The 436168-nt window shown below is 38.3% G+C and overlaps 8 protein-coding genes across 24 annotated transcripts in view; 4 read left to right on the top strand and 4 right to left on the bottom strand.

Moving 5' to 3' along the window:
* Nucleotides 1–18693: 18693 nt before the first annotated feature.
* Nucleotides 18694–259307, bottom strand: LOC109048680 (band 4.1-like protein 1). Of its 11 annotated transcripts, none has more exons than XM_042733365.1 (23): nt 258867–259303; nt 159883–159995; nt 159453–159614; nt 140506–140610; nt 132753–132795; nt 116254–116329; nt 101361–101579; nt 100825–100912; nt 100453–100605; nt 82706–82803; nt 81954–82129; nt 74602–74798; nt 68360–68386; nt 61146–61295; nt 58667–60301; nt 50963–51013; nt 49493–49831; nt 41810–41932; nt 37960–38007; nt 20326–20421; nt 19995–20075; nt 19504–19620; nt 18694–19180 (listed from the first exon to the last, which is right to left on the bottom strand). In XM_042733365.1, exons 2-23 carry the CDS (start codon nt 159982–159984, stop codon nt 19175–19177), a joined length of 4092 nt encoding a protein of 1363 aa, XP_042589299.1. In that variant the 5' UTR covers nt 159985–159995; nt 258867–259303; the 3' UTR covers nt 18694–19174. The 11 variants fall into 11 exon arrangements, with proteins under 11 accessions (XP_042589299.1, XP_042589298.1, XP_042589301.1 ...); XM_042733364.1 differs by having other exon boundaries at nt 49493–49834; nt 258867–259302; XM_042733367.1 differs by lacking the exon at nt 37960–38007 and having other exon boundaries at nt 49493–49834; nt 258867–259307.
* A 19672-nt stretch (nt 259308–278979) lies between these two features.
* LOC109059454 (bactericidal permeability-increasing protein-like) lies at nt 278980–295152 on the top strand. The gene is made up of 16 exons (XM_042733386.1): nt 278980–279164; nt 286345–286462; nt 286590–286704; nt 287063–287194; nt 287296–287451; nt 289226–289289; nt 289409–289469; nt 289594–289685; nt 289780–289956; nt 292619–292678; nt 292748–292915; nt 293016–293083; nt 293194–293236; nt 293318–293381; nt 293501–293577; nt 294927–295152. Exons 2-16 carry the CDS (start codon nt 286357–286359, stop codon nt 294966–294968), a joined length of 1425 nt encoding a protein of 474 aa, XP_042589320.1. The 5' UTR covers nt 278980–279164; nt 286345–286356; the 3' UTR covers nt 294969–295152.
* A 304-nt stretch (nt 295153–295456) lies between these two features.
* cdk5rap1 (CDK5 regulatory subunit associated protein 1) lies at nt 295457–311932 on the bottom strand. Its single transcript, XM_042733385.1, has 13 exons — nt 311439–311932; nt 310290–310393; nt 310071–310105; nt 309888–309988; nt 309416–309626; nt 307191–307311; nt 306848–307081; nt 305604–305701; nt 302060–302115; nt 298760–298890; nt 298224–298373; nt 297964–298104; nt 295457–295851 (listed from the first exon to the last, which is right to left on the bottom strand). The coding sequence occupies exons 1-13, from the start codon at nt 311704–311706 to the stop codon at nt 295747–295749; spliced, it is 1755 nt and encodes a 584-aa protein (XP_042589319.1). The 5' UTR covers nt 311707–311932; the 3' UTR covers nt 295457–295746.
* A 9163-nt stretch (nt 311933–321095) lies between these two features.
* LOC109059463 (dolichyl-diphosphooligosaccharide--protein glycosyltransferase subunit 2-like) lies at nt 321096–335111 on the bottom strand. Its single transcript, XM_042733411.1, has 18 exons — nt 334993–335111; nt 334246–334433; nt 334056–334151; nt 331927–332102; nt 331737–331812; nt 330710–330844; nt 330423–330593; nt 330223–330341; nt 329062–329167; nt 328499–328590; nt 328285–328399; nt 327243–327437; nt 327014–327100; nt 326141–326236; nt 325889–325964; nt 325201–325309; nt 323659–323755; nt 321096–321597 (listed from the first exon to the last, which is right to left on the bottom strand). The coding sequence occupies exons 1-17, from the start codon at nt 335003–335005 to the stop codon at nt 323704–323706; spliced, it is 1902 nt and encodes a 633-aa protein (XP_042589345.1). The 5' UTR covers nt 335006–335111; the 3' UTR covers nt 321096–321597; nt 323659–323703.
* Nucleotides 335112–343459: 8348 nt separating this feature from the next.
* Nucleotides 343460–366129, bottom strand: LOC109078070 (ras-related protein Rap-1A). Of its 3 annotated transcripts, none has more exons than XM_019093375.2 (8): nt 365897–366129; nt 355739–355827; nt 352804–352872; nt 352645–352701; nt 351502–351642; nt 348452–348595; nt 346076–346188; nt 343460–344573 (listed from the first exon to the last, which is right to left on the bottom strand). In XM_019093375.2, the coding sequence occupies exons 2-7, from the start codon at nt 355793–355795 to the stop codon at nt 346099–346101; spliced, it is 558 nt and encodes a 185-aa protein (XP_018948920.1). In that variant the 5' UTR covers nt 355796–355827; nt 365897–366129; the 3' UTR covers nt 343460–344573; nt 346076–346098. The 3 variants fall into 3 exon arrangements, with proteins under 3 accessions (XP_018948920.1, XP_018948921.1, XP_042589339.1); XM_019093376.2 differs by having other exon boundaries at nt 366080–366127; XM_042733405.1 differs by lacking the exon at nt 365897–366129 and adding an exon at nt 357068–357205.
* A 5772-nt stretch (nt 366130–371901) lies between these two features.
* Nucleotides 371902–399817, top strand: LOC109078061 (4'-phosphopantetheine phosphatase-like). Of its 4 annotated transcripts, none has more exons than XM_042733380.1 (20): nt 371902–372057; nt 372472–372554; nt 373688–373896; nt 373994–374177; nt 374292–374384; nt 374490–374643; nt 374935–375116; nt 375398–375479; nt 375566–375666; nt 375966–375971; nt 378445–378600; nt 394273–394385; nt 394576–394663; nt 394888–395039; nt 395136–395191; nt 395525–395574; nt 396626–396730; nt 396834–396934; nt 397779–397847; nt 397967–399817. In XM_042733380.1, the coding sequence occupies exons 1-20, from the start codon at nt 371940–371942 to the stop codon at nt 398187–398189; spliced, it is 2325 nt and encodes a 774-aa protein (XP_042589314.1). In that variant the 5' UTR covers nt 371902–371939; the 3' UTR covers nt 398190–399817. The 4 variants fall into 4 exon arrangements, with proteins under 4 accessions (XP_042589314.1, XP_042589312.1, XP_042589315.1 ...); XM_042733378.1 differs by having other exon boundaries at nt 372472–372566; XM_042733381.1 differs by lacking the exon at nt 375966–375971.
* Nucleotides 399818–401178: 1361 nt separating this feature from the next.
* On the top strand, nt 401179–429410 carry LOC109059499 (draxin-like). Of its 2 annotated transcripts, none has more exons than XM_042733394.1 (7): nt 401179–401309; nt 418597–419083; nt 420580–420779; nt 425878–425998; nt 426288–426380; nt 427114–427203; nt 427518–429410. In XM_042733394.1, the coding sequence occupies exons 2-7, from the start codon at nt 418615–418617 to the stop codon at nt 427628–427630; spliced, it is 1086 nt and encodes a 361-aa protein (XP_042589328.1). In that variant the 5' UTR covers nt 401179–401309; nt 418597–418614; the 3' UTR covers nt 427631–429410. The 2 variants fall into 2 exon arrangements, with proteins under 2 accessions (XP_042589328.1, XP_042589327.1); XM_042733393.1 differs by having other exon boundaries at nt 420580–420815.
* A 5705-nt stretch (nt 429411–435115) lies between these two features.
* The window catches only part of LOC109111956 (type-1 angiotensin II receptor-associated protein-like), a 6768-nt gene continuing 5715 nt past the window's right edge, over nt 435116–436168 (top strand). Inside the window, exons 1-2 of the mRNA XM_042733406.1 lie at nt 435116–435266; nt 435674–435708. Coding sequence (XP_042589340.1) covers nt 435240–435266; nt 435674–435708 — 62 coding nt within the window. The 5' untranslated portion in view covers nt 435116–435239. The remainder of the gene's footprint in view (nt 435267–435673; nt 435709–436168) is intronic.

The raw sequence follows: 436168 nt of genomic DNA, 5'->3' as shown, positions 1-436168 counted from the left end.
TTCTCTATCAGAGAAAGAGAAGGTATTCAGGACTTGTGGGCTTTCTTTCTGTTAATTTTGCTTAGTTGCACTAACAGAGTGATACAGTTCACAGAAGCGCTAAACTGAGCGATTTATGCTTAGAAGCTGAAACACATATGTTCAATATCATAAAACTAGTAACTCACTGAAATCTGTTTTCTGCATTGCTAAACCATTTCATTTTACATGTTAGAAACATCTTTAATGTGGGCAAGCTTTAGTCTTAACTTTCTACAAACTATCATTCTCTAACAGAGAAAGAAGGTATTCAGCACTTGTGGGCTTTCTTTCTGTTAATTTGCTTAGTTGCAATAACAGAGTGATACAGTTCACAGAAACGCTAAACTGAGCGATTTATGCTTAGAAGCTGAAACACATGTTCAAGATCATAAAACTAGTAACTCACTGAAATCTGTTTTCTGCATTGCTAAACCATTTCATTTTACATGTTAGAAACATCTTTAATGTGGGCAAGCTTTAGTCTTAACTTTGTACAAACTATCATTCTCTAGCAGAGAAAGAAGGTATTCAGCACTTGTGGGCTTTCTTTCTGTTAATTTGCTTAGTTGCACTAACAGAGTGATACAGTTCACAGAAGCGCTAAACTGAGCGATTTATGCTTAGAAGCTGAAACATATGTTCATGATCATAAAACTAGTTACTCACTGAAATCTGTTTTTTCTGCATTGCTAAAAAATTTCATTTCATTTAACATGTTAGAAACATCTTTAATGTGGGCAAGCTTTAGTCTTAACTTTGTACAAACTATCATTCTCTAACAGAGAAAGAAGGTATTCAGCAATTTGGGCGTTCTATCTGTTCATTTGCTTAGTTGCACTAAAAGAGTGTTACTGTTCACAGAAGCGCTAAACTGAGCGATTTATGCTTAGAAGCTGAAACACATGTTCAAGATCATAAAACTATTAACTCACTGAAATCTGTTTTCTGCATTGCTAAACCATTTCATTTTACATGTTAGAGACATCTTTAATGTGGGCAAGCTTTAGTATTAACATTGTACAAACTATCATTCTCTAACAGAGAAAGAAGGTATTCAGCACTTGTGGGCTTTCTTTCTGTTAATTTGCTTAGTTGCACTAACAGAGTGGTACAGTTCACAGAAGCGCTAAACTGAGCGATTTATGCTTAGAAGGTGAAACATATGTTCATGATCATAAAACTAGTAACTCACTGAAATCTGTTTTCTGCATTGCTAAACCATTTCATTTTACATGTTAGAAACATGTTTAATGTGGGCAAGCTTTAGTCTTAACTTTGTACAAACTATCATTCTCTAACAGAGAAAGAAGGTATTCAGCACTTGTGGGCTTTCTTTCTGTTAATTTGCTTAGTTGCACTAACAGAGTGATACAGTTCACAGAAGCGCTAAACTGAGAGATTTATGCTTAGAAGGTCAAACATATGTTCATGATCATAAAACTATTAACTCACTGAAACCTGTTTTCTGCATTGCTAAACCATTTCATTTTGCATGTTAGAGACATCTTTAATGTGGGCAAGCTTTAGTCTTAACTTTGTACAAAACTTCATTCTCTAACAGAGAAAGAAGGTATTCAGCACTAATGGGCTTTCTTTCTGTTCATTTGCTTAGTTGCACTAACAGAGTGTTACAGTTCACAGAAGCGCTAAACTGAGCGATTAATGCTTAGAAGCTCAAACATATGTTCATGATCATAAAACTATTAACTCACTGAAATCTGTTTTCTGCATTGCTAAAACATTTCATGTAAGATGTTAGAAACATCTTTAATGTTGGCAAGCTTTAGTCTTAACTTTGTACAAACTATCATTCTCTAACAGAGAAAGAAGGTTTTCTGCACTTGTGGGCTTTCTTTCTGTTAATTTGCTTAGTTGCACTAACAGAGTGATACAGTTCACAGAAGCGCTAAAACTGAGCGTCTTATGCTTAGAAGCTGTTGCAAACATATGTTCAAGATCAAACTGACACAAAACTAGTAACTCACTGAAATCTGTTTTCTGCATTGCTAAAACCATTTCATTTTACATGTTAGAGACATCTTTAATGTGGGCAAGCTTTAGTCTTAACTAACTTTGTACAAACTATCATTCTCTAACAGAGAAAGAAGGTATTCAGCACTTGTGGGCTTTCTTTCTGTTAATTTGCTTAGTTGCACTAACAGAGTGATACAGTTCACAGAAGCGCTAAACTGAGCGATTTATGCTTAGAAGCTGAAACATATGTTCATGATCATAAAACTAGTAACTCACTGAAATCTGTTTTCTGCATTGCTAAAACATTTCATTTTAACATGTTAGAAACATCTTTAATGTGGGCAAGCTTTAGTCTTAATTTTGTACAAACTATCATTCTCTAACAGAGAAAGAAGGAGTTTCAGCACTATTGGGCTTTCTTTCTGTTCATTTGCTTAGTTGCACTAACAGAGTGTTACTGTTCACAGAAGCGCTAAACTGAGCGATTTATGCTTAGAAGCTGAAAACATATGTTCATCATCATAAAACTAGTAAATCAACTGAAATCTGTTTTATGCATTGCTAAACCATTTCATTTTACATGTTAGAGACATCTTTAATGTGGGCAAGCTTTAGTCTTAACTTTGTACAAACTATCATTCTCTAGCAGAGAAAGAAGGTATTCAGCACTTGTGGGCTTTCTTTCTGTTAATTTGCTTAGTTGAACTAACAGAGTGTTACTGTTCACAGAAGCGCTAAACTGAGCGATTAATGCTTAGAAGCTCAAACATATGTTCATGATCATAAAACTATTAACTCACTGAAATCTGTTTTCTGCATTGCTAAACCATTTCATTTTACATGTTAGAAACATCTTTAATGTGGGCAAGCTTTAGTCTTAACATTGTACAAACTATCATTCTCTAACAGAGAAAGAAGGTATTCAGCACTTGTGTACTTTCTTTCTGTTAATTTGCTTAGTTGCACTAACAGAGTGATACAGTTCACAGAAACGCTAAACTGAGCGTCTTATGCTTAGAAGGTCTAACATATGTTCATGATCATAAAACTAGTAACTCATTGCTAAAACATTTCATTCAACATATTAGAAACATTTTTAATGTGGGCAAGCTTTAGTCTTAACTTTGTACAAACTATCATTCTCTAACAGAGAAAGAAGGTATTCAGCACTTGTGGGCTTTCTTTCTGTTAATTTGCTTAGTTGCACTAACAGAGTGATACAGTTCACAGAAACGCTAAACTGAGCGTTTTATGCTTAGAAGCTTTAAACATATGTTCATGATCATAAAACTAGTAACTCACTGATATCTGTTTTCTGCATTGCTAAAACATTTCATTTTACATGTGTAGAAACATATTTAATGTGGCCAAGCTTTAGTCTTAACTTTGTAGTAAACTATCATTCTCTAACAGAGAAAGAAGGTATTCAGCACTTGTGGGTTTTTTCTGTTCATTCTTGTTGCATAAAGAGTTTTAGTTGCACTAACAGAGTGATTACTGTTCACAGACTGCGCTAAAACTGAGCGATTTATGCTTAGAAATCTGAAAACATGTTCAAGCCATCATCTAAAAATCTTGTGGTGGTCTAACTAAAAGAATAACTCACTGAATCTGTTTTCTGCATTGCAAAAACATTTCATTTTACATGTTAGAAACATTTTAATGTGGGCAAGTTTTAGTCTTAACTTTGTACAAACTATCATTCTATAACAGAGAAAGAAGGTATTCAGCCCTTGTGGGCTTTTCTTTCTGTTCATTTGCTTAGTTGCACTAACAGAGTGATTCTGTTCTCAGAAGCGCTAAACTGATTTTTATGCTTAGAAGCTGAAACACATGTTCTGATCATAAAAACTTTAACTTTGAAAATGTGTTTTCTGCATTGCATTGCTAAACAGTTCATTTTACATGTTAGAAACATCTTTTAATGTGGGCAAGCTTTAGTCTTAACTTTTGTACAAACTATCATTCTCTAACAGAGAGAAAGAAGGTATTCAGCACTTGTGGGCTTTCTTTCTGTTATTTGCTTAGTTGCACTAACAGAGTGTTACTGTTCACAGAAGCGCTAAACTGATAAACTGAGCGACTTATGCTTAGAGAACATCAAAATATGTTCATGAATAAATGATCATATACATAACATATCTTTGTTGACTCACTGAAATCTGTTTTCTGCATTGCTAAACCATTTCATTTTACATGTACAGAGAACATCTTTAATGTGGGCAAGCTTTAGTCTTAACTTTGTACAAACTATCATTCTCTCTAACAGAGAAAGAAGGTATTCAGCACTTGTGGGCTTTCTTTCTGTTAATTTGCTTAGTTGCACTAACAGAGTGATACAGTTCACAGAAGCGCTAAACTGAGCGATTTATGCTTAGATTCTCTGAAACATATGTTCAAGATCATAAAACTAGTAACTCACTGAAAATCTGTTTTCTGCATTGCTAAAACATTTCATTTTACATGTTACAGACATCTTTAATGTGGGCAAAGCTTTAGTCTTAACTTTGTACAAACTATCATTCTCTAACAGAGAAAGAAGGTATTCAGCACTCTGTTTTCTGCTTTCTTTCTGTTAATTTGCTTAGTTGCACTTACAGAGTTACTGTTCACAGAATCGCTAATGCTTAGAAGGAAGATCAGCACTAGTTTTTAGGTTCTGCTTCACAGAAGCAAAACCTTCTTTTTTAAGGTAGTTGCACTAACAGAGTGAATACAGTTCACAGAAGCGCTACCTGACTGAGCGATTTATGCTTAGAAGCTGAAACATATGTTCAAGATCATAAAACTAGTAACTCACTGAAATCTGTTTTCTGCATTGCTAAACCATTTCATTTTACATGTTAGAAACATCTTTAATGTGGGCAAGCTTTAGTCTTAACTTTGTACAAACTATCATTCTCTAACAGAGAAAGAAGGTATTCAGCACTAATTGGCATTCTTTCTGTTCATTTGCTTAGTTGCACTAACAGAGTGATACAGTTCACAGAAGCGCTAAACTGAGCGATTTATGCTTAGAAGCTGAAGCATATGTTCAAGATCATAAAACTAGAAAGTCACTGAAATCTGTTTTCTGCATTGCTAAACCATTTCATTTTGTTTTCTGGAAACGTCTTTAATGTGGGCAAGCTTTAGTCTTAACTTTGTACAAACTATCATTCTCTAACAGAGAAAGAAGGTATTCAGCACTTATGGGCTTTCTTTCTGTTAATTTGCTTAGTTGCACTAACAGAGTGTTACAGTTCACAGAAGCGCTAAACTGAGCGATTTATGCTTATGAGAATATGTTCATGTTCATAAAACTAGTAACTCACTGAAATCAGAGTTTTCTGCATAAAACAAATGCAATGTTGCTTGTTTCTACATGTTTGCAGAAGATCCATAAGCTTTAGTTTAGAACTTTGTACAAACTGTCAAGACCCAGAAAATCTAGTCAGGCAACTGAAATCTTTTCTTTCTGCATTTGCTAAACCAGTTCACTAACAGAGTGTTACTGTTCACAAAGCGCTAAACTGGGCAAGCTTTAGTCTTAACTTTGAACAAACTATCATTCTCTAACAGGGGCCATAAATTCAGCACTTGTCACTGAATTCTTTTTTGTTGCATTTGCTTAAACCATTTCTAACAGAGTGATACAGTTCACAGAAACGGCAAGCTTTAGTCTTAACTTTTACAAACTAAACATCTGTTCACAGATCATAAAACTATTCACTCACTGAAATCTTTTTTCTGTTAATTTGCTAGTTGCATTTAACATGTTAGTGAAACAGTTCAATGTGGGCAAAACTAGTCTTTATGCTTAGAAGCTGAAACAGAGAAAGCATGATCATCAGCACCTAACTACTGAAATCTGTTTTTATTTGCTTGCATTCAGAAAAGAAGCAATGTTCAATCTCGATCTAGTAATTTCTTACATGTTAGAAACATCTTTAATGTCAGCAAGATAGTCTTAACTTAGTAACTCACTGAATTCTTTTTTGATTGCTTACAGAGTCTTTTTTACTTTTGCACATCTGGGCTAAGAAGCTTTAGTTCACAATTTGTAGAAACTCAAACATATGTTCAAGATCATAAAAGGTCAATTCACACTCATAAATCTCTTTCTTTCTGAACTTAATTTGCTGCTAAAACATTTCATTAACATGTTCAGAAGAACATTTAAACTGAGCAAGCTTTATGTTCTTAACTTTGGCAAACACTATCATTCTCTAACAGATCAAGAAGGTATATCAGCACACTGGCTTTCTTTTTCTGCATTTGCTTAGCATTGCACTAACAGAGTTGTTATGTTCACAGAAGCGCTAAACTGAGCGATGGGCATGCTTAGAGTCTTAACTTATGTACTGATCTATCAATCTCTAACTCACTGAAATCTGTTTCTGCAGCACTTGTGGGCTTTCTTTCTGTTCATTTGCTTATTGCTTTAGTCTTAAGTGTACAAGTTATTTCAACAGAAGCGCTAAACTGAACACATGTGAGGAAAGATATGATCTATGTGGGTAATGTTCACTCACTTCTCTAGACCATTTTTCAGCTTTGGCATTTGCTTAGTTAGTCTCTAAATGGGCACAAACTAGATTTATTCTTTTACAAACTATCATTCAAAGATGATAAAAAAAAGAACTCACTGTTTTCAGCACTTGGCCTAAAACATTTCTTCATGTTAGAAAACATTTTTAATAGTGGCACTAACAGTCTTAACTTTGTTACAGTTCACAAAAAGCGCTAAACTGAGCGCTTTCTTTCTGATTTATGCTTAGAAGCTGCAAAACATATGTCACAGATCATAAAACTAGTAACTCACTGAAATCTGTTTTCTGCATTCCTAAAACATTTCATTTAACATGTTAGAAACATCTTTAATATGGGCAAGCTTTAGTCTTAACTTTGTACAAACTATCATTCTCTAGCAGAGAAAGAAGGTATTCAGCACTTGTGGGCTTTCTTTTCTGTTAATTTGCTTAGCTGCACTAACAGAGTGATACTGTTCACAGAGAAGCGCTAAACTGAGCGAATCTGTATTCAGCTTAGCTCAAACAAAACTGATCATACTTAGTTGCATAAAACACTGCATAAAGAATCACAACACTAACTGAAAATCTTCATCTTTGAGAATTCAGGCATTGACTTTTTATTTCAGAGAATGCATCTGTTTTTGCTTATTGCTAACGTGAAATTTTACATGTTAGAAACATCTTCTGAAAGCATTTATGCAAGCTTTAGTCTTAAATTTGTCATATAAACTATAACTCTCTAACAGAGAAAGAAGGCTAAACCATTTCAGCACTTGTGCATTCTTTTAATGTTAATTTGCTTAGTTGCACTAACAGAAGTGATACAGTTCACAGAAGCGCTAAACTGAGCTATTTATGCATAGAAGCTCAAACACTATCTTCTGATCATAAAACTTAGTGCACTGTTACTGTTTTCACAGCAGCGCTAAAACTGAGCATTTTATGTTAGAAACTCTCTTTAATATGTTCAGATTAGTCTTAACTTTGTGTACTGAAATCATTCTCTGCATGAATGAATGTATTTCAGCAGCATTTTAGGCTTTCTTTCTTTAATTGTTGCACCAGCTTCAGTCTTAACTTTGTACAAACTATCATTCTCTAACAGAGAAAGAAGGTATTCAGCACTTGTTGTCTTTCTTTCTGCTTCTTATTGTGCTTAGCTTTAGCACTAACAGAGTGATACAGGTTCTAGAAGCGCTAAACTGTAGCTTAGTTCTTATGCTTAGAACCTGCTGTTTGCTTCAGCTGAAACACATGTTCATGATCATAAAACTAGTATCTCACTGAAATCTGTTTTCTGCATTGCTAAAACATTTCATTCAACATGTTAGAAACATTTTTAATGTGGGCAAGCTTTAGTCTTAACTTTGTACAAACTATCATTCTCTAACAGAGAAAGAATGTTTTCAGCACTAATGGGCATTCTTTCTGTTCATTTGCTTAGTTGCACTAACAGAGTGTTACTATTCACAGAAACGCTAAACTGAGCGATTTATGCTTAGAAGGTCAAACATATGTTCATGATCATAAAACTAGTAACTCACTGAAATCTGTTTTCTGCATTGCTAAACCATTTCATTTTACATGTTAGAGACATCTTTAATGTGGGCAAGCTTTAGTCTTAACTTTCTACAAACTATCATTCTCTAACAGAGAAAGAAGGTATTCAGCACTTGTGGGCTTTCTTTCTGTTAATTTGCTTAGTTGCACTAACAGAGTGATACAGTTCACAGAAGCGCTAAACTGAGCGATTTATGCTTAGAAGCTGAAACACATGTTCAAGATCATAAAACTAGTAACTCACTGAAATCTGTTTTCTGCATTGCTAAAACATTTCATTCAACATGTTAGAAACATTTTTAATGTGGGCAAGCTTTAGTATTAACTTTGTACAAACTATCATTCTCTAACAGAGAAAGAAGGTATTCAGCACTTGTGGGCTTTCTTTCTGTTAATTTGCTTAGTTGCACTAACAGAGTGATACAGTTCACAGAAGCGCTAAACTGAGCGTCTTATGCTTAGAAGCTGAAACATATGTTCATGATCATAAAACTAGTAACTCACTGAAATCTGTTTTCTGCATTCCTAAAACATTTCATTTAACATGTTAGAAACATCTTTAATATGGGCAAGTTTTAGTCTTAACTTTGTACAAACTATCATTCTCTAACAGAGAAAGAATGTTTTCAGCACTAATGGGCATTCTTTCTGTTCATTTGCTTAGCTGCACTAACAGAGTGTTACTGTTCACAGAAGCGCTAAACTGAGCGATTTATGCTTAGAAGCTCAAACATATGTTCATGATCATAAAACTAGTAACTCACTGAAATCTGTTTTCTGCATTGCTAAACCATTTCATTTTACATGTTAGAAACATCTTTAATGTGGGCAAGCTTTAGTCTTAACTTTGTACAAACTATCATTCTCTAACAGAGAAAGAAGGATTTCAGCACTATTGGGCTTTCTTTCTGTTCATTTGCTTAGTTGCACTAACAGAGTGTTACTGTTCACAGAAGCGCTAAACTTAGCGATTTATGCTTAGAAGCTGAAACACATGTTTAAGATCATAAAACTAGTAACTCACTGAAATCTGTTTTCTGCATTGCTAAAACATTTCATTCAACATGTTAGAAACATTTTTAATGTGGGCAAGCTTTAGTATTAACATTGTACAAACTATCATTCTCTAACAGAGAAAGAAGGTATTCAGCACTGACTGTTTTCTTTCTGTTCATTTGCTTAGTTGCACTTACAGAGTGTTACAGTTCACAGAAGCGCTAAACTGAGCGACTTAAGCTTAGAAGGTTAATCATATGTTCATGATCATAAAACTAGCATCTCACTGAAATCTGTTTTCTGCATTGCTAAAACCATTTCATTTTACATGTTAGAGACATATTTAATGTGGGCAAGCTTTAGTCTTAACTTTGTACAAACTATCATTCTCTAGCAGAGAAAGAAGGTATTCAGCACTTGTGGGCTTTTTTTCTGTTAATTTGCTTAGTTGCACTAACAGAGTGATACTGTTCACATAAGCGCTAAACTGAGCGTCTTATGCTTAGAAGCTGAAACACATGTTCAATATCATAAAACTAGTAACTCACTGAAATCTGTTTTCTGCATTACTAAACCATTTCATTTTACATGTTAGAAACATCTTTAATGTGGGCAAGATTTAGTCTTAACATTGTACAAACTATCAATCTCTAACAGAGAAAGAAGGTATTCAGCACTAATGGGCTTTCTTTCTGTTAATTTGCTTAGTTGCACTAACAGAGTGATACTGTTCACAGAAGCGCTAAACTGAGCGTCTTATGCTTAGAAGCTGAAAACATATGTTCATTATCATAAAACTAGTAACTCACTGAAATCTGTTTTCTGCATTGCTAAAACATTTCATTTTACATGTTAGAAACATTTTTAATGTGGGCAAGCTTTAGTCTTAACTTTGTACAAACTATCATTCTCTAACAGAGAAAGAAGGTATTCAGCACTGTGGGATTTTTTTCTGTTCATTTGCTTAGTTGCACTAACAGAGTGTTACTGTTCACAGAAGCGCTAAACTGAGCGATTTATGCTTAGAATCTCAAACATATGTTCATGATCATAAAACTATTAACTCACTGAAATCTGTTTTCTGCATTGCTAAAACATTTCATTCAACATGTTAGAAACATTTTTAATGTGGGCAAGCTTTAGTATTTACATTGTACAAACTATCATTCTCTAACAGAGAAAGAAGGTATTCAGCACTGTGGGTTTTGTATCTGTTCATTTGCTTAGTTGCACTAACAGAGTGTTTCAGTTCACAGAAGCGCTAAACTGAGCGATTTATGCTTAGAAGCTGAAAACATATGTTCATGATCATAAAACTAGTAACTCATTGAAATCTGTTTTCTGCATTGCTAAAACATTTCATTTAAGATGTTAGAAACATCTTTAATGTGGGCAAGCTTTAGTCTTAACTTTGTACAAACTATCATTCTCTAACAGAGAAAGAAGGTTTTCAGCACTTGTGTACTTTATTTCTGTTCATTTGCTTAGTTGCACTAACAGAGTGATATTGTTCACAGAAGCGCTAAACTGAGCGATTTATGCTTAGAGGCTGAAACAAATGTTCAAGATCATAAAACTAGAAACTCACTGAAATCTGTTTTCTGCATTCCTAAAGCATTTCATTTAAAATGTTAGAAACATCTTTAATGTTGGCAAGCTTTAGTCTTAAGTGTGTACAAACTATCATTCTCTAACAGAGAAAGAAGTTTTTCAGCACTATTGGGCTTTCTTTCTGTTCATTTGCTTAGTTGCACTAACAGAGTGATACTGTTCACAGAAGCGCTAAACTGAGTGATTTATGCTTAGAAGCTCAAACACATGTTCATGATCATAAAATTAGTAACTCAATGAAATCTGTTTTCTGCATTCCTAAAACATTTCATTTAACATGTTAGAAACATCTTTAATAGCACTAACACAAATTTCTGTTGATAGAATTCTAGCACATTAAGAATCATATTCATGTGGGCAAGCTATACTCTTAATATGGCATGAAGCAACCTTCTCATAATAAGGAATCTTTGGAGCAAATATGGGCTTGCTTTCTATTCATTTACTCAGAAGCACTAACACAGCATTACTGTTAACAGTAGCTCTAAACTAAAAGTGCTGTTCTTCGAAGCTCTAACTTAACTTTCTGTGAATAGAATTTCTAACACATTAAGAAGTCTTTCTGCATTGCAAATAAAATTTCATTTAATAAGTCAGAAACCTCTTTCCTGTGGACAAGCTTTATTCTTAAAATTGCATAAAGCAAATTTCTCTCACTGAGAAAGAATATTTGGCGTTTATGTGAGCTTGCTTTCTCTTCATTTGCACTGAAGCTCTAACACAGCATTACTGTTCACAGAAGCACTAAACTAATATTGCTGTGGATTGAAGATCTACCATAACTTCTAACAACTGAAAAAAATGTCTTTCTGCATTGCGAATAACATTTCTTTTCACAAGTTAGAAACATCTTTCATGTGGGAAAGCTTTACTCTTAACATTGCAAAAGGCAACTTTCTCTCACAGAGAAAGAAGCTTTGGAGTATAAGTGGGCTTGCTTTCTCTTAATTTGCTCAGAAGCACTAATGCAGCTTTAGTGTTCATAGAAGCTCTAAAATAGTGCTGTCCTTCGAAGCTCTTACATGACTCTGTGCATAGAACTTCTAACACTCTTAATATGGCATGAAGCAACCTTCTCATAATAAGGAATCTTTGGAGCAAATATGGGCTTGCTTTCTATTCATTTACTCAGAAGCACTAACACAGCATTACTGTTAACAGTAGCTCTAAACTATAAGTGCTGTTCTTCGAAGCTCTAACTTAACTTTCTGTGAATAGAATTTCTAACACATTAAGAAGTCTTTCTGCTTTGCAAATAATATTTCATTTAATAAGTCAGAAACCTCTTTCATGTGGAAAAGCTTACCTCTTAACATTGCATAAAGCAAGTTTCGCTCACTGAGAATGAAGTTTTGGAGTATATGTGGGCTTGCTTACTCCTCATTTGCTCAGAAGCACTAACACCGCATCAGTGTTCACAGAAGTTCTAAACTAATATTGCTGCACTGAAACTCCTTCCATAATTTCAGATCATAGAACTTTTAACACATGAAAAACTGTCTTTCTGCATTGTAAATAACATTTCATTTTATAAATCAGAACTAATATTGCTGTGCATTAAAGCTCTACCATAACTTCTAACACATGAAAAACTGTCTTTCTGCATTGAGAATAACATTTCGTTTCACAAGTCAGAAACATCTTTCATGTGGGAAAGCTTTACTGTTAAAATTGCAAAAGGCAACTTTCTCTCACTAAGAAAGAAGCTTTGTAGTACAGTATATGTGGGCTTGCTCTGAATTCATTTGCTAAAAAGCACTAACACAGCGTTAGTGTTCCTAAAAGTTCTGAGAGGTGGAAAGAGTACAAAAATATTCTACTCAAGTAAAAGTACCATTACATTAATGAAATTTTACTTAAATACAAGTAAAAGCATTGTCTAAATATCTACTCAAGTAAAAGTAAAATGTAGCTCGGTTAAAATTTACTCAGAGTAAAAATTATTATATTAAAATTATTACATTTTAACAGTGGGAGGGAGGCAAAAATGGGAAGGGCCAAGGGTGTCAAACTCATTTCCTGAAGGGTCACAGCCAGGGGTGGCCACCCCACTCAAAACTGAAGTTTTTCCCCTTTTTTTCTTGACAAGAAATAAATTTATTAAGATGTTTATTAAGATGCTAAACCACCGTATATCTTTATGAACACATCAAACTGGAGAATTTTCAGACACCCACTTCAGCTTCACCTCAGCATCAGGTGCGAGTCAGACGAGCGCAGAAAAGCAACAGCAGTCAAATGAGCTTCAGAGGAACAACTGTGAACTGCGGTCTGATAAGATGTTGTTTGACTATATGTCAGTAAAATGCACTTTCCTGTCCCATCAGCCGTTTTATTGTGCTCATGCCGCACACTCTTCAACGGTACGCAAATATGTGGTGCACGCTCTATATCACTTCAACATAAATAACCCGCACAAGAAACTATGAGCATACATACCTAGTTCTGTCGTCAGCTGTCATGAAATTACCATAAAGGCAATTAAAGCTGCAAACTGTGCAGCACACGAGAACGTCTCTCAAATGCATACTAAATTTTATTCTGCAATTCGAGATCACAATATAGCCTAAGGCACAAGCTGATATGTATTTTTTTTATTTGAAATTTAATGCACAAATAAATGCAAGCACAGTGCACTTATACTAAAAAATATTCGAAAATGAACCATCTGAATCCATAAAATAACTCATTTTATATTCTGGCATTTATGTCTATTGTTGACTTCCGCCATTTTCCACATTTTTTATCACTATTTGCATGCCTCATCCATGGGTATGCAATGTTGGAGAGCAAGCATTTGGCAGTTTTGAGAAGCTGAATGAGCAATAAAGCTATAGCAAGCCCCTTTATTAAAATACCTGGAGGTGACAAATAATAAAAAATTGTCATATTCACTCATTATTACTTGATCTAATTCACAAATATCTGAATTACAGTTAAGTAGAAATTTGTACTCAGTTGTGTTTTAGGCACTAAAACAGTCCAGTACTTTATAGTTTTTATATTGAGATGATCTAGATTTCTGTGCCACGCCAGACTGATTGCTGAACCCTCCCTGGCTCCCTGAAAACATCCTGGCTCTGCCACTGGCCACAGCCCGGCAAAGTTTAGATATAACCCTAATTAAACACATCTGATCCAGCTAATCTAATCATTTACACTTATTTAAAAGCTACATGGTACTGTATGTGTGTTGGAGCAGGGTTGGAACTAAACTCTGCAGGGCTGCGGCCCTTCAGGAACTGAGTTTGACACCCGTGGGATAGGCCTATAAATGTCAAACTAGTTGTTTTTAATTAAAGGAATCAGTTATTTAGAATAATAAGATATTTGGGCTGTTACCAGGCAAATTAAATCAGTATCAACAAAATTCATCTTTTCAATGCAGAGGAAACACAGAAGCTTCAGTGGGATTTAGATGTATTTACACAGTGTTTAATGCAGGACATAAAGGCAGTTCATCATTAAATTCAGTGATGTCATCATCCAGCTCAGTTCAGTTTAAATAGTATCTTTGCAATCATTTGCAGTCAAGTCAATGATATCGCTGTAAATGAAGTGTCCCCAACTAAGCAAGCCAGAGGCGACAGCGGCAAGGAACCAAAACTACACTGGTGACAGAATGGAGAAAAAACCTTGGGAGAAACCAGGCTCAGTTGGGGGGCCAGTTATCCTCTGGCCAGACGAAAACAGCAGTTCAATTCCAGGCTGCAGCAATGTCACATTGTGCAGAGGACTCAACAGGTTCCTGTGGTCTTGTCCCGGTGGTCGTCTGAGACAAGGTCTTTATAAGGGATCTGTATCTGGGGCTCATCTTGTTGTTGCATCTTTTCCTTTTCCTTTTCCAGCTGGCTCGGGCCAGTGTTGCTACCTTGTGGACAAACTAACTTAATTAGTGCAAACACAATTCAAGGCATACTGTATGTGCGATGTGCACATACTCTTCTGGCAGGCTGGATGAAGATGATTGGCAGGCCGCCAATTGAATAGCCCTGCTCTATAGCTTTTATGTGCTCTGCATAAAAGTTCTAACACAGTAAAAACTGTCTGTCTGCATTGCAAATAACATTTCATTTCATATGTAAAACATAAAAGAGGAAAATGTTTCACGTGTCATGTTAAAATTCTGGGCTCATCTACCTGTCTTTTAGAATCATTGTCTTAGTAGCCTACATCAAGTCAGCATTTCAAAATGCTACAAAACTGTTTTTATTTTGGTTGTCATTTGTTGAAATAAATATAAAAAATACAGTGTGTTCATGCCTGTCTGCTGAATGTGACCCACCATATCTGACTCTCCTCCATGGACATGGAAAAATTCATATTTAATTAAATTAAATTTAAATTTAATAAAATTTATGCATTTAGCAGACGCTTTTATCCAATATTTACAGTGACAACAAATTATACTCCATCAATGAAACACTTCCAACAAAAACAAAACAAACAAAAAAACGGATGGATTTCTGTCAGATTGTTGAACACATTTTTATCTGGATATTCTACCATTTGATGGCTGAAGCAGCAGCGAGCGTCCACCTTTGACACTTTCACCCTAATCAGATCAACACTGTAAACCAAATTCTACAAAACTTGAGTGAATTCTCAGGCGAAGTGTTAAAACATCTCTCCCCTGCAAATGATACAATTAAGAATGTGAATATTTAACTTCAAGGCCAAAACAAAACAAAAGATAAGCAGGTATCCTTATTAATTTCAGCACTTGCAGCAGAGGGCAATCCTCCTAGAATGCATGCAACACGGCATGACATATCTTTACATTCTCCATACATAAGAGGAATCTCTTTTTATTATTTTCCCTCTTTAGTTTCTAAAGTTTCTCAGGTATGAGGAAAATAAGAAACTGGCTTTGATCTTCTGATCTTTCTCTTCTGGACATGGACGACTTAAAATTTATCAGAAGTGAAAGAAACATAGAGGTCATCTACGCAACTTGGAAAAAGAGGTGGCTTTTTTGCAATAGGTAAGATATGTTTTTTGTTTGTTTGTTTGTTTTACCCTTTGTACAGCAGTGCATTAAAGTGAAACTCTACCTATGACATTTCAACTGACATGAAGGCTGCAATACTAGATCTCTCAATCCTAGGTCCTTGAAGATTTTCTTCATCTTGTTTTCAGACCTCTGCTAACTATCCTTGTGCTGACTGTGTTAGGTGGTTTGTTATTAGGCTGCTGTTTAGAATGAGGCCAAGGTCCATTAGCATTGTTCAACAAGAATGCGCATTCACAAGTAGCATCTGCTGCTCTGCTGTCTCAGCCAGTAATAGATTTACTTCACAGGTGTACAAGTGTCTCCTCCACATGTTCATCAGTATTCCTGTTGTACTTTTTAACAAATGTTCTCATCAGGGGCCTCATTTATAAAATGTTGCACAGAAACCAAATTTGATCTTGCAATCATCTCTCAGATATGCGTACGTTCTATTCATAGAATGAGTGTACGCACAGAAAACGTGTGTACGCCTCTCTTTCAGATGTGAAATCTATGAACCGCAAATGATCTTGAACCTGCGAGCAACTGAATGGTTTTAGCTCTCTGTCTTGTACACGACTCCTAATTAATGTCATTAACATACAAAAGATCACCAGTCATTGTCCAAATTTTTTAACATAGAATACCAAGCCGCAAGAACAGCTTACATTTCCAAAAACCTGCAGTCCTCCGACAAGAAAAACTGCGTAAGTCTGCTCAGACCCTGACGTGACGCTTAGCACTTTCAAAGCCAGTTTTTATGAAAATGAGCTCTGGCCTGGATTTAAGCATACACACACTCTAAGATCAAATCTGTGCATATGCACGCTTTATAAATGAGGCCCCAGATTTTGATATTATTTGGTTTTATGGATGCTTTTTAACTCTGGTGCAGGCTTTGGGATGGAAATTTCCATGAGCGCTGATTCTGGGATGGACATATCTAGATTTAAAATAAATATGTGCTTCTTTTGTGTGTGTTATTAAACAGGTCTTACTCATTTCACATGTAATAGGGGCATTTAGAAAGGAGCACTTAAAGCAGACAAGCAAAAATGGCCCATTTAAAATGTAAAAAAAGAATGAATGGGACAACATGCAACAGGTGAGGCATGTAACATGACAGCTTAAAATGTTATCTGATCTAATCAAAATTATACAAGATAATTTAAATATGTTGTCAATAAAAGACAATTATTAACTTTGTCATATAAAATAATGGCATTTTTAGTAATTAAAATATAAGCTAATTTTGTAGTTTGATAATGAATACACAGCAAAAACAAAGCTATACATCCCACAATTTGATTGATACAATGAAGTTCTGTCATATTAATCATAGTAACAGTCCTTTATTCCATTAACTTTTTGCTTAATAACAGACTCAGCTGCTTGAAACCTGATGATGCTCTTGCATCTACATATGAGAATTTTCCCTCCCTTCAACACAACCAATCACGTAGTAACGTTTTTCCAAAATGAACAGTAGGATTAACTTTTGAGCAGGTCCACAAAAATTCTGCTGATTTTTTTCTGCAGACATTTCACAAGCATCTTACATCCCTCAGGAGAAAGTGTTGAGAAGTAGTGTACATACAGAGACAAAAACCATGGTTAACAGTAACACACTGGTGCCGTAATGTGGAATAAACACAGTATGTATAATCACAGTTTTATCTATAAACTTTAATTATTGCAGAAGTCTTGAAAGGAAGAGCTCACAGTATCTAGTACCCCTCTGTTAGTGGTGGTTTTTTTTTTTGTTGCTGTAGATTGAATGGATAGTACAATATATGATGATTGTTTTTCATGACCATGCACAATTGTATAATTATATGTATTTTTTAAAATATGTGTTATGCTTTTGATTGGAATATACACATACTGTAGGTTAGATATAATGTTACATTCACACTGCTGTATGGTAAAAATTTATAGAGATGGAAAACCCAGAAGCTCACATTAAGAGAGCATATAAAAAAAGTCAAAAAAAAATTCTGTTATACAGCATAAATTAAATAGAACTAACTGAAAATCCAAAAAAGCCTTACATAATAAACATATATATATATATATATATATATATATATATATATATATATATATATGTCAAGCATCAGTGACTAGAACACAACCTTGCAACATCCTAAAACAACTGAATTTAAACATAATATAATATTAATATTTAATATAACAAAGATTTAAAACATTCTACGATACAATGTAAAATAACGTTCCACACAGAAGACTGAGTAATTTATTTAAATAAAGAATGTGAGTAATGATATGATACTCTAATAAAAATAAAAATACAATTTTTTTGTTATTTATAAAACATTATTATATAATTGATTCTATATAAGCAACATTTCTCTAACCTCAGCCACCATCTTGGATTGTATATTTTCACTGAGCCCATTAAAATGTATTATGGAATTTGCTTATTTATAAGTGTTGCTTAGAATTCAGACAACAAAGGTTTCTAAGACAGCAGTATAATTATCTTTTTGAACAGCCTTTGTGTCAGGTTAATGATGCCTTAAAAATGTCACCTAATAAGCAAGTCAGCAAGATTTAGAATGGAGTCAAGTTAATAATGATGATACTCAGTTGACCTAGTTGAAAATAAGGTTGAAGAAAGCAACCTTTTTTGTATAATCATTGCCACATCTTGCCACAACTTAAAATGCCACATGGATTCAATTTGGTATGTGGAAATATTTGTTTATTATTATTATTATTATGGCATGTATAATTCTGCTTTGTTCAGCTGTTTTGATGTGGGGTATACACTCTTTTCATTTATTAACTGGTCAGGTGTGGGTATTTCAAAATGCTACACTTCAAACATCCAAAATTTCTGTATATGCATAAGACAGTTGAAATTATAAATATTTATAATTAACAAGCAAACACTTGATCAAATATTATTTAAAAATATGAAGCTGGCCATCAAGTATACCTAGCTTCTGTGTTTGTCCAATCTTATACTTTTTCAGGTAATTCCTTTAAAGTCTTGCATTAATTTTAAATGGAAGGCTAAATCTTAAGGATTTTTTTATTTTTTTTTTTCAATTTGAGAAAGAGTTCAAAATAGCTGTTAGCTCAAAAAAGGTAATTCTAGGAACTAAGTCTGATGTCACAGAATGATCTGCACGCATTAGTTTTCCAACACGTTCAGCATTTTTTTAAAAATACACTCTAAATTAAATGACATACTACTGACCTTTATACAAGACTGAAGATAATTCAGACTACTGTTGATAGACTACTGTTGATATGGTGAAAGTATTCAGAATGGTACAGAACATTGTAAAGACACCAGATGATGGGAGATTGTCACTAAAATGGACAGATTAGAGTGTGATGGCAGAGGACTGGGTGCATGGGTGATTTGTTTTGAGCAAACTTGTTCAGTAGCATAAGTAGCACAACTCCTTTCAACTGAAATACATATAACCAGAGCTGATCTTCTCTCCACGTTCCAAAAAGCACCTTCTATTGATCAAGACTGGAACAATTGGACAAATGCACAGTACACACACACACACACACACACACACACACACACACACACACACACACACACACACACACACACACACACACACACACAGAAAAGGAGATATAGAGACAGAGAGAGAGAGAGAGATGTCCCACAGTTAAGTCAAGCTCAGAAACATGCAATCACTTAACTGCAGAGATAAATCCTATAATTCAAATTAATTTTACTTGATTTCACTTTACATTTAACATGTTCAAATTTCACAATGGACAATAAGAAATTCTAAATTTTAGAAATTCAATAACCAATGTTCTTTATGTTGGCTGTACCTCATATGTTTGATGTTTCTCTTCATATGAAGAGTCTGTTTCCCTGACCACTATGGCCTTAGTTACCAGCATATCAGGGTGCTGTTGTTTGGCCTCCTGTATTGCCATGGCGAGAGCCTGCAGAAAGTTAGTTTTAATGACAGTTAAGTGATTTTAATATACATGTACCATTACATTATTTGCTGACCTACATAGTATGCTAAATTAGGTTTAGTGCTTTCCAAATCATACTAAATTATAAAAAAAAGTTTAGGGTGAATTTATACTAGTAGAAAAATAAGAAAGAATAAAAAATAAAAATACAGGTGAATGTGTCTTAGCAACCTGAACATTGTCTTTTAGTAAGGGTAAGCAATCATGAAAGGGCTATGTGGTTTTTTCATTTATTTATTGCATGTATAAATTTACCAGCACTGGTCATCTGGCTTCCTTCATATTTAATAAGTACATACTTGACCATACATACATTACATATACATATCTTTGCTTACCTGATGTTGATCCACATCATCATCTCCTGTTATGATGATCCTTTTCTCAATCCTGGTCTCTGCATAACCTCCTTTAACTGTCTGAAACCAGTTTAAAAACATTAAAGAATTTAATCTCTGACAAAAGATTTCAGCTGCCATTTTTATAGTCTTTTGCCACCATTCTGTTTATTTAAAGCTTTTTTTTAAATTAAAATATTCATTAATGTTTGCAGAGAAACTGATCTGTCCATTTACTATCTACAGTTTTTGAAGTTATGTCAAGCTGAATAATTATGGTGTGTTGGCTCAGAGGGCATATTGTTCTCAAACTCAAGGTGACATCTCTTACCTTGGTCACTTGAGTCGTGGTTGCTGAGGTAATGTTTTCCGTAGTGACGGTGACAGGAGAAGCAACAAAGTGTCTTTCTAGACTGTTTGACCTTACCTGAAATACAACAATGTGTATGTGTTATATGTTTTACTGTTAAACAGTTTTATCCCTCTCCTCTTTGCAAAGTAATATATAAATAAATAAATAAATAAATAAATAAATATCACACAGACAACTGTACATACAGTACACAATTTGTAAACCATGCTATGACACTAGAAATTTAGCTAAGATGCATCCCATTTTCAAGGCACAGATCTGTATCAACTACTGTACATCTACAACTGCCTGCTGCTTGCCAGGTAGCTAAGGTTGCTATTAACATCCAATTTCCATACACCAGTTCTATGCCCTAGAGCAGAGGTATGGTCAACCAAAGCAGCTAATTCAGAGTGAGCTAAGAGCTATTCTGAATGCACCAGCCATTCAGCCAGGTGGTGCACAAAGTGCCAGTTCCAGGACTTACTCCTTGCCAGAGTTTGTTGAATAGCTGGAAAGAAAGGCTCAGTCCATTCAAATATCAAGGCGTTGTAGCATCTGCTTAGGATCATGTACAATCATTTGGGTTTCATGGCTTAAAGATTCCTTTTAGCCCTTTTAGCCTATTTGCATATAAATCACAAACATGGTCCCATAATTCTACATTTATATGGGTGCTAAATTGCAAATGGTTCCCCCCACTATCAAGGAGATGCTAAAGAGCTTCACCACTCTCGTTTCTCCATCGAACTTCAAACACATTCCCAGATAGGCGTAAATGACCCCGGGTGCCAGGGGCCAATGGCCTGGCTGACAAGCAGACTACCCCGATGCTCACAATACACATGACACACACACATAAAGACATTTTATTTATTTAGACTATAATTAATCAGTTACAACTGTATCTGGTATATGCATGTGTTGTTTGTATTTTCCCTAGTATATTAGCCTAGTCACAATTCTTTATTTGTATTAATTATACTCTCAATGCTTATATTCAGGTATATAAGTGTATCTCTGTTTTAAGAACTTCTAGATGTTTCGTTCTTGGTATCAAAATGATCTGCTTTTTATTCTTCAAACAATTATCTACACTATGTGATCGTGAAATGCATCATACTATTTGTACCATATTTTGGGTAAAACTGCACCAATCCTCCAGACCAGCAATAAACATGCAAATTGTCCATAAATGGAACAGAATTAGTGTACTGGCAGCGAAGAAATCCTGCCACACATCATTGTGCAGTTAAGTTGCACAAACTGTAAGAATCTGTTGTTAAGTCACATTGTTCTTGTGATAGCTGCAGTAAATTGTCCGTTAGAATGAGAGTAATCTCACACTAAACATGATCCGTTTTAAGCACAATTGGTGTTAAGGCACAGTACCTTAAACTAACGCTAGAGGGCAGGCTGTGTAAGTATCTAACACTTCTTGACCCCCTCCTCTTACCCTCCTGATTTCACCTTGTGTGGGCTCACCCACTCCACCTTGTGGGCATTCTCAGCTAGGTCGACTTCTCTCTCCCTAAAATCATGGATTTCAGTTTGTTTTATTTTTAATTTCTTTTTTTTTTTTCGCAATTGTTGTTACCTGCCATTTTATTTCTTTATTTTTGTATTATTTTTGTTTTTACTTTATTATCTTTTATAAATTTTATCCTTTTATTTTTGTTCTGTTCCTTTTTTTTTGATCAGGTTTCTCTCCCCCTCATCTCTCTCACTTTACCACTCACTTATTTAAATTTAGTTTAAACAGTGTTTGAATTTAAATTTAAAGTTAATTTCTGTATTCTAGCCATTTGTGTTTACCTATAGGTAGCACTCCCTCTAGTGCTTAGTTGGTGAAGCGACAGTTGCCTCTATGGCGGATCACAGTGAGCTGCCACGGGATCCCGACTGGATAACCTCAATTCATCAATAAGTCTAGCCCATAGAATATTGACCCATCTAGCTAGCGAAACCGCAAAATCAGGTTTCCCCTCAATCTGTAAAGTAATTAGCCAGTTCCTACTATCCAAGTAAGGCTAACACATTAGATGTTATGAGGAGAGCAGAGACACAGGGCCACCTGCAAATTTTCCAGGCTGAAATCAGTGCCCTGGCCCAGCAAAGAAACAATTTAAAAGATGAACTTGACACACTTCACCGGGAGCTTAAACATGCATATAGACTGCAAAGTGACTCTGAAAAGGAAATGCACACCACAGAATTTCCCCTAATCAGTAGGCTTATACCTCCTAGTCAAAAATTCCCATTTTGAAAGGGGGGTGAGAGCCCACTTCTCAAGACATCACCTGCCAGCATCCCAGAACCCCCAGCAGCAGCAAGGTGAGGTGCCGTGAGGTGCTGAACTTTCTAGACCGGCAGTCAGAAATGGTCAAAGTGGATTATCAGCAACTGCAGCAGGCTTTGATTAAGGAGTTCTCTGACCCAGAGTCAGAGCAAGGACTGATTATAGACCTTAAACAGGGCACACAGGAAACCACACAGGCCTACTACAACAGGCTTAGACAGGCCTACTTCAGAGCACAGAACCAGCCCGGAATGGAAGACGATTTTAACTTTAAAACTGTTCCTCTGGAACCAACACCCAACATGGTGGTGTCTGTCCTAAGCAACAGTCTCTGCGCTCCAAGAGATCCTGGGACAGGTCACAACCTGGTGAGACTGGAGGCTCTAGTGGACACTGGAGCTGACCTCACTTTAATGTCAAGCCAACTTTTTGAAGCCAAGAGACAGAATCAAACTCTTAAATATCAGAGGTGTGTGCTGAATGTGCAGTCCTACCGCCAAAATTAGATCTAACTTGAACAGGTAGCTCAAATTCACCTGACCATCAGCCCTATGAGCTTAGTGCAACCTGTGTACATTTCTCCATTGGACACATATCGTCTCCTCATTGGCAAAGACCTGCTAGAACGCTTTGAGCCATTGTTAGTTTTTAAACAACTGAAAATCTGGGCTCAATTGTAAGAACCTCTGCCTCCTCAGTCACCAAGATCACCCCAAACAGACTGCCAGGTCACAAAGGTTACGGAAAATTTCACCTCCAACCGCGGGAACGTCTCGGCCAAGGAGCAAGGTCCAGGGTCGCTGCTCTGTACTTTCCAGCTAGCCAAAGACTCTGACTCATATGGCCCCCAGGTTAAAGGGGGCTTACAGCTGAATGATGTCACAACAGACCCCATACTAACACCATGGGCAGACAATTCAGCCATCAGCCTCTCACTGGTCAATGCTCTCAAACATCACACAACGAACATTCCTTGTACTAACAAGCGCACACGATTCCCTTTGAGTCCCTGTCCGTCAACTATGGCAATTGCCAATGGCATCTGTGCCCTGAACTTGGTGGAATGACAGGTGTCTAACCCATTATTTCCTGGTCCTTCCTGATGCACCGCATGATGTCTACATCGGAGCGGACATTCTGATTCCCCTCAGGGCTCATGTGGACATGATCAATGAAGTGATATGGGCTCCAATGACCTCACAGTCAGTCACGGTTCCTGTCAACCATGAGAACCTCCTGTCAGACCAAACAATCCCTGGGGCCTGCACGCTAATCAATAAACAAGAGACTGTAGTACCATCTTACACCAAAGGGGTCACTGTTCGACTCAAGCTCTCAGCCACACATCAGGCTTCTTCCAACCTTCACCCGAATGTGGGGAACTGGGCCTCACTTTGGAAGCCACACCCCTCGTTGAAGTGACATCTCGGGCAGTTTACATTTTGTTCAATAATTGTATGGCAACTGATGTCAGAGTGCCTAAGGCCTACTGTCTGGGTTGGTTAGTTAGTCATGACTTCCATGACTTTGAACTGATTCTACCAATAATTGGAGCTATCTCAGATTCAATGATTCCAGAAGGAAGCTCAGGCCACACAGTGTCAACAGCACCCTTCAAGATCATCACCATAACTTCAGTCATGCCAGTGGTCAAGGAGCACGTGTGTAGAACAGAGCTAACAGAAGACCAACACTTTGCTGTGTATACTGCTTCTAACCACTCCATCAGCGAGAATGGCAGTGTGACTGCACCTCTGACTGCCTACAGCACAGTGGAAGTAATGACAGAAGAGCCATACCCAGGTTTTGAGACACAAGTCCAGCAAATTCTGAAAGATGCTGATGCCATACAGGAGGATTGCAGACCAACACAAACGCTGTTAAGTCCTGTACAAATACAAAGAATCATTTGCCAAGGACTCTTTAGATTGTGGCCTCACTAAGCTCCATGTTGTACATGTCCCAATGCACCCAAAAGCTCCACTCACTTTAAAGCAATACAAAATCCCCCTTAAATCATACAAACCTGTACAGGAGATCATTAACTCTATGCTTGAGAAGGGTGTCATCCGTCCATGTAACAGCACCTACTCTGCCCCCATCTGGCCTGTCCTCAAACCAAACGGCAAATGGTGGCCAACCATCGACTATAGGAAACTGAACCATCAGGTACCATTGTTGCAATGGCCTATGACCCAGCTGGAACAGGAGATACCAAGAATCAGAGGAGCCACAATCTTCTCCACTCTTGATGTGGTCTCAGGATTTTGGACTATACCAGTGCATCCAGATGACCAACACAAGCTGGCTTTCACCTTTTGCAATCGGCAGTACACCTTCACCAGGTGCCCATTCGTCTATGCCAACTCCCCAGCCGAATTTAACATCTTCCTCAACAAAGCATGCCCTGAATGAGCTGAAACGACATCTGTGCATTGCTCAATGTCCGGCTTACCCAAATCCACAGAAGGAGTTTTATTTGGATGCTGGATTCTCCAGCCACTGCCTCAGTGCTGGTCTATACCAATGGCATGACCAGGACAAAAGGGTGGTCGCATATGCCAGCAAGACTCTTCTCCCCCAAGATGGTTAATACTCAGACTGTGAGAAAGCCCTGCTCTGTACTGTATGGGCCATCCAGAGATTCTCCAACTACATCGGAGCACAGAAACTGATCATTGAGACCTGTCACCAGCCTGTCACATTTCTTAACAGCCAGCATATCCGCGACAGTGTGGTCACAAATGCACGCATAGCCACATGGCTAATGGCCCCCCAGGGGCGCAACGTGAAAGCAGGATATGCTCAAAATCACAAGTCGGCGTAATGGCCTAGCAGCCTGCCAAAGCTGCTCCAATGACACACCGACTGAGATCCTAGCAGCAGAAAGCCCCCAACTACTGCCACCTGCCTGCCACAGATATTTTGATGTGAATGTCTGCCAAGGCATGCCCACAGCCTACGTTGATGGATGTTCCTACAACCACAAGGACATCCTAAAGGCAGGTGCTGGTGTTCTCTGGCTATATGATCGACCTTTCCCACCACAACACAAGCTGGGTCCACGGTCATCACAATATGCTGAGATACCGGCTATTCTCATAACCCTGCAGATAGCATCAACACATAACATCAGAGAACTGCTCACCTGCACAGACTCCAACTATGCCAGACTTGGCTTCACATGCCATCTTCCAGGCTGGAAGCAAAATGGTTTCAAGACAGCAAACAACAAAACATTCAAACACCAACACCTGTTCCAGGCATGCGATGACATCACAAGTGAACATAATATGATCGTCTACTGGAAAAAAAGTGAAAGGACACTCGAAGCAACCTGGTCCAGACAAGAACCTCAATGACCAAACAGATGCCCTAGCCAAAACAGGTGCACTACACAGTGAGTTATGATCTCCACCAACCCATCCACCCACCCTTAAAGTGGCAGCCATAACCCACAGCAAACAAACTCAACAAAACAGGTTGACTACATAGTGGGTTATGCAAATCTCTACTAATGACATTGCTGACATGGAAGCCTCTGACTCCTCCATCAAAACTATTCTTCACCACCTCTCTAACCCCTCCAGCCACCCTATCACACCACATACACTTGCTGCTGCCCCAAGCCTTAAATGGCTATACCACGTAACACATATGCTGCATGTGATGGACAACATTCTGTTTTATGCTCCTGATAACCTCACTGCACCAAGGCTTGTGGTACCACAGTGCCAAAGGGGGGTGATGCTGATGTATGCTCACGATGCACCATGTGCGGGACACCATGGCACAAGAGCCACTTATGAGCCACTAAAACAAGTGGCATACTGGCCCGGCATTCAGCAAGATGTGGCAGAGTATGTGATAGGATGCAACGTTTGCTATCAAGCCCTTCCTCCGAGACAACACTGAAGGAATCTGCGGGTTACACCTATGCAAAGAGAGACACTCTGCCCTGCTGAGGCCAAGCCTCGCACACAAGTCACAGAAACGCAAGCAGAGATTGTGGGAAATCAGTGCCATCCTCCACCTCGGGGACCTGACGCTGTACCACCTTTCAAGTGAAGAGTACCAATCTGAGGTAAAAATTCCAGCCTTCTTCAAGGACCACAATCTCACCCTGGAACCTGAATTGGAACTGAGCATTGAGAAAGGAGGGTCCAAGATGATTGACATCACCCCAATAGACACAACCCTCCAAGTACTGTCTCAGCTGTCTGTCCAGACCACCTGTCCCATTGCCCGATCCTGGACCTCTGCTAACACGGCACTTTGCTTCGCCACAGCAATCAGGTACACCCTAACTCTCTGCCTTGCCTTTGTCCTGTTTAACAGAGTCAACGGGGTGCAAAGGTCCATGAACAGGTGCACAGCTGCCCTTCCTCAAACCTTCAAACGGAGCCACCGGAAAAGAGGGACCCAGGCTGAGACAATGCTGAACCTGACCAAGGTTAACACCCAAGCCGAGGATTCAAAGGCTGGGGAAAATTAGAAACCACCTGCCATCCAGCTTCCCTGATTCACCTGCCATCTGACCATCAGGATCCACCTGCTGTCTGACTATCATGACAACTGTTGTCTGACGATGTTTGCAGGTGAACTTTGTCAGCCAAAAGGGGGGAAATCTGTAGTATCTGCTTAGGATCATGTACGATAATTTGGGTTTTATGGCTTAGAGATTCCTTTTAGCCTTTTGACATTTGCATATAAATTACAGACACGGTCCCACATTCTACATTTATATGGGTGCTAAATTGCAAATGGTTCCCCCCACTATCAAGGAGATGCTAAACAGCTGTACCACTCTCATCTCTCCATCGAACTTCAAACACATTCCCAGAGAGGCGTAAATGATCCCGGGTGCCAGGCACTAATGGCCTGGCTGACCAGCAAACTACCCCAATGCGCGCAATACACATAACACACACACTGCTCTTTATTCCTCAAATAATTATGCACAGTACACTATGTGATCGTGAAATGCATCATACTATTTGTACCATATTTTGGGTAAAACTGCACCAATACTCCAGACCAACAATACACATGCAAATGGGTCTAACATCAAGGCTGAGACGGCATTAGAATCCATTTGCAGAAGTTTGCAAAGGGGGTTAATAATTGGACGCACTGGAAGGGAGTCAGACCTGAAGATGAGTGAGTCAATGAATTTTGTGCGTATTCAGCCCATGGAAGGAATTCAGATCATCGATGCTGTTCTGGGCTGCAGTATGATCGAAGATATCTACCTAGGTCTTGGTTTAATCGTTCAACCTGTCCATTTGCTTGGGGGTGGTATCCTGATGTGAGGCTGACATTGATGTCAAGATACTTGCAGAAAGCTTTCCAAACTTGGGATGTAAACTGGGTTCCTCTGTCACTGACGATATCATCTGGTATACCATAAATTCGAAAGACATGATGCACAGTGCCTGTGCAGTTTCCATGGCTGTGGGGAGTCCTTTTAAGGGGACCAAACAACATGATTTCGAGAAACGATCAATGATGACCAGAACAGCAGTGAAGCCGTTGGACAAAGGCAGGTCTGTGATGAAGTCAATAAAGAGATGGGACCAGGGATGTTGTGGGATGGGCAGTGGCTGGAGGAGCCCTGAAGGTAACTCCTTGGGGGTCTTAGATTGGGCACACACTTGACAGGCTTTGACATAGGTAGTGACATCATTAAGCATTGAGGACCACCAGAATGAATTTTGTAGTAAGCGAAGTGTGCGGGATATTCCTGGATGGCAGGGGCTAACAGAAGTGTGGACCCATTGCATTACTCTGTGTCATAGATTTTGTGGAACATATTGTTTATCTGGTGGGCAACTGACAGGTGCTGGTTCATTGTATTTCCTCGATTATGTCCCAGGTGATAGGTGCGATGACAACAGATGAGGGGAGTATGCATTCTTGTGTAAGGTTTTCTAAGGGAAGATCATACTGCCTGGAGAGAGCATCTGCCTTACTATTCTTACTGCCAGGGTGATATGTCACTGTAAACTGGAATTGGGTGAAGAAAAAGGGACCAGAGAGCTTGGCGTGGGTTGAGTCGTTTAGCACCTTTGATATATTCAAGATTTTTGTGGTTGGTGATTACCTGAAAAGGATCGACTGTCCCCTCTAGCCAGTGTCTCCATAGCTCAATGGCTGCTTTCATGGACAAAAGTTCTTTATTCCCAACATCATAGTTTCTTTCCCCTGTGGGATATTCAAACACTTCTTGCAGTTGTTGAATGAAATAATCAAAAGATCTTCTAAATCGCACATCCGTTTCCCAAACTGCCGCAGCCCAGTTGATCACCTTGCCAGATAACAAAGACATCATGAAAGCACATTTCTTGTCATCAGACTCAAATTTGTCTTCCTGGTTATCAAAGTAAATTTTCACTTGCCGAACAAAGCCTTTACATTGGTCCGCAGATGCATCAAATTTATCAGGTAATGCAAAACTCACCATTTTCAGCATGGTTGATGGAAGCGAGTGGATGTACAGTCGTGGCCAAAAGTTTTGAGAATTACATAAATATTGGAAATTGGAAAAGTTGCGGCTTAAGATTTTATAATAGCAATTTGCATATACTCCAGAATGTTATGAAGAGTGATCAGATGAATTGCATAGTCCTTGTTTGCCATGAAAATTAACTTAATCCCAAAAAAACCTTTCCACTGCATTTCATTGCTGTCATCAAAGGACCTGCTGAGATCATTTCAGTAATCATCTTGTTAACTCAGGTGAGAATGTTGATCGAGCACAAGGCTGGAGATCATTATGTCAGGATGATTGGGTTAGAATGGCAGACTTGACATGTTAAAAGGAGGGTGATGCTTGAAATCATTGTTCTTCTATTGTTAACCATGGTGACCTGCAAAGAAAGCATGCAGCCATCATTGCGTTGCATAAAAATGGCTTCACAGGCAAGGATATTGTGGCTACTAAGATTGCACCTAAATCAACAATTTATAGGTTCATCAAGAACTTCAAGGAAAGAGGTTCAATTCTTGTAAAGAAGGCTTCAGGGTGTCGAAGAAAGTCCAGCAAGTGCCAGGATCGTCTCCTAAAGAGGATTCAGCTGCGGGATCGGAGTGCCACCAGTGCAGAGCTTGCTCAGGAATGGCAGCAGGCAGGTGTGAGCGCATCTGCACGCACAGTGAGGCGAAGACTTTTGGAAGATGGCCTGGTGTCAAGAAGGGCAGCAAAGAAGCCACTTCTCTCCAAAAAAACATCAGGGACAGATAGTGAATGGACTGCTGAGGACTGGGGCAAAGTCATATTCTCCGATGAAGCCCCTTTCAGATTGTTTGGGGCATCTGGAAAAAGGCTTGTCCGGAGAAGAAAAAGGTGAGCGCTACCATCAGTCCTGTGTCATGCCAACAGTAAAGCATCCTGACACCATTCATGTGTGGGGTTGCTTCTCATCCAAGGGAGTGGGCTCACTCACAATTCTGCCCAAAAACACAGCCATGAATAAAGAATGGTACCAAAACACCCTCCAACAGCAACTTCTTCCAACAATCCAACAACAGTTTGGTGAAGAACAATGCATTTTCCAGCAAGATGGAGCACCGCGCCATAAGGCAAAAGTGATAACTAAGTGGCTCGGGGACCAGAACGTTGAAATTTTGGGTCCATGGCCTGGAAACTCCCCAGATCTTAATCCCATTGAGAACTTGTGGTCAATCCTCAAGAGGCGGGTGGACAAACAAAAACTCACTAATTCTGACAAACTCCAAGAAGTTATTATGAAAGAATGGGTTGCTATCAGTCAGGATTTGGCCCAGAAGCTGATTGAGAGCATGCCCAGTCAAATTGCAGAGGTCCTGAAAAAGAAGGGCCAACACTGCAAATACTGACTCTTTGCATAAATGTCATGTAATTGTCGATAAAAGCCTTTGAAAACGTATGAAGTGCTTGTAATTATATTTCAGTACATCACAGAAACAACTGAAACAAAGATCTAAAAGCAGTTTAGCAGCAAACTTTTTGAAAACTAATATTTATGTAATTCTCAAAACTTTTGGCCAAGACTGTAATTAGTCAGGTGCTCATTGACGGACTGGAGTTTAGTCAACTGATCTTGGTAACCCTTTAATACCTCAGTTTGATAGGTGAATGCCTCTTGCAGGTTTGAAACTTCCGCTGGATTCAGTTGAGGTGAAGTATTCTGTAACATCGAGGCTGAGGCGGCATTAGAATCCATTTGCAGAAGTTTATTAGGAGAAGATATCAAAGACAGAATCGTTAAACCAGGCAGAAAGTCAGTACCGTGGCAGAGACGAGTAGGCAGCAGTAAAGGTCCAAACACAATCATCAGTCCAAATCAGGCTATCAATCCAATGGGGCAATCTAACAATCGTAAACGAGAACTCAGGCAGAATCATACACAGAACAGACAGGCAGAATAACAGTGGAAACCACTTGGTAAGGCAGGTAAACTGGCAATACTTCGCAAGGAGCAAACACAGAGACTCTTGTTAAATACTGTCCAAAGAGGAAATGAATGTAGAAGCAGAGGGAGCGGTACACAGTCAGTACTCAGGCGAGGGCTCCCTCTGCTGGTGCGGCAATACAATGGGCCATAAACAGAGACAAAGAAAAAGACAAAGATTTCTCCCGCTCAAAATTCATGCCTCTGATTGGCCGTCCCACCCAAAAGGTGGGTGTGGATAGAAACTATCAACGTCATTATCTCTGGCTAATCTTGGCTCAGAAACATTTTCTTTTTCGAGACAAACACTATCCAAGACTCCTCAAAACTCTCCTCTTGAGTTTGATTTTCCGGCAGTTTTTATCTCAAACCGCTGTGGACTTTCCTATCTTCAGAAGAACCAGAGGAAAATTTTCAGCTTACTTCAAATAGAACTCATCAAGAACCTCCAGCTACAAATCTCATAGGCAGTGAACAATCTAAAGACAGCAATGTGCCCTCTAGCTCCCTCACAGACATTAAATTGGCAGCTAAAGCTAACAAACAGCTAACAACCTACTGCAACAACCATGAGTATTATTTCAGTGCTTGTGCCTTTTGCAAGCAGAACCACATTCAAAGAGGAAACTGGATTAAAGAGCACAATAAATGCGAACACACACAAAAAAAGAGATTGGTACATTCAAGAAAACATGTCCTACAGGTAGGGGGCTTCATTAAAAAATATCATTAAAAATATTCAGTAATGTAATCAAAGTACCACAATATAAAAGTAATGTAATCTGATTACTTTTGGATTACTTCAAATTACATATGTAAATAAAGTCTAAAAAGCAATATCTAAGTACTTTTATTTAACTATGACATTAAAATTAAAACTAATAAAAACTATACTGAAAACAAGTTGAAACTATTAAAAATTGTGTCTTGTTACATCATCTAGATATTACAGCCTTTGTGTGTGTGTATATATATATATATATATATATATATATATACAGGTCCTTCTCAAAAAATTAGCATATTGTGAAAAAGTTCATTATTTTCCATAATGTAATGATAAAAAATTAAACTTTCATATATTTTAGATTCATTGCACACCAACTGAAATATTTCAGGTCTTTTATTGTTTTAATACTGATGATTTTGGCATACAGCTCATGAAAACCCAGAAATTCCTATCTCAAAAAATTAGCATATTTCATCCGACCAATAAACGAAAAGTGTTTTTTAATACAAAAAAAGTCAACCTTCAAATAATTATGTTCAGTTATGCACTCAATACTTGGTCGGGAATCCTTTTGCAGAAATGACTGCTTCAATGCGGCGTGGCATGGAGGCAATCAGCCTGTGGCACTGCTGAGGTGTTATGGAGGCCCAGGATGCTTCGATAGCGGCCTTAAGCTCATCCAGAGTGTTGGGTCTTGCGTCTCTCAACTTTCTCTTCACAATATCCCACAGATTCTCTTTGGGGTTCAGGTCAGGAGAGTTGGCAGGCCAATTGAGCACAGTAATACCATGGTCAGTAAACCATTTACCAGTGGTTTGGGCACTGTGAGCATGTGCCATGTCGTGCTTAAAAACGAAATCTTCATCTCCATAAAGCTTTTCAGCAGATGGAAGCATGAAGTGCTCCAAAATCTCCTGATATCTAGCTCCATTGACCCTGCCCTTGATAAAACACAGTGGACCAACACCAGCAGCTGACATGGCACCCCAGACCATCACTGACTGTGGGTACTTGACACTGGACTTCAGGCATTTTGGCATTTCCTTCTCCCCAGTCTTCCTCCAGACTCTGGCACCTTGATTTCCGAATGACATGCAAAATTTGCTTTCATCCGAAAAAAGTACTTTGGACCACTGAGCAACAGTCCAGTGCTGCTTCTCTGTAGCCCAGGTCAAGTGCTTCTGCCGCTGTTTCTGGTTCAAAAGCACACGCCTGTGCACGGTGGCTCTGGATGTTTCTACTCCAGACTCAGTCCACTGCTTCCGCAAGTCCCCCAAGGTCTGGAATCGGTCCTTCTCCACAATCTTCCTCAGGGTCTGGTCACCTCTTCTCGTTGTGCAGTGTTTTTTGCCACACTTTTTCCTTCCTACAGACTTCCCACTGAGGTGCCTTGATACAGCACTCTGGGAACAGCCTATTCGTTCAGAAATTTCTTTCTGTGTCTTACCCTCTCGCTTGAGGGTGTCAATGATGGCCTTCTGGTCGGCAGTCTTACCCATGATTGCGTTTTTGAGTAATGAACCAGGCTGGGAGTTTTTTAAAAGCCTCAGGAATCTTTTGCAGGTGTTTAGAGTTAATTAGTTGATTCAGATGATTAGGTTAATAGCTCGTTTAGAGAACCTTTTCATGATATGCTATTTTTTTGAGATAGGAATTTTGGGTTTTTCATGCGCTGTATGCCAAAATCATCAGTACTAAAACAATAAAAGACCTGAAATATTTCAGTTGGTGTGCAATGAATCTAAAATATATGAAAGTTTAATTTTTATGATTACATTATGGAAAATAATGAACTTTTTCACAATATGCTAATTTCTTGAGAAGGACCTGTATAAATACAGTTTAGTATTACAGTTTTATTTGTATTATTATTATTATTTTTATTTCTTTTACATGTACAAGTAAAAATAAATATAGTTTATACACAACATCAAAAAATTTACACCATACACAGTCTATTTTATTTCTTGGGCACGTACTGAGTGGGAAGGATGGGCCCAGCATGAACAGTGCTTCCATTTCCTGGAGTTAGACGGGGGAACTGAAATGTGAGCATGGGTGTTTAGCCACCTGAGGGTGCTGTTGGAGCCCACGCTTTGATTTTAGCAAAGGCCAAGCTGGAGACGGGGCTTCGCAGACTGCTGGGAAGATGGAGGAGTCAAGGAGTTGAGGGGAGACAGTGGATTCAAGGAAGGCGACATTGTCTGCATCCTTGATCTCCTTTAAATCCAGCCAAGCTGGACATCGCCCTGCCAACTGTCTATGCAATAGCCTTAGTAGCGTGCAGAGCCAGATCAGTTGCTGTGTGCAGCTCATTAAAAGCATCAAAATTAGGGCTGGACTCATCCAATTCATGGAGGGGTTTAGCTTGAAACACTAGCATAGTGTGAAGCACTGAGCCAGCCTGGCCAACTGCTACATACAGTAAGCCCTGCCCACTAGAGCTGAAATGGTCCTTCTGGGCCTGGATGGGTACATAGCCTTGGCTAAGGGCAGATGGCGGGCAGAGATGTGCAGCAACTGCCTCTTCCAGAGGGGGGCAGCTTGCCATATCCCTTTTCTTCAGTGCCATCAACAGAGGGGAGGGTGGCAGAATTAGAAGAGTGAATGCATGCAGAGTTGTGGGCATGCCATGCCTTGGTAAGTTCATTGTGAACATCTGGGAAAAAATGACTCTGGTCTCTAACGGTGTCAGACTCTGTTCCATGTTTTGTGTGTGTTTTGCTCCCCATGTGTTTCCATGCCCATATTTGGTCACAATTAAAGTTTACCTTATTACTTCCAGGAAACTTCAGTTTATCTTTCCATAAGATAATGTCCATAGTAACATCCAACTCAGTCACTTGCCATATCAATCTTTGCACTTCACTGTATCCAGTTAGTAGTTGTTATTTATTCTTGTCTATCCCTTAATATTAATATTTAAGCCCAAAGCCATTACACTTAAATCTAAAATCACTATATGTAGTGGTGCCCCTTGTGAGGCTATCTAACATTTGATATCACTACACTAGTTAGTTGTTTTAATCAGGTGAGTTGCCCCTTCAAAAATTCAAAACAAGCAATAATGTCGATCTAAGGGCATGTTTTGTGTGTGTGTTTTGAGTGGCCCAATTCCGATTTTTTTCCGCTCATGTGGCACAGATCGGATATGACCGGTGACCGTGTAAGCAGAAAAAAACCGCATGGATTCCGATTTTCTCAGATCGGATTCAGGCCTCATTCATATGTGGTAATAAATCGGATATGAATCGGATACGTGCATTTGCATGTGCCATGTAAGCAGACAAATCGGATATTCCCCAGTAAATGCGAGTCGTACGTCATTAAAAAAGTGACGTTAACTCAGGTGGAGACCACCAACTGAGATCACATGACTTATTATAGGCGCGATGGAGGAAGAAGGATACACACAGTGGAGCAATTCGGAGGTTTCATGTCTTTTAAGTCTTTGGGGCGAAGAGACAGTGCAGGCAAAAATGCAGGGTTGTTACAGAAATAAATCCGTGTTTGAAGACAATTCACGAGATATGGGGAGGCATGGTTTAAGCGCTTTTTTCTCCGCCGTACGAGATGTTTTGTTGATTTTTTTTTTGTTGTTGACTTTTCAAAATATTGTGGAAAGCAAAACACTGTATAATCTGCATCCATTGAATTTCGTGCTGTTTTACTTCCTTTTCCAGGTCAGAACATCTACATTTGGTAGTTTCAGCAGTGTATAGTGTAAATGCAAAAATCGGATACGGGTCACTTTTAAAAGATGATGTAAGCAGGTCGTCAAAAAAATCGGATATAGTCAGAAAATCGGATTTGGGTATCAAGACCTGCAGTGTAAATGCAGCCTAAGTTACTGGATATAAAATTTTACCTGCTAAAGTAGCTAGTGGGAGTGACTGTGTTATATGCCCTTCTGAAATCAATTCACATACTGTATGGCAGGTGTTAATGTCAAGCCCTGGTCCTAATACTTCTGGACGTAATGGCAGCCTTTGATACAGTTAATCATTCCATTCTTATTTCTTTTTTAGAGCACTATGTAGGCCTGTGTCCTTCAATGGTTTATGTCTTATTTGACCAAAAGATGTTGTACAGTCAATATTGCAAATTGTGCATCGTTCTTGGCTAGTCTTACCTGTGGAGTCCCACAAATCTCAATTCTCTGTCCCATTTTTTCTTTCTTTCTATGCTTTCAATGGGTGATATTTTCAGAAAACACAGAGTATCATTCAATTGTTATGCAGATGACACCTTAAATGACTTGCCATTAAAAAATACTCAAGACAATGACAGCCTGTTTTTAAAGATCTAATGAATTGGATGTCGCCAAATTTCTTGCATCTAAATGACTTGAAGACTGGGATTATTGTATTTGATTAAGTACACATTTTAGTTTATAAATCTATTAATAACCTTGCTCGCTAATAGACGGTTTCAAACGTCAACATAAACAAACGTTACTGCACATGCAAATTTTGTGGCCTAAACTTAACTCCCGGTAGATTTCCGCAAAGAATCAATAACAACAATAACAACAGCAAAGTCCCTCCGGAGAAGATTAATTTTGATATCAAGCAAAATATGTTTGCTGCATAAATCAGATGGGCTTACTGAAAATTCAAATTAATTCTCTGCCAGGAGGAGGTGCTTTTGGAGTGACATAAATAGAGGTTTCCCCAGTAACGGCTGTACACTAAGCAGCGCTTCGCTCACAAATGCTGCTTTATCAGGCATTACATGCAAGATGAAATGAAAATGACATCGAAAATTTTCTGAAGACAGTTTGTTTCCTTCTGAGATAGTGATATAAAAACACCCGCGCCGCGTTTTGATTTTGAAACCTACGGCGCTCATGTTTATTCAACAAAGTCAAAGCCTTTTGGAAAATCAATTTTTGGCAGTCAGTTTTGATATTGTGGCAGCCACAAATAAATAAATGTATGGGAAACACATCCCACAGCAAAACAACCTGAGCCCAACTTCAGCCTGCTCATCACTTTAACTGCGTTTGTATTTGGCGCCACTAACCAGACTAATAAACAAACACAGACCAGAAGGTAACTTCGGGCCAAGTGCATGCACCTGATGAAATGGTCTATATCTCTTCTACCTCCTTCAATTCATTAGCCACCTAGATCACTTAGACCCGGTAATCTAATTCTACTAAAGGTACCAAGAACCAGATTTAAACATGGGGTAGAGTGTTTGAGGCAGCTGGTCCTAATCTCTGGAATAGTCTACCTCTATTTATATCAGCCCCCACTCTATTTTTTAGTGTAAAATTAAAACTTATTTATTTTCCTGCCTTTTGATTAATTTATTTTAATTTATTTATTTTGTGGTACGGTTCTTTTATGGTTTAAATGCTATGTATTTTGTGATGCTATGTGAATTTCAATTCCACAATTTTTATTATATTTGTTCTTTATTATCTTTTTTTAACTGTACTGTTGTAAAGCACCTTGGACAACACATATTTTATTTGTATGGAGCTACATAAATAATAATAATAATAATAAAAAAATACAAATAAAAAAAAATCCACCATTCTGGGCTTTATGGAACAATGGCCAGACAGAAGACTTTCCTAAGCGCAAAATGCGTAAAAGCCTGAATTAGCTAAAAAGCAGTGGCTGTCTACAGATGGTCTCCATCTAACCTGACAGAGCTTCTGTACAGAGGACAGAGGATCACAGACAGAGGATGTGTACAGAAGAATGGCAGAAAATCCTCAAATCCAGGTGTCACATCATAGCCAAAAAGACTTGTAAGTTTGTAGAGTTTGTAATCGCTGTCAAATATGATTTAGCTAAGTACTGAGTTAAGGGATCTGAATATTTAAGTCAATGTAATATTTTAATGTTTGTTTTTCATAATTAGTTACCACAGTTTTCTTTGTCATCATGGGGTACAGTGTGTCTAAACATGGGCAAGATTAATGATAACCATACCCATAATCAGAAAAAGAAACCCTTTTGTCAATTTTGTCAATTAACTGTTTCATATAATTTAAATATCAATTGAACTGTATGCAAACATAATATCTGCATTGTACCTGTACTGTATTGGCCACCTCTACACATCAGAATCAGCCATTACAAAAAACAAAAACAAACAAACAAACAAACAAACTGTGATTATAAGCACAGACTCACAGGGGACTCATTCTCTTTTGCCTCCTTAACTCTGTTCTCTTCCAGTTTCTGCAACAAACATGAGAAAAGAATCAAGAAGTGCCAAGGCAATACAGTTAAGAGCAATAAAACCTGAAAATACTCGTTGCCAGCAGATGGCACCATAGCAGCATGCAGTGAAATACTATTTTTATCCTATGTATGAATGATAAAAGTAAAAGTAAACATAAAAGAACCAGGTTTTAGATTGCTGAATGACTAAAGAAACAGTATCAGCAGCACGCCTGTAAAGGAAATGAGCAAGGCATAACAGCAAAATATTTGGGAGAGAATTGTTAGAGTTTGACTATACTGTATTGCAGTAGACACAAAGGTAGAGAGACAGAGAAAGAAAGAAAGAAAGAAAGAAAGTATAACTTTATAAAGGACAAGAGAGAAAGACACATGACATTGAGTACTTGAGTCCTGAGGCCTTTACCCTAGTTGTCCATGAAGGCATATGCCATTTATTTTCAGTTATATTCTAGAAAGATTCAACTTTATGAGACACAAGATAAGACAAAAACAGTAACATACCACGGATGTTTCTTTTTACATTTTGTCCCTTGAATAAACTGATAGTGTGTCAGAGACTTCAGAGTCTACTGCACAGGACCCTTCATACAAAGCTGTGATTTCCAGAGCAGATGAGCGTGCAAAACTGTCTTCCCAAGCTGCTTCAACATCAACCTCAGTGTTTTATAGAGGCCCTCAGTGTCGACAAACAGAGGGGTTGCCAATACTTCCCGATTTTAGAGTTGCAGTCTTCAAGGAAGGCCCCTAGTTCTACAGCACTCCCTAGGACACAGCTGGCCAACTTGGCAGGGGCAGCAGTTTATAAGCTTTCTACAGCTCCTCAGATCTGACCCACATTTGCTTTGTTGATGGGGACCATGGCCAGGACTGGAAGAGATGCTACACACCCTAAAAAGCATAGTAGGATAATCGACAGTAAGCTGAGGAAAGCCTTTCAGGCCTCTGTCTTGTCGGCAAGACAAACTCTCTCCTCTTGGTTTATTTAGAGGGTCTGCTGCAGGATTTGTTCTCCACTTTGTTCCTGAATCTCAGGAATTTCAATGATCATTCAAAGCGAATGCCATTTCTCTTCGTCGCCAGGGAATATGTATTGCACATATTGCCAATTACCAGCACGATTGGTTAATTTGCTCTCCCACAGAGCAGCAAGCCAGGAGCAACACAAAGGTGGTCTTAGCCCACTTGCAGAAATTGGGGCTGACTCTAAACAGCAAAAAGAGTTGTCTCACTTCCACAAGTGTAGTGACTTTTCTAGGCTTGAGTTTGAATTCGACTCTAATGAGAGAACCTCTGATCTCTCCACAGAGACAGTCAGTGTTTAAGGAGTGCCTGTCTGAGTTCCTCAAAAAGGAGCAAGTTACAGTGAGGTTGGGCCGGAGACTGCTTAGCCTAATGGCAGCAGTCAGTCAGGGGGTACCATTGGGGTTGCTTCACATGCGCCCATTACAACAATGGTTAGCAAAATACAAAGTGAGTCTATATTAGAATGGATAGCGACTGATTCCAAGGGACCTGGATTGTCTTTATGCAGTCAAGTGGTGGCTCTCAACTCCAGGCCTAAAGGAGGGAGTCAAGCTGGGCCCGTTATGTTCAAGGGAGACCATAAAAAGAAATGCCTCATAGGCAGAACCTCACAGGGTGCTGTCTGGCGAGGAAATCCAGTACAGGGAAAATGGGATGCCTCTTGGATAGGAGCATACCTAAACCTCTTGGAGCTGGAGGAGATTTTTCGGGCCTTGATCCATTTTCTTGCTGTCTGGCGAGGAAATCCAATACAGGGAAAATGGGATGCCTCTTCGATAGGAGCATACCTAAAGCTCTTGGAGCTGGAGGAGGTTTTTTGGGCCTTGATCCATTTTCTTCCTCAGCTTTAAAAGAAGCCTGTGATTGCTCGTTCAGACAGCCCAACTGTCATGTCATACATAAATCACCAGTGTGGAGTACATTCAATGTCCCTACACTTCACCCAGCAGTGGTACAGGCCATCTGGTTTCGGTTTGGGAAGGCCAAAGTAGATCTTCTTTTCCACACAGGAAACCACACACTGTCCCTGTTGTATTTAATGGTGGGCCCCAGAGGGCCCCTGGGGTAGATGCTCTAGCAAACAAATGGCCCCCAGTACTACTGTGTGCATTTCCCCCATTCCCACTTCTAGCTTCAGTTCTAGCCAAGGTGAGGATTTTGAGGGCCAAAGTCCTCCTGGGTGCACCTGGTTGTTAATCACTTTGTTGAGGGGGTCACCATGGTGTCATTTCTCCAATTCCTCCAGGAGATTAACTGAATCAACCTTGAGAGGGTATGTAGCTGCTATATCTTATCATCATGAAGGCTATGGAGGTCACACAGCTGGGATTCAACCTCTTGTCAGCCATTAACTGAAGGGGACTGACAGACTGTGTCCATCTTGAGCTTGGCAAATTCCCTCATGGGATCTTGGTATTGTCTTGAAGGCTCTGACAGATCACCCTTTTGAACTGTTAGAATAGATAGGGATGGAGTTTGTTACGTTGAAGGCTGCATTTCTTTTCTCTGTTTCTTCAGTTAAGAGGGTGAGTGAAATCTGTGCCTTCTCTGTGCACCCTTCATGTTGTATTTCACTTCTTCCAAAGCCCTCCTTTCTTCAAAAGTTCTGCCATGTTCCGTTGTTTCCAGGACCCTAGTGATAGAAACCTTTCATCCACCTCCTCACAATTCAACACAAGCATCCAGACGGCATCTAATCTGCCCAGTCAGGGCATTGAGAAGATACATTTCCTGCACACAACAGATAAAGCATAAGATCAGCTGTTTGTCTGTTATGGGTACAAGGCCAGGCAGTGTCCGAACAGAGGCTGGCAAACTGGGTGGTCAGGCTAATAGAGCTAGCCTATCACAGCTCAGGGATGCCTCCTTCTAAGAGAGTGGTGGCCCACTCTACAAGAGGAGTGTCTGCCTCCTGGGCATTGTTTAAAGGTGCCTCTCTAGAGGATGTGTGTGCAGCAGCTGGTTGGTCATCATCTGTGACATCTGCCAAATTCTATCATCTGGATGTTGCTACAACAAACAGCAGAGCAGATATGATCTGCCTTATGTAGACAATATCAAGGTGCTAAAAACCCACTGATTGAACTGTGTAAATAACAGGGAAAACTAATAAAATGTTCTGTTGGCATGAATTTGTTTCCTTGAGTTTTATTGCCCCATTTGGGTTTAATCTCCCCTCCTGACCTTATTTGGTACACAGTAGACCCATACTGTGGCGTGTTGACTGAGAAGAAATAGAATGAAGGGTTACGTGGGTAACCTAGTTCTGTAAATGAAGTCAACACGCCATTTGGGGAGCACTTGTCACTAGTCGGCAAAACAGAAACCTCTGCCTACTTCGCACCTGTATTTATAGACAGTGATTGCAAGTGAGGCATTGTTAATTTGATATATGGTTTCCTGACAACTCATCCTTAGCAAGGCTGACCCATACTGTACCTTCGTAACCCTTCATTTTAATCTTATATTGATTTTCATTTACATCATAAATGTTAAGTTTATAAATTGTATAAAATTATGCTTTGCCACAACACTGTTTGCATACTGACAACTAGTCTACTCAGACTCATTACAGCAAGACCAACTTGGTCAAACTTAAAATTTGTTGAAACAAAACTTTTTCTGCACCTCTTACAATCTTGAGTTTAATATCTCTTTTAGGTTAGTATTTAAAGTACCCTTTATGAACTTTTTTTAAATGGAATTCAGCAACTGGAGCATAGAAAATTTTCAGTGTGAATATGTAGGAATTATATAATAGTTATATTCTTACATGATCACAGATGTCTTTGACAGGAGCCTCAGAGCCATTAGAATGCAGTTCCATTTTAACTGTTCCTTTTCTTAACATCTGGGCTGCATTCACTGCACTGGGGTCTTTCTTGGCAACAGGGGGCTGATGAATAAAAAAGGAAAAAACAGTTACATTAGTATGTGGGATATACAATATGTCTGCTAAGTACTTGATATCACATAATCCAAAGAGTACTTTCTCAAACAGTAATATTACAAATAGTAATACTGGTGCTCTTTGGTCACTTTTTACCGAAAATGTTTCTGTTTTGAATTTTTAAAAATCACAGCTTCATTGGAATGGTATGAATCTTGTTGACTTTTATGGCATTTGGAATGTGAACATAAAAAAGTAATTGTCACACTTGTGGTCTTTGGTCAAAAATGACCGACCATAGGAAATGAATGGGAAATCGATGCATGAGGCCTTACAACGAATACAGGCAATTCACCCTCAATCCAGAAGGGGGCGCCCGAAGTAATTAGATTAGATTCAACTTTATTGTCACTGCACATGTAAGGTACAAGGCAACGAAATGCAGTTAGCATCTAACCAGAAGTGCAATAAGCAGTAAGTACAGAATATAAAAGGTCTACAATATGTACAATAACTATACAGATAAGTATTATGGACATAATTTACAGATTTAAATACTATCAGCATGATATACAGATAGGTGTTGGATCCATGCACAGGCTTGCAGTCGTGGGTGTAGAGGGAGTAGAGGAATGGACTCAGCACACAGCCCTGTGGTACACCGGTGTTAAGTGTGATGGTGGTGGAGTGGGTGTGGCCTGACCTAACATGCTGAGTTGGTCAGAAAGTCCATGATCCAGTTGCAGAGGGAGGTGTTAATGTCCAGGTCTCCAAGTTTTGTGGTCAGCTTGGAGGGAATGACGGCGTTAAATGCTGAACTGAAGACAACAAACAACATCCTAACATACGTGTTGTTATTGTCCAGGTGTGTGAGTGCAGAGTGCAGCACTGTGCAAACTGCATCCTCTGTGCTCCTATTTCTGTGGTAGGCAAATTGGTGTGGGTCCAGTGTGGGTGGGAGGCAGTCTTTGAGGTGTGCTAGGACCAGTCGCTCAAAGCACTTCGTAATGATGGGTGTGAGTGCTACGGGGCGATAGTCATTCAAGCACATTGGGGAGGAGTGTTTCGGTACTGGCACAATGGATGTGGACTTAAAACATGTTGGCAAAGTTGCTTGGGTGAGGGACAGGTTGAAAATGTCTGTGAAGACCCCTGCAAGCTGCTCTTCACATGCTCTAAGCACACGTCCAGGAATGCCGTCCGGGCCAGCAGCCTTGTGTGCGTTGATCCGGCTCAATGCAGTGTGGACATCTGTGGAGGTGAGTTTGAGAGGTTGGTGATCTGCTGAGATTGTGATTTTGGTGGCAGTCTCCTTGCTGTCGCTGTTGAAGCGAGCATAAAAGTAATTTAGTTTGTTAAGGAAGGAGCCGTCCGTGACCGTTGGAGTGGAGTTGCTTGACTTGTAGTCACTGATGAACTGGATCCCCTGCCACATGCGTCGGGGGTCAGAGTTAGAAAAGTGTTCCTCTACCTTCAGCTTGTAGCAGTACTTGGCCTTTTTGATGCCCCTTTTCAGTTTAGCCCTGGATTTACTGTAGGCCTGAGCGTCATCTGACCTGAAGGCAGTGTTGTGGGCTTTCAGCAGAAGTCGCACCTCCTTGTTCATCCATGGCTTCTGATTAGGGTACGTTGTTATATGTTTTTCTGTTGTAACACTGTCAATGGTGGTATTGATGTAATTCAGTACAGAGGAGGTATAGATGTAGATATATGTCAATGTCCGTGTGAGAGCCACAGGCAGCCTGAGAAGCAAACATACTCCGGTCAGTGTGTTGAAACCTGTCCTGAAGTAAAGAGTCTGCTCCAGTTGGCCACACTTTGATGGTCCTAACTGATGGCTTCACACGGTTGATGAGGGGTGAATACTTAGTGGTGAGAAACAAAGAAAGGTGGTCAGACTGTCCGAGGTGGGGGAGGGGGGTCGCGATGTAAGCTCCATCAATGTTTGTGTAAACATGATCCAACGTTTTGTCTCCTCTGGTGTGGCAGGAAACATGCTGATGGAATTTGGGGAGCACTGTCTTTAATTTGCAGTGATTAAAATCACCCGCGACAATAAAAGCAGCCTACGGGTGAGCAGTCTGTTGTTTACTAATGGCTGCATGAAGTTCGTTCAAAGCAAGCTTGGCATTAGCATCCGGTGGAATATAGACTGCAGTTTTTATGGTGGAAGTGAACTCCCGCGGCAGATAAAAAGATCTACATTTAACCATGAGAAACTCTTGGTTAGCTGAGCAGTGTTTCCCAACAATGACAGTGTTCGTACACCAAGCTTTGTTGACATAAATGCACAATCCACCACCTAATGCAACGTAATGCAATGCTGTTTGATAACCGCCAGCAGAAGAACAACGAATGCCATAAGTTAAGCACTTGAAAACAAAGCCCACTAGACAGTGACCATGTGCTGATTCTAAATGATCAAGAATCAATTTAATCCATCATTTCTGTCTTATTAATAATGCATCACTGTAAAACGTCTACTTTTATTTGTGTACACTCACAATAAAAAACAATGCATTGTGCTTTTGTAAAATAAAGAAAACAAATAAGATGTCGCTTTCTGCCATTCGAGTTTCCTTTCTGTGAACAAATTAAGCGCGTCACAAAAATGAACTGAAACTCAGCATATATAGGCTACATTACGTGTCACACTGTTTTTTCCCTTGTTTATTTGTTAACTAAAACAAATATAAATATTTATTACTTGAATGTATATATGTACTGCAGAATTTATATATAAAACATTGTAATGTAATATAATATTTAATATTTTCACATCTAGGTGGAAAGATTTGTATTTTTTTACTACTGTCTGTTCAAAATAAATGAAAAGAAACCTAGCATAGTAAAAAAAACAAAATCAAAGTATCGAACCATGACCCCCAAACCAAGGTACATGACGTGTGTACCGTTACACCCCTAGTTCACACACTTATACACACACACCTATGAACTGGTGTGACTGTAACACAGCATATATGTAAACTAAAAGGAATATTTTAACTACAATGCAGTAAAAAAGTGGACAGCAAGGAAGAGGTTACAATTTAAAACATCAATAGTGTATAACAGACACATCTACTCTCTCTCTCTCTTTCACCACACACACACACACACACACACACACACACACACACAATTACACACACTCAAATGAATTGGTATGTCTATAACCATATAGCCAAAATGAGTCAAAAAACTGAAATCAGATCTGACCCAGAAGAATTAAGCCCTGATAAAACATTCCTGTTCATTTTTGTAGAATTTTTATGTTTTGTGTAACAAAATGCTTTCTATCTTCAGATTTGACTGTTGTATTAATAATTCAAAAACTAACATTTAAAAAAAAAATCTAAACTTTTACAGGTTGTAATAGTTGTCTTTGAGAATGTCTAAATATATATCTAAATCCAGAACTTAATAAAAATAAGTATTTATGTCTAAAAACAATTACAGAATTTATATTCCTTTTATATAGAGCTATATAGGAATCCATGGGCTAAACCATGGAATTGCAGATGTTTTTCTTATTTTACTCCCACCAGATGGCACTAAAAAATTGGATTTTAAAGGCATTGACTCTATTTTAACATGTAATACTTTATATATATATATATATATATATATATATATATATATATATATATATATATATATATATATATATATATATTTTATTATTTCCAATGGGAAGAAATTGATCATAATTATTGCATAAATATTAATTAGTACCATGAAATCATCTCAAAATAAATAATATTATAGAACAAGAATATGTTACAACCATGAAGATCACAAGTGTGACTCCCAAATGATGGGCAGATTTAAAGGCCACGAAACACTAATGACATGTTTCTGATGATGCAAAAAAATGTCCTTGATATCCAAAATATTTCTATATCACAGTAAATCAGACGAGGTCCAATACAAAATGTTTAATTATTATAAGCCATTTAATAAAAGTATAAATTAAATCAAATTAAATATTTTCCATTTGAAAAATATTGCAATTTTTGTCAAGAGGAAACTATTTCTCTTTCATTTTAATTATCATTTTATACTTTTCCATAAATATGAGTCTGGTAATTTAGTTTTTTTTTTTTTTATTAATTAGTTGTTTTTATTTTTATTATTATAAGAATTATTATTTATTTATTTATTTTGCATGATGGGTAAATTTCACATTAAGGGTGCTTTCACATATAGTTTGTTTTAAAGGAACCATACCCAGTTCACTTAAAATGAACCAGGGAAGAGGGTGAGGAAGAGTTGGCAGTCTCTGATCATGACACCAGTCAAGACATTGGCAGAGCTTTAACAATGCATTTCAGTCAATTTTAAAAATAAAAGGGAACATTATGTATAAAGTTAATTCAACTTGCTTTTTCCCCTCATATAAGATAGTATTATTATTTTTTTTCTGCTACTAACTTTATATTGCTACTTTATTGTTTTACTGCTTTCATTGAGACCCGCGCTGCGCACATCACTCACAGAGATTGGAGATAGCACTGTGCACACATGGAATTATTCACAAGCATGGACACTTCTTGTCAATGCTGCCACACAAGTTTTATTAAAATAGTAGCTTCGATACTAATTCGCTACATTATATTTCTCAGTTTTGAAGTAACAAAAATTTAAAGCACTACTTAATCTCTGTGTCTGATTTGAAGCGAGCAGAATGCTAGATCTCCACTGCGTGTTGGGTGGCTCTGCTTCAAGGGAACTTCGAGCTGCGTCCCCCTCTAGGGGACATTTTGGGAAATGCTGCCAGCAAGACCGGCATCTGAAGCATGTGTAAAACAACGCCAATTCTATTGGTCCACGTGGCCTGTGACGTCATAGGCAGGTACAAAAGGGAACCTGTTGAAAGCGTCTTGAACTTTTGCTTTGTCTTCAGAGCTGTCTGTTTGTTCACGTGTGAAATGTCATCCTGGTGAGTCGAGCAGTGATTTAGGGAATATGTGCCTTAGTTTTTGGATTCTAGGGCATATTCTAACTTTTGTGTTTTTGTCTCTGCAACTACGCGCTCATTGTGATGAGTCGCAATGATAAGTTGACCTGTAGACTTGTTCCTATTCCCGAGGGATGTGTGGCAAAGCATTTGTATCTTGGGCCATTGCCACAGCACGGTTTATCTCAGCTTGTGGTAATTGCTTTGATCTGCGGTTTCCGCATACCCTTTACAATCGTGATGCCTGATGCTATGGATAATGTTTTTACTGTGTTGCTAAAACAATGAAGTGGTCGTTTTTAGTGCTGAGCTTGCGAGATCGTGAGATCAAGGGTGGAGCTATATTCAGCTCAGCTGTACCTCTCTAATATGCTTTTTATTGTGTGTGGAGAGCCTCGCTGGGTGTGGATATACGGAATGCTCTGTGGAGAAACGCTTGTGAACTTTCTCTCCCAGGGTGTTTAAGTCACCTAGAGTGGTTATGGGGAATGCTCCTTCCCGTGCTTCTTCTATGGGTTTAGGTGTGGGCTTCATCCCCAGGCTTCTGGGTTTTTTAAGTGGGTGGTCCCTCTGAATTCTGCTTAGTAAGTTTGGGCTGTCTGCGGATGGTTATGCTGCAGCTCAAGCTTGCTTTGCTCTGGAATACAGCAGTCTGAGGGCATCTATATTTTGGCCTGACGTCTATGACTAGGTTGGGTTCCCCTTGGCACAAGTTCTCTCAGGTAAGTGCTGAAGTCTTTGTCCAGGAATCTTCTATTCGAGGATAGTTGTGTTCCAATTGTAGACTGCTCCCCCTTATGGGTTTTTTAAGTAATGGTCTCCTTGAGCCCTTGCCTATAGACTATGCTCTCTCCCCTATTTGGGTTTTAAGTAGATGGCCCATTTCCATAGTCTGGGCAAACTTCAGCCTTATCTGAGGGAAATGCTTTTCGATGATAGCTGTGTCCAGTCAAGTAGCAGTCTCCTTGAGCCCTGCCTAGATAGTGCTGTCTCCCCTTATAAGGTTTATAATTAATTTTATAATCACTGCTGGTGGTCTTGGCAGTTGCAGTGGTCCCCTTTCCTAGAGCCTTGCTATTTGAGGATGGCCATATGCAAGCTCAGTGATTGCTCTCCTGCCTAGGGTTTTGAGCCCTTACCTAGACAGTGCTGTCTCACTTCTTTCGGTTGTAAGTAGACAGCTCACTCTCTGTGGTCTGGGGAGTTTCAGTTGGTCCCCCTTCTGGTAGCCCTTCCTACACATACAGCTATCAGAGGATATGCTATGCATATCCTAGCCGTGAGGGACTAGCTGTTTGATAGATTGGTGATTGCTTCCCTTCTTAGGGTCCCTTTCTGGTAGCCTCCTCAGACAACTAAGTTGGTGACGTATTAAGCATGTGCCCTTTTATACTTTCGGTTACCCCACTATGACGTCAAGGGCCACGTGGCCGAATAGGATTGGCGTTGTTTTACAAGTGCTTCAGACACAGGTCATGCTGGCAGCATTCCCCAAAGTAGCGTCTCGTTCCCTCTCAGGGAACCATGGTTAAATGCGTAACCTGAGACGTACTTTGCCTCCATCATGCAATGTCACAACATTTATTCCCGTCCAGAGTTGCATTAATTTTTCACCAGGATCTTGTATTGATGATGAAAGAGTTTGACCGCTGCGCAAAGTCTTCTCCAGCACATCTCAAAAATTCTCATTGGGGTAAAAGTCTGACTCTGGACTCTGTGGTGGCCAATCCATGTGTGAAAATGTGTTGCATGCTCACTGAACCATTCTTTCACAATTTGAGCCTGATGAATCCTGGCATTGTCATCTTGGAATATGCCCGTGCCATCAGGGAAGAAAAAATTTATTGATGGAATAACCTGGTCATTCAGTATATTCAGGTAGTAAGCTGACATCATTCTTTGGGCACAAAACATAATCATCCATGCAGTAATTATCCAATGGGAGGATCTTAAATATTTGCTTAGTTAAATCCAGGTGGTTACTTTTTTTTGGACAGGCAGTGTATATACTGTACATAAACTGCTTTATATTAGTTCAACCTCAAGCATATTACTGTTATGTTCATTCATACAGAGCGTACCAGGACCTCATTTCTTTAAAAAAATCACGAGGAAATCAAATCACAAATGGACCCACAAACGAACCGTCTGAGTACAGTTTGCTTGTGGGTCCCTTCAGGGGAGTCTGAGATCACATGTTTGTTCACATATTCGAGCTGAACTGCTCCGAGTGTTTGCAGGGCTCAAACGAACTAGGTGTGTAAACACCCTTACACTACAAGGGACCTTAAATTGAAATCCAAATGTTTGCAGTAGATTTTCTATTGCTGTTGCAGTCTTCGCTTCAGAAAATCTTCTCCAATACAATGTTATGATTAAATCATTGTGGATGACTTTTTGATTTAGGAATTTCCTATAAATTAAATAACAACACAATGAAGTAAAATGAAAATTACAAAATATGTTACCAAAACATAAATGATATTCAATGAGAGAAAAAAGGCACAAAACAATTTGCAATACGATAATGTAGTTTAAATTATGTAATGAAATGTCACAATTCTGTAGATCTCTTCTGCTCTTATGGAATATGAACTCGCCCTTACAGGTTCTATATCTTGGTGCCCACGACCTTCAAGGAGATGTTCTCTTCCAGGTGATACATCTTGCAAATTCATGTGACAAGTGGAGTAAGACCCGGGAGTGTTGTCAAAACTCTCCCTGCCCAGCTCTAATTTGTCCTTCTCAACCAGCTCAGTCATGCTTCCAGAAAATTCCTCCACATCACTGTGTAAGTCCATAATGACAGTGAAATCCACCTCAGCTTCCAGGCTTGAAGTAGAGCTGACAGTCATACTTGAACATTTCCTCTCGATGGCCAGGTAGGTGTCCTTCAAGCCAGCAAACTCACAATTATAGTCGTCTTCCAGGGAAGAGTGAGATTGCTGCTGTTGAGGAAAGAAAAGGGGTAGCATTTTTCTACATTACATAATGAAACAAACTGTAATGATGGAGATATGCAGAAAACATAGGTGTGATTTTGAGCAGTTGATCATGCTTGAGTGAAATGATCCAGTGTAATGATCCAGTCATGATATTATATATGTTGATGCATTCTGTTCTCACAACAGGTAAATATTATCATATGGTTTGCAGTAGGCATGTGACAGTTTCAAATTTTTATATTGCGATAATTGCTGATGAATTTGTCACAATAAACCAGTGCTGTATTACCACAGAACTTAAGTACACTGCTAAAAACAGGTTAGTAAATAAATAAATAAATAAAAAAATAATAAATATTGTGTCCTCTTAATGTTTCATTAATTTTTCAAATAAAAATAACTATAATCATTTAAATATAATGACACAATAAACTAAAAAAATGAGGCTATAATGTAAACAAATGATAAAAAACCATATCAAATAAAAATCTGAATAGCTTTTTGCAAACATTTACATACTGTTTAACTCCCTGTATTTTGCCGGACAAACTGTTGTCAGAAACAGAAAATGGTAATGCTGCTTTAGGTAACAGTGGTAACTGCTATATATTTGATGTTCTATAAGTGCCACCTACTGTCAGACAGCAATTTTGTTGAAATATTTTTAACCAGTTAATGGAAAAGAAGCCAATGAGCATTCTAAAAAAACTTTAACAATTAGTATAATAAGGAATTATTCATGGTATTTAAGTGCCCACAATAACAATCAATTGCATGCTCATTACAGCAAAATAGGCTACCATATTACCAAATACCGGCACATGTCTAGTTTGTAGGAAAAAGGAATTAATTGACCAAAGACAATTTGCATGCATGATTTTGAATTGTGACATCTTTTTTAAGGTTACACAAACAACAACAACTACTGTCAGAGGTCATTCTAATTTTCTAATCATCCTGACCACTAATTGAGCAGGTTCACTAAACTGTCACTTGGAACACCTAAAAAGTGTTCGCAAGCATGCTTTTAATGTAATTATTCTAGTGTTTAAAAGAGCCTGAATAGAAAATTAAGTATTTTTTAAAAAACAAAAACATGCAAGAACATGCAAACAGTGTGGAATGAGACACCTTAACATCATATTGTGGGTCTTCAACAGTAGAAGCAGTGGACAGTGGCTCCTGCAAAGGAAAAGCACAACAAGAAGGAAAGAGAAGCAGTCTAAAATTAGCTGTGTTACTGAAGCAAAACACCAGCAAAGAAAGACATATATTTGCAACCTAAACACACACACACACACACGCATTTAAATCACATTGTAAGTGACTATAAAATTCTCTAGTTCTTAAATATGATTCCCCTTCAAGGGAACACCAGACTGTGTCCCCTAGGGACACCTGAGGACTTGCACGACCTATGAGTTATCTGTTTGGGAGAGGAGCATGCGTGTTCAGTGCTCGAGGGCATTGAATGGATTCATTGCGAGAAATTCTCAATGAAAAAGCTCAGATTGTGCATGTCTTTATCCTCCAGACGATAGTCGGCCCTGAGCAGGGTCTGGTTATGGAACAAGAAGTGAAAGCCCTATTAGAGAAGGAGGCCATCGAGGTGGTCCCTCCTCAAGACAGGGAATCCGGATTTTACAGCCGGTATTTCATAGTTCCAAAGAAGGATGGGGGGTTGCGTCCGATCATAGACCTGCGGGTCTTAAATCGATCAGTTATGAGACTGAAGTTCAAGATGCTCACGATCAAGCATGTTGTAGCGCAGATCAGGTCCGAGGACTGGTTTGTCACAATAGATCTCAAAGATGCATACTTCCACATATCCATCCCTTCCACAACACAGGAAGTTTCTGAGGTTTGCTTTCGAGGGCGAAGCTTACCAATATCGAGTACTTCCCTTTGGCCTTGCACTCTCACCCCGCACGTTCACAAAATGTGTAGATGCGGCTCTGGTCCCCCTGCGTATGCAGGGCATCCGCATTCTCAACTACATCGACGATTGGTTGATTTTAGCTCAGTCAGAGCAGGTTGCGGCTCGGCATCGAGATGTCGTTCTCGCGCATATGGGGGAGCTGGGTTTGAGACTGAACGGCAAGAAGAGTGTACTTTCTTCAGTTCAGAGAACCACCTATCTAGGCGTAGTATGGGATTCGACCGCGATGCAGGCACGATTGTCCCCTGCTCGTATCGAGTCGATCCTCATCTCAGTCGAGAGAGTCAAAGAAGGCCAGTCACTCACTGTCAAACAATTTCAGAGATTGTTGGGTCTGATGGCAGCTGCGTCCAACGTGATACCTTTTGGCCTGCTGTACATGAGACCCCTACAGTGGTGGCTCAAGACCAAGGGATTTTCCCCGAGGGGCAATCCACTTCGAATTATCAAGGTCACGCGGCGCTGCCTTCGTGCCTTAGACATGTGGAAGAAACCTTGGTTCTTGAATCAGGGCCCAGTGCTGGGAGCTCCTGGTCGCCGTGTAACACTAGCGACGGATGCTTCCCTCACTGGTTGGGGTGCGGTCATGAGTGGCCACCCTGCCCGCGGTCTGTGGAGCGGTCGCCATCTGACATGGCATATCAATTGTCTAGAAATGCTAGCAGTTTATCGTGCACTGAAGCACTTCCTCCCAGACCTAAGGGATCACCATGTGTTGGTGCGCACCGACAACACATCGGTGGTCTCTTACATCAACCACCAGGGAGGTCTGCGTTCGCGCCCCTTGTACAAGCTGGCGCACCAGATCCTTGTGTGGACCCACGCCAAACTCCTCTCACTCAGAGCAGTATATATTCCTGGGAAACTGAATGTGGGAGCAGACATACTGTCGAGGCAGGGGCCGAGGCCCGGGGAATGGAAGCTTCACCCCGAGGTGGTGGAGCAGATATGGAGAATTTTTGGTAGAGCTCAAGTAGACCTCTTTGCAACTCAGGAGACAGCACAATGTCCCCTTTGGTTCTCTCTAGTTCATCCAGCTCCCCTGGGGACTGGACGCTATGGTACAGACCTGGCCGAGGCTTCGTCTGTATGCATTTCCCCCTATTGCTCTGCTCCCGGGAGTTCTGGCGAGAGTACGCCGGGGACGGGGTCCGTCTATTGTTAGTAGCCCCGTTCTGGCCGGGCCGAGTATGGTTCGCAGATCTGGTCTCGCTCCTCGACGGCTCTCCTTGGGAGATCCCGATCTGGGCGGACCTACTCTCACAGGCGCAGGGCACGATAATTCACCCTCGCCCGGAGCTGTGGAAGCTGTGGGTGTGACCCCTGAGGGGGCGCAGTTCATAGCATCCGGTCTCTCAACCGAGGTTGTTGAGACCCTCCTCCAATCCAGAGCTCCCTCAACGAGGAAACTGTACGCCCTGAGGTGGAAACTCTTCACCTCATGGTGCAGAGACCGCCAGCTAGACCCAGTAAACTGCCCAGTTGGTACAGTTCTGGAGTTCCTACAGGCCAGGTTCTCTGCAGGGTTGACCCACTCCACGTTGAAGGTCTACGTGGCGGCCATTGTGGCCTACCACGCCCTTCTCGATGGTCAGTCTTTGGGAAGACACCCATTAGTTACACGTTTCCTCCGCGGTGCGCTGAGGCTGAGACCTCCAGTACGGTCCCGTATTCCCCCGTGGGACTTGGTTGTGGTGCTAGAGGCCTTGTGCAGACCTCCTTTTGAGCCTATTCAAGATATTTCAGACAGACATCTGACACTCAAAACCGCCTTTCTGTTGGCCATTACCTCTCTGAGGAGAGTAGGAGATTTGCAGGCCCTCTCAGTGGCCCCTACATATCTGGACTTTGCACCTGGCATGACCAAAGCGTTCATATACCCTCGAGCGGGATATGTTCCTAAGGTCCCCTCTGTCACACCACAACCTGTAGTGCTGCAGGCTTTCTGTCCTCCTCCCTTTCGGGAGCCCGACCAAGAGAAGCTAAATTGTATGTGTCCAGTTCGAGCGCTGGACGCATATGTCCACAGAGCTGCCCTGTGGAGAAAAACAGACCAATTGCTTGTATGCTATGGTCCCCCCAAGAGGGGTTCTCCTGCTTCTAAGCAGTCTATTAGTCGTTGGATAGTCGAGGCTATCAATGCCATCTATGAGTCCTCTGGTCGTCCCCCGCTGTTGGGAGCCAAGGCTCACTCCACACGGGGTATGGCGGCCTCCAAGGCCTTTTTGGCAGGTGTATCCATGCTGGACATCTGCAACGCTGCGGGGTGGTCCACGCCCTCTACATTTGTAAAATTTTACGGCTTAGACATGCCGGTCACTCCAGGCGCATCCGTCCTCTCGTCCTAAGCTGTGCTCTTCGGATACACACTAGGCAGGGGTTTGGGAGTCTGGCAGCGTTGGTACTCGTTCCCCAAAGCGTTCGACGCAGCTCGAGTTCCTGAAGAGGAACGTCTCTAGGTTACGTATGTAACCCTAGTTCCTCGAGGGAACGAGACGCTGCGTCTCGGAGCCATACCCCCCGGCACCCCTGCCGGCGCTTGCTGGTACTCGAAGCTGATGCCAGCTGCGCGGCATGTGCTTTTATAGCTTCCTGGTCGCTTACGTCACCCCGCCCGTGACGTCACGCTCTTCCATTGGACTGATTTCACACGATATTCAGAGTCGCTCATGCTAGACGCGTTCCCCAAAGCGTTCGACGCAGCGTCTCGTTCCCTCGAGGAACTAGGGTTACATACTTAACCTAGAGACGTTATGTCGAAATAACGACTTAAGTCGAAGTAATGACTTATTATGTCGAAATAACGACTTAAGTCGAAATAACGAGTTATTATGTCGAAATAACGACTTAAGTCGAAATAACAACTTATTATGTCGAAATAACGACTTAATATGTCGAAATAACGAGATAAGTTTCCTTTTTTTTTTCCTCCACCATGCGGTTCAGGGCTTCCGTAGTGGGGGGAAACTCACATTATGAAATACATTTTTTTTTTCTCCAATGCATGTTGGCTACCATTATTGCCACCCCTAGAAATTCTTATGAGTAAAATATCTCTGAAGTATATTCCTATTTATAATTACATTTTTCTTTTTAGTACACCATGGTGATTATGAACATGAAATTGTCCAGCCATGACTTCCTGTTCCACAGGATTATAAATATGTGGAACACAAAGGCCAAATTAGAATATAAAGAATATAGTTCTGATGTGCAGAACAAGATTGTTGTGCTTCACAAAATAGAAAGTGGCTGTAAGAAAATAGCTAAAGCATTAAAAAAAAAATCCCCATTTCCACCATCAGGGCAATAATTAAAAATTTCCAACCAACTAAAGATGTTATGAATCTGCCTGAAAGAGGACGTGTCTATATCGTCTTAATGCATGGGGAGGAGAGTTTGAGTGGCCAAAGTTCAAAGTTCAAATTTATTTCTAATGCACTGAATAAAACAACAACATTGACCATAGTGCTGTACAAACAGTAACACAATAAGCAGAAGACAACTTTTAAAAAGGCATCACATCCATATAATTAAATAAGTAATATAAAAAGAAACCTTAAAAAAGACAATCAAAATACATCTTAAATAGGATCAGAAGAGATATACTAGCAACCTTCGCACTTATCTATGATCGAATTAAATCATAAAAAAGATGTTTTCAAATGGCTTTTAAACTGACAGTGCATCGGTACGTCCCTAATATATAGCAATAGGCTGTTGCATAATTTAGGGGCAGCGACTGCAAACGCGCGATCCCCTCTAGATTTCATCTTATACCGAGGAACAAGAAGTTTCAGTGATTGAGATCATAGGGATCTTGTTGGCTTTTGTTCCTGAATAGATCAGCAATATAAGATGGAGCTAAGCCATGCAAAGATTTAAATACAAATAATAACATTTTAAAATTAATCCTAAAATAAACAGGCAACTAATGCAATGATTTTAACACCTAATATGATCTTATTTACAAGTGCCTGTAAGCATTCTTGCAGCTGCATTTCAGACTATCTACAGTCTGTCTAAAACTTTAATATAGCGAATTACAATAGTCTAATCTCAAGACGATAAATGCATGAATAACTTTTTCCAAATCTGGGATAAAAAAAGGCTTAATCTTAGAGATCATCCTCTATTTGAAAAAAATCTTCCTGGCAATTTAATTTATCTGCTTGTCAAATTTTACTGTGTTATCGCAAATCATCCCCACAATTTTTACACGTTTCCTAAAGGGGCTCAGGGTCCCAGCTTAATTTGAACTGCGTTATCAAGTTCAGAGGGACCAAAAAGAATCAATTCCGTTTTCAATTAATTTAGGCTAAAAAAAAATGTATAGACATCCATGCCTTGACATCATTCAGACAGGCCAACAACCTTTCCATAGCAGTGGAGTCATTTTACTTAAATGGTAAATACAATTGTGCATACTGTACAATGACAGTACAAGGACATACTGTATTTATGCAGAATCAAACCTAATGGGAGCATATAGAGAGAAGAGAAGCGATGCTAACACAGACCCTTGAGGAATACCACTTGATAAAGGTGATGAAACTGATTTACACCCACCCATACAAATGTTGTGGGCTTATTTTTCTGCCGGAGGTCCTGGACATCTTGTTCAGATGCATGGCATCATGGATTCTATACCATTAGATAAAAAATCTAAACCTGACTGCCTCTGTAAGAAACTTATAATGGACCATGTTTAGATCTTCCATCAGGACAATGATCCAAAACGTGAACAAGAGAAAAACATTTATTTCATAATGTAAGTTTCCCCCACATTATTTTACTTCAATGAAAGCTTTACATTTTTTGAATGAAAGATCAACAGGATAAACAATGCAGATTTATTTTCACAGCCACCTTTGCTCATATTTACCAAGGGTGCCAATATTAGTGGCGGGTGGCATTGTACTAAGCTGCTGACGTCATCAAGACGAGGACGTGGATGTAGTTGGTTATGACAAGGAAAGTGTGAGCACTGGGTCATCCCAGGATGCCAGCCCCACATCCAGGGAGATATTGGAGGTTATGGCCCGTGCTACTAAGAGACTGGAGTTGGTTGGGGACTGGAGTTGGTTGCATTTTTATAGACCCACCAGGCGACCTGCTGAAAGATCTAGATAAAGGTAAAGGTAAGGGTTTGTCCCCTGAGGCAATGAAGGAGCTGCACCACAGATCTCGATCTCCATGCTACCAAGCAATCGGCGATGGCGCAATGGTAGCTATGGAGAGCCATCTGTGGTTAAATCTAGTGGAAATTGGGAGAAAGGAGAAGAACCTTTTCCTTGATGCTCCACTTTCACCCTCTGGGTTTTTTGGCACATCCATGGAGGTGTTAGTCGAAAAGTTTAGGGAGGCGAGGGTGCAGTCTACAGTCTTCAAGAGGTACATCCCTCATCATTCTAGACCATCTTCCAAAACCTTTGAGGGGGCTGATCCATCTCGGTCAGAGGATCACAGACATTACCAGAAATCTAGCGTGGCAACTCATGCTCCTCCCCCTTCCAGGAGTAGAGCACACAGGAGGCGTGACACTAAAGAGAGTAGAGGGTATCTCACAAAGGAGACAGAAAAGAGGCGTGCTGACAGCAGGCACTCTGTTTCCCCTTAGAACTTAGTGCTGGGTGTTGGCCCTTTCTCTCATAGGCCGCCCCCCATCTCCGGTGTATGTTTACCACAATTCTTGATGGTCAGGCATGCACCATGGCATGGCGTGGTTGGTATTTCGTTGCCCAAAGTGTCCTCTAGGGGACGCAGTGTGAAGTTCTCATGAAGGGGAACATTTTGGTGTTATGCATGTAACTATGGTTCCCTAAGAGGGAACGAGACACTGCGTCCCCTTGTCATGCCTTGTGCCTGCTTGTGTTATGTCTCCTTCAGACAAATAAGTGGATGAAGTGCATTACCGGCACCCTCTTATACTTCTGGGTGTCCTGCTAATGATGTCACAGGGTGCGTGGCCCAATGGGATTGGAGTGTTTTCACACCCCAAAGTGTCCCCTAGAGGACGCAGTGTCTCATTCCCTCTCGGGGAACCACGGTTAGATGTGTAACCCGAAAGGTTCTTGACTTGATATTTTAGAGGATAAAAACATCACAATCTCATTTAACACGCGGGGGTTCTTCATATCACCTAGTGGGTTTTAAAAAATAAACCAACTAGTATTAAAAGAGATTTTAAAGAATCAAATAATTCACAAAAAAGTAAACATTTAGTAACAGAAGTTTAACAGTGTAATACCTATAATGTACTACCAACATTGGGCAAAAAAAAAAAAACCCTCATAAGTGACAGATTTAGAATGCTCTACTTGGGGAGCAACTCCATGTGTCACAAACAGCACTACTCTCATAAAGCGTATGGAATACTTGACTTACAAACTGATGGACAGGTCCCCTGCATCCACCACATATTCTATGCCCATGCTCATCATGTACCATTTATTGTTTAATGTGACAATCACCACAAAAGCTTCTGTTAAGGGTTGACTGCTCAGGGTTGTTGTTGTTAGTGTTTCAAAAATTTTCAAAGGTACTGTGTAATTTCACTAAATGTACTATGTAGAAATGGGCTATCAAAGCAAATGGCCAAAACATTTTAACCTCCAGACAATTATAAAAATATTGATGAAATAATTTTAATATAAATAGATATTATTGGTGTAGTCGATTGCATATTAAACAGAAAACTACTCATTAATGGTTAAACTATAGGCTTCTCTAACCCCTCTCTTCATGGGCAAGCAAACAGTGATTTTACATGTACTGTAAACACAAGTATGTTTACATTATAAAAAGGAAAACAATGAATGTGTGAATCAATCTTAAGTTTGTGCAATACTTGTTTGTCCAGTGACTGAAAATTAAAAAAATGCCATGTTGATTACCGGAAGGTTCTTTTTGTTGACTTCAAGAGTTGGGTCTTTGCTGAAAATATGACTATTGCGCAGAAAGAGACCTGATTCTCTTGCTTTCTTTGTTTTGACTGGAGGTGTTGGAGGGGTATTTTTTTGGTTAACTGTCTGTCTGGAGAAGCGAAGTTCTGAAATTCTCTCATCAGAATGCAGAAGATCTCTGTGGACTAATCTGCTGGTATGTTTTGTAGAGTCTTCATTCCGTATACCCCTATCTTTTGGTGAACTCTCAAGACTCTTTATCGCTTGATGCTCTGAGCACACACAGATGTCCTTGATAGCTAAAGATAATTCCTGACTTGTATTACCTTTCACTAGACTTGTGCAGTTTGCATGGAAATAGCTAGTGTCCCTACTTTCGAACTTACAGGGGTCAAAGTGTCTCACAAAAGACTCATTCATACTGTATCTTTTAAAATTTCTTTTCATTAATTCAGAGCCTTGTCCAATATCTAGGTCATCTTTGTAGCCTTGGCTCCTCACTCTCTCAGGTTTTAATGGAACAATTCTTGTTATATCTGTTCTCACATGTTCAGTAACTCTCTGGCTAGTTTTTTTCAGTTCCATGCCCAGTTGGATTTCTGCAGATTCTTCCAGTTCAAAATTGCTTCTTTTCTTTTCAAGACCCAAATCTTCTGTTTCTTTCTTCTTTGCTTTAACAGATTTCGCTTCATTCTCGCTATTATCAATCATGTTGACTTTCATGACTTCAAATCTGATATCAGTCTTGACACTTTTCTGCTCATCTTTGCCAGGGCCACTGAATGAATCTTGGGTTTCTTGTTTGCCTTCAGTGTTCATAATCTTCACTTCGTTGGATAGCTGCTCTTGACATTCTCCAAATTTTCTTGCTTGAACAGACTTTCCTGAATCATGCAAACTTTCATGCATCTTTCTTGCTCCCTGATTGGGAATCTGCAAGTTTTTCCCCATTACTCTGTCAAACTCTGCATTTTCTTTAATCTGTGTTGCAGCATATGTATTTGTGGCTGGCCGATTTAGCTTTTCAGCCATGGATGATGTCAATGTGTGTCTTGTTGTGCTGAAATTTTCAGGATGACAGATCACAATCTCCTTTATAAGTTCAGTATTGTTGTCCTCATCAGACTCTACACTATCGTGTGTGATGTTTGAACCTTTGGCTTCTGTCTCATACACAAAGTCCCTTGACTTCCCCAAGTTTAAGCTTTGAGGTCTTTTTTCCCTTCTGACTTTATGTTGAGAACTCTCCTCCAGGATGTCTGTAATGGTAATCTTGTTGTTAGGCTGAGATTTAACAAGTGGTGTAGGCTCTTTTTTTGATATTTCATGAGACAGTTTAGATTTAATCTTGGTTGTGGCATCTTCGCCTGTGATGATATTTTCCTTAGATTCACTTGACTTGTCCATTAGTGATATTTTTGAGGATGCAAAAGTCTTCATGTGTAATTGTGTTTCATCACTGTCCTCTCTCATTAGGTCAACATGTGTCATCTTGGTAATTTCCTGTTGTTTTTCTGTCTCCTCCTTTTGAAGGGGATCAATGACCAGAGAGGGTGAAGGTGTACTAGATTTGTACTTTCCTTTCTCCTCCATTTCATAGTCGAGTAACACCCGTTCTTCTGAACCCTATTTAATCATATAAATTAAAATTGTTAGTTCTTTAACTTGTCATCAATCAGTAACCATTACTGAATTTTAAATGTCAAAGGAAACTCAGGTGAAGTTATTAGAGTCTTCTGGATGAAGCCTTCCACCGAGAGGCTGTTGTCAGGTTCCCCTACCCCTGCACCAACAGCCTCCTGATAGATGGCCAGCTCCAAGAGAAAAAAAAAAAAGAAAAAGAAAAAGAGGATAAACCAAACATCATCTTATATTATGGACATTTAAAGAGCAATTTAAGATGTTGAAAGAAAAAATAATGAAAAAGATAAAAGAAATAGCAAAACAAGTAAAATTATTATAAATAATGGGATTTAACACAGCATATAAACAAACATGAAAGCATGAATCAGTGTAATGAAAACACAGCAGCAATAATGACTTGGGCAACCATTAAATACAATAGCACAACACAATGCAACATAGTGGACAACTGAATATAAAACATTACAGATTAGAATGTTAAAGCAACATGACATCCATGTCAAATCCATTATATCCGGTAAAACAAAAATCCAGCAAACAACAATTAGTATGGAAATAAACACAAAACACACACCACATAATACTTTCTCTTTTTACCTTTACTAGACTAGTCAATGCAAAATTGCTCCAAAATGTGTAACTACTGAACTGACACTAAGGATTTTCCTTGTCAGTTGAGGGAAAACACATTGCACACAATCAATAAAGTGTTTACAGTATGATGCACATATACATGATGATTGCAACCAAACAAGAAAGTAGAGACTAAACCAAGTATCAGCACATGTATTAATATTCTGTCCTAATGCAGTATTTCCATACTCACTGCCTTCTTCTCTGGAGTCCCATCTGGGGATGTCCCTGACAGACGTTTTTCCCGGTTCATCAGTTTACTGTTGGGCTCCCTCAGGGCCCTCTTCAGCTCATTGATGCTGGCTTGGTGCTTCAAGAGAACATCCTCTGATTTGTCTAGAAACTACAGAGAGTACCAGAGAAAGAACATCAGTGATCAGGAAAACATCTAGTAGGATTTTAAACATTCATATTTTCATCCATGTGTTAAGAGTAGTGCTTTGCAACGATAAAAATGTTTAAATCACGATTAATCGCATGATTGTCTGTGATTAATCGCAATTAATCACATTTTTATGCACAAAAATAATAATGCATTCAAAAGTAGTGTATAGTGCACTTTTTTCATTTAAAAGTACTGCTATATGAACAAAAGTGCAATAACATTTGTTTTGCAAAAACTTTAAACAAATAAGGTGCTTTTTTACAGTAGTATTCCTTTTACATAGTAGCAGTTAAAAAAATTCTTGTAAATCTCAACTTATAACATTAATGTAATTCAATTAAATATAAAACAAACTATTTGTTACTGCCAGGACATTAACATTTTTATAGAAAATATTTTATAGTTTGTTATAGAAAAACAAGTTATGCTCAGAGTCCAGAGCCTCGATCATAACATTATAACATTCACCTTCCAAGTAGAGATCTGCATGATCGTGGGACCAAACACAGCAGAGTGCGGCACGGGACAACGGGTATGGGCAGGTAGAGACTCGTGTGTGTGGGATACGGGAGAATAATTAGGGTGTGCTCACACTAGGCAATATTAACCATGCCAGAGCATGTTTGATCCCCAAAGCCTGGTTCGTTTGACTAGTGTAATCGCTCTGTTTAGCAGTCCATGGCTCGGTTGGAAGAGGTGGGCCAGAGCGGTTCAGTTATATATAGAACTTAAACTTTCATGCATCTTTCTTGCTCCCTGATTGGAAATCTGCAAGTTTTTTCCCAATCTGCACGTTTTTTCCCAGATTTCTGTCAAACTCTGCATTTTCTTTAATTGGTATTGCAGCATATGTAATTGTGGCTGGCTTATAGTTATATATAGATCAGTGAGTGTGTGAGCGCTAACCGCGCTTGAGCACAGATCTTCTGATACGTGCTGCATGTTTGCCTGAATATTTCTGAGCTGCAAAAGCTGCTGATATATCTGTAAAAGCAATATATTGTGAGAGGGCCCTGTGTTACCATGTCCCATACGACTCAATGTAATAAACCACGAAGTTAACAAAACAATGCACTCCACTGTGCTGAGCAAGAGCATTTCTCTGCTATCGGAAATTTCCTATTTCCCACTTATGAAGTCGTGATTACGAGCTCATTGCATTCTTTTCTGATAAAAATAACAGTGGTTTGTGAATGTTGATGCTTAGCCTAAATAATTTGATCGGGAGCATTCCCTTCCTGTGACCCATGATTTGTCTGTATGTGTATTCAGAGCCAGTAAGCAACAGACTTTCATAATAATAAAATTTGCAGTAACCATGTTATGTGTCCAAAAACTGATTTGGTGTAATGTTCATTGAAGCTTGGTATATCATATAACTATTTTGTTGTTAATAATGTACTTTACCGCGGAATATATGGGTTCTTCTTTGGAAAATTAGACATTAACTGACACAAAGTATAAGAGTGGGTGATTGTGACGAGTGGGGCGGGGCCGAGAGCCGTGGGAACGGAGCGAGGCTGGTGGAGTGATTGGGAAATGAGCGACACCTGCTCCACTCACCGGTCTCGAGTCCCACGGAGGAGATTGGGAGAATACAAAAGAAGAGCGACGACAGTGAAGGACGAGAGAGGACCAGGCCTGGGTTTTATTTTGTGTTTTATCTTTATTTGGTTATTAAAGTTTTATTTGAATGTCCGCCGGTTCCCACCTCCTTCTTCCCGTGATTGTGAAGTTTTTATATTGTTACAGTGATATAACTTATATTCTATATCATAGAATGTTACAAAGCCAACTGTCACGCTGTGCCTACTCCAGCAGTGTGCAGCAGGGAGAAAAAGGAGAGTCCAAAATAATAACAGACTTTATTTGCACAAAGGAAACCACACGTAGGATTGACTATCAATACCGGACAAAGAACTCTGAACAAAACACTCCTTAAGTACACAACTTAATCAGTGGAAGACGAGACACACCTGGAATCAAATTGGAAACAACCAGAGAGCAGGAACAGGAAGTCCAAAGATGGGAATAGGAAAACAGAAGGGAAACTAGATCTAAAGGCACACGGGACACGTAGGAAACTAAACAAAACACACAGAAAATTCCATGGCATGATATAATGGCTGGCAGACTTGGGAATGCCACGGCCTGCGGGCTAGACATCAGCGCGGTCCACGGGCTTGACAATCGGTGCTGCCTGCGAGCTGGTTCTGGCTCGGGGCTGGATGTTCTCCAGACACCGGAGGATCCCTTCCCTCCAGCTTAGTCCTGTGGTGTCTGAAAGATCCATGAGGTGATGGTAATTGGCCCGGTGCCAGAACAGAGAGTTGATGGTGCCGTCATCTAAAGCCATCGCTACAGTGAGCCCGCAGAACTCCCTGACATACTCGATGAAGGGGAGATCTCTATGGACTAGGGCAATGAAGCGTGCCGCAATCTCCATAATCGTGGGGGAGGGCGGGGGAACTAAAACACTTTCAAAAATGGAAAAAAACTCGGGAAGAAGAGGTACCGCTCACTTTATGTTCTGGTCCGGTATTCTGTCACGCGGTGCCTACTGTGTCGGAGCGAGGAGACAAAGGAGAGTCCAAAATAATAACAGACTTTATTTGCACAAAGGAAATCACAGGACATAGGGATTGATACTACCATCAGTTCTAGATGAAGAACTCTGAACAAAACACTCCTTAAGTACACAACTTAATCAGGGGAAGACAAGACACACCAGTAATTAAATTGGAAACAATCAGGGAGCAGGAACAGGAAGACCAAATATGGGAATAGGAGAACACAAGGGAAACTAGAATTAAAGGCACACAGGACACGTAGGAAACTAAACAAAACACACAGAAAAGTCTATGGCGTGACACCAACATACTAGTCCTTTTTTTAAATGTATTATTATGTAATTGGCTTGATGTATTATTATGTAATTTGCTTGGTTATCTATTTATATTTATATAGCGCTTTTTGCAATGCAGATTTACAGCTTTACAGTATTAAACAGGGAAATAGTGTGCCAAATTATGATGTGAGTAACTTGCAACTCCTTGCCATTAAGTCAGCCCTAAAAGAGAGACAGCACCCTCATTGACTATGTCTTAAAGGGGTCATCGGATGCCAATTTTCCACAAGTTGATATAAATCTTTAGGGTCTTTATGAAAAGTCTATAACATACTTTGGTAAAAATTTCTCAATGGTGGTGTAAAACAACACCCTTTTTTTAGATTTATTTTTGGGGTTTTTGCCTTTTATTTGATAGGACAGTAGTTTGACAGGAAACGAAGTTGGAGAGCGAGAGGGAGGATGGGATCGGGAAAGGTCCGTGAGCCGGGACTCAGACATGGGACACCTGAAGCACAACGGCGCTACATGTCGACATGCTGCCCACGAGGTTATTGGTGCCGGAGACTGTTTACTTTAGCCACATTTAGCCGCGAAAATGGCTAACTAGCACATTATTAAGAAAGGCAATTTGCAAAGATTTATAAAATAACCTTATATTCATTTCTTCTGTAGGTGAGGCTGGATCAAAATGATTTGAGCGAACCTAAACGCATTTAAGTAGATTGTGGGGTGCATTCCCTTCAAAAACAAAATTAATCAACTTGAGTTTCTCAGATGTCAGGAGTGAATGACGACTGCTATGTTCATTATAACATCCAACAACAGAACACCTCAGTCACTTATGAGCCATTCTTGTCTACCTCTGCTTCGGTGTCGAAAAATGGTGGACTGTTCACAGATCACTCAGGGTGGGTCTAAGGTAAAACGCTAGTGTCAATCAACAATTGTGGGAGGGACCTGGATCTGTGTGACATCACACAGACAGTGTGAATGGCTTGATATGAGAAAGGGGAAATGATTTAAGATTTAAAAAAAAAAAAAAAAAAATTATAGGGTGGTTGTGTACACACACTGCCAACACACATTTCATGTCAAACTACTTGTAAAAGTGCATGTCACATCCAATGACCCCTGTAAGGAATTCAAAAACAGAGGCCCTGTCTAAAATGTAATCCCCTGACACCTCCAAAAAAAAAAAACTTCCTGCCTCCAGGAAACAGAGCAAGCATCAACAGCATAAGCCTCGACATCCCATACCTGACTACACTAGTCATTTGTGTGAGAAATGCACCAATCAACTGCTTTAGAACAAGTTCTGCTGGCCTTCCCTTCCGTAGAATTAGAGGTCGACCTTTGATCGGTTTTGCCTATTAATTGTCGCCATTAGCTAATTGCTGGAAAAATTGGTTATCAGCAAAAATCCATTCCTGATTGTTTTTCCAGGTTGCATCCATCACTGGAGCAACTGAGAATGGCCCCTGTCATTATACAGTATGAGAGCAACCTCTAGTGGTTAATCACTGACTTTGCTGCTTTAAAAAAAAAATATCATAAAATTATATGTGAGACGTGAGCTGCACAGAATGGCACACTTCAGATGAGGATTTAAAACAGACAACAAAATGATGTGTATACAGTACATTACAGTACATGTTTCCACATAATTTTAAATTAATTAATTTGTTACCTAGATGCTGCATTAGTGGAGAGCAGCAGTATGTTTGCCGTCAAGCCTCAGAGGATGCTTAAATTAGTAGTACTTGAAGCGGTTAAAACAAATGTGACATGCAAATTATTATTATTATTTTATTTATTTTTTTACGACCCAACTATTGTCATCTATTTGCATTAGCTTATTTCCAGCTGGACACTTTTACACATTCATTACTTTGAAGCTTATTGATGTGAGAAAGAAAGCTAATTGTTATGTTCATGTAGCCGGCACAAACAAATCAAACTCATATAGGCCACTTTTTGTTCATTCTTGAAGTTAACTTTAACCTGTTTGGTGATAAAATAAACTTGAATTGAATGTAACACCTCCTGTGTGTTGTCCCATTTCTCATCAGTTGTATGACTGCAATATTTTGTTATTTTGATTAGATAATCATCAAGTGTTCTAAAATAGAGGGAAATAAAATGTGAGAGTATAAATACAATATGCATACCCTAGAAAAAATGTGATATATTTAAAATACATTTCATACTAAGTATAGTTAAAATCTATTAACATATTTGCTGACAGATAACTCAAGACTTACTGATCTAAAAATTATAATTAAACTTTATTTGGCATACTACTTGTGCACAATGCACATTTCTTAATATTAAGTCTAAAATGTGTTTTTAATGTCACTTTTGATGAGAACTGTATGGTCTTTGAATAATATCGGTCAAAGGAATAGGTAAAAGTTAGCCACAGTTACACTGTAACACAGTTACAGTAAATGTGTATTTTGTCAGCTTATTTAGGTTAATAATATCCAAAAAAGCTAAGGAAACATAAAATCAGGATGTTCAAATAAACAAAAATCTCACCTTTCAAAGCAAACATTGATAAGCATGTTCCAGTCACATTCATCACTTTGTGGTTCCCTTAAACAGTTCCAATTTGGCCTGTGCATATTTGCAGCACATTTCTGTATTTGTCTGTGTTGTGAGCATTTGCAGCACATTTCTGTATTTGTTTGTTTTGTGAGTATTTGTGTACTGAAGTTCAATTAAAGATATGCTTAGTGTATTTGATTGTGCTAAAGTGAAACTATTAGCAAGTACCCTTCGGGAACACTTTACATATTTTGCATTTAAAGACCGATATTATTCAAAGATCATACAGTTCTCATCAAAAGTGACATTAAAAACACATTTTAGACTTAATATTAAGAAATGTGCATTGTGCACAAGTAGTATGCCAAATAAAGTTTAATTATCATTTTTAGATCAGTAAGTCTTGAGTTATCTGTCAGCAAATATGTTAATAGATTTTAACTATACTTAGTAAGAAATGTATTTTAAATATATCACATTTTTTCTAGGGTATGCGTATTGTATTTATACTCCCACATTTTATTTCCATCTATTTTACAGTGCATTTCTGTTTTTTGTTGTGTTGTGAGTATTTTCAGCACATGTTGTTAAATTGATGAAGATGTTTTCTTAATTTGTAGGTGTTTTTTTTCTGTTTGCATGTGTTATTTTCATTTGCAGTGTGTTGAGCTTTCTTGGCCACCGTAGACATAGGTACATCTTGCAACATGGTTGCTTGAGAAATAAAAAGCCATTCACTGCATCAGTTATGGTTAAAAGAATTGTTGCCAAACATACAACATGCCAGAAACATATTAATCACTGCAATAATGATGCAATCTTATACCCTTTTGAATTTGCTTATTTAAATCCAGACAGGGACTTTTTTTCCGCCACGCAGTGTATTATGGACTTTATAGTGGTAGTACTGGATGCCTTGAGAGAGAGAGTGGTTTGATTCTTGTTTTGACTCATTTGAGACACAGCCCTTTCTGTAGCCAAGCAAATCTATCTTCCACTGTATGTCTATAAATTATACAGCACAACCTTTTCTGGTTTATTCCTTTCTGCTGCAGATAACTGTCATACTACCCTAGTAAAAAAGTAATATAGCTAAAATACATTTAATGCTAAGTATAGTTCAAATCTATTAACATAAAAATTATAGCTAAACTTTGTTTGGAGTACATTTCTTAATATTAAGCCTAAAATGTGTTTTAATGTCACTATTGATGAGGATTGTATGATCTTTGAATAATATCAGTTGTTAAATGCAAGATATTTAAAGTGTACCTAAAGTATGCTTGCTATAGTTCAACTTTAGCATAATCAAAAATACTTAAGTATACATTTAGTTAGACTTCAGCATTATTTCCCCACAATTAAAGTGCATTAAGTACAAAATTAGTTGTTCCAATTTGGCAGTCTTTAAGTATACCAGTTTAGTATACCAAAAGTAGAATTGCAGGGTATTTTTACTAAGTACATAAATACTTAATGTAACTTGTGTATTTGTAGTATACTTAGTGTAATATAAATGTATTTCAAATATATATAAATAACATTTTAGTATATTTATTTTTCACTAGGGTAACTAGCTCTAGACAAAAACATGTTCAACAGAAGAACCTTAAGGAAGAGATACCTCCTGCTTGTGTAGAGGTGTTGAATCCTTTTTCAAGTGTAGATGACAGGTAGATGAAAGCAGTAGAGATGGGGAATAAACAGGATCAAGGTTGATGTTAGTTACAGACAAGGTCAGGAGAGCAAGAAACACAAGAGCAAAGCCTTCTACAAGAGCAAGAAAAGATCAGGATTAAACAGGATCAGATAGGAAAAAAGATTTTTGGAAGATTTCAGTTAGATGTATATATGGAACATCATCTTTACGCAGACAATGTACACAACAACTTTTAATCCAGTGAAGTAACAGCACATATCTGGAGACGTTGGAGTAATTAGAGAATAATAAAATGCCCCAAACTAGAGCAGGTGTCGGCACTTTGGCATGGAGGTAATCATTGGCATTTGAGATACAGAGATAAAAAGGTATATTTCATTTGGATGGATTTCCTTGCACATGCATAATGATCTGCATTTTAAGGTAATGCTTTCTCGTTGCTACATAACCTATACAGAAAAAGCGGTTAAACACTAAGTGTGAGAATTAAAAAAGTGAAAAAAAGAGAAAAAAAGTGATGAGTGTGAAATTTTTCTTTTAACTAAAGAAAAATTGTAGTGCTCCAAATAGGAAAAGATAAATCCTTTTACTGCAGGTGTGTAGATCCAAGGGAATACTAAAATACAAACAAGAAGGTAGCTAGCCACACAATGAATCCAATAATAAGCAGATCTCTGTAGCTGACAAACAAAAAGAAACATCACTTTATGTTGTTTGAACTCTTTTAAATGTTCAAAATAACTAAACATTAAAAACTCTAACAGGCATTTCCATTTTCATAAAAACGCATAAAACTCATGCAACTCTGGACTGGTTGGATCAACAAGAGTGAATTATGTTCAGGGAACATTCACAGAATATGTCAAATGAAATTGGTGTGATCTCATTAAATTAGCTTGAATTACATTAATTATCAGTACATTTATGCTTTGGGGGTTACCATTGTGGTGAAGTGTACCGCATGTGCTTGGGTTAAGGACCTGCTAACATAAATCAAAGTTGCTTTAATAAAAAAATACTTTGGGTATTCCATGAATGTAACAAAACCATCTTATGGATATATGCCTAACAAGTTGGCTCATGCCTAATGTTAAGTAAATCTTGTTTTTTTTTTTCTTTCTTTCTTTTTTGAGTGTAGAAGGATGTCTGCCTAATAATTTATTTTCCAGCTAATAATGATTAAGCATGAACAATCCCTTCATCAATGTATCAATTTCATTTAAACTACATTTTATTAAATTGAGTTGGCTCAATTTACAATTTACATTACAGTTACATTTCATCATATGAATTAGTTTTTTATAAGTTGGGGATACATATTTTTATTGGATGAAAATCATGCCCTCAATTAAATTAAAAAAAAAAAAAAAAGCTTTCATGGGCAGCCTAGAATATCATTGTCACGGATACGAACCCCGTGAGTCCCTCCAGTGGCCAGCAGAGGGCACCATCACCCGAATACTGACACTTACATGCATCCAAACACTCACGTACACTGATACTGACTACATTACCCATAAGCCCCGTACCTTGGACTGATCACCGGCCAGGTGTTCCCTATCAGAGACTGCCATATAAGCCAGACCTTTGCATCACCTCTTTGCGAGGTCTTGTTACTGCCACGGCTAGCATTTCTGAGCGTTTTACCCTGTCTTGTTTTCCCAGTTGCCTACCTTTGTTGTTTATCGATCTGTGAACCTTTGCTGCCTACCTTTGAACCCTGATTGTTATACGGACTGTGATACTTGCTTGTTACCCTGACCCACTGCTTGGTATTGACTACGATTCTGATATTCCTGTGACACTGTGTTTGCTGATCCTGACCCTTCGCCTGTACGACTACGAGTGTTCAAATAAAAGCTTGCAAATGGATCCCAAGTCGAGTTATTCATCGTTACAGAAGACCTCGCCCGGACAAGATCCAGCAGTATATGAACATCTCTGCAACAACCTGACAGCTCAGGCAAGTCAGATCGCTGCTAATCAGCAACAGTTAAATCGTCTTACCGCCGTCACGGAGGAATTGGTGACAGCTATTCAGAATCTCCACAGTCCTGTTGTCACAACACCCGCGCCACCAGCGGCCGCCATTACACATGCGGTTCCCACGCCCTCTCAGATTAACCCACGACTGGCGTTTCCTGAGAAATTCGACGGTGACCCTAATAAATGTAAAGGCTTCTTACTTCAATGTTCGCTGTTTGTGGAACAACAACCCATGCTCTATTCCACTGACAACGGTAAGATTGCCTTTGTTTGCTCTTTGTTAACCGGAAGGGCTCTTGACTGGATTACCGCTGTATGGCGCACGGATGGGTCATCTTTCCCCTCCTTCAACGATTTCCTCACACGCTTCCGTGAGGTTTTCGATCATCCCAAGGAGGGAAAGAGCGCTGGTGAACACTTGCTAGAGCTTTCTCAAGGGAACTCTTCAGCTGCTGAGTATGCTATGAACTTCCGCACACTGGCAGCACAAACGACCTGGGTGAGTGACACCTTAAAAGTTCTGTTTCGGAAAGGTTTAAGTCATGAATTACAAACTGAACTGGCATGTCGAGATGAAGGGAAAAGTTTGAATGATTTCATCGAACTGACAATAGCAATTGACAATCTCATCTGAAGAAAGGAATCGTCGCTTGGCAAATCGTCTATGTCTGTATTGTGGATCCCCAGGTCATCAACGTGCCAGCTGTCCTTCACGTCCCTCATCTGCCTCGTCCAAATTGGTGAGTGAATCCTTACACTCTCTCCATCCTGTAAACTGTGTGATTGTACCCCTGAAACTAACCATTAACAACGTTCAAGTGACCACATTTGCTTTACTGGATTCTGGAGCGGCTGGGAACTTCATGTCAGCTGAGTTTGCAAGAACAAACAAAGTATCATTAATACCCTGTGCTAACTCTCTGTCTGTAGCTACCATAGATGGTCGTCCCCTGGGAACTGGTATCATCACTCATCTTACTCAAAGTCTATCCATGACAACCGGTTTACTGCACCAGGAGGTCATTCAGTTCTACGTTCTGCCCACGTCTAATACACCCATAATTCTGGGACTACCATGGCTGAGACTGCACGATCCACTAGTATCATGGAGGGAAGGTCAGATATTAAAGTGGAGCGCTAAATGTCAAACAAAATGTCTATCTACCATTTCTCCTCTCCCAGTGCACTCGTTGGTGATTAACGAGGAGTCATCCGAGGTTTCCCAATCTACCAGCGGAATATCACGATCTCAAGGCAGCATTCAGCAAAACCCAAGCAAACACATTACCATCTCATCGACCCCATGACTGTGCTATCGATCTCCTACCAGGTCACAATCCACCCAAAGGTCGTGTGTTTCCACTGTCACTCCCAGAATCCGAAGCCATGACTAAATACATCAAGGAAGAGTTTGAAAAAGGCTTCATACTTCCTTCCACTTCCCCTGCATCCGCTGGTTTCTTCTTCGTCAAGAAGAAAGACGGCAGTCTGAGACCCTGCATTGATTACCGTGGTCTCAACGAGATCACGGTGAAGTACCGTTATCCCCTTCCCCTGGTTCCAGCTGCATTAGAACAACTTCGCACTGCCCAATACTACACCAAACTTGACTTACGCTGTGCTTACAACCTGATTCGCATCAGAGAGGGTGACGAATGGAAGACGGCCTTTTCTACAACCAACGGGCACTATGAATACCGGGTTATGCCGTTTGGACTGGTCAATAGTCCGTCCATCTTCCAGGCTTTCATTAATGATGTCTTCAGGGACATGCTGAACAAGTTTGTTGTGGTCTACATTGACGATATCCTCATCTACTCCAATACCCTACAGGATCATATTAAACACGTCAGAACTGTGCTACAGCGCCTCATCGAACATCAACTGTACGCCAAAGCCGAGAAGTGTGAGTTTCACACTACATCCACTACCTTCCTGGGTTATGTCATCAGTCCGGGGGGAGTTGCCATGGATGACAGTAAGGTCTCTGCTGTACTCAAGTGGCCAGAGCCTCAGACTCTCAAGGAGCTACAACGGTTCCTGGGGTTTGCCAATTTCTACAGACGCTTCATCAGAAATTTCAGTACAGTCGTCAGTCCTCTCACTTCTATGATCAAAAAAGGTACACATCGTCTCACCTGGTCCGAGGCCCCCCGTCAAGCCTTTAAGGAATTAAAGGAACGCTTTGTCACTGCTCCTATCCTGCATCACCCTGACCCTTCTCTCCCCTTCTTAGTCGAAGTTGACGCATCCAATACTGGCATTGGGGCCGTTCTCTCACAGCGACCAGGCCCTCAGGAGAAACTTCATCCCTGTGCTTTCTACTCCCGCAAGCTCAACCCGGTGGAGAGGAATTATGATGTGGGAGACAGAGAACTGTTAGCCATGAAAGCAGCGTTTGAAGAGTGGAGACATTGGCTCGAAGGGGCTATTCATCCCTTTCACCGTCTTTACGGATCATAAAAATCTGGAATACCTACGCTCTGCCAAAAGACTCAACCCACGCCAAGCCAGATGGTCCTTGTTCTTCTCCCGGTTTCAGTTCAATGTCACATATCGCCCAGGTTCCAAGAATACTAAAGCCGATGCTTTGTCACGTATCCATGATGATGACCCCTCCATCTCAACCCCCGAACGCATCTTGCCCTTCCATGTGGTGGGTTGCTCCCATCCAGTGGGATATAATGACCCTAATAGAACAGCACAATTCACAAGAAGCATCACCAGCCACCTGTCCACCGGATAAAACCTACGTACCTGCCCCCTACCGTGATCAAGTCCTGGATCATATCCACTGTCTTCCTGCCTCTGGTCACCCCGGCATCACAGCCACACTCCATCTCCTCAAGAACCGCTTCTGGTGGGAAACAATCAACCCCGACACTATTAAATTCATTCAGAACTGTCAGACGTGTAACATGCACAAAACCCCCCTCGTCAACTACCAGCTGGACTCCTTCAACCTCTTCCTATCCCTCAACGACCCTGGTCACACCTTGCCATAGACTTCATCACAGACTTACCCCTATCCCAAGGAAACCACGGTCATACTCACAATCATCGATCGATTCTCCAAAGCATGTCGCCTCATTCTCTCTACCCAAACTCCCCACTGCTCTTCAGACCGCCGAACTCCTGTGTAATTGGGTGTTTAGGTTTTTACGGCATACCTGACGACATCGTTTCGGATAGAGGTCCTCAATTCACCTCTCGTTTATGGAAGGATTTCTTTCAAGCTCTAGGGGTCAACGTAAGTCTCACGTCTGGTTATCACCCCGAGGCCAACGGTCAAGTGGAACGCCTCAACCAGGAGCTCACTCGGTTCCTCCGCTCCTACTGCAGCTCCCATCAAGAGGACTGGTCTCGTTTTCTCCTATGGGCCGAATATGCACAGAACTCCCTGATCAAGCCATCCACCGGGATCACCCCCTTCAAATGCATTCTAGGGTAACAACCACCCATGTTCCCCTGGTCAGGTGAACCCACCAATGTTCCCTCTGTAACTGATTGGCTTCAACGAAGCGAGGACACATGGAATCAAGCCCACGTACACCTACAACAAGCTGTACGGCGCCTGAAGGAACAGGCCGACCGTCGTCGACGCCCTGGACACACTTTCCAACCTGGTCAATGGGTCTGGCTGTCCACCAGAGACCTTCGGATGAAATTGCCATGCCGAGTTATTCATCGTTACAATCATGCAATTTCATAACAAAATAAAAAAAAAATTCTTTAGTAAATAATAATAATAATAAACCTCTTTGTTCTCTTTCTCTGTATCCGTCTCAAGCTATAGCTTAAACTTCTCAAAATACAGTCGGATTCAGATTAGTTTTAATCTATGCACAAAAAAATAAATAAAATAATAATAATTAATGGAATCTTTATCTAATTCTGATTGGGTGGGCTTAGCCCAACCCTACCCATGCCTGGAGCCGGCCCTGCTTTCAGTTTGATTGGAAATCTTATACTGTATTGCAGTTAGTCAATCTCAATCGTTGTTTGTAGACCACTTGTCAGCCAAATGAGTGGTCTTAACTATTTACACAGCACTTTTTTTTTTTGGTCACGCATGCACACCACTTGTATGCGCCCCGTGTATATATATAATACACACACAGGTTTATTTATTTATTGCAGGGAAGTAAAATAGGAGATGCAGTAGAATTTGTGAAATTTCTTCTGAATATTTGATTTCCCATGAAATAGTGTATTATTACCTTAATGTCCTTTTTTCTGGTAGGCGTCATAACAGTCTCTTCACTGTTGCTATGCTCTTGATCCTGTTCCCGGTCTTGATCCAGACTGAGGTCGGCCTCAGCTTCATCCCCAGAAAGAAACTGCGGCTGCTCACTCTCACTCTTCTGTGACATACCATCATGAATTTCACCCAGTGTGGATACCGGTTGACAAAATTCTGTTTGACACACAATAGCAGAATGTTCAGAAACTTACATAGAACAGATACAGTCTATCCATGCAATGGAAAAAAAATGCTTCATTTAAGACAAGCAATGGTGTATACATAATAAAAAAAAAAAAAAAAAAAGAAACCTTTCATTACAAAAGAAACCTTATTTCTTCTGGGTTTCCAGTAAAAAAACATATATAAAATATGATAATTAAATACATAATTAATGATAATTAAAATAATTAAGCAACTTGAAGTCAACATAAAATTTAAATTTATCTTATTTGATTTCTTAATATATTTAATGTAATGTTATATTAAGTTGTAGTATATATAATATAGAATATATAATACATTAATATTGTGTTATATTATATACAGTGCACAATTTATCTATCCTGACCTGTTACAGGGAAATCCAATTTTAAGAGTCATCCACAAAAGAACTAGGCACTGGTAAAATACCCACTACAATTTAATTAATTATATTTTATATGTTGCTTTCAAAAAATTTAATTTAATCATAATACAAATATTTTTCTATATAAATATATAACGCAAAGTTATGCAGCCACTAAACAATTACCCTTAACCATTACTTTGCATCTAATCTTTTATTTTTTATATACTGTATATTGTTATTACAAATTATTTGATCTCATCAGAAGTACAAATAGAATAATTCAGGAATTCATACACAAAACGTGCTTAACTACTTAAAATGTCTATTATTTTCAAATGTTTTAGAAAATCACAGGTAAAGAAGATAGCAACCTTCAAAACTCCTTTACACTCACTGAAGTGCAAAAGTTTCACTTTAATGTGAGAGGGTTTCCGTGGACAAATTAAACAGCCTTTTGACAGGACAAATCTTTACATGCATATTTGCATTACATAAAATGGAGCACATCCTCTTTTGCGTGTGACACACAGGGGTCTAGAGCTCAAAAGAGGGTGGCCAACCGGGGTGGGGGGGGGTGTGGGTTTGAGGCACTATGTATGTTATAATACATTGTGTATACACGCACTAAACAAAGAGTGACAGCTTTTTAGTGGTTATGAGCACTCTTTGCAAGCTTTCTAGTCCATAATCCATTTAAAATGTAGAACTTTGCGAGATTCACTCTCGAAGTAGCATAGATTTACATAGTGATAACCATAGCAATAGATGGGATAAAATATGTGAAAATGTGCATTAAGACTAGACCACCCTCACTAATTTCAGAAGCACCCTCAGTGATTTTTTCTGGAACCTGGTTGATACGCTTTTATTGCAAAACTATATACAAAAACAACAAAATACAAATGCACTAAATACAATTTAAGCACTTAACTAAAATAAGTAGGCTATTAATAAAATAAATAACTAGAGAAGGCTGACTATAATCAGATTGCTTCCATTTAGTGAGATAAGCCTACACCTCACCTGAATTAGTTAAAAAGCCAATGTTTGAGTGCAGGCCTACACGTAATATCTAAGCAAGAGCAGAGATCATTCATAAAAGAACAATGTATATTTAAAAGCACATATCCAGTTTTGTGTGAGTGAAGAAAATCTGCTTGCGAGTGGAGAGATTCATCCCAGCACATTACATGGATCACGTAACATTATGCGCGCTTGATATTTGTCATATATCAAGCTATAGAAACCACCTAAAATTAAGTATAAAGAGAAGAAAGCGCCCTAGGCAGCTGCACAAGCCAGGATCCGCCACTGCCAGATGCAGTTAGAAATTTACTAAAAACAAGCCATGTGGAGCAACATCTACACTTGGAGGGAAAGCGTTTCACACAGTGGGTTAGACTGGTGCTGCACTGCACACCATGGGGGTTCTACAGGCATATCAGGCTAATCTTCTTAAAGATCTGAGCACCGGGAGGAGGCTTTCAACAAGTTTCTCCCTAACTGTGCTCAAGTGACAGGGCTGTCGGCTACCCAGTCCCGACACGGTCCAGCTCCTCTGAGGCAAGAGGCTCAAAGAGAGAGTGTGGCGAGTCGTGCGCCCCATCATAAAGACTGGGGAGCAGCTCGTAGCACTTTACAGCCAGAAATGAAGCCAAACCTAAGACCAGTCATTATGACCAAAGAGAGGTCCTGAGGCTGTGCCTAGGACAAAGGGTGTGTCCCCTCAGGGAGGGCCATGGAAAATTCCAACAGAAGAGAAGGGGCTCCTTCTTGGCAGCCTTAGGGGAACACTGTACAACCTCCACCACCAACGGTGTTTCAGGGAGCAGCAGTCTCCAGTGAAATGTTAAATGTTCGGTTGTGCCTTCCATGTTTCAGGACACCAAACATTTTAACATTCCCCCCAGCAAAACGAAGTGTCACAATTAGTGTCCCTTTTAGAGAAGCTGGCAGTATGGAAGCTACTGCCAAATAATCTCTTCTTGGGTTGTAAGGACTGTAGAAAGGGCTACAGGATACGGTTTGTGTATCATCCTCCGTGTTTCAACGGCATGGTCTCCACTACTGTGAAACCGAAACAAGCATATTTGTTGACACAGGAATTGCAAATTCTGCTGGACAAGGAGACCATAGAACATCTTCCCTTCCCAGACAGAGAGTCAAGCTGCTACAGCCAATATTTTCTGGTTCCCAGAAATGACAGGGGGTTGCGTCCAATTTTAGATCTTTGCAGACTGATCTGCTTTCTAAATGCTGGCAGTGAATGATTGTTCTTTTAGATCCAATCAGGGGATTGGTTGTTGAGAACTGATGCATACTTTCATCTAGAAATTTTGCCAAAACGCAGGGAGTTCATGGGGTTTGCTTTCGGGGGCAAAGCTGACCAGTATTGGGTTCTTCCGTCTAGCCTAGCCTTGTCCCCCTGCACATAAACAAAATAAATGGATGCAGCATTTGCATCAGTGACTGGCTGATTTAGCCCAGTCATAAGAGCTTGCACTTCAACAATGGGATGCTGTCCTTGCTCATCTAAAGTCTCTGGGGTTGAGACTCAATGAAAGCATTTTCTTTTTTGCCCAGGGAACAATGCATTTAGGGGTTGTACGGGATTCAATCGCAATGCGGGCACAGTCTCTTGCATATGTCGAACCCACACTAAACACCCTGAAGGGTTTCAGGCTACACCAGAATGTTACTGTACATTACTTTTGGAAAGTTCTAGGTCTTATGGTAACTGCATCTAGGGGAAATCTTTGGGTGTCCTGCACATGGTTCAGAGCCAGTGGATTTCGTCTAAGGGCCAATCCCGAAAGCCATATAAGGGTTACGTACTAAGGGCTTAATACCCACTCTATGTGGTTCAGACCCCTTTTCTGACTTTGGGTCCCACTTTAGTCATGTGTTGTCATCTCAAAAAGCTAATGACAGACGCTTCTCTCATGGGCTGGGGGAGCGGTCTTAAATGACCGTCTAGTCCAAGTGATCTGGAGAGGACATCATCTTGACTGGCACATCAATGCCTTGGAATGATGGCTGTATTTGGGGCCCTGAAATACATTTTCTAGCAGGGGCTAAGTTGTCCTAGTGCAGGGGGCAAGGCTGTGGTAGTCACTTACATAAGCTGCCAGGGCAGACTGCATTTGCGCTGCCTGATCAGGCTAGCGCAGCAGGTTCTGCTTTGGACATGGGACAAGTTCCTGTCCATCATGGAAATTTTCATTCTGGGGCATATGAATGTGGGAGTAGATTCTCTGTCCAGACAAGCTGGGAAACACGGGAAATGGAAACTCCACCCCAAGGTAGTCAGACACATTTTCAAAGTGGATGTAGGCCTCTTTTCTTCACAGGAAACAGCACAATGTCCCCTCTACTGCTCTCTGACTTCTCCAGCTCCCATAGATCTGGACGCAATGGCCCATATGTGGCCCAGACTGCGTCTTTACACATTTCCTCCAATCGCTCTGCTCCCGGGAGTCCTGACCTAGGTCCGTCAACAAGGGTCTTGCCTCTTACTGATGCTGGGCTTCCAGCCGATGTAGTACATACTATTCTGAGTGCTAGATCTCCCTCCTTCTAGAAGAAATTATGCCCCCAGATGGTACTTTTTCGAAAGTTGGTGTATGACAAACCATGCAGACCCAATATGCTGGGTTGTTTCAGTGCTGGAGTTTCTGCAAGAAAAATTGTCTTTAGACACATGTCCTGTTACTTTCAGTGTCTGTGTGGCTGCCAATTTGGCCTGACGCATAGATTGCTCTGATTGATTGGGGAAAGTCGTGGCCTAGTCGTGAGTGAGTTTGACTCCTAACCCTAAGGTTGTGGGTTTGATTCTCTGGCCAGCAATACCAGGCCTGAGTTGCCCTTGAGCAAGGCACTGAACCACCAACTGCTCCCCAGGCGCCGCAGCATAAATGGCTGCTCATTGCTCCGGGTGTGTGTTCACGGTGTGTGCATGTTCACTGCTGTGTGTGTGCACTTTGGATGGGTTAAATGCAGAGCACAAATTCTGCGTATGGGTCACCATACTTGGCTGTATGTCACGTCACTTTCACTTTCGTCACTTTTCTTTGGGAAAGCACCTCCTAGTCGTCTGCTTCATTCGTGGAGCTCAGCGGTTGAGGCCGCCCACCAGAGCGACAGTCCCTTCATGGGACATAATCTTAGTGCTCAGAGGATCTGGTTGGGACTCCTTTTTGTACCACTAGAGTTGGTACATGTCAGGTTTTTGACTCTGAAGACGTTTTTTTTCTCTCTCTCTCTCTCTCATGGCTATTTCTCTGAAGAGAATTGGGGATTTGCAGGCTCTGTCAGTCTCATCAGCCTGCTTAGACTTTTCCCCTGGGCTGGCCAAAGCTATTTTGCATCCTCCCTCCATTATCTTTTTCATGTTCTTCCGTGCATCCGATCTTGAAGCCTTCTGCCCTCCGCTGTTTACGACACTGGAGCAAGAAGTACTTCACTTACTGTGTCCAGTACATCCACCGCACTAGCCAGTTGCATAAGTCAGAGCAGCTTTAGATATGCTATGACATTGGGTGAGGGATGCTATTGCCTAAGCCTACGAGGCACATGGTCAAGTTTCACCGCTAGGAGTTAGGCCTATTCAACCAGGTGAATTGCATCCTAAGGCTCTGGCAAGAGGTGTCCCCTTGCAGCAAGTGTGTGATGCGGCAGGCTGGTCCTCTCTGCACACATTTGTCAGCTTCTAAAGTTTGGATGTCCATGCTATTCCGGGCTTGCATGTCCTTAAGTCAACATCCCAGAATCATGTCTGAGACCTCTTTAATGTTTGCACACACACCACACAACCTTGGTGGGTCCAGACACTTCCAGTGCAGCAGCGTGGGTATTCTCATTTCTATTAGTGTTACTGAAATGCAGCATTGAGAGTAACTTTTGATAGGGAACGTCTCGGGTTACTTGACTGTAACCCTGTTCCTGAAAAAGCCGGAATGAGATGCTGTGCCTCAATGCCACACTCATCACTGTCTGGTCTATGACTAAGACCTTGAAGTACTGGGTGATCTACTTACCTGTATTACTCACCTGAGTATAGTTCTCCTTGTTACAGTTTCCTTTCGGATTCCTTCTATAATCTACTCCATCTACTTTTGACCCTCTAACACTAGCACTATCTACTTGTTTTCTTTTTATGAAGTTCCAAACGTAGGTTTGGGAGGAGCCTAATTACTCAGTCCTGTCAATCATCATTACCAGTCTATACAGTATATACAGTATATTGAACTCAGAGCTCAAGCGGAGCCCTGGGTTTGAGTTTCCGTTGAGGACAGCAAGCCAAATTGTTTTACCATTAGACATCAGGGGTCTCATTTATAAAACTCTCCGTAGATTTCATCCTAAAAGTGTACGTAAGCACAAAAGCTAGATTTTGCGTACTCACAAAAGTTTTCAGGTTCATAAAACCATACACCAGAACCTGCACAAAAATCCCTTTATAAATCCCAGTCAGTGGAAGATTGTGCGTACGTGCATCTCCACCTCGTCTCCTCCCTGAAATAACCATATATGGAGTTACAACGCCTTGTTTTACTATGCATAACCTTATTTGCATATCATTTCCATGCATATTCCCATGCATGTGACACCATGTTTAACACCGAGACATATGAGATGGGGACTATAATGCCATTTGTGCCATACACATAAATTTTTATTGCTAAAAAATATCCAGTATCCTTGTTATGTTTTATAAAAAATATGTGAAAATATCCATAAAACAAAATGGTTTAAAGTTGTTGTCAGATATATTTTAGAATAGAGTTGATCTCATTCTTTTACACTGGCCAAATAGTATTTCAGTTGTTTAAAAACATTTCAAATCAAATTAAATGTATACAGTTTTGCTGATGAACATCTTTTAGCTATTTTTAGTGGAAACAGATAGGCCCATATTTATTGCAGTGTAAATACTATTGTTTGATTTGGCTCGTCACTGACAAAGTATTTTAAAAAGAAAACATGCAAATATTATCGTTTTCTCCTAGTTATATCCTTCAAATATAGTGGTATTTTTCATTATGTTTTTGAGATGCCTTCACACAACATAAACACCTCCGTGCAGCTGCAGTTGTAAGCTATTATCATTGGTTCTATACTGGACAATGGACCGTTCGAGCACTGAATCTAGCAGTGTTCACCATAATATCAAAGTAAGTGCGCATCATTGATCATTGTTCTTGCTAAAATATTTCTCATAACATGTGATCTGTAGTTTAGTTTAAAGATGAATTATTGTGGACCTATAGCACTCCTCACTGTCATTAAAACATAGCATACCACTGGAAAATTATTTAGCCTATTGTTAATAAAATCATGTAATTATATTTTTTGTAAAATTATGTAATTTCAGTATTTATCGCCATTAATGCGATTGGAGTATTCAATGCAAATGTGTATATCGACATGAAAACAGAGTTTAAAATCGCTGTTTACATAATTACTTTTCTCACTCCAGGAAAAAGAGTTCATACGCATGATCTAAAAAGGTTTATTTTTTTATAAATCACAATATCTTGACATTTATTTATTGAAGAGGAATAAAGATTCCTCATAATGATTGTAGCGACATGGTCACCACTGAACAAGATATGTGTAACTATTATTTACTCCTAGATTAACTGTGTCCATTGTGAAAGACTGAAAGTAGTGGAAAGCTACAATATCGAGTCTGTCCAAAATGCAGACATTTTTGCTACAGCAAAAAGCAAAGTAGAGAAAAACGAAAGTGTTCTAACCTCCATCTAGACTGCGAGAAAGAAGGTATCTCTTGCTAGTGGACCGTTCAAAGTGGGGAGCGGGCCGATCAATCAGAGCGCTGGCCTGCCGTGTCTGGGCCTGGGTCCTTCCACTGTATCTGAACTTTGAACCCATCACCAGAAAGCCCTTTGGTGGTGGCTCAGGAGACACTAGCCTAAAACAGACCAATGCAGGAAAATGTTATTGGTTTACTGATATTAACGTCATTATTAATCTGCATCAGAGGGTTCTGAAAAGACAACCCCCCGTATTAATAAAAAGCTACACAGTGGTTGATACTGTAGGTAATTGTCTTTAGTCAAAATAGCCCACCACCAAGTCTCTATGGTATTCTGGTCTGTATAATAACATACCTGGAGCAATAGAGAATATGCCAACAGAGGCATTCAATCTAAGATTATTTATCAATCTTAATCATTCCCAAAATTTCTCATATATTTAAAAAAGGCAGTATGACTATCAAGACATAGCCACAGACTATGTTCTCAATTGATGCCATTTAAATTTCATGCAAATGTGGGAGACCAGAAACAGAACATATTCAATAGTGTGACAGCTTCAGACATTGGGAGGTCAAACACAAATGACTAAAAGTCATAAAAGCTAAATTCAGGACAATGGTGACCCAAGGTTTGTCACTAAGAAATGCGAAGTAAAATATTGGCTGCCACATTAACATGAACATGACTACACTGTTGATAACAAAATGATATAAATCAAATTAGTTTACCTGAAAAAGGTGTGGTGTTCAATGCAGACCTTCCATAGCCTCTTGGCAGCTCTGTGATTAGAAAGCTTGAAGCCAATGGTGCTCTCAAATTGCTCATACTGTGTAAAAGGGGAAGAACAAATCAGGCAGTTCCCTGTCACTGTCTGGTCACTTTTGTCTGGTATATGTGGTGACAGAGTCCTGACACCCATGTTTTTGTACTTTGTGCCTGGTTGAGCACACAGATTGGGGTAATTCTCCTTGGCTGTATGCTCTCCTGCCCCTTTTGTGTTGGAGTGTAGGGTATGGATCTTGACACTTCTGTCTGCATTCATGTCATTTTTGGTGTGAACACTTGGCTTCTGTCATTTTTGTTTCTATTTACCATATGCTCTTCTATCTCATGTCTTGTCCCTGCCCTTTTTGTTATCTCGTTAATAGTTCATTTGCCCCACCTGCCCCAAATATTATTTTCATTTGCTGACTTATTTAACCTCCCTCTCTTCTGTGTGAGTTCTTGTAACTGTGAGTGCCTTATGCTGGGCAGACACTGCACAATTTTAGTGTATTATGAAAGACACAATCTGAGAGAAGCATATTAAATATCTGGTCCTGTTGGCAACTTCGAGCCCTGCAGTGTAAAAATGTGATTTGACTGAAGATGACAATATTTTTTTCCTGCTGAGCAAAACTTCTCTCTATTAGGTGGACATTTCGGCCACCTAAGCAAAAACATTCTTTACACCAAACCTGTACAGTGCGTGCACAAACACAAAAAGAGTGTGTAACTTAACTTTATGTGCTATTTATATTTGATTTGACCCTTAATGCACATTTTAGTTTACCTGAGAAAACTTTTATTTACAGTGCTAACAAGAAATTATATAAAAAAATCACGCAGAACAGTTTGATTCTTTATAATGATATAATATAATATGAAAATTTTTTTTTATCATGTTTATATAATATTATATAACATAATATACTGTACTATAATATAAATTGAAACTGTAATATAATACAAACTGAAGCATTTAAACTGACAGAACAGAATAGAATAGAATACAAAGCATTTAAACTGATATTGTTTTCAAAAAATTTGAACGTGACTTCTAATAGTTACAGTATCTAAACATCCCTATGTAGTAGAGTGAGCGTTGGCTCACATGTTGAGCTATTTCATCCGCAACTGTTAAAGTAATTGATTTCTACAGTGACTGAATTGGCGGACATACTACTCTTTCTATGAAATCATAAACTGCCAGCTCCAGTTCTAAATCTATAGCTCGCCATCTCTATATTGATATAATATACCTTTGTTTTGCATTTGCTAATGGTTTTTCTTCTGTGCAGTAGCGACATGCGCACAGCTTAGACAGAACATTGGTGAAGACCTAGAGTGAATGAGATAGCACGATACAGGGAAGGGAAGTTCAGGGGCTAGAGTCACAGGTCTACAACAAAACATCAGCTTGCATGGCTTCTGCAAGCAACCTTCTCTTATTCATATTTTTATTTTCTTTTTCACTGCAAACCAGCATACAGACAACTTGGATTGCAATCTTCCAACAGGAAGAAATCCAGTCTCACAGGAAAACTCCTGCATCAGTTCTTGCATGTGTTTGGGGAATGTATTATTTTTTTTGTTGGTATGATGTTGTTTTTTTTAGGCAATACGACAATACGTCATCGACGCTATGGGGAACGCCTCAGGTGTGACAGGTGTCTGAAATCCAATATCAACTCATCAGCTTGAGTGATGAGCGCGCGACCTGGATATATAAAAAAGGCGCCTTGAAACCATGACAATATCCTTTTCGTCTTCAGGGACTGTTTTGTCTGATTTAAACGTCTGCTTACAGCGAAAATGAAACGCACATCTAAGGCAAGTCCTAAAAATTTTGTGAAATGTGTTGACCCGTGCCCAAGATATTTGTCGCCGGGTGACACTCGAGATGTGTGTGTACTGTTTGGGTGAAGAGCACACACAGGATGCTCTTGAGGGAGCGTCCTGTGCAAGTTGGAGCATTTTCCTATGAGTACGCTCCGCTCTCGTCGAGCTCTCTTCTCGAGGGAAGGGAGTTCAGCATCTGGTCCTCGCGGATCGGGTCCCGCTCGTGCCGAGGCAGAGTGGCGATGCGCTTCATGGGGCTCCCAGATGGAGCTCGCTGACAGTCTCGAGAGGGGCATTAACCTCTCGGACGCGTCATCGGCTGACGAGAGTGAGCTGCAGGTGGATGACGGAGACGATTCTCCTACTGATACTGCAGCGAGTGCTCTTCGGGCTGGGCAAGAGATGGCTGAGGAGGATGATTTAGATCCTCACCCTCGTCAGCCATCCTTCCCCGTGTATGCAGAGTTGGTGGAAGTTATGGAGCGCGCCACTGACAAACTTCAGTTGCCATGGCGGCGCGCTCAGGTAGAGATCGTTCGCGGTCGTTTGGACGATCAGTTTCTCCCTGAACATAGACCGCCAGCTCAGCAGAGCCTTCCATTCCTTCCTGATCTCCATTCAGAGATCGAGAGGGCTCCTTCCGGAAGAAACCGTACTCTGCCCGTATTCATCGACATCAGCGGGGTAATTTCGCTGATGTTGAGGGGATCGGGGAGTATGGTTATGTGTCGATGCCGCCCATTGACGAGACGTTTGCGAACTATCTCTTATCTGGGCGGGTGTCGACACTAAAAGCTCCGACTCTGCCATCCAAGCCCCTTAAAACCACGGCTTGCTTGAATGGCAGAGCGTACACGGCAGCAGGTCAGGCTGGTGCTGCCCTTCATACCATGGCAGTGCTCCAAGCCTACCAAGCTGACCTGCTGCAGGGTCTCGACCAGGGGGCAGGGCTTCCCCTGAGGCAGTCGCTGAGTTGCACCGGACCACAGATTTATCTCTCTGGGCCACTAAACAGACTGCTGCCGCGATCGGCCGATCGATGGCGGCGATGGTGGCCATGGAGAGGCATCTGTGGCTCAACCTGGCTGATATCGGGGAGAAAGAAAAATCCCTTCTCCTTGATTTCACCAGTTTCGCCTGCCTGCTAAACTTTTTGGCACCTCCGTTGAGGCGGTGGTTGGAAAGTTTAGGGAGGCAAAGGCGCGCTCAGCCGCATTTAAGACCTGTATACCGCTGAGATCCGGGCCCCAACCCAGGCAGGCGGGAGGACCTGGTCCGTCTTATGATGAGAACTATGTTCTGATGGCCCGCCGTAGCAACTGGTTGATGTGAGCGCCTCTTTTAGGCATGTAAAAGTGGTGGACCCCAGATTCATTGAGAACTCTCTGGCGAGTCTTCACTCCGCACGCCGCAGGTGAACTTTTGGTTTTAAAATTCTGTGTGTATAACTAACACTGATTTGTATTTCTCTACAGACCTTGTTCCCTGTATAGACATAGGGGGTCATTCTTAGAGGAGCGATTAAAGTATTGGACTTTAGGGGCCTGAAGCCTCCCCCAGTTGGTGGCTAGAACGAATTAGGGAAAAGCTCAAAGAAGATTTGGCTTCCGTGCTGAGTATGTGACGGCCTTCCTGTCATAACATTTTATATGCGAGGTGGGCCACCGCTCATTTCTGTTTTAGCCTCAGGGCTATTAGCCACCCAGGGGTAGAGTAGTTGGTCTTCCTAAAATAAAATTTTGCTTTAGGTTTAGACTGACGCTGGCGCTTCAGATAGATGTCCTGCCTATCGGTTTGTGACATTGGTATCCTGAATGTTCGCTCCCTGAGCTCTGTAAGGTTTCAGTAGGTTGAGTGTTTCACAGCCTCTCAATCAAGTAGGCTGTGGCTCCTCCGAGCCCTCAGGTAGATCTATGCTTGTAGGTCGGCCCTCACCCGGGCCGCCTCTGTAGCTGGCCTAGGCTATACTAGGGATGTTGGAGGCATGTGGCTAAATATGGCTGCCGCATTCATTATGTGTTAGGCTTCCTCCCCTAGATTTCAGCCTCCTCCCTTAAATGGGAGTTGTTGGCCAAGGCCCGCCCCTTTCTCTGCATTCAGGGGTGATAGAGTAATGCAGGGTGGCAGATGAGGTAGGATCAATCTGGCAGGGTAGGCCATCTTTCCCTCTGCGAAGTGACAGTTCGTCAGACCCTGCCGAACGGAGATGTTTGGGCCTCTAGAGCTGGCTCCACTCAGCCCGTTGAGCTAATCGCTCGACGGATGGGTTGAAGTGGGTTGTCTTGCAATTTAGCCCCCCCGCTCCCCTAGGCTGGGCGCAGGACAAATCCCTGTCACCCTTTGGAGCCACTTGCAGGCCCGCTCCCTGTCTAACATTGCAGAGGCATATGGTTGTTACTCCCCCGCTAACCCAGGGTAGTTTTGAGTAGTCCATTCTCAGCTCTGTATTTATCTACCTCACACCACGATGGCTCCGGTTGAGCACGGAGTTCTAAACTACATTTCATTCCGGTTTTTGAACTCGGCTCCCTTGAAGCCAGAGCATTGCCATGGGCTGACGCCTATGCATTTAGTAGGTAGGCCCCTAATGGGGCCTCCACTAGGCAGAATGGCGTATGTTGTACTCCCCTGCTATAAGGGTATTGCTTTTTTGCTGAGTACACTGCCTTTGGCAATGTGATTAGGTACCAGGATGCTGTAGTAACAGTTTTATGCTGCGAAGGCTGCACGGTTAGGTAGTAGGCCCCAGCAGGCCTCCTTGACCGGATAGGCCCCAAATAGGGCTCCTAGGCCCAGCTCACCTTCGGTGGTTGGCCCTGGTAGTTCGGTCAGAAGGCTCACTGCCGAGTAGTAGGCCTTAACAGGCCTCCTCGGAGGTGGGTCACAACATTGTGAAACATACACTAGGACAAAACTATAGGAAAAGTTTTTATAGTATGGTTCCAGCAGTGTTCGTTAAAGTAGCAGAATAGACTCGCTATCAGCTAGTAGGCTCGACCAGGCCTCCCTGTTAGGCGAGTCCCCCAGCAGCAGTCACATCCAGCTGATTAGACTGTTTCAGGTAGTAGGCCTCTTCAGGCCTCCCTGAAGGTAGGCTCCCACATTTTGTGGTGGTCAGGTAGTAGTCTTTACTAGGCCTCCCTGAGGGTTAAATCCCACATACTGTGGTTACTAGGTGGCAGGCCCCACAGACCTCCCGGAAGTTGAATTCCCGTTTTTTTTTAACTATCAGGTAGTAGGCCTCATAAGGCCTCCCTGAAGGCAAAGCCCCAAAGACAGTCAACTGGACTGCCAGTCTGGCTCACTATCAGCTATGGAGGCCTCTCCAGGCCTCCCTGGAAGTTAGCTTTGAGCACACATACTGTGCGTTTCCACTAAACAGCATGGTTTTTCAGGTAGTAGTCCCCTCCAGGCCTCCCTGTAAGCAAGCTCCCATGTTTTGTGGTTGTCAGGTAGTAGGCCTCACCAGGCCTCCCTAGAGTTGAGTTCCAAATTACTTTCAGTTTCCACTTAAGGTGGTTATCTGGTAACAGGTAGTAGGCCTCTCTAGGCCTCTCTGTAGGTGAACTCCCACTTATTGTGGTTGTCAGGTAGTAGGCTTCACCAGGCCTCTCTGTAAGCGAGCTCCCATGTTTTGTGGTTGTCAGGTAGTAGGCCTCACCAGGCCTCCCTGGAGTTGAGTTCCAAATTACTTTCAGTTTCCACTTAAGGTGGTTATCTGGTAACAGGTAGTAGGCCTCTCTAGGCCTCTCTATAGGTGAACTCCCATATATTGTGGTTGTCAGGAAGTAGGCTTCACCAGGCCTCTCTGTAAGCGAGCTCTCATGTTTTGTGGTTGTCGGGTAGTAGGCCTCACCAGGCCTCCCTGGAGTTGAGCTCCCACATACTGTGGTTGTCAGGTGGTAGGCCTCTCCAGGTCTCCTGAGAGTAGTTTCACAGTGGTGCTGGGTTTTGTAAGCTAGTGGCCGCTTACTTTCAGTTTAGCAGTCCTTTACAGGCAGCTACCGAAGGTGAGCTTGTGCCCTGGCTCGGCTCAAGTTTTTATTCTCTGCTACGGGTTCCCTCCTGGACCCTCTTTATCCTGCTACAGCCTGGTTGCCTACCAGGTAGATCTTATGCTCCCCTCACTGAGGGTCAATATGAGTATGTGGTCTCCTGAGTCTGGTCAGTCGGTCGTAGGCCTCTCATGAGGCCTCCCAGTTAGATCAGTCCTTAGGCCCTCACAGGCCTCCTCAGTGGTTTGAAACACAAACACTGAGTAGATCCATGGATCGAGTAGAGAAAATCCCCTCGCTGGCAAGGGTTGTAAAGCACTATGCTGAGTCATACTCTCCAGGATATCCCGTCTCTGAGATCTGGGCCGAGTAGTTCAGTGCCTGCTCCGCAGTTCCTCGGGTTGGATGCCTTCCTAAAGGCAAGTGTCCAGAGGCTCTGTCTTCGGACAGACAGGAAGTGGCCAGTCTGTAGTGTCCTATGTAGTGACACCAGGTCAGGCCTGCCTGGTGGCATTTCAGGTGGCACGTTCCCCTGAATAGTGACTGGCTGGGGTTCCCTCGGGTTCCCTAGCCACATGCCCTAGAAGGGACCCCTTCTAAGAAGTTGAAGTTGTGGTTCTAGGCCCTTGAGCAGGCCCAGGTAGACCTTTCACTAAACTATGTTTATGGAGGTTTTCTGTGGTATCATATAGCTTGGGCTATGACCGTAGGGAGTGCTGTCACTGACAGCCCAGTGTGACCTGAGGGTGAGTGGTTCTAGCGTTCATTGAATTGCTGGTTCTGACAGTTGTCACTGCCATTGGGCATGTACTCCCTTTAGCATGGCGGCGTGGGTATTTCGTTCCCCATAGCGTCAATGACGTATTGTCGAAGTTCCCTTCGAAAGGGAACGTCTCAGGTTACAAATGTAACCTTTGTTCCCTGAGAACAGGGAACGAGACAATACGTCTCCCAGCCATGCCTCGGGGCCTGCCTGCCAAACAGTCCCTTCAGATGAAAGGATATTGTCATGGTTTCAAGGCGCCCTTTTTATATATCCAGGTCGCGCGCTCATCACTCAAGCTGATGATTCATGGCTGTCGCCGGTCAGCATGATTGCTGTGAGTTGATATTGGATTTCAGACACCTGTCACACCTGAGGCGTTCCCCATATCGTCGATGACGTATTGTCTCGTTCCCTGTTCTCAGGGAACAAAGGTTACATTTGTAACCTGAGACGTTTTCAGTGATTCTTCCTTTTGAAAAGTTGTGTAATGTGTGACCCCCTGTCGTGTAGTGTGCACACGACAGCAACTAGTTGTTACCCCAGACAGTTCCCAGACAGCAAGCAGTCTTGGCCCAGATCCGGCCCACATCTGGCCCGCATGGATTTCACGCAGGCCAGATGTGGGCCGGATCTGGGCCAACACTACGTTGCTGTCTAGGTTGTGTAGTGGTAAAAATCATGTAGTGTGTTCCCGGGACTAGTGGTGGTCCTGTCTGTTTGCCTGCCTTGGGCTCCTTTACTCTAGGCAGCCAGCCAGTTTCTGATTGTTCTGCTGGGACTGCCCTAGTGAAAAATAAATATACCAAAATGTATTTGAAATACATTTATTTTCATGTTCTACAAATGTACTACATGCATATTTATACTACAAATACATTTACATATTTATGTAGTACAGCTGTGCAAATAATCGTATGCAATGAGCAGCATTCAATACACATAACTGTAGTTCACTGACAAGTTACACAATATCGCGTTCATTACTGGAGATGTATCTCCTGCACATTGCATTCTGGGTAGTGGCCACCATGTTTTAAGACATGCTAAGTAGCGTGCAATGACAACAAATACAAATGACCAGAGGAAAAAAACTGTATTTACGTTTAATTTTTAAAGCACTGCTTGGACTTGCTTAGAATAAATGGACTAATATTTAAATCCCTTGTGTTTATTCGAGCGCTCAGTTGTGTGGCCAGGACAAGACACATACCCACTCAAAGAACTCAAACGGCCGCCTTCTATCATACATACCACACAGAGGACCAAAGTGATTTTTCTTTGCTTCTTTTAAAGATAATAAACACAATATAGCTTGATCTCAGCCGGTTGATCATGTATTTAATCAACATATATCATATCACCCTAATTTCTTAATGTTAAAGTATTAAGGGATGACATAACTCTATCCAGACTGGTAATCTGGCATACCGGCTCCCCCTGCTTCGCAGACGGAGAGTGATTTCGCAAAATTTACGACCTCTGGATATAACGATTTGGATATAACGGAGGTTTCTTCTGAACTAAGGTTTGCATTAATTAATGTGCAATCTCTCGCAAACAAAACATTTATTTTAAATTACTTTTTTAACACTCAGAGTCTGGATATTTTATGTCTGACTGAGACTTGGCTAAATACCGGTGACTTAAGCCCGTTTTCGGAGTTGCTTCCTTCAAACTGTTTTTTTCTGAATTCTCCTCGGGCATCTGGTCGTGGATGTGGCCTGGCAACTATTTACAAGAACACTTTTAATTGTTGATATCTTCACACTAGAGTGTTTACCAGTTTTGAACTGCAACTGTTTCAGCTAAACTCTATACAATCAACTGTTTGTGCCATAATATATCGACCTTCTAAATATAATAAGGATTTTATACATATTTATTTATTTTAGACTTTGTAAGTGAAATCTGTTTAAAATATGACTCCTTTTTAATTGTGGGAGATTTCAACGTGCATGTTTGTTGTCCCTCTACTGCACTGGCTAGAGATTTTTTGGACATGATTGACTATTTTAACTTTACACAACACATCTATGGATCTACTCATCTACTCACATACATTGGACTTATATTAACTTATATTAATATTAACTTATGACCTTACTGTTGGGGATGTTGAAATTAATGATTTAGCCCTTTCTGATCATATGCCCATTACATGTACTGCAACTATCCCTGGTGCTATTCGCAATACCTCATTTCCAATTTGTCAGGTTCAGAATTTAAATGCAACCACTACTGAGCAGTTTAAAAATGCATTCCTTGAATCTGATACAAATTTTACTTTGGAGAGCCCATCTTTGCATTTAGATGTGAATGCTTCACTTGACACTTTTAATTCTGTATGTTCCTCTATCTTAAATTCTGTTGCCCCTCTGAGGGTTAAGAGTGTTAAGGCCAAATCAGAACCTTGGTTAAATGAGGATACTCAAGGCTTGAGGCGTGCTTGTAGGAAAGCGGAGTGTAGATGGAAGAAGAACAAATTACTGGTGTCTTATAATATGCTATGCGAGTCTTTATCTACTTACCATAATGCAGTTAATTCAGCTAAGAGAAAATATTTTGCTGATTTAATTTCAAGGTACCATAGTAATTCTAATATTCTATTCAATACTATTAATTCTGTGCTCAATCCTATTACTACATGTCCTGTTTTGTACACCATTACATGTGAAGATTTGCTGAATTTCTTTGTGCAGAAAATTTATGATAATAGGTCATAAGTGATACTTGTTTAAAATGATCCCCCCATTACTCGCCTGTGTTTGATCAATTTTTACCAGTTTCTCTTAATTCCCTAGCTGAGGTAGCTGGGCAGTTAAAACCTACAAACTGTGCTTTAATTTGGATCCAAATGTTTTGTCTAATTACAGGCCTATTTCTAAATTGTCATTCTTATCTAAAATTCTAGAAAAAGACGCATTAAACCAATTGCAGACCTTTCTAGTTCAAAATGAGATATTTGAGAAATTTCAGTCAGGGTTTAAAGCAAGTCATAGTACAGAAACAGCCTTGTTGAAAGTTTTAAATGATATTTTTATTTCGATTGATTCAGGCAGCTCAGTGGTTTTAGTTTTATTAGATCTCAGTGCAGCATTTGATACCATAGATCACAATATTCGTCTCTCATCTAGAAAGGATAGTGGGAATCTGGGGTACGGCACTTGAGTGGTTCATTTCCTTTCTTTCTTATAGGACGTTTTCAGTCCATTTTGGTCAACATTACTCTAAAACGGCCCCATTGTCTAGTAGAGTTCCACAAGGATCCATTCTCGGCCCAGTCTTGTTTTCATTATATATGTTACCCTTAGGTTCTATATTTCATAAGCATGAAGTATCTTTTCATTGTTATGCAGATGACACTCAGGTATATCCACCTTTGCAGAAACAGGATAAAAGTTATTTTGAGTCACTTTTGAGTTGTTTACATGAAGTTAAATCTTGGATGTCACAAAATTATCTGAATTTGAATGAAAGCAAAACTGAAATAATCTGGTTCGGGGCTCCTGACGCCCAAAACTCTTTTGACTTGGGCAATTCAGCTCCTTTCTGTAAATCTGTGGTGAAGAGGTTGGTGTCCAATTGGATAGTTCTTTGAAATTTGAAAAACAGATCAACTGCGTGGTCAAATCTTGTTTTTCTAATTATGATCAATAGCAAAGGTTAAACCGTTTCTGTCCAGCAGTACTGTAACTCACTGTATGTGGGTATCAGCCAAGTATTGTTGAATCATCTCCAATTGGTTCAAAATACGGCTGCTAGGCCGTACAGGTACAGGTACTCGTAAAAACAGCATGTAACACCGATTTTACCGTCACTTCAATGGTTGCCAGTGCAGTACAGAATTGATTTTAAACTTTTGACTGTTGTATTTAAAGCACTGCATAATTTGGCCCCACCATATTTAGTGGATCTTCTTCATATATACAAACCACCCAGGTCTCTCAGATCAGCAAATCAAATGATCCTAGACATTCCAAGGACTAGACTGAAATTGAGTGGTGACCGGGCATTTGCAGTAGCAGCTCCGAAGTGCTGGAATAAGCTACCTCTACATCTCAGACTGGCTCCATCACTAGGTTATTTTAAATGAAAATTGAAAGTATATTTACTTGAATTAGCTTTTGGTGCTGCAGACTAATTAGCAAGAGGCTTTTTTATAACATTTGTTGGTCATTGTTTGTCCAAAAGTTAATACTGTTGTAATTTCTATTTAGAGATTGTACAGCACATTGGTCAACGTAATGTTGTTTTAACTGTGCTTTATAAATAAATAAAAGAAAGAAAGAAAGAAAGAACGAACATACCAGGCATTTTCCCGGTGGGCCAACGCACTTTTGGGCCAGTACATTTATTTATTTATTTTTTTCCCTCCAAGGACTGGCCCATCATGCAGGGACAGCGGCCCATGACAAAGCACTATATAGACAGAGTGATAAGGGATCTTGCTCCGCCTATGTAAAATCACTTCACCTCTCTTCCACCTTCCTCTTGGTCTCACAAAATGGACAGACAGTAGCGAAACGATGGCGCTGAAAAGCTCAGGGAAAAGTAGCTTAAAAATTTGAAGGCAGATGCCACAAAATGTGCCTCGTTGTCTGCAGTTCCGAAATGTACACAGCAGCATTATCAATAACAGGCTTGTTCTGCTGTGAGTGACTTTTTGTTCTTATCCAAAACAACGAGATGGGATAGGCTATTCACACACCATTTTTTATTTTTGCAATATATTCAAATCCTTAACTTTCAATTTTAAAGATACCAGTACTGTAATCACTGTGTTTTAAAATCATGTTCTCCGCTTTCCTCTTTTATTCTCATAAAGGTTGCATTCTTTGAGGAGGTTTTTGCTGTCCCTTAGTGTGAAGATTACTGGCAACATTTTCAATTATAGTAACCTATATGTTGTACACAGTTGCATACTTATTTTTATTAATTGGAAATTACACTTTGACCTTTTAGCTTCTTTTCTTTGGGGGATATATTTTAGGGCTGGCTCGATACCACTTTTTAAGAACCGATCCTGATTCGATACAAGAAATTCTGATTCCCTTTCAGTCAGTCACTCTCGATGTCACGTCAGTGACCGATGAATTGGGATCTCAGTTAGAGAGACCAATCTACTTTGACTGTAAACTAAACAGGCCAATGCACATTGGCATGCGACTATTTCATCCAGCTGCCACTGATCACAGTGTGAGCATAAAAACGACCATTTCCCCTGTGCATCTCAACACCTAAAAGAGCATTTCCCTGAAAGAGCCTATTTCTCTAAAAGAGCTAACACAGGTGCGTCTTTGTAAAGATGACGGATCGTCTTTTTAAAGATGCCGTTTCACCCGTGCGTTTCTGTATGCAGTCGTAGCCTGGCACCGGGTGATGGTCACGATTGCTGCCTGATGTGTCTGGGCATTAAACACACTGAGGTGGCGTTTGTGGATGAGTCATGTTCCCATTGTGGGAACATGACCATCTCGGAGCTAAGGACCAGGCTCCTTTTCCTCCAGAGAGGCGGAGCTCCGTTGCCTCTGCCGCGATCTAGTGCTCATCCTGGCGGCTGCCAGGCGAGGGCTACTTCCAGCAGTAGCACTGGTGGTTTGAGGGTTGCAGTGGTGGCAAACCCCTCAGGGAACCAACCCTCAGGGGACCATCACTCCTCTAGCGCTTCGCAACCAGCTGAGTCACCAAAGGAATGCGCTGGGCCCTCTTCAAAGAGCGTACCAGCGGTATCCTTCGGTGCTCTTCCCAACGAACGGATGTGGATCACTGCATCAGAGGGAAAGCTCTCTGGAGAGGAAGATTCGGCTGCGCTGCTGCCCTCTGGGGCAGTGGCCAAGCCTGAATCAGATCCGGAGATGTCAGCTTTACTTTCACGGGCCGAGTGGAAATCTCCACCACTTCCCGAGCCCTCGAACTTGGTTGATTGGTTTCTTGGGGTGGCTCACGCTGGTTCTCAGCACCACATCTCAGTGCCTTTCTTCCCGGAGCTACATGACGAGCTCACCAGGTCATGGACAGCACCTTTTTACTGCTGGAAACTGATCTGCTGGTTCCTCCTCCCTCATCACCCTCGACGGTGGTGCAGCTAGGGGGTATACGGGGGTCCCCCCGGTGGAGTGGTCGGTTGCGATGCAGTTGTGTCCTAATACTGCCTCCACCTGGCAGGGCGAACCATGCCTCCCCTCCCGGGTCTGTAGGTACTTATCTGGCCTGTCCAGCGATGCTTATACAGCCTGTGGAGAAGCTGTCTCCACCTTACACGCTACGGCCCAGAAGGACCTGCACGAGGGTGGTTTCGATCCGTAAGTTCTGAAAGAGCTCTGAACCGCTACTGACCTCGTGCTCACTGCGAGTTCTCTGGGTTGTGCGATGTCCACACTTGTGGTCCAGGAGCACCATCTCTGGCTGTGTCTGGTCGATATGAGAGATGCCGTCAAAGTTCGGTTCCTTAATGCCCCTGTGTCCCAGACTGGCCTCTTTGGCGAAGCGGTTGAGAGCCGGGCCCAGCAGCTCTCGGCTGCACAGAAGCAGACTGAGGCAGTTCGTCACACCCTGCCCTGGCTGCAGTGCCCCAGCCTGCTCATCGCCGAGTGCGGCCCCCTGCATCCACATCTGCTCCCACGCCACATCCGCAGCAGCCTCCAGCAAGCGGCGCTGGGTGTAGGCAGGCCGCCCCACTCGCGACCCAGAGAGGGAGGAACCTGATCTTTGGCGGATGGTGAAGTTACCTCTCCCTTCCCCGGAGGAGGGCCGGGTGGGGAATCTAGAAATTCTTGAAAGTGTCAACAAAGGACCTACTCATGCACCCTCTGTCAACCTGTGAAACCAGGTAAGCGTTGCACCGCACAATCAGACCCCTCTTTGGTCTGCTCAAAAGCTGCCCAAGTTGGGTCCCTGCGTTCCACCTCCCTGCCCCACTCCGGGTACGGAGGTGGTTCTGCTGGTCCCGCTTGCACGGTATCTGGGTGCCTGGCTAGGGCCACCCATCCCGTCTCACTAGCTTCTGCGGACCATTAGCCTTGGCTATGCGATTTAGTTCATCCGGCATCCGCTTCAAGACAGTGAAGGCGGCAGATGCTCCTGTCTTGCGTGCGGAGATCTCAGTCCTACTGGTGAAGGATGCGATAGAGTCGATCCATCCGCACCACAGACCTTTTCTTTGGTTCACGTTCGAGGGACATGCATATCAGTAGTTTGCATTGGATTTATGGCTTTTCTTGTGTTTTCATTTGTTGGATGGGGTTACAGAGGGGGCTCTCGTTCTCCTCAGAGAGCAGGGTGTTCCCTCAACTATCTAGATGATTGGCTTTTACTAGCACAGTCTCTGGATCAGTTGTGCGTGCACAGAGGCCTGGTGCTCCGGCACCTCAGCCAGTTCTTCGGGTCAACTGGGAAAAGAGCAAACTCTCCCAGATGCAAAGGATCACTTTTCTCGATATAGAGTTGGATTCGTCAAACAGACAGCATGCCTCACAGAGGAACGTGCATGGTCAGTGCTAAACTGCTTGAATTCATTCAGAGGCAGGATGGCGTCCCACTGAAACTATTTCAGAGGCTCCTGGGGCATATAGCAGCTGCAGCGGCAGTGGCAGTTACACCACTAGGACTGCTTCATATGAGACTGCTTCAGCACTGGCTTCATGGCCAAGTCCTGAGGTGAGCGTGGCAGCACGGCACTCACCAGGTCCAAGTTACACCGGCCTTTTGCCAAACCTTCATCCCGTGGTCAGACCTTACATTCCTCTGGGCCAGAGTGAAGAACAGGTCTCCAGGCATGCTGTGGTTTACACGGTTGCCTCCACCACTGGCTGGGGGGCCACGTACAATGGGCAAGCAGTGTCGGGGGTATGGATGGTCCTTCAACTGCACTGGCACATTAACTGCCTAGAGTTGTTAGTGGTGTGCCTTGCCTTGAACCGTCTCATAGGGCGCTTACGAGGCAAGCATGTGCTGGTCCGATTGGACAACACGGTGATTGTTGTGTACATAAACTGACAAGGTGGTCTACGCTCCCGTCGCATCTCGCCCGCCACCTCCTCCTTTGGAGTCGGAAGGTTCTGAGGTTACTTCATGCCATTCACATTCCTGGTCTCTAAACCGTATGGCTGATGAGCTGTTATGAGCTACGCTCCCGGGAGAATGGAGACTCCATCCCCAGATGGTCCAGCTGATTTGGAGACATTTCGGAGCCACTCAGGTAGACCTGTTTGCCTCTCCAGAAACCTCTCACTGACAGTTGTTCGCACTGGCATACAGCTGGCCACGGGGCCTGCACAAATATGCATTTCCTCCAGTGAGCCTTCTCGCACAGACTCTGTGCAAGTTCAGGGAGGACGGGGAGCAGGTCCTGCTTGTGGCGCCATATTGGCCCACTCGGACCTGGTTCCCAGAACTAATGCTCCTCTAGACAGCCCCTCCCTGGCAATTTCCTCAGAGAAAGGATCTACTGACTCAGAGATGGGGCACCTGTGTCCAGACCTCTGGAAACTCCATGTCTGGTCCCTGGATGGGACGCGGAGGTTCTAGGTGACCTACCCCAGGAGGTAGTTGACACCATCGCTTCGGCAAGAGCACTGTCTATGAGTGACGCTTATGCCTTGAAGTGGAACCTGTTCATCGAGTGGTGTTCTTCTCACTGAGAAGACCCCCAGAAATGCCCGATCAGGGTCATGCTTTCCTTTTTGCAGCAAGACTGTCTCCCTCCACCCTTGAAGTCTATGTAGCTGCGACTGCTGCTAACCAAGACCCCGTTGAAGTAAAATTGGTAGAGAAGCATGACCTGGTCATCAGGTTCCTTAGGGGGGCGAGAAGGTTAAATCCTCCCTGGCCCCCCTCTATACCCTCTTGGGACCTGTCTCTAGTGCTCAAAGCACTACAGCAGGGCCCATTTGAGCCTTTGCATTCAGTTGAGCTCAAGTTTCTATCAATGAAAACTCTGCTCCTGCTTGCACTGGCCTCCATCAAGAGGGTAGGTGACCTGAACGCATTTTTGGTTGACGATTCATGCCTAGCGTTTGGTCCGGCTGACTCCCAGGTAATCCTGAGGCCCTGGCTCGGCTATGTGCCCAAGGTTCCCACTACTCCCTTCAGGGATCAGGTGGTGAGCCTGCAAGCACTGCCCCCGGAGGAGGCAGACCCAGCCCTAGCTTTGCTTTGTCCCGTCCGAGCCTTGAGATGGTACGAAGACCAGACACAAAGCTTTAGGACCTCAGACCAGCTTTTTGTCTGTTAAGGAGACAGGGAGAGGTCTAAGCAGAGGATGGCCCACTGGATTAGTTAATGTGCTATTTTCACATAAACTTGTATGCATTTTAGTAGTTGGACTATATTGCTAAAGTGAAATGTGTGAAAACGAGTGAAACGTAATATACATTCAGATATATAGGCAACTTTATTACATATATGCTTTTTTTTGCTATCATATAATAAAAATAATTATATATATATATATATATATATATATATATATATATATATATATATATATATATATATATATATATAATATATATACACACCACACACACACACACACACACACACACATATATATATATATATATATATATATATATATATATATATATATAAAGTGATGTGAATGTTTACACTGCAGCATGATGAATGTTACTTAGATTACAGTGAGATTAGATTTTAGCCATTTAGATATTCATAAGAAACTGAAAAAAGCACAAATGTCAGGGCATGACAAAACTTCTCCAGGCCCCAAAAATACCCTTAGACTCCAGAGGGTCAATTAATTTTATAATGTGCTAAGCAATATAAGATTAGTTTATAAAATATCAAAATGTTTATGTACTGTGTGGTAATACGCATGAATAACAGTACGAAATCATGTTGCTTTTTTTTTTTTTTTTTTTTTTGCAAAGTAATTCTACATGTTAACCAAAAAAGGTTACTTTTTTTTAAATATATGGTACAAGTCCTTGTGGAGATTAAAAGAATGCCATATCTTCTCCTGTTCCGTTGTCGTCTCCTTTTTGTTGTTTTAAATAATGATTTAATGATTTCATATTTATTTGCCACAGTCACGGCTATAATGCTTCTCCGACGAGTCACTTCTTAGTTGGATTTTGTTTTTTTGGTTTTTGTTGTAGTAGTGAGGTTCCAGTGGACACTGCAGACTAGCGGTTTGCATGTGTGCTGCACGTCGACGTGGACAACGATGCAGAAGTATAAATGAAAACTGGCGCATAGCCTATGGCGTAGGTCAAATGCAGAAGTATAAATCAGCCTTAAGGCTCATTAAATAGCTCTACACTTGAGTCCTTGTTTTATATCTGATGAGAAAAAGGTGCTTGATAAATACAGTTGCAAAGGAACTAAAAATGTTATTTAAATGTTTTATTATTATTATTTATTAAATAATTTTTATTTGGCCATGATTAGTCATTACCAACAACTCCTAAATTCTAAATTCCTAAGTTCTGCTTCTGAGCTTGCCACAAATTACGTTTAAACATTAATACACTTTGTACACTTCAGCTGAAGAGATAAAGACTGAGCCAGTTACCTGCATGGGCTGGGTTCAATAGCAAAATGGTTAGGCTGGGAGTAAGAGCCAAACCAACCATTAGACTGCTAGACTCAATAGGGTCCAGGACTTCTGGCAATCAGTTAATTTACGCTTTTTCATTAAGATTCAAGAAATTGTTCTATTGACACAGTCAACTGAGTTGGTAAGTATCAGTGATGGTCAGTATCAGTAATAAAAATCCCAGGGTCACCTCCCAGGGTCACCAACAGTTAATTCTATGACCAAATTAAGAGTGTGCAAGCAACTATTGGCCAGGTTTACAAAACCTGGCAAATCAGCCTTAGTCCACAATCTCATAAAAGTGCAGATGGCAGTGGAAAGTTCTGTGGTTTATCTACTTACAAAGTGAAAATCATTGCTTTCAGGTTAAAATCTCTATTCATATTTTGTGTGTGTATGAAAATTGTGTGCATATTTTAAGCCAAGACTACATCTTACTTAGACTATTTAATGCTTTCAGCAATATGCCACAAACTGCTTGTTCTATGTTTTTTCAAGAGATGGATACTTTTGTGAAATTATCATGGTTTAAGATCTTCTGAAAGATCTGATTACCTCTCCAGGGCGGATTTTGATGTAGAAATTACTCCTTTTGTAGGAGATCTTGAGGATCTTTGGCCAGGCAAATCGATTGATTCTCAGCCTGTCACGGTAAATCAATAGACCATTGGCACACACGCCCAGCATTATGTCGATCCCTTCTGAATCCTGCCTCAGAAAGAATGGGTGATTATTAAAGGCAAAGTCAGCTAAATTACATAACTTCTACTGCAAGAAGTTTGCCTAATACTAATTATGTTAGTTAATGTTTTTTAGAAAACATTTAAATGTCTAGTGTATGATTTCTATATTCACTAATAAGCTATTTGCTGTTGTAGTGTCTATAGCAGTTGTAGTTACAGCTTGTACCACATGATTTTTATGTACCTTAGCATGATGCAGGTCAACACCGTACATGGAGAGTTTCTTTGCATTTTCCAAGAAATTCATTTCCGCCTCAGCAGGTATCATTCCCCTGAGAAAAAGGAAGAAAATAACCATTCTGGTTACCCAAAGGTGCCCCTGACAGTCACAGGTGTGCATTTCTCAGCATTTACAACAGCTTCAAACATAGCTGCAGCTCCATACAGTATTTACAATCTAACCCCAACCTTAACCATAACTGATTTATTCACTGAATAAAACTGATATAATTATTAAAAGTTTTATAATACATTTTTAAGAAATCAATTAGAACAATCCTGAAACAGTAGAGAATATTTGTTAACATTTGGTAATATTATACATCCTATCCATTGTTTTACAGGGATGCTGGAGCCCATCCCAGCACCCCAGGCCGTAGGCAGGGAACATTACATATACTGGTTAATATTAATATAATCTGTAATATAAACTCTTTTGCATTAGACAAGTACTGTAAAATCTCTCTGTAATAAATACAGTCTGAAATATCTCTCTCAGACCTGTAAGTTCTATGTAGTTCCATCACCCTCTCCTCCAGTTCACGAGTTTGGTTGGGGGCAAAGTGGAAGTCACTAACATAGTCGGAGCCATGGTCATCTTGGTCAAAGTCTCCTAGTTCTGCCTGCACAGTGTAGGAACCCAGCAAAGCATGTGTGACAAAGGAACAGGGCAGACGGCCAGAGAGGATGTCATTTCGCAGCTGCAAACACAGGTAGTACCTGGAACAGAGAATATCTCCTGAAGTATAAATTTTGTCATATTCTTATCTTCGTTGTTAATGCCTGACCCATAGAAAAGCTGAGGGGCCTTCAGAATGACATACTATCATAATACATTTCAGTATTTTTTTATTTTTTTGTTTTGTTTTTGTTTTCTTTGCAGAGCATGCTAATTTTCTAGAAACTTAAAATAAAATTAAAAATAACCTGGAAACAATATAGTCCATGATTTAGCATCTCTTTTGTGATGGGAATGACAGTTGGAATGCCAAATTTTAACATTTTTACACAATGTAATCCAATGTAATGTAAACATATAATGTAATTATGCCTTGCAATTGACAATGTTTATTGTGGCATACTGCAGTGTTTATTATTACATTGGCCAATAATCATGTTGGCTTGGCTGATTAAAGGGGACCTATTATGCCCCTTTTTACAAGATGTAATTAAATGTCTCAGGTGTCCTTTAAATGTGTTTGTAAAGTTTCAGCTCAAAAGTATGCAACAGATCATTTATAATTACATGCTGTAAATGCCCATTTTTAACAGAAGTAAAAACATGCTGTTTTCATGCATGTATCTTTAAATGCAAATAAGCTGTTGTTCCCCTCTCTGCCGAAATAAAACGGTTTGGTTTTGATTATCATGACATTGCAGTTTTTTTTTTTTTGACATTCTTTGACATTTTATTATTTGCATGCATTTTTAAATCATATCAGTTTAAAATTCTGATATATGGTTTTCTGAGAGCACACATCTGAAACGAATGCACAGAATTTCCATTGAACTGTCCACCAACTTGCTCCATGTCTGCACAGCTGACATGACACTAAACAGAAAAATTGCAGTATGATTAACGTTGAAAGTGAAAGAGAACAGAAGATCCAAAGATCATTTCTTTCGATATAAACACTTTGGAATTTTCCATTTTTATAAGGCAGCAGCTATTTACACTAAGTGCAAATAGCAATAGAGGCTGTTTACACTATATGATAATATAATATTTTCTTAGCGATAAATGCTATTTACACTAAGTGCAAATAGCTATAGGTTCTATTTACACTGTGAAATTAGCAGGATTTTCTGCTATTTATATTACTTATTGCCAATATTGGCAATTAACTGCACCTCAGAACTGTAGTACATTATAAAACAGTATGCAATAATAACATATTGAGTGTAAATTATTATTTTAGCCTAATTCAAATTATTAAATGCATGCCACCTTATTGGGACAATATAAGTTCTCCCTACACCAACCCTACCCGAATTTTGGCAAAAGGTGGGTTTGAATTCAGGTGGATCGCATGCAGTCATGCACACAGACCAATGACCATGGTCAAGCTATACATTAAATAATTAAACAAAATTTTGATTTGTTTCACCAAACCCTATCATTTACCCCCAAAACATTTGGATAAAAATAAACTTTTGTACTAATGTCATGTTCCAGGCAGCCCATAACTAGTGCTTTTCCAACCTTCTACCCGTGAAAGTGCACTGGAATGGCAGTCAAACCTGTGAGTTCCCAATCATGACATCACATAGCCCGCGAAACACCAATGGTAGCCCCTACGGATAATATTGCCTACGGATGGGGTGATTATGCAAGTGGTACACGGTGAGAAATAGACTTTAGGATAATATAACGTTGTGATAAAATTAATAATCTAGCTATTACTGCAATTAAAATTATTCAACCAATTTAACCTGCAAGACAGTTTGCTTCAGAGAACAAAAGTTTATGAAACCAATTCAAAGGTATCAGTAGACTATTAGAGAAAGTTTATTAATACACATTTGAATGATTCTGAGAACATAAAGTGGATGATGGGAAAAAATCTAATTGGCTCTATTATATTCGAATTTAAAATGCAGAATTTCAGTTAGGGTGAAGAAAAGCTTTTGGCTTCTCTTCTGAGGCCACAAGAGGGAGCATTGAGCAAAATATTACTATTGGACATTTATTCAAAGCATAAGATAACATGACAATCTGTGAAAAAAAGTGCATAATGTTTAAAATAATGTTTATAAACCAATTATAATTAATTAAGTTGCTTAAACAGCTATAAACAAAACAGCATCATGTATGTATGCATAGTTTAAAACAAAGGATGGAAAGTCAATCTCACAGAGTACATTTTTCATTCATAAACATGAGATGCAGTGCGATGGGGAAAAAAACCCAACCAAGTCTCGATATGTTTTTTTTTTCAAAGTTAAACTTGCATTAATTTTACATGGCTCTCTAAACCTGCGGCTCCTTTGTGCGAGATGCAAGTGCAACAGTGATAGATGTCCCTCTAGAACAGGGGTCTTTTGTGTGTTTGGTGGGTGCACACTGGTTCCTCTAGGGCAAAGGATTAAGGGCTACTTGTTTGATATACTCCAAATATATATATATATATATATATATATTATATATATATATATATATATATATATATATATATATATATATATATATATATATATATATATATATTTATTTATTTATTTTAATATCTTAATATCTTGCCACTAATAAACATTAATGATTTCTCACAAGCATTTTTTTAACAATCCAGGAAAATTTATAAAAATAGGCTATCACAATATTTTTTTTTACCCATTTCATACAATATTGATATTTATCAGTATATTCAGTTACCATTATTGGGGAAGGAAATGCTTTCCACATGTTTGTTAGACCTCGAGTATGAAGGTAAACATGACTTTGTTCACAATTAAATTACACAGAGGAGCTATGTTTTAATTTAGGGCCCTATAAAGCATTTGATTTTTCCCTAAATTCTGTGTTTTCCATTTGATTTATTATGGATTCTGTGTTTTATGATTTAGTACGTATGTATCAAAAAATTATGTCTAGTAAAATGAATTAATGAAACTAAAACAATTTAATCAATCTTTTAAAATATAATCAAATGAAAATCAATTTAAAACAAAACATTGCATTTTCATTTTATCAGATAAGATGCTGCACGACAGAACTGTATAAATTAATAATAATAAATAACTTGGTTGTATGATATTCCCTAAAAATAACAATATTATTATTATAACTTTGAGAATTGCATTTTAGTGTACAGTAGTAATATATTCGGTCATTATTTCAATTTAAACCAGACTTTTATTTTGACGGATTGTCGTGAATATCTTTCAGTTTTAGTTTTAGTTTCATTTTTCTCAAATGAAACTGCATAAAGCTGGTAAAGTGACTGTGCAAAAGGCCCTGTTTAATTTAAATTGTTTCATTATAATAGTTCTATCACATTCGATTTATTCTAGTTATTGCATCAGCTAAGTAGGCGTGGTTACAGAGAGTCTTGCAAGTTCAGAGAGATTAATAAGAGATTAGATGCAGCAATAATAGAAAGACGAAGATAACATGCAATGGCTGTTACAAACTATCGAAGTCAGTTTGATTGAAGCCTTTGAGTGAGGGATTGGTCATAAGCATACAGATTTTAAGCAAATTGAGGTTTTCCACACGGATGGTCAGCCGATGCTGTGAGATTGCTACAGAGTTCGTTGGGATTACCTGTTGATTTTTTTCATTAACTATTGTAAGTGTTGTTTATTTGTTATTCATCTTAATATTGTGATTTGATATGTTATCAGATGTATTATTGACATATTTCTTCAGTTATGAAAGAAATTCTGCAATATTCTGTGTATATTCTATATTTGTGGGTTCTCAAGTTTAGCCACTTGAAGCTATAATGACTCAGCACCTGTTACGCCGATCACCCTGGAAACTAATTTCATTTATTTTCTTTATTATAGAACCACACAAAAACACATCACAAATCTCACAAATTATACAAGTATTGTCAGTACTTCACACATCCAGTGTGTCACTACACAGAGAAGGACACCTATCCACCACATCTGCCTGATCAAGTCTCCGTGTGAGGATTACAACGAGTCCAATCATGCACCTATCCCTCCTTTCAAGTAGACGTTTCCCTGAAACTATTGGGACTTATCAGAACTGAGAACTACCTCACTGCACGATCTAAGTATCTCTGTATCTTTGAATCCTGTCTGTGCATACTGTTCTTTATTTTGATTGTTTATTGTTGCACAGGCCTGCAGTTTGTTTTATTTATACGAATGTGTATTTCTATATGGGATTTACAAGTGTGAATAATTAGTACATTCTATTGTGAAAACAATACATTGTGTGAATCCTAATATAAGACTCTGGCCTTTTACTCCTCTCTTGGTCACTGGACATTAATTAGGTATTCTAAAGTGATTGGTATCGCAATAGTAATCAGTGCATCATACAGTCGCTAATACATTTTATGGTCCTTTGAAGCCGGATCTATAACCTCTTTAGCCATGATGTCCAGACCTAAAGAGAACACGCTAAAGCCATAGACTGTCCGCCCGCGTAGAACAACTAGACAGCCATTGCATTTGCATGACTATGAAGTTAGTTATACACAAAAAGAGCTATTGTCTGAAGATGAGCAGTCTGATATGCTTGCTTGTATTCAAGAAATGAGGGAGGAAAATAGGAAAATGCACAGAACGGACAAGCTACAAAGCTCGTAAACAGGCTACAAAATCATCTTATGGAGGGTGGATTCGAGTTGCGGCAGTGGGCCAGTAACATCACCAAGGTTATTCGCCACTTTCCTGCTGAGTTAAAGTCTAACAGTGGTGAAATTTGGCTCACCCAAGTAACTGCCAACCCTCAGGAGAAGGCACTTGGAATAATATGGCAATGTGGATCCGACACCCTGATGTACAAACTCTACCAGAGAGAGGAGGGTCATGTCACAATGCGAAAGATATATCACACCTTAGCCAAGTTTTACGATCCCCTTGGGTATCTCATTCCATATACAACAAGAGCTAAGATCATTGTCCAGTTGTTATGGGACAAAAGACGAGAATGGAATGACCCCGATCTACCAGTCAATCTGCTGGACAGTTGGCATCAATGGGAGAGGGAGCTTCCACAATTGTCGCAGATCTGTCTGCCAAGATGTTACAGTTCCAGCTTGCAGTCTCCTGTCAAGACTCAAAGTGTTCATGTGTTTTGTGACTCTTCCAAAAGAGCATACGGTTCGGTAGCATATCTGTGTTCTGAAGACGATCAGGGTGATATTCAGGTAGCCTTCGTAGCTGCAAGGTCAAGAGTTGCTCCAAAGAAACAGATCTCCATTGCTTGTTTGGAGCTCTGTCCTGTATTAACAGGAGCCCAGCTAGGAGACGTCTTGAAGAAAGAACTGACTCTGGATATCTACCAATATGTGTATTGTTCTTGCTTGGCTGCATTCTGATTCTTGCAGATACAGGGAGTTTGTAGGAGTCAGAGTCACTGAAATTCAGGAATTGTCTGACCCTGGATCTTGGCGTTACATTGACTCTGCAGCCAATCCTGCCGACAATGTCACATGCGGATTGTCATTGACTCAGCTGGCTGGAGACACACGATGGAAATGAGGTCCCGCCTTCTTGATGCAATCTAGTAGCTGTTGGCCTAAGGCACCAGAAGGACAAGTTGCTGAAGAAGTTCCTGAAGAGCTTAAGAAATCCACATTTTGTGTATCGTTACGTGAGACTGAAGTTGTTGTGCCTGATCCCCTTCAATTCAGTAGCTACCGTGAGTTCCTAGAAGCTACAGTGCAGTCCCTTCACGGGGCGGCCAATAGCACAGACTCACCAAGTGCAGATGAATTTGAAGAAGTTGAGTTGTTTATGCTGAGACAATGCCAGAAGCAGGACTTTCCTGAGGAATTTGTTTTGCTCAAGGGAGGGAAAGACATTCCTGCTCATAGCCGACTCATTTAACTTGCGCCTGAGTATGACAGAGAATTGGATTTGATAAGAGTAGGACAACTTCATAGGTGCGATAACTTGAGTGATGATGTCCTACACTCTATAGTTCTGTCTCCGAACAATCCAGTAGTGAAGCTCTTAATTAAGCGTTACGGTGCCCAACTACACCACCTAGGAGCTAGAAGAGTGTATGCCGACCTGAGGCACAAGTTCTGGATTTTACAGGGAAGAGAAGCGGTAAAGAAGCATCAGTGTAACTGTCTCTACTGTACAAACTGGAGAGGCAAGCCGATGATACCAAGGATGTCAGACCTACCTCCATCGAACCTGCGGTTGTACCGATCACCCTTTTATTCTACGGGAGTCGATTGTTTTGGACCACTGTTAATAAAAGTGTGCTGCCGCACGGAGAAGAGATGGGGTATTGTATATAAATGCCTCACAACTCGAGCTGTACATCTTGACTTGCTGGATCACATAGATAGAGATTCCTTCCTGCTGTCTATGAGACGGTTCATTGCTCGGAGAGGGAAACCCTAGAAGCTCCTTTCTGGGAGCTTTTTTATATATGGGTCTTTTTGAAAACCAATTTTTGCTGCATCAGAGAAATCCATTCTATTCTAAGATCTTATTCTACAAGCGATTTATTAATGATATTTTTCTGATTATTGATTGCACATTAGATGAATTAATGGGCTTCCATGAGTATCTGAACTCTTGTAATGAACATTTGAAATTTACTTTGGAATATGATAAACATTGCATCAGTTTCCTGGATATTCAGGTATATAAAGATGGCATGACCACGGATCGAAATACTATATTGCATGGGGATAGTTTTCATTCCAGGCCATTGGTCAAAAGTCTTATGATCAGTCAGTTTAATTGTGTACGTAGAATATGCAGCGATAATATATCTTACTCAAAGCAGGCTGCAGACTTGACAAAAAGATTCCTTAATAGAGGAATGGTTTTGATTCGGCTAAAAAATGTTTTGATCAGATAACACAAGATGAGTGTCTTTGATCAAATAAGCGCACTAAAAATCCAAACAAGTCCCCTTTATGTTGTGTAAGATATTCGCCACTTGTGTCAGAATTTAGAAAATCTGTTTACAAACATTGGCACATTATTGATTCGGACCCTAAACTAATCAGAGTCTTCCCAGAAAAACCTAAGCTTATTTTTAAGCTTGCCCCTAACTTAAAAGATTAAAAATGATATATGTCTGCAATTCGTCTTAGTATGCCAGATGGTAACTATAGATGTGGCAGTTGTGCCCAGTGCTCGTACACGCATAAGTGCAAATATTTTAATCATCCACACACTGGCAAGACATTATCTATTCATGGTGTGATTACATGTAGCACCACACATGTTATTTATTTAATTTGCTGCCCATGTGGCTTAGCATATGTGGGCGAAACAATAAGAGCGCTACGGACCAGAATCAGTCAGCATAGAAGGACCATTAGAACAGGGGATGAACGTCCTGTCACCGCTCATTTTAAACTAGCAGGGCATAATGTCAGCACCCTTAGATATATCGGGGAGGAGCGGGTCAATAAACCATCTATAGGAGCTCATGATAAAAGGTTTCTCCAATGGGAAACATTTTGGATTCACTATTTAAATACAATGTCTCCCTATGGTCCTATGGTCTATGGTCTAAGAATTTGATATAAAGCCATTCTTATAAAGAGTAGGGATATGTATGTGTTTATATAATATATTTATATTGTGACACATGTCCCGAGCACTCATCAGCGTCGCCCTGGAAACAGAGAGGAAACACCTGTGCACACTCAGAACGGGCTGGCCGGCCACAGCTGAAGCTCGTTACAGCACGACTACAAAAGCCACTGCCTGACACACACTGGTGAGACACATCTCCAGAAAACTCCACGCTAATGCCTTTTGTACCTTTCTTCCAGAAAGCAGTGTGTGACCGGCCAGCCCCAGCACGTGAGCTCGACATGGACACCCAGCACTTGGAAACATGGAGGAAAGACAGAGGCGGATCACGGAGCACCAGCGCACTTCACACATTGGCACCTAACCTCTCAAATTCACCCTCTGGGGCCTTTATTGAGGTCCTCTTGTCGTGTGGTTCCTCACCCCGTTACACTGGTGAAGAATGTGGGCAGATTCGTGAGGAATCACCAACAAGTAACCCCTCCCAAATTAATTTTGCCCTGTGTCTTTGACCGTTTGTCACTTTTTTTTTTTTTCTGTTGACTTTTTTCCCTTTCCCTCCAGAGTCATGGATGAGTTGCTGAAACATCTCACTGAGGTGAGCATTCGACAACAGCAAATTATGGAGCACATGGCCGCCCGCCAGGGGGAATCTGAGTGAGAGATCGCCGCGCTCCGCACTGCCGCTGCCAACCGAGTTCCGCCAGTAGATCCCCGCGCTCAGGCCACGCAGCTATTACCAAAGATGACCACACACTACAATGCAGAGAATTATCTGCAGATGTTCAAGGCCATCGTGACTCAGGAAGGCTGGCCTCGGGAGGAGTATGCTCGCGTGCTGGCACCGCTGCTGATGGGGGAGGTGCAACGTGCCTATTTCTCGATGACACCGGCTCTAAGTGGTTCCTACGACGAGCTGTGAAAGGAGATCCTAGCCCGTGTGGGGCTGTCACCCATTTCTGCCGCGCAGTTGTTCCACGACTGGGAATACAAGGCCCAATTACCAGCCCGGGCCCAAGCGGCTGAACTCATCCGCCTGGCACAACACTGGCTCCTCGCCGGGGAACCCACCGCAGCTCAGGTAGCTGAGTGCGTGGTGATTGACCATCTGCTTCGGGCCCTTCCCCGTCCTCTTTGGCAGGCAGCTGGCATGCGGAACCCTCACACCCTCAGTGAGCTCGTGGAGGCCGTTGAACTCGTGAAGGTGGCCCAACAGCGTTAGGATGGAGAGCGAGCGCCGCCTATTCCCCGGAGAGTGAACCAGGGGCGACGCATGCCGGAGAGCACCTCGCGACCAGTGAGGAGGCTGGCGGTTCCCGGCCCACAGGATGAGCCGATGCCCACGGAACCCCCCCGCTCACCAGATCGGGCCTGGCTGGCAGGCTGTGTCGTCCACCGTGAACCGCCGGCAGGGGCGCCGCGGGCGAAAGTAAAAATTAATGGATGGCACTACCAAACCATACTGGATTCAGGCAGCGCAGTCAGCCTCGTGCAGCCCAAAGTATTACCCCCGTGGTCAGGGTCCAAGACCCTCCTGCCCATCACCTGTGTACATGGCGACACACGACAGGTCCCCGTTCGTCGTGTCACCATCTCAGCTGCCCCAGGCACCTGGCCCATTGAAGTAGGGATCGTAAAGGATCTGCTCGGGAGAGACTGTGCTGCTCGGGAGAGACTGACTGCTTGCCGCCGTGTCTTAGCCTGCCAGCCCTGCCGGGAACCGGACGATGACCCGAGGTCCCCAGCAATGGCCCGTCTTGCTGACCTTGGACAGCGCCAGAGACGGTGAGACCCCCTCCCAAAACTCTAAAATCTTTTATGATGTCTTCCAACAGGTGTCGGGAGGGGGAGCATTTGCAAAGGAGCAAAACGGGGACGATCGGTTAAAACATTGCTGGTCACAAGTGAGGGTAATCGAGGGAAAGGAGATACAACCGGCGCCACATCCGGTCCCTCACTTTGTCGTCCGGAATGGCCTGCTCTACTGTGTCGCACAGTGTAGGGGGGAGGAGAAAAGGCTGCTTGTGCCCCAATCAAAGACTGAGACCGTAATGGAGTTAGCACATTCACATCCCATGGCGGGCCACCTGGGGCCGCAAAACACCATCCAACGGATCCGTGACCATTTCCACTAGCCTGGCCTTGATGCGGACGTAAAGCGCTTCTGTCAAGCCTGTTAGACCTGCCAACGGACGTCACCGCGGACACCTCCTCTCCCAGGTTCAGGAAGGAGAGGAACACCCGGTGATCTACATCAGCCGAAAGCTGTCCCCCGCGGAACAATGATACATCACCGTCTAGAGGGAAGCATTGGCCGTCAAGTGGGCAGTCCTGGAGCTCAGTTACTATCTTCTTGGCCGAAATTCACTCTTGTCACTGACCATGTTCCCTTGCAGTGGATGGCCCGAACCAAGGACACAAATGCAAAGGTGACTCACTGGTTCCTGGCACTCCAGGACTTCCACTTTGTCGTGCAACACCAGGTGGGGACGGCCAATGCCAATGCAGATGGGCACTCCCAGATTTGGGCAGCTTTCGCAGGTCTGTCAGGGTTCACTCCCCACCCAACCGCAGTCTCCCCGTTGTCCCGCAGGACCAAGATGACGCTTGGGGGGGGGGGGAATGGGGGGGTTGGGGGTGTGACGCTGTTCCCGAGCACTCATCAACATTGCCCTGGAAACTGAGAGAAAACACCTGTGCACACTCAGCACGGGCTGTCCCGTCCACAGCTGAAGCTTGTTAGAGCACAACTACAAAAGCCACCGAATGACACCCACTGGTGAGACACATCTTCAGAAGACTCCAAGCTAATGCCTCTTATACCTTTCTTCCAGAAAGCAGTGTGTGACTGGCCGACACGGACACCCAACACTTGGAAACACGGAGGAAAGACTGAGGCAGATCATGGAGCACCAGCGCACTTCACTACAACACATTGGCACCTAACCTCTCAATAAATTCACCTTCTGGGGCATTTATTGAAGTTCTCTTGTCGTGTGGTTCCTCACCCCGTTACTATATATATATATACACACACACACATACATATATGTGTGTGTATTTGTATATATTTTTTTTGTAGGAAATAGTCTGTTTCTAGGCTGACTACATTTCAGTAGGTTTTATGCATATGTGGGTTAATGTTCTCTAATTATTTGGGGTTGGCTTGTGCGTATATATAGAACTGTTTCTTCCATTGAGTTTTTTTTTTTTTTTTTTTTTTATGCAAGTGTTCTCTTAATTGAGTAATGGGTGGGGCTGTTGGGCTTGTTTAGACTCAATCAAGCTAATTGAAATCACAGGGTGGGTCAGTTGATTATAAGGCCTATATATCCCTTTATCAAATGTGTTCACCTTTTAAATGAAGATGACCCAGCAGGTCAAAGTGTGCCAAGAAAATATTCCCCATACCATTACACCACCAGCCTGAACCATTGAGACAAGGCAGGAGGGATCCATTCTTTCATGTTCTTTACACCAAATTCTTACCCTACCATCTGAATGTCGCAGCAGAAATCAAGACTCATCAGACCAGGCAACGTTTTCCAATCTTCTATTGTCCAATTTTGGTGAGCCTGTCTGAATTGTAGCCTCCATTTCCTGTTCTTTGCTGACAGGAGCGGCACCCGGTTTGGTCTTCTGCTGCTGTAGGGTTCAGAGTTCGATGTGTTGTGCATTCAGAGATGGTATTCTACATACCTTGGATGTAACGAGTGGCTATTTGAGTTACTGTTGCCTTTCTATCATCTCTAACCAGTCTGCCCATTCTCCTCTGACATCAACAAGGCATTTTCATCCACACAAATGCCACTCATTGGATATTTTCTCTTTTTCGGACCATTCTCTGTAAACTCCAGAGATGGTTGTGTTGAAAATCCCCGTAGATCAGCAGTTTTTGAAATAGTCAGACCAGCCCGTCTGGCACCAACAACCATTTCACGTTCAAAGTCACTTAAATCCCCTTTCTTTCCCATTCTGATGCTCGGTTTGAACTTCAAGTCGTCTTCACCACATCTAGATGCCTAAATGTATTAAGTTACTGCCATGTAATTGGCTGATTAGCAATTGAACAGGTGTACCTAATAAAGTGGGCCGTGAGTGTATATCATTGACAAAGCCAGGGCACAGTTTACAAGTTTTGGGTGCAGTTCACTCACATGGCACATAATTGCCTGGTGATGACAGCACAAGTTCTGATTTTGTCTTACTTCTTTTCAGACCTTCGAGACTGCCATGTGGTTGTGAGGACAGAGGACCTTGTAGCTGTAGCACCCCTGTCCAGAGATGTGGAAACTTTAGGTTTAGCCTCTGAATGGAGCACTTTGATTAGTTTGATTCTTTAGTCTGCTACTATGGAAACCATTTTGAGTGGTGCATGGGATCTCCTTGCATGAGATGTCTATATACGTAGTTTCAAGTATTGGCTGTTCAAAACTTGAGTTTAGAGTGCAGTAAAAATCCAGTTCACTGCCCTGTGTGTTCAGTGCTGGCATTCCTACAAACATGTAAACATAGCCACTAATGTAGTGACCTGGCTCACAAGACTCCTTCATAATATTGTGGTAGCCGAGGAGTCACTGGCAAACAAATACAATCATTGAAGACTGTTCAATAAATAAAAATTCTATAAATTGTCATCTGACAAGGGTTTAAGAGAAACTAGTAGTTACTGTATTATAAACCCAAGGAAGACACAAGTGATAAAAGGGAATTTATTAACAAAAAGATATGCAAGAGTTACTAACAACTACTTAATGAATACCATTAAGAAAGTAAAATGCATAAGATTGATAAATGCAAGTAAATGAGTTGGATGTTACTATATCAGTTACATGTTATATTATGGAAAAAATAAATTGTTTCTCTGGGCTAATAAAGTGGAGAACCTGAATTAAACAAATAAACAATGAATATTTATTATTGGCATCAGCTACTAAATCTCATGGAAATAAAAATGGCAAAAACGACAAATTTTGCAGAGAAAATTCAAAATAACCGACTTCCTGTTGGGATTCGAATGTCGTACCAAGAGACTTTTTTGTAGGTATTGGTGTGTTACATTTGTTTACCGATTTTTGTACATGTACGTGAAACGTAGCTCAAGGCGCACTCCGTTGAAAGTGTATAGGTGGCGCTATCGAGGCATTTTGCCACACCTGATGGAATATTGGCCTTCAGATGTGTTCAGGCCAGGACTCTTATCAAACATGTGAAGTCTGGGCAAGATCGGACATTTTATGCCTGAGTTACAATAACTTTTATTCCCATGGCGAGACATCGAACTTTGTGACGGCGCCATGGACACCTTTACCTTGGCCACCTTGGCCCTTTAATAAAAACTCAAGATCTTCACAATTTAACATCGTACAAGCCTTTAGAGTAGAGTGACTGAAAAAAAAAAAAAAAACTGATGTCATAAAATTTCTCGGAGTAGTTTGTTACAGCGTAAAATATGTCACTTCCTGTTGCCAGTAGGTGGCGTTATGACTAAAACTGAATATGGGCATATCAATCTGTTCAGGCCAGGAGTCTTATCAAACATGTGAAGTTTGTGGCAGATTGGACATTGTATGTCTGAGTTATAGCAACTTCATTTTTCATGGCGAAATATCGAAATTCGTCAGGCCGCCACGGAAACGCCCTTCAACGAAAACTCAAGATCTTCGCAATTTAACATCGCAAAGGCCATTAGATTAGGCATATCAAATTTGGTGTTGATCTGAATAAATCTCTAGGAGGAGTTCGTTAAAATACAAGGCATGCAAATGACAAAAACTATGCAAAATTTGCTCATAAAATTAAAAATAACCGACTTCCTGTTGGTTTCAGATATTACTCCAAGAGTCTTTTTTGTAGGTACTGATGCTTTACATATGTGTGCCAATTTTTGTGCATGTACGTGAAACACAGCTTGAGGGCTGCTGATTTTTTTTAGAATAGGTGGCGCTGTTGAGCCATTTTGCCACACCCTCTTCTGAAACCTATATCAGACGTAAATTTTCACCAGGTCTGACGTGTGTGCAAATTTTCAGGACTTTTTGAGCATGTTTAGGCCCTCAAAAATGTGATTCATTTTGGAGAAGGAGAAGGAGGAGAAGGAGAAGAAGAAGAAGAAGAAGAAGAAGAAGAAGAAGAAGAAGAAGAAGAAGAAGAAATTAAGCAGATTCAAGAGGGTCCTCACACCATTGGTGCTCGGGCCCTAATAAATGACGCAGATACAAGAGGGTCCTCACAGTGCTCGGGCCCTAATAAGATAATCATATACTGACAATGCACACTAATGCCAAGGTCTCTGGAAAGAGGTTTGTTGAGGAGACAATTACATTCTGCTAGGTGACATCATAAGTCAGAGCGGTAATTGTCTTCCACTGGTTTATGAAGAGGTTATTGCTGCACAGCAAATGTTTGTTAATTGCCTTTCTTTAAGTTTGTGCGTGTGGTGATATGGCTAAGCATGTGTCCCTGGCATTTAAAGATTTCCAGGCTTTGTCTATGAGCTCTTGCTGTATGGATTTTGCTTGTGAACGTTTGCAGCCAAGGCTTGGTTATCTTCTCAAAGTTGCTTCATCTCTGTTTTGCTGTCAAGCTGTTGTGCTGCAATCTTTCCTCCACCCTTTGTGTTGTGGAAGAGTGAGTGATTGCACAAGCTTTGCTCTGTTAGGGTGTTGAATGAAGAATTACAATGTTACAAGCACCAAAACAAGTGAACAATTGGTCAAAGGTTTTGCGTCTACCAAGCCAAGAATGTTGCGTTTTGTGAGAGATACAATTTTAAAGGCCTGTCTGAGGTACTTTTGTGTGCACTCTACAAGAGGTTTTTTGCTAGAAGAGTGTCTTTGGAAGGTATTTGGGTAGGCCTCTAAAGTATGAACTTTCAGCTGGTTTTGTAGTTTTGATATTGACTTGTTTACTCACAGGGTAATAAATTGCTGATGTATGGCGTTGTGTTATAGTGTTCGCATAGCATCAGACTGACAAGGTGTTGAGTAAACCAACTCAAGAAACCAAAGTTACACACATAAACAAAATGCTCTCAGTGATATTAGGAATTTTATGTATGTCACATTAAAAGTTATGCACATATCAACTATCCTGCTTTCTACATATTGGTACTTGCCCCCCCCTCCAAAAAAACCAACATATACATTGAGAAATAGCTGTAGCATTTAACTTTACTCACCTTGTAATGTCTTCCATTAACTGGGAGGGGTCCGGTGGATAAAACTTGACAGCAAAATTAAATTGCCAAGAAGATGCTGTAAAAACATACAAAGTGAGAGCAAACAACAACAACAAAAACACAATCCCCCGGTTTCACAGACAAGGCTTTAACTAGTCCCAGACTAAAATGTATGTTTGAGGTGTCTCAACTGAGAATATCTTGCTCTGACATATCTTAAAATATGTCAGTGTCATTGTTCTGTCAAGATGCACACCTGTTTTCTTCTAAGGCATTTTTGTAAAAGTTGCTTGATTATCTTAATTTAACAAAGGCCTGGTCCTGGCTTAAGCTAAGCCCCATTTGTGAAACTGGGCCAACATGTTTGAAGTGTAGTTGACTGATAAACTGAACATTTCCTCATGGTTGGACAGCATTTAAGTGTTTTTTGCCTGTAGCAAATAAAAGCAAAGGTCAAAGCAAGAGAACTGATCAGGTACTCAAGACAGGGCTGTAAACATGGGCTAATTGTTTGAGTGAATCTGATGTGTGCAATTTTTCTAAATCAAATTTAGAAAGGTCTAAAAAATGTTTGTTATCCTAATTGTTTTGCAGTATTGAAAGTAACTTTAGAGTTATGTAAAATCAGTTGGGTTAAATGTATTCTACATATCGGAATAATTAGGCATAATTATTTTAAATGAATGATGTAGATATTTATGTTTTATTGCTAAATGTCTAGGTTACTGTGTTCACAAAGTGGCGAACTTTGCATGCATCACTTTGGCCCTTGACATGAACTAATGTTGCAAAGCCAGAGTGGATACAAGTAACGTTCCGTGTTACTTAGCTGTAACCTTGTTCCTTGAGAAAGCGGAACGAGATGCTGCGCTGCTCAGCGCATTGGGAAACGTCTTGTTCGTGACCAGCTGTGAATAATGTGTGTAACACGTCGATAGAATTGACCCGGCGGTAATATAACCTCGGTTGATGACGTCATCTGAGCGCGCCCGCAACACGGGGCTATAAATAGATAAGCCACAGGTGCATCAACAGGACATGAAGAGCAGTCCTGGGACATATTTCAGCATGGCAACACAGCGCAGCATCTCGTTCCGCTTTCTCAGGGAACAAGATTACAGCTAAGTAACCGGGAACGTTCCCTTTCGAAAGCTTCAGTCGATGCTGCGCTGCTCAGCACATGGGGAACGAGAATATCCACGCCGCCGCGCTTGAAAATGTCTGGACCCCTAAGGTTGTGCAGGTGTGCTACCAAACCACAAGAAGGCCTCAGACATTAGCTTGTGATGTTGACTCAAGGACATGAGAGCCCGGAGTAGCATGGACATCCAAACTATAAAATCTTATGAATGTGTGCGGAGAGGACCAACCCGCTGCATCACAAACCTGTTGTAAGGGGGCACCCCTTGCTAAAGCACTAGAGGCGGCGACCCCCCTTGTGGAGTGAGCTCTAAGACCTATAGGCGAAGCTTGACCGTGCGCCTCATAAGCCAAAGCAATAGCATCCCTGACCCAGTGAGACATGGTCTGCCTGGTGGCAGCTGCTCCTCTGTTACCACCACCATAACAGACGAACAGTTGCTCCGACTTACGCCACTGGCTAGTGCGGTGGCATAAGTCTGAAGAGCACGGACTGGACACAGTCTATAAGATTTCTCCTGCTCCGGCATTGTGAACGGCGGAGGACAGAAGGCCTCTAGAATGACCGGATGTACAGCTCCCTGGGGCAAAGTCTAAGCATGATGGTGAGATAGACAGAGCCTGCATATCCCCAATTCTCTTCAAAGAAGTTATTGCCATGAGAAAAAACATTTTTAGAGTTAGAAGTCTATCAGACGCTGACTCTAAAGGTTCAAAGGGGGTTTCAACCAGACCCTCGAGAACTATAGCTAAGTCCCAAGAAGGCATCTTGGTTTTTACTGTAGTCGTCTGGCCCCACGAAGAAAGCGAGAGAGCAGAGGGTGTCTCCCGAGTGGCATCCCCTCAATCAAGGCGTGGCAAGCCGAAAGAGCGGCCACATAAACCTTAAGATTAGCAGGGCATGTGCCTGTTGACAATTTCTCTTGCATGAAGTCCAGAACTGAAGCAATATGGCAGTTGACTGGATCTACATTGTGTACCACACACCACCTGTCAAAGACACCCCATTTACTGGCATAACTCTGTCTGGTGGAGGAAGACCTAGCACTAAGGATGGTATCAATAACACCCAGCGACAGCCCTGTGTTCCTCTGATGGTACCCTTCAGGGGCCAAACATGAAGATTCCACAGGTCGGGCCTGGGATGGAATATCGTGCCCCCTGCCTGAGACAGAAGGTCCCTCCTCTCCGGAATCGCCCACGGCGAGCCGTCGAGGAGAGATATTATCTCCGAGAACCATACCCTGTTCGGCCAACGTGGCGCTATCAGCAAGAGGCAAGACCCTTGTTGGCGAACTCTGGCTAGGACTCCCGGGAGCAGAGAAACTGGAGGAAACGCATACAGGCGCATTCTGGGCCATGTGTGCGCCATCGCATCCAGACCCAGGGGGGCTGGGTGACTCAGAGTGAAGTAGAGGGGACATTGCGCTGTCTGATGGGAGGCGAAGAGGTCCACCTCTGCTTCGTAAAATTTTTCCCAAATCTGTTTCACTACCTCTGGGTGGAGTTTCCATTCCCCTGTCGGTAGTGTCTGTCTGGACAGTAAATCCGCTCCCACATTCAAACGCCCCGGAATGTAAACTGCCCTGACCGACAGGAGCTTGTCTTGGGCCAAAAGAAAAATCTGCCTCGCTATCTTGTTCAGATTGCGTGAGCGCAGACCCCCCTGGTGATTTATATACGAGACTGTTGGTGTGTTGTCCACCCGTACTAGGACATGACAGCCTCTCAAATGATGGAGGAAATATTTCAGAGCCAGAAATACGGCCATCAGCTCGAGGCAATTGATGTGCCAATCGAGCTGATGACCCCCCCATTCCCCTTGAGCTGGGTGGCCATCCAAGACTGCTCCCCAGCCCATCAGGGAGGCATCTGTTGTTAGCAGTCTGCGACGACACGGTGCCCCTAGAGTGGGACCCAAGGCAAGGAACCGGGGTCTGAGCCACAGAGATAGTGTATGAAGCCCGTGGCGCGTCACTTTTATTTGCCTTTTAGGATTGGCTCTCGGATGAAATCATCTGGCTTTTAGCCACAACTGAAACAGTCTCATGTGTAACAGCCCCAAAGGAATCACCGTGGATGCTGAAGACATGAAACCTAACATGTTTTGATACTGAAGAACAGTGCAATCCTGGCCTAGCCTGACCTTGCTCATGGTCTGCTGAATGGTCTCGATCCGAGCGGGAGACAGTTGTGCCCGCATCGTGATCGAATCCCAAACGATCCTGAGATAAGTCATTCTCTGGGCCGGACAGAGAACACTCTTCTCGTGTTGAGTCTCAGCCCCAGAGAAACTAGATGAGCTAACACGATGTCCCTGTGTTGTAGCGCCATCTCTCGCGATTGCGCTAGTATCAGCCAATCGTCGATATAATTCAAAATGCGAATGCCCTGGAGTCATAATGGAGCCAGCGCTGCATCCATGCATTTTGTGTACGTGCGGGGTGATAAGGCTAGGCCGAAAGGAAGAACCCGAAACTGGTATGCTTCGTCCCCGAAAGCGAACCTCAGGAATTTCCTGTGTTGTGGCAAAATTTCTATATGAAAATATGCATCCTTCAGATCGATCGTGATGAACCAATCGTGATGCCGAATTTGCGACACGACCGTCTTGACGGTTAACATCTTGAACTTGAGTGCTCTGATTGTACGGTTTAAGCCTCGAAGACCCAAGATTGGACGCTGTCCCCCACCCTTTTTGGGAACTAGGAAGTATCTGCTGTAATAGCCCGACTCTCTCTGTGGAAGAGGAACATGTTGTATGGCCTCTTTGCCCAGAAGAGTTTGTAGCTCTTGAGACAGTACCTGCATCAGCTCCGGTTTCACGGAAGTGGAGATCACGCCGTTGAAATGTGGAGGATGATGAATAAATTGGATCCTGTATCCTATCCGTACTGTGCTCAACACCCACGCAGAAATGCCTGGCAGAAGTTTTCCACGCTGCCAGACTCTCTGAGAGTGGTACCAATTTCAATACTTCCTTTTGAGGGGATGTTAGATGTTCCGTGTCCTGAATGACGGCAGGAAGCACTGGAACATCTAATATCTCGCTGGAAACCCCCGCCCCCCGAGGCACAAGAAGCGGCGGGGATGGAGGGGTTTTGTGAGGGCAACGGGGCGAGGCGAAAAGCTCTCGAGCGTGCACCACCCCGTGAGGGACTACCCCCACCAGTACGGGCGCCATAGCGTCAGGACTTCTTATTAATGAAAGTCCTGAGGTCTGGCTTGGGAGGTTGCTGAACACAGCCAACCTGTCCCCATACCTACGAGGGGGAGAACGGTCTGCCACGCTCTGCTTTTTAACCTCCCTGGTTTTTCAAGGACCGGGGCGAGGCTGGGTGGCTGATGGCCCCTCCCCTTGAGTGCGGCGAGGAAGAAACTGAACGAATGCTTCATGTTTCTTTACTTCCCTAAACCTGTCGACGACCCTATTAACCGAACCCCGAACAGGCCAGATGGAGAGATAGGAGAGTCTAAAAGAAACAAACGTTCCTTCTCTTTAATGCCCGTCAAATTAAGCCACAGATGCCTCTCCGTGCTGACTAAAGCTGACATCGACCGGCCAATGGCACGAGCCGTCTGCTTGGTCGCCCGGAGAGACAAATCTGTGGCCCGACAAAGCTCAGCGAATGCTTCCTCATCGATTGTACTGCCCACACTCAAGTCCTTCAACAGGTCAGCCTGTTATGCCTGTAACACTGCCATAGTGTGCAGCGCAGCACCAGCCTGACCTGCAGCTTGGTAAGCTTTACCCACTAGCGATGATGTAATTCTACAAGGTTTAGTGGGAGAGAGTAGGTTTTCTTCACCGAGGATGCAGATTCAGGCGAGAAATAGCTCGCAAGCGACTCTTCAACCCGAGGCATCTCCGAATACCCCCACGACTTTGCATCCACGATAGTTGAAAACGTCAACGTCGAGGGCACAAAGATGCGGGAAGTATATGGTTTGCTCCATGACTTCGACAGTTCATCATGGAGGTCCTCGAAAAAGGGGAGAGACCGATGTTGCGGTCTCTCTCTCCTACCACCCGACAGAAACCTATCCTCCAGCTTACTACGTTTGGGGGTCTCTTGTTCGCGTGGCCAGTCAAGCTGCAGCCTGACCGATTTCATCTCGCGAGAGGAGCGTTCAGAGGTGGCCTGCTCATCGCCCGAAGACTCAAGAGATATATCATCCTCCTCGCGAATCGAAGAAGCACCGGAGCGCGCTTCGAGATCACGAGAGAGGATGCGTGGATCTGGTGACACTGTAAGTGAAAGGGACGGGCCCGTCGCTCGCTGGTCACGCAGACCCGCACGAGAGCCATCCGACGAAAAGGTGGGTGTGGTCTGAAAATAGTTCAGATGAGCACTAAGCATCTTCACTGAGAGCAGTTTACAATGCTCGCACTCGCCCGTCTCTAAAGCCAGAACCCCGCGTGCTCTTCCCCCAAACAAACAAAACAGTAATCATGTGTATCCAGCTCATACATAGGACGAGAGCATGGAGGAACACAACACTTACTGTTTCGTTGGGTCATCGTACGAAGATCTGTAGTAGACAAAAAGAATCTTCCTGACGCACACATGCACAGAATGATCTGAAGACAAAAGACCTGTTGATGCACCTGTGGCTTATCTATTTATAGCCCCGTGTTGCGGGCGCGCTCAGATGACGTCATCAACCGAGGCTATATTACCGCCGGGTCAATTCTATTGACATGTTACACACATTATTCACAGCTGGTCACGAACGAGACATTTCCCAATGCGCTGAGCAGCGCAGCATCGACTGAAGCTTTCGAAAGGGAACTGAAAAATGCATAAAATACATTTATAGTAAAGGTCACAAGGTCAGGGATTTAAATAATAATAGCATTTTTTTGATGGTGCTAATATTTTAGCAGAGATATAAAGGGAAAAAGGAGCTGCATCATAGAGCCCTTCTAAGAGTTTGTTTAGTGCAATAATCTTACCTATGCAGCAACACAGAGTATAGGCAGCTACGCAGCTTCTCATTCCCACTCATGAAACTAGGCTTACATCCAGTTGGAACTCAATACTGCATAATTACATAATAGGAAAGATATAGCCTCACACATTCAAACCATTTGTAGAAGCTTATTTGTAATACTGGTTATAAAATCTGAAGTATGGGGAGAGGACCAATATCCACCATACAAATGCCCTGTAAATACAGTAGGTGGCCAACCAGAACGTGCTTTTTACCGCCATGAATGCTGCCGATGCGTCTGCAAAGTGCATTTGCAGCTTTTGGCCATTGACTGGCGCTTTAACCACAAGTTATCAAACAAACGCATCAAAGCACATTTTCACAAATAGCCGTCAGCTTTGCCTCGCTGATGTGTTACATTTGATGACTGCAGTCAGGGAAAATGAAAGAAAAACACTGTAGTTAAAATATTTAATATTCACAGATGAACGTTTAGTACTTATGAAGTTATATGCATTTATTAGAACAATTCAAGCAGGATAAAAGCACGAGCCTGTACTTATATTTTCTGTAAGCTACACAGTATTACACCATATTTTAGATATGTAACATTTAAGATGTGTCCAGTATTATTTATATAATATGAATTATGTGTTATATTATCCAAAAGAAATGGTGGTTTGCTTTGCATCAGAGCATTAAAAGTGGTAGCCTATTTTAGTGAGCTAGGCTACATGGATTTATATGCAAAATGTCAATATTCTCACATATTAGGCCTATATTTGTCACAAGTACATTTTTATTTATATTTTAAAATTCCTTTAATAAAACAGAATGCATTTTTGTCACGCACATACTTTGTTATTTGTTACCTGTCCTTTATTTTGACAGATAATTACTTGGGAGAAAGATATCTGTCTGTACACTGATTAAGAAACTGTTGTGTGTTTTATGAATTATTTCCTTTATTTTAGTAAAATGTGAGGCACTGTATAATTTCGCTCCCATTATTTAGGCTTAACTAAAACAAGAAACGAATAAATTTAACCTTCGTGATTTAGGTAAATCATTGAAACTCTTAAGAATGGACGGATTAATAAAACGTCCAAACGCATGTAAAAAATTATTAACTTTGTAATGCATATGCAAAATGTGAAACTGCAATCTTATTTGCAGTCTATAGCATTTTACAATTATTTGTACAATAATAATTAACTTAACCTGCTTTATATCTTTATTGTCGTATTATCTTTATTTAATGCAAAAAAGATTTATTAAAACAAGTTTATGAGAGTCATGCATCTGTTTAATCTTGATCAAGAACAACTAATGATCAACAAATTGGAGCGGCATTGGCCGTTAGATCATTTTAAAATGTCAAATAGTCTTCAATTTACAGGTTATAACTGCATCTGTCTTGGTTGTAGACTTGTGAAGATTTATTTTTAATGCGGATCCCATACTGTAACCTAAAAGAAATGTGCTCTATTACTATTCATATTCAAGTGTTTGTACGGAAAATTATTAATGCGCATGCATGACAGGGAGGCTCCCACGTGATCACTTGATTTTTTTTTTCTGATAATGAAATAACATAAAATTGGGGTTTCTTACATACATGAGAAATATATATACAGAAAGCTTGATTTTTTTTTATTTTTAACGAACCAATTCAAGATGAAAGCATTATGAAATCTGTGAAGGCTGCATTTCTCTTTAAAGGCACGTCCAGTACTGTGGAGATGAGAGTCAGCACTGTGAATTTCATCTTGCAGCCACAAGAAAACATTAGTGTATTAATAAATAATAAAAATGTCTCCTTTTTCACAATTATTAGGCTACTTCTGCCTGTGCTTTGTGGCAAACTTAATGCATGTGCTTGAGCCCGGAATATATTAAGGTTTATTATGGATTAGACTGTGTTAATTTAATATAAATGTTAGATTAGTTGAACAATGACTAGAAAAATCTTACGTGGGGGCAGCCCTATTAAATACCTTCTAGACATCTCTGTTAAATGTTTTACATTTTACGCATTTGCCTAAATTCTGCTTTCAGAATGGTCCATAACGGAGAGATGCCTTAAACATAGATTTTTCCTCTGAAACACAAACACTAAATTTTAATAAAATTGATATTTTATGTTTTAATAATGGTCAACCCTTCTCCATTCTGCAGATACAGTATTGTTGCTTCTGGTTTGTGCATTGTAAATCTCAGAAAGTCTACAAAATATGTTGTCTCCCAAAAACTCTGGTCTTTTTTGTCACATCCATAACACATGTGTATTTCCCAAATCTAAAATAGCCTATAAAACACGTTCATAGACGGATACTTTTCTGATGTCTGGACTCTGTTTGGTAATGAATACATTCTGTGAGAATTTATATTTCAGGTTTTGACTGCGAATGTCACGCCTGTAATGCTGGAATTGCCCAATAATGAAACTAAAAATAATTAGGTCACAAGATGTCTCGGGACAGTTTCTTATTACTGCAATATATTTTTACATTTGTATTGCCAAAATGACTGCAGCATTGCCGTGTACAATTTAAACGGTGCAAAACTGAAAATAGTATAAAATAGCATTAAGAAAAAAGTTTTGTCTTTTTGTCAGAGGCACGTCTCTTTTGGCCAGTTTCTTTGTCTGTCTCTCAAAGGTGCTGTGTCTCTCCTGAGAAAAAACAAAACCATTTTATATTGTATGTAATACTCTGCATGCCATTGCAAAAACTGCAAAAGCCAAACCAAATGAGGCATTTGTCCTAAAACAGACACTAAACCTGCTCAGCAAGTTTGAAACGCTTAACACACTCTCCATATGAAAGAGCAAGAGATCCACACCTTTATTTCAACCCCCACAAGCTATACAGAACTACCCCCCAACCCCCTCCAGCTGGACTGAATTCACGCTACTGGTAGCTTAGTGTAAAATGGACATGCTCTATCTAAAAGCAAAAAAATGGTGTAACATAAACCAGTGAACTACAGAATTCACACATTTGTATTAATCATTTTCTATATTATTTTATTATTTAAAAAAATATAAAATAAAATAACACCACAACCCGGGATTTGAACCTGTGTTGCTAAAATCACTGACTACCTTTTACCACTGGACTATGGATTAACTTGATAAACCAAACTTCCCTTTTCCAGACACGCTCTTCATTCATCTCACTTAGCAATAATAAAAATAACCGTGTCATCAAGCAGATGATTCTTGTGTGTTTATTATAGTGTTCAAATATATATATATACAAGTCCTTCTCAAAAAATTAGCATATTGTGAAAAAGTTCATTATTTTCCATAATGTAATGATAAAAATTAAACTTTCATATATTTTAGATTCATTGCACACCAACTGAAATATTTCAGGTCTTTTATTGTTTTAAAACTGATGATTTTGGCATGCAGCTCATGAAAACCCAAAATTCCTATCTCAAAAAATTAGCATATCATGAAAAGGTTCTCCAAACGAGCTATTAACCTAATCATCTGAATCAACTAATTAACTCTAAACACCACCAAAAGATTCCTGAGGCTTTTAAAAACTCCCAGCCTGGTTCATTACTCAAAACCGCAATCATGGGTAAGACTGCCGACCTGACACCCTCAAGCGAGAGGGTAAGACACAGAAAGAAATTTCTGAATGAATAGGCTGTTCCCAGAGTGCTGTATCAAGGCACCTCAGTGGGAAGTCTGTGGGAAGGAAAAAGTGTGGCAAAAAACGCTGCACAACGAGAAGAGGTGACCGGACCCTGAGGAAGATTGTGGAGAAGGACCGATTCCAGACCTTGGGGGACCTGCGGAAGCAGTGGACTGAGTCTGGAGTAGAAACATCCAGAGCCACCGTGCACAGGCGTGTGCTTTTGAACCAGAAACAGCGGCAGAAGCGCCTGACCTGGGCTACAGAGAAGCAACACTGGACTGTTGCTCAGTTGTCCAAAGTACTTTTTTCGGATGAAAGCAAATTTTGCATGTCATTCGGAAATCAAGGTGCCAGAGTCTGGAGGAAGACTTGGGAGAAGGAAATGCCTGAAGTCCAGTGTCAAGTACCCACAGTCAGTGATGGTCTGGGGTGCCATGTCAGCTGCTGGTGTTGGTCCACTGTGTTTTATCAAGGGCAGTGTCAATGCAGCTAGCTATCAGGAGATTTTGGAGCACTTCATGCTTCCATCTGCTGAAAAGCTTTATGGAGATGAAGATTTCTTTTTTTTCAGCACGACCTGGCACCTGCTCACAGTGCCAAAACCACTGGTAAATGGTTTACTGACCATGGTATTACTGTGCTCAATTGGCCTGCCAACTCTCCTGACCTGAACCCCATAGAGAATCTGTGGGATATTGTGAAGAGAAAGTTGAGAGACGCAAGATCCAACACTCTGGATGAGCTTAAGGCCGCTATCGAAGCATCCTGGGCCTCCATAACACCTCAGCAGTGCCACAGGCTGATTGCCTCCATGCCACGCCGCATTGAAGCAGTCATTTCTGCAAAAGGATTCCCGACCAAGTATTGAGTGCATAACTGAACATAATTATTTGAAGGTTGACTTTTTTTGTATTAAAAACACTTTTCTTTTATTGGTCGGATGAAATATGCTAATTTTTTGAGATAGGAATTTTGGGTTTTCATGAGCTGTATGCCAAAATCATCAGTATTAAAACAATTAAAGACCTGAAATATTTCAGTTGGTGTGCAATGAATCTAAAATATATGAAAGTTTAATTTTTATCATTACATTATGGAAAATAATGAACTTTTTTCACAATATGCTAATTTTTTGAGAAGGACCTATATATATGTATATATATATATGTATGTGTATATATATGTATATATATGTGTATATATATGTATGTATATGTGTATATATATATGTATGTATATGTGTATATATATATGTATGTATATGTGTATATATATATATGTATATGTGTATATATATATATATATATATATATATATATATATATGTATATATATATATATATATATATATATATATATATATATATATATATATATATATATATATGTATATGTGTATATATATATATACACACACATACACACGCATACATACATACAGTACAGGTCATAAGTTTGGAAATATTACTATTTTTAATGTTTTTGAAAGAAGTTTCTTCTGCTCATCAAGCCTGCATTTATTTGATCAAAAATACAGAAAAAAAGTAATATTGTGGTATATTATTACAATTTAAAATAATTGTTTTTAAATTTATTATACTTTAAATTATCATTTATTTCTGTGATGCAAAGCTGAATTTTTAGGATCATTATCACATGATCCTTTAGAAATCATTATAATATGATGATTCATTATCAAAGTTGGAAACAGTTCTGCTGCTTAATATTTTTTCAGAACATGTGATACTTTTTTTTTAGGATACTTTGATGAATAAAAAGAAAAAAAAGAGAAAAAAAAAGAAGCTATGTTTTTAAAATATAAATATTTTGTAATAACAATATACACTACTGGTCAGTAATCTGGGGTCAGTATTTTTTTTTTCTTTCTTTTTTGTTTTAAATAAAATCAATACTTTTATTCAGCAAGGATGTGTTAAATTGATAAAAAGTGATAGTAAAGAAAATATATTATTAGAATATATATTATTAGAATTTTTTTTATTATTTTGAATAAATGCAGTTCTTTTTAACCTTTATTCATCAAATATATTAGACAGCAGAACTGTTTCCAACACTCATAATAAATCAGAATATTAGAATGATTTCTAAATGATCATGTGATAGACTGGATGTTACATGTGACACTGAAGGCTGGAGTAATGATGTTGAAAATTCAGCTTTGCATCACAGGAATAGATTTTTTTTTTTTTAAAGTATATTCAAATAGAAAACTATTATTTTAAGTTGTAATAATATTTCACAATATTACTGTTTTTTCTGTATTTTTCATCAAATTCAAAAACATTAAAAATAGTAATGTTTCCAAATTTTTGACCTGTACTATATATATATATATATATATATATATATATATATATATATATATATATATATATATATATATATATATATATATATATATATATATATATATATATATATATATATATATATATAAGGCCCGGATTGGCTAATCGGGAGCACCAGGAGGATTCCCGGTCTTGTTTTTACAAAATCAGTTTGGGCAAATGCAACTTATTGATCATGAGCCCAACATTTTGCAAGGCAGGAAAACATTCAGTTTAACTGAAGGAAGACATATTTCATTGTAAGTTAATGCTGTTAAATAGAGAGAGAGAAAAAAAATACACAAAAAAAAAAATAAAATAAAATAAAAAAATACCGTGTAGGCTATTCTTAAACTTGGACCTCATATTGAAGTACAAATCCAAACACCAGAGGCAACCTACACTCTCTACGTGTTTTTTCATAGAAAAGTATGCATTTTTATTCATTCACTGGCTATATGGTTGAAATCATATAAAATGGGGCAGCAACCTTTATATCAAAATTTTTTAAATCGTCCACAGATGAGCAATGCAGGAGGCAGGTTCTGTGCCAGAATACACAAGTGAATGGGCATGCACAATTTTTAGGGGCATGGAGGTTTTTTTTGTTTCTTAAAGTAATTTTCAGATGCAATAAATTATTTTGGGGACATCCATGGTATCCACTCACATGTTTAACTTTTAGTCAGCTTCTTACAGTCAAAAAAACCAAAAAACAAACAAAAAAAAAACCTTAATACAGTCACATTACTGTGCAATAGCCTATATAAGACAGCCCATGATCACTAGATTTTATACAGGTGCAACCAAATATTGATAATATGGAAGTTACTGCCTTTTGCCTTGGAGTGACTTCTCACGTTTTGCAGACAATGCAAAGGCAGGGTACATTAACTTCAAAATAGGGGTAAAAATCAAGTCTGAGCTCACAATTTTTTTTAATGTAGATAATTAAATTACTAAAACATCTAATAGTTAAATTTCCAGTGGCCTACATTAATTAATTTGGCTGGACAAGTAAAAAACTTTAAAGTAATTTTTCTGAGTTTTAAACTCTACCGGGTTAAGGTATTTTGCCTTTGTAGGGCAGTATACTATAATTTAAATTTGTTAACCCACAGTAACAAATTTTAACCGATGAATTTGTTAATAGTAACAGTAACAAATTTTAACCGATTAATCGCCTATTTTCGTTTGCTGCCTGTTTTTTTAAAAACACTAAAATAAATTAATTTTTTGAGAGGAAAAAAAAGTCATGTATAAGTCGCATTTTATTATATTCAAAAATAATAATGGCAGGCCTAATAATGTTATAATGTACCAACATTATAAACACTATAGGATATATTTAGTTACCCTCGCTTTACAAAAAAATCCTTTAAAATTAACTATTAGAACAGAACAAGAATTAAAAATACATAATTCTAATGGATAAATATAATTGCAGTATATAATAATATAGGCTTAGCTATAACCAATAATAATAATAATAATAACAACAATAATAATAATAACAATAATAATAATTTAAAACGAAACATAAGGTAAGGTTGGGCTTAGGCCTACCTCTCTCATTCGGGACAAATCCAAACCTTTCCATATTCTTGATGTTGCCCATTTGAACCTAAACTATTATTCATTAAAAATAGGCTTTGTAGTTCACACGTGTTTCAGTATTGACAGAAAAAAAATCATAGTGAGCAAAAATATGCCACAGTGGACCACTGCTCAAGCCGAATGGCATGATATATATATATATATATATATATATATATATATATATATATATATATATATATATATATATTATATATATATATATATACACACACACCCATATATATATATATATATATATATATATATACACATATATATATATATATATATATATATATATATATATATATATATATTTATATATATATATACATATACATATACACACACACACACACCATACCACCATATATTTATATATATATATATATATATATATATATATATATATATATATATATATATATATATGTGTGTGTGTGTGTGTGTGTGTGTGTGTGTGTGTGTGAGTGTGAGTGTGTGTGTGTGTAATGACTGTTGTTTAATAACAATAGCATGCAGTAAGAGCCTTTGTGTAAAGGTCTTTCTTTTAATTTTTGATGCCTAGACTGTAGCCTAAAACTATCCCACGTTTTGAAATTAACTCACTGTAAATTTTCTAATGGTTTTAAAGGATGTTACAATGTTATATTATTATGTTATTGTTGTTTTACCTTGTTGTTTCATCTCCATTTACAAACCAAAATGTTACAATTACAGTCAGTTTGCAACCCGTCCCTTTGCGCCACCTGGCGGTAATATCGCAAATGACTTTAGCCACTGACTTGCAGTTAATGCCGTGGCCCTGCAGCGGTAATAGGCATTTTGGTTGTCCACCTATGGTAGGTACCTCTAGCAAGGGCCCATGCAGACGCCAAACTTCAAACAGAATGCACCCGAATATCCAGAGATGAAGGCAATTCAGGTGCCTCATAGGCCCCAGCAAAATCACATCCAACAAACATTGCGAAAGTCTCAGTTTCTTGGCAAAAATGTATCTGCCTGGTCAACACTAGCCTTCGATGCCCTAACCTGCCAGAGCTCAGGACAACCCATCTCATAATAAAGTGTCTCATTTTGGGGCCAAACTCCCAACCTTTTTTTAAGTCCTGGCTAGATGTGACAAATGTGCCCTGGGCTTCAGACAACATGTCCTTCTGATGCACATCTCCCATGGTACACTGTCCTGGAGAGATACCAAGTTAACATAACCAAGTTCAGACTGCCAATACAGAGCCACCACTGCAACCATCATTGCCATGCTGTGCTCACTGAATGCAATGTGCTCCGTGGCCTAAGCACCAAATTCAATGATGTACAGAACTCACAAACGGCCTCAGAACCCAATACAGCACCTTATCCATGAACCTCATCAACCTGCAAGACCTCCAGGTTGTGCAGAACCAATGCTGTGTGATCTTAAGCCACAGTGTGGCAGGCATAGGTAAAGTCTGCTTCCACCTTGTTTAGCAATTTTGGCAAAATATGAACAGGATCTTGAAACCTTATGGTGGAGATCTGGAGAAAAGGGAAACAGCCTTGCAAGGTGTGGTTGCGCTCTGGTCCAGCAAAAAAAAAAAAATGAATCAAAAAGATTTCTGCTCCTCCAAATGGGAATTTTCTGACCTTTTGAGATGCAGCTTCTCAACTGGCCATATAATCACATTTAGGAAATCTGAGAAAGTTGCAGAAGGAGTAGCGACCCTTCCGCTGGGAGGTCCTAGTCTCGGCTTTCATTGAGCTGCTCAGACTCAAACACTACGGTAGACAAGACATTTGTTTCTATATCCTCCACCCTGATCCTCCACCTGAGACAGAAAATGTCTCTTGAAAACTGCAGGCCAGGAGATGGAGAAAGCGGTAGCTTCAGGTCCCCCATGTGCTCACTAATGGACCGTGTAGTGCTAGTAGCTGGGTGGCTAGAGCACACTCGTGATGTAATCAACACATATTCAGCAACTCATACTATGGGCTTCCGGATTCCTCTAAAGTGGCATCTACATGATGGCCCCCAAATAGGAGACACATGTTGTATGTTTGCTCATGATAAAGTGCATGGATAAGACAGACATATACTGCATATTCATTTTGCACTCAAGTTGGGAAATCAAATATGCTTGAATGTGAGTTGGTAGACAAAACAATCCTAAACTATCATGCACTGATTTAAAAAAATCTGAAATGATTGTGCCAAACATTAACTTTAAAGTACACTGTGATGCAGCACCTTATGAGCAGTGCTTTAGCACCATCAGCCAATTAATTTAGCATGATTTTATTTTCAGAGCTTGTGACCACTGATGTGTTCTCATTGCTTCATTATGCAGCTTTGGGTAGCTTGGTGCTGCAGCAGTCAGACTGGTGTATATGAGAGACGATCTTTAGGCACTGATGCGGGGCTAAACATTTCATACTGCAGAAGATTTACCATGGCTGCAGAGCTGTAGCTACGCTAAAGTAAAAACAGAGACAAGAAGTGGAGATACAAGCCGTTTCTGCCATTGATACTCATATGTGACTGGTTTTATACAGTATATTGACTGTCTCACAAGGGAAAATAGGATATTAAATCTGTTACATGCAAATGTCAAGGAGGCTTATAGTGCTATAGCCCAACCACCACTTTGGAAATCAGACCATAATCTGGTCTTCCTCCAACCCACATACAAACCTTGTGTAAGGAAATTGCCTACGGACATGGGAGGCCAGTTAGACACTTCAGGACTATTTTGAATGCACTGAATGAAATGTACTGTTAGAGTCACAGGAAAATAGTAGGGACATGAACATACATGACATATCCATCCATGTGAGTGATACTTACTTCTCATCTGTTTCTTGATCTCTTTGGACAGGTCCAACCAGTTCTGCAAAACACAACAGAAACAACTATATCTTAGAGCAAAATGAAGTCCATACTGCCTTGTTGTTTAAGAATGTGTTTAAGAATGATTTGGTCCGTTCAAGAATGGTTGGTCTCGGTTTCTCTATATGTCTGATTGAAACAAAATTTGCAGAAGGAGATTGAAGCAAATCTCAACATCTGTTTTTCCCACTGTGGCTTTAAGTGTAAATGAGATGCTTTGTATTTAGGACATCATAGAAGACCAGAAGAGATCTATGCACATCTATACATCTGCATGATCTTCTGTATAAAGGTCAACTGGAACCATAGAAACAAAAGTACAAGAGGTTGAGGCTTTAATCTTCAAAATCACTGTTTAAACTTTAGATTCATTATTAAAGACTATGTTCTGAATTAGGGGTGTCTCAATATGCCGGTATTGACCGGTTCCTGCTCAAGCTGACAAGTATTGTTTGCGTTTATCACTGTTTAGCCGATAGTAACGTTACGGATCCAGTTCCCAGTCTAGTTCTTAGTTCGGCTATATGCTTAGTCTAGTCTCGTTGTGTTTCCTGATTTCCTGGTTTCTGATTCTTGCCTGTGTATCCTGGATTTTCCCATTTGCCTTGCTATTTCGGACTGTGTTTGCTCCTCGCTTGGATTATTGCTCATGTTCATGGATTAACCCTTTTGTCAAGACCTATGGATGTTGTTCGCCATTCGAAGACCCACGCTTGCCCTAGGACTACTCCTGTGTTTTGCCCGTGCCATACCTGTTTGCTACTGTTTCGACCCTGTCTGTGTTTAGACTATGTTTATTAATAAAAGCTTGCAGATGGATCCGCTCGCCTCAGGTCTCTGTAACTCCGTTACAGAATACTCTGCCCCACAAGGATCCAGCAGCTGTTCAAGTGGACACTGGACAGGTATGGACACTGCTAGAATATTATTAGCCCTTAAGAAAGGCCTTTGATCATTGGAGAACTATATCCGTGAATTTATAACCATTGCAAACTATTCTGATCTACCAGACTGTCTTGTTTTTTTTTTTTTTGTTTTGTTTTTTTTGTTTTTTTTTGATGGCCTTAATCAACATTTACGATCTCATCTTAGACGCGAGGGTCTCCGTTTGTCTGTCCAAACCACATTATGGCGGTGACAACAGTTTGTTTACAAAATGGCGGCTACAACAATGCTCTGTCATGTCACAGCTAATCTTCCTGAGTCAAGTAAAGTCACAGCTGCTCTTTTTTCTTTTTCATACCTGAATCACGCTAAAAACCTCCAGTTTTTTCTTAAGAGGGTTACAAATGAGAACAGTAGAAACAATCAGATCAACGAGAAAATAACACAACGGTATACAAGTGCTATGACAAGTCTCAGTTAGTCTAGTACAGAACACGTAGCCAGGGTTTTTTTTTTTTTTTTTTTTTTTTTTGGGAATATGATAGAAAAGAAAAAGAAAAAAAAGGTAAGTACTAGTATTAGTTGGTTAAGTGCAGGCGAAAAAGATGAGTCTTTTAGATGTTTTTTGAAAATGAGTAAAGACTCAGCTGTTCGAATTGAGATCGGGAGGTCATTCCACCAGCTGGGAGCAGTCCAGGAGAAAGTCCGTGAGAGTGATTTTGAACCTCTTTGGGATGGCAACACAAGGCGTCGTTCACTTGCAGAGCGCAAACTTCTGGAGGGTGCATAAGATTGAACTAGTGAGTTTAGGTAAGTTGGCGCCGTGCCAGTGGTCGTTTTGTAGGCAAGCATCAGTACCTTGAATTTGATGCGAGCGGCTACTGGTAGCCAGTGTAACCTGATGAGGAGAGGAGTAACATGGGCTGTTTTCGGCTCATTGAAGACAACCCTCGCTGCTGCATTCTGGATCAGTTGCAGAGGCTTGATAGTACATGCAGGAAGGCCCGCCAGGAGAGCATTGCAATAGTCCAGTCTGGAGAGAACAAGAGCTTGGACAAGAAGTTGGGTGGATTGCTCTGACAGGAAGGGTCTAATCTTCCTAATGTTGAATAAGGCTTTTTTGAGTCAACTCAGATCACAGCTACTCGTCATGAGTCAAGTAAAGCCACAGCTGACCTCCCAGAGCCTCGTCATGTCTCATCACGTCATAGCTGTTCATCCAGAGTCTCGTCAGGTCATAGCTGATCATCCAGAGTCACCTCACTTCCTGTTTTTTTGCACTCAGATCTTCGAGGTCAGTTCTTCAGTACCCCAGGCTGCCATCCAGTGTGGAGGATCCACCGCTGCTGGCAGTACAAGCGCTGGTATTTCTAAACCAGCACCTATCCATTTTAGTCCAGCTGTTCCCCTGAACTAATTCCCCAGTTTGAAGTGCTTTATTTTGTATAATTGCATGTAAAAAATAATTAACTTTGTAATGCATATTCAAAATGTGAAACTGCAATCTTATTCGCAGTCTATAGCATTTTATAATTATTTGTACAATAATATTTAACTTAACCTGCTTTGTATCTTTATTATTTAATGCAAAAAAAGATTTATTAAAACAAGTTTATGAGAGTCATGCATCCATCTTGATCAAGAACAACTACTGATTAAGAATTGAAGTGGCATCGGCCATTAGATCATTTTAAAATGTCAAATAGCCTTCAATTTACAGGTTATAACTGCATCTGTCTCTGTTGTATTTTTAATGCGGATCCCATACTGTAACCTATAATAAATGTGCTCTTTTACTATTCATTTTCAAGTGTTTGTGCAAAAAATTAATACACATGCATTACAGGGAGGCACCCTCATGATCACTTGAATTTTTTCTGATAATTAAATAACTTAAAACTGGGGTGCCTCACATACATGAGAAATCTATCAACAGAAAGCTTGAAATGTCTACTTTTAAACAAACCAATTCAAAATTAAAACAAATACTCCCTGATTATGTAATCTGTGAAGGTTGCATTTCTCTTGAAAGGCGTGTCCATGTGGAAAGAGTCAGCACCGTGATTGTCATCTTGCAGCCAACAAGAAAACATTAGTTTATTAATAAATAAGTAAAATGTCTCCTTTTTCACAATTATTAGGTTACTTCTGCCTGTGCTTTGAGGCAAACTCAATGCGTGTGCTTGAGCGTGGAATATATCATGGCTCATTATGGATTAGACTGTTAATTTAATAGAAATGCGCAAATAGTTGAATAATGACTTAAATTACTACTAGTATCTAAAAAAATATTATGTGGGGGCAGCCCTATTAAAATCCTTCTAAACATCTCTTAAAGTTTTTAAAGCATTATATACGCGTTTGCATAAATTCTGCTTTCAGAACAGTCCGTAATGTTAAGGATGTGTCATCTCTTCATTGTACTTGACTAACGGATAGCGACTCCTAAGTAGCACTTAAACCACGGTTACGAGCAATTGCGTTAAGTGCATTTTTGGGAAACGCATGTGAAACAATAATGAACGATCGTAAAATGACTCGTAGAAAATGCTCTTAAGCGCTAAGATCAATCATTATCGAGAAATGCAGCCTTGGTTTCAGCCTGTTCAAAGCGCGATAATATTAATGTTTTACTGTCATTATTAGCCCTTCATGGATTCAATCTTATATGTAGCTTACTGTGAATATAAACCATCAGTTTCGGACATGGCGAAGCTAAACTGCACCTGCTTTTAGTGATTTGCATTTCCCAAGCTCTACATGTTCACGCAGACAGAGATGGCAGAAAGCGCATCCGGTTTATTTTATTATGTTATGAAGAACAGAATGAAAGGATCACACTGGTGCCTCCGCACATTAACTTCCACACTCTCTGCACAAACACTTATATACAGTATATGCCTAACAGTGCACTTTTAAATGTTTAAACTAACATTGTAATATGCTTTAAGTGTTCTATATCTACAGATTTTATTTTAAGCAAGTCGTGATGATTTGAGAACGCTAAATTGATCAAACGGGATCAACTCTGAATTAAAAAAAAAAAAAAAAAAAGTTCCAGACATTTTTCTAAATGAATTAATAATGAAACAATAGAGAAATATAACTTTTCAGTTAAAAACAAAACTGAACTGAGAAAAGAGATGCGGGCTCCAGTCGGACTTGGGCCGAAGATACTGGTAAGCTGTCGGCCAAGGGCTGCTGTAGGGCTTATGCTTGAGGCCTGTACAGGTCTCTACCTGATTTCAGTGTTTGGAAACGAATGTTGTGAATCAGGGGTTGTTTTTAATAATTTAATTGAAAAATTTTTTAGGTTGTATTGTGTTGTGTTGTTTTGTTTTGTTTGTTTATTTATTTATTTTTTATTTTTTGTGTTTTCCCCCAATCTCCCACATGGCCAGAAATTCTTTATACGAAACCGTATTATTTATTTATTTAAAATGGATTAATTATTCTTTAAGCACGTTTTAATTAATACAAAGGAATGATAAAAAGTGATAAACTTCTTAATTCATGGACATAATTTTCGGCATGTCATGGGCTCTGTATATGGGAATAAAATTTGTTAAATTAAATAATGTGTGACCTGCTGAAATGAATAAGCAAATTATTAAATGTAAGTTTCAAGCCTTTCATAATTTGTGACATTAATGTGACTATAGTGCCAAAACATGTGTAAGAAGTCTTACAACACGCAACAAGCCACCTTTTCAATTGTTTTATTTTTTATGGCATAATGCACACATCCTTAAATGTAATCTCTATATTCCAAGTTAATATCCCATTTTTTGTACGATTTCTAGTTTTTCATGACGCAGGTTTAGCCTTTTTTTTTTCACAACTTATTCAGTTTTTTTTTATTATTATTTATTTTTATGGTGTGAGTCAGAGAAAATTGCGATGCGAATAAAGTCTCATGAACGTTCAGCCTTGTACACATAGAGATGTATGCTTGTACAGTGGACCAATGGCCAAGGTCGGGATTTTTCGTACAAAAACTTTCATTAGCCTGTAGATCGAAATGAAATCCCCTTAACAAAACATAAGAAAATTGTGCAGTTTTAATGGTTTCATAATAAATGTTTAATAACCATAACATGCAGTAAGAGCAAATGCACTTTTTTTGTTGTTGATGCATTAGGCTGCAGCCTATACGACTATCTCACGTTTTGAAATTAACTTTCTAAAAATACATTTTAAATTAATTTTCTTAGGGGCAGCAGTGGCCTAATGGTTAGAGAGTTGGACTTGTAACCCGAAGGTCACAGGGTCGAGTCTCGGTGCTGGCAGGAGTTGTAGGTGGGGGAGGGAAGTTAATGAATAGCGCTCTCTTCCACCCTCAATACCCATGGCTGAAGTGCCCTTGAGCAAGGCACTGAATCCCCAGTTGCTCCCCGGGTGCTGGATATAGCTGCCCACTGCTCCGGGTGTGTGTTCACGCTGTGTTCACTTCTGACTGCTGTGTGTGTGCACTTGGATGGGTTAAATGCAGAGCACCAATTCCAAGTATGGGTTACTATATTTGGCAAATGTCTCCACTTTCACTAATGATTTTTAAGGATGTTATAATGTTATATTATAAAAAGTTATTTTTGTTTTATTTTGTTATTTGATCTCCTTTTACAAAACAAAATATAATTGCAGTCACTTTGCAAACTGTCCCTTAGCGCCACCTGGCGGTAGTTTCGCAAACGACTTTAACACGCGACTGACTTTTAGTTAACACCGTGGCCCTGCGGCGGCGGTACACAAGGCGGTATTAGGCATTTTGGTTGGCCACCTACTGTACGTATGTAACCCTCGTTCCCTAATGGAGGGAACGGAGATGTTATGTTGTTTTGACATTAGGGGTTTACTCGGGAGACCCAATCATCTCTGATTTTAAGAGAAAACGACAATGAAATTTGGCTAGTGAATTTTGCATGCTGAGCCTCTATATAAAGAGGTGATAGGTGCATCCACTCATTCAGGTTTTATACTGAGGAGCCAAGAAAATGTCCCTGGCAACCAGCGATGGTTGCAGATTGTGGCATAGGGATATACCATCTCTGTTCCCTCCATCATGGAATGAGGTTTATGTAGGTAACGGAGACACCACAATCCAAACACTGTCACGGCTCTGTGGCGCCACAAATGTAGACAAGCAGCTGTCTGTGTATAGTTTGCATCAGGTGTATTCTGAGATCTGAGGTCTTTTTTATATGACTGTATTAGTTCACTGAGGCGCGTTTAAGACACATTAAGACCAATTTATACTTCTGCATCGAACCTACACCGTAGCTACGCTATATGCTGTGTGTAGCACGCGCAGCCTATGGAGTAGCCTGATGTGCACCTCTCCAAAAATGTAAAGGCGGGTTAATTCTATGTGGATAGCAAGTGCTATGATTGGTCTGCTAGAACCAATGTTAATTTCGTTGACAAATAATTTTTGTCATAATATTTTGTCAACTACATTTTTTTCACAAACGACGTATAAATGAAAACCGACACATAGCCTACGGTGTAGAGGCTACGATGTAGGTCAGACGCAAAAGTATAAATCAGGCTTTAGGCAATGTTGGGGAATCCTGGAGTGTGACATATGAGGGAAACCCCAGTATTACAGCCAGTGTCACACAAGCCATGAAACAAAGTTAAGAAAACTAAGCAACCGAATACATTATATGTCTCCTCAGAATTTAATGTTAGTTCTGTACATCAGCGTCGGGGAAAATAGCATTATAATCTCCTTTGTGGTAGAGAAAGCTGCTACTCGGGGAAACGAGTAACTGCGAAGATGTTGAATTAAAAGTACACACAATCAGTTTTTCCACATATACAGTACATACTGGTCTGTGATTATGAACGCAATATTGCATAGCTTGTCAGTAAATAACGGCTCTGTGTAGTAAATGCCGCTCCATCTGAACGCACATGATGGAGATTTTCTACTAATCACAAAACCAGCTTTACTGATGAGATGCGCATGACAATCGCATACGATTTATCGTGCAACCCTAATACTGGCCCTGATCATCATAACTTCTATGTACCCTTGCTCCATTGCTGCAAATCAGTTTTTTTGAATGAATGACTTGATCCACCTGTTGCTTTGGTCTTCATCAACAGTTGCTTGCACCTCCTGCAGGTGAGCGACTAACAGCAGAAGGAGATCATGCATCGATACTCAACTGCTATTTCTGCGGTCCCTTGGTGTGAAATGCTGAATTTTCTGCCGAATTTTAACCACTGGATTTGTGGAAGTGAAAATCTTCCATAAATCGCCTGAAAATAACCTGTTGAATATTAAACATCATATTTTTTAAACAGACTGAATATTTTGGAAGTGAATTCTGGAAGGTGAATATGAATTATTGGATTTTTAATTATGGAAATGTGTGTGAAATGTTCTGAATTAAAAAATTCACAACTTAAACAACTGTTAAATTTCAGCCCCTAAAAATGCAAGCCCTGGAAATATGTGAAACATTATTTTTTTCAGTTAGTGCAATTCAACATGCTTTTTTTTTGTTTTAAAGACATTTGTCATTATTTTTCTTCCATAGACTGATGCTGCTGGACAGTGAGACAACAAAGTGTTTGCTTGAGTCTAAGGATGTTAGCTTGAATCTTGAATTAAGTTCATTTTCCTTACCTATCTGCAAACTATTCTTCTTCTTCTTATTATTATTATTCTATGCTTACATCTCATTTAACTGTGATACAAGTGATCTTGCGGAGATATTATTTGTGAGTCTTCTGTTCTGTGGGATAAAACTGTAATATGTCTGAGATTTAATGATAGAATTTTTTTACCGGCCATGAATTGGAATAGATCTCTGACCTTTTGGCTGTCAGAATCACTGAAGGTCAATCCGAAATAGTCCTTTTCCAACAAGTTTAGATGTTCACACACCAGCTCCAGGAGAACCTGCCCCTTACACTGTTTCTGCAAAAATAACAAAACACAAATGTGGTAGGGGTAAAACATACATATAAATTATGCAATTAGCAGACAGTGCAAACAATAACCATGTTTATAAGATGTTTTGACACTGGTTTATTTGATGATTTGGTCCTAATCAGAGATTAATTCCACCCTCCCTTCATCAGTACACGTTGCTTTTCACATATATTATTTTACAAAAATGTATAAGCATTTCTACAACAGATGTACCTGTTGTGACTTAAATTAGATTAATATTAGTCAAAAATGATTAGTGTAATGTTTAATTCATTGTTTTCAATAATAAGAACAGAAACATTTTATATAGTAATTTATTGAGCTGTTCCCCTTTAAGAAAACATTTCCAATAATGCTGTTCAGATAGAGAGCGTGCTGAGAAGATGTGAACTGACTGAACAACGTTGTGTGTGTGCGCTGCAAAAGTGAATTTGTCACTGTAAAAAACCCTGAAACTCCAGTAAATCAGTTCTAAGTTGTCACGAGTCATTATTGCTTGTTAAGCGAAGAAGCAACAATACCTACCACATCAATAACAACAACAAAATATCAGATTCTATTTTCCAATAACTGTTTATTTTCCAATAAAATAGCATACACCCTCCACACTTCAGAGAGAAAAGTAAAATTGAAATTGCATCATATGACCCCTTAATCTTCACATAAACTATATTATATATATGCATAAACTATACAGATTAATCCTTATTCAAGCTATAAAAGTTAATAAGTGACTAGAACAGTCCAAGGATTTCTCTTTTTCTTTTGTTCTATGATTTACGTCAATGACAAACTTTAGCAGGTTTCACTTTAAAATCTGTGCTGTCTCTTTAAAACCTGTACTAGTAAGGTGTACATTTTCAAAACTATTAGCACAAAACTTTAAACTGATCACACTTTTAACACCACTAGTCATTCAAAATCTGATCTCATGATTTCAGTGTAGTTGCACATATTTTCATTCCACATGATCATTGTTACACAAGATCAGTGTGATATGTATAGACGACATTTGGTTTAATCACCAAAACACAACAGTAAGATCTTCTTTCAACTTAGTACTTTTAACAATCAGTTAATTCAAGAGTAAACAATGCAAGATACTGTACATGTTTCAAATCACCTTTCTTGCTGAAATAATTATAGTAATAGAGGCACTAACTGCCATGTTAGAAAATAAACTTACATTACCTAGCTTGCATAACTCACATAAAATCCATGATGTCTGTAAATGTATTTATACTGTGTGTTACTGTATCAAAAGGTGTGATGAATGTATGACATGGCCATAAGGTTTGGTGCTAGAACAGTTTATTGTCAATGCAGTATGACATATGACTGAATCTATACTGTAACTGAACTTATCAGATGAAAGGTGAGTTATAGTAATGAGCAGTCTCTACCATGGTAAAGACTACACAGTATCACATGGACTAATGTAGTGTAATGTAATGCTGTATTTGATGCCATCTGTCTCCCTTCTGATACATCTGATTAATTTCTTTCCCTTGTATCCTGATGTATGCTCACAAATTGCAAAACACGGTTTTATAAACGAGGACGTCCTCAAAGAGAGGTTTTTGGTGATTTTGTAAAGTTTTGCTCACTTCTGGGGATCAATTTGTCCACACACACATTCCTATCATAGTGACATTCCATAGGAGCAATGCGTTTTATATTGTACAAATATTACATCCCCCTACACTAACCCTACGCTTATGAAAATTATGTTTTTTCTCATTAAAAAAACTCCCACAAGGACAAGGATTTCAGATATTCCCATCTTTGTGGGGACATTTTGTCCCCATAACCAGGGCTCACATTGAGGGAGGATGGCATCCCCCTGGTTAAAAAAACAAAACAAAACACAAAAAGCATCCCCTTGGCATGCATTTTATAAAGGACTGTTTCCTGATCCTGGGAGAGTAGACTACAATGCCGGCTGTTCTGACTCACAGTCTGTAAGTATATTTACATATTTAAAGGATTTGGAACTGTAGGAAATTAGTGAACAAGCACACAAATAAACTGCACAATCTGAACACCATTAATGATTAGCTAAAAGGGGAACAATGCTCAGTTGTATGTCAGCATTAAGAGAAGTGATAACGTGATTCCACAACAGACGACGTCTGTCCTGTTCATCAGAAAACTAATCATGAGCTAATCATGTGACGTCAATATCCCGAGTTGGTTTCCTGTCAGCCGTGTTGTTTTCCAATTAAAAGAGTTGATGAAATTAACTCTTTTCACAAGATACAAGGACCCTGTGTATCAAGAAGCATCTCATGATCACAATATATGGAAACCCCTGCAACCCCATAAGAATCATTACTAATTAATGGACCTCAACACAAAGGATCCATACAGCGTGTCCCATGACTCTGCTTCCTGCTGCTTGTGACTCTTTCTACGAACTGAACTTTACAATAAACATACTCAAATCAATTTTTTTTGTAAATCTAAAGGGTTTATTTTATTCGTGTATATTGAATTGGTTTGCTTTTTGTTTGTGTTTGTTTTTTTTATTTTTTATTATGACATCTTAATTGATGCATTACGCATTAGATCTCTATGCCTTAGTGTAATCATTTTTTTAGTTGGTAAGGTTAGTAATGTATGTGTGAGAAAGATGTATTGTGTTCGGTGTTGAACGAAAGCTCACGTTATTTGCTTAAACTTGGAGTGAATGAAATGTCCAAATCCTGTATTGTGTGCATATTATGACACTTTGTAAGGTATTAACCAAAGTTCCACAATGGAGTTCATCTCACATGACGATGTCGCATGATGTTAAAGCAATGTACAAAGAGAAACAGTACGGGGCATGTCTAAGCTCTGCAACAGCATCCCATTGGAAGATCGTGTCGTGGGATGGACCAAATCTGCTTGGATAAAACCCCAATGCCTGGACTAATTCAGTGTGCTGCGCTTCCATCTTCAACATGGCTTGAACTACCTACTTCAACACGCTTCTAGCGTTCTTGTCATCCAGAACTCAAAACACTCCATTGAAACTTTGTGACTGCCAAGAATCTTTGAAGTCTTGCAAACAGCGAAATTCTTCCGAAGAATTTCCAAAGCTCTACGTAACCAGGCAACCAACCAATCACCAGGAGGGTTTTCCCAAAAGTCGTCATCAACCAAACCAGATCTGCAACCAATCCGAGGCGCAGGGATTCCCTGAGACAAGGCAACAAGCGAACTCCAACTCTTCTTTTCAGCACAAATGCAAGTAAAACAAACAAACTTCATTTCTTGCTGAAATAAGTACAAATTGATCTTAAGTAGTAAAGATAAGACACATCTCTGCTTTTGTGTTTTTCTTGGTGCGATCTAACGAATAACTTACTCCTGGGACTTCATTCAAATCCGTTATCTTCAGTAACTGTGTGTGTGTGTGTGTTGTAAGGAAGTCTTTAGCAGTGGCTAGGCAGGCAGCATGAAAAGGTAAAAACTCTGAAGTTTCTTAAAGGTGATTTAATTCTCTTGTCAGGGCATGCTCCAAACAGTGTAACCAGGTTCCATCCATCAAAATTCCAATACAAGAAGAACAAACAAAAGTAAAAGGAAAAAACAAAAACAAAACAAAATAGTATTTACATGAGAAACATCAAACAGGTTGGCTACTGGCCCAACAGTCACATTCAGTCCCCCCCCACAACCCCCCCCCCCCCCCCCCCCAACACCCCCCCCCCCAACACCCCCCCCCCCGTGTACAACCAATTAGACTCTTTATAGTCAAGGCTCCTCCCCTCAAATTCAAACCTACAAATGGCAGGGCTATTTCAATTGCAATCTGCATAGCTTATTTATGAGATCATATTTAACATCAACCTTCCAATATGAATATTAGCATCTTCTTTATCCAGCTCCATTTTCACCACGAAAACCAATGAGAATCCCAAAAGACATGTATTCAATGCAATATCATTCAACATTCTCAATGCCCGATCTCCTCCTCCTTTGGGATGGTATAAGTTAAGCTTCCTGTTCGTGGGCCCCTCCCTTTAGGAAGTTCCAGGAAGAAGGTAAGACAAAGAGAATCACCATTAACAAACAAACCATTATTTGTCTTATTTTCATTCACCTTTTCTTATTTACAGGCACAGAAGGCTGTCAAGACTGACAAACATGAGTCACAATGGAATGTGCACCCTCCATTTGACACATGTATGAGACAAAACCGTGAATAAAATTATCTTGAAAACAAAACCCATTGTTTAGTTCTTTGAATTGAGAGTTACATACCTCACTTTATCACAGTGTGTATGTATGTATGCCCAGATCCTGCGCTACCTAGCTCGTAGCTTATAAATTATCATTCTGTGTGTATTCTCATTGTCCATTGTAGCGTATCAAACCCGAACCAGACAAATTAAAGATTCGATCAGAACCATGGTTGAAACATGAGGAGCTGAATTCCTCAGAAAGGCAACAGGATGTTGTAAATCAACTCCTAGCACCACAGTCTGAAGCAAGATAACCAACCAACTCTTTCACAGAACAGCTTTCAACATTAACACCATTAGAACAATTATTAACAATTTCAATTCAGAGAAGAGATTGTCAAATTTGGGGCAAGTAATCCAGATTGCTGGTCAAAGAGATGTACAGCATGACCATCACATGTAAACTCATGAGAGTAAACAAGATCGTTGGATTGACTTCCCCCCCACCTAGCAGAACCGGACTGAAGTTCCTAAAGGGACCTTTTAACCTCTGGTCTTCACACAGAACATCCTTATGTCAGAGAATGGCACAGAATCTGCCTTTTATAGATGTAGTTGCACCAAGATGAACTAAAAAAAGACTTTCAGTCAGTCCATTGCTTAACTCCATATTCATTTACATGAAATCCACACATTTGACTATCATGTTTCTAATCACTTATTGTGTATGTCCTTTTTAATAACTATTGAATAGCTTAAGTATTCATATTCATGTTTAGTATGTGTGTGTTTGAATCTTCTTGCTTGAAACGTTTCTGACCATCAGTTATTTGTCAAATGTATCATATTCTTATCATAGGAATCATGTCCAAAATTATACCCTGCAAGAGTGGGAAAATTCGGACCACGTGATTGATAAGATAACATAACATATGATTTATGAATGGGTAGGACAAACATCGCAACACCCCGAGCAAAGACAATATCTAATTGGTCAAGACAACATTTGAGGTGTGGCCGAAAGGCCAGTTTAAATACTCAGGACACCATCAAATTTTGCTTTTAGCTTTTGCTTGTAGTTTAAGCTTTTAGTCATGCTTTTTGCTTTTGCTTTTAGCTTTGGCTTTTCAGCTGCTGCTTTTAGTCATCACTTTTAGCGTTCTTTGAGCACGGTTCCAGCGTGCTTCGGCATGCACACCTGCTGCTGCTTAGCCACAATGAGAAGAAATACCACCTAGTCTCGTCAAACTTTACTTCTGTTCTTTTAATTCAGTTTCTTTTCTTTTCCGTTCGAGAGTTTCGTGTTCTGAGTTAAGTTTTGTAACGCTGTGCCTCAGAGTCTGACCTCAAGTGCCACTGGCTTCCCAAGACATCACTTCAACCACTACTGAACTTCCAGCCAATCAGCAACCTCGGGAAACCCCCTTTTCAACGACAACAAAGGGAACCCCCGTTACACAGGCAACGCAAGTAACTTTACCTCCAGACTCTCATCTGTACTGGTGTATCTAATATAATTTTAACCTCATTGAGGAACTCAATGCGAGGGTTAATTAAGTGACTGATGGTTGTTCATGTCTATGCAATTTCACGTATTGCTGTAAACTTGGGATTTCACATTTTCATTCTCTTAAACTCATTTTTTCATAACTCTCTATCTTCCTGCAATTGTGTGAATGTGTGAGTGTGTGTGCTTATGTGTTAGATTAGTTTATATGTCTTAGATTTATCTAATAAAGCCTTATTCATATTGAAAAGAGAAGTATCTTGTGTTTTGTGCTTACAAGTTAATGTCTTATACTGCCGATCTTGTTATTGTGCTAATTAATAGTGTTTTCATTATACTTTGGATATTAATATCCAGTGCAGATTTGATGTTAAACGGCTCGTTCAACGAATCGCTGGCCGTTTCGGTGATCAGCCGTGAAACAGTGATTCTGTTCAAATTCCCTTTAAAATCTTAAATGATTCCCTTTGAGCTAAACTGACCTGTTTCCCTTACACCATGAATTAATATAAACAGAATTGAAGGATATACTGAATTTTACGTTCAACAAACAGTTGATGAAGTAATTACATTTGAAATCAGTTAAATTAAAGCAATTCAAATCTTTAGATTCGATTCTTCTTTAAAAGAAAAGGCTTAATCCCTACACCCAGGGCTGCGTTCTCTCCCCACTGCTCTTCTCCCTGTACACTAATGATTGCACGTCTAAGGACCCCTCTGTCAAGCTCCTGAAGTTTGCAGACGACAACACACTCATCGGCCTCATTCAGGACGGTGACGAGTCTGCTTACAGACAGGAGGTTAAAGAGCTGGCTGTCTGGTGCAGTCTCAACAACCTGGAGCTTAACACGCTCAAAACAGTGGAGATGATTGTGGATTTCAGGAGAAACCCCCCTGCTCTCCCCCGACTCACCATCATGAACAGCACTGTGACTGCAGTGGAGTCATTCAGGTTCCTTGGAACCACCATCTATCAGGACCTGAAGTGGGACATTCACATTGACTCCATTGTGAAATGCCCCAGCAGAGGTTGTACTTCCTTCGCCAGCTGAGGAAATTCAACCTACCACAAGAACTGCTGAAACCGTTCTACTCCACCATCATTGAGTCCATCCTCTGCACTTTAGTAACTGTCTGGTTCAGCTCAGCTTCTAAATCTGACCTCAGAAGACTACAGAGGGTAGTCCGGACTGCTGAGAGAATCAGCGGTATAACCCTCCCTTCTATTCAAGAACTGTACTTATCCAGAATGAGCAAAAAGGCTGGCAAAATCACTCTGGACCCCTCACATCCAGCACACTTCCTCTTTGAACTGTTGCCATCTGGTCGACGCTATAGAGCACTGAGCACCAGAACGACCAGACACAGGAACAGTTTCTTCCCTCAGGCAATCCATCTAATGAACACTTGATAATAACTGTGGAACACACTACACTATTTATATTTATATACACATACACTTATTTATCTAACACACATACTTAGTGTACCTTAATTTTTTTTTGCACATAATATACCTGTACATACATAACTGCTCATTGTAATATACCTGCCATACAATTGTCAATTTGTATATTGTCATTTCTTACCTACTTATTTGTATTTTTTTTTTTATTATTATTCTTTATTACGTTTTTTGTTCTGTCGCTGTCATTTTGTTGCACTGCGGAGCTTGTCACAAAAACAAATTCCTCGTATGTGTGAACATACCTGGCAATAAAGCTCATTCTGATTCTGATTCTAACTGACCATTCAAACGTGAGTTTTGAGCAGTGTAGAGTAGCGCTTGTTGTTTGTCATTTCTCAGATCACAAATGCAGACATAGTTTCATGTTTACGCGGCGTGATGCAACGCAACCCACAAAAAGACAGTATAAGTCAGCAGTTCTCAATTCCAGTCCTCACCCTCAGGTTTTTTCTCCATTCTGTCACCAATGGAGTTTTGTTTCCTTGCTGGCTTGCTTGGTTGGGAACACTACATTTCCAGCGATATCGCTGACTTGATTGCACAGATACTATTTAAACTGAACTGAGCTGGATGATGACATCACTGAGTTCCATGATGAACTGCCTTTAACTGAAAAATGAGTGTTTACTATTGTCATTTTGCATTATTGCCACACTATTTTCCTAATTAATGCTGTACAGTTGCTTTGACACAATCTGTATTGTTAAAAGCGCTATATAAATAAAGGTCACTTGACTTCTTGTGTGTGAAAAAGTTGTGCAGTGCAAATCCGTGAATGAATGTTCCGAAGTAAAGTTAACGTCAACAGATTTCCCCTGCTCAGGGAGTAGGGAGGAATGAACACTGTGTAGGGACGATGTCAGTCGGAACACAGTTCATGCACGGAGCTCACTTCTAACGAGCTGATTATCTGAATCAGGTGTGTTAAAGAGAGACATGCAAAATATGCAGAGCTGAGTGGTGCGAGAACTGGAATTGAGAACCGCTGGTATTGTCATTATCATCCAAAATTATGTCCCCACTGGATGCAACAAATGCCTTGTTTACAATGGGTTTTAATGTTTTTGTCTCTGTGCTCTGGGACACATGGCAGTATAGCAGTGGTTCGCAATTCCAGTCCTTGCCATTAAGATGAGTTAGATTAAATAATAAACAAATGTATTAAACTAAATGAGAAGACATGCAAATGAAAAGTTTGATAGTAAGAGCTTTATGAAAGGCAGTTACTGTGAATGAAACATTATAAAGATGAAACAAGTATTTTGTGTAGTGGAAAGGATACTTTGTGATTGTGTGTATTGTGCTAAGACAATTGAAAATGAGAGTACTGTTTCTGTTAAGATGCTATGGGGAAAACTCATCAGAATTCTGAAGCCTTTTCAATAACACAGTATAACTGCACAGCCGTTGGTTTGTGCAGTGAATTAAAAAAGGAACCAATGGCTCGGCAGTGGAACTGCACAAAGCCCGCTAGACCCCGCCAGAATGGGCGGGGGATCTGGCTATATAAGCGGTACTTCACCATATGTTCATGAGTTTTGTTAGTATGATGAGGTGACTTAGTTTTGAGTGTAAATAGTGAGTTGTGCAGCTCCATAGCATATATATGATCTCAGGGAACCAAGGTTACGTTAGTAACCAATTACATTCTCTATTGATACTTCATTCGTACTGGCACTGAGTAATCGTTCAAGTCAAGTCAAGTTGAGCTTTATTGTCATTCCGCTACATGTGTGGACATACAGTAGAATGAAATGTCATGCCTCACAGGACCACGGTGCTACATAAATACAGACATACAACAATGAAGTAAAACAGTATAAACCTATACACAACTAACCTACTGACAGATTTACCATACCATATATAAATGTTTACCTATACATAAGCTAAAAAATACAGACTATACGAATGCTTCACATAAACACTGTACCCATAAAAAACTAACCTACCGGCAGATTTTGAATATACTATATAATGTTTACCTATACATAGACTGAAAAAGAAAAATATAGAGTCTATACGAATGCTTCACACAATAGTGTACATGTGCAAAGAGAACCATCATAAGTCAAGCAGCTGGTTGAGGAACAGTGCAAGATGATTTGTAGTGCATGAGCATGTAAAAACACATACACTAAACAAAATCTGTGTTAGTGAGCACTTCTCCTTTGCCGAGATAATCCATCCACCTCAGGTGTGGCATATCAACAGTGTTGGGCAAGCTACTTGGAAAATGTAGTAAGCTAAGCTAACAGTTACTCTTCATTAAATGAAGCTTCACTACACTAAAGCTACAGCCCTGTGAAATGTAGCAAGCTAAGCTACAACACACACGGCAAAAGTAGTTTACTACATCTAAGCTAGCTTTTAAAAAAAAATCCTTTTTTATATTGAACCAACATCATACCAAGTCAATGCTCTCTCAGTGATCAATACAACTGTCAGTCAAGCAGATAGAGAGGCATAATAGTTCAGTTTAGTTGTTTATTCAACAGCTGTTCCAAATCAATTTGGCAACAAAAATCAGTCTTAACCATCTTCAAGAATCAAGAAATAAAAGACTTGCACTCTAAAAAACTATTTATTTACTAACTGCTTGTTTACTTAAAGAAAAAAAAAAAAAAAACTAACACTTGCTTCTCTAATCTTTTTGTATTCTATCTTTGTTTTCTTTTTATTTATTATACAATTAACAAAAGCAAAAAAGGCCTCTAAATTAAAAAAAAAAAACCTTGCTACTGCGTTAAGCTAACTGAGACTTTTTATAGCACTTATATATCATTGCTCTTTTGTTGATTTTGATTTCTTCCATTGTGCTCATTTGTAAGTTGCTTTGGAAAAAAGTGTCTCCTAAATGACTAAATGTAAATTGTAACCCTTCACAATAAGGTTCATTAGTTAACATTAGTTAACTAGTGTAGGTAACACGAACTAAGAATGAACAATACTTTCAACATTTACTAATGCATTATTAAAATCAAGCTGTGCTTGTTGTCATTAATTAATGCACTGTGAACTAACATGAACTACAAATGAATGACTGTATTTTCATTAACAAAGATGAATAAATACTGTAATAAATGTATTGTTCATTGTACGTTCATGTTAGTTACATTAGCTAACATTAATGAAATCTTACTGTACTGTATAGTGTTACCATACAGATGTATAGGCCTACAAATAACTTAGGCTACGTTTATTTGCATCGTTGCATGTGTCATTCATTATATTATTAATGTTTCAACCAAAATCAAGTTTAAATACTAAGTTTTTGAATGTTTCGAATGTTTTCCCCCGTCATTAACGCCACATTCGAAGGCAGTACGGGCATCTACGGGCATCATGAACTTGCAGGTTGTACAGTTTTCTGTCGCTATGTGGGCACTCAGTTTTTTTTCTGTTATTTGGCCAAAGTATCATATTATAAAAGATTCAGTGCTTCTCACAAGCTATCTGACTGTGACTTCACAACAAATGCTAAGACACTCTTCCCCGCTCCTCAAATACAAAAAACATTAGACTTTATAAATATAGTGTTTCTTGAGTAAAGAGAACGCTGTACTTATTGAACGCTGTACTTATTCAATCAACAGTTATTTTATTTACCTTCATTCTGCAAACAAAAGAAGATCCTCCAAACTGCGCGCCGCACTTCATTCACGAGAGAGGCGGGAAGAATAATGAGGTTTGACTGACAGTTTGAGGAGCCAATGACGTTACGAGGTTTAGTGGTGGTGGCGTCACTTTTACTGGTCCAGGATCAGTGATCCTTAGCAGTTATATTTCCGATTTGAGCTTGAGTTTCAGAAATGCTTTGGATAATGTAACGTCAGCTTTTGTTGACGCTACCACGCTACTTGATCAAAAAAAGAGCTTAGCTATTGAAAAGCTATTTGATTAAGAAAGCAGCGACGCTACCACCACGCTACTAAGAAATGTAGTTAAACTACTAGCGTCACTACTTGTAGCGACGCTACTGCCCATCACTGCATATCAAGATGCTGATTAGACAGCATGATTATTGCACAGGTGTGCCTTAGGCTGGCCACAATAAAAGGCCACTCTAAAATGTGCAGTTTTACTGTATTGGGGGGTCCGAAAACCAGTCAGTATCTGGTTTGACCACCATTTGCCTCACACAGTGCAACACATCTCCTTTACATAGAGTTGATCAGGTTGTTGATTGTGGCCTGTGGAATGTTGGTCCACTCCTCTTCAATGGCTGTGCGAAGTTGCTGGATATTGGCAGGAACTGGAACACGCTATTATATACGCCAATCCAGAGCATCCAAAACATGCTCAATGGGTGACATGTCCGGTGAGTATGCTTCCCATGCAAGAACTGTTTTCAGCTTCCAAGAATTGTGTACAGATCCTTGCAACATGGGGCCGTGCATTATCATGCTGCAACATGAGGTGATGGAGGTGGATGAATGGCACAACAATTGGCCTCAGGATATCATCATGGTATCTCTGTGCATTCAAAATGCCATCAATAAAATGCACCTGTGTTCATTGTCCATAAGATAGGCCTGCCCACACCATAACCCCACCTCCACCATGGGCCACTCGATCCACAATGTTGACATCAGCAAACTGCTCACCCACACAACACCATACACGCAGTCTGCCATCTGCCCTGTACAGTGAAAACTGGGATTCATCCTCTCTAAAATGCCAGACACCATCGAATGTGAGCATTTGCCCACTCAGGTCGGTTAAGACGATGAACTGCAGTCAGGTGGAGACCCCGATGAGGATGACGAGCATGCAGATGAGCTTTCCTGAGATGGTTTCTGACAGTTTGTGCAGAAATTCTTTGGTTTGCAAACCAATTGTTGCACCAGCTGTCCGGGTGGCAGGTCTCAGACGATTTTGGAGATGGAGATGAAGATGCTGGATGTGGAGGTCCTGCGCTGGTGTGGTTACACGTGGTCTGCAGTTGTGTGGCCAGTTGGATGTACTGCCAAATTCTCTGAAACAACTTTGGAGACGGCTTATGGTAGAGAAATGAACATTCAATTCATGGGCAACATCTCTGGTGGACATTACTGCAGTCAGCTTGCCAATTGCACACTCCCTTAAAACTTGCGACATCTGTGGCATTGTGCTGTGTGATAAAACTGCACATTTTAGAGTGGCCTTTTATTGTGGCCAGCCTAAGGCACACCTGTGCAATAATCATGCGGTCTAATCAGCATCTTGATATGCCACACTTGTGAGGTGGATGGATTATCTCGGCAAAGGAGAAGTGCTCACCAACACAGATTTAGACAGATTTGTGAACAATATTTGAGAGAAATTGGCCTTTTGTGTACATAGAAATTCTTAGATCTTTAAGTTCAGCTCATGAGAAATGGGGGCAAAAACAAGTGTTGCATCTATAATTTTGTTCAGTGTATTACGGAGTCTTCCTGAGTTCATATTACTGAGTTCCAAGAGAAATTGCACAGCCTTGGAACCCAGTGGGGGCCAAGAGCATACTGTGAAGAAGGCAAACGCCTTAAGCACTGGTTTTGCCATATGGCCAGAGTGAGTGTTTAAGCAGAAAGGACATCCAGATTATAAAACCTGGTAAATGTGGACAGCGAGGCCCAGCTGGCCACCACACAATTCTCTGCAATGGACACACCAAGCCCAGGAAGAGGCGACGCCTCTTGTTGAGTGCGCTCTTAATCCCATGGGGCATTGTAGGCCCACGAAGAGTATGCTAGTGTGAAAGCGTCAATTATCCATTTGGAAAGTAACTGCTTCGTGACCAGAGACCCTTTGGTGCAGTCACAGAAGCATACAAAAAGCTGTTACGACTGACTGAACGGGATGGAACGCTCAATGTACATTCTTATTGCCCTGAAGGGGCAGAGTAAATTCAGCTCTTGGTCCTGCTCGGACAGAGGAAGTCCCAATAGAGCTATTACCTGTGCTTTGACCAGAGTCGAGAGCATGTTTAGGTACATAATCATGCCTTGGCTTCAGGACAAACTTGGAGTTGTTGGGCCCGAATTCAAGGCAGGTGGGGCTCACTGAGAGCCATCTCACAGAGGGTGCTTTAGCCTGATATATTATATTTAGCACCCTCTCGGGGAGGTCAGAGATGCAGAGCCCACAGCTCGGGCTGGGGGTGCCATATCATTCTGTTCACCTGAGAGAGGAGGTCCCGTCTCAGGGGAATGGGCCAAGGGGCTGCTGAAAGCAGTAGTACTGAAGGGGCCCCATGTGAAGCAGGCCCAGCTAAAAGTACTAGAAATGCAGAGGCCATCAGAACCAGCATCTTCTGAAATACCTTGAGAGGGCGAGGGCTCCAGCTTTGAATGAGGCTGAATGCTGAATGACTAGTGCACATTCTGGCGTGACTACTGCCCTCATTCGGGCTGAGTTGAGAACTGTTCCCAGGAACAATATCCGCTGGCTGAGGGACAGCATGTACTTGTCAAAACTGACCCTGAGTCCCAGGCATTCTAAGTGGCTGAGGACGAAGGATGTGAAATAGTAGCTCATCCTCCAACTGTGCCAAGATAAGCCAGTCGTCAAGGTAATTAAGAATGTGGATTCCCATCTGTTTCAGCGGGGAAAGAGCTGCATCAATGCACTTCGTAAAAGTGAGAGGAACTAGGGACAGTCCAAATGGAAGGACTGGGTATTGATATGTCACTCCCTCAAAAGGCAAATCTCAAGAATCATCTGTGGTGGGGGGCTATCTGGATGTGAAAGTAGGCATCTTTCAGATTCAGCGAAAGAATAAGTCCCCTGTGTGCGCTGCCTCAGCATGAGCGTGGCCCAGACGCATCCAATCTTAAGCTGTCAGTGATAATCATTAGTGACAGCATTCTCCTTTATTCTGCCTAAAAAGATCAAACCGCTCATTAGAAGAGGAGTACTGATGAGCTTCGTGTAAACACTGGTAGATAAAAAGTGCTGTGCACATTCTTTTGGATCTGCTCGTAGCAGAAGAGGGGAGGGGCAGAGCCATGAGCAAAGCAGAGCAAGACAAACTCTCGGAGTGAGAGCGGTCTGTCTCAGCGAGCACTGCCTCAGCGTGGGTGTGGCCCAGGCGAGAGGCACATTCAAATACAAAGTGATTTGGAGAGTGATGCACGTGGGGGTATTGCCAGCGTTATACCACTCAAGCCTGATCGCTCATACCCGCAAGTTCGCCATTTCTGGCGTTAACTGGGAGGAGAGAAACACAAGAGCAGGGGAGGCAGGGCTCAGCGATGCACACACAAATGCGAAGCTGTCAGCATTTTGCTCCGATCTGCCTAGGAGGATTAAGCTGCTCAGTGTAACGAGGGACACTGGCAGATCAAGCATGCATGATATTTGCTGGCAAGAAAATGCTCAAGCCTGATTGCTCAACCCGCAAGCTCACCGTTGCTTCCTCTGAGGTAACTAGGAGGAGAGAAACATGAGAGCAGGGGCTGCCTTCCGAGCGAACAGGGGCAGATTGCTTTTGAGGTCAAAGCAGCCCGTCTCTGTGAGCACAGCCTTAGTGACACACACACAAATGCAAAGCTGCCAGTGACAGCGTTCTCCTCCGTTTCACCTAGGAGGATAGAGCTGCTCAATGTAATGTCTAAGACATGGATCGAAGGGCAGTGGGGAGAGCGAGCACACAGGCTGTGTCGGCATGAGATCACTGAGACCGGGTTGCTTAGATCCCAGACTTTGCTGTTTCTCTCTCCGAGGCTCTCAGAGAGGAGAAACAGGAGAGCGGGGCTGCCTCATTCCCTGCATGAGCCACACTTGTAGCGTGACATTTGCAACAACGTCGCTAGAAATTTTGCTCTTTAAGAAGAGACTGCTATTGCTGGAACACTGAAGGTGGCGGAGAAACAGCGAATCAGCTGAGCAGAAGGTCGCTGGTTCAGCTGGATCCGCTCTGAAGGCGTTTCTAAGGTGAGAGGCTTAGAGTCTCATAGATCACCGAAGAACGTTGACGTTACTGAAGGAGAAGAAATCTGCAGATCTTATGGCGAAGTCATATATGGCTTATAAAGCCAGATGCCCTGCCCATTCTGGCGGGCTCTGGCAGTCTTTGTCACCATAGTAGTTTGTGTTTTTAATTACACTGCATTATTGAAAAGGCTTCAGTATTCGGAGAAAAAGGAGTTTTCCCCATAGCGGTACAAGTGAAGTATTGATAGGGAACTGCACTTTTGATGTTCCAATTTTCTTTGAGTTTTTTAAAGACATCAGACACAAAAAGGTTTTAATATTTACAAAGCACAATTAAATTGTTCAGTGGAAATAATTTCTTTATACTTTTGTCAGTTAAACAAAGGTTCAAGAGAATTGACAAAGGTTGAAAATCTTGTTTCTTGTTTTTATTGCATTTTCCAAAATGTTTTTTGGAGTTTGTACATACTAAAACATCACTGTGAGGGAAAATGTATTTTATAATAACCTATGGTAGTTTCAGTTTAGAAATGATTCCAGTCAAAGTTGTCAGTGACAAAGTTTATTAAAGGGTTCTTATAGCTCTCGATGGCGCCGCACACAGCTGCTTCAGTGCTTGGCTCTTCAGGTTTTGTACTGTTTTTGTTCGTTTTTCCTGTTTTTTGTTTATCAAATACAATCAGTTTCACAGGGGATGAACTGGTGAACATTCGGCAGAACACACCACAAAAACTTTTACCGGATTTCAATTATATACATTTATTTTGTCCTTACATTCTTTCTTGTAACTCATCCCACACAGCTGACTGAATGGCTCATTATGCAGCTCATTATGCAGGCCTTTGTCTTCTCAGGTGTGAATCACAATGATATTCATGATAGTTGGCGCTTACTCGCATATGACTTTTACCAAAAAAAAGTGTCTTAGAAAATTTAAATCAATATATTGTTTTCTGTAAGTGAGTAAACAAGATGATTTTCACATAATTTAGAAAAAAAAAATTCTAGGCTACAAGCTCCAGTTCTCAAAAGTCCTGGGAACCAATGTTCTTTATGTGTTTTATGCCCTTATTCAAGTGATTTAACATTTTTAGTTTTACACTAACCATGCATAACATTTTTTTTCTCAAAAACACATTCATGTACATACATGCTGCTTACATATTATTATAGCCCAGTTTGTGCTGATTACAGTGAGATTAGACTTTAGCCATTAGATGTTTATAAGAAACTGAAAAAAGCACAAATGTCAGGGCATGTCAAAACGTCTCCAGGCCCCAAAAATACCCTTAGACTCCAGAGGGTTAATAAAGCCAATCTCTCCTGTGAACTGCCAAAATACAGACAGCATGTTACATGTCCCACCAGAGACAGTAACATACTAGATCACTGTTACACCACAATAGAGGATGCATATCACTCTGTTCCACGAGCAGCTTTGGGGCTGTCTGATCACTGTCTGGTTAATCTTATACCAAACTACAAGCAAAAACTTTACTCTGCTATACCTGTAGTAAAGACTGTAAAGAGATGGACCAGCGAGTGGGCTTTAAAAGCCTGTTTCGACCTCACTGATTGGAGTGTTTTTGAAGCTGCTACCACCGATCTGGACGAACTCACCCTATATTAGTTTCTGTGAGGATATATGCATTCCTACCAGAACTTATTTAACATTCAATAATGATAAGCCATGGTTTACAGCAAAACTCAGACATCTTCGTCAGGCCAAAGAGGATGCCTACAGACATGGGGACAAAGTCTTGTATTATCAGGCCAGGAACACACTGAACAAAGAGATTAGTGTGGCTAAAATGACCTACACTAAAAAGTTGGAAGATCAGTTCATTTCCAAAGACTCAACTTCAGTGTGGAAGGGGCCGAGAGGCATCACAAACTACAAGACACCACCCCTCGCACTGAGGCAAACCAACAACTTGCTAACGACCTGAATGAGTTTTATTGTAGATTTGAAACCCCCACACCCATTCTGACCATCTCCCTACACAACCGTTAACACCTACTGCAATCCCCACCCCCTGCACTTCAAATCAGTGAGGATGATGTGTGCCAGGTCTTCAGGAAGAACAAAAGAAGAAAATCACCAGGCCCAGATGGTGTTACACCAGCCTGTCTGAAAACATGTGCTGACCAGCTGGCCCCCATCTTTTCACAGATCTTCAACAGATCTCTGGAGTTGTGTGAAGTGCCTTCCTGCTTCAAACACTCCACCATCATCCCCGTTCCAAAGAAACCCAAGATAACAGGACTTAATGACTATAGACCTGTGGATCTAACGTCTGTTGTCATGAAGTCGTTTGAAAAACTGGTTCTGGCTTATCTGAAGAACATCACTGGACCCTTACTGGACCCCATGCAGTTCGCTTACCGAGCAAACAGGTCCGTAGATGACGCAGTCAACATGGGATTGCACTTCATCCTGCAACATCTGGACAAAACAGGGACTTATGTGAGGATCCTGTTTGTGGACTTTAGTTCTGCTTTCAACACCATCATCCCAACAGCCCTCCAGACCAAACTGACCCAGCTCTCTGTTCCTAGCTCTATCTGTCAGTGGATCACCAGCTTTCTGACAGATAGGCAACAGCTAGTGAGACTGGGGAAATTCATATCAAACAGTCGCTCCACCATCACTGGTGCCCCTCAGGGATATGTTCTTTCCCCACTGCTCTTCTCCTTCTACACCAACGACTACACCTCTAAAGACCCCTCTGTCAAGCTCATGAAGTTTGCAGATGACATTACGGTCATCTGTCTCATCCAGGACGTTGATGAGTCTGCTTACAGACAAGAGGTTGAGCAGCTGGCTGTCTGGTGCAGTCTTAACAACCTGGAGCTGAACACTCTCAAAACAGTGGAGATGATAGAGGACTTCAGGAGAAATCCCCCTGCACTCCGCCCACTCACCATCATAGACAGCACTGTGGCTACAGTGGAGTCATTCAGATTCCTGGGAACCACCATCTCTCAGGTCCTGAAGTGGGACAATAACATTGACTCCATTGTTAAAAAGGCCCAACAAAGGTTGTACTTCCTTCGCCAGCTGAGGAACTTTAACCTGCCACAGGAGCTGCTGAAACGGTTCTACTCAGTCGTCATTAAGTCTGTCCTGTGTACTTCAATAACTGTCTGTTTGGTTCAGCTACAAAATCAGACATCAAAAGACTACAGAGAATGGTTCGGACTGCTGAAAGGATTATTGGTGCTCCCCTGCCCACCCTTCAAGATCTGTATACATCCAGAGTGAGGAAAAGGGCTCAGAAAATCACTCTGGATCCCTCACATCCACGTTACTCCCTTTTTGAACTTCTGCCATCTGGCCGGTGCTTCAGAGCTCAAATGCCAGAACAGCCAGGCACAAGAACAGTTTCTTCCACCAGGCAATCTACCTCATGAACAGTTAAATGTTCCCCACTTATGCAATAAAAATATGCAATATCCTTATATTTATTTGTTACCCCTCCATCCTAGTACATCCCTGCATCTCATGCTATTCTATTCCATTATCATCTATAGCACAACTGTTAATACAATTTATTTATTTTCAGATTTATTTTGCAATCTTTGTCTTTTTTTCTCTCTTCTTTTTTGTCTGTGTTGTTGTTGTCTCTGTGTACTGGAAGCTTATGTCACTAAAACAAATTCCTTGTATGCGCAAGTATACTTGGCAATAAAGCTCTTTCTGATTCTGATTCTTAGTGTTTCACATGAGGCATAAAGACAACTGTCATGCGGACACCACTGAAACAACTCTTTCACTTACCTCAATGTTCTCTTCATAAATAGAACTGTCCAAAAGTGTGACTTTAAAGGGAACAGTCTTGGACCGTTTTGAGCCTTTCTGAGGGGATCTTGGGCTCTTGTTGGACGTTGTTCTGTCTGATGCATCATGTACAGCTCCAGAGTCATCATGAGGCTTAACATCCTATAATCAGTATATATGATCAGTTTATATTACATTATATTTTTTTTTCACAACTGTTAATCACTAAAATAATTTTTTGTTGTTGTTGTGTCAATTAAGCAGTCATGCAAATCTACAAGAGTGGGTTCTCTTTGTCATGTCATCTGTCTTGTGGTTTTCTTGTCAAATGGTTTCCTGCATGTTGGTTTACTTTTTTTGAAGTTTTCAAAGAAAAAATAAATGAACAAATATTTAAAATATTAGTTGGACATTTAAAACAATTCCCTACCTCTTTCGCCATTTTACCATCTGAGCCTGACTCTGGAATGGTAACTTCGGTACCCTCATGTTGGGGTGTCACCTCAGTCCCAGGTCCTGTCTCAGTCCTCATAGTCACCTTTCCTGAAAAGAAAAAAAAGTTATTACATTGTTCTCTACATATCTGTTATGGGCGAACAAGATGTAAGATGTGCGGATCCATCTGCAAAGCTTTTATTTAAAGGCATGGTCATAAAACAAGCAAGGTTCTGACAACAGCAAACAGGTGTACTGAGGGCAAGACTAAAGAGTAATCCAAAATGGGCTTGAGTCAGTCAACAGCGAGAGGGGAAATCTAATAACATGAGCAATAGTCCAGGTGAGGTGTAAACATGATCCGAAACAAAAAGGTAAAAGGTTAATCCAAGATAAACTGGCAAGAATCAGGTAACATGGGAAAGACAAGACTATGACTAGGAACTAAGGACTAGAAACTAGGACAGAAAACTGGCTCCGTAATGTTCTACCACTAGGAGAGCAATATATGCAAACAATACTCAGCCTTGAGAGAGTAAGTTCATGGCTTATGTAGGGTGTGTGATTAGTAGCAGCTGTGTGTCTAATCAGTGCAATGGATGCTGGGATATCCAGTCCGGGATGACATGCAACAGTTTGAGTAGTGTGAGAGTGAATGTTACAAAAGGGTGACCTCTGGTGGCAATTGGACGGAAGTTCATGGATAGGACAATATCAGTGTGCATCCTTAAAAAACAACTATGATTAATGCTACTCAGCTTTCAGTGCAAAGTAAAAAAACTACTCAAAAATATGCAGATACATGAAAAATGAGTTGTAGATACAGAGATAGATGGGAAAAAAAACTACATAATTAGGTTTGGCAGTCTTGTACATTTTGTCCTTATTTCGAGTATTTATGTTTGTTGTGTTAGAGCACCTATCTTTGTCTTTGTGTAGACCATGTATGGACTCCTCTTGTCCTGCCTCCTTGTTTACCTTTTACCATGCCTCCTCATTTAGTATGTGTCTAGTCTTTGCTTGGGCAGTTGCACTTACCTGTTCCTCATATGTTTTCCTCTCTCTATTGTGCTTCTTTTCCTCTTGTGTTTGCTGGATTGTGTATGTTGCAAGAGTACACATAGACAAATTCAATAAATATACATGACTGAAGACTGAGAGCTAGGCAGCACAAATTGTGCCTGAGTGTTTGTGGTATTGTCTTTGTGTATTTTTTGTGTGCCTGTCTTTCCAGTGGATTCTGTGTTGTCAGCATTCACCTGACTTCAGTCTGCCCTCTCCAGTATTGATCCCTGATTCCATGTCTGGTTGCTGTTCTAACTTACTCTTGGCTCTGACCACCTGTTTGGACTGCTAACTGGTTATTGACCCCTGCCTGTTGCTGACTTTTGTCTTGAGCTGTCTGTCTATGCACTGTTGTCTGTGTGCACGGATTCTGATTCCTCTACTCATCAGACTTTTGAATTCTTTCTGCCATTTTGTACTGGACTGCCTACCCGGCTGTTTGACACAGTGTTATGGACTTACAGTACTTTGTTCTAGTGACATGTTTTATATTTAACCATATACAGATGACAGTGGACAACAATGTTTTGTGTAAATTTGTACCACAAAGCACTGAAAGCAAAGCATTTGATATCAATCTGTAAAGACAAAACTTTACAAAAGAGGTTGGTCTACTACTACATGGGAATATTTTCCACAGGGAACCTTGCCATTTAAAACCGGTTCCACTGCAACACCACCATTCTCTTCACTTACTTTATAATGCATACTGCATCCAAAAATGGCAAACAATTTTTAGATCTAGTCCAAGACCTAATCCAGGGGTCCTCAAATAGCAGACTACGGTCTGGTTCTGGACCCTGCCTTGGTTCCAACCGGACTGAGAGACCATTTTTACTGTTTAAAGTGAGCAGTATGTCAAAATGACAGAGGAGTACACACCACGCTATATCCTCTAATATTTAGTCCTTTCCTGGTCCAAGTGCATTGCTTCTATCCCCTGCTAAAGACATAAAGCTTTATAAAAACTACAGATCTTATTTTAACAACAGAGGCACACTTCGCAGCAAAATTGTTTTTGATACTTTTGCTAAAATACTGCAGAAAAAATTATTTGTACATGGCAAGGAAAGGCAACTAAAACTTTGAAATTACTAGTTAACTTTTTGTTCATATTTTGCTTATTTACTGTACATTGTTTTTTAGTTTTTAGTAGATATTTATTTAAAAGGGGTCCTATTATGCTCTTTTACAAAGTCTTGATTTTTTATTGGGGGTGTACTAGAACAGGCTCTCATACTAGATTGTTCGAAAAACACATTATTTTTCAAATATTTTATATTATTACAACACCTGTCTCCTCAGTCTGGCATGAATGGCTTGAATAGTTCCTGTATCAAATAAAGGCTCGCCTTCTGAAATACGAAATATGCTGTGATTGGTTAGCTGGGCCAGTGTGTTTTGATTGGTACCACTCGGCGCCTGGTTGGGAAGTGTCATGCCACTCACCATAGCCACCTGTGAGCTTTAGTGTAAATACTGCAATATCAAATCAATTTTGCGATTTAAACCCAGATGATTATAACTACCCTAAGTTTGTCTGCCCTGGGAAAGCTATCGTGTCTCCTACATAGTGATAACACTTGTTGGCTTCTTTAGTGCAGCTCAACCAGGTCTCGTCCCATTCATTGGTATTTGTGATATCACAAATCCCGGAATATTTTAGTTGTGGTTTGTATTCCAAAAGAGTCGTTCATTGTAGATTTTGAAAAGTGATTTCTGTTAAATAAAATATCTCCGTTTGAAGTGGACTTTGAGCTTTGTAACTTTGCAGATCTGTTTTATGCTCAAACAGCAACATTACAGACTAACTAAAGTTGAAAAAGTGAAAAAGCATGATAGGATATTACATAAATTTAGGCAAAACTTCAAGATGAAAACCCTGAACTCCTACTTCTGACATACATAGGTATCTAAATGTAAAAATAATAATAGCCCGATAAAACATCTAATCTTACATTTTAATATTGTTATCCAGTTGGGCCTGATGGACAAACTAGTTTACTTTTTCTTTTTTTTTTTTCTTTTTTTTGTAGTTTCTCCTAAACTATTGCTTTGACTTGGAGTCAAATCGTCACCTTGGAAATTATAAGATTCTAACTGACATTTTTTCAAAATTGAGTTATTTACATATTCTTATTCTGTGACAACTTATTTACATTATGTGATTTTTTTTTTTTTTTTGGTTTGTTTGTTTGTGTGATTTTTTCTTCAGTCAGTTTAAGGACTTTTTTATTTAGAAAACAAAAAGGTTTCTATCTACAAAGTCGAACTCTAACATGGTTCTATAATGTTCTATCTAAAGGAAAGGAGAGGATGTGACCAAGTATGGTGTTCCATACTTAGAATTTGTGCTCTGCATTTAACCCATTCAAGTACTGGACATACACAGCAGTAAGTAGTGAACACACACACACACACCATGAACACACACCCAGAGCAGTGGGCAGCCAATGCTGCGGCACCCAGGTTTGGTGCCTTGCTCAAGGTTCTCACCTCAGTCGTGGTATTGAGGGGGGAGAGAGCACTGGATATTCACTCCCTCCACCTTACATGCAATTGTATCACCTATAACATCTTGGTCAAACCCTTGCATATTTTGGATCATTTCATTATTACTTTTAATCTACATCTACCTTCTTCCACACCACCAACCCCTCTGTCAGTTTCATTTAGATGAAATCTGAGGTCTCTTTCTCCTTCTCAAATTTTCACCATGGTATCATCCTCTCGTCCCACCCCCACACATTTCTCAAGATTAGATGTGAATTGTGCTACAGATACATTACTCTATGTACTACCTTACCTAGCTGCCTAGACAATATTTGTCCTATTTCCTCCAGACCAGAACGTGCTACTCCCTCCAACCCCTGGTTAACCAATGTCCTCAATGAGCATCGAACATAACTCAGGGAAGTGGAGAGAAAATAGCACAAATCAAAAGACTCTGCTGATCTCAGCAGTTATCACTCACTGCTATCTTCATTTTCCACTAAAGTTCACGCTGCCAAAATGGCCTTCTTCCACAAAAAGATCAGCAGTGCATCAGATACACGTAAACTCTTCAAAACATTCAATACCCTCTTTGTCCCACTCCACCACAATTTTGCTAATTACTTCACTAACAAAACCACATCCATCAGCAATCAGTTCTCGGCACCACTTACCCAGGAACTCACAGCAAACACTCACACAGCTGACCATCTTCTCCTCTCCTTCTCTCCTCTTACAGAAGATGAAGTGTCTGAAATTTTCCTTTCCAGCCACCCTACCACCTGCCCTCTAGACCCAATCCCCTCACATCTCCTGCAAGCTATTTTCCTTGCACATATGCACATATGCCACGCACACACATCATCAACACATCTCTTCTCACAGGCATTTTCCCCACTGCATTTAAGCAGGCTCAGGTAAACTGGTAAATAGGCACTGTGTAAAGGGTTACTCCACCCCAAAATGAAAATGTTGTCATTAATCAATTACCCCCATGTCGTTCCAAACCCGTAAATGCTTTGTTCGTCTTCGGAACACAGTTTAAGCTTTTTAAAGACATTCTACAATTTTAAAGACGAATTAAGCTTTTACAGGTTTGGAACGACGTGGGGGTAAGTGATTAATGACACAATTTTCATTTTGGGGTGGAGTATCCCTTTAAAAAAAACACACTAGATGCTTCACTTGTTGAGAGCTACAGACCCGTTTCTCTCCTCCCATTCATAGCAAAATCACTTGAACGCGTTCTGTTCAACCAAGTGTCTTCCTTCCACTCACAGAACAACCTGCTGGACAACAACCAATCTGGATCCAAAAGTGGCCATTCAACTGAAACCGGCTTGCTTTTAGTCACTGAAGCGCTATGGAGTGCAAGAGCTGAGTCCAAATCTTCAGTTTTCATTCTGCTAGATCTATCTGCTGCATTTGACACTGTTAGTCATTGAATCCTTCTGTCCACCCTCTCATCACTAGGCATCACCAGAACTGCACTCCACTTGTTTGAGTCCTGGGAGACTTTGGAAGGAGAGGTATCCAAATCACATCAGCTGGTCACTAGGGTTCCTCTTCTCTATATATGCTACATCACTGGGACCCATAATTCAGGCACATGGTTTTTCCTACCATTGCTATGCTGATGACATGCAGTTGTACCTCTCATTTCAACCAGATGATCCAACGGTACCTGCTCAGATCTCAAATTGCCTGACGGACATCTCAGCATGGATGAATCAACCATGGATAAAAGAAAAACATCACCTGCAACTCAACCTGGCAAAGACAGAGCTTCTCAACTTCCCAGCCACTCCATCAGTTCAGCACTAGTTTACCATCCAACTAAACTCATCAACAATAATCCCATCGGGTTCAGCCAGGAATCTTGGGGGGATCCTTGATGGTAATCTGACCTTTAAAGATCATATTGCAAAAACAGCACGATCATGCAGGTTTGCACTACACAACATCAGGAAGATCAGACCCTTCCAGAACATGTAACACAGCTTCTCGTCCAGGCCCTTGTCATTTCTAGGCTGGACTATTGCAATGCTCTTCTGGCTGGATTCCCAACATGTGCAATCAAACCTCTTTAAACGATTCAAAATGCAGCAGCATTTCTTGTTTTCAATGAGCCCAAGAGGGTCCATGTCACACAGCTTCTCATCTCACCGCACTGGCTACCAGTCCCAGCTTGCATCAAGTTCAAGTCATTGGTGCTTGACTACAGAACAGCCACAGGCTCCGCACCCTCCTTCCTCCACTCTTTTCTAAGCTACTACATCCCCTCCAGAAGCCTGCAGTCAGTAAACAAGTGGCGGCTCATGGTCCCATTGCAGAGAGCCACAAAATCTCTCTCCAGGATGTTCTCTGTCACCATACCCTGTTGGTGGAATGACCTACCTAACTCAGCCGGACAGCCAAATCCCTCACAATCTTCAAAAAAACAACAGAAAACTAATATTTAACATGAGCATCTAACTGCCTCCTCCTCAAAAAAAACAAAACTATACATATATATATATATATATATATATATATATATATATATATATATATATATATATATATATATATATATATATATATATATATATTCCTTCAATTTTTCTTTTCTTGTTCGGGTTGGTAAAGCACCGAATATGTATTGATTGGCAAAACATTCATGCATTTAACTTTGCTGAAGCATTGTCTGTTTACTTGCAGTTTAAAGTCTTAAAATGTCATAAATTTGACAATATTAAGGTCAAATGGTCAACAATTTAATTAGGGATGCAATGTATCGGCCGCCGATATTTATCAGCCGATTTTTCCACAAATTACAACCATCGGCATATCGGCTACATAAGGAAAAAGGCCGATAGAACAAACCGATGGTTTATTAATTAACTGTGTGACGGGACTGAGCTGTATAATGTCTGTTGCATAATCCTAGGGCTGCTGTCTGCATTTTAATGTTAATCAAGTAACAAAAGACAGAAGATCGCACACTATTCTTGACTAAATAACTTTCATAAGTGTAGCGGACCTCAACCAAAACTTTACTGATGTTTTATTAGGTTTATTGTGTCCTTTTTCACTCCAAAAAAAATCACCATAAGAGCTAAACAAAACACATCACAAGAAGTGCACATTAAACTCTCTCTCTCTCAGTTGCATTATCATACGATTTAAACAAAACACTTATTATTAGTGATGTTACATTCTGTGCCAAGGCTTCGGAGCGTGTGTCGAGAAATCCTGGCAGCTTTCAGTGAAGCGCGTATCAAGGCTTGTATTGCTTTAGAGCAATGATGTCATTGATGACGTCCGAAGCCTCACTTGGCATGACTGGTTCAGGAAGCGGTTCGAATCTTGTAAATTCACAGTCCTCTGCCCTGTTAAACTCAGCCACTTTCCAGTTTTAGACTAATAATATTGCCCCTCATGCCTATTATGAGCAAAGACTTGATTTACACAAATTCGATAGCCCAGTTCATTTCAATACGTTTATTACACAGTTATGTTATATTATGTTATACAATCATTATATACCACTAGAAAATACACATTATTTTCATATAACTAGATTAGACTATGTGGATTTCTTTTTTCTTCACCGTTATTTATAAGCCTTAACTGGCACAAAATACAGTGTATCACAGACCACATCAGGTTATCTGTAATGTATCTGCTTGTTTTACACTCTTTGGCTACCAGGTGGTATTGTGAGCAAATGAAGCCTCGAGAAAGAACCATTTTGTGAACCACTTGGCTGAAAAGCTTCAATGCTTCTTGAGGCTTCATCTCAACTACTTATTACATTACTAATTACATAACTTATTACATAACACTATTCATCACTACTTTTTACAACTAACAGTAAACAAATATATACAGATCTCATTGCCTTTTTGGGGGGTGCTTAATAAACTGACAAACTTTAAATCTGAAGAACTGCGTGCTTTCATTACCAATATAGCCCAGTAGACTAGAAAACCCGTCAAAATAAGAGTACTGCCTTAGTAAAGGAGATCTTGTATATATTTTAATTTACAAATATTTTTTATTTGTATAAAAATTATAATTTGAAGATTAATTATAATATTGTTTGTTATAATGTATGTTACAATAAAGAAAGATTAATATGTATTTAATTTATACATTTGTTTACTTTATTTCTGTACCTGAAAACGGTTAAACCTACCTAAAAAGCACTGTTTATTTAATATGTATCTTTGTTTTGTTGTATTTATGTAGGCCTGCTGAATGTTAAATGGATTCAATGTTCATTAGAAATTATTTGATTATGCAGCAATAAAACTGCTAGTATAATGTAATGCAGGTGTTCTATTTTGATGCCAAAATTTCAAATAAGAGAGGAAGTGACAAATATTGGTATCGGTATCGATATCGGTATCAGAATCGGCCAATAAGTGTTTGTTAAAATTAGTATTGGTATTGGCCCCAAAAATCCTATTGGTTCATCCCTAAATTTAATTGATGGGGTTTTAACTATAACAATAAATGTTAGCAGGTTATCTTGGCCAGTCACGATCACTGGCTGGAGTGCTCTTGTTGTCCACTAGAGGGCACTCCACTTCAGAATGATTCTTCCCCATGAACTACAGGTCCCAAAATCCTCTGCCTGGTTTCATCACTGATTGTCCACAGCTGTTTTTCATCACCTCAAAAACTCTGCCTTCATAAGCTATCCCTGCGTCTCAATGTGCCTACTTATACTACGCCCTTAAAGTATGTACTCTTTTGGTGAAGAAAAAGTACACACTTTTGAGTGTGTAGTAGAAAAGTAGGCAAGCTTTGGGACATACAATCACGTCACACAATTGCCTCTTTAAAGGACCGCGCTGTCGCACCTGTTACATGCACCCTTTTACTGTAAACTGGCCTGTCAATCATCTTGTAACAGTTAACATCCTTTATATTTCATTTCAATTAACTTCCTACAGTACTGGAGAGAAAAAAAAGTAGCTAGTTGATCTGCCAGTTGCGGGTCTTTCATGCTGAGAACTCTGCTCTTATTTTTTGCATAATGATGCATTTAAAAGTTAACGACCAAATTGATGTTTATAAAAGTTCACATTACTATTGCAGATGAAATATAACATGGGTAACAATAAATTAATATTTTTTACCAGGTTAAATGTAGATTATTAGTAACTTAAATCCTGGTAAACTTGTAAATCTCTCTACCTAAATGTCGATCTCGTGCATCCGCCACATTTGTAGTTTTTATTCGTGTTCGTAGTTCTGGACCGAATCCTTCGCCAAAAGTGCAATGGATTGTGGGCAATTTTAGCCATTAGAGTGTGCATGGTTCCACACTTCAAAAATCAACATAAAATAGTAGACCATAGTAGACCATAGTAGACTTTTGACATACTCTTTTCAACATACTATGCTTTGGGACACACTTATTCTAATCTCACATACTATTTAGGATGGATAGTATGAACATTGAGACGCAGGGAATGTGTTTTTACCAACTCTTTGCCAAGTCTTGCTGGTTGTCACACTGCAGTTCTGAGTGTCATCCTAGTTTCCCGTGTTCATGGTTTGTTTCTTCTCATCGGATTCCTTGGATTATATAAGGAGCTTGATCACCCATGGACTCCAGCATGTGGACCCCACTGTGGGGATATTTAGTTTTTGCATTTCCCTTGTTAGCCTTTGTGTATTTAGTCCCTGTGTTTCTCCTGTTCTTTGTCACTCATTTTGGGCTGTTGCTTGGATGGTCTGGATTTCCCTTGTGCTTCTTGGTTCTCTGGTTTCTTGGTCTTCAGTATTTCTAGTCTTATGTTTTTATTTTGTTTGTTAATTAAACAGATTTGCCTGTGGATCCTCACACATCCTGTTGACTTTTTCCATCATACGTAACAGCCATACTGATCTTGAGAAAGAAAACCATTTGACCTGTCACACTTTCTGTGGAATGAAGTCCTGGTCAGATGCATTACAGTAGCTGCTTAAACTTAAAGTGAGGCTAAAACAAGAACAGAAATGTGCGAAATAGATTAAGAACATTAAACTTAATTCAAGAAGTTAATTTAGAATAGGTCTACAATTTTGCACAATTTTGCATTATAAATAATTGTGAAGTACTTATAAAGAAAAAAATTGGAAATAATAAATGAAGAAATACAGCAATAATTGCTATATAGCAGAAAGCCATGTAAACCATTAAGTCAAAGATAAATTATCAAGTAAGTGGATATGCAACCTGGGTCTCATATGATCCCAGCACTTGCTGAGCATGAGCTCTGACATGAGATTCAGTTTTGTCATGACAACTCTCAGAGAGATTGGCATGGTATTATACATGGCAAAGATAATGTATTTGGTTTTGATGATTACTTGCTATAGCAACAAGTGGCTGTTGCATGGAAGAGTACCTCACTAACATAAAGGTACTGGTCATATAGTTAGAATATCATCAAAAAGCTGATTTATTTCACTAATTCCATTCAAAAAAGTGAAACTTGTATATTATATTCATTCATTACACAGACTGATATATTTCCAATGTTTATTTCTTTTAATTTTGATGATTATAACTAACAACTAAGGAAAATCCCAAATTCAGTATCGCAGAAAATTAGAATATAACTTAAGACCAATACAAAGAAAGTATTTTTAGAAATCTTGGCCAACTGAAAAGTATGAACATGAAAAGTATGAGCATGTACAGCACTCAATACTTATTTGGGGCTCCTTTTGCCTGAATTACTGCAGCAATGCGGCGTGGCATGGAGTCGATCAGTTTGTGGCACTGCCCAGGTGTTATGAGAGCCCAGGTTCCTCTGATAGTGGCCTTTAGCTCTTCTGCATTCTTGGGTCTGGCATATCGCATCTTCCTCTTCACAATACCCCATAGATTTTCTATGGGGTTAAGGTCAGGCGAGTTTGCTGGCCATTAAGAACAGGGATACCATGGTCCTTAAACCAGGTACTGGTAGCTTTGTCACTGTGTGCAGGTGCCAAGTCCTGTTGGAAAATGAAATCTGCATCTCCATAAAGTTGGTCAGCAGCAGGAAGCATGAAGTGCTCTAAAACTTCCTGGTATACGGCTGCGTTGACCTTGGACCTCAGAAAACACAGTGGACCAACACCAGCAGATGACATTGCACTTTACACTGGACCTCAAGCAACGTGGATTGTGTGCCTCTCCTCTCTTCCTCCAGACTCTGGGACACTGATTTCCAAAGGAAATGCAAAATTTACTTTCATCAGAGAACATAACTTTGGACCACTCAGCAGCAGTCCAGTCCTTTTTGTCTTTAGCCCAGGCATGCATGTACTTGCTGTGTCTCAACCGTATTTCACATGCACAAACCTTAACAGATTTCCCAATGCATGCATGCATGCATATGCATGTATGCAATCATATGCATACCTCCTAGATATTTGATCAGAAAGTGTGGAAAGCCAAACAAAAACCCAACACTGCCACTTTCAATCATCTATATTTTGCTGATTGTTACTGGTTGTCTGACAAATAGGCCTGCCGCGATAATTACTATATTGACTTGCCACACCATATGTGGAAACGACTTTGATCAGTTTGGGCAGGGCCGGATTAACCTCTTTCCGTGCCATAGGCAAAACACATTTTTTAAAAATCGAATGTAGTTCTTAATTTGTTTGAGAACTTAGAAAGACTGTTCCATATAGGCGTGTCGTCATGGCCACATAACCACTGCAGGAGTGCATTATTTCTCTAATAATTTTAAAGACCTGGAGTTACAACCACACATCAAGACATTGTTCAGATGATTTGTTTCAAGACATTTGACATGTTTCCGTCCTAAAATCTCGTATGGGTTGAACAAATTTTTTACGCACCTCATCCCAGTCCTTCCATTGCAAATTCCAAAACCTCATTTTAGAGCCACTAAAACAGAGGCTTGAGCCACTGATATGCAGGCTAATGCAGTTATTAATGAAGTCTAATGCGGTTATTAGAGAGAGAGAGAGAGAGAGAGAGAGGGAGAGAGAGAGAGAGAGGGAGAGAGAGATAGATTAAGTGCGTGTGAATACCTGCGTCTGTACGTCTGTCAGCAGTATTCAACGGCAGCGTCTACTAATAGCAAATCTTTAAGTTAACTGCTTCAAGGACCTCGCTACTGAAAAATGTCATAGCTTTTCAGCTATAAAACTATTTTATCGATAAATTTGCAGTGCAGCGCTGACAAGAAGTTTCTGCTCGCATCTCAATATTTTTTGCACTGTGTGTGTGTCTGTGAGAGAAAATGGGAGAAAGAAAATGATTTCTGTAGCCTATATAAAAAAGGCGGAAGACATGGAAAAGTTTGTAATTTTTTACTCTATTGTTTGTTGTATTAATTTGCTCAATGTCTTCTGGGGTTTTTGGTTATTTTACTGTTGTAGATAAACCCATAGTATAACAAATATCTTATATATCTGTTCATTGTGTTTGGGCCCCCCTGGTAGAGCAGGCATAGGCACGTGCCTACAGTAGAATGGCTATGCATAAATCCGGCCCTAAGTTTGGGTGACGTGTGTTTGTTTACAAACTAATGATGCTTTGGCTGATCGGGCTGCCTCTGTCATCTCATCTGTCACAGGAGGGGGATCAGGCAGCTCTGTTACACACACACAGCTAGTGAGTTAAGGCCTTACAAAACTGATTTCAGACAGACTTCTAAGGCAGCAAAATGATTTAATGATCTACAACAAAATACAGAGAGCTTTGGTGTTAAACAAATGAATATTTAATTACTACTATACTAATTTCTCACTAGAAAAGACATCAAAAGTGGAAAAAGTTGGCCTATTTTTACACACACATTAAGCACCTACCACAACTTTCAGACAACAATTTAAATTTTTTTGCTTAACTGTATCGGAACTGAATACACAGGACTGTGGGTCATCAAAGGCAGTGAGGGATATATCCGTGCTGTCTTCAAAAATTGATCAGATGAAGCCATTTCAAGAGATATGAAGTAAGGCTAACACTGTAAACAGAAGTAATTTTTTACAGTAAGTCAGATTTTAAAGAAGACCTATTATGCCCCTTTTTACAATATATAATATAATCTCAGGCTTCCTTAGAATGCGCCGGTGAAATTTCAGCTCAAAATACCCTACAGCTCATTTATTATATAATTTTGAAAATGCCTATTTTGAGTGGAAGCAGAAAAACACAGTTTTCATGCATGTCTCTTTAAATGCAAAGAGCTGCTTCCTCCCACCCCCTTTTCCAGAAAAGGGCTGTGCCTTTACAACTCCTGCCTCAGATACTCTCAAATAACATTTGTTTGGTTTCGACTATCATGCTGAAATCATGCATTTTTAAACCATATTACTATAAACTTCTGATATTGGGTTTTCTGAATGCACATCTGCGCTGTAGATGAAAACGTGCAGATTAAACAGCAGTAATATTTTAATAACATCTCCTTCCTACGTCACAGGGGAGCGAAATTTGAGCAGCTCATTTTTCCACATGCTGGCAGAGAAAAGCTTACCAAAACAAAGTTACTGGGTTGACCTTTTCAAGTTTTCTTGGTTGGCAGATGCACTAGGGACCCTGATTATACCACTTAAACATGGAAAAAGTTTGATTTTCATGATATGTCCCCTTTAAAATATTAAAAAAAATATTTGAAAAACACTTTTGACCTCAGTGATGAGTCACTTGCAGCCAATCAGCAGTAAGGGGCATGTCTAGTAATGATAGGGAAAAGAAAGCACTCAGTGAGTGCAGAGGATGGATAATACCTGTGTAGTGCTTATTATCATACTTTTATTATGACCTATGGATATGGATTCGCCACAACAGGAGAATGGCCACAAACTCGTATACATGAGGGACCAGCTGCTCAACCTCAGGACTACGGCCAGAGTTGGCATTGTTCCACACCTGCCACAAGAAGTGAGGCGGCCGTACCAAGGATGCCGCACCGGCACTAAGGTGAAGGCTAGGCACCACGATAAGTGGTGGAGATACAAGCCCTCTGTTCCAGGTTGAGTGGGACTTCATCCACTCGGTTGTCGCAGGACTACAGACACAGCACCCTGAAGCCTTTATGTTTATTTCTGGGGACTTAAATCACGTGACACTGGACTCCTCCTTGTCTGCTTTCTTCCAATATGTGAACTGTTCCACCAGATTAAACAGAACTATTGATCTGTTGTATGCAAATGTAAGAGATGCATACACTGGCATTCCTCTGCCACCACTGGGGAAATGAGACCACAGTCTGGTTCTTCTCCGGCCTCACTACAAGCCCAAGATACTCCGAGAATTCACCACCGCACATTTAAGAAGTGGTCTCTTGAGGCTGAAGGACTGTTTTCAGTCTACTGATTGGAGAATGCTACAGGAGTTGCATGGGGAGGACATTGAGGATATCACCAGCTGCATTACTGACTACATGAACTTCTTCATGGATGTTGTGGTCCCTACTAGAACTGTACACTGCTTGTCCAACAATAAATGCTGAGAGAGCCTTCTGGAATGGTGACCAGGAGGAGCTAAGGCAGCTCAAAGTCCAGCTGAAAGAAGCCAAGGATACTTACAGAAGGATTGCTGTTACACCACTGTAAATCACAAGTCCAACATGCACTTGATCCACAGCAGTTTGCCTATCAGGAGAAAGTGAGTGTGGATAATGCCATTCTCTACCTGCTTCACCCGTCACTCTCATACCTGGACAGGTACCATATTTCTAGAGAGAAGAGCGGCACCACCCCAGGAGGGATGAAGACCATCTCTTTTCAACAGGTCAGGTCTGCCCCAAAAGCTCGTCCAATTGTCTATGAAACCTATGTTATTCTGCGGGCACCACTTAGACATCCAGCCATTGAGTGATGACAGGGGCAGACCTGACCTGTTGAAAAGAGATGGTCTTCATCCCTCCTGGGGTGGTGCCGCTCGTCTCTCTAGAAATATGGCACATAGTCTTAGAGTTTCTACATGACTAACTATAAACATGAGCCACGTCCAAAAGGTAAAGGGGGAGGTGTTGCTTCAATTTATAACAATGTTTTCAGGATTTCTCAGAGGGCAGGATTCAAGTATAACTCGTTTGAAGTACTGGTGCTTAATATAACATTATCCAGAGAAACAAATGTTAATGATAAATCCCCTGTGATGTTTGTGCTGGCTACTGTATACAGGCCACCAGGGCACCATACAGACTTTATTAAAGAGTTTGCTGATTTTACATCCGAGTTAGTGCTGGCTCCAGATAAAGTTTTAATTGTTAGTGATTTTAATATCCATGTTCATAATGAAAAAGATGCATTGGGATTAGCATTTATAGACATTCTGAACTCTACTGGGGTTAGACAACACGTCTCAGGACCTAATCATTGTCGAAATCATACTCTAGATTTAATACTGTCACATGGAATTGATGTCATTGGTGTTGAAATTATGCAGCCAAGCGATGATTTCTCAGATCATTATTTAGTTTTGTGCAAACTTCATATAGCTAAAACTGTAAATTCTACTTCTTGTTACAAGCATGGTAGAACCATCACTTCTACCACAAAAGACTGCTTTGTAAGTAATCTTCCAGATGTATCCGAATTCCTTAGCATATCCAAAACCTCAGAACAACTTGATGATGTAACAGAAACTATGGACTCTCTCTTTTCTAGCATTTCAAAAACAGTTGCTCCTTTACGCTTAAGGAAGGTTAAGGAAAACAGTCTGACACTGTGGTATAATGAGCACACTTGCACCCTAAAGAGAGCAGCCCGGAAAATGGAGCGCAGCTGGAGGAAAACAAAACTAGAGGTATTTCGTATTGCTTGGAGGAAAAGTAACCTATCTTACAGAAAAGCATTTAAAACTGCTAAATCTGATTACTTTCCGTCTCTTTTAGAAGAAAACAAACATAACCCCAGGTATTTATTCAATACAGTGGCTAAATTAACGAAAAATAAAGCATCAACATGTGTTGACATTTCCCAACATCACAGCAGTAATGACTTTATGAACTACTTTACTTCTAAAGTCGATACTATTCGAGATAAAATTTTAACCATGCAGCCATCAGCTACAGTATCACATCAGACAGTGCACTATAGATCCCCTGAGGGACAGTTCCACTCATTCTCGACTATAGGAGAGGAAGAATTGTATAAACTTGTTAAATCATCTAAACCACACAACATGTATGTTAGACCCTATTCCATCTAAGCTCCTAAAAGAGGTGCTTCCAGAAGTCATAGATCCTCTTATGACTATTATTAATTCCTCATTGTTATTAGGATATGTCCCCAAAACCTTCAAACTGGCTGTTATTAAGCCTCTCATCAAAAAACCACAACTTGACCCCAAAGAACTAGTTAATTATAGACCGATCTCGAATCTCCCTTTTCTGTCCAAGATACTAGGAAAGGTAGTATCCTCACAATTATATTCCTTCTTAGAGAAAAATGGCATCTGTGAGGATTTCCAGTCAGGATTTAGACTGTATCATAGTACTGAGACTGCTCTCCTTAGAGTTACAAATGACCTGCTCTTATCATCTGATCGTGGTTGTATCTCTCTATTAGTGCTATTGGATCTATTCGTAGCAGTGAATGAAGAGGTAACATATTGTTCACAAGTGCAGTATGGAGTACCTCAAGGCTCAGTACTAGGGCCGTTACTCTTCACGCTTTACATGTTACCCTTGGGAAATATCATCAGGAAACACAGTATTAGCTTTCACTGTTATGCTGATGATACTCAGCTCTATATTTCTCCGTGGCCCAGCGAAACATACCAATTTGAAAAACTAACGGAATGCATAGTCGATATAAAAAACTGGATCACGAGTAATTTCTTACTGCTAAATTCTGAAAAAACAGAGATGTAAATTATAGGACTTAAAAGCTCTGCATGTAATAACCTAGAACGTTGTCTAAGACTTGATGGTTGCTCTGTCAATTCTTCGTCATCAGTTAGGAACCTAGGTGTGCTATTTGATAGCAACCTTTCCTTAGAAAGCCACGTTTCTAGCATTTGTAAAACTGCATTTTTCCATCTCAAAAATATATCTAAATTACGGCCTATGCTCTCAATGTCAAATGCAGAAATGTTAATCCATGCGTTTATGACCTCAAGGTAAGACTATTGTAATGCTCTATTGGGTGGTTGTTCTGCATCCTTAGTAAACAAACTCCAGTTAGTCCAAAATGCAGCAGCTAGAGTTCTTACTAGAACCAGGAAGTATGATCATATTAGCCCGGTCCTGTCAACACTGCACTGGCTCCCTATCAAACATCGTATAGATTTAAAATCTTGCTTATTACTTATAAAGCCCTGAATGGTTTAGCACCTCAGTATTTGAACGAGCTCTTGTTACATTATAGTCCTCCACGTCCGCTGCTTCTCAAAACTCTTTAATAATACCTAGAATATCAAAGTCAACTGTGGCAGATCCTTCTCCTATTTAGCGCCCAATCTCTGGAATAACCTACCTAACATTGTTCGGGAGGCAGACACACTCTTGCAGTTTAATTCTAGATTAAAGACCCATCTCTTTAACCTGGCTTACACATAACATACTAATACACTTCTAATATCCAAATCCGTTAAAGGATTTTTAGGCTGCATTAATTAGGTAAACCGGAACCGGGAACACTTCCCATAACACCCGATGTACTTGCTACATCATTAGAAGAATGGCATCTACTCTCATATTAGTCTGTTTCTCTCTTATTCTGAGGTCACTGTAGCCACCAGATCAAGTCTGTATCCAAGTCAGAGGGTCACTGCAGTCACCCGGATCCAGTATGTATCCAGCCCAGATGGTGGATCAGCACCTAGAGAGGACTTCTACAGCCCTGAAAGACAGCGGAGACGAGGACAACTAGAGCCCCAGAGACAGATCCCCTGTAAAGACCTTGTCTCAGATGACCACCGGGACAAGACCATAGGAAACAGATGATTCTTCTGCACAATCTGACTTTGCTGCAGCCTGGAATTTAACTGCTGGTTTCGTCTGGTCAGAGGAGAACTGGCCCCCCGACTGAGCCTGGTTTTCCCAAGGTTTTTTCTCCATTCTGTCACAGATGGAGTTTTGGTCCCTTGCCGCTGTCGCCTCTGGCTTGCTTAGTTGGGGACACTTCATTTACAGCAATATCGTTGACTTGATTTGTTACGTCCCTAGGCGTAATTTTATGGTTGTATTTTGTTATCTGTGTGGTATTTGATTATTGCTGCTATGTTGATTACAGTTTGTCTTTGCAGTGTTTTGTTTTTTTTTTTTTTTTTTTCTCTGTGTTATGTGTTTTTGGATTTATGATGGTCATATTTTTCTTGTTTTAATTGGTTGCTTTGTTTGTCTGATTGGCTGCTGGAGGGAGAGCTTGTGGATAAAGCTGGAGACTTCATCTGAAGTGGTGCCCTTCTTGGCCTCTGCTGTTGCTGGAGGCTGCTTTGCCTGCCCTAGACCATAGCGCGTGTGCTAATTGTCTGTTTGCATTGTTGTTGGTGTATACAATTTGAAACTTTGGAGAGTTGTTGTATACCAGTAAACTTCTTAGGTGACACTTAAGTTGAATGTTTATTTTTGGAGCAGTAGGGAGGAGGATGCCATTTCTTTTATTGTCCATGTTTTCACCTGTTTTTGGCTAGAAAGGGAGTAAGGTAAGACTTTTGTTGTTTATTTTGAATTTTGTTTTGAGAGATTAGAAAGTACCCCTTTTGTAAGTTAGATCTGTTATGTTTGTTGTTTTGGCCTGGTCCCCTCCTGAAGTTTTTGCTCTGTGCTTAGTTTTTTTGGAACTTGTTAAATAAAACTATCTTATAGACTGTGCTAAAAGTCTGTGTGATTTTTCTGTGGAGTGCTGGGACAGGAGAGGAGATCTCCAGGTGGCTGGTATAAAAGTTGTCTTTTCTACCTTGTTCATAAATTTCCTTTTTTCTGCCATCCCTGACCCTAGACAAGGGAGGCATGTAACAGATTGCAAATTATTGCACAGATACTATTTAAACTGAGCTGCATGATGACATCCCTGAATTCAATAATGAACTGCCTTTAACTGTCATTTTGCATTATTGACACTGTTTTCCTAATTAATGTTGTTCAGTTGCTTTGATGCAATCTTTTTTTTTGTTTAAAGTGCTATATAAATAAAGGTGACTTGACAGGGACAGTAATGCTGTGAGGATTAAGTTCTTTGATTTCTCCAGAGCTTTCAACACCATCCAGCCTCTGCTACTGAAGGACAAGCTGAAAATGATGGGTCTGGACTCATACCTGGTGAGGTGGATCATAGATTACCTCACTGGAAGGCCTCAGTACATCTGGCTGAGGGACTGCACCTCTCAGACTGTGGTTAGCAGCACAGGAGCCCCACTGGGTACAGTGCTCTCCCCGGTCCTGTTCACCCTGTACATCTCTGACTTTAAATACAACTCAGACTTGTATCACATGCAGAAGTTCTGTGATGAGCCATTGTTGAGTGTATAAGGAATAGACAGGAAGAGGAGCACAGAAGCCTGATTGGGGACTTTGTGGCATGGTGCAGGTCTAACAACTGCAGCTCAACACCACCAAGACCAAGGAGATGGTGGTCGACATCCGTAGGCCCAGACCCCACCTGCAGCCTGTGTCTGTGTAGAAATTGTCCGGACATACATATATTTGGATATCTGGAGTTAGACGACAGACTGGACTGGTCCCCAAACACGGACACCCTCTACAGGAAGGGAGAGAGCCGACTCTACTTCCTGAGGAGGATGGGGTCTTTTAATATTTTCCAAAAGCTGTTGCAGATGTTTTATCAGACTGTCATTGCAAGCATTCTCTTCTATGCTGTGGTGTGCTGGGGAGGCAGCATTAAGAGGAGGGACGCCACGCAGTTGGACAAACTGGTGAGGAAGGCTGGATCAGTAGTTGGTGCTGAACTGGACACCCTGACATCTGTAGCTGAGAAAAGGTTCCTCCGCAAGATACTGTCCATCCTGGACAATGTCCACCACCCTCTGCACCAAACCATTTCCAGGCAGAGGAGTTCCTTCCGTGACAGGCTGTTGTCCCTGCCCTGCTCTATAGACAGACTGAGGAAGTTGTTTGTCCCTCAGGCTATATGGCTTTTCAACTCTTCCCTGTGAGCAGGATTTGAACTGGACTGTTGCTAATGGACTTTCTAGATTGATGGACACAGAATTGGTGAGCATTGCCGTCTTTTATGTCCCATGCCATCTATATACTTTTATCTTTTCACTGGACTTATATCATCTTTACAGTATTTTTTTTTATTAAATTTTTACACATTTTAAATACCTGGATTTTGACTCTTACTATCTTTATAGTGTATTGTATTACATATTTGCACATCGTAAACACTTCTGTATATTTGTAAATTTAATGCTGATACCCAGCATCGAACGCAAATTTTCCATTCATGCACTTATGTTTATTCTGTACATGTACTTTTGTTTTTTATTTTGTATTCTATGTTTGTACTTTTTTATGCATAATTTGTTGTCTGTTTTAATGTTGCTACTGGATCTGGATACTGGATCACCTCATCAACATCATCATCATCATCATCATCATCATCACGTGTGTGTATTTATATATACATAATAAACATACACAGTACACACATTATGTAAACAAAATCTTTTATTTTGGATGCGATTAATCACAATTATTTGAATGTACTAATACATACATATAGATCAATTTAATTTATGCAGACAAAAAGTACATAGTGCTGCTACTTTTATTTGCTGTTTGTTGGTTTTTGACATAATCTGTGAAATGATTTCTGTTTGTTCAGGATCAGTTTGTGTAGTTTTTGAATTGTGATCATTTTGGTCACTGTAATGGTGATGTAAAATTTTCATACCGCTTCATCTCTAATAATAGGCCGTCTTACACCTCTTTGAATAATTTTACATTTTGTGTAATGATAATTACAATTAGCTAAATTAGCAAATGTTTTTCTTTATTTCCCTTAATAACACATTGGCTGATGCAAAATCGAGCACATGCTAAACTATAACTAAATATGGTATAGTTTGTTCTTAAGGGGGACATCTTCCCCATCTAACCCTATTCCTTGTTTATTACACTAACTACCCTATCTTCCTGTGGCTTGTGATTTATGTTGATCTCTAACTGTTCTATTATCTATCTTTTATCCATCTTTTTCCTAAGTAACCGATGAGATGATGGATTCTAACCTCTGTTTGGACGCGCAAATTAAAATGTTCGTTTAATTTGACTTAAAACACCAGAGACCAGAAATGTAAAGCATTTTTTCCTTTTTGAGGCAGACGTGACTACTGTGTTCAGGAAAAAGGAGGATTGTTCTTACTGAATCTTAGAGGCACTTTAAAAAAATACATAAATAAATACATACAATCTCTGTAATTAACAGCTTGGTGCCTGAAATAGAGATTCCATTGTTTCAGCATGCACAGTAAGGTCATGAGTGGGGGCTTAAAAGTTAATCCATGTTATGTAATGAGAGGCAGGATTTTGTTGTGTTCAAAAGCAGTAGAATGTAGAAAAAAGAGCATTATTAATGCAGAAGAAATTGTGCTACTGGACTAACCACTGTAATGCTAAATATTATCCATTAATACTGGATAACAAATATAATACTTGACAAACACCCTACAAAAGACTCAAACTCAGGATGCCCAAAGTGCAACAGCACTACAGTAGGTCAGCATGCTGCCCACCAGGATATGGGCGCCAACAGGTTTCCATAATCTTACATGCAAAATGCTCAACTGGTAGGTGATGACAGGACTTTCAATTATCACACTGAAAAATGTTTTGCTCTCAGCATGACCTACTGGAGAATGAATTGGAAATGCAAGGTGTTGTATATTTTGCAGAACACTACATTACATCAACAAACACTATGTATAAAGTACACTAGAGTTTCAAACAAATTAAAGTGCAAAATAATTATTATTTAACCTTAGTTCATTAACATGAACAATGACCAATATTTGTTACAGAAGTTATATTTTATTACAAAAAAAATAAAAATACAACTTGTAACAGAAGTGTTTGTTGTTAGGTGTTTTTTATGTATTTTTCCTCCTTACTGCTAGGGGTGCTATGGCACCTAAATTAGCTCCTTAAGTAAAGGTGCTGCAGTAGAGGAAGTTAGCAGAATAGCGGTAGCAGAAAGCATGGCTTGACTGCATTTGTGCTATGTCCTGGTTGGGAAATGTTCCATTTCAAGCTGCATTTAAAGTAAGGATGTGTTTTTCTTTCCTGTTATCTAAAAACTTGTCTGTTAATGATGTTTGTTGCCAAGACATTATTGATCAGGTGTGTTGATATATGCTGAGCAATTAAAGTTCTGTTGGGTTGGATGCTAAAAGGTTGATACAGTTTATTTGTATGTATTTTAGAATGGTTGTTTATTGTTGAATTTAAAGCTGAATTTTGCGAGCTAAATATGGATTTAAAGCCCAGATGGATGTAGGCTGGCGGCTTTTTGGCTTACCTGGGGCTATACCTGACTGGGAAGTGTCTGGAGCTTGTGAACTTTTTTGTTTGGAGTGAATTCATCGCCATAGTTGGATTATTAATTCGGCTTGGGGACAACTTCAACATTGGACATTGTTTGATGAACTTTATACCCTCGGATAAGACTCTCGCACACACCCACTTTTTCACATGACTGAACTGTGCAACCTAATGCCCATTGTCTGTCTTTTTCTTGTATTTTCTTTTTGTGTGGTGATATTTATTTTTGTTTTCATTGGTGTATAAAAGAATAATTGACACATTTGGTAAGCATATTTTCCCTATTAAACTGTTGTTAGGCAAACGGACTCCCCCTTGATTAAGTTATATAACTAGTTTTGTGTTAGGAAAACATGAGACGGTTATAAACTGTTCGTTCACGTTAGCTTGGGTCCATATAAATAATACAGTTACAACTTTTAATTTCAATAACGTGTTATTGAATGTTGAAATTAACTTTAGAAGAATTGTTCATTGGCAGTTCATCCTAACTAACGAATTAACTAATTTTAACTATTTGAGCCTTAATGTAAAGTATGACTGAACAATAAAGAATCAAAACATTTTCAAATAATATCTAGTGCACGTTGTAGTCTATATTAAAATGTAAAAAGGTTTGAAAATAAATAGCCTGTTAAGTCTAAGTGCTGCTATGAACTGCTGTTTATGTTATCTTTTGATATATGGTTTTATCCTAATTAAAGCCTTAGTACAGCACAATCGGGTGAAAATAACAGTTTCAACAGCATGGCAACAACAATACTTCAACAACTCTTCCTCTTCTCTTAACCAGCCCAACACGGCCTCACCCCCTTTGTTGCGTGTTCTTGGTGGCAGGGTTTATGTAAATTGTAGGGTTCATGTTGTCACAAACCCAGGAAGAAAATCGTTTTAGGCCTTAAAAAGCAAATTCTGAAAAAAAGAAAATACCTCCATTTGAACTTTGAGTGTCGTAACTTTGCAGATGTTTATACTCAAACAGCAACATTACACAATAACTAAGTTAAAAAAGTTAAATCAAATTCAAGGACCCCTTTAAACCCTGTTCAGAATCAGAAAGTACTGCATTTTGTAATAAGCAATTATTCATGGCAGGGGCGTTTCTAGGATTTTAATTTTATAAGGGTAGGATTAAAAAAAAGATTATTTGACTATTAGGGTAGGGTTGTATACTACTAACCTTATTGTAATCCACTATTACATGGTATTCCCTGTATTTCATATATGGGTCTAGGAGTACTGACTGAGCCATATACAACACTGTAAAAAAAAATTGAAAAATTTAGATGTGACCAGTCACTAGAAAATTTTGAGTTGGGAATGTAGATTTATTTTTTACAATGAAGACTTCCTGATTCATTATTAGGACATTCATGTCTATCCTTTGACGATCCCACTGCTTTTTCTCATGAAATGTACATGGAAATTGGCAGACAATTAAAACAACATAAGGGTTCAATGACTGCAATGAATCTTGGGAACACAGTGGTATTGTGTGTGAGAGGCTGTCTATGTTCTATTCTCACCTGACTTGCTCATTTGCAGACCTACTCCCGCACGACAAGAAAAAATGTTGTATATCCATCTACAATGAAATATAAAATATTATATATATATATATATTTCGCTTTTTAGCCTTTACAATCAACAATACGGTTGGTTATACATCAAGTCACCCCCTGAAAATTTATTTCATTTCAACATTTAACTAACCAGCTAATATTCATTAAGAATATAGACAAAACATGTATTAATGTAATTGTCTATTGGCAATATGTTTATTCTGTTCTTTATTTATTTCTATTTATTAAAAATAACAACATGAATTATCAATTTGCCACTTCTATAAATCAATTACCTAAAAAATTATTACTTAAATCATTATTACTTAATACAAGATTACATTTAATAATACAAAACAAAATAACTCCACATGATGTTATCCCCCATTTAGTGCTTTCAGACAATGATGTGTGTCTTTAATCATTTCTGTGCATGGCTACATAATGTAATGCCGAAATGCACAATAACATGTTTTAAATTTTAAAAAGTAAATTAAAATAAATCATGATCGTTTTCTAAAGTATGTTTTCATGGGTGTTAATCGCTTCATTTTTGTTGGAAGAAAAAACAACTATCACACTGTGATAAGGGCTGAAGGTGAACACAGCGAAGACGTATTGGTATTGGATGAGAAACCGAACCGTGTATTGGTCCAGTCGGCGCCCTTGCAGATTGAAAAACACGCTGAATCCATGCAGACTCAGATCAGGGGAGGAGCCAAAACTTGACGCAGCTGAAGCCCCCCTAAAAAGGGCCTAGTGATGCCCCTGATTCATGGTATTTTAAAGTGTCCACGATAACAATATTGTATATGTTCATTATTGTGTTAAGGAATACCGGCACACGTCTACTAAGTTATGTTAGGTCACCATAACTAACACCTGAGTTAAGGTGACCTGATAGGATCAGTATGGATTAACTGTGAAACTGAGTGAGGAATCAGGATTGAGCGCCAGTACAGAATCAATTCCAGCAAATTCTAGGCCACACATGAGAGAGCTGACACAGGACTGGACAGGACATTAGCACATACAGTATGCTGAATCTCTAAAAGAGGCTAATAACTCCACTGTAAGGCTATATAAGTTGTCATATTTTGATCAGATATTTGATTCCACCACCTTTCAAAATGAAAAATGATGTTCAATTCACTTTACTCATGTTTTCATCCTATTGCAGGGGTTACTCACTTTTTGAGAAATTAAATTCCATTACTTCCCCAGAAAATCATGAGCACTGCACAAATACTTGTACGAGTAAAACATTTTAGGATCTCCATTTGTAGACATGTATTTATTATTGCAATTCATTTTACTATTAGAATGCAAATATTTTTGGGATAATGAAATGCCAATGTCCTTGATTAAAAAAAAAAAAAAAAAAAAATTTAAAACACGTTTTTAAAGTGAAGAAAAATGTAGTTGTTTAAAACAAGATCTTTGAAATGCACACTTTGTACACACATACTTTGTATTTTTAAACATTTTGATTCATTTTGATTTTGATTCATTTTGAGTACACAAATGAGGTATTTTTACACTACATACAGAAATGCAAGAGAGGGAATAAAGTTTTTTATTCTTTTTTCAAAACATTGAATTTTGACCTCTATTTGGAACAATTAGCTATAAGTGTTCTCATATCAACAGTTTTCTGGAACCTTTATAGCAGTAACAAAGGAGTATGGCAGAGTACGTTAGTATCTTCTGTGGGAAAACTACCGTATCGCAGTGGTTTCCAATCCTGGGGGGTAATCCAGAATGCAAGGTTAACTTGCTGTCACATATACCCTGAAACTTTGTTGATTAACCCAAACCTTGATTACTCAAGGAATGCTGATTCCAAGAATGCATTCGGGAGTAAGTTCAGTCAACTCGGAGTATGTTCATGGTTAACACACAAGACATTCTCAACGGAGAAACAAATCGACAAGTCATGGAAACAGATGCTAAGAAAAAGCATGCCATACTACTTCTTTATTCTTATTTTATTCAGTGGCGGTATACATACCTTGTACTAGTGTTGCTTTCGTCAACGAAAATTATGACTAAATATCGTCATCAACGAACCTTTATCATGTGATGAAAACGAAACGAGACGCAATGTAAATGCTGGTCATGTGACGATGACAATAATTAAATGTATAATGCAATATCGTTGACAAATAAAAACGTGACTAAATGTGGTTTACAAAATAAAGACTTTGCTAAAATGTCTCTTCATTTTCGTTGACCAAAACGAGATGAAACGAAATGTTTTAACGTTATTTTGTCTCGTTTAGTCGTTATTATTATCCTTTTGCAGTATTTCTGTTTCCTGTGTCTCACTGCACAGACACGACCAACGTCATTTCCTCAAGTTCCACTCGCGGCATTATTTAGAAGATGACAACAAAGAAAGTTAAGCGGGATTTATACTTTCACCTGGCTCCGCTGACTGCGAACGCTCCTTCCCAAACGGACGAGGCTTTTATACTTGCCGCGTTCGCCATTGTACTATTCTTTGAAACGACAGGGGAGTGATGAGGAGTAATTGTCCTATAAAACCGTCGCGAATCACCGGTGAAAAGAATTCATTAGCCAGTACAAGTCTTGTGATGAATGAGTTGATCAATTAATAATTTCTTTATGTACAAACTTAAAACAATCTTAAACTATTGGCTGCATTTCGCATCAAACACAAGACAACTTCAAGCAAATAGTGTATAAGTAATATCTAAATGAACTCTAATTCTATTTTATACAATAAAAAGAAAGATTACTTCAAATAAGAAGCCTTGGACAAACTATGCAAACATTTTTTTTCCAAAAAAAAGTGTTTTCCATCAAAAAGCACCTGATGGAGTTTGAACCACATTAAACTGCTTCTGTTTCACACAAACGCCGACACAGACATGCATGTTCGGCTAGAATCTCCCTGACCTTGTGCATGTTCGGCTAGAATCGCCCTGAACTAGTGCATGTCCGGATGCGGAGCTTTGCGGAAGTAAAAAAATGCTGTGCACTCTGCCACGCGAATAGTTCACGTGCACTCAAATCGAACTTCCAGCAACACCGCGATGATATCATATTTTCCGCGCTAACCCAAGGGAAATTGCAGACGCATCAAGTATAAATCAGCCTTGACACAGAGAAAGGACTGATGGCCGGCCAGCCGGGTGTAGCATATGAGCAATTCATTCATTCATTGGTTCTGGATTAATTAATCATGGCTCGTTGAATCTAAAACAATGCACATTCCTTGGCTAAAAACTCAAAGCTTTTAGCCCCTGAACTCATGCAGGTAAATCAAACTCTCTGCAAGCTGAATGACCGGCCTGATGCCAGCATGGCTGGGTTTAAATTCCTGACCAGGTCGTAAAACTTTATTACCCAACTGGGAGAAACAGAAAAAGCCCAGCTCGCTAGGAATTCTTGTAAGGAAAAAGGAAAGTAAATATATTCTAAATGTATTGACTGTATTTCCTTTTCGTGAGTATCTGCAATTTTATCGTGTGTTAATCAAACTTTAAATGTGTGTAATTCTGCATATGAATGTAACTTTATGTTTCTCCTACCTTTACCTGTCATTCTTGGCATCTGTTTAACCGTCTTGCTTTGAACGAACCACTCATACATAGGAAATTACAGTAAAATGTATTATTCTGGAATTACCATCTTGCTGGAATATAACTGCTGATTTGTGATTGTGACCATATCTCACTCGAGTGGGTGTCTCCCCAGAGACAAAGGAACTTTTTCCCGCTTCAGATCATGGACGTTCATTGGTTGTTCGCGCGAACAGAGCCGTGAACCCAGTCGCTCCATAAGAGACTGACACAGAACTTTCTCATTGCACTTTTGTTTCGTCCGCACTTCGTCGCACTTCGTCCGAGAGAACGTCTGTCGAGATGGCTCCTTAGGGAGCTTTCATCTCCGTTTTTCTTTTTCTTAGTTTTATTCTCATATTCGCCTCTCCCTACACGAGGGAGACGAACTCTGAATCATTTCTTTGGTAACTCCACGTTCGTTGAACCTTTGAAACTTCGCACGAATCTGCTCGCCCCGGAAGACACGAGAGAACACGCCCAGCTCCAAAAGATGACACACGCACGCTCGTCTTTAGCAGGCACAAAGATATCCACATGCAAGTATTATTTCCTATAGAGATTTAAACGCTGCTTAAGGTTGTCTATTCCCTTTTTCAAGGTGATCTGATTCCTTGTTGTCTTTCAAAGGTTACTGTATGTGATTTTGCCATACTGGGCGATCATTATATGATCTAGCCTATTTCTCTCTCACCTTCTCTCGCTCACCCTTTCACTCTCTCTCTCTCTCTCATTTGTTATTCGTTTTGTATTGTATTTGTTTTTACTGTTTGTATTGTTATACGCATATTTACTCTGTGTGAATCGTAGTTTGATGTATTATTAGTTCAATTATTAAAAGCCAATATATATTCATGATTGCTTCTGTCTAAAATGCTCACATCACAAAGTCAATGAAATGTTTGATCTTAGCTACAAAGCTTATTTGTTACTTTTCAGTAACCTAAATTTTATAAGGACGGGAGAATGGTTCATGGCCAGAAACTATTTTTCCTGGAATTATAAGAAGTGATAACTTTATTGAAAGTTGATAAGTTAATCTTACGGCCGTTTGCTGGACAAACCACTGTTTGATTTGCATTAATTCCCAGTAAAAGATATCACCTTAATTGATATGAAGAATGGAATATTGACATATTAATGAGTAAATTACAGTGCCTTGTAATGAGTTATTGATATATACAATTGACCTATTTTTCATCTTCAATAATTTTAATGTATCTGTCATATGAGATATATATATTAATCATATTCCTGATTAATTATTAAAATTCCATATATATAATTTGAGCTAACGTTAACGTACTACCCGTGCGGTTACACGGGTTGTCTTTGGGACAAAAATTAGCAGATTATTATTATTATTATTGTTGTTGTTGTTTTTATTTATTTAATTTAAATTTATGTATGTGTACTTCTAACATGTTTAGTTGGTAAAATAAATGTAAATTCAAATCAGAGAGTCTTCCGTGTCTGGAATGGATGTATTCTTGAGTCTATAAGGTAACAATAATATAATAACGGACTTTTTCCAGCTGGTGGAATGACCTCCCGATCTCAATTCGAACACCTGAGTCTTTACTCATTTTCAAAAAACATCTAAAGACTCATCTTTTTCGCCTGCACTTAACCAACTAATACTAGTACTTACCTTTTTCTTTTTCTTGTCTATCATATTCAAAAAAAAAAAAAAAAAAAAAAAAAACACTGGCTACGTGTTCTGTACTAGACTAACTGAGACTTGTCATAGCACTTGTATACCCAGACATCCCAACCTGCAAAAAGTCATTTCAGGGAGTTATCCCGAAGGCCCCCAAACCCCCCCCCCCCCCCAAAAAAAAAGAGGAAGGAGGACAAGGATATGATATTTCACCACAGAACATGATTTTACTAAAAGATATAAAAGCATAAAATATTATTTCTATAAGCTATAGGTCTATGCAATTATTCGTTAATTATGTTTAAATATGTAGATTACTTTTACTATTTATATAAGCTACTTATACTATTTATGTAAACTGCTTTTATTTATTTTCCATTGCAACTTTAAACAGGTCTAAGGAGTTTGTTGTTTTCATGTAGCCTTGGCAACTAGCCTGAATAATATGCACATAAAATGAAACGTCAACTCACCTCAACATGCCTTTTGCAATCATTTAACCCGCCATGGGCAATGCTGAAGCCGTATGGAGCAAATTTTGTGCCAATATTCATCAAACAAATCCAGCATTTTGCAAATAAACACAATTTGCTTTGCAAAGAAAAACTCGACTTTCAAACAAACGCAAAGTGATTTGCAAATACAAAATTCTATTTGAGAGAAAATGCGGTATGGACAAATATATTTATAGTGTGTTACAACTGTGAGACTCATTTGCATTTTTATGAGGAATCTTGGTTTGATTTTCTCACAAATGCATGCAGGCAGATTTTCTCACATGCGTCAAGTTGGATTTTCTGACAGGCAAGTTTATTTTCCAAAAACAGCAGATGGCGCTGTTGGTCAATTTACGCTAGTCTCCTGAGATCCGAAACATCTGTTTACCTTTTCAGACCAATATGAGGAGATTTCCTCGCTGTCCAGAGTGTGTCTTCACCCGTGTAGCGCACCAACATCCAACGGGCAGAAAAAGAAAGTAGGCTAAATTCTATGATGAAGCTTGACGTTTTGATGGAATTTTTCAGGGGCATCTACATGCTTACCTGGCTGACCTCAGATCACAAAACGCACCGGCACGGTCTTCGACCCCAAAGATTAGTTTCTAATCATTACATTATCTTTCTGAAATACTGGTAAACCACTATTTATTAAAATGCTGAATTTAGTATTATATCAGCGTGAACTTGATCTTTCTCCCAAATTCACAGGACAAGAGTGACACCAGAAGATAAATATTCATCATGTTGCTTATCTAAAAAATACATAATTATTTTAGACACAAATGATTGCACAGTGTTAAAACATTTAAAAAGTTTTAGATATTGTACTAAATAATGTGATTTGCTTTAAAAATGTTATTAATAATTAATGTCCTCTTGGGTGATATTGCTATATCTGATACTAAATTAAATTGTCTAAGCTTTCATTTTTGGTACACAATATTTTTGTTATACATTGAACAATTTTATCAACGTATATATTCTATATCCCGTGATCCTACAGAGTATAAGATGTATGGAGAATGGATCAGTTTTTATAGGGAAAGACCGCCTAGTTAAATGTTTAGCCATGTCATGACTGATTTTTGAACTAATCAATCATGTTACCAACTTTACAGCCCTTATTGTGAATTTCACTGACACTAGTAGGGTCGCTTTGTGAAAACATCTAAATGGTTAATTATATAGTAAGACAGAAACTCACCTGTTCCCAACTCATGTTGGTCTGTTGTATTCCCTGAAAAGGTAAACAGGTGTTTCAGGTCTCAGGGGACTAGCATAAATTGACGGACAGTGCCATCTCCTGTTTTTTGGAAAAGATAGTTGCTCAATTGCATTTGTGAGAAAATCTGCTTAAACACATGTGGGAATATCTGCCTGCATGCATTTGTGAGAAAATCAAGCCAAGTTTCCTCACAAATGAGTCTCACAGTTGTAACGCACACTACATATATTTGTCCATACCTCTGCATTTTCTCTCAAATAGAGTTTTGTATTTGCAAATCACTTTGCGTTTGTTTGAAAGTCGAGTTTTTACTTGCAAAGCAAATTGTGTTTATTTGCAAAATGCTGGATTTGTTTGATGAATATTGGCACAAAATTCGCTCTATAAAGCCGCTGTTACAAATAGTGCAGCGAACAAGACTGTCATTATGTTTGACACTTATAAGACTTTCGTGTAGTCTGCCGTAAAATGTGTCTTATACTTGTTTGTTTTTTTTGTTTTTTTGGGGCACTCTCCCTCTGCCATGGTGCTCTTGTTTCTAGATAGACATAACTGATTAATTTGGTTCGGGAGAAGAGATAAAACCCCGCCCACACTGACAATTGATTGGTTGATTTGCCAAAACAGGCCAATCAGGATGCTCTCTGTCTTACATGCGCTTCGCACACACGCACACTAGCACACACACGCAAGGTCTCTCGCTCCCTCTCCCTCTCTGCCGTGCGCGCGCTACACGGTTTGAAACACAGTCTCTGTCTCGCATGCGCTTTTGCTCGCTCTAGATTCCGGGAGATTTTAACTAATTTGCGGGCATCAGGGAGCCGCTATCATTATGCGGGAGACTACCGGGACTTCCGGAAGTCGTTGATCTGATTGTTTCTACTGTTCTCATTTGTAAGTTGCTTTGGATAAAAGCGTCTGCTAAATGATTAAATGTAAATGTAAATAATAAGATAACCTTGTTTGAAACGGGTTTGGCTAAAATAAAATTTTGGTTTCGTCTATACTTCTAGGTACTTGTACTAGATTGACTGCGTTAAATAGAATTCCATCACTAAAAGGAGACTAAAATACCATTTTTATTGACTAAAACTAGACTAAAATGTCATCAGTTTTCGTCGACTAAAACTAGTCTAGACTAAAAAGAGTATGAACGTGACTAAAACTAATAAAAACTAAAATGACAGCTTCACACAAAGACTAGACTAAGACTAAAATTAATACAGGCCGCCAAAAACAACACTACCTTGTACATATTACCACCTAATTGGTGGTTGTGCCACCAATCTTTTTTCAAACTTTTTGTTTCATCTTTAACCTTTAATCACTGAGAATAAGATTTGTATTGTTTGTATACATACGATAATGCATTTTTATTATGATATAAATTATAGAAAACATCATGTTGTAAAAAGAAGAAAATAAAAAACATTTGAATGCAGATCCATGTGTGAGATGACAATAAAATAAATAGAATTATTATTATTATTAATAATAATAATAATAATAATAATAATACATTTTATTTATAGGCGCCTTTCTCAACACTCAAGGTCACCTTACAAAATCAACAATAAAACATTTAATCCATTAAACATTAAATCAGTGAAGACAAGCAATATAATAACATAATAATACTATTAAAAAACAATAAGAAAAAGGGTGATGTCCTTACAGTCAAAACAAATTAAAAATTAAAGAGAGTATGCTTGTCTGAAAAGATTTGAAAGAGTTTTTAAGTGACTTTTGAAAGTGGTTATGGACGTGGAGTGTTGAATGTAGTGGGCCAGAGAGTTCCAGAGATGGGGGGCTGAATGACTAAAAGCTTTAAACCCCATGGTAACCAGATGAGCATGTGGGAGGATAAGCTGATTATAAGAAGAGGACCTGAGAGAACGGGTGGGTATCTTGATAATAATAGTAATATAAGTAATATATATATATATATATATATATATATATATATATATATATATATATACATATATATATATATATACATTTTTTTTTTTTTTTTTTTTTTTTTTGCACAAATCTGGTCACTCATCACTAGAGGTTACCTGGTCACTACGTGGACTCTCACACTACACAGCCTGTTACACATCACCCTGGACTACATTTCCCATCATCCATTGCACTGATTGCAAACAGCTGTAATCAATCAAACACTCACCTGCAATCACACACACACACACACACACACACTATATTACACCCACTCAGATCTTTCTCAAACTGCTGAGTATTGTATAACATTTATCACTCTCATAGCGATAGCTACTCTACGGAGCCATTTCTAGTTCTTAGTTCCTAGTCATAGTTTTGCCTTGCCTGCTTTCCCGTGTTTAGAGTCTTGCTTGTGTATTTTGGATTATCCTTTCGTCTTGCCATTCAGACTATGTTTGCACCTTGCCTGGACTATTGCTCATGTTGTCGGATTACCCCTCTTGTCAAGCCCTCTGGAAATTGTTAGCCGCTGATCGACCATGCCCGTTTTGGATTACTCTTTTGTCCTGCCCTCAATATACCTGTTTGCTGTTGTCTGACCCATGCCTGTTTTATGACCACGTCTCTGTCTGAATAAATCTTTGCACGTCTCTTGTCTCGTCAGCTTCGTAACAGAATACTCGGCCACACAAGGATCCAGCGGCTTCTCGGATGGACATTGGACAATTGCTCATTATTCAGATCTGCCAGACTGTGTTTTGATAGATTTATTCTGTGAGGACATTAATCAACCACTAAAGTCTAAACTCAGTGGTCCACAAGTGTCCGCGTTCATCTCTAAGTCAGTTTATGAACTATGCTTTGTTGTGTGTTGGCTCTTCATTCACTGTGGGTGTCGCAGCGGAGAAATACGACACCACTTCTGTGACTGAAATGGTGGCCGCACCGGAACGCGCTCACATAATGGCTGCGACAGCGGGGCTTGTGTGCAAAATGGCAGTGTCAACAACACCGCGTCATGTCACAACTGCCATTCTTGAGTCAAATCAAGTTACAGCTGATCTTCATGAGTCAAGTCAAGTAACAGCTAATCTTCTTAAGTCAAGTCAAGTCTCAGCTGATCTACCAGTCACGTCATGTCTCAGTTGTTCATCCAGAGTCACATTAGGTCTCAGCTATTCATCCAGAGTCACGTCACACCACAGCTGATCGTCCAGAGTCACATCACATTACCGCTGTTCGCCCAGAGTCACGTCACATCACAACTGATCATCCAGAGTCAAATCACGTCACAGCTTATCATTCAGTGTCAAGTCACGTCACAGCTGATCTTCCAGAGTCAAGTCACGTCACCGCATACCAATCAAATAAGGTATGGGGAGGGGTATGACTGGAGAACATATGTGAAGTAGTTTTTATTTGTATTTTTTTATTTATGATATTGTGCATGTGGATAATGTTTGTGTTGTGGATTATGTGTCAATATGTCTGTACTGCATAACAAATTGCCTCTCTGAGGACATTAAAGTTTTCTACTCTACTCTACTCACAGCTGATTGTCCAGAGTCAAGTCACATCACAGCTGATCGTCCAGAGTCGAGTCAAGTCACGTCACAGCTAATCGTCCAGTGTCAAGTCACATCAGAGCTGATCGTCCTGTGTCAAGTCATGTCACAGCTGGTCCAGAGTAAAATCACGTCACCGCTAATCGTCCAGTGTCAAATCCCGTCACAGCTAATCGTCCAGTGCCAAGTCACATCACAGCTGATCTTCCAGAGTCAAGCCACATCACAGCTGATCGTCCAGTGTCAAATAATGTCACAGGTAATTGTCCAGTGTCAAGTCACGTCACAGCTGATCTTCCAGAGTCTAATCACATCACAGCCGATCGTCCAGAGTCAAGTCACGTCACAACAGATCTTCCAGAGTCAAGTCACGTCACAGCAGGTCCAGTGTCAAGTCACGTCACAGCTGATCTTCCAGAGTTAAATCATGTCACAGCTGATCATCCAGAGTCAAGTCACGTCACAACAGATCTTCCAGAGTCAAGTCACGTCACAGCTGGTCCAGTGTCAAGTCACGTCACAGCTGTTCGCTCAGAGTCCTGTCACTTCCTGTCTGTCACACCCAGATCCTCAAGGTCTGTTCTTCAGCATCCCAGACTGGCATCCAGCATGGAGGACCCACCACTGGTGTCAGCACATGCTGCTGGTATCCCTAAACCCACACTCTCAAACCCTTTTGCCCCAGAAGTAATCCCCTTGTCTGCTGCATTTCCCATATGTGGGATTGCTCTCTGGTGTGTATGGGCTGCGTTCACTACTACCAAAGTTTCACAGCCAGGGACGTCCAAGGAAGGATTGCCAGAGGTAGCGGCTGAGACTGCAGAGCCTCCAGAAATGGCAGTGCCCACTTCAGATTCTCCAAAGGTGGCCACTGAGGCTGCAGAACCTCCAGAGACAGCAGTGCCTGTTCCGGATTCTACAGAGGTGGCGCCCATTAATGAACTCTCTTCCTGTACTGTCACGGCTATGCGGCCCCGTCTGTGAACTCTCTGCCTATCCTGTCATGGCTATGGGGGCCATCTCTGAACTCTCTGCCTGTCCTGTCACGGCTATGGAGGCCGTCCGTGAACTCTCTGCCTGTCCCATCATGACTATGGAGACCGTCTGTGAACTCTCTGCCTGTTCTGTCATGGCTATGGAGGCCGTGTGTGAACTCACTGCCTGTCCTGTCAAAGCTATGGAGGCCGTCTATGAACTCTCGTCCTGTTCTGACCCAGCCATGAAAGCTGATTGTGAACTGTTTGTTTAAATGCTGCAATTGAGTCTGATTTTGAAAACTCTGTTTTGCCAGTTTCTGACAATGAGTCTGATCGTGAACTGTCAGTATATCCAGAATCTATCCATGAATCTGTGTCTGAAATATCTGCCAGTCCCGTTTCCCTCAATGAACCTGACGTTAATTCACCTTTCTGTTTCTGTTTCACCTTTCTGTTTCACCACAATTCTAATGTCTTACTATCTGCCTGCCCAGTATCAGTTAATGAGTTGTTTGTCAATTCAGTTCCAGTCACTACGATTGCACGACTGGTTTCTCGGGATGGCTCACGCTTGTTCTCAGGGTCCCACCCCAGTGCCTTTCTTCCCAGAAGTGCATGATGAGCTCACTGGGTCATGGACGGCACCTTTCACTGCCAGAAACCGCCCCAGTGGCTAACCTCCCTCACCTCCCTCACTGCATCTGTCCCCAAGATTGGTTCACAGCGATCTGCGAAGGACGTGTACTTCCATGTGTCGATCCTTCCGCGCCACAGGCCAAAGGGTCTCAAAGGGTGCTTACAAGGCAAGCATGTACTAGTCCGCAAGGACAACACTGCGACCGTGGCGTACATAACTGACAAGGTGGGCTGCGCTCCAGTCGCAACTCGCCCGCCACCTCCTCTTTTGGAGTCAGAAGCATCGAGGTCGCTTCATGCTGTTCACATTCCTGGGCTGCTCAACTGGGCAGCCAACGAGCTGTCTCAAGCTGCGCTCCAGAGAGTATAGAGACTCCATCCCCAGACAGTCCAGATGATTTGGAGACATTTCGGAGCTGCTCAGATAGACCTGTTTGCCTCTCCAGAAACCTGTCACTGCCAGTTGTTCTACTCGGCACGGACACACTGGCACACAGCTGGCCTTCGCAAATATGCATTTTCCCAGTGAGCCTTCTTGCACAGACACTGTGCAAGGTCAGAGAGGATGAGGAGCAGGTCCTGTTAGTGGCGCCTTATTGGCCCACCCAAACCTGATTTCCAGAACTAATGCTCCTCATTATAGCCCCTCTTTTGCCGATTCCTCTGAGGAAGGATCTACTGACTCTGAGACTGGGCACCCTTTGGCACCCACGTCAAGACCTCTGGAAACGTTATGTCTGTACCGTCTAGGAGCCACGCTTATGCTTTGAAGTGGAACCTGTTTGTTGAGTGGTGTTCTTTTCACCGTGAAGACCCCCGAAGATGGCTGTTTCCCTCCACCCTCAAAGTTTATGTCACTGCAATCACTGCTAGCCACAACCCTGTAGAAGGGAAGTCACTGGGGAAACATGACCTGATCATCAGGTTCCTTAAGGGGGCAAGAAGGCTAAATCCTCCATGGCCCCACTCTATACCCTCTTGGGACCTGACTTTATTTCTCAGAGCACTACAGCAGGGCCCATATGAGCCTTTGTAGGCAGTCGAGCTGAAGTTTCTGAAAACTCTGCTCCTGCTTGCACTGGCCTCCATCAAGAGGGTAGGAGACCTGCATGCATTTTCGGTCGACGATTCATGCCTAGAGTTCGGGCCGGCCGACTCCCAGGTAACTCTGAGGCCCTGGAACGGCTATGTGCCCAAGGTTCCCACTACTCCCTTCAGGGATCAGGTCGTGAGCCTGTAAGCGCTGACCCCAGAGGAGGCAGACCCATCCCTAGCTTTGCTCTGTCCCGTCCGAGCCTTAAGGTGCTACGTAGACCGGACACAAAGCTTCAGGACCTCAGACTAGCTCTTTCTCTGTCACAGAGGCCGGCAGAAGGGGAATGCCGTCTTTAAGCAGAGGATGGCCCACTAGATAGTGGATGCCATCACCCTGGCTTATCAGGCACAGGGTGTGCCCTGCCCATTCAGGTTGAAAGCTCACTCAACTAGAAGTGTTGCATCCTCCTGGGCGCTGGCTCTTGGCGCCTCATTGGCAGATACCTGTAGAGCTGCGGGCTGGGTGACCCACAACACATTAGCTTGATTCTATAGCCTTTGTGTGCCATTTCAAGAGGGTTACATTCACCTCCAATCTTCCATATGCACCTAAACAGATGTTCATATGTGTATTTGCTTCTGAAACCTCCTTCAGTAAGGATGGAGCTTCTGCAACGTCCCTGTCCCAAGTGGAATGGGTACGTTTACCCAGTGTTATTGCTTAGTTGGGGACACTTCATTTACAGCGATATCGTTGACTTGATTGCAAATTATTGCACAGATACTATTTAAACTGAACTGAGCTGCATGATGACATCACTGAATTCAATGATGAACTGCCTTTAACTGTCATTTTGCATTACTGACACACTGTTTTCCTAATTAATGTTGTTCAGTTGCTTTGAAGTAATCATTTTTGTTTAAAGCGCTATATAAATGAAGGTGACTTGATCTGACTTGTGCCAAATTTCATGAGACAAGTGTCAAAAAAAAAAAAAAAAAAAAAAAAAAAAAACATTTCTCAATGTAAAATCACAAAGAATTTAGGTCTTTCACCAACTACCATACATTATATTGGGAAAAGATTCAGGGAATCCAGAGAAATCTCAGTCTGTGTAGGGCAAGGCAGGAAACCTCAGTTGAATGTGGATGACCTTTGAGCCCTCAGATGTAATTACATAAGAAGCAGTCATGCTGCAGTGTTAAATATAGCCACATGGGCTCAGGAGTACTTTGGAAAACCGCTGTCACTAAACACAGTCTGTCGCTGCATCTATAAATGCAACTTCAATCTTTGTTACTCTAGGAGAAAGCTATAAATCAATTCTATGCAGAGCTTCTCAACTCAGATAGCAAAAAATACACAGATGAAAAATGTACTCAGATGAGTTCACATTTCAACTTTCTGGGTAAAAATAGTTCTCAGTCCCAAAGAACAAAGTAAATAGCACAAATAAATAAATAGAACAAAGATACAAATTAAAGTTTTTTTCAAGTTTGTAGGTGTCAAGGTACAAAAAACTGAATAATCAAATGTAAAATAGCATTGCATAGTCGTCACTGTTTAAATTGATATACTTTAACCCTTAAATGTGTGAATGTTCGCTGATCATTATTGCATATTTGGGTCTTTAGAGACCCGAACCTATATATCCAGCACGGATGGATCTCTAACTGCTGCAATAGCAAAAAAAAAAGTCTCTTGATATTTTAAGAGCAATTACAGAAGAATAAAATAAAGCATATCTCGTTACCTTTTGAAACTTAGAAGAAATTATTTTGAGCAGATGATTTTACCATTACCGTCATTGTCAGAGCACACTTCCCCAATACATTCAGCATCTGGCTCATATTCACAATCTCAGCCATATTCTCAAAACAATAATTTTCAATGACTTTAAAATCAATATTTTGCTCACTGGCAGCTTATTCACCACATCCACCATCAAATGACTAGGCATATGATGGTATGAAATTTTCATGTTGTGATTAATTGCAAATGCTTTTATCAACATATACAGTATTATCACGGTACTGAAATTTAGTTGCAAAAATAGTGTTAAACTATAAAAGTAAAAAATAGTGTTAAACTTTTTTCTTATAACAAAAAGAACTGAACATTTACATACAATAAAGTAATACACAAAAAATGCATACATTTAAAAAGTTCATATAAAGACCAATTAGTAACACTTTTTATCTCATTAGTTAACCTTAGTTAATGCATTAACAATAAATAAAGAGCAATAGCTACATTTGCTAGTTAAAAATCTTTGTTACTGTTAGTTCATTAAATAACACAGTTGCACCTTTTGATTTTGATGTGTTATTAAATACTGAAATTACAATGAAGAATTTTTCATTGGCAGTTTATGTTAATTAATTAATTAACTAATGTTAATTAATAGAGCCTTTATGTCAGGATCCTTCCCTGACAGTCTTGTTTGTACTGTCTTTGTTCAATGTGTCCTTGTTTATTTTGTGCCTGAGCACATGGTTGTGTCTCTTGTGTCTGCCACGTGCTCCTCTTGTCCCACCTACTTGTTTCCCCGGGTCACGCCCCCTTGTTTAGTCCTCATTAGTCAGAGTGTTGTCACCTGTCCCTCGTGTCACTGTACCCTTCTTATTGTGCTCTCTTTCCTCTGGTAGTTGCCGGTTTGTTTTGGCTGTATGTTTGCCTAACGTGTGTTTTGCAGTTTTGAGTTCTTCTAGTCAAGTCTAGTTTTTTTTTTTTTTTTTTTTTTTTTTTTTTTTTTTTTTTTTTTTGTTGAGTTTTTTTTCTTGTTTCTTTGAGAGTTTTTTTCCCCTAGGTTTTCTCTTATTAGTTCCTTTTTAGTTTAAGTTTTTTCTCCCCTATTATCTAGGAGTTATCCCTCTAGTCTTTTGCTAGATTCAAGTCTCTAGTCTAGTTTAGTTTTTACCTTAGCATTTACCCTTATGGGTTTAGCTCTTTATTTCCTTGATTATTTTTTTCCCTAGTTTTTTTTTTGGTCTCAATTTCTTTTTTCTGTTATTATTTTTTCTAGTTCCAGGAGTTTGTTTTTCTGTTCTCCAAACAGAACAAAGACTGGTTATCTACTCTTGTTTTTTTATCTTCTCTACTTTCTCTCATTTTGAATCTTTTATTTTTTTCTTGCTTTTCTGATTTTTGGGAAGGGTTTTCTTGTTCCCTGTCTTGTTTTGTGTTGTCTAGTGTGCTAGTTGTGTTGTCCTGTCTTGTGGTGTCTTTTGTTTCTCCCCCCTCCAGCTCTGCCCGGCCGTCTGTGGTTCCCTGCCTGCTGGTTCCCTCATCTTGGCAGCTGTATTTGTTCTGGGCAAGTGAACTTCAAGCTGCAGTTCTCTGCTCCTTTGTGCCTTGCCTGGTCATCTACATTCTGTTTGGTCTTGCCATCTCCTCAGCAGTGGTCCTAGCTGCTGCCCCCTATGCTGGTTCCAGTGGTCACCCTCAGCTATCCCGTCATTACCACAGTATCCCCTCCTGTTGGACTTTCACTGCACGTGCCCTTCTGTGCCCTGTTTTTGTCAATAAACCCTTGTACTTTGTCATTCTGCGATTGGGTCTTTCCTGTCAGTGCCTGACAGTCAGCTATCCCCATTCAGGACCCAGCAGAATGAGTCTCAGGATCCTGCCCCCCGCAACAGCTCAGGAGAGAGGGGCCCGCCTCAAAGCACTGAGAGACCTGCGTCAACAAGGACTGGAGGTGAGGGCCTTTGCCCAGTTCTTTTGGACTATGTCAAGAGGCCTCGAGTATCAGGAACCAGCTCTGAAGGAGGTCTTCAACCTCGCTCTGGATGATCCCTTACCGCAATGGGAGATTGAGCAACTGAAAATTCTGGATTTCTGGGACTTTGCTAATTATGTGCATCACCGTAAAGACTGGCAGATCCTTAACCCTCCTGAGGATGTCAGCAGGGACCTCCCTGCCCTCTTTCCCTCTTCGAGTCTAGTCCACGATCATCTTCTGACTCCCACTGAGAAGAGAGAGAAGAATGAGGGCGGCCAGAGTTGCTGCATCTGCCATTGAGTCCTCGGTGCTGGTCCCAGCCTCTGAATCGACTGAACCCCCCACAGTCACGTCTGAGTCAACCAAGTGCTCTGAAGCAGTCAAGCTCAAGGAAGCTGTAAGAGAAGTTTCCTTAACTCCTGTTTCTGGGTCAGTCAAATCTGTGCTAGTTCACTCAAAGACAGTAAAGTCCCATCCTGAAAATTCTGTATTTACGCCTGTTCAAGTTAGTCAAGATGTGGGTGAGGTGACAGCCTACAGGCCCGGGAGGCGAATGGGTAGGAGGGCCCGTGCCAGGAGTGCTAGAGCCCTTAGTCCCGAGACCCCTCATGCAGTTATCCTGGAGGATCTCAAATTGTCTGCCTCAGTCATGCTCTTAGAGTCCAGTATTGAGCGGCTCCAGCCCCAGAGCTCGCTCCAGTGTCGGCTCCAGCCCCAGAGCTCGCTCCAGTGTCGGCTCCAGCCCAGGAGCTCGCTCCAGTGTCGGCTCCAGCCCCAGAGCTCGCTCCAGTGTCGGCTCCAGCCCCAGAGCCCGTTCCTGCGGCCCCAGTGGGCAGTTCGTCCGCCCCCGAGGGCACTCAAGAATCAGTCTCTGAGCCCGTTCCTGTGGCCCCGGAGGGCAGTTCGTCAGCCCCCGAGGGCACTCAAGAATCAGTCTCTGAGCCCATTCCTGCAGCCCTGGAGGGCACTCAAGAATCAGTCTCTGAGCCCGTTCTTGCGGCCCTGGAGGATAGTTCATCAGCCCCTGAGGCGGTTCAAGAGTCAGTTCCTGAGTCTCTTCCGGTGGTCCAGGAGGGCACTTCAACAGTTCCCACAAGCCTTCCTCAATCGATATTGGAACCTGGTCTAGAGAACCCTAATCTCTTTGAGGCCATTCCAGAATCCCTTGCTAGTCATGTCTTGCTGACCAAGAATACCCTCAAATCCACCAAGATTACCCAGTCCAGTTGGCAACCCTTGCCTGTGAAAGGTGTTCCTGTTGGGAGAGGTGCCACCAGCTATGCACCCACCTTTGTCTATCCCAGTCTGCAAGGTTTACCAAAGCCTGCAGCACCCTGGTCTTTCACCAACCATTCCCCTGGAACATTTTCTACCCCCTCCCATCCCACCCCCTGTGTTTCCTGACATGCCTGGAGTTCCAAGGTTTTTATCCCACCCACCCACCCCCCCAGTCAGTACCGTCTTGGCCTCCTACCATGCTTGTGCCCCCTTTCACTCCTCCACCCAGGGTGGATGCCTTTCCCTGACAGTCTTGTTTGTACTGTCTGTTCAATGTGTCCTTGTTTATTTTGTGCCTGAGCACATGGTTGTGTCTCTTGTGTCTGCCACGTGCTCCTCTTGTCCCACCTACTTGTTTCCCCGGGTCACGCCCCCTTGTTTAGTCCTCATTAGTCAGTGTTGTCACCTGTCCCTCGTGTCACTGTACCCTTATTGTGCTCTCTTTCCTCTGGTAGTTGCCGGTTCGTTTTGGCTGTATGTTTGTTTTGTAACGTGTTTTGCAGTTTCGAGTTCTTCTAGTCAAGTCTAGTGGTTGTTTTGTTTTTTTGCTTTTTCCTGTTGAGTCCAGCTACTGGCTTCTTTGAGAGTGTGTGTGTGTGTGTGTGTGTGTGAATATACATTTGAATGATTTTTTTTTTTTTTTTTTTTTTTTGTTTTTTTCCCTAGGTTTTCTCTTATTAGTTCCTTTTTTTTAGTTTAAGTTTCTCACCTATTATCTAGGAGTTAACCCTCTAGTCTTTTGCTAGATTCAAGTCTCTAGTCTAGTTTAGTTTTTCCCTTAGCATTTACCCGTATGGGTCTAGCTCTTTATTTCCTTGTTTTTTTTTGTTTTTTGGTCTCAATTTATCTTTTTTCTGTTTTTTTTTTTTTTTTTTTTTTTCTAGTTCCAGGAGTTTGTTTTTCTGTTCTCCAAACAGAACAAAGACTGGTTATCTACTCTTGTGTGTGTGTGTGTGGGTTTTTTTTTTTTTTTTTTTTTTTTTTTTTTTTTTAAATCTTCTCTACTTTACTTTCTCTCATTTTGAATCTTTTATTTTTTTTTCTTGCTTTTCTGATTTTTGGGAAGGGTTTTCTTGTTCCCTGTCTTGGTTGTGTTGTCTAGTGTGCTAGTTGTGTTGTCCTGTCTTTTTGTTTCTCCCCCTCCAGCTCTGCCCGGCCATCTGTGGTTCCCTGCCTGCTGGTTCCCTCATCTTGGCAGCTGTATTGGTTCTGGGCAAGTGAACTTCAAGCTGCAGTTCTCTGCTCCTTTGTGCCTTGCCTGGTCATCTACATTCTGTTTGGTCTTGCCATCTCCTCAGCAGTGGTCCTAGCTGCTGCCCCCTATGCTGGTTCCAGTGGTCACCCTCAGCTATCCCGTCATTACCCCCAGTATCCCCTCCTGTTGGACTTTAACTGCACATGCCCTTCTGTGCCCTGTTTTTGTCAATAAACCCTTGTACTTTGTCATTCTGCGATTGGGTCTTTCCTGCCAGTGCCTGTCACTTTATGTAGCCTAAAGTGTGACCAAACAATAAAGAATCAAAACATTTTAAAACAATATCTAGGGCATGTTGTAGTCCAGATTATTATTGAAAATAAATAGCCTTAAGTCTAAATATTTTATTATCTGGTGCTATGATGAACACCACTGCGAAAAAATAAATCTGAATGTCTGTTTAAACCATAGATATGTGTCTATGTTTTAAACCATTTAAATATGTTTTTAGAAAGTAGTGCAGCTGCTTTGTGTCCGGGGTCTTCAGGGTAACAGCTTTTCTGCTGTTCAGCGCCATCTGCTGTCAATATGTATATATATTTGCACAGAAAAAAAATATATTCACACATTTGCATACCTCAGGTCTCTAGCGATGCTATACACTTTTTATAAATATAAAACTAAAAGTAAAAAAAAAAAAAAAGGTATAAATATATATAAAACCAAAAGTAATTCAGTAAAGAGCTAAGAGTGATTTTCTTCCATTTAATTTCTTGGATTAACATTAACATTAACAGCTAGTAGGTTAAATCAATTTAAGAGACAATGCATCCATTATCACAATACACATTCGATTTTTTTATGTATATTTTTTATACATTTGTCAGTCAGTTCAAGAGCAAGAAGCACAACTCAATTTGGCATTTAAAGGCTGTGAGAGGTGCCATCTCCATGCATGGCGAATTAAGCATGCTGAATTAAGCATATTTTTGTGTTTATATGTTTAAACTGCCAGTCGGTTGAACCCCCCCCCCCGGGCCCCTATAATCGTTAACCTTTCACCCCACTAGCAATGGCCCTTTGTGACTGGCATATGTGTAAATGTACCACTGACATGGAAGCATATATTGAAATTGTACATTTCACAAATTGTATAGAGTCATATATGTATCTATAAAACTTTAACAATTAGTATCCTCAGTTCCCAAACAAAGAAACATTGTAATTAAAAGGAAAGTTGATGTGACAGTGTTAAACGTTCCTCTGTCCCAACTTGTTTTGGAGTGTGTTGCAGCCATCAAAAAAAATAAATATATATATAGAAGTAAGTTGTCCAGTAAAAACATTGGACATTTTTCTTTGTACTTTTGTCAATTAAATAAAGGCTAAATAGAATGAACAAATAACATATTCTTGATTTCATGGCATTTCACAAAACATTCCAACTTTTCTGGAATTGGGGTTGTAACATGCACTGATAAATTATGAACAATAAGACCAAGAATGTGTATTGAGAAATAAACGGGGTCAAAAAGTACTTTTTAACTCAATTTGAATTTAATACTTAGGTTAGCAATGTTCTCAAACTCCTGAGGGCCACAGCTCTGAACAGTTTTGCACCAACCCTATTCAAACATACCTGATCCAGCTAATCAAAGTCTTAAGGATCACTAGGAACTTCCAAGAAGGTGTGAGATGGAGCTGGTTGGAGCTAAACTCTGCTGAGCTGTGGCCCTCCAGGAATTGAGTTTGAGACCACAGGGTAAAGGTTTAAAAGAAACCCCAATTATAATATTTAATTCCAATTTAGTCCTGCCTGGCATGTACTGTAATTCATCACCTCACTCTAACAAGAAAATACTTGCTCATAGGTGTGGTACTTTTTGATGGATGTGAAAGGAAATATAGTTGGGCGTAACTGGGTGTAGAATGTACACGTTCTGTAAACCAAGCAGTTTCTTTAGGTGTGGAAGAACAGCGTCTTTTGTAAGAATAGAGCTCAACAATGACAACCGACTTTTTCTAGTAGTCTTGGAATTTTCACATTCATTCTCTCCATGAGCATTTTAAAATCTTCAATAGTGGATATGTTCAACATGGCATACTAATGTACTGCTTATTACATACTGCACATTAAACACTGTGTGTTGCATAATATATTTTCAATAGTATGAAATACAGTATACATTATTCTGCTTTATGTACGTCTACAAAAACAACATTTATCTCAACTTTTATAATAATTTTGTTACATGCCCTTACTTTGTTGCATATATAAGTCAGTGTGTGGTGTCCAGTTATCATCCTGGAAACAAAATGGTAATTTTCCATTTTTAAAAGCCTATTTTTTTTTTGTTTTTTTTTTTGGATAAACACTTTAATTCTTGACCATCTGATTCCAATTATTAGAAATTAACTGCTGGTGCAGTGGGTCCTAGGTTCCTCCTGGTGCATGACAATACCCAGCCTCATGTGGCGAGAGAATGCAGGCAGTTCCTGCAGGATGAAGGAACTGATACCATTGAATGGCCCCTAGGACTGGGCAAAAAATATATTTTTCAATTAAAATCATTTTTTTAAATGACGTTGATTCGATATCGATTACCAAAAGCCGCGAATCGATCTTTTCCAGTATTTCTTTTAGCAAACATTTAAAATAAGATCTGATTAATGTGAATCTTTTCATTAGTCTTCTTCACTAGATGTCACCCTGTTATTTACAGTACCTTGCGCAATGTTACAACAGAAAGCCTGTGACTCATTCAGTGCTTAACATGGCGGAGACACTGTTGACAAGAACCAAGAAAAAAGCAATATGCGTGATCTGCAATGCTCAGGTAAAATTCTATAGTAATACCAGAGCCTGTCTACGGAGAGCCTTCCCACTCCCTATTAAGTCCTATTGTACCGAATTTTGGTTGCAGTTCCACCAGAGTTCCACTGGGGGTGATCGCCATGAGTGCAAAATGAATGGGAGTCTATGGGGCTAGACGGCTAATTTTTTGTCCCTTTCACCCGATTGCCGTTGAGAAATCTCAGATCTGATTGTAGGTTTTGCAAGTTCAACATGGGTTATAGGTCGAAAGTTGAATGAACGAGTACTTATGTCCTTTCTATTTCTTACAGGTTGAGTTGTTGTTGCCCATAACACGCTAGCATTCTGCTAATGAACGTATAACGTATGATGTCATTGACATTTTAAAATAATTTTTAAAGCAAATAAGTGACTCTAAAAAATCTAACACCCAGCAATGTGTAATCTCCTTTCGAATACAACATTCAAATTACTGGACAAAAAATTATATCCTGAGAAAAGTGGATTTTGAGGGGTATAACGCCATTGATCTCCATTCATTCTGCACTCGTCCTGTGAGCGCCCTCATATGGAATCAGAGTGGAACTGCAACCAGTTCAGAAGCCGGAAGTGTAGTGAGAGTGAAACTTCTCGCCATATTAGACAATCTCTGGTAATACTAAAAATTTGCGGAAGCATTTGATATCACCAAGCAGCATCCTCCCGCTCTCTCTCGTGAAGCCAACAAGGAAGTGACTTAAACTGTAATTCGTTAACTGGCCGCTAGAGGCTGGCTGCAAAAGGCAGTCAATCCCATAGACTCCCCATGTTAAAATGCGGCAGAAAAAAACATGTTTAAAGCCTGGTTAAAAAAATGATTTTGGTCTATATAGTTAATTTTGCCCTTCAAGACAACTGTGATGATTTTTTTTATATATAACTCATCCATTTAAATTATATAAAGCCTTAAAGTTCTGCATAATTAAGGGCATGGCCACTTGAGTGACAGGTGGACTGCCGCTGACACTGCCGTCGAGCTAGGTGAGCGTGTATCGCATGCTGTTTTAGCATTTAAAACTTGGTTTGACTATCCATAAATATAATTTCGGATAGTCACAATTGTAATTCAGATAGTCATAATTATAATTCGAGTCACAATGACAATTAAGCCCCTTTCACACTGCGATTCCAGCAAATACACGGATCATGTGTCCCGGCATTTGTACCCGGGTCGTTAGATTTTGCACTTTCACACTGCCAGTGATTACCCGGAATATGTGCGTGCGTTCACACACAACCCGTAAAGGTCCCGTAAAGACACGACGTGATATCAGGGCGTGACGTGTAATGTACGAGTCGAAAACGCTAGGCACGTTAACTTTCACTTAAGCTGGTGAACGATCTCAGCTTCAGCCTGGAAAGTGAGGAACTAACTGATCTCTGCTTCATTACAGTTTGCAAATATTTTTTCGTCGCGAATGTTGATCTTCTTCCACAACACCTGGTAAAAGAGTGGCGCGATAATGTGCGTCAGCACTATGACACGGCACTAGTTCTGGCTTTTGTTCACACAGCGCTCGTTCCGGGACTGAACCCGGCAATGTTACTAGGTCCCCGACCCGGGATCAATCCCGGAATCAATTCCAGGATGTGTTTGCTTTCACACAGAAGTCGACCCGGCAATGTTCCGGCAATTTGCCGGGTCCGACGTGCAGTGTGAAAGGGGCTTTAGAGATATCTGAAATTATTATTGCACTAGTAAGAAATCGGATTAGAGATATCTCTAAATACTTTATGACTAGTCAAAACTCCATTTAAGATATCTTTAATTACTTTATAGATATCTTCAATGGACGCGTCATTAATACACAAATGTAATTATAGATATCTCTAATTCAATTTCGACTAGTCACAATTATAGTTTAAGATATCTGAATTGCAATTGCTCCTAGTTGAAATGCTGTTGTGTGACGTGCGAATAAATTTACTCAGCTCCTCCCCACCTACTCTGCTAACTGCTAACAACATAATAAAAGTCTGCTTTTGTTGTCACGGAGAGAAAAGCTACTGGATGAAGTGCTTCATGGATTATTAAATAAATCTGGATACAGCCTTGTGTGGTAAAAGGTCTCCAGCATGCATGTATGTATAGCACTGTATTTTAACTGAATCATGTTGCAAAATACAGTGTAATGTTCAATAAAGGCAGAAAATCACAAACTGCTCATCTGTATTTATTATATATTTAGACAATAAAAAAACAATGTTTTTATTTATTTATTTAAAGAACGGCAGTGTAATTTTCAGATTTTATCTTACCATTCATTCTGACTTTTTTCTCAGAATTGCGACATATAGACAATGCGAGATAAATTTTATAACTGTGAGATAAAAAGTTGCTATTTCTTTATTAATTAATTTCTTTATTTAGTGGCAGAAACGAGCTTCCATAAATAGCCCACAAGGTGGGAGTATTTTACTGTATTATAGCAAGAGATCCATGATGATGATATTCTGCTGTGTTCAGTGATGAGCGCCAATGTATATTCTTTTAGGCAGCGACTATTTGCACTAGGTGTAAATAGCATATTTTCTTAGCGATAGATGATATTTACACTTAGGGCAAATAGCAATGGATTCTCTTTACAAGTGAAAATAGCAGTATTTTTTTAACGATGTTAAACATTTAAAAAAACACTATAAACATTTAAAACACTATAGACATCATATCAAATGTTGCAACGGCTGACATGAGGCTTATGCATGTGTTCGTTTGTAAATAAAGACTAACAAAATTTAATCCACAGCACACACGTCTCAACATTACGATATAAAGCCTACCACTTCTACACATAATCCAGCTAAATTTTTATTTCCATACTTTTGAATGACTTCTGTATAAAACAGTTTAAAATCACCCCAAAGACGCATGACCTTTATTATACAACTCTTAGACAAAATTGCGGATGACAACAGTTTCCAAGCTAGGATTGGTTAAATAAAATATTTAAGGTGGGGCTCAACAAAGGTGTATTTGCATGCACATTGTAGATATCTATAAACGTATTTTGACTAGTCAAATTGTTAATTCCAGATATCTACATTGCAATTACACCTAGACACAAAGCTAAATGCAGATATCTCTAAATATAGTTCTTCCTAGACAAAAAATCTGATTGGGATATCCATAATTAAATTGCATATATCTTTAAATATGATTTGCCTAGTCAAAATTCCAATTAAAGATATCTACAAATGTAATTTGACTAGTCATAAATGAATTGCAGATATCTACAAATGTATTTTGGATATCTTTAAAAATTTTAAATTAAAGATATCTTTAATTGTATTTTGACTAGTCAAATCATATTTAAAGATATCTTGAATTGGGATTACGACTAGTCAAAACTCATTTGAAGATATCTCTAACTGAATTATCACTAGTCAAATTGTAATTTGAGATATCTCTAATTAGAATTTTGACTAGGCAAATCATATTTAAAGATATCTTGAATTGGAATTATGACTAGTCAAAACTCAGTTGAAGATATCCGAAAATATTTTTCAATGGAAGTCAATGGAAGATTATGACTAGTCGTAATAGCATTGTAGATATCTGGAATGTGTATTATGACTAGTCAAAATTACATTGTAGATATCTTCAATGCATATTATGACTAGTCATAATCACATTGTAGATATCTTAATTCCAGTTACGACGAGTCATAATTGCAATATAGATATCTGGAATTACAATTGTGACTATCCGAAATTATATTTGTGGATAGTCAAAACAAAGTTTTAAATGTTTAAACGGCTTGCCATAAACAGTCCTTTCCCCCTCATTGGAAAAGCATGGTGTAGACTCAGAATGGCTTACATAAAATCATTTCTGCCGCTCGACAGAGCAACATACGTATAAAAACTGAGCCGTATTGGGTCGGACTGTCTGTACGGTATCTGTGACTGGACTAACGACCCAGCGGAATGGACAAAGGTGTCATTTCCCAACATTTTCTGTTACCTAATGGAGCAAGAGACTGCTTACTACAAGCCTATACGAGAACAATATGGCTTGTGAAAAGTAAAGATTTGACGTTTTGTTTTGCTTAATTTTAATAAAGTGAGTAAAAACTTGAGTAAAAGCCTGTCGTACCTTATTATTGATAAATTAAAAACATTTGTAACATTGACAAAACAGGTCCACTGAAGTGCCTTGAAATGCGCAGCGGTATTCTATGTGGTGTGTGCTGCGGCTGCCTAATCATTTTTACAAATACATGCTGTAAAATAAATATATAACATGAAAATTTGTATATAAAATACGAAAAAAAAAAAAACATGGTTATTGGTTACTAGTTAAACCAGGGTTAAAACAACCATTTGCTAAACTAACCATAGTTTAACCATGGTATTTGTAGTAAAACAGTGGTTATAGGCTATGACTGGTAATAAAAACGCCAAAAACAAACAAACAAACAAACAAAACACCTGGCTAGCCTACTATACATTTACTATAGTAATGCCATGGCTAATTTTCGTAAGGGATTGTGTATAATAATACGAAATAAATGTTTTAATAGATTATGACATCACAAAATATCAGGGAGTGATAATTATTTGATTGTGATGCGAAGAAGCGGTACTGTAAGCCGTGCAGGGGGACAGGACTAATGACAGATCATTGCAGAATAAGTAGTGTAGCATATCTGTGCTACTTGCTTAGTGCTACCTCCGGTAGTCCGTCTGTTTATCAGTCATATACATCTTCAGATAAATTTTTTTTTTTACTTACTTTATTAGAGGTACAGAACACCACACAGCAACTTTTCGGCACTGCACCAAGCAAAAATCAATTGAAATCTTAACAAAAAGTATAGATCAAGTGCCTAATATGGTCTCTGTGCGTTAATTTGAATAGTTTGTTTTCCCCCACGACATAAACAGTTATGTCGTTTTTGTGGGCGTTCCCACCAATGCCAAACAAGTCAATGTTTTGTTTACACAAGCGCGGATGACGCTCGTAGTTTTTTCAGCCTCTGTCATCTCACTACGACGATATGAATACACAAATCTCATCCCCAGCTGCTCTGAGAGTCACTTCATTAGCATTTTACTGTTTAATTTGACAAAATTACCATCATATCACATACACAGCAGCTGCAAGTTCCTCAAGGGAACCCGTCAAAATAAAAGTTTAGTTTAACGTGAAGAAACTGTCAAAAATATATTACTATTTAGAAGTCTTAAGACTCAATGTTACAACAATGCTACTACTACTACTACTACTAATAATAATAATAATAATAAATCTTAATAAATCTTAATAAATCACATTTGTTTTCTTTTTAATTTTAAAAGAAAACCTCTGTTGTGCAGTACTTTTTTTGCCAAAAAATAAAAGGGCTTTTCATTTGATTAGGATCAATTAAATTAATGTTTTATGTTTAATGTTTAATTCTAAAACAGCACTTAAGAACTAGTAACGATGACTTAGACTGCTTTAGTGAAATTATTATGAATGTTATAAATCAGGATCGACTCGGAATGCATTTTCAAATCCACATTGACTTTAACTACATTATTGACTTTTACTACATTATTTGCATTTAATGAAAATGCAATTCAAAAGGCTTAAGTGTAAGTGTCAATGCATTTAAAAAAAAAAAAAAAAAACATTTAAATAACCCTTTTTGCAACCATTTTGCTGCACCTTTGCTTACCCGTAAATCTAAATGCATTTAGGAAAAATTGCATTTAAATGACAATCTTGCTACAGTTTTTGCTTGGACATGTTAAACATATCTAATCAATTTGGGTAATACAGTTTTATTTTAATTTTGCAACTTATAAAGCGTTAAAATATGTTTTTAATTCACATATTAAAACTAGTGTAGGAAATGGCAAGAGTAAATTATATAAATGAATTTTCATTTTGCACTAAATGTTGCACATATATATGGGAAAATGTAAATTTAAATAAAGAAATGCATTGTCATTTTACATATTGCATTACCTTTTTGCAAAATACGTTCAAAATGAATTTTGCTATCCATATGCGTCCATACTTGTCAAGTATCTTGTGTAGATTGTGCTTTTCAAAATTGTCCCACAATTTAGCAACAGTAAAGACTGCATTTTACAACAATTATAATTGCGCTGGGTTTTAGGGAGGAAAGAACATGCACCGCTGTGATGGGAAAGAAGTTGCGCGACACTATACGTGGCTAGTTTTTAATAGTTTTACCTCATATTTTCTTTTTTATGAATCTTGGAAGCCAACACTGAAATCAACAATAAAATTGGCTTAATATCACAGCCTCAGGTCTAAAGTGTAAGCAGACATTTAAATATTTAGTTCTTCCCTCTGTCATCACAATTAAACAGGGCTTTCATGTTGTCCGCTCTGTAGCTCCTCCACGTGAGTGTGATCTCTCTTCTGGGTCCAACTTTATAATGTGTCCCTAATACCTGTGTACTTACATAGTAACTAAATGTGTACGTAGTAGGGCTGGTCCGAATACCATTTTTGAGCTTCAAATCTTCGGTAGTAATCTACATCGAATATTCAAAGCTTCGGAGGGAGGGGGCTGAACATATTCTTCTCTCTAATAAAGGCAGGAATCTCTGTGTGTCTGTCTGTCTGTTTGCATTTTTATTATGTCGAGAACTGTTCATCCAATCGACTTCACGTGTGGCGGGTGTGCTGCTGTGGACCCAAGGGAGTGCAGTGTTGCATTTTGGTGCAATATGGACACACGACACGTTCAGAATTAATCAACTTTTATTAAACTACAAAACAGTGCGAACGTGAAGTGGCGCGCCTCATGCGGGCAGGGCTTATATGCTCCGAGAACTGACACTGCACTAGTGATACAAAACACACACACACAAAAAAACCTCTTGACGTGAAAAATAAAATAAACCAGAAGGCGACAACAGGTATGATATCAATAAGCGCAAAGGTTTCCTCACAGACCAAACTGTCTCAGACAATTTTGTTTCTTTTTTATATTGAACGTAGCGTAGCTGTTTACTTGGCTGTTTGATCAAATTGCGCGCTTCCACCAAAGAGTATAGAAGCCCAAGAGGCGAAACTCTGTTGTGTTATGGGTAACAGTCTGTAGATGGCGCTGCGGAGGCGCGGGCCGCCATTATGGACTGAAAGCTGCTGAAATCATCATATGATCAGTTCTTTCAATCAGTTCAAATGATCAGTTCTTCCAATCAGTTATTGTTCATTTTTAGAAATCTATACAAAACTTGAACTGATATTTATTGTTTGTTTGTTCAAATCTCTACCAGTGTAGAGGTTTTGCTGTTCGTTTTTTAGAAATCTATACAAAACTTGAACTGGCTAGTAGCTGGTTAGTAGTACACTAGTTTCCGAAAGATGGTCAGAGTTATTTTTTGTTCATGTGTGCATTTGCTAGATTATACACCTTTTTGACCAATGCTACCATTCTATGTCAATGCCACTTCTCTCACAAAAAGAAAAAAAATACAAACAAACTTCTCATACACAAATGCACACACAATAGATGGTGGTGTCTGATTAATTACTGAGATCTTTTGGCACCACTTCCATTTTAGTACTGTTTATAATTCATGTGTGCACTTGCTAGATTGCACTTTTTTTTTTTTGTACCTTTCCGTCTGTAATAGGACATTCACAGATTGTTTTTGTTCTTGCCATTGAAACGTTCACTGTGTGCACTTTCACTGAAGATGTTGAAAAACAAGTTGTTAATATTTTTTGTCTTTAGAAATGCTCATTTATAATTTTATTTTTCCAAATTCACTAATGTCAAAATCAACATTTGAATAAATCTTATTACTGTGTGTCTGCCTATATATATTATTTCATGAATTTCTGTTATTCATATAACAAGGAAAATGCATAATAGAACATAAATATTGATAGATTAAAGGTTTGCAGTAATTTTATAATTGTATCTTTGCAAACCGTAAGTGGTAGGCTAATGAAGCCGATTCGCTGGGGTAATTGTATCTTTGAAAAAAAGTACTATAGGAATCTTATAGTATTTTGGGACAAAATATTATAGTAATCTTATAGGAATACTAGGCCTATAGTAATTTTTGGGACATACTACAGAAGTACGATAAGACTACTATAGAAATACTATAGCAGCTTAAAATATTATAGAGGTATTACAGAACATCACAGAAGTATGTTGTTATGTTCTGTAATACCTGTATAATATCCTAGAGCCACTATAGTATTTCTATAGTAGTCTTATAGTACTATAGTAATATTTTGTCCCAAAATACTATTTTCCTAAGGGTAATTAGGCCATGCATAACCGACACATAGATGTATATTTTCTGTCATTTAACGTCATCCTCATTAATGTATTTTAAATTGTTTTCATATTTAGATATGACGGCCAGAAAAAATTAAGTTATGTTAAGTTTTTGTAATGTTAAGTTTTTCAGTGCCATTGACTCCCATTATTTCTCTGCGTTTTGCTTCAGTTTTCAGTCCATAATGGCGGCCGCGCCGTCACGTCATGGGGGCAACTGTTGCTATGGAGCGTTCTATTGAGTTTCACCTCTTGGCTTCTATACTCTTTGCTTCCACTTAGCCAGCTACGGAGAAACTGGTAGCCAGGCAACAGAGTGGAGACATCACACACACGCACTCTAACAGCACGGCTAACCATGCCGAGAATTCCGAGCCGAGAACAGTTTGTAATAGTGCCTTGCCGTACCACGCTCACGGTGAAATACAACTGTAACCGTACCTGACAGTCCTTAGAACCATTCGCCTCGATAGGAAAAAAAATTCAATATTCATGCGCGAATGAAGACCATTTTGCGGGGATGCCAGGTGTTAAAAAAAAAACAACCCACCTAACGAATATTCAAATAATCAAATACTCTGGTCCAGCCCTAGTAAGTAGTATGTAACCACAGTGTATGTACACATTGGTACACTCTTAGAAAAAAAAATTATTTGGGGTTCTTTATAGCAGTGGTTCTCAACCACACTCCTGGAGGACCTCCAACACTGCACATTTTGCATGTCTCCTTTGTCTGACACACCAATTTCAAGTCTGTGAGTCTCTACTAATGAGCAGGTGACCTGAATCAGGTGTGTTTAAATAAGGAGACATGCAAAATGTGCAGTGATGGGGGTCCTCTAGGAATGTGGCTGAGAACCATTGCTTTATAGAACCCTAGGGTTCTTTACTCAACTCCAAATAACCCTTTATGCCAAAAAGGTTCTATATAAGGAGAAAGGGTGGCACAAAAGGGTTCTTTGGGCTAAACCATGCTTTATTTATTTTTACACATTAGGCTATTTAAAAATGTTATACTACATTATATGTGTTTTTAAACCCGTCCTCCAACAAAAATGACCATATAGGTCGTTTGTGTAAGCACCTTATTACGACCTATATTTAAGTTTTAAAGTTAAGCGCCCTCTAGCGGGCGTAAAAATAATGACAGTACAGTGTTGCGTCCGTCATCATGAAATTACATATAATGTCATTACCAGTCAAAATGTGCGTTTATTTAAATGCAATGTGTGGACTTTTTACATCGATTTCACAGTAATTCGTACATATTTTACTAGGTGGCTTATTCGTTCGAATGACCACACCTTTATGAGCACGTGCATTCTCTGGAATCGAACCCATGATCGCATGATTACATATTGTCATATAACGCAATACTCTACCAACTGACTACATGATTTGGGTTTTGGACAAATGACCTATACGGGCATATTGGTTGGAGGACAGGTTGCAAGTTTAATAGAAAATAATTGCCATTTGATCTTGTACACTGAAAAAAGGCTTAACATCTAAATTAACTGGTTTACTTAAGTCTACTATCACTGAATCAACCTATTAATTTATACCAACAAACTGATCAGGTAGAAATATATGTGTACTAGCAGTACTACATGTGTACTAGCCTTTTAAGGTTCTATATAGAAAACTTTTCTTCTAAGAGTGTACATAGTACTGTATCTACAGCTGTAATATTTCTGTAACTACACACATGTAACAACCCTCCGAATGGTTTGTGTAACTACAAATGTGTAACAGGACATTAAAAACAACACTTTTTTCCCTTTCACTAAGTACTCGTGTAATAGGAATCATATAACTATATTCTGTATAACTATATTTTGTAACAATATGTATTAGAGTAATTGGAACCATTTGATCCGGGGGGTGGAGATAAGTAGATTTAGGGGTGGAAATGTGATCCAGGGGGTGGAGATGGATAGATTTACTGATATGTAAAGTGGGAGGAGCTGGTTTTCAAGTTGGAGTTGGTGCACCACTGTAACACCAGTGTACTTACATGGTAACTCAGGAACTGTCCACAACATAAAGTGTAACATTCTGGACACCAACTACAATTTATATGTGAAGCCTAGCTTACTGGCCACTGCTGTGTAACAGAGTAATTACATGATAAATCTAATATTAAGTGTAAAATTTTATTTACCAAAAAGTGCTGCTAGTCCTGTTACACATTTGTACTTACACATACCATTCAGTGGGTTGTTACACATGTGCAGTTACACAAACATTAGAGCTGTAGATTCTATGTACCAATGTGTATTTACACTGCGGTTACATATTATGTTCACATCTAGTTACTATATAAGTACACAGGTATTAGGGACACAATATAAAGTGGGACCCTCTTCTGAATTGTGAATAGTTAAAATGCATCATAGACAAATGTTCTAATATTATTCCATATAGAAACAGCTGGTGACTCTGGCGTGATAGAATTTGCAAGATAATGTCAATGTGTATTTTCTTAATTTCTCCAGGACTGACAGCAGAACCATTAACGTCAGACCTTATCAATACAAATAATATAGCCCAGGGCCCATTTAATTCTGGGTTTCGGTACCCATCCCTACACACACACACACACACATATTTACTATACATTCTATTTGTCTCTCCAAACACACTAATGTGTCCAGGCTGGACAGATTCTACTGAAGATTCACATGGACTAAATATGACATTAAAAACTGGAATAGTCTGAACAGTATGACGAAAAAAAGTTATTAAAGAATAGAGTCATTTCAGAGAGTTGCAGATATGTGGTCATGATTGACATGTGCTTGGATGCCAAGCGGAGATCCTGTCATGGACAGCAAAAGACCGTTTTCTTAAAAACAGTAAGACAGTGTTGTCTCACACAGTGCCTGTCATACACTGCCAGACTCATATGAGGCCCTCCAGCAAACAAACTCCATCCACTGTCAGCTGGCACTGGTTTTGTCCTGAAGAAAGTTGGAGAAAGATAGCGAGAGAGGGAAATTGGGTGGAGGATAGAAACACAGAATAGAAATGCATAATAAAACTTTTTTTTTTTATTATTGTGTTAACACTACACAACACTGTTAGTTATTAGCAGTGATGTAATGTAATGAAGTAATAGTATTTTTGGGAGTATTGGTACTTTATTTGAGTTTTTTTTTTTTTTTTTCTGTTCAAACTTTCACTTTTACTCCACTACATTTCCTAATTAAAATGCATACTGTCACTCCGATACATTTTCTCCGTAGCATAATCGTTACTTGCTACAAAATAAAGTTGGAAGAACACAGACTGCAAGAAAGCAGGTTTGATGAATTAGTGGTCTGGCGTTTGCAAGTTAGACTCCTAAAAAACACCTTTTCCTCATGAACAAACAAGTGCGAGCACAACCGCGGATGATTTCATTTTCCACTCAAGTCGAGGCTGGTGTGTGCGATATACAGTATATCATCTGCAAAAATATGGTAAGTGTTGTTGTAATGACGTGTGATCAATTATATCACCTTCACCAAATCACACAGAGAGTGCATGCACATGGTTTATTAGTCTATTAAAATTCAAAATTTAAGGCATTCTGATTTGTAGATGCCAAAAATGCCTATGTATTGTTTATTTATGTATATATATAAAATTTAATATTGTTAATCTACACTTACCTAAAGGATTATTAGGAACACCATACTACTACTGTGTTTGACTCCCTTTCGCCTTCAGAACTGCCTTAATTCTACGTGGCATTGATTCAACAAGGTGCTGAAAGCATTCTTTAGAAATGTTGGCCCATATTGATAGGATAGCATCTTGCAGTTGATGGAGATTTGTGGGATGCACATCCAGGGCACGAAGCTCCCGTTCCACCACATCCCAAAGATGCTCTATTGGGTTGAGATCTGGTGACTGTGGGGGGCATTTTAGTACAGTGAACTCATTGTCATGTTCAAGAAACCAGTTTGAAATGATTTGAGCTTTGTGACGTGGTGCATTATCCTGCTGGAAGTAGGCCATCAGAGGATGGGTACATGGTGGTCCATAAAGGGATGGACATGGTCAGAAACAATGCTCAGGTAGGCCGTGGCATTTAAACGATGCCCAATTGGCACTAAGGGGCCTAAAGTGTGCCAAGAAAACATCCCCCACCCCATTACACCACCACCACCACCAGCCTGCACAATGGTAACAAGTCAAAGTAATATCATATATATACGCAAAAAAATAAAGTTTTGCAAAAGAAAATAAAGTTTTGCAAACGAAAATTAAAGTATTGAGGAAAATAATTTTGCTTTTTGCAATACATATTTTCCATGGTCATATCTATTATTTTATTTGCAACACTGATTTTATTTTGCGTGTCGGTCTAGTTTGAGCTTGCACTGCAGTTTTTTCCTGGTGCGCTTTCATTTTTTCTGCGCGTCTCGCTTTGTGGCGCTGTTTTGACGTGGGGGTGGAGTCAAGGGGCAGGGGCGTGTACAACATGCCTCCCTGGAAGTGACGTCATCGGCCCGAGACGCAGCTCACTGATCCAGGCAGGGGGCAAGGAAGTCGACCGGAAGTTGAAGTCGGCCGCGTGCCGCCATCTTGTAGCAGAACTTCACTTGCGTTAGCATCCCATTGACTCCCCATTCATTTTGGCGTCACTTTGACAGCGAATAACTTTACATCTGAGGAGTTTAAAGACTCCATTTGTCCATTATTTATTTCTAAAGATACACGACAATGTATAAAGGGCTCCATTACCTTCTATGTTACATTATGGGCCCCGTAGAAACAGTTTTTGTAAAAATAGGCTAACGATTGCGTCATAACCACTCGACTCTCTGTCGCACAGTAGAGAAATTACCGTACAGACAGAAGGAGAAGCTCGCAGGCAATCGGGGAGACGTCAAGAGATATGGCGTACTGGCGTTACATTTTAAAATACTATACAAAAATAATTAATCAGAATACTTACTCCTGCTCACTCAGGCCAAAGAACTCCCCGCGCAAGCTCGCCGTCTCTGCAAGATTAACGATGGCAGTTTGCACGCACAGCTACTAGAAGATTTACATCTGTCAGACAGGTTGCTGACATCATCAAGCTTAGTTTGAGTCTGCGCGTCAGAAACGGAAGTGCTAAAAATCGCTAAAAATGGGCTTCACTTGTCTCAATTGAGTTCCAATGGGGTCGCTGTGTCCATTTCTTTTACTGTCTATGGATCTAGGTACTGTCATGATGAGCAGATGCATGCGAGTGGATCGCTTCCTTTTATTCACTAGCATTAAAACATGCATGGTTTTGTTTTTATTAACTGTATTAACAAATGTATGTGTATTAGCAGCGTTTGCTCAAGTTAAAGAAGTTGTTACCATGCACATCTGCTGTTTATTTCTCTCGATGTTCACACTTTTATAGCATTAAAAATGTGTATTGTTTCATTTGGGTTAACTGCATGTGTATTAACCAGTGTTTGTTTAAAATCTCTTAACCTGTGGGAGGACACCAGCGCACAGAAGCGTTCTTTGTTCACATTAGTTCAGAGTTACTGATAGTTTTAACGATGCTTTTGGAAAACGCAGCCCTGATGAGTTTTGTAAATAATAGCCTATACTGTAAAAGCCCGACATGTCAATAAAAGATTTTTTACTGGAAGTGCACTTTAGAGGATGAATTTAACAATAACCCTATAATAATAAATACTAGAATTATAAATGCATAATTCGCTAGTTTCATTGTAAATGTAAAACACTAATTTAAGTTAAAGATTAGGTAAGCAATACACGAATTAAAAGGGGAAATAAGCATAACAATAAATATAAAAATACAGCCCTATTTAATATAATATTATTATCAATTATTATATACGGTTAGCCTATATGAATAAATGAATGATGCATTTATATAGTGCTTTATAATGTATTGTTTGTACACACAATTCGCTGTACGATCATGTGGGGGGGTCTCTCCTCAACCACCAGCAGTGTGCAGAATCCACTTGATATATTATTATATATAGGTATATATTATATGAAAAAATAATAAAAGCCTTATATGCACATATATTTACATAAAAAGACACGATCAACGGACTGTGGGATGGATAAAAATATTTGATCAATCTCTGATAATCGCTATGGTCACGCGGGTTTGTTTATGCATTAAACTCGTGGCAAAATTAAACCAAAAAGATTCGAGCTTAATTTTTTTTTTTTATCTTACAATGACAGTAAGATAAACTGTAAATCATATGTAAAATATTGCTACTTTTCATTACCGAATGCACTTAATACAAATTTAAAAGCTCATAGCATTTGAACAGAATTGACTCACATTCATAAAAGATACTGTAAAGTGTTCATCTAGGTGTCAGCTATAATGCACCCATTCATATTTGTCATAATTATTCAAATAAACTGTAAATCAAATGTATAATATTGTTTCATTGTCATTACCGAATGGGCTCAAATTTAAAATATGCCATAATTTGAAGCTCAATAGAATTTGACCAGAATGACTCACTTTCATAAAACATACTGTAAAGTGTTCATCTAGGTGTCAACTATAATGCACACCGTTCATATTTTCATAATTATTCAAATAAACTGTAAATCATATGTAAAATATTGCTACTTTTCATTACCGAATGCACTTAAATACAAATTTAAAGCTCAATAGCATTTGAACAGAATGACTCACATTCATAAAACATACTGTAAAGTGTTCATCTAGGTGTCAGCTATAATGCACACCGTTCATATTTTTCATAATTATTCAAAGAAACTGTAAATCAAATGTAAAATATTGTTCATTGTAATTACCGAATGGGCTCAAATTTAAAATATGCCATAATTTGAAGCTCAATAGCATTTGAACAGAATGACTCACTTTCATAAAACATACTGTAAAGTGGTTCATCTTCGTGTAAACTATAATGCACACCGTTCATATTTTTAATAATTATTCAAATAAACTGTAAATCATATGTAAAATATTGCTATTTTTCATTTGAGCTTTTTGAGCTTTAAATTAGTGTTTACGTCCATTTGGTAATGAAAAGTAACAATATTTTACATATGATTTACAGTTTATTTTAATAATTATCAAAAAATATAAAAGGTGTGCATTATAGTTGACACCTGGATAAACAGTTAACAGGTTGTTTTCATGACTGTTAGTTATTCTCCTTGCATGCTATTGACGTTAGAGAAGTGTATAGTAGTTTCGCATGTAACTTTAGAGACGGGCCCCTAGATTTGCGAATATCGAACGTCCAACGTCAAGCCAACTTTTTGCCAGTAAAAGAGTGCACATCGAGAGAAATAAACAGCAGATGTGCATGGTAACAACTTCTTTAACTTGAGCAAACGCTACTAATACACATATACATTTGTTAATAAAGTTAATAAAATGAAACCATGCATGTTTTAATGCTAGTGAATAAAAGGAAGCGATCCACTCACATGCATCTGCTCATCATGACTGTACCTGGATCAGTGAGCTGCGTCTCGGGCCGATGACGTCACTTCCAGGGAGACATGTTGTACACGCCCCTGCCCCTTGACTCCACCCCCACATCAAAACAGTGCCACAAAGCGAGACGCGCAGAAAAGTGATGCGTATGGGAATAATTGCTGCTTTAGTTCAATTTAGACCGACACGCAAAATAAACATCAGTGTTGCAAATAAATAATAGATATGACCATGGAAAATATGTATTGCAAAATCATTGCTTTTCGTGCGGTATCATTTATGTTTGCAATTCTTTATTTTTGTTTGCAAAAAGCAAAATTATTTTCCTCAATACTTTAATTTTCGTTTGCAAAACTTTATTTTCTTTTGCAAAACTTTATTTTTTTGCGTATATATATGATATTACTTTGACTCCATAGATCCATGTTCTCATTCTGTTTACGCCAAATTCTGACTGTCTCAACAAAAATCGAGACTCATCAGACCAGGCAACATTTTTCCAGTCTTCAACTGTCCAATTTTGGTGAGCTCGTGCAATTTGTAGCCTCTTTTTCCTATTTGTAGTGGAGGTGAGTGGTACCCGGTGGGGTCTTCTGCTGTTGTAGCCCATCCGCCTCAAGGTTGTGCGCGTGTTGTGGCTTTCACAAATGCTTTGCTGCATACCTCGGTTGTAACGAGTGGTTATTTCAGTCAAAGTTGCTCTTCTATCAGCTTGAATCAGTTGGCCCATTCTCCTCTGAACTCTAGCATCAACAAGGCATTTGCGCCCACAGGACTGCCGCATACTGTATGTTTTTCCCTTTTCACACCATTCGTTGTGCGTGAAAATCCCAGTAACTGAGCAGACTGTGAAATACTCAGACCGGCCCATCTGGCACCAACAACCATGCCACGCTCAAAATTGCTTAAACCACCTTTCTTTCCCATTCTGACATTCAGTTTGGAGTTCAGGGGGATTGTCTTGACCAGGACCACACCCCTAAATGCATTGAAGCAACTGCCATGTGATTGGTTGATTAGATAATTGCATTAATGAGAAATTGAACAGGTGTTCCTAATAATCCTTTAGGTGAGTGTATATCACACAAAGAGTACCATTTTTTTCTCCAAATATCAGCATGATAATAAATGTAATAATAATTTTATACAAGTTTAAGTTAGCATTAAGTGACTAACATTTTAGACACAATATTGACTGTTTTTGCTCAATTTTGCCAAGGAAATAATTCCAAACAAAGATCACAGCACTGTATTGCATCTCTGAGCAATGGACGGTGTTTACTTATTGAATTAATCAGCTTTTTGAACGAATTGGTTGAATAAATGATTAAGTGAATCAGTCATTAACACAGTCATGCTTTGTTCCTGAATGAATCAGCCATTTGAATCGATTCACTCATTAACCGTTTGCCTACTTGTTGCCACCTACTGGAGGTTTTAATTTCACATTTTGACTATTATTTTCACGTTTTAAATAATTTCAAATATCAGTATTCAACATTTTAAGTTTAAAACAAAGCATTATTAATATAATTTTAAGGTTAAGGTTAAGGTTAAATTCATCCGTGTCCCCTCCGAGCTACATTAATATGTGTAAATACATCTAAATGCCATTTCAGATGCAGATTTCTGAAATGTTTTCTTATTGGAATGAAAGACACTAAGTACCTGATGAAGTGCATCTTATTCTTACCCAAAGCTACAAAATGGAAGAAAGAGTTAAAGCTGAACACAATCTTGCTACTCAAGCTGTGTATATATATATATATATATATATATATATTAGTGGTGGGTATAGATTAATTTTTTTAATCTAGATTAATCTCACTGTAATTTTGGAATTAATCTAGATTAAAATGCCTCATTTGAATTCTGCCGAAGGCATTCAAATTATGTTCAATAAGATGTACTTGTTAGTACTGATAGAGCTGTGCTGCACTCAAACATAGTAGTTGGCCCGGCATCCGCATTAGCCAAGGGATGCTTTGGGTTTAAGTGGTACTTGAGACTGGAAGAACTCCTACAGTTAACTAACAAGTTGCAAACAACCTTACGCCTGTATCACACATACTCCGTCTGCAGTGCGTATGCGTTGCAAATTTTTTATTTTATTTTTTTACGCACCCATGTTAACGTATTCCAGCGTTCACGCGGTTGTGGTCCGTCAGTGCGTTCCAGGAGCGGTGCGTCTGCAGCAGTGCAGCGATCGTTTACGTACCGAGTCTATTTTTGCTGTGCTGCATGCGCTGAATTAAAATGACAGCGCATTGTTTGCGGTAAAAATTAACATGGATTGACACGGAAATGCAGTAATTTTACAATAAATGTATACTAATTAAAGCCTACTGTGTTTCACATGCAACACATGGGTTTTTGGCTAAGTTTAAAACAAGAAAAAGAGCACCTTTAGATAAACGAAGCAACATGATATAGGCCTATGCACTTTTATGGAAGCAGAAAAACAAAGTTCATTAAGAACCGTGCGATTGCTTGTAATAAAGATTTAAATGCAAAAGGCACGAGAGTTGACTGTTTCTGTCAGTGGTGCTTTAATTTTAAATATTTGCGATATCCCAACAAGAAAAGTAGGCTAATTGTTGTGTTTAAATGTTTTGCCGCTTGCTTGAGCAGCTTATTATACAAACCTAGAAGTCAAATGCATAAATAATATGTTGTTTATATTTATTACGTTTAAACTAATTCTATGATTATGAAAGATTGTTACAGTTCTGTGATAAGAGTCACAATTTTTTATTTATTTTTTTAACATGGTTTGAAATATAGAATAATGAACAAATGCTGTGTTTGTGGACTAAACAGCCGCGGATCAGTAGCGGACTGCAAACCATGCTGCTTCTGTACCACATACGTAACGCACACGGACTCCATATAAGCACTGCAGACGGAGTATGTGTGAAACAGGCATGAGTCTTGTCGAGGTTTTTTTTTGGGAAGCTTGGTAATTTCACAGTAGGCATACACACAGGTTCGATGACTCGTTCTCGCCCCCTACAGTGCAATTCGTCTAGGTATACATCCGCACTAAACTATCACGGTGAAAGTCATCATAGCTTGCGTAGTATAGACCCAGCTCCCAACCCAACTTTGAGAATAGATTGACGGCGATATTTTTTTTATCGCCCGATAAGAGTCTCACGTTAACGCAGCACGTTAACGCAGCACGTTAACGCCGATAAGGGCCCACCATTTATATATATATATATATATATATATATATATATATATATATACAGGTCCTTTTCAAAAAATTAGCATATTGTGAAAAAGTTCATTATTTTCCATAATGTAATGATAAAAATTAAACTTTCATATATTTTAGATTCATTGCACACCAACTGAAATATTTCAGGTCTTTTTATTGTTTTAATACTGATGATTTTGGCATACAGCTAATGAAAAACCCAAAATTCCTATCTCAAAAAATTAGCATATTTCATCCGACCAATAAAAGAAAAGTGTTTTTAATACAAAAAAAAGTCAACCTTCAAATAATTATGTTCAGTTATGCACTCAATACTTGGTCGGGAATCCTTTTGCAGAAATGACTGCTTCAATGCGGCGTGGCATGGAGGCAATCAGCCTGTGGCACTGCTGAGGTGTTTATGGAGGCCCAGGATGCTTCGATAGCGGTCTTAAGCTCATCCAGAGTGTTGGGTCTTGCGTCTCTCAACTTTCTCTTCACAATATCCCACAGATTCTCTATGGGGTTCAGGTCAGGAGAGTTGGCAGGCCAATTGAGCACAGTAATACCATGGTCAGTAAACCATTTACCAGTGGTTTTGGCACTGTGAGCAGGTGCCAGGTCGTGCTGAAAAACGAAATCTTTATCTCCATAAAGCTTTTCAGCAGATGGAAGCATGAAGTGCTCCAAAATCTTCTGATAGCTAGCTGCATTGACCCTGCCCTTGATAAAACACAGTGGACCAACACCAGCAGCTGACATGGCTCCCCAGACCATCACTGACTGTGGGTACTTGACACTGGACTTCAGGCATTTTTGGCATTTCCTTCTCCCCAGTCTTCCTCCAGACTCTGGCACCTTGATTTCCGAATGACATGCAAAATTTGCTTTCATCCGAAAAAAGTACTTTGGGCTTCTCTGTAGCCCAGGTCAGGCGCTTCTGCCGCTGTTTCTGGTTCAAAAGCACACGCCTGTGCACGGTGGCTCTGGATGTTTCTACTCCAGACTCAGTCCACTGCTTCCGCAGGTTCCCCAAGGTCTGGAATCGGTCCTTCTCCACAATCTTCCTCAGGGTCCGGTCACCTCTTCTCGTTGTGCAGCATTTTTTGCCACACTTTTTCCTTCCCACAGACTTCCCACTGAGGTGCCTTGATACAGCACTCTGGGAACAGCCTATTCGTTCAGAAATTTTCTTTCTGTGTCTTACCCTCTCGCTTGAGGGTGTCAATGATGGCCTTCTGGACAGCAGTCAGGTCGGCAGTCTTACCCATGATTGCGGTTTTGAGTAATGAACCAGGCTGGGAGTTTTTAAAAGCATCAGGAATCTTTTGCAGGTTTTGAGAGTTAATTAGTTGATTCAGATGATTAGGTTAATAGCTCGTTTAGAGAACCTTTTCATGATATGCTAATTTTTGAGATAGGAATTTTTGTGTTTCATGAGCTGTATGCCAAAATCATCAGTATTAAAACAATAAAAGACCTGAAATATTTCAGTTGGTGTGCAATGAATCTAAAATATATGAAAAGTTAAATTTTTATCATTACATTATGGAAAATAATGAACTTTTTCACAATATGCTAATTTTTTTGAGAAGGACCTGTATATATATATATATATACACATACACAATATATATATATATATATATATATATATATATATATATATATATATATATATCCTTTATCCATTATTTTGCGTTTACTTGTATTTCACTTTCGATACTTAAGTATGTTTAATGTTTAAAAATACTTTTCATACTTAAGTACAATAAATATCAAATACTTTAAGACTTTTACACAAGTAATATTCTATACGGTGACTTCAACTTCTACCAAAGTCATTTTCTGGTAAGATAACTGTACTTTTACTTAAGTATGGCTTTCAGGTACTTTATCTACCACTGGTTATTTGTCCCAGTTTTATATGTAATCCCTCTCTAAACACACACTGCAACACACTGTTTTCTGAACGAGTTTACAGACAGTAACTGAGTGACACTGTCAGCTTTAACAAACTAAACCTTGCTGGCAAGTGTTAGTAAATAAGCAATACTGTAGTGAACAGCATATTCTAGGCATTCTAGAGCCCAGTTTTATGGCTGGTACCTCTCTGACTGCCACAGTGGACAAAGGTGCTACATTGTGATTGGATCTTTGTAGACTAACACAAACACAATGTTCGGTGCCATTATACAATGCTCAAAAAAATTCAAGGAACACTTTGAAAACAGAGGGCTGAATTTAAAGACACCCTGAAAATCTAAGAAAAAAAAAAATGTAGCAAGCTAGTCCATTTTGCTAAAAATTTCATTGCAGCGACTCAAAATGGCACTCAGTAGTTTGTATGGACCTTACGTGCTTGTATACATAGGGCATACTCTTAATGAGACGACTGATGGTGTCCTGTGGTATTTCCTCCCAGATCTGGACCAGGGCATCACTGAGCTCCTGGACAGTCTGAGGTGTAACCTGGCGGCGTCAGATGGACCAAAACATAATGTCCCAGAGTTATATTGGACAATTCAATGGTATCAATTTCTTCATCCTCCAGGAACTGCCTGCATACTCTAGCCACATGAGGCCCGGGCATTGTCATGCACAGGAAGAACCGAGGACCCACTGCACCAGCGTAGGGTCTGGGTCCAAGGATTTCATCCTGGTACCTAATGGCAGTCAGGGTGCCATTGTTTAGCCTTTAGATGTCTGTGCGTCCCTCCATGGATATGCCTCCCCAGACCATCACTGACCCACCACCAAACCGGTCATGTAGAACAATGTTACAGGCAGCATAACGTTCTCCACGGCTTCACGTCTGTCACATGTGCTCAGGGTGAACCTGCTCACATCTGTGAAAAGCACCATGCATCAGTGGCAGACCTGCCAATTCTGGTGTTCAATGGCAAATGTCAATCAAGTTCCACGGTGCTGGGTAGTGAGCACAGGGCCCACTAGAGGACATCTGGCCCTAAGTCCACCCTCATGAAGTCTGTTTCTGATTGTTTGGTCAGAGACATTCACACCAGTGGCTTGCTGGAGGTCATTTTGTAGGGCTCTGGCAGTGCTCATTCTGTTCCTCCTTGCACAAAGGAGAAGAGACCAGTCCTGCTGATGGGTTAACCCTTGTATTATGTTCTGGGTCAATTTTTCCCATTTTGATTTTGAAGTTATTGGAAATACCACTTAATCTGTGGTTTTATTCTTGATATTTTGTGACTTTTTCTTATTTAGGGCCATGAACATGCATGCAAAGTGAGGATACACTGATGTGTTTTGAAGTGCACACAAATTAATTTTCTGACGATTTTGATGTTTTGAATTTAATTTGACCCAAGGTTTTTTGGGGGTTTTTTTTGCTTCAGGGCAACTATACAAACCCAAATTAAATATATTTCTTGGGTATATGTTGTTGTGTTGGTGTTTTGCTACCCTGGAAAGGGGAAAATAATATATTTTTCTCATTATTTTCAATGCTAAAAAATACTTTCTCAGACTCAGATGGTAAAAGTGAGCTATAATTTATATTTTCAATGTATATGAAATACTATTTAACTTATCTTTTTCTTTCAGAAATGTTGTACATTTTTTCTTTTTCAGGGCCATGAACATGTCTAAATAAGCTGTGTTCCAAATTTGAAGTTGATATAAAAAAAAAAAATTGAGGAAACACCAATATGGAATCTTGAGACTTTGTTTATGGAATGTTGAAAACTTTCAAATGATATGTATTGTGTCAATATTATTTTTTAATCAACTAAAACCTTTACCCCTTTCTCAAATCGAGCCGATCTCAGATGCCTGTCTTTGTGACCACACACAGACAGGCCCCTCCCACGATAGTTTGAATGAATTAATTAATTTGTAACAAAAACAATGATAAAATATCTATTTAGGAGTCTTAGATCTTTCCAATAATATTTTTTGTCATGATTAGATAACATTTAAGTGTAATTTAGTAATATAGTAATATAGAAGTAAATTCTACAAGCGGGACGGTTACACTTATGGTGGTAAAAAATTTGGTAAAACATTTTTAAAAATTATACTTTTTGATATATATTTTTTGCACAGTGTGTACAAATAATGATATTAATTTTTTTTCTGTTCATACCGGATTCCTACTTGTTTTTAATAATGTGATATTTAGGGAACTGCACTGAAGGCAATTAGGGTCCATTTGACCCGCTACATCAAACCTTCTGGCAATGGTACATATTGATGTGCTATCCTGGAGGAGTTGGACTGCCTGTGTAACCTCTGTAGGGTTCAGGTATCGCCTCATGCTACCAGTAGTGACACTGACCCTAGCCAAATGCAAAACAGTCAGAAATGATGAGTAGGGGAACAAATTTCAATGGCTTCCACCTGTAAAACCATTCCTCTTTTGGGGGTAGTCTCATTGTTGCCCAGCTAGTGTACCTGTTGTTAATTTCATTTACACCAAAGTAGCTGAAACTGATTAACAACCCCCTCTGTTATTTTACTGACCAGATCAATATCCCAGGAGTTTAATTGACTTGATGCTATACATTCATGGCCAAAAGTTTTGGCAGTGACATAAATTTTGTGTTTTGCAAAGTTTGCTGCTTAAGCTGTTGTGGTGTTCATTCACATTGTTTCTAGATTATTGTGTAGAGTGATCAGAAGCATTTTAAATAATTGCTAAAACTTCACTGGCCAAAAAATTAACTTTTCACAAAAAAAACATATTTCACTGTTTTTTGACCTTGACACAAAATGACTGTCTAACATTAACTGACTAATCATATCAGCAACACATGTGAAAGTGTGAATGAGTACTAGTCTAGTTAATCACTATAATACTAATTAGATTGTAAGAGCAGACTGATTGCTATGAAAGGAGGGAAGAAGTGCTTCCAATCACTGGGCTCTTGTTAGCAATGGTTACCTCCAAAGACATGCAGCCATCATTGGTTTGCATCAAAATGGCCTCACATGCAATGAAAATTGCTACAAAGAATATTGCACCTGAAAGAACCATTTACCGGATCATCAAGAACTTCAAGGAGAGAGATTAGACTGCAGTAAAGAAGTCTTCAGGGCTTCCTAGAGTGTCCAGCAAGTGCCAGGACCATCTCCTCCTGAGAAGTCAGCTACGGAATCATGTCACTTCTAGTGCAGAGCTTGCTCAGGAATGGCAGCAGGTTGGTGTGAGAGCATCTGCACGCACAGTGAGGCCAAGACTTTTGGACCTCATGTATCATGTCACAAAACAAGAGTGATAAAGAAATGGCTCAAAGATCATTACACTGAAATTTTGGATCCTTGACCAGGCAACTCAGATCTCAATCCCATAGCGAACCTGTGATCAGTCCTCAAAAGGCGAGTGGACAAGCACAGGACCACAAATTGTGATCAATTCCGAGAACTAATAAGGCAAGAATGGATGGCTATCAGTCAGGATTTGGACCAGAAGCTAATATCCAGCATGCCAGAGTGAATTGCAGAGGTTATGAAGAACAAGGGTCTGTATTGTTAAAAGCACTATATAAATAAAGGTGACTTGACTTGCCTAGACTTGACTTGATGAACAAACATGGCATTTTAGCTTAAACAACAACTGTATAAGAATGATCTTTATCTTTTATAACAAGCAGTTTTGAAAATTTGGAGAAAAAAAAACGTGGACAAACCATTCACTCTTGTTCAATGCGAATGCGTATGATGGAAAATGAGCAGTCATTTATTCCGTCATCATTGTAAGAAGACCGATTTATGAGGTCACCTGCAGGACAACTGGCAGATTACACCTTTAACTTTATTCAAGTGCAATGTGATTATAATGTAAGGATTTGATTGTGCTTTATTGTGCACTTTGTTACTCGTTTTTGTTGTTGTTTTAAATGAATTTATAAATTAAAAATAATTAAAAAGGGCAGAAAAAATTGAAATACACATCTAAATTAAATGACTGAACAAAAAATAAAAAAATAAAATGAATAAAATAATGTAGGACATATACTTCAAAATTATACATTGATAATTTGTCAATGACTTGCTGACTTGCACGGAAACCAGCAACCTATTGGACTACGAAATAATGTCTCTTTCTCTCTCTCTCTCTCTCTCTCTCTCTCTCTCTCTCTCGCTCTCTCTCTCTCTCTCTCTCTCTATATATATATATACTATTATTATTATTATTATTATTATTATTATTATGTAAAGTATAATATTATAATAAAGCAATTATATTATATTATATTATATTATATTATATTATATTATATTATATTATATTTTATTTTATTTTATTATATTATATTATATTATATTATATTATATTATATTATATTATCCGAGTTGTCTGGAACACAGCATTAAGTTAATATTTTAATAACCAAACGTGTACTACAGTGACAAACCATTCTAAGGTGACATTTCAGCACTTGACAAACGGATAGCGACTACAAAGAAGCACTTAAAGCATGGCTTCGTGCGATTATGTTAAGTGCATTTTTGGGAAACGCGAGTGAAACAATAACGAACGATCACAAAATGACTCGTAGAAAAAGCTCTTAAGCTCTTAGATCAATCGTTATCGGGAAACCAGGCCCAGAGCATCAGGGAGAAGTTGGACCATGGGGAGTTATTAAAAGTTCCCAATGCTTCAGGAAAAGCTGCATTTGAAAAAAATGTTGATTTGATTACCATGATAAACAACGAGCCAATTGGTCATGTTCAGTGCTCACCATCTCCATTAAGAAATGCATCTATACAGATTATGATTATAATAAAAGAGTTTTTTTTTTTCGATATGTTTTATTTCGTTAAGTACTAATTTAAAGCTTTCTAAAGATATATTTATCATGTCTGTGAGGTTCATTTTTGTGAAGCGCTCCCATTCAAGACCAGACGGCAAAAAGCGCATCATGTTTGTTTTCTTTATTTTATAAAAGCACAATGTTTTGTTGTTATTGTGAGTGAACAAAAATAAAAGTAGACCCTTTACAGTTACGAATGATGAATTACTCTTACCTTATGAGCAAAAATGTAGGCGTATCTACGGAAAACATGCAAGTGACTTTTGATAGTACCTAGGATAACAAAGTCCACTAAAGGAGGTAGAGCTTTTTCGCATTTGGCTCCCAAACTCTGGAATAGCCTTCCTGATAATGTTCGGGGTTCAGACACACTTCCTCTGTTTAAATCTAGATTAAAAACACACCTCTTTGGTCAAGCATTCAAATAATGAATCTCATAATTTTGGACTGCAGTTATATCTGATCAAATGCGCATTATTATTCTTTAGCTTGGGTTAAACTAATTAATTTTACTTGGCTGGAACAGCAGCTACGCTAATTATGTCTCTATTTGTTTCTCTGTTTTGCCACGGGATGTAACTAGGATTTACGCAAGCTCCAGTCTGGATCCAGAACACCTGAGAAGAGATGATGCCAACCCCTCAGAGGACCTCAGATGATGCTAACCCAGAGACAACATACAGAACTACCACATTTTGCTATAAGTTTGATTGCATAATTTGCTGTTAATAGTGTTAATCGTCTGTTTGTTTACGTCTTTTATTAATTTTTCCGAACATTTCTGCCGTATGCACGTAAACTGACAGTCATCACTGATAAGCTACTTCTAAATATTGTAGAAACTTAATTTTCTGTAAAGTTGCTTTGCAATGATTTATATCGTAAAAAGCGCTATACAAATAAACTTGAATTGAATTGAATTGAAGTGATCACGCTGGCGACTCAATGTCCTGCAAAGCGCTCATAGCTTCCACTCTCTGCACAAACTATTGGATATAGCATACATTTATCTAGGTTTAACGCTTAAACATTGTTATATGCTTGAACTGTTTTAGTATATCTACAGATTTTATTTTAGGCAAGTCGTGATGATTTCAGAAGGCTAAATTGATCAAACATATATGATCAGCTTACTGTCTGCCGCTGGCCGCTTGCTCATTACTTTAAAAAACAAAAACTTATATTTAACGAACAAAAATGCTCCAAACGTTTTTCGAAATTAAATAAAAAATGAAACGAAATATAATCACTTTGCCATAACATACAAAACTTAACTATTTTTAATAGCTGAAACAGTAGTATAAGCTGTTTTGGCAGAAGGGGCGGGCTCGGGGCGGGCTTGGGTCAGGCTCGGGCCAGTAATTCTGATAGGCTGTCGACACGGGCCGAACTCGGGCCTGGGCATCTCGGGCCAGGGCTGGGCTCGGGCCTAAATTTGAGGCCTGTGCAGGGCTCTACTCAGAACAGCGCAAATATTAGGCTCTCTCTGAAGTGTTATGTTTAAATTGACAAATTCACACAAAAATTATGTCAAAATGCCAATGTTGGTAAGTATCCTATAGCAGACATAGCCAGCTGAATGTACTGGATCAGTGCATTCTTTTAAAGTGACAGCACTTTCTTAATATTAATCAAACAGCAACGACAAAGAAATCACTCACTGCTGTTGATTGAATAGCTTTTGTAACTTTAATAAAGATTCATCTTTAATTTATACAGTCAAATATGCAATGCTGTTTTACATTTCATTACAATTTCTGTACCTAAAAACTAATGTTAGACCTACCTAAAAAAAACTGAAAATCACTGTTTATTTTATTTGTATCTTTACTCTATTGTAATTATTTGTGCTGTTGCTTGTAATTAGATAGTTTATTCTTAATAAACTAGGGAAGTCGTGGCCTAATGGTTAGAGAGTTGGACTTGCAATCCAAGGGTTGTGAGTTCGAGTCTCGGGCCGGCAGGAATTGTAGGTGGGGGGAGTGAATGTACAGCGCTCTCTCCACCCTCAATACCACGACTGAGGTGCCCTTGAGCAAGACACCGAACCCCCACCTGCTCCCCGGGTGCCGCAGCATAAAATGGCTGCCCAATGCTCTGGGTGTGTGTTAACGGTGTGTGTGTGTTCACTGCTGTGTGTGTGCACTTTGGATGGGTTAAAAGCAGAGTATGAATTCCGAGTATGGGTTACCATACTTGGCTGTATGTCATGTCACTTTCACTTTATTTTCTTTATTTTTATTTAACAGTATAGTTTTTCCCTAAAAAAAAAAAAACGAAACCGTGACTCTAAAACCATGATACAAACTGAACCGTAAGTTGAACCGTTCCACCCCTTATACAGTGGGTACAGAAAGTATTCAGACCCCCTTAAATTTTTCACTCTTTGTTATATTGCTTCATTTGCTAAAATCATTTAAGTTCATTTTTTTTCTTCATTAATGTAAACACAGCACCCCATATTGACAGAAAAACACAGAATTGTTGAAATTTTTGCAGATTTATTAAAAAAGAAAAACTGAAATATCACGTGGTCCTAAGTATTCAGACCCTTTGCTGTGACACTCATATATTTAACTCAGGTGCTGTCCATTTCTTCTGATCATCCTTGAGATGGTTCTACACCTTCATTTCAGTCCAGCTGTGTTTGATTATACTGATTGGACTTGATTAGGAAAGCCACACACCTGTCTATATAAGACCTTACAGCTCACAGTGCATGTCAGAGCAAATGAAAATCATGAGGTCAAAGGAACTACCTGAAGAGCTCAGAGACAGAATTGTGGCAAGGCACAGATCTGGCCAAGGTTACAAAAACATTTCTGCTGCACTTAAGGTTCCTAAGAGCACAGTGGCCTCCATGATCCTTAAATGGAAGACGTTTGGGATGACCATAACCCTTCCTAGAGCTGGCCGTCCGGCCAAACTGAGCTATCAGGGGAGAAGAGCCTTGGTGAGAGAGGTAAAGAAGAACCCAAAGATCACTGTGGCTGAGCTCCAGAGATGCAGTCGGGAGATGGGAGAAAGTTGTAGAAAGTCAACCATCACTGGAGCCCTCCACCAGTCGGGGCTTTATGGCAGAGTGGCCCGACGGAAGCCTCTCCTCACATGAAAGCCCGCATGGAGGACTCCAAGATGGTGAGAAATAAGATTCTCTGGTCTGATGAGACCAAGATAGAACTTTTTGGCCTTAATTCTAATCGGTATGTGTGGGTGTGGACAACCAGGCACTGCTCATCACCTGTCCAATACAGTCCCAACAGTGAAGCATGGTGGTGGCAGCATCATGCTGTGGGGGTGTTTTTCAGCTGCAGGGACAGGACCACTGGTTGCAATCGAGGGAAAGATGAATGCGGCCAAGTACAGGGATATCCTGGACGAAAACCTTCTCCAGAGTGCTCAGGACCTCAGACTGGGCCGAAGGTTCACCTTCCAACAAGACAATGACCCTAAGCACACAGCTAAAATAACAAAGGAGTGGCTTCACAACAACTCTGTGACTGTTCTTGAATGGCCCAGCCAGAGCCCTGACTTAAACCCAATTGAGCATCTCTGGGGAAACCTGAAAATGGCTGTCCACCAACGTTTACCATCCAACCTGACAGAACTGGAGAGGATCTGCAAGGAGGAATGGCAGAGGATCCCCTAATCCAGGTGTGAAAAACTTGTTGCATCTTTCCCAAAAAGACTCATGGCTGTAATAGATCAAAAGGGTGCTTCTACTAAATAATGAGCAAAGGGTCTGAATACCTAGGACCATGTGATAGTTCAGTTTTTCTTTTTTAATAAATGTGAAAAAATGTCAACAATTCTGTCTTTTTCTGTCAATATGGGGTGCTGTGTGTATATTAATGAGGAAAAAAAATGAACTTAAATGATTTTAGCAAATGGCTGTAATATAACAAAGAGTGAAACATTTAAGGGGGTCTGAATACTTTCCGTACCCACTGTATATATATGTACACACACACACACAATGCCGTGAAAAGGTTTTTGCCCCCTTCCTGTTTGTTTGCATATTTGTCCCACTTAAAATATTCAGATCATCAAACTAATTTTAATATTACACAAAGACAATGCAAGTAAATACAAAAAGCATTTTTAAAATGATTATTTCATTTATTAAGGGAAAAAAAGTTGTCCAAACGTACCTGGCCCTACATGAAAAATGAATTGCTCCCTCCTGTTAAATCATTAAAGAATTGTGATTAACCACATTATTTTAGAAAGCTGAGTTAAATTTGTTAACAAATTTCTGTCTGACAAAGTGAAGCATGGTTAAAGAGCAACACATCATGCCGAGGAAAAAAAAACAGAAAGGGCCAAAAACATTTTCAGAGCACTGTATATATATACATATATATATATATATATATATATATATATATATATATATATATATATATATATATATATACACACACAGTATGGCAAATACACACAAGTCTAAAAATAAACTAAAAAAGCAAAATATTTTTAAAAATACTATATATATATATATATATATATATATATATATATATATATATATATATATATACAGTGGTGTGAAAACGTGTTGGCCCCCTTCCTGCTTTCTTATTTTTTTGCATGTTTGTCACACTTTAATGTTTCAGATCATCAAACTAATTTGAATATTAGTGAAAGATAACACAAGTGAACAAAACATGCAGTTTTTAAATGACGGTTTTTATTATTAAGGGAAAACAAAATCCAAAAATACATGGCCCTGTGTGAAGAAGTGTTTGCCCCCTAAACCTAATAACTGGTTGGGCCACCCTTAGCAGCAACAACTGCAATCAGGCGTTTGCAATAACTTGCAATGGGTCTGTTACAGTGCTGTGGAGGAATTTTGGTCCACTCATCTATGCAGAATTGTTGTAATTCAGCCACATTGGAGGGTTTTCGAACATGAACCGCCTTTTTAAGGTCATGCCACAGCATCTTAATTGGATTCAGGTCAGGACTTTGACTAGGCCACTCCAAAGTCTTCTTTTTATTTTTCTTCAGCCATTCAGAGGTGGACTTGCTGGTGTGTTTTGGATCATTGTCCTGCTGCAGAACCCAAGTTCTCTACAGCTTGAGGTCATGAACAGATGGCAGGACATTCTCCTTCAGGATTTCTTGGTAAACAGCAGAATTCATGGTTCCATTTATCACAGCAAGTCTTCCAGGTCCTGAAGCAGCAAAACAGCCCCAGACCATCACACTACTACCACCATAGTTTACTGTTGGTATGATGTTCTGTTTCTGAAATGCGGTGTCCATTTTATGCCAGATGTAATGGGACACACACCTTTCAAAAAGTTCAACTTTTGTCTCGTCAGTTCTCAGAGTATTTTCCCAAATGTCTTGGGGATCATCAAGATGTTTTCTGGCAAAACTGAGACGAGCCTTTATGTTCTTTTTGCTCAGCAGCGGTTTTCGTCTTGGAACTCTGCCATGCAGACCATTTTTGCCCAGTCTCTTTCTTATGGTGGAGTCACGAACACTGACCTTAGCTGAGGCAAGTGAGGCCTGCAGTTCTTTGGATGTCGTTGTGGGGTCTTTTGTGACCTCTTGGATGAGTCGTCGCTGTGCGTAATTTTGAGGATCTTTTGGGCTACTTCACTTTGTCCACATAAACCACAGTTTTAACAGGGGGGCAAACACTTTTTCACACAGGGCCATGTAGTTTTGGATTTTGTTTTCCCTTAATAATAAAAACCTTCATTTAAAAACTGCATGTTGTGTTTACTTGTGTTATCTTTGACTACTATTTAAATTTGTTTGATGATCTGAAACATTAAAGTGTGACAAACATGCAAAAAAATAAGAAATCAGGAAGTGGGCCAACACTTTTTTACACCACTGTGTATATATATATATATATATATATATATATATAAATATATATATATATATATATATATATATATATGGATAGAGAGATAGAGAGATAGATAGATAGATAGATAAATAGATAGATAGATAGATAGATAGATAGATAGATACACACACACACACGTTTGTTTTTGTGAATTGTGGGGACATTCCATAGGCATAATGGTTTTTATACTTTACAAACTGTATGTGCTATTGCTTATATCGTACCCTACACCTAACCCTACCCCTTACAGGAAACTTTGTACATTTTTACTTTCTCAAAAAAACTCATTCTGTATGGTTTATAAGTGTTTTGAAAAATGGGGACTTGGGTTATGTACTCATAAGTCACCCTCTCCTTGTAATACCCGTGTCATACCCATGTCATTATACAAAGTTGTGTCCTGATATGTCACAAAAACATGCACACACATACATACAGTCTGGCAAATAAACCAAAAAAATAAAAAATTTAGGCTACTAGTGTCAGATTTGTGTTCCTGTTTTGTTGTGTTTTCAAGAACAGATGAGAAACAAAATAGTTGACATGTATCAGGCAGGAAAGGGTTATAAAGCCAAAGCCTTAGAAATGGCTTTATAACGCAGCGAATCATGGTCAGAGCCATTATCCACAAATGGAGAAAACTTGGAACAGTTGCTAACCTTCCCAGGAGTAGCCGGCCTACCAAAATTACTCAAAGAGCGCAATGACAACTCATCCAGGAGGTCATTAAAAGAACCCAGAACAACATCTAAAGAACTGCAGGCCTCACTTGCCTCAGTTAAGGTCAGTGTTCATGACTCAACAATAAGAAAGAGACTGGGCAAAAACGGCATCCATGGGAGAGTTTCAAGGCAAAAGCCACTGCTGACCAAAAAGAACACAAAGACTCATCTCACATTTGCCAAAAACATCTTGATTATCCCCAAGACTTTTGGGCAAATATTCTTTGGACTGATGTGCCAAAAGTTGAACTTTTTGGAAGGTGTGTGTCCCATTACATCTGGCGTAAAACCAACACAGCATTTCGTAAAAAGAACATCATACCAACAGTCAAACATGGTGGTGGTAGTGTGATGGTCTGGGGCTGCTTTGGATGACTTGCCATTATTGATGGAAACATGAATTCTGCACTCTATTAGAAAATCCTGAAGGCCATCAGTTTGTGACCTCAAGCTCAAGCGCACTTGGGTTATGCAGCAGGACAATGATCCCAAACACACCAGCAAGTCCACCTCTGAATGGGTCAAGAAAAACAAAATTAAGGTTTTGGAGTGGCCGATTCGAAGTCCGGACTAAATTCGATTCAGATGCTGTGGCATGACCTTAAACAGTCCATTCATGCTCGAAAAACCTCCAATGTTGCTCAATTAAAACAATTCTGCAAAGAAGAGTGTGTCAAAATTCCTCCACAGCGATGTGAAAGGCTCATTTGCAGTTATCGTAAATGTTTGATTGCAGTTGTTGCCGCCAAGAGTGGCAGTTATTAGGTTTAGGGGGTATCCACCTTTTTCTTCAATGCGGAAGTAAGCCTATGGGTGAGACTTCCAGTTCATTCGTCGCTATAGGTAAATAATGAGGAGAATAACAACGTGCAGTAAATGGTAAAACCGTTTGCACTACAAACCACTGTGCTCATAATTAAATTGGTATTTTATGATTTAAGATAGTAAATTAAAATTTTATTGTAAGGCAGCTGGGATTACTGTTTTGTTCAGCTAATAATCGCTGGATGGAGTGGACACAGATGAGACTGGAAGCCAGACCCATAAAATTCACAAATGGCCGCGCCAATTTTTACATCAAGAAAAAGGTGGATAGAGTGGTGGAACTATGATGTCACTTTATAGGCAAAAACCCGGAAGCGAGTTAGCATTTTAGCACTTCCGGTTCTATCGTCCCAGAGTCAATGGGTTTTTTGAATGGGATTTTGGTTAAATGCCTAAAATAAGGTCTGTGGTTTACACAGGCAAGATACTTTCACGTTTTATTCTATGACATAAAACACACCAGTTACACCCACTCGTGATTTTTTTTAAACTGTTACGCTTCTTTAAAAAGACGGTTGCTAACAAGTTGCTAAATGGGACTGCAGGCGCTATCGGAGACATAATGTCATCACGCTGAACAGTTTATCAATTTACAGTATTTTCCAGTCATAGTATAATTTGTAATACAATTAATTGTAGAATAACCAATTAATTGTTTCCCGCATTTTATATTGTTGTTCAGCGATTTTTTTATTTTTTTTTGCCCTGAAATGCAACACAAGTCTTCGGATGGAAAGTGCTCATTTTATCGCTTTCCTACTGATGCGGAGACTCTGGGTTTGTAAGATAAACTATTACGATTATTCCATGTAAACACCACATTTACCGGCTAAGTCACGGTGAAAGTTAAACTTTAACGATGTCTAGTGCTTAAAGCCACGTTAAATTTAAATGTTTACGGCCACATGAATCTGTTAGAAAGCATATGAGGATTTCCTAGAAGCGAAAATAACATTTTGTGTACCTACCCTAACAAAGCTGAAATGTGGTACTTTATTCACTAAAATAAATTTAATATCTTACCATATCCAAAAACTCACTCACTCTGCTGTTATTTAATAGATTAAATGCACTAGAATTTTATTGAATAGTACGTGGAGACACGTTTTTAATTAAAATATTCATATTAATAAAGGATTTATTGACTTTTAATGCACCTTATTTCAAAATGTACAGAAAACATGCTTTCATATGTCTTTGAGTTATGATTAGTTCATCTATTCACTAGACTATTTATTATTAATGTCTCATTTCAGTTTTAGTTTGGCTCTAGTTTTGTATTTATTCCAGTTTATATGAAAAGGTTCATGTAGCATGAATTAAAATTCATATACAGAGTAAACCCTTTTCATTGAACACATTAAAAATAAGTTTGAAAAAGTTGTGGGAATCAGTGTGTTAATTTCGTCAACGAAGATGAGGATAAAAAATATTCGTTAACAAACATTTTTCTGTGACTAAGATGAGACATTGACAAGCCAAACCTAATATATGATGATAAAAACTATCAAAAATCAAATACACACACAGTACATGGAAAGCCATTGTAACATTTAATCTATAAGCTTTACTAGCATCTTTTTTCATGGTACTAGTACTTATATTTTAGGTAGTATTAGTATCTTTTCCATTAAGTACTAGTACTTATAATGTACTAGTGCTTATTCATTAACTACTAGTGCTTATTCTTTAGGTACTAGTGTTTATTATTTAGGTACTAGTGTCTTTTGTAAAGTTACTAGTACTTATTCATTAGATACTAGTACTTAATCATCAGAATCAGAATCAGAATGAGCTTTATTGCCAGGTATACTTCCGCAGTGCAACAGAATGACAGCGACAGAACAAAAAAACACATAATAAAAGAATAAAAAATAAAAAATATAGCTACAAGCAGCGATGGTGGGCTCAAGCCATCAGTGCAAACGCCGCCCCGGTGGCATCAGGAAAACTGTGCCCAGCGGGCACATGCATTTACAGTAACTCTATGGCAGTCTGGTTTTAAGGATTCGGCAATTAAAGGGTTAATCCAAACCATCAAGACTATGAAAGACACACACACAGAACAATATATAAAACTTTAGTAACACTTTTAATAAGGTTTCAGTTATTAACATTAACTATATTAATTAACATGAACAATAATTATATAGCATGTCAATGTCAGTTAATAGTCAAAACTTTAAAAAAAAAATTTATCTGTTAACATTAGTTAATGCACTGTGAACTAAAATCAACAAACATAAATAAATTCTGTAAAAATATATTGTTCATGTTCATTTACTAATGTTTACAAATTAGACCTTATTATAAAGTGTTAGTAAAACCTTTATTGATTTACACTGTGTGCACAATTATTAGGCATGTTGATATTCTGATTTTTTTTCCAAGCACATTTGACCAATTCCCAATGACATCAATCTTAATAACTACCATTAATTTTGTATTTAATCATTTATGAGTGATATATAATTGTCCATGAAGGCTGGAAGAGAAAAACTCCTTATTTTCAGGTGTGCAGAATTATTAGGCAATTCTTGTTTTTACAGATGAAATGAGCCAAAAAAAGAGTTGTAACTCAGACTGAAAAGTCAAAAATTATTAAATCCCCATGAGAATTATTCAAAACTATTGCAATACAGAAATTGCAAAATTAAGACATGACCATTGGACAAAAAATGCTGACTGGGACAGTGGGGTTAGAAAAAAACAGGTGGAGAAAAGACACAAGTTAACTGCAAAAGAATTAAGAATTAATGTGAAGATATTTTTTAGTCAATTCTGCAAGACTTTTCAGAATAGAAGATGGAATAAAAATGAGCTCCCCAAACTTACTGCCAGATTCTGGAACAGGGGCCAGGAACCTTTTTTGAATATATATATATATATATATATATATATATATATATATATATATATATATATATTCAATAACGTTTTAAGAGTAACTTTATGCAAACTAAAATACACAAATATGCAACTAACCATCATAAAAAATATTACATGATGCTGTTTACACATTACTTTCACTGAAAAAAAAAAATCTACAATATATATCCATCTTACCATAAGGAAAATTCAAAAACCTCTCTACAAAAAAATAATTACTTTCATGAGATATTTTATAACGTCTGCAGAACAGTATTTTTATCAGTAAAAGAAAACATGCCTAATAATTCAGCACTCCTGAATATAAGCAATTTTTCACTTCCAGCCGTAATGGACAATTATATATGACTCATAAATGATTAAATACCAAATGTATAGTAGTTATTAAGACTGATGGGATGTGGAATTGGAAAAAATGTGCTTGGAAAATATCATCAGAATATCAAGTGCCTAATAATGATGCACGCCGTGCAAAGCATTTTTAATGATTTTATTGATCTATAAGCATTTGTGAAATATTTTTGCCGGCATTACAGCTTAGTCTTCATCTGTGAGCTGAACTGTTTTACTGTTACATCATTAAGGAATTGCATTTGGTTCAATAAAAATGAATGTAACTTTATAAAACTCAACGTAACTTTTTCAGAAACTATCAAAAATATGCCATTACAAAAGAAGAAAAACACAATGAAAATGAAAAAAATGAACTCAGTCGCACAAATTTAACAGGCTCTTCAAATATGCTTCATTCTTTGTTAATGTTTTTCAAAGATTCGTTTTCACTAATCGTGGATTCTGAATGCATTGCCACAGATTTCGCTTACGCTTCGCAGCTTTTCGTTTGGTGTTTTGACACAAACCTCTCGTGGGGGCGGGCTTAACACTCATCTACTCTGATTGGATAGTGAGCTTTTTATGGACAGGTGCGCTCTGACCGGGAAGTACAGACGTCACTCAGTGGTGCGCATATTGGAAAGCTCTCGCGGTGATTAAATCTGGTCTCTACCGCAAAAATTCTTTTTCACAGACAAAGTGAAAGAAATTTATTTTAAGCTCATACACAGGTTCTACCCTGTAAAGAAGTTTTATACAAAGATTTAAATCTGACATTGATTTTACAAGCTATTTTTTTGTTCGAGTTCTGAAGAAACTGTACACTTATTTTTGGTCATGTCACTACACTCAGAAGCTTTGGGATGATATTGGTGTGTTTTGTCAAGTAAGATTTTGCCAGGCTTCTCAGTACATATTAAAAACATTATATTTGGGTATTATGACTCTGACCCCACAAACGAAAATATCAGTTTTGTTATTAATTTAATTTTTTTCCTAAACAAATTTCACATTCACAAATGCAAATTCTCCAACTGTAAACCTGTCTTCTCTGTTTTCCTAAAAGAAATGGAAAACTATTTGAATGTAATCTCAGTATCTACTAATAAGAAAGCTATAAGGCCTGTTAGAATTTGCTCTGCCTTTGATCTCCTTGTGTAATTTTGTTTAGATTTTGGCCCTCTTCTTCTTTAGTTCTATTTTTTCTCTGCATTAATAAAAAAAGAAAAAGAAAAAAAAAGCTCTCGCGGTGATTTGTATGCAATGAGGTCTATAAGTGTACAGAGTTTCATATAAATACATGCAAGTATGTGTGAGCTATGGTTCAAGATTTCTGACTGTGTTCCAGGGGGCGCTGTAGAGCCCCTGTGCCACGCCCGGGTCCCAGTCTCTGGGTTCCAACGTGTGTGCCAATTTTCAAGAGTTTTTGAGTATGTTAAGGCCCCCAAAACCCCCCTGAAGGTTTAAAAAAAATTTTTTTTTTAAATAATAAGAATAATCCTTAGGAAAACAACAGGGCTCTTCGACCCTCCGGGCTTGAGCCCTAATAAGTAGGTAAGGAATAACAATATACAAATTGAAAATTTTATGTGCAGGTATACTACAATAGGCAGTTTTGTATGTACAGGTATATTATGTGCAAATTTGAAGTGTAGACTAAGTATGTATGTTAGATAAATAAGTGTATGTGTGTACAAATAGTGTTGTGTGTTCCAACATTATCATTCATTAGATACTAGTTATCAATCATTAGATACTAGTACTTATTCCAATAGTGACTAGTATTTAATTATACTATTCTTGTTAAGAAAAAATAGAACTAGTACTTATTTTTTAGTTACTAGTAAATTTTTAGACCAGAGATATCCGGAACTTAGTAATATTTAATAGCTATTGGATTTAAGATAAAAGTTAAATTGTGAATAAAAACAGAATGCAATGATGTGGAAGTTTCAAATTTCAATAATTTATTCAGAATACAACATACTGTAGATGACATATCAAATGTTTAAACTGAGATGAATGAAATGTATCATTTTAAGGGAAAAATAAGTTGATTTTAAATTTTATGGTATCAACACAAAAAGTTTGGACAAGGCCATGTTTACCACTGTGTGGCATCCCCTTTTCTTTTTATAACAGTCTGCAAACGTCTGGGGACTGAGGAGACAAGTTGCTCAAGTTTAGGAATAGAAATGTTGTCCCATTCTTTTCTAATATAGGCTTCTAGTTGCTCAACTGTCTTAGGTCTTCTTTGTCGCATCTTCCTCTTTATGATGCGCCAAATGTTTTCTATGGGTGAAAGATCTGGACTGCAGGCTGACCATTTCAGTACCCGGATCTTTCTTCTACGCAGCCATGATGTTGTAATTGATGCAGTATGTGGTCTGGCATTGTCATGTTGTAAACTGTTGTTCTAGAACTTGGATATACCTTTCAGCATTGATGGTGCCTTTCCAGATGTGTAAGCTGCCCATGCCACACGTACTCACGCAACCCCATACCATCAGAGATGCAGGTTTCAGAACTGAGCGCTGATAACAACTTGGATTGTCCTTGTCCTCTTTAGTCCGGATGACATGGCGTCCCAGTTTTCCAAAAAGAGCTTCAAATTTTGATTTGTCTGACCACAGAACAGTTTTCCACTTTGCCACAGTCCATTTTAAATGAGCCTTGGTCCAGAGAAAATGCCAGCGCTTCTGGATCATGTTTAGATATGGCTTCTTTTTTGACCTATAGAGTTTTAGCCGGCAACGGTGAAAGGCACGGTGGATTGTATTCACCAACAATGTTTTCTGGAAGTATTCCTGAGCCCATGTTGTGATTTCCATTACGGTAGCATTCCTGTATATGATGCAGCGCCGTCTAAGGGCCCGAAGATCACGAACATCCAGTATGGTTTTCCGGCCTTGACCCTTATGCACAGAGATTGTTCCAGATTCTCTGAATCTTTGGATGATATTATACACTGTAGATTAGGGCTGTGTGATTAATCGAAATCGTAATAAAATCACGATTTGAGCGCGCGCGAATTCTAAATCGCTGTATAGCACGATTTTCCACAGTCCCGACCTCCCGCAGTATGCGATCCGATCCAGTCAGAATGCAGCGCACCTAAGTGGAGCACGAGAACAGAACAGACTGGGCATATGCCTAACTCCAGGTTCACACACTCTGTCTGACTGTGATGCCTATTTTTTCCGAGCCAATGTTAATGGATCAGAGCGTTCACACTGCACACGGTAAAAGATGTGAAAAGAAAAGGTTAGAAATCGAAAGGTGCGTAAAGAATAAATATCTAGCGCATGAGCATAGAGAGAGTTGTGAGTGAGTGAATGAGAGGAGACATTTTAATTGCCCACACTCTCTCCGGACGAGAGCAGCGTGTATCTGAGCATGCGCGTCTGGTTTTGTGACAAAGCAAAGGAAATCTGCGTGTGAGAGGAGAGATTTTAATGTGCTTTCACGTTACAATAATGCGCTCTCACTGCTGCTTCTGCACCGCATACACATACTGTATACGCACTGCAAACGGAGTACGTGTGAACCTTGGGCAAAAATATTTCATAAATATATTTCAGCACCTGAGGCACCGCTACAATGAGCTCTATGACCAATGCATGGCAAGAAAAAAAAAAAAGCCCTGGACACGGGTTTTATTTGATTTTATTTTTTGCCATATGTCTAGACATTTTGTTTGACATCTTTACTTAGTGATTATTTTGACTTATGTCTGTTTTAGAGGCATGTTACAACTTTTTGATAAAGCTTTTATTGGTTTTCTTTTGGAAATATGTTTTAAATTTATACTGAATGCATTTATGACTGTAAAGCATATCTGTGTCAAAATCGTGATTAAAATCGAAATCTCAAGATTGATCAAAAAATCGTGATAGGTTTTTTTTTGTCCATATCGCACAGCCCTACTGTAGATGATGATAACTCTTTGCAATTTTTCTCTGAGAAACTCCTTTCTGATATTGCTCCACTATTTTATAATAATAAGTTATAAGTTTTGTTGTGTTTTTCTCTCCATGTGCTTCCCGTGACCCAGTTTCTCCTTCCCATTTTGATTAGTCGTTTGGTTCAGGTGTGTCCCGTTAATTGCCCTCTTTTGTCTATCTATTTATTCCCCAGTCTGTTCAGTCTTTCGTTGTCCGGTCACCGTTATGTTATGCTGTGTTTTCCCTCACCATTCTGCCTGTGTTCTAAGTTTGTTCATTAAACGAAGTGAGTTTGAACTGCTCTTCCATCTTCGCCTTCTTTCCTGCATCACCGTGACAACTAGCCAATGTATGGTTTAGCAACTATAATGTGGTCTATTTATACTAAATATGCAGTCATTTTGCATTTTAAAATGGCTTCAAACACAGCTCATCCAACCCAAAATTAAAGTTTGACCTATGCGTTTTATAAGGTACCTTTAATGTAAGTACTAAACATAGGCATGCAAGTACATTACTCTGCAGTGGTATGATAAAGGATTTTAAACATACTCTTGAAATAGTGCCCTGTGAATTATATGCATACTAAAAGAGAGATGTCACATATGCTGTCCCTAGATTACAGTATGCTGTGAATTTTCAATTAAAAATAGTGAAAAAACACCAGCAGGGGTTGCTTACTGCAGCGATATGTGTGTTCCAACAGAAGAGAGAATGCGTGCAGCCCCACAAGGCATCTTTGCATGCTGAGGAGCATGTGTGAGAACACATGTCTGCTTTCACATGCTTGTGTGACCGGTAGTGATGTTACAGCACTGAGTGAAGAGATGTTTTTTTTTTTTTCTCTCTCTCTGAGCAAACATGCAGATTTCTCTGATGACAAAAGGTCTGGTTTAACAGTGTGGAACAATAACAACCATCATTCTGTCATTTAAGTGAATTGTCAGAACATACTGCTGGCATGTACTAAAAACTACTGTACGTGTTATTTATTTTTTCACCCAAAAAGCATTTTACAGTGCAGAAATCCACAGTGCCCAACTGGCTGATACAAAAGATTCATATTTATAAACCTGAGTTCCCCACTTGATTGTGCAGGAATCCACAAGAGGGCCATGGCTAATACAGTTATGTTCATAGTTATAAACTATAAAGAACAGTTCCTCACTGCTCAACACATGCCACTATATCCTTATTTATAGCAGTAAAGCCTGGCCTGGGGAAATCATGCTGTGTGAATCCTTGTTAAATGAACAGAAGAATATACTTAAATATATTCTTAAATATATAAATATATATAAGAATATACTTTTTTAGTATACTTAAAATCTTGGAAAAACAAATTTCGTACTTAATGCACTTTAATTGTGCAGATGTTGTGCTGAAGTCCAACTAAAGACATACTTAAGTACACTTTAAATATCTTGCATTTAAAGAACAATAATCAAAGATCATACAGTCCTCATCAATAGTGTCATTAAAACACATTTTAGAATGATACTAAGAAATGTGCATTATACACAAGTGATACTCCAAATAAAGTTGAATTGCAATTCTTATATATGTATATTAAGTATGTTCTTATATAAGTATATGTGCAACGCAAGTCACGCCTGTATTTTATCAGCTGTTTCCATAGTGACAGTGACTAAAGTAAAATAAAAGATCCCTGGTTGAGTCACACAGACAAACGAGAAGGCATAACCTTACGATAAAATAAAACAAAAATATCGTGGTTGCTGCAGTTTTTGCATTCCTCTGTGGTTGGTTCGTCAATAATGTGGCATTGCGATATTGTGGTTATAGCAACAGCCCTAATTTCTATCATGACAACTCTCTGAAGATTTTAGCATGGTAATGGATATGACAATGTTAATGTATTTGGTCTTGGCAGAATAAATCTGCTATGCTTCTGCTGCTGAATTGCTGCTGCTGTTGGTTATTGCCATAGTCGTAGATGATTGCTGCTGCTGCTGCTGCAAGCATGCAAGTACAGGAACTTGCTACTGCCAATATATACGCCAACATACATACATGTTCTGTGTATTAAAGACATACTGCTGCTGCACAAATAGCATATATAATAACCCTAAGGAGATCTATACAGGTGGAGCTGGGGAAGGTGACTGGTTTCAGCAACTCTGAAATTATGCTGCAAAATGCTCAAATGAATGCTAACCAGCCATTTAAATGTAAAGTAACAAGCACATTGGCTGCATATGCAACATTAACCAATCAGCTTGTGCCAAGTCATTTAATGCTGTGAATGTCATCAGCAATGTTGGGCAAGTTACTCCTTTTAAAAATAACCATGTTACTGTTCTGATTAATTTATTTCAAAAGTAATTAGTAGTTAGTTACACTACTAGTTACGTTACTTTTTTTCTCCATGAAATTTATGAAATCCCAGCATACATGCTCCCAATAAATATATGTTATTAAAGCATCAACATTCACAGAACACTGTTATTTTTAACTAAAGCAAGCGGCTGCTGCTTGCATGGTTTGGAAAGGCAAAATGCCAGCAAAGAGCGCTGAATTTCTAATCTCTAAAAGACATCTCAGTTCATCGCAATCCCACAAATCTCTGTTATAACACAATAAATATATGCATTATGAATATTTCATAATGTCTACAATTTGTGTGTTATAATGAGAGGATTCGTGAGCACACAAATTTCAGCACTGCATTGCTTAACGCTGCAAACACGTGTTATAGCCTAAATAGAAACTCTGCATACACTTGTGCCTGTTAATCCTTTATATTTTATATTAGTTCATGTTGATTTTGTGCAATAGATGAATAACAATTTATTTGTTTTAGATATTTTATGTTTAGATATTTCTATTTTATGAGAGTCCCGTGAATCATTTTATTCTTCCGCATCCTGCACACACATGAGTCTCTGCATTCGCCTATAAAGTCTTGTCCCGAGCTGTAATCTGTTGCGTCGGGTCTCGCGGGAGCAGGTCTCTAATCCACTGGCACTTGACTCGACAGTGCGTGTGCTACATCCTTTTTACAATCTCTAGATTATAAAACACTGCATTCTTTCAGCAATGTAACACGGCAGTAACGTATACAGACCTCAGCTTGTGACTATACTCTAATTACTATTTTGAAAATTATAACATGTTAGATTACTCTGTTACTAAAAAAATAATCAAATTACAGTAACGCATTATTTAGTACTAATACTGGTCATCAGCTACATTAAGACCCTTTAGTCTGCGCCATCTAAATTTTCATGAAAGAACTAGGCATTTCTTTATTTAAATCTGTTTTGTTAACATTTTTTATTGTTGTTTGAGTCGACAAAGCTCCTGTTTATCAGCTGAAGAGAATCAGCTGTGAGAATGGTCAGCATGTTTAAAAAAACAGAGACAGTTATGTATTTGTCAGACATTTTCATCCAAAGCAACTAACATTTTATCAGTTTTTGGGCATTACCTGGGAATCAAACCCATCTTGGTACCGCTAATGCCATGCTCTAGTGTTTTGAGCTACAAGCAGTTTATGTTTTGATAGTGCCACTGTGCTTACAATTTTTGGAGAAATGAACCTACAACACTTATAGTTGTCTCTCCTAGGCTAGGAGAAAGAAATTTAAAACAACAACAAAAAATCATCACCTTCAATTTCTTTACAATTCCCATCCTTAGAAAAGGCATACTGAACTTCAGCATGTATTACAATCAATACTCTGATATACTGTATGTGGACAGAAACATAATTACAATTTAATTAGCAGCATACTACACCCAAGGAGAAACCAGTCTGACTCGTTTGGATCCCAGAGACCTAGGGAGCAGACTTGTTTTTCTCAAAATAGTGCTCATATTTGAATATATCCAGTCAAATTGGCCTCTTCTCAATTGTGGAGCACTATCAATGGGAATTGAAATGAAAGAAAAATCATTTTGTTGTTTGTGTATGTTGTATTCAATTCGACAAAATCTGCAAAGACTCTGATATATGAATCAATGTAAATACAAAAAGATGATCGGACACCATTTCGAGGGGAGAGGGGGGAATAACCTTTAAAGCTTTGCTAACACACCTCTGTGGCAGCAAAGTGGGATCTTCTAAGATGGTAATTATAGTCAAATCATTCAAAAAAAGTTTCTGCCTGCTTAGAAGACCCTTATACAGACACTGTGATTTCACAGAAAAGCAGACTGAAGATGACATAATGCTTGTTTACTGAAGCTAGTTTTTCAATGAATGACATTCTGTTTGGCCAAAAGATATATTAAAACAACAAGATGTTGTGCATTACACTGTTTTTAGTATTTTAGGTACAGCATTCTTCTTTCAAAAAAACCTTTAAGCCACAATTCAACATTTTTTTTTTTACAAAAAAATGTACAAATGTAAAAAAAATAATAATAATAAATAAATAAATAAAATAAATTCCCATTAAATGGCAGTTGCTTGGCTGTTAACTGTATACAATCTGATGTTTTTGGTTTAAGGAAATGGGAGAAATCTTAAAATAAGAGAAAGGGCAGGGTTGACCTCGTTGCTATGGATGAAGTCATTAAGCTTACTAACTATGCCCACAGTGATTGTCTAAGAGGGGATTGGTGAGTGATTTAGTCTTAGAAATATTGTAGAACAAGGTAAATGTTCGCCTTTCATTTATCAACCTCAAATATGGCTTATTTGAAAATGAAAACATGTAAGTTGTAACAACTTTACACATCCGCTTGCTCTAACATTAACATCTGGGAGCAATAAAGCTTCTAAAAATCCTCTCAAGGAACACCTAATTTAGCTTTAAAAATTCTAACTAGGAATCTTAGCTTAAGAGTGACTCAGGACCAATCTGAGAGGAACTATGAATGAGGAAAAGACAAAAGGTGTGCTCGACTTGAAGCAGCGCTGTGCAGACCGTTTGGTGTATGTATAAGAGCTGGTACTTTGATGTCATAGCTTTGCTTCAAGTCAAACACACATATAAACTTGGTATGACATACATACATTTTATATATATGTATATATATGTGTGTGTGTGTGTGTGTGTGTGTGTGTGTGTGTGTATGTTGTATGTATATACGTATATACACACACGCACACACACACAGTGCTTAAAAACCGGTCAACCCAGTACTTGATGCGCTATCCGAAAGGTGCACAGATGCGCTCTCTTCATAAAAGCACTGAGACATGGCGACATCAAAAGGAGGAAACACAAAGGAGGAAACACCAAATTAACAAAACACTTTAAAGACAGACACCAAGATTTAATGAAGGTGTTTTTCATTTTAATTTTTAATATTCTGTTATGAATATTATTAAATATTTTAATTTGAATGTTATTAGAGTAGTTAATCGTTAGCATAAGCGCAACTAACGCTAATATAATGAGCATTAGAATGAAGTTTCTTTATTAATTATTTAATGCTCCTATAACTTTTATTTGGGTTAAAAAAAAACAGGAGGACATGATGATATTTACTATTTTTACACTCCAGAGGCTTTTAAATGAATTGTGAATCTAAAATATGCGTGTTAGAGAATGTACAATTGGTTAAGATTGTTTGTGTCATATCAGTCAGAAAAGCAGTTCTGGGCTTTTTTTTTTAGCTAACTTATTATTCTTGTTATTCTTGACTGATTAACTCTAGAAGGTTTTCAAAAGCCCTTTAAAATTAAATATGTACACAGTTTGGATTAAATGAAAGTAAAGTCAAATTTTTTAATTGCCATGTTTTTGTGTTTTGCTTTGGTTCAGAAATAGTAACCAAGAACCATGGATTTTCACTGGTATTGGTACCGAATAAAGAAATTTTGTTATCAAAGATGTCATCAAAGATTCAAAGATAGATCACTAGTGTGATCTATCTTTAAATCCATTAAATACTAACACAATTTTTATTTAAGCATTAGGAACACTTTGACTGAACTTACACATACTGATGGATTAACATTAAAGAAATATAAAAATGTATTTTGGTAATCATCAGTACTGTTAGTTTAGAGCAACTGTGGCACAAATGGGTGGTGGTCTAATAAATTTGTTAAGCACTGGACGGACACACAGACGGACAGATAGATAGATTTATTCAGCGAATGATAAGGAAGATGGAGAAAGAAGAAATTAAAGGGTTGAGGCAAATACAAAAATGGCCCAGCTCTGTGGTTCACCTACTGAAGGACAAAGCTCAATTTATCATGCACTTGCATATGTCAGCATCATCTACAAATGAGAACACCTAAACTACCTCAGCAGTTACATATACCATTTATCGGATAGTGCCTTTAATCATGGCACTTTCAGAAGTTTATAAAATTATGCAGAGAGATAAATGTCCTAACATAATTCGAACAACCAAAAAGACCTAGCTAAAATTGCTGGTCAGCCAAGACAACAGGTTGAGTCTTGCTATTAATAGTCATGTAAGACAGACGGCAAAATGAGACACCAGTGCGTAGAAGACAGGAGACAATTAATAAGCTTTCCATGTTCATCAGAACTTTCAAATAATTCAGAATGCATCTCTATAATCATGCAACCAATGTCTGGATAGTTTATTGCATTTGACCTCTTGCCTGTTTTTGACTTTTATGTTGATTAGTGATGTGATGACCGATTTATTTCCGTGAACCGGTTCTTTTCGTACAGTTCATTGAACTGGTTCAAAAACAGATTCATCAAGCAATGATGTCACTATGCATTTCTTTTCTAACAACTCAGTGCCATGAGGTATCGATGAAACATTCAAATAAAGTAATTTGTGTCAACACATATTAAAACATTCAAATAAAGTTAATGGTGTTTGTGGTCATAGTTTCATTCACGGATCCTTTATTTCAGATGCCACCGGTTCTTTTTGGGTTGGATATGCTACTTCGGCTGTGCATCTTGCGTCATCAACCTGGAACTAAAGTTTGATTTAGTTCGATTTTATGAACCAGCTCGAACGGTTACTTCCTTAGAACTGGCTCAAAAGAACGATTCATTCAAGAATCGAACATCACTATTGTGGATTACCCTTCAATAAATACTGAGTTTGGATCCACAAGCTTTGTGCTCTCATTGCACTATACACCAAGCTCCAGTAACCACAGAACTTGGTCGCTAATCCTGTGGTTCTCTGCCTGTACACAACATGGCAGCCACACTAGAGCTTCCAGCTAACAGGAATGCCACACCAGAGTCTTCAGAACATCATGGACACCACACTAGATTCTTCAGCTGTCATAGATACCACAGCAGTGTCATGGTGTCATGAACATTGCATGATGCTACAACGGCAATTTCTCGGCATTTAAAACTGACTTCTAGTTTAGAGGACACACCACTTACGTTGGTATGAGCAGCTGGCATCTCTGCGTTGGTATGAAGTCTGGAGGTCTCAGAGGTGGTCCCACTGTAAGTTTCACTCCCTGCGATGGCCATTTGGTGTGTTTGGGCTGCACACTTCTATTCAACCCATTATTGGTTTGAACCAATTTTTTTCTTTTTGGAGCTAGGCAGCTGTGATTATTGAAAAGAACTGTTTGAAGATAGGCCTAATTGTTGTACATTTTTGTGTGAGAGGAATAGTAAAAGCATATAAGATTAAAATGGCATTAGGTTGAGTAAATTATGGCAGAATTTTCCTTTTTCCAACTGTCTCTTTTAAGACCCAATCCCCTAAAACAATATTGATATTATTAAAAAATGCAATGCATTCTTCTAGTAAACCATTGTGCACTGAAATTGTGTTTGAAGAACTCTGATCTAAGGAAAAAATTATTGGGAGGTTGTAACACTATTACCTCTCTTGTGAAATGACTGGTCTATCATCAGCCATCTGCCTTTGGTTTTGCCTGGCAAACAGTCTTGATCCTGGACAGTCTTTTCCTTAAGGTAGATAAACTGACACTATGTTCTCTTTCATCACATCCCACAACAGCTCTGTTGTGCTAATATTTTTATTTTTTTTTCACTGGCACATCCCTCTCACACAAGGACTAATTAAATGAATGAAATTTTACGCACCTGACTGAATAATTTAAATACAACAGTGTAGTATGTTATGACATTACTCAGTATAAACAAATACATAGCCTATTTGAGAAATACATATGCATATTTCTCTTGTTTTGTTTTTGACCTTATAATAATATTATTATTATTATTATTATTATTATTATTATATTTTAATAATAATAATACATTTGCTATTTTTTAAAATATGCTAAATTAAAAGTTAGCAATGATTGTTCACAATTTTGTTGTTGTCTGACAACTTATACTGTTTTGATCCATATTGTTTTAATTCACAGTGCAACAATCTTATCACTTAAAAAGGACATCAGATGCCCATTTTCCACAAGTTGGTTTAGAGTTTTCATGAAAAATCTATAATATATTTTAATGCCTTTTTACCTTTTCAATAACAGTGACCCATTTTGGTGCAAGTCCCATTAAATGTCAATAAGCTAAAGCTCAGCCCACCTCTCTCTTCCAGCAGTTTGCAAAGATTAATTTAAAAAAAAAACTATACTAACTTCTTCTGGAGGTGAAGCTGGCTCATAAACAGTCCTTCAGGAACAACTTTTTAGCAAAGCCTGCTTTATACTGACCCACGTTTACACTGCAGTCTGGTGAAAAGGATTCACGCAAACATAAATGCATTTAGGTGCACTTTGCCCAGAATCTGTGAAAGGCTCGCTCTGAGAAAGTGCTCATGATTTGTGGGGATTTAAAAAAAGCACTGGGTGGATTTCTATCATTATTGGAAGGTTGTGTACACACATTGCCAAGACACATTTAAGATCAAACGCCATGTAAAAGTGAATTTTGCATCACAGCACCAGTACATTTAGAAACATCTCTGAAAAATGTTAAAAAAGTGACCCAATAAGCATACTCAGTCAGCAACATTCAGGTGCTCACAGTCAAAGACCTTGGTATAAAACACATTTGAGTTGCAAATGTTTGCTCCATGTGTCAGTCAAACATACAGATTCTCACTATTTCTCTTTATATACACACACGGGTGATTTTTCACTTAGGGGCACTTTTAACTAGTTGAAAGTTTGAAATCTTCTTTATATTTCATTTATCACATGGCCAAGAATAAAAATCTGCTCATGGACTTCTGTGAGGAATAACGTGTGATAAAAATAAATGACTAAAAAATAAAAATGTTCACATTTTAGAGAAAAGAATGGAAGCCTGGAACTTCCCAACGAAATTAACCAATATTTTAAAATAAAATAAAAATAAGTGAAGATGTAAAAATCTTACAATTAATTTAAAGAAACAAAATAATTTAGTGTAGTAGCTGTGAAGACAGTCATTTAATAGCTTTGTGTAATCACTGTATGGCAAAACAATAGCTGACTAATTTACTCTTTTTACGAGGCAAAGTGTAAAATTAAACCTAACTGGGGATTCCATTAATTCTTCTGATCTATGAAAAAGCAACCTCTGAGTAAAACACTTCCTATAAAGTCTTGTCATCTTTTCCTTTTTCAAAGCAGCAGTATATATATTTAAAATCCACCTTAAATCCACTGAGTTGCCAAGTACTCAATTCTTTAAAAATAAACACGCTTCTGATTTCTGCCTTTCAGATTGTCTAAATAACATCTAAAACATTATATGTTGTTAACAGAAAGCACATAAAACACTTAACAATACTCTTAAAAATAAGCACTCATATTCATATAAAGTACCAATTTTAGATACACAATGAAGCTGCAGTATAGCAATACATCTGCCATTACCAAACTAAATCAGCATCCATCAACTAGGGTTGGGCCAATAGACTATAGTCATCATCATCCATCGCCGATGGCTATTAGACATCACGATGTTGAGCCAATGTTCAAGATTGAGTTTTGTCAGGTTTGTTCAAGTAAGCTAGATATGCGCAGATGCTGCAAAATTAGGCTGTATGTAATATATCATGATGAGTCAAGAGTTATTTAGGTGCACTAAATCTGCACAGATTTGGTTTAAATGAACTTGCCCAAGAAATTAATGAGTGAACATAATTTACAAAAAGTAACCCGCCATATTGGCTAGAGATTTGACAGCGTTGCCTGCCACAGCTGATTTTTACCTGCATTTGGCAGGTGTTAACCTAACCATTAGATATATGGCAATAAACAGAATCCAAATATGCTATCCGTTATGAGAAGAAAAAGAAAAAAAAACAGGCATTGTCATGTTGCAACAACTGCAGTGTAATTAGTGCTGGCATCCTTGGTATGATAGAATTTTTTGCTGTTGCATTAAACTAGAGACCAGAAGAGCAGAGGTTATGCCTTCTTAACACAGAATGTGTTTACAGTCTTTAATGACAGAACTCACTGTCTACCTTTCCTTGTTACAGTCCACATTTGTGTGTTTTGTAAGAACTAAATAAACCAACATTTATTAACTCTCTAAATAAGAACAATACACTTCAGAAGCTCAAATACTTTCAAGTTGAACTTGTTTTTCAGTCTTGTGGCAGAGGTTTGTAGGAACGCCTGACTGAACTTGCAACTCCCCAGGGTGTTTTCTTAACTGTTTGGGAGGGAGATGTCACATGCAGTGTTGGCATAAACACTCAAATATGTGTGCATGTATCTTTGTAACATTGTGAGCTTGTAAATCTACTAGATACACTGCATAGACAGGTGTTAGAAGTCACAGCCACATAAGGCCAGAAAACATAATCGTCAACTATGCAAATTTTACAAGTGGAATAATAAAAACCTATTTTGGGTTGACAGTCACACTGAGATGGCAGATGACATCTTTATCAATCCAAAGATGGCACAAAAAAACCTATACTAACTTCTTCTGGAGGTGAAGCTGGATCACAAACAGTTGGTACTGATCCATCCTTCAGGAACAACTTTTTAGCAAAACCTGCTTTATACTGACCCTCGTTTACAATGCAGTCTGGGGAAAATGATTCACGCAAACATAAATGCATTTAGGTGCACTTTGCGCCGATTCTGTGAACAGCTTACTCTGAGATTTGATTTGTGCGGATTTAAAAAAAAAAGCACAGGGTGGATTTCTATCTACTAGATAGACTGCATAGACAGGTGTTAGTAGTCACAGCCACATTTGGCCAGAAAACACAAACCAAACACAATCCTAAAATGGCATAAGAGCCTGCATGACTTTCCAAAGTTGTGATCCTCATAAAAAAATTGCCAGACATAATTTCTTTTCAATGAGCCACAGATACTGTTGGTCTGAGTGGAGCTCAAATTTATGCAAATGAGCAGTGACAAGCAATAGGACAACAGTGATACACCATCTGATATTGTTAAACACTTCAACTTGATTTTTAGGGAGTAAACATTTCAATGCAGTTGAGCAATTTTGACAATGGGACTGCCCTGACTTTGTTGCAGCCTAGAATTAAACTGCTGGTTTCGTCTGGCCAGAGTATGCACTAATAGTGCCACTATTGTGAAACACTATTTCCCTGTTTAATACTGTAAAGCTTCTTTGACACAATCTGCATTGTAAAAAGCACTATTTAAACAATGGGGACTTGGCTTGACTAGAAATGGCCAACTCCCTGGCCAGTGCACTAACTACTTAAATAGGGAGGAACATCCTAGAACTCTGCTTCTAGACTTGTGCATGTAACTAATCATCTTAATTCAGTCTCAACAATCTTCATTCAAAGTTGCTGCTAGCTGGATCAACCCGAATGCCTAATAGCATTAAATACCAGTGTAGTCTGATTCTGCATGACTTTTTTATTTTATTTTATTTTTTTTATGAATCATCCACATCTTGCACATAGTGTGCTTGACATAAATGTAATCACCAGAGGGGGCTACAAGAATTGTTTACCCCTTGTGCAGCCCAAAATGTCTAGCTTCAAACACATACTTTTCCGAGAGTGCCGTCTACACATTTGTTGAACTGACTGCAGTAATTGGTGGTTGCACAATTAGTCTGAGCTGTTACTAAATTAACCTGACTCTGTTACTAAACTGTAAACTGCATGCAGCATAAGCCATGCCAAATAAATATGCAGATGATCTGCGGCAGCAACCCCTAACAGGACCCGCCAAAAGTGAGAGAGCTACATGACTGCAAGTGATTACTTAATCCATATCCACTTTACAATGAACCAATACCTGTTACTGTTCTTAAAGCTGTCATGCTGTGGCAAGTCATTGAAGTAATGTTTTAAATCGTTTGAAGTGTTTTCTGTTCGTGTGAATGTCGCACCACCTTTAGAGACTGCTGACGGCACAAATGAACCAGAATTGCTAAATTATGCACACAAATACAAACACACACAAAATGGGGGGGAAAATAGCAAAGAATGCGTATTGTGCCTCAAATTAAACGTTCTTAAAGGCTAAAATACCAGACAAATGTTTTACTGTACATAAGGCCAAATACAATGCTACTTATATATGACATCCATTCAAACAAATAACATTAGAAGCCGATCCTATTCTGCTGGATTTTGATCTGTAATAGTCGATTTAATATTACAATCGATCTACAGCATGTGAAAACATGACATTATTGCGATCTCTTTCATGCATCAGTCAGTGGATGCCCTGACAGTGTCTGCGTACTTTCATGACGTGATTGTCATTGAACATACACAGCTATTGCTTCAGTATCAATTGTCCTTTTCTCAGTTTCCTCACCCACATACATTAAATTTACGATGCATTCAGCTATAATGTCCGTTGATCAAAAGGCTGTAGCCTTTTGGTTTTACTCATGCATGATTTTTTTTGTTTCTTTTGTGTAATGCGTTCGCTCACTAACGCTGAAACAAGGAATAGTACTGTAGTAAGCCTATACAGCAGTGTTGCGCATGACATAACCTTTCTAGATCTAATGTTTCTTCTCCACTGCAAAACAGCACTAATCATAATTTACAAATGCACCGGCGTTACGATTAAATGTACATTAAACTACAACATGTTGACACGCAGCCTGTCACTCACCTGAGCTATCAAGCGGTCGTCCAGGTGGATCTTGGAGATTTCGGAGTAATGAAGTGCAAGCAGTAGAGGCGATTCGGTCCCGCCCAGATCCCGTCGACTGTTTCTCGGTAAGGCACCAACCAAATGCTACAGTGACTCAGAGCAACAGAGCACGGTTAAACGGAGGGACGTCACTAGGAGGGTTATAGAGAGAGTATGAGAGGTGTTCAATGTGAACAACCCTGGGGAAATAAGTTTAATTACAGAATGACTTTCGCGGGCGTCGAACTGCAACAGGAAAATAGAGAATACAAATTCATTTTTTCTCAAGCAAACATAATAAGAACAGTAGACATGTTTCTGAAATAGGAAAATACAGAATACAATACATGAACAACAAGCTTTAACTAAATGCTCTGCTATGCTGTAGCTAAATGCTCTGCTGGTTTTCAACCAGAACTTTTACACAACAGAAATAAACGGCCATGGTGCTGCACAAGCCTATGGCTACAAACGGGGCGGCGTTTCCGTATGGCAGTTGCCATACCCTAGCCCAGTCAGGTGTTCCATAAAAAAATATCCAAACTTCATATCTCTATTAAAAATTCGTTTTTATTATTTTAATTCGGAGAGTTTTACAAATATTTAACCAATGATAAGTATTAAAAAGTGCTCGTCAGTAAAACTTTGTAACACCATTGGATCCTTAAGCTCTCAGCGAAACCTCGTAATTTCATCCTGCCTCCACTCAGATTGACGCGCCATGCACAGCCTGGAGGAGACAGATCTCCGCTTTTTCGCAATGCAAGGGTAAATAAATAGCCTAACTGATATTGTTTGTATAGTACAGCATTTTCTTTACTCAAACACTATGTCTGTAAACATGTTTTTGTGTGTTTGAAGACCGGAGAAGTAGGTTATTTGCCATCTATCCTATATACTTGTTTTGTACGTTTTAAATATCCTATGCACAAGCGCTTAATCGTTTATATCTTGAAATTTTGGCCAAGTGTATTAAACAAGAAAAACTAAGCACCCATACAGCAACAATAAACGTTATATAACCTGTAAAAGTTGATGAAAGCGTATAATGTGATGCACTTGCCCTCAGAAAACCTGCCTGATTTATCTCAACTGCTCTGTGTACCCATAAATACACATGAACTAGACGAAATGACTGGCAACATGGGCACTATCTTCTCTAATACATTAGAAGCTGTTGCCCCCATCAAATTGAGGAAAGGTTATAGAAAAACATACTGTGCCGTGGTATAACAGTAATACCCACTCTCTCAAGAAAGAAACTTGTAGTCTTAAGCGCAAATGGAGAAAAACTAACTTGGAAGTTTTTAGAATTGCGTGGAAAAACAGTATGTCTAGCTATAGAAAGGATCTAAAAACTGCCAGGGCCGAGCATATCCACAAACTCATAGAAAACAACCAAAACAATCCAAGGTTTTTATTTAGCACAGTGGCTAGATAACTAGATAACAAATAACCAGACGCCAGCCGATCTAAATATTCCCTCACAGTTAAATAGTAATGACTTTATGAATTCTACAGCGTCTAATAATTTAGTTTTATCCATCGCACCCAAAGATAAACTGCAGTGCTTTACAACTATAGGACAGGAAGAGCTAAATAAACTTATCACTACATCTAAGCCAACAACATGTTTATTAGATCCTGTACCCACTAAATTACTGAAAGAGTTGTTACCTGTAGCCGAAGAACCGCTTCTCAATATTATTAACTCATCGTTATCTTTAGGTCATGTCCCAAAACCATTCAAGCTGGCCGTTATTAAGCCTTTTATTAAAAAACCACAACTAGATCCTAGTGAACTTGCAAATTACAGACCCATTTCAAATCTTCAATTTATGTCTAAAATTTTAGAAAAAGTTGTGTCTGTTCTATTGTGCTCCTTCCTGCAAAAAAATAATCTCTATGAAGAATTTCAGTCGGGTTTCAGGCCCCATCATAGCACAGAAACTGCACTTGTTAAAATTACAAAGGACTTGCTTCTTGCGTCAGACCAAGGCTGCATCTCATTGCTAGTTTTACTTGATCTTAGTGCTGCGTTCGACACCACAGATCACGACATACTCATAGATAGATTACAAAACTATACAGGTATCCAAGGGCAGGCTTTAAGATGGTTTAGATCCTACCTGTCCGATCACTACCACTATGTTTATTTAAATGGGGAGTCATCTCATTTATGACCAGTAAAATATGGAGTGCCACAAGGATCTGTCCTAGGTCCTCTGCTATTTTCAATATACATGTTGCCCCTTGGTAATATTATTAGAAAATACGGGATTAGGGACACCACTGTTATGCTGATGATACTCAACGATATATCTCAACGAGACCAGATGAAACTTCTAAATTATCTAAGATAACAGAGTGTGTTAAAAATTTAAAAGTTTGGATGACCAATAATTTTCTCCTATTAAATTCAGATAAGACAGAGATATTACTTATTGGACCAAAAAACATTACACAGAATCACGTAGATTACAATTTGCAATTAGACGGATGTACTGTTACTTCCTCTACTGTCAAAAATCTGGGTGTTATATTAGACAGTAACTTGTCTTTTGAAAATCATATTTCCCATGTTACAAAAACAGCATTCTTCCATCTTAGAAACATTGCCAAGCTACGAAACATGTTACCTGTTTCTGATGCAGAAAAGCTAGTTCATGCATTCATGACCTCTAGACTGGACTATTGTAATGCACTGCTGGGTGGTTGTCCTGCATCCTCAAAAAACAAGCTACAGATAGTCCAAAATGCAGCGGCTAGAGTCCTTGCCAGGTCAAGAAAATATGATCATATTACCCCAGTTTTACAGTCTCTGCACTGGCTAACTATTAAGTTCTGTATCAGTTACAAAATATTATTACTTACTTATAAGGCCCTCAATGGTTTAGCTCCTGTGTACCTAACTAGTCTTCTACCACACTACAATCAATCACGCTCCCTAAGGTCACAAAACGCTGGACTTTTGATAGTACCTAGGATAGCAAAGTCCTCTAAAGGAGGTAGAGCTATTTTGCATTTGGTTCCCAAACTCTGGAATAGTCTTCCTGATAATGTTCGGGGTTCAGACACACTTTCTCTGTTTAAATCTAGATTAAAAACACAACTCTTTGACCAAGCATTCAAATAATGCATCTCATAATTTTGGACTGCAGTTATATCTGATCAAATGCGCATTATTAATCTTTAGCTTGGGTTAAACTAATTAATTTTACTTGTCTGGAACAGCAGCTACGCTAATTATGTCTCTATTTTTTTCTCTGTTTTGCCACAGGATTTACATCCGGTGGTAACTAGGATTTACACAAGCTCCAGTCTGGATCCAGAACACCTGAGAAGAGGTGATTATAAGGCCCTTGATGGTTTAGGTTGTTGGTAACTAAGTGGTATTATACAGACCTACCACATTTTGCTATAAGTTTGATTGCATAATTGCTGTTAATAGTGTTAATCGTCTTTTATTGATTTTTCTGAACATTTCTGCCCTATGCACATTAATTGACAGTCACCACTGATAAGCTACTACTAAATATTATAGAAACTTAATTTTCTGTAAAGTTGCTTTTCATTGATTTGTATCGTAAAAAGCACTATACAAATAAACTTGAATTGAAAAAACTGAATTGAAGTTTCCCTCTGTATTTCAGGAGAATGTGCCATGGAATTGTTTTATTTATCAAGGACTCTCTGTTAGAACTGATTGCATAATGCAGCGAGTGTCTCCTTAAGCAGAAAGGACCCTGGCTTTCAAGGCCGGGACCTCTAGGTTATAAAACATAGCAAATGTGGATAGTGAGGCCCAGCCGGCCGTCTCACAAATTTCCATAATGGACACACCACTATACCACACCTAAGACGAGGCAATGCCTCTAGTCTAATGGGCCCGTACTCCTATGGGGCACTGTAGGTCCGAAGAGTACGCTGTGGGATCAGGGCGATCGGGGAAAATGCGTAAAGGAGGAGGTTGGGCCAATCGTGAGGCTGAGTTGAGCCCATTCCAGAAGGCGCTCTACCAGAATAAAGAGCCGCTTCGAGGAGAGGCCTCCCCGATGATTTATGTAAGATACCACAGATATGTTGTCTGAGTGGATTAGCACATGGTGTCTTTTCAGGACTGGCAGGAAGAACTGACAGGCTCGATACACTGCTAGCATTTCCAAGCAGTTGATGTGAAGCCTTTTTTCCACTTTTGACCAATAGCCGAAAGTCGGTTTGCCCTTGCACAGCGCCCCCACCCCCCCAAACCTCTGTTGGAGGCATCTGTCGTGACAACTTTCCTACTGTAAGCCATTCCCATGGCCACGTCCTGTTCCATCCAGCAGGAGTCTTTCCAAGGGGCCAGGGCTGTTACACATGCCAGGCTCACCCTGAGAAGTAGGCGTCCGTGACACCACACATGTGATGGAACCAGCAGTTTCAACCAGCGCTGAAGGGATCGCATACAAAGCAGGCGCAGCTGTAGTGCGGCCATAAGGCCCAGCATCCTCAGAAATGTCTTGAGAGGGCGAGCGGCACCACTTTTGAAGGAGGCCGCGAGTTTCCGCATAGCCAGAGCACGTTTTGGCACGAGTACAGCTCTCATTTGAGTCAAAAACTGCCCCCAGGAATGATATTCACTGGCTGGGGAGCAGCATGCTCTTGGTGAAGTTGACCCTGAGTCCCAGGTAAGTGGCTGAGGAGGAGGGTCCTGTGTGGTATCAATTCTGCCTCTGACTAGGCCTGCATGAGCCAGTCATCAAGATAATTGAGAATGCAGATTCCCATCTGCCTCAGAGGGAAAAGAGCCACTTCATAAAATTGCGGGGAGCCAGGTACAGCCCGAAGGGAAGGACCGTGTATTGATAAGCCACTCCCTCGAAGGTGAATCTTTCAGGTCCAGAGAAAAGAACCAGTCCCCTGAGCGGATTTGCAAGAGGATCTGTTTCAGCGTAGTCATCCTGAACAACCTTTTCATGAGGGTGCAATTCAGGTGTCTGAGATCGAGGATGGGCCGGAGGTCACCATCTTTTTTGGGAACGAGGAAGTAATGGCTGTAGAAGCCTGACTCACTCTGAGCTGGAGGAACTGATTCTATAGCTCCTTTTGCTAGCGTCCTTGCTTTCTACTGAGGTGGAGACCACGCAGCTGAAGCGCGGGGGTCTTCGAGTGAATTAGAGTGAATATCCTTGTTTTATTATCCCCATAACCCACTTTGGAAGGGATGGGCTGCCAGGCCTCGGCCCACGTGGCAGGGGTTAGCTCGCTGCCCGAAGGCAGGGCACTTGTGGGAAACGGAAGAGGAATTTTGCTCTCTTTTTGAAAGTGTATGTGTTTTATTTTTCCCGCTATAACAGCGGTTGGTTGCTTGAGTGCTTGAACGGGCCCAGAGTTTGCAAAAAACACATTTCCCTCTGCACCCAGGGTTGAACTAAGTGATAGGAGGCTTAAGAGAGGTGGCTTGAGGGGATTGAAAAAAGGCTTCAGGCTTTTTCCAATAGCATCTTTTAGCAAGATTTTTTACACAAAAGAAATGTTTCTGCAACAGGAAAGTTCAGAATAGAAATTCTTTTTTTTTCAAGCAAATATAATATGCAAAATATAAACTATTAAGAAAATGCCTTAAAATGCTAACTATGATAATAATGTATTCTCTGCAAATATGAAGCCATAAATCAGAAAAGTCACCTCATGCAGGTGCAGTTTGGTAACTCCAAGTTTTACACAGATGTCAGTCAGCTCATCATCTCTGAGATCAATCAGTTTGGAAATGGCTTCATACTCTGAATTCCATCTAATAACACATGGAACTGAAAGCATGTTCACAACATCTTGCACAGCTTCTGCACGTGCTGTTGACTGGTGTGCCTTGTTCCATATAGAAGCACATTTTCCCATTGCACTTCGGTAAACTTTCCAAAATAGGGCCTTTTGATGCTGCTTTATCCACCTCATTAGTGGCATCTCCCTGCTTATCAAGAACTGCATCCATATCTAGAAATCGTATTTCATATTCTGCACCTACATCCTCAGATGTTTCAAATTCCCAGAAAGCTTTAACAACGTTACTGCCATTATCTGTCACAGTAGCCCTCAGTTTTTGTTGTAGTTTGTACTCTGCATGTATTTTACCAATTTTTGTGGCAAGGACATCATTTAAAGGTGGGGAAAGTGATTTCTGGTAGCCAATGTTGATATTTCAAATCACCAAAACAAATCACCAAAAGGGTCTCGCCCCTATTTTGATAGCTCCATCTCATGTACGCAACCCAGGCAACGATTATGACACATGAGCATATTCAAGTAAAAGACTCTTAGTTCTGTGAAACAAAGCAAAACCAATGTTACTCAACTATCGAGAAGAAACTAAGCAACTTCGGCATCCGATCGCAGGCCTTCCCACTTCTTAAGTTCTCTCCAGCGCTGGAAAGCTGATCCGATATTTACACGAGTCCTACTTCTTGCCTTATCGTAAGCCTTCTTTTGTTCCGCAGACATGTTCCTCTTTTGTTTTTTAAATGTCATCTCTATCTTTCTGTCATCACTCGGCTCAGCAATGTCCGTCCTGTGCACTGAGCGCTCTCTCATCCCCTTCATGAGTAGACGCCCCTTACTACTGATTGGCTACAATTTGTTTTGGTACTCAACCAGACTCAGTTTTCTAAAGTGTTTTTGAAAAAATACATACCCCACCTTTAACTCACACACAGGCCAATGCTGCAGACTTTCTCTCCAGAGTGTTCTCTTCAATCCAGTGGCATGTCATGCCTAAGAAACTCCTGTTATGTGCAGTCCACAAGTCTGCTATTGTGCAGACATTTAATACATTCTCAAGTACTTCTGTCTGGCTATTTTTCATTAAACTCCTTCTCAATGTTCTGGACTAGTGTCTTTCTGCACATCATTATTTTTCCTCCACTGATTCCCTCCACATTTTTTTTTTTTTTAAAGAGGGCTGCTCAACCAATGAGAATAGCTGAACATCATCAATTACAAATTCAAGTATTAGTTTGTTAATTGTACTCTGAAATGTGCTGTCCAAATTCAAGCTTTGCTTGTTTGAATAGAGGTATGCAAGGCCCCTTGTCCAGGGTCTGCTGCTAGTCATCTTAGGCCTTGTAGCTTCTTTGGTCAAATGATGTGGATGCTTCCTCTGAAAAACAAAATGTAAATTAAAAGAGTTGTAGGCTTTCTAATTTCATGCTTGTTTTTAAGAAGGATTTTAAAGAAAAAAAAGAAAAATGGGGGGAAATCTACTTTATTGTAAATAACATTTTTAAAAATGTATTTTTAAATATTTATTCACCATTTCTTTTTAAATGTTACATGTTCCATACATTTGAATGGGTCTCAACAATAAAAACATTTGAAAAATCAGATTTGCATTTTGCAGAATTGTGCATTTGCATACCTATTGCATTATTAGTAGTATTATTAGTACTATTATTATATTGTTGTTGTTATAATGCTTAGATCTTAAAAATATAAAAGTCACATCAGAACCAAGTGGAACAAGCTCAGATCAAACATTTCTGTTCATGTTTTTTGCTTTAATGTAAATGTATGGATACAGATAATTTTATGTTTTGTTTTTAACTAACATGTAGGGGGGGGGGGGATTATTATAGTTTATACGCAACATTTAAAAAGTATACACAATCTATATATTACTTTATTTTAAAGTGCATGTTGACTAAAGTCATGATTTTTCTTCATTTGACTGACTGAACTTTGGGCGTTGACAATGGGAGTTCCCCTACCTAACTTAAGACAGCTAACATCTCCTTAAACGACAAGATTGAGAAGGGAGGGACACTTGGTCTCATTCACTAACCATGCATGCACAAATTTGTGCGTGAAACCTGTGTGCGAACGTTTTCACGAAAAAAATCATGTTTTATTGTGTGCACTTTGTCTTGCCCAAAGATCTGGCTCGATCGCGTCTGTAGACTGCGCGTCATATGGGAAAGGTTGTGCACAAAGCCCTTATATTGAGATCGTCTGGGTGTGTTTTATGCAAATGACTAAACTCGCGCACGCGGCGTCATATTTAAAATACTCAAAATTCACTAACACATTAATGTGCATACGCACGTGTTGTGAATTAAGCGGAAACTTTTCGTGAGAGTTTGGAATGTGCATATTAGCCTAATACAAATAATCTACACAATTATCAGTGAATGAGACCCATTGTGGGTAGACTAATCTCGTGTTAATTTCTACAGTTTCCAGAGCCTTAGAAAACTTACAACTGCGATCATACAAACTATATAGTTTTAATCACAAATTATATCTGGTGTCTGAATAATTTTTGGTTTGACTGTGGATTAATTATTGTTAAAACTACAAAGAAATTCAGTCAAGAGCAGTGAGTGATTTTCTTTCTTTCATTTTCTTGGATTAACATACAGCAGCTAGTAAATTAGGCGCGGTCACTCTAAGAGACAGTGCAACCATTATTATGATACACATCCGATTTCTTTCTCCACTGTTTACTTTCACTTAAGACATAACCAACAGTTTTTTTCGAGGATACTCTCCAAGACAGGTATTTTGAAATAATTTTGTATGTATTTGTTGGTACAAGAGCAAGAAGAGGCAAATTCGGTGTTCAATCTTTGAGACGCGTCTCTTCTGCTTGCTCAACTAAATGCGATTCAGTCTGCATCTGAGAAGATTGTAGATGTGGGTTATTTGCTCAGTGCTTAGTTTTTAATGAAACCATTGTAATCCTGATAGTATCCCCCATTTTTACAAAATGTAACTGTAATCTGATTGCTATGTTTTTTTTAACGTAACTGTAACGGATTACAGTTACTATTTTTTGTTTCCTTATTATGTAACGCCGTAACATGTACTCCGTTACTCCCCAAACTTGTTTCTATACAAAAAAAAAAAAAAAAAAAAAAAACACATTCCTGCTTTACCCACCTAAATATAAATATAAATCATTGTTTATGAGACAGAAAAACTGCTTTAAAAAGAGGGTAAATGGAGAGCATTCTCTCACTAGCCCAAAGAGAAAGAAAGGCACAGACCAGCGAATGCTGTGCAGTCCATAAAAGGAAGTGCTGAAGCTGGACAAATTCTTATTAAATGCACTTATCAGTTCAGTTCATGATAGCTGTCAATGCAAAATACCCAAACAAGACTTGGACAGGCAATCAATTTATCTTCCACCAGAGGACTTTAAAAACATATCAGCTGTGTCAATTTGGAGGATGTACGGTTCATTATTATAATATTTTTAATAATCAATTTTTTTGGTGAGTACTTGTTAGAATGTTAACAGTATAAGAATCGTCTTTCTGTAAAACATCTAGTTAATATTTGGAAGAGGTAGAGTGACTAATAATGTTTACTTCTTTTGGAACAACCCTTGTGTTCAGACAGAGCTTATGATGTCTTAAAATCAACTACGTTTTGAAACAGAGCATGTACTATATGTGTCTCTCTTTCTTTATCAGAGAGGATCTTAATTTCATAAGCTGTGCATTTGCACTCATGATAAACCGCCTTAAGGTCATATGAGGGCTGTGGCTGTGTGTTCTCAGAGGATTGTTTGCATGAGGAGGCACACCCTGTCACGAGTCACCTCTCATGCATGACCCAGCAGTAGTTTGCTTGGTCACAGCTGCACAGGAAGATGACCTGTGCATCCTGAACTCTTGCCTTACCCCTTCCCAACTGGCTAGCATTTTCCAAACACACACACACACACACACACACACACACACACACACACAAACACACACAAAGCTCTTACCTTGTTTTACATGTTTAGTTATGAGTGTGTGGTATGTGGTGTATTAATTTAAGTCAAACTGAAAAATGTCTGAATGTCACTGCATTAGATCAAGTATCAAAGTAAATGGAATTTATTTTAACGAAATATCTCACAAGCACATTTTCCTCCTTTAAAAACATGTCAGAAGTTTGTCAGGTTTTAAACAAAACAGTAACAATTGTTAAAATGATTAATTCAAGCCTTTAACCACCATTGATTATTTTTATTTGGATTTTGATTTAATAATATATAAATCTTTAGAAAAAGACCGACAATGAATTCTTAGGTGATAGTGTACTTGTTTGTAGAAGCCATTAGTCAGTATGATTGGAACATCAATTACTGATTGAGAACAAACCATCATCCTGAGAGATACTGTCACAGTGTCTAGTTGGTGTCCCCATGTATATCCACCAGAGGGCACGCTTCTTATTTTTTTTTGTTTCTCTGGACTTCAGTTCCCATTACCCTTTGCTTTGACTATCAAGTCTCATTAGATTCAGCTGTGTCTCATTTACCTTGTTAACTCATCCACATAAGCCCCCTTGCTTCTCAGAGTGTTTCTCAATATCCCTCCTTGTTTCCTGACTCCTCCATCCTCCATCCTATGACCCGGAAACCGATCGAGCTCAGCCATCCCAATTCTTTAATTGCACCGCGAGGATTGAGGAGGCTTGCAGAGGACCTATGAGCGAGGATACACTTTTCCTTGCGTCCTTGCCTCGCATCCTGAAGGGATGGAGCTAAGATGAGAGGAAAGGAAGCGAGTAAAGGAAACAAGGATGCACAAATAAAAATTGAGACGCACCCTCAATGTTCATACCATCCATCCTAAATAGTATGTGAGATTAGAGTAAGTGTGTCCCAAAGCATAGTATGTTGAAAAGAGTATGCCAAAAGTCCCTGGATGGTCTACTATTTCAGGTCGATTTTTGAAGTGTGGATCAATGCACACTCTGGCTAAAATTGCCCACAATCCATTGCGCTTTGGCGAAGGATTCGTTCCAGAACTACAAACACAAATAAAAGCTCGAATAAAAGCTCCAGGCTCGGGCTCTGGATGTTGGCGGATCTTCACCAACAGGGGATGGAAGTAGGAGGTTTTGCTCAGACCTTCTGGATTTTGGCGGTAGGACTGGAACTTTGTGTATCCAATCTCAGTAATATTTTAAAAAAATTTTTAATGGTCAGGAGGAGAGACAGAAAGAATCGCAGATGGAACATATCGCAGTCGAAATGTCCTAACTCCTAGTTTGTTCCAGTAAATCCACCACAAGATGGCGCCATGATTAAAAAAAAATGTTGTAATGTCAAGTCACCTTTATTTAAATAGTGCTTTTAACAATACAGATTGTGTCAAAGCAACTGTACAGCATTAATTAGGAAAACAGTGTGTCAATAATGCAAAATGACAATAGTAAACACTCATTTTTTAGTTAAAGGCAGTTTATCATTGAATTCAGTGATGTCATCCAGCTCAGTTCAGTTTAAATAGTATCTGTGCAATCAAGGTGATGATATCGCTGGAAATGAAGTGTCCCCAACTAAGCAAGCCAGAGGCAACAGCGGCAAGGAACCAAAACTCCATCGGTGAGCCAGTGCAGTGTTGACAGAGCCGGGCTAATATGGTCATACTTCCTGGTTCTATAGTAAGAACTCTAGCTGCTGCGTTTTGGACCAGCTGGAGTTTGTTTATTAAGCATGCAGAACAACAGCCCAATAAAGCATTACAATAATCTGACCTTGAGGTCATAAACGCATGGATTAACATTTCTGCATTTGACATTGAGAGCGTAATTTAGATATATTTTTGAGATGGAAAAATGCAGTTTTACAAATGCTAGAAACATGTTTTTTTTTCTTTTCTCTAAGGAAAGATTGCTATGAAATACCACACCTATTTTCGCCAGGCAGTGAAGAAATATAGAGCTGTATCATCAGCATAACAGTGAAAGCTAACACCATGTTTCCCGATGGTATCTCTCAAGGGTAACATGTGAAGCGTGAAGAGTAACGGCCCTAGTACTGTGCCTTGAGGTACTCCATACTGCACTTGTGATCGATATGATACATCTTCATTCACTGCTACAAAATGATGGCGGTCATATAAGTACGATTTGAACCATGCTAATGCACTTCCATTAATGCCAACAAAGTTTTCTAGTCTATTCAAAAGAATGTTGTGGTCAATAGTGTCAAATACAGCGCTAAGATCCAATAGCACTAATAGAGAGATACAAGCACGATCAGATGATAAGAGCAGGTCATTTGTAACTCTAATGAGAGCAGTCTCAGTACTATGATACGGTCTAAATCCTGACTGGAAATCCTCACAGATACCATTTTTCTCTAAGAAGGAAGATAATTGTGAAGATACTACCTTTTCTAGTATCTTGGACAGAAAAGGGAGATTCAAGATTGGTCTGTAATTAACGAGTTCTTTTGGGTCAAGTTTTGTTTTTTTGATGAGAGGCTTAATAACAGCCAGTTTGAAGGTTTTGGGGACATATCCTAGTGACAATGACAAATTAATAATAGTCAGAAGAGGATCTATGACTTCTGAAAGCACCTCTTTTAGGAGTTTAGACGAAATAGGACTTAAATCATGAGATGGATTTAACAAGTTTATACAATTCTTCCTTTCCTATATTAGAGAATGAGTGGAATTGTTCCTCAGGTGATCTATAGCACTCTATCTGATGCGATACTGTAGCTGACAGCTGCATGGTTACAATTTTATGTCTTATAGTATCGATCTTGGAAGTAAAGTGGTTCATAAAGTCATTACTGCTGTGTGGTTGGGAAATGTCAACACCTGTTGATGCTTTATTTTTCATTAATTTAGCCACTGTATTAAATAAATACCTGGGGTTACGTTTGTTTTCTTCTAAAAGAGATGAAAAGTAATCAGATCTAGCAGTTTTTAATGCTTTTCTGTACGATAGGATACTTTCCTGCCAAGCAATACGAAATACCTCTAGTTTTATTTTCCTCCAGCTGCGCTCCATTTTCCATGCTGTTCCCTTTAGGGTGTGAGTGTGCTCATTATACCATGGTGTCAGACAGTTTTTCTTAATCTTATTTAAGTGTAAAGGAGCAACTGTATCTAAAATGCTACAAAAGAGAGAGTCCATAGTTTCTGTTACATCATCAAGTTGGTCTGAGGTTTTGGATATGCTAAGGAATTGGGATACATAAGGACGATTACTTACAAAACAGTGTTTTGTGGTAGAAGTGATGGTTCTACCATACTTGTAACAAGGAGTAGAATTTACAGTTTTAGCTATATGAAATTTGAACACAAGACTAAATAATGATCTGAGATATCATTGCTTGGCTGCATAATTTCAACACCATCAACATTAATTCCATGAGACAGTATTAAATCTAGAGTATGATTTTGACAATGAGTAGGTCCTAAAATGTGTTGTCTAACCCCAATAGAGTTCAGAATGTCTATGAATGCTGATCCCAATGCATCTTTTTCATTATCAACATGGATATTAAAATCACCAACAATTAAAACTTTATCTGCAGCCAGCACTTACTCGGATATTAAATCAGCACATTCTTTAATAAAGTCTGTATGGTGCCCTGGTAGCCTGTATACAGTAGCCAGTACAAACATAACAGGTGATTTATCATTAACGGGTGTTTCTCTGGATAATGTTATATTAAGCACCAATACTTCAAACGAGTTATACTTGAAGCCTGCCCTCTGAGAAATACTGAAAAAATTGTTGTAAACTGAAGCAACACCTCCCCCTTTACCTTTTGGATGTGGCTCATGTTTATAACAGTAATCTTGGGGGGTAGACTTATTTAAAATAATGTAATCATCAGGTTTTAGCCAGGTTTCCGTCAAACAGAGCAAATCTAGGTCATGATCACTGATCATATCATTTAGAAAAATTGCTTTCATAGAAAGGGACCTGATATTTAATAAGCCAAGCTTTATCATTTGTTTATCCGTATTACATCTGTTTTTTATTTGTTGAACATCAATTAAATTGTTACTCTTAAATTGTTTGGACGTTTTTTGTATTTTCTAGTTTGGGGAACAGACACAGTCTCTATAGTGTGATATCTAGGTGAAAGAGTCTCTGTGTGCTGAGAATTAACTGATTACATAATGTTGATTATGTAAAGCAACGTTCAGTCTCTCCCAAAATCTGTCATTCGTTATTCAAAACTTGCAAACTATCTAATATCAGATATAATGGTATACAGTTCCAAACATTAGCACTAGACAAAAATAACAGCACATGACTTTCTACTCTGAGCTGTCCACGTCCTCGGAATTATGCATTTCTAAGGCATCATCAACACCTAAGTTAAAAGCCTAAATGAATCTGCGGCAGTTATGGGGTACAGCGTCATGTTGGCCAAGCGATAGCTCTCAGAAGATTCCCAGCTAGCAAGTTATACTTATGAGTTCTAGACGTTGATAGTGTTGCCATAAAAACTCTATACAAATGTATTAACGTGACAATACCGCTTTGGGGGCCTGAAAATGCAAACTTTTGAAAAATAAAAAGGTTTATAAGTCTTTGAAAATTATACCAGTGTCTTTGTATAAAGTATAAAAACATGCATTTGTGAGAACAATCAGCTCTAGCCTTAAAGCCTGCACTTGTGCCTGCATGGGTCCTTAGCCAGAGGCTTTGTTCAACTGCTGCAGCTTCCTCAAAAAAGGAAGGAGAAGAGAGACTCCTTCATCTTAATTCCTTTGCTGTCCTAGTGGTTCCAAGTCTTGGGGTCTCAGTAGTCCCTAATGTCTCAGGTCTATTGGTCCCACAATTTGGTGGTTCTCAGAGGGACTACAGGACTACTGCAATGGCCTACTGGTTGGCTTTACAGTCAGTGCAACCAAGCCTCTGTAGAAGATCCGGAACAGAAGGCTGAACATTTGGTCTTAAATCAGCCAAAAAAGACCCACATCACACCCCTTCTGATCACTCCACTGGTTCCCAATTGTGGTCACAATCAAATTTAAGGTTTTAACACTGGTTTTCAGCACAAGTTCTGTTACGAAGACTATGTCATTAAGTCATACTACGTCAAGTCAATCACTTCTTGGCACCTGGGGTATATACTGTAATTACTTTAATTATTTAATTTCCTCAGTTTCATTTTCATTAGTATGCTGATGTTCCCCTCCATCCTCCCCACCACTACCAGGTTGGCCCTCTCCGTCCATAGGGGGTATCTGCGCCTGCCCCTGCCTTCATCTTCAGGCAGGATCAGCCAAATCTGCGTACCCAGGATTTGGACAAAGGACAGGGCCAACGCCAAAGATCAAAGTACTATACATGAATCATTGTAACTCACCACCATCTCTTAACACTTTACAGTATAAATATCATGTAAACATTTACCTTCTCTCTGAGTCTTTCTGATAGAACAGCACCTCCCTATCTCAATTCACCTCTACAAATGTATTTGTATACACCCTCCTGCCAGTTACAGTCACTGAACAGATGGTGCCTTGTTGTTCCTTCACAACAGGACACAAAAGTCACTGTCACCTCTCCGCTCTTCTCTTTAGAAATGAGCCAAGAAGCAGCTGAAGACTCACCTCTTCTATATGTTTTTAATGATTCCAAAACATTCCACAACCACAATGATTTTAACAATGCACTTAAATACCCTCATACTGGTTTTTTATACTGTACAAACTCTATTTCCTATCCCCTTACCCTAAACCTACCCCTCACACAAAACCTTCTGCATTTTTAGATTTTCAAATAACCTTCTGTATGATTTATAAGCTTGTTTCCTCATGGGGACCAAAAAATGTCCCCACAACATCAAAAATTACTGATATTACTATCCTTGTGGGGATGTTTGGTCCCCATAATGTGGGAATACCAGGACACACACAACTTCTCTTCTTTTTTCTTCTCTGCATTTCTCCTCTGCTCTAGCTTAGTCAGCCAGTGGTTCCAGGTCTGGTGGTCTCAGAGCTCCAAAGTTCAGTGGCACCAGTGCACTCCCACTCACGCTCCCCTCCCTGCATGTTCCTCCATCCCCCGGGCTCCACCGTTGTCCCTGCTCCCTCAAGTTCCACATTCATATTCACAGTCCATAGCTCCGCCTTGGTCCTCGGATCCCTTGACTCTTCCTCGGTCTTCTGTCCCCGCCAGCTCTGCCCTGGGCCACACCTCCAATGGCTCTGCCAAGGCCCTTCATCTCTCCAGCTCCAGTCTTATATGTATATATAGTGCTGTCAAATGATTAATCACATCCAAAATAAAAGGTTTTGTTTATATAGTATATGTGTATGTACTGTGTATATTTATTATGTAAACTGTATATAAATACACACACATGCATGTATATACTGTATAATATAAATGTTACCAATTTAAATATATACATGTAAATACCTGTGAATATTTTCAAAATATATAGCCTACTGTATGTGTGTGTATTTATATATACATAAATATACACAGTACACACACATATATTATGTAAACAAAAACTTTTATTTTGGATGTGATTAATCATTTGACAGCACTAAAATATACACAGTATATATATATACACACACACACACACACACACACACACACACACACACAAAGTGTATGTGTGTGTGTGTGTGTGTGTGTGTATCAAGGTTATTATAGTTTTGCATTTTTCATTAGTTTTTATTTTTATTTCGTTTTGACGTTTTGTTTTCAAATTCAGTTTAGTTTTAATTAGTTTTTAAAGTGGGTGTGCTAGTTTAGTTTTTTTTTTTTTTTTTTTTTTTTGAAAATGCTTAGTTTTAGTTTAGTTTTTATTAGTTTTAGTGTTCGTTTTAGTCTTTTTTTGTAATTTGGGTTATTTGTCAGGGGCAAGATTCAAAAAGGTCAGAGAAAGTATTGCGTAATAACGCTTTCAACGTCGAACACTCGTTCTCATGGAGAGGCGGTGTGCACGGAGGGGAGGGGCTGTGTGTGTGTGTGTGTGTGTGTGTGTGTGTGTGTGTGTGTGTGTGTGAGAGAGAGAGAGAGAGAGAGAGAGAGAGAGAGAGAGAGAGAGAGAGAGAGACGCAGGGAAAGGAAATGAAGCTGAACGTTATTTGCGCTATGAAAGACATTGACAAAGACGAAAACTAAGGACATTTAATCTATAATTTTATTTTATTTTAGTTAGTTTTGCCAAACACACATTACAGTTTTGGTTAGTTATCGGGGTTTTTTTTGTTTTGTTTTTTTGTAATGCCTCGTTTTTATTTTTATTTCAGCTAACGACATTGCTCCCCCCCCCCCCAGTTATCGTTTTTTCGTTCTTTTTCGTTAACGCTTATAACCTTGGCTCGCGCGCGCGCACACACACACACACACACACAGCCCCCCCCCCCCCCCCCCCCCCCCCCTCCGTGCACACCGTATGAGAACGAGTGTTCGACGTTGAAAGCAAGTTCGCGAAAGGTTGGTATCTCGTGAACATCTTTACACAATCACACATTAAAAAGTAGTATAAAAATATTTTTAATTCTGAATATAATTTTGTCAGTGTGTTAATGTCGACCCTAGAAGCGATTGCTACTTTAGTAAGTTAACTAGTCGCAAGTTTGAGGTAAAATGCACTCGTCGATGTCAAAACACTATATAAGCCGTGATTCAAATATTAAATAATGTTATGTCATTTGTTTACTCTTACACTGAATGTTTGCTGCTTCAATCCAGATGAGTAGGCTATTGTATAGGGTAAATTTAGTATAGGGTGTGAAAATTGTACAGCTATTTGTATAGGGTGTGAATTCTGTATAGAAGATGTGTAGATTTTTGGTACGGCGTGTGGATTTTGTAAGAGGGAAAGGAATTTCAATGGGTTGTGAATTTTGTATAGGGTGTTAAGTATGTATATTTTGTGAAGGTGTGAATCATATTTTATATAACAAAGTTCTGTGTAACGAATTATTAATGAAGGAATTATTTTGATCACCCTTTGTGAACCAGACCAGAACAGAACTAAACCAACTACTTGAGAATTTTGGCATGGACACTCTTCTCACAAGCGATTGGGCTAAGCTAGAGAACCTTGTCAAGCTGCTTGAGCCCTTTGCTGTTCACACAGACCAGCTTCAGAGTGACAGTCAGTCACTCTCACAAGTAGTGCCATGCCTGCTCAACCTTGAGGCACACTTGCTGATGACTGCTATTGGAAAGCAATTAGCTCAAGTAATACTGAATCCTTGTGAGAACGTTTTGCTGGCATTCTTAGCCCTGATTCCATACAGTTTGATGCAACACCAGCAGGAGCCTGCCTAATGGATCCAAGTGTTTCACTGGTTCTTCAATCACCAGACACAAAGCCACTGAAGAGGGCAGCACAGTCCTTTTTGCAGAACCTGGCGGCTCAGTATCACCCAGCTGCTTCTCAGTATGATGGTGCTACTGCAAGGGCCACTCAAACTCCAACAGGAGCCCCTCTTGCTGTCCTTCAGAAATACCACTTCCTTACATCCTGTATAGAGGTCAACATGTCCTCCTCCACAAATCAGTCTAACCTGACCGATAGTCTGTTGATTGAAATGGAGAAGTATTTCTGCGAAGTCAAACAGGGAGTGTTTAATGAGACACCATTGCAGTTCTGGAGATCTAGAGAAGCTGTGTATCCAAAACTTGCCCCTGTGGCATTGGATCTCGTTAGTGCCCCTGCCTCACAAGCATTGTGGAGGGCACCTTCTCTTTGTGTGGACTGCTGTCATCTGGCCTGAGAAACAGAACAACTACATCTCTGGAGCAACGAGTTTTTCTCAAGATCAATAAGACATTATTGCTTGACGGAAGTAAAGCCATCTCTCTCTTTCTCACCCACGCACACTCACTCACACTCACTCACGCACACACCCACGGCACACACACACACACACTAAAAAAATGTAAAAGCTGTATTTAAAGCTGTATTTTTTATTTGTTATTTGTCAAGTGGTCACCTTTATTTATATAGCACTTTAAACAAAAAAGATTGCATCAAAGCAACTGAACAACATTAATTAGAAAAAACAGTGTGTCAATAATGCAAAATGACAGTTAAAGGCAGTTCATCATTGAATTCAGTGATGTCATCATGCAGCTCAGTTCAGTTTAAATAGTATCTGTGCAATAACTTGCAATCAAGTCAACGATATCACTGTAAATGAAGTGTCCCAAACTAAGCAAGCCAGAGGCGACAGCGGCAAGGAACCAAAACTCCATCAGAATGGAGAAAAAAGCTTGGGAGAAACCAGGCTCAGTCAGGGGGCCAGTTCTCCTCTGACCAGACGAAACCAGCAGTTCAATTCCAGGCTGCAGCAAAGTCATATTGTGCAGAAGAATCATCTGTTTCCCATGGTCTTGTCCCGGTGGTCGTCTGAGACAAGGTCTTTACAGGGGATCTGTCTCTGGGGCTCTAGTTGTCCTGGTCTCCGCTGTCTTTCAGGGCTGTGTCATGTTCTTTTCTCAGATTGAGCTCCCTGACAATCTGACAGAAATGTCTTGTTGTGGCTCAAAAATGGGTTGAATACATGCGGTTCATGTATGTCTTCTTTAGTCTGTTGGCTCTTTAGGTTTTTTACTGGCACACGTCACTTACACATTTTGCACTTACTGCGGAGTGTTGAGACTTTACATATTTGCGCCGATATGTACATTTTATGTACTGGTTTTATTTTTGAATAAATATTTTCTAAAATTGTATGATGTTTTTGTTGAGTTATTATTACACAATACTTTTTCTGACCTTTTTGAATCTTGCCCCTGACAAATAACCCAAATCACAAAAAAAGACTAAAACTAACACTAATAAAAACTAAACTAAAACTAAGCATTTTCAAAAAATAAAAACTAAACTAAACTAGCAAACCCACTTTAAAAACGAATTAAAACTAAACTGAATTTGAAAACAAAACGTCAAAATGAAATAAAAATAAAAACTAATGAAAAATGCAAAACTATAATAACCTTGGTGTGTACCAGTATGTACATTCCACAATTAACAACAGCACAATTTCAGAGAGCATGTGTGGTGAAAAACAAAAGAACTATTCAAAACCAAATTCCTTAAACCATATTTAAAGGCTAGTCTAATTACCAAAATGAAAACTCTTTAGCTTGAAAACACCCTAACTAAATGGGAAGAAGTGATCAGAAAAGTAATGTGACATACGATATAGAAACATTGGATTAGGAGGAGTAGGAACACCAACATTCTAACATTTTCTTTAATCGTATCATTGTGGTTCTAACTGAATATTCATTGGGAAAATTAAAAGAATGCAAAGTTCACAAACCACAATTTCTAAATAATAATGTTAACTGATGAATGATTTGTCTCCTCAGGTTGTGTATGGACACTACAGCATTTCACTGTTTAAGTGAATTTGAGAAGAGCCTCTTCCGGGTGCTTTTGAATTAGAGTTGAATGTTCCTCTTCCAGTTTCACTCAGTGCTGCTGCCAGCTAGCAAGCAGACAGTTCATGCATCCAGACAGGAAGAGACCAAGCATATAGCACTTCACAACAGTTTAAGGTACAGTGCACACGCACACACATACACACACTTATCTGAACAACACCAGCCTACATAATTTCAGTTTATGTGTGAAATATAGTATTCTTTATTTTTATTTATTTTTTCTGATCTGCCCAGATCTGATCTGTAATGATAGTGAAAGGGTTTTCTACATATTGTCATTTATATTCAAAATGTCTTTGCTTGTGTTTATGACTCTGCATAAGAGAAGTAACATGGTTCATTAGTAGATATTGTTAATATCCGTTGTCCTCAGCTTGTAAAAGAGTGGGTATCTATGTTAACCAATATTAATTTTGTGTATATATTGTGTATTGTGTTACATTTGGTTCATTTTGATATAAAAATATGCATGATGAGCTTTACTGTATACTTTATACTTTTTTTCTAGATCAGGAAATAAACCTAAGTCACACGACATATTCCTGCAAAGTGTCTTATCTGCATTCTTTTAATTCTAGCTCGCCTTAATTCAATGTAAGCATAACATCAACTTGTTCACAGTCATGTGGCTTCATCTGACTTCAAGACAAAGGTCTCTTTCAGGGCAACATGACAAATCAGGGCATTGCTTGTCTCAGCCATTTCCTTCTCTAGCAAAAGCAGAGATTCTGTAGTTGCTGTCAAATGATAGGCTATTATGTGGTCACTTAATATCTTATGCACTGTAAATATAGGGGAGCTTACTGTAATTGGCTTCAGAAAAGCTAACATAGGCTGTATAATACAGGTTTTATGTTTCAGATTCACAACTAGCATGTTAAGCACGTAGAAACTCTTACACCCTGTCTAGGGAACAAGCACAACATGAAAGGACTTGCATGGACAAAAGATTTGCAACAACAAATTTATTGGGAGTATTTTATTGGGAGTATTTAATTAATTTCATTTGGGAGCTGACAAGGCCAAAATAACAAACAAAATGTTCTTAGTTTCTAAACCTCTACCTAAAATAAAATAAAATACACCACTTTCGATAGGCCTACACCTCTTTTCAACAAAAACTCTTACATAAAAACTCAGCACTATACAAAATAAACTGCTCAGAACACAAAACAACTGCTGAGTAGTGATGTTCGATTCTTGAACGAATAGTTCTTTTGAGCCAGTTCTCAGGAAGTAACTGGTTGAGCCGGTTCACACAAAATCGAACTGATTCGAACTTTAGTTCCGGGTTGATGACGCACAGCCGAAGTATCACGTACGACTCAAAAAGAACTGATTGAGCCTGTTTAACCAACTCTTGAAGTTTGCCGAGGATTACCGAGGACTCAAAAAGAACCGAATGAGCTGGTTTAACCAACTGTCGAAGTTTGCCAAGGATTGCCAAGGATTCTGATGAGTGAGTTGCACTGCGTGTGTATCACCAAGACTTGAACGAGCCTGATATGTAAAGTTTCTTTACAAACAAACAAAACATGGGCTACTGGAGATATGCTTATGAATCGTTTTATTAGAAAGCCCTGGATTTTTATTAAAACATGTAAAAACCTTAATTTTAGCAAGGTTTATTCTGCATGCAGGTTATATTTTAAGTGAAATCAAGGAGTTTATAAGACAGATTTATTCTTTCTTTATACTTTAGACATGTAGAACATCTGCATTTGTGCTGTTGTGTGTGTGCTGTAGGTGCGAAACTTTTAGGAATCGTATCTAAATTGTAGGTTAGTCAATACTGGTCAGTCATTATATAAACATAAAGGCTACCTTTACCGTATACATAAAGGATCCGCAATGAAAAAAGGGGCACTGACACCGTTAACTTAAGTGAAGGAAGTCAAGTCAAGTCTGCTTTATTGTCAATTCTTCCACATGTACAGTACATGCATACAGAGAATTGAAATTGCATTACTCTCAGACCCTTGGTGCATACAGATAACACTAACAGTAGAACATTAAATACAGATAAAATATAAAATACAACTATACAAATATACAAATAAGGTCATGTAAAAAAAGATAAGTAAATCAGCACAAGGCACATGGCAGAGTGCAAACCAGTGAAGTAAAAAAAAAAAAGTGTGGATATAATTGTAGTGCAATTGTAGTGCAAAATAGCTTATTCAGTCTGATTAAAGTGACAAAACTCTCAAAGAGCAGTTCTTTATTTAAACTGACTGAAGAGGTAGTTGAATGAGGTCCGTTAAATGCTGAATAAGGTAGTGAGCAGACCAATGCTGCACAAAGTGTCTGGTGTCTGCCTCCCTGATGGCAGCAGACTGAAGAAGCTGTGTGATGCGTTGCAGGCGCCATACCACACAGTGATGCAGCTCTTCAGAATGCTCTCAATGGTGCTTCTGTAGAAGGTGCATATGATGGGGACCGGGGCTCTGGCTCTTCTCAGTTTGCGGAGGAAGTAAAGATGCTGCTGTGCTTTTTTGGCCAGTGCTGCGGTGTTGTCAGTCCAGGAGAGGTCCCCTGTGATGTGCACACCCAGGAACTTGGTGCTGCTCACTCTCTCCAAAGTTGCACTGTTGATGGTCAGAGGAGCATGCTGAGTGTGCACTCTCCTGACGTCAACAACAATCTCCTTTGTCTTCTCCACATTCAGAGAGAGATTGTTGTCACTGCACCACCCGGCCAGGCGGCTCACCTCACTCCTGTAGTTTGTCTCATCTCTGTTGCTAATGAGACCCACCACAGTCATGTCATCCACAAACTTAATAAAGAGGTTAGAGCTGTGTGACAGTGTGCAGTCGTGGGTCAGCAGAGTGAAGAGGAGGGGGCTCAGCACACATCCTTGGGGGACCCCAGTGTTCAGTGTGATGGTGCTGGATGTGTTGCTGCCAACCCGTACTGCCTGAGGTCTTCCAGTCAGAAAGTCCAACAGCCAGTTGCACAGCGAAGTGTTGAGCCCCAGCTGGACTAGTTTGTGAATGAGCTGTTGAGGGATGATTGTGTTGAATACTGAACTGAAGTCTATGAACAGCATTCTGATGTATGAGTCTTTTTTGTCCAGATGTGTGAGTGCTGGGTGGAGGGTAGTGGCGATGGCATCATCGGTCGAGCGGTTGGACCAATATGCAAACTGGAAGGGGTCCAGGGAGTGGGGGGGCAGACTTGATGTGGTGCATGACTAGCCGCTCAAAGCACTTCATGAGAATAGGGGTAAGTGCAACTGGATGGTAGTCATTGAAGCAGGATGGAGACGGCTTCTTCTGGACTGGAATGATGGTGGTAGCTTTGAAGCATGTGGAGACAACAGCCTGACTAAACGAGATGTTGAAAATGTCTGTGAAGACATCAGTGAAAGGCATGAAAGGCAGAATCTGCTATGTCCATTCACACAAATAACTGTTTATTTGAATGTTTCAATATTTGTTGAAACAACTGACTTTATTTGAATGTTTCATCACGGCACTGAGTTGTTAAAAAGAAATGCTGATGCCAGGAACCGATGAATCAGCTTTTTGAACCAGTTCAATGAGCCGAACTGTCCGAGAAGAACAGGTTCGCGGAAAAGAATCAGACTTTGCATCACTACTTGCACTTTCGTCACTCCTTCTTTTATCCTTCCGGAGCTCCTCCATGAGACTCGAGACCGGTGAGTGGTGCAGGTGTCGCTCATTACCATTCAACTCCACTGGCCTTGCACCGCTCCCATGGCCCCACTCGTCAGAGAGTGCAAGTCTTAAAGGATCATGTTTTTAATTAAAAAAATAGATAAATAGATAAAATAGAATTAGAATAGAGAGTGCTGGAGTTAGAGAGTCAAATAAAAATTGAAGAGATGTGTTTTTAGCCGTTTCTTGAAGATGGCTAAGGACTCAGCTGCTCAGATTGAGTCATTCCACCAGGAGAGAACATTTAATGTAAATGTCCATGAAAGTTTTTTTGTGCCTTAAAGGAATGGCACAATAATGTGCCGTTTACTTGCAGAATGCGAGTTCTAGAGGGCACATATGTCTGAAGTAGTAAATTTAGGTAAAGGGGAGCAGAGTCAGTTTTGGTTTTGTAAGCAAAACATTAGTGCCTTGAATTTTATGCGAGCAGCTATTGCTAGTCAGTGGCAACTGATAAATAGAGGTGTGACATGCATTCTTTTCGGCTCATTAAAAATAAATCTTGCAGCTGCATTCTGTATTAATTGTAATTAATTTACATGCCATATAGCACATATCTTTAAAGGTTATATACAGGTCCTTCTCAAAAAATTAGCATATTGTGAAAAAGTTCATTATTTTCCATAATGTAATGATAAAAATTAAACTTTCATATATTTTAGATTCATTGCACACCAACTGAAATATTTCAGGTCTTTTATTGTTTTAATACTGATTATTTTGGCATACAGCTCATGAAAACCCAAAATTCCTATCTCAAAAAATTAGCATATCATGAAAAGGTTCTCTAAACGAGCTATTAACCTAATCATCTAAATCAACTAATTAACTCTAAACACCTGCAAAAGATTCCTGAGGCTTTTTAAAAACTCCCAGCCTGGTTCATTACTCAAAACCACAATCATGGGTAAGAGGTTAACCCAGAAGGCCATAATTGACACCCTCAAGCGAGAGGGTAAGACACAGAAAGAAATTTCTGAATGAATAGGCTGTTCCCAGAGTGCTGTATCAAGGCACCTCAGTGGGAAGTCTGTGGGAAGGAAAAAGTGTGGCAAAAAACGCTGCACAACGAGAAGAGGTGACCGGACCCTGAGGAAGATTGTGGAGAAGGACCGATTCCAGACCTGCGGAAGCAGTGGACTGAGTCTGGAGTAGAAACATCCAGAGACACCGTGCACAGGCGTGTGCTTTTGAACCAGAAACAGCGGCAGAAGCGCCTGACCTGGGCTACAGAGAAGCAGCACTGGACTGTTGCTCAGTGGTCCAAAGTACTTTTTTTCGGATGAAAGCAAATTTTGCATGTCATTCGGAAATCAAGGTGCCAGAGTCTGGAGGAAGACTGGGGAGAAGGAAATGCCAAAATGCCTGAAGTCCAGTGTCAAGTACCCACAGTCAGTGATGGTCTGGGGTGCCATGTCAGCTGCTGGTGTTGGTCCACTGTGTTTTTATCAAGGTCAGGGTCAATGCAGCTAGCTATCAGGAGATTTTGGAGCACTTCATGCTTCCATCTGCTGAAAAGCCTTTATGGAGATGAAGATTTCGTTCTTCAGCACGACCTGGCACCTGCTCACAGTGCCAAAAACCACTGGTAAATGGTTTACTGACCATGGTATTACTGTGCTCAATTGGCCTGCTAACTCTCCTGACCTGAACCCCATAGAGAATCTGTGGGATATTGTGAAGAGAAAGTTGAGAGACGCAAGACCCAACACTCTGGATGAGCTTAAGGCCGCTATCGAAGCATCCTGGGCCTCCATAACACCTCAGCAGTGCCACAGGCTGATTGCCTCCATGCCACGCCGCATTGAAGCAGTCATTTCTGCAAAAGGATTCCCGACCAAGTATTGAGTGCATAACTGAACATAATTATTTGAAGGTTGACTTTTTTTGTATTAAAAACACTTTTCTTTTATTGGTCGGATGAAATATGCTATTTTTTTGAGAATTTTGGGTTTTCATGAGCTGTATGCCAAAATCATCAGTATTAAAACAATAAAAGACCTGAAATATTTCAGTTGGTGTGCAATGAATCTAAAATATATGAAAGTTTAATTTTTATCATTACATTATGGAAAATAATGAACTTTTTCACAATATGCTAATTTTTTGAGAAGGACCTGTACAGTACCTTTGTCAAATGGGTTAGATATTAGATGTTACTCCACTCTCACATGTTTGTATGAATGGGAATTTACTACAATGGCAAAAGCTGTTTTAAATCACTTTTATGCGTTTCTGAGGTCAAAATGCCTGGAATATTTCCTTATAACCTCCGTTACGGCCAACAGGTAGGTGCTGTGCAGGTAAACATGCCAGAGACCCGGGTTCGAGTACGGCTCAGAGCAGGTGCGAGTAGGACCCAGGGAGCTTTCACTATATAGCACCTTAAAGCGATAGTTCACCCAAAAATGAAAATCTGATGTTTATCTGCTTACCCCCAGGGCATCCAAGATGTAGGTGACTTTGTTTCTTCAGTACAAAACAAATTATGATTTTTAGCATCAAGCGTTGGAGTCTCTCAGCAGTACAGTGCTTAGCAATGGTCACAGAATCTATGAGATAAAAAAAAAAAAAAAAAAACATGCACAGAAAAATTCTAATTAAACCCTGCGGCTCGTGACGATACATTGGTGTGTAAAGACAAAAAACGATCGGTCTGTGCAAGAAACTGAACAGTATTTATATTGTTTTTTTTTTTTTACCTCTGATTCATGCAATGTCTGAACTGTTAGAACTCTTGTGAACACGCTACACGGCAGCCTGCATCATCTTCTTCTTGTGGCTTTATGGCGGATCGCAGACTTATAAGTGCATTACCGCCACCTATCTCTCAAGTGGACCACTGACACTCCTGATTGAGATTGTAGATAGAGTGTTAATGGTCCATTTGAGAGATAGGTGGCGGTAATGCACTTATAAGTCTGTGATCCGCCATAAAGCCACAAGAAGATGATGATGCAGGCTGCTGTGTAGCGCGTTCACAAGAGTTCTAACAGTTCGGACATGGCGTTAAACAGAGGTAAAAAAAAAAAAAAAAAAAAAAACTATATAAATACTGTTCAGTTTCTTGCACAGACTGATCATTTTGTGTCTTTACACATCAATGTATCGTCACGAGCCGCAGAGTTTAATTTAGACTTTTCTGTGCATGTTTTTTGTCTCATAGATTTTGCGACCATTGCCAAGCACTGTACTGCTGAGAGCCTGCAACGCCTGAAGCTAAAAATCATAATTTGTGTTCTACTGAAACAAAGTCACCTACTTCTTGGATTGCCCTGGGGGTAAGCAGATAAACATCAAATTTTCATTTTTGGGTGAACTATCCCTTTAACCACCCCAAAGAACCACTGAAGAACCATACTGGGCTTAACAGGTTCTTTATATGGTAGTTTCAAGTTTGCTTAGAAAGATGTCACAAGTGTAGGCACAAAAACAAAAGCTGACTGCTGAGGTGCTGAACTGACTAGACAGGATAGGAGCTGACAGTACAGTTGGATTAATGGTGTCACTGTGTTTAAAATAAATAAAAAAAATTAATTAGATTAGACATGGGTCTTCTATTCTGACAGTTGAAAAAAAAATATTCTTATGCCCATGATGTGTGTTTCTCATAGGCTAGATTGAAAATGATGTTCCTCTGGTTTGTTCTGGTTCTTGTGAACCTGGTATCTGTAGCTACAGGCACCAATGCAGGAGTTAAAGTCAGACTAACTCAGAAGGGGCTTGAATATGGTAAGCAAAACAATACTTCTTGTAACTCAAAATGGAACAAAACCTTAAACATAAACATGCTTTGCGAGACAGATCTCAGGTAACTCCTAAGGTACAGCTTCTAAAAAATGCTTTGTTTTGATTGCAGGTCGACAGATTGGAATTGCCTCAATCCAGCAGAAACTCAGAACTATTAAAGTGCCAGATATAAGTGGCACAGAAACGGTGGATCCTATTGGAAAAGTCCAATACAGTTTTACAGGGTGAGATCAATCTCTTTTAATTCATGGTCCTATAAGTTCCTACTATGTAAAAATTTAACTTAATTGACATTCAAAATAACATTTGAGTAATTCTATGACACATGATTTCCAGTTTAAGTGTTTTTTCAGTGTTGAGATTTTAGGATTGTCCCCTACTGACAAATACAACAAATAAGATCAAGTGTTAAAAGAAATTATTTACTTGGCCTTGCAAAATTAACTTCCCAAAAAATGCATGATGCCACATTTGTAATAAAACAAAAAGGCATTGAAGAAAAGGAGAGATGAGTTATTGGATTGTTGGGAATATTCTTATAATAGCATATAGTTAACTTCCCCGATGTACTGTACCTGTTAGGATGCAGATTGTAAACCTGGGACTTCCCAAATCAGCACTGGGATTAGTTCCTGACACTGGAGTCATGCTCTCAATTGGCAATGGCTACATCAATCTGCATGGAAACTGGAGAGTCAAATACCTCAGAATCATGTAAGTTGAGTGTCCTCATTACTAATTCACACAAAATTTATTAATTAGATTCAGGAATAAGGTAAATTATGCTATATAATATCTGATCTCTTTGTACACAGAAAAGACAGTGGATCATTTGATCTGGCTGTGAGTGAACTGACCATTAGCACCACTATTGCAGTCACGAATGATGACACTGGACACCCAACAGTCAGCATGACCAACTGTGCAGCAACTGTGGGAAGTGTCAACGTCAAATTTCATGGTGGGGCCAGGTAACACTGTCCAACTAATACACAGTAATAATGTCAAAGTACATTGCTAAAGTCAATGTTGAATGCTAAATCACCATATTATGTCAGCTTTTGTCAAAATTCAAATAAATCTTTCAATACAGTTGCTCTCTCAAATTAAATGTTTAATGCAGAAGAAGCCACTCCACAAAATAGCTATGTCGTACAAATATTGTTATCTACAAATATTATGTAACATTTAAAAAGAGGAAGATCTCTGAGGAAGTGAATCCTTGGCTTTTTTTAACTGATGCAAGTGAAAATATCAAGACAATGGCAGGACTTATGAGTCTAAATGAAGAGTTCAGATGCAAAAGCCTCTTATGCCGCGTTTCCACCGAAATTACCCGGAACAATTGTACCAGAAACTTTTTGTCCCCAGGAACTTTTCCACAGTGGTCTAAAGTACCGTGAAGATTAGGCAAATAGTCTGGTGACGTAGGTCTGCGTGCGTTTCTCAATACAAAGTACGCAAATTTTGGACTTGCATCCTCGGTAGTTCAGACTTTGCAAGTTCGACTCTGGAGTGTAATCTTTCGTGGACAGGGCGACGCAAGTCCGATAATTCTGCAAACAGCAGCTTACTTTATAATGTCAGTCAGCTCACCTTGGCTACTGCAATTTTTCTCACTGCATATTTACAAGACAAAATATATCAAACCCCACTTCCTCGTTTCATTTTCATTTAAACATATTAATAGCTGCAGAAATGTAGTTCAAGGAAATGTGTAGGCCTATATAGCCTACATTACAATATAGCAATTGCCTCTTTTTATTTTTATTTTAACATATAGATGAATTGAATAAAGACCAAAGATTTACCTGTTAGATTTACCCAAACGAATTACATTTTATGTTTAACTACTAAAGAGACATTAGAGCCAGCAGCAAATGTCAGAAGGACTAGCCGAGTCGAGACTGCTCTAGGCAGATACATAAGCACTGATCGTCTCCGAAATCGGCAAAACACATTTTTTAATAGGCGCTGTCTTTATAAATAAACCGCAGATTTGAGTTTTAAACAACTACATTCTCGCCTGAAAAACTTTTAAAACTACATTTCCTGACACAATAACAGTTATATTTTGAAATTTTTCGAATAAATGGTGGTTGAAATCACAATGCTGCGTGAACTTCAACCAATCAGCATGCTCAGCGCCCAAGTCCCGCCCCGAAGGTTTTGGACCTTTGAAAAAGTACTACCTTGCGAGCAGGGACTTTCTGAGGGGCATTTTTTTTTACCCAGAACTTTATTTAGATCCTGGTTCGTGCGGCTCAAAGTCCCTAGTTCCTAGGTAAAGTTCCAGCTGTGGAAACGCGGCTTTAGTGCCATTTGAAATTTTCTTCTAAAATGAGCATTTTTATCAGGCTCATATGTGTAGGTTTAGTAATTTCACTTTAATGGCAATGAATAGGTTCTTTTCTATGCCATTAAAGTGAAATAACTGAACATAAACATATGAGCCAGAAGAAAGTTCTAATTTTAGAAGAAAATTTCAGGTGGCACTTAGAGGCTTTGCATCTGAACTCTTTAAATATACTCTAAGTATCAGAAATGTTTGTCCACCTTAAGCAGTTAAGCTATAACTTAGTAAGGGTAAGCTTTGGATGACGTTAGTCTTTAATTAAAAAATGTCAGTGATCTATGTTATTATTTGACCAAAGATTTAGACAACTGAAACCCTGTTGACACCTAACGACTGTGTTAGAAGAAACATATAATCTTTTGCCCTTTTATTTCCTGTTTTCATGATAGCTGGTTGTATAACCTCTTCAGTTCCTTCATTAATAAGGCTTTATGCAATGCTCTGCAGAAACAGGTAAGGAATTTAGGCTGTGACTGCCCTCTTTATCACCCACTAGATGTGTGCTGTCAAACATAAACTATGTTTGAAATGTAAGACATACAGTTTCACATTCAATCTATCTGCTGTTTCAGATCTGCCCTTTGGTGGCTGATTCCATTGCTGACATAAACCCCCACCTGAAGACATTAAATGGTGATATGATAAATCATTATTTATTAATTAGTGGCATTTCAGGCTAGGTATGAAAATCAACATCATTTAATACAATTTTTTTGTACATACAGAAATATTGACATTTCTGTTGTTGACACTCCAGTTTTGGCCGAAGTAGATCAATATGCTGAAATTGAATACTCCATGGTGGGGTCTCCTGTCATTTCTAATACTTCCATTGACTTGGGTTTAAAGGTAACGTTAAGCACTAAAGTGGGATATAGGCTATATTTTTTAAAACACAACAAAAAAACTGAATTTAGATGGGTTTTTTCCCCACAATTTTTAGGGTGAATTCTACAACATTGGAGAACACAAGGAACCCCCCTTTTCCCCAATACCTTTCTCATTTCTGTCTCAGGACACAGATATGATATACATTGGAGTATCTGCCTTCACCATCAACTCAGCAGGCTTTGTGTACAACAGTGCTGGTGCCCTCCGCCTCTACATCACTGATGACATGGTGAGATGAATGAACTTTCTGCAGTTACTCTTGTAGCCACAAGAGATCAGATTGTGGCAGGATTTTGATTCTGCTAGCAACATTGTCCAGCAAGGCTACTACCCTGCTGAAAAATCCAGCATTGCTGGTATGGTATGTTTTGCAGGCTGGGACCAGCTTGAGATGCTGTTGTGCAGCATTTGTTGTCTTTTGAGTGCTTGGTATGATCCAAGCAAGACCACAACAAAACAAAAAAAGACAATTTTCCAAATTAATTTTAATAAACTATTTAATAAAGGAAAAACGTTGCTGGTTACATGTTTACGCAATAAAATCCCCAGTGTTAAACAAACTGCTCAGTTTTCATATGGTCCTGATCTATAGAGAGTAAAAGTAACACTGAAGCAGTATTGTAGTTAGCGAAATAAAGTAGATTCACTCTACAAGTGATGACTAAACATTAGTTACGACCAGTGTTGGGCTAGTTACTCAAAGAATGTAATATATTACTCATTACTAGTTACTCCTTTCCAAAGTAATATTGTTACTTTACTTATTACTTTCTGGCAACAGTAAGTAGTTACACTACTAGTTACATTACTTTTTCTTCACGCCTCACAGAAGTTGTAACTGTGTATCTTCCACATAAAATTCTTCTAGAATGTTACTAACAACATATTTCTGCCTCATCATTTGACCAAAATCCACATTGGACCCCAGTCAGAAGTTATTACAAACACTCAATAGTGGCTGATAGTGACATTTAAGTAGAAGTGCTGTATTAATCTCATTGATTGTCATGTGTAGCTTGAAGCTTTCATTATGTATTTTATCAAATCACTTAAGTTTGTAAGAAACTGCCAAAAAGATTCCGAATTATATAATGTATCACATGCTGATCAGAGGGGTGTGGATGGGATGTAATGCCAGAGTAAAGTAAAGCCACAACTTAAACAACAGTGTTCAGATCATCTTTTTCCTGACAAAATCAATATAATGCAATATTTCTATCTGCTTTTCCATATTCCAAGCTTGCCTGCTGCACTGGGGACATCACATGCATGTGCGAGTCGTGAAAATTATGAAAATAAAATCTAAGAATCATTTGATTGTTGGATTTTAAATCAGCGGTGTTGAAGCATCAAAAGTAATTAAGTAACTAAGCTGTTTTATGGTTGGTAACTGTAATATTATTACTGAAATCTTATTAGTAATTAGTTACACTACTAGTTACTGCAAAAAGCAATATTATTACAGTAAATAAGTTACTAGAAACTAGTTACTGCCCAGCACTGGTGATGACACCTGCGGTTCACAATCAATGAGAATAAGAGGAACACAAAGAGCAGACAAAAGTGAAGAGGTAAGCAGAAACACAACAACTACAACTGACTTACAGCCACACAACCTTAGATGAAATCAGTATCTCAACAGAGGATGATTAAACAACTACAAAAACAGAATAACTATATTTACTTATTACAAACAAGTTCAGCTTTCTTTCTCTCATATGGTACATGTACAAAGGTTGTTGAAGTTTGTTACCATTATGGTGATTAGTGTTTCCTTTGGTCGGGCACTTGGCCATTGACTTTGGTTGAATTGTCAAGCAATTCAGACAATTGTTGATAGTGCACACTATCACTATTTTCAACATGTCATGGTCCTGCACATAGTAAAATCGTTCTCTTTTATTATGTGCACTTTTTGAAATCAGTGACTGACAGCTGGATTAGGACATTAGTGACTCCCAAATAAGTATCACAGTCTTTAAAAACAGCATCTCTTCTCATAACCCATTATTGAACAAACTGCTTATGATTAAGCTTCTATTAGGCTGTTTATTTATTTTTATTTTTAAGGTTTTCATATCTAAATGTTTTTGTTATGCAATGTACACAAACTCTTTTAACTGACTTTAAAATAACTTGTGTACAGATCTTATGAAGCAAGAGACAATTTCTTTTACCAGTTTATCAGTGACATTAATAATGTAATCATAACTAAAGTGACTAAAATTTTCAGTTCAAGGAAATTAGAGTTATCTTATAATTCAATTAATCATGTTTTAACCTTATATTATTTTCCCTTTACATCATTAATTTGTTAAATAGAGAAATATGCAAGCAAAAACTGTTTGTCCCCAAAACACTGCTTGCATACAGACAGCTGGCCTACTGACACTCAACCCTGCAAGACCAAAACTTCAAGCATCACTAGCCACGTTGTGCTAGAGAACAGCCTGAATATGCTGGCGCACCAGCTAGACAAGCACAGTACTAGCATAAACCAGCCTGGGCCAGCTTGGTATCCATGCTGGTTTATGCTGGATTTTTTCAGCAGGGTAGATTCTTTCTGTCATCACCCACTCCCATTTACTTGATGATCAGAACACAACGTCTGGCAATGTCCGCAATGCCCCTTGATGCGACCACCCTGTAAAAGTTTTCTCTTGACCTTTGTGCAGGTGCTGGTTTTGTCAAAAAGAGGCTGTACAAACCTTTTAAGAATTTTCACTGCATGATCAGGGATCTCCTTGGAGACTTCCATTATATACCATATATAATACAGTGATGACAGAACTAGAATAGTCAGAACTTTGATCTGATCTGTTTGTTTATTCAAAGAAGGGTATGTGAGCACAGCTAAAATTTACGATATTTTTTTTTTTTTTTTTTTGCAGATTCCCTCTGGTTCTCCAATTCGTCTAAACACAAAGACATTTGGAACATTCATTCCTCAAGTATGACAATAAATAGACATGTTCAGTCATTAAATTAGAAAAGACTGACTCCAAGATGATTTATTTCAGATTGAGAAAATGTATCCTGGTCTGATGATGAAGCTTTTGGTTGAGACAGTGAAGGAGCCCCTCATTACATTTGAACCGAACAACGTGACTGTTCAGGCAAGCAGTACAGTGACAGCTTATGCAATTCAGCCCAATAGCACACTGTCTCCACTATTTGTTCTCAATCTGGTGAGTCGAACCAGGAGGAATAACCAAAAATTTTATAAAATAATTTAAAATTTAAATGAGGTAAGAAATGTTTTATAATGAATTTCCATTCAACCAACAGGAGGGCAGTGTCAGTACTCACATATATGTGACTGAGCTCAAACTGGCAGGAAACATGACCCTCAACAAGTGAGTTTTGGACCCATAAATGCTGTCTATACATACTGTATACAGCTAGATGTATGTTTATGTTAAAAAATTATTAAAGGATTGGTACAAACTATAATTCTCTTGAACAGAATTGATATAAGCTTAGCAAAAAGCTATGTGGGACCTTTCCAGGTAAGAAGAAACTAGGAAAAGTGTTTAAAACTGATCTGAAAGCAATAATTCAGAACCTCAACATAAAATTTAAATTGACAGGTGACATCTCTTGACAATATTTTCACAATAGTCTTGAAGGTTGCTGTCATTCCCAAGGTTAATGGTAAGAGTTTATTATTATTATTATTGTTGTTGTTGTTATATCTTCTTATTGGCATTTTAAGTAAAAAACTTCAAAAGTTCATTTTTATTGTTTTTTACACATGGGCTTTTTCTTTCCAGCTCATTTACAGGAAGGTTATCCACTTCCTGCCATTGGAAAGATGCAGCTTGTAAACAGTCGGCTCCAGGTTCTGAAGGTAAGATTTTGTGTGTGTGTATATATATATATATATATATATATATATATATATATATATATATATATATATATATATATATATATATATATATATATATATACACACATACATACACAGGTGCATCTCAATAAATGAGAATGTCGTGGAAAATTCATTTATTTCAGTAATTCAACTCAAATTGTGAAACTCGTGTATTAAATAAATTTAATGCAGACAGACTGAAGTAGTTCAAGTCTTTGGTTCTTTTAATTGTGATGATTTTGGCTCACATTTAACAAAAACCCACTAATTCACAATCTCAACAAATTAGAATACTGCATATTGCAGACATTCTCAATAAATGAGAGTGTCGTGGAAAAGTTCATTTATTTCAGTAATTCAACTCAAATTGTGAAACTTGTGTATTAAATAAATTTAATGCAGACAGACTGAAGTAGTTCAAGTCTTTGGTTCTTTTAATTGTGATGATTTTGGCTCACATTTAACAAAAACCCACCAATTCACAATCTCAACAAATTAGAATACTTCATAAGACCAATAATAATAATAAAAAAATAAAAAAAAATGTGAATTGTTGGCCTTCTGGAAAGTATGTTCATTTACTGTACATGTACTCAATACTTGGTAGGGGCTCCTTTTGCTTTAATTACTGCCTCAATTCGGCTTAGCATGGAGATGATCAATTTGTGGCACTGCTGAGGTGGTATGGAAGCCCAGGTTTCTTTGACAGTGGCCTTCAGCTCATCTGCATTTTTTGGTCTCGTTTCTCATTTTCCTGTTGACAATACCCCTTAGATTCTCTAGGGGGTTCAGGTCTGGTGAGTTTCCTGGCCAGTCAAGCACACCAACACCATGGTCATTTAATCAACTTTTGGTGCTTTATTACTGAAATAAATTAACTTTTCCACGACATTCTAATTTATTGAGATGCACCTGTATGTATGTGCATGTGTATGTATATCTATATATAAATATATATATATATATATAAATAAATATTTTTTATATATATATATATATAGAGAGAGAGAGAGAGAGAGAGACTGTTGTCTTAATAATAATAATTATTGTTATTATTATTACATTTACATTTAGTCATTTAGCAGACGCTTTTATCCAAAGCGACTTACAATTGAGGACAATGGAAGCAATCAAAATCAACAAAAGAGCAATGGCATGCAAGTGCTATAACAAGTCTCAGTTAGCTTAATGCAGTACACTTGGTAACGTAGATTTTTGAAACAATAGAAAAAGAATAGATCAAGCTATTGTTAGAGGCCTTTTATTAGTATAATTATTATTTTATATAATATAGTAATTTTTTTTTTTTTTTTTGTATCCCACAGGACTACTTGCTGATTGGAACGGATGTTCAATTTACAGGATAAATCTCACCTGAATTGGCAAAGGATAAATAAATAAATACATATAGTAAATGCTGATTTACTACTGGAGACAATGTTTTTAAAGGTGATTTTTAAAAGAAATAATTTACATCTTTAACATTTCTATTTGAAATGTAACTTTGCATTACATTCATACAATAAATAAAGATTTGACTTCTGGTTCTTAGATTTGATCTGTTTTTAACAGTAGTCAATGTGCTGAAATGGCAGGCAATGGGAGCATGGTGCGGCGGTATAGGCTTCCTATAGTGTCAGCTACTGAGTTGCGTAAACTGAATCTATTAAAAAGGGAACTTCTCATTATGTAACCCTGGTTCCTTTAGCAGGGAACTCCAATGCCTTTGGTTAGATTTCCATACTGACCTGGCAAAATGTATACCTTGCATGCACTGTAAATTGCTTTGGATAAAATAATCTAAAAATGTAACTATGGAGAATATGGATATGTTATTTACTCATGAACTTTTCCCCTCTCAGCGTGTTTAGAGGTTTGCAGCTTGTAAACACCCAACAACAGGTTTTGAAAGTACTGTAAACTCACAATATGACAAATACTGCATTTTTTTTTATGAGTCCCCTATACACCAAGGTAATTTAAAGAAACTCTTTATTTTTTTCTGCACAAGACATGACATTTTCTATATTTCTTTCCATTTACTTAGTAATGAAATTAACACAGTTATTGTATTTTAATATCAACTATTACAGCATACACACAATGAAATAAGAACGGCAGTATGAGGTTATCTTAGGGTCAGCATTACATTGTCTGTTTGCTCAGAAGATGTTCAGATGTCTTTCTGTCATTCAAGGAGGAGTGGATCAAAGCATGTCCTCTCAGACACTGGGAGTTAGCTGATGTGATCTGTTGGAACATTTAACTGTTTGAGACCTTGTAGTTATCAAAAACACAGCATGAACAAAGAGAACCTGTTAATTAGGGACCACTCTCAAATCTGTCGTCTAACCTGATGGCATTTCTCATCAGACATGGCTACATCTGTCTTCTAGTGTTATCAGATTTTACTACTATGTCATATCTATCAAATGGCTACTGCTGTCAGTAGTGGACAACTTAAGTATTTTTATTTTGTTACTGTACTTAAGTAAATTTTTTTAAGTACAGTATCTGTACTTTACTGGAGTATTTTTATTTTGGGAAACTTTTACTTCATTACTTTCCAAATCATAATATGGTAGTTTTTACTCCACTACATTTCAGAAAAACATGTTCTTCCTCGTTATTTTGAACTGGAGAAATCATCAAGCACTATGAGATGTGATCGAGCTGTCCGATTCCTGAAAGAGCTGATTCTTTTCAATAAGCCTGTTAAATAGTTCGCAAATCACACTGAATGATTTATTTGTGAATTGGATTAAGCAGATTGCAGCTGTTCTCGGGTCAACAAATCACTGATTCAAATAATCCGGTTTCAGCTAAAAATCCGGAGTCTCCAGTTAACAATTCACTGAAACTCAAACTAAGCCAAGAACGGGAGATCCTCGGAGCTTGAGTATGTGCACGATTGATGGCATGAAAAGTTACTAATTTTTGCATTTGCAATGTGTATTACCATCTGAACAGTGTAGGTTTTATTTAAAAACGAAGTAAAATATTAAAATAACGCAAAATAATGCCCATGCTATGCCATGCCCATGCCCTGCCGCCAGGGCACTTTAAATGATGTAAAAATAGTATGTTGGCATAACATTTTTCTTAAAAAATGCTAACACCGTTTGGCCAATGTGACCTCTGATTTTAAAATGTATATATTTGGAAAAGCATATTTAGTATGCTGTAAGATATATTTTGTTATTTTGACTTGTTTGCACACTTGAATTATCAGTAATTATCAGTAGTAATCAGCATATGACATGTATTTTTAACAGGAGGATAGAGTATAAAATTGCAAAATAAATAAACATTCATTAATCATTACTTCTTATACTTAAATATGTTAAAAATCAAGTACTTTTACCCAAGTAAAATTGAAAAAGAGTACTTAATACATTTACTGGAGTAATACTTTATCAGTGTATCTGTATTTTGCTCAAGTACTTGATTTGTATATTTCGTCCACATGACCACTTTGTGTAAATGAAGAGATATCTTATCAAACACATGTATGGAGTGCCACGGGGCTCAGTATTATGTCCTCTGCTTTTCTGGGGACATAATCAGGAACCAATGAGTTTACATGGAGGGTCATTTAATTAGCTACAGTTAGTTCAAAATCCAGCAGCTGGATTGACTACTAAGCTCAACAAACACAACCATATTAGCTCAATTTTATTGTCACTACTGTCACAAATTAAATAATATTAGCTTAGATGCCTTTCAGAAAAGATGTTATCCACGGAAAAGATGGCCTACCACTGTCTAAACCTTGGACTTATGATGAAAAAGTGAAAAACAAGTACCAGCTATACTGCAAGGCACACACTGACCAGTGCTTGCACCATCTTGATCTTAGGATGGAATTCAAAGAACATGAACTGTTATGTATGGACCCCATTGACCAGGGGTGTCCAAATCCTGGACCTGGATGACCAACATCCTGCAAAGTTAGCTCCAGCTTGTGAATTATTGTATTATTAATTCTAGTGTGTATTCACAAACCCTTTCATATATGGTTATACTATAGATTCTAGCATCACAAGCCCTCCATGATTGCATTGCATGAAATACAGACTGAAGAGCAGGTCAAAACATCCAACTGCTGCTAGGGCATGATAGTAAACTAAAGTATCTGCGAGGATTTCCGGTCAGGATTTAGACTGTATCAAAGGAACTGCTCTCATAAGAGTTACAAATGACCTGCTCTCTATTAGAGCTCCTGGATCTTAGCACTGCATTTGTCACTATCGACCACAACATTCTTTTGTATTGTAAAAAATGCAATACAAATAAAATTGACTTGACACTGACAATAAAATGATTATTTCAATATTAGATAAACTGTTGCCCATAGTTTACCTTGACTAACACGTAATCTCCAGATGTAATGGGAACCATCTGAGGTTTCTCTGGCTGGATAGGCAAATCTGTTTTAGGAAAAACCACTTTCACATTTCCATCATTTCGACCACAAAGTTCCTCAGAAGATCTTTTACTTTCCTGTAAAATATCAAGAAAGAATTCTGTAATATCTGTTCAGCATTTTTCTATGCCCAAGCAACCCTATAAGCGTTGGAGAAAATAAGGCAAAACATCCTGAGGTTTTCTGTTATACTCACTCCTTCTACCAAGACCAGCTGTGTGCTGCCAATGAGAGCCATGTTGACTTTAGCTGCCTCTTCTCTAAAAACAGAGATGAGTTCCTCCAGACGGCGCTGTTTCACTGGTGCAGGAACGTCATCTTGCAGCCGATGATATGCATGAGTTTTCTAGAGAGATAAGAACAGAAAAAAGCCATACTAATGTCAGAATACCTCTTCGTATCCTAGTTTTTAATTATTCTATAGTTTGCTTTGGCTAAAGGGCTTGGTACCATTCTTTTGTACTAGCAGATATAATTATGTTTATTAGTAAAAAAACCTCTAATAAAACCCTAATTGACTGACATTATCATGCTCATTTTACTCTACATATTCACTCACAGAAAAAAAAAAAATGAAATGATTTACAGCATAGTAAAACTTCAACTATATTCCCTTTAGACATTTCCACCACTTCTACTAATTTCCATTAATTACAATGATGTACCATAGGAACTCTGCTAAAAAAAAAATTGATGATGAATCTGGCAGGAAGAGCAACAATTAGATCAGACCTTCCTCATGCTGTAGGCGAAGAGAAAGCCCACATTATAGCCCACCTCCCTGACAAGGGAAAGGGTCTCCTGATGGTCTTCTTCAGTCTCTCCACAGAATCCTGTGATGAAATCACTGCTCAGATTGACTCCTGAAACAGGATTTATCAGGGACAGAGAGGAACATCATACACCACTGCACTTTGTTTAATTCACATCATATCATATAAAAACATGTCTCACAACTTTGCTAGCCATTAGTTTTGAAACTGTTCTTTGAAACATGTCTTATTAACTTTTTATTTTGTCAACATTATTACATTATTTCTCACTAACGCTAAACCCACCTGACCTCAAACCACAACTAAATAAAAACAGTATATATATTTATCTTGAATGTATTCCTGTGAATAGCATTTACTATCATGTCTTGACAGATAAATCACTTTAATAAATATACCTCTCTGGTCTCACTTTATATTAAATGTGTTTAACTGCTATGAAGTCGTGGCCTAACGATTAGAGTGTTAGACTTGCAATCCAAGGGTTGCATGTATGAGTCTTGGGTCGGCAGGAATTTTAGGTGGGGGGAGTGAATGTACAGCACTCTCTCCACCTTCAATACCACAACTGAGGTGCCCTTGAACAAGGCACCGAACCCCCAACTGCTCCCCGTGCGCCGCGGCATAAATGACTGCCCACTGCTCCAGGTGTGTGTTCACGGTGTGTGTGTGTGTGTGTTCACTGCTGTGTGTGTGCACTTTGGATGGGTTAAAAGCAGAGCACGAATTCCGAGTATGGGTCACCATACTTGGCTGTATGTAACGTCACTTTCACTTTTTTTTTTTACATTATACAATTTGATAATGTAGTTTATTGTGTACATACACAATATTCTGCAAAAATATTGCCAAGACTTGGATACAAGTATGGTTTGGGTATATTTTTCCCCATTTGTCCCCAACGAGTCTTGTGTTTTTCAATGTAAAAATGCATTCTGTGTGTATAGCTGCTAAGCACTAGTGACATACTTCATAAAATGTCCCTGCATGCTCACATGTGAGCAGTTAATTGTGTACTGTCATGCGGTCCGATAATTTTTTCTCTTAACTTCTATCACTGACGTATTGCCAACATGTCTAATTGTAACGATTGCTAATATTTTATTCAAAATTCCTCAAAAAAACAAAAAACAAAAAAAAACAAACATTGCTTTTAAATTGTTTACGTTTATACAAATATTTAAACATTAAAAAATCTGCTTGAAAAAAGCAAAAAAAAAAATAATCTGTACTATAATGTTTTCCCCCCATACGTATCTGCGTGTACAGTAGTGGCCAAAATTATTAGAAAACTAGGATTTTCACCAGCTAATTTTTTTTTTTAAGTTCAGATGTTCTAGTGTTAATGTCCAGATTTTCGAAACCATTTTCTTTGTTGTCTTAGTGCTTCGGCAATACAAAATGTATTTCTGTCATGTCAATAAAGCTAGAGAGAGAGAGAGAGAGAAATTGACAAACGCCAAACAAGGTAACATTCTACATACTTGTATACATGAAGGGAACAATTAATGTGTATGTTCTATCATATGCTTAATCTATTTTGTAACCAATTCAAGTGCAACCATAATTAAATACAGTTATTAGACCTTTTCGATTATAGACTAGTTTTAACACTGAAGTGAAAAAAAGTGGACAAAAAGTCTTCTAACACTAGTTTGCTCTATTCTTTTTCTATTCTATCTGTTTTCTTTTAATTTATTATGTAAGGGATAATGTACATCCAGACGGTTGTTATTGCAGATTGTATCACCCTGACAGGGGTTATTCTGTGATAACAACTGTCTGGATGTACATTATCCAGCTTATTACACAGCTACTTGCCTCATAAGTAAATAATTAGACAAAATATTGATTTGAGTTTGAATATTGGAACGCAAAGCTTCCATGAAGACAGCAGTTGCTAACAAGCGGCAGGTTCAAACTAGATGGACATTGAAGGGATTTGGTGCACTCATACCATTTAATACACAATAGTTCACCACATAAATAATTAAGGCCAGATTAATAAATCTTAATCTTAATAGATGGACATTGAAGTAGATTAATATTTCTTGTTTTTTTATATTTTAATTTTATTAGTTTGTTTAATATTATTAGTCAATTAAATTGTAGGATTTATAAATTAAATAATTAAGGCCAGATTAACACAAAGAGAACGAGTCTGCAACTGGCAACAGGATGACATAATGTAAATACCCCCGAGAGAAATATGTACACAATTTTTGAATTGAGTATTTAAAATATTTTATTAGCTAAACCGTCAACGCAAAGCTTCCACCAAGAAAAAACATTGGGTTGTGGCAAAATGACTGTTCCTAGAGTACAGCGGCGACTTCAGTTACCCAGATGATCCTGGTGTTGTTAGCTTTTTGATGTTGTGTTTTATATTGGGTTTTTTGGTTTTTTTTGGTTATTGTGGGTTATTTTTTGGATGTTGCTGACCAGTCAGAACCGTGTTGTTGATAATTCATGTTGCTGGTGTGTCAGAACCGTGTAATAAATAATACATTTAAAACTCCTGATATTTTATAATTAAAGGCCTTTGCGAGTTAAGAACTGTTATAGCATAGAATTTGTTGTTGGATATCATTGCTCTTTGTGAAGGTCATATTTTAATTGTTTGGCTTATTTGTACCCTGGCGGTGAGCCCGGGTGCGAGGGCCCGTTCATCGCTGCTTGCAGCTTTAATTTTAATTGTTTCCATCTGTTGCAATACAATGTAGTCACACCACAGAAATTCTCTCCCACATATTTTGCTATTCTAACTGCGCTTATTTCTGTGTATAAGGTATATGAAGCAGTGGGTGCAAAAAGACAAGAATATATAAATAAATATGATAAAAATATGATATATGGATAAATACGATAAAAAAATATATTTTATTAACTAGGCTACTGTATACAACATTACAATTGAGTAACTCCAGTGAACACCTTAAATCCCAAAAAATTGTAAACTGCTACATCTGGTTGAAATAATAATAATAATAATAGAGAGTGAAAAAAGGTCAGTTTGTAATCATCCTATACTGTCAATTTAATCAAACATTGCAAAATAGATTTGTCATTATTTATAGTCATTTGACAAATTATTTGAAATCAAACAAAGATAGAAAGTACCTCTAAACATGTTCGACAGATAATACAAAATAATTCCTTGGTACATTTTTTTTTTTTTTTTTCAGTTTTGTAAGTAGTTTTTGTCCCAGTATTAATAATCAGTGATTATCAATTAGCATATTTTATAATGAAAGCATACCTGGAATTATTTCACGAATGTTTTCCACAAGATCAAGATAAGCCTCTCGGGTGTATCTGAAAAAGAAAAAAAGACAGACTGAAGGAAACTAAATTACACAGTACATCCACAAAGTCTTGGATTTCAATAAAAATGAAGATAAATTAAGTACATATGCTATAAAAAGAGTTAATTGTAGCAAATAAGGAATGTCATAACCAGACAGGGCTGTTTTTTTCAAAACTGACATTAAATTCTTGTATTAATATATATTTATTATTATTGCATTCACATCATGCCCCGTGAGTTCAGTTATTAAAAAAAAAAAAAAAAAACGGTTGTATAAATAATCAGCATTTCTGACATTGGTATTTCTCAGGGTGCTTCTATGAGGCACAAGAGAGTGTTTTGGTTGCTTATGTAACCTTGGTTCCCTGAGTACGAAACAAGACGGTGCATCAGTCATAGATATATATACATAAATGCCTCGTTTATGCTTTATGCTTTCAATTTGAATAGAAATATTATACAGTACAGTTTGTCGATCTAAAATGGTAATTGTGCATTAACATCTGTCATCCATGTCAGTACGCAAATGTGCTATCAGAACTAATTTATACAGCACATTTTTTATTTTGTGCATACCACTTATGTGCACCCCTGTATAAAGACCAAGACCACTTTTTGTACCAGGCTGTAAACATATTTTGTTCTGCTGTAAAGTTAGGCATTTTAACATTGGGAGTCTATGGTACTGACTCCCTTTTGGAGCCAGCCTTTAGCGGCCAGTTGATGAATTGCAGTTTTAGTCACTTCCATGTTGGTTTCAAGAGAGAGATCGGAAGGTTGCCACTTGGCCACTATACGTAAGCCGTCCGCCATATTGCAATGGTCAACTTGACATCATTTTCCATAGTAATCACTGAATATTCGAAAGATGCCACAATCCTACACAGAACGGCTCACCGGGTCTGTGAGAACCTACAGTATGGTGAATGACGTCAAGTTGACCGTTCCAAGATGACAACCACATCTACGTGCCTGGAGCAGTCAATGGGGCATCTATACATATCTATGGCATCAGTAGCTGACGCTATGAAACCAATCCTCCAGACTGGTTTGATCTCACAGAAAGACAACAGTAACTCAAATAACCATTTGTTACAACTGAGGTACGCAGAAGAACATCTCTGAAAGAACAACACGTTGAACCTTGAAGCAGATGGGCTTCAGCAACAAAAGACCACACCAGGTAACCCTTCTGACTAGACAAATGCCAGTATTCAGTAATGCGATATGTAAGGGATAATGTACATCCAGCCGGTTGTTCTCGCAGAATAAACCCCGACAGGGTGATCAGGACCCCGATGCGAAGCATCAAGACGCATGCGCACTCAATTAGCATGTTTAAACTAGCCGTTTTAGGAAGGAGTGGACGAGCCTTAACTTTTATAAAGAATATCTCTTTGGGTTTAAGACTTTAGTCTTTGCAACTTTACAGATCTTCTTTATGCACCAAAAGCTTGTAACACTCCAAAGAGAAAGGAAAACTTGAAATCGCATCATGACCCCTTTAATGGTTTAAATAGCCATTCAGATTTTTGTATTCACTATGGAGTTCATCACAGTGCCAAATGCGTATATATCTAGACTTAATTGGCTATTTAATTTCAAACATGCCCTAGATATTGTTTGAAAGTGTTGACGTGCGCCGGCGCCAAGTTCAAGAGCTGCGAATGACGCGGTTAGAAACCAGATTATAGATTATTTTCACCAAAACACAACAGAAAACAACAATGCTATTTTTATAGTAAGTTATTTTTCTTACTATCTATCAGATGTGATTTAGCATTCTTAATATGTAAGCTAAGAACATTTCAAAAGAATCATCATGTAGCCTAATTATAATTGGGAAAATTGTTGTTAGATGGCTAGGATAGAACTTACATTTTTAAACTGCTAGTTATCTTTGTTTTTGCGTTTTGATTATTGTAGCTACATTGTTTTTAGTAGAAAATGCTTTTAATTAAAATATTAAAATCATAGATTTCAGGAGCAAAACACTGAAAAAAGTATTTTATTCTGTCACATGTCCTTGCATGAATCTAAATGTAAAAATACAATACATGTAAAATGTTTTTTTTTTTTTTTTTCAGACCTATGCTTGGAAAATATAGAGTCGTGCCTATTTGAACTTTAATTGAATACCCCTGACTTATATCATAAACTATTTCTTTATGAACTTTATTTAATTTGGTTTTAACCTTAATTTGGCTTTGTAATATCTGTCTCAAATATTTCCTTGTGTGTCATGGTATTGGACTCTTAGTTTAGAATTTGATTACAGAAAAACTGTTATGAACATGGTAATGGATTAAAACATAACAGGCTGGATGTACATTAACATTAACACGTCTTTAAAATATATATATATATATCATAGATCTTTTTTTTTTTTTTTTCTATATCCTATAAAACAGATTCGTTAATAGGAAGATTTCAGTACATGAGGATTATGCATGGGAATTTTTTAGCAAGCCATTAAATGACTTGAGACTCGACTCAGACTCGTGACCAAAGAATCAAGCCTTGACTCAGACTCTAGGGATAAAGACTTGAGACTTGACTCGGACTCCAGTTTAAAGACTTGTGAACATCTCAGCTACAATGAAAGTCTGGATCCATCCTTACTTGTAGCAACGGTTCAAGCTGGCAGTGATGGTGCTAATCCTCTAGCATTCCAAATAAATTCATACAAATAAAAAAAAAACTCTCCCTTCTACCATGCACTCTCTGTTCTCTGCCATGTCAAGTGCAAAATGGGTTAAGACATGCTTTTTTGAATGGTAAATAATGGCACAGTTACCAGTAAACTGATTACTGCAAACCATAGTCAATTAGCCTTTCGCCGGCCCCTCCCCCAGAACGGCCATTGTTGTGTAATTCATTTAAATACTCTCCCCCCATAAATTTTGCATCTGAAAGGGAAACTCCTACAAATGCAATAAGATCAGGTGCAAAAAGTAGTTCACACCTTTTCACCACTAATTTTTCACTGCTTTTCTTTAGTAAACCTGACAGTACTATTTTAACACCAAAAGAGGTTTTGTGCTGGAGCAAGCTGTTAGTAAATCTGGCCCATTATGTTGTGATGTGAAGTGATTCGCACATGTTTTGGCCTCTTGTTTTCAGTGCAGACATGATGTGATGTGATGTAAAGCGATTTCTGCACTGTATTAAGAAAGAGGAGGCAGTAGCTGTGATTCCCTTGAGTTGTCTGTGAAATTGCAGTCTGACAGAAAGAATTCAAATCATTGATTTGATCTATGTAGATTAATTTACACATCGACCCATATTGCTATAATGAATAAATGTTTGCGGGAACTTCCTGCTTTATAAGCACCTATGGTTCTAGACAGATTAATTAAACAAAGTACTCATATCTTACAGTAGGTCTGTTTTGAAATTTTTACCTATAGAGCCCAACTGTTGCACACTTTTGTCTGCATTGTGATGTGCATCTTGAGTTTAGCTGACAATACACAGCTCTATAAACAGTTCTTACCCACGTCTCATAGCATGAAGAACCCGGCTGCTGCCGCTCTGTGCTGGCAGATGGATCTGCTTGCAGATGTTCCTTCTCTCCTGAATTAACTGTAACACCTGATTTAACACAAAAAAAAAGTATATAGTTAAATACAATAATTACGGGCAAAATGTATGATCAACAAACTCAAAACCTGTTTAGAAACAAATATCACCATTACCAGGGGAAAAAAAATCAACGTAGTAAATTTATCCAAGAAGCCAAATCATAAAGGAATCTACTTAGAAGCCCGACAGAGGGCAAACAGGATAAGTGCTTGTCATGGCCTAGCACTACAACATTATTGCTGACTGAAGAAATTATCTAACTTTACTGATTATACTCAGAACACTAGATTCTGGTTATCAAATGTATGTACAAAACGTATTAGGGTGTACTTTAAATTTGTTTGTCTTGGTTAAAACTGCTTGCTAGGAACTGATACTCTTCACTGACGTTTTACGTTTATTAAGCAGGATAATGTACAGTCTACATTTTGGGTGGTACCTTGAGGTCCGACTGGTCTAAACAATAGCTTTGAAAGCGCAGTGATGACTTTGATAAGAAAAATACAGTAAAGTGCAAGATGTGGAAGATGTGTGGTGTGAGTTCTCTGTACTTTAGTCGCCTGTATTTTAGCACACTGTCACAGGAAGAGGGCAACATGCATTTGCATGTTACTGTGCATATTTAAGTTGAAATATTATGTTTAAACAACATATAGATATCAGATATATATATCTGAATAATCTCAAATAGGGTGTGTTTGGCTGCAAGAAAAGTGCTTTCATTCACCCTTCAGCTTCAGCTCATGCAGCTCAAACAGCAATGAGGAAAATAACATTGCTAGATTATGAAATATGCATCATCACTGTTTAAAAAAAAATTAAGGAAAATGATTTTTGAAATAAACAATTGATCATGAGTAATGTTTACTGATGATCAATTGTTTATTTCAAAAATCATTTTCCTTAATTTTTTTTTCAATTCAAACCATTTAATTATGGTCATGACGTGCATACTATAGTCATGTCAATGTAAATACCTTTGGTGTTGTATCTCAGTAAATTATTGTTTTTAGTCTAACATCTTTACAAGGACCCGGCTGTGTAATCAGAAGTTAAGAATCACACCTACGTAGGTAGAATGGTTAAAACTGCTTCCAGAAAAGAATGCATTTCTGACTAGAATATCCCATTATGTTGGGACTCCATAGTACTTACCTCATCAGGGAAGTCTTTAGGATGTGGTGAGGTAAAGCGTATCCTCATGTCTGGATCAATTTGGGACACTTTGTCCAAAAGGTCTGAGAAGAGGAGGCCTCCCTGTTTTGTGCGGTACACAGTCTTGAAGCCTCGGCTGAGCTGAGTACTGCCCTCAGAACAGATAAAGTGCTGTTCAGACAAGTCTCTATAGCTGTTCACATTCTGCCCCAGTAAGGTGACCTCCTTCACCCCCTACACATAAACAAACATACACACTTTACCTCACCATCATAAATCATGGGATATTATTTTAGGTTTATTACATCCATATTGCACAGTATTGTAAACTCAAACCCTTTACCTGATCTGAGAGCATGCGGACCTCCTCCAAGATGGAAGACAGGGGTCTGCTCCTTTCTCTGCCACGAGTGAAAGGCACTATACAGTAACTACACATGTTATCACAGCCACGCATGATAGACCTGAAATACCAACCCAATATGTCACATTTTCATTGCTGTATGAGTTTTATTACATTTATTCAAATGTATGAGTTGGGGATGCATAATAAACATATACAAGGAACTTTTCAAAACTCTTAGTACAAAACTTTAAACCGATCATACTTGTAACACCACTTTTAAAACCTGATTTCATGATTTCATTGTAGCTGCACATCTTTTCATTCCACATAATCATTGTTTCAGAACACAAGATCATTGTGTTATGTATTAGCAACATTTGGTTTAATCACCAAAACACAACAGTAATATCTTCTTTCAATTTATTAATTTTAACAATCGGTTCATTCAAGAGCAAACAATGCAAGATACATGTTCAAATCACCTTTGTTGCTGAAATAATTATAGTAATACAGGCAATAACTGTCATGATAGAAAATACACTTACATTACCTAACTTACATATCTCACATAAAATCCATAATGTTTGTAAAAGTATTTATCCAGTGTGTTATCAAAAGTTGTGATGAATGTATGACATGGCCATAAGGTTTTGTGCTAGAACAAAGTTTATTACTGTCAATGCAGTAAATGTTCTCACTGTGCCATATGACTGAATCTATACTCTAGCTGAACTTTTCAGATGAAGGGTGAGTTATAGTAATGTGCAATCTTCACCATGGTAATGCTTCTATATGCAGTATCACATGGCATAATGTAATTTAAAATGCTGTATTTGATGCCATCTGTCTCCCTTTTTCTGATACATCTCTGATCAATTTCTCTCCCTTGTGTTCCGTTGTACGTTTAAAAATAGCAAAACACATGGTTTTACAAATGAGGACTTCCACAAAGGGAGGTTTCAGGTGATTTTTTCAAGTTTTGCTTAATTCTGGGTACCAGTTTGTCCCCAAAATATGGTTACAGTAAGTAGGTACACACACACAGAGAGAGACACACACACACTCACTCAGACAGACAGACAGACACACACACACACACGTTTGATTTTGTGAAAAGTTGGGACATCCCATAGGCGTAATGGTTTCTATACTGTACAAAATGTATATTCTATTGCCCTACACCAACCCTACACCTAACCCTACCCTTTACAGGAAACTTAGTGCATTTTTACTTTCTCAAAAAAACTTATTCTGTATGGTTTATAAGCGTTTTGAAAAATGGGGACATGGGTTTTGTCCTCATAATTCACCCTCTCCTTGTAATACCTGTGTCATACCCATGTCATTATACAAAGTTGTGTCCTGATATGTCACGAAACACACACACAGAAGCACACACAGAAACACACACACACACACACACACACACACACACACACACACACACACACACACACACAGACAGACAGACACACACAGGTTTTCCTGGTGACATTCCATAGGAGTAGTGGGTTTTATACTGTATCCCCCTACACTAACCCTACTCCTAAACCTACCCTTATGAAAATTATTCTCCAAAAAACAAAAAAGGACATTTTGTCCCCATAAAATAGGGTTTACCTGAATCCCCTGAAAGTATATTTTGTGATTGTGTGTATTGTACTAAAACAACTGAAAATATGCTGAAATGATTGAAAGAAGAGCACTTTAGATTATTTGTTGTGAGATTAGTACTAAGAGTTTTGAAAATGTACCACTTGCTTGTGAAAATAGTACCAAACCAATAAATAAATAAATAAAAAATGTAAAAACACTACTCATTTGAAATGTGCGGAGAAGACCATTTATCAGCTCAGTGCAATGTGAGATAAAATGAGAAGAATTGATAAAGATCACTGTGAGATCCAAAAAATGCTTGAATTTGGTGCAGAATTTTGTAATTTTGGCATGGTTCATTCATGTTATTATATATTATATATATTTTGCTTTTATAATAAATGATGTTTTTCATAACAAATACCATAGTGTAATAGAAGTCAGTTACTTTTTACCTCCGTAGTGACAAACCATGCACATGGTTACCATGACCTATAAATGTCTGATTCTATGGAATAATAATGGTATTTTATTGAGATGTAGAGTCAGATGGACAGAGTCCAGTTCATTTAGTAGCAATATTGTGATGTTCTACAAAAGGTGGCATAAAACAGTGCATTACTCACACAAAAGCACTGTGTCCCTCTGGAGTCTGATGGACAGGCATGACATCAGCGTAAGTCTCCTCTAATGATAACAACACATTACTGGCCCTCTGACCTCTGTAACCAAGAGATAATAACCGGGGCAGATCTCTGTATGCGTCTGGCCCTGCCAGAACATCCACCAACTTCTCCTGCTCAAGTAATTTAGTCTTCAGTCTTTCTGCCATGCAACCTACAGAAGGACACATGTGCATCAGAGCTTGACAAGAAGGATTACCAGTTGATGGAACTGTAACTTGCCTAATCAGGCCAGGAACTGCATTTCTGCCAACAACTCTAATACCTCTAATATAAAATATGTTGTTAAAAAGTCTTTTACATTTTTTTCCAGACAACATTTTGGCAGAAATCAGCACTGTTCTTTTCTGTTTAGCTGTGTGCATGCACATTTACACTTTTGAAAAAAAAAAGGAGGAAGCATCATAATAGTTACCTAGGACACCTATTTTTAATAAAGGCTTGTGTTTTTGACACCTCTTCTTTAAGGCAGTGAGATGTTTGAGTCGGTTCCAGATTGTTTGCTCTGCCTTTTCTCTGTTGAAGGAGAAAAACTATTAAACCCTAAATATAATATATATATATATATATTTAATGGTTAAAATGGAGTCTTTCTTACCTTATAGAGCAAGTGACAAGCAGTACTACATCTGCCTATAGAAGAATATCAGAAAAACAATATTAAAACATTCATGTAATGACAGATTAGAATATGGAATACATTAACCATATTCTGCTATTCTGAACGTATCTCAACCCTTACAAAAAATTATCATGGTAATCATAATTTCTACAAATGTTTCCACGATGACTTTTTATTGGGTAAAGTTTGCAATACCTCTGGCAGCTCATGTGTCCGTGAATATCCTGCTTTCTGAAGGATGGACCAAGCAATTTCAGTGTCACTGATATTCATCTGACAGCCATATGTCTCAAAATACACTGAAAGACATTTAAATGGTCAACATCATGTGGCATAAATACTTCACTCCAAGAAAGAATTTAGACGTTAAACTCAGTGTAATATGGCAAAATTAAAAGAAAGCGCCCAAAAAAATGTGTTCACAGGTAAAGTACTTATGTGTTGTATTGTATGTACTGTACATAAAAAAATGTTAACGATTACAAAGGGTGTTACATCTGAATTATTTCACACACACACACACACACACACACACACACACACACACACACACACACACACACACACACACACACACACAGATTTAATTGATTTCTTTCATAAATTAAATTTCATAAAATATGATACACCAATGTTTCAGGAGTTTAGGACACAGAATAGAACACATGCTTTTTATATTATAGTTTTATTTACTATTTGGGTTAATGTATATGCTTTATTTTCTAAGATTAACTGTTTTTTCCAAGGCATTGTTAGATGCCACTGTTACCTGCCGTAGCTATTCAAAGATCTGATTTCAAAAACACTATCATAACTATTAAACTATATCTTGTTACGATTTTAAATCTTTACTTAAACTCAGAACAATCTCAGAGTTAAAAGAGGTTTTAAAGTCTTATTTTCTTAAGTGGCTGTGCTTTAAAATGAAATTATTATAATCTTAATTCAAGTGATGAAGGATTTTGAGTGTTGTTGAGTACTACTGTAACGTTAATGTTACCCTGTCTGGTTTAAATGTGTGAAAATTATTAACAGTTGAAATCATTACAATTTTACAAAAGTAATTACACCGTAATCAAATGTATTCAGTTACATTACTTTAATAAAGTATTGAAATAGTTACACTACTTATTACATTTTAAATAGGGTAACTTGTAATCTGTAACCTAACACCTATTTCCAGACTAACCTTCTGTTAAGAAGCTACACTTGAATAATAATATAATAATTTATGTAACAAATAGTCGAATAATAAAAAACTGAATATTTTGTTATTGCCGTTGTAACAAAGCAAAAATGAGAACGTGTAAAAAAAAAAAAAAAAAAAAAAAAAAAGGTCCTGACCTTTCAGTGATCGTGCTGTTGTGCATTCAGGAATATGGTACTCCTCATGTTCATCATTGCAAGCATCATAGGTTTTGTCAGAACTCTTGATGAAGTCTTGAAAACTGGGACCACATGCCAATTTATTCTTTAACTGCACCACTCTTGTCTGATCGGTAGAGGATGATTTAGAGCAATAATATCGGTCACATGTGTCCCATTGAAGGCGTCGAGATAAACATTTCCTAAAAGTAAATCTACAGAATCTGAAACTGCTGCTTATGTTCATGTCTCACTCACTTAACTGAACACACTGAACAGCTAAAAACAAACAAATAAACGCATCACTGAACCTTGACACTAATCAATAAACGATTTACCCCAATTAACTACTCCAACAAATCTAGTGAAATTAAGAAAAGACACCACTGCGTTAAAGTAGCTTATAAAAATCAAGCAGCTACACAGTACATGTGTAAACGATGTAAATATGGCGATGCCACTGTGATATATTTCAAAATAAAAGCCAGGCTTCTTCTTCTTCGTCTCTTTTCTTCTTCTTTGTTTTTTTTTTTTTTTTTTTTTTTTTTTTTTTAACCAACGTTAAAGGTGCATGTCCGTCACCTACTGTTCTGGAGTGTGAAACGTACACGGTTCCGCTATAAACTATTCAGCTATTATAGATAAGGGGGAAGAGGGGGATAAAAATAATAATAATAAATAAAAAATAAATTGATACAGAATTAAATGCAAAATTCAAAGCTTCAAACTCTTTCCATTAATCTTGTCTTTTTTAGATACTTAAACAATTCTCCATATATTCTTGACTTTCCCTTTCATACGCTATACACATTAGAAGAACATGCTCAACAGTTTCTGGTAGTCCACATTTATCACAATTGCCTGTTTCATGTTTCCCTATTATGTGCAGACTGTTATTTAATGCTACATGTCCTATTCTTAATCTAAATAAGATAACCTCCTTCCTTCTATTTCCATAACTTACTCTCTCTTTACAAACACAGTCCTGGACCTTAAATAAAGAAATGCCTCCCTTTTCTTTCATTTTCCCAACTTTCTGCCATTTCTTTCAACTTCATATATATCAATCTCTTTATTTCAGCTTTACTTTAATTGTAATTTGGAATTCAACTTGTGATTGTTCCAGGGTCTTTTTTGCAAGCTGATCAACTCTCTCATTCCCCTCTACTCCAACATGAGCCCACACCCAAAGAAAATAAACCAATAACCTTAACTGCCTTATCCTATAAATACTTTGTAGAATTTCAAATAATATGTCCTGTCATGCTTCTGATTTTCCAGTCTGTAAACTTGTCAGAGATGCCATTGAATCTGTACAAACAACTGTGTTAGGCTGAACCCACTGCAGTGCAAGACATGTGGCTAATAATTCAGAAGTACATACAGATACATGTTCAGAAACATGTTCTTTTTAGTGAACTGTTGGCCTTCTGGAAAGTATGTTCATTTACTGTACATGTACTCAATACTTGGCAGGGGCTCCTTTTGCTTTAATTACTGCCTCAATTCGGCGTGGCCTGGACATGAATACTGGACTTCAAGCAACTTGGGCTATTTGCTTCTCCACCCTTCCTCCAGACTCTAGGACCTTGGTTTCCAAATGAAATACAAAACTTGCTCTCATCTGAAAAGAGGACTTTGGACCACTGGGCAACAGTCCAGTTCTTCTTCTCCTTAGCCCAGGTAAGACGCCTCAGGAGTGGCTTAACAAGAGGAATACGACAACTGTAGCCAAATTCCTTGACACATCTGTGTGGTGGCTCTTGATGTCTTGACCCCAGCCTCAGTCCATTCCTTGTGAAGTTCACTCAAATTCTTGAATTGATTTTGCTTGACAACCCTCATAAGGCTGTGGTTCTCTCGGTTGGTTGTGCATATTTTTATTCCACACTTTTTCCTTCCACTCAACTTTCTGTTAACATGCTGATCACAGCACTCTGTGAACAGCCAGCTTATTTGGCAATTAATGTTTGTGGCTTACCCTCCTTGAGAAGGATGTCAATGATTGTCTTCTGGACAACTGTCAGATCAGCAGTCTTCCCCATGATTGTGTAGCCTAGTGAACCAAACTGAGAGACCATTTTGAAGGCTCAGTAAACCTTTGCAGGTGTTTTGAGTTGATTAGCTGATTGGCATGTCATCATATTCTTATTTGTTGAGATAGTGAATTTGTGAGTTTTTGTTAAATGTGAGCCAAAATCATCACAATTAAAAGAACCAAAGACTTCAGTCTGTGTGCACTGAATTTATTTAATACACGAGTTTCCCAATTTGAGTTGAATTACTAAAATAAAATAAATTTTCCATGACATTCTAATTTATTGAGAAGCACCTGTATATTGCAGCTGCTGTTCTTCCAGTCCCTGTGTACATCTGCAATAGGTTCGATTAGATTAGATTCAACTTTATTGTCATTGCACATGTAAGGTACAAGGCAACAAAATGTAGTTAGCATCTAACCAGAAGTGCAATAAGCAGTAAGTACAGGATATACAGTGTCTACAATATGTTACAAATGTACAATAAATATACAGGCAGTAATAGGCAGTACTTTGGACATAATTTACTGATTTTTATATGCTATTAGCATGATAAACAGATGGATGTACTATGAACATATACAGATGGATTATGAAATAAGTGTATGTACACTATAAGCAGAACTATGAGCATATGAACATTATTTACACTAGTGCAATGGACAGTAAAAAGTGCATAGAAAAATATTCCAGTGTGCAAATGGATCATTCAGTATTCTGGATGAACAGAGAGTAGTGCAAGTAATAAGTTAACTTTTTTGTTTTTTGTTTGTTTGTAAGACAGATGTAGTTTTGAGGAGGGGGTGAGGAGTGTGTGTGTTTGGTGTGTGTGGGGTGGTGGCGTTGGTGGTGGTGGTGGGAAGGGGGGTGTCAGAGGGCAGAATTCAGTAAGGACTTTCAGTGACTTTATAAACTTTATAAACTCACAATTATATTCCTTCTTAGAAAAAAATTGTATCTGTGAGGATTTCCAGTCAGGATTTAGACCGTATCAAAGTACTGAGACTGCTCTCCTTAGAGTTACAAATGACCTGCTCTTATCATCTGATCGTGGTTGTATCTCTCTATTAGTTCTATTGGATCTTAGCGCTGCGTTCGACACTATTGACCACAACATTCTTTTGCATAGACTAGAAAACTTTGTTGGTATTAACGGAAGTGCATTAGCATGGTTTAAATCGTACCTTTATGACCGCCATCAATTTGTAGCGGTGAATGAAGAGGTATCATATCGATCACAAGTGCAGTATGGAGTACCTCAAAGCTCAGTACTAGGTCCGTTACTCTTCACGCTTTACATGTTACCCTTGGGAGATATCATCAGGAGACATGTTGTTAGCTTTCACTGTTATGCTGATGATACTCAGCTCTATATTTCTTCGCGGCCCGGTGAAACATACCAATTTGAAAAACGGAATGCATAGTCGATATAAAAAACTGGATGACGAGTAATTTCTTACAACTAAATTCTGGAAAAACAGAGGTGTTAATTATAGGACCTAAAAGCTCTGCATGTAATAACCTAGAACGCTGTCTAAGACTTGATGGCTGCTCTGTCAATTCTTCGTCATCAGTTAGGAACCTAGGTGTGCTATTTGCTATGTAAGTTTGGTGTTTTAATTGGTGTAATTACATGTTTGACAACATATTCTGAATATTGAGTTCAATAGTGTGTATATATATATATATATATACTCAGCAAAAATAAGAAAAAAGAAATGTCCTCTCACTTATAACTTCTTTTACTTCTAACAAGTTCTTAACATGTAGATCAGGGTTCGGCAACCTTTTGGGCATGAAGTGCCAATTTTAATTTTTCTGGTTAACCACTGTGCCAATAATACTGCCCCACTGGGCATCTTTCTTCTGTGTTTTTCAGAGTCAGCTTTCACCCTTCAGCGCTGCAACCTGTTTTGGGAGCTGCAGAGCCACCAGAAGTTCCTCCACCTCTTGACCAATTTTAATTGGCGTTCCTGCAGACATGAGGAAACCTCTCTGCTGCCAGCCTGCTCGGAAGTCATGCACAGTGCCAAAGGCATAACGAGAGTCAGTATAAATGTTAGCCGTTTTATTATTAGCCAATTCACATGCTTTTGTGAGCGTGATCAATTCATCTTGCTGAGCTGACGTTTCCGATGATAGGGCACCAAAAGCTAAAACTTCTGAGTCTGTGCCTGTGGTTACTGCCCAACCTGCCTTGCATTCCCTTTTGTCCACAAAAGATAAACCATCAGTGTATAAAATCAAATCAGGATTTTGTCTAAGTGTTCATCTGCACTTTACGATTGTACTATTTTTACACAGTTGTGGCTATTGGTAACCGCTGGATTCCAGCAATGTAGCTGGATTTAATGGAGTGGATTTTACAATAGTTATGTTTGGAATTTTTATTGCAGTGGACCATTTGATCCATCTAGGAAGTGTTACACTAGCAGCTCTCCCTAGAGATAACAGTGCATGCTCAGAGTGTGGGCAGCGAATTGTTATCTTTAGGTCAAGTACTACGGGTGATGCGCATTGCAAGGCCAAATAAACTGCCTGAACAGTGTCGAGTTGCTGTGAACAATACCCTACAGGTTTATTTTGATCTCCCCATTCCTGGTTTAAAACAAATGTCATGTAGCCTTTTTGTTCGTTCACATGCAATTTAAAAGACTTTCTGTGATCGGACATGCCAAGTGTGGGCGCTTTGCATAAGGCATCTTTCAATTCCCCAAAAGATATTTAGGCTTCAGGAGTCCAGTCAGCTGGGTCTTGGGCTCTTGGATTTCCCTTTAACAAGTTGTTTAAGGGTTGTGATTTTTCTGCATACCCTTCAATCCAACTATGACTGTAATTACATAGGCCCAAAAAGAATCTCAGCTCTCGAATGGTTTGAGGAATTGGATGTGTTTTAACAGCCTCACAGTAGGTGTTATTCACCTCTCACCCTGAGATATGCTCTGACCGAAATAGATTACTTCTGCCAGACACAGTTGAGCTTTTTCCAGGTTTGCTCTGTGACCTTTGCTGTACAGGAAATCAAGCAGATGCTTGACATCCCTCTCATGTTCAGTTTTATCTTCTGTACAAATCAAAACATCATCAATATACTGAATGACAACTGATGTTGAATCAAAATCTTATTGGGACTGATTTTAATAACAATACATCCCTCCTCTAATTTTTCAACCACTGGCATTATACCCTCAACTGCAGCTGGATTGAGAGGATATTATTTTGTACAAGGAGGAGAAGTTCCTGTAAATTTGACAGGCTCCATGTCAAGGAACCCACAATCGGTTTTGTTATTTGCCCAAATTGGGTGTGCCTAGCACATCAGTGCTAACTATTGTTCTCAACTGCCATGTGACTATCCAATCTCTGAATTGCAAATCTGAATGTAAATTCATCAGAACATCCATTCCCAATAATGGCTGAGTAACCTTACCCACCCATACTGCAGTAGTGATTACATGTGGGCCAGACAGAAGAGTGAGAGGCTGTGTTTTTGTGAGAAATGTCCCATTTCCTGTTGCACCTGTAACATGAACAGTTTCTGATGTTAAAGAAACTTCCGTAAGAAAATCAGATGAAATTATGCTTATCTCTGGATCAGTATCAATGAGCAGATCTAGATCAAATTATGTGTTCAAAATATGGGCCCTTACACACAAGCTGTCTTGCTTACAGAAAACCGCTCCCTCCAAGGCCATGAGAGAGGAGACAAACAAACCCTTGTTTCCCTGGGATTGTTGTGTCTCTGCCTCTGCAGCCGCTGGCGCAGCTGATTCAGCGCTCAGCAGACTCTGGTGTGTTACAAGAAGAAGCTGGCCAAACTGAGAGACTCCCAAAGCATTTACTGAATTTTCATGAAATGTCAAAACAGAAAACACTCACTCTGCTTTGCAGTAGTTAAGCCAGGAGAAGATACCTGCTGGTGTCACCCAGGTTCTCATTTGTAGCCCGGAGTCAGAAGCCCAGTTATTCCATCCTGCAGACTACGCCAAAATGTTAGATCAGGTCTCCTCGCCAGATAATAATTAGGATCCAGCCCCGGACGCCAGATTCCATCAGAAAATATCAGTTTGTCCAGTAACAGAACAACTAGTCAGCAGCAATGTCAATACCCAAACCCTGTTAACAGCAAGTCTTGTGTCATATTCAGAAAAACCCAAAATGAGTGTTTAACAAACTTCTGTCAGTCAAGAAGTTGACAAAGGAAAGCTAGAGAAGAGCAGAAGCAGGAGATGAAGTGATAATGGCAAAAAGTAACAGTTTATTGAACAATCTTAGTTGTGTCTGTCTCAATGTTCGTCTGAACATGTAGTCTTATATCAAAACTGCTTCACAGCAACATCCCATAAACCTTGGGTTTCCATAAACATTCCATCTTATCTATCTCCAGACAAAACAGTTCATGAAACCCCACAAGCACAAGATTGAACAACAATGAAAATGCATAAGCTAGGAAAAATTAATAAGAAATATAAAATATAGAAACATAATAAATGAATAAACAATACAAATACATAATATAATGATAAATAATAAAAATAATCAAATGATAATAATAATCAAAAAAATAAAAATAATTAAATAATAAATCATATGAATTACCAATGATTATAAAATGATTATGTGAATAAATGATTATAAATGAATTAGAAATAACAAAAATAAAAACAACATACAATTTGCATGTCTAAGTTATGCAGTCTTCTTTGTAGCAAACATAACCATTTACAGTTACATCATTTATAATTACAAATCCTCTTAAATGAGAAACTACTTGAAATCATCAACAGTATTATAATAGCAAACCATTATCATAGCATTCTGATTTTCTCAGGACATGACATTTGCAGAAATTGTTGGGATACAACTAATTAACAGTGTTTGACTCATTTTTAGGTTATACACCTCTATACAAACACATGGGCAAAGAGTAGGGTATGAATGGTGCTAAAAAGAACTGCTGCCTATGAGAAGAGTGTAAGTCTGTGCTGCTTCTGAAAAGATGTTCAGATGAGTCTGTCATGTTACCCTAATTGACAGAACCTGAACTCTACTTTTGTTGTGTTAACTAGAGTCAGGGCTTCTCATTATGAACTACAGACACAGGATGTGAGTCCATGGCTTTTTGAGAGCATCTTCTTTAATTTATTTCCTTACAACATGCAATTTGTAAGGTAATAACAATGTTTTTGTTTAAAAAGGTGAGACTGGGGCTAGTTGACACAGTCATGAACCCATCCTGTGTATTAAGCGCACTGCATTTTTTATCAAATGTTCAGTCGTATTTTATTTATTTTTTGTACTAAAGACTTAACAGAAATGGGCTGCCAAAAAAAAAAAACCTTAAAAAACAGTAGTCTCCTCTACCGAAAACTGGACTAAAACCACTCCTGTCTGAAATTGACTGTTCTGTGTAGAAAAGAACTTGTTCTATTCTATGGCTATGTTCACATCTTACGAATGTGACAGTGATAAACACAGTGCTTGATGTGTTTGTTAGCTTCGGTCAGAGAGCAGCTGCGATACTGATTACCTGCTCTATCGAGGATCCAGTGCAGTTGCCAGCAGATACTTCATCCCAAACAACAGATGCTGATGAAGTTTAGGTCAGTCATTCATTCATTCACCTAGTGCTCAACAATATATATATATATATATATATATATATATATATATATATATATATATATATATATATATATATATATATATATATATATATATACACGTATTTTAACTGAAATTTTATTTATTTTGCTAAAAAAATAATTCATTTTTAACAAATTGTTTAGGTTTTTAATTTGCCAAGACAACTATAAATACACTTTGGCTGCAAAATGGTGGTATGCCGTTATATGGCATATTGCATACGCTGATTTCTGCCTATATTGTCAACCAATTTTTGCTGATGCTTCCAAACTATCAAAAATCATTCTTGCAATTTTAACAAAACTTAACTAACTGTAAGACTAAATGTGACATTTCTGTTAACTGGAACAAAATTCTTGCACTGTACTTTGGGCCTTGTAAGTGGTTGAACCCTGATATCCTAATATCCTTGGTCAGAAATGGTCTAATCTGACTTCAAATAAAGTCATCTAACTCTGTCATAACTCTGTAAAGTTTAATCTCCATTTTTATGTTTGGAAGACATGCTGACACCATCTTTACCAATAGCTACCGAAAAGTTCTTGGTCAAATTTGGTCAAAGACTGTTATGGGCAAAAGACTTTGGTATGTTTTTTTTTTTTGGACAGCTATAACTTAATCATTTATTGTTTTTAATTAAATAATATAGTTTTAGGTACCCCGTCTCTGATCCACTTTTTTAAACTCAGTTCAGCCTTCATACAGTTTTCTGTGCACTGTGTATTTTTACAGCTAGTGTTCAGAAGGTCTGCCACAGGAATCAGGAGTCCCTACCTAAAAAAAACACAAGCAAGTACATATGGTTGTATAGTGGGACAGTATAATCATTCCTTAAGCCACTCCTTAAAAACACTGAACTCTTCCAAATTATACCGAAAAAGAAAAAAAAATCACCTCTCACTAATAGCATTATTTCTAAGTTGACAATCTATGATGACATTTCTCTCATGAAAACACTTTAGACAGACTATAGAAAAGAGGAAGTAGAACCTCAAAGCAACCAGATGAAATGATGTGTGAAGTGAATAACAATTTAGTGAACGCACCTGTTATCACTGACACACAAGTTTGAAAACCTGTAATCACTGAAACAATGCATGAATGCATGAACACCATGAAAATAATGTTTAAATACCAACCTGCCAACCAGCGAATGAACTGTAATTGAACACCAGAACTTTCTGCTTTTTGGATTAAAGACTGACTGCGTCCAAAGACTAAAAAATGCTGCCTTCGGAGGATGCATTCCAAGGTAGAAAGGCATCAAGAAACATCTGAATCTAATGTCAGATTCACTCCCCGTCTCCTGAGATGCCTTCATCTGAGCGTTTTTTGAAGGCAGCATACACGTATCCTTCACTGCCTTTGATATTCCACAATTCTGTGTGTTCAGTTCTTTTGAGCTTAAAAATAAAGCTGGTGTCTGAAAGTTGCATTTTGTGGACAGTTTTTGTGTTTCTGACCAATTTTTCTCACTTTTACTTAAAGCAGGTGAGAAATGGGGGAGCTTTTGCGTTTTTATGTTTAATTAGATTGGGTTTTAAAACTTTAATTTGTTCTACATTTGCTAACAGTTATCTAGCTAATACATTATATACACTTGTCCAGTGCTAGACCAGCATTGTGACAAAGTATATGAAATTGAAATTAATTCTGTCATGAAACAAAGTAAAATATAATATTTTAATGGACAATCTGCACCCAAAAAGTTAAGAGCAGCCAACAAGTGTCCAACATACACATGAAGCCCTTCGAAATGGCTAGATTTATTTTCTTTAACATGTTTTGGTTACTACATAATCCCCATACTTGCATTTCATACTTTTGTTAAAATCTTCATATTTTCTTCTTTTTAGAATAGTAAAGAATGACTAAGTGTGTTCAGTATTATATTAGCCACCCTGCTCTCTGAAAACCAGTATCGGACACTAAAAAACACAAAACAAGAAAATGTGTTTTAATTGTTTTATTTATTTTTTAAAAATGTGTAAAGCCATCTGTGTGTGACTGGAAGAATGATTCCACATTTCTGTTCAGCTGATGACAAACAAAACCTCTTGCTCTGATGGTATGACGAAAAAGAAAAAAGCCCTCAAACAGGAACATACTTCACTATTCATTACAAAAATCAAATGAACATCCTTCCAAAATCAGGAAACCACAGTAGAAGATCATAAACTTTCACTTGCATTACCAAATACAATTCAATGTACAAGAAACAGTGAAGAAACAGATCTGACAGTGATTTGTTGTCAAAAAAAGAAAACTGCATGTTTCTTAATTGTCAAATTCAATTTGTATTCTTGAAAATTCCAGAACATTCCGGCCTGCATCTTTGTTTCTTTTAAACCACCACCAATACTTCTGTTCCCAAGTTTCTTAAATAAAGACAAAACATGAATATGAAACATCCATGGTCTTCTCGATTTTGCCAGCATCATTTTCCATCAAGTCTGAAAAAGAGAAAAAAGTACTGATTAAACCAAATTTGTACTTCCTGTAGGAAATAGCAGTGCTTGCAAGCTAGCGAAAGCTTAGGTTTTAAACTGCAGTTCTTCATAACCTGCAATGCAACATTTAACCTTTTTGTCATCAATCACACTGCAGTTGGTTAAACAGATGCAGGAAAAGACCAATCACAGTATGCAAATATCCATAACATCATCTGTTGGTTATCTTCTGAATGCTAAAATCGAACAAAGTTAATGGATCACTTTCAAACCCTAAACAGAATGTTAGCAGTGTTGCACTGCAAGGTAGGTCATTACTATAATTAAAAAAGCAAATTATTTAAAATGCAATACTGTATTAATCATGACCAATCCACTCAGTATTCAAAATAATTTTAGGAAGGGGAATTTACCAAGAATAAGTTGCATGCATTGAGCATAGGTTATTAGCATGCATCATGTCTGCAGTGCTTCAGCATGATTCAAAAACACATGCAAATTAGGTATTGGGGCAAACATCAGACACCGTTTGCACAGAGATATTCTTGATCTTGTCATTTCATGTTATTTTATATTATTACACGGCTCTGTGGAATACTTGAATCTGATTGGTCAGCCACGATATTCAGAGGTACAGTATGTTATCCCTCGATAACAACCGTAAAAGCTAATAACACAGGCTCTCATCCGAGCAGCAGCAGTCGTCGCTGTACTCTTGCTTGAACTATTTTTTCTTGGTGGAAGCTTTGCATTTGTTTAGCTAATAAAATATTAAACCTAGATTCAAAATGGTGTACAATTATTTAATTATGTCATCCTGGTATCGCGGACTCATTTCTCGTTTCATACAAATGCAGTTGCTGCCCTTTTGCTACGATTGTTTTGTACTATGTAATGGATTATAAGAGAAGTAACAAACTGGTAAGGTTTTAAAACATCTTCGTCTTAATTCTTTTAGTGGCTTAATTATTTTTGTGGTGAAATGTTGTGTAATAAGTAGTGTGACTGCACGGTTTCCCTTAAATGTCTGTCTAGTTTGAATTTCCCGCTTGCTCACAACTGCTGTCTTCATGGAAGCTTTGGGTTCAAATATTTCAACTCAAATCAATATTTCACATCTAATTGTTTACTTATGTGGCAAGTAGCCGTGTAATAAGTGGGATAATGTACATCCAGCCGGTTGTTATCTCAGAATAAACCCCGACAGGGTGATCAGGACCCCGTCACAAAGAGATAACAACCGGCTGGATGTACATTATCCCTTACGTAAAATACTGTTAAATGTGCAATTTAAATACAGATAAACCATACACTGACATGTGACACTTCACATTCGATTGAATTTCATTTAAATCATTGTTAATTTGTAGTCTTTGTTAGATATGTATATTGGTTATTTTTGTCTTTATGATACCATGAACCTATATTAGAATTTACCTCAGCTTGTGGAAAGCCTACTTGTGATGAACTTTTATTTTTCTTTTATTTTTACCTTGTTACAAAACAAGGCCTAGCTGGTGTATTTAGGATTTCTTCCTCTTTTCTTTTTCTTTTTTTTTTGAACAGGCTGTTCTGTAAATATGTTTGTATTTATATTAAAGCTGCAAATATTAATTGTGCCAGGCAAATGGCGCTGCTATTTGTGAACCAAGTGAAGTCCTATGATGCCCCTTATTTGTATAGAAATAATAGTTTAGTGAATGCTTGGAATTTACTCATAAATTCATATAGAACTTTAATCAGGCAACTTCACAACTGAGAAATTTTCACAGTGACAAAAAGACAAGCAATTTATCACATAGGGCCTAAAGTGTAGTTCAGCGGTCTGTCACTGCACACACTAATGAAGTGAAACAAAAGCCAACAAAAACAAGTGATCACAACACACTGATCAATAAAAAGAATGACATGAAAAATATGGCTTGACAGTCACAAATGCCATTGTTTCAAAGGAAGTTGTGAGCTTCACTCAAAAAACACACCAACATAGCCATGCAGTAGCTGTTGTCATGGAAATGTTGATGCCATATTATGGGATGCACAGATGGCAACAGCAAGCCTTACTTCAGCCTGAAGACTGGCCTTTCTTTTTGCAAAACATTCAGGCATTTATCGCAGACTCCTATATTTTGCCAATCTACTACTTTGCTCTGCAGCAATCCTAAAGGAAGGGTAAAGAAAGAGAGGGAGTGGAAAAATGCAGAAGGGTTAAAGAAAGAAACACGGAGACAAAGTTTGTTCACACCAAAAATGATAACTATAAAGTTACAGAGTTAAGGAGTCCACACCAATGGACAATAACATTATTTATGCCATCTGCCCCTTTAAATGCACACTTTAAAGTCAGCTGAATATTGTTTGGATTGTTTTTATTGTTCATCAGCTAAAAAAATGTTCTTAATGAGAGTTCAATAATATTGTTCTTCTTTTTTTGTTATACCTATGGTTCTTACAGAATAAGAGTGATTACTGAAAATGTTATAGTTATTATAATGGTGTGAATGTCCCTTAATGCTCCATTCACCTTGGCCTGGCAGTCAAAAGGCAACTGTACTGTTGGCTGCTAGTATGTGTTTCTACTACTAGATGCCCCAATATTATTGGTGGGCTTTGTAATTGGCTATATCTATTAGCTAAATCTGCCAACTAATGACATGTATTGATAGTTAAAAAATGTTTAAACATGACAACAGTATCTAATGGTAGATGGATGAGCTCCATCTAAACTTTTCTCATCTGTCACATCATCAATGTCAATCATGCCAGCAGACATCAACTCTCACAGATAATGATTTTAGATCACTTCGCTGTTGATTGCTTTATGTACAAATCTCCCTTTGGAAAAAGATGGAACTTTAGAAGTCACAACCTTGCATTAAATGCATTAAATGAATTTATCTGTATAGAATTGAGCCTAGGAGAAGAAAAAAAAAACATTTCAGGTTAAAACTAAATACTATATGGGCACTTCTGTTCTCTCTTAGGTCGTTTTAAAGGCACTATTGGTTGAGTAATCTTTCACAAAAGGCTGTTAATTAGCAGGGCATACTCAGGAAGGTACATTCTAAATCTGTGAAATTAATCTAGTCCCAAAAGACAGAAAATGAAGAGGAAACCACTTTTCTGTAAATCAAGCACACACTACAGAGCTCAGAGACGGTAACACACCCACAAGTTTGGCAGAAGGTTCAGAGTGAAGACATAAAGGGCACAAAGATAAAACCCAAGGCTCTATTTTGTCAAAGTGCAATTCAAAGCTGCCTTTTTACCACATCAGAAATAAGTCTGAAAGATATACAAAATATTCCCTATCTATATATAATTTTGATGCCGATATAAAATTAAGCAACATATCACAGTGGCTTGAATGACCATGAAGGTTGGCCTTAAAGACTGCATAAGATGAGCTTCATTATGCTAACACTGGTTCATTCGCATTTTTTTTTACTAAATGTGTCTATATGTTATTTTTATATATACTTTTAATTTTGCACTTTTTTCCTGAAGGTTGGTTTTAAATGTTTGAGATTAAATACTGTTGGACTTTAGATAATGTTGGAATTATCAGTTTAAAGAGGTTATATCAGTTTAAAACAGTTACTGTACCTTTTCACAGCTTTTTGTGCTAGCATGCGGTTCCCAGCCAGAGCCAAATACTTCAGAGTCTGGAACATGTTCAGGTGAGTCCAGTACACGTACATTAGACCCAACATAGCTGCAAAAAAATAGATTTTTTTTTTAACCCTATTTTTATTTATTTTTTTCTCTCAGAAGCAAGTCACATTATAGAAGTTAAATTGGATGCAGGTCTGTTTTAAGAGCAGTGAAAGGGGAAAAAACAAGGTAAACTTAATAATTGTGCAGTTACTTAGCTCAATTCCATAACATGGATTATTCTTTTTCCGCCTTTAAGTTAAATATTCCATCAAACAAGTATTATCTAAAACATTTTCTATTCGATTGTACGTTGATTTGGAAGTTCAGTGTGCAAATCTGGTTATGATAAACTATTAGATTAATTAGTTATTTAATTAATGAATAGGCCATTTCATTCTAAGGACATTCTTTTTGTACTGTGCTGGATCTTGACTTCATTTCCAATGTAAAATTTAAGTTCTAGAGGAAAAAACAAAACATTGACAACAAGTGATTTATATTTCATTGTAAAAAACTAAAATAAAACCAATTTCTGTGAAGAAAATGATATTCTCACTTTCTGAACCCTGTTGTTGCACTCTATTAACTGATCACACTGATATACTGCGGAATACTGTATAATAAAAGTCAGTCTTACCTGCATGGCCTATGTGGAAGAGAATAGTGCTGGGTGACAGTGTGAAGTTTGAGATATTGGCTCCAAGTTTAAACCACTGTACAGGCAAGAGAGAGAAACATAAGCATGACAGAGTGAATGACAGAATGATAGATCAAATATACATAATTTTTTACTCAAGCAACAGAAATCACAACATTAATTTACATAGTTTCGTTTATTCCCATGTCAGTTTTTACATGCATCCATAATAATGGGTCAGAAGGCCATTACCAGTATCAGGAGCAGCAAAAATGGAGAGAGGACCAAGGCAGTAAATGCATTGGATACAACTGTGGGTGGCTTCTTCTCTGGCTCTCTGAAAAGATGCTGTAGAAACAATTTTATTAATTAAAAAATAAACAAATAAATTAATTAAAAGAATACAGAAATGAGGTAACAAATAGGACTGGGCATATTTTGATATTTTTAGCCGATATACATCTTGATAAAAGGAACAATAATTTCAACCAAACAATCAATTAATGAAAGGAAAGAGTATAACAAGTTTAAAAAAGGGTTGAAAAGTTGAAAGAGTAAAAAAATAAAAATGAAATAAAAATAGCAATACATAAAATGCAATAACGGCATTGTTCAAGTTGAACAAAATGTGTAATTACTAATTATGTTATTAACACAAAAATGTTAAAAATAATTTCAAATATTTACATGGATCCTATAATTTCTCTTAATTTGGTATGTTTCCCTTTTCTTTAATGAAGCAGCATTTAAAAGTTACAAATAAAACCTGATGACCCACGCTATCCACCATGATCCAGTAATGTTCTGAATAGCATCTTATGCTTCAGTGGAAGGAGGAAAATCTGTCCTTTTATACAAAGTCCAAAGAGTCAATGTCACAAACTTGCTTGTTTGGAAATATATATTTTTTAATTATTTCATGCTTTGTTTTATTTATTTTTAATCCTAAAATGTTGATTTGTGCATTTAAACAAGATAGCAAATCCCAGATTTATATATAAATTAATATTAAGTTTTTATTGATAATAATAATTATATTATTAATAAAAGTCATGTTCTCTATACAGAAATTTGGCATTTTCCTCAGAATATACTGTCGTCCCTGAGAACCACTGGAGCGCTTACCTGGATTTCTGGTTTCGGTACATACAAAGTTTTAGCCTGAATTGTTCCAGGAGCCTCTTCATCTAAGAACTTCAGCACAACGTCAGCCTTTGAGAAAAATTAAGTCTAGATTAAGACTAAACAATGACAATTCAACATTTCCAAACACGCCAGAAAAAAACAACAACACAGCACTTGCAAAAGTCTATTACAAGATCCCAGAGTTCTCCAATGAAAATAACTGCCGTACCACATTCCACAAAATGGGGTTCTCCAGCGTAGCGTCTCCCACCATCAGGTAAAGCGCATAGGTGCCAGAGATGGAGTCAAACTCTGTCTTTCTCTCAGCTGTGTCCAGCTCAAACTTATACAAATTCTTACTGTCGGGTTCAGCCACAAACACGACCTCCTGACCTGTCTTCTGGTTGTGCAACCTCACAAAGGTCTGAAAGCAATGACTTCAATCAGTACATTCAAATGTTTTTGAACAGTGCATTTAAATAGGGTTGCCAGCTTTGCTTGCTTGGAGTGAGATTTTGATGACATAGGCTTAATCACACATCCCTATCCAAGGTTTTAAAGGAGACATCGGATGCCTATTTTCAACAAGTTGGTATGAATCTTTAGGGTCTTTATGAAATGTCTGAAACATATGTTGGTTAAAATTTCTCAATGGTTGTGTAAAACAACACCCTTTTTACCTTGTCATAAACAGCTCCGTTCACAGTGACCTGTTTCGGTGCATGTCTCTTAATTATAATTCTTTACATTTATGCTCTTTAAAATAATAATGAGCTACTGCTCATCCCACCCATCTCTTCCGTTTATTTGTGTATTTGGTGGCGCGTTACCATCAAAAACAAAACTGTCCTCAGTAGCTCTGATATCGAGAGAAAATGAAGAAACTTACCTCTTATTTACGCCTGTTTCACACCGCAAACTTGAGCTTTATGTCAGTGTAACTTCATCTTCACTGCAGCTACACACTCTCATGAATATTCACACTGAAAGTGTTTGAACAGCATCACAGCAGCAGCTGCTCACTTTTGCGGTGTGAAACCGGAAACTTTTACATTACAAACCACTTGCATTGCTTACTGTGTTTGTACTGTATATAAAAGACCATGTAAAAGTGAATTTTGCATCCAATGTCCCCTTTGAAGATCAAAACCTCACAAAAAGGTTTGTCTTACTAATTAAGGCAAAAACATAAGACTATTCAATGAGGCCAGAATTTATTCACCTGTCATGCTTTATGCATAAAAGAAAACCATTTTGGATGGGATAATCACCTGGTGAGGGGTGAGTTCCACTCCTGTGGTCTCATCAACTAACTGGAACGTCATGGCAAAGTTTTGATGGCTGTCTGCCATAAAAGATGCTTTGGCTTTAGTTGGATATTCCACTCTGAAAAATAGAGTTCAACGCATACGCTGGCTTAATTATACAATAAAAAGAAAATTAATCAAATAGAGCTTGATAGAAGCTAGAGGTTCTAGATCTTACCTGGTGGTTTTGGGGCCAATACTCTGGTCCTTGTCCACGACAGACAAATCCATGTTGTTGATGGCAACTCGGGTAGAGACCTTTACTTTGAGCTGAGAAAGTAAATCAAACAAGTTTGAATCTAAGGCTTTAAAATGACATCACAACAACAAATTATTTCAGTCCATTAAAATAGACACTCGTAAGTGTGAATATGCTGCAAGAAAGAAAAAAACTACAGCAATTACAGTAATTGTGCCTTTTTTTTGTAATTTGTTCAGTGAAAGAGGCTAATGGCTTCAGAAAACCACCACAACAGATGTGACATGCTTTCGACCTTATAATTGTACACTGAACAGTCAGAGCAATTATTCCTTACATAGCTACAAATGTGATTGAACGCACTCTAGACCAATTAAACGTGAATGTTGAGAGAATGAGGACATGAATTACAGTTCATTGCAGCAATTAAGAGTTAAACGCTGAGGTCAACTCATTGAGGTCACAACAAAATACAATAAGATAAACAGATACAAACTAAACTTTTGATTTTCCTAGCACATTTCAAAGATTCAGTAAAGTACCTCAACATGGTTGGCAACAAATCGGCTGTCACCAGTAATGGCAACAGAGAACTGATAGTAGCCACTTGCTGGTTGGCTGGCCATGAAATTCAGCTCAAAAACCCCACTGTGAAACAAAGAACAGTCTTTTAAAAAAAGGCAATATTTCCAAATGAAATATCACTGTATTTGAGGCATATTACGTTACTTATCTAGAGTTTGAAACTCTTTTACAAAATAAAATATTCAAGCACTATGCAGATTACATAAAGGGACAGTTTAAATTAGTGCTGTCAAATGATTAATCACATCCAAAATAAACGTTTTTGTTTACATACTATGTGTACTGTGTGTGTGTGTGTGTGTGTGTATATACACACATAAAAATATACACACATACAGCATATATTTTGAAAATATTTACATGTATATACATTTATATTATTATTATACTTTAAATTATATATAAATATATTTAATATATAAACACCATATTTTTCTTAAATACATACAAGCATGTGTTTGTATTTATATATACATAATAAATACACACATCACACACTCATATATTTTGTGAACAAAATTTTAAATTTTGGATGCGATTAATTGTTTGACAGCACTAGTTTAAATGTATTCTAGATAAACTCAAAGCCCAAACATACATAATTGACATGCAAGAATAAAACTCATTCGTTCTTGCTGGTCAAGCACGCACATTTGAACTGTCATTAAACATATTTAATGTGCTTTATGTATGTGTGATGATTAATGTTTATATATGAATAAAAGCCTAAATTAAATATGTTCATCTTAAAGTGATTGTGTGAATTAGATCTAACCACCTAGATTACTTTTACAATGTCTTGATTGTAAAGCATGAAAACCTGACTGAAGAGTAAACCTTGACTGAAGCTTGAAAACCGATTGCGTATTTAAAGGATGGTCAAAAATTAAAAGAGAAATTAAATAAAAAAAATGTTCATTTGTGTTCAGAGGATGAATAAAAATCTTAAGGAGTTTGGAAAGGCATGAGGATGAGTAGAAACCAGAATTTTCTTTTTTTGGTTTAACTAACTCTAACTAACTAACTTTTTAAAGGAAGCATGTTTAGTAGCATGTTTTTTTTTTCCTTTTAAAAGGCATTAATCATTATTTGAAAGTTGTCATCTAAAATGCACATACTCTCTGAGGGTGAAGGGTGCCTGGCTTAGGATGGCAGATTTTGAGGCCACAGCACTGGCCGACTCCACCAGCACACTTGCTGAACTGAGGGGCTGGCAAAGGACATCCGTCACCTGAAGCTGCAGTAACAAACACAGACATTACAGATTATTTCAGGTCTCTTAAAAAATATAGAGTACACACTTAAAATCGAGGCCTACCTGGAGGAAGGGATGGCTGTGGGATACGGCAGCAGGGCCCTGGGCACTGACAATGACAGGCACATGGAAGCGATTGTTGGAAAGCGATGCAGCCGCACTAGCCACACTGAATGCCTCTGAGAGAGAGTCCCAAGACTTCTTACTGAAGATGGAGTTCACTAGCTGGATTACCTGACTGTGAGGAACAAGAGGAGGAGCCATTTACCTTGAGACAGTACTTCAAATACTTGTAGAATGTATTTGTGTACATAGTTACACATTTATTCTGAGGGGGCTAAACTATGAACCTCTTTCAGGGGGGGCTCCATGTCCACATGATCGGACAGGGAATACGCAGCAGAAACAAACAATGCTGTGGCCTCCAGCCCCTCCTCAAACTGAAGATACACTCCACCCAGATCATCTAAACGAGCAGCGAGATCCTGCAATGAAGAAAAACATACAAATCACACAAGAATACCAAAAAATAATCAAATAAAAAGTGGGTTTCTGGTACACAGAGCAAACGAGACAAATCAGAAAAGTTTAAAAGTAGCTTTGTCTTCAGTTGACTGTTAATAACAACAACACTGCAAAAATAATTGTTATAATAAAGCACATTTCTTTGATTTTTTAAAAACTAGTATGAAACATGATCCTGGACATGTTGTGTGAGATTTAACCATGAGTAACAATCAAAACATGAACTGATAAATTAAATTACTACCCTAAGATTGCCTACACACATTTAAATTGTTCTGCACTGTAAATAAAGGCATTTAAGTACTTAAACAATGATCATTTTGTATGTTGTAAATTCTTTGTACATCTCTATTTTAGCGTCTGAGCTTTTGTGCAAATTCAAGTTGTAATTTTAGGTTTATGTTGTATGTCTGATCACTTCTATATAGGACACATTTAGCTGAGTTAAATAATCAGCTGCGCTACAAAAACTCTTAATTTACTGGCATTCATTCACTCTTCAGCCTGAGCACAGCTCAAACAGCAACATTATACTCCTTCAAGATGTTCTTTTTTAAATATATTGATGATATTATTAATAATAATCTGGTTATTCTTCTCATAATATTTTCTTCAACACTATGTTTAAATTAAAAATTATTTCTTGTTATGGCATCAAAAAACTGCAGGGACGAATCACTTGATAATGCAGAAAATGCAGGAAATGCAGAAAATGCAAGATGTGCAACACCAAGCTGTCACAGAATATGTACATTACATTTTAATTAGCACACTATTGTAGTAAGGTTTTTATTGTGCTTTTGCACTGTTGTTTCAGGCTAATAAATCTGAGGTGACACACTTATCTCTCACCTCAATCTCCTCCAGGATCTCTCCAAGTTCAGCTTGCTGCGAGAGACGAGACGCAGTCTGCAATGCCAAAATGATTCTGTCCGGAGAAGAGAAAATCAGAGTTAGGTCTCAAAATTAAACTAATAAAAAGAGACCACAAAGCAAGCCTCAAGTTAAAACAAAACATTTTAACATAAGGATATATACTTACGCCAAGACATTATCCTCTTTGGAGATACGAGCTTTCAGGGCACTGACCACCTCCTGTGAGGCCAGAGGTAACCCAAGAGCGCTGAGAGCACTCACAGACTGATGGATCTGAGAGGCAGTGGAGTCCTCACTGACAGTGGCCAAAAGCAAATCACGCGTGTCATTTGACACAGGAATCTGTCAGGATCGAAATAGAAAATACAATTTGTGGATTTGCTAGTGAAAATTACTGTGTGCAATGTGACATATTATTTGAAAGTGACTGTCCATTTTAGGCTGCCCAGCTAAACATTAGCTTTGCCAAGGAGACTAGCTTAAACTAACCAAGTCCACCAAACCATGTTTAAACAGGTTTTTTAGGAGGTTAAGCATAGACAGGTCTTTGAACTTAAAGTTCACCCAAAAATGAAAGATCTGTTACTATTTACTTACCTTCATGTTGTTCCAAACCCTTAAGGCTTTCATTCAATTTCAGAATACCAATGAAGATATTTTCAATATTTTCTTATTTTTGTTCCATTGAAAGTCCAAACAACCAAAACTTCCAATGTAGTAAAAAGTACAAAAAGACCACGTATAACTAATCCATATAAAAAGACTGGTTTATAAATCTTAAACTGCTCTATTCTTATGAGTTTCGTTTACAACATAAAATTTTTGAGGCATTAAAGTTTGGTTGCGTGGACTTTCAATGGAGAGACAAAAAGTCTCCAGTTTCATTAAATATATATTGCTATTTGTATCTTGAATATGAATGAAATGAATAAAAACGAATAGGTGAATGGAAATGAATGGGTTTGGAACAACTTGAAGGAGAGTGGCATAATTTTCATTTTTACATCTAATTAATTATTAAACATATGTTAAAAACACCCAGAATAAATATATATATGTTTAATAGAAAATAATAATACTATTTTAATGTCATTGTTCTTTAAAGCACTCACAATAGAGAATTTCATTTTTTGCCTGCCTATCTATCTATCTATCTATCTATCTATCTACCAATAAATAAATATATAAATACACAGTATATATAGTATTATCAAGTATTATCCGTCAATCCTGCATTGGCTCCCTATTAAGCATTGTATACATTTTACAATTTTGCTTATTACTTATAAATCACTGAATAGTTTAGCTTCTCTGTTTTTTTCACATTATAATCCTTCACGTTCTTGCAGTCACAAAATTCCTAAAACATCACAATTGACTGTCGGTGGTAGATCCGTTTCCTATTTAGCACCCTAACTTAGAAACAGTCTACCTAGCACTGTTCAGGAGGCAGACACACTCTGTAAGCTTGAAGACCCATCTCTTTAGCCTAGAATACACATAACACGCCAGGGGAAGTCGTGGCCTAGTGGTTAGAGAGTTTGACTCTTAACCCTAAGGTTATGGGTTCGAGTCTCGGGTCAGCAATACCACGACTGAGGTGCCCTTGAGCAAGGAACCGAACCCCCAACTGGTCCCCGGGCCACGCAGCATAAATGGCTGCCCACTTCTGTGTGTGTGCACTTTGGATGGGTTAAATGCAGAGCACGAATTCTGAGTATGGGCTGTATGTCACGTCACGTCACGTCACTTCACTTCACTTTCACATTTCTATAATTCAAATCCATAAAAGGACTGTTAACCTGCATTAATTAGGACAACTGGAATGGGGAACACTTCTCATATCACCCAGTGTACTTGTTACATTAAAAGAGGAATGGCATCTACCCTAATATTAGTCTCGGTCTCATTCTTATCATGAGTTTACCATCCAGCCTGTATCCAGACCAGATTAATTGAATTAAGCTGAAATAATTAACTATTGTCTTCTGTAGAGCTGCTTAATAGCTGAATCACATCACTAATAGCTGAACTTATTGCATGAAAAAACTTAATTGTGACACTAAAAACAAATTAGCGGTCTTAAAAAATAATAATAATAAATAAAAAAATTTGACTCTGCCCAAAAAAACTTTAACATGAGGTATGAATGCTTCTAAACAGTAAGGCATACAAAGAACCCTACACCAGAAGAGATCAATTCAACTTGTGATGAACAATCTGTGCATCTCAATCAGACCTGAGTGACATCCAACCGGTGATCAAGACAAAAAGGAAAGTGAAGAAGTATTTTACCTCACATCCAGACAAAGCCTGGCTGGCTTCTGCCGCATAAAAGAGTGACTCCACGCTAGAGGGATCCAGGTTTGAATTGATAAACCTGCATGTCTCCTGAGGTAGACAGATAAGACAAAATTAGACACAATGGTAAAGACTATTATTATTATTATTATTATTATTTTAAATACTGTTGTTTTTTCCTTACATCTGCATCCGCAACAAAGATTCCCAACTTGCTAAGTCCAACAACAGAGTAATAAGCAGACTTGAGGTCAGTGAAGGGTTGGCTCAATACAGCCTGAAGTCTGGCCACATCAGTGGTGGTCAGATGATGGGTTTGGGTCAGGGCCTGGGTCTCAAGGACCAGGGACAGGACCAACAGGCTAAACAAACCTTCAAATTGGTACATGCACAAAGATCAGAGCTCATGAAGACGTGTAAATATCTTAAGGTAACTGCACTTAAAGGAAGCATCTGACTCCTGGAAAAGCATTATATACATTTTGAGGGTGTGGAAAGAGCTGGTTTAAAATCAGTTGGAAATACCAAAGATTAGCTGTCCGAAAGAACTTCTTTTTTATAATTATTTTTATAAGAATTTACATGTTCTTTGCAAAAGCTATCAAATACAGAAGCTATAACTAATATTAGCTACAGCTAATATAATATGACTCAACGAAAGTATAAAATGCACTATAAATGTTCTCCTGACACTGGATAAGTACTACACACAATACTCCTAAAAACATAATAGCATAGTAACTAATATCAGAATAATGAAGGCACTGATTGACTGGCTGCAAGAACAACTGTTCGGACAAAATGTGACTAACTGCATTCACAAAATCAGCTTAAACATGCCAGCGACACGTCGCTGTTCACTCTTACACTGATTTAATGAACAACATAAATCTTCAACAAAAGCATAAAAATATGCAGAAATATTACTTACAGAGATGAGCCATTGTCGCCCTAATGCACCGTCACCAAAAGCTCAGAGAACTTCCGGGTCATGCGGATGAAACTTATTTCAGCAACGTAGGGGGACATGTGCGTTTCATTTGATCTAATAATAGACATCATACATTAAAAATGAATACCCAATGATATATATTATATGGAAAATAAAAATCATGTATTTGATAAGTGAAACATTCGTAAATATGTAAAATGTATGAAATGGACATTACATTGAGGGACAAATGACCCCTACGGACCTCATGTGGTATGAGCCAAGTCACGTAAAATTGAATGAAACATGGGAGAAACGGTAACACGTGGACTTCCAAACTAAATTTTTATAATAGTGTACATTAAGATTAAAACTTTTCATAAATGATCACGTACAGAGTACAATCTGTTTGTATGAGAAATAAAAATGCTCTTGCGCGATAAAAGACGGAAGGTGTGTGTTGTGCTTTGTGTCTGTTTGTGATTGGCTGCTTCCAGTCCTCATTTCTCATTTCAACCAATCAAATACAGGATACCGCCACATGAAAAGTGACAGACAGACAGACAGACAGATAGATAGATAGATAGATAGATAGATAGATAGATAGATAGATAGATAGATAGATAGATAGATAGATAGATAGATAGATTCAACTTTATTGTGCAGGGTACAAGTAGGCAGGCTACAAAGCCATTGGAATGCAGTCTTAGCAGCAGCTAACAAGAAGTGCAAACAACAAAGTATAGAAATAAATATAAAACGTGTATATAGGGGTGTAATTGTACACAAACATGACATATAGTTCAAGTTATGAGGTTAGGTGTGGGTTATGTAATTCAAGTTATTAGGAAAATACAACATAAGGTGCAAAGGAAGTAGCCTATAAACAGATGGTTAATTATACAGTGAGGGAAGTAAATAGCAGGTTTACATACAGCATTTAATGTGAATCACTAAAGAAGATATGAAATGAAAGCATCTCAGACTCCACTCTTTCAGGGTTTTCGTGAGCCTGCCAGGAATTGCTTGAATGTTTAAACTGACAAGGCTTAAACATGCAAATAACAAACTTTTTTTTGAGGATGCAGCAGTGGCCCTATCAGAGCAGGGGAAGATGTCATTACCTTGACCTGGTCACGTTCAAATATGTTAGCATTTCTTGGCAGCATAAAGGAAGAGTAACACTAAACAGTAGAAAATCAGTCAAGTCTCCCAAGCTGTAAATGTCATTGGCTGTGGCTATAATAAATTGACATGTTGATATCACATAAGCAGTCTTTCAGAATACTTTATGTAGATGCATACTGTATGCATTGGTGAGTGTGGAGGTGCTTATGGGGTGTCGCTCTAGGACTGGTGAGAATGAGGCTGGGAGGGAAAAATCACAGTATACCCACTACAAAAAAAACTAGACTACACCACTGACACTGTGATGCAGTTTGTGAGAATACTTTCAATAGTGCAACAGTAAATCTACAGTAAATTATATAATTTATTAAATTATAAAAGTAAATTATATAATTATACAGTAAACAGTAAATTATATTTGATATAGAATGGCAAAGCTATATCAAATATAATCTATATAAAAAATATTTGAATCTATATCAAATATATGAGTCATTCCTGGGATTCAGTAATATTTCAGTCACCCAGAGTTTTTAAAGTGGTGGTTCACCAAAATGAATTGTTAAAAGCTTTTCACAATACTTTGGCATGCCCATCCCATTATAATGAATATTGATTGATTGATTGATTGATTGATTGATTGATTGAGTGACTGCATAAAATATTTGTCATGTCCCTAAAGTCACAGAGTTTGTACTTAGAAAAATATTATACTTAGAAATATACTATGATTTTTGGCAATAATGTAAGCATTTATTTGTGTTCCTAGATTATATTCTATTAATATAATATATATATATATATATATATATATATATATATATATAAATATATATATATATTTTATAAACACAGACTTTAAAGTTATGTCCCTCATTCTGAACTCAACCCCGTCACACTAACCATTCTATGCCCATAATAATTTAATCTCCACACATGTGGCATCATTGACCAGAAATGACATCCTTCAGGTCTCTTTAATAGTGGTGCAGAAAATGGTTAGTAGTATCATACTTTTTTCATACAGCCACTGTGCAGGTTTCTCTTTGTGAGGTTTGATTAGCAGTGACTGAAACGCTGCTCTACACACAACTGTCAGTCTGCATGGAGAGGATCTTGAGACTCCAGTAGCTTCAAACACCTGTCTGCTGCTCAGCAGTGGCTTTTTTTTTTTTTTTTTTTTTTTTATACAGCTGGCATTACAATACAGTTCATTTGTTTGACAGAAACTTTCCTTAATAAATCTTTATCTGACCAAGATCTTCTGTGCTCTAAGTCACTAACAAATCTTTTTACAGTTCAATAATTTCTATTTACTTGTTGCAAAATATTGTTCGTTTTGATGCCTTTTGCAAGATATTGAATTGTTTTAATACTTTTCATCTTCAGAAAGATTTTTCTTCCTCAACATATTTCATGAGAACTGTGACTTGCTTAATAATTTTGAACAACCTCTTTAAGTAGGGTTTCCATTTACCTAAGAAGACCTGGCAAACTATTGACCAAACCTGTCTGAGATTGATGCTAGTTATCTAAAAAGATGTGAAAAACAACACCAACAAAAATCTGACTCTTTATTATACCGAAATCCTATTGATATGTCACTTGCATAATAATTTGGAATGCAGTGTATATATATATATATATATATATATATATATAATAGTGATGTGTTAAGTAAATATATACTAACCAAAATCATGGCAACTCATATTTTTGTTGTAAATAGAATTTTTGTAACATTTAAACTTTAACAAGCATCATACATCAGAAATTTTACTAACATTAGAACCCTCTAATTAATACAAAAAACAGCCAATGAATATTGGCGAATAGAATTTGCATGTTTAATCACTCCCCGTACAAATGGGTATATACAAACCCGATTTCAAAAAAGTTGGAACACTGTACAAACTGTGAGTGAAAAAGGAATGGAATAATTTACAAATCTCATAAATTTATATTTTATTCACAATAGAATATAGATAATTTGATGATATATTAAATTTTTATTGTGAGACATTTTGAAATGTCATGCCAAATATTGGCTCATTTTGGATTTCATGAGAGCTACACATTCCAAAAAAGTTGGGACAGGTAGCAATAAGAGGCCAGAAAAGTTAAATGTACATATAAGCAACAGCTGAAGGACCAATTGGGTATAAAAAGAGCCTCTCAGAGTGGCAGTGTCTCTCAGAAGTCAAGATGGGCAGAGGATCACCAATTCAAGAGGCCAGTGGAGTTATATGTGAAAGGAGTTTCTCAAAGAAAAATTGCAAAGAGTTTGAAGTTATCATCATCTACAGTGCATAGATTCAGAGAATCTGGAACAATCTCTGTGCGTAAGGGACAAACCCAGAAACCCATACTGGATGCCCGTGATCTTCGGGCCCTTAGACGGCGCTGCATCACATACAGGAATGCTACTGTAATGGAAATCACAACATGGGCTCAGGAATACTTCCAGAAAACACTGTCGGTGAACACAATCCACCGTGCCATTCACCGTTGCCGGCTAAAACTCTTTTGGTCAAAAAAGAAGCCATATCTAAACATGATCCAGAAGTACAGGCGTTTTCTCTGGGCCAAGGCTCATTTAAAATGGACTGTGACAAAGTGGAAAACTGTTCTGTGGTCAGACGAATCAAAATTTGAAGTTCTTTTTGGAAAACTGGGGCGCCATGTCATCCGGACTAAAGAGGACAAGGACAATGCTCAGTTCAGAAGCCTGCATCTCTGATGGTATGGGGTTGCATGAGTGCGTGTGGCATGGGCAGCTTACACATCTGGAAAGGCACCATCAATGCTGAAAGGTATATCCAAGTTCTAGAACAACATATGCTCCCATCCAGACGTCGTCTCTTTCAGGGAAGACCTTGCATTTTCCAACATGACAATGCCAGACCACATACTGCATCAATTACAACATCATGGCTGCATAGAAGAAGGATCAGGGTACTGAAAAAACATGACAATGCCAGCAGATCTTTCACCCATAGAAAACATTTGCCGTATCATAAAGAGGAAGATGCGACAAAGAAGACCTAAGACAGTTGAGCAACTAGAAGCCTGTATTAGACAAGAATGGGACAACATTCCTATTCCTAAACTTGAGCAACTTGTCTTCTCTGTCCTCAGACGTTTGTTATAAAAAGAAGAGGGGATGCCACACAGTGGTAAACATGGCCTTGTCCCAACTTTTTTGAGATGTGTTGATGCCATGAAATTTAAAATCAACTTATTTTTCCATTAAAATTATACATTTTCTCAGTTTAAACATTTGATATGTCATCTATGTTGTATTCTGAATAAAATATTGAAATTTGAAACTTCCACATCATTGCATTCCGTTTTTATTCACAATTTGTACAGTGTCCCAACTTTTTTGGAATTGGGTTTGTAAGATTGTGGGGCTGCATCCATTCATTCAGATTACTGTTTTGAAGCAGAGTGCTTGAAGTAGCTTAGTGATGTCAGCTCTTGCTTCCAAAGCTTACAGTGCTGCGGCCAGGCCAGTGCTGCAGGTCTAAAAAAACAAGGCAATAAAAAAGCTGTATGAGGGCAGTTCTGCCCCAGGGTTGATGCAGGAGCTGCACACAGCATCTGATTTCGGGCGACAAAAGTCACTGCTCGGTCCCTCGGGGAGGTGATGTCTACACTTCTGAAGTCCAGAAACACCACATCTGGCTAAAACTGGCTGAGATGCGAGATGCAGACGAAGATTGTTTTCTTTCATTGCTCAAAACAATAAAGGGAACACTAAGTCATCACAGTATAATTAAATAATATATTAACGCACACACACACACACACACACACACACACACACACACACAAACAAAGCTACACGTTATGTGTGTGTTAATATATTATTAATTTTTTTTATTATTTCTAGTAAACTAAAATTTTGACTAAAATTAATGAACATGATTTGAACTGTTTTGAAGTTATGACAGAATGGTAAATGAATGGAAAAACTAACGTTTAAGAAATGTAATGTATTACACTTGTTTTTAATCTCTGTTGCTTTGTGCTGTTGATCGCGACCTTCTTCATGAAGAAACACAAAACACAGGATACTTAAAAAAAAAAAAAAACTTTTGTACTCTGCATGTTGGCAGTGTTTTGCTGGCATACTGTAATTCATGTAATTACAATATTGTTAAAATGTTGAAACTAAGACATTTCTGAATGTAAACAAAATGCACATTAATTAGTTTTAATACTGAGGTTATATTTGCAGACCTGCCAACCTTGGATTTTTTTTTTTTTTTTTTTTTGAGTACCATCAGCAGGGGTGTAAACAGTTTTACAGTTTACCGTAACTGTTTATTTTAGTTAATCTTTGCTATTTACTTATATATATATATATATATATATATATATATATATATATATATATAGATATATATATATATATATATATATATATATATATATATGCCATTTAAAAAAAGAAAAATAAAACTCCAGTACACTTCTGTATAGGTCTGGATGATATGTGCAAAAATTTATATCTCTGTATTTTTTAGCTGATTTGCGGTATACAGTAGCCTATATACATCTCGGTATTTTGTATTTGGATTAAACAAATAAAGTGAATGTAAGCATGTAGGCATATACAGGTCCTTCTCAAAAAATTTGCATATTGTAAAAAAGTTCATTATTTTCCATAATGTAATTATAAAAATTAAACTTTCATATATTTTAGATTCATTGCCACACCAACTGAAATATTTCAGGTCTTTTATTGTTTAATACTGATGATTTTGGCATACAGCTCATGAAAACCCAAAATTCCTATCTCAAAAAATTAGCATATCATGAAAAGGTTCTCTAAACGAGCTATTACCCTAATCATCTGAATCAACTAATTAACTCTAAACACCTGCAAAAGATTCCTGAGGCTTTTAAAAAACTCCCAGCCTGGTTCATTACTCAAAAACGCAATCATGGGTAAGAGGTTAACCCAGAAGGCCATCATTGACACCCTCAAGCGAGAGGGTAAGACACAGAAAGAAATTTCTGAACGAATAGGCTGTTCCCAGAGTGCTGTATCAAGGCACCTCAGTGGGAAGTCTGGGGGAAGGAAAAAGTGTGGCAAAAAACGCTGCACAACGAGAAGAGGTGACCTGCGGGTGGGGAAGATTGTGTAGAAGGACAGATTCCAGACCTTGGGGGACCTGCGGAAGCAGTGGACTGAGTCTGGAGTAGAAACATCCAGAGCCACCGTGCACAGGCGTGTGCTTTTGAACCAGAAACAGCGGCAGAAGTGCCTGACTTGGGCTACAGAGAAGCAGCATGGACTGTTGCTCAGTGGTCCAAAGTACTTTTTTCGGATGAAAGCAAATTTTGCATGTCATTCGGAAATCAAGGTGCCAGAGTCTGGAGGAAGACTGGGGAGAAGGAAATGCCGAAATGCCTGAAGTCCAGTGTCAAGTACCCACAGTCAGTGATGGTCTGGGGTGCCATGTCAGCTGCTGGTGTTGGTCCACTGTGTTTTATCAAGGGCAGGGTCAATGCAGCTAGCTATCAGGAGATTTTGGAGCACTTCATGCTTCCATCTGCTGAAAAGCTTTATGGAGATGCAGATTTCGTTTTTCAGCATGACCTGGCACCTGCTCACAGTGCCAAAACCACTGGTAAATGGTTTACAGACCATGGTATTACTGTGCTCAATTGGCCTGCCAACTCTCCTGACCTGAACCCCATAGAGAATCTGTGGGATATTGTGAAGAGAAAGTTGAGAGACGCAAGACCCAACACTCTGGATGAGCTTAAGGCCGCTATCGAAGCATCCTGGGCCTCCATAAACACCTCAGCAGTGCCACAGGCTGATTGCCTCCATGCCACGCCGCATTGAAGCAGTCATTTCTGCAAAAGGATTCCCGACCAAGTATTGAGTGCATAACTGAACATAATTATTTGAAGGTTGACTTTTTTAGTATTAAAAACACTTTTCTTTTATTGGTCGGATGAAAATATGCTAATTTTTTGAGATAGGAATTTTGGGTTTTCATGAGCTGTATGCCAAAATCATCAGTATTAAAACAATAAAAGACCTGAAATATTTCAGTTGGTGTGCAATGAATCTAAAATATATGAAAGTTTAATTTTTATCATTACATTATGGAAAATAATGAACTTTTTCACAATATGCTAATTTTTTGAGAAGGACCTGTATTATGTGCAAAAAAGGGTTAAAATCACATTACATTGTAATATTGTAACATTGCAATCTTAAAACAAAAAAAATATATATTTTTTAAAGCAGAAGTTAAAGTTACTAAACTAAAAATAAACATAATAATAAAAACATACTAATTGAGTACAAATGCTATTTTGATTACCCCATTACACTTTACAGTTAGTGCTATCATACAAATACACTTACTTGTAGGTTTAAAATTCTACATGTCACATTTATTGTCCAACTACAAATATTTCAGCAAAATGCATCTTTTAGTTATTGCGCTCCCATTTCATTGAGCGCTGTCTGTTTGGCGCGCATGCGCGCGGCGGCGCTCGTTCTAAATTAAGTCTGTGGAGTTTAGCGGAAAATCGCTAAAGCAAAAGCTCATGCATTTCTGACAGCAAAATGGAAATATTTCCATGTTTTTTTTTTTTTTTTTTACATTTACAGATGGACAATATACCTGTGAAACGTAAGTATCTGACGGGGCGAGCGCGAGCCGCTTTGAACTGAAACTAGAAACTATAGGCTACTAGGAGAGAAATAAAACGCAGAAATTATTTAAATGTAAAACAAACAAACAAACAAACAACAACAAAACCGTTCTGATTGGTTGAACTCTTCATCTTTTTCTTTGGCTTGTTTTAAACACTGCGCGTGGACGGGGCGTCACTAGATTTTTGCGTAGTTTAGTGACGAATCGTACCAGCGTACAGGTCGGCAGGTCTGTATTTGCGTTGATCTGATCTGTCTGCTGATTTTTCACAATTTGTTCATTCTTGCCGTTGAAAACTGATAATGACATTAGTCAGTCCTGTTTGTTTATAAAAATATACATAAAAATCCCAGCTCTTAATTCTTTGATGTCAATGGTAGAATTGCTAGGTTCACATTTTTGCCTCATTTACCATTGTACTAAAGTAGCAGTTCAAGCCCTGAGGTTAGGTTGCTCTACTTTTGCCATGAATGTAACATGAATTCCCTGGAGGATCTTATTTTTCTCAGAAAAAAAGGCAAAAAATTTGCTTTGGTTTACAGAACATTATTCCATCAATCTGTTAAATTATCTTTTTAAGTACATACCAGGAGAGACATAAAACAATCTTGTTGATCTCGATAAACCAATAAAATACAAACTGGCAGAAATAATGAAAAGGTACTAAAATTTAATAATCTTTAAAAGCCAGATCTTTTGACAGAAAAACACTAGAGGAAATAGTTGGTTTAGTACAATATATTTCAGTCTCGATAGACAGAAATCGATCGTTCCTTCCCCCACTTTTTACACTATAAAAGCCCTGTTTACTTATGAAACAGTCTTTATGAAACAGAATGGCATTAGAATATGATATATGAGCTAGGAAATCCAAGTGACTGAATACAAAATAATGTCACATTGGGAATGGGGGCAGTCCTTTCAGATGAACGCGTCCATAGTTGTCAGCAAAACATTTACATACATGTTTGTCATTGATAGACATTTACACATTGTATCATAAGTGGAAGTACAACTTATGAGAGAAAACAACTGAACTTGACATCATTTACAACATCTACGCTTAAAGATGCTCATGCTGTCTGCTGATAACTGGATATTGAACTCTGTCATCCTTCATGTCCTTGAACATGTGGTATTGCGCAAATGAATACTGTTAACTCTGATTTCTCATCCTGCTTCTTCAACAGGTGATGAGGCCATTGAAAAGCACAGAGTTCAAGAGTTTATGGGGAAGAGTTTTACAAACACATTTGTGGTGAAATTTCAGTGATTTTCTCCTTCTTGACAGTGCAGGTCTTGAAGTTTCTGAACAGATGTATCCATGGGTTTTTGAGGAAGTTGAAGGATTTTAAATATTGCCATCAGATTTTCAGTGTAAAGGGAAATGAAAGATAAATAAAAAATCCAGAGGTATTATACCCTATGATTCATTTGGTAGAGTAACTGAAAAATGTCTTTTATGGAGGTTAATTTTCAATATTATGTTAATATGAGGTTTGTTTAATTTCTTCATCAGCCACGGTCAGTGATGTAAAAAGTCTGGAAGGTCCAGGAAATGGTGAGATGTTCTCAGTTCTACTGAAATTGCTTCTGGGTAATTGAGTTTTCCCTCAAATTTTACTGCCAACATAAAGGGGAAATAAAAGAGTTGTTCTCGTTTGCTGCTTTGAGTCAGTCAGTCAGCTGTTCCATTGAATCACTCACTGAGGATGGGAATGCTGGCATGATCCAAACAAGCTAACAGTTCTTCATTACAGCATTCTGCAGAGAAAAAAAAAATAAAACAATCCAATAAAAACAAACACTCATATTGAAGCACATTTACCACATAGTAGTAAAGGAAAGGGCACAGCAAAAAATTATTTATTATTGCTGTTGTATGATGAGATGATGCTGTCTTGTGGTGAGTTTTTTTAGTAAAACTAATTGAAGATTTTTATAGAAATTGCACACATACATGGATTTCCATGATCAGATCTAAAATGCTGAACACCTTTCTGGAATGCTGATTAATAAAAGCCTATACTTCAAACATTGCACTCATATAATGCCTTTTCAGCTGAGTTCATGCAGCAAAAAAGGGCACTGCACTGAAACTCTACTTGCACCCACTTTGCAGTGGTGAATGCTGTAACCTTCAGAGCACCACAATAAATATGCTGTTATTTTGTGTGTGGTATGAAACAGGCCTTACAGTAGCCTAAATAAAGCAAAGATCAAACTTAGTAAGCAAATGGTGTGTGTGTGTGCGCGCACACACTAGATAAAGAGTTCAAACTGCACACACTGTGAGAGAGACAGTGAATATGAAGTGTTAGTATACCCACATTTACATCTCATGGTTTTGAGGAATGAATAAAGTCTATGCTTCATAAACATAAATTGCATAGTTCACATTTTGAACTAGTTTCCCAATTTTGTTAAACAAAAAATCTTTAAACTTGTTAATGCCAATACTTATTCATTCCTAAAGCAAACTTTAGGATTACGTTTACTGTTTGGACTGCCACATTGGGCAGGCAAGTACAACGCGTACAACGCGTTTAGTGTGTGATACCAGGGAGTTGCCCTGGAAAGTCTCATCTGGTATCATATCGGCTTCAATCCCAATTGACAGCAAGTAAAATAATAATAACAAGTTTTAAAGGTATAGTATAATACAAACCTTTAAAAAAAACAAAAACAAAAAAACAAACAAACTGGGATATGCCCAGAATAAAATGAGCAACAACAGAAATGAAAGTCACTAAATGAGAAGAGAACGTAATTACTTTAAACCAAATAATTCAATATAATTCTAATATAAGAAATATTTATAAATAATGTTTAACCAATGAGTAAACTTTTGTCATTACATTAATGCAGTTACAGACAATGAGAACAGATTTTAGATATAACAAGTTATGACAGAGCTAATTACAAAAGTTTAAAAAAGAAACAAATAAATAAAACAAAACTCTTATCAGCCAATCAAGACAGGACAAGAAAAATCTGGTATCATCTGGTATTTTGGTTATATAATTTCCAGGTTTAAATGTTTTAATTTTAATAGATTTTTACTTGTAGCACATATTGAATATTACATATCACATTTTTCTTGAATATCATGCAGCCCCATCTTACAGTCTCAATTTCTGAATACTGGTAAATTATTTGGCCTGAGCAATATATCAGTCTATGAAAAGTAATGTAGTTGGAAGAAGCTTTGAATAAATAATGAATAAATCAATGTTGTATGATATAACTGTGAAATGATGACAGACCTGGCTCTGAGCTGCTGCTGGCTCTACAGGAGGATACAATTTGATTTCTTTTTCGCTTTCTTCTTTTCCACTGGTGTTTTCCTGTTAATTTGTCTGACCAAGTCATAGAAGATCTGGAATGTGCGAAAAAACAACAACAACAAAAAAAACAGATACTCTTAAAGTACTCAACATAAACATGAAACTATGCAATATGTTCTGAATAGTGGTTAAACGGATCGTAGTTGATACGTGATCCGTAAGGACCAAGCCCCAGAGTTCGGTACGCATGTGATCCGTGGTTTAATTGCAAAATTGTATAATTTTATAATTTGTTCATATTTACATAGGCAAGCGAATTTTAAGCAATTCCAGAGAGAAAAGGGCGAAAGGGAACTCGATTTGTTACTCACACGCTGGTCTCTATGCACAAAGCCGCACACCTTGAAGCGTGCACACGCGTTTCAGATGGTGCACGAACACCAAACTGAATCCTCTTCTAAATCCTCTTAACAGATACATACTAGGGATGCAACGATAGCATTTTTCTGAACCGATCCGATCCCGAAAATTCTGAGTATTTGCCGAATCCGATCCGATACACCAGCAGTTTTTTTTTTTTTAAATGTAGAATTTCTATACTTCTGTGTTGACCTGATCGTCACTCTTTTGTGTGTTAAACACAATCTGCTACATATAGACAACTTAATTTTAATGAAAAACAACAAATTAAAAAATATATAATCACAATCTATTACAAAAATACTATTATAATCTAGGTTATTGGATAATTCAGCAGCAGAAGATACTCTAGAAAAATCACAGGTGCACAACAATTTTATAAAATCTAGTGAAATATTTTATTTACGAATAAAAGTAAATAAATCTCAAATCTGGTAAAATGTTACACATTGCTCTTTTTTTGTTGTAAAATACATCCATGAAAAAACAAGTAAATACATTTATATAGAAATATAAAAGGTGTTTCTTTTAAATGTCTAGCACAGTAATAAAGGCAGCAACATATGATGGATAGGACATAACAAGAAAGACTATTAATAATCTTTGCGCAGAAAAGTAATATAATACTAAAGGCGCCAATACAGAGCGGCAAAGAGTGCTAATAAGCATCCCGTGCTCAGAATGATGTTATCTCCTCACAACAGTTCAGTCAGTGTACTGTTTTTACTCCGGGATATTGGTTTATTTAGACTCAGAGGGGGTGTCAGCCACGTTAAAAAAGTTAATAACTTTGCTTACTGGAGTGAATAAAATGCTTACTAGAGATGCGAACTGTTTCAAACAATTCAGTCCAATTTGGTGAACTGGTTCAACCGGTTCACTAAAAAGAACCGGTTAAATCGAACGATTCGTTCATGAACTGAACATCACTAGTACAAAGGGAAGAGATACTGATAGGCCTACGTAGTGTATTAAATCTGTGCGTTAGTTTATTGAGCCTTTTCTTTTTAGTTTTAAACCTCAGTTACTGTGTGTTCTTGAAGAGAGTTTCATCGTTTTGACTGTAGTACCTGAATGCGACACGCAGTTTGATTGCTGAATGGAGGATGACAGACAGCTGCAGCGGAAAGAATAGTTTATGTGAACTTGAATTTAATGACTTAAATAATAATCTGTACATCACATTGAACTATAGAACAGCTTCAGAACACTTGAAATATAGTGCAGGAAAACTTTTTGGTGCTTTATCATGTTTTTGTGGTTTTCGTGGGGCTCAACAATAACACTGAATAGTATACGCACAATATCAGATTTGGATTGGTCTCGTCTGACCAATACCCGATCCGCAGGAAATGCCAGTGTCGGAGCCGATATGTCTCAAGTAAATGAAAACAACTGAAAACAGAAAGAAATCGGATGTGATGTGTAGCATTATATCGGATCCGTGCATCAGGTCTTAAAGTGACAGCGGCCTATAAATACTGCTGCTGTCATTAATGATCATCAAACAAAACTGCTGTGATAAAAATCTATATTTAATTTATACAGTGAACACTATACAGTGCTATTTTCCCTAATTATTACATTTCTGTATTTGAATACTACCAACCTTATTTTATTTGTAACATATTCTGTTGTATTTATCTACGCTTGTAATTTGTGTATTTGTTCTTATTTTTCCTTGCTACTTTCTTGTCTCTTTAATCATGTTTAAACTCTCTTAGTTAATCTAATAGTATTTGCTGTGGTATCAAAGAAGTACTTCGCTTTAAGTAATAAATGGAAAGCAAATTAAATTGAAATATTGTTATTTTCTTGCTGAGCCAAAAAATGAGTCAAAAACCGTAATGTGATCCAAACCGTGAGATTTGTGATCCGTTGAACCACTAGTTCTGAATGGAGGAAATGTCAAGTGAGAAAATGTTACATGCTCACATCAAGGACGTTGATCTTAGATTTGGCGGAGGACTCTAGAAAGGCACAGTTATTCCACTGCCGGGCCAGATTTTGCCCCTGTTCTTTCCCCACCACCCTCTCGTCCTCCAGATCACATTTATTACCCACCAGGATCATTGGCACCTACAGTCGGAGAGAAGGAGAAAAAGAAAGTTACACAAAGGTAATAATGTGGATCTACCATTTCACCATGGAAACTAAATGGTTATGCAACATTTAAGAATGCATTGTAGGCTAGTTTTGTAACATTTACAATTGGCAATTGATGAAAGATGCCAAAGGTTATTCTCAATTTTATTCCTGAAGCTGTCACCAAACCACATGTCAGACATGATTTAAATGTGCACAATCATCCCAGCTACAAATAAATCCTCAGTAAGCACCTATTATGGTAATCTCTAAGAAGAACCGAAAAACTGAGCTTTCTGATTATATTTTCACCAAGTTGGTCAGCTGTTGTAGTCGGTCTATAAGCTGTAAACAAGTTACTTTCTTCTTTTACCAGACAATGTAATGTGTATGTGTCTACAGTGTGTAAAATGGTATGTGAGTGTTGTGATTTAAAGCCACCTAGAAAGATGCAGGACACTGTCAGTTTTCCCATTTCCTTCTGTGGCCTTAAACAGTGGAGAGCACACAGAGCACTTCTCTCACTAGACTACTCTTCAAGCACCAGAAGCCTGCCATGTTTGGACTGGCCAGATGGAAAAGGTTTAAAATCTAAACAAACCAGGAAGAGGTAGTGGTCAGGGCAGATATTTCAGCACAAGCCTTTGTAGAGAAACAGAACTAGAAATGCCATGTTTCAGCTTTAAACTAAATGGCACCAAAGCAGGCTGGGGACAAGGACAGAACTATCTGAGAGTGATAGCATAAAAGCAATACCAACCCAAGCTACAGTAACACTTAAAAAAAAATAGGTCAATCAAAAAATAAAATCTGTAATGATTTACTTAACCTCACGTTGTCTGAAACTGCATAACGTGGCTATGTTCACACAGCAGCAGAATGGGTTGTCAGTCGTGTATCAGTCGTGTAGTTCACACACAGTTCAGTTATTTACAGCCGCATTCTGTAACCAAACACTAGGGGTGTAACAGTACACGTATTCGAAGCAAGAATTTTTGGTATGGGTCTTTCGGTTCCGACGCATGTCGTTCCATTTTTTTCAGGAAATTCAGACAATAAATGCCGCTTTGGCACTCTTTGATGTGGCATGACATCTCGCTGTATGCTAACGCCTCAGTCAAACGATCATCCCTTCCTCTTTATTACTAGTTTTAACGCAAAATAAATATGAATCGACATCTCAGCCCTCAATAAGGGTTGTGATGGTGAGGACATTTTCTAATTAGATTATATTTTAGTAATGTCTTAATTATTTAATGCATATGTTTAAATAAATATTCTACGAAACACGGTATGATTCTGTAAATTATTATATTTCAGCAACAAATAGAAATTGTATAATTCAGAAGTTAATTTAAAAACAATTTACATGTTTGCATATTTTTTTTTTTCATTTAAGTGGTGATTATTATATTTAAAAAAATAGTAACTGAATTTAAGTTTGGGCTCCCTATACTTTAGAGTAGAAGCTGAGGTAGATTTATATCCCTAAAAAAATTTAAATTATAATTGAATTTATTTAAAGAAAGAGGAATTGGTTCAGTAAACCATTGTTTAAATAAAATAATAATAATAAAAAAAAAGCCATTTATACAGCCTCCTGCTGTACCTAAACCATACCAAACCATTATGTCAAAACCGAGGTACATACCGAACCCTCATGTTTGTGTACCGTTACACAACTACCAAACACACACCCACACCATATTTTCAGCAAAGCCCTGCTGTGTGAACAGAACCTTTCTTCTGTGGAAAACAAAAGACATTTTGAAAGATATTTCAACCATATTTGTCCATACAATTAAAGTCAATGGGGTCCAAAACAACAGACAAACATTATACAGACTTCCTTTGACTTCTGTGTCCAACATCACACATCAATCAGGTTGTGGAAAAAATTACTCCAAAGCAACTCAGAACTGGTTCCATTTTTAAAAAGAAATATTGTGGATTTGTTCTGCTTTGTTTTGTTTAACAAAAAAAATGAAAAACATAGATTCAAGAACAGCCAATGCAGAGAGAAAATCATAAAATACTACGACACGTATGACTGAATCTACAGCACCCGGCGAAGAAATTAAGTTTTGGCAGAACTATGAGCAGTCTGAACTGAATATGACAAAACTGGAGCCACAAAATAAACAATAAAAACAAAGATGATAACTTTTATTGTGTTGTTCTGGCCATTTGCATCTAACAACAAAAATTCAGTTATTTATGATTAATTATAGGTGCTCCCTCAAAAGTATAAAAAAAAACTATAATTATTACGTGAGATCAAAAAACAGAATCCAAAGAATTCACTCATACACTCTTAGTGAGAACAGCTGGCCTCAAACTTATACAACTGATGTCATGCCTTCCAGCCTCAATAGATCGGAACCTTTGCTGGGGATCTGGACTTATAGTGCGGTGCAACCCGCAGAAGAGACAGAAAGAGACGCACACGGTGTAAGGCCAATCAAAACACATTCCAGGGATGCTAACTGCTTATGTCTGTGATCCCCTGGGCCAGCGCTTCACACTACACACACACACTCACACACACAGTGTTCTTTCCACACATGTCCAAAAAAGGGCATCCCATTACTGACATAGAACAGAGGCAAGCCAGAAGACTTGGGTTGAGGGTGGGCTGCTGCAGAGATGGTGTATAGACCCATGGGATAACAGACTCATCTGTCTTTGATTTTCTAAATGTTACTGACATAGAAAGAAAGAGAGAAAGCGATAATGGTACTTTAAACTGCGTAAGTAACTACCAGGTGGCTTGTGAAAAAAAAAAAAAAAATCACATTTTATTAAGGCAGTGATTTGTTCCGCTAAGTCTCTAAAGTGCTTCTCTTTAAATGCATCTATACATCAACGTCCACTCAACATGAATGTTTTCTCATACTTACATCCTCTGTGTCCTTTACTCGTAGGATCTGCTCTCTTAAGTCCTGCAGGTCGTTGAATGTGGACTGCGCTGTGATTGAGTACACAAGTGCAAAGCCCTGACCGTTTTTCATGTACAGGTCCCTCATAGCTGTGAACTGCTCCTGAAAGAGAGATAGGGAAAAAGTACACAATGAGAAATAAAGCACAAGTGTTTAAAAGTGTTACTTTTTAAAAAATTAATAAAGACAAAGAATGATATGGTATGATATTAGTTGTTTTGCCGAATGGACCTGAGAAAATGTGATTTTCAATTTTTTTTTTTTAAACATGCCAAGTTTACATTTTTTGTTTGGACAAATACTTATCAATAATTTTAATACATCCTTCTCAATCAATCTATGCTTCCATGTGTAAATTACCAAACCATATGGAATTCTTGCATGAGCAGCAGCATTATGCGGTCCTTATAACCAGCACTCTGCAATGTACCCGAGCCATTCGTGAAAATAAAGAGTGGGGATTTACTTGTTAATATTAACAAATATAAGTTCCTTGTCATTTGAGGTGCAACATAAGCAGTTTATCTGCATGGAATTGCTTGCAGAAAACTGCTGCCAGATTAAAACAAACAAACATCTAAATGCAGTTGGTGATTCCAAACTTAATCAACTAAATCAAATTAACAAAAATTAAAGCATAACTGTGTATTTTTTGTTTTTCCTCAAACTTTCCACAGAAAACAGGCTATTCTCCTACAACATAAATGTTATGAAGAAGGATCAGAGAATAAATTTATTCGACAAATAAGGTAGGTTTGTGTCATACCAAGCTGTCCCCACTCACCATTGACATGCAGGGCTGCAAGCTGTGCAAACATGGCTAACTTTTACATTCGGGTCAAGTTGTTTTTTACAAAATTCCCATTGGGTCAGGTCAGACTTGGGTCAGGTCTAATTTGATTGGGCCTGTCTTGGGTCAGGTTTTTCTTTTTTCTTTTTTTATTAATTTTTGCACATCAGGTTTGGATAAGAAGTGATTTTTGTCTATCCAAAATTAGGTACAGAGCTGTGAAATCTTTTTTTTTTTCTCCACTAATGTGGTTACAGTATGTTGCCAGCTCCTGCTGGCTGAAGTGTGGAAACAGGGAGGCCAAACGGACTTACTGTTCCTGCTGTGTCCAGGATCTCCAACATGCACTGCTGGCCATCCACTTCCACTTGCTGCATGAGGAGAAGAGAAGAAATGAAACAGAAATAAGCTTCCATTGTTCACTGGGGTATTGAACAAAATACAGGAAAGGCTACTGAGCATAGAATTGCTACCTTCCTATAGGAGTCTTCTATTGTGGGGTCATATTTCTCCACAAAAATTCCCTGGACAAACTGGACTGTCTGCAAGAGACACAGATATTAAATTAGAGCCAGAGAATGTTTCATAGAAAGCTGTACATAAGTCAATGTCAAAGAGACCAACATTGGATTAAAATATCTTTATTAAATTGTCTGAGATTACTTTTTTGTTGTTGATGTTCACTGGAAAGGGGTTATTGGCTGGATTCAAGACAACAACTTAATGATATCACATAATTAAGATAAAAAACAGCCTTTTGAGCAAAATTACATCACTATATACTTAAATGTATTTGAAATATATTTGTGTTGTGTTAAGTATACTACAAATACATATAAATATTATTTAAATACTATGTACTTAAAAAAAGCAACTGTACACTGAACAGGTATACTTAAAGTCTGCTAAAATTGGAACAACTAATTTCATACTTAACCCTCTGAGGTCTAAGGGGGTTTTGGGGGCTGGGAAAAGTTTTGACACGCCCTGACTTTTTTTGCTTTTTTCCAGTTACTTATAAACATATACATGGCCAAAGTCTGAAAACACTGTATTCAGTACAAACTGGGCTACAATAATATGTAAATAGCATATATGTACGTGATTGTGTTTTTTAGAAACAACGTTTATGCGTGGTTACTGAAAAACTAAAATTTTGAAGTCACTGAAATAAGGTTATAAAACACATACAGAACATTTGTTCACAAGACTGTCAAACCTGGAGCTTGTAGCCTAGAATTTTTGCTTCAAAATGATGTGAAAATCTTGTTTACTCACTCACAGAAAACAATAGATTGATTAAAATTTTCTAAGGCACTTTTTGTTTCAAAAGGGCATATGCGAGTAGGCGTCAACTATCATGAATATTTGTGTGATTCACACCTGAGAAGACAAAGGCCTGCATAATGAGCTGCATAATGAGCCTTTAAGCCAGGTGTGTGACTGGGAGGGAAGAGTTACAAGAAAGAATGTGAGGACAAAATAAATGTATATTTTTTTTATGTTTGTAGTTTATTTAGAATATATTTAAATATCCCACAAAATAATTTGAGATTCACTTGCAAGTGCAGTTAAACAGTTTATTAATATATATATATATATATATATATATATATATATATATATATATATATATAATATATATATATATTGGTTTGGTTTGTATCATGGTTTTAGAGTCATGGTTTCGGTACAGTTCGGTATGTTCTTGTTCTTGTTTATTTATATAGCACCATTTAAAACACAACAAAGGTTGAACCAAAGTGCTTTACATAAAAAGTACAAGAATGGAAACAAACATCGACAACATAAAATCCCACATCGACATATAAAACACCACAAGTAATCATTGTATGCTACCAGCATTAGGTGTACTTTCAAAAGTAATCAAATGTAAAACAGCATTGCATATTTGACTGTATAAACTACAGATTAATCTTTATTAAAGTTACAAAAGCTATTCAATCAAGAGCAGTGAGTGATATATTTGTTGTTGCTGTTCGATTAATATTAAGACTGTCACTTTAAGAGAATGCACTGATCCAGTGCACTGATACAGTATGTTCAGCCGGCTATGTCTGCTATGCTTTGCGCGTACTCTGAGACGCAGGTTTGCGCATGCACAAATCTTCTCACTGCTCGCGCTAGCTCGCATCCACTGGCTCTTAATGAGTTTAGTTTAAACACAGATATCAGCATGTGCTGTTCAGGTCTCACCTGTCCGCGCGCTATCAGCACCCGGGTGATGAAGGAATAAATGACTGCTCGTATTCCAGCACACTGCATTCGCATTGAACAAGAGTGAATGGTTTGTCACGTTTTTTTTTTTTTTTTTTTTTCTCTCATCGCTGTTGTTGTAATGTACTAGGAACCCAGAATGCGCATCCATCAACAGAAACATACATTAGCCAAACCCTGTTTTTTTTTTTTTTTTACGTGTTATTTATAAGAAACCATATTACAGATGCTTTGTCAGATTTAAGTTGAACTGCGGTCCTAGCGCGTGCCAAACCATGTTTGGAGAACCGTACGGTTCAATTTTTTTCTGCGAGCCGTCCCACCCCTAATTATATATATATATATATATACATAAAAAAGTGCATAGTACTCCATAGTACTTTCATTATAATTTTTATATCAGTAAGTTATATTGAGTTAATTATCGTTATTAATAATACTTGCTGATCGTCTTGACCATATGACCAGTGCTGTGAAACCCACTGAGAAGCACTTAAATCCAGAAAACAACACAAATATCTTAAAGATTTAGATAGGGCTAGTAAAACTTTGAACCACTGTCCCAACTGGGCCAGTAGAAAAATCCTTAGTGTTGAGCCCTGTGTTTTCATGCCTGCACTTTAATACATTACTGCAGTCTCCAGTGTCTCAAGATTATTCAGAAATCATTTTAATATGCTGATTTGGTGCTCAAGAAACATTTCCTATCAACAATGTAGAGAACTCCGCCATTCAAAAGTTTGGGCTAAAGTCATAATAAAATTAATACTTTTATTCAGCAAGGACACATTAAATTGATTAAAAGTGTCAGTAAAGGCAATCATAATTTTACAAAAGATTTCTATTTCACATAAATGCTGTTTTTTAACTTCCTATTAAAAAGAATCCCTAAAAAGAAATACGACTGTTTCCAGCAGCGCAACTGTTTTTAAATGTAATAACTACCATTATTAATAATTAAGCACCAGTAATAACTAATAATAACAGCATGCTAGAATGATTTCTGAAGACCTTTACAGCTATAGAACCAAATGACAATCAGAGACAACCAAAGACATGGTCCACTGATCATCTACTGATCATTACTGTGGATCACATCATTGTTTGGCTGAGCAGTGGAGTCCAGCTGCTCTGAGGTTTGATGACGATGACATGGTATACTGTACTTACCAGGGCTGATTTGCCCACACCGCCAGAGCCCAACACCACAAGCTTGTATTCACGCATGGCAGGGTCTCTTCACCAGACTCCTCAGTGCTCTAAAAACAAGATAAGACCAGAGAATGAGTAGGTCTCCACATATTGATACGTGTTAGTTTGTGGGTGTGGTGTAGAGAGCATCCTGGATCTTAGCCCAGGTGGGGGATATTGCAAGCATGACCTCTTAAACACAAAGCAGCTGTGGGTTCTGGATGGAAATGTGGAGTCTAGAGCCAGGACTGAGGCCTGCTGAGCCTCTGGACCTACACAGATTTAACCCATATCAGTAGGCCCACACTGATCTGGACACCGCAAGTCTATGACAGGAAAGAGGATGCTGGAGGAATGAAATTTCCTTTATGCCATAAAAATCCAAGTCTGTTATATAACAGGACAGAAGGTCTATTTATAATACTGTGTGGGAAAAGTTAACCAAGATAATAGTTAACCACCATTGGCTTTTAAAGTAAACAAACCAGAGTTGCAGTCTGAACAGCTTTATGTACAAAGCATGCCACATACATTGATCAGCAAAAACCATTTACTCCACCGGACCTTGAACAACCACATTCTTTAAATCAACAACTTAATCTCTTCTCCAAATGCTGCTACAACCATGTGGGACCTGTTCAAAATGAATAATACATATAGGACAATCCCTTTTGTGTGAAAAGGTTTCACAGGGAAACCATTCTGCTGGCTTTCATATAGTAAACACACATGCAGCCAAACACAGGTCTTCTGAAGCTACGCCTCTGTGGTGAGGGGTCAAATCCAAACAGTGGCCAGGCTGTGTGCACTCAAGGAACACTAATCTCATCCAGTGTTACTTGGAGAGGTTCATAGGTGCTGTTGCTCGAAAGCTTTGGTCCATTTCTGCTTTTGCAGGATTGCTCGGCATGCAGAGAGGAGAATTTTCTTCCTTTAATGGTAACGGCAGTGTAGAAAAGGCGATGAGATGCCAAACTGAGGCCACCGAGAGGGAAAATGACCAGAGGTATGTAGAACTAAAACTTAGATGTGATTAGGAGCATTTCAGAAGCAAACGACTTTCAGTCACTCATGATGTCTGGAAAAAACATTTGCACGCAAACAAGATGGAGCGATATAGTATATGACCACACCTCTTGGCTCCCAACAAAACAGCTGCAACTCCAAACAATTCAAATTATGTTCGGAAACAAGCAAATTTTTGCATGTCAGTCCTCAATAGCCAGTGAAACACTTTCATTCTCCTTTTCTGCTGTTTGTTTCCCTAGGACACAAATAGGCACATTTAAACAACAACAAAACATTTACCTTGCCCACTCAAGTATGGTATCATTACCGAATTCACTCAGACTGTTCTTTCCAAATAAGGATGGCGTGGACAGGCCGATTCCTCCACACAGCTAAACCTCCGTGATCATCATCAAAGGCAGACTGAACAATCTATGGACCATAACAGCTGCTCTGATGAAAGTCTTTTGAAGGATAATACTTCAACTAAGACTGCAAATAAAGGTCCAGAGAGAGGCTGAGGACCATGGAGGGTGGGTGTGTTGGATGAAAGCCACAATACTTCAGCAAGCTCAAACATTTGACAAGACATTTTGTTTAACCTACATTAAACTAGACTTTCTGTGTGTAACATAAGTACTAGAAATCAACTGATTTTATATTTTAAGAGCTAACAAATACTATCGTGACCTCCAATGTCGAGCACAAGTTCAAAATATTAATTTACTAGTGAATGTTTGTTTATAATTTAACACCATGCCAGCCTACCTTGGTTATATTTATGGTGAGAAAAGGAAACATAAAGAAATAAAAATAAAACAAATGTTCCAGTGTTCCAGCCAAGAAAAAAAGGCAGAACTCACTTAAAACAAGCTCCACATTTGTTTTATTATAATTTATGAATGTCTCATTTGCTATCATTAAACTTTTTCTTCATAATATTACATCAATACTTGTATTGATTTACATTTTTCTCTGAGATCAAGAATAAAATGTTTTAGGATTTACTGAGAGATCATGCTTACCAGGCAAACAATTACCCCTTGATTAGAACAGATCCCTGGCAACACATGTTGAGTGCAAACTCTGTGTTATCAGGTGATAAATTAAAAGAAAAAGCATGAAGTTGGAACATAAAGAATGTCACAGCCACCTGACTGATGCCACTTAACCACAATTTCTCAACTGAATGTTGCCGTTCACAACCTTTTTAGTCACAGTTAAGGAAGACAAAACATTCATTTAACCTCATAGTGGGTTATGGTTTGTCAGTTTATTATATTTCTAACTGGATTGATTTGTTGCTCTTAACAATCACAGAATTTTACCAAATTCTTATGGTCCAAACAGCTTCAAGCCCTGAAACATCAACAGTCCAACTTACAAGAGTTTTCATCCCACTGATTATCTTAAACCACATTTTCAGAAATTTTGTTAACTGAATACCCTGATGGTGACTGAGGAACACATCTTCGGTGTGACACTGCAAAGAAACTAAATCTAGAGACTGGATTGAAAAAGTCAAGCTCATCGGTGAATGTGACAATGACTTTACTTAAACATCACAATAATCACCAAAAAACTAAAGTAATGATAGTAAGCACTGTGCAAGGTGATCTATGAAACAGAAAGTTTTCATACTAATACTGAAATCTGATCATACTCTGTAAAGCCGTTGCACTAAAAATTATATCAATTTCTACAACAGAATAACAGTGCGAAAAAGAGCATATGTTCACAGTTAACAAAGAAAACCTTGGAAAAGTTAAATGTTATTTTAGTCAAAAGCAACAACAGCAATTAGCTTTGGGATAGACAAGGAAAATCTTATGCAAGGCCTGAGACAAAGCACACAACCTTTTGAACCTAAGACCTGAGAAGATTGGTTTCAAGGGATGCAGTTTATTTTCATAAATAACTTTATCTGGTTAACAACTTAGAAGAATACCTTGCCAACTCAACATAATAAACTTGACTCATATGAGCTAACTTGCATCCATTTCAAAAGGTGTGACCAACATTAAGTTATTATCTAAAGTAGTGTTGGGCCATATGGTAATTTTTCAAATCGTCATATCGTCAACCCATGAGATCGATGATACACAATATTATTGTGCATGGGTGAAGCAAGAGAGAGACTCTTTGTTCTTGTCATAGCATAACTATTTGGTATTTTAAACCGCGCAGGTGCGCGAAAGAGAGCCTATGGAAACACAAATAATCGAAAAAAATATACTTTTAAACATACAGATAAACTAAAGTGAAATATAAAAATACTATAATTAAAAAAGCTAGTTCATATAGAGGTCAGAGGAGAATGGGCCGACTGATTCAAGCTGATAGAAGAGCAACTAATAAAAAAATAAAAATAATAATACTAATAATAATTATTATTATAATTTAATACATTAAAAGGAGAATGAGCCTAATATCGTCTTGACTATCGACAGAGACATCTGCTATCGTCGATATCTCTGACTATTGTCGATACATGATACATTCGTCACAACCCTAATCTAAAGTATAAAAAAAAACATAATAATGATTCACTCAATAGATAAGAATAAGGAAGCCTCACTCAGACATCATTTCACAGTAAAACCAGCAAAGAGAACTGAAAACTGCTTTGCAAAACATTGGAGTCAGAAAAAAAACCCCAAAGCCAATTTTCGTCTGCTCAGCAAAACCAGTTGATCCATCCTAGTCATCTAGGGATACTAAACTCAACTCTGAGATATAATCAAGTTATTAAACAATGTGGCAATAAAAATCAGATCACATTTGATTCCTCATCAGAAACTGGGAACATTAGATTGTAATACAACAGGGGCATGTTTCAGAAAGGAGGTTAAGTGAAAACTCTGAGTATGTAAACCCTGAAATGAGGGAAACTCTGGGTTTTCCTTTTTAAAAAATGGGAGGTTTGTCAAACCTGGAAAAGCAGGGTAAGTCAAGCCCATTTCTGAAAGGGAGGTAACTTATACTCAGAGTCAGTCACATTGGTAACTTATGCGGTGAACCTAACCTGGGGTGTGTTTCCCGTACAACGGCGTCACTCGCTGATTAACCACCATAGTATGATGCAGTGTTGTTGAAACGAACTAGCTAGTTACGATTGTTTCCCGAACACCGTCGCATCTCTGTCGTTTGAATCACATTAGTTCAACATATAGGGCCACTGTTAATGATGTCACATGCATGTGATGGAGGAATAACTTCTACTATAACTTCTAACCGATTAGACATCTCTAAGAAGCTGCTGTATTGAACATGACACCTGATGATTAATTTACTATTTTTTTTCCCACTGGCATTTTGCTTTATTTGATGTTTGATTCATTGCGGTTCCCTCTTACGTCATACTCTGGGGTTCCCTTATGTAAATAGCTCTTTTAGAGGACGCGCTAAAATATATAGATTAAAATGCATTTATATTTAGATAGAATGGAATATATAGATTGTACTGCATGTTAGATTGAACTATGGTTTCGAGGAAATCGTTGAACTATGTTGGTAATGATGGAACTTGCGACCATAGTTGGCTAACGATGCTTTTGGGAAACGCACCCCTGGTCGGGAACACGTTTTCTTCGGTAAACCCAGAGTTTCTTTCCGTCTCCTCCCCCTTTTTAAAGTGTAAGAGATGTTTTAATACCTCATTCATTTATTCATGCCGCAAAATTGCTTTTCTTACGGAGTATTTTTTGCCTTATTTCAAGTACAAATATTTTAAAATTCTTAAGCTAAGATGCATTTTCTATAGATGAAAAATTATCTAGATATTTAGTCTTGTATCCTGGGGGATTTTCCTTTTAAGTGCATTTTACGAAAAAGGTAAAATTTTCCTCCATAGGGTAAGAAAAATAATCTTGATGAAACCGAAACAAGAATAGGCTATTTTTAATTTCTTATCCCATTGGCAGATAATTTACAAAATAAGAAAAATTCACTTAAAATTTGTTTTTTCCCTTATGTTATTATTTATTTTATTTTTTACACCGTATTCACGTGCATATTTATTTGAGCAGTACCATTTTAAATGGAAGTTTTCTTCAAAACATCAGAGATGCAGAGCACATTATAAGTCCTGTATGCTGATTTTAAGGAAAGTGTGCATTGCTCTCACACTCTTTCTGAGAATTTTTTTCCTGGGCACAAATCTGTCAAAGAGGAGTTTCACAGGACTGTAGGTCAGTGGTGTAGGAATCGGTTTAAATGTGGCTTATCTGATAAATTACGTTTACTCGATAACATCTTTCTGTGACCTCTGGAAGTAACCCAATAATCAGAATTTCCTTCAGAATTTCCAGTTTGGTTGTATGCATTGATGACAAGCATATTCCCATCATCGCACCTTCTGAAAATGAATCAGATGACTGTATGGAATGGAAGGATAGCACGAGATATATGCCGTAACCAACACCACAGCTGTTAAATAAACACAAATAATTCACATTTTTGGTCATCTTTATTTCCTAATACAGAAGCAACGGTTATTATTTTTACTTTTGGATTTTAAAATTTTTCCTATACTTGACCATCTCCTCTTCATCTGTCAGTGGTGCTTGCTGTCGACTTGACTACAAGTCTGTAGTAAATTTTATTACTCTAATTAAGAAATTTAACATGTAACAGGTTGAATTAGAGAATATTATCTGGAAAAAGCTGCAGCGCATTAAATATAGAAACTGAATGTTTGTAAGGTATCCTATTTTATCCTACGCCCATGAACCTTTTATGCTTAAAGCTTTAGCTTGACTGAATTGTGTTTTTATATTTTTAGCTGCTGCCACGTTCTAGTTTCTTTTTTCTGTCTTTCTCCCTTTTTTGATATGGGATACTATTAAAGTGAACATTAGTTCAATAATTTCAGTTTTTACTTCTGATATTATATCAGTTATTAAGTTATTAACAGTTATTAAATTGGTCATATAATGTTGCTAAAAATAACATTATTTTGTGTATTTGGTGTAATGCAATGTGTTTATGTGGGTTTGAGGGTCAGAAAACACATAATTTTCCACATATTGAATCGCCATTGGCCAGTAAATTTCTTAGTTTACTCGCCAGGCTGATTATATGTATATGTGTGTATGTGTGTGTATATATATATATATATATATATATATATATATATATATATATATATATATATATATATATACACACACACACACACACACACACACACACACACACACACACATAGATAGGCATATATATATAGGCATATAAATATTTGTAAAATGGCATAGTTTTTTTAAATATCTGAGAGTACACTATTAACATTGGTCAGTCAAGCATTATAATATGATAATCAAGTATTATTTAATGATATAACTTTAGTATTTAGAATTAAAACTAGATAACCATGTGTGCATATTAGTCATTTGAACTGAACTTAGGACTGGTGGTGGTGCTTTCTTGGTCATTCTGTGTTTCTGTAAAAACAATTGGGAAAAAACTAACAGAAATACTGGTAAGATAATAATGATACAAATTATACTAAGAACAATATGAAATGCAGTAAGGATTAACAAGCTGCTTGATTTATGAATATTAATCAGGTTGTGTGCATTCGCTCACTGATTTACGCCAAATTCTGATTTGCTGAAATCAAAACAGGGACAATAATAGGTGAGTGCCAGCTAGTGCTGGGCGGGTTGACCAAAAATTTATATCACAGTTTTTTTCTAAATTATGCCGGTTTACCGGTTTATGACGTTTTTTTTTTCTTCTCATGCATAATCAGGTGTACAATGCATTTTCTGCTGGTTGATATTCCAAGACATGCTTTTAGCCCGACAGCACTTGCATAAAATGGTTGTTTGGTCGACGTCGGATTTTTGGAAACCAAAAACCCTCCAAACAAGAGACCAGGCTCCTCATATTGGCACAAGTTCTTCTGTGTCATGTTCTACTAGTTCTGCAGCATCCATCTTGCCTGTAACGCCTGTTTCACACATACTCCGTCTGCAGTGGGACGCGTTTGCAGTCCGCTACTGATCCGCGGCTGTTTAGTATATATATTTCAGCATTGTGAGTCTTTTATCACAGAACAGTAACAATCTTTCATAGTTATAGACATTAGTTTAAACTCAGTAAATATAAACAACGCATTATTCATGCATTTTACTTCTAGGTTTGTATAATAAGCTGCTCAAGCAAGCGGCAAAACATTTAAACACAACAATTAGCCTACTTTTCTTGTTAAAATAATTTCAAATTAAAACACCACAGACAGAAACAGTCTCGTACCTTTTGCATTTAAATCTTTATCACAAGCAATCCCACGGGTCTTAATGAACTTTGTTTTTCTCCGTAAAAGTGAATATATATATTGTTTTCCTTGTTTATCTAAAAGTGTGATTTTTCTTGTTTTAAACCTAGCCAAAAACCCATGTGTTGCATGTGAAACAGCTTTAATTAGTATACATTTATTGTGAAATGACTGCATTTCCGTGTAAATCCATGTTTATTTTTCCCGCGAACAATGTGCTGTCATTTTAATTCAGCGCATGCAGCACAGCAAAAATAGACTCGGTACATAAATGCTGCAGACGCACCGCTCCTGGAACACACTGATGGACCGCAACCTTGTGCAGTATGAACGCTGGAATCCGTTAACATGGGTGCGTAAAAAAAATATGCAACGCATACACGCTGCAGACGGAGTATGTGTGAAACAGTCGTTATAACGTTACACCAGAGTACTACAAGGGGGTGTTTTGTATGGGGGGAGTTTTAAATATAATTATGTTTCCGGCTTCTGAACTGGTTGCAGTTCCACTCTGATTCCATATGAGGGCGCTCACAGGACAAGTGCAGAATGAATGGAGGTCAACGGCGGTATACCCCTCAAAATCCACTTTTCTCAGGATATAATTTTTTTGTCTAGTAATTTGAATGTTGTATTCGAAAGGAGATGCAAAGAAATTACACATTGCTGAGTGTTAGATTTTTTTAGAGTCACTTATTTGCTTTAAAAAGTCTTTTAAAATGTCAATGACGTCATACGTTATACGTTCATTAGCAGAATGCTAGCGTGTTATGGGCAACAACAACTCAACCTGTAAGAAATCGAAAGGACATAAGTACTCGTTCATTCAACTTTCGACCTATAACCCATGTTGAACTTGTAAAACCTACAATCAGATCTGAGATTTCTCAACGGCAATCGGGTGAAAGGGACAAATTTTGCCGTCTAGCCCCATAGACTCCCATTCATTTTGCACTCATGGCGATCGCCTGCAACCAAAATATGGTACAATAGGACTTAATAGGGAGTGGGAAGGCTCTCCGTAGACGGGCTCTGGCACTACTGTGTTTACCCTCATTTTGCATTATTGACACAATGTTTTCCTAATTAATGTTGTTCAGTTGCTTTGACACAATCTTTTTTGTATAAAGCGCTATATAAATAAAGGTGACTTGACAAAGCTCATCGTTCTGAAAAGCAAGGTGTATGCTGATTGGCCAGCTATCCAGTGCGTTGTGATTGGCTGAATTCCAAAATAGTTTCGCTTTCACAACGTAACACACAGCGTTTCCACAACATGACGGCGGCGGCAACAGTGAGAATAAAAGTTAAGCCTTCTTTCTTTGCGTGGACATTTGGGCAGCTTTATGCAAATCTTCCCAAACTGTGCTGTAGAAATGTGGGGGCTTGTTAGAATGAGCTGTTTTAGGTAGGCGTGGTTGACTCTTAACTTTTATAAAGAATATCTCTTTGGATTTGAGACTTGAATCTTTGCAGCTTTACAGATCTTCTTTATGCGTCAAGAGCTTGTAACACTCCAAAAGAGAAAGTTTTCCACTTTTTTATGTCATTTCTAGCGAGAAATTAATATTGCAGTAATGAAATATCCACTTAGTTATCAGCAAAGCTCTCTATATTTTACTCTGCCTCAGAAGCCTTCTCGGAAAACTTTCATGAGTTGCCTTCATGCAAAAACGCTGCCTGCAAAGTCATTGCCCGATACGGCAGCAAGTCACCTGCCTAAATTTTCGGATGCAGCCATAGTCTCGCACAGCCAGACTTTCAGACTTAATGTTGGTGATTGATGGAGGTTTTGATTTTCTTGGCAGCTTTCATTGGGGCGTTTGACGGAATTGTGAAGTTTGAAATAAATGTTAGATTAGTTATCACAGTTCTTTTGTTTCGTGGAAATGTCGCCACAATAACAGGCCGGTATGTAAATCTCTCGGTCATATTTTAAAGATTCTATGCCGCGAACTTTAAATATTTCACATACTTTTAAAAATCCAGCGTTTAGTTGATCCCGATAATCGCTCGTCGTCACAGTTGTAAACACAACAGCTTTCTTTTTTTCATGAGGGGGTTTGGCGCCACGGTATCTTTGTTTCCAGGCGGAACGTTAAAGAACGCGACATTCAAGTCTCGCGGAAATCGTTTAGAATTCAACCAATCCGATGACGACTTCGACACTCCTGAAGTGTTTCCACTTTTGTGTCCCATATGCATCAGACGTTTAGCCAACGACGTCTGAGGCTGAGACTAACGTACTCAAGATATGAATGAACGAACGTTAACACAGTTCAACCATTCTGAAACCGAAAACTCAGTTTCCCATCTCACGGTAAGTCAACTCAGAGCTCAAGTTTAAACTCAGAGTTGGTTGAACCTCCCCAGGACTCACAACTACCGAACCTTGTAAGAGAGGTCGGTTTTGATTAATAATGTGCAGAAAAAATACATCATAAAACATTGACTTGACTGTTTACTTTAGATTAATGACGACAAGAATGTTAGTTTCAACCACACACTTTCGATTTAGACTAAGTTGGTGAGACAGAAGTTATTTATAATATGTTTATAAAATGTGTTATAACAACAGCAAGCGTTTATTTTGGTCGGTTTCTGATGTGGTGAAATTCAGTCCGAGAGATTTGTGCTAACATGCTAAGACTGCTGGAGCCGGGAAAAAACTACTTAATATCACTTTATATTTAAGGAGCAAAATAGTATTGGCACAGTTATGGGCTAGAAGTGAATAAAACGACCCACATCACACAACACATCTCGTTTAATATCTCTTCGGGAATTTTTGCAGTGAATTAACGGTCCTTATCAATAGAGTCTGCTAGCGCGCTCATTTAGCCGCCTACCTTCACACACCCGCCGGAAAAACCCGACAAACTTCAGCGTGTTCAGCTGCAGTCAACCTCAATCCCTTGTCTCCTCAGCAGACTGGGTCATTCCACGAAACGAGCTTTGGGATAGGAAAAACACGGCTCTGCTGCCCCCAATGCGACCTCACGAGCCGCTCACGTAACGCGCCTGTCACTCACCGACTCAGTGCTCCAGCGCGAGCTCAGCTAGCGCCTCGATTTAGCGCGGAGTCTCGTGACAGCTTCCGGTGTCGGGCTGAATCATGGGCCGCCACCCGACAAAACAAAGGTCGCAATGAGACGATTTACTTGTGTAATAAGGTTAAACTCTGATCAAACCCTATTCTAAACCCTAACCTCAATCTTAATCTAAACATACACCAGAAATATACAGCCTTGGCTTCTGAATTCAATGCACTAGACACCCCCCCAATTACATTTAAATACATATTTATTACATATTTAATTACATATATTATTATTACATATTTAAATACAATTTACCAAGTACACACACACACACATATATATATATATATATATATATATATATATATATATATATATATACACACACACACACACACTTATTCATATTATTGAAAACACCTTTAATCAAAATGTAAATGAAACTCACCGATTGAGTTTTGGTTCCTTGCCACTGTCGCCTTTGGCTTGCTTATACGCTTGACTGATTGCACAGACACTATTGGAAGACAGCTGAACTGAATGATGACATCACTGAATCATCAGTTGAGCTGGAAAAATAACACAACATAACTCTTTGTCAATGTCCTCTTGCATTATTGACAAACTATTTTACAGTTGACACTGTAAAGCTGCTTTGACACAGTTTTGTAAAAAGTGCTGTATACATAAAGGTGACTTGACTTGACAAGGCACAGCCACAGTCCATCATCCATCAAGACCATCGCATAGATCTGCCTGCATTCAGTACATAAAGCCCACTTTTCAAAAACTGGTCATTCCTATGTTCCCATGTTCCCCACATTTATTCGTCACACGATGAAGACATGCCAAAGGGACCTATGGTCCCAGGATCCTATGTTCCCTATATTTATATGGCAATCATAAACACATCCTTTGATGTTTGCAGGGTTAGGTTTATGCCATCATAGCGACAACCCATGGGGACATACTGAAAGTAGAACAGACATCTTGATTAAAACACTACAAATGTTTTACAGGATTCAGATGATGGGATAAAGTTTAGCATGTTATGGTTAACAGCTCATGTGGGGAAAAAGGAAATGAGATAGGAGATAGGAGTGCAAAGAAATATATATACAACACGGATATGAACATCAATGTTAAACATAGGAGGCTGAAATAAATAGTATAAATAAACAACACATAAAGAGCAAAAACAATTGAAGGAGGATAGAAAAGGTAGATGGATTTTTGACATTTAAGAAATGCAAGTTTAGACATAAAAGAGAAGAAACCATGAACTCAAAATGTAGATTCGAACACACATCTCTTACACTGTGCAGAACAGGGAAACATGATATAGGGATATAGACAATGGGACAGTAGAACTTGTGATGATAACATTAAATAAATAAATAAATATAGTCTCATATCCAAAGAGATATTCTTTATAAAAGTTGAGACTCATCCACGCCCCCCTGAAATGGTTCGTTGTAACACGCCCCCACATATCTACGTCAGTATGTGGGAAGATTTGCATAACACCGCCCAGATGTTCTCGCAATGAAAATAGGCGTACCTTTTATTCTCATTGTAGTATTGTTGTTGCCGCGTCACCATGTCGTATAGACGCTGTGTGTTTCACTGTGAAAGCAAAACTACTTTGTTTGGCCTTCCAAAAGAGGATGATATCCGCTTCGTCATGCCTAGATCTGACCCGTGCTGGTCGCTGAGGAAATACATCAACTTTGCACTGTGGATCGCTGAATTGGCTTTCACCGTGGACGAAGCAGCGTCCAGCCCGGGGTCGTCACATGTGGTTGCTGCAAGACCAAGGTACGCTCCTTTGTAGAATCCGCCTGCCACACCGTTCTCAAGTCACCTGCCTCTGCTCAAGCGGCTAACTCTAGACTGCGGCTCACTCTAGGCCTCCGGCCTCTGCTCACTCAAGGCTGCGGTGTGTGACGCTGTTTCGTTGACAAAGCGAAACTACTTTGTTTTTGCCTTCCAAAGGAAGACAGGACTAGAAATCATGTTTATATCACGTTTATAATGGGTTTTATGTTTTTGTCTCGTCGCTCCAGCTGGACAAGGCTTCACAATATGTTAAGAGGCGTAACATTTCCATCACATGCATGAGGCATTCAGCCAATCACTATGCGCTGTATAGCTGGCCAATCACAGCACACCTCACTTTTCAGAGAGATGAGCCTTGTGAAAATCGACATGTTTCAGAAGGCGGGGCATAGAGGAGAAATAATAATGTACAGTATGTGGAAAATAATGTGTTTTTTTTTAACCTTAAACGGCATAAACACATTTCATTACACCAAATACACCAAATAATGTTCTTTTTAGCAGCATCATATGACCCCTTTAAAGGGATACTCCACCCCAAAATGAAAACTTTGTCATTAATCACTTAGCCCCATGTCGTTCCAAACCCGTAAAAGCTTCGTTCCTCTTCGGAATACAATGTAAGATATTTTGGATGAAAAATGGGAGGTTAGTGACTGTCCCATAGACTGCCAAGTAAATTACACTGTCAAGGTCCAGAAAAGTATGAAAAGCATCGTCAGAATACTCCATCTGCCATCAGTGGTTCAACCGTAACGTTATGAAGCGAAAAGAAAAGAGTCTCAAGCCTCCCGGTTTTCCAAAATATCTTAAAATGTGTTCTGAAGACGAGCAAAGCTTTTACGGGTTTGGAACGACATGGGGGTAAGTGATTAATGACAAAATTTTCATTTTGGGGTGGAGTATCCCTTTAAGTCCACAGGGTGTGCCATTTATCATTTTAGTGTTCAGAAGGGTGCTCGCGAGCGCCCCCTTTGGGGTGTAATTTTAGCGTTCATGTGGGTTATTTTAACGAGACCGTAGGCTGTCCCATTCATCATTTTAACTTTCAAAAGGTCAAAGCGGCATTACGTCACAGAAGTGCAGACTCAGAGAAGACAGCAAGGGTTTTAGGGTGCCATTTGGGACAGTGACATACTATGCTTTGGGACATACTATTTCTAATCTCACATATTATAATAGGATGGATAATATGAACATTGGGACACAGAGATGTTCCTATAATCAACGGCAACCTGATGAAAAAGTCCATATGCCATAAAACAGCAAATGCAATCTAATTTGTCTTTTTAATATGTTTAGCATGTTTACACAGTGAAATTGTGTTTCACCTGGTTGTTTTACTAAGGGTTTTTAAATCACTGAATGACATTAAATTAATGTCAGTTTGTCTAAATATTACAGAGGTTTATTTTTATTTGTTTATTTATTTGTATTTATTATATATATATTTTTTTTTGCAGAAAACTGTCATCATCTAAAAGTTCAGTTAATTATTTGCAGATGCAGCTAGAGTCACAAACCAAGTCTATAATGTAAATAACAAGTGAAACTACAATGAAAGATTTATTAATAATAAGATTTTTGTAGTGTTACATTATATATATAATTTTATATTAAGACATACTATAAAAGTGTTAATAGAAATAAGTCTAAATAGGAATTTGATAATTTTAATGCTAGTGTTTTTTCAACGGACCTTTCTCACATTTCCGGGTTTCTCAGCAGCGGAAGTCGTCATAGTTGGGTAAACTTGAAGAGTAGTGAATGGGAGAATAGAGAAATAGCAATTAAACGAAGTAAAGCAATTAAAAAAAGAATATAGCAAAAGAAATAAGCATTATGTATAATTTAAATATTTTAATGATGAAGAATAATCTTTCAGAGGAAGAAGAAACTATAGTGAAAAAATGATATGTATATTGATATGGCTAAAGGAGCTTTTGTAAGGTCGTGAGCAAAATGGCTAGAGCAAGGGGAAAAAAATTTGAGTAATTTCTTTGCTTTAGAGAAACGAAATCGCAAAAGAAATAATTTAACTACTCTTAAAATTGATAATAACATTACCTCTAATTCTTTAGACATTTCAAGATATGTTTGATACATTTTATAGCAATATATATAAGTCTAATATTCAATTCATTGAGTGTGATAAATTCATCGAATCAGTTAAAGCATTTACACCAACTATATCTGAACAATTTAAGTTAAATTGCGATCGTCCAACCATTAAAGCGGAAATTTCAGAGGCTGTTAGTTCAATGAAAAAAGGTAAATCACCAGGTAATGATGGGCTTTCAGTCGAATTTTATTTGCATTTTTGGGAAATGATTGAAAATCCTTTATTTGATTTATTTAAAGAATGTATCTTGAAAAAGGAAATGTCTTCGAGCATGAAGCAAGGTTTAATATGTCTTCTCCCTAAGCCTAAAAAAGATCATTTATTGATAGAAAATTGGAGACCTATTACACTCTTAAATATTGACTACAAAATTTTATCATTAATTTTTGCTAAAAGATTAAAAAGAGGTCTTCATGAGATAATAAGTGAAACACAAACAGGTTTTATGTCTAAATGTCACATTAGCTCCAATATAAGACTTGTTCTAGACCTGCTGGATTATTCTGATAACATCAGTACTGATGCACTGATAGTATCACTGATAGTATAGGTTTAAATACTTCTCTTTATATAAACGGTATGGATATTATGAGTAGCAATTGTACTAATAAGCATATCAAAAAATGCTTTTTAAGTTTAAAGAAAATAACACCCCGTGGAAAAGTTTTCTGAAATTCTAATTTTTCTGAGATTAATTGGCATGAGGCGTGGCTTGTTCCTTTTAGATTTTGTATCACAAATAAAGTTAGGGAATTACATTTGAAAATATTACACAATATATATCCCACAAATTTGTTTATTTCAAAATTCAAACCTGTTGATGATTTTTGTAGTTTTTGTAAGACTGAACAAGAATCTTTATCTCATCTCTTTTATGGTTGTTCATTTTGTATACACTTTGGAAAATGTTGAAAGTTATGTGGCATTTAAAACAAAACACAAAATAACGCTTGAAGGGAAACAGATTATTACATATTTTGATTGTAGTAATAGAAGTTTATGTAATATTGTAAATCTCTTTATTTTACTAGGTAAATTCCATATTCATAAAGCTAAATTTTCCAAATCAAGACCATGTTTTAAATTTTTCCAAATTGAAACTGATATATATTTTTAGTCTCTTAAATTTGTAAAAAAAATAAGAAAGCTATGTCAGTAATTGATATATACTCAAAACTTTTCAACTGAAAATAGAAATTCCTTTTATTTTTTTTTATTAAAAATTAAGTTTGTAAGTCTGTTTGTTTTTTTATTTTTATTTTTTTATGTGCAATATTTGTTTATGAACTGTGATGCCTGTATGTTTGTAATTTGAATTATTGTGATGCTTGTATGATTGTTATTTGAACTCTAATAAAAAAAAAAAAAAAAAAAAAAAGTGAATGGGAAAATACCACAAATATATTTTTTGCATTCCCATTTGTTCAAATAGCAAAAGAAATACTTCACGATAGTGTTTTCATTACTTTCATTAAAAGGAAAAATGCTTTTTTTTTGTAATTTGATGCAAAGGTGATATAATACAAAGAATAGTGTTATAAATGTACATACATTTAAAAAAAAATATGAAAAACTTTAGAGGATTTACGACGCTGATGACCGTTAAACGCATCATCACAGTCTTGTGGAAAAGGTCCATATTAAATACTGTAGTTCCCATTTTATTCTCAGAAATCTATAAAGCTTATCATTCAGTGAAGGTCTTGATGTTGGTGATTTACTTGATTCCGACTGAAAAGCAAATATAGTTTTTTTTTTTTTTTTTATAAAATAGTTTTAATAAAATATTCTATTCTATGAATGGGACTTTTACTGTAAAAAATCGCCGTAACTCTGAGCTTTGATGCGTCATTCACGTTGCGTAGCAGTTTGCAAAACAATCGTAGTAAGATGGCGCTGTCTGGCGGGGTGGACAGAGGATCCCACAGCATGGATAAGAGCATCACACTCCCCCCAGATGAAATTTTCCGCAATTTAGAGAACGCCAAGAGGTTCGCTATAGATATAGGTATTATCACATGCAAACTCATACCCTTGTTTTTTCTTAAAAGTAGTAACGTTACAGTCACTTGTGGAGTTTGGACGTGTCAGAGTTTATTGGATAGGGCTGCGTTCAAACCTGTTAGCGCGTGCTGCTAATCTGACAGTTTGTTCAATACATGGGAGGAATAACAACACTAAAATTATTTATGAAGACTTTGAGGCTGTAAATATCATCTGAATTATCTTCATTAGAGAAATATAGCGGAGCGGAACGAGGACAGGTTTTCTGTACTACTGGGCTGCAAGTGCAAACGTCATGTTTTAATGAACCTAAACAACCTGATGTAATATTTTAATAACATAGTAGTAATCGTATAAAAGATTGTTAATGTATATGAACACTGAATAAAGAAACAATTTACATCATCTTATCTGACAGGTGGCTCTTTGACAAAACTGGCATATTACTCCACTGTCCAGCATAAAGTTGCCAAAGTCAGGTCGTTTGATCATTCAGCGAAGGTAAGCGTGCAGGTAAGACTTTTCCACTTAACCCCATGATTACACATAACATTAGGGGCCTTTTTTGGAGACAAGGGAGGCAGTGTCAGAAAATCTAATGACAAAGTCATGTACTATACAAAAAGTAAAACAACAAATATTACGTTTTGTTAGATTTAAAGGACTCCTATTGTTCATGTCTACATTTTCAACTAACTTTAATGCATAATGTTGCTGTTTTTTGCATGAAAAGATCTGCAAAGTTACAAAGTCCACTCCAAAAGAGTTTCTGGGCCTTTCCCAATACCTACACTTGGAGTCTTGGCCGCTTGAGAATGCATGCACATGAAAAAAAGAAAAAGAAAAAAAATGGCAACACTCAGTGCCATTAAAGAGATACTCCACCCCAAAATGAAAATTTTGTCATTAATTGCTTAGCCCCATGTCGTTCCAAACCCGTAAAAGCTTTGTTCATCTTCGGAACACAATTTACGATATTTTGGATGAAAACCGGGAAGCTTGTGACTGTCCCATAGACTGCCAAATAAAATACACTGTCAAGGTCCAAAAAAGTATGAAAAGGATCGTCAGAATAGTCCATCTGCCATCAGTGGTTTGTTGTAAGTGTGTCCCATTGATTAATTAAAAGTCCTACACACACTTGCTGTCTTCACACCCACTTGAACACTTGGGCTAAATACAGGAAATACGTCATGTATGTATGTACATTATTTACATTTTTATTATGTATTTCTCAACAGAATTTCTCGTAATAAAAAGAAAAGAGCATAGTGGTCATTAACTGTTATAGACAATGTTAATGGCATATGATCCCAGTCTATCAAGGTGTTGCAGGATGTATTGCAGTCCCTTTTTGACTGCACAGCATTCTCATGGTCTTGAATTAATGGTAATTTTAAAATTTAAAAGCAGTGCCATAGAGGAACTGTTCTGGGTAGGGCTGCACGATAAAGCCCTAGTTTTGGGTTTCCCAAAGAATTGTGAAGAGTTCATTAAAAAATCCTTTGTTTAAAGAACATTTTATATAATAAAAAGGTTTCATGGATGTTACTTTATATTGAGATTCTTTGCATTAACAATAGTTAAAAGTTTTATTAATATTTAATTGTATATTTTATGTTACTTTTTTCTAGGAAACAGATGGTGACCCTCTTTATGAGATATCTGTACAGGAAGAGATCACTGCCCGTCTTCACTTTATCAAGTTTGAGAATGCTTACATTGAAACCTGCCTAGATTTCATTAAAGACCACCTGGTCAACACAGAAACCAAAGTCATCAAAGCAACTGGTGGAGGGGCACACAAGTTCAAGGACCTGATAGAGAAGAAGTTAAAGCTAAAGTAAGTGAGATTTTATAGCTAACTGAGAATGATACAGACATGCTTGGAGTTCAAGGATTTGTTGTAATGGTAATTCAATTGTATTTTTTTCTCTTAGAGTGGACAAAGAGGATGAAATGACTTGTTTGATCAAGGGATGCAACTTTGTTCTGAAGAATATCCCCCATGAAGCTTTTGTGTATGCCAAACATGCTGATTCTGAATTTCGGTTCCAGCATACACATCCGGACATCTTCCCCTACCTGCTTATAAATATTGGCTCTGGAGTCTCAATAGTAAAGGTATATCTGTGCTGCACTGGATCTACATGGCATAGTGACATTATACACACAAAACAAAACAAATCCTGAGTTTGCAGACTTTCTAAAGGGAGCACCCATGTCCTGTTTTTGAAGGTTGAAGCAGAGGACAAATTTGAACGTATTGGTGGCAGTTCTATAGGTGGTGGCACTTTTTGGGGTCTTGGAGCTTTACTTACAAAAACCAAGGTGGGTCATTATGTGAAGTATTACTAGGAATTTTAACATTTTTTTTTTCTTATTTCACTTAATTTTTTTATTATTATTATTATCTTTTCTCGTTCTCTGTCTTAGAGGTTTGATGAGCTTTTACAGTTAGCATCCAAAGGACAACACACAAATGTGGATATGCTTGTTAAAGACATCTATGGAGGTGCCTACGGGTCCCTGGGATTAACTGGAGACCTCATTGCAAGTAGCTTTGGGAAATCAGCCACCACAGACAAAGGTAAAGCAGAAGAATAAATACAAAAGTGATTTGATTGTAACATGAGGCAGTTTATTGGATGGCCTGTTTTCCTCAGAGTCATTTGACCCTTCACCTAGTTTGCAGTGTTATTAATGTAAAAAGAAGCCAAAGGTCTTTGGTTTCACACAGCCATACATGAGGAAAGTGTAACAGAGTTGCAGATGTTACTTTTTAAGGTCTAAAGTAACATTTGCACCATTTTGCACCATGAATTCAAAGAATAGTTTACATGGCAGATCTCACTTGGACATTTTGTTGTATATTGCTCAGAGTTCTCCAAAGAAGATATGGCGAAGAGCCTACTGCACATGATAAGCAATGATATTGGACAGCTTGCCTGCCTCTATGCCAAACTGCACAACCTTACCAGGGTCTATTTTGGAGGATTTTTCATTCGAGGACATCCCGTTACCATGCACACCATCACCTATAGCATCAATTTCTTCACTAAGGTCTCCAACGTTTTTTCTTGATTATAATTTGTAGAACACTGTATCAATAATGATTACGTGTGTTTGATACAATGATTAATATTGTCAAATTCTGTCAAGCATTTTTAATTTATCATTGCCCCAGCACTCAATTTCCTATCACCTAATTCTCTTTCTTCCTGTGTAATACAGTAATACAATGATAATATGTTATCCCCTGCTTACATTCTTAGGATATAAATGTTATTACATATTGCTGTGTTATGTGAGCATTTTGGATAAAGAATTGTGTTTATTTGTAGGGGGAGGTCCAGGCTTTATTTCTAAGACATGAAGGATATCTTGGTGCTATTGGGGCCTTTTTGAAGGGGGCAGAAGAAGACAGTAAGCTATTGTTGTGTACGCAATCAAACTTTAGTATTTGCTGCAGTGAGTGTATTTTGTTTAACCTACTTGTTTCTTTGTGTTAGATCCTAACCAGTACAGCTGGGGAGAGAACTATGCTGGCAGCTCTGGCCTCATGAGTGTATCTCCAGAGCTGAATCCTGTGCAGCGGGCTCGTAGTGGAACGGTAATTTGCACAAAAGATGAGGCCTCGAGTAAAATTGCTTTTACAGTGTTTTTTTTTTTTTTTTTTTTTGCATATCTTTTTTGAAAGACAAAGTAGATTGTAGTTGGAGTTGAATTTTAAATGCATTATATTTATGGATTTGGCCAATCGAGATGCCATGCTACTTATCTTTCATGACCTATTTTATGTTCTTTGTAATGTTCTTATTTCATCTCTTTTCCTTTTTCTTTTCTTTTCCTCTTCATCCGTCCATTCATCCATCCATCTTCTCTATCTGTACCCTAATATTTTCCCTTCAGTTTCCAGTAAGTACATTTGCATCCAGGTTTACTTGTGGTTTTCTCTGCATGCTCTTTCCTTTAAAAAAAAAAAAGTCATCTCTGTTAGCAGTTTCAAAAATTTTTTTTTTTTTTTTTATCATTATGAATGTGATGTTGCCATGGATATTATTCAGTGTGATGCACTTATTTCTCGTGAGTGTAAACGGTGCAAATTATCTAGTTGTAGATGAGAACTTACTGTCTGGTATCTTTGACAGTTGCTGCTGTGGGAAATTTGTCATAAAGGTAGCATTTTGATTGCATTGTAAGGGCCCATTTACACAGAACGCGTTGTTGTGTTCCACTGTGCTGCTTTTTACTTGTTTTCCAATGCAAACATGCATCTTTAACTGTTGCACTGCTTGTCATTGTTTTTTCAGTGTCTCACACATGAGCGCCACATAAAGACTGTGTGTTAAGTTAAAAAAGAAGTTAAGCTCTTAAATATGTGTCTCAAGACACTGTCTTCTTGTCCATTTAGCAGCCCTGTAGTTCTGCAGTTGGATACTGTTGCATCAGTGTGAATGGCCCTTTTGGGCTATAGCCTCAAATAATGGTTTATTTGGGTGTTGAATAGAGTGCTGCAGAGATGACATGTTTTCGTAGGCCAAAACCCACAAACAAGCATTTTAGGACTTCTGGTTCCATGGTCTTCGTTTCCTAGTTTGTTTTATTCTATGGCATAATATACACCAGTAACACCTACTATGAATTATAAAGCTTTTATTTGTGTTAAAAACGTCCACACCGCCAAAACTTCTTATTTCCACAAGATTAACAGCGTTGCAGATGCACTCAAACTCCTAAACATTCAACTCTCTCATCTGCCCCCTCCCACCACCTCTTTAACAGCTTATGATTTTGATTAATTTCTTCACATATAAAACTATAACCATCAGTAGTTAGTTTTCAGCTCCACACACACAAGAACTCAGACCAGCTACATCCACAGCAAACAATCTCATCAAAATCTAGTCAAATCTAAAATTCTCCTCTGCAGTCTTTCTACCAACTGCACTCTTGCCCCTGTCCCCTCACACATCAACACATCTCTCCACACAGGCACTTTCCCAACCATGTTCAAGCAGATTCGGGTAACCCCACTGCTTAAAAAAACTACACTAAACACTATACTTATAGACAGTTGCAGACCTGTCTTGCTCCTCCCATTTATAGAGAAAACTCAACAATTTATTTTCAACCAAGTATCATCTTTGCCTTTCAAAGAAAAACCAGCCGAATGAGAACCAGTCAGTTTTTAAAAGTGTCCATTCAACTGAGACTGCCTTGCTGTCAGTCACTGAAACTCTGCAGATTGTGAAAGCCGATTTCAAATCATCAGTATTCTGCTTGATCTATCTAACACATTTCACACAATCAATCATCAGATCCTTCATTCCACAGTAATCTCATTTTTCATGGTATCTCCTTCAGATTTGAAATAGAAACTCATGAGACATTTGACTTTCAACCCATTTCTTTTCTAGATTGCTCCAGGACTGATTTCATGTATTTTTATATCAAAAAAAAAAAAAAATTCAGTGTGGTAAAAAAATTTTCAAGGCACTTCAGTGTCTATAACTTTTAATATTTTTGAGCATTATCAACTCTGGTTGAACAAAAGTACAGCCCAAAGGGTCTTCTTTCCAAAGAAACCAAAATTATGTGTGTAACACACTGAAGTAAGGAACTGTTACAATTTTAAGTTAGGTAGGGCACTTTCAGCTGTGAGTCCCATAATGGGGGGTGCTGGCTAACAGGTTAATGCCTGCATACAGGTCAGCCAAGGGCTCTACACCCTCCTACCTCAATTCACTCTATTGAGGCTACATCCCCTTCAGAAGCTTGAGATCTGTAAGTGAGCAACGCCTCATGGTACCATCACAGTGAGGAACAAAATCAATTTCCAAAACGTTTTTGTTCATTATTCCTTTCTGGTGGAATGATCTTCCCATTCCCACCTGGCACACAGAATCCCTGAGAGAGAGAAAACTGAAACACTCTTCTGTGAGCACCTCTGCTTACACTTTCCTTAATTCCTCCATGTTCTAGCTGATACTTTTCTGAAAAATGTCAGAAATGTATTTCTACCACTTATCGTATTTATTACTTATGATGAATTGCTTGTATTTCTCATTTCATTATTACTCTGGATAAAAGTGTCTTCTAAATTAATAAATGTAAATGTGTTGGATTTTTGTCAAGGGATCCAAGGTAATGATAACTTCTGGGTTGGCCTACAAAAATGTATCATTTCAGCATTCTATAGGAAAGAATGAATATTTATATCCTGAGTGAACCCTTAAGTTAGGTGTGTATGCCTGTTTTATTTTTTGAACCTTTTCTTGGTATCATCAAATGTCTGCTGGGGAATTATAGCCTTTCCTGTGTCGATGGATGCACAAATTGGCATTCAATGCATTGTAGATACATACTACTTTTTATTCATTGTCTCCAGTTTGACATGTTGGAGATGGACCGTCTGGAGAGGCAGCTAGTCAACCTCCCCCTGCTGCAGGATCCGACCTCTTATATTCCAGACACGGTGGACCTGACTGAGGATGTATTGGCTCGGGAGTACTGGCTCTACTGCTTTGAGGAGGCATTGGATGGGGTAAGTCCTCCAGGGTTGTCTTTCATTTTGTCACTTTGATTATAAACTTGCTATGCTAACTTTAAATATGTAATCTCACAACTCAGAATCAGAATCAGAATGAGCTTTATTGCCAGGTATGTTTACACATACGAGGAATTTGTTTTCGTGACAGAAGCAGAAGCTCCGCAGTGCAACAGAATGACAGAAACAAAAAACACACAATAAAAGAATAAAAAAATACAAAAAATACAAATACAAATCAGTAGGTAAGGAATGACAATATACAAATTGACAATTGTATGGCAGATATATTACGAGCAGTTATGTATGTACAGGTATATTATGTGCAAAAAAATAATAATTTAAGTGTACACTAAGTATGTGTGTTAGATAATAAGTATATGTGTCTGTAAAAATAAATAGTGTAATGTGTTCCACAGTTATTGTCAAGTGTTCATTAGATGGATTGCCTGGGGGAAGAAACTGTTCCTGTGTCTGGCCGTTCTGGTGCTCAGAGCTCTGTAGCGTCGACCAGATGGCAACAGTTCAAACAGGGAGTGTGCTGGATGTGAGGGGTCCAGAGTGATTTTGCCAGCCCTTTTGCTCACTCTGGATAAGTACAGTTCTTGAATAGACGGGAGGGTTGTACCGATGATTCTCTCTGCAGTCCGGACTACCCTCTGTAGTCTTCTGAGGTCAGATTTAGAAGCTGAGCTGAACCAGACAGTTACTGAAGTGCAGAGGACGGATTCAATGATGGCGGAGTAGAACTGTTTCAGCAGCTCCTGTGGCAGGTTAAACTTCCTCAGCTGGCTAAGGAAGTACAACCTCTGCTGGGCCTTTTTCACCAATGGAGTCAATGTGAATGTCCCACTTCAGGTCCTGAGAGATGGTGGTGCCCAGGAACCTGAATGACTCCACTGCAGTCACAGTGCTGTTCATGATGGTTAGTGGGGGGAGAGCAGGGGGGTTTCTCCTGAAGTCCACGATCACCTCCACTGTTTTGAGCGTGTTAAGCTCCAGGTTGTTGAGAGTACACCAGACAGCCAGCTCTTTAACCTCCTGTCTGTAAGCAGACTCGTCACCATCCTGATTGAGGCCGATGAGTGTGGTGTCATCTGCAAACTTCAGGAGCTTGACAGAGGGGTCCTTAGATGTGCAATCATTAGTGTACAGGGAGAAGAGCAGTGGGGAGAGAACAAAGCCCTGGGGAGCTCCAGTGCTGATTGTACGGGTGCTGGATGTGTATTTTCCCAGCCTCACTAGCTGCTGCCTGTCTGTCAGGAAGCTGTTGATCCACTGACAGACGGAGGTGGGCACAGAGAGCTGAGTTAGTTTGGGGAGGAGGAGGTTTGGGATGATCGTGTTGAAGGCCGAGCTGAAGTCCACAAACAGGATTCTCACATAAGTCCCTGGTCTGTCTAGGTGTTGCAGAACATAATGCAGTCCAATGTTTACTGCATCGTCCACAGACCTGTTTGCTCTGTAGGCAAACTGAAGAGGATCCAGTAAGGGTCCAGTAATGTCCTTCAGGTGGGCCAGCACCAGTTTTTCAAATGACTTCATGACCACAGACGTTAAAGCCACAGGCCTGTAGTCATTTAGTCCTGTAATTTTGGATTTCTTTGGGATAGAGACGATGGTGGAGCGTTTGAAGCATGAAGGGACTTCACACAGCTCCAGTGATCTGTTGAAGATCTGTGTGAAGATGGGGGCTAGCTGGTCAGCACAGGATTTCAGACAAGCTGGTGTAACACAGTCTGGGCCTGGTGCTTTTTTCCTTTTCTGCTTCCGGAAGACCTGGCGCACCGCATCCTCGCTTATCTGTATTGCAGGTGTGGGGGAGAGGGGGGATGCAGGAGGTGTGAATGGTGAGGGCGGTTGTTTGGAGAGGTGTTCAGGACGGGTTGCAAGTGTTGTGAATGGTGAGAACGGTTGTGTGGAGAGGTGTTCAGGGCGGGTTGCAAGAGGTGTAAATGGTGTGAACGGTTGTGTGGAGAGGTGTTCAGGGCAGGTGATGGTGTTCTTTCAAACCTGCAGTAAAACTTGTTCAGATCGTCTGCCAGTCGTTGATTCTCCACAGTGCTGGGGGGTGGTGTCTTGTAATTGGTGATCTCTTTCAGACTTTTCCACACTGATGCTGAGTCGTTGGAAGTGAACTGAGTCCTTATTTTATCAGAATAATTCCTCTTTGCCACTTTGATCTCCTTTTCCAGTGTGTATTTAGCCTGTTTATACAAGACATTGTCACCCCTTCCTGTAAGCATCTTCTTTGGCCTGACGGAGCTGACTGAGTTTTGCTGTGAACCACGGTTTGTCATTGTTGTAAATTAGTTGAGTCCTGGTAGGAATACACATATCCTTACAGAAACTGATATAAGATGTTACAGTCTCTGTGAGTTCGTCCAGATCAGTGGCAGCAGCTTCAAAAACACTCAAATCAGTGAGGTCAAAACAAGATTGTAAATCCTGCTCTGCTTCATTAGTCCATCTTTTTACAGTCCTTACTACAGGTTTAGCTGATTTTAGTTTCTGCCTGTAGGTCGGTATAAGATGAATCAGACAGTGATCAGAACGTCCCAAAGCTGCTCGTGGAACAGAGTGATATGCATCCTTTATTGTGGTGTAACAGTGATCCAATATATTACTGTCTCTTGTGGGACATGTAACATGCTGTCTGTATTTTGGCAGCTCACGGGAGAGGTTGGCTTTATTAAAGTCCCCAAGAATGATTAAAATAGAGTCGGGGGGTTGTTGTTCTGTCTCTGTGATCTGATCAGCGGGTTTCTGTAAAGCCAGACTTACGTGCGCTTGCGGAGGGATGTAAGCGCTCACCAGAATGAACGAGTGAAACTCCCGCGGCGAATAGAACTGCTTGCAGTTAATGAAGAGTGTTTCTAGATCTGAGCAGCACATCTTTTTTAACACAGTTACATCTGTACACCACCGTTCATTGATGTAAAAGCACGTTCCGCCGCCCGCGCGATTTCCCCGTTGATTCTGTATCGCGGTCCGCTCTGAACAGCTGAAAGCCCGGCAGATGGAGCGCGCTGTCCGGAATAGCGTCATGCAGCCAAGTTTCCGTGAAACACAGAGCAGTAGAGTGTGAGAAATCCTTATTTGTCCGAGAGAGCAGAAGGAGTTCGTCCGTTTTGTTGGGGAGAGAGCGGAGATTTGCCAGATGGATGCTAGGCAACGGCGTTCGAAATCCGCGTTTTCTGAGTCTCACGAGCGCGCCAGCTCTTTTTCCCCGTCTGCGCGTCCTCTTGAAGCGTGTGATCAGCGCAGCTGCTCCACCGACAAAAATGTCCAGCAAAACATCAGAATAGTCGAAAACCGGTAATATATCGGGAGATGTGTGGTGCCGAATGTCCAGCAATTCGTCCCTGGTGAAACTGATTGCAGGAATATAACTAAAGACAGGACAAACTAACAAAAACACAAAAACAACTGCAGAGCACGTCACGGAGGCAGCCATCCTGTATCGGCGCCAGCACGATTCCGCATAAAGGCCGGTCAGCTTTGTGGTTAAAGGGGCGTTCACACTTGCCAAGGCCGATATATCGGCCTATATTTGGCGTTTTTCAAATATCGGCATCGGCCCATAAGTTTTTCTGCTTGGCCAATGTGTTCAGACTTTTATTTTGACGGCGCGCCAGATTTTTATTTTGATGGCGCTTGAGAACGGTGGCTCCTTAGCACACAGTGCACACATTCTCCCTCTTGTTTTCTGTCATTGTTAACAGTTCTGTCTAATAATCCAATAGAACAGTTAAACAAAGGATGCTTGGATGTGCTCAAACTTCACCCAAGTCCGCTGCTTCAAATTATCAGCTCGCCACCCACCTGCACCTATATTTGATCATCATATTACGCTGATTCAAATTTTTAGTTCTGCATGATGATATGATGAAATATACGGTTCATTTTCAACAGCAGACATTAGAGCTGATCTGCGCATCACTGCACGCATCTGCGGCTGATCCACTCAGTCAATGCTTGTTTAAACCGGCTGTGCAGCATCCCAGAACTCGTGCTTATCACATAGGTCACATCACATTTCCTAAGTCAGCATAGTTTGTCTGGACAGTCAGTAATGTAGCAGATTGAAAAATTAGTATCTCTCTGCAGTCCAATAGACAGCAGTGCGGTGGAGGCTTGAGTCTGTGATTATTTGAATATTCGTTCAGTGGGTTGGCATTCGATTTTCAGTTTTGAGATTCAAATATTCTTTATTTTTTTTTTTTTGAACACCTGGCATCCCCCGCGAAACAGTTCTCATTCGCACTTAAATATGAATCGCCCATGAGTGAATGTTATGAACGTCATGATTCAGTTCATCTGGAAGAGAAGACAAAAATGCCGAAGACCTCAGCTGTGTGGGAGCACTTTAAATTGAGTGAGGACAGGACAAAGGCAGTGTGCCAAATATGTGATTTGAAACTGGCCTACCACAACAACACATCAAGTTTGAAAAATCACCTGAGTTCTGGAAGTAGTATATTGTTGGGGTAAAAAAAAAAAAAAAACACCTGCTTTTATCCGCCATGTTACTCAGTAATTTTACACATGATAAAAACGTGCACTTAATTTGCTTGGAAAATACATGCGAAAACAGCATTCATAAAAAAAACATACAGTAGCCCAGCCTAATAATAATTTATCTATATTAAAAGTATTGCTCTTAACAGACCTGTGTGTTTTGTATCACTAGTGCAGTGTCCGTCTCAGAACATATAAGTGCTGCCCACGTGAGGCGCGCCGTTCTGTAGTTTATTAAAAAGTTTATTAATTCTGAACGTGTTGCATGTCCTTATTGCACCAAAATGTGACACTGCACACCCTTGGGTCCACAGCAACACACCCACCATGCGTGAAGTCGATTGATCATTAAATATTGTCATTATTAAGAGTATTTGGCATTTCTAATTAATGTAGACCTGTTATTTTCTGGCTATTATTATTAGGTTACTTTTATAATTAAATTAATATTACAATTAATTTGCTTCGCAAGAATTTCATAGCGCATCACTGCATAACTGACACGTTGTGACTCGCAGGCTGTGTTTATTATAGCCTACAATGATTTATAGGCCTGTAGCCTAAATAAAATTGTTACACTTCAGTAACACTTTATCAATGAAACAAAACCTGTTCAACACAAATAATTTTCTTCTCATTGTTTTAACTATGTTCGGGCCACAAGAGAAATATTAAAGAAATAAATTAAAACAGTTATATATGCCACATATTAGGAGATTCATCTCTCGTTGTCTCTGAGAGAATACGCACTGTTAATGTGTGCGTCGTCAGATGCCGAAAGCGCCGTCAGTTTTTACTTTCACTATCATGGTGAAAGACGTTCACCGGCATAAGTTTGCACATTGCTTGTATGATATCCACTGGCTCACCATCACGGTTTAAAACAGAAGTAGACTGTTTCCAATATTGCAATGTACAAACACCCCGAATAGTCAGATGTGTCGTGGACACGTTCTTGGCTCTTCCTGTAACAACGCACTGAAACACAGCAAATAAACCCACTTAATTCACAACTTTTTTATTACGGTAATATTCTCTTTATAATATTATGTTTATGACATTCCCAGTTATATTAATGTTGCATTGCCGTTGTGCACAAGCTGCGTGTGCTGAAGCTGAAGACCTGAATGAACACCGGTAAACTGAAGTGCTGCCAGCTTATTTAACACAAGGAAACGCATCATATTTTCAGATATTTATACAACATAAATATAATATTGCAACTTATATACATACAAAAAGACCAAATACAAACGTGAACTCGAACTAAGTTACGTGCTAATCAGAATGTTTAACTTCTGTTGTGGATGCTCTCTTGGCACTTCCCGCAACAACGCCCTGAAACACAGAAACCTAACCAAACAAATGCATAACGTTTTATTATAATAGTGTTCTCATTATAATGTTACATATATGACAATCTCAATCATAGTTATTAATGTTGTAAGCTGCTGTTTAAGCTGCGTGCGCTGAGCTAAAGATGATCACCAGCACTGAAGCGCTCTATTAACACTCGATAGGCTATAGCTTAACCAAACGCATTCTATATGAGAAAAATCTGATTTATATGCATAAAATAAACACAATATTACAACGTACAATTGCACAAAAGACTGTAAATGCACAAGCGAACTAAACTGTGCTAGTCGTGTGGATCCGTTGTGGATGTGTTCTTCCCTTAACAACGCGCTAAAACACTGGCGAACAAAGATTCCGTTACATTATTTTACAGTAGCTAATAATCTGATTATAATATGACAGACTTGCCCTGCACATGTTGCAGTTCACTGTATTTTTCTTTTCGAAGTGTTTCCAATGTTTCCAAATATTTCAAGCAATTAAAAACCATCATGGTGAACAGTGTGCATCTGAAGTGTCTAATGCACTATTTATCGGCTCTAAGATATCGGCCAAATTCTCTTATCGGTTCAATAACGATAACAGAAAAATTAACATTTATCGTCCGATACCGATATGGTGGCCGATATATCGTGTATCCCTAGTATTTATATATACTTTCAATGTGGAAGAGCTTAAAGAGAGCACACTGAGCTTAATTCGAGCAGCAATAATTTTTCATTAATTTCTTGTAATATTTATTAAAATGACAAGATTAATAATTTAGTTCATTTATTAAGTTCATACATATTTTAATATGAACAAATATTATTAATATCTATGAAATTATATTTTTTCTTACTGATGTCACGTTGAAGATGTGTGATTTTCATAGTAGTGCACCCTTTAAGCTCACCTATATGAAATCTTTAAAAATTACAGCAGTGTAAAACCACAGACCAGCAATAAACTGTCAGTTTATTATATTATGGATTTAAAAGTACAAGCCAGTAATGCCTGTGAAGTAATATATTAGCGTAGCACACAATCTTATACAGCTAGTCAGCTAACTGTGTTCTGTAGCATCTGCGCTGTTACTAAAACCATCTTTTAGATCTAACTGTAATTATTTCCCTCATCCAAGTTCCAGGTTATAATATGCAAAGGTCTGAACATTAATCTCTTAATTTTACAGTATTTAGTGAAACTTACCCTAAATAAAGGCTTAAACATCTAAAAATGCACATTTAAAGGGCTCCTCTTTTGGTGAAAGATTTTAGACCGCTTTCAAAATGGCCACCAGACAGTGTGAACACATGGGGATTCATATCTTAGTATGGAATGATCTGATTGACTTGAAATTACAGAAGGTATGTAGTAACAAACACATCAATTGATTAAGACATCAAGTAGGATAATAAATTAATTTTTTCTTTTTATAATTTGAGCTCAAAAATGTAAGTGTGCTTAATGTGTACGTGAGCTTATTAGGTACGTTTACCCCCCCCCCCTCTCTTTCTCTCTCTCTCTCTCTCTCTCTATATATATATATATATATACACATACATGCGCATATATATATATATATATATATATATATATATATATATATGTGTATATATATATATATATATATATATATATATATATATATATATATATATATACATATATATATATATATATATATATATATATATATATATATATATATATATATATATATATATATATATATATATATATGTGTATACACTGTGTGTGGAGAGTGTGTCTGTGTGTGAGATTTTGTTTTTGCGATTAATTGCTAATGCTTTTATCACAGTATTATCACGATATTGAAATTTAGTTTCACAAAAAGTGGTCATAATACAGTATAACAGGTTAAATAACTTTTTTTCTTGTAACAAAAATAGCTGAACATTTAAATACAATAAAGCAATACAGAAAAATATATGAAGTTTACACAGATTAAAGTGCAAAAGAACTATAAAGACCAATAGGTATCACTTTACAATAAGACCTCATTAGTTAACCTTAGTTAATGCATTAACCTTCACAGTGAGCAATAGCTACATTTGCTACAGAAGTTACTAATCTTTGTTAAAAAATACAAGTCTTAGTTCATGTTAGCTCATTAAATAACACAGTTGCAACTTTCGTTTTTTAACAATGTGTTATTAAATATTGGAATACCTAAGATTAATGAATGTTCAGAAGAATTTTTTCATTGGCAGTTTATGTTAACTAATGAATTAACTAATGTTAACTAATGAAGCCCTAATGTTAAGTGTGAATGAACAATAAAGAATCAAAACACTTGCAAACAATATCTAGGGCATGTTGTAGTTCCGATTAAAATGGAAAAAAAAAGTTTGAAAATAAATAGCCTATTAAGTCTAAATATTTGAGTATTTGGCGCTGTGATGAACACCATAGCAAACCCACAAATCTGAATAGCTATTTAAAATTATTTAAATATGTTTTAGAAAGTAGCAGCTGCTTTATTTATGGGGTTTCCAGGGTAAGGGCTGCATTTTCTGCAGTTTAGCGCCATCTGCTGTCAGAGAGTGAATGTGCTTTCATTCAGGCTTCTCTCGGGTGTTTCCTCATGTGCTTCTCATGCCTGCTTGTTTACATCATAGCAGCACATGCATCTTTCAAGCAGCATACAGTGGTGTTGTGCATTTTGACCAGTTGATGGGAATAGTATTCTTAAAATGCATTGCAAATTCTGAATAATTTGTAACATATAATTATTCACGGTATTTAGAAGTGCCCACGCTAACAATATTGTGCATATATATTACCGTGACATATCGCATTACCGAATACCGGCACATGTCTAGTGTGTATGTGTGTGTAATATATATATATATATATATATATATATATATATATATATATATATATATATATATATATATATATATATATATATATATAGTTCTATTTGTGTTTTATAGTTATTTATAATAAGAGATGTGAATATGTCAGGCTCATTTTGGATAATACATTTATTGTTAAATTGTTTAAATACTCTGCCTTCATTACATATTTTTGTCAAATCATTATAAGTGTTTGATCACCACATTTGAGTTATCATTGCTAAAATGTGTTTATGTATATATATTCTGTTTATGTATATACTGTATTCTAGCCTATATACAGTACCAGTCAAAAGATTGGACACACGAATGGGAAGTGTGTCCAAACTTTTGACTGGTACTGTAATATAAAGTACACATAAAGAATATCAGGCGATATATTGGTATCAGACCTTTTTTCTCCCTAATATCAGTATCGGCATCGGCCCCAAAAAACCCATATCGATTGGGCTCTAGATTTAATCACCATTGGTAACGCAATTTGTTGTAATGCTTTTTTTCTCAGTTGGTCAGAACAAACACGGTAGACTTATTACTTGCTTGTTAAGATGACAATTTCCTTGCTGAGCATTGTGGGGAAGGTCTTCGCCCGCGTGGTGCTGAACAGACTCCAAGTCCTGGATGAACGAGTTTACCCAAATGCACAGTGGGGCTTCAGATCCAAGAGATCAACGATCGACATGATCTTCTCACTGAGACTGCTACAGGAGAAGTGCTGGGAGCAGAGACAGCCACTCTACATCGCCTTTATGGACCTGACCAAGGCCTTTGACTTGGTCAGTAGGAAAGGCCTCTTCACCCTATTGCACAGGATCGGATGTCCCCCCCAAGCTTCTGAAGATGGTCACTTCCTTTCAAGATGAAATGAAAGGTAGCGTCCAGTACGATGGCTTATCTTCAGAACCATTCCCAATCCGAAGCGGCGTGAAGCAAGGGTGTGTCCTCGCCCCGACACTGTTCGGCGGCATCTTCTCCCTGCTGCTGCACCAAGCATTCAGCCAGTCAGAAGATGGTGTCTTCATTTGCACTAGGAGCGATGGCAACCTTTTCAACCTTGCACGTCTGCATGCAAAAACCAAGGTGCGCAGGGTCTTGATTAGGGAGATGCTGTTTGCTGATGACGCTGTCCTGACAACCCATACAGAGGAAGCACTACAGCGTCTCATCAGCAGATTCACTCGTGCTTCTGATGAGTTTGGGCTGACTATCAGCCTAAAGACAACAAACGTCATGGGCCAGGATGTCAGCAGTGCTCCCTGCATCTCCATCGGCGATCACACCCTTGAGGTAGTGGAGGAATTTACATATCTTGGCTCCACTATCTCCAGCACCCTCTCTTTGGACAACGAGCTGAACACCAGAATCGGCAAGGCCTCAGTAGCCAAGAGAGTGTGGAAAAATAGCCACACTCACCACCAACACGATGAAAGTATATCAGGCCAGTGTCCTCAGCACTCTTCTCTAAGGCAGTGATACATGGACTATGTACACCTGGCAAGAACACAGACTTAATTCTTTCCATCTGCGCTGCCTGAGGAGAGTGCTGGGTATCACTTGGCAGGACCCAAGGGCAGGACTGAAGTGCTGGCCCAGGCAAAAACATTTACCATGCACGCGCTCCTTTCACAAAGACGCCTATATGGCTTGGCAATGTCTGCCGAATGCAGGATGGCTGGATTCCTAAGGACATCATGTATGGCGAGCTCGCCTCCTGCACCAGACCAACAGGCAGACCAGTGCTCCGGTACAAAGACGTCTGCAAGCATGACCTAAAAGCCAGAAGCCTGAATCCTGCAGACTTGGAAGCTGCTACTGCAGACCATGTCGGCTGGCGGCTTGCTGTAAGGACCAGCACCAAGCTGAGTGAAGGAAAGAGAGAGGAACAGTGGGAGGAGAAAAGGCAGCGCAGACAGCAGAGTCAGTGCCCACAGAAGCGGTCTCAGGTTTCACCTGTAGTAACTGCAACAGACTCTGCCGCTCTCGTATTGGACTGTTTAGCCACAGCAGGCACTGCAATTCCACAACTAACTGACCACATATACTCCATTGTCTCTCGAGACAGAAGGATGCCGATGATTCCCAGATGTAGGCTTGATTCCTAAGTACAATATCCACACCAGTGCAGTGACTGACCGTCACACATACTCTTCAAAACATTAGATTCATCCGTGCTGGAGCCATGCCGACACACAACCCAGACTATGAAGATAAATCAGTAAATAACTGCATTTGAAGGTTTTCAAACAGAGATGGCAACAAAAAGGCAAAACTTACGGACTGCAGCTTCGAAGTGATTAGCTTAATACCTACCCACCTAACCTATATGTTATGTGACTGTTATGTAACTTCAGTCTAATATGGTGACCAGTCTTTCGTCATTAGAACATATTTAGCTACGTTGTCATAACTGGAAAAATTAAATTACTGAATTATTTTCCAAAACTGAGCTTTGTGACATTTGTCAGTTAAGAAGCAAAGAGGTGTGATGCTCCGCATAATAATCCACTCTATTCCAGTGCACTCCTCGCAATTGACCTATCGGTAAGCCCCTCCCCTCGAACGCAGATGAGCCAGTGGCAGTCGAGTATCAGTTGCACGGGGAGCGGAACTTATGGGATGAAATTAGACTCAAAATGATTAATAGATGCATGCACAATTATTCATGTACTGCATACATTTTATACATGTATCTTCATAACCACAGACATATGCCTTTCAATTTGAGTCTGTGGAATTCGGGATTAAATGATTGTCCAGTGATTTGTACATATACAGACATGTTTGCAAATAAAAATGTTCTGTTCTGCATTAATATATCATAAATTGTCAAAAAAACAAACAAACATAATAATCACTTTAATGTATCAGTCTGGAAAGGGTTATAAAGCCATTTAAAAGGCTTTGGGACTCCAGCGAACCACGGTCAGAGCCATTATCCACAAATGGAGAAAACTTGGAACAGTGGTGAACCTAAAAAATTACTCCAAGATTACTCCAAGAGTGCAACAACGACTCATCCAGGAGGTCATTAAAAGAACCCAGAACAATATCTAAAGAACTGCAGGCCTCACTTGCTTCAATTAAGGTCACTGTTCATGATTCAACAATAAGAAAGAGCATCCATGGAAAAGTTTCAAGGCAAAAGCCATTGCTGACCAAAAAGAACACAAAGGCTTGTCTCACATTTGCCAGAAAATATCTTGATTATCCCCAAGACTTTTGGGCTAATATTCTGTGGACTCTGATGCAATGAAAGTTGAACTTTTCAGAAGGTGTGTGTCCCGTTACATCTGGTGTTAAACCAACACAGCATTTCATAAAAAGAACATCATACCAAAAGTCAAACATGGTCGTGGTAGTGTGATGGTCTGGGGCTGCTTTGCAGCTTCAGGACCTGGACAATTTGCCATAATTGATGGAACCATGAATTCTGCACTCTATCAGAAATTCCTGAAGGAGAATGTCCGGCCATCAGTTTGTGACCTCAAGTTCAATTGCACTTGGGTTATATGCAGCAGGACAGTGATCCCAAACACACCAGCAAGTCCACCTCTGTTTTTTATTAAAAATAAAAAACAGGAAGGGTGCGAAAACTTTTTCACACCACTGTAAATAGTTTTGCAGACTAGCGAATCCATTATTTATTTTTGCCTATCAATTTAATTTTTATTAAGCTATCATGTTTATTTTTTCAATCCAGAAATAAGAAATGACTTGTATCTATCAGGCAGACAATAATATAAATTAATAATAAATAAGTAAATAAATAAAAATAATGGAGAAGTAGCCAAATCAGTCAGCAATATGTTCTTTTTTTTCCCTTTTTTTTTACTGACTGCAAGCTTCAGGCTGTGCACGTCAGTGGTCTTTATGTTCAGGTCCAGTTGGGTTCGAAAATAAATGCCATCAGGTCGGACTTGGATCTAATTTTATCGGGTCTGTCTCAGGTCAGGTTTTTCTTTTAAAAATGCATTTATGCATATCGGGTTTGGTTAAAAAGTGATTCAGGTCGTGTACAGATTTTAGGACACGACAAGACCTCTAGACAGAATCTTTAATGGGTTCTGTTGTCATTAATCGCATTGCACTGCTCGCTTTTGGTGTAGATTTGGTTTATTATGAATATATTGTACATACTGTAACTAGAACATTCTTGGTCATCTTATAACTGTAGGAGTTCAGACCGGCTATGGTGTGAATTGGTAATTTGATGAAAGTGAAAGTGAAGTGATGTGTGGCCTAGTATGGTGTCCCATACTCGGAATTTGTGTTCTGCATTTAACCCATCCAAGTGCACAAACACACCTGGAACGGTGGGCAGCCAATGCTGCGGCACCCGGGGAGCAGTTAGGGGTTCGGTGCCTTACTCAAACGTCTCACCTCAGTCGTGGTATTGAGGGTTGAGAGAGCGCTAGAGCCCTGCACGGGCCTCAAATATAGGCCCTAGCCTGGCCCGTGTCCGACAGCTAGTCAGTATTTTTGGCCGTGTTTGGAACCTAGTCAGTCTTTTTTTCCCCACCTTCTCCCAAAACAGCTTATACTTCTGTTTCAGCTAAAATAGTTCAGTTTTGTATGCAAAGTCAAAGTGATTATATTTCATTTCATTTTTTTATTAAGTTAATTTAGAAAAACATTTGGAGCATTTATTTGTTCGTTAAATGTAATTATTATTATTTTTTGTTAAAGTAACAACCAAGCGGCCATCGACAGACAATGAGTTGATCATAGCCTATGTTTGATCAATTTAGCCTTCTCAAATCATCACGACTTGCCTAGAATAAAATCTATAGATATGAAACAGTTCAAGCATATCACAATGTTAGTTTAAATATTTAACCTATATAAATGTGTGTTATTAGACGCATATCTAATCGTTTGTGCAGAGAGCTAAAGCGCACTTTCCAGAACATTGAGGCGCTGGCGCCATCATTTTTGCTCATAAAGTTAAGAGTATACATCACTCGGAACCAGAGTATGTGAGCGGAGTGGAGCGGCAACAATTTCCCCTCCGCACTCCACGGCTAAATTAATTCACTATGCTTGGAAGATCTAAGTTCTGTTCAGAAAGTGTATTAAACGAAAAATAAATTCATAATACTAGAAGAACAGTTTTAGCATGGTTTATTGGAACACTACAATAAGCCCATGTCCATATTAAATGACTGTTTAACTCGCTTAGCTTACTTGTCTGTGCAACGTCTTTCTCTACTATGGCGCAGTTAGTAGTAGGGTAGTTACTTCACAAACAGAAAGAATATGCTCTAACTTTTCAGTTTTTCTTCATTCCTGAATGTATGCACGCGATCTGTATGTTATGTGCATGCTTGTGTGCTCTGTCCATGTGCAGCAATGTAGCAGCACATTAGTTTCGAGTGGAGATTAACAAACTGTACAACTAACAACATGCTTTAACCTCTTGCGCTCGTCCTTCGCCATTTTAATCTTCGTATGTGATCCACATATCTGTCAAGCTATCTAATTATGTTTAATTAGTGAGTTGACATAATTTGTGCTCGTGACGGAGCAGTAGTGTCCAATGAGGAGATAGCGGGTCAGGATTGTCATCTTCATCTTTGCAACATGGGCTCAGAAAACCCTAATTTATTAATAAATAATTCAGGCAAGCTTTAGCCTATAGCATGCGTTTTTTGTACTGCATTTGACCAATTGACTGTTTGCCGTGGTAATCAAATCAAAACTCTTGCAAAATGCAGCTTTTCCCGAAACATTGGGAACTTTTAGTAACTCCCTAAGCTCCAACTTCTCCCTGATGCTCTGCATGGTCAACTGTCACCTGTATGCTAATGCGTGCGTATGTGTTTATACTATTTATAATATAATCAATACAACATTATTTCATACAGTAGCCTATTCAAGATTCAAGATTTTTATTTGTCACATACACAATTATATAGAGCATATATAACCAGCAGTGAAATGTGAGTAAGCGGAGCGACCTGGACGGCGACCGGACTCGGCGCCGCCATCTTGTCATTTTGCCTATTCATACAGTCGTGGCCTAATGGTTAGAGAGTTTTACTCCTAACCTTAAGGTTATGGGTTCGAGTCTCGGGCCGATAATACCACGACTGAGGTGCCCTTGAGCAAGGCACCGAACTCCCAACTGCTCCCCGGGTGCCGCAGCATAAATGGCTGCCCACTGCTCCGGGTGTGTGTTCACGGTGTGTGTGTGTTCACTGCTGTGTGTGTGCACTTTGGATGGGTTAAATGCAGAGCACAAATTCTGAGTATGGGTCACCATACTTGGCTGTATGTCATGTCACTCTCACTTTCACTTTTTTTTTCTTTCACTTTCACTATGTGTGCTCTGCACGTATATGGGCACAATAAAAGGAGATAAGCTAAATGAGCCCGACTGTGATCTGTTAAAAAAATAAATAAAAATTCTCCATCCATTAGGCCGTGACTGCCCCCCCTTTTTTTCTTTTTTCTTAAAGATGGAATTGAATGGTAATGACATTATGAGAATGCAATGTCCTAGTTACTTCATTACTTAGTAAGTCATAAAATTCAGTAAACAGTCGTGACATTATCAAAACATACTAAAAAATTACATAACTGAGACATTGTGTTAGCTGGCTAGTTTCCAACATTGTTTCCTGAATGTTGTACAAAGCCAACCATTAAGATCCAAATCAAAGTGTGAACACAACTTAAATTTCAACAAAAGGTATGTTTCTGGGAATCAAATCCATGATGTTTGTTCCAGGTATAATATGCTCTTTAGTAGTTTGGTGCTGTGTAGTTAGAGGTTAAGGTTAGAAGTGTCAGGTTTGCTGTACACTAGATACACTCTGGTATCGTTACATTTCATAGCTTCCATTCTAAGATTTTTCCACAACAAAACTAAGAGAAACAAAGAAATCATGAATTTTCATGAACTCATTTTGTTTTTCAACAGGTGGTGAAGCGAGCCATAGCTAGCCAGAAAGACCAACCAAAGGCTGTGGAAAGAGCAGAGAAGTTTCGCCAGAAATACCGTCATAAACTCCAGACTCTTCGGCACCAGCCTTTGTAAGAGCTACCATGAACCTTCAGTCTCTGCCACAGCTTATTAAGGGTTCATTCTTCAGCTTGGACTGATATATCTGTCGCTTAATATTCATCAAGATCTTAGTAGATATTAGGATGTTTTATGAGTTACAGTCTTGTAGTGTGAGTGTTTCTCTCTTCTAATGTAGCTTGCCTCTCCTCTCACCTCTAGTGCTTATGGATCCCTCACCGTCAGAAGTCTTTTAGACACAAGAGAACACTGTTTAAACGAGTTCAACTTTCCTGACCCCTACTCTAAGGTTTACATTGAATCTTTAAACATCTTTCACCTTGCCTGTGGTGCTTCAAATTACATCAGTTCCCGATAGTCTCATATTTAAAATCATCTAAACTTGTTTTTTTTTTTATTAGATTGTTTTAGTCTCTATCTCTATGCATCTGTGTGTCTATTTTCAAGTGGTTAAACCATGTTAGTGGCTGATGGAGTTTATCAGACTCAGTCTGATTCTGTGTTTGTCTGCAGATTAAGCAGAAGGAGAATGACATGGCCCTGAAATACTATCTGAAAGTAGTGAAGTCAGTAGAGGAGCTGAGCTGGGAACAGAGACAGTTCACTTTGGTCAAAGGCCTCCTGGCTGGCAACGTTTTTGACTGGGGAGCCAAAGCCGTGTCAGAGTGAGTGTACTGACGAGTATGCTATAGTTTTTTCGTTGTTGTTGTTGTTGTTTTTCACATACATTGGGTTTATTCTTACCTTTAATTATTCTTTAGCGTGCTAGAATCAGATCCAGAGTTTGGGTTTGAACAAGCAAAACAGCAATTACAAGGTATGTAAACTTATTTTAAACTTTTTTACATAATGTGTGTGTATTGTGTACATTTATTATGTTTTTATAAATACATACACATACAATATATGTATTTACATAATTTACATTATATATACATATATTTAAAATATAAACATAACTTATTTTTCTTAAATATATTAATGCTTGTGTGTGGATTTATATATACACATAATAAATATACACACGTATATTATGTAAACAAAAACTTTTATTTTGGATGCGATCAATCGTTTGACAGCACTATAATATATTATTTGTTCTATCTATATTTCTATCTATATCTAATCCATATACATTTCTTATTCCCAGAGAGGCCATGGCTTGTGGATGCCTACAACCAGTGGATTGAGAGACTGAAGGTCAGATCTTAATTCGGCAAAGTCTTTAACAGGCCTCTCAAGTGCTATATTGAACTTCATAGTAAGCTGCATTCGTGCAGCTTATTTTTTAATTTTTATTTTTTTTTCATGTTAAAAAGCAAATGTCAAATATGGCACAACAAGATTTTCAGGAAGGTTTATACTGTATCTCAATAATCACTGAATTTCAATGAATTGCACATATGAGCCATAAAAACCTTATGTATTGTATTAAATACAATATTAAACAAAAACACATATGCAAACTATATATATTTTGTGCATATATGTTGATAATAACAATAATAATACCCTGATAAAGTTTTGTCATTATAAAATAAAAATGATACTGCTGACAGGCTTTTTCAGTTTTGATGTATAAGAAAGGGAGAGTGAGAAAACAGGGTTAATTTTATTTATTTCATTTTAAAATATACTTTTAATTGTAGAGGAATTATGGATGAATTAAAAATAAACATCAGATATCTGCATTGATTTATGCCAAAACTAATAGTTCCAAAAATCCAGTTCACTAAAAGGTAATCAGTAAAACCAGTGTCATTATGCTTCTACTTAACCGTCAACATTTGAACTATGGTTAGAGCAAATTTATGTGAACAAATGTTTTGTCCGAGATCCGTGCACATAAATGTGTGAATTATATTAGTCATTATTAGTAAACATACAAGTTGTATGGATTGAATATTTTTTCTTACGACTCTGTTGTGTTTTTACAGAATGGGATAATGTGCTGCTTTGCAGTATCTTTATTTACTAATGTTAACAAAACAAATTGCTTGTTGAAATCTGGTTTGGACACAGTGACAGCAACTGGCTCGGAATTTGAAAGTGGAAACTTTCTAAACCTACATGTTGCATCTAATGTCTACCCTGGCCTGTTTTTAAACATTACAGAAAAAATATATTTTGCATCTGTTTCAGGACATTGTGCATACCATGAATTTATATTTTTTTTGTCTGAAAGCTTGTTAACAATCTACAAAATTTCCTGGTCTTGATTGAAGGTGTACCTACTGGCTTTCTTTTACAGGGTCCTCCTCATAAATGTGCATTATTTTTCGTAGATAATAGTGGAATAGACATTATTCTTGGGGTTTTCCCTTTCATTAGAGAACTTCTCATCAGAGGCACAGAGGTAAGTCAACAAAACTACACAATTATTAAAAGATCTAATTATTGAGTCTTTTATAGTGTGTTCTTAAATTTTTATTTACATATGCGATTATGCTGGCTTTTAGGTTGTTCTTGCCAGTAACTCAGGCCCTGCCCTCAATGACGTCACTAACAGTGAGCTGCAGATCCTAACGGAGAGAATAGCTGCCATGGATCCTGTCATTCAGTGAGTGCTCACCCTCTTTACCAGGGTTGAAATAAAATTGTGTATTCTCTAGGGGTTGGGAATCAAAAATCAATTCCAATTACAGAATCGGATACTTAAGATCTGGAATGGTGACTATTAACCTATTGTAAAAGTAAAAAGAAAAGAAAAAAATATTTATTTTTGTTTTCGGAGGACCAAACTGAACAAAAATGTGCAATAGGGTAGAAGGCTTGTAGAAGATTGTGTACAACAGGTTTTGCAGCAAAGTTTTGATCTGTTACGGTAATAATTTAGAGGCTATAGAATGTTGTGTATCAAAAATGTGACCCTGGACCACAAAACCAGTCTTAAGTCGCTTGGGTATGTTTTTAGCAATAACATAGTATGGGTCAAAATGATCGATTGTTCTTTTATGCCAAAAATCATTAGGAAGCCAGCAAGTAAAGATCATTTTCAATTAAGATATTTTGTACATTTCTTACCGTAAATATATCAAAACCTAATTTGCAGTATTTTGATATTTTTGCACCCTCAGATTCCAGATTTTCAAGTAGTTTCAAGTAGTCAAAACTAAATTTTGACCTATCCTAACAAACCATACATCAATGGAAAGCTGATTTAAATCAGCTTTCAGGTGTTACATAAATCTCAATTTCAAAAAATTGACCCTTATGACTGGTTTTGTGGTCCAGGGTCACAAATGATACAGTAGGCTTTAAAGGGTTAAAGCTTTTAAAGAGGTTTCTTTGAAAAATAAATGTTGTGAACCAATACACCCCTTACTATTATTATTTTTTTTACATTATGCTGAAGTAACATAGTAACAGAAGGTTGAACATGTTTCTATTTTCTCTTTTTTCAGCACTGCACTCAAAGAGGACAGACTTGCTTTGGTGCAGAATGGTTCTAGTTCTCCTTGTTTAGACCTGAGGTATAATGTTTTCTGTCCTTATTTGTATTTTCATTTATTGGAGTGAAACAGAGAGCCAATGTTATGCAAGTTCCCTCTGCTTAAAACCATGGTCTCTTCCTTTGTTATTCATTCTTCAGTCGCTTGGACAAAGTCCTGGCCACAGTCGTCAGGGAGCGTGGCACAGATCTGGTGATCATTGAAGGAATGGGTCGGGCCATCCACACCAACTACTACGCCATGCTCAGCTGTGAGAGCCTTAAACTAGCTGTCATAAAGAACTCCTGGCTGGCCGAGCGTCTTGGAGGCAAGATCTTCAGTGTAGTCTTCAAATATGAGGTCCCTTCCAAAGCCCAAGGGTAACATTAGGGAAATTAAGAGGCTTTTAGAGCTAAAATGGCTAGTGCTGAACGGAAATGGCACTACCAAGGGTCCTCAGTGCTTTTTCATGAGATTGACATAAAGATTGTTTTTGGGGTTTTCTTTTGCTTTTGCCTCATTATTATTATTTTTTTTTATCATCAAAATCAATAAGGGGGCAGTCGTGTGTGCTGCTCTCAAATTGAATGTGCACATCTGCTGTAACCTCCCTCATAACAATTGGATGACAGCTGTAGGGGCTTTTTCTTTTGATGAGATTGAATTTTATTGTTCTCAGACCAGATTTGGTTGCTGATGGATACTCTGTTGCATTCAGGATGGATTGCAATGACAAATATAACATTTATGAACAGTTTTCAAATTGAATTAGTCCTAGTAATGAGGTCTTATACTTTTCTCCTGCAGGATTTAACAATATATTTACATGTATAAACATCTGTGTATTAAATGTGGATCTTCCTTTTGAAACATTGAAAACAGCAGATTTTTTTTCTCATTTAGTATTTTTAAATGAGCATATTTTGTGTGTTTCCATTTTTTGAACAAAAAATCTGCTTTTAAATGAAGCTGGTATGTTTCTAATTTCACTGCATTTGTTACTGCCATACCGAATCATATCTCATCCAGCTGGCATTGTCTTTTAATGATTAGCACCTCTGTTCCCATGACAACATTTCTTAGTGACAATGATTTTGTGTTCTTTTAATACATTAGCAATGGTGACCCAACAGAAGTGAATAACAAAAGCTTCTTGACCAAAATAGAATACTTGGCCTTATAGTTTTTTATTCTTTGTTTTTTGTATGGCCACTGTCCGGATGTGATGATAAGTGGTGTAACTGTTGGGACATACTCAAACATAAAGAGACAAAAGGCAGTTTTTATAACGGGTTATGCAACCCTTAACACTAGATGTCAGCATTGTATTATAATTAGTCCAAAATCATTACCTTTCTTGCTAAAGGCAGATGGTATTGTGGAAAATATTTTTATCATTATTATTATTATTATTATTTGTCAGGTGCTCCGTAGGAAAAATGAGAGCGAACAGAGTCTATAATGCCTGCTTCAGATATTGCACCATTATAATGTACTGCATTTGTCCTTAAGTCTGATGCAGCTCTCACTTTCTGCCATCTGTGGAAATTTTTGTAATCTAAAATCCATTTCAGGGTTCTACAGCACAGCATTGCCTCACTATCACAGCTCTTTCTGATTGAGAGAGAGCGACAGTTTGAGTGAGTGTTTGCGTGAATAAGAAAAATCTCAAATGTTTGAGACAATGTATAAAACAAAGTGATTAGTTTGTGAGAACTAAACTTTAAGGCACAGTATTTCAGGGCTCTCTTATAAAGTAAGAAGCACGTTAATTGCTTTTTTTTTTTTTCATTCTGATTGATTGGTTGGTTCTCTCCATGTATCTTGTGTGTTTGTATTGCGTGTGTGTGTGTGTGTGGTCCAGAAAAACAAAATGTTCATACAGATTGACAGGATATGTATTTTCAGTATTTTAAAGTGTGTACGACATCATTCTGCTAAAAGTTTTAGACATGGTTTAGAATATTTACCTTCAGGAGTCATTCATTTGGGCGGTAGATTTGAAATATACTTGTCACAGATGTCGAGAAAACAAGGGTCTCTCTCAGACTATAGCTGATTGTACAGTCCTCATTTATTATTTGGCCAAACGAACTTTACTAATGCATTAACTCTGTGAAATTTTGTAAAATCAGTTGTACATATAACGTAAACTTGTACATAGAATATACTCTTTATTTGCATAATTATCTTGATGCGTTATCGAGATTTTAGAAAAAAATGTTCACTTGACAATCATATATAATTATATGTCAAATATATTTTACACTGTCTTCACTCAGCTCGGATGTCTTTTATTTCTGCATTTGTATTACTCTTACAAAATTACCAAGGGCTTGGCAGAGCACTGGTTAAACATCTATGCTATATTGCAATAAATCTGATTTATATGTTACTAGCAAAACATGTATCTCATAAGAAGCCACAAAAAAAAAGGTACAATTTATTTTAAAGTGTCCTTTTTACAGTGTAATTATACATTTAAGTACTGAGTAATATTAATTAACTACTTGTACTAACTATATGGTTAAGGTTAGGATTAGGGCTTAGTTTAGGCTTACTTGCATGTAATTATGCATAATTAATAGTAATTGTAATAGTAAGTACATGTAATGTGTAACAAGGACACCTTAAAATAAAGTGATGGCCTGCCAGTACAGAGAGTTTTTTCCTTCTTCTTTTTCTGTCCGTATGGTGTAATTACAAAATCTACCAACAGGGGCTTGATTGACCAAGCTAACCAGCAATATCTTAACCTCTTGACCTGAACAGTCTCATGAATCACATGACCAGCCAAGTAATATTTATTTTAGCTTGGTAAGACCTGTGAAAAGGATATTTCTACAATGTACAAATGTCATGTGCACTGAAAAGCTTTTTTTTCTTTTTCTTTTTATTTTTTGGACTGGAAGAACAGCATTTTCACTGAGATGAAGTTACAGTCTTTTGAGAACCTTATATCCACATATAGTGATTAACACTGTTAGATATTATTTAGCATTATTTGCTAGATGGAACCTCTCTACCTTGTGGTCCGCTGACTTCTGCAAGTTTAGTTAATTAATTTTTAAATATTAATTAATATATATTACAGTTGTTTTAAAAGGGAAAGTGAGAAAACAATTAGTTACACAATGCAAGCGTATATACCTGTTTTTATACAGTCTATGGTACATGCATTAGTAGGCCTAAATATATTACCTTTCACTGAATTCATTTGTTTAGTTTACAAAGTTTGTGATTTAACAAAAATGTTGCCTGTTTTGAGGGCTGTTGCTGGTCCCCTTTTCAATTTTACTTCTGAGCAGATGTGTGGGAATGCAGGTTTGTTTAATGTTCTCTCCTGTGGGATAACAAGCTTGTTCGTTGATTTTTCTCACATCATCACTGACATCAGACTTCACAGCGGCGCGCATTCGGGGAGCGCGCTCGACTTGAGAGCCAGAGACAGTTCATCTGTGATCCGCTTCTTCACTCTGCTGCTTCTTAACGAAATAACACACGGTGAGTTCTACTCTTATACGCTTTCTCATGCCTTAAAGAATATGTTATGTCGTGTTTGTATGCGCAAATATTTTGACGGAAACATATTAAGAAGGTTTTTCTGTACAATTCGCTCGGGGGTTTCTGTTATTCACTATCATAGCAAAAATACAACTTTTGTCGCCTCTTCCTTTTCTAGCCTTATCACCCTTTAAGCGTGTGTTTCATTTGTATTATTTTTAAAATCTCAAATTATGTCTCTCAAAAACTGTAACGGCTCTCTTTTAAAACTTGACAATTAAGATAAGCATTTTCTATGCGTTTGTATATGCAGGATACACCCCGTAAGCAATCGCTATCTCTTCTTAATATACTTAAATGATTTATAAGCAATTTCCTTTTTCTTAAAATTTTCAGGTTATTTTATGAAGAGAAATAGAAAATGAATGAGAGAGCGTCTGTATGCGCGCAAGTGCACAAGCTTGATCATATCTTCGTTCATAATTGTGTGTCTTGAATTGAGTGGGCAGATGAATTTGAAAGCATGCAATTATATATGAATTTCAATTAGACTCCAAATAAGGCTCTTTCTTTTTCTGCACACACGAACTATATATATATATATATAGATATATAGATATATATAAATATAAGAATGTAAAATTAAATGGTAAAAACCTGTTAAGTTGGCTTATCGCATACAGTGTGTGTGTGTGTCAAATACTTTTACAGTCCAATATTGTTACAATTATGAATTTGATCATTTATTTATTTGGCCATAGTTGCGAATGGTTAGTTTTTAGAAACTTTTAAGTCATCATGTGGTCTTCTATTGTGTTATTATCAGTCCATTTTATGGTAATAAACATATTTTAATAGATCAAATAGGTAGATATAATTAACATGATATAACTTAATGACATGTACAGTTAACCGTTACATATACAGGAACAAAAATGCCATTCATATAGGCTGCTTATAATATCACCATCAACCACAGATTGCAGTTTTCTACAGTAAATGTAACAAAAATGATTTTTACAGTCCTGCAAAAATGTGATTCTGTGACTTTAGAGGATTGTTTTAGATGCATTTTTTTCTAGCCCTAATAAATGCTTGAATCTCACGCAGGCTGTGTTGTCATACTAACACAGCTGCACAGCTCGTAAATATTCTTGGTCATTCGTTTCCATCATAAATTGGTACAATTTTTTTTTTTTTTTTTTTTTCTTATATGTTTTCAACATTAGTGTAAACCTAAAGTGGTGCTTGGCTTTTTCCAAATGTGTGTTCTAATTACAGAGCCACACTCCTAAAGAATTATGTTTTTAGAGATGATACTTTATTGATCATGCCATATAGTGGTATCAAGACATTGACTGCACAATGCTGAATGAATGTCAGAGAAGTCTGAATGACCTTCTGCTGATTTTTGCTAGAGCGATTGTTAAGAGAGAGCAGATGCTTTAAATGTAGACCATCCCTAAAACACTTCCAATCTTTTCGGCTATTAAGAGACCCCAAAGCAGATCAATAAAGACCTTTGTGTGATTTGTTCTCAATCCCTCCATCTCCTGGTGGCTAACTGGGAATCAGTCTTTGTGGAACACTGGAGACAGCTGGTCTATTGCTTAACAAATGAGACACTGTCTTTCTCTCCCGCTTATCTTGTACGGAGACTGCTTTGACTCAACAGAGACGTTTCCGTGTGGACTAGTTTTACGGTTGATGTCATATGGCCTGGTTCTCCACGTTCCCTTCTTTTTGTTTTCTTCACACCTCACAACATGCCTATAAAGACTGCACGCCCGCTCAGTAGTATGTGCTTGTGCGTCTGACTGTTTTTGGGACAGGATGAAGGAGGTTTCCCTGCTGTGAGGATGAGGAGCGTTCTGCCAGGATGCTCCGCTAGAAGATAAGCAGACACATTGCAGGGAGCCAGTTGTGATACTGCGAAACAAAAGCATTATTTGATGGAGCACCACATGTGTTGTAAGCAGTCACATTGGAGACAGGATCTCTTTCTATCTTTCCCTCAGCTCTCTTGGCACCAGATGGATCCTCCTTATGGCAGTTTTAACACTTGGCCTGTTGTCACACGTTTTGTGTCCTTGACACTTTTAGAACTGCCAAAACGAACAATGTGAGGTGTGAAATTGCTGAAACTGTTGGTCAAGAGTGGGGTGCTCTCATTTGTGTAGATGGGTTTATTTCCATCTTTTGAAGCATTCTTTTGTTTGAATTTTTTTTCCCTTCTTTTTTTCATTTTAGGAGGCTGCCTGTGAAATCTTAATGTTTCATCCAGCCTTATCTCAGATTCTCAGAGCAAGATTGGAACGATGCAATTTGCAAAGCTAAACACTTGTTTATTCCCTCTGATTGATCTTAGTCACATATAATGTGCTTGTACCAGCAGTGCAATATCTGACTTCCATCAAAAAGAAATTGTGACAAAGCAATACCCTTTAACTGAATTAAAGTGAAAGTATGACATTGTACTTATGATATTTGTATTACAGTGAAATTATTGGTGCCTGTTTTTCTGTCTTTTCACATTTAGTCCAGAGATTATGGTTGGTTTTATGCTAAAGTTTTGGTACACTATCTGTCCCTGTGTCTCAGTATTGATACTAAAACAATATCTCAATACAAAATGACAGTAGGTAAACTGTTAAATGTGCATGATAATAGACACAATCACTAATCTAATGATTTAAATGCTGTCATATAGGCAGACAAAGTTAATATGTAAATCAGGGTCATAGAATGAACAACTAATGACCTTAAAAGCCAATAAAACCTATTCAATAACGCAGTAATAAAACAAATATCAATTTATAATCAAATTATCAAGGTGAATCTCAGAATATTTTCCAGTTATATTCCAGAACTTAACATAAATTGTAATTAAAGAGAAAACAACAAATAATTCAATTAACTATTAGCTCAAATGCTCCCAAATTAGACCGAAAGCCAAACTCCAGCATTTGCTTTCATGTCCTTTCACTTTGCATGAAGTGCTGAACTGTGCTAAACATGAAATCAAATATAAATCAAGTCTCCCATGTTCTTTGCCTGAGCAGCACTGTGTGTAAGATGCTGCCTTTTGTGGACATTAGACAGCAAGGCAGCTCTCTAGGTTTCGTTGAAGAATATCTTTGATGCTTCTCAATAGTGCCATCCTTTCTTGATGATTGTCTTCACGGTCTGGCAGATTTGGTGGGTGTGAAATTTTGTGTGTGTGAATCGGCCCGGGGCAGCATCCCCTCATATTATTTAGAGTGCAGCTAATTGTTTCTACACACCAAACATGACCCGATTCTAAACATCCTAACTAAGGTAGACCTACATATGATTCCCGGAATAGAAAGTAATTAGAGTTAGCTGATAGTGTCCTGCATCAGAAAACTCAGACAAAGATATAACCTTCTTACATCTTCCAGTTGAGAAAGTATGTATAGAGAAAAGCTTCAAGCTTTCATCCTGCTGAAAAGCTTTTTTTTTTTTTTTTTTTTTTTTTTTTTGTTCTTCTGCTTTCTGGAGGTAGCAGGGGTGCAACAGATGGCTTATGAAGCCCCAGATCTCAGCAGGAGGAGAAGTTGAAGACCTCACAGTGGAAGCTCTCCCTCCTCTTGAGATGTCAGCGAGTTCATTAGTGAGCTCCACATTCCTTTCAGACTTTTGCACAATATCATCCAAGTCGCTTGTGGAGGCTTTAATCAGTTATTCACACAGTAGTAGGATCTGAAGTTTCTGAACACCATGTTGTGCTCACACATATATCTAACCTCTGTGGTAACTCCACCGCTTCGCTGTTTTCTTTCTGGGATTTTTTTTTTCATTCTCTTTCTGGGTCTGTGTCACGTTGTCTTTTGCTGAATTTCCAGTGCCATGCTGGGCTCCATGTTGTGACTCTTTGCTGAATATCTTATATCATCTAAATTTGCCTGCTGTTATTCCACAAACAGCAGAAGTACTACCACATGAATCCACGGAGACTTCTGGCTATACTTCTGTGTGTTGTGTCTCATATGTATCTGACACTGAAGCATGTGTTTGTGATTTGTTTTTATGATGCTACAGAGGACTATCTGTTGGATTGTGGAATTTGCTTCCAGGATGTGTATTTGATTAGCCTATTCCTGCTGGATGGACTGGAAATAGCAAAGAAATTAAATTTAAAAAATATATTTAAGAGATTGGCTGTACCAAATTTAGAATTATATTATTTGTCCTTTCAATTTAAGGCTCTTCATATACTCAGTCTAAAGCTTCATGGAGAGTAATCAGAGCTGACAAGGTTAAACCACATAGGCTCAAAGATATTTTATTTGCTGGCACAAGAAACAAAAATGATGAATATAAATTTGGCCCGGTTGTGGACAGTTCTATTAGGATCTGGAAAATGGTGGAACGCCTGATGGGAGGACCTTTCAAATTTTGTAACAACACACCCTTGTGGCACAACTTTAATTTTTGTCTGTGGAAATCGGACATTTGTCCAGCCCTCTTGGTCTAAATTGGGCATAAACACATGCGGTGACTTATATGATAACCAAGGACTCTGCTCATTTCAAGAACAGAGAACTAAGTTTTGTATACAACCATCATCATATTTTGTCTTTTTTCAGTTACACTCTGCTCTCAAGGACTATGGAGTTCCCTGGGCATCCCCCATTTGCTCTCATCCTATGTGGGATTGGATCGCACCATCCTCTGGTTGGCCATCTGTTTCTTTAATATATAGTAAACTTAGTGATCACACTGCGAAGACCTCTTTCTATTAGACATATAAGGAATTGTGAATTAACAGATTTTGACTTATCGGTCGACTGGGAGAGGGTGTGGTCTAATCTAATCTTAACTTCTAAAAACTTGGCTCATCATCTTATCCATTTCAAAGTCATGCATAGAGCATACATAACTCCTTACAAAAGGTTTTAAATGAAACCGCAGTCAACCTATAACTGCCATATCTGTAACACTGTATCATCAGGTACTTTTCTCCACATGTTTTGGGAATGTCCAATTGTTGTCAACCTATGGACTCGTTGTTGTTGTTTTTTTCTTTTCCTTTCAGACTGTAAAAATATTGATATGTCTGTTGCTCCCCCTTCCCTGTTTTGTTTGTTTGAATTGATGTTGTTTTGTTGAATCAAAAATAAAAAAAAATATACTTTTGCTTAGTGATTTTTAACAAACTTTTTGGTCAGCTGAACACTTTTGTTAAGATATACTTGATCTATACACTGGAGATTTTATGTTAATATTTTAATACGTTAATTACATATTGACATGTTCAAGAATTTTTTTTAATGTCAGTCACATGACATGCATGTAAAGAAAAAAAATATTTCAAGTGTTTTATTTTAATTCTTAGTTATTTACTTAAAATTTTATGATTTAAAGAGTTATTAGGCAAGGCGAGTTTATTATATAGCACATTTCATACACAATGGTAATTCAAAGTGCTTTACATAGAAGGAAGTAAAATAATCATAAAAAATAATCAACAATAAAACAAGGAATTTAAAAACTTTCAAAATGATTTAAAAATGTATTTAAAATGTATTTAAAATAGTTTAAAATGGGAAATGATTATATATAAAATACAGTGGAATTAGGTTGGAAGTAGCACAGTGCTCTTTAAATAAATGCACAGCTAAACAGATTAATTTTGATTCTGGTTTTAAATGTGGCTAATGTAACAGTGGTCTGTTAGGTTTAGCATATCTGCACTGTATGCCATTGAGTGGTTTATAAACGAGTAAAAGTAATTTAAAATCAATCCTAAATATACAAACCCGATTCCAAAAAAAGTTGGGACACTGTACAAATTGTGAGTAAAAAAGGAATGGAATAATTTACAAATCTCATTAACTTATATTTTATTCACAGTAGAATATAGATAACATATCAAATGTTGAAAGTGAGACATTTTGAAATGTCATGCCAAATATTGGCTCATTTTGGATTTCATGAGAGCTACACATTTCAAAAAAGTTGGGACAGGCAGCAATAAGAGGCCGGAAAAGTTAAATGATCACATAATGAACAGCTGGAGGACCAATTTGCAACTTATTATGTCAATTGGCAACATGATTGGGTATAAAAAGAGCCTCTCAGAGTGGCAATGTCTCTCAGAAGTCAAGATGGGCAGAGGATCACCAATTCCCCCAATGCTGCGGGCGAAAAATAGTGGAGCAATATCAGTAAGGAGTTTCTCAGAGTAAAAATTGCAAAGAGATTAAAGTTATCATCATCTACAGTGCATAATATCATCCAAAGATTCAGAGAATCTGCAAAAACATCTGTGTGTAAGGGTCAAGACCGGAAAACCATACTGGGTGCCCGTGATCTTCGGGCCCTTAGACGGCACTGCATCACATACAGCAATGCTACTGTAATGGAAATCACAACATGGGCTCAGGAATACTTCCAGAAAACATTGTCGGTGAACACAATCCACCGTGCCTTTCACCGTTGCCGGCTAAAACTCTTTTGGTCAAAAAAGAAGCCATATCTAAACATGATCCAGAAGTGCAGGTGTTTTCTCTGGGCCAAGGCTCATTTAAAATGGACTGTGGCAAAGTGGAAAACTGTTCTGTGGTCAGGCGAATCAAAATTTTAAGTTCTTTTTGGAAAACTGGGACGCCATGTCATCCGGACTAAAGAGGACAAGGACAACCCAAGTTGTTATCAACGCTCAGTTCAGAAGCCTGCATCTCTGATGGTATGGGGGTTGCATGAGTGCGTGTGTCATGGGCAGCTTACACATCTGGAAAGGCACCATCAATGCTGAAAGCTATATCCAAGTTCTAGAACAACATATGCTCCCATCCAGATGTCGTCTCTTTCAGGGAAGACCTTGCATTTTCCAACATGACAATGCCAGGCCACATACTGCATCAATTACAACATCATGACTGCGTAGAAGAAGGATCCGTGTACTAAAATGGCCACCCTGCAGTCCAGATCTTTCACCCATAGAAAACATGTGGCACATCATAAAGAGGAAGATGCGACAAAGAAGACCTAAGACAGTTGAGCAACTAGAAGCCTGTATTAGACAAGAATGGGAAAACATTCCTATTCCTAAACTTGAGCAACTTGTCTTCTCAGTCCTCAGACGTTTGCAGACTGTTAAAAAATGGCCTTGTCCCAACTTTTTTGAGATGTGTTGATGCCATGAAATTCAAAATCAACTTATTTTTCCCTTAAAATGATACATTTTCTCAGTTTAAACATTTGATATGTCATCTATGTTGTATTCTGAATAAAATATTGAAATTTGAAACTTCCACATGATTGCATTCTGTTTTTATTCACAATTTGTGCAGTGTCACAGGTTTATTGGAATCGGGTTTGTAAATGGAAGCCAGTGTAAGGACATCAGATTTTCTGGTTTTAGTCAGAATCCTGGCAGCAGCGTTCTGTATGAGCTGCAGCTCTCTAATGGTCTTCTTGGGAAGCCCGGTGAAGAGACCATTACAAAAGTCCACCCTGCTGGTGATAAAGGCATAAACAAGTTTCTCCAAGTCTTGACTGGAAACAAAATAGCTAATTCTTACAATGTTTTTGAGATGATAGTATGCTGAAACTAAGGTATGTCTCCAGAATCACACCAAGATTCTTGTCATTGTTTGACCCCTAGAGTCAAGGTATGTATTCACCTTGAGAATTTCATATTTGTTTCCAAATGCAATGACTTCAGTTTTCTCCTTGTTTAACTGAAGAAAGTTTTGGCACATCTGACTGTTAATTTCATCAATGCATTGGCAGAGGGAGTCAATGGGGCTGTAGACATTTGGCGATAAGACTAGATAAATCTGGGTATCATCTGCATAGCTGTGAAAGGCAATTTGTTTTTTTCTCATTATTTGACTTCGTGGTGAGCGGTGCAAGAATTGAGGCTCGAGGGACTCCGCATTTCATGGACGTCCACTTAGACTTATGCTCTACTATACTCAAATAATAACCTCTTCTTTCTAAATATGACCTGAATCATTTGAGTACCATCCCAGAAAGCCCGACCCAGTTTCCAGTCTCTCTAGAAGTATGTTATGATGGACAGTGTCAAACGCAGCACTAAGATCTAGTAGTACCAGCACTGATATTTTGCCAGAATCAGAATTAAAGTGAATATAAATTTTTATCTTAATGAGCACTGTCTCTGTGCTGTGATGTGGTCGGAAACCAGATTGAAAATTGTTCAGCTGATTAAAAACTACCTTTTCAATAATCTTGATTTTGGAAAAGTCCCAGAAAGAAGTGAGGCCTTCACCACTTCAAAGGCTGCATTTACACCGCAGGTCTTGATGCCCAAATCCGATTTTCTGACTATATCCGATTTTTTTGATGACCTGCTTACATCATCTTTTAAAAGTGACCCGTATCCGATTTTTGCATTTACACTATACACTGCTGAAGCTACCAAACATAGACGTTCTGACCCGGAAAAGGAAGTAAAACAGCACTAAATACAATGGATGCAGATGCAAATAAAATTATACAGTGTTTTGCTTTCCACAATATTTTGAAAAGTCAACAAAAAAATCAGCAAAACATTGGTTTTGTTCGGCGGAGAAAAAGGAGGACTTAAAAGACATGAAACCTCCGCATTGCTCCACTGTATGTATCCTTCGTCCTCCATCGCGCCTATAATAAGTCATGTGATCTCAGTTGGTGGTGTCCACCTGAGTTGACGTCACTTTTTTAATGACGTACGACTCGCATTTACTGGAGAATATCCGATTTGTCTGCTTACATGGCACACGCAATTGCACGTATCCGATTCATGTCCGTTTTATTACATGGTATGTGTGAGTGCTGAATCCGATCTGAGAAAATCGGAATCCATGCGGTTTTTTCCTGCTTACACGTTCACTGGTCATATCCGATCTGTGCCACATGAGAGGAAAAAATCAAAATTGAGTCACTTGAACCATGTTAAACACACTTGAAAAAAGATGTGGTAAGGGTGTCAAGATAGCAGGTTGACGATTAAGCTTTCAAGTCAAGTCACCTTTATTTATATAGTGCTTTTAACAATATAGATTGTGTCAAAGCACTTTACAGTATAAAATAGGAAAATAGTGTGTCAATAATGCAAAATGACAATAGTAAACACTCAATTTTCAATTAAAGGCAGTTCATCATTGAATTCAGTGATGTCATCATTCAGCTCAGTTTAGTTTAAATGCTATCTCTGCAATCAAGTCAACGATATTGCTGGATATTAAGTGTCCCCAACTAAGCAAGCCAGAGGCGACAGCGGCAAGGAACCAAAACTCCATCGGTGACTAGGGTTGGGTATCGAAAACCGGTTCCAAATTTCCAAGAACCGGGTATTCAATAAGACGTGTGCATTTCGATTTTGCTTAAAGATTCCTGCGTTCGCATTTCAGTTTGATTAAAAACGATTAAGTGTAGGAACGGAAAGAATTTGCGCCCTGTTTGTGTGCAGCGCACATAAAGCGCAAGCGTGTGCACAGAGAGCAGCGGTCAGCGGTCGCGCTGTGGGTTCCCGGTTTGTGTCCGTTCTTGGACCGTTCCGTGTATTTCCACTGTAAAAAAGGTTGTTCCAAGCCGAAACTGACTTGTTTCATATTTGTCGACCAATATACAAAACTACACCAGTAGATCATCATAAACACAGCCGTTTTTGTCTTACGTGAACGTAAACAGATGAGAAAGAAAACACACATACAGTATTTTTGCTTAAAGAGACAACAGCCTCATAAACCTGTCATTAATGTTAAAGAACAAAAGAAAATCATTCACTGAATATATTTAATAACTTTAATTGATTAATCTTTATTTTATTTATAAAAAGAAAACTGTGCAGTGTTTTTAAACTTTTAATTACAGTTTCTGTACCTGAAATTTTGTTTAGTTGTATTTATTTATGATATTGCTATTGATTTGTTTGTTCCTATCTTATTACTGACTGTTTACTTGTCTTTACTTTACCGGGGCCCGGTTTGTCAAAACACTACACACAGTTAACACAACCCTACACCAAAGTAGCACAACACTTCAGATCATCTTCAGATCATTTGCAAAATGGAACACTTTTGTCAAAACTATACACAACTTTATAAAAACAATATTTTGTTACCATACATAACACACATTTCATATGACTTTAATCTTTTTGAACTAGTTACACACTGCTGTTGCTAACCTAAAACACTTTTAACAAGTCTAGTTCTCAGTGATTAGAGTACTGTAAATGAAGTACACAGAGAATGTGCAGCTATACAATAGTTCACCAAACACTACACAAGACCAATGCTGCAGACTGAGGAAAATATCATTGATTTCTCTCCACATACCCAAATCAGTCAACATGGAGAATCACAACAAAACATGTCCCAGTTGTCATGCTATTACAGTAGTGTGCATAACACTGTTAGCTCAGCAAACAACAGACAAACGTAAAATACTGTATCCAGTACAGGGTACAATTACAGTAAATAACAACAACAACAACAAGAAACATAAAAAATTATCTGAAAAAAACTGACAGTATTGTACAAAAAATACTACAGTCACACTATACATTATCTCTTCGCCTAGCTGGATCTGGCCAGAGAATTTCATCAACATCACAAGCAATATCCTCATTAGCAAGACAACGCGGGAAGAACCAGCTTGAATGTCGAATCCATCCTTACACAGACTCTGCATCTATTAGGTCACAGGCCTCCTCCATTGCTTGAATGAGGGGTAAAACATAGGGTCAGAGATCATAAACCTTCCACTGCCATGCAGAAGGGGAAAAGGAAAGGAAGGGAGAGTGTTGTGGGAGGTATTGGAATAATGGAACCAGACACCTTGTCTGTCCACTGCTTAGTCTGTCTAAAAACGTATGTGGTGTGTGTTATAAGGACCTATTTTGGCATGCCAGTGGAGGACCCCATTCTGCGTGATTGCAGCATATATTGTGATGTTACCACCACGTTGACCCGGGACATTCAAAAGAGCTCTCTGGCCAAAGATGTTTCTCCCCTATTCCTCTTCCTGCACCACTGCCTTTCATTTTTGTTGAAGACAAAAAATTCACCTGTTAACTTTTATAGTGCTTACACCTTGATTGTTGAGTTTACAGTTAAGCACCTAAGTGTCTGCACACCAGATGGCTGTGTTTGGTCAATAGGTTCATATGTGTAGCATTTTGGAAAGTGTCTTGAAATGGCAAAGAAGTGACATAAAGTTGGATTTGTTTGTTTAATGTGTTGATGTGTGTGTAATGTTTTGCAAATAGTGTGAAGTTGACATTGTGCTTACAGTTATGCAAATCTAGCCTTGTGTTTTGCTTCTTGAGTGTAAGGTTTTGCTAATTGTGGGAAAAGTTTAATTTTAGTGTGTAAGCAATCATAAAAAATTCTGTGAAAATTTTATTTTTGAAATTTATGTTATTTTAGTTGATTTTGATATGTCTATTGTTTTTTTTTTTTTGATGTGAGGAAAATTTCATATTGCAGTGTTTTGTAGGCTGCTGATATTTGCTCATGTTATTCAGCTGCAACAGAATGCTTTGTAAAAACACAGAATACATGTTTGAAATCTAAATGTTTGACTTAATTTTTTTATATTGGATTTTTTATCTTATTGGAATCGAAACTAGGAATCGATAAGAATCAGAATTGATAAGCAGAATCGGAATCGGAATCGGAATCGATAAAATTCAAATGATACCCAACCCTATCGGTGACAGAATGGAGAAAAAACCTTGGGAGAAACCAGGCTCGGTTGGGGGGCCAGTTTTCCTCTGGCCAGACGAAACCAGCAGTTCAATTCCAGGCTGCAGCAAAGTCAGATTGTGCAGAGGACTCATCTGGTTCCTGTGGTCTTGTCCCGGTGGTCGTCTGAGACAAGGTCTTTACAGGGGATCTGTCTCTGGGGCACATCTAGTTGTCCTGGTCTCTACTGACATTCAGGGTTGTCGAGGTCATCTCTAGTTGCTGAGCCACCATCTGGACTGGAATTGTACTGAATCGTACTGGATCCTGCATTGACCATCTGATCTGGATACAGACTGGATCTGGTGGCTATGGTGACCTTGGAATAAGAAAGAAACAGACTAATATTAGCGTAGATGCCATTCTTCTAACAATGTAGCAAGTACATCATGTGTTATTGGAAGTGTTCCCAGTTCCGGTTGTCCTAATTAATGCAGCCTAAAAATCCTTTAACGGATTTAAATATTAGAAATGTGTTAGTGTGTTATGTGTAAGCCAGGTTAAAGAGATGGGTCTTTAATCTAGATTTGTGTGCCTCCTGAACAATGTTAGGTAGTTTATTCCAGAGTTTTGGCGCTAAATAGGAAAAGGATCTTCCTGAAATAAAATATAATGAATATAAACGTGAGGGATCTTTTACTGCTTTGCACTGTAAATTATATGATAATTCATAGTTTTTACTTGCCACAAACATAAATTTTATATATATTTGGCAACACTTTAGAACAGAGAAGACATACTCACTATTAACTTCTTTTAAGCATGCATATTACCAGCATACAGGTTAAGTATAGCGAGAACTGGTCCTTAAAATAAAGTCTTACCTTTTTTTTTCTGTTTTTTATTTATTTATTTTTTGACCAGCAGTGTCCTAGCAACCACCCTGAACAACCACATAACAATATGATAATAAACATTCAGAACACCTAACCATTGTAACATGGTACTGTAGAACACCTTAGGATAGTAACACACTTGTAATCAACAAGAAAACAAGACTCACATCTTTTGGGTAAAACATCATTCTCCTGAAAGGTGAAAATCAGCAGTAATTATTAATACTGAGCTTTTTTCTTACTGGCAAAGTAAAAATTAGTGTTGCAGATTTATCAAAAAAAAAATTATATTTACTCTCTTGTTTGATAATAGCCTTTTCAAAATCACATTTTGAAAAACAGCCACTGTATATAGAACAAATAGGCAACATTTTTGCCAATGGCTGTAGTATTGATTTTGCACAGCCCAGCATCTTTATAAATCGTGCATTGGATACATAAGGTTCCCCACCCCCCTTGTCATCCCACGGTCAGCACCTCACCTTAAGCCTGGGCCCTGGGCATGTGCCATGTCATACCAGTTGTTGCGTATGTTATCCATGAGGGTGCATGGCTCCCACATCTCAAGACTTCATTTCATCCCATCATTCAGCTCCCTCAAAAGCTCCACCTGTTAGTCACATGACAGTAGGCAGTTTTTGTATGGGATCAGCATGAACTCAAATCACCCAGAGCCTTCATTTGTAAAGACTTTTCAGGAATCTTAGAAGCTTACAGATATTTTGGTTTGTTTGTTTGTTTTTTACGCTGTTTTGTTGTTGTTGTTTTTTGTCTCTTTACTGTTGTTTTTTGTGTGGTAGATAAGAGACTAATGAACTACTAACGAACACACTTGTCATACTAACAAAGTCTACGGGGGAGTGCTCATACTGAATAGAGACCAGCAATTGTGTGGAGACTAAAGCTCAGCGGTTGCTCTAAACTCGCTCCGGTTGTGAAAAGCGCACAGTGCATACAACTGACTGATACAGCCCAAAGCAGTCAGTGTGTATTCCCAAATGAAGCGCCTGCAATCTTGATACAAATTTCCTTTGGCAGGAGTTTTGCTGCCCAGCCTCATATGCAATTTCCTTCATTTAGTCTTTGTGGATGGGTTCTTAAATAGTCCACAATAAAGTCCCCTAGCTAGCAGCCCTACACAATGATCTCTGCAGGGTGTGAGGTGCATTTGTGTGTCTGTGGCTGATAAGGCTGGTCCAACTATCGACCCACACGAGTTCAATACCCCATCCCCATTGATTTATCATACGCCGCTGTCTTCACAGAGCGGAATGGCTGCCTGAGCGGGTTGCTAAGTTGTTGAACTTCCCCCGTCCACATTAAAGAAAGTCTCAGAGAGACCTAAATACGCTAATGCTGACACCAACACAATGTAAGCACACACCCCTAAGCCCATAAAAGCGTGGGCAATAACTCAATACAAGTACTAATTGATACTAATGCTAATGGTAGCACTAACACAATGCTATGTACACTGCCATATATCTGGATGAGAGTATGTAGCAAAGATTGGTGGTAGAAAGTTGTCCTAAACCTTGCTTTGTGTGCATGCAAGACATTTTTGAATCTGATTGTGAATCTGAATCTGATAAAAAAAAATCATGGCATATCAAACGCTTCTCATTACCTCCCACTTGTACCAAACCCTTCTCATTAAATTCTGCTTTATTTCATTGAGTTTGATTCATTACCTAAATCACAGCACTGAGATACCAATTATAAGGAAGTAATGGTGAGAGATGGAGCTGCAATTTAAGTTTAGCCATCTTAATGTGCTATCCAGTTGCAAATGCAATGAAGAGTAATGTTCTACTCTGATAATTTACATGCATCTTAAAGGCGGCAATAAGAATGTTGGATGTACTGTACGGAATCAGGACGATTATTTATTAATCCAGCCCAAATTAATTATAGGTGTACTCATTCATTTGCCATTGAGTAAATTTTGCGTATAAAGAAATAGTACTTTTGTGAAATTTACAATTAACATGATGCACACTCACATATCCAGTCCAGTCATATCTAGAATTTTGAGATTAAGCAATCTGACGATTGAGGTACTATATACTGTTAATACAAATAATAATAATAATTTTACTTTCTGAGTGGAAAAGTAAAATGTTGCTGTAACAGCAATTAAATAAGCTGTGACACAAAATGTTTGGTCCATAAAACAGCCATATACAGTTGAGGCCAAAAATATTGGCCCCCTTGGTAAATATGATCAAAAAAGGCTGTGAAAATTCATCTGCATTGTTAATCCTTTTGGTCTTTTATTTAAAAAATTCACACAAATGTATCCTTTCATTGGATAATAAGAAATTTAAAATGGGGGGAAATATCATTATGAAATAAATGTTTTTCTCTAATACACATTGGCCTCAATTAATAGCCCCCTTTTATTGAATACTTTTTGAAACCTCCATTTGTCAGTTTAACAGGTCTAAATTTTCTCCTATAATGGCTGATGAGGTTAGAGAACACCTGACAAGAGATCAGAGACCATTCCTTCATCCAGGATTTGGACTGGGCTTAAAAGTAATTCATTGAAAATTCATTATTCGTTTAGCTTTAGGTACATCTCTAGTAGATATCTTTTCAATTTTACATCTGATGCATGAACTGGCCTAAACAGTCTTACTACCTGCAAGGAATCTTTTAGCATATTTTGGAATAAAAGGGCAGTTGCCAATAACATTCACAGGTATACATTTTATCAGTTCATGCTTTCCCTGGGAATCAAACCCATGACACTGGCATTTCGTTCACATTGATCTACTCTTTGAGCATGGTTATTACTAGTAGAAATGTGGTTTGGTCACCCAAGCCAGAAACCTCATAAACTGGCTAAATTATTGTTTTCTGGTTTCATTGCAATACCTCATCTACAATATACAAAATTCATATAAATGCAATCCAAATGCAATTACTGCGGACATTCTTGTAAATACAATTACAAGAATAGCCTTGCTCCATCATTATAAACATGACAAATCAACAGAAATCTAAAGACATCTTATATGTAAAGTTAGCATGTTTGTGTCAGTAACACTGTTATACCATGCAAAGTCTTAAATGCAAAGATGGGTGTCTGCCGTTTGAGGTAATGTGAGCAGCTCTCGGGGACAAAAGACAGAGTAAAGGGGCCAGATTTACTGAGTGGAGCATCTGAGGATAAGAGCAGACCTCGGATGATCAAAGTAAGACCCATGTCACTGATTTGCATGGTGAGAACCTCCTCATAAGCTTAACTTTGCTATACCACCTAAGGAAAGATTCTTCTGTTGGATCCTCTTATTCTTAGCCTATGGGAATCCAAACCTGATATTTAGTCTGGCAAGTTTTCTCAACACATTTAGGTTGCCTTTGAGCTCTTGTTTATTTCATGTCAAAGCAAAGCAAAGCAAAGCCATTATTTAAATATAAAAGTATATTTCTGGGTGTAACGTGATGCTCTGGTTTGTGATGTCATGGTTTAAAGTTAAAAAATTTCATTGAAAAGTTGTCAGAATTTTTCAGTTTTGATTAATTTAAGCTTAGCTAACTAAGATAAGTTATAATAAACATTATTATCAGGATATATTGGCTATAACATCCAAACTTTTATGACTGGATTTTTGGATAGAGTGAGATGCAAACTGGATGTTATAAATCTGCCAGTGTGTCAATGGTGGTCAAAATATTAATTTATGCAATTATATATTAAAACTGTAATTCATTCATACACAAAAAATATGTTTTTAATTTTTGAAATAAGAATAGCAATGCATTGGGGGGGTGGATAATATTTTATTAATAAGGGGGGAAGTCATTAATAAGGGGGAAGTCGTGGCCTAGTGGTTAGAGAGTTTGTGTGTGTGTGTTCACTGCTGTGTGTGTACACTTTGGATGGGTTTAATGCAGAGCACAAATTCTGAGTATGGGTCACCATACTTGGCTGTAAGTCACTTCACTTTTTTTTTTTTTTTTTTTTTAAATGTAAGTATTCATACTGTTGCCAAATTAATGTGGTGAAAGAAATAGTTAAACCAACAGAAAAAAAGGAAATTATATCATAGAGGAACCCAGCAGACCCTCATAACTGTGTACCAAGCTCTGTAAGTCTCTTATAATATCAAATCATTTACAACCACACTAACCTTAGTTCCTGTTGGTCACACTTTAGTTTAGGGACCAATTCTCATGGTCACACTTTATTTTAAGGTCCAATTCTCGCTATGAGAAAACCATTCTTTGATTTTTGCCTCAATTAACTTGTAATTTGATACTTATTAAAAGTTAGTAAGGTAGTTAAATTTTGCTATTTGGTAGAATTAGGCATGTAGAATATTGTCATGCAGATTATGTGCTTTGTAAATTCAAATAAACAGCTGATATGTTAATAATAGGCATACTAATAAGCAACTGGTTAATAATGAGAATTGGTCCCTATGATATTGTGTTTCCATTCTCACTATTATTCCCTACTTGTTGCTTAGCATGCATATTACTAGCATATTGGCTGCTTAGTAGTATTTCTATACCTAAACTTAACAATTATTTAAAATAATGTGACCGAAAATGTCATGTGTTGTAAATATTTAGGAATTAATTATGATATTGATTGATTATGATACATGTAAAATAATATTTTTTAATAAGCATTTCTCAAAATAATAATAAAGGTGTGTACACTTACATGTGCAAAAGTGTTAAAGTCTGACCTGATCTTACCCTAAACAACAGGTGGCACTCTGTTTGAAGATGGCGGCTCTCGGCTTTTGTCATCTCTTGGCTGTGCTCCTCATCACACTGTCCCACACCTCGTACAGCTCTGAGATCCCATCTGAAAATGCCAAAAAGTGTCTGATCGGGTCTGCCCCCTCTGACTCCAAGCAAGACCAAGATATGGGACTTCTGGGCAGCAGCCAACGACGGAGATACTGGACACGTAAAGACAGGGATAGTATTGGGCTTCACTCGCAAAGGCCACTGGATCAACCGGAGGATGATGGGACAAGTCTGGAGGGTCTGAGCCCTGTAAGGCTGGAGATGGGGCCTGGGGACAGTATGAGGACGGAGGTTCATGAGGAGGTGAGGGGCCCTGCTCATATGCGGCGGGGAAATCCTCCTCCGGAAGGAGAGTTAAATCGTAAAGGCAGGAGACATGGTCACGGGCATCAGGCTGATCACAGAAAGCAGGAAGGCAAAAGAGACAAAGGTCGAGCTAAAGGTAATGAGATTTGCTTTTCTATTTTTCCTATGCAAAAAGGACAAAGGAATCACACTGGTGCCAGTGGCAATAGTTGCTTTTTAAGGGTTCAGTCTTTACAACAACCTACTAAGACCTCTTTTGGTTATCACCAAAAAATTGCTAATTACTAAAAATGGAAACAGTTTTTGCTTTTACAAAAACATTAGTCTTTTAAGTCTGTTTAGTTGACAACAGGTTTATAAATGATTTTCGTTAGTAAATGCTAAAATGTATGTATTTTTTTTTTTTTTATCTTGGCAATTATGAAAATGTAAATGAACACATGCCATGCTTCACTCTGAAAAATGTACTGCATCAGACTAAATTGCAGCCTTTTTTACTTTCTCTTATCTAAAGCACTTTGAATTACCATTGTGTACAAAATATGCTATATAAATAAACTTGCCTGGCCTTGCCAACATTTAAAGTCAGCTGAAGCTGCATGAGAGAAAGGCTAAAAAGTTTTTATCCACAGGAATGACACACAACATGCAATTACATACGTAATTGGTAATATAGCACCTAAAACTACTTTCGTGATGGTTTTTGGAGCTTAGCAGCACCTTTTCACAATATCCTATGACTATTTAAAGAGCAGAGATTCTTCTAAATGTCTCATTTGTGTTCCACATAAGATAGAAACTCTAGTTTGGAACAACACAAGCATTGTTATTTTTAGGGTGAAGTTTATTCATTTATATTTGCAGAGTGACATATCTAAACTTCCTCTGCTCACTGACGGGTAGATATAGAATATTTTCCCCAAGTAACTTAAAATTTATTCAGGTAAGCACACATCCAGCTTCAAACCACATTCAAAGAACAAGGACTATGTACAGTATGTACTACAATACACTGATTGGTTCAGTAATGTCTTATTTGCTGATTTGGCACTCAGTTATTAATTATTGTTCTTATACTAATCCAACATGCTAAATATTTGAATGGTAGTGTATCACAAATTTCATAAAAATATTAAGCAGCACAACTGTTTTCATCGTTGGTATTAATCAGAAATGTTTCTTGAGCGGCAAATCGGCATATTAGAATGATTTCTGAATGGTCATGTGACACTGAAGACTGGATTAATGATGCTGAAAATTCAGCTTTACTGCAGGAATAAATGAAAAAAATGACACTTCAAAATATATGTAAAAGATAAGTTATTTTAAATTTTAATAATATTTCACAGTTTTACTGTTTTTACTGTTTTGATCAAATAAATGAAGCCTTAATTGGCAAGCATAAGAGACTTAATCATAATATTCTAAACTTTTGATCAGTAGTGTATATAGTGCATTGTATAGAATTTAATATATTTAACAATAAAGCCTGAGATGTTCAATAGGCCTATGGAGTAGAGTAACATTGGGTTTGTTTCTGTGTCTATAAGTAGCCATATAAGATGTTTGCCAGGTGTAAACTACGAATGCTAATTTTAGACCGACCATAGTTTCTCTCTCTTTTTCTCCTAGGGGATCTCTATGACCCTGAACCAGAATTAGACTCCTTGTTGAAGGATATGAATGCATTTGAGGATGGTTTTTACACCTCCCCGCCCAATCACGACAATGCCCCACTCACTGAAGCTCCCTCCCATCTCTTCCCCATTTTGGTAACCACGGCAATCAACGAGCATCCCCCAACACTGTCCCCAGCCTCCACCAAACCCCAGGTACCCTGGCAAGCAGACGAATCATTGAGTATGAAGGTCCGTTGTGTTGTTCAGAGTGTTTCGTTTTCTAAGTTGCTGTTATTCCTCTCATATACACAGTGGATTGTGTACAAGCTGTATATAAAAGCAGTTTTGCCTGGATTCTTTTTACTTTTTTTTTGTGTGTGTTTGTGTGTGTGTGTTAAACATTTCACCAGTATCCTGATTTTTTTTGTTAGAAATACTTAGTCAGTGGCATTACTCTTGGGACGTTTTGCTGCTTTCAGTCTACGTTAAACTGCCTTGAGTCTTTTTCCACTCTGTCATTTTGTTGTTAGATCCCAAAATGAACATCTTTATTTGAACCGCGCACTGTGGCAGATATAGATATTAAAATGCTGTTTGGAGCCTGTAGTGGAGGTACTTGTCATCCTTGTGGTGTGCAGTGCTTCATCACACAGATTTATTTACCTGTGCTTCTGTGCCGTGATTATAACTGAGTGCCGCCCGGGGCTAGATCATACATGAGTAAAATTACCCAGCTCTCTTTGCACTAGGGAGGAGGGGAGCTGTCACCATAGCAAGTGAGGGGTGAGATGTAGCTCGCCCATCCTCCTGCTCCTCTTTTTCACAGCCATCTGTTCTGCTCCATTCTCCTCCCTGGATATCTTTTTACCACTCCCCGTATATATTCAGATTCTCTTGAGAGGCATCACTAGGCGTGAATACTGATATTAATAAAAACTACATTTGCATTTCCTTAAGGAAATTTGTTTTATTTTATTTAGTTTTTTTTTTTTTTTTTATAGAATTTTATTTAAATTAAATAAATAAATGGTTTATTGGGAAATAAAGAAAAAGATAAAACAACAGTATAAAAGAACAAGAAAAATATATATTTTTTAAAAGTAATCAATTTGAACTGTTTTCAAATAATCATTTCATTTTAAAATATTCACCCATGCAATCTTTTTTGTGTGCATAATATCTTGAAAATAGAGAAATGCTTCTTGTCTTGTCAAACTCAGCTGTGATTTACATGAATCACATAAATGACTGCCTATATTTTCAATTCACAACTGCAAAATTTGACAGAAAAGTTAAGCAGTTTGCATTGTCATTGGTTGTGGACAGTTTGGCCATATCTAATGTCTGTGATGGTTACGGACCTGTATGGTACACATTTACATGTCAGTGCACCCACTCATGGTGAAATAACAGAGGTGGGATAGATACTGTTGTTCATTTTAGATTTGCTCACAATACGAGCAAAATACTGTTAAGTCTGTCAAAACCTTGTGGTGCTTCTGGCTACAGTATGTGTAGCACCTGCTGCTCTGCACATTATTTCAAAAGATCCCAACAAGGGTATTAACATGTTGAAACTGTCAAATGACATGTAATATTTTTTTTTTTTTTTTTTCATCTTTCGGTGATTGTGGTGCAAGACTTGTGAGACATCTTGGAAATTTAACAAGAAATGCTGTTGCTCAGATACAAGCAACAGACATGGTTGAAGAAATGCATTTTATCACATCTTGATGAACAGACAGAACAAGTCTGTCAAAGCTCCTTGTTTGAGAAGCTCAGTCGCACAACCACTGATGTACATGGTGCAAGAGCTTTTCAGACAAAAAATTATGTGAACACACCAAAATAGCCACATCAAAAGGTCTTCTTGCATTGAGTTCACTTTAAAACTTTGGTGTGGTTTGGAAAATGGTCTGAAGGTGCACATTATTTTGATGTTTATTTTCATATTTGTTTTTAACATTAAGGTTAACCTTACAAAATGCTGGTAAAATTGGGCATTCACCAGTTAATTAAGTTAGTGTGCAAAACAATTTCTTTCTTTCATTCTTTCTTTCTTTCTTTCTTTCTTTCCCTGATCCCATCTTTATAAGTCAATTTTGTTGAAGTGGTTCAGGTTGAATTAATTGCAGAAAATGATGTAGAAAAAAAGAAGAAATGCTAAGGAATTCCAAAACAGTATTGCATTGCAAGCACTATAATGCAAAATGGTATACAAGCATGTGTTAGTGGTATGTCTACATACGGCATGTGTCATTGGAGAATTGAGACGGTAACACACAAACCCCCAGCTGCTACTCAAATGCTGTGGTTTGCATTTCAATGACTTAAAGTACTGTGGACAGTTCTAATTAGGCTTCGATCACTAACAGCCTTAGATAAAGAAATACAAAGACAGATCTTCAGTTTGCACTTAATCTAACTGCCATTCCTATAGTAGATCAGCTGTAGTCTTAAGAGACAATCGATATACCTATCCATCTATCTCTACTACTCCATCTAGTTTAATTATCATAAGGTATATTTTGATCATGAAATAAAATGTCAAGAGGGAAACTGAGAGAATGTGGTATCTTGATGGCATGTGATAAATGATCCAGTTCTCAAACGTGATGCAAAAGCAATTTTGAATACCACGCAGTGTTTTTTCCTTGTATTGCTGAGGGAATGAGCAGCAGAAGTCAGTTATTAGTCAGTTATTATTCTCTCTGTCCTTCGCCTCTCCAGTCATTCAACTCCCAGGAGAGCACCGTCCTCAATGCTGTTCACTTGCACTGCGTCAGAGCCGCTGCTGCTCCAGCCACTGGCAAAGACACAGACTCTACAGGAGCTCACACACATATCAGCATGTGATGCCAGAAGCTTTAGAGTGCAGACTTCAGTGTATACACATCTAGGAGCCAGATTTACTGCAGCTTGCACCAGCACAATCCCTCTTTGGTAAAAAAAAAAATAAAAAAACCTAGTGAAAGATTAGTAATGAAAAGTCTTTTTTGTGACTTATTTTAGGAAAATAGATGTGAGGAGAGTATTTAAATGAATTATATATTGTGTTTACTAAAATTTGTGGTAGTAAGTTTTCTGTTTTTTGGATCGTGTTGTTCATTATGGAAATAAGTTCACTGCGTCTGTGTTCTTTAATTGCCGCAGTGTCAGTAGATCACTTGCAGAACTTTTCACTCCCATCAGTGCTCATATGGGATTGCAGTCTCACACTAAGTCGCATTGTTTAGTAAATCTAGCTCTTTTAGAACACAAAAGCATAGATTTTGAATGTTCGTACAGCTCTATTTAGGGTTTCAATGGACATGGAAAATCCAAGGGAATTTCAGGGAATTTTAGAATTGGGATTTGCAGTCATGGATATTGTATGAGAAGACTGTCAATCCAGGTCTACTTTTATTACTTTCACATTGATTTTGTAGTCTTTCTTTCTTGCTTTCTTTCATTCTTTCTTGTTTTGTCACATTTATTTGTTAAGTGCTTTTCACAGTACATAAAATTTCAAAGCAGCTTTACGGAGAATGCCCTAGGTGGATTTATCACAATTCACTAAAATTGGCACTATAAAAAATGATAATAAAAAAATAAAAAAATACGGTTTAGTTAGACAAAATGATGATATACTTAAGGCGATGATTCAGCTTGTGGTCGTAATGGTTATGACATGGATAATATTTGTCAATCTCGTAAGTCATCTGAAGTCTTCACATGTAAGGCTGGACCCAAATTGGAATTGGTGCAACATCAGGATGGGCATCTTAAGATAGAAACCAAAAAGCAAAATGATTAGCATAACTGCTGTGCATGTTATTTTAGACAAAGATGATTTGTGTTTGTTACAGTTTCATTAGACATTACTGGAATTCTATATTATGAGATGTGTTATGTAAATGCTTTACTAAAGAGATGTCTTTAATCTACATTGAAACTGAGAGAGTGTGTCTGAGTGCTGACCATTATGAAGAAGGCTGTTCCAGAGATTAGAAGCCAAATGTGAAAAAGCTTCTATAGTGGACTTTGATATGCTAGAGTTTTGTGACCTTAAAGAGCATGATGGATTGTAATGAGTTAAATACAAAAGAGCTTGACTATTTAGGGCTTCATCAGTAGCAATATTTTAAAACTAAAGCAGAACTTGAGAGTTAGCCAGTCTAGAGATGATAAAATTGGTGTGCTAAGAGCTGGCAGGAACACTAGGAGCTGCATTTTGAATCATCAGTAGCTTGTTTACGGATGCAGGGCAGGCACTTTGCAGTGCAGTACAATAATCTAGTCTTGAGGTCATTAATGCATGGAGTACAGCTTTTCTGCATCAGAAATTGATAATGTTCCATAACTTAGCATTGATTAAAGGTGGAAGAATGCTGTTTTGGTAACATGGAAAACATGATTTTCAAAAAGCAATTTGCTTTCTAATATAACACCTAGATCTAATTATAAAGCATGGAGTAGTATTTTGGTCTAATGACTTATAAAATGACTGGTCATCAAGCCTTTCATGTCTTTCATACACTTTTATTTAAAAATTATTTAAAATTGGACATCAACAACCCTTTAAATTGGAATGATGGCGTGAGGCCAGGCAGTAAATTGTTAATTAAGATCAACATGATGTCAACATTGAGCCTATGTATGGTTTTAAATGTCCCCAGTCTCATTATGCAATATTTATCAGTGTACATTATTTCAAAAATAAAATATAAAATAAATCTTCTCAAAATATAATAACTCTCCCCAACTCTAAAGCTTCAAAAGCTGTGCAGAAGGTGAAAAACAAGATAGCTGTATGCAACAATTACAGGGACAAGCACAGGTTATATTCCACTAAATGCAATGGCAGACAAAGTCAGTCTCAACAGAGGAACAATTTCAGTATCGTCCCATGTGGGATTTGAACTTATAACCTGTAGTTATAAACCCAAAGCTTTATTTATTTTGATGGCAAAACTGCTTACTGCTTTTTGAATCATGAAGAAAATGCTTTTAGTACTGAAAAAAAAAAAAAAAAAAAAACTTTTGTCCAGAAGGTGGCGCTGTCATTAAACTTGATGCTTTTTCTGACTCTGTGAGCCAGGACATACACAATAATATTTAACTTCATAGAAGTTAGCATTCTGAGTACTGTTTAGTATCTTTAATAATTTCTAGCTATTTTTATGTTGTTAGTACAGCTGTCCTGTAATATAGATCAATGCAAAGTTGTAATATCACAGATTTTGAGTTAGCACCTTACTTAAAAGTGACGTCAAGTGGATCACCCAGAATAAACCTTTCTAAAACCATGTTTTAAATCTGTCTCATTCAGAAGTCGGGTCGAGGGAAGGCTCAAGGGGAGGTGATGCCGACTCTGGACATGGCCCTCTTTGACTGGACTGATTATGAGGATATGAAGCCTGTAGACACTTGGCCATCCAACAAAAGAAAAGGTATGAAAGGACATTCTCAAATCTAATCAATAACAGTGATTTTACAATCTGTCAGATCTGTTTCCTGCAGCAGGTTTTTTTTTTTTTTTTTCAGATATTCAAGACTAAATTCTTTGGGGTGTTTAGACCGAGATAAATCGAAATGTCTGGATAAATATTTGATTATAAGATCGGATGTAGTTCTCCTAGATCTTTAACCCTCTAAGTGTAAATAAGTTGCAAACTCACAGCTGATTTCTGAATAAAGGATTTCATAGGAGGCCTGTGTCTGTCTATTTCCCCAATAAAGATAAACGTCGTGGCAAAAACAAAAATAATGGGAACACAACGCTTGATGCTGATGTCATTGACCCATGTGACCATCATCTTGACTGCCTCCCTGGTCAGTGCACCACTATGATTGTTTTTACATTACAATTATCAAAGGAATAGTTCACCCCTAACATTACAAATCTGTCATAACTTAATTTTCATCATGTTGTACCAAACCTGTATGATTTTCTTTTTTCCATGGAAAACAGGAGCATAAAAATAAAAAAGTCTTCTGGGCACATTCATGAGCGAATGAGATTAACCCTTTGAGTCTGATCTTTTCAATCAGAATAGTTCATTCTCAAATCTGATTGGGGTTCAGTGACATAACACTCTGCCTAGCTAGTATTATGTGTCGTTGAATAAATTACACAGCTACTCACATTGTAATAACATTGTCCAAACCACATTGCTTTAGTCAGGAACATGTCTGGGTCATGAAAAAAAAAAAAAAAATTGTATTTTGCTTTGTACTTTTGTACAAACAAAAGTTTGTTTCAACCACAACATACACATTAAATTTGCAAAAGTTTGTTGGAACAATGGTTTTAGGAATTGATGAACTAAAACACTATAATATAGACCTTCTATAGAAAAGAGTGGCCTTTCTTTTTTTTCCCAAAATACACTTTCTGTGTTTCACAGTTGAAAAAGTCATATTGGGTTAGAATGATATGAGAATTTACTTATCTTTTTCTTTTTTTTTCAGTGAACTGTTTATTTAATATATGTATTAGCAAAAAATAATATAAAATACTCGCCAGTGTTTACATTTGTGGTTTATCTTGTTGTGCTACGACCAGGTTCCTGTTGTGACCTGAGAGAACATGAGTGCAAACCTCACAATCGCGGCCTAAACAACAAGTGTTATGATGACTGTATGTGTGAGGAGGGTGGGTATGACTTTTTTTGGTTTCCTTAGAAGGTAACATTCTAGAGCCATACAAACAAAATGTAAAATGGAATCTCATAAAACCTGTCTGGGAACATGTCTGGTTCATACAGTATTTCACTAATAAATAAATAAATAATGAAAAATAAACAAAAAAATGAATATTGCTTAAAGAAAATGTTTATTTTTTTATAAATGTTTATTTTTTAGAACTATAAAGTTTTTTATTATTATTATTACATCAGGGCCCTAACCTGGGAACATGTAATAAACAAAACATAATAAATTAATAAATGTAAATGTAAAATTCTTTAGGTCTGCGTTGTTATGCCAAGTTCCACCGCAAGAGGAGAGTGACCCGAAGACGGGGCCGCTGTGTGGAGCCAGAATCAGCCAACAGCAACCAAGGAGCCTTCATCACCATCTGACATACTGTACAGAGAGATACCCCATGACTGATGATGGACTGAGCTTTGAAGAATGTGGGTCAACAATGAATGTCTTCAGCCCACAGTATAAATGTACATACACTGTTCATCTGCCTGTCAGGGTTGTGCACCATTCAGAATTCTTGAATTTGAATTGAGGTAGCAATCAGTATACATAATTGTAATTTGAAACAAAAAGTAGAATTTAATTTTTCAGTTTGAATTAACCATGAATGTTGTCACACACAACATATGGGATATTTCTAGAAACACTAGATGATATTAATAATACGATTTTGAAATCCCCCTTATTAAAATCAAATTACTTTTTTGGACCATGGAATTAATCAAAGCCAACTAATGGACCACTGAATTTTCTAATGTACTTTTATTATTAGTACACTTGTGTGGATAAGCTCAATATATTATGTAATTGATAGATTCAAATTTGGTCAGTATTTATTTTTTCTAAAATTATTTGAAAACAATTTGGTGATATTTTTTTTGTGATGCAGGGTGGCATAATTAAAATCTAAAAAAAAAAAGTCTCTACCTAAAATTTAGCAAAACTCTAAAAGCATACCTTTACACACAATTCATCAAAGCTTCCAGCTGAAATGAACACTAGAGGCAGTAAAATGGTAGTTATTTTCAAAATGATGATTATGGGGACAGATTTTCTATTAATAAATATTTTTGTGTGGTTCCTTGCACAATATTATAGCATAACCTCAAAATGCTTTTACCATAGCGCATGATTTGTAAATGAACACATTTTGACACTGGCATCACATAATCAGCTCCATATGTATGGCTTTTCTAACATAGTAAACTTGCTCAGTATCTCACCCGGTACAGCACTGCACTTTGTGCTGCAGAACGCTCAGCTGTGAGTTCCATGAAACACAGGATAAAACACAACCTTGGTTGGAAGTTAAACAATGTATTTACTTTATAGAAATATGTCTGTGCAAAGAAAAATTATTTGTGCGTATTAGGGATTACATAGGCAGAATTATACAATAATAGTGATTAAATTGACAATGCAGTTGTTTATGCTGTGTCATTCAACTTAAATTTCTAGGTAGAATTTCTATTCAGTAAATTCCTCTTTTCTGTTATTTAAATACCAATTCATCATTCTGACTGTGGCCAATTTAATTTCGCAGTTCACATTTATGAATTTCAAGGAAGCAGATTCTTAAAGTATGAATTTTGCCCAACCCTGCTGTTTACTTTTAAGTTTGAACAGAATAATTTGTGTCTGAATGGAAGGCTTTTTCTACTGATTATTGTTATACTACTGTCAGTAACTACTGCTACTCCTGTATTAATGGATATTGATTTGTTTGGTTTATTTGTAATATATGCTTTATTTATTCAAGTACCAAACAGCTTCTTTTATTGAGAGATGTTGGACAGGGAATGTGCTCTTCTTTAACGACTGCGTGTTCTGACAGAAAGATGGATGCTTGAATGAGTGATTGTTACCTGTATGGGTTAGAGGGATAGAGATGGACAGAGGAGATTGAGGGGAGAGATGGATGACTTGTCAGTTCAAATCACTGAGCTTCTTTATGGTCTGACACACCTCTGTGTCCCGTCACTTGTTTTAACTGTTTACTAGACTTTTGTGTTAGTGGGGCTGTAGATATGCTTTAGTCTTTGTAAAGTTTTTTCTTTTTTTCTGTCACCTTGTTTTCAACTTGAAATTTCTCAAGCTCCATAAATTGTCATTTATTTTTAACTGATACACCAGAAATAAACTTAACTGAGGACACTAGGATCCTAACAATTTTTTCCCTTCCATCACAGATGCTATTGAGAAGATAGCACACTGTGATACATTGTGCATATTATTGCAAATATATAGGTCACAAAAATATTAAGTTTCCCAACAACCTTTCAAAACTGTGTGATTAGTTGACCACAATTATATTTGAGGTAGTAAACTTCATGCTACAATGCATGGCTACTGTAGGTCCATGTACTAAATGCATGGGATACACTGATGGCTTTCTACTTACTTGCTAATATGTGCAGTATACATGAAAGCATACTGTGCTTAGTACTGTATCCCACAATGCAACAATGATTAAACCGAATATAATATAGGTTGTTTTTTTCCCCTAATCTTTTTGTTGACTCATTGGCTTTTTTAGAATAGCATACTACCATCAGAGAGCTCTATAATGCATGGATGTGTCCTCTAAACTGACTAATAGTCTGTGGCATCGTCTCTGTCCAGGGACTGCGGTGACCTTGCTTTCTTTGTCTTTGTGTCCTTCTGCCTTACTTGCTGTTTATTTATTTTATTCTCTTTGTGTATTCTGAGTCACACTTCATTCCAGAGTATCGCTGTTTCTTGTTTTTCACCTTCAATATATTACACAATGTCAATATTTGCGAGGTAGAGCCCAAATCAGTTTTTGGCACATTAGTGCTATTTAATGGACCAGGTTAGTGCCACACAAGGCCTTTGAATGCCAGGAGCATTTTAAAGCCACAGGCTGTATGGCTCCAGACTGCAAAAGTACACTTAACCCTGGGGCCCTAGGTGCATACGGTCCGACCATTGAAGCCTCCAGGCCATTCTTGTACACGGTTTGAGATAACCATTGTGCCCACTGCAACTTTTAAATGAGGGTCCCTCAGAGAGCAATGTGAGCTGAACAACAGGGCCCCCAGGTGACTCCACCTGCACAATGCAAGCTTAACACCAGAATTGCATGTGGGTCAATAATAATGTCTTCAATAAAGAAAAAATCTTCTTAAGATCTAGTTTAAATTGGCTTTGAAATGTATATTTGTATTGAATTTAAAAAGAAAATTGGAAAATTGTTTTCATGTTGATTTCATGTTGACTTAAAATATTAAACGTTGTTCAACCATGAATTTAAAAGTATTTAAAAATGTTTAAATGTTTAATATTTTTACATATTTTTCCCTCTCAATTTATCAATTACATTTTTTCTTGCATCTTTCTATATATATATATATATATATATATATATATATATATATATATATATATATATATATATATATATATATATATATATATATATATATTGCCCTCCAAAAGTATTGGAACAGTAAAGACAAAATTGTTCTGTTTGCTGTGGAGTCAAGAAATCTGTAAATATGATTAAAAGATGAATATGAGACAAAACTACAGAATGTCACATTTTATTATTGGGTGATTCAACACAAAGATGTTTTACCATCTAAGAAGATCAGAACTTTTAGAGTTTCATCTCCCTATCCGATGTGAGCATAAGTATTGGAACAGTTGCCTCACAGGTCTTTCTAAGTGTTCAGCTGTGTCCTGTTGCATTAATTCTTCAGATATTAAAAGGAGGGAATGTGTCTTATCAGTCATATCCATTGCTTCTGCATTCTAAGTCTTGCATTCGATGATGACACATAGAAACCACAATGAAGACGAGGATGCCGACTCTGAAAGAAAAGCAAGCAATTTGGAAAAATTTTAGAAAAAGAAAAGAGGAAGTCAATTAGAACTATAGGAAAAACAAAGGGCATGGAGAAATCAAGAATTTGGAAACTACCGGTGACATCAGCAACCAACGATGACCTGATCGGCTGAGAAGAACCACAGTAGTTGATAACAGACCAATCATAAAAGCTGTGAAAATTAACCCTAAAATACGTGTCTGTAAAATCACAAACAACCTCCAAAAAGCTGGGGTGATGCTCTGTCAAACTACAGTCCACAGGAGAATTTGACACAGAAATACAGAAGCTACACAGGAAGATGCAAACCTCTGATCAGCACCAAACATAGAAAAGCAAGATTCTTCACAAATGTGAGCCAGTAGAGTTTTGGAACTGAGTTGATGGACCGATGTGACAAAGATTAACCTTTATCTAAGTGATTTGAAAGCAGAAGTGTGGAGAAAAAAAAGGGAACTGTAAATGATCCTAAGCATACAACCTCATCTGTAAAGCTTGTGGAGGTGGTGCCATGGCATGGGCATGCATGGCTGTCTCTAGAACAGGACCTCTTCATTTTAATGATGACTTAATGTATGATGGCAGTAGCAGAATGAATTTGGAATGGTACAAAATCATCTTGGCTACCAATATTCAAGAAAATTCCACCAAACTCATTAGAAAGCACTTCATATTAGATCAGGACAATGACCCAAAACACCCTGCCAGTCCAGTCAAGGACTTTATCAGGGCAAAGAAATATAAAGTCTTAGATTGCCCAAATCAATCTCCAGATTTAAATCCGATTGAACATTAATTTCACCAGCTGAAGAGGAAACTAAAGACAGAAACTACCCAAAACAAGCAACAGTTGGAATTGGCTGCATTAAAGGCTGGGGAAAAGCATTTCAAAGCATAAGACCAAGAGTCTGATGATGTCTATGGGTTGCAGACTCACTGCTCTGATTGCATGCAAGGGATCTGCAACTAAATATTAGCTTTTAATCTTTTACATCTGGCTGAAATTCAGCTGTTCCAATACTTATTCTCACATCACATAGTGGGATGAACTCTAAAAGTGCTGTCCTTTTTATTTGGTAAAACATGTATGTGTCGAAAGACCTAATAATAAAATGTGACATTCTGTAGTTTTGTTGCATATTCATCTTTTAATCATATTTGCTAATGTTTTGACTCCACAGCAGAGAAAGCAATTTTGTCTTTACTGTTCCAATACTTATGGAGGGCACTGTATATATATAAATGCGTAAATGTAAAGTGGGAATAATAAGCTTCAAGAATCAGCTAAAAACATATCTTTTCCATCTTTATTTGACCCTCTAACTCTAGCACTCTCTATTCAAATTCTATTCTTAAAAAAAAAAGACTTGCACTATATTAATTAAAAAAACACTAACTTTTCTAATCTTTTTGTATTCTATTAGTTTTCTTTTTATTTATTATACAATTAACAAAAGCAAAAAAGGCCTGTAACACTAGCTTGCTCTATTCTTTTTCTATTCTGTCTAATTTCTTTTTATTTATTATATAATTAAAAAAAGTACTTCCTATGTGTACTGCGTTAAGCTAACTGAGACTTACAGCATTTGCATATCATTGCTCTTTTGTTGATTTTGATTGCTTCTGTTTTCCTCATTTGTAAGTGGCTTTTGATAAAAGTGTCTGCTAAATGACTAAATGTAAATGTAATGTAAATATTGAAGCTCATAACCAGTAGAAGTTCTAAATGTAATAATCTTATTCCACCATTTCAAAGATGGTTATTGATACAGGTAAACAATATATATATATTTTTTTTTTCCTACTGGCAAAAGCTAGGATATCCAATTGAAATATAGGATAAAGGTAAAAAGGTTTTGTTTAAATAATTAATTAATTACATTGTTGAGGAGTTGCACTTTTACAAGCTTGTCATAAAAGGCTCAAATTATGGACATAAGGGTCTGCTGCAGTGACCACTCTATGGTTTAATGTGTGATTATACGTGTTTTATGTTTTCTGCAGGTTGGTCACACCACATGACTTTATGTATGATGTAAAAACAAATTATCTACTGCATACAGAACTGTTTAAAATTAGCTGCTAGATAAAAGATAAAATCAAAAGACATGTTACCTTCCTCCTTTACCAAGTGTAATTCAGCCTTGAAAAAAAGTATCACACTCTTGTGCTTTTAAACAGATCGAGCAAGTGTATTTTTGATACAGTCTCATGCTGGGCTTGGCTGGGCTTGGAGTGAGGCAACAGAAATGATATATCACATTCACACACATCCCCTTTGGACACCCACTGCACAACACTGTCACCACATGAGCTGCAATAAAACAGTCAGTAATGCATGGGATAAGAGTAAGAGACAGAGAAAGAGATGTTTCCTTATGCACTGCTGTTGAAGTGCAGATTGATGTTATTCAACGTAAGAAATTTGTGATTTAAGAAACACAGGAATTTTTACTGTTGTGTGGTAGCAGCACGTTTTGTAACACATCCTGAAGATTCTTCCCTTTTTTCTAAACACCATGTGTGTAATCAGTACAGGATTGTGCAGATTGTATGTTTTTGACATATTCTGTAGAAAATTTAAGTGGTGTATGCCTAAATGCCATGATTTTACAGTGTTCTTCATGGTTGTTAAGACATTGCTAAATTAGTGAAATGTTGTAGCTCGAGGTCTAGTGTGACTGGCTTAATAGTGAATATAGCTTTGGCAAACACACACACACACAAGGGTGACCAAACGTGCCATTTTCCCAGGACACGTCCTGGCCAGGATTTCTATATTGCCTAAAATATCCAGGTTTTGGCTTTGGTTTCCTGTTTTAATACTTAATGAAGGTAATGATTGTTTGACCATTAACATGCAGACATTGTACTTAATCGACCAATCGTGGTGCGTGAGAAGGTGGGATCTACAGAGAACAGTCAAAGCGATGCAAATACGTGTACATATTAGTGTTCGACTTAAAGCAGCACTGAGCATACCGACCGGTGTATGTCATCAAAGTACAGTGAGAGCGATTCAAAAGCAGAAGAAGCCGTCTGCTCTCTAGAGCTCTCACGGTACTTTGTCATATAACAATTGGTCTGTGCAGCGCAAGCAAAGCCAAAACATGGATATTTTAGGCAATACAGAAATCCTGGCAAGGACGTGTCCTGGGAAAATGGCACGTTTGGTCACCCTAACAAACACACACAGAATCTACATCTTATGTGCATCATAACACTGTAATTTGTGAAGACAAGCCTAATGTATATCAGAAGTCAAACAGCAGATGAACCTTTACCAGACACTCAAACAACAAAGGAACTAATTTACCATTTCACATGTGAAAACTTTCCAAAGTAGATTTTGGTTCCTCTAAACTAATTGAGCAAATCTGGGCTATTCATCAGACTTAGGTGACATATTCTTCCAACAAACTGTCCCAGGTGTTCTTCAAATCATGGACCACAGCTGGCTGATTGGACCAGCAGCTTGATCTATCAAATTAGGGGCATTTAACAAATCATTCATGAGCACAGGCTATATTTTATTTAGTATTAATGAATGTGCCAAGTGGTATGTGCAATTTATTTAGTTTTTTTTCTGCTATGACAAGTCTTTAAAGGCCTGTGTATTAAAATAACATGAACCACAAATCAATGGGAGCTGAAGAATAACCTGTCTAAACTCTGATTAGATGCATTGATATTTTTCTAGTGCCAAACAACATGCACAATGACAGAAGACATAAAGGAAAAGTGAAAAAAAAAAAAACTATGGATGGTTGGGAACAGTGTGACCCTTTAGTGTATTGAGACATTTCCTAGTTAGTTACACTTCCACATGTGACAAGGAGCCCTGATCTCTCTTTTAACATTCAGAAAACATTATTGTAAATATGCACAGTACAAATTAAAACAATTGTTTACAGTGACATAAATGCATAGACATTCATGTTGTCCAGTTCTGCTTTCATACGTTCAGATGGAGTAATGAGTAGAGGGAGGTGTAGTCACATGACTGTGGTCAGATTGGTGTCACATTTCATGTTTGCAGTCACTTCAGAGAGTTACGATGAAAGTGTTTCAGGCTTCATTTCTGAAATACTGACTACTACAGAGGGACACTAAATCATAAAGGGGCAGTGATACTATGGAAATACCAACCATAAGTCTCAAGGTAATGTACTTATATTACAGTACGTGTGTTTTATAGTGAGATAAAAAGAAATTCATTGCTAAATGATCCATCAAAAAACCTCAAAGATCAAAAGAAAAAAGGAGATTGTTGTTTTAAAAATATTTCTAGATTCTGAATGGATATAGTAGTGCTGTAAATAAATTTATTTTCTTTATTTTGGACAGAATTTTTCTTTTGTATGTGTTCATATCCTCATTATTTTAGAAACGCATTGCCTTTATTAAAGGTATTTGTATTTGTTTGATTTTTAAAGATGCCCCAGATCACACATAGGCCCAAAAATGCCCAGGACTGAATGCTTACTGGGTTTGAGCCAAGGCCTATGTCTAGGGAACAGATTTGTACATTTACTCATGAGCTGCCCTGTGTGTGTTTTTTCTCTGCAGTCCATTGTGTTGGTTCACTGGTTACTGACAATCTGGTGAGAGTTATAATGCCTTTCCCTTTCTCTTTTCTGTTTTCCCACACTCACAAGGAATTTCACCAGTTCTCAGTTCAGCAGAAATGGAAATACATTTCCTCTTCTTCAGACTAAAAAAGTCAAGCCTGTAAATGTGTGTGTAGATAAAAAATTTGAAGCCATTTAAATACTGTAATGTATAAACAAATTATGTAATAGATTATTTTGAATTAATTTTAATTATCTGTTCTCTCAGTTAGTGCGGTACATTGTCTGTAGTAGCAACTGGAGGTCACAAATATGCTTTGCATTTAGGTGGTACTTGAAGCTTGAATGCTCGGACAGTAGAAAAATTTCCTATTATAAATTTTATGTATGGATCAGAGGACAATAAAGTGCTCATTTGCTCTATTTAAAAAATAAATAAAATAAAAATCACATTATTTATTTTAGCAAACTGAGTTATATTGACAGCCCTAAT

The sequence above is a fragment of the Cyprinus carpio genome, chromosome B11 (assembly GCF_018340385.1).
Source record: "Cyprinus carpio isolate SPL01 chromosome B11, ASM1834038v1, whole genome shotgun sequence".
Lineage (NCBI taxonomy): Eukaryota > Metazoa > Chordata > Actinopteri > Cypriniformes > Cyprinidae > Cyprinus > Cyprinus carpio.
This window is presented reverse-complemented; position numbering and strand designations above follow the sequence as displayed.

Coding starts and splice junctions, on each gene's coding strand:
- LOC109048680 (XM_042733364.1), bottom strand. CDS start 159,984: ATGAGGACTGAGACAGGACCTGGGACTGAGGTGACACCCCAACATGAG. Junction 101,580..116,253: donor TTAATGGAAGACATTACAAG/GTGAGTAAAGTT, acceptor TCTCTGTTCCAG/GTACTACCTGTGTTTGCAGC. Junction 20,076..20,325: donor CCACGACTCAAGTGACCAAG/GTAAGAGATGTC, acceptor AACTGGTTTCAG/ACAGTTAAAGGAGGTTATGC.
- LOC109078070 (XM_019093375.2), bottom strand. CDS start 355,795: ATGCGTGAATACAAGCTTGTGGTGTTGGGCTCTGGCGGTGTGGGCAAA. Junction 348,596..351,501: donor GAGTAAAGGACACAGAGGAT/GTAAGTATGAGA, acceptor CTCCGACTGTAG/GTGCCAATGATCCTGGTGGG. Junction 346,189..348,451: donor CTAAGATCAACGTCCTTGAT/GTGAGCATGTAA, acceptor CGCACATTCCAG/ATCTTCTATGACTTGGTCAG.
- LOC109078061 (XM_042733378.1), top strand. CDS start 371,940: ATGGCGCTGTCTGGCGGGGTGGACAGAGGATCCCACAGCATGGATAAG. Junction 373,897..373,993: donor GAGAAGAAGTTAAAGCTAAA/GTAAGTGAGATT, acceptor TTTTTCTCTTAG/AGTGGACAAAGAGGATGAAA. Junction 396,731..396,833: donor TTCTCATCAGAGGCACAGAG/GTAAGTCAACAA, acceptor GCTGGCTTTTAG/GTTGTTCTTGCCAGTAACTC.
- LOC109059454 (XM_042733386.1), top strand. CDS start 286,357: ATGATGTTCCTCTGGTTTGTTCTGGTTCTTGTGAACCTGGTATCTGTA. Junction 286,463..286,589: donor TCAGAAGGGGCTTGAATATG/GTAAGCAAAACA, acceptor TTTTGATTGCAG/GTCGACAGATTGGAATTGCC. Junction 289,957..292,618: donor TCTACATCACTGATGACATG/GTGAGATGAATG, acceptor TTTTTTTTGCAG/ATTCCCTCTGGTTCTCCAAT.
- LOC109059463 (XM_042733411.1), bottom strand. Junction 328,400..328,498: donor ATTGGCCCCAAAACCACCAG/GTAAGATCTAGA, acceptor TCTATTTTTCAG/AGTGGAATATCCAACTAAAG. Junction 327,438..328,284: donor TGGAACTCACCCCTCACCAG/GTGATTATCCCA, acceptor CATTGCTTTCAG/ACCTTTGTGAGGTTGCACAA.
- LOC109059499 (XM_042733393.1), top strand. CDS start 418,615: ATGGCGGCTCTCGGCTTTTGTCATCTCTTGGCTGTGCTCCTCATCACA. Junction 426,381..427,113: donor TCATCTTGACTGCCTCCCTG/GTCAGTGCACCA, acceptor TGCTACGACCAG/GTTCCTGTTGTGACCTGAGA. Junction 427,204..427,517: donor TGACTGTATGTGTGAGGAGG/GTGGGTATGACT, acceptor AAAATTCTTTAG/GTCTGCGTTGTTATGCCAAG.
- cdk5rap1 (XM_042733385.1), bottom strand. CDS start 311,706: ATGAACATAAGCAGCAGTTTCAGATTCTGTAGATTTACTTTTAGGAAA. Junction 310,106..310,289: donor GGACACATGAGCTGCCAGAG/GTATTGCAAACT, acceptor ATTCTTCTATAG/GCAGATGTAGTACTGCTTGT. Junction 298,891..302,059: donor CATTCGTGAAATAATTCCAG/GTATGCTTTCAT, acceptor ATCCTGTTTCAG/GAGTCAATCTGAGCAGTGAT.